The 482,453-nt window shown below is 48.2% G+C and overlaps 129 protein-coding genes across 129 annotated transcripts; 78 read left to right on the top strand and 51 right to left on the bottom strand.

Moving 5' to 3' along the window:
- Positions 1-1,994: 1,994 nt before the first annotated feature.
- HOO65_090308 (GATA zinc finger domain-containing protein 10) lies at positions 1,995-3,576 on the top strand (the record flags this gene model as incomplete). Its single annotated transcript, XM_071004512.1, has 3 exons — positions 1,995-2,903; positions 3,002-3,292; positions 3,379-3,576. The coding sequence occupies 3 exons, from the start codon at positions 1,995-1,997 to the stop codon at positions 3,574-3,576; spliced, it is 1,398 nt and encodes a 465-aa protein (XP_070856194.1).
- Positions 3,577-6,802: 3,226 nt separating this feature from the next.
- On the bottom strand, positions 6,803-9,610 carry HOO65_090307 (Glutamate--cysteine ligase; the record flags this gene model as incomplete). Its single annotated transcript, XM_071004445.1, has 5 exons — positions 6,803-8,786; positions 8,898-9,031; positions 9,226-9,291; positions 9,455-9,527; positions 9,600-9,610. 5 exons carry the CDS (start codon positions 9,608-9,610, stop codon positions 6,803-6,805), a joined length of 2,268 nt encoding a protein of 755 aa, XP_070856193.1.
- Positions 9,611-11,931: 2,321 nt separating this feature from the next.
- Positions 11,932-13,011, bottom strand: HOO65_090306 (uncharacterized protein; the record flags this gene model as incomplete). The annotated part of the gene is made up of 1 exon (XM_071001677.1): positions 11,932-13,011. The coding sequence occupies one exon, from the start codon at positions 13,009-13,011 to the stop codon at positions 11,932-11,934; it is 1,080 nt and encodes a 359-aa protein (XP_070856192.1).
- A 1,010-nt stretch (positions 13,012-14,021) lies between these two features.
- On the bottom strand, positions 14,022-15,466 carry HOO65_090305 (Guanine nucleotide-binding protein alpha-2 subunit; the record flags this gene model as incomplete). Its single annotated transcript, XM_071004526.1, has 5 exons — positions 14,022-14,366; positions 14,469-14,727; positions 14,816-14,973; positions 15,094-15,278; positions 15,349-15,466. 5 exons carry the CDS (start codon positions 15,464-15,466, stop codon positions 14,022-14,024), a joined length of 1,065 nt encoding a protein of 354 aa, XP_070856191.1.
- Positions 15,467-19,020: 3,554 nt separating this feature from the next.
- HOO65_090304 (Spermidine synthase) lies at positions 19,021-20,268 on the top strand (the record flags this gene model as incomplete). The annotated part of the gene is made up of 3 exons (XM_071004554.1): positions 19,021-19,057; positions 19,323-19,889; positions 19,991-20,268. The coding sequence occupies 3 exons, from the start codon at positions 19,021-19,023 to the stop codon at positions 20,266-20,268; spliced, it is 882 nt and encodes a 293-aa protein (XP_070856190.1).
- A 312-nt stretch (positions 20,269-20,580) lies between these two features.
- Positions 20,581-25,441, bottom strand: HOO65_090303 (PXA domain protein; the record flags this gene model as incomplete). Its single annotated transcript, XM_071004419.1, has 3 exons — positions 20,581-21,634; positions 21,678-21,739; positions 22,100-25,441. 3 exons carry the CDS (start codon positions 25,439-25,441, stop codon positions 20,581-20,583), a joined length of 4,458 nt encoding a protein of 1,485 aa, XP_070856189.1.
- Positions 25,442-26,700: 1,259 nt separating this feature from the next.
- Positions 26,701-27,532, top strand: HOO65_090302 (putative RNA polymerase II transcriptional coactivator; the record flags this gene model as incomplete). The annotated part of the gene is made up of 3 exons (XM_071004593.1): positions 26,701-27,084; positions 27,171-27,275; positions 27,332-27,532. 3 exons carry the CDS (start codon positions 26,701-26,703, stop codon positions 27,530-27,532), a joined length of 690 nt encoding a protein of 229 aa, XP_070856188.1.
- Positions 27,533-27,711: 179 nt separating this feature from the next.
- On the bottom strand, positions 27,712-28,581 carry HOO65_090301 (Short-chain type dehydrogenase/reductase; the record flags this gene model as incomplete). The annotated part of the gene is made up of 3 exons (XM_071004588.1): positions 27,712-27,890; positions 27,938-28,167; positions 28,235-28,581. The coding sequence occupies 3 exons, from the start codon at positions 28,579-28,581 to the stop codon at positions 27,712-27,714; spliced, it is 756 nt and encodes a 251-aa protein (XP_070856187.1).
- A 1,541-nt stretch (positions 28,582-30,122) lies between these two features.
- HOO65_090300 (capsule polysaccharide biosynthesis protein) lies at positions 30,123-31,283 on the top strand (the record flags this gene model as incomplete). Its single annotated transcript, XM_071004561.1, has 2 exons — positions 30,123-30,368; positions 30,447-31,283. 2 exons carry the CDS (start codon positions 30,123-30,125, stop codon positions 31,281-31,283), a joined length of 1,083 nt encoding a protein of 360 aa, XP_070856186.1.
- Positions 31,284-32,007: 724 nt separating this feature from the next.
- On the bottom strand, positions 32,008-32,762 carry HOO65_090299 (CFEM domain protein; the record flags this gene model as incomplete). Its single annotated transcript, XM_071004609.1, has 2 exons — positions 32,008-32,399; positions 32,528-32,762. The coding sequence occupies 2 exons, from the start codon at positions 32,760-32,762 to the stop codon at positions 32,008-32,010; spliced, it is 627 nt and encodes a 208-aa protein (XP_070856185.1).
- Positions 32,763-36,899: 4,137 nt separating this feature from the next.
- HOO65_090298 (Low molecular weight phosphotyrosine protein phosphatase) lies at positions 36,900-37,463 on the top strand (the record flags this gene model as incomplete). The annotated part of the gene is made up of 2 exons (XM_071004619.1): positions 36,900-36,981; positions 37,084-37,463. The coding sequence occupies 2 exons, from the start codon at positions 36,900-36,902 to the stop codon at positions 37,461-37,463; spliced, it is 462 nt and encodes a 153-aa protein (XP_070856184.1).
- Positions 37,464-40,856: 3,393 nt separating this feature from the next.
- HOO65_090297 (Mitogen-activated protein kinase spm1) lies at positions 40,857-42,409 on the top strand (the record flags this gene model as incomplete). The annotated part of the gene is made up of 5 exons (XM_071004515.1): positions 40,857-40,969; positions 41,039-41,171; positions 41,262-41,328; positions 41,403-41,717; positions 41,805-42,409. The coding sequence occupies 5 exons, from the start codon at positions 40,857-40,859 to the stop codon at positions 42,407-42,409; spliced, it is 1,233 nt and encodes a 410-aa protein (XP_070856183.1).
- A 592-nt stretch (positions 42,410-43,001) lies between these two features.
- Positions 43,002-43,872, bottom strand: HOO65_090296 (uncharacterized protein; the record flags this gene model as incomplete). Its single annotated transcript, XM_071004587.1, has 2 exons — positions 43,002-43,651; positions 43,731-43,872. The coding sequence occupies 2 exons, from the start codon at positions 43,870-43,872 to the stop codon at positions 43,002-43,004; spliced, it is 792 nt and encodes a 263-aa protein (XP_070856182.1).
- A 2,355-nt stretch (positions 43,873-46,227) lies between these two features.
- Positions 46,228-47,117, bottom strand: HOO65_090295 (uncharacterized protein; the record flags this gene model as incomplete). Its single annotated transcript, XM_071004586.1, has 3 exons — positions 46,228-46,313; positions 46,501-46,779; positions 46,886-47,117. 3 exons carry the CDS (start codon positions 47,115-47,117, stop codon positions 46,228-46,230), a joined length of 597 nt encoding a protein of 198 aa, XP_070856181.1.
- A 669-nt stretch (positions 47,118-47,786) lies between these two features.
- HOO65_090294 (putative copper amine oxidase protein) lies at positions 47,787-50,325 on the bottom strand (the record flags this gene model as incomplete). Its single annotated transcript, XM_071004457.1, has 2 exons — positions 47,787-49,872; positions 49,958-50,325. 2 exons carry the CDS (start codon positions 50,323-50,325, stop codon positions 47,787-47,789), a joined length of 2,454 nt encoding a protein of 817 aa, XP_070856180.1.
- Positions 50,326-52,019: 1,694 nt separating this feature from the next.
- Positions 52,020-54,111, bottom strand: HOO65_090293 (putative transporter MCH2; the record flags this gene model as incomplete). Its single annotated transcript, XM_071004474.1, has 2 exons — positions 52,020-52,286; positions 52,591-54,111. The coding sequence occupies 2 exons, from the start codon at positions 54,109-54,111 to the stop codon at positions 52,020-52,022; spliced, it is 1,788 nt and encodes a 595-aa protein (XP_070856179.1).
- Positions 54,112-54,895: 784 nt separating this feature from the next.
- Positions 54,896-56,275, bottom strand: HOO65_090292 (DNA-directed RNA polymerase I subunit RPA43; the record flags this gene model as incomplete). The annotated part of the gene is made up of 1 exon (XM_071001676.1): positions 54,896-56,275. One exon carries the CDS (start codon positions 56,273-56,275, stop codon positions 54,896-54,898), a length of 1,380 nt encoding a protein of 459 aa, XP_070856178.1.
- Positions 56,276-58,186: 1,911 nt separating this feature from the next.
- Positions 58,187-59,962, top strand: HOO65_090291 (APC amino acid permease, variant; the record flags this gene model as incomplete). Its single annotated transcript, XM_071004496.1, has 3 exons — positions 58,187-58,330; positions 58,417-59,367; positions 59,441-59,962. 3 exons carry the CDS (start codon positions 58,187-58,189, stop codon positions 59,960-59,962), a joined length of 1,617 nt encoding a protein of 538 aa, XP_070856177.1.
- A 2,391-nt stretch (positions 59,963-62,353) lies between these two features.
- On the top strand, positions 62,354-62,860 carry HOO65_090290 (uncharacterized protein; the record flags this gene model as incomplete). The annotated part of the gene is made up of 1 exon (XM_071001675.1): positions 62,354-62,860. The coding sequence occupies one exon, from the start codon at positions 62,354-62,356 to the stop codon at positions 62,858-62,860; it is 507 nt and encodes a 168-aa protein (XP_070856176.1).
- An 890-nt stretch (positions 62,861-63,750) lies between these two features.
- Positions 63,751-65,361, top strand: HOO65_090289 (Peptidyl-prolyl cis-trans isomerase-like 4; the record flags this gene model as incomplete). Its single annotated transcript, XM_071004510.1, has 2 exons — positions 63,751-63,830; positions 63,924-65,361. The coding sequence occupies 2 exons, from the start codon at positions 63,751-63,753 to the stop codon at positions 65,359-65,361; spliced, it is 1,518 nt and encodes a 505-aa protein (XP_070856175.1).
- Positions 65,362-73,710: 8,349 nt separating this feature from the next.
- On the top strand, positions 73,711-75,494 carry HOO65_090288 (putative transcriptional regulatory protein C2H10.01; the record flags this gene model as incomplete). Its single annotated transcript, XM_071004494.1, has 3 exons — positions 73,711-73,887; positions 73,955-74,066; positions 74,110-75,494. The coding sequence occupies 3 exons, from the start codon at positions 73,711-73,713 to the stop codon at positions 75,492-75,494; spliced, it is 1,674 nt and encodes a 557-aa protein (XP_070856174.1).
- A 679-nt stretch (positions 75,495-76,173) lies between these two features.
- On the bottom strand, positions 76,174-77,602 carry HOO65_090287 (Mannose-6-phosphate isomerase; the record flags this gene model as incomplete). The annotated part of the gene is made up of 2 exons (XM_071004528.1): positions 76,174-77,406; positions 77,456-77,602. The coding sequence occupies 2 exons, from the start codon at positions 77,600-77,602 to the stop codon at positions 76,174-76,176; spliced, it is 1,380 nt and encodes a 459-aa protein (XP_070856173.1).
- A 586-nt stretch (positions 77,603-78,188) lies between these two features.
- Positions 78,189-79,457, top strand: HOO65_090286 (SAGA-associated factor 29; the record flags this gene model as incomplete). The annotated part of the gene is made up of 1 exon (XM_071001674.1): positions 78,189-79,457. The coding sequence occupies one exon, from the start codon at positions 78,189-78,191 to the stop codon at positions 79,455-79,457; it is 1,269 nt and encodes a 422-aa protein (XP_070856172.1).
- A 1,466-nt stretch (positions 79,458-80,923) lies between these two features.
- HOO65_090285 (ADP-ribosylation factor 6) lies at positions 80,924-81,713 on the top strand (the record flags this gene model as incomplete). Its single annotated transcript, XM_071004601.1, has 3 exons — positions 80,924-81,173; positions 81,233-81,473; positions 81,551-81,713. The coding sequence occupies 3 exons, from the start codon at positions 80,924-80,926 to the stop codon at positions 81,711-81,713; spliced, it is 654 nt and encodes a 217-aa protein (XP_070856171.1).
- Positions 81,714-82,347: 634 nt separating this feature from the next.
- On the bottom strand, positions 82,348-83,583 carry HOO65_090284 (Serine/threonine-protein kinase SSN3; the record flags this gene model as incomplete). The annotated part of the gene is made up of 1 exon (XM_071001673.1): positions 82,348-83,583. One exon carries the CDS (start codon positions 83,581-83,583, stop codon positions 82,348-82,350), a length of 1,236 nt encoding a protein of 411 aa, XP_070856170.1.
- A 999-nt stretch (positions 83,584-84,582) lies between these two features.
- On the bottom strand, positions 84,583-86,078 carry HOO65_090283 (Actin-related protein 2; the record flags this gene model as incomplete). Its single annotated transcript, XM_071004520.1, has 3 exons — positions 84,583-85,313; positions 85,460-85,879; positions 86,063-86,078. The coding sequence occupies 3 exons, from the start codon at positions 86,076-86,078 to the stop codon at positions 84,583-84,585; spliced, it is 1,167 nt and encodes a 388-aa protein (XP_070856169.1).
- A 773-nt stretch (positions 86,079-86,851) lies between these two features.
- On the top strand, positions 86,852-87,696 carry HOO65_090282 (hydantoin racemase; the record flags this gene model as incomplete). The annotated part of the gene is made up of 3 exons (XM_071004590.1): positions 86,852-86,941; positions 86,998-87,109; positions 87,152-87,696. The coding sequence occupies 3 exons, from the start codon at positions 86,852-86,854 to the stop codon at positions 87,694-87,696; spliced, it is 747 nt and encodes a 248-aa protein (XP_070856168.1).
- Positions 87,697-87,864: 168 nt separating this feature from the next.
- Positions 87,865-89,495, bottom strand: HOO65_090281 (putative metabolite transport protein; the record flags this gene model as incomplete). Its single annotated transcript, XM_071004507.1, has 2 exons — positions 87,865-89,328; positions 89,397-89,495. 2 exons carry the CDS (start codon positions 89,493-89,495, stop codon positions 87,865-87,867), a joined length of 1,563 nt encoding a protein of 520 aa, XP_070856167.1.
- Positions 89,496-89,996: 501 nt separating this feature from the next.
- On the top strand, positions 89,997-90,664 carry HOO65_090280 (NADH dehydrogenase ubiquinone 1 beta subcomplex subunit 7; the record flags this gene model as incomplete). Its single annotated transcript, XM_071004611.1, has 4 exons — positions 89,997-90,033; positions 90,204-90,328; positions 90,473-90,569; positions 90,624-90,664. 4 exons carry the CDS (start codon positions 89,997-89,999, stop codon positions 90,662-90,664), a joined length of 300 nt encoding a protein of 99 aa, XP_070856166.1.
- Positions 90,665-91,928: 1,264 nt separating this feature from the next.
- On the top strand, positions 91,929-93,215 carry HOO65_090279 (putative GTP cyclohydrolase-2; the record flags this gene model as incomplete). The annotated part of the gene is made up of 1 exon (XM_071001672.1): positions 91,929-93,215. The coding sequence occupies one exon, from the start codon at positions 91,929-91,931 to the stop codon at positions 93,213-93,215; it is 1,287 nt and encodes a 428-aa protein (XP_070856165.1).
- A 614-nt stretch (positions 93,216-93,829) lies between these two features.
- Positions 93,830-96,996, top strand: HOO65_090278 (putative GTP cyclohydrolase-2; the record flags this gene model as incomplete). The annotated part of the gene is made up of 2 exons (XM_071004441.1): positions 93,830-94,086; positions 94,161-96,996. The coding sequence occupies 2 exons, from the start codon at positions 93,830-93,832 to the stop codon at positions 96,994-96,996; spliced, it is 3,093 nt and encodes a 1,030-aa protein (XP_070856164.1).
- A 594-nt stretch (positions 96,997-97,590) lies between these two features.
- HOO65_090277 (40S ribosomal protein eS24) lies at positions 97,591-98,683 on the bottom strand (the record flags this gene model as incomplete). Its single annotated transcript, XM_071004567.1, has 3 exons — positions 97,591-97,670; positions 98,008-98,255; positions 98,601-98,683. The coding sequence occupies 3 exons, from the start codon at positions 98,681-98,683 to the stop codon at positions 97,591-97,593; spliced, it is 411 nt and encodes a 136-aa protein (XP_070856163.1).
- A 344-nt stretch (positions 98,684-99,027) lies between these two features.
- Positions 99,028-100,109, top strand: HOO65_090276 (FAM86A protein; the record flags this gene model as incomplete). The annotated part of the gene is made up of 2 exons (XM_071004569.1): positions 99,028-99,135; positions 99,336-100,109. The coding sequence occupies 2 exons, from the start codon at positions 99,028-99,030 to the stop codon at positions 100,107-100,109; spliced, it is 882 nt and encodes a 293-aa protein (XP_070856162.1).
- A 129-nt stretch (positions 100,110-100,238) lies between these two features.
- Positions 100,239-101,965, bottom strand: HOO65_090275 (Major facilitator superfamily domain-containing protein 1; the record flags this gene model as incomplete). Its single annotated transcript, XM_071004499.1, has 3 exons — positions 100,239-101,467; positions 101,535-101,646; positions 101,714-101,965. The coding sequence occupies 3 exons, from the start codon at positions 101,963-101,965 to the stop codon at positions 100,239-100,241; spliced, it is 1,593 nt and encodes a 530-aa protein (XP_070856161.1).
- A 1,498-nt stretch (positions 101,966-103,463) lies between these two features.
- Positions 103,464-104,289, top strand: HOO65_090274 (Ubiquitin-conjugating enzyme E2 35; the record flags this gene model as incomplete). The annotated part of the gene is made up of 4 exons (XM_071004596.1): positions 103,464-103,516; positions 103,691-103,779; positions 103,860-103,991; positions 104,111-104,289. The coding sequence occupies 4 exons, from the start codon at positions 103,464-103,466 to the stop codon at positions 104,287-104,289; spliced, it is 453 nt and encodes a 150-aa protein (XP_070856160.1).
- A 3,399-nt stretch (positions 104,290-107,688) lies between these two features.
- Positions 107,689-108,381, top strand: HOO65_090273 (uncharacterized protein; the record flags this gene model as incomplete). The annotated part of the gene is made up of 1 exon (XM_071001671.1): positions 107,689-108,381. One exon carries the CDS (start codon positions 107,689-107,691, stop codon positions 108,379-108,381), a length of 693 nt encoding a protein of 230 aa, XP_070856159.1.
- A 1,185-nt stretch (positions 108,382-109,566) lies between these two features.
- HOO65_090272 (putative trans-2-enoyl-CoA reductase 2, mitochondrial) lies at positions 109,567-110,840 on the top strand (the record flags this gene model as incomplete). The annotated part of the gene is made up of 2 exons (XM_071004548.1): positions 109,567-109,709; positions 109,778-110,840. 2 exons carry the CDS (start codon positions 109,567-109,569, stop codon positions 110,838-110,840), a joined length of 1,206 nt encoding a protein of 401 aa, XP_070856158.1.
- Positions 110,841-112,202: 1,362 nt separating this feature from the next.
- On the top strand, positions 112,203-114,449 carry HOO65_090271 (uncharacterized protein; the record flags this gene model as incomplete). Its single annotated transcript, XM_071004467.1, has 3 exons — positions 112,203-112,213; positions 112,347-113,575; positions 113,626-114,449. The coding sequence occupies 3 exons, from the start codon at positions 112,203-112,205 to the stop codon at positions 114,447-114,449; spliced, it is 2,064 nt and encodes a 687-aa protein (XP_070856157.1).
- A 4,367-nt stretch (positions 114,450-118,816) lies between these two features.
- Positions 118,817-125,088, top strand: HOO65_090270 (DUF814 domain-containing protein; the record flags this gene model as incomplete). The annotated part of the gene is made up of 5 exons (XM_071004410.1): positions 118,817-120,008; positions 120,103-120,304; positions 120,388-120,754; positions 121,762-122,076; positions 122,140-125,088. 5 exons carry the CDS (start codon positions 118,817-118,819, stop codon positions 125,086-125,088), a joined length of 5,025 nt encoding a protein of 1,674 aa, XP_070856156.1.
- Positions 125,089-125,319: 231 nt separating this feature from the next.
- On the bottom strand, positions 125,320-127,099 carry HOO65_090269 (putative lipase C16A3.12c; the record flags this gene model as incomplete). Its single annotated transcript, XM_071004495.1, has 3 exons — positions 125,320-126,788; positions 126,918-126,997; positions 127,068-127,099. 3 exons carry the CDS (start codon positions 127,097-127,099, stop codon positions 125,320-125,322), a joined length of 1,581 nt encoding a protein of 526 aa, XP_070856155.1.
- Positions 127,100-127,888: 789 nt separating this feature from the next.
- On the top strand, positions 127,889-128,251 carry HOO65_090268 (cytochrome c oxidase assembly protein; the record flags this gene model as incomplete). Its single annotated transcript, XM_071001670.1, has 1 exon — positions 127,889-128,251. The coding sequence occupies one exon, from the start codon at positions 127,889-127,891 to the stop codon at positions 128,249-128,251; it is 363 nt and encodes a 120-aa protein (XP_070856154.1).
- Positions 128,252-128,587: 336 nt separating this feature from the next.
- HOO65_090267 (putative glutamine--tRNA ligase) lies at positions 128,588-130,806 on the bottom strand (the record flags this gene model as incomplete). The annotated part of the gene is made up of 4 exons (XM_071004468.1): positions 128,588-130,041; positions 130,113-130,186; positions 130,258-130,265; positions 130,357-130,806. The coding sequence occupies 4 exons, from the start codon at positions 130,804-130,806 to the stop codon at positions 128,588-128,590; spliced, it is 1,986 nt and encodes a 661-aa protein (XP_070856153.1).
- A 1,203-nt stretch (positions 130,807-132,009) lies between these two features.
- HOO65_090266 (diadenosine tetraphosphatase) lies at positions 132,010-133,440 on the top strand (the record flags this gene model as incomplete). The annotated part of the gene is made up of 1 exon (XM_071001669.1): positions 132,010-133,440. The coding sequence occupies one exon, from the start codon at positions 132,010-132,012 to the stop codon at positions 133,438-133,440; it is 1,431 nt and encodes a 476-aa protein (XP_070856152.1).
- Positions 133,441-133,821: 381 nt separating this feature from the next.
- Positions 133,822-135,545, bottom strand: HOO65_090265 (uncharacterized protein; the record flags this gene model as incomplete). The annotated part of the gene is made up of 4 exons (XM_071004500.1): positions 133,822-134,442; positions 134,525-134,854; positions 134,983-135,054; positions 135,507-135,545. 4 exons carry the CDS (start codon positions 135,543-135,545, stop codon positions 133,822-133,824), a joined length of 1,062 nt encoding a protein of 353 aa, XP_070856151.1.
- Positions 135,546-136,526: 981 nt separating this feature from the next.
- HOO65_090264 (nuclease domain-containing protein 1) lies at positions 136,527-139,181 on the bottom strand (the record flags this gene model as incomplete). Its single annotated transcript, XM_071001668.1, has 1 exon — positions 136,527-139,181. One exon carries the CDS (start codon positions 139,179-139,181, stop codon positions 136,527-136,529), a length of 2,655 nt encoding a protein of 884 aa, XP_070856150.1.
- Positions 139,182-140,593: 1,412 nt separating this feature from the next.
- Positions 140,594-141,971, bottom strand: HOO65_090263 (superoxide dismutase; the record flags this gene model as incomplete). Its single annotated transcript, XM_071004535.1, has 7 exons — positions 140,594-140,616; positions 140,685-140,781; positions 140,869-141,020; positions 141,125-141,304; positions 141,512-141,518; positions 141,748-141,902; positions 141,959-141,971. 7 exons carry the CDS (start codon positions 141,969-141,971, stop codon positions 140,594-140,596), a joined length of 627 nt encoding a protein of 208 aa, XP_070856149.1.
- Positions 141,972-144,317: 2,346 nt separating this feature from the next.
- Positions 144,318-149,861, top strand: HOO65_090262 (Rho1 guanine nucleotide exchange factor 3; the record flags this gene model as incomplete). Its single annotated transcript, XM_071001667.1, has 1 exon — positions 144,318-149,861. The coding sequence occupies one exon, from the start codon at positions 144,318-144,320 to the stop codon at positions 149,859-149,861; it is 5,544 nt and encodes a 1,847-aa protein (XP_070856148.1).
- A 450-nt stretch (positions 149,862-150,311) lies between these two features.
- HOO65_090261 (putative gtpase-activating protein gyp2 protein) lies at positions 150,312-153,827 on the bottom strand (the record flags this gene model as incomplete). Its single annotated transcript, XM_071001666.1, has 1 exon — positions 150,312-153,827. The coding sequence occupies one exon, from the start codon at positions 153,825-153,827 to the stop codon at positions 150,312-150,314; it is 3,516 nt and encodes a 1,171-aa protein (XP_070856147.1).
- Positions 153,828-155,852: 2,025 nt separating this feature from the next.
- HOO65_090260 (cAMP-dependent protein kinase catalytic subunit PRKX) lies at positions 155,853-157,468 on the top strand (the record flags this gene model as incomplete). The annotated part of the gene is made up of 3 exons (XM_071004508.1): positions 155,853-156,291; positions 156,387-157,071; positions 157,138-157,468. The coding sequence occupies 3 exons, from the start codon at positions 155,853-155,855 to the stop codon at positions 157,466-157,468; spliced, it is 1,455 nt and encodes a 484-aa protein (XP_070856146.1).
- A 630-nt stretch (positions 157,469-158,098) lies between these two features.
- Positions 158,099-160,118, bottom strand: HOO65_090259 (Phosphatidylinositol 3,4,5-trisphosphate 5-phosphatase 2B; the record flags this gene model as incomplete). Its single annotated transcript, XM_071004480.1, has 2 exons — positions 158,099-159,623; positions 159,820-160,118. 2 exons carry the CDS (start codon positions 160,116-160,118, stop codon positions 158,099-158,101), a joined length of 1,824 nt encoding a protein of 607 aa, XP_070856145.1.
- A 2,155-nt stretch (positions 160,119-162,273) lies between these two features.
- On the bottom strand, positions 162,274-163,768 carry HOO65_090258 (Casein kinase I -like protein; the record flags this gene model as incomplete). The annotated part of the gene is made up of 3 exons (XM_071004521.1): positions 162,274-162,680; positions 162,767-163,328; positions 163,751-163,768. The coding sequence occupies 3 exons, from the start codon at positions 163,766-163,768 to the stop codon at positions 162,274-162,276; spliced, it is 987 nt and encodes a 328-aa protein (XP_070856144.1).
- Positions 163,769-171,185: 7,417 nt separating this feature from the next.
- HOO65_090257 (uncharacterized protein) lies at positions 171,186-175,299 on the top strand (the record flags this gene model as incomplete). The annotated part of the gene is made up of 3 exons (XM_071004426.1): positions 171,186-172,135; positions 172,210-175,214; positions 175,262-175,299. The coding sequence occupies 3 exons, from the start codon at positions 171,186-171,188 to the stop codon at positions 175,297-175,299; spliced, it is 3,993 nt and encodes a 1,330-aa protein (XP_070856143.1).
- A 2,376-nt stretch (positions 175,300-177,675) lies between these two features.
- Positions 177,676-179,204, top strand: HOO65_090256 (Fatty acid desaturase; the record flags this gene model as incomplete). Its single annotated transcript, XM_071004517.1, has 3 exons — positions 177,676-177,880; positions 177,943-178,772; positions 178,887-179,204. The coding sequence occupies 3 exons, from the start codon at positions 177,676-177,678 to the stop codon at positions 179,202-179,204; spliced, it is 1,353 nt and encodes a 450-aa protein (XP_070856142.1).
- A 285-nt stretch (positions 179,205-179,489) lies between these two features.
- HOO65_090255 (Signal recognition particle receptor subunit alpha -like protein) lies at positions 179,490-181,611 on the bottom strand (the record flags this gene model as incomplete). The annotated part of the gene is made up of 3 exons (XM_071004473.1): positions 179,490-180,262; positions 180,374-181,295; positions 181,381-181,611. 3 exons carry the CDS (start codon positions 181,609-181,611, stop codon positions 179,490-179,492), a joined length of 1,926 nt encoding a protein of 641 aa, XP_070856141.1.
- Positions 181,612-182,226: 615 nt separating this feature from the next.
- Positions 182,227-183,390, top strand: HOO65_090254 (er to golgi transport protein yif1; the record flags this gene model as incomplete). The annotated part of the gene is made up of 3 exons (XM_071004560.1): positions 182,227-182,749; positions 182,835-183,160; positions 183,232-183,390. 3 exons carry the CDS (start codon positions 182,227-182,229, stop codon positions 183,388-183,390), a joined length of 1,008 nt encoding a protein of 335 aa, XP_070856140.1.
- Positions 183,391-191,759: 8,369 nt separating this feature from the next.
- Positions 191,760-197,276, top strand: HOO65_090253 (putative histidine kinase group protein; the record flags this gene model as incomplete). Its single annotated transcript, XM_071004414.1, has 2 exons — positions 191,760-191,957; positions 192,171-197,276. 2 exons carry the CDS (start codon positions 191,760-191,762, stop codon positions 197,274-197,276), a joined length of 5,304 nt encoding a protein of 1,767 aa, XP_070856139.1.
- Positions 197,277-198,482: 1,206 nt separating this feature from the next.
- On the bottom strand, positions 198,483-200,700 carry HOO65_090252 (putative transporter C3H1.06c; the record flags this gene model as incomplete). Its single annotated transcript, XM_071004469.1, has 5 exons — positions 198,483-199,221; positions 199,740-199,946; positions 200,024-200,147; positions 200,230-200,336; positions 200,426-200,700. 5 exons carry the CDS (start codon positions 200,698-200,700, stop codon positions 198,483-198,485), a joined length of 1,452 nt encoding a protein of 483 aa, XP_070856138.1.
- A 9,102-nt stretch (positions 200,701-209,802) lies between these two features.
- On the top strand, positions 209,803-217,510 carry HOO65_090251 (Highly reducing polyketide synthase azaB; the record flags this gene model as incomplete). Its single annotated transcript, XM_071004407.1, has 8 exons — positions 209,803-210,030; positions 210,309-210,396; positions 210,449-210,538; positions 210,605-210,807; positions 210,860-211,100; positions 211,182-215,928; positions 216,039-216,603; positions 216,662-217,510. 8 exons carry the CDS (start codon positions 209,803-209,805, stop codon positions 217,508-217,510), a joined length of 7,011 nt encoding a protein of 2,336 aa, XP_070856137.1.
- Positions 217,511-221,657: 4,147 nt separating this feature from the next.
- On the bottom strand, positions 221,658-229,205 carry HOO65_090250 (ATPase involved in DNA repair; the record flags this gene model as incomplete). The annotated part of the gene is made up of 3 exons (XM_071004408.1): positions 221,658-227,407; positions 227,535-228,995; positions 229,073-229,205. 3 exons carry the CDS (start codon positions 229,203-229,205, stop codon positions 221,658-221,660), a joined length of 7,344 nt encoding a protein of 2,447 aa, XP_070856136.1.
- Positions 229,206-231,683: 2,478 nt separating this feature from the next.
- HOO65_090249 (uncharacterized protein) lies at positions 231,684-232,368 on the bottom strand (the record flags this gene model as incomplete). Its single annotated transcript, XM_071004610.1, has 2 exons — positions 231,684-231,875; positions 232,171-232,368. The coding sequence occupies 2 exons, from the start codon at positions 232,366-232,368 to the stop codon at positions 231,684-231,686; spliced, it is 390 nt and encodes a 129-aa protein (XP_070856135.1).
- Positions 232,369-233,777: 1,409 nt separating this feature from the next.
- HOO65_090248 (uncharacterized protein) lies at positions 233,778-234,692 on the bottom strand (the record flags this gene model as incomplete). The annotated part of the gene is made up of 1 exon (XM_071001665.1): positions 233,778-234,692. One exon carries the CDS (start codon positions 234,690-234,692, stop codon positions 233,778-233,780), a length of 915 nt encoding a protein of 304 aa, XP_070856134.1.
- A 3,453-nt stretch (positions 234,693-238,145) lies between these two features.
- On the top strand, positions 238,146-240,111 carry HOO65_090247 (amidohydrolase domain-containing protein; the record flags this gene model as incomplete). The annotated part of the gene is made up of 3 exons (XM_071004484.1): positions 238,146-238,554; positions 238,684-238,819; positions 238,896-240,111. 3 exons carry the CDS (start codon positions 238,146-238,148, stop codon positions 240,109-240,111), a joined length of 1,761 nt encoding a protein of 586 aa, XP_070856133.1.
- A 2,300-nt stretch (positions 240,112-242,411) lies between these two features.
- On the bottom strand, positions 242,412-245,075 carry HOO65_090246 (putative pyrophosphatase/phosphodiesterase; the record flags this gene model as incomplete). The annotated part of the gene is made up of 1 exon (XM_071001664.1): positions 242,412-245,075. One exon carries the CDS (start codon positions 245,073-245,075, stop codon positions 242,412-242,414), a length of 2,664 nt encoding a protein of 887 aa, XP_070856132.1.
- Positions 245,076-249,073: 3,998 nt separating this feature from the next.
- Positions 249,074-249,814, top strand: HOO65_090245 (uncharacterized protein; the record flags this gene model as incomplete). The annotated part of the gene is made up of 1 exon (XM_071001663.1): positions 249,074-249,814. One exon carries the CDS (start codon positions 249,074-249,076, stop codon positions 249,812-249,814), a length of 741 nt encoding a protein of 246 aa, XP_070856131.1.
- Positions 249,815-253,095: 3,281 nt separating this feature from the next.
- HOO65_090244 (uncharacterized protein) lies at positions 253,096-253,821 on the top strand (the record flags this gene model as incomplete). Its single annotated transcript, XM_071001662.1, has 1 exon — positions 253,096-253,821. One exon carries the CDS (start codon positions 253,096-253,098, stop codon positions 253,819-253,821), a length of 726 nt encoding a protein of 241 aa, XP_070856130.1.
- A 571-nt stretch (positions 253,822-254,392) lies between these two features.
- On the top strand, positions 254,393-254,836 carry HOO65_090243 (uncharacterized protein; the record flags this gene model as incomplete). Its single annotated transcript, XM_071001661.1, has 1 exon — positions 254,393-254,836. The coding sequence occupies one exon, from the start codon at positions 254,393-254,395 to the stop codon at positions 254,834-254,836; it is 444 nt and encodes a 147-aa protein (XP_070856129.1).
- A 3,777-nt stretch (positions 254,837-258,613) lies between these two features.
- HOO65_090242 (uncharacterized protein) lies at positions 258,614-259,309 on the top strand (the record flags this gene model as incomplete). The annotated part of the gene is made up of 1 exon (XM_071001660.1): positions 258,614-259,309. One exon carries the CDS (start codon positions 258,614-258,616, stop codon positions 259,307-259,309), a length of 696 nt encoding a protein of 231 aa, XP_070856128.1.
- Positions 259,310-263,465: 4,156 nt separating this feature from the next.
- HOO65_090241 (uncharacterized protein) lies at positions 263,466-264,338 on the top strand (the record flags this gene model as incomplete). The annotated part of the gene is made up of 1 exon (XM_071001659.1): positions 263,466-264,338. The coding sequence occupies one exon, from the start codon at positions 263,466-263,468 to the stop codon at positions 264,336-264,338; it is 873 nt and encodes a 290-aa protein (XP_070856127.1).
- A 992-nt stretch (positions 264,339-265,330) lies between these two features.
- HOO65_090240 (uncharacterized protein) lies at positions 265,331-266,563 on the top strand (the record flags this gene model as incomplete). Its single annotated transcript, XM_071004556.1, has 3 exons — positions 265,331-265,855; positions 265,977-266,214; positions 266,478-266,563. The coding sequence occupies 3 exons, from the start codon at positions 265,331-265,333 to the stop codon at positions 266,561-266,563; spliced, it is 849 nt and encodes a 282-aa protein (XP_070856126.1).
- A 3,696-nt stretch (positions 266,564-270,259) lies between these two features.
- On the top strand, positions 270,260-271,102 carry HOO65_090239 (uncharacterized protein; the record flags this gene model as incomplete). Its single annotated transcript, XM_071001658.1, has 1 exon — positions 270,260-271,102. One exon carries the CDS (start codon positions 270,260-270,262, stop codon positions 271,100-271,102), a length of 843 nt encoding a protein of 280 aa, XP_070856125.1.
- Positions 271,103-272,521: 1,419 nt separating this feature from the next.
- Positions 272,522-272,980, top strand: HOO65_090238 (uncharacterized protein; the record flags this gene model as incomplete). The annotated part of the gene is made up of 1 exon (XM_071001657.1): positions 272,522-272,980. One exon carries the CDS (start codon positions 272,522-272,524, stop codon positions 272,978-272,980), a length of 459 nt encoding a protein of 152 aa, XP_070856124.1.
- Positions 272,981-274,121: 1,141 nt separating this feature from the next.
- Positions 274,122-274,997, top strand: HOO65_090237 (uncharacterized protein; the record flags this gene model as incomplete). Its single annotated transcript, XM_071001656.1, has 1 exon — positions 274,122-274,997. One exon carries the CDS (start codon positions 274,122-274,124, stop codon positions 274,995-274,997), a length of 876 nt encoding a protein of 291 aa, XP_070856123.1.
- A 1,861-nt stretch (positions 274,998-276,858) lies between these two features.
- On the top strand, positions 276,859-277,725 carry HOO65_090236 (uncharacterized protein; the record flags this gene model as incomplete). Its single annotated transcript, XM_071001655.1, has 1 exon — positions 276,859-277,725. One exon carries the CDS (start codon positions 276,859-276,861, stop codon positions 277,723-277,725), a length of 867 nt encoding a protein of 288 aa, XP_070856122.1.
- Positions 277,726-278,671: 946 nt separating this feature from the next.
- HOO65_090235 (uncharacterized protein) lies at positions 278,672-279,520 on the top strand (the record flags this gene model as incomplete). Its single annotated transcript, XM_071001654.1, has 1 exon — positions 278,672-279,520. The coding sequence occupies one exon, from the start codon at positions 278,672-278,674 to the stop codon at positions 279,518-279,520; it is 849 nt and encodes a 282-aa protein (XP_070856121.1).
- Positions 279,521-279,971: 451 nt separating this feature from the next.
- On the bottom strand, positions 279,972-280,432 carry HOO65_090234 (uncharacterized protein; the record flags this gene model as incomplete). The annotated part of the gene is made up of 2 exons (XM_071004628.1): positions 279,972-280,265; positions 280,322-280,432. 2 exons carry the CDS (start codon positions 280,430-280,432, stop codon positions 279,972-279,974), a joined length of 405 nt encoding a protein of 134 aa, XP_070856120.1.
- Positions 280,433-281,768: 1,336 nt separating this feature from the next.
- Positions 281,769-282,614, top strand: HOO65_090233 (uncharacterized protein; the record flags this gene model as incomplete). Its single annotated transcript, XM_071001653.1, has 1 exon — positions 281,769-282,614. The coding sequence occupies one exon, from the start codon at positions 281,769-281,771 to the stop codon at positions 282,612-282,614; it is 846 nt and encodes a 281-aa protein (XP_070856119.1).
- A 5,060-nt stretch (positions 282,615-287,674) lies between these two features.
- Positions 287,675-288,532, top strand: HOO65_090232 (uncharacterized protein; the record flags this gene model as incomplete). Its single annotated transcript, XM_071001652.1, has 1 exon — positions 287,675-288,532. One exon carries the CDS (start codon positions 287,675-287,677, stop codon positions 288,530-288,532), a length of 858 nt encoding a protein of 285 aa, XP_070856118.1.
- Positions 288,533-291,329: 2,797 nt separating this feature from the next.
- Positions 291,330-291,749, top strand: HOO65_090231 (uncharacterized protein; the record flags this gene model as incomplete). The annotated part of the gene is made up of 2 exons (XM_071004630.1): positions 291,330-291,529; positions 291,581-291,749. 2 exons carry the CDS (start codon positions 291,330-291,332, stop codon positions 291,747-291,749), a joined length of 369 nt encoding a protein of 122 aa, XP_070856117.1.
- A 1,121-nt stretch (positions 291,750-292,870) lies between these two features.
- Positions 292,871-293,737, top strand: HOO65_090230 (uncharacterized protein; the record flags this gene model as incomplete). Its single annotated transcript, XM_071001651.1, has 1 exon — positions 292,871-293,737. The coding sequence occupies one exon, from the start codon at positions 292,871-292,873 to the stop codon at positions 293,735-293,737; it is 867 nt and encodes a 288-aa protein (XP_070856116.1).
- Positions 293,738-295,112: 1,375 nt separating this feature from the next.
- Positions 295,113-295,943, top strand: HOO65_090229 (uncharacterized protein; the record flags this gene model as incomplete). The annotated part of the gene is made up of 1 exon (XM_071001650.1): positions 295,113-295,943. The coding sequence occupies one exon, from the start codon at positions 295,113-295,115 to the stop codon at positions 295,941-295,943; it is 831 nt and encodes a 276-aa protein (XP_070856115.1).
- Positions 295,944-298,851: 2,908 nt separating this feature from the next.
- On the top strand, positions 298,852-299,589 carry HOO65_090228 (uncharacterized protein; the record flags this gene model as incomplete). The annotated part of the gene is made up of 1 exon (XM_071001649.1): positions 298,852-299,589. The coding sequence occupies one exon, from the start codon at positions 298,852-298,854 to the stop codon at positions 299,587-299,589; it is 738 nt and encodes a 245-aa protein (XP_070856114.1).
- Positions 299,590-302,417: 2,828 nt separating this feature from the next.
- On the top strand, positions 302,418-303,146 carry HOO65_090227 (uncharacterized protein; the record flags this gene model as incomplete). The annotated part of the gene is made up of 1 exon (XM_071001648.1): positions 302,418-303,146. One exon carries the CDS (start codon positions 302,418-302,420, stop codon positions 303,144-303,146), a length of 729 nt encoding a protein of 242 aa, XP_070856113.1.
- A 2,970-nt stretch (positions 303,147-306,116) lies between these two features.
- HOO65_090226 (Copia protease) lies at positions 306,117-308,888 on the top strand (the record flags this gene model as incomplete). Its single annotated transcript, XM_071001647.1, has 1 exon — positions 306,117-308,888. One exon carries the CDS (start codon positions 306,117-306,119, stop codon positions 308,886-308,888), a length of 2,772 nt encoding a protein of 923 aa, XP_070856112.1.
- A 1,136-nt stretch (positions 308,889-310,024) lies between these two features.
- Positions 310,025-310,699, top strand: HOO65_090225 (uncharacterized protein; the record flags this gene model as incomplete). The annotated part of the gene is made up of 1 exon (XM_071001646.1): positions 310,025-310,699. The coding sequence occupies one exon, from the start codon at positions 310,025-310,027 to the stop codon at positions 310,697-310,699; it is 675 nt and encodes a 224-aa protein (XP_070856111.1).
- Positions 310,700-312,558: 1,859 nt separating this feature from the next.
- Positions 312,559-313,299, top strand: HOO65_090224 (uncharacterized protein; the record flags this gene model as incomplete). The annotated part of the gene is made up of 1 exon (XM_071001645.1): positions 312,559-313,299. The coding sequence occupies one exon, from the start codon at positions 312,559-312,561 to the stop codon at positions 313,297-313,299; it is 741 nt and encodes a 246-aa protein (XP_070856110.1).
- A 1,136-nt stretch (positions 313,300-314,435) lies between these two features.
- On the top strand, positions 314,436-315,305 carry HOO65_090223 (uncharacterized protein; the record flags this gene model as incomplete). The annotated part of the gene is made up of 1 exon (XM_071001644.1): positions 314,436-315,305. One exon carries the CDS (start codon positions 314,436-314,438, stop codon positions 315,303-315,305), a length of 870 nt encoding a protein of 289 aa, XP_070856109.1.
- Positions 315,306-317,525: 2,220 nt separating this feature from the next.
- HOO65_090222 (uncharacterized protein) lies at positions 317,526-318,254 on the top strand (the record flags this gene model as incomplete). The annotated part of the gene is made up of 1 exon (XM_071001643.1): positions 317,526-318,254. The coding sequence occupies one exon, from the start codon at positions 317,526-317,528 to the stop codon at positions 318,252-318,254; it is 729 nt and encodes a 242-aa protein (XP_070856108.1).
- A 5,300-nt stretch (positions 318,255-323,554) lies between these two features.
- Positions 323,555-324,331, top strand: HOO65_090221 (uncharacterized protein; the record flags this gene model as incomplete). Its single annotated transcript, XM_071001642.1, has 1 exon — positions 323,555-324,331. One exon carries the CDS (start codon positions 323,555-323,557, stop codon positions 324,329-324,331), a length of 777 nt encoding a protein of 258 aa, XP_070856107.1.
- Positions 324,332-325,311: 980 nt separating this feature from the next.
- On the bottom strand, positions 325,312-326,271 carry HOO65_090220 (Mitochondrial pyruvate carrier 2; the record flags this gene model as incomplete). The annotated part of the gene is made up of 4 exons (XM_071004578.1): positions 325,312-325,438; positions 325,555-325,691; positions 325,816-325,831; positions 326,009-326,271. 4 exons carry the CDS (start codon positions 326,269-326,271, stop codon positions 325,312-325,314), a joined length of 543 nt encoding a protein of 180 aa, XP_070856106.1.
- A 648-nt stretch (positions 326,272-326,919) lies between these two features.
- Positions 326,920-327,404, top strand: HOO65_090219 (NADH-ubiquinone oxidoreductase 10.5 kDa subunit; the record flags this gene model as incomplete). Its single annotated transcript, XM_071004625.1, has 4 exons — positions 326,920-327,005; positions 327,078-327,166; positions 327,248-327,280; positions 327,349-327,404. The coding sequence occupies 4 exons, from the start codon at positions 326,920-326,922 to the stop codon at positions 327,402-327,404; spliced, it is 264 nt and encodes an 87-aa protein (XP_070856105.1).
- A 381-nt stretch (positions 327,405-327,785) lies between these two features.
- Positions 327,786-328,305, bottom strand: HOO65_090218 (putative redox protein fmp46 mitochondrial; the record flags this gene model as incomplete). Its single annotated transcript, XM_071004623.1, has 3 exons — positions 327,786-327,872; positions 327,949-328,239; positions 328,294-328,305. The coding sequence occupies 3 exons, from the start codon at positions 328,303-328,305 to the stop codon at positions 327,786-327,788; spliced, it is 390 nt and encodes a 129-aa protein (XP_070856104.1).
- A 1,209-nt stretch (positions 328,306-329,514) lies between these two features.
- Positions 329,515-330,327, top strand: HOO65_090217 (60S ribosomal protein eL14; the record flags this gene model as incomplete). The annotated part of the gene is made up of 2 exons (XM_071004597.1): positions 329,515-329,643; positions 330,013-330,327. 2 exons carry the CDS (start codon positions 329,515-329,517, stop codon positions 330,325-330,327), a joined length of 444 nt encoding a protein of 147 aa, XP_070856103.1.
- Positions 330,328-331,891: 1,564 nt separating this feature from the next.
- HOO65_090216 (Nascent polypeptide-associated complex subunit alpha) lies at positions 331,892-332,661 on the top strand (the record flags this gene model as incomplete). The annotated part of the gene is made up of 3 exons (XM_071004604.1): positions 331,892-332,128; positions 332,188-332,246; positions 332,316-332,661. The coding sequence occupies 3 exons, from the start codon at positions 331,892-331,894 to the stop codon at positions 332,659-332,661; spliced, it is 642 nt and encodes a 213-aa protein (XP_070856102.1).
- A 660-nt stretch (positions 332,662-333,321) lies between these two features.
- HOO65_090215 (ATP synthase subunit d) lies at positions 333,322-334,278 on the top strand (the record flags this gene model as incomplete). The annotated part of the gene is made up of 3 exons (XM_071004579.1): positions 333,322-333,330; positions 333,605-334,087; positions 334,249-334,278. The coding sequence occupies 3 exons, from the start codon at positions 333,322-333,324 to the stop codon at positions 334,276-334,278; spliced, it is 522 nt and encodes a 173-aa protein (XP_070856101.1).
- A 3,125-nt stretch (positions 334,279-337,403) lies between these two features.
- Positions 337,404-338,501, top strand: HOO65_090214 (Lipase 2; the record flags this gene model as incomplete). The annotated part of the gene is made up of 1 exon (XM_071001641.1): positions 337,404-338,501. The coding sequence occupies one exon, from the start codon at positions 337,404-337,406 to the stop codon at positions 338,499-338,501; it is 1,098 nt and encodes a 365-aa protein (XP_070856100.1).
- Positions 338,502-341,293: 2,792 nt separating this feature from the next.
- HOO65_090213 (uncharacterized protein) lies at positions 341,294-343,016 on the top strand (the record flags this gene model as incomplete). Its single annotated transcript, XM_071004501.1, has 3 exons — positions 341,294-341,632; positions 341,681-342,154; positions 342,216-343,016. 3 exons carry the CDS (start codon positions 341,294-341,296, stop codon positions 343,014-343,016), a joined length of 1,614 nt encoding a protein of 537 aa, XP_070856099.1.
- A 1,595-nt stretch (positions 343,017-344,611) lies between these two features.
- HOO65_090212 (uncharacterized protein) lies at positions 344,612-344,998 on the top strand (the record flags this gene model as incomplete). Its single annotated transcript, XM_071001640.1, has 1 exon — positions 344,612-344,998. One exon carries the CDS (start codon positions 344,612-344,614, stop codon positions 344,996-344,998), a length of 387 nt encoding a protein of 128 aa, XP_070856098.1.
- A 238-nt stretch (positions 344,999-345,236) lies between these two features.
- Positions 345,237-346,890, top strand: HOO65_090211 (Vegetative incompatibility protein HET-E-1; the record flags this gene model as incomplete). Its single annotated transcript, XM_071004504.1, has 2 exons — positions 345,237-345,949; positions 346,659-346,890. 2 exons carry the CDS (start codon positions 345,237-345,239, stop codon positions 346,888-346,890), a joined length of 945 nt encoding a protein of 314 aa, XP_070856097.1.
- Positions 346,891-348,119: 1,229 nt separating this feature from the next.
- HOO65_090210 (uncharacterized protein) lies at positions 348,120-350,694 on the top strand (the record flags this gene model as incomplete). Its single annotated transcript, XM_071004454.1, has 2 exons — positions 348,120-348,181; positions 348,255-350,694. 2 exons carry the CDS (start codon positions 348,120-348,122, stop codon positions 350,692-350,694), a joined length of 2,502 nt encoding a protein of 833 aa, XP_070856096.1.
- Positions 350,695-354,451: 3,757 nt separating this feature from the next.
- On the top strand, positions 354,452-357,961 carry HOO65_090209 (putative acyl transferase acyl hydrolase lysophospholipase; the record flags this gene model as incomplete). Its single annotated transcript, XM_071004436.1, has 6 exons — positions 354,452-354,509; positions 354,558-354,696; positions 354,754-355,044; positions 355,109-355,695; positions 355,761-357,301; positions 357,395-357,961. The coding sequence occupies 6 exons, from the start codon at positions 354,452-354,454 to the stop codon at positions 357,959-357,961; spliced, it is 3,183 nt and encodes a 1,060-aa protein (XP_070856095.1).
- A 5,040-nt stretch (positions 357,962-363,001) lies between these two features.
- On the top strand, positions 363,002-363,331 carry HOO65_090208 (uncharacterized protein; the record flags this gene model as incomplete). Its single annotated transcript, XM_071001639.1, has 1 exon — positions 363,002-363,331. The coding sequence occupies one exon, from the start codon at positions 363,002-363,004 to the stop codon at positions 363,329-363,331; it is 330 nt and encodes a 109-aa protein (XP_070856094.1).
- Positions 363,332-365,453: 2,122 nt separating this feature from the next.
- On the bottom strand, positions 365,454-366,221 carry HOO65_090207 (uncharacterized protein; the record flags this gene model as incomplete). The annotated part of the gene is made up of 3 exons (XM_071004606.1): positions 365,454-365,787; positions 365,895-366,124; positions 366,162-366,221. 3 exons carry the CDS (start codon positions 366,219-366,221, stop codon positions 365,454-365,456), a joined length of 624 nt encoding a protein of 207 aa, XP_070856093.1.
- Positions 366,222-369,527: 3,306 nt separating this feature from the next.
- Positions 369,528-370,862, top strand: HOO65_090206 (Sulfite efflux pump SSU1; the record flags this gene model as incomplete). Its single annotated transcript, XM_071004539.1, has 2 exons — positions 369,528-370,033; positions 370,103-370,862. The coding sequence occupies 2 exons, from the start codon at positions 369,528-369,530 to the stop codon at positions 370,860-370,862; spliced, it is 1,266 nt and encodes a 421-aa protein (XP_070856092.1).
- Positions 370,863-371,481: 619 nt separating this feature from the next.
- On the bottom strand, positions 371,482-373,005 carry HOO65_090205 (uncharacterized protein; the record flags this gene model as incomplete). The annotated part of the gene is made up of 1 exon (XM_071001638.1): positions 371,482-373,005. The coding sequence occupies one exon, from the start codon at positions 373,003-373,005 to the stop codon at positions 371,482-371,484; it is 1,524 nt and encodes a 507-aa protein (XP_070856091.1).
- A 2,344-nt stretch (positions 373,006-375,349) lies between these two features.
- On the top strand, positions 375,350-377,219 carry HOO65_090204 (Pantothenate kinase; the record flags this gene model as incomplete). Its single annotated transcript, XM_071004490.1, has 3 exons — positions 375,350-375,808; positions 375,983-376,268; positions 376,390-377,219. The coding sequence occupies 3 exons, from the start codon at positions 375,350-375,352 to the stop codon at positions 377,217-377,219; spliced, it is 1,575 nt and encodes a 524-aa protein (XP_070856090.1).
- A 283-nt stretch (positions 377,220-377,502) lies between these two features.
- HOO65_090203 (uncharacterized protein) lies at positions 377,503-378,396 on the bottom strand (the record flags this gene model as incomplete). Its single annotated transcript, XM_071001637.1, has 1 exon — positions 377,503-378,396. The coding sequence occupies one exon, from the start codon at positions 378,394-378,396 to the stop codon at positions 377,503-377,505; it is 894 nt and encodes a 297-aa protein (XP_070856089.1).
- Positions 378,397-379,961: 1,565 nt separating this feature from the next.
- Positions 379,962-385,076, bottom strand: HOO65_090202 (RNA-dependent RNA polymerase 1; the record flags this gene model as incomplete). The annotated part of the gene is made up of 2 exons (XM_071004417.1): positions 379,962-381,757; positions 381,851-385,076. The coding sequence occupies 2 exons, from the start codon at positions 385,074-385,076 to the stop codon at positions 379,962-379,964; spliced, it is 5,022 nt and encodes a 1,673-aa protein (XP_070856088.1).
- Positions 385,077-385,798: 722 nt separating this feature from the next.
- HOO65_090201 (D-lactate dehydrogenase cytochrome, mitochondrial) lies at positions 385,799-387,715 on the bottom strand (the record flags this gene model as incomplete). Its single annotated transcript, XM_071004488.1, has 4 exons — positions 385,799-386,181; positions 386,255-386,653; positions 386,717-387,335; positions 387,440-387,715. 4 exons carry the CDS (start codon positions 387,713-387,715, stop codon positions 385,799-385,801), a joined length of 1,677 nt encoding a protein of 558 aa, XP_070856087.1.
- Positions 387,716-388,475: 760 nt separating this feature from the next.
- HOO65_090200 (40S ribosomal protein eS4) lies at positions 388,476-389,658 on the bottom strand (the record flags this gene model as incomplete). Its single annotated transcript, XM_071004559.1, has 3 exons — positions 388,476-388,821; positions 389,081-389,428; positions 389,570-389,658. The coding sequence occupies 3 exons, from the start codon at positions 389,656-389,658 to the stop codon at positions 388,476-388,478; spliced, it is 783 nt and encodes a 260-aa protein (XP_070856086.1).
- A 512-nt stretch (positions 389,659-390,170) lies between these two features.
- HOO65_090199 (telomere-associated protein 1) lies at positions 390,171-391,844 on the bottom strand (the record flags this gene model as incomplete). Its single annotated transcript, XM_071001636.1, has 1 exon — positions 390,171-391,844. The coding sequence occupies one exon, from the start codon at positions 391,842-391,844 to the stop codon at positions 390,171-390,173; it is 1,674 nt and encodes a 557-aa protein (XP_070856085.1).
- A 1,384-nt stretch (positions 391,845-393,228) lies between these two features.
- HOO65_090198 (uncharacterized protein) lies at positions 393,229-393,809 on the top strand (the record flags this gene model as incomplete). The annotated part of the gene is made up of 2 exons (XM_071004617.1): positions 393,229-393,290; positions 393,353-393,809. The coding sequence occupies 2 exons, from the start codon at positions 393,229-393,231 to the stop codon at positions 393,807-393,809; spliced, it is 519 nt and encodes a 172-aa protein (XP_070856084.1).
- A 246-nt stretch (positions 393,810-394,055) lies between these two features.
- HOO65_090197 (putative transporter YIL166C) lies at positions 394,056-396,060 on the bottom strand (the record flags this gene model as incomplete). The annotated part of the gene is made up of 4 exons (XM_071004481.1): positions 394,056-395,118; positions 395,250-395,491; positions 395,578-395,670; positions 395,734-396,060. 4 exons carry the CDS (start codon positions 396,058-396,060, stop codon positions 394,056-394,058), a joined length of 1,725 nt encoding a protein of 574 aa, XP_070856083.1.
- A 1,393-nt stretch (positions 396,061-397,453) lies between these two features.
- On the bottom strand, positions 397,454-398,726 carry HOO65_090196 (Alpha-ketoglutarate-dependent sulfonate dioxygenase; the record flags this gene model as incomplete). The annotated part of the gene is made up of 3 exons (XM_071004549.1): positions 397,454-397,701; positions 397,760-398,495; positions 398,568-398,726. The coding sequence occupies 3 exons, from the start codon at positions 398,724-398,726 to the stop codon at positions 397,454-397,456; spliced, it is 1,143 nt and encodes a 380-aa protein (XP_070856082.1).
- Positions 398,727-405,138: 6,412 nt separating this feature from the next.
- HOO65_090195 (UBX domain protein) lies at positions 405,139-407,112 on the top strand (the record flags this gene model as incomplete). Its single annotated transcript, XM_071004482.1, has 4 exons — positions 405,139-405,217; positions 405,316-405,368; positions 405,531-407,006; positions 407,074-407,112. 4 exons carry the CDS (start codon positions 405,139-405,141, stop codon positions 407,110-407,112), a joined length of 1,647 nt encoding a protein of 548 aa, XP_070856081.1.
- Positions 407,113-407,518: 406 nt separating this feature from the next.
- Positions 407,519-408,067, bottom strand: HOO65_090194 (Mitochondrial intermembrane space cysteine motif-containing protein MIC17; the record flags this gene model as incomplete). Its single annotated transcript, XM_071004620.1, has 2 exons — positions 407,519-407,795; positions 407,862-408,067. The coding sequence occupies 2 exons, from the start codon at positions 408,065-408,067 to the stop codon at positions 407,519-407,521; spliced, it is 483 nt and encodes a 160-aa protein (XP_070856080.1).
- Positions 408,068-410,139: 2,072 nt separating this feature from the next.
- HOO65_090193 (uncharacterized protein) lies at positions 410,140-410,715 on the bottom strand (the record flags this gene model as incomplete). Its single annotated transcript, XM_071001635.1, has 1 exon — positions 410,140-410,715. One exon carries the CDS (start codon positions 410,713-410,715, stop codon positions 410,140-410,142), a length of 576 nt encoding a protein of 191 aa, XP_070856079.1.
- A 4,094-nt stretch (positions 410,716-414,809) lies between these two features.
- Positions 414,810-420,967, bottom strand: HOO65_090192 (Tetratricopeptide-like helical domain; the record flags this gene model as incomplete). The annotated part of the gene is made up of 6 exons (XM_071004412.1): positions 414,810-415,641; positions 415,716-419,658; positions 419,724-420,310; positions 420,375-420,665; positions 420,723-420,861; positions 420,910-420,967. 6 exons carry the CDS (start codon positions 420,965-420,967, stop codon positions 414,810-414,812), a joined length of 5,850 nt encoding a protein of 1,949 aa, XP_070856078.1.
- A 3,147-nt stretch (positions 420,968-424,114) lies between these two features.
- HOO65_090191 (Vegetative incompatibility protein HET-E-1) lies at positions 424,115-428,930 on the top strand (the record flags this gene model as incomplete). The annotated part of the gene is made up of 4 exons (XM_071004420.1): positions 424,115-424,642; positions 424,711-426,093; positions 426,154-426,783; positions 426,843-428,930. The coding sequence occupies 4 exons, from the start codon at positions 424,115-424,117 to the stop codon at positions 428,928-428,930; spliced, it is 4,629 nt and encodes a 1,542-aa protein (XP_070856077.1).
- A 4,284-nt stretch (positions 428,931-433,214) lies between these two features.
- On the top strand, positions 433,215-434,096 carry HOO65_090190 (uncharacterized protein; the record flags this gene model as incomplete). Its single annotated transcript, XM_071001634.1, has 1 exon — positions 433,215-434,096. One exon carries the CDS (start codon positions 433,215-433,217, stop codon positions 434,094-434,096), a length of 882 nt encoding a protein of 293 aa, XP_070856076.1.
- A 4,129-nt stretch (positions 434,097-438,225) lies between these two features.
- On the top strand, positions 438,226-439,068 carry HOO65_090189 (uncharacterized protein; the record flags this gene model as incomplete). The annotated part of the gene is made up of 1 exon (XM_071001633.1): positions 438,226-439,068. One exon carries the CDS (start codon positions 438,226-438,228, stop codon positions 439,066-439,068), a length of 843 nt encoding a protein of 280 aa, XP_070856075.1.
- Positions 439,069-441,232: 2,164 nt separating this feature from the next.
- HOO65_090188 (uncharacterized protein) lies at positions 441,233-441,970 on the top strand (the record flags this gene model as incomplete). The annotated part of the gene is made up of 1 exon (XM_071001632.1): positions 441,233-441,970. The coding sequence occupies one exon, from the start codon at positions 441,233-441,235 to the stop codon at positions 441,968-441,970; it is 738 nt and encodes a 245-aa protein (XP_070856074.1).
- Positions 441,971-446,034: 4,064 nt separating this feature from the next.
- Positions 446,035-446,826, top strand: HOO65_090187 (uncharacterized protein; the record flags this gene model as incomplete). The annotated part of the gene is made up of 1 exon (XM_071001631.1): positions 446,035-446,826. The coding sequence occupies one exon, from the start codon at positions 446,035-446,037 to the stop codon at positions 446,824-446,826; it is 792 nt and encodes a 263-aa protein (XP_070856073.1).
- A 2,114-nt stretch (positions 446,827-448,940) lies between these two features.
- HOO65_090186 (uncharacterized protein) lies at positions 448,941-449,741 on the top strand (the record flags this gene model as incomplete). The annotated part of the gene is made up of 1 exon (XM_071001630.1): positions 448,941-449,741. The coding sequence occupies one exon, from the start codon at positions 448,941-448,943 to the stop codon at positions 449,739-449,741; it is 801 nt and encodes a 266-aa protein (XP_070856072.1).
- Positions 449,742-456,258: 6,517 nt separating this feature from the next.
- HOO65_090185 (uncharacterized protein) lies at positions 456,259-456,819 on the bottom strand (the record flags this gene model as incomplete). The annotated part of the gene is made up of 1 exon (XM_071001629.1): positions 456,259-456,819. One exon carries the CDS (start codon positions 456,817-456,819, stop codon positions 456,259-456,261), a length of 561 nt encoding a protein of 186 aa, XP_070856071.1.
- Positions 456,820-461,091: 4,272 nt separating this feature from the next.
- HOO65_090184 (uncharacterized protein) lies at positions 461,092-461,733 on the top strand (the record flags this gene model as incomplete). The annotated part of the gene is made up of 1 exon (XM_071001628.1): positions 461,092-461,733. The coding sequence occupies one exon, from the start codon at positions 461,092-461,094 to the stop codon at positions 461,731-461,733; it is 642 nt and encodes a 213-aa protein (XP_070856070.1).
- A 5,260-nt stretch (positions 461,734-466,993) lies between these two features.
- Positions 466,994-469,918, bottom strand: HOO65_090183 (retrovirus polyprotein; the record flags this gene model as incomplete). Its single annotated transcript, XM_071001627.1, has 1 exon — positions 466,994-469,918. The coding sequence occupies one exon, from the start codon at positions 469,916-469,918 to the stop codon at positions 466,994-466,996; it is 2,925 nt and encodes a 974-aa protein (XP_070856069.1).
- Positions 469,919-470,319: 401 nt separating this feature from the next.
- HOO65_090182 (Retrotransposon gag protein) lies at positions 470,320-471,435 on the bottom strand (the record flags this gene model as incomplete). Its single annotated transcript, XM_071001626.1, has 1 exon — positions 470,320-471,435. One exon carries the CDS (start codon positions 471,433-471,435, stop codon positions 470,320-470,322), a length of 1,116 nt encoding a protein of 371 aa, XP_070856068.1.
- Positions 471,436-475,668: 4,233 nt separating this feature from the next.
- HOO65_090181 (uncharacterized protein) lies at positions 475,669-476,343 on the bottom strand (the record flags this gene model as incomplete). Its single annotated transcript, XM_071001625.1, has 1 exon — positions 475,669-476,343. One exon carries the CDS (start codon positions 476,341-476,343, stop codon positions 475,669-475,671), a length of 675 nt encoding a protein of 224 aa, XP_070856067.1.
- A 1,258-nt stretch (positions 476,344-477,601) lies between these two features.
- On the bottom strand, positions 477,602-481,687 carry HOO65_090180 (Retrovirus-related Pol polyprotein from transposon TNT 1-94; the record flags this gene model as incomplete). The annotated part of the gene is made up of 1 exon (XM_071001624.1): positions 477,602-481,687. The coding sequence occupies one exon, from the start codon at positions 481,685-481,687 to the stop codon at positions 477,602-477,604; it is 4,086 nt and encodes a 1,361-aa protein (XP_070856066.1).
- Positions 481,688-482,453: the final 766 nt, after the last annotated feature.

The raw sequence follows: 482,453 nt of genomic DNA, 5'->3' as shown, positions 1-482,453 counted from the left end.
CACTTCCTGTGGCCACCCCTGATCGATCTCCTTGTGCATGCTGGTTTTTTTATTGAATTTCTTTTTATTGAATTTCTTTTTATTATTTTTATTATTGTTTTTTTTGTTTTGTTTTTTTTCTTTCCTTTTATCTCTTTCTTACCTTCTCCTTCCTTCTTTTCTCCGCTCTCTACAACACAGGCAAGCCAGTACGCGCCGTGACGGACCTGGAACGAGCGCAACAGACAGAAATGATACCCAAGGTCGACTGATATTGATGGACAGCCTTTCTTTTCCCTGTTACTCTATGCTGTCGTGATACAGCGCACTGCTAGGAGGAAAATAGAGCGAGCGAGCGAGTGAGCGGACAAGCAGACAAGCAAGCAAGCAAGCAGGCAAGCAGGCAGGCACGAGAACGCAGGAGAGAAAGAACAAGAGAAAGAGAGTAATAAAGACAAGTAGTCATGTATTATGCAGCCCGTTTATCATATTTACCTATTTACCTGTTATTATAGCTGATGCAACTCTACTGTATAAAACCACGCCTCAACCGCTCCTCCCTCGCTGTGTTTTTCCCTTGATCGTTTTCTGTTCCGCAGTTGCTCTGCTTCGCTCTCGCTTTGGCCTGGCTTTTTCCCCTTCCTTCTCCTACTCATTCTCTCGGCTCTTTGTCTTTTTTCCTCTCGCTGGCGGATTGTTTCTTAGATCTCTCTCCCTGCTTCTTTCCCTGTTGCCCCCTTCTGTTCTTGTTTTGATTCTTTCCATGCTGGTACTAGTCTGATTCTCCATTCCTTGCACTTGCAATTTACATCCTTTTTTCTCTTCTTTTTGAGTGTCTTTTCTGTCTTTGGATTCTTCTTTTTTTTTTCTTTTTTTTTTTCTTTTTTTTCTCTCTCTCTCTTTCTTATTTTTTTTTTGCTTCCTTCCTTCTGTCTTCTTTGATTCTTCTGCTTCTTCGTCTTCCTTCCTTCTTGTTTCTTGCGTTGTTAGCTTGCTCCTGATCTTGCCTTCGTATTTGTACTCGAGCCTCCGCTGTCACCAACCCTCTTTCTTCTGCTATTTTCATTTCCAGGGGGAATTTCTTCTGTCTGTCTTCTTTTTTTCTTCTACAACACAAAAACCTGGGCTTGCTTTATTGTGCTGTGCTATAACGTACCATACGCATCTCTTTTTGGGGCTTCTTTTTCTGTTCTTTTCCTTCCCACGTCTTGTCGGCTGGCCTTTTCGATTTTTCTGTCTTTTTTGACCTGTTCTTTTCTCTCCCACATCTTCCAGACATCACTCCCACTTCGCTTCGTTGTATATTTTGCGTACAAATATCAAACAAACACCCGTTGGTCCTCACCGTCACCACCCTACCACCCACAAAGTTCTCCCGTTCCTTGTTTTCGGAAGTCGCCGTTTCTACGCATACTCGCTGCCGTCTCTCTATATTCTACATACCTTCGCCGGCTTCCTCGATCCATAGCAATTGCTCCCTTTGCATCTCCTGTCATCCAAACGCCTTGTCCAATATAGCAACTGTACCCACTGCAACGGCCTGCGCCTTCTTTATTTGGCGCCCCTATCTCTGCAACTGCATAACTTGTTCATCCCTCCTGTCTCGGCTGCTGTTCCTGCCGCTGCTGTTTCCTTCTTCATCGCATCTATTCACATATTCTCGGGTGGATGAGTTTTTATTCTTGCTCTTGCCTTTTCATGTAGAACTGGTGGCTTCCTTTTTCGAAAGTTTATTTTTGGTCTTCTTGCCGTTTTCTTTCTCGTTGATATACTTGCCCTGTTCAACGTCATCTCTGCCTCTTTCTCGTCTCGTCTCTCTTCTCTTTTGCTGCATATTATTATCTCTTTTGCGTCCTGGGGGTTTTCTCTTCATTTTCACTCCTTTTTTTTTTCGTTGTTTCATTTTCGTCTCTATCAAAAGTCTAACCTACTTGCTACCCGGCTTCTTTGCTTGCCTCAGCCTTTCTCTCCCTGAACAACCCCCCCCTCCTCAATCTCTTTGTTCTCTCAACAATATGCGCGTTCAAACGTATCAACCACATCACCCCGCCTCCGTCTCTACTTCAACACCACCATCTTCTCATTCTCAGTACCAGTCCGGCCAAAGTATGGAATATCGGGATTCTATCCCTCGGGCTGTTGAGCAATTCGCGCCAGGCCCTGCTCTGCGTCGGGACCTTGGCGGCTCTGGCCCTCGCCTGAGCCTGCCCTCTATAAAAGCCATGGTCGATATGGAGCCTGTGCATAGTCCTAGCAGTAGCAGCCAGCAGCGCCATTCTTCCACCGCTGGTCCTGGAACAGCCGCCAACTTCAACTTCTCTGCACCCCAAAATGGCACCCACCGCGCTGCCGCAACACCATCACCATACAGCCCCTCCCCTATTCCTGGAGGGCCACCGCCGCCTCCCTCCTTGACGCTGACCATGCCCCATGGCAACAACACCAACGCCATCACCACCACCACCACCAACACTGGCCATGCTCCATCGCCCTTCCCCTCCGACCACGATTCGCAAATATCGCCCTCCACGGTACACCACAACTATGGCCATAGCACGTCACGAGACTCAGTTAGCAGCAACCGCTTTTCAGAGACTGAGTCGCACGTCAACTCGTACCCACGCTACTCGCCCGCCAACATGGACCCGTTGGATCGAACGAGAAGCGGCAGCCAAAGCGATCCTTCAGTATATATGTCTCACGGAGTTCCGACACCTCCCACCCAGACCCCATCGGCACCCTCAGTCATTGGCATCCCTTCAGGGCCACCAGGGCCGCCTCTGCCACAGCGCTTTCAAGGCCAGCAGTCCCCCGAGCACTACCCTCACGGCCAGTTCCCACTGCCTGTGTTCCGCGAGCACCAGCAGCCTAGACCAACTGGAGATGTACTAAATAGCAGGGATTACCGCGAGTCACTTGTGCGGGTGAGTACATTGCACGAAAAAAAAAGAAAAAAAGAAAAACAATGATTCGCTGCGTCTAGCAGAGATGCCACGGCTCTATTACCACAAGCAGAACCCAGCTAACACCCGACACCCGCTTTTCGCAGGCTTCTTCCTCTGGACATACCATTACCAACTTTGTCGACCACTATCTCCGCGCGGCTGATGAGCAGGCCGGAGCCCCACCAGCATTGGCACCAATGCCCACTGAGCGTGAAGTCACCGACATGATAAACAACACAGAGCTGCTGCGCCAGTCCCTGCTACGTATGCGCACGCACATTGCCGAGCGAGGCAACATGCGGATGGACGAGACAGGCAGTGACCAAGCGCCACCACGCCGGGCATCTGAGCCCCGCCGCCGTCGAGGGGTGAGTCTTGTAGTACCCTTCTATGCACTACAGTGTAGTATGCATCCATGTATCCAACCCTTGACATGCTAACCCTACCATGACAGCGAGCTGCACCTCCGGGACGCTGCCACTCCTGTGCCCGTGTCGATACGCCAGAATGGCGACGTGGCCCTGACGGAGCACGAACACTCTGCAACGCCTGCGGCCTGCATTATGCCAAACTGGAGCGCAAGCGCACCAACGAGCAGCGCGCGGAAAACGCCAAGAACAACGCGGCGGCTGCCAACAATGGCAGCAACTAGGAGGGGGAGCGTGAAGAGTAGTGAGGCACGTCACCGTTGGCTATGACTGTCTGTTGCTCCTCGCTGTTTCCGCATGTCCATCCTCCCCCCTCCCTTGTTCTCTCTCCCCTTCCCCCACTTCTGCTCTTATCCCCCCCGCCTCTGTCTTTGTCCTTCCGTCTTTGTCTCTTTTTTAATTGTTCTTTTTTGGGAATCACCTGTCTGCAGCATATCAGCACGAATTGTCCTTATTTTCTTTTCCTTCTACTACCCTTTTTTATTATCTCTTGTCTTTCTTCCCTTCCTTTTCTGTCTTGGTTGGCCCCTTTCTTCACTTCACAGTTCAAGCGATTTATATCTCCTTTTTTTTGTCTTTTTCTTTTTTTTTTTTTCTTTTTCTCTGGAGGCTTCCATTTCTTTTTTTTCTCGTTTATTTTTGGAGGCAATGCTTTGGCGCTTGCTCGGCCGCTCTCGCTGGCCATTTTTCTTCTCTGCTTTTTTCCTATTAATGAATGATTTGTTTGATGCGTCTTTGCATGATGTGTGAATGTCTTGATTTTATCGTCTTTTTATTCAAGTATTCATATATATAAATGATATTGCCGTGTAACCTAGACCCTAATGGTGGCTAGACCCTAGTATCTGGCTAACAAAGGCCCGTCTCCCTTTCTCGTGTCGTCCTTGTTGACGGCATGTCTGGATCGTACCACTTCTTGCTGTGTCTGCATCTCTGTGTCACGCCTTTCTCTTCTTTCTTTTTCTTTTTTTTCAAACACCGGGCTTGCGTGTATGACCACGCGGGTATATTGTACATTGTATACACGGTACCATGGCATTTGCGGGCAATTATCCACCAAACATGTGCAAGCTGGGACTCTAGGCTTTTAGCCCAGCATGGTAATGATCTCACACGTGCGTCGATCAGTCTTTCTCGCCAAATAGCGGCAAAACCCTTGAAAACTAAGACTAAAAAAAGAAAAGAAAAGAAAAAAAAAGAGAAAAAAGAACCAAACAGAACCCACCAAAACCCACCAAAACAACAACACACCACGATGCGCAAGTAGAGAGTTGAGACCTAGGCTGCTCCGCTCAAAATCACTCGTTTCCTCGTAGGGATACATGCACGCTGTTTCTATCTGCATCTGCATCTACCCTTCGATATCGTCCTATTTCACAGCAGGAGGCTTGCAGCCATTGGACATAGGCCATGCCACGTTTGAAGATGGCGGTGACAGGAGAGAGCAGCAAGAGACAAAGACGCAATTCTGCAGCAGTCAATGCACGAGCAATGAAAGGGAAAGATAGTCCGGCCCTTTTCTGTGTCATGTTAAACGCATCTGCACTGTGCAAACCGCGCGGGCAAAAGACATGCACTGGCCTTTGGCTGCAAACTGCAGCGGATCAAGTTTCCTGATTGCGCGATCTCGTCCGGTAGCAGGGAAGCCACCGAAGCCAGAGGTGAGAGGAGCGAGGGGGAGGGGGGACAGGTAGGGCCGGAGAAGGCTGGTGGCGGGGGCAATGCTGGGATAGATGATAGATAGACGACAGACACACCTGGGCGTGGCTTTGGGCCATGTGCGAGATATACAGAGCACAACGAAAGGCAAAAGAAAAAAACAAATCAAAAGAAAGCCAAAAAACAAAAAAGACATGGATTGGGAGATAGACAGAGGCAGGCATATACGGGCATACGGATGCGGGTCCAGACGCGGCACACGGATATACAAGGATACAAAAGATACCCACTTACACAAGCAAGACGGGCGATCGCCACTTCAAATCGCAACATGCCACGTCACACAGGGCAGACAAGCAGGAAGCAAGACTTGCCAAAAGAATAGCCTTTTTGTCTTATATTGTCTTGCTTTTTTGCTGTCCTTTGTTTGTGTTTCTGCGCAAGACGAGCGAGACACAGACAGGTAGACAAACAGAGACAATGACATATGGATATAGCGAGAAAGGTGGTATGGCAAGAGAGACACTGGCAGGGCAGCAGAAGGGGGAAAAAAAAAGAAGAAGCACAGAATCAGCAAGACCTGCCCTTGCTTCTAGTTTTTGCGGGCTTCTCTTGTCCTACACAGCCGCTGTGCGTGGCCCACACTGTGCCGTCGAACCAGACAATCTGGGTAGCCGCCCGCAGCAACAAGTCGTAATCAGACTAGGCCTACATTTCTGTAGCTATCGCCTCCCTGCTGCTGCGAGAGGGATGCCTTTGCGTCTGCCTCCTCTCTCTTTTCCCTCCTCTTGCGTGCTCTCTCCTTCCCCACTCTCTGAGTATCCCCACTGACCTCTCTTCCACCATTCTATGTCCTACCCCATCAGAGACACCAACCTGCAAGTACGCGGGATCTGAGTGTCTATTTCCATTTGTTTGCACTGCGGGGGCTTCTAATTGGTGCACACACGTGCACACCACACACAGTCAAGTCGCACGACGAAAAGGAGGTCAAGAAAAAGGCAAAGTTGGAGTTTCTGTGCTCACTTCTCCCATACATACCCCCATCCCTTGGAAGCCAAGCAAAGATGCGAATCCCCATCGCGTGAGTCGTTTAAATAGATATTAAAGGAAACCAAGAATATTCACGCAGGAGGGAGGTCACCTTCTCTTTGTGCGACATCAAAGATCCTGTACTACTTTCCCATCTGCACAAGTCTTTGTACTACTTGCCCGAATCGCCACCTGCCGTCGCAGGTGTGAGGCCTTTTTTGCCAAAAAAGAAAGGAAACAGAGAAGAGATTAATTCCGCCTATTTTATACATGGGCTGGTCTGCTGTCATGCCTTGCTTGTATCTGTCTCTTGTCTCTGAGTTAGCTAGACGACGTTACACGGCAACGGCAGGCCTTGGAAGGTGAGTCGAGCCACGTCAGAGGGGCGGGAAAGAGAGAGGAAAGGGGAGCTTTACCGCGAATGATACTGCAATAGGCGGGCCTCGAATATGTAGGGGAGAGTGGCTAGAGACAGCAGGGAGGCGTAGGGAGGGAAAGAGAGACAGAGAGATGGGGGGAGAGGGCGCACGAAGATACATCTAGGTCACCGTTGAAGAAAACCACGAGAAAAGGAAACACCATATATTTATTCGCTTAGAAACGTGAGGGCAAAAGTGGTAGGAAAAAAAAGGAATAGCAGGAAAAGAGGCACCACAGAGAAAAAGCGTGTAGCAAGTAAAACCCACGCACAAACGCACACACACACACACACACACACACATACACATATACGCCAGCAACCGGTGGCAGAGACCCTTCTCACGCCTGCGACTCAATCGCCTTGCTAGTGGTGGTGGCGTTCCCGGCCTGCATCTCGTTGCCTTGAAGTGTGATGAACTCATCGGCCTCGGCCTCAGCCTCAGCCCCGCTGGCCTTGATACCATTTCCCTGCAGGCCATTCACCTCGGCCATGGCAACATCTTCTTTGTCCTGCTCTGTGCTATCGGCAGGACTGGCTGCTTCGCTGGCCTCCAAGTGCCCGGTCTCAACCCCTCTGGTAGCCAGTGCCTGGAAGTCCTCGCCCAGATTGCAGCCTTTAAAGTTGCCGTACGCCTTGTCAAGGCCATGTACGCCGCCGCCGTTAAAGCGCTCGCCATTGGCCTCGCGGTCTCCCAGAGCAATAACAGCGGCAATCAGATCGCGGTTGATTTCTTCGGTGACAACACTGTCGTGCTTGTAGGCTGGGTGAGCGTCAACAAAATTGCGGATCCAGCGAGACGCCGTGCAGAGTTCTCCGCTGGCACGCTGGCGGATCAGGCGCAGGTACTTGACTAGTTCCCAGCGTGTGGAGACATCAACATTGATGTTGTCGAGGTATGATTCGACAATAGTGGCCAGACCGGGAAAGCCGTCGGGGTGGCCACCATTGATGACCTCATTGATGGTCATTTCCGTATACTCGTCCTCGACCGGCCCAAATGGAGATGCTGGCCGGCTCGGGGCACGAGAACAAGGCCGGGATGATGAGGCGTCTCCACCAGCCCGAGACGCGCGCTTGGGGAATGGGTCTTTGCGGAAGTAGAACTTCTGTGTGGTAACAGCATCCAAGGCATGGGCACGCTCCATGTTCTCGTCGACCTTTTTGATGGGGATGTAGAAGTTGAGGTCAAATGACAAGATGGCGCGCGTGATAAGCACCATAAAGACAGAAAAGGCGGCATTTTCAAAGTCGGTTAGCTGAATTTCCATGGGCCGGAACTCAACCCGCCAGCCGATGGAATTATCGGCCGGCGGCGGCTTAAAGCGCATGTGCTGCCAGTTGGTTGACTGGATATTTTCAAAGTGGTCCGTCTTGTTGAGGTCTAGCTCCTGTAGATCTTCCTCGAAGATGACAATGGGATCACGGATAAACAGGTGGGCAAAGTGTGTGGCCAGACGATCGTCCATTCCTCCATCCATCAGCTGCTGCTTGATAGCCGGGTCAATGACCAGATCCGGATCAAAGTACTCGGGCCGAAGTCTGGCATCAGTGGAGATGTATGTCGAGTTGGAGGCATAGCGGGACTTGGGGATTCTCCAGCGGTCATGTTTGAGCGGCTTTTCGCCAAATTCCTCGCGTGTTCTGTCGTCAACAGCGTTGCCAATCTGGTTCCACCGGACATCCGTGTTGGCTAGGAAGCCCTTGTAAATGGGCGTCGCCGCAGTAAGTGCCAGCATAATGGGCCCCAGGGGGCTAAGCTGGTCGTACATAGTGCGGCCCTCGAGGATGTTCATGGCCTGGAAAGTGATCTGCAGACAGCAGCTGCCCATGCCAAAGGCCATGGCGTCCATATGAATGAAGTTATCGGGAGCGGCACCATTGCGCACATCGGCATCTTCAGGCCATGTGTGCATGTCAAAGTTGACTGTGGGATCAACCCACGGTCTGGGGGTGTTCTTGTCGAAGAACACTGGCACGTTGACCTGGACCTTCCGGCCCCGGCGGGACCGGATGTTGGCTGCAAGGGTAGGGAAGCGGATGTGAGGATTAGCGATTTCATCGGGCACAAACTGGGAGCGCAGTTTGTCGCCAGATGGCGGATAGTAAGGGTCGCTGAAGACACCCGGCGACCCTAAGCGGGGGAATGTTGTTAGGGTTATGGGATACTCTGTTGGAAGCATGTGGGCTCTGGCCAGCTTCCGACGCAATCTCATGTCAGGCTCCACTTGAAGAAGCTCCTTGAAGCCAATGCCCCAGGGCTTGCCAGGGGTGGTCTCCAGCATAAAGCGGCCAAACTCTGGGTGGAACACGGGCATGGCGTGTCTGGAGGGTCGGAGGGAGAGGAGGACCAGAGGGTTAGCGGGGGTACGATGATAACAGTGGTACAGAGTACCAGGGATGTTTAGTTTATATGTCTGGATGTCTGGAACTTACTCCTTTTCGCCACCGAATGCATCACGCAGCGTCACATTCTTCAGCCGAGAAAGTTCGTCTAGAATCTCGGCCTGGCGCAATGAAACCACAACACCAGGCTTGTCTTCGGAATAGACAACCACTAGGTATTCGATCTAGGGGCAAACGGTGAGCAAACGGGAAGAAACGACTGGGGAGCCAGGGCAGGCGGAGAAAAGCGTGAGGATGGAGGGGGAAGAACAGTGCATCTTGAAGTTCTGGGAATTTCAAGCCAACCTGCCGCCTCCTGCCCTCCTCCGGGATTTCCCAGCCGCCTGTGCCTCCCTTTTGGTGGACTTGGGGTAATCACCTCATCACCCCACAGCATGGCATCTCTCTCCTTGGTTTTGGCCTTGTTCCATATTTCAAGCAGTTGCTACGCGCTGGTTGTTAGTAAGTGTGTTAAAGGAACAGTACAGAGGGCATCTTTTGGCTTTCGGTACCGATGACATGGCGGTGAAACCAGGCCAACAGCGGACGAAAACGGCAAGCCACAAATCAGATGCGCAGTTCCCCACAAAGCAAAAGCGGCAGCATACCTGGATACCCCATTCGCGCACTTGCTGGGCTCTCTTCTTTGCCTCAGGCCATTCCAGCGCAGTTCCCAAAGCTCTATATGGAAGATGTTAGAATGAGGGAGGGCCGAGGTCTATACAGACATAGAAATAGGAAGGGAGAACTCACAGTAGCCCCATTGTGTAGAAAGAGTAACCGGGAAGGAAAATGGAAATAGCAGACGAAGCTCCCTCTATGAGCAGGTCTGGAGAAGAAGACGGAGAAAGAGAGATGTGTCGGTAGAGACGACAAAAAGGAAGGAGACACAAAAGGAGACTAAGTCGGTCTTTTCCTTTTCCTAGTAGAAATTTGACGATGAAGGAGGAAAGAAATCCGAGCTAAGGAAGAAGGGCAGAAAAAAGGAATAATCAGATAAATCACTAAAAGAGTTATAAAAAAAAAAAAAAAAAAAAGTGAGACTAGTTGGATAAAAAAGACCGGCAGCGGCCCAAGTGTCTAAACAAACACCGCAACTTCCTCAATCGGTGAACCCAAAAAAATAATTGAAAGCAACTACCGCCAGGTGATTTATCCCGAGTTTTCCCCTCTTTCTTCCTTTACTCTTTCCTTTCGTGGGGGGAGAGGCCATATTAGTAGCCTGCCTACGATACTAGCAAGACTAGAAGAACTTATTCATAGCAAGTATATCTCTTTTTTCTCCTTTCTTCCCCATTTTTCTACTCTTTTATTTTTCCATCCCCTAGAGCCTCAAAGCGATTCATGCAAACTGTGCACAACTAACAAGCTGGGCTTTGGCCGGATGACGCAAGAACGTGGGGAGCCCACCTTGAACGCCATATCCTGCCAATAGCATGAGGAACTCATAAAGCATTCTTTCGCTCTACCAATTTCTCTCACGCTTATAGTATGCACCTACAATACAAACTCTCCCCCCCCCCCACCTGTCTCGAGACAATAATGCATCTGCGCTCCTTCTCGGGCAAAGCCGTGGGGTCAGTGTCAAACGTCAACCGACAAGGCGTGATGTGATGTGATGTGATGGTTGGCGTATCAAGGCAAGAACTATGAAAGTGGGAGCGGAGCAGAAGAAGTCCGGGTTGATTCAGTCTTTCAGTCCTATTCTTTTGTTTTCGTCTTCCTCCTCCTCAAGTTTGGCCTCTTCTTTCCCCGTGCACTAAAGCCTGGATCCCTCCAGGGTCCCACTTGGATTCCCACCCCCTCCTTTCCTTTCCATCTCTCTTGCCTCGAGATAGGCGCAAATAACATCAAAAAAGAGTAGAAAGACCGTCGAATTAAAGGAAGAGGAACACAGGACAAGAAAAGGACAAAAAAGGGAAGGAAACATCCTCCTCGCTTCGTTCATTGCGCATGTATATGATGTGCAAGTTCAACCATTTGAACCCCCCGTCTTGTCTCACTCTTAATAAGGCGTCATTGTCAAGCCAGGGTTTTGCCAGCAACCTGGGTAAAAGGTCACCAAAAACCTTTTCCTGTGATTGGTCATCCAATTCATACTGTCCTTTCTTCTCGTCATTTTCTCCAAGGGAAGCAGGAAGTGAGCAACACAAGATGCACGGAACAGGACCTGCCAAAGGAAGGAAAATAAAAAACCCACCATGTTTGTAATGAAGGATAGTAAAGGGAATGGGGGCTATACGGAACATTACTAAGCCAAAGACCTAGATGCGAAATCACGCAGCCTAAGTCTTCTTGGTTGTATGGCTGCACAGGTGAGATGGGCTAGACACATTCTCACTTAGAAATCAACGATAAAATCAGTGATGGGTGAGCAAGCAAAGGAGAACAGGGAAAAAAAAAAAGATGCCAAGGTCTGTTCCTCTTCTCTTTTGGGCCCATTAACTCAAGTAAGATAAAATGAGAGAAAAAGCACTTGTCGGTTGTTAGTGCGAACGGAAATGGCCTGATGGATGGCAAGCTTCGTCTCATATAGCCCCCCTCCCCCCCTTTCCTCCCCCCGCCTTCTTCTACTTCACTTCTCCTCTGTCGATAAGGACGTAAGGTCCGATCGCGTACGTTTGGCCGTGACCTGTGGTGGCCTCTTCCGAGACACCCTCTGCCACACCCTCTTCAGCACGCCCTGCGCTGCCAGCCTGTCTTCAGTTTCTAGTTCTGCCGTAGTTGGAGTTGGGGGTAGCACGTGGGGATCTGGTCTGACGAGCGGCCGGTGTTCGTCTCGTGAACTCATGCTAAATGTAAGACTAAAAGGCGTGTGTATTGTCCCGTCGGTAGTGGTATCGGTGAGTGGTACAGCCTGCTGCTCTGGGCCCAACACATCTTTAGCTGGGACATCCTGAAAATCCTGGTGTTTGTGTATGCTGTCGGTCCAAGTGTGCTGGTGTGAGTCGTCGCATTCCTTTTCGGTCTCAAACAGGCCCTTATTTCTCTGGTATGCAGCCTGGTCTACAGGGACACATGCTAGAACACGGAAATCAATGGGCCTCGTGAATGGGTTGAAATCAATGTACTGCCGCAGGTCCTTCTAAGGCCGCGGCAGGTCAAACGGCCAAGCACCGGGCAAAGGGTGGTTGCGGGCCCATGTCAATAGCTGGTCTTTGTACAGATGCAGCAAGTTGTACAGGCCCGTTGCCCGAAAAACTCCGTCGTCAGGGACTAGCCATTCCTCGGCCTCCTCTGGTTTTACCTCATAGAATTCAAGCCCATCGGCCACAGCAACTGGGCGACTTTTCTTTCTGGTCATAAAACGACCGTCTTTATAGCGGCTACAGAGGGGCCGTATGTTGAAGTCTACCAAGTACACCGTTTCCAGAAGTGGGAAATGGCCAGGGAGCCAGAACAAACTTGTGTGTCGAGGCATGACATCGCGTGAAGCCCATGGGTCACACAGGGCAGCTGAGTAGCGAAATGCGACCTTGTGAACATCAGCGAATTGCGGGAAAATGGCGCAAAGAAAGAAATCGTCTAGCCGAGTGTTGGGCTTGCTCGAGGGCGAGAGCAGGGTGAGCTGGCGTGGGAGAGGCTGGCCTCTTTTGGCACCGTTAGAACTGGTGGTAGTGGCGGCAATACTAGGCTGGTGGGTAATTGTTGGCTGGCTGTCGTCTGCTTTTGTAGTCGGTTGAGATTGGCCCTGGCCCTTTTGTTGGTTTTCGGACAGCAGCTCGTCAGCCCCTCTCTCGCTTTCAGACGCGCATATTTGAAAGAAGAACACATCGTTTACTGGATCAACATAAAAGTTATTCGTAGCCGGTGTCTCAGAGTCTGACCAAATTCGTCTTGGGAGAAAAAAGTCAATGGCCATATGCCCTAGTCTCTGCGCCCGCCGCCTATTTAACAGATCGTTGTGAACGCGGTACATGGATGGGTTGGTTGCCGCGAGGATTCCCGAGTCGCTCTGGTCTGGCCGGGTCCGGGGCCCGAGTATTTTGAACAGTGGCCCGAATTGCCGGCCAGGCACGAGACCGTCACAGGCGGACTGGAAACGCTCATGTTCCGGCACAGTGTGAATGGAGAGGAAGTTAACGTTTGAAGGTCGGGATCGGTGGAAAGCATCAGGCCACGAGTCAGAGACGCACATGGGTGGCCGTTTCTTAAGCTTAGCCATAGCAACAATCAAGCCTATCAAGGGAGAGTCGGAGCCCGGTCAAAAATGAATACCAGCTATAATATAGAGGTCAAAAGGGCTGCAAGCAAGGGCGCAGTCAGGTTGACAGTGCCTTAGAAGTTGGGCATTTAGACAAGGCAATCAAAGAACGAGAGAAGTAGGAACAAACTCTAGCCTCTAGACTTTGCATTGAGGCTTTATAGGGAGACTCGATCACAGCTTTGTGGAGCCGTGGCCAAACATGACGATAATGAAAATGAGCAGAATGAAGACAGTCTTTTCTATGGCAACAACCTCGCGAGTGATTTTTTTTCTGTGGCGCCTTAGGGCACAACGCACAAAAAAAATTATCGCCAGTTGGGGAAAGAACAGGTGCGGTCATGGGCTCTACCAGGCAACTGCTTGAGGTAAGCGATGCATGCTCACGCCGAAGCGGAGAGGGCCCGACATGGATTGCCGACATAGTTTATTATTATTACATAGCGTTAAGAACCTGATAGCGGCATTGATTATGGGCGTACGTCTTGGTGTAAGATGCGGATCTGCACGGCATACAAAAACAGCCTCATCCGGGACAGGATGGCAGCAACACCACACGAGCAGTCTAGGAATCACAACGGGACAGAGCAGCATCGAGGAAGACAAGCCAGAATCAACCAGCCGTTTTCGCTTCTCCCTGCATATTTTGTATGAAAGACGGCGCATTGCTATGAGCTATTGGTATCATTGGCGACAAGAGGAAATGGCAACACAAAAGAAAGGCATGGAAGCCAAAAACTAGCAACAGGCAACGCGCATCAACAGGTAAGGCAAAACGAAAACCATGGAAGCAACAAAATGCTGATGGAAAAGAATGCTGAGAAACATACCAAGAAAAGAAACAAGCAAAACGACAGTCATGACCAGGTGATATATACAACGCCGGGGCAGCATCAACTGCCCTCTTCTCCCCCGCCATGTAGTATTCTCTCATCCAGAGAGCACGGCGCCTCTTCTCCTATCCCATTCTCTTACAAAATAAGATCTTTCAGATTCCGCTGAATAATCATGTCCTGCACTGACGTCATGGTAATCTTCAGCAGATTTGTGTCTGTGGCATTCGTAAAGTGCCCATAGATCTCTTTGTTAGGATTTCGGTTCAGAGCCTTGAACTTGTCGAGGAAGTACTTGCTAGCCTGGCGCCAATCTTCGGGGGGGCCTGTATAGTCGGCGAATCCGTGCTCGTGTAATGGGCTGACAGCCAACTTGTCGCGGAATAGGTCCATCTTATTGAGAAAGAGAATGAGTGCGCTTTTGGAGAACCAATGCGAGTTTGCCACCGACTCCCAGAGCATAAGAGCTTCGTTTATTTGGTTCTGGGCAAAGGTGTTAGCAGCAGGAATAATTAGGATAGTGGTGACGGCACTTTGGGGTTAGTTAGGGTTCTGCTTTAACCTCGAAGCCCCAAAAGAACTTACACCCTCCTTATCTTCAACCAGGCATTGGTCATATCCACTAATAGCCACCAGAAAAAGCAAGCAGCTGACGTTTTCGAAGCAGTGAATCCACTTCTTCCGCTCGGACCGCTGGCCGCCTACATCAAACATGCGGTAGGTGAGCTGGCCGAGGTCAAATATTGTCTCGGTGATGCCAGTAGTGCGCAGCCGGGCGCGCAAGAGGTCCTGGTCATTGGGGACGAAGTCGGGGGACCAAAGACGGTCGATGTCATCTAGGAAGCTATAAAGGGAGAGAGCAGGATAGAGGAAGGCTGCGGTTAGGAATAGGTCCTTGATATTACTTGTTTCTGCAGGGCGGATATACTCACTATACCAGGTTGTCATGCAAGGCAAATTCGTTGCCTCGACCCATTGCTTGGCGCACACCGTCGTCTTTCCACAGCTCCTTGATAGGACCGAGGTATTCTGGGGGAAATGCGTCATGGGAGCCGGTCTCGTAGTCGACAAGAACGACGGCCATGTTTTTCTGCGGGAATGGTTAGTGGATGTATTAAGAAGATGGACAGGGCGTGCACAGCGCATTGAGAACGGGCCACTATCGTGTAGTGACTATATATGCACACGGGCCTAGCTGGGCCGTACGTACCTCATTCTCCGCGTACTGAAACGGAATCGACAGCTCTCTCATAACATAGTATATGAGGCGATAGGAATGGATGATGTTGTTGAAGATGACGGGCTTCCACTCGAGCTTTTCATTTTTGCTGAAGCCCTGGGCATAAATGAGCTTCATCTGCTTGAGGACTGTGGATTTGCCAGACTCTCCAGCACCTATTGAAGGGAGATAGAAGGGTTGTTAGCATGCCGGCTCTAGCTAGCTGCAAGTTTTAAAGAAACCCACCTAGCAATAGCAGCTTTATTTCTTTGCGCATCTTTTTCTCGTCGGCTCGAATTAGCCGGTCAATGTGGCGCGAGTGGGCCAGCTCGCCATCCTCGACTTTTCGACTGCCAAAGCACATGAAGGGCATCTTTTAGAAAGCCGGAGGGGGTTAAAAAAAATCAAAGCAACAAGATGATGCGCACGATAGCGCGGCCACGATCTCCAGAGGGTGACGTTTTAACGGAGCAGCCACCAAGCGGCCTAGAAGATAAGAAGCAATAATATAAGATGGCAAAGAAAGGGAGGAAAAGGGAAGGAAAAAGGAAAACAAAGAAGAAATAGAGCGTGAGACTTGGTCTTAGTAAACAGGGCCGGCCGTATAAAAAGCGTAGGACCAAGTTGTTAAATAGATACAATATGGGTAGCAGGTGGTGGACTTTTTCGCATAAGCAAGGGAATGGAAAGAAAAAAAGAAGCACAAGAGAACAACGTCAGCAGATGAGAAGATGGAAGGGTGGCAAAGTCAACCCAGAGCAAGGTGAAGGAGAAGAAATGGCCCGAGTGGGTATGGTTTAGTTGGTGAGATTTTACAGAGATCCCGCTAGGCGAGAAAGCCAAAGGAGAGAAATTAGCACGAGCGAAAGAGAGGGAGAGAAAGAGGAGGAGGAACGAGGAATGAGAGAGAAGCCGAGAGATAAAAGGCACTATAATAAGAGGAGCACCGACAGACAGAAAGAGAAAGACAAAAACGAGCAGCAAGAGGGAGAGACTTGGGCTAACGCAGGCTCTCGCAGGAAACGGCTCACTGCAGAAAAGGAACAAAAGGAAGCAAGAAAGGAATAAGCCTCTGGCTGGATTTTCTGGCCCTGTGATGTTCACAGTGGCCCGTTGGTTTTAAAGGGGATTTCGATCCAAGTTCCATGTTTGCGTGTGGTTGTGTTTATGTGGGCGGGATATTTTATTCTTTTATTAATCCCGCCTTGGCCATACATACATATCCCAGCTGGCTTTTCCCTTCAACTTCAGCCTTAGATTGCCCTTTGGGCTTTCCTCAAGCTTCACTCGTTCATACACGAGAAACGACAGGGAAGCAAGACAGGGATCCTTGCTCTCTTCTTCTGTCTCTTGTCTCCCTTGGCTCTCTCTCTCTCCCGTTGTGCTACTGACAATCTGAGAGGCTAAACCAGGAGGGCCAGAGACAATTATTGCCGCCTCTTTTCCCGAGTCAGACAAAAAAAAATAAGAACGGCCTTTGGTTTGTCGGATCGCGAAGCAATATGATCAGTCTGTCTCTTTTTCTTGGGGGAAAGGCGATGCAAGGTTCAAGCTTAAAACCAGGTATAACTTGGGACAATATACTTTCAGCCGAGCGCCCTTAAACACAGAGGAGAGGGAAAAGGGGCAAAATAGAAATGGAGAGAAGAGGACGATGGAGAGAGCGCGCTGCGTGGATGTGTAATTTCTGCAGGGTGCATAGGCATACAAGCTGCGCACTCGTTTGCCCTACTGCGCTAGTTCTTCCTCAACCTCAATCTAGACCTGGATGACATCGTATTTGCTAATGCTGCGTATATGTCCGTCTATGCACGAGTTGCGCCGTCTAGACTCACCTCGACGCATGTACGTACATGTTAGTGTTCTAATGGGTGGACATGTGCTGCTCTGTTGCATGCGTGTACACACATGCGTTAGAAAGGTTGCATTTCGGTGTGTTTACTTGCATGTAGCCGTATGTAAGCACGTACTAACAGCTGTGTATCTGCACACACACTTGCATAACTTGCCTATGGTCTTGGTCTCCCGTTCCTGTCGTTCGTGGTTAAATTGAACTTGGGCCTGGACAAGGGCCTGGTCTGAGCACGCTGTCAAGCTTGCTTGTGCTTGCTTGCGGCTGGCTTCCTTTCCTTGCTATCCCAGCTTCGTTCGGCTGTTGGGTCGATAAGCTCATAGCAGGATTTGCGTGGCCATACCAGGATGGGCGATTGGAGGAGAAGATGGAGAGAGAAAGAGGGAGAGCCGTCTTGTTCTTTTGCATCCCGTTTTCTGGTGCGGAGCAGAGACGCCTCCCTTTTTTCCCGCGATGGCCTCGGTATACGGCCTGCCTTATAGCAAAATGCAACTTTACGTAGCGATGCATGTTAGGCTATTGCATGTATGAGCAAGAATGTTGCATTATCACAAGACAAAACGCAGGCTTTGTTCTCATCTCGGCTGTAGCTAGCCTGATCGATCGCCCGTTTATGTTTCCTAGTTCCCTGTGTTTTAGTGCCATGTCAGCCGCTGCTAGCTACCATCTAGCCCATACCACGGGCCACGACTAGCACAAGCCATGCTATAGCTGCGCTACAGGTATGTATGTGCTGACAGCTTTGGGTTACTCACCAAGAAAATCAGCATGTAGACAGGCAGCACCACCTGAATTCGCCATTGCGTGGTGCTTTCTTTTTCAGCCACTTCTCGCTTGCTCTCGATGACCCTTCCCTCCTCTCCCCCGGCCCCAATCCCAGCAGACCAGCAATTTAAGTACTGTCTGTAATGTTTCAGGAGTACGGCTTTTCGTTCTTTGTTTTGCGGCCCGTTACACTGACCGAGGCCAACCCGCTTTGGCTTGCCTATAAGCCATTTGGAGATGACTGTGCAGGCTAATATGAAAGAGTTTTAGACATGTTCTTGATGGCGATAGCCATTCCCCTGCATTCTAGGTCGGAAACAAAGACGCAGAAGGGAAAAGGAGAAGAATAGATTATCAAAGTCCAGAAACCCAGAACCGCTGGGCGTAAGGGTTTAAAAGGGTTAGAAAATACAAATAACCCTAACACCCGTATGAGATTTCCAGATCATCACCCCACTTACCAATCGGAGAAACTACGGGTCAATACATGATTTTTTCTTTTGTTTCTTCTGGAAAAACGTCCTTGTTATCTGCACAACATGGTGACAAGCGAGCTGCCAGAAAAGAGCCGGGTCAGGCAGCCGGACAAGGCAATAAATTTGCGAGGGCTTTTTTACCCTTCTCTTTCACATCGGCATCCATCCGTCCTCTTGTTAACCAGCTCTTTTCTATTGAGGAAACCAGCAAAAGAGCAGTGCGCGCTAGAAGAGAAGCAAAGAGCCCAGTAGTAACAACCCCGCTTTTAGCAGGAAAAACTGGGCTTCCAAGTAGCTGCTACCTGGTTTTGATATGGCAGTCGGCAGTAAAGCCGTGTACCGGGTACTCACCTGGCCTACGGCCTCGACGGCGCTTTCCCTTCTGGGGCAGAGCACGGGGAGAAAAATTATGCTTCGGCGGGCCTCAAATAAAATGCTGAATTTACAGAGCATTTCAGCATTGAATTTGTACTCGACGGTGACGGGAAACCGAGGCAAGGTGAGTCTTTTAATGCGTGCTTTTGTTGCGGTGTGCTGATGCATGTTTTTCTGGATTTTTTTTTCTGGATTTTTGTGTTTTTTTGCGCCTGTTTTCCCTCTATAAAACGTCCGCCGTGACCCGTCGCCTAGAGAGGATAGAGTCCCTTTCTAGCCAATCGCTGACCGCCGTTGCATTTATTTTTTTTATTTTTATTTTTTTTTATTTACTTGCTCTCTTCACGATCTTCTTCCTTCTTTTTCTTCCCCTACTTCTTTCTCCTCTGCCATATTGACTTTCTCCGTCTTTACTAGTTGCCACTTTCCTCTTCACAACAATCTGCAACAATGAGCGCCGATGAGCTGTCCCACCCCACCATCCAGGGTGAGTTTCCTTTTGTGCAGTTCCTCCCCCTCCCCCTCTCTCCTCCTTGCATATGCATTAGATGACAGCAGCGACAATGAGTCGAGAGAAAAGGGAGAGTAGACAGTGAGACGAAATGACAATGGACTGTCTCTGTACATCGACGTCATAGGAATTGGCATCAGTATGAGCTATAATGTCTCACTGTCTTTGAATGCCTTCTCCCCGCCTATTCCCTATTGACCTCGCAGTTCAACTTGTGCTAACCATTGCCTCTTCTCTCTAGATGGCTGGTTCCGTGAAATCTCTGACATGTGGCCCGGCGAGGCTAACATCTACCGTGTGAAGAAGATCCTTCACATGGAAAAGTCCAAGTACCAGGACGTCATGTTCTTCGAGTCCACCGACCATGGCAAGATGCTTGTCCTTGACAACGTTCTGCAGTGCTGCGAGCGCGACGAGTTCTCCTACCAGGAGATGATCTGCCACCTGGCCCTCAACTCGCACCCTAACCCCAAGAAGGTCCTGGTCATTGGCGGTGGTGATGGTGGTGTCCTGCGTGAGGTTGTCAAGCACGAGTGCGTTGAGGAGGCTATCCTCTGCGATATTGATGAGGCCGTCATCCGCCTGTCCAAGCAGTTCCTGCCCGACATGGCTGTTGGTCTGGAGCACCCCAAGTCCCGCGTCCACGTTGGCGACGGTTTCAAGTTCCTCGATGACTTCAAGAACACCTTTGATGTCATCATCACCGACTCTTCTGACCCTGAGGGTCCTGCTGAGGCTCTGTTCCAGAAGCCCTACTTCCAGCTGCTGCACGACGCTCTGCGTGAGGGCGGTGTCATTACTACCCAGGGTGAGTACCGGGTGTCTTTTTGGCGTGGCAAATATCTGCTCATTCATTTTATCCATCTGATTGTACGAGCTCGCATGCTAACTTATCTCCCCCACCCGCAGCCGAGTCCCTGTGGCTTCATCTGCCTCTGATCACCCAGCTCAAGAAGGACTGCAAGTCCATCTTCCCCGTCGCCGAGTACGCCTTCACCACCATTCCTTCTTACCCCTCTGGCCAGATCGGCTTCATGGTCTGCTCCAAGGACCCCAACGCCAACCTCAAGGTTCCCGTGCGCAAGTGGTCGCGCGAGGAGGAGGACAAGCTCTGCCGCTACTACAGCGCCGAGGTGCATGAGGCTGCCTTTGTTCTGCCCAAGTTCGCCCAGAAGGCTCTGGAGTAAGGATCCGACATTTCCGCCAAAAATACCGCAAGGCAACGTCAAGTCAAGCCTGCAATAAAGGGTAAAAAAATAAGAATATAAAGCAATAGAAACTCAGAGGCAAGACATTGCCCATTGTTATGCGCGCATGATCTAAGCCCGGCTCATATCATAGAAAGTCCGTTAAGTGGACTGCTTAGTTACAACATAATTTAACGATATTAAATCCCTTTGTATCTCCGTCTGTTTGTCAATAACTGCCAATTGTCTCTGTTTACCCCTTAAGAATCTATTGGTAGCTATACCATGTAGCCTCCATCTTGGCTCTATACTCTACGAAACTACAACCTTGGCTTCCTGTGACACATCCACATACACATCAAACCGCCGCTGTGTACCAACTGGGATTCCGCTTCTGGCGCTATCCAATGCCTCTGGCGTTAGGTCTGCCTTGACAATCGTTTCTTCTGCTTCCGCTTCTGTCATTACCGCTGCCATAGGGTCTACTACTAGACTATGGCCCCAGGCATGGTACCCAGCGCTAGTATCGCGTGCCGGACTGCACAGCACGGTGTACATCTGGTTGTCGACTGCGCGAGCCTGCGCTAGCAGCCGCCAGTGCATTGGGCCCGTGGTCATGTTGAAGGCCCCAGGCACGATGAAGGCAAAGCACTCATTGCGAGCCGCGATGGCCGCCAGCTCTGGGAACCGAATATCGTAGCAGATGGCAATACTGACGCGGCCGTACGGCGGGAAGTCGACCACCGTTGCTGCCGCACCGCCGGTCAGCACTTCGCTCTCGCGGAATGTGATCTTGCCGGGGATGTCGATATCAAACAGGTGGACCTTGCGGTGTGTGGCCAGGAGCTTACCGGCCGGGTCAAACACCAGGCATGTGTTGTATAGTTTTTTCGACGTCGCATCGTGTTCGGGAATTGACCCACCAACCAGGAAAACGCCCGCGTCCCGTGCCATATCTGAGAGTGCAGCAAACGAGGGTGCGCTCTCAGCCGGTGGCGGCGATGGTGTCAAGACCTCGGCATATTGTGGGAAGAAGGACGTGCCATATGGCGAGTTGAAGCACTCGGGGAGCACTACAATGCCAGCTCCTGCAGCCGCGGCCTCGAGCACCTTTTTGCGCGCATGGGCTAGGTTAGCCGACTTGTCGGCGCCAGAAGCAAGCTGCACACAGGCAATGGTGACAGGCTTACGAAGGACAGACATGTTGCGAAGATGGGCAAGAAAGGGAGATGGGAAGGCTCGTGGCGTTATCGGGCGGGAAATCGACGTTGTGAAGAGTGTGAGTTTGCGCAAGGCCGAGCGCATTACGAGGATATAAAGAGGTGGAAGTCTATAGCGTAAAATGTAGTGTGTGACAGTGGCAGCACTAATAAGTAACATTACTCAAAGGCGGATCTCGAAGGGCGTACCATGTGAGGGCTGATGATGCGGGGTGTATCCACAGTTCAGTTGACAATTGGTTAGAGACGAGCTAGTTAGGGTTAGCATCTGTTGGCTATGCAGCATAGCATCACTTGTAGTTGTAAAGCTAAAACAGCGCTGTAGGCTACATACGAGGCATTTCGACAAACTCATAACTATAAAGCTGAAATTAGGTCTTGCCGACTATGTGCCAGGCATTAATTATACTATACATGTCAACGTATTAACTGACCAAAACTGTCGTAGGTAACGTAATACTAGAAGCCTCTATATGGCTGAGGTACTGGAAAAAAGGAAATAGGAGTGCAGAAGTAAACGTAAACCATAAACCAACACAGAAGGCTCTTATCACTGCGTTCATGATTACCGCTCCTCACGCCTCCCCTCTCTAGTGCGTCAGGATGCGTACCGTTTGTAGCAAAATACCAAAAAACAAACCTCGAGCTACCTCCTCCATCTGCAAGCAGTCAAACAAACGACCCATAGCATCGCTTGTAGCCCCCTGGCCCATGACTCCTTTCAGCGCCCCAGGAACACCACTTTGAATCAGCAAGCGTCTAGCTTTAGCTCGAAGCTTCTCCTTTTCCTCGTCTGTCATTTCGCTAGCTGCAGACATCGCTTCCTCGGCTGTGGGAATTGCATTTTCGCGCAGCTTGATAAGATGGGCTGCGATCCCCGTGTCAGAAGAGTTGTTGTCGAGCACAGAGGTCTGCATCATTTCTTGAATTGCAATCAGCGATGGGTTGTTTGGTCGCAGGAGGAACGATTTAGCGGCAGCTAGAAGAGTGCGGCGGAAGTTCCAGGCGGACGAGAGTGTATACAACTCGTTAAACACAGCAAACACGAGCTCCACTGCAACACGGGTCTCTGACTGGTTCAAAGGCGCGTGAGCTGCAGTTTTGTTAGACCCAGACTTCGCAGGCTTTGTAGGCGGCACTACAGGCACTGAAGATGCTTTGCTATGTGTCTTGGCTATGCTAGACGAGCTAGCCGTACGTCCTAGTGGTGATGGTACTAACGGACTAGTCGGATCTCCCTTATTCAACCCAAGGTGAATGTCCTCGGCGTCCTCCGTCATCTGATCAGGAGGAGGCGGTAGCTTTAAGTGTTCTAAACTAGAAGCAGAGGGTGACCTTGGGGATCTCAAGGCAGCAAGACTGCTAGCTCTGCTGTGTTCACGGCTGCCCCCGACACGCCCACTGTTTGAGACTTTCTCCCAGCGATCAAAGTGCGACCTACGAGCTGCGTCGTTTTCGTCAGGAATTGGCGGTGGAGACATGGCTATCGACTGGTGGCTGGGCCGGCGTTCCATAGGCGCAATCTTGCCAGGTTGTACGGAAATGATTGAGGAGCGCGTGCTGTCAAGACTAGCACGGGCAAGAGACATACCGGGCGAGGGAAACTCGGGACGGCCCGGGGTACCGGTAGGGGATAATGTTAAGCTCATACGCGGCCTATTGTCCACAGCAGCAGGCGGCGAGAAGGCTGGTGAGGGAATGGGGTCATGCACAGGAGGCTCTGGGCTAGGTGTGGCTGCTTGTGTTTGACGCTTGCCTAGGTTTCCAATAGATCCAAACAAGCCTCCAACAACCGCCTTGCTGCCTTGTAAGGCGCCCTTGGGGGCATCCGCAACAGCATCCAGCATACCGCCCATAGCATTCCACCCAAACAAGGATTTTTCCGGCACCTTGGGCATGCCCTGGTCTTTGTCAAGGAACCGCTTCATACCCTCACTTTCGGCCAGTGATTGATACCAGCAAGAGTCCCGCAAATACCGCTCGAGCTCGGTTCGTAGAGTTTGCCGCGTGTGGTCTTTCCAGGAAGGAAGAATAGCGTGCTGTTCAACAAAGGAGGAAGCGCCAGAGACGGTGGCAATGCGTCGTAGGATTTCATGCAAAGACTCGAAATCGCTGTACCGCCGTACGACCATCCAGCCAGGGTTATGAGGTGAGGCCGGCTCGACCTGCACAAGATACTCCCAGTTTGGCTTTCCCAAGATTTTCCAGGTGTTATCTGTGTCGTCATCATGAACAGTGATAGTAGCATTGTGCAGAGTGAGAGGCACTTTTTTACTGACTTCCTCATCGGTTAAATCCTTCATGGTAGGCATCATTTGATCGAAATTAACGAAAGCCTGTTCATTCCCACTAGCCATTGAGACTGGCACTTCTTCAGTGATTCCTGCATTGGAGGCTGAAGGCTCCGGAGACGCCGGAGTTGTAGGCGTCCTGACAATCTCGCCAGGCGTAGAATCCGTATCGACCAAGGAATAGGCTTTGTTGTGGTCAGATGTCGGGTCACCATCGCTGGGACAAGTGACACCGGGCTCAGAGCCATTTTTAGGCGTTCCAGGAAGCTCGAAGCTTTGAGAACGGATAGCTTGCTCGTCGGCAATCATTTGATTCATTCGGCGCATTTCTTGAATGGCTTCTTCCATTTCTTCATCGGCCTTACTAAGCTTCTTCTTATGAGCCATAGTATGGCGACGGTCTTTATCTAGACTTCCTTTAGCGCTTGTAGTTTCAGAAGAGTTGTCGGGATCAGCAGAGGCAGCCCGCTTGCCAGCATCAGGCTTAGCCTGCATGCCGACATCGATAGCTTGACTAAAGTCTGGCTCGCCAGCTTCTAAGAGGGACACGATCCAGCCGTTGATCCATTCTGGGCGGGAGCAGGAAAGTAGCGTTTTTTCAAGGATAACACTGGACAGAATTTCACGTAGGAAAATCCGGGTTGGGTCACACTCAAAAATTGGCTTGTCCACATATGTTAGAAGATCCTCGGCAATTGTCTTGAGTTTCGCAGTCTGTTGTTTTTGGTTGAGCAAATTGGCTAGGTTGCTATCCGGGTTCTCGGCTAGGTAGCCATAGACGACATCCGTCGCTGAGATTTTGGAATCCGATGGGATTTCAGCAAAGGCAGCAGACAGCTCTGAGATGAAGACCACTATCATGGAGACCGAGTTGGTAACAAAGTCAAGGAAGACATCGGCGGGGCGTTTGCGAGACAGATGATTTGAGATGGAAATTATGTAGTTGGTCAAGGCACGGCGACAGGCCAAAGAGAAAGATCGATCGGTAGGGACGACCGGCGTGTACCATGATTTAACATAATCACGAATAGCAGCATCAATTAGTGCGTTTAGGGCTTCGCGGGTTTGAGGAGAAAAGTCATCGAGAGTGCTAATGATGGCTGTCTCGTCAAGCTGTGAGTCCTTGCGTAGGACAGCAGATGTAGGCCCAGCATCTAGTAGTCGTTGGAGAAGCTCAGCACCAACTTCAGAGCGCGCTTTTCGGTATTGTTGAGGAGTACGGGTTTCAAAGGAGGCATAGAGGGCAACTCCACCAACGGCACCAATTAGTATTAGGCCAATGCGGCCAAGAATGACGTAGGTGGTAGCAGCGATGCCGACTGCTACGGCCGATAATGTGGTAGGAGAAGCAGTTGCAAGGAAATGCGTGAGTTTTTCGATCAACTCAGCTTTTGTGGCGGCAATATCATCTGCGGACTTGTCCGCCTTGGAAGATTCTGATTTTGAGGCAAGTAACAAAGAAGCCTCTCCAACAAGATTTTGGGAAGGGGGTGTTGTCGGGGCGGCGGTTTCGGGCCGTTTTACTTTATCTCCGGGGGGATTGTGGGTAGTCGTAGAAGGAGGGCCTTGTTCGTCCAGTAGAGCCTCTGAAGAGGTCCGCGGGGACGGCGAATCTACAGCTATTGGAAGCTGCTGAGGGGCTTCGATCTCGGGGTCGGTCATTCTTGGTTGTACTGCGATGGAAACAAACTTTGGTGATGTTAAAACGATTCACATGCTAAGCCACCATGAGCAGGTGGGGTGTTTTTTTCCGATGGAGGCAGTTGTCCACGATGGGCGTTTTAACAATGTATAAAAAAGGGACAAAGCAACAGAGCCAAGCCAAAACCCAGGCACACAGATGTGCTAGGAACGAGGAGCTTGAGGAAAAAAAAAGAGCACTGAATTGTGTGTATGTCTTTGGCCAAGCACCCAAGATTGGAGACTACAAAACACAGTGTCTCGCTGCGCGAATTGGTGCATATATACTAAACAAAATTATGTCTGCCTGTTGGTTGCCGCTGGATGGGGAGAATAACAGGAGATGGAAGACAAAAGCAAAGTAGTTGGAGGAGAAAACACTGAGATATAGAAGAAACTTGTGGCAGGGGACGGTAGCAGGGGAGCCTTGACAGGGAGTCCTATATTCCAATCTTTATAATTAGTAGTGGGCAGGTCTCTGGTTCCTCATGGCGGGGAGGAGGCGCAAATATAGGAGGAAAAGTGCCATAACAAGGGGGAGGGCTACCATACAAACAAGCTACCGCCTGCAAAGAACAGAGCTACACTCCAAAGGGTAGATGGAGTACATAGAGACCGCAATGTAAAGCACAAAAGGCTAAGTTTGTTGCGCTGCGCTGCAGGGCCTGTTTCAAGTTGAGGGCTCAGGAGGCCAGGCAGAAGTCCCTTGTATGAAGGGAGGGGGGCTTAGAAGCTTAGTTGGGGAAATAGAAGCACAAGAAGGTATACAGAAGCCTGTGAAGCTGTTTGCTTTAAAGAGAAGAGATTTTCAGAGGAAAAAAAAGAAGATACCTGGCTTGAACATCTGTCTAGGAAGGAACATTCGTCCAATCCGGGCTCTACAGACGTCCAAGCTCCACAGTGAACGAGGGTAGTTGCAGCGTCAAACAAAGCACAGCAAGAAGTCATCCAATCAAGGCGGCCAATAAATAGCCCTAGGACTTGTATATTCGTAGGTTATTGTTTGCAGTATATGAATACTACATGATAGACTTATAGCAGGACCATAGGAACATAGGAACTTCATAGCAAGTTTTTAGCAAAATTAGACAATAAAGACTAGGTTTGGTCGTCCCCTTTTCATTTTTTGGGGTTATCTACATCCTACTACAGGGAGCTGTCCAATGTATAGTCACGTGACAGGGCGTTATAGGGCCTTAAAAGTGGGGATACACTTAACGCGTCTTGTCGCCTGCACTCCCATGCGCTCTAAGACGCATAACTATTATGCTAAACCCATGCATCTGCTCACGCTGGTTAAGACAGCCAGGAAGCCTGGCCTTGGTCTTCTGTATTCTACTTGCAGTATCCGCTACTCATCTCATACTATTCTTTGCTCTTTTGCCACCCCCACGTCTACTTCTCCTTTGCTCATCCATACACGCCATCTCAGACATTCGCACTCAACTACCAACTCCAACCGCAATTCTACCAATAACGACGAGATGCCTAAGTGGGTTAGTAAAAAGGGCGATCGCAAGCGGCCTGCCAGCCGCGTCGATGGCTCAGATGATGAAGGTAGCTCTGGCTTCCAGAAAAAGACCAAGCCCAATGCTGAGGTAGCTGGCGATGAAGAATCATGGGCGGTACGTCAACTCGATAAATTCTCTTTCTTCTCTCATTTTCCCACCTCCTACCTTGTCAGCTACTAACTAGCCTATCTTTTTTACAGCTTTCAGGGAAGCGTAAAATCACTCTATCCGAGTTCAAGGGCGCCACCTACGTCAACATTCGCGAGTACTACGATAAAGATGGTGTTGAGCTACCCGGTAAAAAGGTAAGCCAAGTTGAATCACGCCGAGTCGGATAACAAGCTCATTTACCTTTCTCCAGGGCATTTCTCTTAATCTTGAGCAATACCGCACCCTTATGGCCACTATTCCCAAGATCAACAACGCCCTGCTCAGCAAAGGCATAACCCTGCCTCTCTATGAATCGCCTACCGCCTCCCCTTCTAAAGTCAAGACGCACAAAGATGTTGATGTAAATGATGGGAAGGCAGACAAAGAGGAGGAAAAGGAGGAAGAAGAATAAATATGCAATGCCGAGGTTCAGGGACGAAATACAAGATGTACGGGATTCATTTCACTACTGCATTCCCTGCACGCTGCAGGCAGGGCCGGCCTCAGGCTAACCTAATCTCTCGTTATGTACAAATGGACCCGTTAATTATTTATTGACTGTGCCGAGTGCGGCATGCATACCCTCTCCCATTAACGAGTTGTATAGCCCCCGTTTGCAAAGATGGTTTGTCCTGTGATCCATTGGCCTTCTGTCACTAAAAACCGCACAATTGGTGCAATATCTGCGACGTCTGTCAGTCGGCCTTCCATGGCCTGACTTTTGTGGAACTCGACAGCTCCGGCTTCTTCCTGTGGATAGAAAAAGGCTGCTATGTGTCAATATTCACTCTATCGCAACGCACGAGTTGTCACTTACGCGTGTCCATTGGTCCGGGCGCAATGGCGTTTACGCTGATGCGCCGGCCTTGCAACTCCTTTGATACACCTCGTGTGAAGTGTTCCACAGGGGCCTTGGACCCAGCATACGATGTGTACATCCCGGTGAATGCTGCTAGCAAGGACGTTACAATAGTGACGATTTTGCCCCCATGGCTAACATGCTTCGCAGCTTCTTTGAGGATAAAGAAGGCTGCCTTGGAGTTGATCCTGTTCGAAGCAGTTTGTCAGCCATGCCGCCATCTAGGATATTGTCCATACGGATCAAATCACTTACGCAAACATATCATCGTACTCCTCTTCGCTAATCTCCGTTATGCTCTTCTTCAACACCTTGCCTACCGTATTCACCACGATATCAATCCTTTTGAAGTCCTGCAAAACATCCTTGAAAAGCTTCTCGACAGCTCCCGCAGTGCGCAAGTCTCCGGTATAGAACTTCACCTTGTTTTCTGGGTTAGCCGCCACTAGCTCTTTGGTCAAAGCATCAGCCGCCTCCTTCGATGCCTGGGAGTTATAATGCAGGGCCAGAGAAGGGCCGAGTGGGGCCAGAGAGCGGGCAATCTCAGCGCCGAGATTCTTGGCAGCGCCTGTGATGAGGACGACTTTCCCGGACAAAGACATGGCAGTAGATGCAGAGATAATTATGCTATAGAATGGTGGCAACACGGCATCTAGTGAGAAAGCTGTGGAAACCCCCATTGTATTTATATCAGCTTGGAGAGCAATAATAAGTGTGGACGCTCTCTGTCTCTGTCCGTGCTTACTCTATTCCAAAGGATGAAATGTTTGTTGGCAAAGATGATGCGGCCGTAATAGCATAGTAAGCGGCCGTGGCTTACACCAAACAGGATTTATGACCCATTTAGTAGCAAAACTGCTATGTTTGATAGTGCGTAGGTCATCGTCTAACCTATCTTAGACAACGAAGTGTTTATATACATTTGATCTTGCGCTATCATTGTATTACCTATCTCCAGGGTCATACACTGTATCAGACTCGACTTTTAGCCTAGAAATTGTTTAATAAGATGAACATGAGAAAGTTCCTGTACAACTAAAGGCCCATTTAAGTGCAGATTTGTTGTGCGATCCGGGCCTTGACCGGCCTTCCAAGCCGGCCACTACAGTACATGCTAGCACACGCGTAGATGTAGCTTTCGAATTCTCAGACTTTGCACACATCGATAGTCATGTCTATCTCTATGGATATCTCAAACAAGATTCAAAAGATGGCTTGGCTTATACATGCTTTCACGGCATGCAGGGTGATACGTAAATGAGAAATGGTGGATATTGTAGGCTCTAGCTATAATCGCACTCCATCTCCCAGTGCTTCGCTTTACTCATGATAGGGAAGCCTGAGGCTATCTCGTACTTCCATAGTAGAGTATCCCTAATCAGGCTTGACACGAAAGTAGCAAGCGCCTATTAGTAGAGAACCCGAGAGTCACCAAGAACTACAGCAAGGCCCAGGCTCTAATGCGACTACACATGCCGAAAACTACTCATGACAGCCCTGATGAGATACCAACGGAAAGGGCAGAAGGAAACAATGCGGAGATGGAAGCAGCAATGGGAATAGAGACTAAAACGGGGGTTGAGGCGGAAATGATATTTCCTAGCTATTTATCACTAAAAGCCAACCCATTTTTGTATTTTGTTGGCCTACTTGATGGCGTTGGTGCATCTTACACCCAACAAAACAGCAAGATTCTTTCTCTGGCATGTTTACATCACCGCTCCGAGAAATTAAATCTGTAGTTAGGCCTAGACAACCCTTGAAACAGAACGAACTTGTATTCCACCGTCTCCAATTCCACCACTTCTAACTCCGCGCCCGGAGTTGTGTTAATTTTGTTGGGCTCTGATGCATATCGGAATATCCTCGGTAAAATTATGTCTAGCCTAGCTATGAACGAGCCGAGGTTCCCAGCGGCCTGGGCTGAGCTGCAAGCTCAAGGGGACAGCACCTGGCTGGTTCTCAGCAAGATTTCACCCCGCAGTCTTTCCTAGACTCTCTTTATTCTTCTATTGCTTCAGCCGTTACTGCCAGTTGGAAATCATTGAGAGAGTTCTATGGCCCCGTGTGCAGCACAGAATCAGAACAAGCACCCCCATTTCATATACCAAAGTATCGACGTATCGACATCTACAAGCTCATCATGGCTGCAGACAAATCCACGCCACCTCTGCAGCAGAAAACACAGGCCGTCAATGGCATTGCCCTGGTTATCAAGGCAGCGCGCCTAATTCTGCCGGTTGTTGTTGCCGGTGTTGGGTATGCCGCCTGGACCATCAATTGGGTGTCCCTGATCCGCCACTTCTTTCTTGGGCCTGGAAAATGGTCACGCATGGCTTTGCTGGGGTTTGGGTTGATGAACTGGAAGAGTCTGCCGCTCATGTGGACAGTAAGTAGCACAATGATGGCAAACGTCGCTATGAACGACAAGCCCCCAAGTATTCGCTGCTGCTAACAACACCCCTAGTACCGCGTCTGGAAAGGCATCATCATGCATTCGTGGGCTCGCTCTGTGCCCCCCTGCACACCCCGCATGCTTTACGCCCCAATCATCTCGCCATCGCGCGTGCCGCTTTTAGAGATTGACTACAACCTTCACAAGTCAAACTCTACTTACTACTCCGACCTCGACGTCAGCCGCAGTCATCTGGTGTCATATCTAGTCAAGGACGGCATGGTGGCCCTGGCCAACAATGCGCAAACTAAAATCGTCATCAACAGCGCCACAGGAGCACCAGCTACGGGCACGTTTGGCATCATGCTTGGTGCAGCGCACTGCAGTTGGCATCGCGAGATCCCACCAGGCCAGAAGTACGAAGTGTGGACACGCATTCTGAGCTGGGATCGCAAGTGGCTTTACATGCTGACGCACTTTGTGCCTGCAGGTCTCGGCCGGCCATCCGAATACCTGGACCCTAAGAGCGGCAGGGTCAAGAGCAAGAAGGAGCCGGCCGTAGGCTGGGAGAAAAGGATCTATGCTACGGCCGTGAGCAAGTACGTGTTTAAGCTAGATCGGCTCACGATACACCCATCATTGCTTCTGGGCGCTTCTGGGCTTCTGCCCGAGCGGCCTGGTGGCTGGAAGAGAGATGAACTGGTGGAGGTGCCGAGCGAAGAGGCCATCAATGTAGAGCCGACGAAAAGTATTGGTGACAGCGAGAGCAGTCTACATAGCTGGGAATGGGTGGAATGGCGCCGACAACAAGGCATGAAATATGCCAGCGGGTTCCTTAAGCTAGATGAGCTATCTTCGTTTTTCGAGGGTGGTCAAGGGCCCGCCATTGGAGTGTTTGGACCGTGCTGAACAGAAGGGGTGGGTGTCAACAAAGGGGAAAACAAAAAGAGACTGCATACGACAGGGAACGGTCACGTTACTTTTTAGAAGCTGAGAGGTAAGATTAGCTCGGGGTAAGGCAAGGGGGGAGAGGCCTGCCGCAAATTTTATGGTAGTGTGATGAAGAAAAACAAGAGTTTGCTGGAAAGGGAGGGTTACATGCCAAGTGAAGGGTGTGATGTTGAAATACAAGGCTACATCAAGAATCAATATGGCCATGAGAAATATCAGACCACCTTACAGACCATGGCACATGTCCACATAATACTGATATTTCATAAGTTTTTTTTGATTTACGAAAAGAGGTACGCCGAAGCTTTTCTCCTCTCTATTAACATTATCCAAAAAAGCAAAGAAACTAGCGCTGAACCGGTTAACTAAGACGTTTTCCTGTGACCCCGAATTCGCAACGCCGGAGAGCCTTAGGGCCTGTCCACTTGTAGCCGCTTTCAGATATCCGCAATGAAAAGGCAGCCTCCATCTCTGAAATAAGAAGCGCGCTAGCCATTGAAGACGGTCTAAAGAGCAGGCCAGACAAGGTTAGATCACAAGACAAGACTCAACCAATAAAAAGAGAAAACACCTAAAATCCGCCCGTCATGAAGAAAGAAAAGTCCACCCCGTTAGAAGAAAAAAACCATTCACTCGTGCTGAGGGAAGAAAAAAAGAATGTGTTGGCTGCAGCAACATCAATTTACAGAGCCATGGCAACGGCAGCAGCCAGAGCCAGACCAGCGGCGCCAATGCGCTCGGCACCGGAGTCAACAATGGCAGCACCAGTGGTGGAGGCAGCAGGGCTACCGGTGGTGCCAGCGACGCCGGAGGAAGCAGCACCGGTGCCGCCGATCAGGGGAATCAGTCTGGAGTTGGTGCTGGCAGCGGCGGTGGTGGCAGGAGCCTCGGAGCTAGCAGCAGCGGTGGTGCTGGCAGCGGCAGTAGTGCTAGCAGCAGCCGAAGAGGCAGCACCCGAGGTAGTGCTGGCGGCAGCGGTGCTGGCGGCAGCAGAGGAGCCGGCAGCGGTGGAGCCGCTGGAGCCACCCTCGGCGGAGACGGCGGAGCAGATCTTGCTAATCAGGCCAGGGAGCTCTGCGAGGAAGAAAGCAAGTGTTAGTAGGATACGCGGGAGTGGCGTTCAAGGCAAGACACCAGGGTTAGGAACCAAAGGGGGGGGGGGATAGACAAGAAAAAAAGAGTAAAGGGAGAGATAGACGTACGGAGAACGACATTGGACTCGCAGGCACCCTTGAGCAGGCACTCGGTGGCAATGGGGGTCAGCTCAGACAGCTTAGAGCAAGAGCAGGAGTAGTCGCCGGAGCCACAGCCAGCTCCAGACTCGGCAGACTGGATGCACTCAAGAGCGCAAGAGGGGATCTGGGAAATGAGGTCGGCAGAGCCGGCGGCGCTGACCACAGAGGCAACGGCAGCAACGAGAGCGAGAGAGAACTTCATATTGAAAGATTGGGTTGGGGTGTTTAATAAAGTAATTAAAAAGAAGTAGTAGTAAAAGAAAGAAAGAAAAGAGGCAAGATACGAAGAGTGAAAGAAAAGTTGGTTGGGTGAAGAGAAAAAGGAATCTTTCGAGGATGTGAAGGTGGAGGATGCTGCCTCTACTTATACCATTTCCTGGCCAGCCCATCGACCCACTGCGAAGCTACGCAGCTAGAAAGGAGCCCTTGCTAGACTATGCTACGACACAGCCAGGCTTGTAGGCCCATTTCCGTGGAGTTGGGGCACACTATGGGCAATTCCGGCTAACAACCGCATGCATGCATGCAGACCTTGGGTCCATTTTCTGCGTTACTTTTGCGTTAGCGGGCTATGGAACTATTACACGCTACGGAGGGGGGCTTCCTGTATCTTGCTCTCTCCTCTTCTGTTCTCCTATGTCTGCTTGATCCGGCAATGGCCACCACAGTGGCGGAGGTAGCGGGAGCCGCAGCCCAAGGAGAGCTAATCTGGGGTAACGTGGGGGAAGGAATGGATGCTGATCGACGTGGAATGCACTAGGCAGGGCGAAAACATATGGACATGAAGCTGAGCGTGACCGCTTTCCCTACGAGCCAGGAGAAGTAGCTGTTTGCCGCTGCCTGTTGCTGCTCTCAGTCAACTCCAAGTCACAAGCATCATCGTTCCTGGTCGGTCTGTCGGGGTGATGTTTTTCTGGAAGTGGAGTTAGAGGAGCTGGCATGGATGCTGCGGACAGACAGACAGACGACAGACAGCAGCTTTGCATTACATTACATGACATTAACATTAACAGCCACTATGAAGGCTGGGGGTGGAGAGCAAGCCTTTTGAGGAAGAGAAAAGCCCCAAACTCTAATTATCCAAAGCGACATCCGCCGCGGTGCTTGGGCCAATGATAATGGGGGGGATAAAGAAGGATCAATTGTCTCCTCGGGGCATTTGTCTCTTTTGAGAGAAAGGATTTTGGGGGAGGCCAGCAACAGAGCGAGGAGGAAGAGGATGCAGGGGCAGAATGAGGGCCTGGAAGAAGGCGGCCGAGAGAGAGAAAGAGAGAGAGGGAGAGAGAGAGGAAGAGAGAGTGTGAGAGTGTGAGCGAGAGAGAGAGAGAGAGACGAAAGGCGCAAGGCGAGCACACAAAGGAAGCAGGAGAACGAGAAGGCCCAAGATCGTGCGATTGAGATAGACGCCTGGAATTTAAGGCTGATATGCTGCACTCACTCACTCTGAAAACAGCGCCGTCACTATGGGCCCACTAAGTCCACAGCCTATGTAAAAACGGCAGGCTAGCTTCAGTGGATCAGCCCAGCAGCTCTAGCAGCTTCAATAGGCTCTACTAGCTCTGGCTAGTCAAGCCCTAGTTTTTGGCTCTTGCCTTCCTGCTGTTGTTGCCTTGTCACCCCTCTTGCTTTTTGCCTTATTCCCTTTCCCCAACCCTAACCCAGCCCAGCCGCTCTCGTATTTTTCACCAAGATCTTTTAGCGTTTTCATTTACCCGTCGTCGTTTTCTTCAAAAATTGGAGATTCGAGTTCTTTTGCCAGCTTGACTGGCCTATGACTGGTATCACGTTTTTCCTCGGCTTCACAAGCTTTTTTTTCCTGTCAATCATGAATACCAGGTCAAAGAAACGCGCTCGGCGGCGAGATCTGCATCTGCATGATAGTTCCCGCCCCCCATTCCGTCTCTTGTTTCCTGTCTCCCGTCTGTTGTCTGCCTCTCGCTGACTCTTCGTTTGCAGTTTGCTTCTACTGCCAAGCCATAGCAGAGAAGGTTGCGAGATCACGTCACACAAGCATAACCTCGACAAGCCTTGGCCAGAACGTCCCAGTCCAGCCCCCATTCTTGAGCCAGGCCGCTCGCTGTGCTACTGCCAGTATGGCCGCATTGAAATTGACGTGCACGTACGTACGGACGCACATAATACATAATCTTATTTTCTGAAAACAACTCCAATGCAGGCAACGCCATCGTCTTGGTAGCGCTGATGCCTCGACCTGTCTGTCCTTCCGGCAGGACAGGGGGGACAAAGGCAGCCCAAAGGATTTTGCGTCAAAGCTCTTTTGGCGCGTGTTGCTCAAACTTGGAGTCTGGAGCTTTGAACCCCTTCAAGCCCTTCAAGGGAGTGAGGAAAGGAAGCCAAGTCGAAATTGCAAAGAAAAGAAGAAAAGGAAAAGGAAAAGAGGGAAAAAAGGAAAAAGAAACCCAAGGCAAGCTAGGAAACCCCCTAAAACTGACAGTTCAGCGCTCTCTAGATGTCCTGAAAGCATACATACAGTAGACCCCTAGCCCCCCCTATGAAAGCCTGCTGCAAACAAAAAGGCAAAAAGCCTGATAATCACCAGATCTCTTTTCCTGCGTGCCGTCGAGTGGCAAATTCCCGAGTTTTTACTTGGTCTCAAGGGCAAGAAAAACATGAGGCAAATATCTAAAACGAGAGCGTCTGCATGGCTGCTGTAGGCTCCATGAAAAGAATTTTCTTCCTCTTACTGAACATGGCCACCGCCGGCTTTCTCCTCCCTTGACCACAGCAATTGGGAAATAGGGCCGAAGTCTCATCTCTGCCAAACAATCTGCTTTCCCCCAACAAATAGCAAACAAACCACTGTCTCCGCCTCGCTAGCAACATGACATGGATATGGTCCGGCCGGTATACAACGGTCAAGGGACTAGGCGAAGGATGGGAGGAGACAGGACAGGCAAAGCGACGTGCCCCTGGAGGAAAGCCCTATGGTGTCTTGGTAAAAGGGAATCCGATCTGTTCTTCTGCTCTCTCTCTCTCTCTCCATCCGCCATTTTCCTAAAACCCTCACGTGTAATTCCGTGCTCCGCCAGGAACTTCACAGCCACAGCACCCTGTCAGCGGAATGCACGGAGTCCTTTTCATCAGTCTTCTCTCGTCCGCCGTTGCTATTGCCGGTTTGGAGATGCGGTAATGTAAATCAAACTTGGATGTCTCGGCTTCTCTTCTTGTTTAAGCCTCATCTGGCATCTTGAGTAGACACTTACTTCTTGACTCGACTGGTCTTGATGTCAGCTACGACAAGATAGGATCTAGAGAAGTCCTTCCAGTCCTCCCCCCCCCTTAGCCTGTTTTCCTCCTGCCAAGGATGCGAAAAAGCTTCCTTAAACTAAGCTTTCATAATGTTAAACCAAACCCTTCTGGTCAGCTCCTTCTTCCCCAACAACTTTCCTCATCTTGTTCGACGTCTGCCGTCTTCCTTCGCCTCTTCCTTTTCCTTCGCTCTCTTCTTGTCCCTGTGGATGGGCTTTTGCTTATCCAACTCTTTGTTTATGCAAGGGGAAAAGTCCCAGGCTTGCTATGTGTGTCCCTGAGTACACCGTACTTCTAGATCTATCCCACCCGCCTCTAGGTCTACGGGTTACATGTAACCATGGTAATTAATCAAACGCGACATCAAATTTAAAAACAGCTGAGACAGGACAGGCAAGACAATGTCGGCCTTGTCAAACTTAAAGAACAGATGGTGAACAAGCAAAAAGAGCTAAATGAATTTCTGTCCTGAGCCTCCCAATCTCCAAGTCATTTAAAAACCTCAAACACGAATTTGAGCAGATCAGGCTATAAGATGGTCCGCTAAAAAAGCGAGAAATGCCGCTCACTGTCACTGCAGCACCTTGGAGGCACCTAAGCCCCTTGAGGGAATGGGTGAATGCTGCCGGACCGAGGTCGGTCTCTAGACATAACAAGGGTTATCGTGTTAGGGTTTTGTGGCTTGTTTACGTTTTATCAATAACTATTTATTGTCTCATCTCTAACGAAGGTTCCATCAATAGACGTTAAATATATTCAAGTTCAAGAAGGTTCCATCAAGAGAGGAAAATTTGGAAGCGGGGAATGTACCTGGATCTCGGAGTAGCGTGATCACGTGCCAAGGGTTACTATTTTCATGTAACCCTTCTGTTGCTCAACCCCTCTCGTTTTGTGCAACCATCATAGATATCCTAAGTCAAGCATCTCACCCATTGCTTTGTTCAAAAAACAGTCAGCACTGAAATACTCCCTTTTATTACGTTTACACTTTTTAGTATCATTTCCGAGAATGGCGCAGGAAAAGAAAAATGTACTGTTCGTCTGTCTAGGCAACATTTGCCGCTCAACCATGGCCGAAGGCATCTTCCAGTCCATCGCACGGAAAAAGCAGCATGGAGATTTGATTGACAGAATTGACTCGTGTGGAACCGGTAAGTCTGCGGGGAGGGGCGATAGGCAAGGGGAAGAAGTCTGTTCGGCTGGGGCTGAATGCGGGCTGTTTTTCATGTCTAACAAATATGCACAACCTCTAGGTGCGTATCACGTCGGCGAAGGGCCCGATTCACGGACCATGGCAACACTACAGAAGAATGGGATTACCGACTACGTCCACTCCGCACGCAAGGTCCAGCCCTCCGACTTTGATAGGTTCGACTATATTTTTGCCATGGACCGGTCTAATCTATCAGACTTGCAGTCAATGCAGCAGCAGCGGGACAAGTCCAAGGGCGAGCCGCGTGCCAAGGTCATGCTCTTTGGCGAGTACTCCGACTCAGGCAAGGCTGAAGTGGTTCATGACCCGTACTATGGCGGGAATGAGGGTTTTGAAGAAGCTTACAAAAGATGCTTGGCTTACACGAACAACTTCCTTGCGGCCTTGAACAAAGAGAGAGGGGGGAAAGAGGATAATTAGAGGACAGAATAGCCATGTCTGCGGCACAATGATCTTTGCCATTCCTTATTAATTGGCCAAAGCTTCACAAATTACAGCAACAAATTAGCATCAATTGCGACGATAGGGCCAGCCACAGAATCATCACTCAATGGGTCTGTCCGGATGATACGACTTCTCATTCATGTCTCCGTGTTTTGAAACTCACGAGATGCGACTGTTCTAAGATCTTGATATCTTAAGAAACACTTGTCGTGTATCGTCTATGCCTGCATGCTGCTCCAGCTCTGTTGTAGCCGGACATAAAAAGACTAGCTCCCTGTAAACTTATCTGGTATGACTACACCATAACTTGGGCTTGACTGTCCATGTTGACACCCATGAACTCTGAAAAAAACATTTCTAGCTGTTATTTGAGTTAAAATTGTCTGTCGAAACGTGGCGGTGGGAATAAAGCACGGATCCAAGGTAGAAGCTGGCAGAGAATTGCAGCAGCCGCCACCCAATATTCGAGCACGATGGCGAACTCTGGATGGGGCTTTAGACACTTGGTATAGGCTTGGCATCTGGGTGTAATGCGAGCTTTATCTTTGTTTACAATGCTACTTTCCCCAGTATCACTTATGTGGTTGCTGAGCTGAGGCGCAACCAAGACATCAGTTATGCCTTCAAGGGTGCTGGACACAAGTAGATGCGAGAAAAGCTGCCGCTTCTCAAAACAGGGCCATTTGTCTAGCGATATGCTCTTGGTAGCTCACCCTTGAGGGTCTAATGCATTGGGAGACAGACATACGGACATTGCCTCAGGCAGAGCAAAAAGACAGAGAGTGGTGGCCTGTGGCTTGCCTCTATAGCGATCCTGGCGTTAATGGCCGGAGGGTTGGGTTACAGCCTGGCCATCTCTGCTTCGGACGGTGGATATCTAGCTTCTGGCTAAGACTGAATGGGTCTCGCATTTTGGCAGTTGAAGAAGCAACTAGGTCTAGCCCGTGGACTGTTTCAGGTATAGAAGCTCACTGGAGGGCGGGCCTCCGTGGCCATGAGACTGTTGGTGTTGGCGATACTGCTGGTGGCATTTGAAGAAGCGGATGCTGAGGGCTAGATGCGGCCAGGAAATGGCCCTCAAAGCGAGAGATATGTGTTGGTATCGTGAGGGTGAGTCCTTATGAGACCAGAGATTTGAGAGACCCATGTTATCTGGCGACAACTGTTGAAAAAAGGGTCTCCAGAGGGAAAGGTTGAGATAAGGGGCGGAGCATTCACTTCACTGCTACTGGCATGCCTCTCGCAAAAAAGCGATATTGTTTGCACGGCCTAGAATATTTTCCTATGGCTGTTTTGGGCATGTGTCCCCCAGCTGCTGGCCAGCGACGGAGCCCGCAGACACGACTTGAGAGGAACCTGCATCCTGTGGCCAGGCTTTGGGGCTGCGCGTGCTTGGAATGAGGAAGATGATGCCTCTACGAAGCCAAGGATGGGGAAGAGGGCAGACCGCTTTGCGAGCAAGTGAGCAAGCGACAGAGAAGGACTGAAGACGGGTGGAAGATAGATGGTTGTGCTAGAAACAAAAGCAAGTTCCAAGTGCATGCTAAGGTGGAGGGAGTTCAGCCGTGACTTGCTTCCGTATGGCCCGTAGTCAAATACATGCTGGACTGTAGTGTACGTAAGCACATAATGTAATGCAGAATAATAAAACAGCAAGCCCCTGGTCTGCCGTTGGATTCTCCACGCGCCCTCGAGCTCAAACTAGGCTTAATGATCTTAGGCGGTAGTGTAGGAGAGATTTTGAGGAAAGGGGTGGATCTTTGGAAACACTGGCGAGAAGCGAAGGGCGCGTGCGGTGATCGGAAAGAAATGAAGCATGGAGGCATATGAGGTGAGAGAGAAAGGGAGAGAGAGATATCGGGATAAGAACGGAAATAATAAGAAGGGCAGGAGTCAAATTAACTGCGAAGAAACGATGAAGGAGAAGGGGAAGGGGCAGGAGAGATCAAAGATTATTGACATTGAGTCTCGAACCAGCCAATCGATGGATGGCCTTGACAGATGTTGCATCTCAACTTCAGACTGGCCCTGGTAGATAGGACTATGTGTTTCTATTTTGGGGGTGTTCCTTCAGCCCGTCTTTCTCTTCCCTTTCATCTCTTCATCTTGTCGAGGGCTGAGTGCTCGCTGATTGCTGCTGCTCTGTGGAAAAGCAGGAATACCCAATTAGGTCGGGGGACTCAGAGCATGAGGAGACGAGACATAATAATGAATGACATTTGCCTACACTTCCAACATGTCCGTCCCTCTCCCCTCAGCTTGGCAGATGTTTTTTTTAGGCATCTAATTCCAGGGGGAGAAGGGGGGCGAGAGCGGCGTAAAGGCCAATCCTAGACACGACACAGGCAAAGGTGCTAGACGAGGGTGCTAGAAGAAGAGGGGCACTAAGCAGAGGTGCTGGACGAAGACCTTGGACGTAAAGTAAAGCCTGACCAAGAGACTTGAGAAGAAGAAATCCAAGCAGGGCTAAGTGCGCTAGAAGAAGAGTTAGAAGAGAGAAGGGGGAAGAAGCCATCGCAGACCCCTTGCCTTGCCTCCCCTCCCTCCTTTGCCCCCGGTCCTCTGTCTAAGCCGAAACGACGAACCTTCTTGTCCTTGTCCGTGTTCTCTCATCTTGGTAAGGGTGGTGGAAGGCGCTATTACTGCTCTTCTCTTCCTGTGTGCCCGGACCGAACCTGCTCGGCCACTGTTGCTATTTTTTGACGCTTGATGACACTTTTCATTTTCCTTTGTTTTTGGTTATTTTGCACTGGAACATTGAGAGAATAATAAATCATCTGCTTCTTTTTTTACTCCTTCTTGCGACACCATCACATCACATCAAAAAGGCAGCGATTCCCTCGTCTTTGTTCTTGTTTTCCTACCGACCACTCCCCCTCACCACTACAACGCTGATCTCACTGTGATTGGCCCGCTCTTTCTTCTCTTTCATTGTCTCTATTTGCTTTTCTTTGCTTGATCTTTTGGACTTCTCATTTTTGCACTTGACCTTTGTTGTATTCATCGTATCATTCTGGACGTTTTGCTTCGTTATAAACACGGCAGCCGCAGTACATATTCCCTTTTTTTTATTCTTTTTTTTTTTTTTCCTTTTTTCGTCCATTTTCCCTCTATTTTCTTCTCGCTTTTTATACGCTGCTGGTCAACCTCAAGGCACCAAGCAACGTGCAGCCAGACAGACCACATCTCCGCTTTCTATAGACCCCGCACATTGCTACTATAACAATCCTTATCGCGTGCCTCCCTATTTCGACAAGGCCCCGATCTCGATCTCGACCTCGACCTCGACCTCGACTTCGACCTCGATTGACGTTCCCGCATTTTGCAACTACCTAATTTTTCTACCACCGCTTTTCGTCCCTTCCCAAAATGGCCGAAGTACAGGGTCGCAAGGTCTTCAAGGTCTTCAACCAAGACTTTTATGTGGATGAGCGCTACACTGTGACCAAGGAGCTGGGTCAGGGCGCCTATGGCGTGGTCTGGTGAGTATCTGCCTGTCCCTCCCTCTGCATCCCGCACCCGATCTAACACCGCAATTCTCTTCTCCACAGTGCCGCCGTCAACAACTTCACCAACGAAGGTGTTGCCATTAAGAAGGTCACCAATGTCTTCAGCAAGAAGATTCTCGCCAAGCGCGCTCTACGTGAGATAAAGCTACTGCAGCACTTCCGTGGCCACCGCAATGTAAGACATCTCCATCTCCGTCTCCCCCTCCCCTTCCCTCCGCCTTTGTTGCTCTAGCTTTTCTAACACGCCCATGCGCCCATTCTTCAGATCACCTGTCTCTACGACATGGACATCCCCCGTCCCGATAACTTCAACGAGACCTACCTCTACGAAGGTAAACAGATGCCCCCCACCCCGCCAATTCCCCCTTGGAAACATTCCCCACTAACCTTCTCGCCATATCAATAGAGCTGATGGAATGCGATCTTGCCGCCATTATCCGCTCCGGCCAGGCCCTCACCGACGCCCATTTCCAGTCCTTCATCTACCAGATTCTGTGCGGTCTCAAGTACATCCACTCCGCAAATGTGCTCCACCGTGACCTGAAGCCCGGTAACCTGTTGGTCAATGCCGACTGCGAGCTCAAGATTTGCGACTTTGGCCTGGCCCGTGGATTCTCCATTGACCCCGATGAGAACGCCGGATACATGACCGAGTATGTTGCCACCAGATGGTACCGTGCTCCCGAGATTATGCTCAGCTTCCAGAGCTACACTAAGGCTAGTAAGTAGTCGCACTGCCATGGGGAAAGAAAAACAGTGACCTCTCGGCTAACCACTCTTTTCTTTTTTTTTTTTTTTCTCTCTCTAGTCGACGTCTGGTCTGTTGGCTGTATTCTTGCTGAGCTGCTTGGTGGCCGTCCCTTCTTCAAGGGCCGTGACTACGTTGACCAGCTGAACCAGATTCTCCACATCCTCGGAACTCCCAACGAAGAGACCCTGTGCCGCATCGGCTCTACTCGCGCCCAGGAATACGTCCGAAACCTGCCCTACATGCCTAAGAAGCACTTCACCTCGCTCTTTCCCAACGCTAACCCACAAGCCCTTGATCTGCTGGACCGCATGCTGGCCTTCGACCCTTCGCAGCGCATCAGCGTTGAAGAGGCTCTGGAGCACCCTTATCTATCCATCTGGCACGACCCTTCGGATGAGCCCGAGTGTCCCACCACCTTCAACTTCGACTTTGAGGTTGTTGAGGATGTCAGCGAGATGCGCAAGATGATCCTCGCCGAGGTCTACCGCTTCCGTGAGATTGTTCGCCAAGTGCCTAATGCCCAGACTGGAGGTGCAGCCGCAGCCGGCCAGCCAGCTCAGGTTCCCATGCCCCAGGGTGGGGGCTGGACGTCAGAGGACCCACGGCCGCAGGAGTACATGGCCCAAGCACAGGGCTTGGAGGCCGAGTTGGCGCGGGGATAGATCTGATACAAACGAACATATACAAACATTCATACACAAACGTAAAACATCCATGGCTGAGAGGCTGTCTTTTTTTTTTTTCTCCATTGGCCTCTAGTTGAGCTTCTAGATTGCCCCCGTCGGCTTCAGTCAGCCCTTTGGGTGTGCATAGCACGCACGTCATATATCCATCTACACACCTAGGTTGAACTTGTTGTTACATATAATATCATGAAACTCTCTGCCGGATTCTTTTCCGTCGTCGTCTGTTCTTGTCATCTTTTCGCTCTTGATTATTTTTTGCAGCTGAAGCGTACAAATGATACTAACTATTGCTATTGCTATCTTGACCAACACGATACAGCCAGGGAAGAAAAACAAAATAGATCAGCTAAAACGACACGTCAAGTTAAGCAAACTCTGGTAATTAGACGCACAACAAATGATAACTAACACTGGATGGCCAATGCCATCATTCCGAAAACCACACATTAAAAAGTTCAAAAACAATCACCAAATAACGCCGTCTGTCTATCCCTCCCTCTCTAGGGCATAGCCCAAGACATTAGAAATTCTACGCCTTCACCGTCCCCTTTCCTTATCCTCTCCAAGTCTATTTGGGAGGGCCGTACAGGAAATAGTACGCCGTATAAACAGAGCTATCATCGCCAGCACCACTGCAGGTGTGGGGTGTTCCACCAGCAGTTTCGACGCGGTATCCGGCAGTAAGGCACACTGAGCCACCAACATCGCCAATATACAGCCATGGAGCCGCTGGCTCTCCATTCGGCCCAGCGGTTGCATTAGCCGGAGCTGGCTGTGATGCCAGCTTGGCTGCCAGCAGCTTCTCGCCGTTAGTCAGCTCAAAGCGAGGCACCTTTTGCGCATCAAAGAAGTGCACACCGACATATGGCAGCGGCGGCTGCACTCCGGCTGCACTCAGATCCAGGGGTGCTACGGGTGCCTTGGGGAAGGGATCTGCTGATGCACCTTCGGCGGACTGGTCAACACGCGTGTTGGGTGCGGTTGCGAGAGGTACTGCTGTTTGAAGCAATGCCGGCCCTGTGAGGCCAAGGAACTGCTCGAGTGATACTGAGAAGGGGCTCTGGCCGGGGTACAATGCCATAGCATCATAGAGCACGGCGAGGGCCCCGGTGGCTTCGGCAGTAGCGCCTTCGCCGGAGCAGGTGTAGTTCTGGTAGCCGTGGCCGAGAACAATACGCTTGAGGACTAGACCTTCAGGCACAGCAGGGAGCTCAGGTGCTGTGTGCGAGGAGAAAAGGAAGTATTAGTAAGTTTTAAAGAAAACGGTAAGGGCTGCGGTGGCACTTGGTCAACTTACACACACCAGACACAGGCAGGGCCGGTTCTTCCTTGGGCGTCCGGTTGAAGGAAGGAGGAAAGCGGGATTGCAGCGTCACAGCACGCGCATGAACATGGCTAACAAGAAGGGCGGCAAGGAAGGTTACTGTGGAGAAATGCATAATGCCAGAGTTCGAAGAAGCTCCTCTTAATGTCAAGGGAAAAAGAAGTGGAAGATAAGGAGTAGGACAAAGAGGAAGGGTTCAGTGACGATCACGGTGAGATAACTGGCCAGCCAGGGCTATACGCTGTATATAACACAACACAGCGCAACACACGTACACGCAGATGCTGCACGCAAATATAGCAAATAAGACAGTGTAAAAATAAAGTGGCAGACTTAAGCGCAAGGCGGCAAGTGGTGGCAGTGTTTGATTGGGTGGCGGGCGTTTAAACTGAAAAAAAGAAAAGGGAAAAAAGGTTATATGCAGACGCAACGCAAGGTGAGGTAAGGGTGAATAAGAGTCAATAAGGTATCAACAACTGCAAGGAGAGATAAAGAAAAGGGCTGGGGGCTCTTCTTATACGAAAAGACGGAAAGAAAAAAAGAAAGAAGAGATTGGAAAATACGGCTAGCTGCTTTGGCGAGAAGGAAAGAGTGTAGAAAACACCAGAGGGTTGTAGCGAGAGATATAAAAAGAAATCGGTGGTAATGGTGGTCATGAAGTGGCTGAGGACTACTTGGACAGCTAGCAGCAGTGTTGCCCAGCTTTATATGTAAGTGTATGCACCATGGTCACTTGTTGTCTCGTTACCCCATCCCCGCCTCCGACCTCCGGTATTCTCTTGCTTCTCACTGTTACTTTTTCGTTTACTTTGCAGTGTCAGCTCCATCCCGCTAGACCCGAAGAACCGCCCCTAGAACTAGGGCACGGGCTGGCTAAAACCTCGCAACCAATATGTCTCTCCCTCGCCGACGAGGAGAGTCGACGAGGAGGCTCGGGTCTCAGTCTCAGTAGTGTAACAAGAAGGCAGAGACCACAGACGAATACAACGAGGTGAGAACAACAGAGACACGAGGACATGGGGTTGCTGAAAGACAGAGCTGTACAGTCAACAGATAGATTGTTTCTCCTGCCTGAAATTACCGGGCCGCCGGTGCTCCTGGCTGCTATCCTGTGCTTATACTGAGCCAAGAAAGCTTGGACATTGCTAGGCTACGCTGCATGGTTGGGAAAGAGAACAAAACAGTTGACACAAAAAAGCTTGTCACGAAACAAAAGCCTATTACAACATGCGTTTAACAAGACCGTGGCACGGTTGTTTTGGAGGGGAGGAGGAGAGAGCCAGGGTTTTGGCTTTTTGACAAGTTGTCAAGCTAGGAAGTTTGTTTGTTTCAAGGCTAAGAAGGCAGCAAAAAAGAGTCACAAAGCACAGTGAAAGCGAGAGCGAGACAAAGCACGGGCCCAGGAACAGCAAGAAGAAAAGAAGCAGAAGAAGAAAGGGAGCAATAGAACAAAAAGAAGAAAGTATGAAGACTGGGGGGTTATGTCAGGGTTGGGGTTGGGGCTTTGGTGCTGAGCTGGGTATCAGAGGAGAGAAAAGTGCATGATGAGCACAGGAACGTGCACCATAGCAAAAAAGAAAAGGTGAAGCCGGGGATATTCCCACTAGGCTATCATGAAGATTTGAAATGAAGTACAGGTACGGGGTCAAATCGACATCAAGCGAGCTTTTCTCACTAGCGAGCATCTTATTTTCTTCGAAAGCCGCTGCCCACATGTCCATCTTGTGTTGAACATCATCTTCCCTCTGACTTCGTTATTCTGCATTAGGCTCGTGTGTCTAGTTCTGATCAACCTTCAGCTCCATGCGAGCAGACACACTATGCAGTTTGCAGAAGATCCCCTTCTTATCCTAGTAATCTAGAAGATCACTGCAGGCTGGCACGCTTGAGGAAGGGGGACTAAAAAGTAAAATCAAGAAAAACGAGTGGTGTTTATTCTATCGTATTAGGGTTAGACACTCGAGAAATCCCAAGAGACTCGAGGCTATTTTTAGACCGTACTTTTTGGTAGTACAAGAGTTGCTGGTGGTAATTACTTGTTTTGGTTTGGATAACGGTGACGTCCTCCTCGTCTTCCCCTGGCCTTCATGTCTCTTCCCTTTCTTCTTTCTGTCCTCTATCTCCGTTACTTATTCTTTTTTCGCAATGTTTACGCATGCATATCTTATTTCAAAAGCCCACAACTGCTCGCTGTATTACAATCTAGGAATCGCACAAACTGGATCCGCTGTGTCTTGGCTGCATGTAATACATAGCTGTACCAATAGAACAGTGAAGAAATAAAGCCCTGTTACTGGGCACGACGCTAATATTATCCGCCCGTTTTCCCGTCTCCGCCTTTCTATATACATCTTTCTATCTGCTACACTATTCCCCAATATAGATATTACAACCTGTCTGATTTTCACCTCTCCCTTGTCCTTGTATTAATTATGTGCACACACCAGCTAACATTGCGCCAAGACTCACTTCAGCTCAAGCCTCTGCTGCCCTTGTACTTGGCTGGCCCGGTGGGGACGTTCGTACCGTTTCTGGCTCGCGTGTCTCCTCTCTCAGCTGTCTTATATCAAGAACTCTAGATCCGCGCACTACCGCTGGTGCTGGTCTTTCTAGGCTGTGTGCTGATGCGAAACCTGGCGACCCTAGTCCTAGTGGCACTCCTCTTCCCTCTGGCCCTATAATGCCCAATCCCCTAGGTAGAGACCCCGTCGACCCCCCGCAGAATCCCCAGATCTAGACCCACCTATGGTATCCCTCATGGATCCCCGAGACAGCATCATCTCTGGTCTCCCACTCAAGAGATGCACTGCCGAGGGTGTCGTGGTGGCTGTGGGCTTTGCGTGCTTTTTGCGGCGCTGGAAAAAGAAGAACTCCCAGGACCCGATGATGCCTAGGAGCACAACAAAGAAGACAGGCGCTGCTATCCAGGCATAGTAGGCCTTGGAGGCGTTGGATGGATTGGAGGAAAAGTGCTCGGCATCTGTAGAAGAGGGAAGAGAACTGTGGGTTTCGGTGGCGGTGGCTGCAGGAGAGGAGGATTAGCATAAGGTGGAGAGCCAGCATACGGTGAGAACAAGGCAAGGAGAGGTAAATGTAGGGCTGCAGTGAGTAGGAGAGAAGGCACGTACGGATTCCTAGAATTGTTTCGACACTAAGCGTCGCCGTGTTGAATACGGAGGTAGAAGAATCTTCGTTGTTGTCTTCCTCGTCGTCATTATCATCGTTATCTTCTTCGTCGACAATATCAGAGTCGGGCACGGCTGTTTGGACAGCATCATCTGAGTCATCCTCTGGAGCTGCAGCCCGAGGCGAGTTGTGCACATGTGAAGCCAAGGCGGTGAATGTCGCGGGGAAGCGCATGGTCAAGGTGAGGATGCAAGAATAAGGAATAGAGATAATTGCATAGGAGCAAGCAAGAGAGATAGGTGGAAAGAAAATTAAAAGAAGAAGCGGAAGGGCATAGAATCTTATATATTAAAAGCTATCATTCAATCGTGTCGTCAACATTTCACAATCTCTTGGCTCGCAGCCTCAGATGCCGCTGCCATATAGCAGCATCCGAATCTGGTCTTGTGTACCAGGACCTGAATACGCCCATCTATTTTAATCTTGCTGTTTGTCCTATACATACAGCCTTAGAATGCTGCAGGGAAGCGTTGATATTATCCGAGTCTGAGCCTCACTGCTTGTTCTTCACGGTAGCTATGGCTACACAAACACGAGAGGTGAGTTGAGTTGAGCCTAACGCAAGGTCAAATAGTAGGCCAAGTCAGACTCAGCACGCCTCTTTGTCTTTTTTTTTTTTTTTGCTTTTTGCCTGAAAAAAAGGGGAAGATTGATAATAGAGAGTGATAAAGATCATGGGTGAGCGATAACACACCGTCCACAAAGAGAAAGGATCAGCCACAGGCAAAAGAACCTAAGAAAGCTGACGTAGGACTAGGGGGAGGTGGGACTAATTGCTGGCCATTATGTCTCCCCTCTTTTGCACACCCTCCCCTGTGATTCTCATTATCTTGATCTCTCCGCCTAAACGATGTGGTCTGTCTCGTAGTACGGGTTGTTTGGGTCGTATGGGAACTTGCGAACCACTACGTCACCCTTGTACTGCCACAGATCGACAGTGGCCGGCTCGTAGTCTAGCGTGCAGTTTTCAGTCTTCTGGCCAAAGTCCACTACTTGGGCTGCCGTGCCGTTGCCATATTGAATACGTATCATGTTGTTGGTGCGGCGGCTCTGGTCTACGAGGAAGTAGTTGCTAGGCATGAACTGAATGCCAGAGTGGGCCGTAGTGAAGACGGTGTTGGGCAAATCGCCAGTATGAGGCACATGGTGCATACCGAGATTTAGCCACATAACCAGATCCTCCTTCCGGAGGTCCTCGCCATCAAAAAACTTGCTAAAGTCAATGGGTGGGTCAATCACATCTTGCGAATTGTACGCATGTGCCAATCGTGGCTCAGTGTCCTTTCGTCGCGTCACTTGCACGTCGTACTCGGCCCAGTGCGCGGCATTAACTAGATTGCTCGAGTTCTCTACCGTCAAGTGGCAAGTCCCCGTGTAGGGCAGAACGCGGTAGCCACGCAGCTCGCCATATTTGTTAGGCTTGTCCTCGTTGACGATAAGGACCTGCGTCTTGCCATTTTCAGCCCAGTTGAAGCGACTGTGGTCTTCATTGTCCAAGAACGAACGCTTGACCTGCATTGTGTTCCGCGGCTTGTCACTCCAGGGGTAATGATTGCTGACAGGCACCGTGCTGAGCATCTGAACGCTGTTGTTGAGTCCTAGAATATCGAAGTCGGCTTTGAAGTTCAACACATGGTCGTGCATGGAGCCAGAAAGGTTGTCATGAATGCGGTGGCCGTAGTCTCCGTTGTGAGCATAGTAGGCTGATTGGATGTAGCCCGAGGCACGCACTTCAACGGCCATTGAGCCATCCATAGAGAAAGTGTACGAGAACATGTAGTCGTAGTTGCCAACTGTCGACACCGACCGGACAGTGAATTGTGTGTTTTTGGTGATGCTGATATACTTGGAGCTTGAGTGGCGCTGGATGGGATAGTCGGCCTCAGTCTCAAATAGACAGATAGAATTGAGGTGAGTGTGAGTGGTCTCGCTGACGTAGAACGACGAGTTGAGGAAGGTTGCGTAGCTGGGGCAGTCATAGCCTTTGACCATCTCAAATGCGTAAGGCCCAAAACCGTAGAATGTGTCTAGGTACGAAGTGCCCGACTGGACCGGGTCATTTCCAGCATAGTGGGCCAGTGCCTCCTGCAGACCAAGCTCGTAAAGGATGCGAGTGCCCTCATAGCGAATGTCATACAGGGTCATGCCCACATCACGCGAGAAGCCAATGTAGAAGCTGAAGCCCATCCACTCAACGTACTGGGCATCATGATCCAGGCTGTAGCGACTGCCGGCCGGGGCTACCTGCACGGGCGGCTGGGCAGAGTCCATAGGGAATGGCGTGCCAAGCTGATCGGTACTGGCCCAGTCTCCCTCAACGTTGGGGCCGTTCTTGACAAAACCCTTGCTCCAGTAAGCCCGGCGGAACTCCTCAGTCGAATTGTAGTAAATGTTGTTGTATAGCCAACCCTTGAGCTCCCACTTGCTCGGGTCACGGCCGGTGATATCGCTCTGCACATAGAGACCGAGCGGCAGCAGCGTCTCGGAGTCAAGGCCGGAGCTGGGGTAGTTCCAGAAACCATCCCAGCGAATGATGCGGTCGTTGTCTTGCCACAGCGGGTCAATTCCCCAGATATCCATAGTATCATTGTCAAGACCCATAACAGTGCCGTTCCAAAGGTCTAGGGTGATATCCGCAATGGACGCGCCGATTTTGTACAGCCACTCCGTGTATAGAATATCATCAGAATCAGCGTCCAAGTTTCGCACACGGCCATTGTTCTGCTTTGTGTAGGGGAAGGTCAGCGGCTCCCATTTCGTGGTGCCATTCTGCACAGGGATAGGACCAATGACAATGTCCTGGTAGTAGGGGTTCTCGCTGGAACGGTAGTCTAGGACAGCATGGGCATACTTGACAGGGGCAGTGGCATTACCGTCAATGTAGCTCAGAGCATCCGACTTATTGGGAGCAAGTGTTTCAACGAGAATACTGCAGGCCAGATGTTAGTAAGGCTGTGTCAATGCAAACTGTGTTGAGTTCCTCTGGTACGCCCATCTTTTATCTTCTGACTTACATGGTGTTATCCCACGAGGTCGCATTTTCAGAGACGGTGAGATTTAGGTCTGGCTGGTCGAACATCCAAGCAACTAGGCCGGCAGCCTCGCTCTCAGTAAGTGCAGCCCAGATGTTGGTCTTGGGGGCTGTGATGTTGGTAGCCAGAGTTTCCTTGCAGTCAGGGTAGCTGTCTTCGCGGCGATAAATGGGGTTATTGACGCCCATACTGCCCTCGAGGTTGCGCTTGAGGTTTTGCGACATCTTTTTGCGAGCAGGGCCCTTGTGAACCCAAGTGCTCTTGGGCTCTGGACGCGCTGCAACCTCGTGGGCAAGGGTGCCAAGGAGGAGGACGGCGGCGGCCAGGCCCTTGGTAGAAGGCAAGACCATATTGATAAGGTAGAAAGAGACAAACAGGTAAAATGGGGGAAGGCAGAAGTGCAGAACGAAACTGGCAGCCAGAAGACACAAGTGTATCTCGTGAAATTTGCAGTGCGGCTGGTTGGAGAGGACAGACAACCAAGAGACAGACGTAGCAAGCAGAGAGCTTGATCTTTATATGTTTCGAGAGCGGAGGACGCTGGTGAGATAGGATGCAAGTGGCCAAATACAGTGAAGGGGATCTTGTTCTACTTCGCTAATAATCGCCACTCATAACGGCCAAATGGCGATCTCGACGCAAGACAAGCAGCCGTCATCTTTCTTTCCGCATCAACCTAAAGGCCGAGATAAAGAACAGCACTAGAGACACCACTAGTGCGTAAATGTAAGTTGACAGGCTGTAAGTATAAAGGAAGATAGGCTATCAATTAGTGACCAATGAGAGACCTTAGGAATGCTAAGCCTTGGAATGCTGTTAGTCAAAGTTTTGGAACCTACAAGAACCCGAAGCGGAGTTGATAGAAAAGAGAATTAAGAGCTCCCGATAACAGAAGCCACGCAAGTTGGTAGCACTAGCATGTCCAGCCTCTCTTCCTGTCCTAGCAACCCAAAAGCCAGGGGTGAGATAGTCGACCGAGAATGGGTAACGAATTAGCGGCTGCGATATGCGATATGAGGATTCACTATAGGTAATTTGTTCTAGCTTAATCCTGAAGGCCTTGGTGGCGATAGGGCGGCATTTCCCCGCTCCATATGATAAAAGGGGTGGGGGAGGTTAGGCCTTGAGTTCGTGAAATACGTAATTTATGGCTAAGTTGACAGGAAGCTTTGGCCCAGCTTGGCAGGGAAGCTTTTGTGCTTCCTCGTCCCGTAGCTTGGCATTCTCGTGCAACGGTGGAGAGCAACAAGGTTATAGGAGGGATAGAAGTTTAACTTGGCGTTTGTAAGTACGGTGTGAGACAACAGAATGTGTACCACACACATACTTGAGAGTCTAAGCCTAAACCACGCTTTGCCAAGTTCATCCATTTTGGAGTGCCTAAGAAGGGCTTGGTGAGACTCAATATTGGGCATAACTAATATAGCGCATGCGTGTAATCAAGTACTTCTTTGCCCATCTCGGCAACATCTTCCTAACTCGTTCATTGATCCCAAGGCCCCCTCCCTCATAGCATACATACACAGACAGTTGCTACCCTGTTATCTCCGTGTCGTTCTTCTTGCTTTCGTGGTCTGCAAATGTGCCTTTATATCAGTCGATTTTATCTACATAGAATTTCCCAGGAAAGGCAACTACTGAGATAAAAGGATAAAAATAAAACCATCCAGTCCTAAAGCAGCTGTTGCCTGATTCGTCACATAACGTGATGATAACTTATGGAGGATCTTATCTTTATGTTTAGAGGGTACATGGGTACGTAGGTACGTAGATACATGGGTAGAGCATGGGACATCATCTTTTCCGGTAATGCTGCACTCCTCCTTGACGACAATGTAGAGGAGATAAACAATTTTGCTGTTTCCTGTATTTATTTTTGTGGAAGGCCATTCCGCGGCGGCCGAGACAAAATCAACCCTATCGAAAATAAATTTCCGAAACTGAACTGGTCATCATTGCTGTTTTCCGGCATCACAACTCAGCACTTGGTTCTGTGGAATCGTCTTCCTTTTCGTTAGTCCTACGTTTTCTACGCAGAAGAACGTCAGTCAGTCCATAGTATATCTGGCGTAGCCAAGGCGAGCAAACGCCGTATCTCGGGCTTGACGGCTAGCTCACTTACGGTCTTTAAATTTGCATCGTGTCTCTCGAAGAATTGACCAAGTTGTCTTGGAGCATGAACGCCCTCTGCTGTAACTGTGCCTGTCGTCTCCTTGAAGACGACCTGCCCATCTGTTGCAAATGTTGCGTGTAGGATCGCGCAAATGTCCCTTTCGTGCAGAGGGGGAGGAGGAGGATGCGAAGATGTGAACTATTAAGAAAAGAGGCAGATAGTTCATAGTTAATTCAGCGAAGAAACAATAATAGTAATGCTGACATGCTTGATTTAAAGCTTCGTTAATTGGCAAATAGTTGCATGGCATTCGTTGTTTTCATCCATGGAAAGAGGGCTCGACATATAACTATGTGTCTACTTACCACTATATACTAAAATCTACGATCTATCCACCTCTACTAGCATGAGAACAACTCTTCATCCACGGCCCGAAATATTACCAGCGCATATATATACAAACCATACAAACACTTTTGCTTTTATCCTTTACGATTCACACCTTCGTCATGGCGAACGCATACCGCAAAATCCCGACATTTGCGACCAAGCCCACCTCGTTTTGAGGCACCTTCTCCATTGCCAGTTCAGGTGCTAGCTCGACAGCTGTCTCAGATGACTCGCTTGATGATGTCGAAGCAGCACTAGTCCTCATGTTTTCTCGAATCTTCCAGCCTCGCAGCACCACCAAAGACCCAGTCGCTATCACGTACATACAACCGACAAATGCCTGAGCCCCAATATACTTGCCTGTGCCAGCCACAATTTCGAGCGCCATGGCCTCGCTGAATGTAGATGGCAGCACTAAAACAAGCCACATGAGGTTAAGGGCCGATGGGATATCCGCTAGGCCAACAACCTCTGCTGTGACAGGTGCTATGGTGGTCCAGAACGTCCCCGCTACCGCACCGCCGAGGATGGCAAATAAGATAAGAACGCTAAGGGACTTGGCAGGAATCCAAATAGCAAACACAAATATGGCGCAGATAAGCGTCATGAAGGCTGCCATGTTGATCCGCCCTGAGCGGTCGCTAAAGTATCCGATAAAGGGCCGACCTATACCCTGGCCGAGATTGAACATGGCGCTGATCAGGGCGGCATCAGAAGCACCAAGGCCGATGCTGTTAGCATAGTTAGCAAGGCTAAAGATTAAAACAATGTAGCCCAGAAGCGAGAACCAGCCGTAGGCCAGCAGCAGAAAGTATTCCAAACGGCGGAACAATTTAGTATCAAAGGCATTCTGGCGGGACCCGATAGCAGCGTGTCGGTCCTTGACAAGGGTAGTGCAGAAGGCATTGACTACGAATGCCGTGATACCCAGCATACGATACGTCCAAGCCACCCCGTGCTTTCTGATAACTACCCCAGATACAAGAGAGTACAAGAGACCACCCATACCCGACCCTGCAGCCGATATGCCATTGGCTAGGGAGCGGTTGGTGGTGAACCACTGGGGGATGACGTTGCAGCTAGGCACAAATAAAAAACCCATACCAACACCAAAGAGAAATCCCTGTGTCAGAAACAGATGCCAGATCTTGTGGGCGAAGCTAGCACACACTAAACTAGTAGCCTCGACAACAACACCAATGTACATGGTTGGCTTGGTGCCAAAGTGGCGGGTGGACATGATGGCAAGTGGTGAGATCAGAAGAGCACAGGAAATACTAAGAGATCCAACAAAGGCAAAATGCAGCGGCGTGGCACTGGGGTATGTGTTTTCTTTAAGGTAATGGGCAAGGAACACACCATAGCTGCTGTTCAGGCCCCAGGTGTGCCCATTAATGATAGCAACACATGCGGTGCAGACCCATCCGTAGCCCCCATCTGGCTGGAGAAGGGCAGGAGCTTCAGCTGCAGTTTTGATAGGGATTGATCCTGATAGGGGGGCAGCGGGCGTATTCTCGTGGAAACGGGCGCTGGGACTGGTGATGTTACCCATATCATACACACTAGGAACGGGCCGTGATAGGGCTGTTTCTGCTGCTATAGAAGGCTTGGAAAGGTCCAACGAGATTGACATGATAGCAATGAAAGCGAGGGGGGGGGGGTAAGTGAAGAGGAAGAAACAAAAGACAGATAGAAAGACGAGCAAGGGGAGGAGGACATGCCGTGTTTTATTATTCACAGTTCGGAGGAAGCTTTGAAATTGTAGCGGGAATAACGCGGGTATAAGTTATGACAAGCACCAGTGACAGCGGGCGAGTAGGGACAGCATCCAATTAAGTTAGCCTATTTGACAATTTTTTGGGGGAGGAAGGGGGAAGGGGTTGTTAATGACACTAGGAAACCCAACTATCGTGAATCGTGAGTCAAACCAAGTCGGAGTCACAGCTTCAAGGGGGTCGCACAGATATATGCTTGGAGGCCGTGCTCTAGCAGCCAGAACGGCTGCTCCAAGTCTAGGCCAAGGCAGCAGCAGCAGAACAACAACAACAACAGCCGTAGCACCCGTGACCAACGGCAATGCTTACTACATGCAGATTTCAGAATATGTTGCATGCAGTTAGTAAAGAGAAAAGATCCTTTTGCAACACCCCACGGAAATAATAATAATAAAAAAAAGAAAACTCCAAAATATGTACATCTCAGTGCTGATGTGCCGCAAAAAACTTGAGGCCTGCGGCGTTCTATTGGCCATGCCTTGATCTTGGCCCTTTTCCCACCCCATGCCAATGAGATGTTGTCTTTTCATGTGATTCTCCTCGGTCTCTCTCTTGCTTCTCCCCGGTTCGTCCCTCGGTCTAGTCCCGTCTATTTCCTCTCTACTACCTACCCCCTGCTTCTTGCCAGCCTCTCCCTTCTTCTCACGTCATTGAGTACGACGTCGGTGTCGGTGGCCGGGCACGACGCCAGTCAATCTGACTTCTAATATCGCGAATCTCCTCCTCCTGCACACCGCAGTCTGTAACAGAAAAGTCAATGACACGCTTACGGCTGCCCATCAGGTAGCCCGACGACTTGGCGCGGCGGTTTTCCTCGCGCTGTAGTTCCCCAGTACGCACCTGGGCCTCGGTCTTGTCATCCAGCATGCTGCCCTCGATGCTGATGAAGCTATGATCATCACGGACACCAACATCGAAGCGCTTGATACGGAATACAACCTTGCCGTCAACTGGCGTGCCGTTCTCATCGGCCCAGTACCCTGTGGTTTGCGGTGTCAGGGCAGCAGCACCCTCGCTCGTGCCGTTGTCCAACTCCATAGAGTCATCTTCCAATTCGGCCTCTTCGGCAGCCACCCAACGCCATGTTCGGGGCAGCCGTGACGCCTCGATGCTAGCATTGAACCGGCCCCAGCACACCACGCCAATGTGGCCCTCAGTCTGAAGTACCACCTCGCCCTCCATCCACGCACCTACAGACGGGACAAACAAGTCCATGTCCGCTGTGACCCAAGCAAACCCGGCGGCAAATTCGTCGCGTGACTGCAGCTTGACAGGCTGGGCGTTAGTCTCGGAAGCGCCGATACGTGACGGCCACTGCGAAACAATGACATTGCGGTAGGCTAGCAGAACGCCGTGGTAGAGGTTGCTGTAGCGGTTCACCATTGGCGCCAGAAGCTGTGTGCCGGCGGCAGCGGCGGGCTTATCAAAACCGACGGGGAACAGGCTGGTCTTGATGGAAAAAGTCTGAGTGTACAGAGGGAACTCGGGCTGTTTGGGCGCAAATGCTGGCTTGAAGTAGCCGTTGCCTGGCGGTTTCGTTTCGATAGACTGCAGAGGGCGGTCGGCTATGGATGTTGAGGCGGTGGATGTGGTAGTGGAGAGAGTAGAGGTAGTTGTAGCGGTAGTAGCAGGCTTCTTGTCGTCGCCAGAGTCTGAGCTAGAGTCATCAGTTTCAGACGAGTCTTCATCCGATGTAGAATCATCGGCGCCAGACTTAGTCGCAGCCTCCTTGACATCCTCCTCCTCTTCGGATGACGAGGTATCGGAGGGAGTCTCAGCCTGGGTCTGAGCATTGGCAGCAGCCTTTTTACTCTTTCTGGACTTCTTTTCAGCCTTGCCGGTAGGTTCAGCGACAGTAGCCGCAGCTACGGGCTCAGCCTGGACCGCAGCCTCAATCTTCTCGCCCTTCTTCGATTTCTTCTTGCTAGAGTCGTGTGACTTGACTTTTTGCTTCTTGCTGGCAGCAGCCGCAGCGTCGGCCTCCTCGTCACGGGGGCGTTTCTTCTCGGAGGATTTGGACATGGCTGGTTACAACGTGGTGGGCGCGGCGGCTGATCGGTAGGGAAATTAAATTAAAGAAAAGAAAACCATGCTCCAATTTAGCACAAGGGGGAAGAGTAAGACTATCGTCGCTCGTTGCCGCAAGGAGAGTGGTCGGTCATATGGGGAAGCTTAGCAAAACAAAAAAGAGTTGAATACTAGGTCAGTCAGTGGAAAAAAAAAGAAAAAGTTGAGCTTATCGATAAGATAGCAGCAGAACTTGCGATCTTATCGCTAACAAAATTAATGTGGCGCTCGTTGATCTTATCAGCAGTTGTCTCGACGAGACGCCACAGCAAAGCGGGGCATTCCGCGTCTAAGTGCCACAGCATTTAAGTGGAGTAGTCCTTAAGGAGGGGGACGCGGACCGTAATTGTCGGGGTTGGGTGATAAGCTAGAAAGCTAGATAGTGAATAAGAAGTACGCACTATAGATGCTAAGATAGGCAGTGCCTACACTAACTACTGGGATTCTCTGAGCCTAGAGACGCACAAGATAAAGGCAGATGCGATGGAGAGAATCAAGCTCGTTCCAGGCAACTCTACGTCTCTTGTGGCTTTATATAGTGTCATCCCATTGTAGTAAAGATTGTGCAATGTTGGCAGGCTACGCTCGGTGCATCTTGACTCATTGGCTGTCCTGGAATGTGATCTGATAAAGCCGGGCCGGGCGTCAATCCTTGAGGTCTGTACTTAGGTCTCCCTTGGCGTCTCAATGGGAATCTGTGATACGTTGCGTTACATTAAAAAGAACTTCGCGGGGGGCTAGTGCGGAGACAAGGGGAATTACGATAAGACATTAAAAGCGATAACACCCTACGGCGGTAATGGGGGGGCAAGGGCATTGGAAGAGCCCGAGACCCCCAGAGAATCTGAGAAAGGCGAGAAAGAGGAGAAAGAAGAGAAATAACTATATAGTAGGCAGTGCCTATAACTCGCCCTAGCAGCTGGTATAAAGACTGCACTAACAGCAACCGCCATCATTATAATTCCCCACTTGCTTGCCACACCACGGGGCACTAGCTGCACTAGGCTTTCCCCAAGGCACGACAATTCCAGGCTGTTATCGTCCTTGTGGGGCTGCTGTTTATCAAAAAACGTTCCTATCAGGGGAGAAAACACTTAAGCAGGGTCTGATTAAGTGAAGCTTAAAGTAAGAGATGCTTGAATTGTCCTATCCCATCCTGTCGTGTCCTGTCTTGTCTTGTCTTGTCTCTGCTGAGCCAGACTCTGGCTGGCTTATCTGGATGGATTCTGTAGTCTTCTTGCCCATGCGCATGCACGGAAGATATAACAGTGGTCTCGGTAGAGATGCCCATTTGAGCATGGAAACGGGATTCCTTCGAGTGTGTAAAGGGATTCCTCTGGCAGGAGAAGACTGATACTGAGATTGGGAGAATGGGCTTCAACTAATGACGAATATTTGCAGATAGAGAAGAAGCTCGAGATTTCCGCGTCGACATAAAAAGACGCCGAGCTCCGCATTATGGGGCAAGTGTTGGTTTTATTTTTACTTATTTTTTTGTACACTTCTTTTACCACTTTTTTCCAAATCTTCCTCATTGCTCGATAGTCTTTATATATGCCCGTTCTTGCTGCTTGTTTTTCCCCTGTTTTTTTGGCAGTCGTATTGATAACAAAGCGTCAAGCAACGGAAAGGGACAAAAGGAGGGACTTCCCATAGGCTATTGAATGTAGATATACAGCGTTGCGCACGTAGCCTCGTTCCCCTTCGTTGTTAACTGCAAACCATTGGGCGAAAAGTGCTCTTTACAAGGACGAGACCCTCTCCCTCCTCCATAGCATATACATACACACACACACACTCTCTCTCTCTCTCTCTCTCTCTCTCTCTCTATCTCTCACACACTTCTTTGCTCATCCCCTCCTCAAAATGACCGATCTGCCGCGTAGCGAGGCTGGTCCGTCAACGACCGCTATCAATGATCGCAGCCAGTTGGAGCAGTTTGGCTATGAGCAAGAGCTCAATCGCAGCTGGGGTCTGCTGCAGAACTTTGGCGTATCGTTTTCCATTATCGTAAGTTGTTTGCCCACAAAGTCACGTGTCACTACGACCAAGCAAGCCCTACCTTGACTGCTTCTTCTAACCCTCCTATCTCCCAGAGCGTCATCACCGGCTTGACCACTCTCTTTGGATATGGTCTGGCTAACGGTGGCCCGGCCGTCATGTCTATCGGCTGGTTAGTCATCTCTGTAGCCACCATCTCCGTAGCCACCGCTATGGCCGAAGTCTGCTCTGCTCTGCCGACGTCCGGAGGACCCTACTTCTGGGCCGCGCTGCTCGCCCCTCCCAAATGGGCTCCTTTCATGGCCTGGCTGACGGGCTGGTTCAACTTCCTAGGACAAGTTGCTGTAACCACAGGCATTAGTTTCGGTCTGGCCGGCCTGATTTCCACCGCCATCACTGTCAAGAACCCAGACTTTCAGCCAACCGAGGCCAAGACCATCGGCATATATGCCGCCATTCTTCTCAGCCACGGTCTCATCAACACGTTCGGTTCTCAGACTCTGCGTCACCTCAACAACTTCTCCATTCTGTTGCACTCTGTGGGCGTTACATCGATCTGTATCGCTGTGCTAGTCAAAGCACCCACGCACCAAAATGCTAGCTTTGTATTTGGCCACTTTGTCGATGGTACGGGCGTTGACGGCCATGAGGGTTGGGGCGATCGTGCCAGTCCCGCATACGTGGTCCTAATTGGAGCGCTAATGTCGCAGTTCACTCAGACTGGATTCGACGCGTCGGCCCATCTGTCTGAGGAAACCCACAACGCTTCGTGGAGTGCTCCTATTGGCGTTGTTTCAAGTGTGGTTTGCTCGGCCATCTTTGGCTTCTTCGTCTTGTTGTCGTTCCTATTTTCGATCCAGGATCTAGACCGCACGATGGACGGGCCATACGGCCAGCCTGTTCTGCAAATCCTCGTTGATTGCATGGGCGAGGACGGCGCTGTGGCTGTGTTCTCCATTATCTGCCTGTGTGTGTGGCACTGCGGACTGTTTAGCATCACGAGTAACAGCCGCATGATGTATGCCTTTGCTCGCGATGGCGGAATTGTAAGTAGTCTTTTGTCGTTCCAGTCCCCCGGACCAGCTTGGCTAACCCTCCCGCCTCTTCGTCCCCGAGCAGCACTCGTTTTTTGATAACGTCAACTCCTCCCTCAAAGTCCCCGTCCGAGCTATATGGCTGGCCATTCTGCTCGCTTTCATCCTGGCTCTCCCTTCTCTTGGCTCAACCGTAGCTTATGCTGCTGCCACCTCCATTGCTACCATTGGACTATACATTTCTTACGGCCTGCCTGTTATGGCCGGCCTCATCTGGCACAATGAGTTCAAGAAAATGAAGGGTCCGTTTAACCTGCATGGCTTCTCCCGCCCAGTTGGTATCGTCTGCTGCCTTTGGATTGCGCTCATTACCGTCGTTTTCTGCCTCCCTAATGCCAACCCCGTGACCACCGAGACCCTCAACTACACGCCCGTGGCTGTGGGGATTTTGCTGGCTGGCACACTAGGCAGTTGGGTTATATACGCCCGTCACTGGTTTGTGGGACCGTCATTGGAGATTCAAGACGCTATCCGGGCCATGAACAAGTCCAGCTTGCCATCTGCACCAGAGAAGAGCGCTTCTTCCCCAGATGTGAAAACGCCTTAGACACAAGAGAAAAGGGATGGGGGTGCATTGTTTGCTTTGTTGTATCGTATCATTAGTAATTTACAGCTATGTGTTTTGTATTGAAATATTGTACTAGTAATTTTAGGTTCTTATTTAACTTGACAGGCCTGCCTTGTCTGCTTCTCAATCTTGCTGTCGCCCCTTCTTGTCTCTAGACCGCAATTAAGTCAAGGTCAAGGTCAAGGTCAAGTCCCTCGTTCCCTGTTTTCTTTTGTATGGGGTTCTCTCCAGTTTGGCTTTCTTGGGCTATATGTGGGATTGTAATATCTATGTAGCAAGGATTCGGGTGGCTTAGTTGTGGCTAATTCACGTTGTGTTTGTGTATTGCAGCAAGGCTCTTATTGAATACGGCGCTGGGAAGAGGGGGGGGGAGCTAAAGACAGAAAGATGTCGTATTCATCCTAGCTTCTAGAAAATGGCATTGAGATCATAATAAATATTATATAATACGGTTCTTTTTTTTGTCTTCTTTCTCTTCTTCCCAGACAAAAAAGCAGCGGCCGGCTACGGCGAGAATGATGTGATGACCATGCACTGACTTCAAGGGCACGGCCATTGTTTGGCATGAAGACCAAGGGCAGCAAGAACAAGCCACACACCAGTCCAGTTCCAGTTACAATCACAGTTAGCTTGGAGTTTGTTTTCCTCCGCATTTTGGAGCGTCGCCAATGCGGTCATGGGCTTCTTTATGGGATTTGCTTTCTTGCTTTTCCCCTCCAAGGACCTAGCCGAGCTAGGCCTAACGGGGGGTCGTGAATAAATCCTGGGCTTCTCTACCAGCGCTAAAGCCCAAGCTCATCTCCGCAAGAACCAAAGCAGTTGGGCTGGCTGCGAAGAAAAAGGACCACAAGAAAAGGAGGATTTTTTGCCATTGCGTTTTCCTGGTCTACTTTTTTTTCCTGCTTATGTTTGAGGCCAGGAACTTTGCGCTTTCACAGGAAGAGGAAAAAAGATGTATTGTGTGTGTGTGTGTGTGTGTGTGTGCGTGCGTGCGTGCGTTAAACGTGCCAATGCATCAGACTTGAAGCATTGGCTTGCATAAATTTGTTTGGGCCAAGAAACTATCCAACATGTCTGTCAGTTGACCTTTTTCTTTTTTTTTTTTTTCGTACAAAACTCGGTTTGCCTAAGAGTGAGCCAAGGCCGATTGATGGTGATCCGATGTAATGTCTCGCATTATTACATGACTTCTATCCCCCGATTTACTACGTCCCTTTCCTATGATGCTATGGCGTTATCTGGCTATCTCGATATCTCGATATCCTCGAGGCCAGACACTAAAAGGCAATTTCCTCGCTTTTTTCTCACTTACAAGACACTCCAAGTAGCAATTACTCCTTATACTTTATTTTGAAAAGAATACTAAGTTGCTGAACGTAACCCATCCTTTGTTCGGCTGAACTTGTGGGCAGTTGCTGTTTTTTCTTTTTTTTGTCTTACTTCTGACATGCAATTGCCATTTCCTTCTATCTCTTCAACCTCGTGCCCATCCCCATCTTCATCCTCCACCTCTTTTTGTGGCCCTGTGTCTGGCCACAATCTCACCATTAGGAAGAGGCCAATGTTTATTACTATCACACGCATAAAAAGTAGGCATAAGCAATTGAGCAATGATAAGACAAGAAAAATAAAGGAGCATTCTATCTAGGCCATCGAATGCCTCCCCATCCTCCCCTCGTATCCTCGCTGTCACATCTGGCCCTTTGCCTCTGCCTTCCGCTTGCGCAAGCCCCTAAATCTCACTTTCGTTAGGCTGTGGCGGGTCTCTAGGGCCTAGACTTGAAATTTTCTGACGCTGACCTTTCCTTTTTGGTCCGCCTCAGCCTAATAGAACAACCAGTCGGTATAGCTTATCAAGGATATAGCTGGACCGGGCCTCAGCAAAGCGTTGTTATTTGCGAGAGAGAGAGAGAGAGAGACAAGCATCAAAAGTTATATATATCGCGTTCGTGGCCCCGTGCCCATTGATCCTTTAACCTGGGCCCAATCTCATCGCTTGGATGCGTTCATGTCTTAATGTCTTTTCTTCTATACTCCGAGCCGAACATCTTTCTTTGCCTATGTCTATAATATAACTCCCAAGCATCTGTCTCTTCCACCTTGTCTCACAAATATCCTTCTTTGCTTATCCCATCACTCCCGGCTATTCACACATACCAAATTAAATGTTTTCGACAGCTATTTCGCCCTGCTCAGAGTCATTTCGCGACATCTTGCACTATCGGTAACTGGCTCCCAAAACCTGGGACCTTTGTTCCTCATTATCTCCGTTCCATCTCACCGCCTTCGAATGCCAACACGCTCTTGCTGCGTACTCAGCCAGCTCAAAGCTAGTCGTCGTCGTCGTTGAGCTTAGCCTCCAACATCACCATGTCACCCTCTATCAGCCACAGCGAACTTACTATGCAGTACTTTCTGCAGCTACAGGCAGAGCACTCGGCCCTTACGTCGCAAATCGACGCACATCGCGCTTCGGCTCTCGATTCCTGCTTCACAGCAGCGCCTCCCTCGACGTCTGCTTCTCCTGCTACCACCGTTTCTTCTCCCACTACTTCTCCAGCGCCGTGCCCGCTGCCTGCTCTTTCGCGCAACCACTCACGCTCATCACGATGTTCTTCACTCAATGCTTCTGTCGGCATAGGCATGGGCATGGGAGTGTGGCCATGGGCCACTGATGAGCTAGACGTCCAAGCCGAGGAACGCCGACTTTCCGATGTCAATGAGGACATCAAGCGGACACTAACCGAGCTGCTTAACTGCGATGATGTGCGCAAGGACAGCAATCGCCGAATGTGGGTGCAGAGTCGGCTGATGGAGACAGAGCGAGAGCTGAGGTCAGGCAGAAGACGTCGTAGTGCAGCAAGCAGCGAGACGTGACAAAAGTCTAGACCTTGGAAGAATATTAGGAGGGGGCCAAACAGAGGGGCAAGCAACACCATCACGCCAGACTTTTCTCCTCTGTTGCATCCAGTCCCCAAGCTCTAAAAAAAAAAAGCTTCAGGCATAAAAAATGGTCTCCAACTCAACTAGCACCGCCTTGTTAGGGCCAATCACAGGTCCTTTTGACCACGCAACATCTTTTTCGGCCGTTTCAATCTCGCCATTTTCAGACGATATTCTGCTTTTTCGGTCGCTTATCTTGTCATGCTTTCTTTTTTTTCTTTTTCTCCTCATTTGCAGTCTTGGCATTTCTTACACATGCCAATTTGCAACAAGACGAGGAGGCCATAATCATATTGTACCAGTGTTTTGTTCCTGCTGATCCGTTCCTTGGATTTTGCTTCTTTGTGTGTCTGTTGACAGGCCAGAAATATCATGTTCTTTGTTCTTTGGGGGGCGTCTTTGGTTTTATAGAGACTTTTGGGATCTCGGCTTGAGATTCCGATATACACATGCATATCTAGCACCTAAACACATTTATATATTATATATATATATACATATAACCGCACTTACATAATTATTCCAAGGCAACTTGACGACTGCTGCATTGTATCATGTAGATGCCCGTGGAGTGAGGCGTAGTCTCGGTCCTGACACAGTCTCACTCGGATTTACGATGGCATGTCGTCGCGAGATAGTTGTCGATGAAACAAAGCACACTTTCTAGGGTTTTCCGCCAATAAGGGTTACATGAATTCCAGATACCACGTGACCTAGCGCGCTCTTGTCGATAAAGCTTTACACCGAAGTTTGCGATCCGCGAACCTAGCTTCGAAGTCTCAGCACAGGCTTGAGCCTTGCCAAAATACTCGCAACTTACGAAAATGTCGGTTCTAATTGAAACAAGCGCTGGCGATCTCGTCATTGATCTTCTTGTTGATTATGCGCCAAAACTCTGCGAAAAGTAAGTCGCTAAGTTAGTCTTGCCTACGAGGCACCCATCCCATCCATGCAAGCCCTAGCAGCTAATCGATCGATCGCCCTTTGCTGCGCGCAGCTTTCTCAAGCTTTGCAAAGTCAAGTACTACAACTTCGCGCCCGTCCACTCGATCCAGAAAAACTTCTCCTTCCAGACCGGCGATCCGCTTGGCCCCCTCTCGGCAGAGTCCGACGGAGGTACCTCCATCTTCGGTCTGCTATCAGGCAACCCAGCACAAAAGTCATTTCCCGCCGAGTTCAATCCTAAACTCAAGCATGCCGAACGTGGGACTGTCAGCATGGCTACTGTGCCGGCTGAGGGTGGCAGCAATGGCGCGGATGAGGTACGTCTCGCCGGCTCACAGTTTATTGTGACGCTGGGTGACGAGACGGACTTCCTCGACGGCAAGGCTGCTATTTTTGGCAAGGTCGTTGAGGGTTTTGACGTGCTGGAGAAGATCAATGGCGTCTTCACAGACTCAAAAGGACATCCATTGGTGGATATTCGCATGCTCCATACAATCATCCTCGACGACCCGTTTCCAGACCCTGAGGGTCTCACCGACAGACAACCTCCAGAGTCCCCGGCCCCTACCAAGGCCCAGCTGGCAACAGTGCGCATCGAGAGCGAGGACGCGTTGAAAGACGACGAAAATATTGATGAGGAAGAGAGGGAAAAACGCCGCCGTGAGCGGGAAGCCCGGGCCCAGGCCCTGACCCTGGAGATGATGGGCGACCTGCCCTTTGCCGATGTCAAGCCGCCCGAGAATGTCCTGTTTGTGTGCAAGTTGAACCCTGTTACTACCGACGAGGACCTGTCTCTGATATTCAGCCGCTTCGGACGTATTGTTAGCTGCGAAGTCATCCGCGACAAGAACACGGGTGATTCTCTCCAGTATGCCTTTATCGAATTTGACGAAAAGGAAGCTTGCGAGAGAGCCTATTTCAAGATGCAGGATGTGCTAATAGACGACCGCCGTATTCACGTTGACTTTTCGCAAAGCGTCAGTAAACTTAGCGATGTGTGGAGAGATGGCACTAACAAGAAGAGGCAACAGAGAAGAGGCGGCGGCTGGGGTGGTGTGAGTGAGTTGGAGAAGCGGAGCCAGTACAGAAACGAAGAAAAACACACACGCACGGGCGATTCCTATGGGATGGTCTATGGCACTGAAGAGATGAAAAGCCGAATGAGGAGTCGAAGCCCCAGAGGGAGTGGCCAAGACCGGGATCGAGAGCGGAAAAGGGATGGAGATCGGCCTCGAGAGAGAGAGCGAGACCTAGACCGAGACCGAGACTACCAGGCCAGAGACAGAGACAGAGACAGAGATAGGGATGGGGATAGACACCCCCACCACGACAGACGCCGGAACGGTGATCGCGACCGCGACAGGCACCGTGAAAAAGACCGGGACAGAGAAAGAGATAGGAACAGGGACAGAAACAGCGAAAGAGATAGGCCTAGATATCGCGACGCGGACGATCGAGATCGTCGCAGGAGAAAAGGCGATGGCTACTAAAGAATCAAGTAAGCTCTAGCGCGCACATCTACGAAACACTAAACCTGTTGGCAACAGTTTAACAATGTCTAGCAGCAAAGCAGAGGCCGGGCCCCTAACGATCAATCACACATGAGCATCACAAACAGAGCCGCGGCCATACAGAGGAGCAGAAGTGAAAGAAATACCGAGCTTTAGGGTAGGAGAAATCAAACCCTGGATCAAAAATCAAGTTGCGATGGCATCTACCCACATTCACAGACGCAGGAATACTCATACTAAATTCATGCAGCATATGCCAGACATACGCAGTACCCTACACTTGCAGGTAACCGGCCTATCTAGAAGTCGGACTTCCTCGGCCCAGCCAATCTAGACTATGCGAGACGAGATGATCACCAAACGCTGTCTTAGCCTTCTCCTTCTCTTTCTCTCCACGTGCATATTTGTGTTGCAAGCGTAGACGACTTATTCTGCACTCGGCATCTCAGAAACCCGTGCGTACTTTCTGATTGCTTGCTTCCCTTCCTGCCCTCATTATCCCACACCGTCTTCGTATTAATTTAATTCCCTGCTCTTGTTAGATGAAGCGCGGCAACACATCAGATCGCCGCCGTGGCTACCTGCTTCGTGATGTATGTTCCCTCACCGCTTCTTCTTCTCTTGCCTCTTCTCTCACTTCTTCTCTCACTTCTTCTCTCGCCTCTTCTGTTTCCCCTCCTCTTTCGCCATCTCTGCAAAGTACGACTCCCTTAATCTCTCCTAGCTCTCGGTGTGATATGCTTGCTGAATTGCGCTCCAGGTTAGCGTCTCGTCCTTACGAATTACCATTGCGTAACACTGTTTATTGGATAGGGTGGCTGCATAGAATTGGGCTCTTGGAAGAGGCGAGAGGAAGGGGTGGCGAAATTAAAGAGAGTAAGAAAGAGAGAGGCAAAGCACATGAAGCGTTGTTTGCAAGCTGTATACCAGCCTTCAGACAAAGCCATTTTATGGACGTCCCTAGTTCCATGTTGCATGTTCCTGCCTTTTGTTTTTACTATCCGATGGCCTTTATTGCGAAGCAAACAAACGCCCAGTTTCGCCGTTTGCTCTAATTCTAGCCTCTGACAAAATGATAACAAGCAATATGAAACTGGTGATCTTGGCTGTATTAATGACATTCGAGAAGCAATGGAAAGGACATGAGGTCAAGGGATACATACTAACGACAACTGGCCGCCATGCAGCTGCAGTGACAACGGCTTATCCGGATCCTGTTGACCTGTGCGGGTAAAGATGCTTGGTGTCTGTTCGGGAAAGGCACCCTACTGCTTCTTGAGCTAAGCAGGAGAGAGACGCAGCTTCCCTTAGCTCAGCTCTTGTCTCTAACCACTCATATTAAGCATTTGATAATCCCCTCCCTTTGATATGTCTGCAAGTACGCATCTCCGCACGTTTACGCATGCCCACGCCTTGACACGCCCTCGCTTACTGCGTGTGTATCAACTAGTAAGCATAGCCTAAACATACCGCATATATTATCCTGCGCTCTGGGCACTGTGGATGTCTTGCCCCTCTGGCCACAAGTGCATGGTGGATACATGATGGATCTACACAAGGCACTATGGCTGTTGGAGGAGGCAGCGCAATAACCATCCGTAGCAGCCTTTGTTTGAGATAAACAACTTATAGAGACAAGAGAGCAGTCAGCCGGGGTGGAGGAACAGAGAGGGAGAGAAAAAGAGAGAGAGAACATTAGTACTTATTCGATAGATCCCTACACCGTTAGTCACGGGCAATCGGAGACAGGTTATTAATCTGGGGGGGGGGGGGGAGAGAGGAGGAAGGGAAGGGCCACATGTTTGCCCACTCATTCCACCTATTGACCTATTGTACGTCGCACAGAGAAGAGGGAAGAAGAAATGAGAGAGAGGAGAAGCATCTCTGGCCAAGAGCAAGTCCAGGCAAATATCAATACAGCCACGGCTGTGAGACGGCGTGGGTTGAATGTGTGGGCCTTTTGCTTACGTGAGGTGTGCAGCATTGCGCTGTGGAAACAATGAGGGCTAGAGAGAGGGAGGGGGGGCGGTCCAAGACAAACAGGCAGATAAGAAACAAGAGGGTTGTGGTGTGGCATGATGTGTCTGAGTGAGTTTCTGAGTGGCAGCATGGATGGTTTAGTACAATTAATTGTATGGCGCTAGATATCATGCCATAAACCACACAGATATAAAACAGAGCAGAATCTAGAGGCGAAGGAAGCCAACAATTGTGATTTAGCCGGCTGCGATTGGCGGGGTTGGTTGAAGGCAACAACCAAGTCGAGCCATTGCCTCAAATATAAGACGGTGTTTCTTTTATACGCAAATACTTATAAAGGAAGTTACTCTGGACAAGCATTCTATTTCTATCTAGGTAATTGCTGAGCAACGAAGGAGCCATGAAATAATATTTTGTGTTTCTAAGGGAATTACTTTGTAGTGAATATAGGGAATATACCTAAAACCTAAAAGAGAAGGTACCTACCTAATCTGCCCAAGGATGATCATAGCGCTCCACTATAGACGTCCGCTTAGTATGCAAAGACCATCTACCTATTTGAATGAACGGTAAGTTTCTAAGCTCCCCATGTGCTTTCTGTTACTTTTTCTTTCCCGCGCTCATCCTTGCCGATTCAAAAAGAGGCACAAGTAGCTTGATTGCATTGTGGCTTTCTAGTCTTTCGCGGGAATGCTTCCTGCCACGCGGATAGTACTACTCGCGCTACTATACATGATATGTATATCCGCCGTCCTTGTTTTCTTTTTTGTAGTTCAAAAAAGCACCAGTTTCTAGGTGTAGACGTAGACTGCTTTTTGTTCCGTTTTGCTTCCCCATCCTTGTTATCCCTCCTCATCCAACTGATTGCCTTGTTCTACTAGCCATGCTGTGTGTCTATCTCGTGTCTTTAATGCACTGGTTGGGCAAAGGGAAAGTTCTTGTACCTTGCAGAGATCTGCGGCCCCCTAGCTCCTCTAGGCGTTTTCATCGCTCTCTTTTGTCTCCCCCTAGGGCTGGCTTGCCTTTTCTCTAGTTTTCTCTCTCCCATCTTCTCTTTTGCACAGTGACAGGAAGAGAATGCCCCCCTAGCATATTCTCTTGTTTCTTCTTCCCTTCCCTATTGATTTTCTTTTCTATCTTTCTTTGTCCCCTTCCATTATTGTTCTAGGCAGGTTTTGTGATCTTCTAGAAAGCGGAACTTGAGTCGGGGTCCTTTGTTTTCTTCCCTTTTCCGTCCTGTCGTATACACACATACATTGATGTACTTGCGTATCATAACACAGAAATGTACGGCGTTACACAAAGTCAAAACCCCCCCCCCCCCCCTTCCCATATAACCCATTGACACGAAAGGTTTCGCCTTCTCAGTTGGCAGCGAGGATCTTTTGTTAGAACGCTGCGTGGGATTGATGCAATGGAGTGGGCTTTATGTCTGTCTGTAATCTGTCTACAGTTAATTGTTTACGCTGCCTTGATACCCTAGGCCATTATGGTGCCTCTACTTCCATTCTGGTTGATTTGATGCTTGTTATGCTCTTTTCTGTGCTAGAGCAAGTTGTATTCCCGCCCTTCTTCGGTTCCTAGAAGCCAAGAGAAGCCACTTGCCCGCCCTATCAGGCAAACGCTGCAGTAAGCCGTAACATAAAGCAAAGAGTTATGTCTCGCGGATTATAGTTCCGGAGAGTTGCGCAAGAGGGTGGTGCTATGGGGGAGGGAGGGAGACAAAAAAAAATGAATGAATAGGAAGGGCTATTCAGACGGGATACGAGAGGTACCTAGAATGGGGGTTGCTAGATATCAGAAGCAGAAGAGCAAAGGAAAAGCGTGGGGCGGAAGGAAAGAAAGACCGCGTGAGCGAGGGAGAGAGGAAGGGAGGGAGAGGGGAAGGAAGGGGCCAAGCACCACCAAAGCTCCGAGAGAACCTGGCCAACCAAGGCTATTGGTAGGGCCCAAAAGCCCGTGCACGAAATTCTGACAGATCACCCAGGACCTATGGAAGCTGAAGCATTCTTCGCTTGTGAGATAAGTACTTTGCAGCTAGTCCTCCTACCCTAGTCTTCTTTTACCTTTCCTTTGCCTTTCTTCAGCGCGGCGTATGAAACTTCCCAGAGTGTTCGTGGTTTCCATTTCTAGTCTCTTGGGCGGGTGGATGCACCAAGCCTGGTTTTAACGGTTTCCGTTGGCTTTCACCGCCGGCTTTACGCAGTACTGTAGTATTAATCAAGGGGCAGTACATGAAGACAGCCGCAAATGGAAGGGCCACAATGGGAAGAAACGGGCGGATTGGAAGAGCGAACGAGAGAAAGAGAGCGTAGTTCGTGGCGGCAATAACCACAACGTGTTTTTTTGGTGGGCGTGTAGGGAGGGCCAAGTTATGTTATGCTAGTCAAGGAAAGTGAGTGCTGCTTGTGTACGAAACACAGGCCACGCGTGTGATTTTTGGATGTAAGGTCTCATCCTCACCAGCAGAACAGAAGGTAACAACGAAAAGCAGGGCAGTTTGAGAGCGATGTGATGCTGTAAGGGAAAAACAAAAGGCGAGTAAAGGAATAGCAAAAGGGCTTTCCTAAATGGTATGCCCGACCACCGCGGAACCCGAGCGTTGGCATACGCACATTCGTACAATTAATTAACGTGCACGTATCATTGCATGCAATGTGGGTAATATGCAATGTAAGTGATATGCAACGTAGGTAATGGGCTATTTTGTTTGCCAAATTCATCAACTAGCATATAGTGCGCGCTATATAAAGCTTTTTTAAGGCCAGCCATGGGTATGAAAAGACTATATAAAAGCGGCAGAAAGACTTGTGCGTCCTTGAGCTCAGCCTAGGATTTATTCCGCACTTTGACACGTCGTCGCTCTTTGAGAGTTCCTAGTGGCTACTCAAGAAACAAGAATATGGGGCAAAAGGATCAAGTGTTTGAAGTTGTAGAGCCCGCTTGAAAAAAAAAAAAAAAAAAAAAAAAAAAAAAAAAAGAAATCAAACAGCCAACCAAAATATTGAGCCAGGGAGAGATGTAGTTTCCGGAAAAGGAAGCTAGTAGAGAGGAGAGAGAAGGGGAGGAAGGAAATAAGAGAATAAAAAGCGAGCATGATGTTTAAACGGGCGCTGGCTTACAAACACCCCTCTCGTCTTTCCTACAGCAGCCCCCATATGGGGAAGTGTACGCGTGAAAGGCTAGTAAAAGGCTTTTTGGCAGGCGAGAAAGGCGGCAAGAGAGCGAGAAAGAGTGGAGAAGCGGAAGGATGAGAAGGAAGAGAGGAGAGACGGGAGGAGAAAGAAAGAGCAAGAGGTAAGAGAGCAGGGAGGGGCGAGGGGCGAGGGGCGAGGGGCGAGAGACAGACAGAGGGAAAGCAAGAACCAGGAAGGAGAAGGCGTTTCTTGAGGGCAACAGGAAAGACAGAGAAGACACCATCAGGACATTGGCTATGCGGTGCATAGACATGGCGATACTGGCCAGACTCTGCTTGCTTGGCTAGAGCACCCATATCGTTGCTACCAAAGCCGCCCCGAGTCCTTGGCTCGATGGTGGGCATGTGCCGTCTACTTCTAGAGACTCAACGCTCGGGCTATCAATATACGCAGAGCACGCCTTTAGTGGAGCAGGATCAATACACCGACTTCCACACCCTTTCCTCCTCTCTTCCCGCTAATGCGGCATACAGGCTGCAGGTGCAGGGTATCCACGCATACACGCTTTTACATGTACGTACCGTACCTACCACGCATATCCTCCTGAAAAGGCGGACCCTGCTGTTGATTGTTGTTGGTTCCCTTTCTCTTCGTTGTATTTCTTGCATATTTCTTTTTCTTTTTCACGTTTTCTTTTTTCCTTTTTGCTCATTTTTCCTCTGTTTGATGCTATTCCTTTTGCTCCCTTCCGCCTCCTCCTCATCCTTCTTTCTTGGCTTTATATTGTAGTTTACAACTGTTTTGTCTTCTGTCCGTTCAACTTATGCCAGGTTGCACCATATGTATCTCAAAGGCCCTTTTGTCCAAATAGTTGGTTGAGGTTAAGGTCCTCACCCCGTCCAATCCAGTTAGCCAATCAGCGATTCGCGAGGTCATCCAGTATTCTGCGGTTTTACAGAGGAGGATAAAAGAAGTCTTTACTTGATACCGAACTGTGTTGTTTGTGTTGCTTGTGTTGTTTGTTATATGTTATTGTTGCTAGTCTGGAGGCCTAATGAAAGACCTTCTGGCTGTGTTTGTCGCGCAATATAATAGTTGGTAGCTATCTTTTTCTCTTAAGGGTCTTAGCGGGCGGTAGGCAAGTCGCAAGGAGAGAGCATTAATAAAATGACACCCTTAATCTTCGTATACAAAATACCGCTTGATTGAATGGGAGCGTGTGCAGCAAAAGAGTACTTCATGGTGCTAGAAAGTCTCATTCTCGAAGCCCTGCGGAAGAGAGGGGAAGAGAGAAGTAGTCTCTTGCAGTCCTTTCTTCGACCAATTTAGCCTCCCCCTCCTAGTTTTAAGGCGGTCTACGATGAGGGATAGAGAGCTGTGACAGCTGACAGTGTCAAATATAGCAAGCCCTTATCCAACGTGGGATGGGCGGTGACCGTGGCCAGGTCTCTCATCTCTCGTTTTGGAAGAAGCTGTCCTTCTCATACAATGGTACGGAGTACATACATACATACACACATACGTGCTTAGAATGTTGACATCTGCTGTACCTGTCGTACTCGCGCTTTGGGCCTGTGCCTAGATGTAGTGTAGTGTAGTGTTGGGAGACAGAGAGGGGGCAGCGTGTCTCCAAGCCCGGGGAATGAGGGAGTACCTTCTTCATGCCCCTAGGAGATCAAAGCTGCTAGAAGGTGGGAAGGGGGAAGGAGGGGGCGTCGTGAACGTGGTTGCATGACAAGGAATTCTCTGTGTATTATCCACCCCCCCCCCCCCTATTAAGATACAAGAAGCTTGTGCTACGAGGCCAAGATGAAAGAAACAAAGTGAATTCAAAGTTGCAGGGTTATCAAGTAAGTACAGTACAAGCCACCACAAAGAATTAAATAGCACATCAAGAATTTAATGAAATAAAAAGGCCCCGGGATATATTGTAGAATATTCCACATACGTACAATGGGAAGGGAGGTATTTATACACGAGAAAGGAGAAAAGTTGTATATATCAGGGCCGCCACGCTCTCGACGAGATTGGCACTTTCCTCTTTCCGAACTACCAAAGCCGCTGTCCATTCTCTATTTTCCGTCTGGTACTTACTTCCTCTTAAGCTCGTCTTGCCCCGCCAAGATCACTCCGGTTTTCCCTTGGACTTCGTCGGTTGTTGCTATTTCTGCTGCCTCTACTGTTACTCATCGCGGTTCTTGCCTTTCTTGAATCTGCAAACAAAGAGCAGCTGCTTGTTCTCGTGTTTGTTCTTTCTGCTTTGCTCTTCCTGGGCCCCCTCTCCTCGGCTTGCTCTTTCTCTTTTTCTTGCTCCTGCGCCTTCGTCTGTTCCTGCTCTTGCTCTGTTTCTATCTTGTTCTTTCTTTTCTCGGCAGGACAATTGCTTCCATTCGACTAGCTGTTTCTCGTTTCCACGCATCTTTTTTTTTTATTTTTTTTACTTTTATTATTATTTTTCATTTTTTTTTTTTTTCATTTTGCTTTTTCGCCCTCCTTCTTGCACCCAGGCATCTAGAATCTTCGTCTCGGACTTCCTACCACCCCGTCCGATCTCTGCAGCTCTTATTTTGTGCTGCCCTGATTTGGCTTCTTTTTACTCCTTTCAGAAGTTGCGTGTCGGATAGCCCAAACCAAGTCAAGGCCTTACTTATCCTTGCTCTGTATCGGCTAACAACCCTCCCTTTCGTTCTTATTATCACCTTGATTTTGCGCTGCTTTGGCTATTGATTGATTGCCCTGTACCTGCTGGTCATTTATCCGCCGCTCCACTGCTGCATCTTTCTGCATTGCCAACAGCAAACGCAGGCCGTTTTTTTGTTACTCTCTGGTGGCCTCTTGTTCGTTTCTTCTGTTTGTCTCCGCTATCTTTAGGGCAGTTGTTGGCGAGATTACTTGCAGGTCTTTTTCATACAGCAACAAGAGGATACTTCCTTTTTGTTCTTGGTTCCCTTTTGTTATTTCTTTTTTGTCTCTTTCCTTTTTGCTTGGTTCCTTGACTCTCTTATTTATTGCCGGCATCGTCTTTGTTCTCCCTCCCTGACTTGTTGGTCTCGTCCCACCCACTATCGTTTTTTTCTTCTTTTCTTCGTTCTCGGGCCATCTCTTCACCTTACTTGGCTCCTCTTTGCTACGCTCTCAGTCGACGTTCCCTCTAATCCGGCAATCTTTTTCTTTCCTACAAAATAAAAGGGAAATAAAGATAAAAGGCAAAATGGTTAGCAACAACTATTTCAATCGCCGCCCTAGCCGTGTCGGTCCCGGCTACCAACTTCCGTATGCAGACCGCCGCCAGGCCATGAGCCATGATCAGCGGAGTCTGATTTCTAGCGATCGGGAAGGCAGCAACATCAACGAAGCAACTCCCCCGCGCAAGAGAATAGCAGTTGCTGTGAGTCCGAGTCCGAGTCCGAGTCGTCATCCCCGAGTAAATCAGGGCAGTTGCTAACTCAAAACAGTGCATGCGATGCCGGAAGCGCAAGATTAGATGCAGTGGCGACGATGGAACCGGTGCTTCGTGTCACAACTGCCATAATTCCGGTGCCGACAACTGCCAGTTTTTGCGAGTAAGTTGCATTGCAGACTAACATCAACTATCACAATTGTGTCACAGACATCAGGTCAAGTTTCTATAGCTTGATTCTGACAAACCCTGTCCACACTTCACCCGGGTCCATCCCTGCTTGTCTCGCCACTGACACCAACTTCTTTTTTGGCTTCCCCCTGCAGGTCTCCTCCAGTGAAACCAACTTCTATCCCAATGAAACCAACAGCAACCCCAACTTCAATTACAACATCAATGCTGCCCGCATGTTCCAGTCTGTGCCCAAGAGCGCGCCCCCGCCCACCCCCATGATGACCCCGGTTGTGCACTCAGCATACTCGGATCTCTCTGCCTCCTCCATGCCCCAGCATGCGCCGGCCTCGGCCTACTCAGCAACATCGATGACACATACAGATGCGATGGTTCCGTACCGCCAGCAGCAACAGCCGGCCTATGCGGCGCCCTGCGATAAGTCATACAGCACTGCTGCTGCGGTGGCTTCAATGGCGGCAGCACAAGCACAGTGGTCTTCGTCGTACGGCGATCAGGTTGACTGCAACTCTATGACTGCCCACTATCCGTACTCTCACGCCCCACACATCGTCTCATCAGGAACGCCGTACCGCATGGCTGACGCCATGACGCCAAAGAACGGCCACCCACACCACGCACAGCATGGCTCACAGGCCGCCTCGAACCAGATGTACGTAGAGGTCGACGCCGGGTACACATACGGCAACCCACCATCAGCAATCCAGCGTTCAGCCATCACCACACAGACACACTATCCGCCCTATCCATCGCCCATCTCAGCTAGTACAAATATGCTTGGCGACTCGGGAGATCGCGTGCGGCCGACCCCGCAACGAACAAACTCAACTCCTGCCCAGGTAACTACAATCTACCGGACTGCGGCCGGAAGCCAGAGCCATGACCAGTTTCACCATCAAACCCACGGCTCCGGTATAGTCTCAGATGTATCGGCAGCAGCTACGTCGTATGCGTCAGTGTACGACATGCCGTCCACATCTACATCAGGCTATATCCCTCCGCCAACTACCACTTCGGCGGGAATCTCGTCCTCGTCGCTCTCCTCAAGCGTCTCATCCATCCCACGATCTGATTCGTCGGCCTCGACGGCGATTGCTGAGACGTACAACACAGCCTCTACTGCATCCAGCGAGGCAGTCTACTCTCCGACGGTCGGCAATTCACTACATAGCGCATCGAGCAGCAGTGATTTGGGGTACCGTTACAGCGAGCCGTACCGACGCAGTGGCTCGGGCTGCCCAGGCGATTTGACTTCCACCTCAGCCCCAGCTTCAACTTCGACGCTGCATCAAATGTCCAGTAGTCAGGGATATGGTTCGGGTGAGTCCGGCGTGGCGATGCTACCGACGACCGCGCAGGCAGAGTCTCGGGGTCCAGATTCGCTAGTGTTGAAGCAGGAGTGATACTTTGCATGGGTAATAAGGTGTGTGTGCGTGGGCGCGTGTGCCAAGGCAGACACTGCTATTTTGGAGCATGTCGCTTTTGTTTTTCTTCTTCTTCTTTTCCAGTGCATTCGTGGCCTTGGTCCTTTTTTGTTCATCTTTCTCTCGATTTGTTGCTTTTTCTTTTTTTTTTTTTTCCCCTATCTTTCTTGTCTCTCTTCTCGCTCTCCGGTGGTGCATCTTCTGCGATACAGTTTCACGTTTGAGAATGACGGACTTTATCTTGTTTGTTGTTTTCCCCTTACATCCCGTCCACTATTATTCTCCGCTCTCCCCCTACTACTCCTAGTGCTTTGACAGGTTTGTCCATTTCTTTTATTGCATGCGCTGCTAGATAGTTTTGTCTATCCGCTTCGCTCCGTTAGGCTTTGTTACTTGGTGTCTTATCTCTATCTCTCCCGTTAGAACCGTCGTGGCGGGCGTCTGTCTTTGTGCTCCGTCTAGGGTTAACCTAAACCGAGCTTACGTTCAGTGCTAGGGTTAGTAATTCTCGAATTCTCGGATTGTTATCTGTAGTGCTTTGAGTATTGCACATTAATATTGTATTTGTTTGCTTACTTGTGACAACTAAAAACAGCTTGGCAAGTGATGGTATGCCCGTAGCATAGTTGGTTCATGTCAGAGTGTCAATGACCTTCCTCTAAGCCTCGCAGAAGGCTTTGAACGTCACAAACTCGTCGTCTTCATTACCCTCAGACTCTAGGATGAGCTCGGCCGATGCGCCCACAAAATACACATATCCAGCCTCTACAGGCTCCGTCTTAGGCCCCACACTAATCTTGCCTCTGCCCGATGTGCAAATGACTACACTAGGGCCATCAATAGCCTCGAACGTAGCCTTGGCACCACTGCCGTTCAGCTTGGTGCGAATTACAGCAAATTCTTCAATAGGGGGGTCGTAAAGCATCACGCTGCTGCCGCTAGAGTAGCCCGTACGATTCAATGTGGCGTAAGGGTACTCGGTCGGCACCATCTTCTGCTGGTCAATGGGGGCGAAGTTGTACGTCAGCATATCAACCAGCGTGGTCACGTCCTTGAATTTGGGCGTGAATCCTGCACGGACCACGTTGTCTGATGCTGCCATGCACTCTACAATGTCGCCGGAAACATAGGCATGGATGTCGTCGGCCACCAAAAACAGAGCCTCACCTGGCTGAAGCGTGACAAAGTTGAGGAAAAACAGGACAAAGATGCCCACATCGACGCCAAATTCACCATGAGTCCGCGTGATCAGTTCGGCCAGCACAGCTCCTGAAGTGGAAGCGACACCGCCAGCCGCAAACTGCTCACCCTGTGTCTTGGCCAGCTCAACCAGCTTGGCTGTCAGAGGAGCCAATACTTCATCATTAGTTGATGCAGCCATGGCAGCACCAAAGATTTTCTGAAGTTGCTTCTTGCTCTCTGCAACCTGCACTTCAGACGGCTCCTCAGGCTGAGCCTTTGCGTTTGCAATGAAGGCTGCCGCTGCCTCCTCTCCGACCAGAGTCCGGAAAGGCGCAACGTTCTCGAGGAAGTGCACAATTTCGGCCAAAGGACGGAAGCCGCACAGGCCCTCAAATGGGGTCACAGCAATAGCCATTTCTGGTTTGTGGTTATCATCGGGGTAGTGTGCGGGGTCGCGGGCGTGCAGGATCTCGGCCAGTTTCTTGTTAGGGTGGGCCTGGATGGACAGTGCCTTGTTGATACTAAGGATCTTGAACAGGAACGGCAGCTTAGAACCAAACTTGTCGGCAATAGTCTTGGACAGAAGCGCCTCATTCCCCTCGACTAGCTCGAGGAGCGTACGGCCAGTCTGTACATCACGCGAAGGGTTGGAAGGGTGAGTGCCCATCCAGAGCTTCACGTGGGAGGAAGGGCAAAAGAGAAGAGAAATCTAGTCAGCAGGGGCACACCTCCTGGTTATAGCTGCGCCAGACACTTACCTCGGCATACGGCTTGTCCTCCTGCACAGTGAAGCCCTCGGCCGGTGTTGCAGCCGCATACTTGGCTGCAGCAGAGTTAGAGCCAAACTTGCCCCACTCGTACGAGTTGACACCACACTGCAGGCGAATCAAAGGAACAGGCAGCATTGTTGTGATAACGGTCAATATGAAGAAGGCGAAGAGGACGAGAAATATAAAAGGAGAGACCCGGGGTAACAAAATCAGCCAATTGTCGCTTTCAGTGTCAATGAAGCATTGAACTTTGAGAAGCCCCACCATAGCTTAGGGGAGCTTCTCTTCTAGCAATAGAAAAACAAAGAGCCAATCAAAAACACTGGATCTGCCACCTGTGCCTCCACTTCTTCGTCTCTATCAGCAACCTGGTTGGTGGGGCAGAAGTGGGGCGGATCGTTTTGTGGACGAGCCAGACAATGATGTAGTCACGTGATTTGATCAACGTCACTCTATCACTTTTAGTGCAGGCGCTGTGAGGATCGCCTTAGAACAGCTATCAGATAGTCAAGCGTATAGCTATTAAGATATCGAATTAGTCGTACAACGGCGCTTGTGTATATTCCCCCCGCTGTATTTTATTCCTTCTACGCCCATCTCATCCGGGCGACTCAACCTCGCCAATCGCCTTGTTTTAGGCCTTTCTACCTCAGCGTTGTCTCGCGTCATCCCAGCCTCATTCACCCTTTATCTTTATCTCATCCACCACCTCCCCCTACAAATGTCACAGCGCAATCGCAGCGGTCGTGGCTCAGCACGCAACAATGGCGCTAGTCACGGCGAGGAGGTCTCACTCTGGGAACTATGCCGAGAAAAAATCAACGAAAGCATTACACTAGTCAATGAGGACAACGCCAACCTAGACAAGATTCTAGCTCTTGACTCGCAAGCCGCCGAAGAGTTGCGCAAGGATTCCCAGCCAGCCTACCGCACACTGGCCAAAATGGAGGACTTGTGCCGGGCAGGCGTCAAGGCTGAAGACACAGCGTCAGCCCAAATCAAAAGCCTCATTGAGCAACTGACGATTTTGAGGGGCGTACAAAGCGCGAAGGAGCAAGCAGCCACAAGCGATGAAAAACCAACGTCGCTGGGGCCAACCTCGCGGGCCGGCGCGTCTCGGACGCGTGATCGGGAACGGGAGCGAGAACAAAGAGAACGAGAACGGGAACGGGAGCAGGAGAGGAAACGAGACCGAGACCATGAGCGGGAGCGCGAGAAGGAGCGGGAGCGAGATCGCACCGAGCGGGCAGAGCGGGAAAAAGAGCGAGAAAAAGACCGTGACAAGGACAGGTCCACGCCTGTGCCCACAGCTTTATCTGCCTCTGCTACTGGAGGAAACACAACTGTTGCTGCGGGCAGCAGTCTGTATGACTTTGAAGGAGGGACAGAGTCTCCTGTGCCAAGCCCAGTTGGCGGGCCAACCTCGCGCCGCGCCGAGCGTGCCGAACGGAATTCCCAGCGTGATAGCATCCCACCCGTGGAAGACGACCGCACACCCGGGCCCAGCGACAAAGGCAGCGGCACGCCCTCAGCCCATGGGGGTGCTGGTAGCGGCAGCGGGGTACGCGCCAAGCCGCATGTTTTTGCCAAGGGCGACGCGGTAGCCTTTAAGCCTAAAACAGCGCCTGGAGAATCGCCCTCAGACTGGATACTCGGAGAAGTCAAGGCAGTGCTAGGTGAAGGCAAGAGCCGGCGCTACAAGGTGCTTGACGTGGAACCTGAGCCCGAAGACGCCTCCTCACAGAAAGAATACCGCAGCAGCGCTAGCAGCATGATTCCAATCACGGCCGAAGCGGGGGTCAAGAGCCTGCCTGACTGGGAGCCGGGCAAGAAAGTGCTAGCCATGTATCCACAGACAACAACATTTTACTCTGCCGAAGTCATCAGTACTGCCGAGGGTGGCAAGGTAAACCTGCGGTTTGACGGGGAAAATGATTATACGACTATGCAGCAGGTGGAGCGGCGGTTCGTCATTGACTTCCGGGCATAGGACGATCGGACGACGGCATTGCAGAGAAAGGGCTGGTCTACAGAGACGGGAGGGTAGGGGGCGGGAGTACATTTGTTCACATGGCGTTTGGACTGCTTATTTGGCTGATTTATCTTGTGGGATTCTGTTTTTCTAGCCCGGTGGTTTGTTTATTATAACTTCATCTCTACATCTGCAAATGCGCCTTGAACGATACAAAAGAGTTGGAATCTCGACTGACTGAGCGAGGCAGGCAGAACGGGGAAGTGCTGGCAATCTGCCTACTATTACTACTCCTTTTGCGCAGACGTTACAGGGGCCTTTCAGTGCCTTTGGGCCCTGCTAGGCTCTGTAGCGGCTCAGCTAGGCTTCCTTACAGTGCGCAGTAGTCTACCGTGATTTGTGCCCCTTGCAGCTGAGAGGCTAGCTATACTGCGTTGAGACTAGTGCGTGCGCCACACTGCGCTGTCATTGGCCATGGACGCGTCCATGTTGGCCCATGACACAGTTTTTAATTGATTAATAGACACTGTAACTGCGGCAGGGCCCGAAGCTTTGATAAGGGGGAGGGGCTTCTATATTTTGGACGACTTATTGTTGGTTGGAACGAGAAACAGGGCCAGTCTTTGGTGGAAAGAAGCTCTGCCTTTTTCTCCCCTTTTTCCTATCATGAAACACGCTGTGGGCTTTTTTCTTCTGTGGCTAGGCCTCCTTTGAGTCCATTCTCCAACCAGGGCAGAGAATTGGCAGAAGCCTAGTGTGAGCTTCATCGAGACACTGAACCCCCTCGTTAAGGTTTGTGTCAATGCTTCTAACCCTAAAGCCAGGCTTTAACACAGAGCACAAAGCTTCTTCTCATCAGCGTATGAACAAGAAGGTCATCAAGCAAGTAAATGAGCCACCAAGTGAATCTTGTGCATTCCCGCTGTCTGCATCCCGTGTGCCATTGTTGAAAAATTGTCACATCTCTTCTTGCCTATGAATACGCTTCTCCATTTGGCCTCTACCCTTTTTCCTAGGCCTTTAGGGTTTTTTCTATCATAGAGGGGTTGTCTTTTAGCCGCCAAATTACTAACTACATCCTGTCGTGTTCTGCTCAACTTTTTGATATTGCCAAGATCCCCCTTTCTCTTACTGAGTTGAACCAACCCACCACCAACATTCGCAACTCCAACAGTGGAGCGACTCCCTTTTTTATCACGAGCTTTTTTTGCTTTCTTCTTCTTTTTTTTTCCATTTTTTTTCCGTTCATTTATTTCTTTTGCTTTTTCCCTTTCCCATTCCGGGAGCGTGCGCGTCTTCTTTCTCATCACGGGCTTTGCTATCACTACCAACTGATTGACCTGGCCGACTGATACTATATACGCAGCTACGCGCAAACCATATCGCCTTCGCACACCCGTCTCTGTCTCTCGTTCTCTCACTCTCGCACTCTCTCTCACGGATACCAATACCCTATCCACAACCTCCCTCTCTTGTCCTTCACCATGGGCGGCCAACTCTCCAAAATGATGGCCAGGATCTTTGGATCCAAGGAAATGCGCCTTCTGATGCTCGGCCTTGATGCTGCTGGAAAGACTACTATTCTGTACAAGCTCAAGCTGGGCCAGGACGTCACCACCATCCCCACTGTCGGCTTCAATGTCGAAACCGTAACGTACAAGAATGTCAAGTTCAATGTGTGGGATGTCGGCGGCCAGGACAAAATCCGTCCGCTGTGGCGACACTACTTTAGCGGTAAGATATGTCCTTTTCCCTCTCCCTCTCTTACCCTCGTTCTGCCCGTGTATAAATAGGCCCAGTCACTAACCGTCCTCTTCTCTCTGCAGGCACTCAGGGTCTTATTTTCGTCATCGACTCATCCGATCGCGCACGAATGGAGGAAGCGCGTACCGAGCTGCACCGCATCATTAACGATCACGAGATGAAGGACAGTCTGCTCTTGGTCTTTGCTAACAAGCAGGATCTTCCCGAGGCCATGACCCCGCAGGATGTCACCGAGTGTCTGCAGCTGGCTAAACTCAAGGACAAGGTGTGGTACGTCGTGCCGTCGTGCGCTACTACCGGCGAGGGTCTTCTAGAGGGGTTGGCGTGGCTGAGCAACAACATCAAAGCTCCGCCAGCGCCCGTCGCAAAGAAATGAAGGATGTGCTGATTTCTGTTGCTGTTGTCAAGAAGGGAAGCGGCTCTGCATCTCTGAAAAATGCCAGCCTCTCTCCCAAGGTACTGTACTTTGTCGGTACTCTGCTGTGCTCTACTGGGCCCGGATTGGACTAGACTCCCAACTGTCCCCTTGTTTGTCTGCATGTCTGCCTACTTACATCCTGCTCACAACTCTCGGTTTTTCTCCTGTCTTGTTTTTATACCCCCTTTTCATTTTATCTTCTTCTCTCCCTCTTCGCTTTATTATACTGTCTTTCTAATCTATGTAATGCGGTCAATGAAAGTCGTTTGTCAACAGTAACATCAACATGCTCTCGTTCTTGTTTTTTTTTTTTTTTTTTTGATATATGCCCATGATTCTCTTATCCATCCATGTCTTAGTCCGCCTTGATATGCGTATGTCTCTTGGCTTGGTGTCTCGTGCCCCGTCGTGTCTCTTGGGGGCATGATTACCCTGGTCGTCTGCCTGTGCTTCTTGCCCAACAAACCATGAATGCATGCACCCCAATTACATACATACCTGTTTTCTGACTGCCAGTCTGCGTCATACTATAGCCCTACCTACACACGGCTATACGCTAGAAATAGGGAGAAAATAAAGAAGGAAAGGATGAGGGCGCTGTAGAGCCGATCCCATTTTAGCTGTCCCCTCCCCTCCCCCCTCTCTAATTGACGTTGTATTTTGGGCTTCCACACTGCCCCTCCCCTCTATATCCAATAGCTTCCAGCGCTCGGCCTTTAGTAAAAATCACTCTTTGAGACGTTTGCTCGCGCGCCCCAAAGAATCGTCATGGAGGCCTGACCGCTTCGACCCAGGCATACTCCCATTCGTACGCATTTCGTCATCGGGACTGATGCGTCGCAGTGGGTACTCGTTCTTAAGACCCTCAAAGCAGCTCGCCACTAACCGGTCGCCCGACGAGAAGAACGGGTGCTGTAATGCCTGTGCAGCCGTTAGTCTGCGCTGTGGATCGTACTCCAGCAGGCCGGCGAGCAATCTATACCCTTCGGCACCTAGAGACACCAGCGGACACGGCGTGCCCGAAGAACTGGAGGCGGCTGGCGTGTTGCCACCATTGATGGTCTGCATGTACCATTTTTCCAGTAGTGACGTGTTAGGCATCTTGTTGTAGTGATGGTGATGTGGATGCATTAAAAGCGAGAGCGACCCTGCTTCCGGCATGGCACCGACTAGTGGCCAGCGGTCGCGGGTTGGCATGCCCATGATATCGACAATCTTCTGCATTTGACTGCGCTGGAAAGGCACTGTCTTTTTGCTATCCATCTTGGCCTCTTCTCCCTTGAATATTGGCCGCAGAGACAGCAGCTCGGCAAAGATACACCCCACCGCCCACATGTCGATTGGGGGGCCGTAGTGATGTGAGCCAAGAATGAGTTCTGGTGCACGGTACCAAATAGTTACTACTACTTTGTCGCCACTAAAGAGACTGTGAAGCGGCTTGCTAAACTGCCGGGCTAAGCCAAGGTCGCCTATTTTGACTTCCCCGCTGCTTGAAACCATGATATTTGCGGGTTTCAGATCTCTGTGCAGGATCCAGTTTGTGTGGAGATATAAACAGCCGTTCAGCAGTTGGAACATGATGCTTTTAATAGCTGTGGGCATAATAGGCCGTCGTGGGTGTTGTGTGTGATGGTGGATAATTTGGAGCAGGTCGTGTTCGCAGAACTCAAAGACTATGTATATGCACTTGGGCTCGAGGATGATCTCAATGAGCTTGACAACGTTGGCGTGGCGCAGTTCCGTGCATAGCGACATTTCGCGGATTGCTGATTGTGAAATTCCTGTGTACGCGAGCTGTTCACCCTCTTTGTCGGGTTTGAACTTCTTGATGGCAAACTCGCCAGGCCGTCCGCTACGGTCTGTGGCCTTATACACACGGCCGTATGTACCACTGCTAATGAAGCCCATGATCTTGTACTTGTCGCGGACGCGATACCGGGGCTGATATGGTTGGGGGCCCATGTTGCGGCTCGGAGCTGGTACAAACGTTGAAGATAGGTTAGTATAGTATAGTATTGCGGTAGTTGAGAAACAATGAAAAGATGGCGCCTTTTTTACTGTTTTTTTGTTCTTTGAGGAAACGCGGAAGGGAAGGGAAATGATGTATACTTGTTCTGCATTGCATCATGGCTAAAATAACTTACTTTCAAAGGATGCCTGGACTGTGCGCTTCAAGGCATTTGTCCGCCCTGAGCCGGGGCCAGAAGCACCTGAAGCTGAGGATGGGTTCGTCAGGCTCATATTCTGCGAAGCCAAGACAAGCCCAAGAAGGGCTAAACAGATTGGAGATAATAGCGAGGGAAAGAGAAGGGGGAGGAGAGGAAGGCTAGAGACTGAGTTTACACGTCTAACAAAAACTTGGGCTGTCAAGCTAGATTGGCTTGTGCTATCGTGGGTATGTGTGTAGCCAGCCGGCCGTAGACTCTTTAATGGGATACTGGGTCGAAAGCAAACGAGAGACAGTCAAACAGTGAGGGAAGCTGGTGTAGGTATAGTTGATGATTTTGTATGAGGTCTATATAGTATATAAAGCGCCTTGGAAGGGCAGCGAAGAACTAGTCAGGCGCTAATTTTATTCGGGTTTATTGGTCGTACTTTATTTCGTGCTCTCTGTCCCGAGATCATTCCGCGCGTTGGATCTTGGTGATGACGATTTGGTCTTCCAGGATTATGTGGCGTTTCTTGAATTTACATGTGGCGTATGGCTCAGCCACAACTACCAACGACTGATAACATGTACATGTACACAATCTGACAACAGGAAAGAAAATGGGAGGCTTACAACAACCTTGCAACATGGACAGCTACAGAAACTAGAAGAAAAAAAAGTAAAAAAAAAAGAGAAGATAACAAAAGAAAACGAACTACAAAACCCCCCGAGGCCGGTCTCTGGACAAGTTGATAGTCATGTCTGCAATGTGAACTTGACAATAAACTACTAACACCATACTGTTTCTCTCTTTACCTCGGGCCCAACTTCTCCAGCACACGGACGCCCTGCTCCTCCCATTCCTGCTTCGTCACCCACATGTTCTCCTTGTCTGCCATGATGTTGGCCAGCACTGCTCCGCCCAGGAACACCATGTGGCGTCGTCTTGGAGGGTCTTCTATCCGGACCTTGAATTTACTGAGGCGTTCGGGATTGCCGCCCAGCACGCGCGTCAGCCACAGCTGCTTTATCTCTTTCTCCAATCTTGAGGGTAGACCGGGATACATGCTGCTACCACCCGAAAGCACAATCGCCTTGTACAGCGACGACCGGACGTCCACATCGGCTGATTGGATGGTGTTGAATAGGAACTCAGCCATACCTGGCTGCTCACAGTCAACCAGATGGGGCTGGAACAGACATTCAGGTGCTTCAAAACGCTCGCTACCAACGCGGATGACACGGCCGTCGGGAAGAGTGTAGCTTTGCACCAGAGTGGTGGTGTCTTCAGACAGGCGTTTGTCTAGCTCTAGATCGTAAGAAACGTAGCAGAACTTCTCCTTGATCTGGCGCACCGTTTCGAAATCAGCAGTGCGGTTGAGCGCATAGCCGCGGCGAGTCAAGAGGTTGATTAAGTTGCGAGTGACATCGCGGCCAGCAACATCCAGACGGCGGGTCAGATGGTTGAGCACAACAGATTCATAGACGGGGACAATATGGGTCACACCGTCACCAGAGTCGACAACAACACCAGAGGAAAGACCTGCGGGAGAAATATGGAGTTAGCTCGCGTGTTTAGGCCGCATAGAAAGAAGTCCGGTATACTTGAGGTGGTGTGGTGCTATAGTAGGGAAAAGTCGAATGGGAAGCTAAGAATGGAAAATAAAAAGGAGGGGAAAAGAAACCCACCCTGCGCATATAGAGCTAGCACGGCCTGGATCGCGACGTAAACACCGCCAAAGCCGTAGCGCTCAAACATGACTTCGCACATTTGCTCGCGGTTCTTCAAGGGGTTCATGGGCGGCTCAGTCAGCAAAATCTTGCGCCCTCTAGGATCGACCTTCATTTTCTCGAAAAAGGTGTAGTCCCATAGGTGCTGCATATCGTCCCACTTCTTGACGATACCGTTTTCCATTGGGTAACTGATTTGGAGCATAGTGCGGGCAGCAGCGGCCTCGTCACCACACATGATATCCTTAATGACGATGTCATCGTCGCCCTTTTCTTCTGTACGCAGAATCGGCCGCCCGACAATAGAAGGGTACTGGAATTCGGGGAAGTTTTGGGCGGCATAGCCGACTTTGAGGAAACCGGTTCCTCCGTCGAGCACTGTAGTAGTGAAGATATAAAGCGGTCAGCCAGATCCGTCCGAGTTCAAAATAGGCAGTAGGGGATAGTAGCATGTAAGCAAGATGCAGGAATAGCGAGGAAGCCGCGAAGGCCGGCATTCGAGGTAATTCCACCATTGAATTGGCTTGCTTGGTAGTGAAAGAGAGACAGTGTTATGCGTACCAATGGGGGCGGTCATGGCGGATAGCTAGGCTTAACAATAAATAGGAACAAGAGCCCAATTCAAAAAGAATCAAATAGCACAGGAGGGGCCACGCTATACGATGTTCGATGGATAGCAATTGCAAGGTCGATGTGATTTAGTCGGCCGCAAGCTGAGCTGAGCTTAACTAGGCTTAGAGATTGGTTGGCACTTCCAGGCTGAAGTTGATGATGTCCAATGGATCCGGGTGGGTGGCAGGCAGCTGTCTGATGTGTATTGGCGGCTGCCTGGCAGCTCGAATGAAGGTGGACTCAGGTTTGTTTGATGACGATGGCAGCTTCCGAAGCTTGATGAATGAAAGGCAAACAGGCATCAAGCGAAAAGAGCGGGCTGTGTTGAGGTATTGAGAGAGAGGAGGAAGGCTGGTGGGGTTTGGGACAGCTAACAGGTAAGCGCTACGGGGAGAGCCCCTGTATTAAGCCTGTGTTAGGCCCTGTATTTTATGCTGTAGTTTTAGATAAGCTATAATAATGTATTTTTGAAGGTAGTTCCCGCCTTGTAAAGCATAGCTTCAGCCCGCCCCACATGCTTACAGGAGCTCTGGGGTCACGTGTTATTGCTGTACTGAGACAACCCTAGTAGCACGTCACCATACCATGATCTAATCTAACCTTCTCGATTGCCTGACTACTGAGAGTCTTGACGACTATAAAACTGTTGTCTAATGACAAGAATTACAACAGAAACTCTCGAACATTCTCATTGCTGCAATATACCTTACACAATACCCATTATCCAGCCCCGTAATTATGAAGCTCCTTGTTTTAAACCCTAACTCCTCACAGCACATGAGCAAGGGCGCCAAAAAGGTCCTCGATGCTCATGCTGCCTCTCTCGCAGTGAGTTCTGCACTTATGAATCTGGCCCGAGCTTCTTTCTGACCCCATATTCTTAGAATACTACTGCCGAAGTCTCAATTTATACCGCACCGAAAACCAGCCCTGCAAGCATAGACGACGATGAGGGGATAGAAGCGAGCTGCGAGGCCGTACAAGCTGACATCTCCTGTAGGGCTTCGTACTTACAAAGCTTTGATGCGATCCTGATAGCGTGCTTCAGTGTGAATCCCCTCGTAGGAGAAATATCCGAGCTTGCTAACAAGGACCGTACTCAAAAGGCTCCTGTAACTGGCATCTTTGAGGCAAGCGTCTTGGACGCTCATCGCCGGGCTATAGCTGCTCACTCTACAAGTGCCTCTGACGAAAAGCGTGAAATCCCACGTTGGGGAATCATCACTACGGGGAAGTTTTGGGAAAAACATCTTGCGGAGGGAGTGGCCAACTATCTTCAAGTTGAACCAGACCAGAATCCTTACTTTGCGGGTGTCTTCTCCACGGGCCTTAATGCGGGCGACTTCCACAACATAGACCCAGATACAGTTGAGCAGCGGTTGTGTCAGGCAGTGGAGAGGCTGCTGGATGTTGGCAATGTGCAGTCGATTGTCATGGGATGTGCGGGGATGGCTGGACTTGAAGACATCATTCGATCAGCCATCGCAAGAAAATATGGCGACAAAAGCAAAGATGTAGTGATTATCGATGGGCTCAAGTCAGGCTTGACGGAGCTAGCCGCCATTGTTGAGGCGCAGAAATAAGTGAAAAAAATAAACAGCTCGCGAGGAGCAATATTTGGAAATGCACAAACAAGCTTCGATCATGTTATAAAAATACCAAGAGTAAATCATACGCAAAGAAAACAAAGGCTACGGAACCAGTAAAAATACGGAAAGTATGAATCGTGTTTGCTGTTTTTATACAGATATTCAATCAAGACGGCGGGTGCGCCCCCAAACCTCGTCAGCGTTGCGCTTGCCCTTCGTTTCCGGCACGTAGGAAAGCACAAAGAGGAACACTAGGACACTCAGTCCGCCAAACACGTAGTATATCCAACCAGCTCCCCCCAGAAGATCGTTCAGAAAGCTGTTCGCAATGGGGAAAAACTGCGCAATCAAGAAAGTTGAGATGTAGTTGGAGCCCAGAGCCCAGCTTTGGGCAGCACCTACGGCTTCCTGGTTGACCAGTTCGGATGCCATGATGAAAGGGACAGGGCCCAAGCCGACAGCGAAGAAGCCGACAAAGCCAAGGACAGCAAAGGCTGAAAGATACTTCATTCCCATCTGAATGGAGAATGCAAGGAGGACGGAACTGGTGCCCTGGCCGGCAATAGAGAGGAGGAGACATTTGCGACGGCCCAGTTTGTCGGGAAGAGGAGAGCAGGCAACAGTTGTACCGAGGTTAACAAGCGAGATGATGATGCTAAGTAATGCGGAGCTCATAGGAAGCATGTCGTTCAGCAGAGACACTGAGTACATGATGATGCTGTTGATTCCACATAGTTGCTGGCCGGTGGCAATGCCTACACAGGCAACAATACCTCGGAAGGCATCGGGATCTTGGAGAACCTCCAGGAAACCTAGATGGGCTGCATCCGTATGGGATCCCGAGTTAGGGGATGCCATGGGGGGAGAAAGCAGTCCTTCTTGCTCTGCATTTATATCGGCGGCCGCATCGTGATCCTTCCACGCTGCCACCTCGTCTGAAATATCTGCGAGTGGGCCGCCGCGAATACGCTGGAGATTGCGCCGTGCAACATCAAAGCGGCCTTGACTAGCAAGCCAAGCAGGGCTTTCAGGAACGACAGACAGACCAAAAATATGTACAAACCCAAGAATAACACCAGAGCCAAGAATCCAGCGCCATGCGTTGCCATACGAGAAGAAATACCCCTCGACCTGGGTAACGAGAATGCCCACGTTGATCATGACCTGGGTTGATGTTCCAAACAAGCCACGGGAAGCTGGGGGAGCGACTTCACTGACGTACAGAGGGACGATGACGGTAGAAGCACCAGCACCCAGTCCACCAATAAAGCGGCCAATAACCAACATCCCAACGCCGCCAGCAAAGGTCTCGAATACGGCACCAAGAAGAAAGCAGATACCAGTAATGCGCATGGCCAATCGACGGCCAAACTTGGAGGTGAGTGGACCTGCGGCAAGGGCGCCAGTTAGGCCGCCAATGGTGAAAATGGAGGAAATAGTAGCAAAGGCAGCCTCAGACATGGGGATACAGTCAGGGAGTAAAACATTGCTGTTGTCGGCTGTCGAGTCGCTGGACCGGGAGAACCAGCGGTTGACCTTGGACGCAAGGGCGGCGACAGGTTTCGACTTGCACGTGATGACATCTTGAGGGGCGTTGAGTTCGGCCTGATGGAGATTAGCAGAGGGCTATGAACACATGTTACACCTCAAAACATGGGCATAGAGGCTTTCAACCACCAGCTCTTGTAACTTACAATATGGAAGCCAAACTGTAGTGGGCCCAAAGCAGCTAGGAACACTATGATGATTACATATACGCTAGCACCGCCTAAGCGAGACGGGGACGTGGCCATCGTGAGACGACGAAAGAGCAGGAAGGTCTAGAGAAAGGCAAGAGGACAATATGGAAGAAAAGAAGGAGACTCCTTGGTACACAAGAGCCGGTACGTCCCTTGAAGAGAGGGAGGTATGCCTTTTTTCTTCTTTTCGAAGGTGAGAGAAGAAAAGAAAAAGGATCAGTTAATTAATCCAAAAATACGTAGAATTATAAGAGGCTTTAAATCATTGTCCAAGTTCCAGCCAAAAGCTCGAGTTCGGTATGTGCTTAAAGTGGGTCTCGGTAGTAGGTCACCCTTACCAAATTTGTGGAGAGTGGCTTTCGGTGAGATTAGCATTTACAGAGGCTTTATTGGCCAGTGACCGAGATTACCTAAGAACGGGGTTCCTCATTCTTCCCTGTTTCCATCGAAGCTTGAGCGAAGGGTTACGAGAGTTTGGTTTGACCTCGAAGCTGAGTCTATTGTACTTCCGATATTTCTACCGTCCGGCTTCTCGAAACCCCCACGAAATACACCATGACGTCTCCTTCGGAATCTGCCGAGCCTGCTCGCCGTAAGACTATACCATATCGCACGCCCGGCTAGCCTTCTACTCCGAACCCTCCACACTAGCGGGAAGCGGAGGCTAGAGTCTTGCTCAGGCCGAGTGATCCAGGCCTCTGGCCATTTACACCCTATGTATTATCCAAAATTGCATTGCTAACACTCTGGGAAACACAATAGGCGCGACCCGCGAGGAAATGCGCGAGGCTCGACTGCCTCTAGCCTACCGTGATAGCTGTGCGCATTTGCTGATTCCCCTGAACCGCTGCCGCTACGATACGTACTATCTGCCCTGGAAATGCGAGGTATGCTATACGCGTGGCTACATTCCTATGTCTAATTCACGTCATGGCTCAAGGAGCCTAAGGCTATAAGACATAGGTCTTGGCTTGCATTAGAGAACTAAAAGTCATTGGCCTCCAACTAACGTTCATCCTCTCAACATATAGGATGAGCGCCATTCGTATGAAAAGTGCCAATATCTCGAGTTTAAGAAGCGTGTCGCCAAGATGGACGAGCTGCGTGCTGCCAAGGACGGAGCCCGGAGTAACTAAAGATGCTAGGCTTCTATGTACCCACAAAGCCAAATGTCGCCGCTAGGCTACGCGGCCCTCTTCGCCAAGTCTAAGCGTGCTGCATAAGACACGCTCAACTTCTACCGAGCCTAGCTGAGAAGAACAGGAACCAGTGTCGGGAGACCATGGCCGCTTTTCCTTGGTTCATGAAGCCTGCCCATTGTGGACGAATTACAAGAAACAGAAAGAACTGCGTAGCACAGCACAGCACAGCACAGCATTATCATACAGAGAAGCATACACAGATACAGAGTTGTTTAGAACCTGACCTTGATGAATGTATTCACACAAATCACAATAGCTTCCAGTTTGAGTGAGAGAATGGAGTGTCATTGCACACATTGAGTAGCATGCGAAAGCATCTGGGGTGATGTGCCCGTCTATTTGTACTGTAGCGTACTTAGAACCGCTGTCACCACCTGCTATGGCTTGACTGGTAGGCGGAGGCTAGGAGCAGATAGGTCTAAAGTTGGTCAAGCCTAGCAGCTTTGATTGGAAAAGGGGTTCTTGCTTTTTATATCCACGGTACCGTAGAGGGATTTCAAAATAAGAGTAGCGTATTTCTATGAAATAGTAGGACGAAAGAGCTGGGTTCTGGCTATCACATGTGAAATGGACTAGCATTTAGACCATTGCATATCTTCGGGCGGAAGAGACACGAGACATCATTAGGGTTAGACAGGGTTGCCACCGTTCAAGTAGGAATAGGGCCTCGGTGATAAACGGTACGACAACGCGCGCGGCACTTTTTTTAACCCTTCTTCACTTTAACATTAAATTACAGACACCATGTACGATTTATAAACCTTAGCTAAGAGCCCGGGGTTGGCATTGGGATTCCTGAACAGGTCAGGAGCAGCAGTAGGCTTAGAGGACTCGGTTGTTTTTGGCCTTGAGCTGAGACGATGAACTTCTCTTGATGCTTATTAGTAATATATGCATTTCCATCTTAGTCATAGACAAAATATTGGCTAATTTTCCTCATGGTGACAGTGGGAAGGTGAGTGGGTGTTTCGGGACGTGCACTAGATTTGGACTTGGAATCGGATTTGGAGATGGCCATGATTGAACTGGCAACTATAGCTAATGAGCTAATAGACAGAAGTAAGCCCTTTTAGTCTTGTTTTCTTCTATTTCTTCTTCTTCCTTTATTTTTCAGCAGCCATTTTGTGGACATCTACTTGTGTGTTGTTGCCTTGTTCTTTAATTCTTTTTTTTTCTCTTCCTCTTTTTTGTCACCCCTCCTTTGTTTAGCCCCCTCCTCGGCCCCTCGCCTGTGCTGCCACTAAATTCCACTGTATCTTGTCCGATTAATTGAAGTCACATGACAATGCCACAGCCAGAAGAATCCCCTAAGGCTGCCGCCGCCGCCGCCACCGCCGCCGCCGCTGCCGCTGCTCCTGACATTAGCAGCGGAGCCGACGTTGGATCCGAAGCATCACCCACAATCGCCCAGCTTCCCTCGTTCTACTCACCGCGCGCCGCCGCCGCCCTGAGCCTGCGGGCTGATTCACCCGACGAAATCTCGCTCAGCGATACTGCTGCTGCGGCTTTCATTGCGCCCCGCGATGCGCCACCCGCCTCCGTCCTGTCACCATCCTTTACCCCCCCGCAAACCCCTGGCTCACATACCCCACGCCCCGATGCCGCCCCACGATCGGTACCAGTTGATAGCGCAGACCCCAAGGGCGGATGCGGCAACAAACGGCCGCGGCTGTTGGAGACGCTGCCCGAAGTCAAGTGCTTGGTGCGGGCGCGCATTCCTACAACGGCTGGTACGGAAATGTTCCTACATTTGTATTCCAACAACGCCGACAACAAGGAGCATCTGGCCATTGTCTTTGGGCCGAACATCAGAAGCAAGAGTCTGGACGCGGTCGTGCCAGGGGAGACAGAGATGGACCGCATGGTTAGAGGAGCATACACAGGGCGTTTGTTTCCAGGGCGAACAACTAGCGGGATGGTGAAATCTAGTGGTAAGGAAGAATCTCCCACTGCAGAAACTACACCAAGGCAAAAGGCCGAAATCCCATTGGTGCGTATACACTCAGAATGCTATACTGGCGAAACCGCCTGGTCGGCTCGCTGTGACTGTGGCGAGCAGCTGGACGAAGCTGCCCGACTCATGTCTCTGCCATCTAATAGCGCTGGGGGAATCATCATCTACTTGCGTCAAGAAGGTCGCGGAATTGGCCTCGGCGAGAAGCTCAAAGCGTACAATTTGCAAGATTTGGGCTCGGATACGGTTGAGGCAAACCTGATCCTCCGCCACCCCGCCGATGCTCGTAGTTACGGCCTTGCCACGGCAATGTTGATGGATTTGGGCCAGACTGAGGTCAAGCTACTGACTAATAACCCCGACAAGATCCGTGCAATTGAAGGCCCTAACAGAGAAGTTGTGGTCAAGGAGCGCGTGAGCATGGTGCCGCTGTCCTGGAAAGGGCGCGGCGGCTTCCGAAGCCAAGAGGTCGAGGGGTACTTGAAAACAAAGGTACGTCGGTTCAAAAAAGCAGCAGAAAACTGGACCTCATTTGGCTATATGCTATGCAATACTAACACAGGCTTGCAGATCGAGAAGATGGGGCATATGCTAGATTTAGGCTCCATGCCACGATGAGAAATGATTCAAGAGGATGAAGATAGGCGGGCCAGTGGAAAAAGCCACTGAACTTCTAGTTGAGATGATATATACACTTGAATCGTCCTTTTACTTACTCGCTGCCGGGGTAGCGCGTGCTGTATTCTTATAAATATATTTGCTACTTTTGCTTCGTTCGTTTGCTGCTTGCCATGAATCTCGCGCTCGCTACTTGATAGCACATGCATATAGTGATAGTGACACACCCCCGCTAATAAAAAAAGGACCCATTAAAAAATTCCCTTGTGCATTTTCCGAGTCGCGTCCTCAACTTTGGCAACTGCGACGTGCGATTTTTCGGCAGCAGCCTTGTTCGGGGTTTCGTCACACCTTCCCATTCTTGCTATCCGGGACTTGATGCTAAAAGCGACGCTGAGAGATCTGGGTCGACACATAGCTGGACAGGCTGTATTTGCTCCACGACATAACCCCCCCCCCCCCCCCGGCTAACTGACCAACATCTTCGCATCGTGGGGATTATTCCTCTCTATAGGCTGTGTCGCATTCAAGTCTCGACCTCGACCGCACGCTAGCCTACGGCCCTCTTCTACCTAATAACCTACCCTTTCCCTAAAGCCCTCTCTTATACCGCCATGAGGCTCCGGCTAGTTGTTCGTCGTGCCGCTGCGCCAGATTCACGACTTTTATGGAATGTCCCTGATCAGGTTGATTATCCCGTATCACAACTGACGGCTCAAGTACATACCGTGCTTCCACTGTATTCTGAGGCAGACCCATCATCAACACTTGAGGACTTCGTCGTCGAGCTGATCGACAAGAACGGTGGCTCGTTTGAGTGCTTGCACTTCCAGCAAATCACTGATGTTTTGAAGGAGGATGACCAAGTATTGTAAGTGGATATATATTATGGGCTATCTAAAAGCTGTTCAGCTTTTCTAACTGTGCAATTTTCTCCATCCACAGAATCCGGCCCTTGCGCCAAGATGAACTCTATGCCCGCGAAATCACTGGGCGTATGTATTTCGAAGACGGCGGGTCCACGGTAGTTGATGGCGTTTCGTACGGCGCCTTGCAGTCCATATCGATGTATCCCGCTCTTGATGAAGGCTCGCATCCGCATCCACGGGCGCCAAAACGAAGACGGACTTCATATCTCAATGCCAGTGAAGTCGAAACCAGCACACCCGCCCGCTTGATGGCTCCTACTAGACCACTGTCCAGTACTTCATCCAACCACCCATCTAGCCTGTCAAAGCCTAGCCATGCGGTGGGTAAAAATCAGCAGCAATTTGTCTCCGAGAATATTCAAATAAACCCACATTTCCAGTCCCCTTCTCACCCGACAAACCTCCACAACCAAGTCATGAAGAAAGGCCCCAAGATTATGTGCCGACCCCCCTCGCCACCGCAAGCCAAGCAATCAGTAGTGAGAAGCGCAACTAAAGTCACATCTTCGGTACTCTCCCGATCGCCTTCTTCCCCTGTAGCTCTTAAGAAGCCCCATAAAAGCACTAAGCATGTAGATGCCTTGATACCCTTCGAAACCCAGCAAAACGAGATACAAGAAGCCTCAGTGCTCTCTGATTCCGATGGGCCTCCCGAGGAAGTCTCTTCCAAGGCCCCGCCTAGCCCGCTCAGGGCGCGCCAGATTGAAAAGGTGTCCGCTGATACTTTCGATGTTCAGACCGAGCGCCAGGGCCTTTCTTCAAAAGGCACTGCATCCTCAGATTCCAAAAAGAGCCAGGGACGAAGTCCTCGGCCTCGGAGCTTAACAGAAAACAAGGCCAACTCTAAATCTAAAGACGGAGATGAGGATAAGGATAGTTCAGATAGCAGCTCTGATGAAAGCTCAAGCTCGGGTAATTCTTCAGACGCCAGTGATGAGCCAGTGGCAAAGCCCGTCAAGAATAAAGCAACCCCTGTGACGCGGAGTAAGATCGCAGTTAGCTTAAGCTCAGACTCGGACTCATCATCTTCAGATTGCTCGTCGGATTCCTCATCAGACTCCTCATCGGACTCTTCAGACTCGGATTCCTCTGATTCTGACTCGAACTCCGACTCTTCAGGCGCCGATGAAGCAATACGCAGGAAGTCAGCTCTTTCTAAGTGCAACAGAGCGCCCACCAAGGCCGCACATGCCACTGTTGCTTCTACTACTGCTTCTGCTTGCCAGGCTCCCACGTCGGACGCTCTGATATCTAGGCCTGGTAAGACTAAAACCCAGAAGCGCAATGAACGTCGGAGGCTTTTCCTCAAGGCCCGCCGTCAAGGCCAGGCCCAAACGGTAGTAAAAGAGAAGGACAATACTGCCGATGAACTTGAGAAGCGTCGCCAGGCTCTACTTAGATCGCTATCTGGATATGAAGATCTCGTGCCTGAAACCGAGCCCTGGTCACAGCCTAGCCCCGAGGCCCTGTCTCAAAAGTCCCAACCTACCCTTGAGCCCAAGTCCCAGACTCAGGATGTTCCCCAAAAGAAGTCTAGTGATACACGTGATTATGACAGCTGGAGGGGTAAAATAAATCTCCGTGCTGTAGAATGTGTCAGGGAAAATATGGACCTTGGAGAGCCACCCTTCCCCTTCGTTCAACGTTGGTACCGCACACAGAATGCTTCACACGGCAAGCGGAAACGCCGAGACTGGGATGAACAGGCTACTGAGGACCAGCTGCCATATGACGACGCCGATGTTGAAGAGAGCTACTATGCCAACAGTAGTACAGCACATTACTACAACGAGTCTCAAAACTACCATGGCTACAATGATGATATGCTAGACTCGGCAACACAGTTGCCACCACCTCAGGATGATATCCCCGAACCACCTGAAGATCTGTCTACACTGCCCAAGCTTCAGCCTGGACAGGCAAAAAAGGACATGATCATCACATACCAGAAGTGGATTCTGTCCGCGGCCACCAACTGGGAGCCGGTAGTTGCTAACGTAGCCGCCATCATCCTTAAAGTCCACGAAGATGACTCGCTGGTTCTCCGCCTGTCATATCGCGACCGGCAAAAAGAACACCCTGAAAAGGAGTACGACCAGGCTACCGGCCAGCGAATCTACCGCGGGTTTGAGGCGCCGGACGATGAAGATGATGAGAGCAATGATTCTGAGACCCTGACGTTTGCAGAGCTGATACAACCACTCATACTCGTGGACCCCGATGCTCATGCTGACAAAGACCAAGTTGATGTTGACGGTACGTTTCATGAAGCTGTACTCAAGACGCAGCTATGCGAGCAAACCTTGCTTGCGCAGAATGTGAACGATGACCAGAAGTCCGACACGCGCAAATCGTGTTCAAGTGCAGAACTAGGGGCCGAAGCAGAACAGGACGTCTCCTACGAACCACCGTTCCTGTCCCCTCCCCCAACTTCGGCCAGCAAAGGACTTACGGATTCCCAGTCGCACCTCGAACCCAAACCCACACAAGATACCCGTCAGACTATGGTTGCTGATTTCTCTTCTCAGGTGGAAATTAACTCCAAAGTTGACAAAACCAGCTCTTTGAAGCGGTCGCCACACCGTAAATCCAGCCATGATCATCCCGATACACAGAAAGCCGGCCAATACACGGACCACCGGGTCTTGTCCGATAGAGACGCCATTGCCACAGGACCCATTTCTGTTACGCCCGTAGTGGGCTCCCCAGGCCGCCAAAGCAGCGAGGGCGACATGGAAGCCAGCCCAGAACAAGCCACGATTTACGATGAAGCCCAAGAAGATGTTGTACACTCGGCAGATCTATCAGAAGACTCTGATGGTCACATTCCTGATCCGCAGAACCCTCACTAACATGGCATAGCCTGCCCAACCCAATGGACGGCAAGATGTGAAGAATCAGCAATGGTCCCAATAGGCACCTCAAGAGGTTATAGTCTTGACTGCAATTTCCCCTACATAGACAACAAATTATTTCTGTTTATCATAGCACGATTAGTCCTGCAATATTAGCCAATTTTTGAATGTTCAACAGTTCACCACAGTGCGCTATCCAGTTTCGAGGTACAAAATCATGGGGTGTTTCCTAAGTTTTTTTTTTGCTTAATTGTTATTTTTGTTTTTTCGTTTTTAGCAGACGCTTTCTCCAGCGATCCAGCATCTTCCCTATCCCTCCAGATCCTTAGGAAGTCCTGTATAAAAAGACAAATGATTCGCTTCTTCTATCATATACAACGTCATTAGGGGCCCGAGATGAGATGTCGGAAACAACCTATGCTTTTATGATCTCTGCTTGGCCTAAAACCCCACATTTGAAAAAAAAGAAAAACCTTCGTTCCCGACATATATTCCGAAACCACCCATTGAAGAAAAAGAGGAATGAAGAGAGATCGTGGAGAAGACGAACCACACAGGAAGGAAATAAAGAGGACATCAAGCGCCCATCGTTTATTTCTCCTTCTTGGCCTTGGCGCCCTTGGTCTTGGCAGTGCCACGAAGGGTCTTCTGGCGGTTCTTGCGCTGCTTGCCTGTTCGAGAAATAATACGTTAGCGATTGAAGCAAAACAATAGAATAGAAAAAAGAGCCGAGCCAGTTGCTGACCCCACAGGGTAATGATAGCAGCAATAAGGGGGACAGAGTATAAGAAAGCCTCTTGTCTTCCCGGGGGAGAAGACAGGAGACAAAAGCCCTTCTCGACTCGTCTGTTACAGCCACCACCCAGACAACTAGCAGTTTTAGTAGCAGCCACTGGAGCATACTGTTCGCTGTCAAAGACGCCAAACGGTACACAACGTAGCCACACAAACTACCAGGCGCCTGTTGGTGGCAGTGGAAGTGGCAGAGAGAACGAGGATAGCACTTACGCTGTTGCCGGGAAGCACGCTCGATCTTGGTGGCCATGCCGACGCGGATGAGGCGGTAGCGGGGCTCGAACTTGGTCATGGCCTCAGGAGAGTCGTAGACCAGGGCAAAGCCAGTAGTCTTGCCACCACCGAACTGGGTGCGCAGACCGAAGACCGAGACACGGTCCTTGGTGGCCTTGTACAGAGTGGCCAGCTTCTCGCGGAGCTCATCCTTAGAGATGTTGGCACGGTTGGGGTGCAGGATGTCACTGTAAGGCAAAGCATGTTAGACTATGGGATTCCGGTTGGCAAAGTTTCTAATGTGCTTTCTACGGGTTGTGTGTGCATCTACGAGGGGATGTTGGAGAGCATGGCCGGTATCAACGTCGTCCTTGTCGATTCGAGGAAGTTGCGGTCGAGTTTTTGTAGAATGCAGTCGAAGAATGATTGTCGGAAGGTAGTAATCGATAGAAACTTGGAATGTTTACTCGTTCGATTCGAATCGGTTCCCTCTTGGGCACGCTTGCAACAAGAGTCTCGTAGAGATGCACACACCAACCATACAAAGCAAAGTAAATGAATACAAAAGCGAAAGAAAGGAAAGAAAAACTCACACAACCATCTGCTTGCGACCCAGCAGGGGGTTGCGGATGAACTTGCGGGTGCGCAGAGTGACGGGAGTATCGACGTCGGCCATTTTTGCGGTGTGTGATTTGCAAAGAAGAAATTCAGGACATGAGAGGGAGGGGACAAATGAACCGTGATACTTTTCTTCGAGCCAAGACAACACGCTCAAAAATGTTAATGTGGAGACTTGGATCACGCCCCACTTGGGAATTTTGCATCCATGGGTAAATTGGTGCGAAGCTGAGTCAGCAAGCCCTATCAGGATGCACATGTGGCTGGAAGCAGAAACTAGGAAAAACAAACCAACACATTTTTGGGACTGTGGCGCTTATACAGTTCAGCCACACAGAGACATACTACTGCAAACAACGGCCATACTCTTCTAGAGTCACGATAACAACTTCTAGAGCAACGATGGACCAGAATAGCAGCTCATTCCAGGTCCAGCGATTCTGCCGCCAGTACTTCCAGCTAGAGAGAGAGCTTGATTTCCCTACAGCGGAATATCTTCGGGATGAAGAAGTACAGAGAAAAATCTCTTTCTGCATCAACGATCCACTACGTTCACATTCCGGCCCCCCGCCCCGGTATAAACTACGAGCTATAAAAGAACTCGTCTCCCGGATTGAAGCCAGTATCAATGATTGGGATAAATATGTTCGTTTTCATTTTCTGGGCATGATGCTGTAGAACGGCTTGTTGCTAACTGTGCTTCGGGCCAGGGCGTAAACGAAGATTTTATGGAGGCTTTGGCTGAGATGATGGCAGCACCACTACCATCACAGGATGTCGAGGCTCAAAAACGTTCATACGTAACATATCATTTATCGGAACTACAAAATGCTGCGCAAGGTCCAGAGCCGGCTATCACACTCCTTGAGTCCCGGTCCCTAATTTCCCAAGCAGGAACAACTGGCTTACGGACATGGGAAGCTGCCCTGCACCTAGGAAACTATCTTTGCAATAACGATAGTGACATTCGAGGCCAATATGTACTTGAGCTTGGAGCTGGGACCGGTTATCTCTCTATCCTAGCCATAAAGCATCTCGGTGCCCAAAGAGTCATAGCCACTGATGGCTCAGACGAAGTTATCAATCTTCTATCCGATAACTTCTATCTCAATGGACTCCAAGACAATCGAGACCTTGTAGCTACGGCTCTCCTCTGGGGTCATTCCATTCCAAAGCCTGAAGAAACAGAATGGGGCCGACTCAGCCCCATAGACACTGTGATTGGCGCCGACATCACGTATGATCAGCGTGTGATTCCAAGTCTAGTAGCGACGATCACTGAGCTTCGTGTGCACTTCCCGGATCTGAAAATCATTATTAGCGCCACACAGAGAAACGAGGAGACTTTCCAGACGTTTGTCGGCGTCTGCAGAAATTCAGGGTTCAACGTCGAGTTCATGACATACGCTGGGACCCTTCCCGCACAGCAAACTGGCCCATTCTATAACACCACTGTGCCCATTCACATTGTCAGGCTAAATTAATTAAACTCATGCAAACAAAACTGTTTGTTTAGAAACCATGGCATGTGCCAGTATTAGGGGTATATTACTTTTTTCTGCCTCCATTACATCATTCTTTTGATACATATATGTACAACACACCGTTGTCTTTTAGTCATTCTTGCCAACAGCGACGCCCCAGAAGTATGCAGCCCAAGAGCCCAACACCATAAAGCCTAGGCCAATGAGCAGGTTCTTGCTAAGAAGAGTGTTCCGGCGCATATTTGCTGGCGACTCAAAAGACTCATGCAACTTAAGCAGGAGATCGCCATTTGCGAGACGCTTCTTGCGGCTCCACTGTAGGCGTCCAAGGGTATCAGTTGCATAACCAAGAACAAGCAGACCAATAGCAACGACCACAGATGCGGCAGCCAGGAATACGTACGCAATAACAACGCGGTCATAAGTATCATCTGGCGTGTGGTCCTGAATTACTCCAGTGATAATGCGAACCAGAATGTTCATGCTGTTGTTAACAGTAATTTTGACGGCATAGCCCGAGCCAAAAACTTCCTGGTACCACATGGAAGTCCGAATGCCGTCAATAATTGCTGTGGGGCCAAAGGATACGGCGACAGCGTAAATGCCGAAAGAGGCAGCAGTTCCGGAGACAGTATCACCCCAGGCCACCATGCACATAGATAGAAGCATTCCGAGACCACAGACAAACATTATTGTCAGACGCTGGCCATAAACATCGATAAAAAGACCGATGATGGGCACGAAGAAGAAGCCCAGATACTGCGACATGGAAGAGTACCATCCCGCTGTGACCTCGGAAATCTTGAAGCGCTGCTGTGCTAACTCGGTCGAGTTTTGTGAGAAGATGATGGCCGTCGAGGTCTGGAACATGGAGAATAAAATAACACTCCAAAACGGCCAAGGCAAACGCACGACCTTGTCCAGCTCCCAATTCTTGTTCTTCTCTGTCAGCTTCTCGCCAGTAGCAGGGTCGCGGATTCCAGTATAACGCTTCTCACACCATTTAGAGAACCAGTAGAAGACGCTTGTGGCAATGTTGGTGAAGATGTTGATAAAGACAGCGGTCCAGTAGACCCAGGCAAAGTCACCAGTGCTCTTGGCAATAGGATTGGCAGTAGCCTTTCCGACAAAGGCGCCAATCTTTCCAATTCCCAGCTCAAGGCCCAGAGTAGAGGCAAAGCCATGCGATGGGGGGAACCAAGATGAAAAGACCTTGAACTGGGCGACCTGGGTGGCCGTGTCACCGAGAGACTGAATGACATAAGCAGCAATCATAAACTTGTAGCTGCGCACCTGAGCAGCAGCTGCAACAAGAACGGCGCCAATAGTATAGGCTATATTGCCCCAAAGCATGGCGCCTATAATTCGCATGGAACAATTTTAGTATCTGGTCTGAGCTAGGAAGGGGCAAGAGAATAAACTTACGGGCTCCGCCCATGCGATCCGTCACGATACCGGTCAACAGCATCAACGCCGTCTTGATAAAGTCGTCACTTGCCTCAAGAGCTGAGTACTGGGCGTTGTTGATTTTTAGCTCCTATAGCAATATGTTAGTGATGCGGCCTTGCAGCGTAGTATTCCATGAGTAAGGAGTCCAAACCCACCTTTTTCAAGGTCTTTTTCATAGCCGAGGTCAGGCCACTACTCCAATGGGAGCCAAAGCCCACCAGTGTAATTAGAATAATGGCCGAGATCTTCATCTTCCATGGCACCTGGTCAGACATGACACTGGCCGGCCGCGATGATACACTAGGAGTGATCTGGTCCAAACCAACAATGACCTTTTCCGACGAGCTGTTCTTTTCATGGTCTGACTCGGACTGCACGATGGCAGTATCACAAGACGTGACGTTCATCTTTGGAGAGGTCAGGACCGAGGAGAGAGACAAGGAGGTGGATGGTATGTGATCTGATAAGATGGATGTCAGGGAAGCAATAGGTAGAAACAAGGAGAGAACAACTAACAAGGACCACCGAGAGGCCTACGCTCCCCCCCTTTATACTTCCCACCAGCCCGACCAAATCAATTCTAACATTCGCGATGGTAGAGGGCTGCAACTGATTGATAACCAAGCTAGCGAATTTCGGACAGCTTTTTCAGGATTCCCTTTCGTAATGACATGGCCCAAGTCCATTTTCAACGTGCCTTAGCGCCGGTCAAGGCAATAACCCGGGCATCCATAGCGCAGCAACTTCCCTTTTGGGGCACGAGTCCTTCTTTCGCCAGCTCATCCCAAACATATAAGGCCCTTAGGAAGCCTTCAGGAAGCCAGAATGCCACACTAGTCCATTTATCTTATCAGATCAAACGCAAAATCTGCATCAAGGCATGGGGGTACGTGAGCCTTTCACACGCTTATAAATTGAGCGGTAACGCACTAGCATACTTAGGCAATACAGTCTAGCAGAAGGGAAAAGACCGTTCTTCTTCCATTAGAGACTGATCTAGAACATGAATCACAAATACTATTCTCTCTGCTACTTTTTGTTGCGCAAATGGTTTTGTTGTTCGGCTGATTACGGGCTAAACAATTTGTCTAAGACAATATATATCACCAGTTCTCGAGAGCCTTCAGGTCTCGCAAAGTCAGACCGAGCATCGTTGTTGTTCAAGGCTGAATCGGTGATTCGTATAAAACTATGCTATTTGGTAATCCCCACAATCAAGCCCATGTGCAATGAATAGCCCAGTCGACGCAGACTCCCAGCAGAACATTCACAGACACAAAGCCCCATTAATTGTTACTAAGAGAAAGACATTCATTTCATCCATCTAGAATTTCAGGCATTTTTCTTAACCCCGTCCGTGAATCATATTAAACTACCCTCCATGGCTTTGTTAGCTGTCCGACAACCGGCGCCCATAAATGATTCCATGGCAAGACAACCCTTCCCAGCCACATCTGGATAGTGGTCTTGTATTCTACGAAGGCTTTCAACCTTCGGTAGCTTGCTCAGGAAGAAAAATATGCCTTAATCTTACTTGAAATTATATACGAAGACTCCGAGCTTTATTTTGTAATTTCCTTCTCTTCAACCCAAGTTTAATCATTTTTTTTTGTCTCGAACATACATATCCGATGTTGTTTAGACTCTACCTCGCTCAGCCTTGTCCCCTCTTCGCTTCCTTTCAAGCTTGGTGAGGGGCAACCCTTTTTTTCCGTCGTCATTGATTTTCTCAGCCTTGTCAACTGCACGTTGGGCCAATCTTTAGGGTCCCTCTTTTTTTCGCCCAGCCAGTTCAGTCACCCAAACGCCCCCGTCTTGCTCTTCAAACTCCGGTCGCACATTTACCTTTTCTTCTTTCTTCCGCAATCATTGCTTTTTCCCTTGGCTACTTTTGCTCTGCTTACAATGGCGCTGCCCAAGAGAATCATCAAGGAGACCGAGCGTCTGATGGCTGAGCCGTATGTCCTAACCCCCCCCCCCTTCGTTGATCACCCCCGCTGTCCACTCTGCCTGGCGGTGTCCTTTCGAATAGACCTATCTCATGTTATGCATGGGGTTTTATTCTAACCACAGGCTTTTTTCTTGGCGGTTTCTATTTCCATTCCATGCACCTTGTGCTAACCCCACTGTAGTGTCCCAGGCATCAGCGCCGTTCCACACGAAGACAACCTACGATACTTTGACGTAGAGATTTTTGGCCCCTCGCAGTCGCCATATGAGGGTATATAGGCCTCCGCCTGCCTTGCATTTCTCGCCCAATTGGGAACCCCCCAGCTAATATTGTCCTATCCCATTTTATAGGCGGCGTTTTCAAACTTGAGCTGTTTCTCCCGGACGACTACCCCATGACCCCTCCAAAGATCCGTTTCTTGACCAAGATCTTCCATCCAAATGTTGACAAGCTAGGCCGCATCTGTCTAGATGTGCTTAAAAGTGAGCCCTTCTGCCTCCCATGTCTTACCAGATCTGTGGGCATCTTTCAAGCGCCGCGTCCCCGCCCGGCCCGTCCCATGATACACACCACAGACTAACTCTACGATTTTCCTTCTCAGACAACTGGTCGCCTGCTTTGCAAATCCGCACAATTTTGTTATCTATCCAAGCTCTCCTCGGTGCGCCTAATCCAGATGACCCGCTAGCCGCTGATGTAGCCAAAAGCTGGAAGGAGGATGAGCAAGCAGCCATCGCAACAGCCCGCGAGTGGACGCAGAAGTACGCTAAACAGAGCTAAGCATCAGCTACAGTAGCAGTAGCAGCAGCTGAGATTCTATCGCTTTTGTGTTTGCCATTTTTTACTTTCATGCTGCCAACCTGCTCTTGATTTTTATCTTTCCTGCTCTTTTGTTTTTTCTCGGCCGCTCTAGCATTCTTGTTTTTTATGGTGATTGCTTTGTTTCATTTGATCTTCTGGCTTCCTCAACTTTAACTCTTTGGGCCCATGGTATTTCTGCTTGAATTCACAGCCAGTTTCTCTGCTCTTTGTTGAGGTGCTAGCGGGGTCGTCAAGTTCATTGTTGTCCCATGCTTACAGCTTGTCTAAGCATTGACATTTTGCCTCATTATATAACCCTAAAGCATTTGACGAATTAACCCTATAGATTACCAGTGAATTTTCTCAAGAACTTCTTAGTATCACGAAGCTAACTGCCGGGAAATTTCTATAAAATAACGCGACATTAAAAGTTGAAGACTTATACCTAATCAAGGACTTTGCCGGTTTTGGGTTTGGAAATGGCGATGTGCGGTTGAAAGGACATGGGAACGCTCCCAAGCAAGCTTGCTGACTCCTTGACTAACTGTGCTGTTTGAGGCTGCTAGCGGTGTCGAATCGTACGTAGGCTTAACGTGTTGAGAGATATGTACTGAGAGTTTTGAAACACCTCAAAGAAGAAACCAAGAGAATAGTTTGCAAAGCGGCCCCCCTCGTTCGCCTTCCCCACGGCAAGGGACAGTGTCAGGTTGACATCTGGCCGTTGTATTTTTTTTTAAGTGCATGCAGCTAGCCAGCGTAACTAGGACCACAAAGAAACAAAGCAAACAAACATTGAAACGAAACAGGAAAAGAAAGAAAAGTGTTTGTTATCAGAAACGAAACAAGCAAAGGTTAGAAGGGGGTAGCATGGCACCTTCGTGGACGCTGTGACATTCTGTTCCTCAACACGTAGGAAAATAAAAGAAGCATAACTTATCTACTGTACTGTTACGAAGGGAGGAGGAGTAGTCCTGGAGATATTGATGGATTAGTCAATGAATGGCAAGTGACGAATGAAGTAGTGGTTCGTGATTGTATTTTGGAATGCATGTCAATATATTTCTGTTGTTTTAGCAAAAAGGATGAGGGGAAGATAGGGCTTTAGAGGCTATGGCTCCCCTATTTCGAGAGGATTGGAGAGGGATCACGCTCTCCTTGCATGGAGAGGAGGACATGTCAGTGAAGGAGCTCTGTGTGTGTAATGTAAGAGAGTGTAGCTTGGTTTTGTCATCGAAGCGGCCATGTATCTGCAGGAGCTAAAGTACAGCAGCTAAGCTTGGACCTGGACTTTGGGGTGTTCTTGGACCTCTGCACTCTTTTCCTTCTCCTTCTTTCTCTCCTGCAGTAGCAAAATCCTTGAGCATCCCACCACTGGCCCAAAGTAGATATAAAAACTAGAATCCTAGAGTCAAAGTCAGGGGCTGGCATACAAAGAGGAGCCGTAAAACAACAGATGTGCTCTGTGATTGGCCCATTAAGTGGACAGACCAAGGAGAAGTCCAATGATGCACTATCTCGGGATGAAGCTCCACAGCACAGGTTCTTGCCTTCTAGAGGTGAACGGGCTGCAGGTTTTTCTTTTGCTATTCTGTAGTTGCAGTAGCCGTGTTTCTTATTATCGTGTACAAAAAACGTCCGTCTGAACTGCCTGCTGGTGAAAAAGGAAAGAGCACATGAAAATTTTTCAATCCATTGCGTGTATATTGCCTTTTTTTTTTTTTTTTAAATTTTGGGTTCCCTTGTATTCTCGTCTTCTCTTCATCTTTTTTCCTCTCATTCTTTTGCCCCCCCAGGTACTATCGTCATCTCTGCTATGTGTCGTCATACTATAAAAACAGTCACTGGTACATACGCTTAAACTCTACAGCTAATATTAAATACTGCTACTATCAAATCTCCCTTGATATCACGCTCCAAAATTAGCGATAGCGCCATCCCGGTCTTGGTAACGAGCGCTTTATGTCTCTAAGCCTGACGCTCATATTCATCTTCATCGCATTTTTTCTCTCTCCTTATTACGAGCAAACTTTTGGTCAGTTGTCTCTCTCTTCCCAGCCTTTTTCTTTTTGCTTGCTTTTTTGTCGTTGCTTGCCTTTCGTAAAACGTCCAAGCCAGGCTTGACCACATTCCACTAACACCCAACTTGGTTTCTAATATAGATCTCCTTGTCTTTAGTCTCTAGCCTCTATCTCCCTTTCCTTTTCCCCCCTCTCATACCTTACCCAGCCAGCCATCGCCAATTGACACAATCGACTACTACAATTCCTCAACACAAGGAAGCGAGAAACGAATCTCACTTGACAGCCTGAATAGCAAAGTAAGTAAGCCCCGACTCTCCACCTGGGTCCTAGTCTGTAGACCCCCTGTTTGGAGAACTCTATCCATATATTCCTAAGTTGGCCCCCCTCCACTTTCTTATCCTTGGTCATACCACAACCTCATCTACTTTCCCACCAGCCCTTCTTTTTTTCTCTCTTCACTTCCTGCCTACCTGCCTACCTACCTACCTTGCTATTACTTAGCTCATCTTGTCTCCCAATTGCCAGCCATTTCACGCAGTACCACGTTGTCGTTCTCCCCCAACACCACGAAGACTGTCCTCCCCCTAGTTCTATGTCGATCCGAGTGTTGTTTTGAATGCCTATTGACTCTTCCGAAACGGATACTAGGAGCCGCAACCCTTGATTATATCCGCTCGCTTTCTCTGGTCTTGTTCAACTTTGCTTTGTTCAGGGTCCCCTACATACTTGGTGCTCCAGTCTGGCTTTAGCATTGCGACCTACCTACCCTCACTCCTTTTATTTTTCTGCACTACCCAAGTCCCTGGCTTGGTAGTTCAAAGCGGGCTTTGGGTCTCTAATTTTCGCGCTCTGCTTTCTCGAAAAGCAGTTTTGAAATTAGCCCACCTCTTCCTACTGTGGCTAATTTTTTTTTTTCTTTTTCTTCCTCCCACCAATCGCTGCGGTTTTGGTCGGCTCCTGTATCTACCTTGCGGTCGAACCATCTTCACACCACTATCTCAGTCCTTCTCCTTTCCTGCTCTCTAGCAGCAAATTATCCCGTAAAACCGCCACGCTGGATCCCCTCAGAGCCTCGAATCCCCCCTCTCGGCCTCTCAACGCATCAGCGTGGAAATCTTCAGGCACTCCATACCGACCGCTGTTTGTACGTTTCTTCTCTACCTTGGTGACTGCATCGTCCCGACTTAAGGAGTCGCGCGCCTTGACCTATCATCACCACCAAGCGACAAAACAGAAACCCAGCCAGCAGCAAGACGAAAATAGCCTGGTGTCGACCTCAACATTGAGTTTGGATTCGCCCTCCTCTTCCGCCACCGTTGCCGCCAATACAGTGTCCTCGAAGAACCGCACTTTAGCTATGCCTGCTGTCAAAACGGATGCGCCCAAGCGCTTCGAATTGCCCGCTCTTGACTTCAATTTTGAATCGCTTACCGATGGCACCAACATTCCTCCGCCACTGCCTTCGCCTGTGACTACGGCACCAGCGCCGATTCCGAATCCAACTTCAGCTGCTGTCACCAAAAGGGCGCAAAATGCTACCCCTAAACCTGCAGTTACATCAGAAACAACGACAGCTTCTAAAGTTGTCGGCGCTTCTACCAACGGTAATAGTACGATTTCCATTTCCTCTCCTCCAGTCCCTTCTGCCACGCGTGGATCTAAACGGCGTGCCGATGATTCGCCGACAACCACCCGTCATGGCAGTATCCGCCGTCTTCTTAGTCGATCTTTGTTGAATCACGCTTACGCAGAAGATAAAGCTATGACCACGTCTACGCCCACCACGCCTGGGCTGGCATCAGCCCGGCCCAGCAGCGGCGGCAACGGATCGATTGTAGATGATAAGAAAGCCAAGCGCCGTAGTGGCTGGTTCCAGCGTCTCCGCTCTTCCGACGGATCCTCAAAGCGATCGAGTATCATATTGGACGAGCCTAAGAAGTCAGGCCCACCGCCCCCGATGATTCCCGAGCTTAGCACTTTGGAGACGAATATCGACCTTGGCAACGCAGGCACGATTTCCGACGAGTCCTTCTTCAAGACATTTAAATAAGTGCATCGAACATGCCTGCAATTTTTAGGTGTTTTTACACTCTGCTTCTCTCTTTTTCCTTTGTTTATCTCTGCCTTCTACCCCCATATCTTTTTCTATCTGGATTTTGTTGATGAGCGACGATGACTCTGAACCCTTTCCAATTTTTCATTCCAGACGAGGCTGAACTTGGACGGTTGTGCCTATTTCCTTTCCTATTGTTTTTCTTTTTATTGTGCCAAGTTTTCTTGCTTCTTTTTTCACCTTATCCAACATATCCCATCATTTGGTTGTTATTATTTACTCTTATCTCCTTTCTCTCTTGCGTCTATTGCCTTGCGCCATCTTCTGCTCAGCTGCTTTCTGTTATTCACGAGACAAACCTGAATAGTCTTATAATACCTGTGAGACATGAAAAGGGAGAGAAAGCAACTGATTTTTATTGGATGTGTCCAGTCCGCTATCTAGGAATTTGACTGGAATGCATCTGAGAACAAGAAGGGTGCTGTTATAACCTCGAACAGCCTGTGGCGGTATATCAGTGTGCTCTTGTATGAAGATGGCTCACATTATCGAGGGCGAGTTGGGCATCATGGTTGGTGGCCAAGGCATTCGGCAAGGCAAGAAAGAACAGATGGAACTCGCGATACCCAGCTCAATTTTGGGCACATTCATTTGAATTGATTTCTCCTATCTACTTTGATTTGTTATTTTGTTTTTATAGTCTATTGATATTCCTCTTACTTCCCCATCTCCTTGACATGCTGATGTTATCGGTGATATTGTCGTTTGTTTACATGATGTGCAGTACTAGGACAGGGAGCCGTCCCTAATGCCGGCCCCACAAAAATTATAAATCTCCAAAGGCCCTTCCTCAAAAGACCCAAAGAAGAACTGACCAGCCAGTCATAAGCGAGAATTTAGGAAGCTCACTGGTCCGGGGCTACAAGCTCTCAAGCTCTCGAGGGAGAGAATGACTGTGATTGGTGCGATAAGGGGTGGGCTTATCGGGATCAAGGGAAGTTCTGTTGGTGCTTGTTAAGACAAATCGGGTGATGATGGAACTGACAACGAACGGTAAGATTGTTGTTGGGAGGCCCTGCAGTGCGATTTTAATCGAAATAACAGATCATTGTCTTTGAATCGTCTCGTCTCCACCAGTTTGCATAATCTATACACAATTTGCACCTCCAACAACTTCTGGCCATGCCTCGACCTACCATTGCCAACCGCGCATTGCCGCGCTTATTGCCGCGTGTATTTGCTCGCTGGAAATCAGGTCCGTATGGATACACACAGGCCAAATCTTTGGTGTACTCTAAGGCCGGCAACCCCGGAGAAGTACTTCAGTATGTCGCAATCGTCGCCATCTACATCTACCGCCCCCATCTTTTCTAACTAACGCCTTTTAATACAGTCTTCATGCGCACTCTATCTCCCCAACCATACCGTCGTCGCAAGTACTTCTACGCACGCTAGCCGCTCCCATCAACCCCGCCGATATCAATACCGTGCAGGGTACATACGGCATCAAGCCTGCTTTTTCACAATTGATCGGGACATCTGAGCCGTCTGCCATTCCAGGTAACGAAGCCGTATTTGAGGTCCTGTCAGCCGGTAGCGGCGTATCGCATCTCTCACCTGGCGATTGGGTAATCCCCGCCTCGTCGGGCTTTGGCACTTGGCGCACTCACGCACTTGCTGATGCCTCAACGCTTATGCCTATTGACAAGACCGGCCTGACAACTACACAAGCCGCTACTGTTAGTGTCAATCCTAGCACTGCATACCGACTGTTGCGGCTATATGGGCCGCAAAATAAGCCCCAGGGCACCATGACACCTCTTGCACCTAATTCAGGTTCATGGTTTGTGCAGAACGGCGCCAATTCAGGTGTTGGCCGTGCAGCCATCCAATTAGGTCGGCTATGGGGCTTACGTAGCATCAACGTCGTGCGTGAACGTGCCACACCTGCCGAGACGGAGGCTCTTAAGGCTGAGCTGAAGGAGCTAGGGGCTACGGTCGTAGTCACTGATGCTGAGTTTACGGCGCGCGAGTGGTCTGCACAACTGGCGGAGATTCTTGGCAAGGGCGAGGAGGTTGGCCTAGGACTTAACTGTGTTGGTGGCAAGAGTCTAACGGCCATGGCACGCACATTGGGTTATGGCGGTAGCCTTGTGACCTATGGTGCAATGGCGGCCCGAGAACGCACGCAGGTCCCAGCGGGGCTGATGATCTTCAAGGACATCCGGCTGCTTGGATTTTGGCTGACACGGTGGAACCAGACAGATGCTGAGGGCCGGCGCATCACAATCAATGATATTCTGGAGCTCATGCGCCAGGGCCGGTTCGTCGACGTCCCATACATTGAGCAAAAATGGGAGTGGGATACGGGCGAGAAGGAGCTAGCGGGTATGGTTCAGAATGGACTAGAGGGGTTCCGGGGCGGCAAGGGCATTTTCATGTTTGGCGAGACCTAGATGAGAGAGTGCCGAGAGGGGGAAAGAGAGGGAAACAGGAATTGGATAGTCACATATCTCTCCCTCCTCTTCTCTCTCTCTTTTTTTTTTCCTCTACTGGGGCCTGTTCTTTAGCGAGGGGTTCTCTTGGCTTCCCTGGGGTTCTGATGTCATGTAGGCTATGGGCTGTGTTGTTGCCAGTTGTACCTGCAGCATTAGGCGTTGAGGAGGGCTTTTTTTTCCCTTTTTTTACCTTTTTTTTTTCTTTTTTTTCTTCATTCTCTTCATGCCGTAGAAGGACGAATAAAACGAGAAGAATAAAAAGATGTTTGTTTAAAAAGATAGAAAAAGGCCCCATGGGCGTTGGGCAGAAACGCACAGCCAGCTAAAAAGCCAGGTTTTTCTGCATGGTCCATGGCCCATGGCCTAGGGATTTTGGACTAACACCCGCTCTCTCTCTCTATCGTATATCGTCTGATATATGCTCGCCTCACTAAAAACGCTAGGGCTCGAAGCAAACACAGCAGAAAAGATGTCATGTTTTCTTCTCTTCTTATCTCTGGGCTCATATTGTCAACATCACACCTACCCCTGTTAACGTCTGCCTATTCTTCTTCTCGCCTCATAAAATCCCTTGGCTATCCGCAGCCTAACTTGGCCGATGCGTGCGTGTCTAGCTCTTGGTGAGCTTGCCTTGTCGGTAGCAAAATACTGATTGACTGGCTGGTGTTGGCAGTCAGTGCATTAGTACGCACTGGTCAACAACATGCATGCAGGCTCACATGCACCACTCATTCTGTTACTCATACTATGCGTCTACAGATTGAGTCAAGCTCTTTATACCACTGTATATCTCGCCATCCGTCATTGTCTCGTCCACGAGCCAGATCAGCCCTACTCAAGCTACCTTCCTCCTATCCCAGTACTCCAAAAGAAAGCCTCATCGCTGGCCAAGCCTGTCCACATCAGCGAAACCCAGCCTCAAAAACTCTAGCGGCCCAGTATTTGTGTCATGCCTATCTATCTAAGCTAGTGCCTAATTGTATGCTGGACTACACCTAGAGCATCATTCGACATTGAGGATATATAGCTTCGAGAGGTCCACTGCACTCTTACCTGACTATGCATGAAGTCCAGCTTGGCCTGTGGTTTTATTGACTTGACTGTATTGATTCTTCTCTCGCGCTTTTTGTGAACGTTTTTTTTTTCTATCTCTTTTCCTTTCTGCCCTTTTCCTCCTTGTCTTCCCGGTTAATTTGGTTGTTCTTCTATCTTCTAATCTTTGGCTCCTCCCGCATTCCGATACCGATACTGAAGCTGGACAGACTGTTGTTGACTTTTATATCTCCTTTCCTCCCATTTTCCTCCTTGCTTTTGTCCACTATGGAACTCTCGTTAGTCCTCCCTGTCCTTCCCCCCCCCCCCCCCCCCTCGCTTAACTAACGCCCGACTAACACCCCCCTCACCCCCCACCAACAGTCCTTTAGACCAAATTTCCAACGTCCTCTCCACAGAACTGGACGCTAGATCTCTCTCCGTCCCTGCCACCATCATTCCGTCTGGGCTCCTGTCGCCAAACTCCGCCCAGGTTCTTTACGCCTTTATCCACTACTCATACACACAAAAATACGTCGTTCCACTGCCTATCCCCTCCAGCCGAAGGTCCCTTATGGCCCACATGCAGACCTCTATCGATGTTCTTGCCGCTGCCACTGCTGCAGGAAACACCGGCCTTGCTGATGCTGCTGAAGCCGAATTCGCCTCTCTGCGTCCCCGCCTCAAGGACCGAGATGTGCTCGATGTGCTAAGCATTAAACGTGGTGCCCACCCCACAGTTGATGCCGAGCTGCGTGCTCTTATTGAAAACTACCATTCCTCCCCTGCCCGGGCTGAAACTCTGCAGACATGGGTTACACTGGCCAATGCTCCTAGCCTATGTGCTGCCATAAGTGGTGCATACTTGGCGTCGCGCTCCGAGTTGAGCGCTGCAGTTGCACGTGAAGCTGCGGCTATGCGCCAAGCAGTACAGATCCGTTCAGACTTGGATGAGGAGAGGCGTGTTTCTGTGCGAATGTCTTTGCAGCTGGCAGACATGGAGGCGCGTGTACAGGAACTAGAACGCGAACGCGAGGAGGAACGTATGAAACTCATGGTCGAAGATATGCACCGTGCCAGCCAGGAGCATACTCAAGTAGAACGACAAATGCATGAAGATGGCCCGATTTCTCTTTGTGGAACTATAGGGCCTGATCTCGGGCCGGGCGATGTAGACCTTGAGGGTGAGTCCGAGGATGATATGGAAACTACAGATGCTGTCGAGGCAGGCAAAGGCAGGCAAGAGGGAGAAATGCATATCGTTGCGGGCATCCATGAGATGGACGGTGAGTCGGCAGTGGCTACTGCTGCAGCCAGTGTTGATGGCCGTGATTGCAGAGCACAGCCGGCTACCGCCGCTGATATTACTCCCACCAACATCGCTGAGGCTGCCACTGAAACTGCGGCTAATCCTGATGCTCTCGCTCCACGCAAAGACTCTGAACCAGCCCTTGCAAACGATCCATTGGCCTTCACTGCCGAAACCCCGCCCGACCCGCAGCATGCATTTCAGGACCTCGCGCTGGAACCTGCGGCGACGGATGAGTCGGACTTTGAGGTTGTTTCAATCCATCCCCGTCACGGCCCGTGGAGGCGCCGCTCGCGGAGCCGCAGCCCTCGTCGGCAGCGGTCGAAGCTCAAGAAGAAGAGGCCAGTAGTAGGTTAGAAGTGGATGATACTGGGAAGGATAAGGCTAAGACTGGAGCCAAAGCTGAGGCTCAGGCAGAGATGAGGCCGGATGCTTCTACCACCCAGTCAACTGCTGATAACATTGCAGATGCCTCAGCCGATGAGCCCTCTGAGAATGCATCCGCAGGTTTCTCTACAGCCTTACATCCTACTGAGCCTTCTACCGCTGCAGAGCTCGAAAGACCAGCTCTACCACCCCGGCCTCAGCCTATCACCAAAACTAGCATCACCACTGCTGCTGTTACTGCTGCTGTTACCGCTGTCGCCGCTGCCTCGCCCCCACTACTGAGTACGACTCCGCCCTGCTTGAATTTTTTTCATCACGAACCTGAACAACCCACCACCGCATTATCCCCCATTACGGTGGCAGCCGATTCTTCGCCTGCTACTGGACCTGACGCTATTCCTGCCCCTATTCTTGTGTCTATGCCTGTATCTGGCGGCCCGGGTTCTGCTTCTTGTCGTCCGGTGTCTATTCCTGGCGGCCTCCCTGCAAGTCCCACGGGGTCGCTTCAACTTAATGCAGACGATGCCGACGGGGCGCCCGTAGTGCGGGACTATGCATGCCAGCAAACACAGCAGCAGCTGCAGCACAACCTACCGCCTTCGCCATGCCCGTCTCCTTCGATTTCGTCATCACCTTCAACAAGGCGCGCGCGCAAAGCGCGCTTCTTCGGCATGTGGCCGTCCGGCGGAAACTCCAGCACGGCGCCTACGGAGGGCGAGAATACAGTGCTCTCACAGCCGCAACGAACCAAGTCCCTTATGCACGTCCAAATGCCGGCACAGGCCTACACACATGTTTCGGAGACTCCTCGAGGGCCGGGATGGTCGTCGTATGCGTAGCTCGTGTCGGGGCGCTGGCTGTGGGCGCAATCACGGGTGTGGCAAATGAGAGATGACGAGGATGTGGGTGAGTGGTGGCTAGTGCCCTGCTAAGAGCTAAGATTAGGAAGCAGCCGACTGGACAAACATGTGAGGCATGAAATCTGAAATACGACAGAGTTCTTGATATCGACATTAGGGTTATATACGACTAGGGTTGTGTGGATTGAATATTAAGGGACTGGTTTGGGCAGCTGTATAGCTGATATTGACGTCATTGCATTTTGTTCTGGTTTTTGTCAGCGACGCAGATGCGAGTTTTATTGATACTTTAGAAAATATTACTTTTCTCTTTTGTTTTGATTATTATTTTAATATTCTCCTCCGTGTTATCAATAATCAGTTTTTTTCATGTATCGGCCTGTGGTTGTGTATTGACCCTCCCTCTCCCTGTCTTGTGAAATTTCCCTGTATAATATAGCTCATAACAAAGAAGGGCCATGACACGGCTCGCACCGAGCCGGATCGCTATTTAAGAAAGAGACAGACCTGGACCAAGTTACAGAACTTGTAGAGGAATGGGGCAAAGTTGTTGGGATTAAGATGAATGTGAAACAGCGGGGCAAGACTAATTAATAGAGAAATAGAAAGAGAGAAGGGGAAGAAGAGCGGACAGGACAGAACGAAGAACAGCTTAAGCACGGAGAAGGTAGTAAGACGGCCTCGCCTAGACTTGAATTTGCTTGTTTTCGACAGATGGGGAACTATCGTGGAGTGCTGACCAACTAGTTGACCTTTTTGCCAGACAAAGGGCCGCGCTCAACGCCGATGTAATTTTGACTGGGTGGTTGATTTGCACTTTGGGATTTGGGATTGGGTACTGGGTTTCGATCGACATTGAACTAAGCCGAGGGCCGACGGGGCAACGGGCGGGCTAGAGTAGTAATATAGAAAGAAACAAGAGGACTCAAACAGATGCACACAGATAGGCACATGCAGATAGAGAGAAAGAGACAGATATGCAGATGCGCAGAAAAGTCAGACGGAGACTAGCCACCAACTCTTAGCGCCTTTTGTTGTCTCGTCTAGTTGCTGCTTGGGGATTGGTTTTGAGGAGCTAGAATAGTAAAGCAGAGAGAAGAGACGACTGGTTAACTGGTTAGGTGGGTTCCGTCTCCTCTTTTGTTCTTGCCCATCGTCCATCTGGATAGCTAGCCCTGTTCTTTGCCCTGTCCGTGTGTTTGGGCTGGATGTCACATCACGGCCAACGGGCAGTGCAATACAAGGCGATCGATGGGATGAAAACTCGGCTGGCAAGGCAATAGGAGAGAAAAGAAGTAAATACAGATGTAGAGCCCCCCCCCCCCCCGCGAGGACAGAAAAGGAAGGTAAGGGGTTGTTGTTGTTAGTGCATAGGTTTGCAGGGGACAGGGCTGAAGAAGTGAAGTAGCAGGGGGAAGGGAGGGATTCCTGGTAGATACGAAAAGCCGAAGGAAAAGAGAGAGAGAGGGCAGCACAGGATGGAAGTCAAGTACGAAGTGGGCCAAGGGTCCAGACCTACAGTGAATGCTTTGAGCTCCATATGTAGGTTAGGCCCTCTCGCTGGACGGACAGAAGACTGTGGGGAAAGGAAGGAGAAGGGAATGAGAGAGGAGAGGAGGAAGGCATTTAGATTGGTGGGCTTGGTTGCATCTTCCATTTTATCACGGTCCTTTTGAACACGGAGGAAGAGCACAGAAGGAGGAAGGGTGAAAGAGCGAGAGATGTGTGCATGCAGAATGTGCTGAAAGAAGGGCGAAGGAGAAAAGACAGGAGAAAGGACATGCGTGGATGTATGTACGTACGTACGCATGCACGCATTCTGTAGGTTAATATACGCCAAGTAGAGAGGCTTTCCATTCTATCACATGTGAATGAGACATTGCTAAGACCGACAATGGCGAGACATAGGGATGAACGACAAACCGCCACACACTGGATGGATGTCTTATGGCCCCAGACCAGGTCAAAAGGGACAAAGAAGCAGGACACTAGACAAAAGACCCAGACGTAGGCTTGTCGTCGCCTGCTCCTCCTTGGTGGTTGTCAAGAGTCCCGAATGGGAAAAGCAACGGCTAAAGAGGGCGGTTGCTTTGCTGCGAGCGAGGTTGAGGAAGGGAGGGAGGGGATAGGACAGCGTTTACTAGGCTGTGTGTGGTTTGGCATGTCTTGCACCCAGACCGCATCCCTCGTGCTGCAGCTCTTCTATCTTTAGCTTCCTTTTCTAAAGGGCTATTTGCCCTTGGAGAAGCCCAAGGGGCGTAAGGGAGCAGGAGAGCAGCAGGAGAGCAGCAGGAGAGCAGCAGGAGAGCAGCAGGAGAGCAACAGGAGAGCAGCAGGAGAGCAGGAGAGCAGGACCAAAAGGAAGGCGAAGGAAGGGGATCCCCAAGCTTGGGCTGTCTCTCGAGTCTTGCTTGTTTGCGAGGATTTGATATTCCGCGCTTGGCTGCGTCTGTGTTTTCTCGCTATTTTTTTTTTAATATTTTATTTCCCTTGTGCTGGACGCGCACGGTCGAAAATCTCATTTTCAACGTCGTCAAAGCTTGGCTTGTTGCTCAGAAGGGGAAAGCCAGAAGAAGCCTGAGGCTATAAAAGCCTTTCTCTATCGCCACTGACAGTAAAGCCTCTGACGTGGCTGTTAAGCCCAGGCAAAGTACAGGCGAATCGTTGGTTTCTTGTACTGCTACTACTGCCTGTATCTGTGTCTGTGTCTGCGTCTGTCTCGTGTGTTCCTGTGTACATACAGATAGGACAGATGGATGCATGATTACACCAGCATGTGGGCGTGATCGTGTATGTATATGCGCGTACGTGTATGTGTGTGAGTGTGGGCGTGAGCGTGAGCGTGCGTGGGTGTGTGTGAGCGTGTGTGAGCGTGTGTGTGCGTGTGTGTGCGTGTGCGTGTGTGTATGTACAGTCAGTTGCAATGGGCAGTGTATGTGGGCGGCGAGTGCGCTTGCAACTGTACAAGTAGTAACATGAATACATAAGTTACATGGGTACAGTAACAATGTTGTGCCTCCGTTCGTGCGCTACGTGTGTACCACATGTGTGCATATGCCTGTACATATGCTACTTGTTCGTCCTCATCAAAATGCAACATCCCACTTCAGTCACCGGCCAAGGTCACGACTAAGGCTGAGGCAGGCTAGGAGAAGCCAGATCAAGCCCACAAACAGCACCAACAGTGCGATTCTCCAAAGGGAAGAGTTTGCGCAGCCTTATCTGCTTTTATCTACATTTGATATGCAGGCCTCTTATTTCTGGCCAATAACTTTGCTGTTGCTCTATATCTCGCGACATCCGAGTACTTGCTCTTCTGGGGTACTAGCTCAGGCAGGCAGTTGCACTTGCATGCATAAATACAGGTATAACGGCTAGCTACGATCACTTTACCTACAGCCTTCTTTTTTTTTTTTTCATTTTTTCATTTTGTTTTTTCTCTCTTCTTTTCTTCTTTTTTCCCTTTCTATTAGCCTTGCTTGTCCTCATTGCGGCTCGAGCGTTGTTGCTATTCGTTTCTTCTTTTTGTTCAAGGAAGAGCCCTCCTTCCCTCTCCAAAAGGCAAGAACAAGACAAAAAAATACACACCAGACAAGAAGGCAGGAAGGAAAAGACCAGGACAAAATAGGTTATTACTACCGCTTCTGATCCCCGTTCTTTCCAAGGCCGGGCATACCTTCGGGGGCAGTAATAAAATATTTACTTTGCTCTTGAAATTTCTTTTGCTCTGCTTTTGCTTTCTCTCCTTCATTGTCCATCCCATCCACACTCGCTTCGCTTCACTTGTCTTTTTCCTGCTGCTTGAATGCGTTCGCTTCTCTCTCCTGCCGATTGATTGTCTATACACAATTCATTGTTGCTCGTTTTGACTCGGTGTATTATTGCACACCCCCCCCCCCCCTTCATAGAGAACCCCTCCTTGATGCAGCGAAGCGATTCCTTCTCTTTATCAACATACCTTGTTGTGAAGTGCTACTTTTAGTTTATCCATTCCTGTTAGTCTCTTTTTCTTTCTTGCTGTTCTTCTTCCTGCAAATTCCATCTGCATATCTTGCATTTGAGCTAAAGAAAGGCCCTTGCTTTGCCCTTCGTCTTCTCCTGTCTTCCCATCCATCATCCCCTCGGCCCTCTTTGCCCTCTTTGCCTTGTTCTCGTTCTCTCGCTTATTCGCCTGCTCCAGCTCTAGCTCCAGCTCTAGCTCCTAGCAGAGCCGCTGGCCGCCCTTTCATATAGCCGCCCTCTTCTCCTGGATTCCCGGGCTGCCCTCGTCCTGGTCTTCTCACGCCTCTCATCACGACAAGACGAGCTTCTTGCAGACCCTTTAGCCTCCCCTCTCCACTCTAACCATGAGGGGACAACTCAGCTCCCCTGGCCCCGACTCTGATCCTTACCGCCGTTCCCGTCCTTCTGCTAGTTCCTATCTGCCTCCTCCGTCGCCGTCGCCGAATCCGAACTTCTTGTCTGTCTCCACAACCTCCCCTCCTCCTCCGTCACAATCCTTCTCTCATAACCTCTTTCAACCTCAGTGCCCCTCGCCCCAGTCCTCCCTGTCATTTTCTCCTTCTTTCTCCTCTGCCCTGCTCCCCCCTCCTCGCTCGTCCTCTTCGTCACCGACCAACGGCTCGTCGCCTCCACCGCCGCCTCCTCCTAAGGACTATAGTCCTGTGCGACTTCGTACCATGGCCTCTTCTTCCTCTGCCGCGGACTCTTGCTTAACCGCCGTCTCATCTTCCTCGACAACTGTCTCACCCTCGCCTGCCTCGGCAAACACTAATAATTTGGCCGTCTTGAGTGGAGGAGCTTCCAAGCCCGCGACGCCAACGCCCTCGATTTCCCGATCGCGTCGTCTTATGAAACATCCATTATTACAAAAACTCAGCCACCGAACCCCATCTTCTTCGCACTCTGTTGTTGATGCTCTTGACCCCCGTGATGCCTCCTTTGTCTTGCTTCAACAACAACAAAGATCCGCCGCCCCCCCAAATACCCATCTCCCATTGCCCGATTTACCAGATGAAGGGCTTGGAGCTTCTATAAACAGCTCTCTCAGTCAACACTACTATCATAATAGCCAAAATCCACATCATCCCTCTCAAATGCCATACAACGGCGCCAGCGCCAGCTCCAATACGAACTCCGGCACTACCGATCCAAGAAACACAGCTACTTTTGCCGACCAAGACTACCATCCCTCGAATAGCCTTACCTCTCCCCATCCATCTGCGACAGAATTCCAGCCACAGTCTTACCATCACACAGATCCCCACGACCACCTCGAAGAAGAATATGTGTCTGTCGCAAGCACTTCCATTCGCCAGGGCACCCACGAATATCCGTTCGAGAATGGTCGCAGATATCACTGGTTCATGGAGGGCACATACAATTTCCCCAACGATGCCGATGAGCAGGAAAACGAGCAAATCCGCCACGAGCTCGTCATGATGTTGTTTGAGGACAACTTGCACTTCTCGCCCATTGAAGACAATCCTCAGCGGATACTAGACCTAGGCACGGGAACCGGCCAGTGGGCAATAGACAGTAAGAAATATGTCTACAGATTCTCTTTTCGGAGGGCCTTTTTTCTTTTTTTTTTTTTTTTTTTTTTCGCTAACCGCTTCTTGCTCTCTTTTAGTGGCCGACAGATATCCCAGTGCCCTTCTCAGAGGCATCGACCTTAGCCCCATTCAGCCAAACTGGGTTCCGCCAAACGTATGTTTTATGGTCGACGACATGGAGGGTACATGGATGTATTCACAGCCTTTTGATCTCATTCATGCGCGCCATGCCGCTCTGGCCGTGCGAAACTGGCCGCGGGTTCTACGCAACTCGCACATGTATGTTCCCGTTTAATCTTTGGAGGAGTTGGCACATATTTCATTTTGTCATGTATAAAATACAGCTACTAATTCTTTTGCAGGAACCTCAAACCTGATGGGTGGATAGAGCTCCAAGAACTCGACTACGTCCCTTATTCTCTTAACAACGAAAAGGACGTCAATGCCACCCCCGTCGGCCAATACTGGCGCCTCGTTCGCGATGGCCTTTCAGAACGTGGAGTTAGCGTTAATATGGTCGCCGGCGGCCGCCTTGCTAACTTGCTTTCGGAATCCGGCTTTGTCAATGTCACCGAGCGCATGTTCCACGTGCCTATAGGTCCCTGGGCTGGCGACGAGGGACTCTTGTGGCGCAGTTTGTTTCTCGCCAGTGTACAGGCCACGGCGCTTGGACCACTGACGCGCGGGCTTGGCTGGTCCAGGCAACAAGTCGAGGTGTTTTTAGTCCAGGTGCGCCAGTCGTACATGGATGATTCACTGAAATTAGGCATGACCATGCATGTAGTGTATGGCCAGAAGCCGACCTAGAGTTGACTGGCTCAAAGCCGCAGGCCACACGAGAATATAGAAAGAGAAGTGAGAGAAATTACGCACGAAATAATAATGATAATCTTTAAGTCGCCATTACATACAGACGAACAGCCGCATTTGCATTGCACTCATACATGCGTATGCTTATACTCATGCATTCTTATATTTCAATACAATGTTACATTCATATAAATATTCGCTCATCCGACGCCCCAGCTACCGGCCACCTAGTCTCTATTCTATTCCTTTTGGTGTTTATATTAAATCATGACTCACTAAAGAAGCAACTAACCACGCCGTGGGCAGTTAACCCAGCTACTCGACGTCTCGTCTAGTGCGCGAACTATGTTGTTTGTTGTGGATTGGTTAGCTGGGCCACATCAGAAGCAGCAATATAGTATAGTAGATATGGTACAGACACAAGTCAGATCTCAGTCGTCACTGATGGCACTGTCATTGAAGAGAAAGAAAATACGCGTCGATGTCGTACAACGCTCCAGTAGGTCTTGTGCCACACCTACGTCTGATCACGTGATGCACAAAATCCACTAGCTTTTACTAAATCACAACAGTGAAAGTCTAGACCCCATACCTCTTCCGGTATAGAGTACACCCTCATTGTTCTCCACACAAGCTCAAGACTCACCCCGCCAAAGCTCTGCCTTGATCAATATTGGCTTCGTTTTTTTCCTTCCTGTTTTCCCACTGCTGTCTCACGATTTGTCTAACCACAGCAAACAGGACAGCCCAATAATATTGCTAGTCTCTCCGTCTTTTCGTGGCCTTGCTTTGACTCTCCCCATCCGTTACTTCTCATCACCTCTATTTCACGCCTAAAATGAAGCAGCGCTTCTCTTCTTTGGACGTCAAGGCAAGCAAAGCGCTACATATATTCACGTGACTCCAATTCTAACCCTAGTTCCTAGGTCATTGCCCATGAACTCAACCAAGTCCTTACTTCTCTACGCATCTCTAATATCTATGATCTTTCCTCCAAGATCTTCCTCATCAAGCTTGCCAAGCCGGACAACAAAAAGCAACTTCTCATTGAGACTGGTTTCCGCTGTCATGTGACCGAGTTTGCCCGTACTACAGCACAGGAGCCGTCAGCCTTTGTGGCCCGCTTGCGGAAGTTTCTCAAGACGCGGAGAGTCACTTCTGTGGCTCAGATCGGCACTGACCGTGTGCTGGAATTCCAGTTTAGTGATGGGCAATACCGGGTGTATCTTGAGTTCTTTGCCGTAAGTTTAAAGCCTTTGAGACATACACAAGGTCCATCTAATGACTCTTATCCTGCCCCTTAGAGCGGTAACATTATCCTCACCGATGCCAGCCTTAAGATCCTCGCTTTGCAGCGAAACGTACCTGAGGGCGAAGGCCAAGAGCCCCAGAGAGTTGGTCTGATCTACCGCCTCGATAACCGCCAGAATTTTGCCGGGACGCCCGCGTTAACCATAGACCGGCTTCGATCTGCACTGGAAGCTGCTATTATTAAAGCTTCTACCGGGCCTAAAACACTGACAGCAAAGAAAAAGTCTAAGCCTAGCGATGATTTGAGAAAAGGCCTAGCTTCATCATTGCCCGAACTTCCGCCCATGCTGGTTGAACACGCCCTCGCTAAAGCTCAGTTTGACACTGCTCTCCCTCTGAGTGAGATTGTGTCCAGCGATGAGACCCTGGGAAATCTCCATACTGCTCTTGCAGCCGCTTTGAGCTTGTCTCATGACATCACACAGCCCAAGATGGCAACCGGTTACATCATTGCCCGCAAACAAATACGACCTGTCCAGGCTTTAAGCATCGGTACTGACGGTAGCGCTGTGCCAGCATCAACAGAGTCTGAAACAAAAGAGGCCCTCCTATATGATGACTTTCACCCGTTTCTCCCCCATAAATTCACCCACAATGATTCTGTGAGCATCATCAAGATTGATGGCTTTAACAAGACCGTTGACACTTTCTTCTCGTCTATCGAGGGCCAAAAACTGGAGTCAAGACTAAACGAACGCGAGGTCAATGCCCAGAGAAAGCTAGACGCTGCGCGGCAAGACCAACTCAAACGTATTGAAGGCCTAGAAAGTGTTGTATCCCTGAATCTTCGGAAGGCAGCTGCTATTGAAGCTAACCTGGAGCGCGTCCAAGAGGCTATTGATGCTGTCAACGGCTTGATAGATGACGGTATGGATTGGGTTGATGCCGGGAAGCTAATCGAGCGCGAGCAAAAGCGCAGAAATCCTGTGGCTGAGATTATTAAGCTACCCATGAAACTGGCCGAGAGCACCATCGTTCTGCTTCTGAGCGAGGCCAATGAAGAAGACAACGAGGACGAAAGCGGCTATGAAACTGCATCTTCGGTTGACGACAGCTCAGAGGACGAGAGTGGTAGTGAAAGCGACAGTTCAGGCGCTTCGTCTGCAGCCAACAGAAGAGCCAAGGCTCGAGACCAGGCCAAAGCACCCGACAAACGCCTACAAGTAGAAATCAACCTTAAGCTGAGCCCATGGAGCAATGCCCGCGAGTACTATGATCAAAAGCGCTCTGTTGCAGAAAAGAAGCAAAAAACAGTCGAGCAGGCTACTGTTGCCCTTCAAAATGCCGAACAAAAGATCAAGGCCGACCTCAAGCGCAATCTCCGCCAGGAGAAGCCCGTGCTACATCAAATCCGGGTGCCATTTTGGTTTGAGAAGTTCCTATGGTTTGTCTCTTCCGATGGTTATCTCGTTTTGGCTAGCAAAGACACCACTCAAGCCGACATGCTCTACAAGCGCCATTTGAAGAGAGGTGATGTCTGGGTTTCAGCCGATATTGCCGGAGCATGCTGCACCATCATCAAGAACGATGCTACTGCTGCTTCCGATTCTCCTATCCCGCCATCGACGCTTAGCCAGGCTGGTACGCTGGCCGTGGCTTCGTCTGAAGCCTGGGATAGCAAAGCGGGCCTAGGTGCCTGGTGGGTACGTGCCGACCAGGTGACGAAGAAGTCAGCTGTCGGTGATTTCCTGCCTCCGGGCCAGTTTGCCGTGCAGGGCACCAAAAACTTCTTGCCGCCACCCCAGCTTCTGGTGGGCTTTGGAGTTATGTTTAGAGTGAGCAAGGAGAGTGCACAGGCAAACCATTCCAAGCACCGCGTCTACACGCATGTTGCTAGGAAGGAAAAGGCCGCAGTGGAGGACGAAACCGCCCAAGATAATGGTGAGGATAAAAATAAGAGCAATGATGCTGAGAGCGACAATGAAGATGATGGCTTGGGCGACAAGAAGACAAATCCGCTTTTTTCTCAGCTTCCATCGAAGAATAAAAAGAGTGTTACTGAAGATGAGGGAGCCACTGAGGCCCTTCCTAAGAAGATTGAGAATATCACGATCTCTGATTCTATTGATACCCCTCAAAGCTCAAGAGAAGAAGAGTCTGCTGTTACCGAAGCCTGCGAAGACTCTAACCGGCCTGAAGAGGATGCATTGTCATCTGCACCCTCGTCTGTCCCCACCTCCAGCACTAGGCCTGATAAAAAAGCACCGTTAAAGCGCGGCCAAAAAGCCAAGCTTAAGAAAATCGCTACCAAGTACAAATACCAAGACGAAGAAGACCGTGCTGCAGCAGAACTTCTTCTCGGTGCCACTGTAGGCCGCCAGAAGGCCGAGGCCGAGGCCAAAGCCAAGGCCCAGCGTGAGGCTGAGGCCGAAGCTGCCAAAGCCCGCCGTCGAGCCCAGCATGAAAAACATCAGCGCGAGGCTGCTGCACATGAAATACGTCGCCGTAAGCAAATTGAGGCTGACGGAAATAGCCCCGACGACGACGACGAGGAAGAACCCGACTTCGTCTCTGCTCTCGAATGTCTTGTTGCTACGCCTGTTCCGGGCGATGATGTACTTGAGGCCATCCCCGTTTCCGCCCCGTGGACCTCTATGACGCGCATCAAGTACAAAGTCAAGCTACAGCCTGGTGCGATCAAGAAAGGCAAAGCCGTGCGAGAAATTCTTGAGCGCTGGAAGGTTGCAGCTGCGTCTAAAGGTGCTATCGATGACAGGGCCCAGGACACTGAGCGGATGTGGCCTCGCGAGGTGGAGTTGCTGCGTGGGCTTAAGCCGGAAGAGGTGGTCAATGTCATTCCGGTGAGTAAAGTGCGTGTCATGATTTCTGGAGGCTCTGTCGGTGGTGGTGGTGGTGGCGGGGGAGGAGGAGCAGGAGGAAAAGGGCAGGGTAAGGGAGGAAAAGGTAACGGAGGTGGAGGCGGTAAAGGCAAGCGTAAGTAGAGCCTTTGTTTATTAAGCTTTATATATAGGTAGACAAAAAGAGAAGAGTGTTGAAGTTACACAACTAAATGACCAAATGACTTAAGCCTAGACCAGTTGCACAGAAATATAATTGTTGATTTGGTTACACGTGAGGTATTGAACCAAAACCGACACACAAAGCCACTTTCGCCGTAGGACCATCGAAGTTTCGGCTGTTTAACAAGCCGCCCAAATGATTAAGATGTCTATCTATACCCGAGAACCGTTCACTAACTGCTTACTTCCATTAACCGCTGTCACTATCTTGTTTTGACTTCGCAGCTCATTCGCTAATGACAAGTCCATTTGCTGCGCGTGTCTATGCGGCCCAAACACACTTTGATCGAGCACTGGACGGGTGAATTTGTCTAACGCATCAAACACGTGCGTGAAAACTTTCTGGTCGACATCGGTAGCCCACAGGAAGTCTAAATGCTCGTAGTGTGGCACCTCGGTAGCAACAGTGCTGTCAGGAAGCTCGCGTAGCATGACGCGAATGTCAACAAGCGAGTCGCTGCCGCCATAGACCAGAGCAATAGGTGTTTTGATGTTGCGAGTTGGATAGCGTGCGACACGCGTATACTTGGAAGCAGAGCCTTGAAGACCGGCAAGTGGCATGTGCATAGCAGCGACATCGTCGTCATACATCTGGAAGGTTTTGTTGCGGATGATTTGGAACCAGTGGACAACGCTCTTGGTGCTGGTGTATGAATAAAGATGCGGGTAGGCGGCGAGCTTCTGTGACTCAGAGATGTTACGTGTCTCCCAGTTGAACAAGAATCGCATACCTCGATCGACCATGCGCACAAAGATAGGTGGGTATAGAATGGACTGCCATAGAGTGGCAGACCCAAGAATTGAGCCACGCCCAAAGAGCAGGAAGAGTACCTGTGGTGAAGCCTTGACGAGGGCATCGACAATGCCGTTGGAGAGACCGGCAGGGGACATTGCAGGTGCCAGGGCAATGAAGACATTGACTTGGTTGTTAAGCTGTGGGTGGATGGACAAGGCAGCAAAGGCTTGGGCTGTGCCCTGGGAAAACCCAATATACGAAAGACTAGACTGATTCGTAGTAGAGAGCACGTACGCAATGCTATCAGGGATATCATGGAAGGCAAACTCATCAATACTAAAGTTCCAGAAGGCAGCGTCTGTTGGTGACCGGTTGACAGCTTTCTTGGAGTACTTGTTGCCTCGATTATTTCCCAGCCATACATCAAAGCCGCGCTCGACCAGCTGGAAGGGGAGTGAGCGTCGTGCCTCAGTCTGGCAAACCCACACTTCGCTATTCATCAGCAGGCCGTGGTGCAGGTAGACAACGCGCTTGTGAATGCTGTCAATGCCGTCATTGACGCGCTGGCCTTCTTCGCCCTTTTTCCACGCCAGTCGGTGTAAGCCAAGCAGGTAGCCGTCCTTGGTCTGCACGACGTGTTCCTCGGCCGCATAGCCGTGCAATTGGCAGAGATCGACGAAGTCAGAAGCATCGCGAACGGCCGAAGGCGCCAACGGCGAAGCGCCACAATAGGACGAGTCATGTCTCGGGAAATCCGAGATAACATCATCACCATCGGCGGACAAGGTGCAATCAGACTCGGCTGCAGGCGCCAAAGGCGGCCTTGACGCGTAGCAAAGGAAGAGGCGCCGCGAAGCGCTGTAGAAAAAGGACAGTAGCGAAGTAGCTGTAAAGTAAGGTGTAGGGGCAACTAGTTAGTACAGGGAAGGGCTGAATCACATGCCAAAACAGACAGGCAAGGCAGGGGGCTGTTTGGCGCTCAAATAAATAAAGCCAACAGAAGGCAAAGGCTTACGCAGAGCTAGCGTCATGACGCGAATCAGAGCTTCAAAGCCGACTAGTGCAAAGGAGAGCATCAGAGCGAGATACTCGGCCCTGTAGAGGGAGGACTGTTAGTGAAACTGGGGACTACTGATTTCAAAATAAGGGTTATGGCGTATCTCACGGGTTAAGCCGGCCCACGAAGGGCATTGGCATTCTGTGATGGGGAAGAGGAAAGAAGGACGAGTGAACGGACGAACAAAAGAAAGAATAAAGAAAAAAAGGGGGGGAAAGATAAATTAAATAAAATGAGGCAAAAAATAAACAATATAAAAGGAAGGAAAAAGAAGGCAATAAGGGAATAGAATTGGCGATAATAAAGGAACGAAAGACAAAAGAAAAACGAAAGAAAAACGATAGAAAAAAAAAAAAGATGTTGAAAGATGGAAGGAAAAAAAGAGACAGGTCAAAAAATGCAGTTGCTAAATTCAAAATATCTTGCCGTCCTGTCCTAGCAACGGTCTGAAAATAAACAGGCCTGCAACTTACTTGACTTTGCCATTTGTTGCCCTAAAGAAAACAGGGTGGGCAGTACAGCTTGCGCAAGCTTACATTCTAAAACAAGGTGTAGCATAAGAACAGCAGCACAAGCAACGATTACTCCTGAACCTCTCCATGACGTCAGAGGATAAAATAGTGGAGCGTTGCATTGCCTGATAAGATAAGAGACACTATAGTGTACCCGTAGATTAACCGAATGGCAGCCGATTTGCAAACGAAGGGGACTTGGTGAGTTTGAGTTCTCTTGCGACACCTACTGCGTTTTGTATGTATTTAATCTCATCAACTCCACAACACAATGCCCAACTCATGTAGAGAATTGCGTATGTCAGCCCTGAGACCCAAGCTCTAAGTCTGCCTCCCTGCAGCTAGTATAGCCCGTTAACCCCCTTCTCCTCCACAGGTGATGCCCTGGCCCAGTGCCTGCAACAATCTGACTGCGTTATGGTGCAGCGCAATTCAGCTGCCGACTGTCTGCGCAAGCCACACGTAGATACGCTGCCTCCCGCGTGTCTGCAGCTGAAGCGTGGCTTTGGCGAGTGCCGGCGAGGACTTGTGGACATGCGCAAGCGGTTCCGTGGCAACATGCCGGTCAGCTACAAACACATGCAAGATGCCGACCAGGGCGTGAACTACCAGCTCTATGCAGGTGCCCCGGCATTTGCAACGGGTGCTCGCGTCACGGACGGCAATGAACCCGAAGAGAGGGACTGGCGCGACGTCGAGTCTGAGCGATATATGAAGGAGATGGAGGCCATGAGAGCCAAAAAGGCGGCGGAGGAGGAGCAGCGGCTATCAAAGAAATGAGGCTGAGGGATAGAGGGGGAAAGGAGGCGAATGAAATGGAATGATACATGGGATGGCTGGCAGCCATGCCCTTTTGTACAACTACCCCGTGAGCACCAACGACAACATGCGACACATACACTTGAACGTAAGAAAATACTGCATCTTTTGTCTTTCCAACTTCACACAAACTCCATGTTCACGCGCGACTTCTATTCATCCACCCATGTCTATGCTTCAAAGAGGCCAAAAATAAAAAAAGAAGAAAAAAACCGACGCATCCAGCCTCCCCCATAATCTTCCATATGTCCTCCCCTCTCTCAATACTCCCAGATCAAGACTCCTATCTCCTACACCTTATTTTCCAGAATCTTCCTTCAGCGAAACGATCTGGTTCAGCACCAGCTTTTCTTCTGTCGAGTCTGGATCCATAGCAAAATACGCCACACGCATGCCCTGGAAGCGGACTGTTTCGGGGGCGGGCGCGGCCACACCCTCGGCGCTAGCCTTCTTTTGCTCGCCTTCGGTAGCTGGCCAGGGGGCACGCTGCTTAATATCAGCAATGCCCGACTCGACGAGAGCTGCCGGCCAGATCGTCTCGCTGTCGGGGTTGATGTCACTGAGATATCCTTCCTTGAGAGTCATGGGGTCGTCGCTCTTAAACAGCTGTTTGTAGATGCGCACTTCGGCCGGGCGAGCGCCCGCACCAACCCACTGGATATATGTCTTGGGCTTCTTGCCGTCCCGGTCAAATACAGCCCGAATCTCGGTGACCTTTCCAGTAGCCTCATCCTTGGAGTAGGACACAGCCTTGACGGGGAACGGCAGTTGCAGAAGACCAACGCTCTTGTTTGGAGCTAGGCGGAAGTAGCCCTTGCTGTCCTCCTCGCGGAAGTCGCTGCGGTCGATGTACAATGTCTTACTGAGCGTTACCTTGTGCGAACCCATCTTGGGGTCCTTGGGCGAGAAGGGCAGCTCAAGCTCTGTATTCTCAAGATCGCCAATATCCTCAATGACCAGTGGCACGGGGTCGAGTACGAGCATCAGGCGGGGCACAGTAGTCTCAAGATATTTGCGCACAGCCTGCTCAAAGCGGGCAATCTGGATGACGCTCTTGGCTGTGGTTACGCCTAGCTCGTTGATGAAGGACAGAATAGCGCCAGGCGGGATGCCACGGCGACGGATGGCAATAAGCGTATAAAGACGGGGATCATCCCAGCCCCGGACATAGCCCTGCTCAACCAATGTGCGTAGGGCACGCTTGCTCATGACAGTGCCGGCAACATTGAGGCGGCCATACTCGCGCTGCATGGGCTCGTAGACACCGAGGCTGGTGTTTAACCACTCGTAGCTCTCGCGCGAGAGCACAAACTCAGTAGTGCACAGCGAGTGGGTGATGTTCTCAAAGCTGTCACATAAGCCGTGGGTAAAGTCATAGGTGGGGTAGATTTTCCACTTGTCGCCGGTGCGCACATGGTGGGTTTGGTTCTTTGGAATGCGGTAAGCAGCCAAGTCCCACATTTGAGGGTTGTTGTTAACGATGTCTTGCTTCATGCGCAGCACAGCCGTCTGAGGCGCATATTTGCCGTCACGCATATCACGGAACTTCGCAAGATTAACAGCCTTGTCGGTCTCGGCGTGTTCACAGCGGGTACGGGGAATAGAGCCGTTTTCACCGCCACGCTGGATTTTGATGGCAGCCGCATCGCAGTGGCAGACATAGGCCTTGCCGAGGTCAATGAGCTTTTCAGCAAGATCGTACAATTTCTGGAAGTTGTCGCTGGAATGTGTGATGGCAGCGGGCTGGAAGCCTAGACAATTACGTGCAAGGTTAGAAGGGAATAAGAAGCACAAAAAGACGGAAATAAAATTCATAGCTTACCGAGCCACGCGATCATTTCTTTGATAGCGGTAAAGTATTTTTCCTCCTCGGCATCAGGGTTGGTGTCGTCGAAGCTGTAGGGGGGTAATTGGTGTTTGTTAGCTAGGGAGAGCCGAAAAAGGGACATGACTGACTATAAGCATACCGAAGAATCTGTTATATCATCAGCAAGTGTTAGTAGCAGCCTTAGCCTTCCGCAGTTGATTGCAGCTCTATTTCATATCTCAAATTTCGGGCCACTCACAGTCTTGCCGCCGTGGTAGCGTGCAAAGCCAAAGTTGATGGCAATGGCCTTGGCATGGCCTAGATGTAGATAGCCGTTGGGCTCTGGAGGGAAACGCGTGATAACGGGTTTCATAGGACGGATGTTAAAGACGTCGGCCAGGAAGCCCTGCTTGAACATGGCGTCGGGGTCCAGCGGGGACTCGGCCTCGGTCGCCTCCTTCTTGGCGGGCTTGTTAGCCTTGGCTCCCTCGGGCTTTTTCTCAGCGGCAGCCTTGGCTTTGTGCTGGGCAGCAGCAGCCTTTTTGGAGCGCTTTTGCATGCGCTTTTTAAGCTCGTTTTTGGAGACCATTTCGCCGGTTTCCTCATCAAGCACGAGCTTGGCCACGGAGGCAGTAACTTCGGCAACAGGAGAAGCCGTTGAGGTAGCCTCAGCGGCCGTAGCCGGAGGGGGGGCGGGAGACTCGGACATTGCGTATGCTTGAGGAAGAACTTGAAGGAAAAGATGCTGTCAGTCTCTGTGTCCTCGCTAGTCTAGAGGTCAAAGGCCTAGATAACAAAATGTGCAAGGTGGAGAGCGGGGCCAGCTACTTCAAGTTGCACAACCCAAATGAAGCTTGTTCGTTGATGAAGAAGTGGGTCTTACTAGACAGAAAAAAAGAGAATTCAAGTGGCTGCTGGGAAGGTCAGAGGTCAGAGCAACATCTACGGAAAACCGAGCAAGGAGAAGCTAAGGTCTGCAGAGACGCCATCGCTATCTTCAGCAAAGCGTAGACGTGAGTCACTCGGGTTGATAGAGTGATAAGAGGGTTTAGACATAACCCTAACAACACACAACCCTATCTATTAGGGTTGCAACACCGGTGGGGTGGACTGAAACAAGGACAAGGGTGGGGCTTTGTTCGCCGCCTAAACGGAAGCTATGCGTGCGTAATCTACGTATGCCCTACCGGAAATAGTGGGAAAAGAAGCATGCGGCAGGAGTAGAGTGGGGAAGTGTTATCTAGAGCCTTGAGGGTTGATGGTTGAGAATGATAAGAGCTAAGTTGAAGCGAAAAGAGAACAAGCCGTTCAACCTCGTGGCATACGCGGTCTATCGCTTCTTCTATTTCAGGCAACAACAAAAACAAAAACACCAGCCCCAAGCTCCCTCTCTGCCCAATCAAATCAGAAAGAAAAAAAGCTTTGAGAACGGCGGTGGAAAGAGACCAACGTCCATGTGCAACTGCCACACTAAAGCCGTAAGCCGTATTTTGGCGCCGTGTCGTACGGGCAGGGCAATAGGGCCCTGGTGAATTTATCGAGTTTATCGCTGTATTTTTGCTCTGAGCTGCACCCCTTCTCCTCCCTTTGATCTCCTCGCTTTTTATGTTCCGTATTTTTCTATTCTTCTATTTTCTCGTTTTGCGCTTCTTACCTTCTTCTCATTCCACTGGGATTTTTTCTTTCCTCCTCTTAATTCCATCTAGCTTCTTATCTTATCCCCATCGCGGCCGTAGTAGATCTTACTCTTGCTGCTCCTTCTCTTATCCTCTTCATTCCTGGCTTAACCTCCCTCGTCGATAGGGCGCTCGCCATTGTGTCCATAACGTCACCGGCCAACTCTCTGAAGTATCTTTGTCCTCTTACTTTATATCTTAGTTCATTTCTTATTCCTCGCATAAACACCTTCGTCATGCCTCTCCCACCATGTCTTCCTGCCGTTACCCGCAAGTTCCGGCGGTCTCTCGCCATCTGCACCGTGTTTACACTCTGTACCATGCTATATACGACAAGGGATCTTTTCAACGGCCAAGTTACTTCCGACATCTTCTCCCCTGATGACATTGGCAGTCTCTCCACCTTCGCTTCCCCGCCCGATGACCAGCAAGCTTTCCACCCTGACTGGGACCCGAACGAGGGCAAACACAGGCCCGACGATGACCCTGAGGTTAACCTTGGAGCTATTACCACCGGCAGCACCCCCATGCTGTATAACTCGGCCGTTCGTCCGTCCTTTTTCGGCGCTGGCAAGGCAACCTTGCTGCGCGAGATTGACCACGTTATGATTCCCACTGTGGACAATAAGCGCCGTTTGCTTATTATCGGCGATGTGCATGGCATGAAGAAGCCTCTTAGTCAGCTGCTTGCCAAAGCAAACTACCAGCCGGAAACCGACCATCTTGTCTTCCTCGGCAATGCCATCGGCAGTGGGGCTGCTAGTCGTGAGGTTCTCGATTTTGCCATAGCTCACAAAGCTACTCTCCTACGCGCCGATGTCGAAGACCGTGTTGTCCTCTCTAGTGCTTCGTACTATGATGCCGTGGCCAACGAGCTTGGCTATGCAGTCTCAAACACCAGTGCCCTACACGCTCCTGGCAGTAAAGTTGGACCCGATCCAGCCGACGACCACAACATCCGCAGGCAGGACCATTTTTTGCATGGCGATCATGCCCATCGCGCTCTCGCAGCCTCGCTTTCTGCTGACCAGCTAGCCCAACTTGCTGCTGCCCCTGCCATTCTACGTGTGCCCATGCCCGGCAACGCACCATCATTAGCGCTAGTGCACGGCGGACTAGTTCCAGGCGTTCCACTAGCCGAGCAAGATGCTAACGTGGTCATGACGTTGCGTGGCATCCAGTACCCGCGCGAGATTGCACGGCTAGATGATGCTGTGCGCATCGTCAACAAGCGCATCGCTGATCTTGCCGCACAGGACCTGCCTCATGTCTTTGGCCGCCGCACGCTAGAGAAGATGGTACGCGCTGAGTTCGCCAAGATCTCTCGGCCAACGGACCGTGATATGGTCGTACCCACTGATTTTGCCGACCACCCCGACTCAGACACTACCGACCCGTGGGCTGCCGTGTGGAACGCCCGCACTGACAAGGCCATGGCCGCCGCTGCGTCTGGCAGCATAAGTAGTAGCTCGGGTGTTGCTGGCACCGATGAGCGCTATATGGTTGTCTACGGCCATGGCACTGGCAATGGCCTCGAAGATGGTCGCTGGACTGTCAGCTTGGACATGGGTTGTGTTGATGGCGGAAGGCTGGCCTTGCTGGCAGTTTCCATGACACCACACGGCATGAAGCGTGAGGTGAAGACGGTCAGCTGCGGGTGGTGGTGAGCAAAGGAGAAGACGAAAACGACATCGCCCAAAAATGTATAAGAGCACTAGGTTGGGTATTGTTTTTATCGCAGTGCTCTGTGCATACTAGGGCTACCCTACGGAGAGACTATTGTTTCTTGCTTACTGGGCGCCCTTCTTATTTTCCTTTTCCCTTTTCTTCTCCATCTTCCTGACCTTTTTTTCTATGTACATAACCGACCAACCAACACTTTAGACTTTCTTGGTAATCATTAAAAATTGTATATTTTCATAGCAACCGCATGTCTCGTCGTAACGTACAAAACAAAGTGAGAAAAAAAGACAACGGAACCAAACACGTCCCTTGAGGTTAACTTAAGCTGTCGACTTTACTAAATCCAACTGGCTCGAGCCCCAGGCTTAGGCAGACAGCTTGGCTTTGATCAAGCTCTTGAGCACAAGGCCGTCAGCGGCAAACTTGCTGATGCCCTCACGCAGCTTCTCGACAGCCATCTGCTCCTCGTTGAAGTCGAAGCGGAAGGCAGCCTCGTTGTTGATGTACGACTTCTTCTCAATGTCGAGGGCAGCAGCCGACGAAGCGTCAAGCTTCTGAGGCACAGGGGTGGTCGAGTTGAGCAGCTCCTCAAGCAGCGAGGGGGCAATGGTCAAGTAGTCGCAGCCAGCCAGCTCAGTGATCTCGCCGGTGTTGCGGAACGAGGCACCCATGACAATAGTCTTGTAGCCAAACTTCTTGTAGTAGTCAAAGATGGTCTTCACCGAGGCGACACCGGGGTCCTCCTCCTTGGAGTACTCCTTCTTGGTCGCGGCCTTGTACCAGTCGAGGATGCGGCCAACGAAGGGCGAGATCAAGAAAGCACCAGCCTCAGCAGCGCCAATGGCCTGAACTAGCGAGAACATGAGAGTCAGGTTGCAGTTGACGCCGTGGTCGCGCTGGAGGATCTCAGCAGCCTTGATGCCCTCCCAGGTGGAGGCCAGCTTGATAAGAACGCGGTCCTTGGAGATACCGCGCTTCTCATACAGCTAGGAGAGGAGGAAGATAGAAAGCGTTAGTAAGAAAGTATGTCTTGGGCATTTTGGGAGCAGACACAGAGCTAGAACTCACAGAAATGATAGTCAAAGCCTTGGCAACCGAAGCCTTGACGTCGAAGGACAGGTGGGCATCAACCTCGGTGGACACCTTGCCGGGAACAACCTCCAGGATCTTGGAGCCGAACTCAACCAGGATGTTGTCCAGAGCAGCCTCGATCTGGGTCTCCTCATCACCGCCAGCAGCCTTGGCAGCAGCAACAGCAGCGTCAATTAGAGCACCGTACTCGGGCTTCTTGGAAGCAGCGAGAATCAGAGAGGGGTTAGTGGTGGCATCCTGGGGCTTGTACTTGGCAATAGCTGAGGAACGGGGGGTGTTAGTATATATGCCTATCGATCTAGGGAGCTACAGTGAATAGCAATAGCCGTGGGATTACTCACAGGCAAAGTCACCTATACAGCACGAAAAAGTTAGTCAATAGGTACGGTACATAAAAGCATTGTTGTGAGAGATTAATAGAGCCATGGGCTTACCGGAGTCGGAAACAACGACCTGGACAGCGTTGAAGAAGAGAAGTTGTTAGCATGGTCGAGATTCTTGGAGAGCTTTTTGAGAAGTAGCAATGCGTTTATCCGGGGTTGTTGCATGCTGGAGGAAGGAGCTACAAGGCTGCGAGTCATCCTTCCTAATTGAGAAGCAGGAAGAACATGACAGCTACATTGCTGTTGCTGTTGCTGTTGCTGTTGCTTCACAGGTGTCTAGCCTTGCATGCCCTGACTTCTAATGCTTTGAATCCACAGCCTTGCGCTCTATTCCTCCCCTTTTACTGTTGGGAAAAGACAAAGGTAAGGGTTGATTGATGTTGCGGGAGCTAGTAAGAGCGCGATCGGAGACGCGGGGAAGCTTTTTGGTGGGGTTGGCCAGGCGGGTGGGTGGTGCAGCACAGCTCAAGACGAGCTTGAGAGACAAGACAACAGAGCTAGAGTGGAACGGCACTGGACAAGCCACCGGCAAGCCAGACAATGGGGCAGTCTGAGGAAAGGGCGACAAAACTCACGGTGCCAGAGGCCTTAAGCTGATCAAGAGAAGAAGCCATTATGAAAGATGGAAGGCAGTTTGAACGGTGGGGTTGGGAGTATCCAAAAATTGGTGGTGATGTGTAGAAGTTGTAAGAGAAAAAAGATGAGAGAGAGGAAAAGAGGGAGAGGAAAAGAACCCAGAAAAACTAGCGGGAATTGTATTTCAAATAAACAGAAAGCTCAACAAGAGCCGAAGCTTCCCCCTAGAAGGAGGGGCCCTTCATGGCGGGGTCGAAGTAGCTTGAGGAGAAGGGCTTACAGGGTCTGGGCTTGTTGACTCCCAGAGAGCACTGTAAAACGCAATTACATATCCACTAAAACGCCCTGTATCCCCTATAGAGCCCCTCATCTGCGGCCTGGAGCGATTTGGGACAGTCTGTAACAGCCTGTGACAGTTAGTTATCCAAGTGCCTGCTGGTCTGCAACGTTTCCCTCCCATTGTTGCACCCGCCCCTAAACCCTTTCCGTTCCAGCTCCCCAGAAATAACAGCACCCGCTACACCATCGCCAACATCGTTCCATCCAGACGCCTTGATAGATGTTTTATCTCTTCCTCTAGCTTCTGTTCTCTTCTATTTGTTCTCTATTGTCTTCCTTCCTCCTTCTCGTCTACTTGAAAGCCTCTCTCCTTTAAGCCTTCTACTTCTCCTGCTCAGCACTCCACTCCTTCTCTCTTCTCGCTCATTCCTTGTCCCTTGCCTTGCCCTTGTCAGCGGAACTGTAGAGCCGCAGGAATAGCAGGACAGCGCATAGCTAGGGAGAGAAGCCTACGATCCCGATGAAATTCCCTTTTCCGCTCCACCACCGGCAACAACCCTAACCCTATACATTGTCATCGTATACACAATGTCACGTGCCTGGGTAAACAGCCCTGTTGGATAACCTTTGCTTGCAACACCCGTTTTCTATTCCTACAATCATCCATAGTCCGTGGTACATAGAAATTGATACTTCAAATACATCCCCTAGCTCCACGCTGTTGCCGTTTCTCTTGCCGTCTAATCTTCGGTAATATCGCCGTACTCCCACATGCCACGACGGTCGCTCTTTGCCTGAGATTCCGTCTCTTTGAGTGCCTTTAGGTATGCATTGTATGCTGGGTTGCGCTCCCACGGCTTGGGCTTGCGCGCAACCATAGCCAGGCCCTCGCCGACCAAGTCGCGATTCAGCGACTCAAATGGTCCAGCACCTGGCATGTACAAAGACACGTAGTTCATGCCCTCCTTGACATCGACGTGGTCGAACAGAGCCACCAGCTTCTTTCCGTCCGTTTCATCAAGAAGGGCATCAATGGTCTCCGACAGGTAGTGGGTTGCCGTCGGCAGCTGCACAAAGGCTAGTAGCGCATCAACTGCCTGCGGCCGAAGCTTTTCCTTGGAGAACTGCTCGGTCAGCGGCCGCAGTTTAGTCCAGGGTATCTTCTGCGAGTTGCCGTAGTCAATGTACACTACATCGGCAACCTTGGCCGTGCGATCGTTAGACCGCACACGACCTCTGTACCACCGGTTGTCGACAAACTTTGCGGCTACAAAGTCGCCAACCTTGACCTCGGTTAGTGAGCTGTTGTTGCGCGGGTCATTATGGAAGGTTTGGAACGTGCTCATCATAGTTTCCAGAGCCGCGCTGCCAGAGCCGACCTGCTGCAGCTTGAGTCTGCCATTCTCATCAATATGTGTAACAAACACCTCACGGTAGTCCGAGGGCTTCTTGTCGGGAACCACATCGGCCGCAGCGCCAGTGGCGCCGGAAGACCTGGATGGCTCCTCGTAGCTGTCGTCCTGGTCCTGCGAAGGGTCCCAGCTGTGCCACATGCCCTTGCGACCCTCCTTGGCCCGGGATTCGGCAGCAAACAACTCGGTGGCATTGCCAGACTTCTCGGCACTGTACGCATGGACTGAAGCTAGACCCTCCTCGACCAGAATCTTGGCAAAGCTTTCGCGGTTAATGTATAGGTCACCGATGAAGCCGCCGACCTTGTCAATGTCGTGGACGTCAATTTCGCAGTCGCGCTGGTTGCAACGGCGGTTGGCTAGATCCAAGGCTTCTTGGCCAAAAGGCTCGCCACCCTCGCCGTTGTTGCGGGGAGCACGCGGAGCGCGGATACCACCAAGAACTAGTGTGATCTTGGCATTCTCACGAGGAATCAGCACAGTGAAGCGCGAACCAGCCTTGCAAAAGTCGACAATGGCAGAAATCTTGCGCTGGCGCTGCAGTGTAGACAACTGAATCTTGGCCTTTTGAACAGATTCCGACATGTCGGTGTACTGTACACCTTTGGGGGCCTTGTCACTCCACATTCCTTTGCTTTCACTCTTGGCCTTTTCCTGCATAGCAAGCAGCTCATCGTAGTTAGGGGCACGATCGCTATCATCAGCGCGATGTCTGATGACTGAGGCCCAGCCATCCTCAACAAGAGCCAAGTTGATATTCTTGCCCTTCTCAGTGATGGTCGCAATATCGCGAGCCTCGAAGCCGTCACTGGCAGGCTTGTGGCCATTGACAACCATGCGCACATGCTTTCCAATGAGCTTCTTGCGGAGGTACTCCTTGGCCATATCCCTGAACGGGGCCTCGGACGGCTCGTTAACGCGAGGAGCGCGAATGCTGCTAAGGCTGATGCGCTTTTCTTCAGTGCCAGCCTTGGTGCGAACAAAGATAGTGTCAGCGGAAACAATTCTAGAGACAATCATGTCTGAAGTGCTGCCTTCGTTGTTTCTAGACACATGGTTGGTGTGTAGGTTTAGCTTTTGAGACTGGGCCTTCTTCTCAGCTGCACGCAACGCAGCCATCTTCTCCCCAAGCATAGTCGAATGAAAGTCATTGCAACGAGCAAGGCCAGCCTCTAGCAGGAAGACTGAAATGTCACCACGGGGGTGCAGGAGGCTTGCAATCAGCTGGCCCTGGTTGCTCATGCCAGCAATAAAGACCTTCACGGCACGCTGGTGTAGGCGCTCCTCAACAAACTTCTTGGCCTCGTTGCTAAAGGGCTCTGCAGGCTGCACGCTTCCATCAGAAAGAGTGCGTTCTGTAGTAGGTGTGCGGATACCAGCAACTAGGGTCATGACATTGAAGTGCTTGGACTCGGAAGCAAGCAATCTCAGCAGCACACGGTCGCCAGATAGCACACGCTCAACAATGCCATCCATGAGCTTTCCCTTGTATTCGTCCAAGAACGAAGGGCCGCCGAGGTCATGCTGGGTAGTCAGGTAGCCTCCTGAGCCAGCCCACAGACCAAGGTCGTCCAAACGAGCCTGGTCCTGGAGACTGCGGAGCTTATCCAAATGAGTCAGAGTCTCCTCGTCGTCATCTTTGCGGCCCGCCTCGTCGCGAACCTTGAGCCAACCCCACTTCAGAGCTTCATCAGGAAGCATAGGGCCATCCTTGCCACCGTACTGTACAGTGCCGAACTCTCTCTTAAGTGTTGGGACGGTGTACAATGGTGTGCAGTGGACCATTTGGCCGATGAGCTTCTCGCGCAGAAACTCTCTGGACTGGAAGGCGAATGGTTCGTCACCCTCGCGACGCATATGAGGACTAGTGACATAGGCGAGAGAAAAGGTGCGTTCGTCTTGGGGGCGCTGGGGGTGGCAAAGCAGCAGGGTATCGCCCGAGATGATACCCTTGACCTTGGCAAAAAAGGGACTCAACGCCATTGTGTGTTTCGAAGGAAGAGGTTATGGGAAAAGTAGTAGGGGATGTATAAAGTGGTCTGTCTATGGAGAGGTTGGAAGAGTTGTTAGTTGAACATGTTTGGCAATTGACGGGGTATTGTGCTGCTGATTCGAAGCCATCGAGGCTATAGCTTGGCAATTATGTCTTATGTGGACTTTTGATGCAGATTGATACCAGCTGTCTCGGAATAGAATACAACGCCAATGGCTAGATATAAATGGCAAGCTACCGCTGGTGTAGCTATAGATGCAGATTGGAACTATGAGGCAGCTACAATATAGGCCACTTACATATGGATAAAGAAAAAAAAGATTGAGAAAAGAATGCCAAGTCGAATAAGCAAAGGTGACTAGAGAATCAGATAAAAACAAAGAAAAAAACAGATTGATATACAGAAGAAAGACAGCCAATAAAGAAGATAACGGATAGAGAGAGCAAGACAAGGAGGGAAAGATGTAGATGAGAAGAAATGTAAGTTGCAAGAGGAGGACTCTGGTATTTATAAAGGCAAACCAGAAAGAAGCAGTTACTGCAAACACAGAGATGAAAAGAGAAGAAATAATCTAAGAAAGAGCTAAAAATGAACGAAGCAAGTGCTAAAATAGTAGAGCTGGTCTTTCTTTTTTCGGCACGATTATTGTGACGTCGAAAAGGACAGCAAGTGGGTTTTTCTCTTGGTATTTTTTCGGCTGCGTTTTACACAAGCCCCCTCCCCACAAGTCCATTCAAATCAGGTACAACTTATTGTATAGCTACAGAATTAGGCTTCCTATTTTTACCAAATGGACTCAGAAGCTTAAGGACACCTAGCAATTGGTCTAATTGATCTATTACTCTCTTTAAAAAACTAAAGAAGCTGCTGAAGGGATTGACTGGTTTGGGATAGCTAAGCTGGCAACTAGGTCGAGAAGCTCAAGCCTCATTAAAGAGGCAAAGAAAACTCACACAAGGAGGCCAGGGTTGATCATGGCAGTGTAAACAATAGGGCGCCATTAACCCGAAGGTCTTGGGGGTTAATAAGAGCTCATATATTTGGCTAGGATGATGGGTGTAGGTACAACAGCTATTGACTGAAACAGCTAAGCTCAGCATAACTCGGTTGATGATTGGCGACGGCAGAAAAGACACGACGGGGCATGGCAAAGCTAGCCTCATGAAAGACGACTTAACCACAAGGTCGGCCTAATCTTCCACTTAATACATTGCCTACAAATTCAGCACTAATACAACAATGTAAACATTCAACATGGGTTCTACTAGAAGGCAACACAATCCCAAGTGGAGGAAGAAAAATTTCAGGTAAGTTTACTTATTAATACAGGGTTGATTTCGTTACGGTATTGATTTGTGCCTTTCGTCTCATGACAAAAGCCCTGCTGGGGCAGGTTTGCATTTAGGCGCAGATTCCAATGACACCTAGAGAAATAGAAAAAGTGCAGAGTTAGCAAGCGTGCAGAAAGCAAGAAACAAGAGACACGACTTACCGCAAGCAGGGCGGGGACCAGCGTTGCCAGTCTTTAGAGACTCTTCGTTGCTGCCCTTGCCCAAGTCGTCAGTGCCGCCATGGACGACAATGGTGCGCTATATTTTGATCAGTTGGTTAGCAAGCAGAGCCAGTGCTAGAGTTAAGAGAGTTAAGCGTTCAGATCAGTGCAAAGAGAAACTTACGCCTAGAACACTGTGGGGGCCAATCAGCTTAACCTGAGAGTCCTTGATGGTGCCCTTGGCGACACCGTTGGCATCAGTCTCGATATTGCCAAGATCACCAACGTGTCTGGCTTCATCGGTAGGGGCACCATGGGTCTTGCCGTGGGGATTGACTACAGAAAGAAAGCGAGTGTTAGTGTGTTAGTTATTTACCCGCCAGCCATTATCGGCGTCCTCAAATTTATTATATGTGTGTCGGTGTTAAGTCGAAACATACAGTGAGGGCCGGCAGAAGTGCAGCCGTTAGTGTTGTCGCCGAAGGTGTGGATGTGCATGCCACGCTTGGCATTGGCATCCTGGCCCGAGATCTCGTAAGTGATGGTAGTGGGTTCGTTCTCGGAAGCCTGCTCGAAAACAATGGAGCCGGTGACGGTGGAGTCACCACGGACAACGCAGACTAAGGGGAGAGAGAAGAGATTATGGGTTAGCGTTTGAATCAGTGAGGGGTATTGGCAGTATTAGCAGCGACAACAGATCAGCAGGAATCTTGTCGCCTGTCTGCAACGGCATCTAGGATCTTGTGCCTGGCGATGGAACGGTAGTGGCGGCTAAATAACCCGCTAGACAGGTAGATGGACGGTAGCTAGGTAGCTTGCTTGCTCACTCTCGGTCTGTTCCCAGTTACACACGCAGCATACACGCCCATGCCCACACCCACACATGTGCGTGGATGCATCGATGCTCGCTCCTACACCCATTCACGTATTGCTCCTGGCTTGAGCGTTACAGTCACAGTAAATAACTTGCTCATCCAGCCCAGAAAGGGACAGCTCGCCCAGTAAGCCACCATAAGCAAGCCCGCAGTTTAGAGGAAGCCTCTAGGAAAGAAAACTTGCTCACCTCACCAAGCTGGCGGCTCCTTCGGCAGGAGAAAACGACACAAAGCTTGGGTTGGGGATGGCCTGACCTGGGGATGGGGGAGGAGAAAGCCTGAGTGGCCTTGCTCTGGGGGGCAACGGTATGGAGGGGTAGATTTAGAGCGAGAATAGAGCAAGCTGTAGAGGCCATTGAGAGAGGTGCAGGGAGAATGAGAAAAGAAAGGAAAACTAACCAGCCTTAACCATTTTGAAGATTTTTAAACGCGAGTTTCGGTTATGAGAAGATTTTTCGAATGTGAGTCTGAAAGATGAAGAAGAAGAAGAGGGGGAGAGGGAAACGGAGGTTAGGGATTTTCTGGAGGGGGCAGCTCCCCTCTAAATAGCAAAGTCAAGATACGCAAGATACAAGCATTACACCCTACAGCTAAACAAATGAAGAAGCTGCTTCTAGACCTCAAATAGGTGCTGTAGAAGTGCCCTGGCTTCTGTAGCAAGTAATAGTACAGCTTGTCACTCAGTAGATAGGCTGCTAGGGCCACGCACACAGCTAAAAAAGCACTTGCTAGGCGACTCTGACAGCTAAAACGCAGTAAAAAACGCAGGTGGAGACACGCAGAGGTGGAGTTCCGAAGTGACGACGCACCGATGTACCGATGTACCGATGCACTTAGTAATGCGTACCTTGCTTGTAGCGCCATTCCAGTCTCTGTTCCTCCAGCTTTCCTTCTTTGTTTATCCGACCGACAGCGGGGCTAGGAGTCAGCTTAATAGGCAGCCAATGACAGCTAGCCAAGCCAGACAAAACAAAAAGGTTCGTCAGGCGTCTAAGCTTCAATCACGGCTCCCTTCCGTCATCTGTTTTGCAACAACCCGACTGCAACGCTAGTAAACTGTTTGTATGGGGTCACTTCTGGAGGGTCCCTGCTATGCTGTGAACACACAATATATGCAAGGCTCGCAGCCCGGCTACCTACCATCACCGGTAGCTCTCAGCTCGTAGCTTATAGTACAGCTTCCAGCTTTCTACTTCAAACTTACGTAAGCAACACTCTCCAAACTCTCCAAACTCTCCAAACGCCGTCTTCTCCGTTTACACGCTTGACTAATCGCACTAGCTCCTATCGTTGCACCTTGCATCATTACATTATCAAAGTCAAGTTGATGAGCACCCTTGGAAGCCAATGGCTGGTCCAATGCAGCAATTGTTTGAGCGACGAAAAGATCGACAAGGCTCGGTAGTGAATATGGAGATATGTGTACTGTAGGGAGGAGAGAGAAACTAGCAAGCGGCGACAACAACAGCAACAGCCTTAGCTGTACAAATTGTCCCGCTTTTGCGCCTCGCACTGACTGAGGTAGAATGCATTGTAAACATCTGAGCATGACCTACCTAGACAGACACCATGTCATATGCCTCTTCTAGGGTTAAAGAGGGCTGACCAGGGTTAGATTGGAAAACCACATCACAAGGCTTTGGTCGGTTGTTCAGCGAAAATTCCAGTTTCAAGACGTCAAATTTTTCCGACTACCCCTCTTTGGAATGTAGCCTTGTGTTGTCTATCACGAAATCTATACTCTAGAGCCTTTTCTAGAGTTCTAGTCTCAGCCTCTCCTTCCAGTACCGCGCATATTGCATCATACTTGATTTTTGCTGGCTTGGCAAGCTACAAAGGACCTGCGAATCCTGCTGCCGTAGCCTCAAACACCAGCGTCAAGCTTTTAAGCCTTTTTAGGTTTTGGCTTCAGCGCCCGCCCGTTGGCTTTGTTGTTCTCCTGGCCCTTGGTTCAAGAAGCAGAAGCAGAAGAGAGAACAAGACATCGCCATTAACAACAACGGGCGTTTTAGTCTTAATTTTAATTATTCTTCCATTGTTCGTCACTGCACACTCACGTCAACTGACCTTGGCTAGACGTATCACGACGGGCGTCGCTTAGGATTCTATTGGCCTGCCCTGCCTGCCACAGCCTGAGGCACAAGAGCCAAAGAGGCACAGAACAGTAAGCGGGGAGTTTGGTCCTTGCCCTGACTTGCCTCTCTTTGCCTTCGCCTTTGCCTTCGCCTTTGCCTTTCCCCACCGGCTTTTCGACCCCTTTTGCCGTCTATTAAGTTAAAGCTCTTCATCGCCCAGCAAAAACAAAAGACGAAAATTTGAGTCTTCTTCGTATCTTTGTCTTGGCGTATTCGCGTCTTGCAGCTGTTTTATTTTCATCTCGTCTCTAAAGGTACCGTAAACCCTAGCCTTACAACCATCAACCATCGCCATTTATCGTTGCCCTCTAGCCAATCAGTGGCATTCTTCCAATACTACTATCTACTCTCTTTCTCGCTTGTCTGTGACTCCGCCCCTTTCTAACATGTCTGCTCAGTACTAGGGCACCCTCTGCTGTTTACTCTGACTTGATCGCATATCGCTAAAAGCCGCCTGCCTCTTGTCTGCCTGTCATCTCTATTCCCCCGCTTCCGTCTTGGCTTCTTTACTCTCCTCACTAAACTTTTGTCCTCCCATCTCCCCACCGCTGGATAATCCTTCTAAGCGCCTGGCCCTTTCGCCCACGACTGCTCTCTGTCACTGCTTTTAGTCGTCTGTCGCCATGTCGTTCTGCTCTGATGCTCAAGGCCACTATGGCCATGTGCCTCCTGTGCAGTATCCTGTCGGAGAAAATGACACTACAAACTCGTCTGGAGCAACTGGGGTCTCCCGCCAGCTCAGTTTTAACAATGGAGATGATGCTGTTAGCGTTTCACACTACCCGAACCAGCATCAGCACCAACACCAGCACCAGCACCACCAATACCAGCAAGCCCAGGCACAGTCACAGCATTCATTTCGCCAGCAACAAGGTCCGGACGAGCTCTTTTTACCTGCTGCTAGCATGGCTGCCACCTCCGCTCGAGGCTCCATTAACCACGGGTCCTCATATTCTCCAGGCTCATCCGTTGCCGTTTACAACCCGCAGACCTTCCGCTCAAATACCGTCTCTCAACCCTACCACTCCTCTCCCACAACATCTCGCTACGGAAATTCGCCCACTTACAGCTCTACCTCTGCCGGCATGTCCCAACAACAATCACAACAGCAACAACAGCAGCAGCAGCAGCCACCACACAATTTTGCGCCTCAAGCCTATAATCCCGCCGCCTATGCCAACACCAGCACTCCCATACAACGAGGCCCAACCTACCACGGCTACAGCAACTACAGCGGAAATGGCAGCGCAGGGTCGCGCTCACTTTCCCATTCCCGGTCACAATACTCGGGGCCTTCTTCGGCTGTTTCTACCACTTCCTCCTTTATCTCTCCCGCCACTGCCCAGTCTAGCCAAAGCACTACCTCATATAATTCATCTCAGACTTATGACCTGCCTCCAACACCTGTCGCTGGCTCACATAGCCATAGCCATAGCCACAGCTTCAACTCAATCTCATCCAACAGTGCTATCCCCGTGATTGGCGCTCCTGTTCCTGGTGCTAACCCTGCTGCTTCATACAACCCTTCTTCTTTCAAATCCTTGGCCCACGGTCACTATTCGCAACCCGGGGCCTTGCCCCCAAGCGCTTCTTCAGTGTCTCCACCATTAGAAATGCCTGTACAAATACCGCCTTACCCTATAACCGCACACGATGCCATCCCGGTTGGCCCTGTTTTTGCCGCTGAAGAGTCAGATGCTGCTTACTATGATGGTCTCGCTGCTAGTCGCATAGCCCGCTCCAACTCACACGCCTCCCAACAGTCATACATGCCCTCTTACTCTCCCAGTGGGCTATCCCGCCATCCTACAAACGCCCCGCTACCTTCGCGACCAGTTGAAGATGAATACAACAACTGGAATAATGATGGAAATGCAGATAATTATGATGCTGAAGAGTATGCCCGTGAATACGTAACACAAGATACCTTGATGGAGGATATACAGGCTATGACCCTTCAACTTCACCATACGCCCTCAGTTTCTAAGAACAACCATGTTTCGCCCGATGAAATGGACAATCTCCGCTGGAAAGACTCGCCTTCAGCTGCTCCCTCAGCCGCGCCAGCGCCTCTTGGTGGCTATCGACAAAGCGAAATTATTGGTGATAATTCCGCTATTAATTCCGGTACCGTGGAGCCTAACAACTATGACTACGGCGAGTTCAAGGAGCAAAGTGACAGTGGTGGCAATGATGAAGAAGATGACGAATATGCCAATATGGGCCTGGCTATGATGAAGGAGGCTGAGATGGCGGAAAAGTCTCGCCGCTTTAGCAGTGTCCATAGCATTGGAAGCCCCGGATCTGCAGCTCCGTCTTTCTTGTCTCCACAAACCTCTTCATTTGCTAATTCGTCAACATCGCTTCACTCAGGAGCTACTTTGACACAATCTACTGCCAATTCAGTGGGAACCTCATCAGAATCCGAGCCAGCGCAGATGCAGCCGCTCGAACAAGGAAATTACGATGGTACCCAAGACCCGGACGCAGCTTATTACTCAGGACACCTACAGACCTACGGGGCAGACGGCACTTTCAACGAAGCTGTTCAAATTCATAAATCCTATGACAACAGCAACAACAACAATGGATATGGCTATGATAGTTATCCCTCTCAGTCCAATCCTAATGAAGCGCAGAGGCCGCAAAACCACCATCACCACAGCTTCAAGTATGGTGACAGTGAAAATAAACCTGGTTTTGAAGACGCCGATATGGATTACGGAAACACCGGTGGCTTGCATACACCCACTCCCAAGGTGCCAGTAGCCAACTATGATGAGGCCGATGTTGAAGAAGACCATAGTTCCATTGCCTCGGGCAGCGATGAGTACCCTGATATGTTTTACCATCCTGGGCCTATCAACCGGCCTCTTCCTTCCTTGCCACCAGTTCCTGCAGATGACCAAGGCTATCACAATGATAATTATCATGATGGCTACAACGACGCCTACAGCGATGCCTACGACCCGTCCCAACCCAACCCGGCTATAGAACACACGTCAAACTATAGCACAGATGCGCAAGCCTCAGGTCTTGTGGAGCGGTCCAGCTCAATGAACGTTCATAGTCATACCCCTACAGTCACCACACCGTTACGCTCACGTACAGATGCCAGCGAACTACGCCGGGGAGCGCGCACGTCTATGCTGCCTGCTGCCGCTACAGAAGCCCAGAATTACCCTCATTATCAGGGCAACCCAAACAATCTCACAAGCTTTGACATTGCTCTACCACAGGGCCGCAAACGACGGTTTGTGCCCTCCAAACTCAGCTCATCGGACATCCGCCGCTGCAAAGAGCCATGGGCTCTCAGCTCCTTGGCTTCGTGGATTCAAGATATGGCAGATGGCGAGCCAGATCTTAAGAAAAAGACAGTAGAGGAGGGTCTTGTGGTGCTATTTACTGCCAAGGTCCATACCATGAATATTGCCGATGCTGAGACACTAGGTGCATATGTAGTCAGCCTCATGTTCCAGGCCGAATTCTTGATGCCTGAAGAGGAATGGGTCAAGTTTGGAAGCGGAAGCATATCGGGTGTGCTGTGGCAGCTAACGGGATCCGGTTGCTATGCCCCAAAACTCCATGAAACGCAGATGAATGGTCGCTGCTACTCGCACCATTGCGCACGCACGCTGAAGAAGGCCAACCTAGACAGCATTCTCTCTGAAGACTTTGCCAAATCGCTGGACTGGGACGCGCACTACAAGATCACGCCTGAAATTCTTGGGACCAAGAGCAAAGAAGAGGCCAAACGCCAGCGCATTCTTCATGAAGTGATTACTGGCGAGGAAGGCTACATGAATCAGCTAGAGGTGTTACGTGTCTTGTATCGGGACGAACTATACAACGCTCGCCCAGCTATTATCCTTCCACAGAAGCTAGACAAATTCCTACAACAAGTGTTTGGCAAGGTTGACCCCGTCCTCAGGGCCAACAAGGACAATCTGCTAGCGCAGCTCAAGTACCGACAGCAAGAGCAGGGCCCGTGGGTGTCGGGTATTAGCGATCTCTTCCGAGAATGGATCCGCAAAGCGCGTGACGCATATCTAGCATATGCCGCGGCGTATCCCAAGGCCGAGCTATTAATGCGCCGAGAGCAGTCGCGCAATCTGCTCTTCCGCCAGTTCCTCAAAGAAGTGAGCAACCACAAGCGCTCAGAGCGGCTCGAGTGGCCAACCTTCCTCAAGGCGCCAATTACACGGCTTCAGCGCTACACGTTGTTGTTACAGACGCTAGTCAAGCACTCTGAGGAGGGCGAGGAAAAGGTTAATCTTAACAAGGCCATTGAGGAAATTCACAGGGTCACGCTAGAGTGCGATGTCAAGGTGGACGAGGTTCAAAAGGAGGTTACTATCAGTGAGCTCGCCAATATGATTGTACTGCGACCCAACATTCATTCGACTCTAAACCTGGACCATCTTGGCCGCGAGCTTCTCATGCAAGGCGATCTGCAACGGACTGGCTCTAAAAACATGAGCTGGGTAAACACACATGCACTGTTGTTTGATCACTACCTGATTCTGTCCAAGTCCTATAAGGATCAGCGCGGTGAAAAGAAATATGATGTATCAAAGGAGCCCATCCCAATGCCCCTGCTTGTTCTTGAAAGTTCCAATGATGACCCCATCTCAAAGCAGAAAGGCATCACTGCTCCTTTAGGTCGTCCAACTCCAGCAGCCAACAGCCAGCTGTCCCGTACCAACACACCGGCTGGCGGGATAGAGCAGGCAGGCGACGATGGCAAGATCCTATATCCTTTCAAGATCAAGCATTTGGGCCATGAGGTCTTTACTTTATATGCATCTTCGGCTCAGGCCCGTAGCGAGTGGTGTAACAAGATCACCGAGGCCAAGACGCGCCACGCCAAGGCGCTGCGCTCACAAAACGCCGAACCCTTCCGCTTACGAGTGCTTGCGGATAGTGGTTTTGCCTACGAATCGTCCGTATCTCAGAGCAAGGTCCCTGGTGTGCCCATTAAGGAGACCCCGCTAGACACAGCTATCCGAGATCTGGAGGCTGTATATGGGCCTGGCCGTGGCCCGGCGGCTGTGTGCAGAGCTCAGGTCAACTGTTCCACGGGCTTTTCCGCCTTTGGCAAGTCACTGATTGCCATTGGCACTGACATTGGCGTTTACATATCCGAAACTATGAACCCGCGTGGTTGGACCAAGGCAATTGCCGTCACCAAGGTGACACAAATAGCTGTGCTAGAGGACTTTTCTGTTTGCCTAATCATCACCGACCGGTCACTAGTCTCATATCGCCTTGATTTTGTCGTGTCGATGGGCACGAGTCTAGGCTCTAACCCGACACATGGCAATCCGCGCAATGCGCCACAAAGACTAGCCAAAGACGTGTCGTTCTTTGCAGCAGCACGCATGAAGGATCGCATGTTGGTGTTTTACAAGCGCAAGGAGGGCGTGCACAACACCTTTTTCAAGGTACTTGAGCCTGTGTATCACAAAAGCACAGAAAAGAAGTCCAAGCTATTTGGCGGCTGGAAGAGCACGGGCACAACGGAGAGCTTCCGTGACTACGATGAGTTCTATCTACCTGTTGAATGTTACAGTCTCAATCTGTTCCACTCGTACATTGCGGTAGCCACTGCCAAGGGCTTTGAGCTGCTGACACTCGACAAGAAACAGCCCCTGTCAATTCCCGACCTGAGACAACCAGCCATAATCAACATTGCAAATCGCGTGCGGGACCAGAAGCCACTAGGCATGTTCCGGCTGAACGACCAGGAATTCCTACTAGCCTACGAAGATTGTGCCGTGTACGTCGATAAGCATGGTGACGTGTCGCGCACGCTGATTATGGAGTATTCGGGGCGGCAGAAGAAGGCGCGCGGCGCCACGCTGTGTGGCCAGTATCTGCTTCTCTTCAATGAGGACTACGTCGAGGTGCGCAATGCCGAGAATGGTCGTCTGCGCCAAATTATTGCTGGCAAGGATGTGCGGTGTCTTGACTATGGCGCTCGCGGCCCGACAGGTAGCGTGGCGGCCGCGGCAGCGGCAGCAGCGGCTGGCGGTGCCAATGGCTCGGTGGCGACAGGGCTGGTGGATAGTAGAACCACGGTTAAGATCTCCATGACACACCCAGAGTTTACAGGGATGCAGATCGTGCTAGAAATGGTGCTGAATAACGGACACACAGAGAAGTGAGAGAAGTGAGGGGGGCGTAGTTAGTTGTCTGTCTTTTTATGGCATGCCATCCATGTTGGCACTAGTATCTGTATAATAATATACACCCATTCATACGTCATGTCATCGCATTTCTCCTCCCGACATCATGCAATCAAACTCAGCAAACCCTCCAAAGGCCTCTGCGTAATGCAACAACCATGTAACAAACATACCGAATAGCTAGATGTTGGTAATGTCTTTATATTCATGTCACGATGCAATGACGACCCAGCTGCTAGAAAGAAATACACGAAAACAACAGAAAAACCAAAAAAAGTAACCGACAAGCAGACAAACATCTACTGTGCGCAAACAGGCCAAAGAAAAAACGGTCCCTTGCTATACACTATATACATAAAAAAAAAACACATTTCTCATCCCCTCTATTCCTATTTCTCACCCCACCTGTTCTCCTTTCTCCTTCGCCCCTCAGCTTGTAAACTCAAGCACTTTGCTTTGCCCGACCTCCTCTCCAAAATCCACTAGTTGCTCGCTTTCCACGCCGCCCGCACCCCCTCCTGCTTGTGCATCAGCGCCGTCCAACAAATCGCGGCCCTGGGCATCGTCATCATCATCTTCATCGTCCTCGTCATGTGCAGTTGCAGCGCCGACAGCAGCTGGTCTCCCAGCTAGCCCGGCCGTTGCCGCGGATGGCCCGCTAGCATGTGTCCCGGCCGCAGCAGCCCGCTCCATTTCCTTCTGGGCTTCCTCAATGCGACGCTGCACCTCGCTGGCAACCTGCATTCCATTGGTGACAATGTTGTCCAACACGCCGCGCAGGCCACGACCGGCCTGGTTGAGGTTGATGTTGGGCCCAACTGCGGCCGCAGCAGATGAGCCAGTAGCCGCAGATGCAGCAGCACGTGCAGCGCCGGTAAAGGTAACACCAAGGCTAGAGAAGGTAGTCAGGGTGGAGGAGGAGGCAGAGGTGACAGCGGGTGACAAGCCATCAATAATGTGGAAAGAGGCAGGCAGCGAAGACTCGAAGAACTGCTCAAGCATCTCGTCCGCAAGGACAACCATGCGGAAAGTAGGTAGGGTAATATGCAACGGATTTGACGGGTCCAAAGCAGCATTGGCAGCTTGGGACGAGGCAGAACGGTCTGTCTTACGTTTGGGCTTAGACGGCGAAGATAACCCAGCCTTAGCTGGACGTGGGCTACCAGGCGGCGAGTCATCCATAGTGAGAAGGTCAATCTCAGGCATCTTGTCGGCAGCGACAGGCGATTCGCGCTCAGAAAATTCATCCTCCGAGTCGTCGCCGATGGCAAATGCATCTGGGTCTATCAAATCATTTGTATCGCCTGAAGATGCCGTAGTCGATCCCCCCTGTCCCCTTTGTTCCTTTTGCCTCGCCAACTCAGCCTCACGAGCTGCCACATTCTGGGGATGGTCAGGATCGGCGTACTCAAAGCACCGGCGGATAAACGCACTAACACTGCCAAGGAATTTTTCATTATTTGATTGCCCCGGTATCACAATGCCAGGTACACTTCCAGCAGGGGCTGCCATAGACTCGGGAGGAGGCGAGTTGTTTTGGGCCGCAGGGCTGAGTGTTCCGTCCAGACCACGACGGGAAAGGAAGAGCAGAGCCTCGGACATGCGAAGAATACCCTCGCGATCAACACGGCCATCCGAGTCGTCGTCATACAGCTCAAAAAAGTAGGTAATGGTGCCCATGATATCGCGCTTTCCTTTAAGCCGGGCAAGGCCAAGCACAACATCCTGGAGTGTCAAAAAGCCTTTCGAGTCCGAGTCCCAGCGAGCAAACAAGCGTTGCATAAATTCATGGTCAGCAGGCTCAGGGCCCGCTCCCCATGGGCCAAGGTACACTGATGCATCAGACTTGCGAGTGGCTCCGAACATGCCCTTTTCTCGGTCAGAGTAGGTTTCTCGACGCGGGGTTGACGGGTTATCCACAATAGCCCACTTAGTCATATTAGCGAGAAACTCGCGGAAACCATCATAGTCCATTTCACTAGTGCTAGGACCCAGGCCCACACGGCCCTTGGCAATGCTGTGATCATTAGATGAGATGGAGAAGGAATCAGAAGCGCGACCCTTGCCCCCAGGACGGCCGGCATTGAAGCCTCCTCGCCGGCGCTGTTCCTCTAACAGAATGTGGTCACGCTGCTGCCGTTCATACAAAATAGTGTAGAATCGATCGTACAAGGCACCCAGCTCCTCTGGTGCCATGAGCTTGCTATCAGGCCCCAGATTACGCAAGGCTGTACGCTTGGCAAAATTCTCAATGTTGTTGAGCACTGCATCCTTGTTCTTCAGTCGCAGTTCGGTGATGCTGCGGTGCGTAATCTCGGAAAACTCCTTGAAGGCAACAACCATGAGCTCCTGGAAACGGGTAACCGCGCGGAGCTTGGGATTATCAGACTTCGGGTGAGCTGACTCGTCCAGACGCGTAAAGTAAGATTTAAGAACAGAAATGAAAGCCCCATCGTCTGCAGCATCCAGGAGCTCCTCGCCATTGATGCGGAGAATAGCCAAGCCAACCTGGAATAAGACCTTGGGGCCCTCGACAAAGAAGACGTCGAGAACGCGAAAGGCAAAGACGAGTGGCATAGAATTTATGTAAAGAGACAAGAACCATGGCAGCGACACCACGCTGAGCTGTACATCGCTTTTAACGAGGTGCTCCCAGAGAATGGGCATGGTACGCTCGACAAGAGACTCAAAGACCTTCTGGTCCAAAAGTGTGCCATACATGGTTGTCGAATAGTATCCGGGGACAAGACGGTCGCACAATGTCGACAACAGGAAAAAGGCCTGAGTCTCGGACATGTAGATGAGCAGGGCCGCGACGACAATGTTCATGGCCTGGCAGTAGCCCACATCAGCATTGACCCAGCTGTAGGCTGTCAGCACGCGGCGCAAACGGCCAATGCCCTCTGGGCTCTGGAAGCCAGGGTATTCCGGCAGACTGCGATTAAGGTCCTTTTCAATTTCGTCGATGGCAAGCGACTCTTTGCCCGCGTGTTTTTCCAGTGTGTCAATGTACAGACTAGGGTTCTCGAGGCGGAGATAAAGAGAGCCCGAGGTGAGCTCCCATATTTCTCCGCGCAAACGGTTAGGCAGGCCAACTCGGATCAGTTTGTGAAACGTGGGCTGGCGAATCAGTGTAATATTTCGACCATTATCACGTAGGTATTCAGTCCATAGGCGCATCTTGGCGCGGTCCCGCAGCTTTTTAGCATCGCCAGGGTACCTAAACATCAATCCAAGGCCAGCATCTGGAGGCGAAGATGGCTTTTTGTCAGCGGGCAACAGGAGATACTCAGAATAGCACTCGGCAGCTACTCGTTTCATCTTAGCCACATTAACAACGCCAGCCCGCAGGCCGCGCTTAAGCCCGTCGCAAAAGCGCTCACAGGCGGTCCTTGTGCCGGCAAGATAGATTGTGAAGCGCTGTTCGCGGTCATCGGGTCCCGGGGCTGCCTTAGAGGTCTCAAGCATGAAGCCATTCCATGTAGTGATAGCCAAAGCAAACTGAAACTGGTGACTGTTGAGTCGCTCCACACGGCGGATCGCACAGAGAGGAAAGGTAAACCCGTTGCCACCAGGGCCGCCGCCGTGGGTCTGCCCAGTAAAGAGCTGGGATGTAGCCAGGGTAGAGGACTGGACGAAGCTAGAGGGGGTTGTGGAAAAGGCAATGAAGCCCTGGCTCAGGTGAAGTTTGCCGGCATAGCGGTAGCCGCGGTCATGGTCCTTGTCGCCTTGGGTGGCATTAGAGGGCGGAATGATAAGCTCGGCATTTATCTCGTAGTTGGGAGACTGGGAGGCGGGGAGGCGGAACTGGGCTTGGAAAAGAGTGGCTTTGTCGGGATTGACGTCAGGGTCGGAATTATTAGAGCGGTTGAGGCCAAGGTTTAGGCCGGCGGAGGGGTCGATGAGCTGCTGAGCTTTTTGAACAAAGTTTGAGAAGTTGATCATTGTGAGAAGAGCCGAAAGAACAAGGCGAGGAGGGAGGAGCGTTAACTGCAGCAGCTATCACCAGGAAGGCTAACGGGGAGAAAAGCAGAGGGGAGTGTCCATATGATGTGTGGGGTAGGTCAGTATTTGCGGGAAAGACAGAGGTTATAGAGATATATGAGGGCCCTTGTCGCTACGGTTGGTATCTGGTAATCAAAGAAGACGAGGAAGCGGTATTGGTGCAGGTGGATGTCGAGGTTAGGTCAAGGTTTGGATTGGAGTTGGAGGGTGGAGACAGGTTCGCGATGAAACTTGCGGCTTATGGAAAGAGCAAACAGATCGAGTCCTCAAGCGACAGCAAAAGGCCAACAAAAGAAGACAATGAAGTCGAAAAGAAAAGTAAGGCGAAAGAGAGGGAGGAAAATAAAATGAGGGAAGCAGAAAAAGAAAAGATATTTGCTATCCAAAAACAAAACGGAAAGAGCTCTTCTCCCCAGAAAGAAGGAGCAAACGGAAAGAAATTGTCCAAAAACAGCAGCTGCTCAGTGTTGCTGCGGCAGTTCTCCTAATGGAAATGGGCAAGAGGGCAAGAGGGCAAGAGGGAGAGGGAGAGAGGAGAACTCGCGCGTGTACTTGGTTGATGCTGTTTGGATCTGCCGGTGCTTGCGTCTTGCACCTACGGAGACTATCTAATAGCACTTGGTTGTGTCGCTTGGCTGTGTCGCTGGCTGCACTTTTTCTACTGTAGGCAGCTATCGTGGACAGATGAGACTTACTCTGCTTCTGGCAAGTCAAAGCAAACTACCTTGCTGGCTTGTAGCTCTTACCCATCTTTCCCTCTTGCCCGCTTTCCCGTCTCTGGGTCCACTAGGTTCTCACAAACCCTAACTGTGTAGTGTACCTTCTCCCATAAAGCTTAGACGCACAGACCAATCCCTGCTCTTCGTCGTTCTGTTCTTGCTCCTGCTCATTTGCCGAGCTGTATGGGTCCGCTTTTTCGCATCCTTCTGCTTCTAAAGTGCCAGGTGCCAGGCTCGAGGCCTGCAGGCTGACAGCAGCTGTACACCGACATGCAGCTTTTCGGTCTTTCAGCTTGTAAGCCAACGACAACGACGACTTCAGTGTTTTTGAGTTCCTGATCGAGATTGATCGGCCTTAGTTTCTCTTTGGTTCGACTTGAAGCTGCTCATCAGACAGGCCGCCCTTCATCGCCATACTTGTTCCTGCTTCTGGGGTGTCTTGCGCTCTCCATAATTTCTCCGTGGTTAAATCCAAAACAACTGACAAGTTTTGGCGGGTTTCGTCTTGAGATTCGACGGCAGCAAATAGCAAGGCAAAGAGCTGCTTTTTTATTATATTATATGCTGAGATGGCTATATCATCCTTCATTCCGTATTCTCTTCTTTCCTTTTCTGCCCTTTCGCGTTTTTATCTTTCTGCGTTCTCTCTCTATTGTGACGCTGTTTTTACCATCCTATCCTACCAGTAGACCATCACCGCATACTAGTTTTGTTCTTGGTCATCATTTTACTCCTTTTATTTTCTACAGCTCGTTATCTCTTTTCCTCTATCTCTATCTCCTTCCTCGCTCTCTCACCTTCTCACCGCATCGTATGAGAGCCGTCTAAAAAAGGAACAGTAACCCCCCTTGGCCCTTATTCATTCCTTTCCCTTCAAAACCCCGTCTTTTTCGTTCCGGCCAATTGCCGTGACCTGTTTACAATCCATAATAAAGACCAGGGCCCCGTCGTCCTTTAGTCAGTCTCTTTATTACCCCCTCATTTATCCTTTCTCAAACAAGTCGAAAAAGGACGAAAAAAACGAAAAAAAAAAGGCCCATGTTTTGTTACTTGGACCATGCACTACCGGATCAAACCCTAGGATATTAACCCTAGAGACGTCATTTCTGCGTTTGTTGTACGACCACCCATCCCACCGCCACTAACAACAACAAGTTTCTACTTGGCTCTGCCCTATCCTGATCTTCTTGCTTTTTGGGGGAGCTTCTTCTTTTGCTTTAGCCTACCCTCCACTTCCAAGCCCATCATGCTGTGGCAGTGCAAACAACGGCCCACCGACATCGCTTCTGTTGCGACTGTCACAAGCCACAGAACACCCAGTAAATTCCATCACCACCACCAGTCAGCATCCGTCCAGACTCGTGTGGCTGCAACCTCAGCTCTGACTGCCAGTAGCATCAATGGCCGCAGCCATAGCTACGGCCATAAGACCACCCGAAGCAATAGCAATGCCCCGGTAACAGCAACACCAGCAGCAGGCCAGAAGTCTCTTGCCCCTTCCCCACCAATATATACGGTTGAGGAAAAGTGCGCCCGCAACATTCCTCTCAACACCGAGGATTTCCACCTTATCCGTACTCTTGGCACTGGGACGTTTGCCCGCGTGTGCTTAGTGCGCCCGGCAGTTGAAAATGAGACGAATCGCGGCCGTGTATATGCGCTCAAGATTCTGCGCAAAACAGAAGGTAACTCTTTCTCTCTTCCTCTTTCTCTTCCCTCCCATTCCCCCCTTTGTCCTTCTACCACTAACTGCACTGCTTCTCACTAACATGCACACCAGTCATTCGCCTCAAGCAGGTCGACCATGTTCGCTATGAACGCACGATTCTATCTGCAGTTGCAGGCCACCCATTCATTACACGCCTGCACGCTTCATTCGCTGATTCCGACCGGCTCTTCTTGTTGCTCGACTACATCCCTGGCGGTGAGCTATTCACCTATTTGCGGCGCTTGAAGTTCTTTGATGAGCCTATGGCCCGCTTCTATGCTGCCGAAATTGTGCTCGTGCTCGAGTATCTGCATGAGACTCACGACGGCATCGCCTATCGCGATCTCAAGCCTGAGAATATCCTCCTGGACTGTGATGGCCACATCAAGCTGGTTGACTTCGGCTTTGCTAAGCGCCTAGGGAATGGACATAGCAATAGCAACGGTGATACCTTGGCTGCGGCTGCGGCTGGCGACTCTAAAAAGAACTTGGCTGTATCTGAGACACCGGTATCCTCTGGTGGTAAGAACAGGGAGAATAACGGCAGCGAAAAGCCTGCTTCATCCCCTTCTCCTGGCCTCTATGCCAGCGAGACATACACCCTCTGTGGTACACCTGAGTATCTCGCCCCCGAAGTTCTCCAGAATCGCGGCCACACCGGTGCTGTTGACTGGTGGGCACTGGGAATCCTCATCTTCGAGTTCCTTGTCGGCTACCCGCCCTTCTGGCACCAGAATCCCATCGAGATATACAGACAGTACGTGCTCCTTGTTTCTTCTCTCTCATTCTTCTGACCTTCTTCCCCTAACCACCGCCGTCGCAGAATCCTCGAAACCAAGATCCAATTCCCCACATCCCCCGCGCTCTCCAGCTCCGCGCAGGACCTGATCCTACGGCTTTGCACAACCGATCGCAGTCAGCGCCTAGGCAATATGGCTGGCGGTGCTGCGCAAGTCAAGCAGCATCCCTTCTTTAGTGGCATCGACTGGGACGCCATCGCACAACGCCGCTGTACGCCTCCCATCTTGCCCCTTGTACGCCATGCAGCCGATGCCCAGTGCTTTGATGTCTACCCTGAGGATGATGGGTCAACCCGTGGCGAGTATACACATGACCTAGCCGAAGTGTACGACGAGCAGTTTGTAGATTTTTAAGAGCCTAGAGTGGCTGCGGCCACGACAGGCTCAGACTTAGACTACAGCTATGATCTCTTCCTTTTTTTTTCCGTTTTATTTTTCCCTCTACGTTACCTCGCCTTGCTTCCCTCGAGGCGCTTTTTTTTTCTTTCTCTTCTATTTTCTTTTCACTCCGCGTTCATATGCGCCTTGCTTTCACTTATGTTTCCGTTCTCGGCGTTCTAGATTTGCCTGGGCTTCTCGCCATCTTTCCTGTTTTTGTTTCTGTTAGTGTTGCTTTTGCCGCGTCTCTCTGCTTTTCTTACTTCTTTCGTCCTTTAGTTGGTTCCTGACGTTTTACTTTTACGTCTAGTTTTGAGCTCTCTTAATGAGCGTTTAGATATCACTCGTCCTCCTCCCTTACCCTTAATTATATACAATGTCTTTCTATGCGCAACATCATAGGACAATCAGCTCCTTTTTAGCTTCTCGTCCCATCTCATCTAGCCTAGTCGATAGAGTAGATTTATTTGTCTCTTAAACATATGCATGTGCCCTCCACTCTTGTCTATTCATGTCTATCCAAGAACTAAAAAACCTCGGAACCCCCCCCAAAACAAAACTAATTAATCCCCATCTTTACCTACTCTGCTAGTCTTCCTTCCACCCCTATTCAAATGCATAAAAGTTCTGCACAGCCAAATACGTAGCCGCCACCAGCGACAACACCGTTGACAGCACCAATGCGCCCTGTCGTGTGCTCCACACAGCACCCGCCCAGCCTACAGCCCATTCCCTGCGCCTCCCTTGCCGGCGAAGTTGCCACGAGTTAGCATCTATGCTGACGGGCATGAAAGCACGGGGGTCGCTGCGCCATTGGACCGGAAGCTCGGGGGCTGAGTCCTCGTCAGAGTCGCCATCAGAGCCATGGTTTTGTTCGAAGGCGCTGCTACGAACGCCTGGCATGGGTGATGGTGTCATGAGGCTGCGCGAGATAAGCGGCACGGAGACGCGGAGGTACACGGGCTGGTGGTCACTAGACCGCATGAGCGGGAGAGACGTGTATTTATGCACATCAATACTGGTAGACTGTGCTTCTTTATCCCCATCCGCGCTGCCACTGTTGCGTAGCCACGGCGGTGTGTCAAGATACAAGATGCGGTCTGTCCATGAGGGATACCGATGCTGGGCAAACACAGCCGGAACGTGGGTTTCGATTTGGTCGTCCGGCACTAGGCGAGCAAGTGCCTTATACTTGTATGTGGGGGGGAAAGAAACGGGCGCCTCGGTCATTCCATGGAGTGTACGTCCTGCCTTGCGCTCCTGGGTAAGTTGGTCTAGCGGGAGAAACTTTTCAAAGTAATGGGGAGATGCGGGATTTAGGGAGGGGAAGGCTGCATTTGGAGGTGGTGGAGTCGATGATATACGATAGTTGAGGTCGCCGCCAATGAAAAGATGCGATGATGGCTTGAAGACCGACAACTCGTGTAGACGTGCATTAAGATTAGCCTTTGCCCGGCGATGACGCGCAGCCAAAAGTCCAATATTTTCGCTACCCAAGCCCGTGTCCCTGCCTTGACCTTGTTGTTCTTCCTCACTGGCGCTATGCGCAGTCGTTTTGTTGTATTCCTTGAAAATCCGTGCAGGATCATCAAATGTCAGTTCCCGCATGATCCTGAGCCAATGTGTGTTGCGCTGCTCAAGGTTGCCCTCCATAGCAGCTAAATGCGCGGCTATAAAAGTCAGCTCTGTGCTTTCACTGCTGCTCCCATTGGAGCCATCGCGTGTAAACACTGTGCGGAGACCAACAGCGCCTTTGTTGCCCATTCCCGCAGCGCCAAATCCAACCTCAGCTATCTGTACTGGGCTTAATGCAGCCGGGGAGCGGGCCAGGAGCATAATGGCGGTCATGCCAACATTGTGAGATTTTACAAGCGAGTATAGACGGTGTCCAGAGACAGATGTAAGCGCAGTAAGATCTAATGCCACGTTAGATGCAGTTTCTACTTGAGCGCTAGCATTAGTTTTGTTACCAGTAGTGCTAGCATTAGTGTTATTACAGGCGGCCGTAGAGGTACACTTAGTGGCATTGAGAGCGGCAAGGTTCAAGGCTTCCTCGAAATGGCGGAGATATAAGTTAAGCAGAGCCCCTCCAATGAAAGCGTTGGGGAGAGGAGCGACTTCCTGTAGGGATCTGCATATAGATGCCAAGAAGACCAGGCGAGAGAAAGTGTCAGCAAGCCAGCCAGCAAGACAGGAGACAGGAGGCAGGAGGCCAGAATATAGAGTATAGAGCTAAACAGAGGGGAAGGGAGGGACGAAAAGGCGGGTGAGGCAGACGGAAACGGAAAAATGAACAAGACAAAAAGACAGTCAGAACAGAGGCTTACAAGACAACCAGCTCTGGCAGCTGCGCCGGTACCATAGCACCTTCGCGTTCAACCAAAGCTGAATACAAGTGTGTTGCAAAGGTCCCAACATCAATGGCAGCCTTAGCACAGTTAAACGTGAGCATCAACAGATCGAGTTTCATGTTTTTAGGGGAGGAGGTAGCAGAATGCTGCAAAACAGAGGTAGAAGCAGAGGTAGCAGTAGGAGGGGAAAATATCGACTGGGGAGGGAGATGAGGAGAAGATTCTGAAGACGTTGCAGACGTCCCAACAGAAATTCCAGAAACAGGGACTGCCATGACGTCGACGAGGTTGAAGAACAGAGCTTAAACCAGGATTTTCTTTCCTTTTTGCCTAGCCCCCCTCCAGTAGCGAAAAAAAGAAAAGAGAATACAAGGGAAAAATAACGCTTGATTGAGGTTCTTGGGCAGACTTTGGTCTTGAGGGGGAAGGGCGAAGACAACAAGATAGAGGCAGATGGAGACAATGATAATGATGTGAAATGAGGATGCGTAGTAAGGATAAAAGTAAAGGATATCGGCGACTATTTATTGATGGCGCTCTTTTCAGAGTAGGAAGGGAAGGCAAAATGCAAAAAAAAAAAAAAAAAAAAAAAAAAAAAAAAAAAAGAAAAAAGGTTCGTAGTCAAAAAAGGGTTGCTTCTTTTCAAGCCAGATCTTCAGCAGCTCAGCCCATCATCACTAACAGCTTGCCGTCCTATTTGCGCTTGAGCTATTATCTAGGCATAACCCTATTTTAACCCTGGACCAGACTTGACCATTTGCCCCGCATTACAGCGGCCACTGATTGGCTCTATCTAGCTGGGCTAGATTCACGTCACCTCACATTAGGTCACCAAGACTCGATACACTTCATCACCTCTCTACAGCTCACTGGTCGAGGCCAGCACGCCACAGTCGGACAATGTTATACACTGCAGAAGCGGAAGCAGATCAGTTCAATCAACAAGGGACGACTTGAAACAAAGAAGATAGAATATAATGAAAATGAGGAAAACAACAAGCTGAACAACGGGAAGGTAACGAGAGGGAAGGGAAAAAACAGAATGAATGAGCTGCAGCTGGATCTAACAAAGAAAGAGATGGCCAGGAATACAAGTCGTGTTGTGCTACCAGTCTCTCCCATACAACCGAGTACGCAGTGGCACTATACAACGGAGGCAAAGACAAACGGCGAGGCAGAAAGCAAAGTTAGGTTTAGGCCTAGGCCCTCACGCCCCCCAAATGGAACGTGTCTGCTTCTGCTGAAGCACGAAGCCCCCTTGCCTTCGCCCTCCTCCTCCTCCTCCTCCCTCATCACATTCGTGTCACCAACTAAACAAAAAGAAATAAACACTGGCCGTTAACAAAGCCATTTCGTTTGGTGCCCGCAAACGCATTCGCGAACACCGGACATGCCTTCCAAGCCACGAAGCTGTTCTGACGATGATTGGAAACACAATGGTACTCTGTAGACTCCCACATGAGTCAAAATACATGATACCAAAAGTCCCAGCCACCAAGAACACGCCGTAGCCCAGGTCATGTTAGAAGCGAAAAGAAACATGTAGGAAAAAGGATAGGAAAACAAAAGATGATGGAGAAATCCCAGCCGAAAACCAGATGGACGAAGGTAGGCAGGCAGGCAGGCAGGCAGGCTCTGTGACGCAAAAAGGAAAATGCACAATAGCAGCGATCACCTCTCCCAAGCAAACACGTGCATGAGTGGAGCCACGCTACATAGTTAGAGCAGCAGCCTAGGTTTGATAGCCAGCCTTTCCTGCTCCAGATCCATCGTAGTAAGTTCTAGCGAACGATATGAAAAGAGTAAAGTAAGAGACCAACGAAATCCAGTGCGTGCGCAGGATATGTAGAGGGGAGGGTTTGCGTGCTCTACATATCGCAATCGCAGGATCAAGCACCAACATCAGAAATGCGCTTAAAGCCTATGTACGAAGCTTCATGCATTCCTGACTCTCCATGCCACCGGTTCGTTCACTCCCTGCAAGCAAAAAAATATTGAAGAAAAAAATAATGCCCCAGAAGGGCTTATTTCCCGCGTGCAGCTCTCGCAAGTTGATGGTGCAAGAGGCCCCAGGATTGATGCGTAGTGGGAAATAAGCCTCGCGTTCCGCCTGCAGCCAGTCTGAACAAAAAATAGAAACACAGCAACCATATATGCTTTGGGAAATCGAGTTATCGTAACGGTGCGGAAGAAAGGAAAAAGGGCATAGATGATAGCTGTGACACATCAGATCGGAAGTGCATAGGATTCCACCAACTGACTAACTAATTGCTTAGCCTTCAGTTGATTTATTGGCAACCATTCTTATAGGGCAACACCTGTTTCATAGCAAATGAGAGATAATAGCGAAGGCGAGTCAAGTTGCCCACGAGGTCATCATTCTCGGGCTTAAGGATGGCAGAAGTTAGCTACACGCACTCAAGCGCCTAATTACTTGTTCAGGGCCATACCGCCTGCGATACGGCTTTTGTCGAGGTCCTCACCGTTTTGCTGGGCAATAGCAGCCGCGTTTTTCTGGTACTTGTAAACAGTCCAGTCAAAGACGTAATCATACTGGAAGCCCTCACGGACAAACAGATCACGGAAGATCTTGCGGAGATAGCTATAGTCAGGCTTGTCATCGAAGCGCAGCGAGCGGGTGTAGTTCAGATAGATGGCGAACTCGTTGGGAAAACCACGGCAAAGCACTTCGGTAGAAGTAGTCATCTTCTTCTCCATGATACGGTCATACTTCTGCTTCTTAGTAGCAGCCTTTAGGCCCTGCCAAGGCAGAGAACCACGGCAGAAGTACAGCATGACGTAACCAAGAGACTCCATGTCATCGCGACGAGACTGCTCTGTAGTGTGGGAAAACCCAGGGCAAGCGGTTAGCATTAGTGGAACATGTCCATAAACAAATATAAACCAGAGGGACTAAGCTTACCAACTCCAAGATGAGTGTTAATAGAAGCATAGCGAGCAGTGCCAGTAAGATTCTTGTTCTCTCTGTAAGGAATATGGAAGTGCGTCTTGGGGTCGCGGTATTTCTTGGCCAGACCAAAGTCAATAACATTGACCTGGTTTCCACGTTTTCCGATACCCATCAAAAAGTTGTCGGGCTTGATGTCACGGTGGATGAATGACTTGGCATGAATATACTCGATACGAGAAATCAGCTGATCAGCGAGGAGCAGGACGGTCTTGAGCGAAAACTTGCGGTTGCAGAAGTTGAATAGATCCTCCAGAGAGGGTCCAAGCAAGTCCATGACCATGGCATTGTAGTCGCACTCCGTTCCAAACCAGCGGACAAAAGGGATGCCTACGCCACCGGCAAGGGACTTGTAGACACGTGCCTCATACTCCAGTTGGGGATGCTTTGCCTTGACACTCTCGAGCTTGATAGCAATTTCCTCGCCCGAAATGATGTTGGTACCCAGGTAGATATCGCCGAAAGAACCAGAACCGATCTTGCGGCCGATGCGGTACTTGCTACCAACACGGAGGTCCTGTTGCAAAAAGCGGGAATTTTGTCAGCAATTTTTGGCAAGTCTTTTTTTGTAGTGGGTGACGTGAGATAAGGCCAAGGTTGCGAGGCTAAAAGGGGAAATGTGGGTTAGGCGAGAGGAGCGATGGGATAATGAGGCCACCGACTCCGCCAATAATAAGCTTAGAGGCAAGAGAAATGGGTTGAGATCAGGAGAGCGAAGTTATCGTGAGTTTTCTTCACCGCCGATCCGCAACATTCCGACGCATCGAATCAAGTGCCAAGATGTGCGTTACAGACAGAGATAAATAGATCGTAGGTCTGGGTGAAGTGATAACGGGTGAATTCAAGATGGAGACGGCTCTTGGGCAAAGGCACAGGTACTGGCTGTGCTTTCTTGTCGGTTGGCCATCGATGGCTGGGGCAAAAGAAGATAATACTCACCATGGCGGTAGAAGACATTGTGTGCGGTTAGTCAGAAGCAATGTTCAGCTTCTTACAACAAAGAAAAAAAAAAAAAAAGAGAGATGATAGGGTGAACGGGGGAGAGTTAATAAAAAAACAAATAGAAAACGATCGATGACGATTGAAGGTTTGTGTTGAACAGGAAGAAATGAAAAGGGAAGAGGAAAGAAAGATTGGGCCGATGGCACAAAGCTTGAGAGAAAAGGAAGATAAGGAGGAGAAAAAGGGCAAGAAATATAGGAAGAAATAAAAAAGGAATAATAAATAATTGGGGGAAAAGAATTCGGCCCTGTAAGAAGCCAAAGCAAACAGCCTGCCCCAAGCCTGGTCCAGCCTAATTCAAGACAGGATAAGAACAAACGGAAGGGCGCTGCTCTAGAAGCAAACGTGTGAGCTAAGAAATGAACAGGGAAAGCCAAGGAGGAGAAAGAAGGGAAGGCACGAAAACTCTACTGAGGTTGACGCTACAAAGGGAAGGAACGCGGCAAAATGGTAGGAAAAAGAAAAGAGGGTACTCCAGGCTCTGATTGGCTTTGGTAAACCCTAGTCTAAGAAGGGTGTTTCCTGACCCATTTATTGGCCTTTTCTGAAATTTTAGGCCCCTACAAATGCTACTGGTCTACAGTCTCATAGTGCCACAGCAGCCTGAAATCCGGGAGCCTACAGAGGACTCAACAAGTCAATAGAGTTCTGTAAAATCTACGAGCCCCTGTAGTAAGGCATCCACTGAAGCCAAAGTCGGTATAAAAGGTAAAGAGCGGTAAACAAACAAGCTAAAAGGCCCCAGTAGCAGGTAGTTCGGGGAATACGCGAGCTTGGGTTCAGAGGGCGCCGCAAGGAAAGGGTGGCGGTGAAATTTCGCAGGCCACATAACAATGGTATCTTGAAATCCAGCTAGTGGCAAGAGGAAAGACAGAGGCAAAAGGCAGCATGGCCTTTTCTCATTGGCGCCGGGTCGCTGGTCAGATGCACAAACAGCCTGTCAAAATGGGCGTGAGTTTGTGTCTTTGAATATTTGTACTTCTGTACCTCTGTACCTCTGTACCTCTGTGCCTCTGTACCTCTGTACCTCTGTACCTCTGTACCTCTGTACCTCTTTGCTTTGCTCTGGAGCATTCCTCCCCTGCTCTCGCCCTGCTGTGCTGTTCATTTTCTATCTCGTCTATTTCGTCTCCCCCTCGTTTCGATTATCCGTCTTTTGGGAACTTGGGCCTCATGTCGCCCAAATCATCACGTAGCCCAAAAAAAGAAAACAGGGCCTTAAATTCCAGCTTAAACAACGAGGCTGGGGGGACTTGGATGGAGTGACATAAACGAACATGACATGATGTGCGCTGTGAGACACAGTACGCACAACATTCAGGCTATTTTCGTACATACAGTAAGTTATACATGCCATGCCACACAGGTTTTTAGATAACAGGGACTTAGATAGGGGCCCAGGTATTAATTTTGCGCTATATGTCGTCTATCCGTCTATATGTACTACAACCTACAGCAAGTCTCCTGTCTCAGAAGCAGTCTAGCAAGGAATGAAGATACCAGCGATTCTATTTACACACGGCTTCCATGCTCTCTACCCCCCTCCCTGGAATGCCGTCTGCATGATTTTGTCGTCTACAACATCATCCTATGCGGACGTCCAGATTGCGGCCAACAAAATACGCAACACAAGATACAACACCTATTTAAAAATCAAATACCCTCCATAAAGAAAGTTCTGTCAGTTTGTGACATAATAAATATGCCTAATATGCACTTAAAAAATAAAAGCAAGATGCTCAAGGCTAGATACAATACTAGGGTTAGCATGGGCTAATGGGATTTACCGCTTCTTCTTAGTTTACAGTAGCCATGTCCTGACCGATCCGCTTGTTGCTAGTCTCGGCCGACAACGGTCGGCTTGGGCATCTTTTCTCTTCTTTGTCTTCGTTCTCATTTGGCGATCTCTCCTCATTATCCCGAGTAAGATCACGAGCTCCTTTTTACTAATAAGTGTGCAGTTCTTCTATCGTTCCTCTACTCCACGGTACATGGGCTTGTTTGTATATGCCCATTTCTACGTTTTGCGTTAGTATCCGTGATTAGGAAAGCCAAGTGTCTTGATGTCTGTATACAATCTATATATTCTTTGCCTTGTCTTAGTTGCGTTCATGCGCTGCAGCAGCTGAGCACGCCAACACAGCATCGTCACTAGCACCCTCACATGCAACGTGGTGGGCCTCAGATACAAGAGTCCAAATTAAACAGCCCGCAACCAAGCGGCCTTAGCCCTTAATGTTCAGCCACACCACTTGACGACTTGGCATCTCACGTAGTATAGAAACCCTATTTGTCTTTTTCTCGCCGTGTCGTTTTTTAGTGCCTTCTGATAACATGATACAAGTTCAGAGCAAACAAAACCCTTCTCCTCATGCAAGCAACACAAACCACATCAAGTTGGAGATCTCCTCAAAAATACGTGTGTTGCATGGTGACGTATGCATACATGCATGCATGCACGGGGCTACTCTCCTTTTTTTTTTTCAATGAATGGCGGAATCACGTGATGAACAAGGGTTAGGGTACATTGATCAATATGCATGAACGCCGTCCTGCTTCTTTCGCGGCGACTTTATGTGCGTAGCTGACACTATTTGCAGAACTCGCAAACGCGCTGTAACTCTAGCATGATTCAAGCTAACAGAAGTTGCCACATGACTCGTGGTACACCAGAATGTCTAAGTTAAGGTCAAGATGGACTATTTGCTGATATAGTTGTCTTTCTCTGCAACTTGGCATTGCAAGGTGAAGACTCTGAATAAACGATTCTCGCCTAATCGAACATTCTACATTGATTAATTGAAGCTCCGATATATTACTATTACTAGAAAGCAGTACGTACGATAGGGTACTTCAAAGAGAAGTCAGGTTAGTCATGCACTGGTGTCTATTTCTGTCTTAAATGTGAGAGACAACAAGCTATCTCAAGTCAAACCAGCCAGGTATAATCAGGTGATTTATTGGAGTCTTCTTGTATGAGAATGATGTTTACGTCTCATGTATATTTGAAACCCATGTCGCTCGACATTCATGGGTTGGGACTGATCTTGTGTAACTATAACATCAATCAGAAGACCAAGATGGTATGGACTTCAAGATTTTCCTAGGAAGGAAGAACACGATAACGGCAATGCATCTATGAATCTATAGGATAGCTGTACTCTCTTCGGCTGGCTTGTACGTCTTCTTGGTTCGACACTGACGTCCGTTGTCGATGTAAAGCCCTACCGGATGGCTCATCTCCGTGTTTTTGTGAAACGTGAGGTAGGCTGTCAACAAAGCCAACTCCTGTATATCTTTGCCAAGATTATAAGAGCAAGAGTTAAAAACAGAAATTCCCAAAGAGTAGAGCTGTGCTAATGCCATGGGAGCCATTTCCTAGTCCTTAAGCACATTGTAAGATTCTAGGAAGGAGAGACCTCACGAAAGTCGTGATCTGCATATCATCACAATAAATAAAGGGGGCTGGCAGTTTTGTGGGTAGTGATCCGCAAGCTTCAGCTTCTAGTTAGCTTCTTGATACTAGGAATTATGAGCGAAGCTAGATGATTTTGCACTTCATATATGCAATTATGATGTGGCAGAAACGACCAGCAGAGAGAGAACAGACTTCAACGAATAAGGATATGTTTATCTGTTTATGGCCTATGACTGGCTGCCCAGGGACGTCTAATAGGCGGTCAGCGCTAGTTTTTCTACTTCGATTTTCTCGGTATGTGCAGATGTCTTCTGTTTGAGTGATTGTTGCAAACAAAGCTTTGTTATCAAGACGATAGGTGAAGGAGCAAGCAGATTGCCGTTGTTGAGTTGGAACAGATAGTTGATTTAACTCAAAAGGCAGAGTACTTATGCTTTATTAGATATCGAGAGAAGGAGGCACAATAGCCAACGCCGTCCAAGTAGATGCTGGAACTCTGAATATTTGGTGCCAATAACGTCATGACAGGCGGAACTCTCTTGGAATGGTACGTACCAGACTGCTCAACCCTAACATAAAATATATCAACAAGGGTTCTTTACTGGCAAGGTTCGGCTTCATTGTTAGGCTAAGCGGTACCTGAGACATTAATTTTGACAAGTGAAGCTAGCTAAACTAGCGTTAATCTTTGGGAGATTGAAATTACAGAAAACCAACTAACGGAGTTTCGTAGTAGTTGAAGCTATGGGGTGACAAGTGATGGCAATGATAAAATGGAAGCAGCATGAGAAAATATAAAGCCTTCTTTGAGAGATGATCAAAGCTTGCTATTCCCTTCTGGGCGGCGGTAAATGTGACAGCTGGCTGGGAGGCTTTGGCAACTTTCTATAAGAGGAAAAGGGGGGTTGATCGCCATTCGCTACAGGCTGTGGTCAACCGAGGCTTTATAAGATTATTGCAGGCAGAAAAAGAGAAGCAAGGTAGAGTGTAAGGCAAGATTGATCACCCTGTAAGACATTAGCATAGTGTTGAATTCTTTTGTTTGGTGGGGATGGAACCTGAGAGACACAGACGCTTTTGGCCTCAGCCTTTCTTTCTAGCACACGGATATTTGCCCATGACAAATTCAGACCAAGGGGGGAGCTGTGATCCTGGTCCTATAATTTCATAGGATATTGGCAGTAGGGGCCAACCTTGCTGTTTAGACGCAATAGCAAGCTAGGCTTTTCATGGTGATGTCAACATTAAGACAAATTTCGTTCTATCTTTTTGCGCGCAGGATGGGCGTTGTGGGAAAAGTTAGGAGAAGATTTCTGGAGAATGGGGTATTGAAGTATACACACAGGTATATGTAGATAGTGGATACAATAAGAATGCTTGTAGCTACAGGTATCTAACAAGACTTGCCACGCAACAAAGCACAATGGCAATACATGATAAGTACTTGGCTCGTAATATGATCAAATCGTTTCTGTTTCTGCCATGACGTGATATTATTTCACCGCCTTTGTTCCTCTCTTGCCCTTTTCATCGTTGTCCGTTTGCTGTAAACGCACAGAAAAAAATTGAAATTGATTTTTTGTGTGCCTTGCTGTGACAATACAATGTAATTTCTTGCCTTTCCATTTCGACACCCTTTATCTTGACGTTGTCTTCAAATTTTTTGTTGTCCTCTATCGTCTCGGGTGTGGTGATCCCGAAAAGAAAACAGCCTTAGTATGAACAAGGCCAACTTTCTTCTTTGGCTTTTTTTTAGGCCTTGTTTTGTCTTAGATTGTCCTTGTGTATATCATCGCTTCGTTTACCTGGTGTAGACTGGCTCCCGGCCTGGCTCGGTCTTGTCTGGTCAGACTTGCCATAAGCCTATTCGTCGATATGGCGGGATATTTGCTATACAAGACCTTGCTGTATCCTGTATGTGTAAGTCCCCATGCCCCCTCCATTCTTACGACTTTGTCTTGTTCCCCCAATCCTCCTCCCCCCGACAAGATGATTTTCAAAGATGAAGACTAAATGAGTAGTTTAGCTAACCGAGGATTATCTTGCTCCTTCTTCCTTTTCGCAGTCTACTACATGTGTGCTTACATACAACACTTGCTGCAAAGACCGGGCTTGAAGGCCTACATTACTGCTTTCGGGAGATTAAAATTTTCCTCTGTTATGCTGTGAAGACAAGGCTATATTGCAGTATGGTGAGTCCTTCTGGTCTTGCTGCATCTCAGCTATTGTGGCTGCCGCCGCTGCCGCTGCCGTTGCTATTGCTACTGATTATAACGAAATAATTCCAGCACATATATAATTAGAAGTCATAGGATGCATGCGCATAGTGCCTTGCAGAATCTAGGCTTTTTCAGCTTTCCATGTTGCAGAAACCTCCAGCTAGTGGTTATGTCAACTAAAAACTTTCATTTTCGTTCTTATTTTTTTCCAAGAGCCTGAGCATGGATTTCCCAGCCTTGCCCTGAGCAACCAACAAGACCCCTCGGCTAGAACGCAAAGCTAACCTCCCTAATATCGTGTTCGAGTAAGTAGGGGTGTGGGAGGGTCTCAAAGGGAGCGCGGTAAATATTTGTGTAATGGCCAACCACGAGAAAGAAAATCTATAACTGCACCTCATTAGGGCCTCCGGTTTCATTAGAAGGCAGAGCAGGCTTCTCATCACATCGTTGAATAAGAGACGGCGTGTTTGACTATCATGTCCTCTTGCTATTCTTGTGCCTAGTATTTCAGCTGTGAATGGGCTTGTTTTATATTGCGCTAGTACTAACCTGATGCTACTAAGTTGATGTATAAGTCCTGGCGGACTTGGCGACCGTGCTGGTCTCTTCTTTTGGTTGCCTGGACCTGCCTTGCCTTGGCTTCACATTGGATTAGTTGCGAGCAGTGGTGTCGAGAGGAGCCTTGGCCTTGTCTCCCATCAACTTGATCCTTGCACCCACCCATGCTCTCCTTTCTCCCCCATCCTATTCAACCCACTCTTGGTCACGCCCAGCTTCATTGGCAGCGGAATCACGAATTCCCTCTGTCTTGCCCATTACTGCAACCTTCCTTGCCTTAGCGTTCAAGTGTATTAAAAGAAGGTCATACTTTTGATTACTTGCGGAGTTCTTCGTGGTGTTCTTTTCTCATACTCTCCTTCTTTATTATCACCTGGAAAGGGCGAAAAGGCTGGTTTCGAGAAGAACGAGCACCCGCAGGAACCAAGATCCCAAAGACCTGAAGAGGACTAGACGAGTGATAAACCTAGCATTTGTCCATGTCCTTACTTGCAAGGTATATATCCTCACTTTTGTGACAAATGTTATTAAAGTCCGTCGCCCGCTCTACCTGCCTTTAGCGCCCTTACTTCGACTTACAGAAACCTTTTTTCTTTTATCTTTTTTTTGGCCGGCTTTTGAGGGCATACACGTCTCGTATATATTCAATTTCCTTTTTCTCTTCTTTATTTTTCCTACTGAATTTCCCTTCTTCGGCTGAGCTGTGTAGCCTTTTTTATTTGTTCTTCTTTCTATTTGTTTATTTACTTCATTGTCTCCGTTACCCACATCTCATACATATAAACGCTGTTGTTCTTGAGACGCTTACAACTATACCCCGAGTTTCAAGCTTTGGGCTCTTTGCAACCCCAGCCATCCTTTACCGACCGCTCAACAAAACGGCGAGACGACGACCAGACTTTATCCTTAAAGAAACGTACCAACGATCATACTCTCTAACTTTGGCTCTACGGTTTGACCACGCCAGGTGTTGGGTCCCAGCGTCAAATGGGATCTCACGAGAGTTGCGCCTTGTTATAGTGCTGGTTGTTCTCGAGTCTTGCTTGATCTTCGTCTTGGATATTAGGAGGCTTAACAAAAAAGCACTGGGACTCACGCCTGCGGGTGTGCCCCGGAGCTTGTGCTTTGTTTCTTTTCCTTTGTTTCTCTTGTTTTCTCTTTTCTCCTGAGGCTCGATATGGGTAATGTACAGTCTCAGAGCGCTGGCCTTGCCATCGGCAACGGCCAATTGCATAACTCTGCCGGCGCCATCCGTCGCAACACCGCGAGTCACACTACAGACTTGAACAACACACCACAAAATCAGTACTCCCGACCTCGATTTACATCTACTCTTGACGGCACCTCTACGAATAGTGGCCCTTCAGCAAATTCTCCCCCAAAAAAGGACCTGACGCATAGTCTATCGACTAGACCGAGTGCGTCTGTAAATATCAGCACCGGCCGAACCCGCCTGACCAGCGCAACCATTGAAATTCCCGAGATACCAGAATCTTCTTTTGGCGCAGACTTTAGCAATGTTTTTTCCAGTGTGCTTGTAACCGACGAGATGCCTCCTACCACTACCGCTTTGGAAACTTCGATAGTCTCTCCCGACATGATGACCATGGCGGCAATTTCGACATCAGTAGCCGCTACTACTATACAACAGCCGGAACCTCATACTAGTGATCTGGATTATTTTACTCTACCCTCACACTCACTCTTTCCTCCCACAACACCTACAGTCGCGAAATTCGAACAAACCGCCTCACCCCCCATAGCTACCCCTGCTACACGACAAATGCGTCCTATGTTTTCTTTAGAATCTGACGATGAGAGCCGTCCTTTCTCCCGTTCTAGCTCAGTAGATGGCCCAATAGATGCCGAGGACACTATGTTCGCTGGCGTCTTGGGTGATATGAACTCTAGTGAGGATGATCTCGAGATCAACTTGAAGAAGAATAGACGTACAAGCTTGTTCCGCACATTATCTAGCAAAGACGCATTTGAGCGTGGCCTTAAAACTAAGAGTGTTTTCGTCGCTGGACCAAACTTGCGTAAAGACATGCCAGCCCGTAGAGCCACTACAATGGTGTGTGATCAGTCAATCGCTGATTTTTATTTCAGCCAAGCCGGAATTGATGCGTGAGTATCTGCTATAAATCCTACCCAAACTTTAATGCCATGCATTAAATGCCACTAACAAAATTTCCCTATAGTGCTCACGCTTCGATCATGACTGGTAACCGTACTTCACGAAATTTTGACATGACGTCATATGAAGCAAAACGGCTGCTGAATTTAAACGAAATTCCTTTTGACACGATGGAATTTGAACAGGCCGTATCTGATAGCTCTAGCCCGGCTTGGGATAATGGCCGTGGAAAGACCTCCGAAGGTTTTCCTAGGATTGCATCCGACCTGTCGTTTCTAGCTCCATCAAGGCGGCGTTCCATGGCCCAGACTCCCGGTGTTGCTACCAGAGCTCAACCATCGCTGGTATTTCCACCACGCGCAAGTCGCAGTGCACACGAAACTAGGAGTTTTGGCCAGAGGGGAAGTATGGAGTCTGATTTGGCTGATTCAATTCTGCTTCCCATGCCCAGTCAAATGAATGTGGAGTTGCAGCAGGAAACCTTTGAACGCGCTGTCACACCTTGTGAATCTCGATACATGCAGCTTGGAGGTATTAAGTTTGGGTCTCTTCGCATCATGAATGGGTCGCCTGAATCTAGCCCACGTTCATCTATGATGCTGTTAAATGATGGGCCGGAAAGCTCCGACGCTGCTCACAATCCAACACCTAGTTGTTCTACTCCTGATGCTGCTCATGGGGACAATATCGGACTAAAACTTGCCGAGAGAAGGTCTTTGACGGTTTCCGAGTTGAAGCTAACTCGGAAGGACCTTGGCCTATCCATTGAACCCCTAACCTTAGAAACTCCTATCGCCGCAATTTTTACAGAATCCCCAACAAAACGGCCTTCAGATATTGAAACCAGCGAGATTGCCGAGCCTTCCTTTCTGCCAACTGTTGATCTTTCAATAGATTTGACCTTCGATTTTGGAAGCTTCTCACTTTCCCGCCCAGCAAGCCCTAAAAGTGATCTCTTGACAATTTCTAAGCCCCAGGCTACTGATTCTAGCTTGTTCGAAAATGACAGCGAGTCTGAGTTTTCCCCTGAAATATTACACGTCAGGCCAGATATCAGCGCCCATCCAACACAGACCACTACCGATACTGACCTGCTAATGTCAACACAAACTATCTCGCGGTCAACAAGTGGTACTGTTTCTAGCCCAACCTCTGAATACTCGCGATCTACTACCAAGCGGTCAATGACAACGGATTCTGGTTATGGCTCAAACATGTCGACCAGATCATCGCAGAGCTCCGTGCATGTGAAAGGCGACCGGGGAAATATCGTTCGATCTGCCTCAGGGTCCCAGTCCCGGTGTGGCAGCGTTCCATCTCTTGGTCCATCCGCCTTGGAAAAATCACAATCTTTTGCATCTTCACAGAAAGAACACTGTGCTGAACTTGATGCACAATTTATACCCAGTATTCCACATCGTCCTACTCCATCCCAGAAGATACCGGAGCCGCGCTTTCTTCCTTCATCCATGGAATCGTCGCCCAAAGCGCTTGTCTCAAAGCACTCGAGGAGCTCCACTAGCATGTCGCCGCCATGTGTGCGTAATACTTCTCCGGTATCCCCAAAGGTAGCCCATGTAGCGCTATTGGCTACAAGAAATACCTCTATTAGAAAGCCTAGGAGGCAATCTTCTCATTACCCTGCTAGTACATCCATTTCTAAGCAGACTTGTTCCCCTGATTTTCGGGGCTCGGCAGTGGAGAATGAACCTTCGGGTCCGACACTATCGGCAACAGGTCGAGGAGGTGCTAAGCTGAACAAGTTTAAAAAGCTTCTCAGCGGTGCTGCATTCAGATCCTCGTTTTACTTGCCTAGTAAGGATGAGACTTCAGCTGTTATTGTCGACAACGGGCCTAGTTTGGCGTCTCCCATAGTCTCTCGTAAAGCAAGGGACTTGAAAAGTGCAGAGCTCCTGCATCCATCTGTTAAGAGACTTATAAGGGGTCAGCCAAGTAAAGCAACACTTCAAACTATCATGAGTGTGGGCAGCTTTGAAAATGCCCCGACTTCCATTGACAACCATGTTCCGCAGCAAGTCTTCACGCAAGAAATCCCTATGGAAAATGTCCTGTCGCCTCCGCAGACTATCACGTGCGAAGAACAGCGGGTCACCATCAATTCTGACCAGAGCTATCAAGAGGCTGGTGGGAAGTTGCGTAAGAGGAGATCGTTTATTAGCGACTCTTTCGGCAGTGTTCTTGCGCGCTCAAAGCCTCCAAAGAACATTATGTCGACCAACAAACAGACCAAGGACAAAACTGGAGTGTCCCTATCTACTCCCGCTTCAGAGGCGCCAAAATCTCCATCAAAACGTCCTACTAGATACAGGACTCGTTCTTTTAAGAAGGAAGCTATCAACAATGTAGATCTCAAGGTAGATGCTGCTGCGCAAAAACTTGCATTTGACAAGGCGCTTGCTGATCTTACTGAAGAGCGCAAAAGGACTATCAACCCTATGTTGGGACGCATAACGGATGGGCGTCCGCGCTCTAGTCGCAAGCGAAGCACTACGGATCCGACACAGCCTGGTGCATATATGGAAGCTGCTGTGGCCGAGACTTCGGCGCCCGTTATTGCACACGCTCAGTCTAGAAGCAACAGTGTCTCGCGTACCTATTCATGCGGGTTGTTTGGTAGTGAAACGCCATCTCCGGTGCTGCCTAGTGATGTCTTTGGCTGCCCACAGGGTACCACCACGACTACTACCGCAGAAACCCCACTCCCCATTGATTGGGCTCCTATCACGCCTCGCAGACGCAGCTTTATCAGCCTTCGCCTCTCAAACTTTTGGTCTGACACCCCACCGTGCAAAAGTCGAGACGGCTCTGAGTCCCCTAGAAAGAAGTTTCACTCACGCACATCTTCGCGAGATGGCAGCCAGATCGCCACGCTAGATACCCCTATGCAGACCGTCCGCCCTCAGCGCATTCGTCCAGTACGAGCCTACTCAGATACTCAGCGTCGAAACAGTGGAATGACTGCGGCTGTGCCCACAATCGCTCGCGAAAGGCCCTCTAGCGCTGTGGCTGCGTTTCCATCTATTGAGGCGCAGCAGGGCGTCTCTGGAAGTACACTGCTGCATTCATCTTCAGTCCCTGTACTACCTGTATATCAGCGTCAAAGCCCGGCACAAGGTACATCAACACATCATAACTATGTGCAGAGTAAAAGTCAGGGTCAGTCTCACAAGCATACGAGGCAGTCTAGGCCACCTTCGTGTGCACCTAAGATGCACCAACTGGTGAACATGCAAATGGCGCACGAGCAACAACAACAAGCCATGTACATTCAAAGCTTGAGCTTCTGCCAACGCAAGCAAAAGGCACCGCAAAATCAGCCACTACAACAAAAGCAGCCCTATCGCAATAGCCATCACAGTATCCAGGGCCACACACGTCAGCGCAGCTGGAGTACTGATGCCCAACCGGGCCCAGGCTATAGAGCTCCATACCGGACGTTGCACAGCTATACATCGGCTGTATATCGAAACACGCCGCAATGGAGCCAGACGAACCAATGATGCACTAAACTATAACCATACGTCACGTATTTATTTTCTTTGTTCTTATCTTTATGCCTTTCCCCATATCTTATTCTTCTTCCCTTTTTCTATGTATATTGAAACGCTTTTGTTTTCATTTGCTTGTATTTTTTTTAGGTTAACTTGAGCATATGCTTATTGAAGATTCTGGTTTGTTGGAATCACTGACTTGACGATATTTCTTTTTGCCTTTTTTTTCTATTAACGTGTTTTTACTCTTGATATGCATCCGTTATTAGCGTTCGTCCGTCTCATCAGGATCACTGTCTTCTTTTTTCTTACATTTCTTCGCGCTAGCTGTTCAGGCATTGATGTAAGCTGTCGTTGATTAGCGTGGGATATAGGGCTAATTTATAATTGATAGATGTGGACAGAATGCTAACCGGCCGGTCCAGAACCTTGTTCGCTCCGGTGTGTAATAGAAAACGGTAGTTACTAGCTATAGGGACCATTTGGTATATCTAGGCTCACCTGTGCTACCAAGTCCCCTCTGTCAGACAATATATCCTTGAAGTTTAATTGGACTGGATAATATGAATAATAAACGTTGAATAAAGTCAAGCTCAGGTTCAACTTACTGAATATGGCGTCCTATACATACTTGTAGCTAGTAGATGTAGGGTCTAATCATGGCGTACATAAAGACTATTGGTTAAGACAAGAATTTGATGTTTTCTGATAGCTCGCCGACTCTTCTGCCCTTTTTGCTACTCGGTAGCTCTGCTTGCATTTTGTTTCGTATCAGAATATATTATTCAATGCTATCTATCATGGATCTTTTTCTTAGCAGGCGGAGCGGCATGGCCCCTAGGTGGCTAGTGAAGTTACAAAACTCTCTAATATCTCGCTCCTGGTGCTAGTTGCCCAGCTCCTGAAAATGTTATTTTTCTTAGCTCGTAGTCTACAACTTACTATGAGGATTCAGAAATCTAAGGGGTCTCACAAATGCTAGGGGGCCCTTCTCTTCATCATCTAGTCCAACCTACGGCTTCCTTCATGACGATTTCGATGGCTCCACCGTGCCCTGGGAAATCTTGACTACTAGCCACTTAGAGCCCCGTTGTCTGCGTATCCCAGTAGCGGGGGGGGTGTGTCTGCAGAGCGGTGAGCCCTGTGGGAGAGAGCCTCCCACAAAAGTTGTGGTTGTGTCTTCGGCATGGATGCTCGCCTCTCTTCCTTCCATGAAGCTTCTGACCCATATGCACAAATTTGTCGGCCAAAGGCTCTCCACCATCCTGCGTTGCATTCTCTCTGGGTCGACCGCATCAAAGGCTCCTTTGATGTCTTGAACTTGAATATATTTAACGTCTACGGGAATCACAGAGATCAAACGACGCCAACTCCTTTGATGTCGAACGTGAAGATTGAGTTTACCTTCTTCCATTCTGCCATCATCCATTTGCCCATTGTATTGTATTGTATTCTACCTACCAATTATTTCGCGGTAATACGACGGTCAGACTCGAAAAACGAGTCCTTCACCTGGGAACTTTTTGGATACGTAGCCGAAAATCATCCATTTGCCCGCAAATCTTGGTATCCTTATATACTAGTATAAGGCCATATTTGCCAGGTTCTCATAAGGCACTATGGCCGAGTGGTTAAGGCGCTTCCCTGCTATTCTTGCAGCTAAGGAAGTCCGTTCGCGGGCGCGTGTTCGAATCACGTTGGTGTCGACATTTCTTTTTGAAAGTTCTTCCTCTGCCTCCTTTTTTTTTTTTTTTTTTTTCAGACGTATGTGTTTTCGCCATTCCCATTCCTTCTAACCTCAAAGGGGCTTAAACACCGAACGTGTTAACAAACAAGTTGCGCAGTTTCTAATGAATGCCTCTGTTTTGTTCTTTTTTTCAGCTTTAGCTTTGGCGTATGGTTCACGCGCCTTACTAGCTCTATGATTTCCCTCCATCCCTCTCTCGCCCCATATTAGCATCTCTTGTGTTCTATGCTATAGCTTATCTACTTATCCAATTACCTACCAAGAACAAGTCATGGCTGACCTGGTGTTTGACCCGTTGTTGACTAAGCCCGATGAGCTCCTTCTGAAGAACCTCCGTGATGACATCCTTAAGGCCACGGCCGCAAAGGCTGCCCCGGCACCGTCGCTTGCAACGGCGTTTAATGCTACTAACTTACATGCTAGCCACGACTCAGACCCTGTTAAGCGCAGGGGCCATAACTCCCAGGCATCACACAGTATGCCTCCTTCGTCCACCCCCTTATCTCCACGCTACTCTACTAACACCTCCCCTTGGTAGGCAACGACCATGAGCTCATCACCTATCTAACCGCGCTCAATACGCCAACCGACCCGCTGTTTGAGCCCACGGTCTTTAGTAATGTCACATATGACGAACTGAAGCGCCTACCAGCTTGGCTTAACCATTGGCTACTACAGCCGTACCTGCGGCTAGCCCGGGCCGTTGTACGTGTTGAGGCGGATACTGTCATGCTGACGCACTTGCTACTGTATGCCACAACGACAATCCCGAGTGCACTAGTAATGTTCCTGTGGCGCGCAAACACGTGGCACGGATTTCTTCACGCATTAATGCAATTGCTCTATGCGGGGCCGTATACACTGCTAATGCATCAACACATCCACGGTGGCGGCGTGCTGCATCCACGGCTGGCAGCGGTCGATGCTATCTTTCCCTACATCACAAACTTATTCATGGGCCATACGCATAACTCGTACTACTACCATCATGTCAAGCACCACCACGTTGAGGGCAATGGCCCAAATGACTTATCATCGACGTTGCGCTACCAGCGCGATTCTCCTGCACATTTTGCCGCCTATGTGGCCCGCTTTATTCTACTTATCTGGTTTGAGCTTCCGCTGTATTTTGCGCGCCGTGGCCGCTGGACTGTGGCGGCCAAAACAGCCTTCTGGGAGCTCGGCTCCTATGCGACGTACGTGGCAATGTACCGCGTTAATGCCAAGGCAACCTGCTTTGTCTTTTTGTGGCCGCTAGTGCTCATGCGTATTGCCATGATGGTCGGTAATTGGGGGCAGCATGCGCTTGTCGATCACGACGAGCCGAACTCGGACTTTCGGTCCAGCATCACATTAATAGATGTCCCAGTGAGTTTACAAGTCTGGCGATGTGGGGCAATGTGTTCTTGCGCTGCCTTCGCATCATATTTTACATCCCTTCCCACTCATGCATACTAACACATCCTTCCCACCCCTCTACAGAGCAACCGTCATTGCTTCAACGACGGCTACCACACATCACACCACCTGAATCCCCTGCGCCACTGGAGAGAGCACCCTGTAGCTTTTCTCAAGGCCAAGGCCACTTATGCGGCCCAACAGGCGCTAGTCTTCCACAACATCGACTACATGATGCTCACGGTGCGTCTCCTCATGAAGGACTACACCACACTGGCGCGTTGCATGGTGCCCATAGGCGACCAAATAAGCATGTCCATGGACGAGCGTGTGGCGCTGCTCAAGAGCCATACGCAGAGGTTCACAGAGGAAGAGCTCATAGCCAAGTTTAAGAAGACATAGATGAATGTATATGAGTAATAAAGGAGGATGACGGATGCGGAAGCTTCTTTATGTGAACGAACACCCGTGATGCCCTCACTATAAAACATGTCTCCCCGTTAGAGCCCAGTTCTAAAATTATGTGCACGGCCTATAAATATTTGCAGATTTCCTAGATGGGTTATTAGAACGCAGTTTGCGTATACATGTAGACTCAGGCTCTTGCTATTTTACATACAAAGCCTCTTCTCCATACTATCCTCATACTTCTATCCTCGTCTCTCACTGTCGCTACTACTATTTACTCTAATTCGCTGTCAGTAGTTTCTCCACCGCCCATTTTACTGAGAAATTTCGTAGATCAGAATAATGCTGTCCGACGCCAACAAACAGCACCGGCACGTTCGTCGCATGAATCAGACTAACCAGTGTTCCAACCATGTCGCCAACCGTATCACATTTAGAGATTATGAAGCCGTCGAGCGAGCGAGCCGCGCCAAACGACGCGTTAAAGTTGCGGGCCTGGGCTACCGAGTCCGTGCCGACCAGCGCCTCTCCAACCATCAGGATCTTGTCTGGGTTGGCAAACTTGGCAAACTTCTCCAGCGACGACATCAGCCGCTGGTCGTTATGGCGCCGGCCTGCTGTGTCAATCAGCACCACATCAAAGCCCTCTTGCGCCGCAAATGCGACGGCATCTTTGGCCACTGCAGCCGCATCCTTTCCATAGCCCTTTTGGTACAGTGCTACCTGGCCACCCTCACGCAACGTCAGTTCCTGAAGATTGCGCACATGGACAGCCAGTTGCTCAACAGCACCCGACCGGAAAGTATCGCCAGCAGCAATCAGCACTTTGTACCTGTTTTGCAGCAAAAAGTAGCAGATCTTGGATAGGTTGGTCGACTTGCCAACACCATTGACACCAACGATAGAAATTACGTAGGGCCGTGGCTTAGCCAATGACGTCATACCTGGCGCAGTGACGTTATTAATTTCGCGGAGAAGATCAAGCGACGATGTTGGTGTGAGCATCTTTGTAAGCGAAGCCTCCATAGCGAGTTTTATTCGGTCCTGTGTACCTAGAAAATGGGGAGGCATAAAGTTAGTAAATTATTAATCTGCACCTCAGGGGAAAGAGAAAATCATGATGAAAAAAGGAGCAATACACAAAAGGCAAAAAGAATACTTACTCTCCCATGTGCTTGTCTTCACGCCAACGAGTTCCTTTTCTACACCTTCGCAAAGCCGAAGTGCCGCCTCACGTGCCACATTCTTTTTAAGCAAGTGCTCTTCCATGCCCTTCATAGCCTTTTCCAGGTCCTCTTTAGTCAGAGTCTTGCCACCCACCACGTTGCGGAACATGTCGCCAAGTGTGCTAAGCCCAGTGCCGACAAGTCCACCTTTCCTCGCGCCTGCTTGGGCGTCAGCTGCGGCCTCAGCCTTTTCGGATTTCTTTGACTTGGCCAAAGCCAGTATATCATGCACCTCATCGCCAAGGTCGCGTAGCACAAATTGGCCTTTGGCCGTAGTAGTACCCCACGTTGAGGCATCGGGGTTTTCCAGATTGGCCGAGGGCCCACGAGCTTCTAGTGCTGAGCTGTCGCCTGGAGCAGAGTAGTCAAGCTGCACGTCGTCATCCTCAGTGGCAATACCATCAGCGTCCCATTTCCGACCCTTCTTCTTAGTATCCTTAGCGGAAACAGCAGTCTTAGTTTTGCGCGTAGATGAAGACGACTCGTTGCCGGATTGCACAGCAGATTGTGCCTGGGCTTTGCGTTGTCGACGCGACAGCTTACCACCAGGACCAGCTATGGCAGTGCTGGCGGTAGTATTTGTGATCATGGGGGTTGTTGGTCTAGAGGGCATGGAGTCATCGGCCGAAAATTCGTCGAAAGCAAGCGGGGTGCCGGTAGCTGGTGTGTGTGCGGTGGGACCAGCAACCTGTTCAAGCTCGTCAAGCTGCTGGTCGAAGTACTTCTCAAAACTGGCACAGTTAACGATAGTAGTGTTTGGTCTCTTGAGCTTATCTTCATAGAGGCTGACAAAAATAGTGCTGATGTTGTCAACGAGACTATCAACCCAGGGGAGGTGGATGACTGATCTGTAAACGGCCTAGCAAGGGTCAGTAGATGCAAAGCAGAGGCTGTTTGTCTATCCTATCTATCGCAAAGGAAAAAAATACAAAGAAAAGACTCACCACAAATATCACGCCGAGTTCCTTAACTAACGTCCACTTAATCGTGTGATGATCCGTCTTATAGGCCATATTTGTCTTAGCCGAACCCGTGTCAGTCTTGGCACCGGGGATTTTGTCTTCGATAAAGACATCTGTGATAAAGCTGTTGACTATTGAAGGGCTAGTCTTGTTAAAGGCTCTAGACCATAGCACCACGCCCGCTGTAGTGACAATCTCGAAAGACTCAAGCATGGTGACTAAATATCCGAAGAACTAACGGTTATTAAGGCAAAGGCCAACGACGTAGGTTAAAAGTTAGGGGGGTATCAAAGAAAAATGCAGACGAAGATAAAAAGAAAGGTAATAAAAAGAAGTAAAAGAACCAAAATAAGCCAGGCGCAAGGATAAGATAAAAGACGATAAAAGGAAGACCGTCACTAGTATTGCAAGTGTGGTCACGATAGTTTATATGGAGGAGTTGAAGTTCAGAAGGCCAGACATCCACAGCTACGATTAGTGAGTGATAGGCTGGCTTGCGTGATAAGAACCATTCTCAGCATCTTATTGGCCCGATAATAATCCTACCTTATGTAGTGGGGAACGTATAAGCATGTAAATAACCATGCCAGCTGTTAAAAGCTACTATCAGGTGTCAGCACGTGACCCATTCATAACCCCTGTCTGGACAGGGCGGGCAGCAAGGCGAAACTGTTCTTTCGGTCAGGTCAACCAAGAGCAAGCTCCATCTTCAACCACATGCGACCCCCAACCAAAGGACTACAGCCTTTTGTTCATCTTCTCTTCTTTTTCTTTCCAATTGCTTGCTAGTCGTTCCCCAAGTCGCCCACTCCTCCCAACCGTAACACTATGCAACGACCAACAACATACGGCCAATCGCCGCCGCTGCACCACCCCGTCCCACAACATGTCTCGACCGTGCCGCAACTCCGCTCGCCACCGCCTCCATCACACTCACAACCTCAAGCCCAGCCCGGCACTGCAGGCTATGGCAATCCGTACACATCAAGCGCCACCCCAGGCGCTAGCGGACCTGGTGGTGCGGGGACAGCCGGCGCCAACATGTTTGGTAACTACGGGCAGTTTATGAACGACCCTACGACACAGGTGGCAGCCCAGTTTGGTCAGACGGCCTTCAAACATGGCCAGGAATATGTCGAACAGAACATCAACCGCTGGTTCAACTTTGCTTCACTCAAGCCGTACTTCAATGTCACCAACTCATATGTCGTCAACAAGCTATTTCTTGTGCTGTTTCCCTGGCGTCACAAGCCATGGTCTCGCAAACAAGCCATGGGAGGTGCCAGTGGCCAAGAAGCGTGGTATTTACCGCCGCGCGACGACGTAAATAGCCCCGACATGTACATTCCAGGTAAGAAACAAACGCAAATCGCGGGGAGCTATCGCCGCCACTAGCTATGATTAGTTGACATAGATGCTGACACTTCCATCGACAGTAATGGCCCTCGTCACTTATGTTCTGCTCTCTACCCTTGTTGCTGGCCTCCGTGGCGAGTTTCAACCCGAAGTGCTCGGCACCACGGCTTCAACAGCGCTAGTTGTTGTGATTGTCGAGATTCTAATTCTCAAGCTTGGTTGCTACCTGCTGGGTATCTCTAACCAGTCCCAGCTTCTCGATTTAATTGCTTATTCTGGCTATAAGTTTGTGGGCATCATTGTCACTATTGCTGTGGCCGAAGTCGTAAACGGCGGCCACGGCACGGGTGGTTGGATTGGCTGGCTTGTGTTCGGATACACCTTCCTAGCTAACTCGTTGTTTCTTGTGAGTATCTTGCCTTGTTTCCTCGTTATTCCGCGCACTAACCAGCCTTTTTCCCTTCTTCTCTAACTCAGATGCGCTCTCTCAAATATGTGCTTTTGCCTGAAAACAACACCAGCGGTCACGCCAGCGTGCACACATCCCGCTCCAAGCGCAATCAACGCACACAGTTCCTCTTTGCATATTCGTATCTAGTACAGCTTTTCTTCATGTGGATGCTCACGCGACCTTGAATGGCCATAGGTGGCTGTGGACCCTTGAGCCCAGCCTTAGCCCAACCTGGCTTGGCCTAGGTCTAGTCTCCCAAGCCATTATGAGTATTGATCGAGTATGACATCCATTACTTCATTGGAGGATTTCAGGGGGGACAGGATGCTTTAGATTTCTATTCCAACTTGATGAAAAATACAGGCCATGTCGAACGTGATGAAAGATGGTCGTCTCCCCGTCGTGCGGTAGTCTCACGTGATTTCATCGAGCTATATGTCTTGTGGGTTACACGAGGTCTAGGGTTTGTCTCAAACTTGTTCCTAGACCCCTATTGGACAACTAACTCGTACTCGACCTCACTTGAAACTCTACGTCAACCACAACCCCCCATTTTCACCATTACCACTACTGCACCTATTATAAGCGCCAGTTTCCCAGTTTTTCTCTAATCTAGCACACCTTTTTCTCTTGACCGCTCTTTTCTACTCTGACTCAGCCTCTCTTTGGCTTTACTTCAGGTTTTTAACTCGCTAACCTAACAAGCCCGCGGCTTTGTTGGCTTTCAGTGACCCGGGTGCGTGCATATTGATCACACATATACACATACACACAGTGTACCTATCACAGCCCATATCACAGTCACATATGTGTCGGCTTGTTTGCCACCGATCAGTCACTAGCCACTAGGCTACTTTGCTGCCTCGGCCTGGGAGGTCTTTCACATCTCTCATTTCTCGCCTGCCTCTTGCCTTTTGCCTCTTGTCTCACCACTCCTCCCTTTCCCAGCCTCACTCACACACCCAATCGGCCAACCAAGAGCCTGAGGCCCAATCCCAACAATTTCTCTAACTTAGCTCTAGTACTGACTCTTACTCGACCCCAACTCCAGGTACTGCAAGGATTGTCTCAGCCTCTCCAGCCATGGCTCTTCCAGTCATTTTCAAAGTGACACTACAGGCTACTATTATCAATGTCTGCTCTAACCTGATTGCCCAGGGCCTAACGGCTTTCCAGGCTGGTCTAGATATCAATTTCAATACTGCTACTATCAACTGGGTCTCAGTGTTCCAGTTTGCAGTATTTGCCGTGCTCAACACGCCGCCTAACTTCCTATGGTACGATGTTCTACCCTAAACCATTGTTTCAAACATGGCATACCAAAACTTGCAAGCCCATTATTAAAAATATATTTACGCTCAGGCAAACTTGGTTGGAAGAAATGTTCCCTTCGAACCATCCGCTGCCCACACCAACTAGAAAATCCAAAAGCCTCTCTAATGCCTCTGCCACATCCCCCAAGCCACGTCTCAATGTGCGCCACACGGTTATAAAGTTCCTACTTGATCAGACCATTGGCGCAGCCGTCAACACTCTTCTCTTCTCGTTGGTCATGGGTGCGTTGAAAGCTTCCATGACCCCCCTAGCCAACGAACCGCCTATTGTCACTGGTACCAGCAGTATCGCCTTCCTCTTAAGCAATCGCGCCGTTGATGCTGCCCGGGTCGACTGGCCAGCTCTCTACGCCACGGCACTCGCGGACTTTTGGCCGATTATAGTAGCGGGATGGCGGCTGTGGCCGGCGGTCAGCGCAGTCAACTATACGCTAGTGAAAAGCGTAGAAGTACGCAATTTGTTAGGAAACTTGGCGGGGCTAGGGTGGGGAGTGTACATGAGTATGCTGGCGGCCGGGTATTAGGTCAGGAGGAAAACATAGGAGTAAAAACATAGGGGATGTGAGGGCCATTGTGGCTAGGATTGGCGAGGACAAAAGCCATGTCTGTTCGCATATTGTATCTACAAGTTATAGGTGCTACGATAATAGAATTTCAGTCTAATCTAGCCAAATAGGACGCTTACCCTCCCCAACACACGCGTATCCGCACAAGCACGTGAGCCATACATAGCACGTACATTACGTGGACACATGAGGAAAGAGGCAGTGATAAATGCATAGAGGCGGAGGAACGAGTGACCGTCCAATACTAAAGCAAAATCCAGCCATAGTTATACCAAACAAGACTAATGCCGAGACAAGTTCAAGACCGGCCTCTTTTGTAATTTCTTCTCGGATTCGGATTCCTTTGCTTTTGCTCTGACAACCAAGTGCTCAAAGGTTACTTACCGCCAAATAGTCAAAATAAGAAAGAGAAGGAAGGCTATAAAGGGCATTAAAGAAAGAAAGCAAAGTTTTATTATGGACACAGAAAGTGATTTGCACAGGGGGTCAAGGCGGAAGAAGAGAAGAAAAGAAGAAGGGGCCAGTTGGTAGGCATGTGGCCAATGTGGGCATGGGATGTGACTAGCACTACAAGGGGGTCAGGCAGGCAGCCTTGGCTCTTGGTTGTCCGAGTTCTCTCACCCTCTCCTTTTTTTGTCAAGCAAGCACAGGCATACGAGAAATGCCCTTCATGGCATTTGTGATTACAAAGATGTCGTCATTCGTGCAGCCTTTTCCATTAATAAGGGGAAGAAGGGGGGGGAGAAGAAAGGCCAGACACAAGCGTTTGCTAAGCTGTATTGCTGTTGTCTGATATTCGTGCACAGCCTCCTTGTAAGCACCTTCTCATTGGCCTGCCAGGAGGTTAGGGGGGTTGCGCAACGCAGTAATGTTCGGACGGCCAAGAAACAAGAGGAAAGAGAACAGAAGAGAAGACAAGAAAGCAAAGAAGATTAAGCCTGCTAGAATCTATCGGAGGCCGGAGTCGGCGCAAGCGGGGTTACATCCGTTTTACGCACTTAGCCTGAGCCTGATTTGCACGGAGATTTGCGAACGGTTACAGCACAATAGAGGTATAAAAAAAAAAAAAAAAAAAAAAAAAAGAAATACAAACGCAGTAGATTCTTTTGCAAAGACAAAAAAGAGACAACGCGAGGAAAAAGATATGCTGTAGGCCCATGCCAGATTCGAACTGGCGTCTTTGGAAGACCTTGATCGTGAGTAATCAAAATCCAACGTCATAACCACTAAACTAATGGGCCTTAGCTCGCTGTTTAACCGTGATATATCAGCATATATAAATAATACACGAAAATTTGCCATCAACACCGGGCAAACGTTGAATAAAACATCAAGCAAGGTAAACGCAAAATAACACAGCAACAATGGCCATCAGTCGCCTAGCATTTTATAAAATTCCAAATCGATATAAGCTATCTGACTCTGACAGGTAGTAAATCGCAAAATTCTGCCCAATATTGACAAATTGGTGCCTTAACCCTATTAGGGTTGCACCTTGAAAGTGTCAAGACTTTGGCAGTCCACGGTGACACAGCTTCCCCAGCAAACTTTTAGCTTCATCCTTCTCTAGTTCATCAATTGTATTGCAAAGTTTATCGTTTGTCCCTTTTCTTGATTTACACCGCCATTTCTATCTACCCGCAATTTTCTTTTTTTTTTTCCCCTCTCCTTCTCACCTTCTTCCGTGTGCCCTGTGGACTTTTTCCTGCCACGCACATTTTTGTCTCCATCCTAAAAAGGTCTCGTGACAATAGTCTTTTTTTTTTTTTCCCTTAGGGTGTGGGGTTTGGATGGTGTATGTAGGAAAAATAAACCATAAAAGACAAAAGGCTTGGATCTGCATCACTTTCAGAGGTTTTCTCATTTTTCTTCTCTCCCCCCTCATCTATTGCAGACACTTCCTGTATTGTCTTTGTGGTTGATGTTGCATGAGAAATTTGCTTTTATTACGTCATAGCACATGCCATGATTAGATGATCAGGTGGAGAGAAGAGAATACAAGTAATACAAGTCGAGAGTACGTACCCTGCACACCAACGTAGACACGGGAAGACAACCAAGCAATCAGGCTGTTACTGTTATAGCTGTTCTCTATTTTTTTCTTTTCTTGTCCCCTCCCTCTCATACAGACGAAGATCGTCCCATCCATCTCTCTTACTTAGCCTGCATCTCTTGTCTCATTTTCTTTTTCCTCCGCCTAGGTCAGATCAGCTCCCTTTATCCCAGCCGCGCGACAAGAGTTGAGAAGAAGACGGGGATATATCCCTTCTTGCAGCGGTCTGGCCCCAAATTTATGTGCTTGTCCTCATTTCCGGCAAAAATAAGAGAAGTTGCAGCCCTTTCTACGCTCAGTATTTATTTCCCTCGTGCTTCTTAAATTTGACCCTCTTCTTTTCTGTCGCCAAACTTACATGCCCATACAAAAGAACCTCGGACTTGAGACAGCAGTGCGTGCTACCACAAGTACTTGATACCTGTGGTCAGTGTACTTGCTTTTCTAATGTAACTCTGTGGCCTTATTGAAGTAAACGCTCTCTTTTTTCTTTTTTTCAATAAAATGTTTTCCTTTTATCTATCCTTCCTTTCCTTCCAGAAGCCGGCAAATGTGGCAGTGAAAAGACGAAGAAAAAAGTAAATCGGGCGGCTAAATCAGGAAATGATTGCTCTCTTCCCTTCCTCTGTTCTTTTTAACCTTCCCCAATCAAGAAACACCAAACAGAAAAAAGGAGGCGCGAAAAATAGCTCCACCTCTGGGGGTTGCGTCTCGCTTAACCCTAATTATAACATCACCCAATTTCATGAACGAACCAATAAACCAAACCTCTGGTTATCCCTACCTAAAAGCGCCCGCCTCTTTACCTTGTCACTTTTCTCTCCAGCCATTTGTGCTCTTTTCCTTCTTTTCTCGTTCTTCTTTTCTCCGATGACATCATATATGTGATGATCCCAGTAATAAAACTGCTACCCTGCCAGGGTTCAGAGCTTCCGTTTTTTTTTTTCCCCTTCCTTTTAACTCTTTCTATTTTCCTTCTTCTTTTTGAGTAACCAAGTTTATACTTTAGGCTCAGGGCTCCCTTCTCTTCTCCCACCAAACCAAGGCAACTTCGACTGACATAGGCTACTTTAGCTCAGCTTTGAAGGGTTCTGTAGTATTGATGCAATGTATATGATGACCCCAAGTTTATTCTGCCACTAGCTTAGCCAGGCTTGAAACCTGCGCTGCTTCTCAGCTCAGACCCTTTAGGAAGAATCTCACCACTGCAAGATTAGGGCTGATCTGTGCTTTGGGTTTGGTGTATGTGTTTTGCGTCTATATGCAATGCAGACTTGGCTTGGATAGTATATAGTGTTGTCTCCTCGGCTCATTTTGTGATGTGTTTTGTGTCCGTGTCCGTGTGTACCTGTGCTTGCTTTGTATCCTTTCTACGTTTGTTTGCCCCTGTCATATATTGTGTGGATTTTGTTTTTCTTTCCCTGTCCGTGTCTTCTTATGTCCACTGCTATGGGCCCGGTAATCATTATCCAAACTCCTGGAAAGAGTATGAGAAACCCTGAAATACAGCTAGTGGGCTAGGCCAGGCCGGCTGTAGTGAAGTAAATTGAAGGAGATTGAGCTAAACTTATCTTCTTCCCGTTCTTCTATCAGTGCTCAGACCTCTTCTTTTGCTGTGTCCTTCCTTTAGTTCTGCTTGGACTTGGTAGTCTGCTACTTGTCCGTTTGCTTTGTTACTTCTTAGTTTCTACTTGAACCATTTTAGTTCCCCTTGGCTCTCAGACCTCCGTGTGACCATTGTGTTAGAGGTGAGAAGGAGAAATGAGAAGCTTGACAAGAACGAGGGTGAGAAGGGCAGACGGCGCAAAGGAGATCCAGACTGACCAGGTTGGACTAGACTGGACTGGATTAGGCTAGGATGGGCTAGACTGTTGTGGTGTATACAAGCCCTTTGTATTTTTTAAAAATATATTCTTTTTACTTGGGGGCTTGCCTTGTGACTTCCGAGCGCCCAAACCCAGCCTTATGCACTTGTGCAGCTCCGTACCCTTGTGAGACTACTTTGCACTTTGGTTTTGGAGTAGCTCTCATCGATTGGTTGTGGAATAACATGTATTGTGTGGTTCGTGGTGTTATCACTCATGCAGCTCACATCGTGTGCTGTGATACAAGTCACCCACAGGTGTAAGCCACCAAAACAATGAGAACTAAATCATACCGTGTGCCTTCCTCTAGCAAGAGACAGATGCCATTCGTTGTCCCTAGAAAGCTACATCTACTAACTTCCCTTGCTTCTGGATTTATATGGCACTATGCATTGCTTCCTATTCTTCCTTCCTGACCTGTCTTGACCGGTCTTTCTCCTCCGTCTCTTTGTTTGGACTTGACTTCCTGCTCAACGAACTCTAACATTTTCGCAGGATCATCTTTCCTCTTTCCCTCTTCTATATTTTCCCCTTTTTGTTCCTTTTGGCTTTACCTTTTATTTATCCTTGGGTTTTTTCTTATGCTCCCCCTTTCCTGCCGACATCCTTTTTTTTCACGGTCTGTAACCCCTGCTCAGTGCGTGCTGCATAATGACGTACTGCTTATTATTTTGACATAGGTCTTGGCATAACATAAAGCACTTTCTTTTTTCAACTCCCCTCTTTCCGTCTTGCACGTTTTCGTTCTAATTTCCCAACTCTTTTTGGCTGTTGCTTCTTGGACTGAGCAAGTGACTCGTCTGCGAGTTGCTGAAAAAAGGAACGACTTACGCCTCTTGCCTTTTTTTTTTTTTTTTTTTCTTTACTTCTCTCTCATCTGCGTTTTTCCTTGTTCTTTCCCGCTAGCTGAAAAGAGTAAGGCAAGTTAAGATGGGCCAGAAGGACAGGCTGGGATGGGCTAGAAGGGCAGGCTAAGATGGAGCTAGAATGGGGCTAGACATGAAAGAAGCCCTTGAGGGATGCATCAAATCTGGTGGGAGAGAGAGGGAAGGTGCGGCAACTAAAGTAAGAAAAAAGAGCAAAAAAGGGCAGGACATCCTTCTAGGCTTTGTTCATTTTCCCCCCTTCTTTGGGCACTCTGCCTAAATCTCGCTTTTTTGTTGGCATATTGATTGCGTGCTGGCCTTGTTATATTTCCTGTTTTTTCACAGTCCGTTTGTTTGCCGTGGCCCCCACCATGCCCCTTCTGATCATGCCTCGTCTGTTCAGCGCTGGGACAGAATTACCGTGTTTTTCTAGCTACAGTCTTTCCTGTGCTCAAGGGCGAGGATAGAAGCGTTTCACTTGACTTACTCTTTTTCCACTCCATCGCTTTCCTCTTGGGCCTGAAGAATGCTAGCTGCCTCAAAAAAAGTTTCGGCTGGTTACGCTTGGCCAGAAATGACCACCCAGATGGCATGCATGGGCTGTTGCATGGGCTGCACTTGAGCAGGATGGGAAAGTGAGAGAACAGGGAGACAAGGAGACAAGAAGACAGAGGGGAAGAGCGAGGCAAATGGCAGTTTCCAGGTCATCCATGCTGTTAGTGAGGAAGGTGCGCTATGGTTTTTTTCTTTTTTTTGCACCTTGTAGTTAGTTGCTGTGCTAGTAGACGTGCCACTGTCTTGGGTGCAATGCACATGGGCATATGTTCGCGTTGATATACCAAGAAAATAGCATCTTCCTTGCCTTGTCTTGCAGGCTGGCTTGACCATGGCTTGTGCCCTAGTTAGACCTATGCTGGCTGGCCTGGCCCAGTAGCCTCTTGCTAGTTTGGGGAGAAAAGGAATAAAGTTCTGTTTGCTCTTTCTGTTTGAATGACCAACCACATAGGCTCATTCTCTTGTGATGGAAACTACTTTTTTCTCTCAATTTTTCAAGAAACGATCTGGCTAGGCCTTTGCCCTTTGCTCGCTACGTTAGAGGCACCAAAAAAACTTCAACCTCTTCGGAAATTTCCCCATTCTCTTTCTCCTCTTCTTCTTTGTCTTTGTCTTTGTGTACTTTTTGTGTGACGTTTTTATCATCGTGAACTCCTCATTAAAGCTTCAGGCTTTAGGTTTTGCAGCCAGAAAAAAAAATCACAATCTGAATTTTCTCCCTTTTATTTTTTCTATTTTTTCTATTTTTTCTTATTTTTTTTATTTTCACTTATTTCCACTTCTTCACTAAGCCGCAGCCCATCTTCTCGCGCCTTCTCCTCCTCCTTCTCTCAAGGTCTCCCTTATTGTTATTACCCTTCATATTTACATCAAGTCTATGCTTATGCTGTCTTTTCTCTTCACCGCTGCTGCCACCGCTTTCTACTCGTTCTCATCTTCTACCTCGCTTTGATTCAAGCATCACATGTGTTATTTGCTTAGTTGGAGATCCTTTCTGCCGAAATCTACGCCTGATTTCTGCTGTTCCATTCCTGCTGCTAGTGCCTGCTGGCTTTGACAGAGGAGGAAATAAAAAAACATTGGCTCGTCTTGAAGTCTGAGCTTTCTTTTGCTTGCTTTCTCTTCTGCCTGCTGTCTTTCGCCTGTGCCTGCGCTCGTGTCTGGCTGTAGCTTGAGAGCTTGACCCCAGAACTAAACCTCAACTGCATTCCGTCTGCAACGCTGCCAAACCTGGATTCTGTGACAATCCTTTCTTCTTCTTTTTCCCCCCCTTATCTATTCTTCCTCTTCTTCCCTCTCCATAGTGTTCATGATAATGAGTCTTCCCGCTACGGGACCCGAGGAACCTACCGTCACCCACTTCGACCCTGACACTGGCCTTCCGCATTGCTCATCCTTGCCGTCCCCGTCGCCGCCAACTTTAACATCGACATCTCCTACGACGACTGCTCCCTCAACTACTCCTGATACTACTGGTGCCGCCTCTTTGTCCGCCTCTCCTCCCCCGTCCCCAGTCCGACTTCCTTCTCTCATAGCTACCCTCATCTCCCGCTGCCGACGCTCTCCCACCCAAACGCCCGCATCACCACCACTGCCGCCACCTTCACATTCCAAGACCCAGCGCCAGCCACAGCCTGGATCTTTCTCATCAGCTCGCTCTTCGCATTGACAACGAGCCCGCGCCTTTGGCATTTTTCAAAAGTTTCCTCTGCGATCTCGCTCCCAGCCCCATTTGCGTCGTCCTGTCTCGGCTGCAGCTTCTACGTCTGGTTCCGACTCCGCTGCTGTGCCTGCTTCATCTCTGCACATGGATCGCTCGCCTTCTATGGCTGCTGCGTCAAACCCTAAGTCGTCTTTGTCTTCGACTCAACCCCAGCCAAGAGCTTCCCCGGGTGTCATTACTCTCGCCACCCACGCAGACTCAGATACAGACACCGACGCCAGCTCTCAGGGAGGGAAGCTTCTTTCCCATGATCGCATTTCACCTTTCCAAACAATAGACCCTCTCCCATTACAAGAAGAAACTTTGCCAAACGCGCCGCCATTCCTGCTTCCGCCAAAGGAAGAAGAGGAGGACTACCAGGGACAACTAGCAAAGGAAATGGCACCTATTACCTCCACCTTTGACATCCCAGCCACTAGTATTGAGTCTGAGATCGAGTTTTATTCTCACTCCTTGCAACTTCCTGATGTTGACACCCAGAAATCTCGGGCTACTTCTACTTCGCCTGTAGATCATCAACCCCAGCCTCAGACTCAAACCGAGCCTGACCCACAGCCCGCTGTCCAGTCCCCATCTCATCTCTCACATTTGCATGCATCTATACCTGTAACCTCGCCCCCATTCCCGTCCCTAACCATACCTCTACTACCCTCGTCTCCACCGGGACCAACGCCAGCGCCAGCACCAGCACCAACACCAGCACCAGCATCAACACTAAAGCAACACCAGCTTGAATCACACCCACACCCACACCCACACCCACACTCAGACTCACACTTATATCCTGAACCACGCCCCCAGCCCAAATACGAGCTCTCTCCCTCCCAAGAAGCCCAATCATACCAACCCATCCCCACACCCTCTACCCATCCCCACCACAATGATAAATTCGACGACTTGGTGGTCGACTTCCTCGAGCCTGATCCAAGACCTACGTTTGTCGTCAAGCTTCACAATATTTCCGCCACAACCCATGAAGCTAGCCCTGTGCAAATATTACCAGAGCCTCCTTTGACAGTTCTGCCCCTATCTCTGTTTGACCATGGTCATGTCGATATACACGCTGCTAGTAGTAGCATTTCTACGATTTCAACATCATCTGCGTTGGATGATTTAAACTCTGGTCTTTCTGCTTCCTCTACACAACCCTCGTCGGCTCCGTCTGACCAGACCTTGGCCCTGGAGTCTGCTGCTTCCACCCCGCATGCTTCATCTATTACTGTGCCTGCGTCAGTCTTTGCATCGACATCTGCATCTGCATCCGCGTCTGCGCCTGTGCTTGAATCTGCAACTTTACCCATGCCTGTTCTTACCTATTGTAACCCTGCATTTGAGTATTCGCCAGCGTTTGCTGCTGTTCTCGATGCACTGAAATCAACTCGCAGCAGGGAAAAGTCCGCCCTTGATGTCCGCCAGAACAATCTGTGGAAGTGGATCTTATCCGTGTACACGGACCAACCCCCTGCTTATGCTATATCCGAAACTCAAACGCCAAAGTATTCGACAGCAGACCGTTCTTCTAGCCCTTCTCAGCATAAAGTTGCTGTTCATTTTGGCACCCCCTGGACTGCGTATGTTGTCAGACGCCAGTGGGTTGTAGTCAGTGCCAAGAACGCGCCCCAGCTTCCTATGCCTACTGTTGAAATACCTATGTCCATGGGTATGACTATCTCCATGTCACAGGATCAGCCTTTCGACATACCACTGCCGCTTTCACCTCCTATCCACGAGGTCATGTTTGACTTTTCTACTGCTACAGCACCCTCTACTTCTACTTCTACCACTAGCATTGAGGAGACGGGTGACTCTACTATTTTGCCGCAAAACGACACCAATACGGAGAACCAGCTGAAAAAGATTGAGTCAGAGCCAAAAGCCGGACAGATTTCGCCACCCTCACCTTCGTTGCCTTTGATTCCCTTGGCTGTCGCTGTTGATGATGATGCCCGTTCTAAAGTAGATGCTAGTGACGAGATTGAAGCTGGCATTGATGTCAGCATTGATATTGATACCGAGTTAACGATAGGTTCTAACGGCTCTGACGTGTCTGAGCCCGAAATTGCCACTGAACGGCTGTTGGAGTCTAGCAAGAGTAACACCCGACCATATTCTGGCCCCAAGCCTAAGGAGATCATCACACGAGATTTACCCTTAATCAAGCCTAATGATTTGCAAACGCAACTTCGTCTCGTTGCCGATATTCTCCCAATTGGGATGTGCTTGTCAAGTCCCCATGGCACTATCCAATTTGCCAATAAGGAGTGGTACCGGATTTTAGGCATAAGTGAGAGCTCTAACAACATACTGTCCTGCGTTGCTGATGAGCACCATGGCAACATTGAGAGGGCTTTTGACCAGCTGGATAGCGAAGACTCGGTCACCTTCGAGTTTCGTACTAGACCCCAGGAAATCCACCAGACTGGCGGTTTATATGAATCAGACAACGACGACGATATTTCGGAGCACATTGCACATGGCGAGCGTTACATGATGGCTACTGCCAAGGCTGAACGCCGCCCTAACGGTCGTGTTATCCGCGTTCTAACGTGTCTAACGGATATCACTGCGCAAAAGCGATCTTCCGCTGCAGCCTGGAGACGTGCCCAAGATGCTGAGAATTTGAAGCGCATGGCTGAACATGCCACCGTGGGCATGTACCATACGGACAGAAGAGGCCGGATCTTTAGTGCTAACGACGTGTTCTTCCAGATGATTGGTCAGGAGCGCGTTGACTTGCACGAGACTGAAATCATGCTGTGGGACTTGGCCTATCGGGACGAGGAGAACGGCATTTTCGAAGATAGCCTCAAGTATGTTGCAGCTACCGGGCGCTCTTGGACCCATGAGATGCGCCTGAAGACGACGTGGATGGCTGATGACGGCTATGGAGGCCAGCGGCCAGCGCCGCGCTGGGTAGTCGCTACTGTGCTGCCGATCCATGATGTGGACGGACTAGTGACGTCATTCACTGGCTGCATTAGCGATATTTCCGACCAGAAATGGCAGACAGAGCGTGAGCGCCAGCATAAAGAGGAGGCTATTGAATCCAAACGGCAGCAAGAGAACTTGATTGACATGACGTCGCATGAGATGCGAAATCCGCTGGGCTCTATTATTCAGTGTGCTGATGACATTGTCAATACCTTGAATGAGATCCTTGAGGAATTTGACATTAGTGCTGCATCCAACGTAACCTCTGCTGGCGATGGCCCCGACTCGCCCTCGGAAACATGCCCTATTTCTACACCCTATCTGGCCAGTCATTTTGGAGGGGCCACGTCACCGCGCCAAATCCCTTCGTCGGCACAAGCGCGTAGGCTGCAGATGATCGAGGACTGTATGGAGGATGCCGAGACCATTGTGGAATGCGCCCAACACCAAAAGAGGATCGTGGATGATATCTTGACGTTGTCAAAGTTGGATGCTAAGCTGCTTATGGTTACCCCGGTGACTGCTGATCCCGTTGACATGGTAAACAAGGCAGTCAAGATGTTTGAGGCTGAGGCTCGCCGCCTCGATATCAACTTGAACTTCACGGTCGACAAGTCGTTTTCATCTCGAGGCCTGAGCTTCTTGGACTTTGATCCGTCTCGAGTTACGCAAGTGCTCATTAATCTTCTTTCCAATGCCCTCAAGTTCACGCAGGGCCGTTCAAAGCGCAATATTAGTGTTTGTTTAAAAGCCTCGGACCAGCGCCCTGAGCCGCCGTTTTCGACTGTCAACTTCAACAACCGCTTGTTGCCCCGCAATCCCTCAGCCAAGATAAACGTTGCGTTGGCCCATAACCAGGAAAAGGCCGTAGAGGAAGATCCTGCCCACGACGCCAAGACAACAGATAACAGCAATAGGCTGTATCTGCTGTTTGAGGTTGAGGACACAGGAAAAGGCTTGACAGAGGAGGAGGCTCGTAGTCTGTTTAGCCGCTTTTACCAGGGAAACTCGCACACTCACGTCAAGTATGGAGGCTCTGGACTCGGTCTTTTCATCTCGCGTCGTCTCACTAAGCTACAGCACGGTGACATAGGCGTCAAAAGTAAGGCTGGCGAAGGTTCCACCTTTGCATTTTTTATCGAGGCGACGCTTCCGCCGGCACCTGTGGTTGACGAGGCCAAGTCTGCGGCTGCCAAGTCGTCGAAGCCGTTCTCAGCGCAGAGGCGGGAGCGTAAGCTGCGCAAGGCAAATAACACCCCTGCAGCTGAGGTGATCAAGGAAATGAGCAGGCGCAAGACGTCGCTGATTTCGAAGCTGTGCGCGCGTACATTCCCGGCCAAGCCAAGCCCCGCCGCAGCCTCTGCTGTCGAGACTCTGATCAAAAGCAACAGTAACGTGTTGGTGGTCGAAGACAACTCTATTAATGCGCGCGTGACGAAGAAGGCACTCAACGAGAACGGCTTTAACGTCCAGGTTGTTACAAACGGGCTCGAGGCTATTGACAAGCTCAAGTCGCAGTCTCTTGTGGTTAAGGCTGTGTCAAGCCAAATTGATGCCGCTTGCGCAAACGAACTGGAGGCGTCCCCATCTCTACCCTCACCGTCGCGTGCTCCTGTGCCTACAGCCTTCCGCTCTCGCCGCTCATCCTCTTCTATCGCTGGTGCCACTACTTCAACTAGCGGTCTTGGGTCACGCCGCACTGCTTCGTCTATGTCTCTGAACGGGCTCTCCTCGCTGAACAACACCAACGTTCATGCGCCTGCGCCTGCGCCTGCATTGCCCACTACGTCACCGATAACGGTTCCACTCCCTGACCCCTCAACGGTAGTTGGAATGGTGCTCATGGATATGGAGATGCCGATTCAGAACGGCATTGAGTGCACGCGGCAGATTCGGCAGATGGAGCGTGACGGCCGCATTGTATGCGCATCGGGTGGACGCCTACCAATTATTGCAATTAGTGGCCATGCGCGTGCCGAGCAGTTACAACGCGCCCGTGAAGCTGGGTGCGACGATGTTATGGTCAAGCCGTTCCGTATTCCGGACCTACTGCAGACTATGAAAACGGTGTATACATCGGTGGTCGAGGACACAGTAGTGGAGGGGTCGACTGGGTCTCAGGCTGAAACCAAGGCTGAGGTAGAGTCTGAGCCTAAACCCCAGTCTGAGGCGAAGTGAGGCGTGGGTTCGTCCTGTCTACTGGCTTGGTCTCCCTTTTCTTTCTTGCTCTACGCTCTTGTGTCTTGTTGATTTGATTCCTGCATTTCTTTTTGTATTGACCCGGTTTGTGATGGTCTTTACATGCCCCTATGCTTATCCTGTATCGATTCTCTTTTTCTCCGCCTCTTTTTTTCGTTTTTTCTTTTCCTTTTACTTTGATACCACTGTCTTCTTTTTTCTCTTCCAGGCGTTGTTTTTTCTTTTTCCATTTTCATATCCATTTTCCCTCTTACACTTGAGATTCCTCATTTCTTTTTTGTTTAGGCATAGCAAGTAAAGCTTACGCTTCTTTTTCTCTCTTTTCTTTCTTTCCTTTTTCTTTTTTCCGTCTTTCCCTCCTTATTTTGATATATTTTCCTTTTTTTTGCTTTTGTTCTCGCCCTGTCCCATTTGCTGGTCCTCCTGCTCACTTGCTGCTGCGTTGTTACACGAAGCCCTGCTTTCATTCTATAAACCTTGCCTATTTTTGCTATATCCTGCCATCTTTTTGTCGTCTCTTGTTTTTGTTATTGCCGTCTTGCCCTGTTACTCTTCTTGCTTATCATCAAGTCATCATCCACCCATATACGTTCATATAGAATTTTTGACTTAATCTCCTTTTCGTTCTTTGCCATCTTGCTCTGCCTCCAGTTCTGCTTGTTCTCTTGATCTTACCATCTACTTTGCGATTTATTGTTTCCGGCATTTTCTTGTCTCCATCTGCATCTTTCGTTGCTCCTTTCTATAGTTACTGCATGTGTGTTTATTTACTTATTATCAGTTTCGTTTAGCCCTTCACTTTTTCATCCGTCACCTATCACGAAGATTCACCCCACCGCAGTTTGGCCGGTTTCCATTACGTAAACCCGACGCATTCAAAGTAATATAAATACCTTCTTTTTTCTTTTCTTATTCCTCTCCATCTCCACGGCCGTTTGCACAAGCAATTTAGGTTAAGCGGTTAGACATCAATCCAGAAAGAACAAGACCGCGAAATAGAATAAAACAAAAAAGCAAAAATAAACACCAAACACCAACCCAAGCAAGTGGCCTTGAAGCCTTTCCCCGCTCCTCCCTTGCCAGGTTCCCAAGTCTCCAGCCCTGAAAACCGTAATTTCTAAACCACAGGCCAACTACACAGCTCCATTCTGCCCACTTTCTCACCACCCATCCGGGTTCTGTCATTTACAACCGAAACCGTCGCGCTCTGTAGGACCGGATACTGCCCATGTCGCTCATTTCTGTAGCCGTCTCGGTGCTATTGCGAATATCCTTATGCTGATGTGCTGCTAGCACCGACATGGCTACAGGGTTGCGTTCCCACGCAAATAACGAGAGCAGAACCATGGCCACAGCAACGTACACCATGATGTGCGTTTCTCGCGCAAAGGCAGCTGCATATGCGTCTTTGGAGACCTGCGGGATCTCGGTTGACGGCTCGAGCTCGAGGTCCAATAGCGCATTGTCAGTGCTGGCCTTGTGTGAGACTATGGTCAGCATGACAAGCCCGAAGCACCCACCTAGCACGCGTGCTTGGGCTACGGCGCCCTGGGCAGACGCAAGGTCTTCGTTGCGGATTTGTAGCGCCGCGATGATGGTGGATGACCCAAAGCACATGCCCACACCGAGCCCAATGATGGCCTGGAAGGCGTACTGTGGCTTGACATCAGCATTGGCTGTGGAAAATGTGGTCATAAGACCGAGACCAAGTAACTGTAAACATGAAGATGCAATAAGAGTCACTGAGGTGTTGTTGCGCTTGCTTGACAGTGCACCGGCTAGAAACGAGCCGATTGCACAAGACCCTAACAAGGGAATCAAGTGCAGGCCAGCGAGAAGCGGATTATCGCCATTGATGACTTGGAACCGTTCTGGGATGGCAACGGTAAGGGCAAAGTACGGAAAGCCAGATAGAAGAGTGACCCTAGAGAGTAGAGTAGTGTGTTAGTTGCAAAAGCTACAAGGGAATAAGAGACGGATTAATGGGGCGGCACTCACGTGACACATGATATAAACACTCTGTGATAAAATAGGCGCAGAGGGAAGACGGGTGCAATATGAGCGAAGTACCGCCGGCCTAGCACAGCTTGCCACACAACAAATATCACTGCACACATAAAGGAGAAAGTGAAGGCGGTGACTATGCCAGGCGAGTCCCACATCGATACTCCCGACCCGGCTTGCTGTAACGCAAAAATCATGAGGCAGGAAGAGCATAAGAGCGTTCCGCTGCCGACAAAGTCAATGCTGGTGAACGAGGTCCAGGTGTAGCGGCTTAGCGGAGAGTCTATCTCACGTAGCGACACAGGCCAGGAGAGTGTGAGCAGGAGGGAGACAGCCATGCCCGCAGGAATGCTATTTTAGAGCGAAGGGTCAGCCACAGCACCTAAATCATGTTAAAAAAAAAAGGGTGTGCGGCATGTCAGGCGTAAGGAAACTCACTTCATATTAAAGATCCAGCGCCACCCAGCATAGTATGAGATCAGCCCGCCTAAAATCGGCCCGAGAACAAGAGCTATAGCAAGTGTGATGCCAATCATGGCTCCAACAAGACTTGGCGTGCGGATGGGACCCATTTCGACCACAGCGATCTGGGCTAAGCTGTAGAGCCCGGAGCCACCAATACCTTGAAAAGCACGGCAGATAATACTAAAAGCGGGAGTGTTAGCAAAGCCGGGCTTTTAGTCGATCTTGATGGAGGGGGGGGGGGTACAGGCTTGACCTACAGTTGCTTCATGCTGGAGCTGGCACCGCAGCCCATTGAGAAGCAGTTGAAGATGATCCATGAAATAAGCAGAACATCGCGGCGGCCGTAGATGTCGCTTAATCTGGAAACACACACGGCGAAGCCTGGGGGTAAGAAATAGACTGGTGTTAGCATGGGAACATGCCGCCAGAAAAAAGACAAGTGGGAAAAAAGACCGCAACTCACCCATGTACGTAAGAAGATACGCCAGGATGACCCATGGCGCATTGATAGAATCATCGAACTCTCGTGATATCGTGACTAGAGATGTCGAGACAATACCAGCATCGAGACTAGAAAAAAAGAGGCCTAAAAGACATCTATGACACAGACCTGTTAGCGTTGGTAGAGGCTATCAAGCCTGCTTGTATTTATAACCTACCCAATCATGATGACTGTCTGCCTTGCACGGGTCAGTTGTGGCCCCTGGATTGGCACCACGTCCACTGTAGTAGCCCTACTTCTACGGTCTCTGGGCGATGGCCCAGGGCTAGTGCCCGGGCCTGCTGCCACATTTAGGCCATTAAGCGGCGATGATGTGGCGGATGGTGGAGTTGATAGAACTGGCAGGGGTGGTGGGGGCTCAGTAAGTACGGCAAAATCGCTAAACGACAGATTCGGATACGGCAGCGAGAATCTAGCCGATGAGACGGGCATAGTATCGAATCGGCGACGGCCGGGCTTATTGTTCGAAGGCTGAAACTGAAAAAGAGTAAAAGGAAGCGGGAGATACAGTGAGAGGGCTGCCGATAGATGATTAGGAAAATTGGATTTTCAAAATGAGGGGAAGGTGAGCCTTGCGTGTTGGATCTTCAAAATCGGCAGGAGGAATTGATAAGATCAGTGATGAGGCAACAGCTATTTTTGGGAGGGGCTAGGTTCGATGGCAGATGAGACCCGGGTAAAGAGGGAAGCTGAATTGCGATGATGGTTTCCAAAATAAGAAGGAGCTTTTCTTTTTCTATAGTGGTTGCTCGAATCAGACGATCTTTCTCAATCAAGTAGTGTGATGATGTAATCCGAGCCTGTTACTGTCATATAGGAAAATGAAACAAAAGGGAGGAGGTATCGCGATTTCAAGAACAGCTCTTGTCACTGCACAGTTATTATGGTTTTCGAGGCAAAGACAAAATGACTAAATTGTCTGCTGGGTCAGACTGCTTAGTACTTGTAGTAAGTTCGACGAGACCGGAGAGATTGCAATGACGATGGCGTGTAGCTCTAATATGTAACTGCGCGAGGAGCTTCTGAGAGAGGGGGGGGTTTCCTTTCTTCTTTTCTAGCTCAACGTTGGTCAAGAAGAGTCTGTGGAAGGCAGGCGGGTGGGGAGGGGGGTTGGCAGCAGGAGCACACACACAAAGAGCGAAGCGATGAAAAGAGGAAAAAAAAAGAAAGAAAAAAGAAAAGTCAGAGAGGACGAGAAAAAGACAACAGAGGGAAGAAGGACGGCGACACAAACAACACTCATATACTTGCGGAGCAACGACAGAATGCGGAAGGACGAACTGCCATCTGAAGGAGCCCGCAGTTGCCGAGAAAGATGGGAGGGTAAGAGTGAAGGTGGCAGAGAAAGGGGAGAAAGAGAGAAAAGAAAACAGAGGTTAACAAAAAAAGCAAAACGCGGCGTGTCTGATTCTGCTTCTACTCCCCTCTCTAAAACGGAGACTTGCCTGAATCTGACTCTAGAGATCGAGACAGGCGACAAGAATAGGGAAAATAGGAAAAGCACAGATTTCAAACTGTATATGCAAGACGAATAAGAAACAAAGACTCACTTTCTCGCCCATGCACGCACGGTACAGCACACTCCTGTCCTCGCTGGTCGCTTGAAGTCCTCGGGTACGCCTCCCCTAGCAAATGTTCCCCGCTCCCTTTATTTTTGGTGATACTCCAGTCGCCTTGATGGGTGGGAGAAGAAAATAAGATATGTTCTGCCGCGTCCTGGACTGTGTTGGTGCTGGTGTGTTGGACCCTTCAGGGTGGCACACTGATAATGCTGTATGTTGTGTGTGTGTGGTATTGTGTTGCCACTTGCCTGCTGCTGTGTGCCTAATTCTCTTTTTCTTCTAAATAGAAGATCTGGAGAGAGAAAAAGAGGAAGAAACTGATCAATTGAATCTATTGGGGGAGGGGAGAGGCTGTATGCCATAAAGGACAGGAAGAGTACAAGACAACTGTTGGGGAACCCTCGTATTCTCAGGCTTGTTTTGTTCTTTTTGATCTGTGTGCGGCACAAGTGAGTAGAGTAATTAAGAAACTCAGAAGACTAATCAGCAAAGCCGTTCAATACTGTTACAGAATTGCGCTTGCGCTTTAATAGCAAGATTATCTCAAGCCGGTGCTCAATAACCAAAGTGGGAATTACCTCAAAGAAACTGAAGCTGCCCAGCAAAAAGAGAAACTGCCATTCTTTCTTCACTTAGCGGAAGTGGCTTTTTGTGCGAGGCTAATTTCTCCATGCTAGCTAGAGTAACTGCCCATTTGCCTCCCTCGCCCTCTAAAAAGAGGGCAATTGTGCGATACAAAACGCGCAATGTCTTGTTTGGTCTTGAACCCTGGCACAACGACTCCAAGACAAAAAGCTGGCTAACATTTATGGGCTAACTATTTTGCCTGGAAGTCTTGGATTTGGCCTCGCATGGCCTGGTCTGGTCTGACCCGTTGTCTTGTCAAAGCGGCTGCCTTCTTTGATCTTGGGATGAAAGAAAACTACAGACAAAACAAGCCGCCATGGTCTTTGCTGGCAGGAAGATTTAGGCTGATTGAGCTAATGGCCTGATGCAGAGAGAATATGGCTCTGTTAGCGGTTCGTGGCTTGGGAGACAAACAAGGCAAACAAACGCCTAGAAACAAGCGGGAGACTGAACCAAGCGACTTATTGTCAGAGTTGCCGAGCCAATCGCTATGAAGTCCTCTCAGAAGCTACTGCTCTCTGGTTTGTTAGGCTCTTTCTATGCCCATTCTCAAAAGTAAGATATCTGGCCGGTGGTGGGGGGTGCATATCCTGAATCATGCAGCTTGACATCTGCTTTCGTCCCTGTTCGACCCCCGTTGAAGATCTTGCGCCCACCACATCTAGTGGTTAGTCTGAGCAATGGACCAAACACCACCAATTCACAATTATCGCCTCGCTGGCGTTTCTGACAGATCATCTGACAGGTCAGCCTAGGGGCGGCCTGGATACAAAAGAAGACAAATAACAATAGTGCCGGAAAAATGGGCGTTGGCTTAGCACCTGCATTAAATTTTTGCTTGGCGTAGTTTGGGGCACTGCATAGAGTCAATAGCAATGGCAATGTCAATGACAGCAAAAGGCTTGTTTCTAATCTTTTGCTACGTTGGCTGGCTGGCTGGCTGGCTTTTAGACATTTTGCGTGGGCTAGCTCGCTTCATTCAGCCCTGTCTCGCTGTTATTATTTTCAAATAGCGAGAGCGCAAAAGGGCGGAAAGAGCTGGAAGAGGCACGCCTGTTTTTCTGCTAATCTGCCATTTTCTTTGCTTTTACTATTTTACCCGCTTGCGCTTTTCTCTCTTCCCTGAACAACTGCGCATCCACTCTAATGCTCGCTGTGTGATGCGTCTCTTGATTGATTTGGCATTCCTGCTCTTCCCGCTATCTAAGTCATTTTCTGCAATTGCGCGAACTAGATTTGCCGCTTTATACATTCATTTACATTGGCTCTTCATGCTCTTTTGTGCCTCGTATCTCTTTGTCTTGACACTATATATTTTTCCATTTATTCTTCCACAATACAACCATGAACAAAGCAATGCCACTAAAAGAAACTAGCAATTTCCTGTTTTGCTTATTTGTTTCACATCATCCTTCATTCCAATTGTTTGCTCCCCATTCAATACTTTTGCTTTTGCCTGTGGCTTATGTTTGCCGTTCGTCTTTTTGACGTTACACACGGAAAAGCAGATTTACCAACTTCAACACAAGCCCCACTTTAATTATAGATCTTTCGCCTCTCTCTTCTATTTCTCTCCTTTTTGCTTTTCTTTTGCCTCTTGATGATCAAGCACCGGGCAAGCAGAGCTGCTGCTTCCTTAAGATCTGCCGCTTATTCCTATTTTATTACTCAATAGTTGTCACTTTTTTCTTTGGCTCTGTGCAGTGGTTGACGAAATTCCTTGGCTCTTTCCTATTTAGGTCAATGACATGACATTGTGTAACATGGGATCACGTCAACCAAGTTTCTACCATGTTTATTGTTGTCGCTTAATTGTGCTATTTTACCAGCCCCTGGTGGACGCGTGCAGCAGCCAGCACAGAGCCCGCTCGCTACGGTTGTATCCGTAAGGGATCTTTTTTTCTTTTCTTCACCCTCTTGTCTTTTCTCTAAGGTTGAGGGGAAAAAGCGCTCAGTTCCGCTTGTTAGAAAGAAAAAAAGTACCTTGGGGTTCAGTAGAGAGGTCGGCACTCGGTTATGTACGGTGGTCTGGGCCTACTTCCTTTTGGATTATGCACGGAAAATCGCATTTGAGGCGAAAGGGTTTTGCATTTACTGAGAGCGAGAAAGGGGGCGTAAAGATGAGACCAAAAAAAAAAGAGATGATGGGTGGCTGCCAGCTTGCGGGTGCCTAGTGTTGAAGAAAGCTATCATTGACCTGTAAATTAAAGTAGGGTTAATAGTGACTTGGGGTTCATGATACCTAAGGTAACATAGATCACGATCATTATGTTACACAATTTTAGACTAGGGCAGCAAAACATCGCCTAGGCAAAGCAAAGCTGGAGAGTGCCAGAATCGAAAGGAGAATACCTTCTATAACTATGTTAATGATTACCCACGCGGCTCTATGGATATTGATCGGACTGCGTTTTTTCGCCTCAAATAAAAGCTGCCTTGTTTACATCATTGAGCTGAATGTGTAGGTAGACAGACACCTGGCCACATTGATAGTGGGCAGAGTATACATCGGGCACACAGTCATAGTGCAACATATGTAATGTACATACAGACCGTTAATTCATGCTGGTGACCTTCTAGATGCACTTTTGTGTACCTCGCCCTAGCAAGTGAGTGCATGACACATGGTAAGAAAGCCATTGCCTGTTCTCTTTGTTTGCCTCCCTGGACAAACCGTTCTAGTTGTCTAAGGAGCCACAGGCCTGTAGATTGTGAGTAAGTTGCAAGGAAAAGCTATGCATATATCATGATAAGTCATAGCAACCAGGAGAAAAAGTCAAACTACTGATGGTACAAATGCATGTACAGATGTGAAATTTGATTAGTGCATGCTGAGTGTACAGGCAAGCAGAGGAACACGGGGTCACCATAACTAGACGGTGATTTGGCATACCTTCATTTAACTCAATTTATTGTGCGGGCTCTGTATTGGTTCTGCAACCTAGAGAAAACAGCATCTATATGGATGCACATTTCCCACATCCATGTGACGGTGTGCCACTCACCCTGCTATTTTTTCTTGGCCTGGTTTTATTGAAGATGCAGGCGTGGCTGTCCTGGGCACTCATCCGAGCACTGCACATGCAAAGAAGCAGGGGGCAGAATATGCAGAAGACGTGGAAGAAAAACCCAAGCCTTACGTGGGTGGCTGTTTATGCCAAACGTATTAAAAGTGCAATATTAAGACGGCATGGTGACATGGAGCCCTACCAAAACGCGGCCGGGCCGCCATCTACGCGCCTCACGTTTGCTGACCTTATGCTTCTCTCCGCATCATGTCAAAGTAAGCCAGGAAATTAATTTGGAGTTAATTGCTGCGGGCAAGCAAGTAGCCCCGTCACATGTTCTTTTGCCCTTCCTCCCTTCACACTTCACATGCTATTTATTTGATTTTTTGCCGCTATCACCGGATCGGTCTGCAGAGTTCCTTCTCATATGTTTGTCGTTATGATATGGCAAAGCTTTGGGGACTGTAGATACAACCCAGTTGGATTTAGATTTTGCCCCCCCCCCCCGGTCATCTAGCGACGCAGTGCGAAGGCAGGGAGTCAGGTGGTGTGATTAAGGGTTATCTATGATTTATTAGACTCGCTTTGTAAGGGACTAACTAGTATTTGTTTCTTTAGCGGTCTAAGGTGTTGACTTGACTGGAGTGTGAGATACTGTGATGTTCGCAATAGAGGTTTGGCCTCTCCCCCTACTTCTTATCTACCGCACGATGTGTATGTCTTGCAACTTCTACTGCATCTTCGTGACAAGCGCCACACAATGAGTCTCACTTTGGCCTCCCTTCTCTTAGTCTTGCTATTTCTAGAGGCCTCTCTCCCGCCTCGTCTTGCCATTTTTCCATCCTCAGCCCTTACTGCCTTTGGCCACACCGGCCGCTTGATTTTCACTCTAACTACCTTTCTAGTCAGTGTTTTGTGTCACGCGGCTGCTAAAATGTTTATTCTACTTTTGTTTGTCTTTTGTGCTGCCGCTGTTCCTTCAAGTAGCGGTGTGTGTCTGTCTGCCGGGGCCCTGTATGGGTGGGTCCATTTCCTTTCCCTCCCCTCTTTCTTCCTGTGCCTTCAAAGCGCTGCTATCTGCCGAGCTCGGCTAGAGACAGTCACGGTATGAGAGAAAGTCCTATTCCAACATGATGAGGGAGCGGAGGCAAAATTCTCCGAACAGCACAGCTTGCAGCTTGTCAAGTGGGCCAGAGTCGAATCGAGATAGACACGGGCCTTTTCTTTTTTTTTTTTCTCGCTGCTTCTACTTTTCTTCTTTTCTAGTACGAGGCAGACTGTTGGACTACACTCTGTGATATGGGTCGAGGCTTGCTCTGGACTCGGTGCACCGTGAGTCAAGGTAGCAAGCGCAAGCAGGAAGATAGAGAGAGGGAAAAGACAGGCAAAACAAAACAGAGACAATGACAGTTTTAGTGGCGGAGCGTGTACATGGCGAATGGCCAGTGGCAATAAGGGTTGGCAGCTACCATGAAGACTGTTTATCAAGCGTTTGTACCATGTACCATATAACATGTTCGTATTGCTGAGCATTATTGCATGGCATCGGATTAGTGCCACTTATACTGTAGCGTACCGTACCGTATGGAGATGTGCATTAATGAGCCTGGCCGGATCAAACTGAGCCAGGGGCAGACACATCACATAAGCACTGGACCCAGGTTTGAGAGTATCTTGGAAAGCATGGGCTGACCCTGAAATAGATCTTGGATACTTAATTGAGTCTACTCTATTGATTTTGTGTTCCATATGGCAGGCAGCCAATCGGCATGGTCTATCAGTCAAACAAAGGCCAAAATTGTCCCAAGCCGTCTTAGTATCAAATATATGGCGTTACATTCAAAAGAGACTTTTGGCCGTCTGGGAGGTCACTAGGTATCTTGACGACAGACTAGTATGAGAGCCTGGAAAGAGATAATTTCGGCAAAGAGAGATAAACCAACAGACAAACGGAAAAACGGGCAAACACCCATGGTGAGAGATTGAAAAAGAGAGAGAGAGAGAGAGAGAGAGCGAGAGAGAGAGCGAGAGAGAGAGCGAGAGAGAGAGCGAGAGAGAGAGCGAGAGAGAGAGCGAGAGAGAGAGCAGTGAAAATGGAAGGAGAGAAAGAGAGAGCACATTGGTGTTCATACCACAACCCCTGCCCATCTGCTTGTGACAGCTGTCTCTATCAAGATGAGACGCCAGCTAGAAATACAGACAGAGACAATGAGTCCATGTCATCGTTTCCTTGTTTACTTGGTCTGCTCACTTCGATTTGTCCCTTCCATTCTCTACATACATTAGATCAGCTCGATGTGTGAGAAGAGTCCCTTTTTAGCTCCTTTATTAAGTCTCCTATTCTCCATATACTTGGCCCTGTTCTGTGAGTCTGAATGAACACAATATACATACTGCGACCCCTGTACTATCAAGAGAGATGGCAAAAAAAGCAAGTTGAGGCTAAGGAAACTCGATGTGAAGCAGCAGCATGGCTCCCCCCTTCCCTCATGTTCCGGGCCTAGAAAAGCCATCTCTAAAAGAGAGACATGAAAAACATAGAAGACAGCAAGAACAGGAGAGATATCAGAGCTTCAGCTCCGAAGAAGAGGGGAGGGAGCTTGTAGTACAGAGGCAAGAGAAGAGGGCAGGGGAGAAGATGATACGAGAGAACGAGATCTGCCGGGCCCTGACTGTGAATTCGCATGGTTCATGGCAATACTCTAGTCCGCAGATTCTTCCCGAGGCGGACCTGTTGGGGCGAAAGAACCTCCTTACACAGAGGGTAGCAATGTTCCGGGTCCTTGATCTACACATAGCCCTGGGCAACCGTCCTTGCTAATCTATACAGCTATTACTTGTACTGCCAATGGCTGCGGTCAGAGTTCCTCGTACGGGGCCAAGACAAAAGGGAGGTCATTTCCAAACCAAACTTTTGTCTTGGGTTCTTGCTGTTCCCGCTGCTATTTTTACTGTGTCTTTTGGTTAAGGAGACGAATCTAAACCCAAAGACTGGCAGACACTTACAGGCGCTCACATATACACATGCACATACGCACACAAGATACACACACGGCGTTACTTGTCGTTCTCCCTCTCACTGCCACGGCCAATATTGTCTTGTCCTATTTAGTCCCTCCCTATCTTTGCTATTCTTGACTCGAGGCCTGCCGCTGTGACGTATTATCATCTACGCTTGTGGTCCGTCGAACCGTCTGGCTCAGTGATATCAGCAGCACCAGCGAAAGGTTCTTTTGTGCTGTCCGGCCTTGATGGTGTGTCGTGCGTTGTGGCCCCACAGAGCAAGGGAGCAAGGCAAGAGCAAGCAAACACCTTGGAGGAAGTAACGGAATAGCGCGCCTTCCGTTGGTTTTAATCTACCACTAACCTAGGCTTTGTATTTATCTTCATTTTTTAGGTTGCTGCCTTGTTTCTTTCAGTATCCCCTTCCGTTTTATATTACGACACTCTTTCTATTCTTTCCTTTTTTAGATATCAAGAAGCTGGGCGACCGCACTTGCTCTTTTTATATCTACCTTGGACACCTGTTCGTTTATATCCCCTTTTACCTCTTTCTTTCACCTCCTTCTCCTTTCGCTTTCTACAGCAGCCGAACTGTTCTTCTCTCACCCTATTCGTTGTTCCTCTCTTGCTTCCTCGGTGAAGAAAGCGGGTGGCTTGCTGCTCACCGATCCCATCATCAAACTTTCGGCGGTAAGTAGGAGACTCCCTTTTATTGAAACTCCGCCCGCTCATTTCCAGGCCCTGGCCCAGGGACCTGCCACCTGGCCATCTCATTCATAGTTCTTGTATCTGTCATTTTGCACTTTTTCATATACTACTTCATTTCACCGTGGCGTGTCTTGCTTGTCATCTCCAAAGTGGAGTCGTCATGCCGGTGACACTTCTAAAATGGCAGAATTCCCCTCAATTAGACGGTAGTTGCTCCGTAAGAGCACTAGCATCACTTCCATCCCCTTCTGTTTCCCCCCGACCCTACAAGCAGTTGCCCTGTGGCCAGCCCAAATTCCTGTCGTGCTAAATCAACTGACCCTTCTATCAGGTTCTGTCCTCTCTGCCACTTTTGCTCCTGCTCTGGTTCCGTGATATTTAATATTGTGCGCCTTCCTCTTATTCTCTCCCCCTCACGAAAACTTTTCACGGCGCGTTTGCTTCAGGCTTCCACGAAGACTCATACGTACAAGCACCCCATTTTCAACAGCAACCTCTTTTGTTCCTGCCTGTTATCATCTATCCAACCTTCATCCCCCCTCTTCTCTTCTTTTGGCACTATAATCGTCTTATCTTGATCTCATCTCTTATATCTTCTTCCCTCACAAATACGCTTATGTACCGCAATGACACATATACCGTTATCATCGCCATCATTATCAGAGTCAGCTACAGCCGTGGCAACCCACCCCGAAAATGCTGTGGTTGTTGGAATGGGCTGTCGCTTTCCTGGAAGCGCAACTTCCCCGAGCCGGCTCTGGGACATGTTGTGTCGAAGGGAATCAGGCTGGAGTCCTATCGAAAGATTTAATGCCCGGGGCTTCTATCACCCAGATCCCAAGAGACAAGGTTCTGTAAGTGCCCCCCTTCATTCCTTTATTTCTATCCTTCTTTTATGCTGTGGATGTTGACTTAGAGAGTTGATGTCCTATAGCTCCATCCATCCCTTGCTTAACTGAATCCTTTATACTGATGTATACTTGTCATGGCGTTTCCTAGATCCCTGTAAAAGGCGCACATTTCCTTGCTTCAGATCCTGCAAGCTTCGATGCGTCGGTGCGTTTTAGTCCTGAGAGAAAAAAGTCTTTGTGGCAATCAATGTGTATTGACTTCTTCCATTCTCCTTCTGTAGTTCTTCTCTGTTCCTGCCGCCGACGCACGGTCTATGGATCCCCAGCAACGCATATTGCTAGAGGTCACATACGAGGCACTTGAGAGTGGTAAGGTTTACTAGACACTGTCTTGTGGTTGTACAGCATATAAGAGAATTAGGAACTAATCAGCCGCCAATCATAGCTGGAATAACTCTCGATGAGCTCAAGGGGTCACGAACATCAGTTTTTATTGCTTCCTTTGTCAAGGGTATGTCAACCCTAGTGCTCCTTTGCTTTTTTGCCGCTTGCACCCTCAACTAATTTTGACCTGCAGACTACGAGGCCATATCCCTTCGAGATATTGATGGGCAGCCTGATTTAGCAGCTACTGGTAATGGCACAGCTATTCTCGCTAACAGAATATCATACTTTTTTGATTTAAAGGGCCCAAGCGTGACGATCGATACCGCATGCAGTGGGAGTTTAGTGGCTATCGATCTTGCTATCCAGTCACTGAAGTCAGGTTCCTCAGACATGGTGGGTTAGATACTCCTTAGGCATTGGGAAGCCCATACTAACTTCTGTCTAGGCCATTGTGGGGGGTGTTAACATGATGCTGATACCAGATACTATGGTTCCTATGTCGTCTATGGGATTCCTGAGCCCAGAAGGCAAGTGCTACACTTTTGATTCTCGGGCTAATGGCTACGGACGCGGGGAGGGCGCTGGAATCGTCATCTTAAAGCGGCTGAGCGATGCCGTTTCACACAATGATCCGATTCGGGCAGAGGTCGTTGGTCATGGCGTGAACCAAGATGGCCGCACATCAGGTATGTTTGCTTTATCTTGCTTCTCTAACCCCCTCTCTCGCCCAATTTTCCTTTTCGTTTGGATTTTAACAATATCTACAGGCATCACTATGCCTAACGCTGCCTCGCAGGAGATGAATATTCGGGACGTATACACCCGCAATGACCTGTGTTTTTCAGATACGGCTTATGTCGAGTGCCATGGCACAGGCACGATTGTCGGCGACGCCATGGAAATGTCTGCGATATCGTCTGGTATCCGCTTACGTCAACCTCCGGGCCAAAGTCCCCTGGTGATCGGCTCCATCAAGACAAACATCGGCCACTTGGAGGGTGCTGCCGGCGTTGCAGGATTTATCAAATCCGTTTTGGCTGTTGAGCATGGCAAGATACCGCCCATTATCAACTTTGAAAACCCTCGCCAAGATGTGAATGCGGGCGAATTAGGGCTGCAAATCCCGCTTGAGACTATGGACTGGCCTCGCAGCTATAGAAGACGCCAAGCGAGCATTAACTCATTTGGATTTGGTGGCACCAATGCACATGCCGTGGTTGCAGATGTGGAGTATCTGAGCCAGAAGGCGCAAAATCCTGTCTTTTCTCGTTCCACTCTCACAACTAAAGAATCCCCACAACCCTTTGTCTTTTCTGCCCACGGAGCATCCAGCTTAAAAAAGATACTAAGTCAGTTCCTCGCTCATCTCGAAGAAATGCCCTCTGCAGAGCAAGGATATCTCAATGACTTGGCCTATACCCTTGGCTGCCGGCGCTCACGTCTCGAAACTCGGATTGCCATCTCGGCATCTTCTTTAGAGCATCTCCAGTCCCAGCTGCGTGCTGCAGATGAAGTTGACTTTACCAAGGTCAATTCCTTGCCTCCCAAAGTTTGTTTTGTCTTTGCTGGCCAGGGAGGTGTGTGGGCTCAGATGGGCCAAAGCTTGCGATCGTTCCAGGCTTACCGCGAGAGCATTGCTGCTGCAAACACCTTTATTCAGAAAACGTATCATTGTTCATTCAATATTGAGGATCTTCTGGCAGCATCTGCGGAAGAGGGCAGTCGGGTTTCCAACGTTGACATTGCACAGATAATCACCACAACGGTGCAAGTTGCTTGCATCGACCTCCTCGCGTCGCTAGGTGTTGAGGCTACATATGTGATTGGCCACTCATCAGGTGAGATCGCTGCTGCCTACGCAGCTAAGAAGATAACCCGCCAATTCGCCTGGTCTTGCGCATTCCTAAGAGGTCTTTGGGTGCGCCTTCTCCTGACAAGAGATCCCGATGTCGAAGGCGGCATGATTTCTGCTGGCCTCAGTGTGGAGGACGCCGAAGCCTTTCTAAACGAGCTCCAACTCAATAGGAATCGGGTAGTCATTGCCTGCATTAACAGCCCGCGATCAGTCACAATTTCTGGCCGTGCACTCGAGATGTCAACTGTTGCAAGGGAACTCTCGGCGCGTAAAATTTTCCATCGCGTGCTACAAATTCCGTGTGGCTATCACTCCCCTGATATGGGAAAAATTGAGGTCGACTACGTGCAGAGCTTGTACGTCCATCCTCAAAGCGAGCCTTTCTTTTCAGCCGCTGAGATTGCCTCAGCACCCGCCATGTACTCGACGCTGTTGGGACAAGCTCTTGATAAAGCGCCGCTAGTCCATCGGTACTGGGGCATGAACCTCGTCCACCAAGTACAGTTCCAGGCTGGATTAGAGGCAATGGCCACTTCATTCACAAACTCTACTTCCTCCAGCCAGCCTCTGATATTCATTGAGGTTGGGACTGCTGGTGTAATGCGAACTCCTGTGCTTGATAGCATATCAGCACACTTTTCCGGAAAGAAGACTCAACCTCGGTACTTTTCACTTCTCAACATGAAGCAGACTTCGGAGTCTGCTGTTATTCAGCGGCTTGGTGAGATGTGGTCCTGTGGAATCGACATCAACATGTCCAAAGTCATCTCGCGATCCTCTACTCTTTTTGCTGGTCAGCTTCATTGCCTGGTTGACCTGCCATCCTACCCCTGGAACCACGAGAATAAATACTGGTTTGAGTCCCATCTCACCAAATCTCATTTGAGCCGTGTCTGGCCTCGTCGAGATCTAGTTGGAGCTCGAAGCATAGACTCGACGCCTTTCGAGATGAAATGGCGTGGGTTTCATCGGCTCGCTGAAAATCCCTGGATGAAGGACCACAAGATTCAGGGGACAGTTCTATACCCTGCTGCAGGAATGATAGCTATGGTGATTGAGGCCGCTTCTGAATTAGCTACCGAAAGCACCAGCGATATAGTGTCATTTGAGATTACCAACTTTTCCATTCACCAGGCAATGGTCGTTCCTGACGACGCCCATGGCCTCGAAAGCACGCTGTCATTGAAACTCAGTAATTCCTTGACTGAAATCAAATATACTTTCGACATTTTTTCGCAGGTCTCATTTGGGCCTGTGCAGCGCAACGCCTCAGGCATTCTCACCCTTGTCTCTGCAAGCCCGGAGCACAGCTTATTCTTGAATAAACAAAACGCTCGCCTTCTCGAGTCCTTCTCACTCTGCAACCAGGACGGCAGTACAGTTGAGTTATATGAGACCCTGGAATCAATTGGGTTGCAATATGGCCCAACATTTCGAAATATCACCGACATTCGTCGAAAGGGCAACTGCTCTTATGCCACGCTTCGGGTCCCTGATACCAAAGCCGTGATGCCGTATGCTTTCGAATTTGAGCATGTGATTCATCCCGCGACTTTAGACAGCATGCTACATGCTTTGTTTAGCCCGGATAGCCAGCCAATGGTTCCTGTTGGTATCGAAAAGATTGTTATTTCGGCATCTCTTCGTGGTGGAAAAGCCGGGTCCCATTTCTATGGTTTTGGTGATTTGACTAGCCATGGCATACGTGAGTCTACAGGCGATGTTGTGATGGCTCTCGGCCTCGCTGATCAACCACAAGTTGCTCTCAATGGAATCAGACTGGCCGCTTTGCAGCTTCCAGAGGGATGGTTGGCGCCTCATAGGAATCTGGCAAGCGAGATTGTGTGGAAAGAAGATATTGCTACTCTCAATCCTCGTGATTCTTTGCCATGCGCTATTGAAGACGTACTTGAGGCTCTCATCTTCAAAAGCCCTTGTCTATCAGTCCTCCAGATTGGATGGTCTGTGACCCAAAGCCCCGATCTCCTTCTTCACCTTTCTACCAGGTGTCGACATTTAAAGCTAACAGCCCAGGGCCATATTTCGCAGCCCCTCGATGATGAATTTCTCAAACGAAGCAACATTCAACACAAGATCGTCGACACATTTGATAAGCAGACTCAACTTGCGAAGAGCTATGATTTGGTCATTGTTTGTAACCAAGATGGCATTGATATTGCCTCGCTGCAAGCCCGTCTTTCGTCACATGGTGTTATGCTTCTTACTGGCTCCCTCGCCAAGGTAAAGGCTTGTCTACAATTAAATCAACCTTTAGTTGATTTTTCCCGGGCTTTTGCTGTGTCATGCTTTGGTGATGATTTAACCCTTATTCGATCTCCCCAGAGGACAGGCGCTATTTCTAGTCCAGTAGCCATTCTCGTGCCACAAGACCGCTCCCACGATGTCATTTCAATGGCAGCCAACATACGCTCTCTTCTGCTTCAGAGCGGTATTACAACAAAGGTTGTTGTCATGCCACTTGAGAACCCTTTCAGTATTGCCGGTCATCAATGCATTTCGCTGTGCCACCTGTCGCGTGACACTACAGTATGGGAGAAAAAAGAGGATATCGAAGAAATTCGACGCCTGAAAAAAAGCGCCTCAGCTGTCCTTTTTGTTACACAACCCGTCCTCGGAAATAGCATGTTTGGTGCTCAAATCACTGGCCTAGTCCGAACACTGATTTCTGAAGGTTCGCGTGTCCCTCTAGCAGTTCTTAAGCTATCGGAAGAGGCTGAGCTGGCCAGCACCTGTATTTCTTCTCTTGTAAGGGATGCAGCGACTCAAGTTTTTGGTGAGCTGGGGGTTTGCGATGTGGAGTTCGAAGAAAGGGAGTCGAGGCTGCTTGTTCCTCGTTTGCAGCTGTTATCAGAGGTCAATAGTCTAATTGACCCGTCATTAGTACAGGCTGTAGAAGCAGACTTCTTCAGCGCAGACCTGCAAAAGCAGACAGTCCTCAAATCCCGCAAGATGATGAGCGAGGCTGATAATCTTCACTGGGTACAGACTTCTTTGCCGCTTCCCGGGCCTGGAGAGATTGTGTTCCAGCGGTTCGCAACGCTACTCTCTTCAGCCGATGTTATGCAGTTAAAGAGTCGCACTTCATCATCGTCCTTCCCATTTCTTGGCTGCGACTTCTTTGGTGCTGACCCTTCGCCACCATCGACATATGTATCTGGATTTGAGCAAGGATCCTCCGTGGTTGGCCTGATGCTCCCCCAGCCCTTTTCATCTCACGTTGTGACAAACCCGCTTTTGGTCCGGCCTCTCCCAAAACCATTGAGCTACTTTAGCCTGTCAGCATATGTCGCCGCAGTCGCCGCGCTGGCCGGCTCACACCCAGTTATGGAGGCTCTGGAGTCTTTTGAACCATCTTCCTTCGTGAATGGCCATAACCCGGGAGTTGGCAAGAGTGTGTTGGTTATAGGCGCTGCATCAGTTCATGGACAAGCAGCTGTCCAGGTCGCCAATGTCTTTGGCTATCACGTCTTATGCTTGGTTGACTCTGCAGATGAGGCGGACGTATTGATTCGGGCGGGTGTTTCTTGGGACGCTATTGCTATATCAGAAAAGGGCCTTGAGCGTCTTACATTTAAACGCCGATTTGACGTTATTTTTGTAGCCCCTGGATTTGCCATCCCAGTGTCTAACAAGTGCAAGTTACTGCTATCTCGTTATACTATTGCTGAGCTCATACTAACTGCTTATTTTTAGGCCGTTATTTGTTCCAAGTTGCGGACAGAGATTCTGCTAGCGTCACCCTTTCCAGGCCCCGTGGCACCATCCACTACGAATGGGATATCAAACAATTGCTCGAAGAAGATGTCTTGTTCTTGTCACAGATGATCGACATAGTCCAGGCCCTTTCATACGCTGGCCGATTAACGCTCAGCTATGCTGGCCCCATTCACGAAGCATCCTCAATTATTGAAGCGGTTCGACAGCGCGAAGCCTCCCCTAACCACGGCATGGTTGTTGCAGCCTTTGAGCCCAACCACCGAGTGAGCCTCACACCAAGAGTCGAAATGCCAAGTCTTTCATCTCGAATCACCAGCGACAGCTTCTATGTCATTGCAGGAGCTCCTCGGGGCTTAGCAGGAAGTATCGGGCGGATGCTTGTGAATTGTGGTGCAAGAAGGCTAGCCTTTCTATCTCGCTCAGCGGGAACTTCAGTCGAAGATAAGAAACTCGTCATGGAGTTGGAGGCTCTAGGAGCTGTAGTGCGTGTGCTAGCGGTGGATCTAACAAACTGCGGGCATGTCGCAGCGATAGCCTCAACATTGATGCAACTGGGAGGTGTCAAGGGTGTGATCCAATGTGCAGGTGTTCTACAGGTATTCTTTTCTCTCTTCTGCTATATTGTTAAATCGGGCGAAAACTGACATTCGATAGGATTGCGTCTTTGACTCCATGACGCAAGATCAGTGGGATGAAGTCATGAAACCAAAGGTTCAAGGCACGCAGAATCTTGTAGCTGCTTTCACGCCCGCTAATACACCTCTGCCTGCTCTGCCTTGGTTTTTGTTCCTCTCTAGCGCCGCTGGCGTGATTGGAAACCGGGGTCAAGCCAACTACGCTGCTGCCAACACATGGCAGGACGCTTTTGCCTTGGCCCTACGTACACATGGGATTTGCGCTACCGCCCTAGCTTTCGGTCCCGTCATGGGTCCAGGTATGATTGCCCGCAACCCAGAAGTCATGCGGGCACTCAAAGCCAATGGCTTCTTCGGTATTCGACACGACGACTTCCTGCGATGCGTGAGAATAGCTGTGGCGGCGGGGGATGCCCTGCCAGCACACATGGCCTTTGGGCTTGGATCAGGCGGGCTGCAGCGACAGATGAAGACAGCAGACCCATATTGGCTTAACACTGCAATCTACCGACACCTGGCGCTTGTTGATGTGGATATTGACAACAACGACATTGCTACCGAAAATGATGCTACGCAAGGGACCTCGAAAAAGGCCCAACTAAATCTTGAAAGCGTCGAGAGTGTGCAGCAGGCAATAGTCGAAGCACTGGCCGAACGCTTAGAGATAGCCCCCAGTAGCATTGATGTTGAACGTTCCATGCTAGCCTATGGCCTTGACTCGTTTAGCGGCTTCTGGCTGCGAAAATGGGTCGAAGATAACATGGGTGTCGAGATCCTAGTGTTTGAAATTATCGGCGACGTGACGCTGGCAGCCCTGGCCCAAAATGTGGTGAGGCGATGGCAGAGCCTCCAAGAAACTAAGGGCTGATTGAGACATCAAAAAGGAGCATGGTAAGGGGTTTGCGGACTCGAAAACCGCATCGCCAGAGTGCCGATTGAAAGCACCCACATATTAACATATATGATTAGATGGACATATGCAAGGATATAATGGAATCGGGATATAAAGACACGATATATAAGCTTAAAATCTACAGAAAAGCTGAATGGGGGTGCAGATCAAAGGAAGCATCTTCAAGGAGGATATCGAAGGATCCTCCGACCACCACCGCCATCGACAGTATTCTAGACCACAGGTACTGAAGCGCTTCATGTTTTTCGTTTGATGTTTCTTTTCTCAATGCTTCTCACCTTTTCTTTTGTTTTAAATTTTGTTCTGTTAAGAGACTGATATCAAGGCTACTTATTTTTTGGGGATTGGTTAGATTAGACCAAATTACATTTTGTTAGTTGTGACATACAATTTCGAGTTTTCTTTTTCTGGATGCAAGTCTTTGGTCTTGATATTAGAGCTACGTACGCCTCATACGTTGATCTGATATCTTTCGGTGTTGAGCGTATTATTATTATCATAGTTAATGTAATTTGGGTCATGAATCTTTGCCCTAGAGTCTTTATTCTCACCATCTTTAGCACACCAATCTATCAAACAGCAAGTACCTACTTCAATAATTTAGATTACTACTTATACAACATCTAGTATACCTCGTATTTAATTAAGCATTTACATCAACGGTAATTGTACTCAGCCAAAGGTATCAGCGGTATTAAACAGTGCTAATCAAAAAGCAAGGCTTACCAGATTCCGTGTTGGTACTTACAGTTTAAAATATAAATAGGTAATATGGCGCTCACTTTGTGATTGATTGATTGTTGATTGTACTATTTAGCGTCTACCTACAGCTATTTCACCGTAATACGACGGCCTTCCGGCCGGGAGCACCTCCCGGGCGGTCCGCAGTGACAGGAACGCATAGACTTCAACCTTCTCCTATGACTTTTTAGGGTCCAGCAATATAGCCAGGAGGGTCTCTGTATAGCGCGGCCCGAGGGCGTACCTGTCGGGTTCTAGGATTGGTTACCTGATATTTTTGGTTGGTGGAGGCCCCGTGTAAAAACTAGTCTAAAAGGCCCCCGGCTGTCGGCACGGGGGGTAGGCCCCGGCGGAGTACAGTGGTTTTGTCCTTCTATGCGTGGCTGCTGCAACACCTTTGGTTTTCCCATTTTCCACATCCCCCTTTCCCCACCGACAAAAACCCCAGACAAACCCTAAACCCAGAAGTGGAATCGACTCCCAACTTCCCCACAAACATTCGTTCCTCTGAAAAATCTGCTATGTGTCCTGAAGCCATGAAGATCATGGAGACAAGACAACAGATTCCAGTGCAGTCTGGGCATCCCGTCAAGCGACGAGAAAGTCAACCATACTGTGTGAGCATCCGAGGGCTCATGGTCTATCCTTCCACCGCCCTAGTGGCCGCTGCCTCATGCGGTGTGGATGTGACCTAAGGCAGCCCCCTTTCTAGTGACCTGCCACAGTCGCCAGTCTGTCCGAGGACAGAGGAGCGCGAGAAAAAACAAAACATAAGAAAAAGGTGTGGACTGTGTGAACTCTCAAATACTCAGTCCTGAGCGTGAAGGTGAACTCCTTGAGTTGGAGTGGTGTTGTGGCGATGAGGAGTTGGCGATCGCGAAAGTTGTCGTGAAAAAGGGGGCGAGTCGACGACGAGATTGTTCCTCAAAGTTGGGCAAGAGCGGCCTCAAGGCTCCACAGCTCATTGTCTGAATCCATGACAGAGTCAAAGAAAAAGAAAAGAATGAAAGACGCTTATCAGTGTCATAGGCGTCGTCCTCTAGCAGCCCGGAAGAAGGGGAGGCGCCAGACCTCAAAGGTACCCCCCCGAGGGTTGTAAGAGGGAGAGTTGCGCTCACTTTGTGCTTGTCAAACTTAAGACTAGGCTTCAAGGCTAAAGAATTTATCACAAACTGGCCATCCAACTTGTCTACGAGAAGAGGCAATACCATATCTCTTAGTTAGTTATCAAAGGACATCAAACATCATGATCTAAAGAAAAAAAAAAAAGAATCCAGCGGGCTATCGGCTGAACTATCGGAGTGGAGACACGGGGAATCGAACCCCGGACCTGATCCATACACGCTTCAGACATGCTAAGGATCCGTCATACCACTAGACCATGTCCCCATTTCGCCGTGTTGGACTCTACGAAATTCTATTTATAGACTTAGGTCTATTGTGGGACCCACTTTGAGGTCCGAAGCTCCGGAGAGGTCCGAGATTTCTGGTACCTGCTTTTCTGTACCCTACGGCCCGTGTCTTGGTGACGCTGGGTAGCGACGGTGCCGCACCCGTAGAAACCTACACCTCTGTCGCTGGGCATGTCTGCTCAGCTCCGAAGCAACAGCCTATGCAGAAGAAGAAGAACTGTAGAAGCGAGTCAGTGCCACTAATGCGAGTTTGCCCTTATGGCCGCAACCAATTATCCTGTGTTTGTCATGAGCTTTTTCCCGAGTGTAGTTCTACCCTTTGATTTCCCCAGTGGCTTGGTGACAACGTTTTCCATCCACCAGTTCTTTTTCCTTTTGCATATCCACATATGCGTCTGCTTATCCTCGCCACCTGCGGGACTTTGTAGGGAGCCAAGTGATGTAGGAACCGTGATGGTGAAGTCCAAGTATTTCCCGAAGTTGTGACCCCCTATGCCCGTCCTAGCGTAAAACCGCCCTCGAAAGTTTTGGAATGCCACCTCTCTTAGCCACCTCTTGGCCCTACCCAAAGACATGTGGTAATCTGCGACTTTAGCCGCCGCTTCTTTTGCCTTGTCGTCTATCATTTCGTTTCCGCAACTTCTCTCGCCTGAGGACTTCGACTATGAGAGATTTATATCTGGGCTTGTAGCCACGTGCTCATGTCTGTACGCTAGCTTAGTCATGTTTTGACACTACCACCTATTGTGCATTGTATTGATTTTCTACTGATGTATTAAGGCGTCAAGTTCTATCATTGAGCACAACAACTATGTCAGGGTATCTTGTACTAGATGACGTCACGTTGCTCAACGAGCCAGACCCAAGGCTCTAAGCAAAAGCACTAGAAAAAGGTAACTTGGAATGCACGGCAGCGACCAGATATTACGGTTCATAACCAAGAATATAAGGCGCTCAAGCGGGGCAGAAACATGTTAGACACAGCAGACATACACTTCCATAGCCTTCTAGTTGTACTCCTTTTACTTCTCATCGTCCAATAAGAAATCTATGCGACCAACAGAATTGCGCCACAAACCCTAGGATCAGGGAGATGGGGCCAGCATGGCAGAGAATTATGGTTTCATCGATGCGTGCTTTAAAGTGTACAGGACGAAGAGGGAAATGCTCGCCCCCCCCCCCCCCCCCATATGTGGGAAAAGAATGACTGCAGGATTTAGGGAGTCGACCAATTATGAGGTCATCGGCTTGAACATGTTTTAGGTTGAGATGGATAAGGTCAAGTCGAGGCAGACAACTATCAATTGGTAGTTCCATGACAATGTGACTAGGTTTCCCGCTAAAGGGTCAATCTTCCAGCTCGTTATCAAGACATAAGCTTCTTGCTTCTGTGAACAATATTAAAAATTGCTGGTAAATTTTGTTAAAAGAAGCCGGAGGGGCCAGGTTGGTATCAAGTCCACGATTGTAATTGTGTGGCTACAAGAAGCTAGATAAAAAAACAACACACCAGCGCATCATGAAAACAGATAGTATATGCCAGAAGGAAAAGGATATCAAGTTCAAATTCAGAATATATCGACAAAGGAAACACAAGGAAATAAGTCAGAAAAAAAGAGAGGAACAACAAGGAGAGTAAAGACCGGCATGTTGATGATGGTCTGACGAGGATGAAAGAAAGCAAAAATATAGTAAAAAATATGGCAAGGGCTGCAAACATGGAATAATAGAAAATAAATCAAAAGAAAGGGAAAAAAGAACAAAAACTAATGCGGAGCAACATACAAAAGGAAAAAGGGACAACCAAAAAAAGAAAGAAAAAAAAACAAGGTCAAAATTGCACATGCATGTTTTTCACCCCACCAGCAAACCAAGATGTCGAGAGCTTCCGAGTCTTACCCTAACTCAGTCCACACTCGACTGTGTCTTAAGCAATAATCAGCCTACAGCTAATCCTCAAAAAAGTCATCATCTTCGTCGTCGAACCCGTTCATTTGCGCATCGGGGTCATAGTCATGGGCCTTCATCATGGGCGGGGTCCGCAGCTCACGCGGTGGCGTCGATGCTCCTGCAATTTCCGCTGTCTTCATCTCGGATGACAGCCCGCGTGTGCGGTTGACCGTAAGCTGCGAGTGCGTGCCCGACGTAAACCGGCGGCCAGTGACAGAAAAGGCGGTAGGCTGTTGCGGTTTGTCGTCTCCCGATGCGCCAATACGAGTGCCTGATAGTACACGTGAGCCAGTAGCAGGGGGTGTAAGGAGCCCGCTAAGCAGGCTACTCGAGGCAGCAGGAGTAAGACCAGGGGCAGATGCAAACTCAGGTGTCGTTACCGAAGTTGGAGTAGTGGCCGCCGAAGCGGCTGCACTCTTCTTTCCCATTGAAACAGTGTTAGAAGACACCGTCGTCACCGATGGCGTAGGTCTTATCCCTCCAAAGGCCGGCTGGCCTTTACGCCAGTTACCCCATGCAGCAGCCAGAGGGCCAACAGCCTGAGCCACTCGCGGGGTTGCCGCTTCAGTAAATGTACGTGCCAATCGCGGCAGTTTAATTGCCGATCCGCCGTTCATTGCCCGCTCACGTTCTTGTTCCTCCATCTGAAGATTGGCTTTGAGTCGGATAGCTGCGTCTTTGACACGCTCGCGGTCAAATGTGTCGGCTGACAGTGCTCCAATAACATCTTGCAGGTCAGCATGGCGCACGGCAAGTAACTCACGCAGCCACACAATCTCATCGTCGCGCTTGGTAATCTTAGCCTCCATGTCCGGATCAAGATTAGCAGTTGCTTCTTCAAGCTCTTCAATGCGGTGCTCGCGAGCCTGCAGCTGCTCCTGCAGAACCATAATGGACTCACGAAGAGCCTGTGGTGAAATCTTCTCAGGGAGCTCATTACCACGACGAGACGACGATGCAGTTGTTAGTCCTGTTGCGGCCGTTACAGCGCCGCTGTTGCGTGTGGCCTGCTGAGCTGCCGCTGCTGCTGCCTGCTTCGCAATCTCCAGCTTGTCTTCTAGATGGATGATGCGATCCTGCAAATGCTCTGTCTTTGATGTCGAAAGGCTTAGTCGCTCGAGCAGAAGCTGCTCACGGGTCTGCGCCTCATCTGACACCAAGGATAGTTTATGCTGATACCTCGTGTGCAGGTCCTCAATTTCGTTGGAGTACTTTTCCGTCAGCTCCTTGATAGCACGATCCTTAGTCTCGTTGGCATCCTCTACCATCATTTCGGTGCGTGCCTTGGATGAGTCAGCATCCAGCTTTACATTGTCAAGTTCACTTCGCAGAGCAGCAATGTTCTCCTCTAGCTCAACACGTGCCACATTGACCTGCATGTTGGCCTCATCCAGCTGGTTTTGCATTGAAATGCGTATACGCTGAACCTCGTTGGCTCCAGACTCACGGGCCTCTTCAAACTCCAGACGATGACGCATAACAGCCTGCTGCAGCTTATGGTTCTCAGTACGCATCTCTGCCAGCAGCTCTTCCAGCCGCTTATTATCGTTAATAGCACGCATTCCCTGGCGTTCAATACCCTCCAGTCGTTCAAGCTCCTTCTCTAACCGCTCGCGCGTGCAAGCCTCAGCTTGGAGCTTGGCATCTAGAACGTCTTGGCGTGCAAGCAAAGCGTGCTCATGTTTCGTGCGTCGTGCATTTTCCTCGGTAATCTGGTGTGAGGCACTGGTCATGTCCTGTTGCAACGAGATGAACTTATTCCGCCAATTCTCACGAATACGCTCGTTCTCCTCGAGTTGTGTGCCTAGAGTCGCCAGAACTTTATGGAGCTGTTTAACCTCAGCTTGTGCCTCGACAAGATGTTCCTCGTGTTTCTGAGCGAGACCCGTCTTACTTCCAGCCTCAGCACGCCACATTTGGACGTCTCTGCGTGCCGCTTCTAGCTCAGTCTCCAAGGTCGCGAGTCGTGCCGAATCAGCACCCTTGCTCTGTGAGGAGTTGTCCTGTGCAGCTTCCAGCAAGGTCATACGCATAGTGGCTTTGTTGAGGTCCTGTTCCAGAGACTTGATCTTATGGCTCTGCTCGTCGCTAAGTTGCAGCAGTCTAGTCTCTTCCTTGGTTGAGATACGCATCAAGCGCTGGGCCTCAGCTGCCTCATCCTGGGCCGCATGACACAGAGTAACTTGTTCAACTAGGCGGGCTTCTTCATGGTGCAGCTTAGTCTCCAAATCAGCACATCTGCTCTCGATATTGGCACGTTGCGCCAGCTCATTCGCTAGACGACTCTCAACCGAGAGCAGGTTGCGCTCGAAATCAGCAGCACGGTCCTCCGCAGCACGGCGATCGTTAATTTCCTTGTGCACACGTGACTCTTCCAAATGGAGACGCTGCTCAAGATCCAAGATCCGAGCCTGCATCTCATCGCTCTTAGATGGAGCCTCGGTACTCATACCCAAGAGGCTTGTCTGTTGCTGCTGTGCAAATGCCTCGCTGACAGCACTGCGGATTAGCTCCATACGCTTGTCCTTTCTAGGACTAACAGGGCAGACAGGCATTGGCTCGTCGTCCTCATCATCAGCATCGCTGGGTTGAATATCATCAGAGAGGCTGCGACTACGACGCTGCCCGTGACTAAAGAGAGAGTCCTGGATAGTATCCAGAGCCCGCTCAAGCGGTTGAAGACGCGCAGCCAGGACCTCATCGACAATTTGGTTGACCCGCCCATCGAAAAAGGCCGCACGTGGGGCAAGCTTTCTCTCGTCGTCTCCAGCAAACATACCATCCCAATCGCTTGGCACCTCGCTTTCGTGGCGGCGTCCATTAAGACGATGGATTGGGCCAGCAAATGAGGTTCCACTACGAGGAGGGTCAACAAACTCATCTTCCTCGAAGTTTTCGCCCGAAAGTTGGACGACTTGTTTGCTACGAGCAGGACTGAGACTGCCACTGCCATAGGGGCTTTCCTGTTCGAAGTCTTGGCCGTAAGGAGAAGGACCAGCAACAGCAGCAAGAGACATGTGACGATTAGGTTTGGACTGGTGCCAGCCTGATGTTGAGATTGTCTTGTGCACACCCTGTGTAGGGTCATTCTTCATCTGATTCATCATGATATCATCGATCTCCTCAAATGTCAACGTGTGTTCCTTGTCGCCATCATTAGGAGCAGCCTGAAGACCTGACTCCTGAGACTGTAGTTCATTAACCACTTCATCATCTTCTAGAATTTCGCCTTCTTCTATTTGGCCCTCAAGACTAGTCTCGGGGCCCAGCTCAGCTTCAGTGTCAACTCCAAGGTCGCTATCAACACCTTTGCGTGTTGGCGAAGGTGAAGCAAAGCGTGAAGCCTTGAGACCACGTGGAGGGGAGGCGAAGCGCGAATTCATTATGCCGCTAGGAGGAGGGAAGTGCGGGGTATCCAAGCGACGAGCGGTGGTGGATGCGGAAATAGACGCAGGTACAGGCATGGAAGCAGCAGCAACTTCGTCCAAAGTTTGCACAGGAAACATCTCTGGAGTAGGAGTAGCAGTAGCATCAACTTCATCAGCCTCAGAGACATACTTCTCAATTTCAGATATCGCCTCTTCTAGTTCAGGGTCAAGAGTTACGTCACATTCAACTTCGGACTCGGCTTCAGGCTCAGTATGGTAGGCAGTCGCGCCAGGAACAAAGACCTTTGCGGTAACCGAGAGCGACTTTTTATGGCCAGGCTTCTTTGTAGGTGTCGTAGACGTAGGCACAGGCGCAGGTGTCCAGTTGTCACCAAAGGGACGAGCTGCACTGAAGTTGACCATGTCCTGTTTAGACTCAAACTCAAACGGAGCCCAGTTGGCCGCACGTTGACCGATAGACTCGCCTGACGGGCTATTAGCACTACTGGGCTTAGTGTCAGTGGGTTCTGACTGCACACCAGAGCTTAGCGTCGAGGTATCCACAGCAGGTGTGAAGGCCTCGTCATCTTCATCAGCAGTCTTGTTGAATTCAATTTCACTCGGCGTTTCCTTAGGCTCAGCAAATAGAGGCTGTGAGTCCGCTTCATCACCGCTGCTCTGGCCAAATCCAAAAGCACGGGCTCGTTTAGCTCGGGCATGGTTTGTGGGGCGGCCCTCAGCATCTTCAGCATCAGACATCTCTTCTTGAGCCTTCTCATCGGATGGGACAACGATGGGGATGGCCTTGGACTTTCTTGAAGACTTAACAGTGTCAGCCAAGCTCACAGTGCCAAATATAGAGCCAGTGAATGTCTCGTTCTGGCCCTGCAGTTGGGACAAAGGAACAAAAGCCGGCGCATTAGGTCTGAAGCTAGGGAAGCTGAAGTCGCTCTGACCAGGCGAGAAGGTGGTCGCAGCAGCACTAATTTTGGTTGAAGGCGGGGTCATGTCGACGGCGGCAACAGAAGAGCCTTGGAAAGGCTCAAAGGTCGACGACGACGTACTAGCGCCAAAGTTGAAACTTCCAGGCGTAAAGCTGCTCGTTGGGTTGAATTTGAACTCGGGAGCCTCGACATTGAGTTTTGAAAACGACGCTTTGCTTCCATGACTTGATTGACGTGAGCTGCGATTAGCTGAGGCAACATCTTGCCATGGGTTACTCATGGTTGAGAAGGTGTGCTGGTGAGCTGATACGTTCTTAGTAAAGTCGAAGTCCGAGGCAGGGACGTTGGCTGCGACCTGGTCGGTTGGGCTTTCCTCAAATTCTGTAGAGATTGGCTGAGGCTCGGCCTGAGTCATAGACCGCAGTTGATTAGCCAGACTGCTGCTATCATCAGAGCCATCAGGCGCCTTGTCACCCATATAAAAGTTATTGGCAAGCGAGTGGCCACGACTGTGAGGGCGTGGGTGGTGCAACACGGTGTTATTGCTGGCAAACTGGGTAGTAGGCAATGCTGCAAACTGCACGGATGATTGCTGACGAGTGTGGGCAGACTCGGGGGCGTAGTTGGTTATTGGCTCCTGTTGCATGCCACCCACGTCATCATTGTTGGGGTTGTAGTCGGAATGCTCGAAATCTTTCATGAGTTGTTTCTCAAGATGATACTCCGCATCCTCAGTCTCGCCAGTTTGCCCGGGTGGATGTTGAGGTTGCTGAAGGTCTTCTTGCTCGACAGGCTCCACAATGTCATCTTTCTGAGGTTCTATAACTTCCTCTTCTTCTTCCTCTTCCTCTTCTTCTTGCACGACTTCCCGCATTATTGGTGTTCCACGAGAGGGCATTGGCTGGTAGGGCTGCGACATCATCGGATACTGCATAGACTGGTGGCGCTGGTGCATGTTCATAGCAGGACTACCAGTAGGCTGGAAGGGCGATGTTGGTGACATGACATTGGAATATCCCAAGGGAGACTCGGCGCGATGGAGTCCTCTCTGCATCATCATGCTCTGTTGCGCCCAATTTGGCGAAGGCTGGTTCATCTGGAAGGGGGAATGTGAAGAAGGGATGGAAATGGATTGTCGAGCATTGTATCTAGCAGGGTGGCCGTTGATTGAGACAGGTGTTGGGGCCGAATTCAATCCAGGGCTTTGTGACATTCCCGCACGGTTGAAGGGATGAGGGAAGGTGAAACTTCCAGCCGAGGATGTTGGGATAGGCGGAGAGTATACCTGGCCAGGATGCTGCATGGTGGAAATACGACGATGGGTCATGAGCGAGGGAGCAGGCGAGGGCGTAGCAGGTATGGGGACCTCAGCAGCCGTGAGAACTCCAAGGGCACGAAGCTTTGCTTCTTGAAGATCGGCGGTATACTTGGCCCAGGCTGTGTATATACAATGTTAGCAAGATAGTTATCGTAGCCTTGGAAAAGGCACAACATAGACAGGGACGGTTAGATATGAGCGCAACTCATGGTTTGAAGGCCAGGAGCACTCCACAGGGCGACTTACCATCAAGATCAGGCAGTGTAACTTTGTAGGTATTTTTACGTTCACGCGCAACATCCTCGGGGCTAGGCCAGTCTGTTCGACTCTGAGAGGCATCTTCAATAGGATGGCCAATGATTGGAGTTTCAAGGTCCCAGCCGCTAGCGGGGTAGCCCAAGTTTTCCCATTCTCTATACACTTGTTTTATTTGCTCGGAAGAAAGAGGCATATTTCCTGGCAAGCCTCTTTTGTCATCGCGGGGCAGACAAAACAAAATGTTTTTCCCCTTCCATGGGATCTTCTTGCGAACCCTTGATGCAGGCGCATCTCTGGTCGATGCACTGCGAGCGGCAATGGAGGCTGGACGAACTTCATTTGGTACTGAATCTGAAGCCTGGACTGAGGCAGCAACTTCTGTTAGCTGAGACCCGGCATTTGTAGAAGACCCGGGAGGTGGAGGAAGCGGCTTTTCCGTGCTACCAAAGACGCCGTGAGCGGCATCAGCGTCGGCAGTCATAGTGCGATTTTGATGGGTCGGCGGTATTTGCTTGAAAGAGTGGGAAGGAGGACGCAAGGTCTCCAGGCTGGACCGCTTGGATTGGTTGGCTAGAAAGCGAGAAGATATGGATCTTTTAGCGACCTTGGAGGTATCAGGGGTAGAGCCAAAAGTTTCCCCTGTTTCTCTATTCTTGTTGATATTTAAGTTCCAGGGGGCGTTCCCACCGGAAAAGGAGCTCCTCAATGAAGAGTGCCCACTAATTGTCGCCGTGCCTGATTCGTTGCCGTCGTTGTCACTCAGCCACAAATAGTTCTCAGAAGATGGGTCAGCGGCAGTGTGTTGGCGAATCCAATCTTCAGTAAGGCCACGAGCGGGTCGGCGAGCTCTATTAGCCAGAACAGAAGCCGATGCTGAGGGCAAGTGGATTGAGGCGTCAACAAAAGCGCGCGGAAGCTCAGGCGGTGGACGCAGGAATGGGGTCTGGAGATCAAGTCTGTGAATAGGCTCGTCTTCAGATGACTCGGAAAGGTCGGAGTCGCTATCAGAAGTAACTTGAGGATGCAAGTGGTCACGGTCAGATTCTGGGTATGGCGATCCCCAGCTGGCAGTGACGAAGTTGCGTGGGCTCTGATCCAAGTTGTCAGACGCGTAGGCCGTGGCGCCGTTGTTAGTATTGGTGTAGTGATTTCCGCGATAAACACTACTAAGGTTTGGCCTCGGTGACGATGCGGATGGAGGTGTGCGCAGAATCTCCCGGACACGGTCAGAGAGCACAGGCGCAGGGAGAGAAGGCAATATAGGTGATGATGAATCGTCTTCTCCGTCTGCCGTCGACGTGGTTGAGAGGGCGGGCGATGGTGGGTCAAGATCAGTAGCAGCACCAGGAATAGCAGCAGTATATAACGAAGGACAAGGGCCGTCCTGTGCGAAGGCACTAGGAGGAAGCGGGGGAGCGGGTTGCTGGATAGAAGACACCGTCTTGAGGTCTAGAAAAGGAAGAGAGACGAGATAGGGTTAGCAGATGAAAAAAATGAGAGCAAGAGGCAGATGCCAACGCAAACACAAAACCAGAAGCCAAACGTAGTGGCGATAGTGTCGTATCGTATCGTGCTGCATTCAATCGTTATATGGGCAATAGAGACAGCAAGAACAAGAGGGCAACTTCTTAGCAGCACAATGCGACGTGACTGAACCATTGATCGGCCAAGAAGATGATGCCAGATTCCAATGATGTTCCTGGGCCACAGGGCCTCCCAGACTTGAGAACCGAGTGCAGCAGGCTGAGGCAGTGTATCTCCGATCGTTTGCGGGGGAAATGATTCACGGCGGCAATCAAGGTGGTCTTGACTTACTTACTCGAGATCAGCGCAGACGAAATCCAAGTCGCCTACAGCTGAGTCTCTAGATCTTCTTGGTGAAGATGATATGTGTTGTGTCTTTTTATTCGCCAAGGGCTGGGCCAAGAATGGTATCGGTTGGTTTCGTGAGATTGGGTGCGAATGAAAACAAGAAAAAAAAAAGGCACAATATGAAACAAAACAAATGGAATAATATATCGTTTGGCGGGATATGAATGTACTGAGAATCAAAGCGAAATGAGAGGACGAGAAACTGAGTAGTAGAGATGAAGAGAAAAAACTACAGAATCACAAAAAAAATTACATACATATGGTGAGCAGATAAGGTACACGCAAACCACGCAAGGCAAGGTGGGTTGGGATGAAATAAAAGGCACAACAAGAGAAGAAGAAAAGAGAGAATATTAAAGCAAAGGAAGGATAAAAGAGAAGAATAAGAAGGGAATAAGGAAGGAAAAAGGAAGAAAAAGGGGGAGAGCAGGGGAATGAGGACTTCGGCTCTATAATGTTAAAGCTTCCCCACAGGACAGGTCAAAGCCAGCACAGCAAAGAACGGGGGGGGGGGGGGAAGACAGCATGAGCTAGACCTGTCCGTTGCGGTAAAGGGCCTAGCACTTCTGGGTTGTCTTGTGCGCGACGCGTTGGTGTACGCATACATGTGTGTGTGTGTGTGTGTGTGTGTGTGTGTGTATGTGTGCGTGTGTGTGTGCATGTGCGTGTGAGTGTGGATGTATCTTTATACACACATATGCGCTCGTGTGGATAGTGCACAAATGGCGTATTCAATACTGACTGAGGCTGAGGGGAAAGCGCAGGGCGACAGTTGACGGCAACATCCCAGTGTTGGTATTATACAGATGGACAGATGGTGGAAACGCAGGTCCAATTTTAGACAGCTCCCATAAAGATGCAGACAGACAGCTTGGGACAAGGGACTGAGAAAAGAGGGAAAAAGCAGAGAGAGGAGGTGCAGCCCTGAAGCAGAGGCCACAGCCAAATCCAAGCTTGGGTTTCCTCATAGTTGGCATTTTGGAAAATGCAGCAGGGTTCATGATTAGGGTTAAAGACAAGAGAGGTGCGGGTCATAAGGCTTAGAAGTGGCATGTGATAGGATAAATAAGAGGCGATAAAAACACCAATAAAAATAAGATTAGCAATGGACTATCTACGGGGAGATGGAAAGCATTCATAGGCAGTAGCGGCGATGTAAGATTTACAATACAAGGCGCTAACTAGTAGGGCCCCAAAGACATGTCGAGTAAAACGGCAGTAATCAAGGAACAAATCTTAGCAAGAGGGGCAAATTACAGGTGGAAAGCGACTATATGGCAGACAATGGCAATGTCGATTTCTTCAGCCTAACCAAAGTTAACTGGGGCAATAGCATCGTTGGTAATAGTCACGTGATGGCAGAACACGCGTTATGCGTATTGCTGTAGTTGTCACCGCTTCCATAATTTATGGTCTCGATTTTCATCGCCATGCTTGATGCCATTAACTTGCAAACCACATTCTATGTCTTCGGAATCGGCCTACATAGGAGTCGCTTTTAATAGACATACTATAGCCACCATCGCCAACCTTCATTCATGCCAGCTCTGCGGGATATTCTTAGTCCGTCCCCCTTCTCTTGCAACCGTTCCTCTGCACATTATTAGCCCGAAAAGAACCCCAGAGTGATATTATGTCTCTACCTACATGCATAACACACACATAATATGCAAGACTAACCCCGCATTGCTTGTCTTGGTCGCTAACTTTGAGCAAGGCTCCAGAAATGCATGAAAAGCCCAAGCATAGTAGATGCAGTTTTGGCCACAGTGACGAGAGCAAGTATCTACAGACATCTCATGAAGTATTGTACCTGAGGAGACATCGACCATGGCCAAGGCCAAACAGCCGATTATCCCTGTCACAAAGAGTGCCGTCTTTCTCGCCTCAAGCACTCAAGTTCTGAGGAAACAAGGAGTTAAATATGCCACTTCTCTTCTGCATTTTACGGGAAATGTGGCGAGTGTTGTTTGATGCCCGTTTCTCTAAGTGCATAGATCTAGATGGATGGAAAGCCGCAGGATGGGGAGAGCAAGACAGTGATATTCGTCCTGCAACCATGATCAAATATGCGCCCATTTTTGTGGGGATCAGGGTCACGTCTCCCAATGACCGATCACAGCTCGCAAAAGATATCCAATTCAGGTGTTGACGTAACCAGCGCCAACTGACCGTTGCCGTCGGAAAAGGTTGTGACGGCTGCTGCACTGACGGTAGATTTGCATTCGTCTGGGAAGGAGAGAAGACAGAAGAGAAAGGAGGAAGTTAGCAGGCTTGTATAGAGAGAAACATGTCGATGCCAAGAAGGAAGATGCGGGCAACAAAAGGGGAAGGGGTCTCACTGTTCTGCGAATCACAGTCACCTACGGTAAATGACCCACCGCCGGAGTTGGCGATGTTAGCACATGCATTCTTCTGGTTATCGCATGAGCGGCCAGCAGCAGTGGCAAAGTCGGGCTAAGAGGGGAAGCAAAAGTTAGATACGATTGTTGGGCAGGTAGAGAAGATGCGAGTGAGAGCAAGTGAAAAGCGTGTGGTAGTAGTGAAGAGTGGAGACGAAGATCAGAGGACGGAGAGACATGTAGGACCCACAAATGTATCGCCGTTAACTTCGTACGGCCTTGATGAATCACTAGACTTGGTTATCTGTTTTTTAAAATATCTAATGGTTAGTAAGACGGAGATAGAGTAGCTGGAAGGAGAATAATAAGGCAGGGGAAAGGAGAGGGAAAGGAGACAGAAAGAAGCATACCGGATCTGCTTCCGCTCCGCCCAGCGCGCCTGTGAATATCTGCAGATTTTCACTGCTAGTATCACGTGGCATTAGGCCGAATGTCCAGCCGGCATTAAGCTCATCCTTGAGCTGGATGGCGGTGGCGGTAGAGGAGAGACTAAGAAGGGAAGCAGCGAGTAGGAGAGGGGCGAGGGGGACGGTGGTTGGACAGCGCATGGTAGTGGCAAGAGAGTGGAGATGCGATATACCAGGGAGAAAGACTGGAAGACAAAGGGTTTGGGAGCGAAAGTAGTAGAGCACAAAGCCCTAACGACACGACCAGCGATGTAGACAATATAGGGAAGCAAGAAATATAGGTATAGACAAATGAGATAAGTATATTCCTGAGCAACCAACCAGCCACAACTGATCATGCAGCATTAAATAAATGAATTAAAAGGTGAGATACAAGGATAAAGTTAAAGACAGACAACCTCGAACCGACTCATTCATTGTCTAGACGCCCCTTAAAGATGGGCACGTAGCAACCCTAGTGTCAGTAACCCTCGTTCTGAAACAATAGCAAAGAGCCGCATTAGGAGACCATTTTTAGACGCTTTTATAGGCCGCCATTCACTGAGATTTTAGTACGGAAGGGGGTTGGTTTTGAGGCAAGACGGGATCGATGAACGCCAATGAGCGAAATTGAAACAATACTATGCGGATAGGAAGGAAAAGCATACGCACAGCTCGTACGACTACCGTTGCAGGAACAGAGATATATGATTGCAACGGAGACACCGCCATATGAACACATAGGAACAGAGAAATACAGAGTCAGGATCGAAAGTAAGTAATCGTGTCTGTGTTTGTGTGCAACAGTGTATTAGTGTGTAGATATGACAATACATAGGAAATGACAATTCAAAGCCGGCCAAGTAGCCGAATAAAATGTACGCCCACAAGAGCCACTCCCGGAAAAAAAGAGCCAAAAGTAAAAAAACGGAAAAAAACACATCAACTAGAGCCGCGTGTGACTGCATCGGCTGCGACGACACTGTAGAGCAAACCAAGACAGATATATAATGGAGTGGTGTAAATCGGGAAAAATGAGGAACAATACGGGCATTTTTTCATCGTTCGGTCCCAGAGCGAAAACTTTCTAGGTTGGACATCATAACAATGGCATTGGGATATTAAATTGTATGTATTTGAGAGAATAGATAGACTGAGTTAAAGGAGGGGGAGGGGGTATCAAGGGCTGAGAGAAAGAAGAAATAATGGGCAATAGATAGAGCGAGGGGAGAGAAAAAGATCAAGCGTTTGAGTACCCAACTTGGCTTTCTCGCCTGGAGTAACGCTACGCGCGCGTCAGGGCAGCAGCGGAGGCGGAGACAACAGTATAGCACAGTACAGTAATTGGTACGAGGTACTAAGGATTCCAAAGAACAGCTTACTGAATCCATCAACAGCCAAGCCCCCTCTATAAACTCATACAGCCAAAATGCAGAACAACCGGGTCCCGCGGCAATCTAGCTGCAGCTCACCCAGTCATAAGACAAAGATGAGGAAAGAAAAAAAAAGAAGTAACAGAATGAGTGACGAAAAAAGAAATAACAGCGGCTTTTAATAAAGGAACTCATGCCTTAGAAGTTAGACGAAGCGTTGACTTGCGTTGGAGCATGGTACGTCTCAAGCGTCGACTGGAACGGGTTTCGTGCAGGAGCACCAGCTACCGGCGACGAAGTCGTTCGTGGTGCAGCACTAGTCTCCATAACTTGATACCCAGTGTTGTTGTTACTCATAAGCCCGTCGGCCTCATCCGAGTTGTTGCGGTTACCCCAAATTCTCCAGGCCACGAAGCCGACAGCACCGAGAATGACAGCACCACCAATACCCACGGCCAGACCAATAACGGTGTTGCGGGTTTTGGTCGACATGCCAGACGAGCCATTATTGCCGTCGTCAGCAGGCGATGCTGTCTCTGTAGTGGTAGAGATAGACGTAGACGTAACCAGGGCACCCGAGTCGTCGGTGGTGGTAATAACTACAACGGTGGTGGACACACGGGCTGTTGATGTGTTATCACTGCTAGAGTTGTTATCAGATGAAGCAGGCGTAGTGGTAGCAGCATCATTAGAGGATGTGGTGGTCGGGGAATCAGCAGCAGATGACGACTCAGCAGAGTCATTCGTTGATGTAGACTGCGGCGAGTCCGAAGCAGTATTTTGCGGAGTAGATGTGGCGACAGCACGCGAGGTAGACGAGGGGGATGCGGTAGACGTAGACGGGGTTACAACGACAGAGGTTGTACTTGCCGATGTTGGCGACGAAGTTGGGGCAACAGACTCTGACTGCGAGGAGCTGGTGGCGGCTTCGGGGGTGGTAGTCTCGGCAGCTGTGGTAGGCTCGGCAGCCGTCTGCGAGGCGGAAGAGTCGTCCTGTCTTCTCAAAAGATTGCCATACCGACCAGGAGCATGAAGGTTGAAGATGGAGGCGTGGACGACAAAGATAAACCCGAGCGACACCAGCAGTAGGTGGATGAGTCTAGGGGTGTACATGGCGGGCTGTGGGCTGTAAGCTGCCGGCTGTACTAAGAGCGTGTAATAGGTTTGGGGGCGAGAGAGAGAGTGCGTGTGAGCGGGCGAAAATGAGATGGATACGGAGGTGGGAGAGAAAGATGGGGAGGAAGTTCGTATGCAGGTGACCAAGAAATGGGGGCGTCTTCCTGTTCTGTGTGTATGGTTTAGTCCAAAGCAGGTAGGTGTATAGAGAGCGCGATGTTAGTCAAGATGATAAGCCCTAGAGAAACGAGCGAAGAGAAGATAAAAGGAAAAAAATAAATAAAGCGAGCGTCAAAGAAAACAATAAGGATAAGAGACAAAAGAAGAATGTGTAGAAGAACAGAGAAAAGGGGAGAAGCGAAGATGATTGCTTTGTTTTCGTGAGGATGAAGGTTTATAAGGAGAGGAGAGCATAGAGAGAGGGAATAAAGGGAATTAAAACAATTAAAAAGAGAATTTAATAATAAAAAAAAAAAAAAAAAAAAAAAGAGAATTTGAGACGTCCTTTTTCGTGTAATTTTTGTCCTATTTTTCTTTGTATTTTCCATCGCTTTTTTCCTATCTTTTTTCTTATCTTTTTTCCGTCCCCCCATTGGCCCACTCACTTTTTTTTTTACCAGGAAAAAAGGCGGGTCCGGGCTCCCATTAGGCAAATCAATCAACCACCAGTAGCCTCGTCCAGCTCAGAGGAGGGTCCAAGTCCAGGCCCAGGTAATCAGGGATCGAGGCTGCTTTGTCCCTGCTTTTTTACTACGGACATACCATCCTCAGAAGGCCAGAAGTACGAGTACAGGAACAGACGGACAGGAGCGGATGTCGCATTGCTGGTACAATAGCAACAGCCCCTCTTCCGCTCTGGAAGTACAGCTACTTGCACTCATGGAAATAGCCCTGCAACACATTCAAAAAGGCAGCATACTAAAATACCCCTCTCTCGAACTTCTGTGCCTCATTCCCATTCCCATCCCACGATGGGGGACCCAAGTATAAGGGACCCATAGGAGGATCGCTGGATGATTTTCTGTGCCTGTTGACCCCAGGCCACATTCATCTATCCACCTGTAAGCACCTGTACCTGTACTTTGCCTATACGCATGCACGCACGCACACACGCACGCACGCACACACACACACACACACACACACACACACACACACACACGACACGCAGCCTTCGTTCCCTCTTCCTTTCTTCTGGCCAAACCCTTCTTGTCTTGTCTTGTCTTGTCTCGTCTTATCTTGTCCCAAGAAGGCTAAATCTTGAAATGCATAGTGCATTATGCATGTGTACAACTATTACCACAAACCAACATACGAGTCCTCCCCTACCAACCTCGTGTATCCGGCACAACCCAACTCTCCATGTCTCCTTCGCTCCCCCCTCTCTATTCCCCACAATTTTACAAGTCATTGGACAATAGCATACGTATATCAGGTACATCATATATGTATCTTCCCACAACTAACACATACGGAGCGATAAACAAGACACGAGGCATAGTGCACGGGGCAGGAGACACAGAGTTCATGGAGGCCCCGTCACCTCTCTTTTTTCTCCTGTTGATTTTCTTTGCATCGATATCTCTCACAACAAGGCCTTGTTTGTTTATTTATCAAGCGAAGAAGAAAGAAAGAAAGGCGTATCTCTTCTCTTCCCCAGCCGCCGCCCCTACCCTCTCTCTCCTTCCCGTTCACACATTCCAACTAGCCAAAATATTCATCGCCCTTTGCCCCCCTCTCCCCCCCCTTCTTTGTACCCACCCCTTCTATCCCGTTCCATTCTCTTCTCCTTTCTCTCCCTCCCTGCCGGCCCTGCCCAGCCTTAACCTCCACCTTATAGCCTGTCATTTGTCAATTTTTCCTCAGCTAGTGCCTTGGCTTGGGTTCCGTTCTTCTGTCTCCGCTAGATGCCAGACAGACAGGCAAACAGACTGCGTGATTCATTGCTCTCCGTCCTTTCCTCTGCTCTTACACTCTCTTCTTATTCGATTATCTCTGATATTGAAGCAAGTGCACTTGATAGCTTTCGGGCCGCCTGGCCCTAAGTGTAAATATCCTCCCTAATTGGTCTAGTACCAAAACTAGAAGGGCCTATCACTAAAACCCCAGGCCCCCAGCCATCGGGAGCCGCTAGATGGCCAAGGATATTCCTAGACAGCGTTGCCTAGTTGTCATGGCAGGGCTTCGTGAGCAGTAAGGGTCTACTAGGGTCATTAGCATTACTCATATTTTGCTCTTCCCCTTTTCTTTCGTTTTTATTATCCTCCCAAAAGGTCACAGGAGCCCACTCAAAGCTAAAAGCTAGCTCCGGCCTACCCTTACTTGATCTGTTCTTGTGGCTGGTCAAATCGTTACTATAAATATGTCACTGCCTCACTCCTAGCTTCTTTCTACCTATCCCGCGTGATTCCAACTTGAAATGTTTCATTGACTTAGTCTCATCCAACCATCAATAATTTCGTCATTTCTTATCCGAGTTCCCCAGCAATTTGTTGCTGCTCGTGATGAGACCCGGCAAGCCACGAAAACACAACTTGAATTAGGCTTAGCCAAAAATGGAGGCACAGGAAAGAAATGCATAACATAGAGAAGATCCTGGCCAAACAAGGTTGCATGTACTGTTTGTCAAGTCTGCCTTGCCCTACAACTAAGACAAAGGAGGTCTCCTAAAAACACCTGGCCGGCATTCCTGCACTCATGTTGATTTCTAGAAAAAATCAAAAGGCCTGTCAAATTTCTGTCCTCTGAAACAATCCAGTGGCCAGCCTCCCTCCTGTCTATTTTGTCCGGCATTCTTTTCTTTGAAGGCAATCAATGACGTTATGCATAGTACAGCTTGGCTTGGGATAGAAACGATTGAAACACATGTAAAGTAAATACAATCCTTGTTATCGCTTCGCTTGTATATACTGCGGCATAGTGTGGCTTCCACATCGTGGCGCTTCACATAATGTCGACCCTTCCATAACCCTAATACCCAAAATAACCCTTGTCTTCCCCATTACGGATTCCTCGTTATCGTTATCATGCGTTGTCGCTCTTACCTTCAAGGCCAGCCCGAAAATCTGTAACCGCACTCTCAACGCAATAGTTCTTTGTCTAAGGCTCACCAAAAAAAAGCCTCAGCTTTGCTGTCCGATCAGCCTCAAAAATCGCAGCCCTGATATTGAAGATAGAAAAAGTGTGCAAACCTTTTGCCCGGATGGAATAGCCTATTGTCCTCTATAAAGTGGCCCCTCTACTTTTATTCTTTCCTTTCCTTGTTTTAACATCTGACTGTACTACTGTAATCCACTAAACACGCGACACAGCCTGCTCGAAACAGCCCAGTCTGCCCTCCTTTCGCCGTCATCTTAGCATAACAACTGAAGCCTCCCTAACTACCTTGTCTTGCTGCCTTCCTTGTCATCACTCCCTTAAACGGTTCCGTACGACGCACCGACCGCCTTTATGGATCCTCCCCGTCCCAGTCTCCGGCCTTTGCCGTTTCCTCGCGGCGGTGGCGCCAAGGGCGGTGGCAAAGCAAACTACAAGAGCTCGAGTACTCATAGTGTGTCGACCTATAGTATGCTCACATCTCGTCCGAAGCCTATCGATACTGCTATTGGCTCTGCTACATCTTCACAGTCATATAAACATGTGCCTGTGCCAATTGATCGGAAACCCCCCGCGCGCTATTGTCCTCCTGGTGTTGATTTTCCTCGAAGAGCAGGCTCCTCTTTTGGCCTTGCGCCTGGCCGCCCCGGAACCGTAGCTATTTCTGCATCTGCTCCTGTCTCCATCCCGACTCCCACCCTCTCCACTCTTTCTGCCACAGCTCGGGCGACAATCACAAAACCCACTGATGATAGCTATGTGCGTATGCAGAGGCACAAACATAAATCGCGCCAGGAACAACGGATTTTGACGATTCACACGTCTATGTTATTTGATCCACGCACGGAAGAAGTTGTGCCTGACGTCACTATTGAAGTAAACTGCGCTACAGGTAAGATTATGCGCATGATTCAGCACGATGCTGATACTGAGGTTGTGACCAAGACTGGTGATGTTGATCTACGTGGCAAGTTTGTCATGCCGGGACTGGTTGATTCAAATACGCATGTGTTCTTGCACTCATACAGGTGAGCTGGCCCTACATCTACTAGGCGACTAAATATAGTCTTGATGCTAATTCATTGCCCGTTTTTCTGCTCCTAGGGAACGCCCTCCTTCTGCCCAAATTTCTGCTGAAAGCGTTGTAGAACGGACTATTCGCGCCACCAATCATGTGCGCGCTGCTCTCCTTGCCGGCTATACAACTTTGCGTGATCTCGGCACCGAGGGCATGCAGTCATATGATACTGACCTTCGCAATAGCATAAACCGTGGCTTGGCTCCGGGACCCCGTCTCTTTGTTGCTACTCGGCCCTTGACATCGTTGACTTTGGACTCTTTGAACGACGACCTCGCCTCCTGTATGCTAGTAGATCCAAAAGACCGTATTGCCGCTGTTATCAATGCAGTGAGGACGCGCGCTGCTGCAGGTGCTGACGTCATTAAGGTCTACGTTGATTCACCGTCACACCCATTTAATGGAGCTGGATCCACATCTACATCCGAGGATGAGCCGAAAAACCCAAATTCCCCTGCTGCCTTTACCCCGACACCAGCCTTCACTTATGCCGAGCTTCGTGCTCTTGTTAACGAAGCTCGCATAAACAAGCTGCCTGTTGCTGCACATGCTACTAGCGCCGATGCCTCGTTAATGGCTGTTGAGGCCGGAGCTTCAACACTTGAACACGGCCCTATCAACGCCGACGACGAGCTGTTTCTCGCTATGCGTGAGCGTGGCTGCATATATGTACCTACTCTTGCCGCACTAGCAGTGCTTAACCCCGATGCTATGCAGGCTATGCAGCGCAGCGTACGGCTAGCATATGATATTGGCGTTACTATTGCGGCTGGGGGGGACTCGGGTGTTTTTGCGCATGGACAGAACGCGCGTGAATTGGAGCTGTTGATTGATGCTGGCATGCCAGTTATGGCGGTCTTGTGTGCGGCCACTATAAATGGGTATAGGGCATGTGGCGGGGGCTGGATGCAGGGAGCTGAGGCTAGCGGAGCCGATAGTGGTGCTAAGGTGGGCAGAGGCAGAGGTAGAGGCAGCATAGGCGGCGTGGGCTCGGCGGGCGTGCAGTTTGGCTGGCTTGGCGAAGGCTGCGTGGCGGATATCGTTGCGTTGGACGCGGACCCACGTTCGGACTCGCGTGCGTTCCGGCATGTGGATTTTATTATGAAAGAGGGCCAGATTTGGAAGCTTGATGGTGTACGCACATCACTCATATTCGGACCAGCCATGGAGCTGGGATTCCCGGGGCAGGATGAAATGGAGATGGGATGGGAAGTGGTGGAGAGGCCATCGTGGCGGGATTAAGAGGAGGGAAGGGTGAGACCAAGTGGTAAATAGGTGGGTGGGGGTGGGAGCACATATACAGACAGACACAGGTATGGACACACATTTGAACGACTTATGAAGCCTTGGTTCCACAGTTACGGGCATACTGAATTCTGATTCCTCTTTTACATTCCGATATTATTATTTAAAGCTGTGCTGTACTCCAAAACTATGAAACGCGGAATCTTTTTGTTGTGGTGCATCGCACATATCTACCCCTTTAAGCTCTTACTTCCTTGACATTTGTGGAAGGTTTCGCTGACTCATTGCCACTCACACCAAGCTCCAAAAGGTGAACACGTCTCGTTCCGCATCCAACAGCAAAAGGCGCCATCACAATAGAACATATCTGAGCTGCTGGCATAGTAGCCCGTCATTAGTATGACTTGGGAGCCACGGTATGAACAGCCGCCGCAGTATCGACCACGCGGTATTTTAACCGAAGGGTTGCATAGGCAGCCGCTGTAGTTAGGGCACGAGCTAGCGGCGAGCTCTTCTTCAGAGGGTTTGGGTGTGTCCCACCACCAGTGCTCGGCTCGGGCAGGAGAGACTGACATGGTTGTAGAAGGGGTGGGAGAGTACGTTGTGGCGGTGGCTAGAGGTAGTCTAGTACTTGAAGAACACTTGCGTGTAGATGTATATCTAGACAAAGCTCCATGGAAAGTGTTGTCCGCCGAGGGCCGCGAGATGATAGCAGTAGCATGGGCATCGCCCGAGATAAGCAGGAGAGGAGCAAGGATTTTGAAACAGTGCATTTTATGGAAGAGAGAATCAATTTAGGCTGAGAGGCGGTAGAACGTAATAACACTAACCATCATAGAAATGATAATATGGGAGATGGCATTGCAAAAGGGTCTGGCTGTCTCGCACAGAAAGCCAAGTGGTTATATAGCTGGTGACATGGGGAGTCCCGACATATACTCCGCCTCGTCGCCTGGTGAGTCCATACTCTCTTCATCTCTATCCCTGACTATTTATATGACTCAAGTCGTATGAAGCAACCATCTATTCACGTGCTAATACTTGGGTAGGCCTACATTAAAGGCAAACGCGGGGGGTTTTTTATTTTGATTTGATTTGAATATATTTAACGTCTACTGGAATCACTAAGATCAAACGACGCCGGATTGGTTACCGGACAGAATTGACCTTCTACGAGGCTGACTATAGATCTTGGGCGGGAGAAGCACGTATGCTCCTAAGCAAGCTTGTTACTCGCCCTCCTCCTGTAGTCGTCATATGCAAAAAAGAAAAAAAAGAAGAAAAAAGGAAGAACTAGAAAAGAAAAACAAAAACAACAAGAAAGAAGAAAGCAAAAGCTATGCACATAACCCCCACGTAAACATCAAACAAGTCTGAACGCCCCGCCTCCCTCCGTGCTAGCCCGTCACCTGTTATGTGTCTACCCGGCACGCCCTCCATTTAGGGTCTAGGTTTTCCACCAGGTACTTACAGGACCTATCCTCTCTGAGGAGTTTCTTTACGAACCTCCCCGCCAGTCTTGTAGCGTTGCCCATGCACTCCCATGAGTGGCTAAAGTCCTTCGGTTTGCCACAGTTCGGCACTTGGCACTTTGTCTCGGCGTCCTGATGGTTGAACTTGGTGTGGTACTTCTCAAAGTCGCCATGTTTGGAGCGCGCCGCCAGGATTCTCACGACGGTGCCTCGGTTCAGCCCTCTCATCCAGTCCAGCTTGTATGGTATGGCCTTGGGATTCCCAGCGCCCCTCCAAGGTGGTCGGTGTTTGGGCAGTTGTCTCTCATCCAGTTCTTAAAGTCAGCCCTGAATGCGTCGTTCTTCCAGCGTCTCGCCGCCGTCAGAGACATCGTCCTCTCGGGAACCAGTAGATCCGCGCTCTTGCATCCCGCTTTGGCCAGTACTCCTGTAGTCGTCATGCACTAAAAAATAAGCAAACGCGGGTTTGCAAGCCTCTTATAGATATGTTGTTGGTGTAGTGTTCGGCAATAAACGTCTATCCGATATGGTCTAGGGGCTAGGATATCTCGCTCTCACCGAGAAGGCCGGGGTTCGATTCCCCGTATCGGAGGTTATAAAATCTTGTTTCTGTTTCTTTTTTAAACTTCTTTTTTTTTTCTTTGGCCCCCCGCGAGGCATGGTCATCGTGAAAGTTGAGAAAGCAGCATATAGCACAACTGAAAAAAAAAAAAAAGAAATGATCAAACAAACAAAAAGCAATTCTAAGTATAACCAAGAACAAAGTACAAAACTCTAGAAAGCACAAGATAGAAAAGGCTAATACGCACAGATATATGGCTTCCGCTAGACTGATCGGTCCCAGTCGGCACTATCGGCGCCATTTCCAGTTTGTGTTTCGGCGTCCACCTTGGATACATCCCCATCTGCGTCTCCGCTGTCGCCATGGTTGAGTAGATGATTAAATTTGCCCGAAACCCAGTCAATGGCGTCGTCGATGTGCTCTACAATAGAGTTACTAGCCTTGTGATCGTCATCTTTGTGGTCATCATCACTGTCATCATGGTCAGCCTTCTCGTCATTGCCTTCTCCATCATCACCACCGTCTTTATTCCCGCCTGTGAGATTGTTGACTTTATCAGTGATCCAATTCCAAAACGATGAAATACTGTCGGTGGCGCCTTTCTGTGGTGATTGCGTCTGCGAGGGCGGGGTTTCGGAGGGTGTTGATTCGGCGAGGGTTGAATCTACTGAAGAGGCGGCTGGGATTGTGGAGGTGGGAACAGCGTCAAGGATAATAGATGTAGTAGGGGCTGATTCAGTGGAGGCGGGCTCGTCGGGAACAGGGATAGGCTCAGTAGATACTGGAGTAGTTGGTGTGGATATGGAAGGGGATTCAGCCTTAGAGAAAGTAGTAGCTTCTGAAGAAGCTGCTGGGGCAATAGGAGTAGAAGTCTGAAGAGAATCCTCTGGGTCCTCATCAAGATCCGCAAAGTTTCCTTTCGCATGCGAGCCTAGCACTTGAAGTGGGAATTGCAGCGTCGCATTATTCGGCATCGGCGTTAGTCCCACACTGCGGCACACCAAGTTATATACTTCAGTATTTTGGAACACAGCTACCTCACTATTGCCCGGATGCGGGAATGCGGGCCCACGAGCTACAAAGATGGCCCTCATGAGAGGATTCTCATTGTCATAACCATGTAAGCCACGAGGCTCAAACTGTACGCCCTTTTCCACCGCTGCTGCTACATCAAACTCATCACGTGTGGCAATTGCCCATCCCGTGCGCGGCACCAGCCATAATGGAGCAATACGTGGATTACGCGTGAAGTGGTAGCGTTCAGGCATATCGCCGTCACGCAGGTACACATCAAAGGCAGGAGGGTCAGTTTCAATTGCGCGCGCGCGCAGTGCCTCGTACATAGACTGGAGATCAGCTGCTTCATCGTGTAGACGCAGACCAACCAGCGGCCAGCCGTCTTGGTGGGCGACTTTGGATAGATCAACAAGATCATCGAGCTGTAGCACACGCAGTGTGTCTGTGGTGGCCATGCCGTGATCAGAGACAACGATGATATTGACAATGTCGGTCAGATTACGTTGCTCAAGGCCATGGAAAAGTTTGTCTAGCATCATGTCAACGTCGGAAATAGTGCTGCGGATCTCAGTGCTGTTGGGCCCATATTTGTGGCCATCAGCATCGACGTTGGGCACGTAGAAGGCAATAAGCTGAGCGCGTGTCTCATTAAGCGGCACATCAGGCGCTTCAGCACCCGGCTTATCCAGGAACTCGAGTACACGAGCAACTTTGTTATCAAGTGGCTCATCGCCGTTGAATTTATCAAGGAAGCTGGGCTCAATGCCACCGATGTGCGCTTCGCTGCCGGGCCACATATGCACGCCAGTACGGATGCCTGCCTTTTCAGCCGTCACCCAGAACGGCTCGCCATCCCACCACTTAGGATTGAGGCTGCGCTCTGGGTCGGTATAGTAAAACTCCTCTTTTAGTTCCGGATCCCAAAATGTATTGCCGACAATACCATGTGCCTCAGGATACAAGCCGGTAGCTAGAGTATAATGATTCGGGAATGTGACCGATGGGAATGATGGATTCATGTACTTGGGAGATACACCCTCTTTAATGAATTTCTTCAGCCGAGGAGTTAGGCCGCGCTGCAGGAAGTCTGCACGGAAGCCGTCTAGACTGACGATGATGGTTGTAGGGGCAAATAGCGCAGTGCCGTTGCTGACTAGCTTTTTGCTGTCAATCTTAAGGGTTGGGTGTAGAGAATTTGCGGAGGACTGGCTCCATATAAAAATTCCCACCGCTAGCACCGCCACTGCAACCACTGCTCCAATAGCCAAGCATCGACTTCGTTTATCGCTGGCTCGCAATGCCTTGCCGCGGGCCATCCGTCGTTGTAGAAGATCTTCCCTGTCATCATGGTCTGAGCTTGACGCTGTTGAACTGCCGTCCTTGAATCCGCCTTCTTCCATCTCATACATTAGCTCTCCATCCTCGCCGTGAACTGCGTTCTCGAGTAGGCGATTCTTCTTCCTTTGGCGGCGCGCCCTGCGCATGGTGCGCTTTTCGCTTGCCGGGTCAATAGCCGAGGCAGAAGATGAAGCCAAGCTCAACGATGACGATGAGCGAGCGTCTGTCGTATTGCGGAAGAGGCCAGCAAGTGGCTTCGTTAGTGGGGCCAGGGCCGATGGCCGACGATTCTGCTTGCGCCGTTGGTGTTGAACTAGCGTTTCTAGCTCTTCTTCCTCATGTAGCACTAACTGGTCATGTAGACGCAGCTCAGAGCTGTTGCGTGCGCGAATCTGCAGCTCATCGTCCGAGCTATCGCTGTCTTGATCGCTACGTGCACTACGACCGCTATGGGCGCTGTGGAGTGATGCGGCGTCGTCATCGTAGGCTATTGGAGAAAGAAGGCCATGGCTATCGTGGCTGTCGGGCCCAAGATCTGTACTGGCGTCGGAATTTCGGGGAGGTATAGGCATAGCGATTGAAAGGGGAAAGAAAGGCTGGACTTTTCGATCGTGTGGGCAGGGCGAGAGGGGATCAAGATCTATTGATGTACGATGTTTGTGGAAATTGAGACGGAAGACGAAGAAAAGACAAGAAATGTAAAGAAGAAAAAAGAATTTGCGGCCGGTTGACCTGATTGCGGACACTCGCAACCTGTCGTTGTCGTCGCCGTCATGTTACGAGGGAGGGTGAAGTTATGTCAGGGGCCAAAAAGACTACTTTCGGGTAAACGGCGGGTAAAAATATAAGCGCAAGGACCGAGCCTTGGCCCCCAAATTACGATACAACAACAAAAAGTGATGACGAAGTGTCCATAGGAAATGCGTAATCTGGGAATCGAACCCAGGGCTAATCGAAATCATTACCAGATGGCAACGATTAATGTTACCACTACACCAATTACGCTAACTCCGTGAAGTGCTGCAGCTAAGAGATACTAAGAAAACAGAACCCCTGTCACTCGGTGTGCTCACCGAGCCCCACTCACCGAGACCCCCGCTGCATTTGATTTGATTTGAATATATTTGACGTCTACTGGAATCACTAAGATCAAACGACGCACTATCGTGAGCCGGGGTTGGCCACCAATGCCCTACTAAGACCCCCCGCTGCATGGGCAACGCTACGAGACTGGCGGGGAGGTTCGTGAAGAAACTCCTCAGAGAGGATAGGTCCCGTAAGTACCTAGCGGAAAAACTAGACCCTAAATGGAGGGCGTGTCGGGTAGACACATAACAGGTGACGGGCTAGCACGGAGGGAGGCGGGGCGTTCAGATTTGTTTGATGTTTACGAGGGGGTTACGTGCACGGTTTTTGCTTTCTTCTTTCTTGTTGTGTTTTGTCTTCTTTTCTAGTTGTTTTTCCTTTTTTTTTTTTTGCACATGACGGCTACAGTAGGAGGGCGAGTAACATGCTTGCTTGGGAGCATACGAGCTTCTCCCGCCCGAGATCTGTGAGGGTCAATTCTGTCCGAGTGATTCCAGTAGACGTTAAATATATTCAAATCAAACCGAGCCCCCCTTTCTTTACAGGGTGTTCAGCACAGGAAGAAGGACTAACCCTAAACAACCCTTGAAAATTCAGCAAAGAAGTGTATCAAACACACACAAAACATACACGAACGGCCGACAGGCAACAACGACGGAGACCAGAGCAGTGGACAAACGATTTCCAGCCTGCTGAAGAGGGGGCTGGCAAACCCGGCCCGCGGGCGAGCCCGCAAAGAAGGCCCCATCCTTCGTGGATATGGTGAAGAGACCAGCGACAAAGCCAGCAGACACCCAGGATGCGGCTAGAGAAGCCAAGTCCCACGAGGCCGCCAATCAGGGCGGCGAGTGGCAGACTGTCACGCGCCGCAAGGCAGACGCGAACGCCCCCACTGGGCGTTACTGACAGCCAGCGGCCCGCCAGGACGACAGAGTCCTGGTAAGAGTTAGCGCCGAAAACGTGATGCGCAACTGCGAGAGCATCCTGATGTCAGCCAGACTGAGGGAACTAGACCCTGAGCTGAAGAAAGCTCTAAAGGACGTACAGAAGACCAAGAGTGGATTCGCACTACTGGCAAACAAGAACGGCCGCTCAACCCTGTTAGAAAAGAACGACAAGATAAAGAACTACATCGAACCAGACACCGAGGTAGTACAAGCAGTGAACACAGACGCCTACCTGGTTGGCCCGATCGAATGATCCTGAATGGAGGCATGTGACCGGCCAACTGCCGCAGTGATAGTAAGATCATCAGCAAATCATATGAAAGCAGTGCCATGTACCAACCTGTTATGTTTATGCTAGCAACATAACATTGACTTTTCCCCTAGTCATTGACGTTATATTTCCCATATTTATACTTATCCTCTCACGTCCATCACTAGCCCTAGCACGAACGTGTCGAGGGTATAATTCTGAGGTCAGGTCCGGCCACGTTAGCTTTTAGTTAGTAATGCCTGGCAATGGCGTGACAGGTTGGCGACTGATACACCTGGAGCAAAGGTGAAAGCGCACAATTGACGCTGAGGATCACTAGAACCGGTAAGCGTTGCAATAGCCTGGAGAGGCAGTCCACTAGTGAGGTCGGACAATGGCCCGCACCACACGTGACTACATGCTCTTCGGGCTTCTCTTTCACCAAGCTGCCACTCAGTCAAATGGTCTTGAACTGCATGGCACTCGGGAACACAACTATCGACGTCGTTAGGAATCATCTTGATTTCCTTGGGTGACATGGTGACAGCAGGGCACTATGCTAGATGCATCTCCGCTGAAGGCAGCAGGGCGTTTGTTTTGTTTGACTTGCATATTCCACCCTAGTTTATTCAATCTCTTGATTGTGATGTTTCCTGGATAGGGTTTTTTGTCTGTGGCGTATGATGCATTTGTCCAGGCCAGCAAAAGCACAGCCCTTTTCACTCGTGTGTTGTTACACGGCTGCTCTTGGATAGTGAATGTCAAGTATTTGTCTGCCATGCCATGTGTTGTCCTGCTGGCGGTTTGATACCGAGGGAAAGGATTCCCGTCTGCGGCTAGCATCAGTCGTCGTGAAGGCTGATAGGCAATGACGATGCTGGGAGTTCCTCAGTCGAAGCCCTCAAAAGAAGAGAGCAACATAGGAATCTGCGATGGAGAACTACAGATATTGCGCAGGCGCAAAACACAAACTCGTGGCCTATCAAGCAGGTTTTTCTTCTGTCCCATGTCACAAAAAATGGGGTTTCTGGTCCTGGCCTGATGTGCTCTGATGTGTCCTGATGTGCGACTCATGCACTCGCTGCCCTCACTATGTTCAGTTACCCCGAGCCCCAGCTCTCGCCCTCTACTTCCTGGATAGGTCTTAGGGTTTGTTATGGCGTACTAACCCCTTTGTGGGTCTTCAGCTACGGAAGGTTAGGGGCGTCACCCGGCGTTAGTTGTCTATTTGGCCCCTGCGTCAAATGGCGTTAAGCGCCACACAAAACTTACTTGGTATAAATAAGTGGGTCTTTGTCGCTTGAGTCGGTAGCGGCGAATTTGCTCATATGCCGTCTCATATAGGGTCTAGATAAGACGGAGTTAAGGGAGCGTAAGATTCTTGATGATGCTACCTAGTCCTTGCGGGTACACGGTGCCCTGAGAGACCCTTCCACCAACTTCGGACTTAGGGCTTTTTCTGCTTTTGCTTTCCAGTGGTCCTCAAGCGGCTGTGTTCTTCCAGCTTGGCTGACCTGCCTTTGAGGCCGTATCCTTACTCTGCCAATGCTAGCTAGCACTTGCTTCCCTGCCGCATAATCTCCTGTTCTTACTACGTTGCTGATGTTGCGGCTGCCTTAGCTTCCACGCCAATGTACGTCCTCCTCTTCGGCTCTCTGTATTCACTATTGCATTGTAACTAGAGTAAGGATTATGCAGCTCAGCTAGAGTGACTAAAATAAGCCTCTTTTTTCCTCCCAGCTTTCAGCTTCTGGGACTGCAAAAGCGCTCGTACGACGGGGACGGGACCAACGTGAATCTGATGACAAAACTAGTTGGTATAGGTGTAAGGCAAGCCTGGCCCGTCTGACACTTCTGCACTTGTTACAGAACCTAAGCAATGGAGGCTAGGTGCTATCACGGACCATATCATGTCTTGAGCCCAGCCTACGTATTTTATGCCTTTTAGAATAGAAGTGGGATGCGTAGACAACTAGGCGTAAGCATCAAGCCAACCGGCTCATAGAGACACTTCACAACAGCGGATAGACTGTCGTTGAGCATACTTTCTTTTCCCTTTTCTTATGTGTAAGGGCAACAACATAGTTTGCAGCTCTTGCTAGCCAAGATGGAAGAAATGTAACTCGGTGTTAGTGAAGCATCATTCATGGCAAGCAGGCTGCTCAAAAAGCTACTAAATAGCCAACGTACGCTGCTCATAAATCGTGGACCAACACGTTTTGAACATCCTTCTTGCACAGTTCTTGCATTATTACACCATTTTTTACGTCTTTCACCACTCGCCACTATGAGATTCCTATCTGTACTGCCTTTGGCTCTGTCCTTTTCGGGCCTCTGTCAGGCTCTGTCTATCTACGAGTCTGGGTACGAAGTTAAGAGCTTCAAGAACCAGCGCGCAGTTGTTTTACATGACTACAAAACGGGATACGACACATTGATCGACTTGTTCCACTTCGGGCACGATGAATTCTTTATCAACGTTGTTAATAACGACGTGGAACCTGCGGACAAAAAGCTTGGCTTAAAAGCAATCTACCAAGAGGTTTTCTCTAGGGAGGGGCGGTTTCCACAGGAAATGAATTGGATGATTTTCGACGTTGGAAAGGACCCAGAAACCAAGGAGGCCATTGCCGAAATTCGCAGGAGACGCGGTGTACAGCGCAGAAAGGAGGTCAGAATCGCTCCTGGCGAGGTGGGGTGGGACACGATCCTCAGCACCAAGTACTTCGGGTATTTGTTGGATATAGATACTCGCCACCCCCGGAAAATCGTTTTAAGCAAGAAGAGTTTCGAGTACCCAGACAGGATCCTCGAAATTGATACTATTCACTTCGGTTTCGAATCGTCGGACGATTGGTATACTTTCTTTGAATACCCTACTGAGAGACTAGATGCTGGTGATGATCAGCCGTTAAGTGATGACGAGGAGGGGGCCTCATTACAGGCCCTTTTTATGGAAGAGGAGGAACTCAAGTTCATGGATGCGATGGATGCTGATCTTGTTGACGAGGACGATACCAATCCTTAGGCTCCTAGTTCACATGATAATCATGACTGCGTTTGACTGCTAAGGCTGAAGAGGCAAGAAGACGGCTTTTCTAAAGCTCCGCTCCGGGCTTTTGGCCTATCTATATACGATATAGCTTGTGTTTTTGAGATCGAGCAAAGGACTTTAACCATGTTCTAACCAATCACCAGAAACGGATCCCCCTAATATCAAATAGAAAAGTCTTAACTTGAAATAAAGCTTCAGTATCGTGACAACTACGGCTTTTTGGTCAAGGTTTTCAGTACGTATGGGATCTTTCGTATTACACTTGGCATATTTGCAACGATTAGAAGACTCGCTACACGTGTTACGGATATGGGATAGCAGACATTTGGAAGCTAGCGTGCTAGCGGATATTGACCGGGAGATTTAAAGAGACTGAGTGACATGGGATGGAACTAGTATGGATTTGGGAGCAGACCAACAACACTGTAGCTTGGCTTAAGTTCTATGTGGCTATCTGCTTACAACTTAGGCTGCTCCTTTTTGTACAAGAATCTTCACAGTTAGGACAAAGATCTTGAAAAGCCGCCATTTGGATACCCTAGTTATCTGCGTTAGAGCCAGCTACTACTGCTCTTACTAATGCTTAGATTGGCTCTCGATAGCCTGTAACGCTATGCTGGGGGGAGGAGGTATTATAGGGACGTAGTATAGTGATGGTATTAGGGGCATAGTTTGCAGCTGAGAAGTTCTGTAAAGGTGCACGGACATGGCAAGCCATATAACGCGGGAGAACAATGTAGTGATGCATCTTTAGTGTTTGTTGGCTTTGGAAAACGCGCAATGGCCTGAACCGTTATCCAAGTCACTTCTTTTGCTGCTGCTCATTGTGTGAAAGCTTCCCAGAGCCGAAACGTGAACTTATGACTCTCAACACGCACACTCCGTGAATTATTAAGTATGTCGGCGATTTCTACTAGCTGACAAGTCATATATCAATTCTTCCAAAAGTGACGCTCAAGAACTCAATAGCATTGACTACCTTGGATTCACTCTAACGAATGATATCACGCATCAGCGGACAGTCATAGCGCTGCATAAATAAAGGCAAAGTTGTTGCCCCGACCTTACAGACATTTCCTTCGCCTCCGTAAGGCTAAACAAGCAGGGTAAAATCGCCACTGATAGACTGCGGCGAATAGGGCTACATTGAGCCATAACACCAGACAAGCTGTCTATGGCTGTAGGCTTTTTGCAGCAGAGAAGTAGGATAGTCCTTGGTTGGCAGTGATGGATGTAAAGATATCACGGCATGGCGTTTACGAGGTATCCTGCGTGGCCGTAGAGAGGCCGTTATATAGCTAATACAATATATGCCGCCCGTTTTGGAAGCGAAGGAGCCCAGGAAGCTAATATTTTCGTTATTATTATGGATTATTAGCTGCTCATTGGTAGCTGTAGGCCGCACAGCCTTCTTACATGATCGCCGGCAGGTCCCAGACTGGAATTTCAGATTAAGGATCGCGATTTGACTGGGGTGGGTTGAAGGACAGGGGGACGCCGGAGCAGAAGGGTGTAGGGCCCCTGCAGAATTCATGGTATGAAGTTGAGAATATAGAGCCAATCAATGGACAGCGCCGTACACATCTGCACCTAGGTACACTTAGATACTCTCCTCAAGCGTTGCGGAAGACCGCCATGCGATATTAGCATGGAGGGGAAGGTCTGAGGAACTTATGACAGAGCCAATAGAACAAAGACGGACAGCCAAAGTGCATCCAATCTTTCTGTAATAAAATATAAACTGAAAATCTATGGCAAACTTGATAGATCACATAGCAGTGCTGATATTGATTACGTGCAGTTTGCACCGTTAATGTGTAGTTCGCCATGCCTATAAAATAGTATCATTTAAGCCGCTGAGAAGGAGAGCATGGGGTAGTATTGGAAATGCTGTGTTGTCATTACTAATTACATGTATGCTGGGACGGGATGGGAGTGTCGAAAGATGTGATATGCACTAGCAAGCCAAGCCTAATTTGCCTGGTTAAATGAAGCTTATATGTGTTATACCGTCAACAGAGATGGTAGCGGATATTTGCAGCGCAGCACTCCTAGTTAGTACAAGGTAAGCCATGACACGTCCTTATTCAGAACATGACAACACATGCGTAATAAATAGACGACAGTTGGCCCAGGAAAAGACGCCATTATTTGAGAGGGGATCGACGCGGATACGCTAGATTGACGAGTGGTTATGCTAGGCTAGTGAAGAGGCTATAAGACGCTCTCTTTAGAGCCACTGCCTCTGCCGCTTGTTCCGTAACAGTCCCTGATATGGCTCAAAGCCCCAACGACCGAGCAGCGTCCAACTCGCAGTATTCGGATCATGGCAACGATATCTTCCAAATCGAGACAAAGCAGTTTTTACCTGGCTAGCTAGACTTGAACTCTTTTTTTTTGTTTCCAACGGAGGGGTAAGTTCCGAAAGGCCGTTGCCTGCTTTTAAACGTATGGCTTAATAGGGCGCGCAGGTGGCTGGCCCTGGCACTACCCGGAGCCTTTATTTCTTGTAATGCCAAGGTTTCCCAAGTCTGGGAAAAGCCGAGAAAGCTACAGCCAACCATATGGGATTGCCAGCTACAACTTATAGAGGGGGGGCTCTTCGGCATGTATTATCCGATGTAGTGCTTTCTGTAGTACAAGTAGTGTAAGAACACTATACTATCATTGTGCAAGGATTAACTACTGGCAACAGCAAATGATGTCCTAAGCACCGCCACGGGCTATCTAATGTGCGTAGCTGAGCCTGCTTACATTTGTATTAGATCTCCTTGTGTGTAGGCGCACAGGTCAGACTTTAGCATAAAGCTCATGGCCTTTGCAGCGCTGGCCGTCTGGCTTGGCAGTACGCTTGCATGTATCGCCGGTTAGCTATCATATTTTCTATCGTGTGATGCTTCACAATTAAGACCTTTTGGTAGTTCTACATAGATACCTTGGTGAAGCTTGGACTGTGGAAAATGAGGCTACATGAAGTTGCAGCAGCACGCCGGCTATCCCTGGCCATCTCAGTTGCAGACAAAGGCCATAGAGGGGCTCTTGGGTGGTAGTTGTGTGCGTGAGAGGGCTGCAAGTCAACGCCGGCGAAGCATTCTTCGCAGCCGTTGAAATCTGGTTAAATAGCTTGTATGTGCCGCCTGTTTTGGATGCCAGAAAGTTGGTTTTGGACATCCTCCTCACACCACTTTTGCGCTTTTGAATTCCTACACTGCGACATTCCTACACTTTGCCCATATTCTTTGTCACTTGAAACGATGAGACTCTCTTCTTTTTCATTGCCTTTAGCTCTGTCCCTTCTTAGCCCTGCTCTTGCTAGCATCTTAAAAGATAATGGCTACAAGGTAAGGGGCTTTAGAGGTGTAGATTCAGTTGCGTATGTTAACAATCAAGGGGATTACCTAGAGGTCGACATCATTAGCTTCCACCCTGAGATGGGGGCTGCCACTATCTACCTTGCAAACAACGACATGGAGCCTGAGAGTGAGAGTAAGCTCGGCCTGAAAGATATCTACAATGCTCTCGCTGAAAAGCGTCACTGCCAACCTGATGATGTCAAATGGCTGGCCTTCAACGTTATGAACGATGAGGAAACAGACAAACTCATTAGGTTAATTCGTCGCGGCCGTAACCTTGGCTCTCAACAAGTCAGAATCCTACCTAGCGACAGCGAGTGGGACATGATCCTCAAAACCAAGTACTACACACAGGCAACGCTCGTTAACCGTAGACCGCTCGACCGGATTGTTATAAAAACCAACTATCGACTTTACGAAGACCATATCATTCCCATTGATCGCATTCAATTTTCTTTCCGGAACTTGGAAAATGCACAAGGCAAAGACGAAGCCTCCCAGCCATTCAACGGCGATGAGCAAGAGGCTCAAATGATGGCCCTATACGAGGAGCAGGAAAAGAAAGAGATAGAAAAACTAGCTAAAATTGATCCGGAGCTTGCCCACGATTTCGGATATGTTGGGTGACGAGGCCCCGGCTCCTTAGTTCTGATCAAGGAGCCAGCCCTTGACATGTCTAGCCACACGGCGCAATGCCGGTACAGAAGCCTCTTAAGCTCGTTCAGTGTCTTGGTATTCGATAAACCGTAAGACAACGCACCTGGACCTACTATGACTAAATATGTGTTATGATATTGGTCATGGCTATATGCCGGGAGCGCCTTGTCAATATTAGAGGGTTGTTAGTCTCCGTTAACTAATAAAGCTGCATTCTTTCCCGCTTGAAAACTTCGTATTTTAGCCTTGAGCCGTACTCCGTGAAGAATTGAAACTAACTCTGGTGTAAGGTGCACTTATCATGACATACATAACGTATGTGCATAAGAAGTCGTAAAGCATGGGAAATCGAAACACAATTCCACAACTCCCTTTACTTTCCCTTTTCCAGCTATTTCTCAACCACCAAGTATGCCACAATGAACTCAAAAAAGAAATGCAATTCTCGCCCTTCAAGCCCTTTGAAATGACCCAAAATTATATCTCAATCACCCTGCAAGGATATACAACGTCCTGCCTAGTGCCCTCTGTGATCGATATCATGGCAAGCATTCTCAAAGCGGTATTGTCCCTAAATCATACAAAACTATCTGATCTAGAGGAGCAGGTTATTGTTGAATACATTATCGACCTAGGGTCTCGAGGATTCCCCCCCCAGCTTCGTAGTGTGGAAGAAATGGCCAACCGGCTGCTCGCCGACCGCGACGCGTTACCCGTCAGCAAACGTCGGGGTTCTAACTGCATCAAGCGACAACCAGACCTCAAGACGTGCTTTAATCGTAGATATGACTACGAGAGGGCTAAATGCAAAGATCCAGCCCGTATTCACGATTGGTTTAGGCTTGTGGAAAGCACAATTGCGAAGTATGGTATCAACCTAGCTGACATCTATAATTTTGACGATACTGGCTCTACCATGGGTGTTATTGCAAATGGAATGGCTGTCCCGGGCGTGAAAAGACATGCAAAGGTGAAATCAGTTTAGCCAAGAAACTGAGAATGGGTTACCGTCGTCTAGACGATCAATGCTGGAGGCTGGGCAATCGCGCCGTTCATCGTGGTTGTGGGCCAATATCATTTCGCCAGCTGGAATTGAGAACGCAACCTCCCAGACGATTGGGCTGTTGCGACAACCCATAATGGCTGGTCTGATAATGGTGCAGGTCTTGAGTGGCTAAGGCACTTTGGCCGGCATACCAAGGGCCGATCAACCGGTCACTACCGCCTTGTGATCCTCGATGGGCATGAAAACCACCACTCGGTCGATTTTGAGCAACATTGTGAAGACAACCACATAATCACACTGTGTATGCCTGCTCATTCCTCTTGTCTACTTCAGCCTCTTGATGTCGGGTGCTTTGAGCCACTCAAGAAGGCCTATGGTTGAGAAATTGAGCATCTAATCAGGTGCTCGATAGCCCATGTTCCCAAGACTGATTTCCTTCTAGCCTTTTATACTGCCCACCAAGCAGCTATGACAGAAAGTAATACCAAGGGGGGTTTTGAAGGGGCTGAACTTGTATCATTGGATGGAGAAAGTGTGATATCAAAGCCTGATGTGCAGCTACAAACTCTAACACTGATCGAGGAGGAGGCTAGCCTCTCTGACCATTGGGTTTCTAGGACCCCAAAGACAGCACTTGAAGCTAGCTCTCAGTTTGAATGCCTCAAACGGCAAATCAACAGGTATAAGAACAGCTCACCTGCATCTATCCTTGAGGGACTCACATCATTAATCAAGAGAACAAAAGCAGTAATGCATCAGAACAGCTTATTAGAGTCTGAGGTTCAGGACCGTCGACAGGCAAATGAGATCCTTGGCAAGCAGCGCAGAGCCAAAAGAGCCTGGCTAAAACATGGGGGAGATATGACTGCAAGTGAAGGAAAGGATAATATTAACGAGGGAGATGTCGATGCACAGGGGAGGGCGGAATTATCGAGAGTTGGGGGTTCGGGAAGCTCGGCAGCAGACAACTCAAGAACATGCCAAATTGCCGTTGAAACGTCTAGAGAACAGAATAGTAATCAATGACAATTTTAATTGATTTTTTTTTTAATTTCATATAGAATCCTGTCCAGAGGGTGCTGATTTCTTTCCAACTTCCTATGTAAATATTGGGACATGACTCAGCAGATATATAGTCACATGCCTGATACCATTTAAAAGCTTCTTACATTTTGAGAAACACTGACAGTAGATATTAGAAGGACGTACTAAGTGTCCTAGAAGAAGTAACAAATGATTGTTGATGTTGTTTTATGTCTGTCCATTTCTTGCCCTTTAGTCCTATGTTAACCCTAACGTTTGAGCCAACTAGATCAGGGTCAGCAATCCGGGTAGCGCCGACTCTCTGTTTTTCAACAAACAACACCACTGCATGACAAGCAAGTCCGGAAGAAAAGCGAGCTATTCGATGATTTATCAATTAACAGGTATGCTGCAGTTTAGAAAAAAAAAAAATCATCATCGCACCTCGGGCTTTCGAAACAACCCAAAATTACACATCTATCCCTCTGCAAAGATATACAAAGTGCTGCCTGGCACCCTCTATGGCCGATATCGCGATAAACGTTCTCGAAGCGACATCGTCCCTTAATCACGCAAACTATCTAATCGGGGGGAAGAGGCTATTGCCGGCCTCAGTCTCCCCCTGCGTGCTCAATAATTCCGCCCTCGGCTTCATGGCATTGAGAAAATAGCTCATCGACTGTTTAACGACTACGACGCGTTAGTTGTTGGCAAAAGCTAGGCTGCTAACTCGGCCAAGTGACACCCGAAGCTTGAGATGCGTTTCAGTCGTAAATACGATTATTAAGGTGTTAAATGCGCGAAGCCCCGACCATTATTCACAAGTGATTCAGGCTTATGCAGAAGACAGTTGCGAAATATGGCATTGACGTAGTTGATATCTACAACCTTGAAGAGGGTTGCTTTCCTGGCGGGCCTGGTTGCAAGCGGAATGGTTGTCACGGGCGTAGAAAGACACGGAAAAGCGAATACAGGCCGGCCTGCCACCCTGGAATGGGTTGCAGTCACCCAAGCGATCAATATTGAAGGCTGTGCGATTACGCTGTCCTTTGTGGTGGTTGCAGGCTAGTATGATCTTGCTAGTTGGTGCTACTTGACTGGATTTAGTGTATACTGTGACGAAGACAATATCACCACGGTATGTATGTCATCTTGTCCGTCTTATATATCCGAGCCTCTTGGCTCAGGATACTTTGAGTTGCCTAAAGAAGCCACAAGTGAGAGAAATTGAAAAGTTGATCTAGCGCTTAGCACCTTGAGACCTAGCAGATGCCACGTCGAAGCCTAATGTGTAACTACAAACTCAACTCGAACAGGCTAGGCTCCCAGGCCTTGGGCCTCAATGACTCCTATTATCAGCAGGCCACTTTCCAACCTGATTACCCGAAAGAGGGATAGAGAATATCAAAGTACCCTCCCAACCTCTGTTTCAGAGGCACTCAAGTTATTTTTCAAGGACATAACCAAACTACATCAGACGGTATCATTTAAGCCTAAGAACAAGACTTCTGGTCAAATGAGGCCGCTTAGCAAGCGACAGAGCGAAAATGACAAAAAGCCATAGCTAAGCATTGGAAGAAGGATGGCTTAACATGGAGAGGAGCTTCGACTGACGAAAAGGATGTTGTTTGATATGCAGGTAATGGCCAGTTTGTTGAGGAGTGGTGTCCAAGGGCCGCCTCAACTAAAGAAAAGGCATTATGGGGCATAGCGCAAGATCGGCCATATGTTATATCGACGAGTAAACATAGATCAACGAGCGGTCGTATTAGACTAAAGAAACGCCCTTGATAGCACAGACTGGGCTACTCTACTCGCTGCTTATCCATATAGACCAAGGGACAGTAGTCCATGTGGCTGATGAGCAAGCCTCGGATGTAGATGTAGACTATGCAGGCTATGATCCTTGGTAGAGGTGCTGCCTAAATGGAGGCTATATTTTTCACTTATGGCTGTTGGGGGCTGTATATTCAATAGCACCCATTACTTTTGTCAAACCATGTAGAACTTGGCCAGGGCAGGCATACTGTGCAAAACAGGCTAGCTAGCCAGCTCTAGGATTACCATAAAAAGGGGGCATTAATTGTAAGAATCTTGAGCTTGTCGTCTTGGCGGAAGCTTATGTATCCAACCAACTCTGAACGGATACCACTCTTCCATCCACACTTCTTTGGCGTCTGTTGCCTGCCTTGTTTGTTCAATAGAACAGTTAGTGTAACAATGCTACAACAAGGCGTTCTATAAGCGAGGGAAAATATTCTACGTATCATATCATTATAGGCCATATTAATACCCAAGATCAAGCTTAGATATCTCCGAGGCTACTCTGCAGATCTCTTAAAGCGTATATGGATGGGTGGATGGATAGACTACATGAATCCACGCTTGATCACTTATTTTGCGCTCTAGAATGTCTCGTAATGAAAATCTGCTCATGCTTTAACGCATATATACTCAACTTGTCGTGCATGGGGCTGCATGAAGTCACAACACCCTGCATTCTCTATTTTGTGCGGAATAGCTTACGACTTCTATTGATTGATGTGAAAAAAAAACAAAAAAAGCAAAGACTAGGCGTTAAGGGATTGATCATGAGAGCCTGTTGACAAATAGTTACATAGTAAACAAAGAGAATTTCTAGAACCCGAGATCTCTTCCCATATCACCCTTCTACTCCTTCGCTGGATAATTGTGCTCTCCTACACTCATTCATTTTGTATTCACAGAAAAACAATGAAATTCTTTTTTCCTTCATTGACTGCGGCTCTGTCCCTTTTCAGCATTTCGTGTGCTAGCATCATTGAGGATCACGGCTACAAAGTTAATAGCCTTGCTTATACAGATAGTGTCATGTTTTACAAAGAGGGCCAGGGCTATGAACTGATTACCATCATTGGCTTTTATCCCGGGAAAAGGGTTGCCGCCATTCACGTCGCCAACAACGACATAGAGCCGCAGCACGAAAAAAAACTCGGTCTGGGGGAAATCTACAATGTCCTCGCTGGCAAGCATGGCTATACGCGTGACGATATAGAATGGGTGGTTTTCGACGTCAACAACGACCCCAAGACCGATGAGATGGTTGCTGGAATTCGCAAGGACCGCGGTCTTGGCCCTAGGGACGAAGCCGTCATCCTCCCTACTGATGGGGAGTGGGATACAATTCTCAACACCAAGTACTACGCACAGGCGCAGCAGGTCAACAGCAGGCCTCTCGATCGAATCCTCCTCAAGCACCGTTCTCACCCCATCATCGGGAAGAGTTTCTTCCCCACTGAGCGTATTCACTTTTCCTTCCCAAAGTTGAAAGACCGGAGGCCGGAAAATGAGGCCCCTTCACTAGATAGTGGCAAAGGGGAGAGGCAGGAGGACAAGAGAGAAGGGAGCAGGAGCAGGGCGGGAAGTAACCTGGGTTCCTGGCCACGCTGAGCAGTGTGTTTGCGTGTCTAGTTTTGGCTACCGAGGGGGAGCGTGAAGGCGGAGGGGAGGGGTCAGAACTTGTATGCAGCTCTTCACTCAATTTTGTTAACAATGAACAGACGCTCGCATTGGCCCAAGATATCTCACGTTTCTATGTCACCAGTTGCTGATTCCTAGGAAGGTTTGGGCTTTGGGTCGGTCAGCTCCCCGGCACGGCAGCTTCCGTGGCATATGGGGCTTCTCAGTTTCCAACATTGCGTGAATAGCCAGGTCTAGTTTCTCAGTACTGTGGTGTGTTGTAAGACGTGGGTGTATGGTTAGACTTGCAAAGGATAGTTGTATGTCTTCTGGGCGTATCTATAAGTTTCCACGGACAACTTTGTATCGCCCCTGTACTCTTTTAATAAAACAATCATTTGCCTCTGAAGGCACCAAGTACCAATAACTTGTATCTTTTGATTGACCTTTTCTAGCTTAATCATCCGTATTTCTCGGTGCTTCTCTTTTTTTTTTTTTTTTTCGCAAGTCTTCTGCCTCTATTTCTCAGCCATGACTTATAATCTTTCGGGAGCCACCTGCGTCGTAAAACATCCCGCCAAACGGAGGAGGCAGTCATGGGGGTGAACGGGGGAGAAACTGGATATTGCTTCGCATGGGCAACACGGGGTAGCTCCAGTCAGCGCAACCGCCAAGGCCTGCAGCAATGGAAAGACAGTGATTGTCAAGGCCTTGGCCTCTAGCACAAAGGCCCCCTAGCCAACAAGGACCGGGTCCCAGGCTCATACTTGCGCGTCTCGTAATGAAACCCCCGAAAACCACCACTCAATGGACTTAATACTTTGGATGTCATGGCATCAGAAAGTCGGGGTGCGGCTGTACAACAACTGTGGCATAAACAAACATGAAAACAGCAGATATCTTACATTATTCGAGGTGTGCGCCAACACATGATATGTGCGGGCGGAATACAGGCTTCCCTATGCAACGCAAATTGGTCGCAATAACTGGGACTCTAGGCCAAGAAAAGGCAATGCCCCCTCTCTCGATCAGAGATTTATTCGGGGAGGGCTTGCTATAGTGCTTATGGAGAACCCAAGCAAGAAAGAGGCTACTAAGGTTACTAGACAAGGAATAACCGGACACAGTCTGGATTTACTCAGTTGGCTGGGCCCTAGACCACGGAGGGGAGGCTCTACCCGACACAAGAGTACGATGAGCGTGCGTGTAACGGAGAGGTGGCAGATGTAGAAGCAATGGTAACCTTCAGAGCGGCCAAGGTCAAAGTTGTAACCCCCCTCACCCGGGTCTGAATCGAAGCGGATTAGCCAGCGAATGCGAAAAATTAAGAACTTGATAGCTTGAAAGTAATGAGACCCGACGCATCCTAGCAAGATAGAAAGGCGGGCTAAAAGGTCTAGCACTGGACCACAACTCTCCCTCTTACAACCCTCGGGGGTGGGTACCTTTGAGGTCTGCTGGAGGACGACGCCTATGACACTGATAAGCGTCTTTCATTCTTTTCTTCTTCTTTGACTCTGTCATGCATCTTGACAATGAGCTGTGGAGCCTTGAGGCTGCACTTACCCAACTTTGAGGATAACCTCGTCGTCGACTCGCCCCCTTTTTCACAACTTTTGCGATCGCCAACTCCTCATCGCCGCAACACCACTCCAACTCAAGGAGTCCACCTTCACGCTCAGGACTGAGTATTGAGAGTTCACACAGTCCGCACCCTTTTTCTTTTGTTTTGTTCTTTTTCTTGCGCTCCTCTGTCCTCGGACAGACTGGTGACTGTGGCATGTCACTAGAAAGGGGGGCTGTCTTGCGCCTCATCCACACCCGCAAGGCAGCGGCCACCAAAAAAGTGGAAGGATGTATCTTGAGCCCTCGGATGCTCACACAGGCAGGTTTTTTCTCATCTTTAGAGGGGTTTTCTCAGGCTGCACTGGACGCTGCCGCCTTGCTCTCGTGATCTTCACGACTTCAGGAAGCGTCGCAGGTTTTTCAGAGGAACGAAGTTGGGGGTTAGCCCCACTTCTGGGCTTAGGGTATATCTGGGGATTTCCTTTTCTTTTTTTTTTTTTTTCTTTTTGTTTCTGACGACTACAGGTGGAAGACGAGTAACAGGTTTGCCTGGGAGCATACGTACTGCTCTCGCCCAAAATCTGTGGTCAGCCCTGCAGAGGCTTAATTCTGTCTGGTAACCAATCCGGCGTCGTTTGATCTCAGTGATTCCAGTAGACGTTAAATACATCCAAATCAAATCAAATCAAGCACTGGACCACCCGGCCAGCAAGCAGGGTACTCTGGGGCCCGGGACCCTGCAAGATCATGGACAACGAGGCAGTGGGCCAGCTGGTCAAAGCCGACTGCGAGAGTTCCGGCGTTTTAATCGCCAAGATGATGTCTCTGGCAGCAGCAGCGAGACGGTGGAAGGATTACATATTCACACCCGGTTTCAAGGGCTGGATGAAAGATAGCTGCCCAAAGTCTAGTCACCTTGGAGGAGGACCTAGACTACCAGATCTATTCAGTGTCATCTCGAGACAAAATACAAGGCGTAAAAGCTAAAGAGCTGGAAAAATGACGTGGGTTAAAAGGAAAAGTTGATAGGATTGAAGGCGTACATATAGATCTATTCAATACCCTCTGATCCCTTTATGTTGAGAAAACGTCCACGAGTGCCCCGGAGAAGGTTCGGGTAAATAGATAAGACTGGGTTCTTATCTGTGGGGAAAAAAAGGGGCTACATAAGTAGAGAGAGGGGAAAAGAAATGTTTTCCAACTTAATACATATAAAATAAGGACCAATTTTAACACTTTATTCTCAGCCCTCTCATGTTGGCATCTGCGCTTGCTGCTTGGTCTGCTCTCGTGCAGGGCGCAAGGGGGGCCTGAACAGTTTGGGTTATGTTTAAGCGATTAGCAACACCAAGTTAATTCCGACGAGACAGTCGTATTATGTCGTATTATGCCGAATTATGTCGGGGGGTTTTTTTTATTTTTTTTTGCTCTTTTCGACCTACGTTAATCCCCGTCCTGATCCTATGTCCTTGTCGTAGCCTCCGACTGTATCTAAACTCCTCGTAAGTCCACATGCCCTTATCCAATCCTGCCGTCACCTTATTTTTCCATGCCGATCCATCGGAGTACGCGGTAAGTGTCACTGGTGGAGCCCCTTCCACTTCTACGCAGTGCTCATTAACTGTTTCCTCTTCGTGAGCCACGTTTTGAGGCGAAATTCTGGGCAAGATGTCGTCGTTGCAACTTGCCGTCAATATTGCTTGTAGTGTCTTCAATCTCACGGGTCATGACTGTGGGCATCGATAATACCTTTCACTGGTAAACAACGTCTCTGCACTGGGACGGGTTAGTTCAATGAGAACCTTCCTCATATAGCGTTACAAAAGTAGGTCGCTAAACAACATCTTTAGTGTTCAACTATAGCGCAGATATAGCGCATGGATGGCGCTAGGGCCTATTATTCCATGATCCTTCTGCGCCTGAGAAAGCACTGGCGAAGCTAGCCTGTACATATCATAATCATGAAGGACGGCACTTCGCGCGTGTGGTCTCCGTTTCGTCCGCGTGCCAAGTACTGTTAGCATAACAGCGCTGTACTGGCGAAAGACAACTAGTTATGCACTGCCAATAGCTCGTGGTGTATTATAGGTGGCAGTGAGACTTGGAATTAGGGATCGACCTTTGCCATGACAAGCAACGGCAACTATGTAGGATTGCTGGTACTTCGACCATAGATATGTATGCATCTATGTTTATTTTGCATGTTTTCCCGTGAGAATCTGCTTGTGATTTCGTGAAAATATCCCCATAGAGTCTAGGGTATGGGTGCATGGGGCTACATGAAGTCATAACATCATGTAGACTGTCCTAAACCATCTGTTTTATGGTGAATGATAATAAAATGGTTCTCGGCTCTGTCCGATGTCTATGGGAAAAATAGAAAAAGGGACGCATGAATTAGCGTTGACAAGCTCATGAGATGCAGTTGAAGCAGAGTTAAAAAAGCCAGTGTACGTCGCCCATTCCAAAGTTCAAGAACCCCGACATCTTCTCTCTCCGCTTCTACTCTTTTACTCTTTTACTTCTACACTTTGCAACTACGCTGTTCCGGACTCCCGTATTTCGATCATCACCCAAGACAATGATATCCCTTTCTGCTTTGCTGCCATTGGCCCTGATATTTCCCAGTTTTGCCCAGGCTAACATCCTCGAGGACCATGGCTACCAGGTAATAACGTCTGGAAGCATGGATTATGTCCTCTTTCGCGATCAGTATGGGCAAAATCAGCTGCTTGATATGGTCACTTTCCAGCCCTTGATGGGAGTTTCCATCATCCACTATGCTGACAACGACAAGGAGCCAGAGAAGAGCGACAAGCTTGGGTTGACCGAAATCTACAATGCCCTCGCAGACGAACGTTCTATTGATCTTGATGAGATAGACTGGGTCATTTGTGAGGTTGATAAAGACCCGGAGGCCACCCAGTTCATCCGTCAAATTCGCGAAGGCCGTGGGCTTGGTTATACGGAAGAGGTCTCAGTCCTTCCTGGCGATGAGGAATGGAACAAAATCATGGATACGAAGTACTTTGTGCACGCAGCGTGGGTCAACCGCAAGATGCTCAGCAAAGTCATCATAAAGTCCCACCCCCGCGAATACCTTCGGATGAGGTTTAACATGGATGTCTATTACTTTTACTTCTCGAAGTGGGTTACCCCCACCGAGCCTGAGTCGGCAAGCAACGAGGAAGCGATAGGCGAGGAGTCGGAGCTCGAGTTAGGGGACGAGTCAGGGAACGAGTCAGAGAGCGAGTGGGCAGATGAGTGGTCACATAGGATACAGGAGGAGTGGAAGCAGGAGCAGGTAGGTGAGCGGGAAAACGAAGGGATAGTAGAGCCTGAGAAGAGGGCTGTGTTTGCGAAAAATGGCCAGCCACCCGCCATATATGCCGAGATCGACGATTTGATATCGCCCAACAGGAGGAATGACGGTGCCTCTTCTTCCAACCCTTAGACGAAGGCTCGATGCTCCCTAGAATGACGTTATGCGACTCCGTGACATATAGGAGAAAAAACGAAGGCCATCATGCCGCATATACCCCCCCTCCCCCCTTACGCTATTTTAATATTTCTAGACAACACAATTTGAATCATTTTAACCATATTTATCCTGCAAAGTAAGAGTTGATGATCCCAACTAAATGGTGGCCATTTAGCATTGGCAAATCAGCCTGTGGCTTTGTTCTGTGTGGCTGTGGGTTTTAGGGTCCAGGGTCACATGACAATATGACCCTGACCCCACTCTGAGATAGACGTACGAAGCGTCAGCTTCGGAAGTCTGTCATAGAGTTTCCTTCCTTCATCATCAGGCATTTAAGAATCAGAAGAATCGACATACATTTTTAGGATCGCTATACGTACGAGACTCACGTATCTATATGCATCAACGTGAGTGATTATAGCACTTGTTTACTGTGGTCTAGACGGCCACACATCGCAACGACGCATTGGACGATGTGGAGGTTATGCATACCGAAAGATCAAGTTTTGGCATCAGGGAGGTGACTGCACCATGACAACTAATTAGCCCTGTATATTTGCTCCCCTGAAATGCTACCTGGTCAGCACGGGAACTTTGGAACCCGATATTATGAGAACTTGGTTGCGATTTAATGCAACAGTCTGCCATGTCCAGGTTGTTAGTGCATAGGGCAATAGGAAGTCATAACACCATGTGGACCAACCAGACTGGGCTATGCATCTTACTCCGAAATGCAACAGAGTAGCCTGTGGCCTTGATCGATTGCTATGAGATAAAAAATCAGGAGTTCGGTGCTAGGAAACATAGAGGTATTGCAAGAGATAAAGGGGTTATGTATGCCACTTATTTCAAAGTGAAGAAGCCCGGCATCTTCTTCCCGCCCCGATACTTCCATCATCTACTTTCTCTCACACTACGCTCTTTAGCCCTCACATTCTTTTCTTATCCCTCGCCATATTGTCGCCATGAGATTCCTTTCGGCCTGCCTCCCTTTGGCTTTATCGCTTCTTGGCCTTGCCCAGGCGACAGAGATGCCTCCTGGCTATGATAGATGGAGCCTTGGGAATATAGATGGCGTTACTCTCTTGGACGAAGACAAAAAATATCACTTGGTTGAGGTCATAAGGTTCCATCCATGGATGAAGGCAGCTACTATATACTTCGTTGATGAAGACATACAGCCCACGCGTGGCAGCAGGCTTGGCTTGGCCGAAATCTACAATGATTTGGCAAAAGAACGTGAACGCGACCCCAACGATATCGATTGGATCATTACTGAGGTTACGGAAGACTGGGAAACAGACGATCTCATTCGCGACATCCGCGAGAGCCGCGGAGTTGGTCCCACGGACGAGGTTGTGGTCGTTCCTGGTGACCCGGACTGGGACGGGATCTTCAGCACAAAGTACCACAAGTATGCATCACTAGTTAACCACAAGGAAATCGACAGAGTTTTGATAAGAACTGTCCAACGTGTCACATCTGGGGGGGTATCGAAACTCCGAGTGCTTTTACTTTTACTTGCCAACGAGAGAAACCGCCGGGGGCGAGCAGGATGAAGGGCTAATGAGCTGGGAGGAGGTAGGGAAGGAAGAATGGACCGCTACGCAGGATGAAGGGCCAATGAGCTGGGAGGAGGTATGGGAGGAAGAATGGACCGCTACGCAGGATGAAGGGCCAGTGAGCTGGGAGGAGGTATGGAAGGAAGAATGGACCGCTACGCAGGAAAGCGAGGAGGTAAAAGCCTGGGTGGAGAACCAGATGAGCGCGGAAGAAAATGACGCTGCACTAGAGGGTATGCTTGCTGAGGAAGAGATTGAGGAAGCCTCATCCCTGGCCTTGATGTATCGTAAGATAGCTGAATTGACTGGGGACGGCTATTAGGACAATGCTACCCCTTCTTCTTTGAGACGAGAAGCTGGTAGTAGTATGACTGCGTGCTGCAAGGGAGAAAAGCGAAGCCGCCATGCCACTACCAATTGTTCTTTTGACGCCTTTATACATGGTATGGCGTTATCTATCTTAACTAATAACATATCTGCAGTCTTTCTATCAATGACATCGCAAACCCAGTTAATGGCAGCTATTTTGCACTGCTTAACTGGAATATAGTATCTGTCGACTTCCTCTTGCCTCTATCTCTCTCTCTCTCTCTCTCTCTCCGTACATTAAGTGAGGAGGAGCGTATCAATGCCTGATTTCGTTTAACTGAACACTAGAACACTACGATTTCTGAGATTATTTCTCGCACGTGCTTGGATTATTAATGTGCCGCTTTTTAGCCATCTCAAGGACGGATCGTGCTCAAAACTCGACACGATGTAAGAAATGACCATTTTTCAACATCGTAAACCACCTAGTACTACCGATATGAGTAACGAGCAATTGTTTTCAGCGACACTGCTGCAAGATGCATAGAGCTAGCCGTGTGGTGGCAGCAAGCAGCAAATGACGCCAAGTGATAGAACTAGCTAACTACGCCTCAATATCTTGCGCAATTTATGGACCGCCCTTTGGCACCAGGGACACACCACACCCTATGCTATGAGAGCCACCTGACTTTGCATTTTGACATGCACTACTGTTCGATAACTACGCTCAGGCTTCGGGGGGGATTTGCTGTGTAAAATTGGTTTCCCTATAACGCAAAAGTTCGATGCTGACATGGAGCCATATGAAAGCCATGGCCTCATACGGATCGCTGCAGCTATGCATTTTAGTGGGAAGTGGGACGAGGTAATCAACGACTTCCGTTGACTTATGCGTAAAAACAAACCGAAAAGCACTGCTCGGGATTAAGAAACCCCGAAACTTCGTAGTTAGGGGAACGTGTAAGCCACTCATTTTGAGGCTCGGGAAATATAGCCCTTCCTTCAAATAGCTTTGAGTTGGCCATTCATCCGCTCTTCCGCTCTTCTACGTGACCACTCTTTGTTACATCCCTCATCACATTGCCACAATGTGATTACTTTCAGCTTCCTTGCATCTGGTTTTATTCATTTTTTTTGGCGTTGCACTGACTATCGTGGCTATAAGGCCAAGGGCTCTGCAGATAAAGATGGTGTTCTTTCCCATGATGAGGATCAAGACTACTAGTCTATAACGCAGTCATAAAAGTAGATAATAGGAGGACGTACTGAATGACCTGTAAAAAAAGAAGGAATAAGTGATGATTGAAGGTTTTCTGTATCTATCCAAGTCTAGTCCGAGGGGGCGGATCTCAGCCGGTTTATATATCCATCACTACCATGTTCTAGATCAGGCACATGGGCCTTGGAAGAAGAAGACCCTTCATGTCCGATACTAACCCTAGCACCTGGGCGAACAGGGCCAGGGTCAGCAATCCTGGTAACCCTGACTTAGGTTTCTATCCCGAGGTGGTGACTGACTATAAACACTGCCAATAACAAAATGGAGCCTAAATGCAGATGGGCATGGGCTACTGATTGTTTTGTTGTATTCATTGACACTTCCCTACGCTTTATCCCTGACTGATCTAAAAGCCAAGATTGCTAGAATGCGAAAGAGAATGCTGATGTCCCCTGTCTTCGGCTTTACCCGAACACTAGGCGCGTTCTAGCGCTGGGTGCGACAAAGATTAGTGCACAATTTTGCCCCCTTTTAAAGCTTTGATACATCATGCATTATTGTAGTAGCATACGATGTTCCCGAGATAGTGGCGATTTCACGAGCATACGAACCGTTCAAGCATGCGAGCCACCATCTACTATACCTGTATACAATCACCAATTAAACTATCACATGCTAAAGTAGGTCTCCTTCGAGTACCTGGAGTTAGATGTTTCAAACATCCCCTTCTTTTGGACCCAGGGACCCCATTATGCCTAGCTCTACCGCAGTTGCTATCACTGAACACTTGCTGCAGGCCGCCTTCACCTACTCACCATCTTCTTCAAATGCTCCCCAACTGCTTGGTTCATCGAGGTCCCTTTGAGAAAGAAGATGCAGCCCATATCCTACACACAGTGCTTCCCTTCCTGTCGAATCTTCGATCAAGGCTCCCGGGCGGCTAGGCATATGTGTACGGTCATAAAATGCCAAAGTTCTGGTAGTAGGAGGCTTAGTGCTGGCTGACATGTCATGTGTCGCGTTGCTAGCGCAGGGGATTGGCTATGACTTTCACAACGCTAAGCCGCATGTGGAGTCTCGCAAGCTTAAGCACACGACAAGCTTGGCCAGAGTCTATTATTGGAGAGTCAACATCGCATAATTAGCCCGAAGTGTCACCCGAGTGCTTTGCTTAGTAATTCTACTGTATAAGCTTGTGCGATTGACATGGTAGAATCTAGCGGCACCTCGCATGCTGGGTCTCCCCCCGTCTTGATAGCTTGAAGGGTTAGAGGTAGCTTGCAAAAGCCCCCGAGCCCATCGAGCGGCATAATCATTCTGCGTGACAAGGAATGGGAAAGGATCTTCGAAACCGAACACTACATGTATGCAGCACTAGTTGGCCGTAAAGCAGTCGACAAAGCGATCATCAGAACGGTCTGGCGCACTGTTTTTGGAAAGACATACGACACTGGTTGGTTTTACGTCCATTTTCCGAGCTGGCAATATAGAAAGCCCGAAGACCAGAAGTCCCCGGCAGCTGATGCTACAGAGGATGACGACACGATAAAGCGGTACGAGACATGGAAGAAGGAATGGAAGATGAAGTGGGGAGGCGAGTGGTTTAACGGGGAACAGAGAGAAGATCTGTTGATAGCTCTTTTCAACCTGCAATAGCGGCAGGAAGGTTCATCTCTAGCCGACGTGTATAATGAGATGCTCTACCTAATGACAAGAAGGTTATCCCAGTTTCTAGCATTTGGTTCGGCCCAACACTGTCTAGTATAGAAGCGCGATCGGACTTTGTGGCGTGGAGATAACAGTTCCATGAATGCCTTGCTTTTTCATGTTCTAGGCCGTGAAAAAGACTGTTGCATTTTAATTAACTTTGGCATCAGCCAACCGACCGGCATAGCACGGTGATGTTCGGTTTCGTGTAGCGGAATTCCGGATACGCGATGGATTGCTTGGTTTGCAGTTGGATATCGTTGCTATGATCCTTGGAGCTAATGTCTTTTAATAATCCCGCAAGTGCCTGTATTAACGACCATTGAGAAGAAATCTGTGTGATGAAGAGTATCAAGACCAAGGCTGACGAATCGGACACCTGGCGCCAGGTCGCATAGCAATTGAAACTGACCTTGACGATCTTGCATCTTTCATCTCCCAGCATTGCAATCACAAACTACCAAGACAAGTGTCTAAGAGTGTCGTCTTCCTCGTCTTCTAGCAGCGAAATGCAACATTAGTAATGAAGTCCAAATAAGGGGTTTAATAATAGAACGCTCGAAGAAGCACCGCGCTTCGTGCAAACCGCGCATTGGGTCACTGATGATGTATGTGTATAGAGAGCCAGGCTTTCACATCGGCGATCTATAGCGTATATACTATGACGGTAAACCGACTGTACGCCTTGACATGCATGCCCTGGTAGCTGATAACCGCGCTGAAATTTTAGTGTACTGTGTTAGGGGGGCTTGGTTTTTGACTTAATGCAAAAGTCTTCGTCGAGCCCGGATGTTGGCGCATGGGGCCACATGAAGTCACCATACCTTGTGGGGGCCATCATGGGCTATCCATTTTATCGAGGGATGCATGGGAATAGTTCACAGCTTTCGTTGATTTGCACGGAGAAGGAGAAGCAAGACTCGACGTTAATAGACCCGAGGGTGCTATCAAGAGATTGTTAAAAGGCCAGTGAATCCCGCCAACTTGGTGAGATTTGACATCTTTTCCCCATCGCAACATTTCCATCTTCTACCTTCTCTTACACTACACTCCTTAGCCCTCACATTCTTTTCTATATTCATCACCGTATCGCCACAATGAGATTCTTTTCTGCTTCGCTGCCTATGGCTCTATCCCTTCTCGGTCTTGCTCAGGCTGGACTCTTGGAGGATCATGGCTACCGGAGAATGAGCTCTGGAGATATCGAGGCTGTCTTTTTCGCCGATGGGAGCGGAAATTCCCAGCTGATGGATATCATCAGCTTCCACCCCTGGATGAAGATGGCCACGCTCTACGTGGCTGATGACGAAATAGAGCCGGAGCACCCGAACAAGCTTAGCCTGTCCGAGATCTACAATGCCCTTGCGGAAGAGCACAACCGCCTGCCTAGCGCTATCGATTGGATCGTTACTGAGGTTGCAGGAGATGAAAAAATAGGCACCATGATTGCTGAGATTCGTGAAGGTCGCAAACTTGGCCCTAACGACGAGGTCGTCATCATTCCTGGCGACATGGAGTGGAATGCTATCTTGGACACCGATTACTACATGAATGCGGCACTGGTTAACCGCAAAGCAATCGACAAAGTCATCATCAGAACCACCTCGCGGACTATGTTTGACAAAACCTTTGACATCAGTTCCATGCACTTCCATTTCCCAGGCAACACTTTCAGAAAACCGGGAACAGAGCCGATTGCATCAGCCGATGGCACGACGGTTAGCGACACCATGAAGTGGGAGGACGTGTGGAATATGGAGTACAAAAAGATGTCGAAAATGGTGTGGGAAAACGAAGAGGAGGAAGCGTTAGCATTGAAGGATTTCATGAGCAAGGAAGATGCCGTGGAAGTTTCGTCCTTGGCCGATCTGTATACATCGATGCTCCGTGATGTCGAAGCGACAGAGGAGAGCGAAGATGCCCCTGTTTCTCGCATTTAGCGGACGGCTTGATGCTCCCTGTCACGGAAGCAAGATTGGACTTCCTGACGTGGAAAAAAGGCGCCCTTTGCATTCTGTACTGCTTTTTTTGTTCAACTATGATAGAAAATGGAATTTTACTTTAATCACCTATATGCTCAAAAGCTTGATCCATCCATGGCTAGTTAGCAGGAGACTTCTGAGTCAGGCTATCAACCTACATAGTAATATCCATACAGTAGATAGACCATCCTCATGATGAGCGGCGCGTAGGTAGCTTTCCACCGATCAGTAGGATCCTTCATTCGCGCTTGCCCATAATTGCATAAGCGCTTGTATTCACGTGTTGGTGTATTTTTTCTAGCGCTATGATGGATCGCATGAAAACCAAGTCCAGCTTTAATAATGTTTCAATATTGCAGACCCCAGACTGCCAAGACGCAGGCGACAAATAATATGCTCTCCGCTCCACAGCTGTAGCGTGGCGCACCATATATTTTAAGTGGCGTCTTGTATATGCCCCACTTCTTCATACCTCTTGTAGCTGAACCCATGATAGGGTTAGCACCCTATCTTGAATCCTCATGAGCGCCGAAGTCCAAGGACATAGTGTAGAAGTACAACCTTTAATAAATCAACTGATTCAAACATTAAGATCTGTTCTACAACAGCTGAACAAATAGGACTAGAGTACAATAAAACTAGGCGGCAAAACACCCTCAGCACCTGTCAGATCACGTCGGAAATGAAATTGCGGCCTTTCATATTGCATACTGGGTTAATCACGACGCCATGTGCATGGAGAGGCCGGGCTTTGGCGACAGAGACTTGGCATATACTATGACAGTCAGCTAGCTCTATAAATTGACATACATTGCTAGCGCATTATTGTGCTGCAGTTTTAGACTACTGACTAGTAGAAACATTTCAGTAGTTTAATGCAAAAGTCTTCGTCGAGCTCGGGATGTTGGTGCATGGGGCCACATGAAGTCACCATACCTTGTGGGGGCCATTTCGAGAAATGCAGAAAAATATTGCATAGTGTTCATAGATTAAAATAAGAAAACGAAGTGCGAAAAGCATGGCTAGGCGCTGGATAAGTTCACGGGCTGTCGTTCACAGGCTGTATCCCGACCCCCATTAAGGCTCTTGAGTTGTAGCATCCATGCTCTCCCCATCCTCCTATCTCAATCATATAATTTCCATCACACCACACTATTTTGGCCCCCACGCTCACTTGATACCGCTCACTACGCCATCGCCATGTGATTCTCTTCGGCTTTCCTGCCTTTGGCTCTATTCTTTTTCTCCCTTGCTCAGGCAAACATCTTTCAGGCCAACGTCAAAGCTAGCCATGGGAATGTACATTCTGTTCTTTTCCGTGATGCAGAGGGAGAATATTAATTGACTGTCACTATTAGCTTTCATCTCTAGATGAAAATGGCCGCTCTTCACCTGGCTGATAACGACATAGAGCCTAAGCACCCGAACAAGCTTGGCTTCGCTGACATCTACACTAGCCTTGCGGAAGGGCATAACTGCCACCCTGACGATGTCGATTGCATTGTGACTGAGATCGCAAACGATCCAGAAAAGGAAAAGTTCACTGCCAGCATGCGCGAGGGCCGGAGTGTTGGTTCCAAGGAAGAGATGACAATCATTCCCGGTGACAAGGGGTGGAACGAAATCTTGCGCACCAAGTACTACAAGTATGCAGCGCTGTTTAACGGCAAAGCACTTGACAAGGTTATTGTCAGAACGCACGAAAGTAATTTGTCTGATGTCACGTTCGATGTCGATACCTTCCGCTTTTATTTCCCGGCCTGGGACACCAGAATGCCAGGAGGCAAGACGCTTAAATCAGCCGATGGAACGCAGATTGAAGATACGATGAATTGAAAAGATGTGTTGAAGATGGCGTGGAAGAAAAAGTTGGAAGGCCAACCGGAGGGGGACGTGATGGAAGTAGCGTGCATTCCTCATAATACAATTCCTCCATCTACTCTATCCTTCCAGACCTCGATCAGGGGGACTCTCTATCCAACGTTCTCGAGAACTATGCGGTACGCCTTCCTTGTGCATCAGCTCCATCATATCCTAGCACATCTAAGCGCCTTTTAAAAATATGGCCAACTAAGCAGCAAGTGAGTGTGAAGAAGCTGGATCTGCTACCGGGCCACACGGAGCTGAATGTTGAAATGCTTCCTTTCTTCTGCGGGAACACTGTATATTGATTGGCTGGCGACTGTCGAGTGAAGCTTGGAGACTTTCAACTCGAACGTGCGAATGTGAACATGCTGAAAGTTCATTTACATTATTCATGGTATCCTGGAGCATGGAGCAGAGTGTATCATCCTGCATAGACAAGCAGAGCTTTAGAGTACACCACGGCCAAGGTATGTTAGAAGTTCTCTCGACGCTTACAGCCACGAGACAACACTAAATGCAGTGGCAGTGAAGGAACAACAAACTGTCCGCAGCCTCACAGGGCACAAAATGTTGGTAATCAAGTCTGCCATTTTCCGTGTTGCATACTGGACTATCCACAATGCCAGTGCCAAGACAGGCTATAGTATACAGGCCTTGGCGTCACAGGCTTGCGCTATACCGTGACAATCAACTGGCTCAGCGCGCCTCGACACGCAGGATTACTTGAAAAATTAAAGCTGGCTCTAGATGATAGTTCACGGAGGCTTTTTCTTTTATTTAACGCAAAAAAGGCCTTCATCAAGCCTATAATGCTCGCGCATAGGGCCATATGTAGTCACCACATCCTGTGTAGATCATAGCTGCTCCATTTTGTCAAGAAATGCAAAAAAAAAGCTTCACAGCCTGCAGTAGTTCTTGCTGAGAAAGAGGTCAACAACAAGCATGTGTTGGAGCTGCATGGCTGATCAGATGTTGTTGAGAAGAAGTAGTTATAAGGCTGCTGTATCTCGCCGGCCTCATCAAGTCTAACATCTCCACCCCACCCTGCTCTATTTCTATCATCGACTTTCCCCTACATTACATTCATCAGGCCTCGCCACACATCGCCGCAATGAAGTTTCTTTTGGCTTCTTTGCAGCTGGTTTCATCCCTGGCCAGTCTTGTCCAGGCTGGAGTCCTAGAGAGCAATGGCTACCGAAGAATAGTCACTGGAGATATAGATTCTGTTATTTACAATGATGACAATGGGGTATACCAGCTAGCTGACGCTATTGCATTCCACCCCTGGATGAAGATGGCCACTCTTTACATGGTTGATAACGATTTTCAGTCTGAGGGCCAGAACAAGCTTGGCCTCGCCGAAATCTACACTGCTCTTGCGCAAAAGCATAATCGCAAAGTTGACGACATCGACTGGATCGTTACTGAGGTTGTGGAAGACGCAGAAATGGACGGCCTAATCCGCGGGCTTCGCAAAGGCCGCGGCGTTGGCCCTACTGACGAAATCTCGATCGTTGCCGGCGATGAGGAGTGGAACACGATGTTGGACACCAAGTACTACATGTATGCGGCACTGGTGAACCCTAAAGCAATTGACAAAATAATTATCACGACGGTCAAGCGTAGTCTCTATGGATACACCCACGACATGCAGTGCATCCACTTTTACTTCCCGAGCTGGGAGTATAGGCTCCCGGAAGATAAGAAACCTCCATTGCCCGATGCTACGGAGAAAGACGACAAGATGAAGTGGGAGGCGATATGGAAGAAAGCGTGGAAGCAGAAGTGGGAAGTTGAGTGGGAACATGAGCCGAGAATTGAATGGAACAGCGAAACAGAGGAGTCGGCTGTGCTGAAGGTTCTGTTTGGCGTGGAAAAGAACCAGGAATTTACATCCCTGGCCGAGATGTATCGCACTCTGTACCCGATTATCGGACGTACCAGGTGGAGACTCGGAGAAATGGTGCCCCCTGCCTCTCCCACTTGATCGGTGATTTGGCACATCCCCAGACACGTGGAAGGCGGGCGAGACTTGATGGTGCCGAGGAAAGCGGTTCTTCAAATGCTAATCTTCCCTTGGCAATGTTCCAAATTATAATGGACAAGACTATCACATCTTAATTGACGACATTGTAGAATAGATCTTAAATGTTGAATCAGTTGGTTTATTAAAGGGTTTAAGTCTATACTACGTGGGCATCAGGTTTTTTCTACATGGGCATCGGGCTTATGTGGGCATCAGGCTTTATGCACTCTGATTGGCTCTAGCTTACAGGTACAAGGCCCATAAAGGCGGTGAAGCATGTGCACTAACAGTGGGCCAGATTTACGTAAGCCGCACAGCCGTGTGCGCCTATTGGGGCCCCAAATCTCAAGGATTCTTTACAAGTAGCAACACTACAGTTGGTGTGAATTTCTTCTTCCAGAAGGGCCATCTCACAACCTTTGTCTCTATACTATTTATTTGAGCTGCCTTTATACCCAAATATAACCACTTGATTCTCATTCTCTAAATACAATGCAATCTCCCTCTCTGTCCATTAGATACAAAGCTTGTTATTCTTCAGTATCTTTATCTATCCTTCTCTAGATGTCAGCTACACCCCTTCTTCCTGTTCTGAGAGGATTATCCCCCAGCTCCCAGGTGACCTCAGCCTCTATACAGCCATTCTCTGCCTTACTCTACTGGCTGTCATGAGGTTGTTTTCCTGAGTAGGTGCAGCTACATCATAGTACTTAAGAGTAATAACATAGGATAAAGAAATCATATATCAGTGAAGTCTTCAACACAAAGAGTATCCTGTCCTTTTTACATTTCTTTGTATAAGTATCAGCCATAGAATTGGCCAGGGGAGAGAGGTACATTGGCAGAATTCCAGAGCATAGAATGCACTAACAGACACATTTCTAGCCAATCAGAGTGTGTAAATTGATGCCCACATAAGCCCGATGCCCGTGTAGAAAAAACCTGATGCCCACGTAGTAGCTGCCATGTACCTCATGCCGGCCTACAGCAAAATCTTGCTTAGGTAATTCAAAAAATACTAGGGAGGGGGCGCATAAAAGAAATGGGGCGCGCATGTAGGCGGCGCCGTTTGGAAGTTGCACTTTACGTCAGCCAATCAAACAGTGGCAATGCTCTTACACCAAACAATAACATTCTGATATTATCTTCGTGTAACTAAGCAACGGAACTAAATTTCCGGCCCCCAACGGTCTGCTTAATCTATAGTTGGATATTAATGCAGGGAAACGTGAATCGATAGATTGATATCTTTCCGGCCAAGCCTAATACGGATTGTGTGTATAGCTGCAAGCCATCTTGGTATTCTTTCAATATGGCAGTCCCAAAACTGCCAGGCGGATCGGGCTTTGAAGTTATACAGCTGCCCTCATCACGACAGGCAGCTGTCTCTCTAACCTTGATGTACATGGGCAGCTAGTGATGGCTCTGTAGTTTTTGAGTACGTCGTTATGGTAACTTGCTTTTGATTTTATGCAAGTCTTCCCGTCAAAGCCGGGATTTTGGCGCATGGGGCGACATGAAGCCACCACCGCACCCTATATGGATCACGCTGGGCTATTCATGTTGTCAACAAATACAAAACAATGGAGCTTGGTCGAAGTTGTCTTGTATAAAGAAAACAAAAACCATGTCTCGTGATTGAAGGATTCTTTGTTACTTTTGAATGGTAGTGAAGAGGTCAATCTATTCCACGCAGTTCATGAAGCGAGACATTCTATGTCCTATCATAGTCCTGCTATTTTCATCCTTCATCCTGTACCTTCTCTTGCGCCTCGCTCTTTAGCCCGCACATCTTTCCCATACTCCTGACCACGCCGCCGCCATGAAAGTCTCTCTGGCGTCCTTACCGTTATTTTTATCCCTTCTGCATCTCGCCCAGGCTGCGACTCTCGAGGACCACGGGTACCATAAGATCAGCAGCGGAGATATAGATGCGGTCCTCTCCCGCGATAAGCAAGGAAATCATCTGGTGGTTGACAGCATTAGATTCCACCCCTTGATGAAGATGGCCACCATCTATATTGCCAGCAACGAAATGGAGTTTGAGCACGAAAAGAAGCTTGGCCTGTCTGAAATCTACACTGCTCTTGCAAAGGAGCATAACCGCGAGCCCGAAGAAATCGATTGGGTCGTTACTGAGGTCACGGAAGACCAGGAAATCGAGCAGGCCCTTCGTGAGATCCGCAAGAGTCGCAACGTTGGTCCTAGAGACGACGTCACCATCGTGCCCAGAGATTACGAGTGGGATGAGATTATGGACACCAAGTACTACATGCATGCAGAGCTGGTTAACCAAAGAAAGATCGACAAGATTATTCTCAGAAAACACAGGCGCATAATATATAACCTCGCGTTAGACTTCGATTCATTTCATTTTCATTTCTCGGCGGGGCAATACGGGGAGCCGGGAGACGAGACGCCCGCATCCGCCGATGTCACAGAAAATAGCGAGGACATGACGTGGGAGGAAGTGTGGAAGAGCGAGTGGAAGGAGAAGTTGGACGGCAAGGGGAAAATGGTATCAAAGATTGATTGGGGGAGCGAGGAATACCAAGCTGCTATATTTAGCGGTCTCCTTGGGTTGGATGAACAGTGGGAAGCTTCAGCTCTAATGGGTATTGATACCCAGGTTGCTGATTGGATGTCGGCCAACAAGGGGAGTAACGATAGCCCTGTTTCTCGCGCCTAGCCCACTCTACACTCTAGTCTAGAAAATAAGCGAGACTTGACTTCAAGATGCGAAAGAAACCACTCTTTGCACGCCACGCTGTGTTTCACATTCCGAGCTAACATGATCAATATAAGTACACTGTAGCCGCTTCCACATGCCCATGCTCGATTTGCAAGAGTCTACGAGTCCAACAGTTGTCATTTCCCATCAGCTAAACAACCCAAAGCCTCCGCACGCATGAAAAGAAAAGTTTAAATGCTCAACTCCGTAGCCGGGTGACAGGCAGCACGGCTCCCGGGCTGCCAACATGCTGCTTAGCTTGCAACTGATGCAGAGCATCCTCTCAATGCCGAGATATCACCACTTGAGCATAGGGCGATAGAGCCCCACACACGAAGTCCGCAATGTCAAAGTCCTCTAGTGGATGGTAGATAAATAGATCGTCAACTCAAGGAATTCAAGGGGCATGGCTCCAGAATACAACAGCGGCTAACACATTCAAGCGCTAATTTCCGCTTGACACCGCGGCTACTGCGGCTACCCGAAAAACGACAAACCTTATTGCTATAGGATACGAGCGCTTAAGCAAGGAATTTGATGTTGTATCTCGGATCAATGCAAAAGTCCAGGTCAACCCCGGGATGTGAGCGCATGGGCCGACATGAAGTCAGCACACCCTACGCTGGCCACTCTAAGCTATCCTTTTTGTCGAAAAATGTAGGATGATTGTTTATGGGCTACATTAATCTGTAAACGAAATGCAAAAAGGCCTCCGAACATGTCTGCGTGCTCGTGAATCATTAGTTGCAACTGAAAGATATTTAAGAGGATCATATCTGACACCCACCTCTGAATTCAAAATGCACGACATCTTCTTCCCACAACTCTATCTTAGCCACATACCTTTCTCCTACTCTACACTCTCTAGCACCGGCTCGCTTATTTTCCTCGTCAACTCGTCACTATGAGATTCTCTTCGGCTTCATTGCCTTTGGCTCTATCCCTCCTCAACCTTGCCCAGGGTGCCCTCCTTGAGGACCATGGCTACAAGAAAATCAGCTTGGAATACATGGACGCAGTCCTTCCTACTAATGTAGGTGCCGGATATCGGTTCTTGGACATCTTCGCCTTCTATCCCTGGATGGATTCTGCCGTTATGTACACCATCAACGACCACAAAGAGCCTGAGCGCAAGGGCAAGCTGAGCACGGCTGAAATCTACAATGCTCTTGCAAAGGAGCGTAACATCAACCCAGAAAAAGTTGAGTGGGTTATATTCGAAATCGACGATGATAAGGACATGGTCAGCCAAATTGAACGTATTCGCATTGGCCGCTACGTTGATGATACGGACGAAGTGGTAATATACCCTGGCGACATGGAATGGGACACGATGCGCAATAGCCAGTACTTCAAGCATGCGACACAGGTTAATCAGAGGGCCGTTGAAAAGATTATTGTCAGGACTATCAAACGCAAGGTACTTGGACAAGATTACCAGGTCGATTGCTTTCACTTTTACTTCCCAACACCAGAAACCAAGAAGCTAGAAGGTACAGCATCTGTGTCGGTCAACGACAGGCCAAAGGATGGAGGAAGTGAGTGGGAGAATGCATGGAAGAAGGAATTGAAGAAGATGTGGAAAGTCGACTGGGAAAGCGACGAAGCTGAGGAGAAGGCATTGACGGACTTTCTTTCTCAGCAGGAACAGCAAGAAATGGAATCCTTTCTCGCTCTGCATCATGAGGTTAGAGTCTTGTTCCCAGAACTCGCCGGGGACGTCGATTCTTCTTCTTTTGATTTTAGCACTTAGAGCAAAGTCTGTACTTTGTAGAACAGTGTTAGTCCATTACTACGTCTTACGAGCAAAACCGAGGGGTATTGATTGCACAACTATTCGCCATAGTGTTGATACTTCAATAGATAACGTGTGTTGTAAGCGAGTGCCCCCAAAAGTATCGACCCTAGAGACAGAACATGGCATATAATACAATACAGCATTTAATCAATTGAAACTATTTACTATTGTTCCCCAGATGTTTCAACAGCTTGGCATGTCTCTGAGTTATGATCAGCCTTACCACAAGCGCCGTCCCTGACCACCACTCTTGGATCATTCCGCCATCACCTGCACATGAACGCCTTTCTGATCATTTGCTTGCCTACCATCATGTACAGTCGTCGTTCCTGTATCCTGCAGCCGCCTTCCTTTCGCTCTGCACCGCTTGCTAAGCGTCTCGTTTGACTGTCAAAGCATCTGATTCTCAGACTTCAATAATGTCATCTGATGCATTGTTGCCTTCATCCGATATTGGCCCGCAAACACGATAAACGGCGCGATCGCCCAGCCTTTGGCATTGATGGCCCGGCTGGTCGTAAGCCATTCCCGGTTTCCAAGCTGCACTGGTTTTGCATTTCCACGTCTTTCTGTGCCTGTAACAACCATTTCGCCCCCAATCAGGGGCCATCATAAACCCAGTCTCATCAACGTTGTAGATATCCACAAGGGTGGTGCCATACTTGGCGATTGCGTTCTCCACGGGTCTTCGCATCTGGCTCTTTGATAGTCGTGTCTACAATCAAATCACGTCTCAAGGTCTGGTTGGCGCTTGACGAAGTTGGAAGCCCAGCGCTTACCAACAGGTGACGCGTCGTGGTCAGCGAGCAGTTTATTGGCCATTTCTTCGACACCACGAAGTCGCGGAGGAAATTCTCGCGAATCCATGTCGACAACGAACTGCACAATAATTCCGGATCAGATAGTTTCTGTGGTTTAGAGATCTAGTCACGTCGAGATTGAACACCATTGTGCTGGCGACGTAACTTATAATAGCTCACTTTGTACGTCCTTGCAGCCTATAGGAGACCTAATTTTGGGTTATTTGAAGGGCTTGAAGAGCAAACAGTATACTACCCTCATCATTGCGTTGAGGCATATTTAATGGTTGAGAATTGATTGATCAAATAGAAGAACGTGTAGCAATGCGTAGTCTCAGCCACACTGTAGCACTGCCACATGCCTGACCACCCACACCACATAGTTTATATTCAGTCCTAGGAAATTCTGTAGATAGACTAAACAGGATATTCTTCACGCAAAATCGCCCCAACAGAAAGTAATGGTGCTTGGTTTTTGGCGCGCATACTTGTTGGGTGCACATTGGTTGACGTGTGTCAGAACATACCTAAGCAGACGTACAGGAGAGGACGCGTGACTGGAAACCCAAGTAGATATATCTCATGGTCGAAGTACTTGGGAGTTGACGAAGAAGACAGGCAATAATCAATAGACGCCGGATCTCAACCGATTTATGTGTTCCTCACTCCGTGTGTAGGCCAAACAAGCGGCCTTGGAACAAGCCCTTTATGTCTGACACTAACCCCGGTAACCCTAATGCTTGGCTGAGCTTAGCCAGGGGTAACAATCCTGTTAACCCTGGCTCAGATTGCCAAAAACAACCATTCATACATGAAAGGAAAAGCTTCGTCCTGGCGCTATGGCTCTAGACGCAAGTAGTAACAAACTCTCGGGTCCATCTTTGGGCACGGGACATGAGAAATCAAGCCCAGGATCGGGTCATTCACGACAAACGTGTTCAGATGGGCTAGGCTTTACCGACAAAGAACCTAGTGCACACCATGACGGACATCTGGCTTTACGTTTCTATATGCAAGCGATCTAAATTTCCGCAATACTTCGAGGAAATTTCCTTCTTGCATAGTGCAGAAATGTCTTGGTCAGGCTTGGCATGTTAGTGCATGGAGCTACATGAGGTCACCACACTCTGTCTGGGTCATCCTGGGCTATCCATTTTGTCACGAAATGCAGCACGATCGACGGTGCGTGGGCTATGCTATAGTGGTGGGTAAAATAAAGGAAACAACGCATCTAGAATATCTCGGTATGTGAGACGTCTTAGCTGCAATTGGAATATATATAAGGGTATCACTGCCAGCTTCAAACGGCATGAAACCTTCTTACACCCACCATTTTGGCCACATACTTTCTCCTCTACACTTGTTGGGCCCAGTTTGCCTTCCATCTTTTCCTCTTGGTAGCAATGAAATTGTCTCTAGCTTCTTTTCCTTTGGCCATATCTGCCCTTAATCTTGCTCTGCCCATACGCCTTGACTACCATGGCTACCAGGTAATACGATCTGGATACATAGACGCGGTCCTTCCTCGTGGTGTAGATGCAGGCTATGAGTACCTTGATATATTTGGCTTCTATTCCTGGATGAAAGCTGTAGTTATCTACAGTGCCGATGACTACAAAGAGCCTAAGCGTGATGACAAGCTTAGCATGACTGAAATCTACGATGATCTTGCAGAAGATCGTAACATCAAGCTTAAAGATGTAGAATGGGTCATTTCTGAGGTTGGGGACGACGCATCCACAAACACGCTGATTGATAATTTCCGCCAAAACCGCAAACTCTTTTATTTGGATGAATTCACGATTTATCCTGGCGACACGGAATGGAATGCGATTAGCCACAATCTGCACTTCCAACGTGCAACGCTAATTAAGGGGAGAGCTGCCGCAAAAGTACTTGTGAGAAACATTGAGCGCAAGATGCTTGGAGGGCTTTACCAATTTGTGTACCTTCACTTTCATTTCCCGATGTCGGAATTCGAGGAGCCGGAAGATACGGCGTCCGTTTCCGTCAACGACAAACTAAATGATGGCCTAGGAAGTGTGCGGCCGAGTGAATGGAAAAAAGAATTAAGGAAGCTGTTGGAACTCGACCGGGAAAGCGATGAAGTTGCGGAGGGGATCTTGACGACCTTTCTTGATGGGCAAGAAGAGCAAGAGGTTGAATCTCTCTTGGCTATGAATAAGGAGCTTGCGCAGTTGTTCCCAGAGCTTCGCCAGGAAAACGATAATTCTATATCTAGCACTTAGACAAAGTCGTTGCTTTGTAGAATAGTAGTAGTTAACGACTCCGTCATGTAATGAACAAAAGCGAGGGACGTCACATAAATGTCCATCATAGTTTCAACCATCTTATAGACACTATTGTTTCATCCGTACGACTACCTCCAAACGACAGGACCAACTACTTGGCGTCTCGCCACATACATCCGTCCGTGGGCGAATATCTTTGAACTGGCTAGGCATCCCAGTAGCAGCTTGTACATACAACTGCATCTACCCTTGCTAGCATACAGGACCCCATCACGTTCTAACACCATGTGGTCTATCCTATGTCATCCATTCTGTCTAGAAGGGCAATGAAATAGGCCATGGCTTCCATTGGCTCATATGAAAAGAAGCCATTACTCTCTAGCTTAGAGTTCCGTCCAGGCACGTCATTGGGAGCTGGCTAAGCGGCCAGTCATAAAGGCCAAGAAGCCGAACCTTCTTCTCCACATCACCGCTGCTTTACTCTTGTTCACTACAGTAGTGTAGTGCAGTATTCAACTGTTGCGTCTTCTCTGGCACCCATCAGAATAAGGTTCTTCCCTGCATGCAGTGAGTATTAACCTATTCCACTATCGTCAGTCACTATTGCGCCTTCCAGATTTTGTCTCTTGCACCCTTTCCTTTTTCTGCTTAATCTGTCACCTATTTGAGGCTACATAATAGGGCATTACCCAGCTTCTACGTCTGCAGCCGCAAAGTAGAGGCTACTAACTGGCCATGATGAAGCGTGCGTGTGTCTGAGAGGCCACATCACATGACACAGTACGTTCTTGCGTTTCCCGGATTATACCGTGTCATTCTCACCTAATTCACGTCGACAACTATATCATGAGATCCTCAATAGAATCGAAGGCGACAGGGACGGTAACAATGTCCCTGCTTCTCGTATGTAGCCAATGACTCGGTACTCTCTACAATGGAAGCAACACTGGACTCCACAACTCGGACGAGGGCCGTTCTCCGCATACCATAACCATGTTTAAGCTTAGCTATGACACGCAATGTCGTTTTATTTTTTAACTGCCTACATACCCATAGGCTCGGCCCAAAGGAGTCTGGTGTTTCCGTCAGGCAGCCGGACTTTTGCATCATCCAACCAACACATCGTAATTTCCGTATAACAAATGCAGCATCTCCATGCTGGATTTCGTGCAACAGGCTTCCTAACATACAATAGTTTGTAGTCGCGCATCGACGCGAAGGTGCTTGGATCCATTTACTCATACTTGTTGGCTAGCCTTATGGCAGACCATATTTACCACTGAATCTAACCTTGGCAATGTTTCAACGTCTCATGCCCAAGGATACCCAGACGAGCCGTTCAAAGCTTGTATTGGCGCTGAAAAGCAACGCGTGTCTATAGACGGCCTTGGAGACCCTATGTATGTAAGACAGTTGACTAGCTCTACACCTTTGCACAAGTTCCGAGTTGATAGTTTATCTGGATTATCGGAACACTAGATTGTCAAGGCTAGCCTTTGGATTGAGGCAATGAGTGTCGTTGAGCCCAGAGTGTTAGCGCATGGGACCACATGAAGCCACCACACCACGCCCTATGAATCATCCCCGCTCCTCCGCTTTGTCGAGAACTGCAAGACATAGTTCATAGTGCTTAAGAATTGCCATTGAAATGAAGAACGGACTAGATGCATGTCTCAGTACTAGATACTTGAACGGGTGTTTCTAAGAGATCATTAGAAGGCGGTTGTATCCCACCCATTTGAAGGCTAAATTGCATCGTCTCCTCTCTATCCCACTATTTCAACGATACACCCTTCTAAACACAAGAATGATTAGCCCTCACACGCTCTCTATATCCGTAACGACATCGCCACGATGAGGCTCCTCTCTGGCTCTCTGCCTTTGGCCTTATCCCTTCTCACTCTTGCTCAGGCTACCGTACTTCAGGATCACGGCTACCTTAAAATAATTACTGGATACATAGATGCTTTTTTTGCGTGTAGCGAGAATGGTGACTATCATTTGGTTGACACTATTAGTTTCCATCTCTGGATGAAGATGGCCACCATCTACATTGCCAACAACGAGCGTATTTCCGCTGCAATCGCTTTCGATGTTGATTCATTTCGGCTCGGGAAGACAAAGACTCACAAGACAAGACGCCAGTATCAGCGGAAGATACAGAGAGCGATATTGCAATGACGTAGACAAAGTTGTAGAAAAAGAAGTGGGAGAAGAAGTAGGACAGTAAGTCATCTCTTGACTGGCGCAACGGTAATTAGGAAGCAACTGCATCCAGGAGTTTGTACGATGTAGAAGAGCACGGAGAAGATTCATAACTAGCGGGTGGGCTTAGAAGCAAATATTGCGGATTTCATCACAGCGAGCAAGGAGGGTAACAATGTGGCGTGTCCTCGCACTTAGCTCACGACTCGACCTTCAGCAGAACGCAGGCTAGACTTGCCTCATAGAAACTACTAGCTATGCTTGCCACACACCCTCTAATTTTCGTTCTTAGATACTATTAAAATGATGAACCCGCTGTAGTTAGGTGTCGGAACAAGACTAAGCTGATGTGCAGGTGTGGCGTGACTATAGGCTGTTGTGTTAATTTTGTATTGATTTATCAAGCTGTCAAGTCCTGCAACTACATGCGCACATTTTTGTGCAATGTACTGTATATAAGGGTTTGCTGTCAGCAGTCTAGTAGGTTACCAAGATTCTTACCTTTGATCAAGTTCAGCTACACGTTAGAGTTACCAGACAGAAGGATCTCGTTCCAAGGCCGCTTGTCTAGTCAAGACGCTGAAGTGAGGAACATGTAAATCGATTGAGATCTGCGCTTAAACCAAGAATTAGATAGAGCAACAACAACCTGAAATCATATATAACTCTGTAGTCTTTTGCGGACCGCAAAACCTCCTTTTTGAATGCCGATATCCTCATAAGCTTGTTGAAATAGGAGATATTAGGAGGACGTACTGAATGTCCTAGAAGGAGGAGTACGTAATGATTAAAGTTGTTCTACGTCTATCTATTTCTTGCCTAAAGAGCGGATCTCAACCGACTTACATATGTCTAGATCAAGCACATGGGCCTTGGAAGAAGGTCCTTTATGTCTGGTTCTAACCCTAAAGCTTGTCCGCAATCCTGGTAACCCTGACTTAGGTTACTGACATGTAGCATACAAGTTCGTGGTCCCTGTCAGACAATTTCAGTGCTTAATCGAAGATTGTTGTGGAGGGAGATTCAGCTCCACTCGGAACAACGTCGGGTAAATACGTGGCACACGATGTTGTGAAGAGATTTCGAACTTAGTCATTAACTCGATGTTGTGGTGATATGCAATATTTTTGATATACGGTAACCGATGCAACCGTGTCCTGTCCTTAAATAAAAGCTGCTGATTTATATGCTGCTAACAACGCAAGACCTTCAACATGGGAATAAGCGTGGCTTGAGCGAAATGCATTCTGTTCCGCCACGACCCTAAAGAATTGGATTGATTCATCTCTAGGACTCTCAACACCCGTCAGCTATGGAACCGATCTCTCGAACCAGCGAGAGCCGCAATCTTCACGTCATGCCCGAAGTCTTCATCTGCCTTGATGAAAATAGTGAGGATGAGATTTTTGAGGCCAATCACTTCAAGCATGGGGCAGCAACTAAACAAGCTTACCCGAGAAAGCCCCTATGAGGACTATCCAACGTCCTATTTTTGAAATCGCCTACAGCGCCGATTTCTTATGATCTGATTTCCCAACAAACGAGATAGTTGCATGAGCCCATAACAAGCAAACTAAAGATCTAGGAAACAAGTGAGAAGCGTAATAGGGGTGGGTGCAGGAAGATGTTGAAAAGAGGATGGGCAAGCGAGGAAAGTTCTCTTGATGGTGCCGAGAATCACAAGCTTGCATCTTCGGCCGCTCTATGCACTAATGCTGGCAGTTTAATTTCAGACACCGGGGAGACGAAGGTTTATTCGTTTTTCCCTGCAGCCGGCCACTCAGTACCCTCCAGAGCGGAAGCAATATTGACTCTGACACGGATCGGGACAATTGCTAGCATGCCAAGTCCTTCTTTATGCTAAGCTATGATGGGACATATTACGCTTTATTTTGATTGCGCAAATATAGTCATTCATGAGCTCGATCCACCAAGGCCCATGATTCTCGTCTGACGGTCGGACTATTGCATCTGCTAATTAACCTGCGGTATTTCAAGTCCAACGAATGAAGGATCCCAGTGTTTAGCTTCCTATTGTAAGCTTTCGGCAATACAAAACGGCCGCTTAGTATGCAGTTGGCCATCGTTGCAAAGGTACTACGCTTTGCACTTGATATCTCGTGTCTACCCACGTGACAGATTGTATTTACAGGTCAACATCATCGCTTCTATCATTCAACATTGCGCGTCCTAGACTACCAAGACAGGCCACTGAAGGCTTTTTCTTCATGGTGTACAACATTGACAGGCATGAAGCGAAGACAAGCGACAATACAGTCCGAGGGAGACTGGAAGTCACATGGTCTTTTCAATTATGTCTGCAACATCCCGCCTTGTGTACTAGATCTGCTACAACGTATGTGCTTGAACAGGCCAGATTTTGGTGGTAGACACTCAGCGTAGACCATGACACTCAAGCGGAGTTATGCCTTCCAATTCATTGCCATTGCGTAATTGCAGTGAAGCTTAGATATACTGGGCCATAGAGACTTGTTTTGTATTGATGCAATGGTCTTCGTCAAGCCCGGGGTATTAGCGCATGGGGCCACATGAAGTCACCACACCACCCCCCTATGGGTCATTCTCGCCACCCCATTTTGTCAAGAATCGGAGCAAAGAGTCCAAGTTTCTCATGAATTGGTATCGGGAAAAGAAGGCCGGAAAACACGGCGCAGCACTGCGGAATGTTGGAGATACTAGTGAGAGGCAGTTAAAAGGCCATTGTATCCCACAGAGTCAGGGCCCCCAAAAGTGCGTGGTTCCCACACTCCACCGTTGCAATCATCTACTTTTCGTTCAGCCGCACTCTTGATCCCTAAGATTCTTGCTATACTTCTTACTACACCACCACAATGAAGTTCCTTTCCGCTTCCTTGTCTTTGGTCTTGCCGCTTCTCACTTTTGCTCGGGCTACGATCTTTGAGGACAATGGCTACAAGAAAGTCAGCGATAGGCAGATGGATTCAATCCTTTTCCGTGATGGAGACAAAGACTATCAGATGGTCAACACTATCGGCTTCCATCCTGGGATGAAAATAGCCACTATCTATGCTGCTAATAACGACATAGAGCCTGAGCGCCAGAACAAGCTTAGCTTCCCTGATATCTACAATGCTCTTGCGAAGCGGCATAAACGCAAACCTGAAGATATAGATTGGATCATTACTGAGGTTGCAGGAGACATCGAAACAGAGGGAATGATTCTCGGAATCCGCGAGGGCCGCAAAGTCGGTCTCCATGACGAGGTCACAGTGGCTCCCAACGACAAGGAGTGGAACGATATTCTAGGCACCAAGTACTACAGGAATGCGGCATCGGTTAGCCGCAAAGAAGTTGAGAGAGTTATCATCAGAACGCACAGGCGCACCTTGTTTGGGGATGATTTTGATGTTGATTCATTGATCTTCCATTTCCCGACTCAGGAAAACACGAACTCACAAGAGGAGACGACACCCGAATCAGCAGATGATACAGAGAACAGCAATTCAATGGGATGGATGGACTTTTGGAAGAAGGAGTGCATTAAGGGATTAAAAGGCAAAGTGGCCGACGAATTACACGCCGGGGAATGGCTAGATGCTGCACTAAATATTATATACAATACGGAAAAGCTCGAGGAAGAGGTATCTCTTGCCCGCCTGAAGGACGCGAGAGCCGATTTGAATATTGCTCTAAATGGCTACAGCGATGCGGCTGTTTCTCGCACTTAGCTCATGATTAGACTCTATCTAGAATAGAAGCAAGATTTGGCTTCATAATGCCGCAAAAAGAATGCCCCTCCACATGACGACAAACAAGATGAATAGATGTTGATGGCATTTATATTCACATGCCCGACGCTTAAAGTGCACTCCATGTTTCTTGTCCGATGGGTCAAATTCTGTAGAAGCCGATGATCTTACATAGTCTTGATCGTTGGTGATGATATTTGTCGACTTCAGTCAGGAATCTGGTATTTCCCGGGGCAGTCCATTGATAATGCGGCTCCGTGATATAATGAACAAAATCGAGACCTTTCCTATACGTAACAAGTTCCAATACGTTCTATCGACCTCTATCTATCATCCTTGCCTCTGTCAGCTTTTGCATGCATTGCACCCCATGCCACCTCCAGTCGATGTAATAGATCCCTCCCCCGTGATGGGACTTCCTCCACTTCGTAGTTCGGCGGCATGGAATGTGTGTCTCAAGCGCCACACAACAATAGGCTTTCAAGCTTTTACGGAAGATGCCATGTCATCTCGACCTAACATATGTCGGTAACCATGTCGCGAATTCCTTGTGGTATTGATTGACTCCGTTGCGGTATGTGTGAAACTTTGTGCGTGATCTCCGAGTCCAGTTTCTGCTCTCATAGGCACACCCTAGGTATGCTGGAATTTTGAGGATAAACTAAATGCTTTGTATGCATGTAGCAAGTCACACTCCGGTAACTATACTCCGTCTTCCTTGTAGCTTGCTTGGTCCCTTTTCCATATACTGGGCTAGGCATCGGAAAATCCGCTGGAAGGCTGTCATATAGAAACCCTGGCTTGAATACAAAGAGCAGCATCCTAGTTACGAAACAGCGTACCTAACGTAGTCCCCTTCGTCGTTCTAAAACCCGCCGAGTATAATCACTGAGCCTGCGTAATGGCAAAGCGCCGAGCTCTTTGCTTCGACCAAAACATATCAGTCGTCTACATGGCTAAAATCGGCATCCCGGAAGATTTACAGGGTAGTATTGTGTGATAACAAGTTGAATCAATGTCTCCGAACAGGTGGGTCATCATTACCTAGCAGGAGAAGGCATTCGGACGAACTGCACACTTTCCGCCAAGTCGGAATTTCCTGGAGGCTGTTTAGAGAAAAAGCTTGTAGATGTGGTAAGAAAACGGATTAGGGTTATTTACTAGAAGCTGCTGTGTAAGTTGATTGGTTGATACAAACCCGCAATCGTCGTATAGGATTCAGAGGCTTTCACAAGGCAAGATCACCGTTGTGGATATTATACTCCATTGGGAATAACTGGGGATGAACGCTCGCTTTGTTTGGTTGGCACAAAGCGTGTTTATAAGAGTAGGACCAAGACATGTATACCATGCGAAAGCTTTCACATGTCAAAACAATTTGCCCCAAATAAAAGGATGGCATGTACGCGATCCACTATTCATTTAAAGCACTTCTCGGCATGACCGCAAGCTGAGAAGAAGCTACTATGGGTCAGAAATTTAGGGACCGTTGTTAGGGTTAATAAGCGTCACGTATACGGCACCATGTCACGTGATGAACACACATATCAAACATCCAGTCCTAGGAAATTGTGTAGATAGTTTGAATTCAAATTCTTCTCATGCTAAATCATCACGCCAGGATTTTCGTTGACTAATGAACGCGGCCCAAGCTGCCCGAGAGCTTTTGCTTTTCTTTCTTACCCACCACTGAAAGTAAGACACCTAGCGTCATTGCAAAACGTCCCTTTCACCCCCTCCTGTCTTGCTAGAAAGACAAACAAATATTTAACATATTTTCTAGGAAGCTGAGGTAGCTCAAACGCTCAGGGCAGAAGAGGGTGCCAAAAAACTTGCAAACATGTATTGAAAGAGTAGATCTCTACACGGAAATTCTCCTGGTCATGGATCATCACTAATCTTGACTGTCCTGGCATCTAGTAGGCTAGGCTAGACTTATGTGATCTAGACACGGTCAAGTCCCAAAGGGCTGGTGGCCTGTTTTACAAGCCTCCAAGCAACAGCAAGCCCTATCTGGCCTCCGAATGAAAACAGGGAACCAATTTTGATATTAGGTACATTCGATTCTGACATCGCTGCTGAAGCTATCGATAAATTCTTAGTACGTGCTGCTGGTCGTTTACTGTCAATTGTGATGAATGGGGATAGATTCTTCAATTTCAATGGCTAGCCTTGTACCTGAACAAAAGAGCCGACATTTTGCATCAGGAAGTATTGTTAGGCCTTCATGCTATTGAATATGTTTCCAGGGTGTGCTACGCACGTTCTTGCGTTGGTGGCTTGAGCTGCCTCTATAAAAAGTTATGCCTGCAATAGTATATGGCCTCGCTAATCTGTCAACCTGCACACCCAGGACTTCTAGGGAGAAAACAGTTCGCTCTTTGCGCATGAAAAACGGTGATGCCCATATTTGCAAGCCTTTCTATGACCCCTATATTTGTCATCCCGCATCTTGGACACGCTACTTTCAACATCCTATATCCTAGGCCGTAAATTGCAATATCTCGCTAGTCCCATTCTGGCAGCCCCAAGCTACTTTTATTTATTCCAGGGCCTATATTGCTGACTTGAATCTTGTTTAAGCTGGGGTACATACATCGTTCTCATCTGATAAGCGTTGATTTTGATTAGATATGACAGGTAGGCTAGTTGATTGACAACCAAGGCAAATGTCAGCCTTGGAACTCATCAAACAAGGACCATGTTTCTTCTGTGCCACCCGCAGGAATAAGCACCACCATCCCGTTTCAACAACTTTTTAGATGGCCTAACTGAAATGCACACTGGTCTCGCGGAGGAGCATAAACGCAAGCCCGGAAATGTTGACTGGACCGTCACTGAGGTTGTGGAAGACCCGGCAATGCAGAATTTCGTCCTTAGCATCCGCGAGGACCGCAGTGTTGGGTTCAAGGAAGAGGTGACAAAAGTTCCCGGCGACAAGGAGTGGAACGAAATGTTGGGCACCAAGTACTACAGGTACGCGGTACTGGTTAACCGCAAAGCAATCGACAAAATTAGTGTCTGCAGCCAGAAACGTACCTACGATGGGGCCACTGCCGAGTTGGAAATCATTCACTTTAATTTCCCAACAGGAAGCAGCCTTTTTGAAAGATGTTCGCGGTGTGGAGGAGGAGGAGGTAGTTTCATCTTTGACCAGTCCGGAGGATTCTCGGATTGCCGATTTAGTCTCGGCTAACAGTCATAGCAAAGATGCCCCGGCTGCCCAGCCCGCATTTAGCTGGAAATTCGGCGCTTCCTAGAGCTGGAGAGAGACTTGGCTTTATGTTGGAACGAGTAATTGAAGAATTAGTTTGTGGGATACCACCATTTGCTGCATACTTCAAGAAGCTATGAAGAATATGATGTTGTTTGGAATTACACATTCATGCATTTGGCCCGCAAGAGTGTATGGCTCTTATCAGACAGCTGGAATTTGATATTAGTCCATCAAGCTACAGTACTTCCCACGTAATAGCGAAGCATCCTCATCCTCAGCTGTGTAACTAGAGTCCTCATGCTATGCAGCTTGTTGTTGTTGTACTCGGGCATTGTCGAGAAGGTACTTATACACACACGCCGGGGCCTTTTAGAACCCCCCGAGTTCAATTGTAGGCAAAGTTAAATCACCTTGGCTATCGTTCAACTGCCGTGGATCCAAACAATCAATATGAATGGTAAACAATCGCCTCTTGCCACTGCCACTGCGAACTATAAGCAGCGATTACGTGGAAAGAAGCGACAGTACAATCTAAGCACGGCTGTCGGCCACATAATGCCAGCAATTAAGCTTAGCATCTTCTGCGTCTTATATTGGACTAACTAGAAACGTAAACGGGTCAATAGGTCAGCCTTCGGCGTTGCGGACTTGGCCTTGACTATGGCAACTATCTGGCTCTAAGCCTTGACATGCCTTGCCAGCTGATAAATGCAATATGGCTTTTCGATACCGGACTGTGGGGGCTGCCTTTTGATTTAGTGCAAGGGTCTTCGTCAGGTCCGGGATGTTAGTGCATGGGGCCACATGGAGTCACGACACCTCGCGCTCGTGGGTCATCTTAGCCTATCCATTTTGTCAGGAAATGCAAAAGAGCATTCAAAGCGTTCATGAATTCCGTCCGAAAAAGATAACCGAAAAAGTATCTTTCAGCACTAGGTAGTGTGTCGAACTTTGTTGAAGGTAAGTTAAAAGACAAGTGTGTCCCGGCCTATGGTGTGTAGAATCTTCTCTCCGCAATAGTACCGTTGACCATCTACTTTCCCTTGCACCATACCCTCTATCCCTTGACTTCTTCGTGTGATTCTCACTCTTCCGCCACAATGAGATTCTTTGCGACGTCCTTGCCTTTGGCCTTATCCCTCCTTGGCCTTGCTCAGGCTACCATCCTGGAGGACAATGGCTACCAGAAAGTTAGCGCTGGAACTATGGATGCTGTTCTTCTGCGTGACGAGAATGGAGACTACCGGTTGATTGACGCTATCAGCTTCCATCCCTGGATGAAGACGGCCACTATCTACGCTGCTAACAACGACGTTGAGCCTGAGCACCAGAACAAGCTTGGCGCAGCTGAAATATACACTAGTCTCGCGGAGGAGCACAAACGCAATCCTAGAGACATTGATTGGATCATCGCTGAAGTGGTTGGTGACCTGAAAATGGAGGAGTTGATCTCCAACATCCGCCAAGGCCGCAATGTTAAGCCTGGCGACGAGGTGACGATCGTTCCCAGCGACAAGGAATGGAAAAGTATTTTGGATACCAAGTACTACGCGTTTGCGGCGCTGGTCAACCCTAAAGCAATGGAAAAGGTTATTGTCAGGACGCACACACGTTCTAGGAATCCAGTTCCTTTCCCTGTTGATTCCTTCCACTTTTATTTCCCGGGCTCAGAAAACGGGAAGCTGGAAGACGGTTCGTCTGCACCAGGCGAAGATACAGAGAAGGATGATGGAATGAAGTGGGAGGAGATTTGCAGGAAGGAGTGGCAGAAGATGCTGAGAAGCGAGGGGTACATGGGCTCAAAAATGGATTGGGGCAACGAGAAACAGCAAGCAGCTACATTCAAAAGTCTTTTTGCATTGGAAGAGGAGCAGGAATATTCATCGCTGCTTGCTCTAGATGCCATGATTGCTGGTGTGATCTCGTCTAGCAGGGAGAGCTATGCCGCGCCCGCTCCCAGCACTTAGCCCACGACTCGCCGCTCCCTAGAGTGGAAGTGAGACTTCACATCATGAATCGTAGAACAAATGTTCATTGCATGGGAAATTCAGCTTTGTTTTTCTAAGCAAATGTAAAAAACCTTAGTCTAATGTTAATAATTTACACATTGATGTGGTAGAGTTGCAAGAGTTAATCTCTATCATTCATGGCATTGCAGGGGTCACATGACAGTCTGACCCTAACCCCACTCTGAGAAAGACTTACGAAGCCGTCAGCATCGGAAGTCTGTCACAGAGTTTCCTTCCTTCTTCATCAAGCATTAAGAATCAGAAGAATCGACATAAATTTTAGGATTGCTATTCATACGAGTCTACCGTATATATATGCATCTACGTGAGTGATTATAGTGTTCTGTTCACTGTGGTCAATAGCTGCAGGGTTACAACTGCCGTATCATAGACGCCGGCGTAACACTCACAATCGGGTTGCCCTATTAGCTGCCGAGAACAAAGACCATCAGGACTTAGCCGGCGCTGGCGGGCAAAAAGAACTAGGCTAAACAATAGAGGGGTTAAGACAGTAGAGGAAGGAAGGGAAGCAATTGATCAGATGGATGTTGATGCGCAGGTAGTAGCTGGACCATCACGGAGTAGTGGTCAAAGGAGGTCAGCGCGACCGGGTATTCCGCGTTGTGGTGTCTGCGGCCAGCCTGGCCATAATGCAAGGACTTGTCACGTAGTGATTGAGACATCTGAGGAAGAGTATAGTGAGTAGTTTTAATTGGTCAACCCGGTTGCGGTGATTTTATTGCGAGTTCTATAAGAGAGGCTACGAAAAGTGCGGCGCTCGGGGTACGCGTAAGTTACATGATATAAGTTTGTTCTATAATCGTCGAAATTGGCGTATCCGGTGATTTAAACACGCATGCATATGTAGATCGGGCAGCAGGTTGCGGCATTAGACTTGTCCAATGTTATGACTATTTGACATGCATCAAGCCGGTAATTACACTGAATTTTCCCAATGGTTGCGAAAGCTTCTGTCTGAATTAATGCAAATTCCATCGCCTAGCCCGGGATGTTGATGCATGGGCCATAGGAGGCCATCATGGCCGATAGATGATCCTGGCTCTGACATTTTGCCAGTTAATGCGAATAAAAATTGATAGCCTTTGGTAATTTCTATTAAGGCAAACACAAAAACAATCAGCCGTCTAAAACAAATATTTGTGAGATGTTTCTGGGCGGTAGTTGAAATATCGAGGTGTCCCGCCCAGTTCAAATCTCGTGAAGTGTAGTGTCTTCTCCTCACCACGACAATATCTTCATCGTCTCATCATCTCTTTCATGCAGCCGCCTTCATCTCACACACTCCTTCTGTAACCTTGATCGCTTCGCCAAAATGAGATTCTTTTCGGTTACTTTGCCTTTGGCCTTATCTCTCGTCAGCCTTGGTCAGGCTACCACCCTGGAGGACAATGGCTACCTGAAAGTCAGCGCCGGAAGTGTGGATGGTGTCCTTTTCCGGGACCCGCATGGACGCTATCAGCTGGCTGACACCATTAGCTTCCACCCCTGGATGAAGATGGCGACCATCTACGTTGCTGATAACGAGATGGAGCCTGAGCACCAGAACAAGCTTGGCCTGACTGAAATTTACACCGCTCTTGCAGAGGAGCACAAACGCAAGCCTGAAGACGTCGATTGGATTGTTACCGAGGTCATGGGTGACCCAGAAATGGAAGATTTCATCCTTGGCATTCGAAAGGGCCGCGGCGTTGGTCCGAAGGATGAGGTCATAATCACTCCTGGCCAAGATGAGTGGAGGAAAATCCAGGACACCAAGCACTATATGTATGCAGCACTGGTTAACCGCAAAGCAATCGACAAAATCATCATTACAACCCATCAACGTATGGTGTCTGGAGTGACTTTCGACATTAATTCCTTCCACTTTTATTTCCCGTCACAGCATTTCAGAAAGCCTTACGGCAAGGGCATTGGATCAGGCGCTGCTACGCAGAAAGACGATAAGCTGAAGTGGGAGGAGGTATGGAGGAAGGAATGGTCGGCCAAGTGGAAAGTTGATACGTCAAATGGTTGGAAGGTTCAGTGGAGTAGCCAGGAAGAGGAAATGGATATGTATAAGGCCATTTACGCCGCAGAAAAGAAGCGTGAAGCTTCATCTCTGGTAGATCTGGCTACTCAAATGACGCAAGTTATGTCGAGTTAAAAACGCGGCAACGATGGCGCCCGTTTCCTGCATTGAGTCGATGACGGGGTGGTCTCTGGAACGGAGGTGACTGCACTTCATGACGCGAAGCAAAACGTCTCTCTTGATGTTTCACTGTTACTTTTCATAGTATCACGAGGAAGATAATTTAATCTTAATTACTTACACATTTGCATTCTCGGTCCTCGAAGGTACATTATATGATTCTTGTCTGAAGACTGTCATTTTTAATCAACTAGTCGTATCACAGTATCCTCCATACATCAAAACTAACAACGTGATACTCAGCTTTGTGTAGCCAATGGAACTGGCTTCCTGATACCCAATTTGATCATTGTGCAGTTGGCTATAGTCGAAAAGCTGCTTAAACCTGTCAGGTTATGACTAAACTGGCGTACAAAACAGCTATTGAACCGGATGGCCATGGGGGATAAGCAAAGAAATACACTAGGTCTCATTGTCGGCCGCCTTGCGCCACCAATCAAGTCGGCAATCTTGCTTTTAGTTCATGTACGGGGTATGTGCGCAGGTAGATCAGGCTTTGGCATGAGACATGTAGCCTATATCATGGTAGATAGCTAGCACTACACCTTTGGAAGCACTAACAACTATCGGCTTTCTACAGTACAGTCTTGTGTGCTAGGCACCATGCACCATCTTACTTTCGTCAGGCAAAATAAACAATCGCCCACCAAAACCCAACTCTTTCATTTACAGATAGCTCGACCCGAATGAAGATTATTTACAAGGAGTTTCTTCCATGAAGTATAGATTTGATTAGAATTTCTAATTCTCTTCTCAAACTGTCAAGGAGAGCACCCGAGTTATGTGGGTAGTAGTAAGGAAATATTACAATCCCCGATTTCCTCACCGCTGCTTTCCAACATCATTCCCGATAATCTCTTACAGCATGATCAGAATGCTTTCATCGCGGCCTCGTTGGAGATATACAGAAGACGGCATGGCTGAGGCTTTATTGGATGCTACCGATAATGACTTTTCACCCTCGTAGACGTTTCAGCGACGGGGAGTACCTTGAACCACTGTAATTGACAGACCTAGCGGCCAGACGGTCGTGAAAAGCAGGTCCAACCTGGGAGGCTGGCTGAAGGGGCTATATATCCAAAAGTATATTAATGGGAAACTTAATGAGGTAAAATTTCCACCAAGGCTCTATTATGGCTGAGTTCTGTGTAAGTGAAATAGCTGAGCTTTTGTGGTGGAATCATTTTTTGCTGGACAAAAGAGTGGTAGTGCATGGTATGGCTTCACTTTTGCCTTTGGTTTCTGTTGTTTTTATCTTACGCCTTGTCACTACAGGAAGCCGAGAGATGGAATTTCCGCATCGGATCATGACAGGAACAATGGCCGGATGGGGAGCGGTGTGGGAAAGATATTGGAGGAAGGAATTGAATAAAACACGGAGTAGTCAGCAGGATGGACATGCTATTATAAGAAGCTCGCTCGCTTGAGAGACTAGAGGGATTATATCCGTAGCCGATTTCAATGCCGAGCACTCCCATCAAAGTGAATGCTCTCTAGGGCCAAGATAGTTTCTAACTTCGCCCTTCGAGAAGAAAAACGAGGGCCGCGATGTTAATTTTTACTGTACCTTCTACGCATTTATAAATGTAATGGTGTTATCTATGCCGCACATACTCACGAGCTTACAACAAGGTAGCTAGTAATTCTTGTTGGGCAATTTCAACAGTTCATCAGCCAATCAGCTATTAGCACCCCCTGTCTAACCCATAGAGTATCTTCCTGCGCAGTTTTGTGTAACCAAATAACGGAATTAACTTGCCAATATGCCCGTTTATTTCTTGACTTCTGGCTGAGTATCTCCGCGAAGGCGCTTGGATCATATTAATTTCTTCCAGCTAACGTGCGTGGTGGTAATCGAGTGACGCAGATAAGTGAGCGACGCACTTTTATCAAGTCTCCGAATTAAACACGCAATAGAAGCACCATAATCCGTCTGGTGAATCGAAATTAATCACTATACTATTCTCTGTTGACCTCGAGGGCCTCCTGACAGGTCCTTACATTATGTCCCGTCTTTCTGCAAATACTACACTGCCGAGCCTTTGCTCCTTGTGACTTTCCACGGCCACCTCTCGAGGATTCAACTGTTACCTGCACATCAATATCCATCTGATCAATTAACTGTGATGCTTCCCCTGTAGTTCAGGACCCTTCTTTCTGTATCCTAGTCCATTTTCTACACCGGCGCCGGGCTACTGTGTTATTAACTTGTTCAAGTTGTCGATTCCTTTCCCATAGTGAGACCACCTCGCGTATATTAACAGTCGTTGCCTTCTCAAAATGCTTCATGGCTTCAATTATTGACTCTAGGGAGCTGCTCTTATGAGTGGGGTAGCACGAGAGGCGGGAAAGGACTAAGATATAGAAAGAAGGGCCTTAAACTACAGGGGAAAAATCACAATCAATTAATCAAATACAGACAAGTCAGCCCTAGCAACAGGAGCTTATCCCACCATTGCAATCAACTTAAATCCGTCACCACTCGATAATCGCACCTAGCTTTTACAACACCCCGAAGCTTACTTTTTACTAGCCACAGCGGCCATCATGGAGCCCTTTGTGCATGTTAGCGCATGGAGCCTCACAAGATCTTAACACCATGCCGTCAATGCTAGGCGATCGGTCTTCGAGGAACGCAATAGAATACCCAATTCTTGCTGTCAGCTCATAAGAACAAAAAGCCATCACTATGTGTTAAGAAATCGTCAGGGTGGGTCGCTTGTAGACGACTATAAAACTAATACATGCCGTCTGTCATAAGAGTCCAAAATCTTGACTTACTTCTCTTTATACTACTCCTTTATTTTCATACTTTACAAGAACACGCTACTTGACTCCTGTGTCTTTTCCAGCACCCGCAACGATGAGACTTTTTTCCACTTTATTGCCTTTGGCCCTATCCCTCCTTAGCCTCTCGGAAGCTACCATTCTAGAAGACAACGGCTACAGGGTGCAGACGGTCAAGCACTTTGATGGCGTCCTGGCTCCTAATGAACATGGAGACTATGTGCTGGTTAATTGGTTTGGCTTCTATCCATCGGACAGGGCTGTCACTTTCCTTGCCAACAAGCAATGGGAGCCTGAACGTGAGAATAAGCTTGACCTCCATCAAATCTATAATGCCCTTGCAGAAGCTCGCAAATGGAAGCCTGAAGACTTAGAGTGGGTAGTTTTTGATACTTCCAGGGACCAGCCCACTATCGAACTGATTAGTGAAATTCGCAACAACCGCAAACTCAATCGCATGGACAAGGTCTCCATCAAGCCTGGCGACGTGGCTTGGAATGAAATCTTTGGGACCATGGGTTTTCAGAATGCGGCTATGATTAAAGGCAGCCTGCCTGACAGGATCTTTATTATAACCACCCAGCGTACTACGAGCGATACTACCTACGATGTCGATTGCCTATGCCTTCATTTCTCAGAGCCAGAAGCCAGCACTCAAGAATATAAGACGTCTACATCAACTACTGACAAGCAAACTGAGAATTCGGGGGGCAATCAGGAAGATGAATGGAAGGGGAAGTGGAGCCCCGAATGGGAAGCTGATGATGACGAAGGGGCTGCCTTGAGAGCACTTTTTGCTGAAGCAGAGGAATAAAACACTTTAGTTCTGGCTGGTCTCAAAGCCGACATTGGTGGCTTGATTTCTGTTGTTGAAAATAGTGTAGCATCTGTTCTTGTTTTTGGCTGAAGGCTCTGTCTTCACTATACCTCTAGCAGTTCGACTCCGTCACAATTTCGCCTACTTTTCTCAAGTCTTCAGGGAATATACCACGCGGCCCTAATCAAATGCGCATTGCTAGCCGTGGCTCTGTTAAGTAAAACAGTTTGCACTTTGCAAGTCAACTAGCCAGTCAACTTAAGCATGTTATGTCTCGTTGGCAAAACAGCCCCCACTACATAACTCTCATTAATTCCACATTCTATTCACCCCATCTAGAAACTTAATGTCCAACCAGTCTATTTGAAATTTCAAAATATCGCAGACCTAGTAACTCGTTTCAAAACCACTCTGCGTAAGATAGTGATGATCTGTCTAGAGAACTTCATTTAGGTATGGATCACACGACCCTACCCGCAGTATCTGCTAGAAATATACTTTTAGTAAGCTTGAGCGATCAGATCCATTACGCTTACTAGACATCAACCTATCCCTAGCACGCTGAATGGTCTATTTTTAATGCGTTTCTCCGACACCCTAAGGCGGCTGATGCTGAATCACAGTTACCCGGATGGCATAAATAAGAGAATTCCTATTCGCACCTGAAAATCTAATGCCCCATACACCAAGTAATTGAACCAATCACATAACCAATTCCACAACAAATAGTCGTACTAGCCCCCCTCTCCTGCTCAATCCAAGAAAGTCTACTCTGGGCCTCTTGAACTGAGTGTTGTATGTAGCCTCCTCCCCTCCCTCTGCCTCCTGTGGTGGCTTATTTGGTGATATTGGCAGTGTTATTTGCCGTTTTTCCGTCCTTCTCTTGCCTTGAATTGTCTCCATATCCTGCTATGAAGATTTATGACTATTTGATTGGCTAGTTAGATTGTTGTTAAAATGGTTATGTGATTGTGTCAGTAACCTAAGTCCCGGTTACCAAGATTTCTGATCCTGATCTAGTTCGCCCTTACGTTAGGGTTAGCATTAGACATTAAGGGTCTTCATCCAAGGCCCAAGCGCTCGACCCAGAACATGGTAGTAATGGATATATAAACCGGCCGAGATCCGCCCCTCGGACTAGACTTAGATAGAAACAACATAACATCAATAATCACTCATTCTCCTTCTTTCTCTTCTTCACAGGACATTCAGTACGTCCTCCTAATAACTACTGTTAGATTGCTTCAATCACTTGGTATGTGGGGCATTAAATTTTCAGGTGCGAATAGGAATTCTCATAAATAAATGATCCCACTCAGCTTATGTCTGCGCTCAAGTATGTGTAGCCAAGCATTTGAACAGGTTTCTCCCGCTACAGCGGACGGCTATTAGACCTATTTAATTGCACCCAGACTGTCACCAATCAAGTATGCAACCCAATCTTAGTTTAGTTAGCCTGTGGCGTATATGTACAGGTATCCCAGGCTGTAGCATGAGACATGTGGCCTAATCCAGAGTACAGAGCTATCACTATACCCTCAGGAGATTCAACAGCCATCAGGTTTCTATTAGCACAGTCGTGTGTACTAGGTATGGCTTCATCTTTTTTTTTCATTTATTGCCATCATTTTTATTTCACTCCTTGTTAAAATAGGAAGCTGAAGAATGGAGTTTTAGCATTGGTTGATGGTAAGCGCAATGGTCGGCCGGGGAGCAAAGTGTGAAAAATAATGGGGCAGGGGACGGAGCAAAACATGGAGAAGTGAAAAGGATGGGTATGATATCGTGAACAGCTTTCTCGCCTAGAAGGACTAAAGTTGATATCCCGGGCTGATTTGAATTCCCAGGTTGCCCGTCTGGTGATAAACAGCGGGGATAATAACGAATAATGGCGCTGCTATTTCTAACACTTTCATAAAAGTCAATGCTAGTAATTCTTGTCAAGCAACTTCAACAGTTCATCGGCCAATCAGCCTTTAGCACTCCCTGTCTAACCCATAGAGTATCTTCCTTCTCAGTTTTGTGTAACCAAATACCGGAATTAACTTCTAAACATACATCTCAGTATATTTCTTAGCTTGTAGTTGAGTATCTCCGCGAAGGCGCTTGGATCACGTCAATCTTTCCCAGCTATTGCGCATCCAAGAAATACCTCCAGCCGCAAAGATCTTCAGTAATCATCTAACATCGTAGACACAAGACTACCGAGAAAATAAATCAACTGGTTTTGTGTTGAAGGTACAACTAACAAGTTTTTTTTTAGACATGCACTGGAGATGATCTGGAATTATCTCCAAGCGTTATCGCCGGTATTACTATAGCAATGTCCAAGTTGAAATATTCTCGTATTAGATCATCGACACCTTATTCATGCAGATGAGTCAGTCCCAACACACACCACGAGCTTGACATGCCATGACAATCACGTTAAATCCGTTGTTTCTTCATAATCACTTTTAGATTTCAAACAGCCCGAAGCTTACTTTTTACTCGCTGCATCCGCCATCATGAAGCCCTGCCTGCATACTAGCGCATGGAGCTTCACAGGATCTTAACACCATGCCGTACATCCTGGGCAATTGGCCTTAGAGAAATGTATTGGAGCACCCGATTCCTGCTGTCAGCTCATGAGAAAAAAGGCCATCACTCTGTGCTAGGAAATTGTTAGAACGGGTCATTAGTAGATGATGGCTATAAAGCTAATACATGCCGCTTATTGCAAAAGTCGGGAAGCCTCACCTACTTCTCTTTACACCACACCGTTTTTTTCATACTTTCAAAGACCACGCTACTTCACTGCTGTGACATTTCCAGCACCCGCTACGATGAGACTGTTTTCAACTTTATTGCCTTTGGCCCTGTCCCTTGTTGGTTTTTCCCAAGCTACCATCCTAGAAGACCATGGCTACCTGCTAGGCAGGAAAGGGAAGTGTGATGCCGTCTTTGGCCCTACAAACGACGGGAAGCACCAGTTGGTTAACGGATTGGTCTTCCATCCTTTGGAGAGGACTGTCATTTTCCGTGTTGCCAACAATGAAAAGGATCCTGAACGGGAGGGTAAGCTTGACCTCAGTCAAATCTATAATGCCCTTGCAGAAACGCGTAATTGCAAGCCTGAAGATGTAGACTGGGTCATTTCCGAGGTTCAGACTGACGAGCCAACTAGCGAACTGATTGGTGAAATTCGCAAGAACCGCGAACTTGGCCCCATGGACGGCGTCACCTTGAAGCCTGGTAGCAATGGTTGGAATGAAATCCTCAACACCAAGCACTTCCAGCATGCGGCAATAATTAAAAACAGCCCGCCCGACATAATGTTCATCAGAACTGTCCCACGTGAGACGCGTGGGATTGGCTATCACGTCCATGCCCTTTTCTTTCATTTCTCAACACCAGAAACCAGCACTCAAAAAGATGAGGTGTCTATACCAACCATTGACAAGCGAACTGAGAACTCAAGGGGCAATTTGAAAGAGGAATTGGAGGACATGTGGGAACTCGAAGAAGAACTAGCGACTGACTTCGTGACCCTTTTTGCTGAAGCGAAGCAATAAATTACTTTACCTCTGCCTGATCTTAATCCAATACACATTGCTAGCCATGGCCCTGTCAAGTAACACGGTTTGGACTTCCTAATGCACCTAGTCAGCCAGCTTACAAATGTTACATCTCATCATCAGAACAGCTTCTACAACATGATTCTCATAAATTTCACATTCTATTCACTTCATCTAGAAACTTAATGTCCAAACGGTCTATTTGAATTTTCAATATATCACAGACCCAATAGCTCATCTAGAAGACCTTCTCGGCGGGGCCGTAATGAACTGTCCAGAGACCGTCATTCAAAAACAGACCACACAACTTTGCTCGCGCCATCTGCTAGGAAGTTTTTTAAGTCATTTCGAGCAATCAAATTCATTACTGGACATTGCCCATCCCTCGCGCCCCGAGTGGTCTTTTGTTATGCATTTCTATGATAAACTAAGGCGCCCGTTGTTGAATCGTAGTGACCTAACTGTAATGAATAAATGATTCTATCCACTACATGTGAGTGCTTGGATTTGTGTAGCCAAGCACTGGACCAGACTTCCCCGGGTCATAACAAACCACTTAACTTGTGTCATATTAGACATATTTGGGTGCATTCATACTGCCACCAATCAAGCCTGTAATCTCAGTTCAGTTGACCTGTGGTGTATGTGCACAAGGAATTTAACAACCATCAGGTTTCTTTTAGCACAGTCGTGTGTACTAGATATGGGTTCACTTTTTTTCGTTGATTGCCGTCATTTCTATGTTACTCCTTGTCAATACAGGAAGCTCAAAGATGGGATTTTGTCATCAGTTGATGGTAAGCAAAATGGCCAGCTGGGGGGTCAAATGAGAGAAATAATGGGGGAAGAATGGAATTGCGCAAAACTTGGAGCAGCGAGAAGAGTGAGCATGATATCATGAAAAGCTTGCTCGCTCGGAAGGACCAAAAATTGTAGCCTGAGCCGGTTTAAATTCCCAGGTCGCCCGTTTGATCCTAAACACAAAAGTGATAATGAATAATGGCGCTGATATCCCTAACATTCTCATAGAAGTGAATTCTGTCTAGAGAGAAGATGATTGCCAATTGCATCCTTCGAAGAGCAAACGAGGGCCACACTGTTGACTTTCTCTTTGCCTTCCACACTTATAAACGTAATCATGTTATCTATCCGGTAAATGCCTACGAGCTTATCACGAGATAACTCGGAATGCTTGTCGAGCCATTGTGACTATCGATCAGCCAGTCAGCCTCTACTATTCCCTATTTATTACATAAAGTGTCTTCATGTTCAGCTTTGTGCGACTAGGGAACAAGAACAACTTTCCAACATACCAGCATATATCTTAGCTTGTGGCCGAGTATCTCCACTGAGGCGCTTGTATCATGATAATCTTCTTCTGCTATTCCAATACCAAGCAGTACTTTCAACTGTAAACGTACTTAGTGTGAAAATTCGGCTTCCGTCGGCAGCATTTCCTCGGCTCTGCTGCAAGCATGTGATCGCAGGGATGGGTCTGAGCGCAATTCACCCATGTCACATCTTTCCCTCGTGACTACTCTTCATACGTCACAATCGTATACTCCAACTACTAATCGTGAACTAATGGTTGGAGATTCAGTCACAAGGACAGGTATGGTTTGGAGAAGGGGTTCACTTCCAGATACTTAAGTAGCTCGTACCATCACTCGTTAGCAGATAGAACACTCAGACAATACAAGATCAACTTTATACACGCTCCCGCACCTAAGTCTTCACTAAAGACTCAGACTACTCGCTAAGTTGGTTCTCACACTTAGTAGTTGATTGACACCGTAGATGCAAGACTGCCAAGAAAAGCAATCATCTCTCAATATGGTATGACAATAGCCCTATACTGCAAGACTAGATCATTGCCAAACGGCTGAACAACAAACGAAAGAGTGCTAGAGTGGCTCTAGCATTCCGATAAGCACACCAAACCGCGCACAGCTAGCGAATATCGTCTGCTCATTCTGGATGGCTGTGAAAGTCACGTCTATGTCGGCTTCGACCTTTACTGTAAGGCAAACAAGAATGTCATGCTCTGTATGACTTATTGCTTAACCCACAACCTTCAGCCTCTTGGTTTCGGGTGTTTTGGCCCGCCTGGGCAAGCATAGAGATGACAAATCGAGAGGAAGATGTAGGCTAGCACTACGCACATCACCATGGAGGACTGCTTTCCTGCGGTTTTTGGCAGCATTCCAAGAGTCCATGTCAGAAAAAAACATCTGGGGAGACATTAGGGGAGCAGGCCTTGTGGCCTTAGACCTAGAGGCTGTGGGTTTTCTACTAGATGTGAAGCTATGTACACGGCAGTCAGAAGCGGAGGGCAAAAATGAAGCAAAGGCAACGTGGGGTTTGTAGAAAGACAGGACATAAGGCACGAAGATGTCAAATGGAAGTAGCAGTGTCTGGAACATAGAACCCCACTGAATCCGGACTCATCCGGAGTGTTATAAATGATTTTGTAGGGGTAGAGGGTTGTGAAGTTGTGGAAATTTGACCACAAACTTGTTTTGAACGCGCAGTTATTATATCATGCACGTTGTATCATTCTTGACAAGTTCTAATTTCCATGAATTCACCTTAGAAGTTGAGTCGCCCGACAGCACATGTACACCTGATTATTTATCTTGGGGCTTACTTGGTGTTTGATTTGATTTGAGTATATTCAGGGTTTGTTTGCCTAATGTTGACCTGGTGTATGTTTTAGGGTTAAGGGTCACATGACAATCGGACCCTGACCCCGCTCTGAGATGGTACAAGGCGGGAGGAATTATTGCCGGCAGAAAGATCATCATAAAGCAACGAATTGCAGCGATTGTCAACAACAAATTCGTCTTTCAGCCACGCATAATCTCGAATACAAGATTCCCCACCCAAGGACCAGCCAAAGAAGATGAGATCATCGCCAACCTTGCGACTGGCACTGTAGAACACGAAGCTCCTCCATCCACACATACAATGCAACAACTCACACGGACTATGCACAATAGATGTGGCCATATCAGCAATGCATCCCTCGTCAAGACAGTATCAAACACACGAGGCTCCCTGGTACAGAAACCAAAGTTCACTGCATCCTGGGCGTGCGACACTTGCCTAAAAGCGAAAGCAGTGCATTTCTCCCCCCAAGACTCGAGACCCCCAGTGCATGCAGTCATGGACTGTATCCACATAGATGTGGCAAATGTCGGTTGGAGTTCTACCAACGATTGCAAGTATTTCGTCGTCCTCACAGACGAGTTTACGAGATTTCGAATTGCAGCTGCCATCCCCAAGACCACCAAGAAAGCTGGGGATATAATCATAGACAAGTTGAAGGCATGGAGTAACCAGACAGGCCGCAAGCCAGTCAAACTCATGCTGGATAACGGCACCGATGTCAATATTCAGAAGATCAAGAATTGGGCATCCCAGAACGGAATCAGTGTGGTGACTTCGCCACCTCATATGCCAGCCCAAAATGGTGTGGCTGAACGCTCAGTCAAGGAGATCTTGACCAAGCTTCGCATCGCAGTAGCGGACGGTGTTCCAGAGGATTGTTGGGATCTATCACTATCCACAATCGTTGAAAAAATCAACACTGTCGTTCCACAGGATCAGGAGACCTCAGCCACCCAGAAATGGGACTCAGAGATAGCAAGGCTTGCAGGAAGACATCCACCTCCTTCTCCCGGCATAGCACATTGGAGAACACTGGGAAGCAAGTGCTACATCACCTTGCCTGAAAGTGAAGTAGCCAACCTCCACCTATCCAAGATCACTCCAAGAGCGATAGAAGGTGTTCTAATAGGCCACGAAGGCTCCCACAATTACATTGTGTACTCCAAGACAAACGGCAAAATCTACCGAACTCCTCACGTAAGAATCATCGAAGAGATACCTCGCGCCGAACCAACGCTTGTCTCGCGCCCGCTGGGCACGCTGCGACCTACCAAAAAGGACATACAGGCAAACCTTTCCAATGCCAGCACCGGACAAAAGAACATTATTTACTCTGAAGTTCAAAAGAACCACGATACTACTAATGACGACGCCATAGATGAAATACAGGATGGCTACCCCCACGGAACTGACACGGCCAAGGACACACTGTTTGTACTTTCTAGTTTTTCTGACCCCTCAACGCCCAAGCAGGCTTTAGCAATGAGCGACAAATGGCGAGATGCCATGGACAAGGAGATAGAGACGATGCTGTCGTACAATGTCTTCGAATTCACTGACAGGCCAATTGACAAGAAACTCATTAGGCTGAGATGGGTTTTCCGTATCAAAACAGATGGTCGCTACAAGGCACGACTCGTTGCAAGAGGCGATATGCAACGTGAAGGTTTCGACTATGGTCAAACATTTGCTTCAACATCCCACTCAGATTCCTGGAGGATTCTCATGGCAACCGCTGTCATGAAGGGCCGAGTCCTAAGACAATTTGATATCAAAGCCGCATACCTTCACGGGATCATTCAAGAGGATGTCTATGTCTCTGTACCAAAGGAGCTGGAAGACTATTTTCAACGAAATCCACACATCAGCGAGCACCTCGGCTACAAAACAGGGATGGTCATAAAGCTCAAACGAACGCTATACGGGCTTAAGCAAAGTGGTCACGAGTGGCAAAAGGTTATGAAACAATACCTTCTGCACATGGGTTTCAAACAGGTACCCTGCGATCCAGCAGCATATCGGAATGAAAACCTTGACATCACAGTTTGCACTCACATAGATGACCTTCTCTACGATGGACCCAACGAGGAAGCTGTCAAAAGCTTTGAGAGAAAATTAATGGACAGATTCCATGGCGAACTGACGGAAATCCCGAAATGGCTTCTGGGTGTCACATTAGGATTCAACCCCAATTCCGTCGAGCTTGACCAGATAATCCTCATCGACAGCATTTTGGAAGAAGCAGGCATGAACGAATGCCAGCCAAGCCAAACCCCGGCACCTCTACCTCCATCAAACCCATGGCAGGACAGACCCATAGATCCCCACGATGTAGAACTCGACAAGGAGTCAGCCGATCGCTTCAGAAGACTTGTTGGACGCCTTATGTATGTACGTGTCATGACAAGACCCGACATTTCACCAGCGCTGAGCAGACTGGTTTCAGCATTCAACAAGCCAAGAACCTCGCACGACGGAATGCTCACGCACTTGCTGAGATACATGAACACCACCAAATCCCTGAAGATAACCTACACAGCTCCGCAGAAACATGTCACCGGCCCCATAAAGGCCTACATGTACTCAGACTCGACTTGGGTTGATGACCCCGACGCCAGATCTACTACAGGATTTGTCATATACTTGGCTGGAGGTCCTGTCATCTGGGTTTCAAGACGGCAAAACGTTGTTGCACGAAGCACGCTGGAAGCCGAGCTCATTGCTATGTCGGACGCTATGGCAGCAGCGATGTTCATGAAATCGTTCGCAACCCAAACAGGACATGATATTGAGATCACGGGCTTTGCAGACAACAAAGGATCCCTCACCACAGCGAATCGGACGGACGCTACATCGCGGGCCACGAGGCATATCAGGGCCGATCATTTTTATATTCGAGAAAAGGTTGCTGATGGATCTGTCGCCCTCGAGTTCGTAGACACCAAGCACCAAATAGCGGACGCCTTAACTAAACCACTGTCGGCTCCCCTCACAAAAAAATACAACAAGGTGCTCTTCGGTGGCTTGGATCCCGACAAGGCTCCACACGAATCGATCGTGATCGAGTGAGCCTCTACCTACGGCAGAAGGGGGGGTGTTGCGTGGCGCGCTATACTCAATAGGGTATTCAGCCCGAGATAAAGATCGACAACTCATAAGGGCCTTGCATAAAATACGATACCCCTGAAATGGTCTCTAAGGTCTAGGCCTTTGACGGGAAGCAGTCCCTGCTTCCACCAGTATATAGTAGCCTAGAACCCTCCACCAACTATAGCAGTAGTTAGCTCTTTCAATACTGAACTGATTCAATCATTAAGATCTATTCTACAACTTACGAAGCGCCAGCTTCGGAAGTCTGTCACAGAGTTTGCTTCCTTCTTCATCAAGCTTTTAGAATCAGAGAATCGACATACATTTTTAGGATTGCTATTCATACGAGACTCACGTATTTATATGCATCAACGTGAGTGATTATAGCGCTTGTTTACTGTGGTCAATAGCTGCGGGGTTACAACTGCCGTATCATAGACGCAGGCGTAACACTCACACTGGCTAGCAATAGATTCTCCACAACACGGGCTGTTAGGGTCTACGTGTCACATGACAGTGACAAAGTCCAGACCAACTACGTCCATGACTTAACGCCACGCGACAACATATGCTCGTTTTAGATCGTCGGCCATTTATTTAGTCAGACAAATAAGTCCGAGCACTACGAGCTTGTCCTTGCCATTACGATCAATTTAAATCCGATTTCACTTGATAATCGCTCTTGGGTTTTGAAACACTCCGAGGCTTACATTTTACTTTCTGCAGCAGCCATCATGAAGCCCTGCCGGTGTGCCGGCGCATGGAGCCTCACAGGATCTTAACACCATGCTGTCTATTCTAGACAATCCATCTTCAAGAAATGCAATAGAAAACCTGATGCCTACTATCGGCTCGTGAGAAAGAAAAGGTCATGGCTTTATGTTGGGAAATAGTTAGAAGGGGTTTTTAGTAGATGGCTATATAGCCGATACATGGCTCGTTACAAGATCCGAGAAGCTTGACCTACTTATCTCTGCACCACTCCGTTATTTTCGTATTTCGTATGAGCACAAAACTTCACTTCTGTCCTCTTTCCATTACTCGGCACAATGAGACTTTTGTCAACTTTATTACCACTGGCGCTGTCCCTTCTTTGCTTTTCCCAAGCCGTGATCATGGAAGACCACGGCTACGTGGTAAAGGCGAATGGGAACTATGATGGCGTCTATGTTCGTGTTGAAAATGGGGAATACGAGTTGGTGAATGTGATTAGCTTCCATCTATTGGACAGGGCTGTCACTTTCCATATTGTCGATAAAGAATTGGAGCCTCAACGTAAGAATAGGCTTGACCTAAGTCAAATCTATGGCGCTCTTGCGGACGTGCGTAACTGCAAGGCCGAAGATGTAGACTGGGTCATTTCCGAAACTGCCAATGACCAGCCAACTATCAAACTTATTGCCGAAATCCGCGAGAATCGCAAATTTGACCAGATGTATGAGGTCTTGATTCAAGCTGGCGACATAGGTTGGAACGAAATCCTTGGAACTAAGCACTTCCAACATGCTGCAATAGTTAAAAGCGGTCTGCCTGATAAGATCCTTATTAGAACTATCCAACGTGTTATGTTTGGGATTAACTATAAATTCGACACCCTTTGCTTTCATTTCTCAACACCAGAAACTGAAACCCAAGACGATGAGACATCTACATCAACCATTGACAAGCAAACTGAGAATTCGAGGGGCAATCGGGTAGAGGAATGGAAGGAAACGTGGAACCCCGAGTGGGAAGCTGATGAAGAAGAAGCGGCTGCCTTGATAGCTCTTCTTGCCGATATAGGGAAATAAAAGACCATATCACTAAAACGCTAGCAGCTCGGCTACGTCTAATACATATTGGTAGCTTTGGATCTGTTACGTAAAGCTCTTTAAATTTTGTAAGGCAGCTAGCTAGACAATTTACGTGTGTTTATCTGATAAGTAAAACAGCGGCTACTACACAATTCTCATCAATGGCCCATTTATCCGTGCTATCTAGGGGAATAAGATCTAAACAGTCTCTGGGAAATTTGATATTTCAGACATCGAGTACCTCATCTCGAAGTTCTTCTCGGCTGAACCATGACCAGATAAGAAGTCGCCTTTATCCTTATTGCGACGGAGACACACTGTGGTAGCATTTATAAATAAGAAGTGCATGGTCCAGGGCGATTGACAACTTTGAATATAAGCAATCAATGGTTTCCTATTTCCGCTGCGGCTACAGCTTGAGACAAACAATGGAGTGGAGATAAGCATCAACAACTATCAGCTTTCTCTAAGCAGAGTCCTGTGTACTAGGTATGGCTTCACTTTCGCCTTCAATTGCTGTCATTTTTATTTCAAGCCTTGTCCATACAGGGGGCTTAAAAATGGAATTTATGCGTCAGCTGAAGGTAAGCACAATGGCCGGCCAGGGAGCAAAGCGGGAAAAGTGATGGAGGAAAGAAATTGAACAGCATCTGGAGTAGTGAGAAGACGGGCATGATATCATAAAGAATTTTCTCGCTTGGAAGGACTAAAAATCATACCCCTCGCTGGCTTAAATTCCCAGGTTGCCTGCTTGATCCTTAACACCGAGGATAATAATGAAGCATGGCGTAATTATTCCCAGGATTCCTATAAAAGCCAACACTCTCTGGAGCAGAGATGATTGCCAACTGCATCCTTCGAAGGGCAAAAGCGAGAGCCGCAAGGCTAATTGTCCCTGCACCTTTCACGCTTTTATAAATGTAATGATGCTGTCCATGCCACACATGCCCATGAACTTACTATAGCTCGTATTGCATGTCGGGCCATGTCAAATATCGATCGACCAATCAGCTTCCAGTATTCCTTATATAACACATAAAGTAACTTCACGCTCAACTTCGTGTAACCAAGGACCGGAACTAACTTCGCAGCATGTCAGTCTAATTCTCGGCTTGTCGTTCAGTATCTCCGCCACAGCGCCTGGATCATGCTGATGTCTTCTAGGTATTTCCATGTCAGGCAGTACTTTCAACAGTAAACATCGCGAGTAGTCTTTCAAAATCGTAGACACAAGCCTACTGAGAAAATTAGCCAACTGTTTTTTTCATGAAGCTACAACTTAGAACTATCGTTAAATATGGGCTAGATAATGACAGCTCATGTCTCTGCCATCACTGATGTTAATTATGAATAATAAAGTTGAAATATCCCCCCCCCCCCCCCCGTATTGAACCTTTGACAATTTAACTACTCAGATAAATAAGCTCTTGCATCACAAGCTCGTCCTTGCCATTAGAATCGATGTAACTCCCCTGTCACTCAGTAATCGCACTTGGATTTTAAAACATTCCGAAGCTTACTTTTTACTAGCGGCAGCAGCCCTCATGAAGCCCTTTCTGCATGTTAGCGCATGGAGCCTCACATGGCTTTAGCACGATGCCGTCAATGCTAGGCGATCGGCCTTCGAGAAACGCAACAGAATATGCAGTTCTTGCTGTCAGCTCATAAGGACAAAAGGCCATCACTATGTGTTAAGAAATCGTTAGGGCAGGTTGCTCGCGAATGACTATAAAGCTAATACATGCCACTTGTTACAATTGTCCTGAAGCCTGAATTCTTTCTACACCACGCTGCCAGTTTCATACTCTTTAAAAGTCCACTACTTCACTTCTGTACCTTTTCTATCACCCGCCACAATGAGATTTTTGACAACTTTATTGCCCTTGGCTCTGTCCCTTCTTAGCCTTTCCCAGGCTACGATCCTAGACGACCACGGCTACATGGTAAAGACGCTTGAGAACTTTGATGGCGTCTTTATCTCTGATGAAAATGGGGACCCCGAGATGGTTTATGGCATTGGCTTCTATCCATCTGACAAGGCTGTTGCTCTCCGTATTTTCGACAATGAACAGGAGTCTGGACGCAAGCATAAACTTGAACTAAGTCAAATCTACAATGCCGTTGCAAAAGCACGTGGCTGGAAGCGCGAAGATTTAGAATGGGTCGTTTTTGAGACTTCCGATGACCAGCCAACTATGGAACTGGTTAGTGACATTCGCAACAACCGCAAACTCGACAGCATGGAACACGTCTCCATCAAGCCCGGCAACGCGGATTGGAAAGAAATCTTTGGGACCAATAGCTTCCAGCAGGCGGCAATGATTAAAGGCAGCTCGCCTGATACAATCCTTATCAGGGCTATCCAACGTACTATGCTTGAAATGACCTATCAAGTCGATTGCCTATGCTTTCATTTCGTAGCACCAGAAATCGGCACTCAAGAAGATAAAGAGTCTACATCAGCTACTGGCAAGCAAACTGAGAATTCGGGGGGAGATCGGGAAGAGGAATGGGATGAGAAGTGGGAACCCGAATGGGAAACCGAAGGAGAAGACGAGGCTGCCTTGAGAGTCCTTTCTGGTGAAGCAGAGGAATAAAACACTTGCCTCCGGCTGATCTCAAAGCCGAGGCTGGTAGTTTGATTTCTGTTGCGAGTAAGAGCAATGGAGCTTTTATTTGATTATAGCTCAAAGCTCTGTCTTTACTAGAAGGCCAATAATTCGACTACATGATGTTCTCACCTGCTTTTCTCAAGTCTCCAGGAAAGATAGTACGTCATATCAGTATAATACACATTAGTAGCCTTATTAATCTTACAAATTGGGATGACGTACTGAATGTTTATAGGATGGTAACAAGAAGGCGTCTGTTATTTGTGGTTGTTGCTTGTCTATCTAATTCTTGGTTGAACTGCTGATCTCAACCGACTTACATGTTCCTCATTATGGTGTCCCGACCGAACAAACAGCCTTGGAAAAGGCCCTTTATGTCGGAAACTAACCCCGTCATCTGGTCAAGCTTGGAGAGCAATAATCCTGGGTACCTCTAGCTGGGATTACCGACCGTATTTTCTAAAAACCTTTTCACATCGTAGCGCCATTGCTTCCAGTACGAATCTCTAGCATACATCTCGTAACGCTTCAGCTGCAAGCTCCAATTGGAAATGAAATAGAAATAAGCAATAGAATATTTCAGACATCATTGCTAGTCACATCACCGCATTAATTGGTACCCAACCATTCTTAGCCTATGTGCATAGCAGGTCAGCTTTTAGTGTCAGGGGCTGAGCCTATATTTCAACAGTTAAAGCGCTCGATACCTCGATATATATTGGTTCCGGCGAACTAATTACACTTCAAATATCCTCAATGTCATCCTGCGGAAACTGGCCTTCGATTTAATGCAATAGTCTTTGGTAAGCTCGGAATAGTTGTGCATGGGGCCCCATGAAGTCTTTGCGTTTTGTGCAGCACCATCCCAAGCTGTCCGTTTTGTCGAAAGATACGATACAATAGTTGATAGATTCCACCGGCTCGTTCACAAGATAAAAACCAGGTAAGCCTTGGCGTTAAGGAGTCCAACACTGTGTAGAATATAGTTAAAAGCCATTCTTTCCCATCCTTTCCAAAGGTCGCGAAGTGCGGCACCTTCTCGTCGCCCTACCATTTGCATCATCTACTTTCTGTTACACCACCTTCTCCATCCCTTGCATGATCCTCACTCTCCCGCCGCAATGAGACTTTTTGGGACGTCCTTGCCTTTTGTCTTGTCCTTCCTCAGCCTTGCTCAGGCCACCATCCTGGAGGACCATGGCTACCGGAAAGTTAGCGCTGGAGATATAGATGGTGTCCTTTTCCTTAACCCGAATGGAGACTATGAGTTGATTGACGTTATCAGTTTCCACCCCTTCATGAAGATGGCCAAGATCTTCATTGCTTACAACGGCAAAGAGCCTGGGCACCAGAACAAACTTGGCCTAGGTGACATTTACACTGCTCTCGCAGAGGAGCGCAAACGCAAGCCCGAAGACATTGACTGGATTGTTAGCGAGGTCGAGGATGACTCGGAAATGGAAGATTTTATCCTTGATATCCGCAACGGCCGTAACGTTGGTCCTACAGACGAGGTCATGATCATTCCTGGCGAGAAGGAGTGGGACTCGATTTTGAAGACCAAGCACTACAAGTATGCATCACTAGTTAACCGCAAAGAACTCGAAAAAATCATCGTTAGAACGCATTATCGTACAATTTATAAAACGACTTACGAGGTTAATTCCTTCCATTTTTACTTCCCATCGTCGGAGTACAGGGACCCCCACGGCGAGGCCCCTGGATCAACCATTGCTACGCAGAAAGACGATGAGCTGAAGTGGGAGGAGGTGTGGAAGAAGGAATGGATGAAGAATTTGGAAATCGGCGGGGAGGTCGGGTGGACCATTCACTGGGGCAGTGAGGAACAGGAAGCGGCTGCGTATAGGACTATTTATGCTGAGGAAGAAAGGCAGGAAGTTTCATCTATGGTGGGTATGCTTGATCAAGTGAAGCAATTGGACTCGCCTGAAAATCATGGCGGGGATGGTGCCCCTGTTTCCCGCATTTAGTTGATGACTGGATGGTCTCTAGATTGGAGGTGACTGCACTTCATGATGCAAAGCAACACAACACGTTTCTACTCATGTTAAACTTTTATGTTGCAAGCTATTACGAGTAATATAACTCAATCTTTATTACTTGCATATGTCCGTTCTTCATCCTCGAAAGTACATTCTATGATTCCTCTCTCATGGTAGTCATTTTTCATCAGCCAGTGGTATCACATCATGCTCCATACACCAAAATTCACAGAATGATACTTGGCCAAGTGTAGCCAATGGTGCTAAGTTCCTGCTACCCAATCTGATGCCGAGTGTGTACTTGAACATGGTTGTAAAGCTGCTTAAACCTGTCAGGTTATGACTAAACTGGCGTACAACGCGGCTAAAATACCAGGTGGTCATGGATCATTATAGCACCGGATAAAAGTCGCCTTTATCCTCGTTCTGAAGGAGACACACTATGGTGACATTTTTAAATAAGGAGTGCATGATGCAGGGCCTCTGCCAATGGCGAATGTAAGCAACCGATGATTTACTATTCCCGCTATAGCTACAGCTTGAGACAAACAATGGAGTGGATATAAGCATCAACAACTATCAGCTTTCTCTAAGCACAGTCCTGTGTACTAGGTAGGTATGTCTTCACTTACGTCTTCAATTGCTGTCGTTTTTATTTCAAGCCTTGTCCATACAGGGGGCTTAAAGATGGAATTTATGCGTCAGCTGAAGGTAAGCACAATGGCCGGCCAGGGAGCAAAGCGGGAAAAGTGATGGAGGTAAGAAATTGAACAGCATCTGGAGTAGTGAGAAGACGGGCATGATATCATAAAGAACTTTCTGGCTTGGAAGGACTAAAAATCATATCCCTAACCGACTTCAACTCTCAGGTTGCTCGCTTGATCCTTAACACCGAGGATAATAATGAATAGTGGCGTTGTTATTCCTAGCACTCCCATAAATGCCAATGCTCTCTAGGGCAGATATGATTGCCAACTGCATCCTTCAAAGGGCAAAAGCGAAAGCCGCAAGCCGCAAGGTTGATTTTCACTGTACCTTGCAAGCTTTTTTATGTCATGATATTGTTTATGCCACGCCACACACACCCATGAACTGACCACAAGGTGTTGCGTGGCGCACTATCCAGGTTAAGTGGCGTCCCATAACATGCCCCATTTATTCATACCTCATGTGGCTGAAGATCCATGATAGGGTTGACACCCTATCATAAATCCTCATGAGCATTATAAAAGGGGTGAAGTCCAAGGACGTAGTGTAGAAGTAACCCCTTTAATAAATCAACCGATTCAACATTTAAGATCTATTCTACATAAGGTAGCTCGTTAATGCACTTCAGGCCATGTCAAATATCAATCAGCCAATCAGCTTCTAGTATTCCTTATATAATACATAAAGTATCTTCATGCTCAAGCTCGTGTAACCAAGGACCGGAATTAACTTCACAACACATCTGTCCATTTCTTAGCTTATGGCTCAGTATCTCCGCGATGGCGCTTGGATCATGTTAGTTTTTGCCAGGTATTGCCATACCAGCCAGCACTTTCAACAGCAAACATCCTCGATAATCACCCGATATCGTAGACGAGCCTATGAAGAAAAGTACCCAACTGTCTTTTTCTTAAAGCCAAAACTTGCAAGTATCGTTAGATACGCATTGGACATAAGCCAGGGATTTCTCTAAGCGACATCCGCTAGTATTATTATGGGAACAACCAAGTTGAAGTATGCTCGTATTGGATCATCCATCGGCAGTTTATTTATTCAGACAAATAAGCCCTAACACCGCGACCTCATCTTTGTCATACAATCAACTTAAATCCGTTGTCACTCGATAATCGCATCTGGGTTTCAAAACACTCCGAAGCTTACTTTTTACTTCCTGCAGCAGCCGTCATGAAGCCCTGGCTGCATACCAACGCCTGGAGCCTCACAGGATCTTAACACCATGCCGCCCATCTCAGGCGATCGGTCTTCGAAAGATGCAAAAGAATACCCGATACATCTTACCGGCTCATGGGGGAAAAGGCTATGACTCCGTGTTATAAGATTGTTAGGTCAGGCCGTTAGTAGATGACTTTAAAGCTAATACATGCCGCTTGGTACAAGAGTCGAGAAACTTGGTCTACTTCTCTCAATACCACTCCTTTATTTTCATACTTTATAAGGACTCGCTTCTTGACTCTTGTGTTATTTCCAGCACCCGCAACGATGAGACCTTTTTCGACTTTATTGCCTTTTGTTCTGTCCCTGCTCAGCCTATCCGAAGCTACCATCCTAGAAGACCATGGCTACAAGGTACGCTCGAATGGGCAGTTTGATGGCGTCTTTCTTCCTGATGGGCATGGAAAGGATGTGTTGGCTTATGGGCTTGGCTTCTATCCACTTAACCGTGCCGTTGCTTTCCACTTTGTCGGCCACAATTTGGAGCGTGAACGTGGGAATAAGCTTGACCTAAGTCAAATCTATAAACCCCTTGCAGAAGCTCGTGAATGGGAGCCCGAAGATCTCGACTGGATAGTTTATGATACTGCCAGCGACCAGCCAAATTTCGAACTACTTCGTGAAATTCGCAACAACCGCGACCTCAACCGCATGGAGGAGGTCTGCATCAAGCCTGGCGAGATGGGTTGGAATGAAATAGCTGAGACCACGGATTTCCAGAATGCGGTCACGATTAAAAGCAGCCTGCCTGACATAATCTGTATCAAAACTACCCAACGTACTGATGGTGACACTCTCTATAACGTCGATTCCCTATACTTTCACTTCTCCGAGCCAAAAGCCCGCTCTCCAAAAGATAAGACGTCTCCATCAGCTACTGATAAGCAAACTGAGGATTCGAGGAGCAATCAGGAAGAGGAATGGAAGACGATGTGGGAAACTGAAGTACTAGATGGGGCTGCCTTGAGAGCTCTTTTTGGTGAAGAAGAGCAATAAAACACAATCACTTTACCTCTAGCTAACCTCAAAGCCGAGGTTGTTGGTTTGATTTCTGTTGCTCGCAAGGGCAATGAAGCTTTTTTTTTCGTTTTTAGCTTAAGGCTTTGTCTTTACTAGAACGCTAATAGTTCCACTACATGACATTCTCATCTAATTTTCTCAAGTCTCTAGGGACGATACTACGTTATATCAATATAATACATATTCGTATCCTTAATCGTAGTACAAATACGGATGACGTACGGACTGTCGTTAGAATTGTAACAAGAAGTGTTCTGTCATTTGTAGCTATTACTTGTCTATCTAATTTCTTGTTCGCTTGCTGATCTCAAGTCATCCATGTATTCCTCACTGCAGTGTCTAGACCGAGCAAACGGCCTTGGAAATGGCCCTTCATGTCTGATACTAACCCTAACGTTTGACCAATCCTCAGATACTTCTCTCGGGAGGATGGCCAATCGCGAAGGCTTCAGTGACAGGTGTAAAAGTTCATTTCTTTGCAGCATACTAGCAAATGTTGACCTAACTTCCCCCACATGCGCTCCCTGGTTTTCTTGGATTGCTTACCATGCAGTGTCAGTAACCAAAGTCAGGGTTACCAAGATTGCTGACCCTGATCCAGTTCGCCCTTACATTAGGGTTAGCATTAGACATTAAGGGTCTTCATCCAAGGCCCAAGCGCTCGACCCAGAACATGGTAGTAATGGATATATAAACCGGCCGAGATCCGCCCCTCGGACTAGACTTAGATAGAAACAACATAACATCAATAATCACTCATTCTCCTTCTTTCTCTTCTTCACAGGACATTCAATACGTCCTCCTAATATCTACTGTTAATTGAGCACCCTATTTTTCAACTTTGTGTAACCAAGCAACATAACAAAATGCCAAGTATCTCACTATCTCTCCCCGTTCCTGCTTGGGCAGCACCACAATACCACTTAGATCATGTTGAAGCCTTTTACTTATCTAACCAACCGGCATGCAGCCACATACGCCCTTAGCAATCCTCACCATTTCAGATCCAAGTCCATCAACAACAGTAACTAATCCTTTATTCTAGAAGCTACAGCCACTCATGCACTGGAGATAATCGGCAATTCACTCTTAGCCCCTTTGTTAGTGACGTCATGTAGATGGTCGAGGTCACAAATATTGGCATCAGATCCTTGACAACTTGTATGCACAGACAATCGCAGACGCGTCTATCTCATTACAATCAACCGACTCGGCAGCGTTAAATCCGTTCTTACTCTACAATCACACTTACATCTCAAAAGCACTTCAGAGGCTTTTTCGATCACTGCAGCAGCCTCCATGAAGCCCAGGTTGCTAGTACATGGGCTCCATAGGGTCCTAGCACCATGACCACCATCCTAGGAAATTCATCTCGCTCAAAAATGAAAAGGAAGGCTCATGGCCCTTCCTTGTATGCTCAGTTGGGAAAAGAAAACCATAGCTCTGTGTCGGCTATTTGTTAGGAGGTTGCTAAATAGCCGATATATGCAACTCGTCACAAGAGTCAAAAAGCCAAGCTTTCTTTTGCTCATACCACTCTTTTACTTGAAGGCCGTATGTAAGTGTAGTACATTATTGTCATGTATTCGTCACCACCCGCAACATTGAGGTTTCTTTTGGCTTTTTGACTCTTTCCCTTCTCATACTTGCTCAGGCTACCATGTTGCAGCGCCATAGTTGCCAGATAAATACATCCAGGAGCCTACACGGCGCCTTTTCTTGTAATCAAGATGGAGAATCTGAGTTCATTGACGCGAATAACTTCCATCCCTCCGCAAGGGCTGTCTCTTTCTACCTTGCCAACACTAAATGGAGCCTGAACGTGGGAATCAGCCTACCCTAAATGAAACCTTTATTGCTATGCACAAGTGCGAAGCTGCGAGTCTGAAGATATAGATTAGGTCGTTTCTAAGATTTCTGACAGCTAATCATCTACCAAGCTGATTCACGAAATTCGCGACAGCTGTACCCTCAATCCATGGCCGAGGTCTTGACCCACGCTGACAACGGGGGTTAGGGCGAAATCCTCAAGACGAAGCACTGAAAGTATGGGCTGATAATTAAAAGCAGCCCATCCGACGAAGCCTTCGTAAGAATCACCCGCCATACTAGTTTTAGAATCACTCGTCAACTCAATTCTCTACTCTTTTATCTTCTAGTATGGGAACCTAGCAGGCCGGCCGGAAGACAAGACGTCTGCAAGCAAACTGAGGATCTGAAGAACGCGTGGGAATGAGAATAGAAGGGTTGAAGGAAAATACGGTAAAACTAATCGCAAAGCGAGGGAATGGAAGAAGCTGCCTTGAGAACCCTCTTAACCAAGGCAGAGGATCACCTCCAGCCGATCCCAATTGCTGAGGTTCGTGATTTGATTCCTAGAACTGAAGAGAATACCGACCCCCTGTTTCTCGCCTGTAGCGGACGGCCAGTACTTTCTAGAACGCTAGTAATGCCACTATCTGATGCAAAGACAAGTTGCAAGGGCTAGAGCACCACCCCATCTATATATCATTTTCTCTTTCAAGAAAATGACATTTCATCTAACCTAATATATGCTGAGAACCTTGCTCCCTCAAGGTTTCTAAACAAAGCACAACTGCAGTTCTTGTGTCCACCGATTAGCCTACGCATTTCTTCCCTTGTCGTGAATACAGCTACTTTCACCATATACCATTTAGGTGACATCCTACTTTACTTGCTACATTCAGAAGTCTTATCTCTAAACGGCCTCCGGGAAACTGCAACACAGCGCAAACCAACCAACTTGTTTGGAAGCCCTTCTCTATATAACCAGTATGACCTATTCCAAGACCCTAATCCTGACAGTGACCACACAGCCCCAGTTGTTGTCATAGCTCAGGCAGCCAAACATAGTCACACATGTCTTTAACGCATCTCGATCGAAACAAGGAGCTCAACCTGCTGCCGTGAGGCCTCGATGGCCATATTCAACGCTTTTCAAAGTGACGCAGAGGAATTCATGAGTCTGCTATGTAAACTGTGACTTAGCCATGATCGGGCGTCGCCCTTTGCATCTAAGCCCATGTTTCCGTATATCGGCGCGGTATCCTGCGCCTAGCCTATTAGTAAAGTGCCGAGGAATCCACAACTAAGAATCCATCATGTGCAGCTCGGCTGTGGTGAAAGACTTTCATTTCATTTGCTAGACACACAAAGTTTCAGGGCAGCTATCCTCAGGCCTTTCAACGTACCTGTAAAGCTCTGCGTCATGCGCTTGATAGTTCACTATCCCACGTGAGCCATATTATTCTCCGGGCTTCATTCCCCTTGGATAACATTTACTCAGTCATTTCTATCATCTCCAAAATTTGCCTCGTCCAACTATACCATGACGTAGAATCCCGCAGCTGCACTTTGCATAGAAGATACTCCATGCTTGTCATCAGCCTTTTTCAGATGATACTGACGGCTTCTCTCTAGAAGATGAGACAGCCTGCAATTGAGAAAGTCCTCTCATCAGAGGCTAGTGCTAAGAACATGCAAATATTTATTGAATAGGTCAGCTTCTAGGCAAAAGCTCCCTGTTCCTTGGGCCATAGTGGGTGCCCACATCAGGATAAGAAGTATTGAAACACTCTAGCCCGGATTGCCCTACTTGAGCCTCTCACATATCATATCCACCGCTCATAAAACCGCCAGCCTTTACTGAGAAGCAGTTTATACTTTTACTTTGCTTGCAAGTTGTCTGTTAATGTGCTTCCCTAGTGCTCTCAACGTCCGACGTTCAGTAATCTAGTAGCCGAGATCTTTATAACCCCCAAAAAGAAGTTGAATATAAAAAGTAAACAGATCTTCAATACTTGTCTTTGTGTAACCAAGCACTGAAAGAGATGTCTCAAGGTCACCAGATATTATTTAAATAGTGTACGTTTGGATATATTTAGAGAAGCTCAATAGACGTTAAAGATATTCAAATCAAATATTTAGAGATGCGCATATCCTTGCGCTCATGCCTCTAGCCGCCTCTACACAAGCTTTTACTTGCAACTGCATACGGCCTCGGTAATTCATCAATCCCGCACTTCCAATACCTCTAGTAAAAATAACAACCATCTCGCTGCATTAAAAAAGGCGCCCTATCTTCTCGTTAATCTCTATCAGGCTACACGATGTAGACAACGAGCCTCTCCTTTCAATCCCACCACCCACTTTCCCTTAGTAGCTTCCCCAATCTCGCATATCAGCGTATTTCTTTAGCTTCTACTCCTTGTGTTATCTACCACAACTATGCCTTCACGTTCCTTTGTCAGCTTTACGCCGGCCTATACTCATATTTAGAAGCCCTTTCATACTCACTATGTCCGTTATCCCACATCCAACATGTCAATATTGGGCTTTTCACATCCCACATCCCACATCCCACATCCCGTCTCCCACATTCCACGTTCCACATCCTAACATCCCAACATCCTGGTAGTCCTGTCCTAGCACTCCCAAACTGCCACCCTTTGTGCCGGCACCGCTATTGCTGTGCCGGCTTTTACCAGCTTAAGCTTAAGTCGTCATCCTTTTCTCATCTATAAAGTACACCTTCTTTATTAGTCTAATAGATTAGCTAGTTGATGGACCCAACAATAGCCATGCCAGTCATGGATGGCACTAATCAATCAAGGGCCAGTTTCTTTTATGCCATCCCTCCCATAACTGTATAGGCTTGGCTTGCTTGGTATTCGTCCTTCTCTAAATCTTCACGTCTACTTTTATAGTATAATTTATTAGCTCTGACGCGTGTACCAATCCCGCACTTATGAAGAACACCAATAAATCCATGAGCATAAAGTATAGCTATACTTCAAGGGCAATCACGGACCATGGCCACAGCCAAGCCTATGTATCTTCGCACCTACCATGCGAGTCTAGAAGTATCTACAGATAGACACACTAGGTTAGGCTATCAAGGCCATGAAATTTGCGCGGCGGCCGGTTGATTCCATGAGCTTTAACACGCCATTGCTACTTGATTTTCCTGTCCTTGATGAAAACAAGTCTGTGCTTCAATGCGCAAGTCGCCATCGAGGTCTAGTTGTGATGCTCACGCTACACACTTGAAGATATTATAACTTGTCTGAAGATTGTTAAATAGACAATGCCACCTCCATCTGCATAGCCTGAAATCTTCTCATCACTCAACCACTCAGTCGCTCTTCCGCTCTTCCGCTCTTCCGCTCTTCCGCTCTTCCGCTCTTCCGCTCTTCCGCTCTTTCACCTTTGTACTCTCAATCATATCATTCTCATTCTCAGCACCAAACGCCAAAATGAGATTCTCGTTTTCTTCTTTGTCTCTTGTTCTATCTTTTTTCAGTCTCGCCCGTGCTGGCGTTTTTGAGGACCATGGCTACATTGTGGTGAGCGATAGAGGCATGCACATGCTTATTTCCCCCTACTATAGCCTATGCGAACCGCTCAATGTTATCAACTTTGACGCTCAAACGAAGATTGCCTCCATCATTGTTGCCAACAATGATGAAGAGCTTGACCATGACCAGAAGCTCGGCTTAGCTGAAATTTACACCACCCTGGCCGAAATGAGTGGCCTAAAGCCTGACGACATGAAGTGGGTGGTCTTTGACGTTGACGAGGAAGAAGACCCAGAAACCACTGCAACCATTGCTAAAATCCGTGCGGGTCGCAATCTTGACCCTAAACAAGATACCCAAGTTCTCCCTAGTGACAAGGAGTGGACTGCAATTCTCGACATGGAGTATTACAAAAAGTTATTACAGGTTAACAGCAAGCCAGTTAAGGGAGTCAACCTGGCCCGTGAGGCCTTTGTTGATGGAGATATTCCTGAGGAGGGTATTCCCGATAGCGACGACATCTACTCGAAAGATCGCATTTACTTTGCCTTGTCATCATCGAAGGCCGTCCTAGCTGATCAACAACCTCCATTCGATGATGAAGAGCAGGCGGCTGCTCTGACCGCCCTGTTTGCCGAGGAAAGGGAGAAAGAAGCTGAAAGCCTGGAGATTCTGAATGATAAACTTATCGAGATCGCTGAGGAGAACGGCTCTGAACTAGCCTGTACACTTTAATTGAGGGATCAGCTTTCAACAGAGGGATAGCATACTTTTAGCAGAGAGACGTCTGATGTCCCCACACCACAACCTCACATAATTATACACCTAAATATAATAGACATGTTCAACGTTGCAGTTCTTCGGTAGCTCATCCCATATTGTAGGCTAAACCATTTCATCATCAACAGCTAAGATCGTAACTCACCAACATAATCCAGCTGCTATGGCCTCAATGTGGTCTCATCAGTGTACGGTGCCCTAGATGTAGTCTGGTAGCTTGTAATAACCAACACGGGGAGCTTACATTGAGTCGGTTTTATTGAGATAGCTAGCTTGTCAGAATATGGAATACGGACATTCCCATATGAAGGCATAGCAAACATAAGTATGGGGAAAATAACCATGGCCAGCTTTATTTTCCTAAACTTACTCCGATGGGTTTCTGTGGGCAGGGAAAAAGATGAGCAATATGCGTCCCTATCTTGAGAGTTTAAAAAAACACAAATCTAGATAGTATTTGCTTGAAAAATATGAAGCACCCGAAACCCGACATCAAATGGAGGCAAAAGTTAAGCCGTGAAATAGAACGTAACCAAGTTTATACCTTGGAATTTCACGTTCTGTTCTGGAATTCATTTGAATCAAATGCCTTCAAATAGGTGATGATGACAAGGTAATGAGTTAGGACACGGACAGGAAATGCGTACGAAGATGGAGATACAAAGATTCAAGACTCAAGAATGTGAGACATGAAACCAAAAGAAAATGTGCATACGCAAGTACGTACACATGTCTACATAAGCTCGCCGGCAAGCTGCAGCCGGCGTAACGGTGATAACAAAAGAAAGGAATAAACCCAGAAACAAGCAAGGGGCCTTATGGAGAGAGAATGGCGACCAGGCAATAAAGTAGTGAGAGACACAACACGGCAGCAGAGATCAAGAGGCAGATAGATAGGGCAAACAGAGACAGAAGCATCAAGCCAGGAAACTTAATTAAGCCTTGACAGGCACAGCCTCAGCCTCCTCAATCTTCTTGTCCTTCTGCGACTGCTGCCACATGGCAATACGGCCCAGCTGAATGATGGCGACCAGACCGACGAAGAAGTTGACGGCAGCAAGACTATATTACGGAAGAATACGTTAGCCAAAGATTCAATCCTTGATATGATACAAAAAAAAGAGCAAGTGAACATAATATATAAGGCAGCCAGGAATAGGGAGCAAGGAAGGACGTACAGCATGTTGCGAGGTTTGATGATGAAACACCAGCGGGTCCAAATAACTCCCGTGCACATGAGAGCAAACTGCTGAGTGGCCGAAATGTTCTCAACGGGGCGGGCAAAGTCCGAGATGCCAGCTAGGACAAGGGACCACTACACAAGAGATGCAGGTCAGTCATGAGTGACGTTTGGTTCGTACAGCAGCGGAGTCGTAAAGTGGGGGAATTCCGGGCGAGGGCTTATCACAGAAGAATAAGCCTCAGCGGCAACAACTAACCTTCATGACGGGAGCCCTATTAGGAAGTACGAAGCACCGGTTAGCGAATGGCACATAAAAAAGGGCATGATAAAAGAGGCAGGGCCAGCCGCCCGAAACGACTGCCTTCGGCATCCACGTCCACAACATGGAAGTCATCATCATCACCATAGCCCGCTCTTGGCTTTTCCCACTCATGCAGCATAGCACTCACCAGAAATGAACAGTCTTCAGACCAACGGGGCTATCCCACATGCGCTTGAACCACGACTGTGCCGGCTGCTCAGCCGCCGTGCTCTGGAACCGCCGAGCCTCCTGTTGGAACACCCGCTTGAAGGCCTTCTGTGCAGCCTGGTGCGAGAAGCCAGACATCGTAGCGCGGTGAGCTGCAGGCCGGAAAGCACTACCGGCAACAGTGGTAGCAGGGCGCGCGGTCGAAGCGCGGAATGCAGAACGGGCAGCGGTGGTGAAAGACATTTTTAATATATTTCTTGTTCTTTTTTGGCGGTTTTGGCTGTGTGAATACGGAACAACGAATGTACAAAGAGAATGCGGCTCGAGGAGGTCCCAGTATTTGTAGTTGTCGAGGCTGTCTGGCTAGCAGGCTGGCTGGCGGGCGGGTGGGCGGGTTTGAGGGAAGAAGATAAGGATTTATATTTTGAGAGGAAGAAAAAAAGAATTCTAAACTGGCCGAAAGACGGATTCAAGGCTTATCTTGTAGAGGGGCAAAAATAGAGTCAAATTTGAGCTTCAGACTGCACATCAGCCATGTTGTCGCATTATTAGCATTTGTTACATTTTTTATGAGCACCATAATTTACTCATTTGGATATACGATACTACCAAAGCAATAAATTATGTATCCTCATTTGCTTCGGTGCTGAAAATTATGATTCATTCTTCTTAAGGTTACCTCGACTGAATCATTGAGATTAGTATACAAGCCCCCCCAGTCTTAGGGTTATGTACCCTGGGTGCAGCTCAGACCTAGCCTCACGAAGGACCCTTCCATCCGTTTTCTATTTTCTGCGCCCTCCGCCTCCGGACCCTCTCTAGCTGCCGTAATTACGCCATCCACTCAACGCAATCTTGCTGTGCTCCTCCATCTCTACATATATATGCACAATGTCAGGCAAATACGCTTTCAATACCGCCGTCAAGGAGCTACGCTTCCTCTTCTGCAACGCCTCCGATAAGGGCGCTGCCACCAGGTATGACCGACTCACTCTTGTTTCTTTTCTTCAGCAAGTCCAGTACTAACATACACTACGCCCGGCATCTAGGACCTTCCTGAACCGCGCGTATCCCACCATGAAAAAGAATAATCCCAACACTCCCATCCTCATCCGTGAAGCCCTCGGCACCTCTTCGCGTGTGTTCGCGCGCTACGGTACAAGACCCACCAACCCGGCTTCGTAGCCGACTGACAAATTACTAACTTCAGTCTTTTTAGACCTTGGTGTTGAGAAGACCCAGTCCCTCGAAGGTACGTCTAGCTCTATCTTGCATCCATCTGCTCCTTCCATATGCTAACAAATAGCTCTAATTCATTAGGTCTCTCCGACAAGCAAATTGAAGACGCTGTTGTCGGCCTTGTCAAAGCCGCATAAGCTAGTCTCACTTCTATCGTAGGCCGCATCAACCTACCAACACAAACATACAGTCACATTCATTCTTGAGAAAACAACAGATCAGAAACCAGAGGAGCCTTGGTCTCCATATCTCCAGGCATAAGGAGCAACTCGTCTACTAAAAGTTAGACATCGCAGCAATACATAACATGAATAACATGCAGCAAAACGCACCATTTTTGCTTCTATAATGCCCTAGTTGCGTTGTGGAGAAGGTCATTGTGGACTAGTAAATTTGCTGTGTATGGTACAATATGTTGGAGTAGCTGTCATAAGGAAAAGACTTGCGGGAAGACGTCAAATTTTGCGCGTTCGCGCCGAGATAGTGGGCGAAATACTAGCAATATTGCTGCCCCAAATTCATGCCTGCTTCTGAGCATTAACCATCTTAAGAATCTCCGACTCATTCTCGCCCGCAACCACCTTGGCATTGTTCCAGTCAACCACCTACATCAGTCAGTTAGCAATCCACATCTTCTTGCCCTACACCCATTACATATCACAACCGGAGGGCTATACTCACAACTGGGCGCTGGAAGCTCTCTGGGGCTAGCTTGTACTTCTTCAATGCCTCTGCCTCCGAGGTAGCACCGCTGATGATGCTTGAAATGCCGTTCGCCCCAACATAGCTCAGAATCGTTCGGACCTGATCCTCTGTAGGTGCCTGCTCAGTCACATCGACTTCAAACGGCACACGCATATTGGAATCCGCATTTGCTGAAGCAATAGCCGCATTCTTCAATGACTGCGCGATGCGCGTAGATGCCGGCGAGCCAGCCTTGCTGAACAGCGTGACGATGTCGATAGCACGGGGCTGTATGAATCATGTAAGCATGTGTCGTTCTCATTTAAATGGACACAAACTCACAAAGCGAATCATTCTGAAGAAAATCTCAAGTCCGTTGAATGTTTGAGGCTACTGTTTCTACGAGCAGGTTCGCATGTAGCTTGTCTCAAATTCGCCGTTGAAGCTTCCCAGTTAATGCCTGGAAAGTGGGGCACCAATACTTCGACCTTCCGATTAGGGTTAATTTAGACTACTTCTTTAGAAGCAGGACGATATGGAAGATTTATGAAGCGAGTTACTTCAACCAAGATTCATGCACATGTAATTGTTTAGCGCAAAGGTGGGATTTCAATATTTATTCATAGCTCTACATAATAATCCCAAACAAATAGACTTCGCACTAACTTCAATTCCACGAACTACGAACTGTGAAGGCTTTAGGCCGGTTAGCCAATGGTTCAGCAGAAAAAGGACCATTTGAATGTGTGGATGGATGGTAATGATTCAGAATATGTAAGAAATAAATGTCATTTAACCAACTGCTATAGCAACCCCGGCGAGGGCGCCAACAGTCAGAATCAAACGCAAATTACCTCATCAGGAACATAGTGGGGGAAGCAACAGTTGGAAAAGGTGACTTACTGAAGAGCACAACCCGCAAGACTGACGACCTGCTGTGAAGGGGATGTGTTAGTGGGCTTCGTGACTTGGACGGGCTGCTCTTGGATTTAAGAAGCAAGATGATCCAACTGGATCATCAACCCAGAGAGTCTGCGAGCAAGACACGCAAAGGTGTCGATATTCATCAAAGTTGGAGTATCTTGAGAATGAAAAGCGTGCCCCTTCTAGCAAATATTTATAGCCGCAGAAGAAAATTACTGTCCTTCGAAAACCTGCACTGGTGGGGCAATATCACGTGACTGGAGCGATAAGATTTGGGCGCCACACTACATCATCCCCTGCATTATTAGTTTTTTTTTTTTGGCTCGGTGAGCCCGCACACTTTTACAGGAAAACTTAGGGCTCGGCTCCACAAATTTCTCGTGGGACCACAGACTGCAAAATCGTCGTCCAGCAAGTCTGGTCTATCATTGTGGAAACCCAAACCAACCACACAACGTTGAGAGTCATCACCAAGCTCTTGGTATGTGAACATCCTACCTCCAAACCCTCAAAGACAAACTATCCGTCTATCAGACTTCCCATTTTCCCCTCGACAAACTCGACTAAACTTCATCTTCTGGTTCCCTCCCAACTTCGCCGTCTAATCTTTTTCATCTTCAACCCTCAGATATTTCCAAAATGGCCGAAGCGACGGTAACGAACCCCAGCTGGCGTCTGGTCGAGGTCGGCCGCGTCGTCCTCGTCCAGGGTGCCCACCCTGACGCTGGCCGCCTGGCCGCCATTGTCGAGATTATCGATCACAAGCGCGTACGTTTTCTTTCCGCAACTTTCTAGATCCCCGTTAAATTGCATTTATCCCATACGACGAGCGCCAATACCGCCTCCAAGTCCGAGTTCCCACGAAATGTGTCCCGCTTAGTTTCACTCTCAGTCTGTCTGTTGCTCCGAATTACATCATACGAATGACAAATTACGAACAAACTCGAAATCACAAAACACCTCTTCACTACCTAGTCTCCAAACAGGAGCGGCACTGGAACTCGGGATAAAAGACTTGGAATGCAACTTTGGCGAGCTCAACTCCATCCTACTTTGCCTTAGACCAGGCTTGATTCCTGAAACACGAACACTTTATCAAGCGTCCAGTCATTAACATGTTTTTCTTGCGTCTTATAGGTTCTCGTCGAGGGCCCCTCTTCCGACTCCAAGCTTGCTGTCATCCGCAAGTCGATTCCCCTGTCCGACTGCCTTCTGTCCCAGCTGGTCATCAAGGGCCTTCCCCGTGGTGCCCGCCAGGCTACCCTGAAGAAGTTCTGGGAGGCTGCTGAGATCGACACCAAGTGGAAGCAGAGCAACTGGTTCAAGCGCCGCGAGCAGATCGAGAAGCGGAGAGCTCTGACCGACTTCGACCGCTTCAAGGTTCTGCGCCTCAAGAAGCAGCGCCGTTTCGAGGAGCGCAAGGCTCTGGCCAAGGTTAAGGCCGCTGCGTAAACGCTTTAAAAGAAAAATAAATTACTGTTTCTTATTGCGACCTTTTTTTGTTTTGCGAACGAAGAATTAAAACAAACAACCACGGGACACAATTTCGGAAAGAGAATAAAAAAAGTCAAAAAAGCACATTCTTTTTATTGTATCTTGCGGGCGACTAGAGGATGGATGGATAGGAGTTTCACTTTTCTTTTCTTGGGATGATGATGTGCTTGTGTTTTGTAGCGTTGATTCTGTTTTCGACGCCCTTTATTCCCTCTGCCTCAGCAGGAGGAAGAACGGTGACAGAAAACTTGTCTTGGGTAGTAGGATATTAGGAATAACGGATCAGCTGACAGCCCGGATTCGCTCTGCCGTGTTGTGCTTCAGCTAAACAGCTATATTTACATCACTATCCCCTTCCAACAGAGCCAGGAACATGACAACAAATATTACAACAACATCTCCACCCTCTCTTATTTGACAACGGTTAGAAATGGTGTTAGTAGTGGTGTTGATTAGCATTCCGCTCAATGTTCTTCCCTGTTTCTTTTCATACTGACTAGCATTTGTGGGACAACGGAAACGAAGCGGGCTTCTCTTTGGCGCACTCTATATATACTAATGGGCTCTCGTGCTGGATAGGCTTAGTGCTTCTGTTCTTATTGCCTTGTCATCACCACCGTGGTTTGTGTTCTGCTGGTTCAACGAAACTTAGACGCATTTGCTGTCTTGCATCTTAGTCTTATCTAACCAACAATCTACTTATATCACTTTGCTATAGCCCTATTTTGGCATGTACCATCTCACTTTACAAAATCCAAATCTCCTTGTCAATTGTCAAGCATGTGACCTCAATTCTCCTCTTTCTTTATTATCTAAGCAAAAGTCTTATCGTTATCAGCCCAGATCAGTCGCGCACAACTCTTGAGAATGTGAATTCAAAATGACTAAGCACACCTCACGCAAGACAAACGATAGGACATACGGGTTATTTTGCTTCACTATAGGACAGCTAGAATGTGGAGGCAATGGGGCCTCTAGGATTAGACGATTAGGTTGATTGGTGGTGGTAACATTGACCCACGACGTAGTATGCAGCCAAACCCTAGGTATTTGATTTGGCTGTGGCATTTCGAAGTTTTCTACCTACGCCAAACCTAGCTTCCTCAACACATCACCAAAGCCCCTCTCCCCAAGTTCACCCACCTCCGGTATGTTAACCCACCTCATGCACGAAATGGAAACTCGCACTTGCATATTGCTTGCACTTTATATGTGATCTTGCTCTTCTCAGCTCGGCCGATGGCTTTTTCCTGCTCGTGTTCAAAGCTAGCTTTTTTGCAGTCAACGTGAGAATTTGATCCCACAAATACGAGTCACTAGCAAAATCTAGGCTGATGATTTGGCGTGGGTGGCAGAAAAAGTAAAATTAAAGCCCTTGCAGAGGAAAAGCACAAGGCCGAGAGAAAGCAAGAAAAAAAATGAGGGGCTCAAAATAGCAAAAGCCTAATACTTGGACCATATCACTAACATCATCAAACCCTCCTGGATTTTCCCCCGCACTCTAGTCCACATCCCTTTCAAAATGTCTGACCCCCGCGTTGAGGAACTCCCCGCCGACGAGACCAAGAAGGTCGTCGTTCAGGAGCACGAAGATGACAGCTCTGACTCTGAGGTCGAGGCTGGCGAGGGCTCTCTTCCCGCTGGTGCTCAGGCCGTCGTCCACTCTCGCAACGAGAAGAAGGCCCGCAAGGCCATTGAGAAGCTGCACCTGATTCGTGTCCCTGGAATCACCCGTGTGACCCTGCGCCGCCCCAAGAACGTGCGTATACCAACTGCAATTAGCATTTTTGAAGCATTTGGTACTAACTACTGATACAGATCCTGTTCGTCATCAACAACCCCGAGGTCTACAAGTCTCCCAACAGCAACACCTACATGTAAGCAGCATTAACAGTCTTGTCAGCATTTGGTATTTGGCCCGACGACTAACGCACATTTCTCTATAGTGTCTTCGGTGAGGCCAAGATTGAGGACATCAACGCTGCCGCCCAGCAGGCCGCTGCTTCCCAGCTGGCTGCCGCTGCCCACGATGACCACGCCGGTCACGACCACGACCACGACCATGACCACGACCACGACCACGACCACGACCACGATGGCGAGGAAAAGAAGGAGGAGGCCAAGAAGGAAGAGGAGGAAGAGGACGAGGAGCCCGCCGATGAGGAGGGTATTGAGGCCAAGGACATCGAACTAGTCATGACCCAGGCCTCTGTCTCAAGAAACAAGGCCATCAAAGCCCTAAGGGAGAATGACAACGATATAGTCAACTCCATCATGGCACTCAGCATTTAAATCCCTCTGTCGCCATAGGAAAAGAGGCCTCAATTGCATGTTCTGTCACCCGGTGTGTCACCGTTCTGCTGAGCATTGAACCTGTTTTATAAAAAAAAAACACTCACACGCAGTCCCAAGGTTTGGGTTCGGCATTTCATCCAAGTTCTCACTGAATTTTAATTGAGCAATATGCGTGACATGAAAACCTCTTGTAGCAATAGCTTGTAGACCATCTTCTTAGCATCCAATGCCTGTAAACACGCCGATGACGGCGGATCCAAATACCTGTGATGGCGGGGTAAGGCTCAATATCTCCACCTCTAGATGTATAGAACACAACTTGTTGCTAAGATAAAAGTTCTCACCCCAAATATAAAATAATAAAATTAGTTCATCAAAAAATCAGTTTATACACTTTCGGTGTATGCTACACACTTCGAAGGCTACAATTGTGTTTGGACTTGAATCAAGTCTCAAGCTTCGGGTTATTACTGTCAAACCCAGAATCACGTGATTCTTGGTTTTTGCTTAGTCAGAAAGTTTCGGGACAGGTCGGCGAAGCCCCCGTCAAAGCTAGGTGAAAACAATTATTTCTCAAGACGGCTTGCTTGAATATTCTCGAAATAGGAACCTCACGTCTAATCCCAATTAACCACACCTCTTTCACAATCCTTCACAATGGCTACGGTACGTGTGATCTTTTTATTTTTTTATCCCGTTTTTACTTTGCTACCCATAATGTGCGGGGCTTGGAGACATGGAGAAATCGCCAGTTGAAGAGGACTGGAGGGACGAGGCTACGATGTCGTGGGCAAGAGGATATTGGCCAACGCGAGAAGACAAGGCAATTTTGGGTGAAGGGAGAAAGGGAGTTGCGAAGATTCTAAAGCAAGAACACCCGGACCGAACTACGTGACCAATTGAAGCTAATTCATGCGATTTTTTTTTGGCGATTTTGCAGCGCAGCGCTGCTACCAAGCTTGACTGGGTCAAGGTTGCCTCATCCCTGGGCCTCCGCGGCCAGACGGCCTCATCACTGCAGGCGTTCAAGAAGCGCAACGATGAAGCCCGCCGTAAGCTGACCGCGCTGAGTGAGATGCCGACCACGGTCGACTTTTCGCACTACCGCAGCGTGCTCAAGAACCAGGCCGTTGTCGACGAAATCGAGAAGCGTTTTGCTTCCTTCAAGCCCGCCACCTACGATGTTAACCGCCAGATCAAGGCTATCGAGGCCTTCGAGGTCGAGGCCATCAAGAATGCTGAGGCTACCAAGACCAAGGTTGACCTGGAGCTCAAGGACCTCCAGAAGACTCTAACCAACATCGAGACTGCCCGGCCGTTTGAGGACCTCACTGTCGAGGATGTCGTTGCCGCCGAGCCCTCCATTGACGAGAAGACTTCCCAGATGGTTTCCAAGGGTCGCTGGGTTGTTCCCGGATACAAGGTGCGTTCTATTGGGGATGTGGAATGTCCAGATATGCCCGACTATGGATATCGGGCCGGTGAAAAGGAACGGACGGAATACTCGGAGTTGATGCTCCGGAGTCTATCTCGGTGGACGAAACATATGCTAACGTATTGTTCTTTTTCTGCTTCTACGTATAGGAGCGCTTCGGCGATCTGGCTGTTCTGTAAAAGCCTTGCCCGATTTTCATACCCTGCTACAATATCGAATCCTCACATCTATCCGACCTCAACGCCGACATCAACTCTGTCTCTCTTTGTATTCCTTTGCCCTAGCAGATATGCAATGTGTACTTTAGCCTTCGTAGATGGAAGACTTGGGCTTGGGCGGTGCTATGGTGGGAAGCCAAGCAACTCTTTTAGCCGAATATGTGAACTTCTTGCCATCTATGCTTTTATCTTTTGACTATTTTCTCCAGTGCTTTGTCTTTTGTTGGGGCGGTTAATTTGCCTGCTCAGTGCAGGATATCAGCATCCTGTCACCTCCGCCGGGGCCGGCATTCTAATATCCCATCGAAAATATAGATATGCGTCATAATTGCTGCGTCAAGCTGAGAAAGGGATACCGGCGTATGATTGAGCCCGTTGGCGTTCTAGGAGTGACTAGACGACTTTTAGAGCCAGATAAGAATGGAATGGAATACAATGCTCGTGTGGGCTACGCCGAGTTGGGGCTGCCCTATGTCAGCTGTCATTGCTGAGGCAGGCTCCCATAGGCGAATGCATGAGGGTTTGTCTCACGTAATTCTAGACGGTTGTTCAGTGTCTGGGTGTTTGTTATCTCGTGACGCACCTGGTTCGTTGGGCTTGCAATTTCGTGGTGTATGCAGAAGGAGAAGGAGGTTTATGTTAGGCTTGAGATGGATGGTTATTGTGCCCATCGTGTACCGTTGTTACCATAGTCGTCGTCATCGCCATGTACGTACAGGCCCCAGCGATAACAGCGAAAAAACCCGCCGCCTTGGTTCAAAGAGGCCTAGTTTTCGATCGCCTATTCATGTGATCACTGTGATCGGCCGGGCTGGGGCTTTTTTCCTCTTGTTTGTCTCTCGCCTTTGTGGTCTCTTTTTTTATTTTTATTTTTTCTATTTTCTTCGGCGCTAATGTTTTGAACAAAACATTGTAATTCTCGAGATTGTCTTCTCTCTTCTCGACAAGCCCTGAATTTTCTCTCCTGCATTAGACTATTAGCTGTTGGCTATTGGCTATTGGCTCGCTCATCTGAGGGGGGATGGCCCTGTTCTTGCTCCTGGGTTCCCTTTTGATTTCCTATCGCGCGAAATCAAAAGATTCCCAGCAACGAAAAGGGACCAGCTGACCCCCCCACCCCCCATGGCCTCGATAAGGTCTATACCATCCATGCTTGATGTTCAACTCACCCTCAGAATGGTCCCTTCGCCTTAGGTCCCTTGGGTTAAGGATTTGGAGTTTGGCAAGGCAAGGAATAGAAATCTCAGCTCTCTGCTCGCTTTATCCCTCTTATATACATACCATGGAAGGGGAGTACGTCGACTTTATTCTCTGTGCCATCCTTCTGTTTCGGGTCGAGATGGCCAAGGACTTGTCATGGAGCTGAATGTGACCTTGGTAGAGGTTTTTAGCTGGGAACAGCCTCCTATCCAACCAAAGGCAAGCCAGCGCAGATTGGGAAAATGATGGCTAACAAATGTGTATCTTTTTTAGGCATGGCTAGCGAGTGGCCTGAATGATTTCTTGGTAAAGCTTTATTATATTTCATCTCTATAGTCGATCACTTGCAAAAAAGCGTAGTGGTAGTGTTAGGCCAGCTCCGATGGTTGGCTGTTGTCTGACAATAGGCTAGTTTGGTCTTGGCTCGCCTTTTCGTCTTTCGTCTTCGATATTCTTGTCCACTAGCCGCTCCAGCTTTCACAAATTGCTTCCCTGAATCGAGGAATCCCTGGATTCTCGACCTGGGATTCCAAGTTTCTATCTGCGGCGTATGCTTGGGCTTGGAGCTGGCTGGCTGGCTGGCTGGGCTGACGAGCTGCTTGTCTTGAATGGCCTTGGCCTGTTTCTTTCTCTCATAATATATGACCTGTCAGATCAGGAATTCGGGGATCGCTTGCCTCTTCGAAGACTGGATGGAAGCACCCCCTCTCCTAGCATGAAAAAGAGAATCAGGGTCAGGCCCAGCACTGGGGAACTGCAACTGAGGGGACTTGAACCCCTTACTGACTTGTTTCTCACGTCTTCTCAAATCCAGCAGCTGGAATACCCCTGCACGCTTCAGTTATGCAGTTTTGGCCGCTTGTTTTGTTTGCTTTATGGTTCAACATGTAACATGTGCATGCTTCAAAACATGACAGTCGAGATTCTTTGGGTCATGGCCAGACCAGACGGACGGGTCGAACCAAGCCGAGTCCAAGACGCCAGAAGAGAACAGTGGGATGGGCTGGAATACTAGCTATCACTCGAGGGAAACCCTGGAGCCTAGTGGACGGCTGGATTCACAGGCATACGTGATCTGTGATGTGATTTGTGCGCATTGTTGTGATCTAAAGCATTAGCATTGTTGTTACTATTTGCACTCACAAGCTACTTCTCTCCTTCTAATACATTAGGACAGGAAGCCTGCCGTTCCTCTGGCGAGCCTGCGACCTAGTTGGTCCTTTTTCTTTTTCTTTTCTTTTGTTTCTTTTTCTCTTGTTCCAGGCTTGAACCATCCTTAGTTCTATCGGGCTTTTATTCTTGATTTCCCATTCACATCATCAATTACATGAGTACATCAATACCCTTTCTCTTCGTCTCTCCCGTTTCTTCATTTCCTTTCTTCTCTTCGTATTATTTTCTCTTCATATTCCCCCTCTTCCATTCTTCCCCTCGAGGCTAGAACCCTGTCCTGCCTCAGAACGAACCCTCTTCTATTTGCTGCTATCCTTCCGCTCTCCTTAGCAGCCAGCATATTAGCTTGAAAAAAAGTATTCTTTCGTGCTGCAGCTCCATCTGGCCTTTTTCCTTTCCTTCATTATATTTTTTCTCTCAATCCAGAAGCTTGGACTGGACTAGCCAAATCTACCAAAACCTACTCGGATTCGGATGCCTGCCCTCAGTTCTTGAAACAACACAACTTACAACTTTCACTTACATCAGTGTGTTATGCAGATCAGGGTCGTCTGCATTTGACGACCCTCAACTGTGCATTTAGCCTACGACTTGCTCCTTAGCTCCTGTTGTCCGTGCTATTGCCCTTTTTTCGTGGTTTAAAGGGCCCGTTATCATTAGCTACTATAGCTTTGTTTGTTATGCGTTATGCTGTGTCGTTTATGGCTTCCTCAATGGCGCCTCCCTCTATGATTATCAACCCCTCACTTGCAGAACTCGACGAACTGGTGCTTATGCAATGCCCGCCTATCGACAAGTCATGGCTAGACCACGAAGCTGCCAAGTCGGCAGAACTATCGGCCTCAGACAAGACAACAGTCAAGGAGAAAAAGTCCCATGTTTCAGCAAAGGCCAAGATCAAGCAGCAGATATATGCACAGGAATGCCGATCTTTACACAAAAGGCTGCTGGCTCCTGACGGCCTATTTCCAGAGCTGGCCCAGGGCATCCAAGTAAGGCGAATGGCGACAAGCTCGTCACTGGACGGGGCCAAGGTGCCTATTTTACGCTACTCGAGAAAAAGAGACATTGGCCTACGACCAGACGTTGTTATTGTGTACTATCATGGCGGTGGCCTATGGATCGGCGAAGCAGATAGCGAGGAGCTTTCTTGCCGCAAGTTGTTGGTGGGAAACTATCACGTGTATTCGGTGGGCTATCGACTGCTGCCAGACTATGCCGGCAGCGTATGTCTATCGGATGCTATCGACGCGTGCAACCAGATACTGCGATGGGCCGGGCCCAAACCGCGAGTCGTCATAGTCGGCAGCTCGTCGGGCGGCGAACTAGCATCGCTAGTGTCGCAGCACGTGGTGCAGACTAGCCTTGACACTAACCAGCGTGTGCCCTTTTGCGGCACCATGTTGCGATGTCCCGTGACAAGCGATGTGTGGAGCGGCCGCGATTACGTGCCCGAGAGCGTACGGCATATGCACACGACAGCACAGCCGGCCTTTTACACTAGCATAGCCGGCGACATGAAGCGGCTAGTACCCCGTGACGGACTCGAGAGCATGCCGATTGAGGCGCCGCCACATGTCCTAGCACACATGCCCCCCACGTGGGTGCAGCTGACAACTAACGATGTGCTGTATGCGGATGGGCTGTGCTATGCAGCGCTGCTACGACAGCAACAGAGGCTGTTGGCACTGGATGTGGTACGGAACTATCCGCATACTTTTTGGTTGCTAGCACCACAATTGCCTCGAGCAATGATGGCAGATGCAGCAATGGTTGATGGACTGCAGTGGATTTTGAAGCAGGCTGTATAAGGTAGAGGTTAGAGAAGGGAGGGGGATGGAGGAGCTAGGATTGGGATTGCACTAGGACTGATGGGAGGGCTTTCATTGTTATTATAAGGTTTTTTTCTTTTCGTTTAGAAGGGCAGCGGGTTTTACTGGAAGTAATTCCAGGGCGGAGGCTTAATTTTTTTTCAGTTTTATGGTTGTTTTTTTTTTTAGGATTTTACGCTTTTACTATAGCTCTATCAAGACCTGGCTCATCTCGCAGAGAGCGTAGGCTTAACTGACAACTGATGCATATGTCAATGTGAGGTGTCATCGATGGTTTCTCGGCATCATATGTCAACACCATTTGTCACGTCTTGTCAAGCGAGACAAGATCCATGCACTAAGTTGGAGGTTTCCCGCGGTAGGGTTTGAAGCCTGTTTGGTTAGGGTTGTGCAAGAAGGATTGAGGGTAGCTAGGCTTGCCTTTTTGGGTCAATTCCCATCTGTGGGAGTCAAGACTGCAGATGTTTGTGATCGGGATTTACCAGATGAAAAAAGCGGATAGATTAGCTGGTCTTTGTGCTACATTACACGATGTTTGTCACATGACTCTAGTTGGTAATCCGTAGCTTGTTCTCGCTTGAATGGGCTACCTGGGTTAATGGGGCGGCATGGTGGCGTTATTCTAGGCAGTATTTACCCGCAATAGATGGGGGCATCCGAATAAGCTGACGCTTAGGTCGCACGGAAGTCAGATAGCACCAGCTGCTGGAGGTTTCTAGTGTATATTCCGAAGTTTTGGAAACCAAGTTTCGCTGGAAATCGAGTAGGCCTTTATGGGACAAAACTGCTTGCCCTCAATGGATAGCGGGCAAATTGGGACCGAAGCTGCCGGCTAAGAGAACAAGGATCGAAAAAGGTCTCAAAAGGGGCCTCTATTCTGGTATCACCCACTACTACGGCTGCTGCGTGGAATGGGGCATCGCCAGATTTGTGCTCGAGATGTTCCGATTACAACTTGGATTTCGTCAAGTTTCGTCTGCATTTGTTCAAGAGCATCCCGACAAGGATAAAGCCGGGATGGGAGCCCGGAAAGTGGTCGATCACTTGCACAGCTTTAGCTCAGGCTGGCATACGGCGATGTTAGTCTAAGGAACGTCGTGCTAGCCCAAGTTTGGTTGGCTACGACTCGTGACAGTTATCAGGCAAGCTTGTTTCAACAAGGGGCGGAAGGGTGTTTTTGAGACCGCAAATAAGAAAACCGACAAATACAGCCTTGAATTGCCTGGGCTGTTGCTTTGCTGGATATTGCAGCCGTCGAAGTGGAAACAAGTGTGCCACCGGGCGTGGATATGGGGACGTAGCTCTCAGGTGGGCTATTTAGAGAAGGGAGGATGGTGATTCAAAGGAAAACATGAAAAACCTGAGAAGAGCGAAAAACTCGTAGCTATGAGTATCGGGCGCGCAGGCTAGATAGAAATCGATATTTACTTCATAGGTGTCTTGTACTAACTAAAATGAGATAATTAAACAATTAGGAGCTTCATAATAAATCAGTGGCTGAACCGGGAGATGGTGGTTTTGTCTCGGCTGTCCTGTCAGGGATAGCTCCTCAAGCATTTGAAGACTAGTTAGTAATCCCTCAGACTCCTTCTACAACAGGACAAGACTCCAATGATCGGAGCCTTTAAGATCGAGTCAAGAGACTCGACTTTTTCTACTCGTCTGCTCTTACCATGGCGCACTCTTCAACCAATAATGTGCCTTCCTTGCATATACGGTGCTGGCGCCAAATTCGAGAGAAGCACTGTAAGTGCTAAGGGCCCTGGCGACGTCCTTGTAAAAGCCAATCAGGCTTACTGGGCGCCAAGGCTTGGATAGATATGTTCTACCCACTAACGGCATCAGAGACATTTCTAGGTGTGTAAACACATCAGCCACCTATAAAGATTCAGACGATTACATGTTTTAAATGCACATTTCCATTAGATGCTACAGTAAGAACAAGCGAGGGCGAGCGCATGTCGATGCTATTGTTGTCGTAACCCTGACCGTCTACAGTGGGGAGGGTGCTTATCCCTTGAGTTCGGAAAGAGGTTAAAAGACAATACAGCCAAGTAGAGCGTGTCAGGGCCCGGGAGACTAGGCAAGTTACAACAGCGCCATGTTTTGCAACAAGATGAAAACTACCGGAAAGCAAATCCCCATGGGTGTTGGATGAATGTTGGATAAACTACATGGAGGATGGGTATTGTGAGGAATCTGCCCTTGGTCGGGTTAACCCTGGGTAAACCCGAGCCTGAATACTTCAGCTTAGTTGTCCATGATGGAAGAACTCAAGAGACAACCTTCACCATAACGATCAATCTGTATACCAGCACGGTTCCACGTGCGGTTGTGCAGGATCACGAGTGACTTCTAAAGTGATAAAAATCTGAACTCAGTAGATTGTTCCGACACTGATCAGTTCTCGGTAGAGTTCTGAACAGCAAGGTTACGGAATTCCGAAAAAGACAACCTTCAAAGCTGTTGAAAGTAGAGCTCACCAGGAAGAACTGGAAAGTTCCAGCAAGTCACAGAAGAGTAGAGACTGTGGCGTAAATGTGGTGCCGGATCTAGGCACCCACCCTGGGGTACAAGTATAAAAGGGGCTGGAATCTCTCAACTGCAGAGGACTTGAGAGGAGACCAAAAAGAACAACTTTTCTTAATACAACAGCCTTTTATCTAACAAAAGCAAAAATTTTCAACAACGACCCCGCAACGACCCCGTAACGACCCCGCAACGACTCCGCAACGAACCCCACCCCCAGCCCCGACAAGATCCCCCGGATTATGAGCGACGAGAGCAGCCAAGGAAGCCCTGAAACACGCACAGCCATCCTTAACCAACTGTCCGAGATGTCTGGTAGACAGGCCACGACGCAGATGGGCCCATCGCTCACGAAGGAGGAGCGCGTCAAGAAGGTCCAAAACGTCATCGACATACTGGTCAATCACCAGATGAGGGATGGACAGGCCCGCGACTTGGTGGCCGATGAGTTTGAAGACTGGACGTTCGAGGACTGGAGAGACCTGGACGACAGGTACAACATTCTCCGCTCCAATCTTATCCTCCATGGCCTTTACGTCCCTCATCACCGGATCACTGGTTCGATGATGAACTCGATCGAAGTGGCTACGCGTCCTGTCGATGAGTGGACCGACTAAATGATGAAGCAGTACGATGATATCCCAATGGTGTACACAGGGAGCAGCGCACTGCAGGAGCGTCTCACCAAGAAGAAGGTCCCTCGGGACCTGTGGAATGTGAGGCAGTGGATTCTGGGGGCCGAGACACAGGGCGCTCGTCCTACCCAAGAACGGGTGGTCCGTGTTGAACAGCCCAAGCAAGGCAATATGACAAAGGGGACGCAGGACGTGCGTGAGGAGTACCGGCAGGAGAGCACCACGATGGCGGACAAGGTTGAAGGAGGCGCGACCAATCGCGCGATGGAAGGCGTCGAGGCAATGCTGGAGCAGAAGCTCAGCTTGGGTGTGTTGCAGGAGAAGACCGAGGGCAGGGACTTCGCCCATTTAGAGTACCGTACCCCGTCGTTGCACAGCAATGCCTACGAGATTGAGCAGCGGAAGATCCTCGGTCTGCTGGAAAAGACCTGGCCCAAGGAGGACCAATTCTCTGGCGCGATGGACTCGGTGAGCCTCTGGCATAGCTTCCGGGTATTTTCTCACAAGTGCAGACAGCTTGGCTTAGAAGAGCACTACCTGCATGATGGCTGCGGGCCCCGCGCGCGACCGCTGTCGGGAGCTGGTCATCACGACAGATGCGACAGACTGGAAGTCGGGGATGATCCAGATGGAGCATAGGTTTGAGAATGCAGGGATGAAGCTGGCGCGTGACAACCGCTGGCTGCAGTACTCTCTGGATGAGTTCATCCGCGATAAGGGTGACGGCAGGCCGTTGCATGAGATCGTCTATGCGTTCTACGAGTGGCTGGATAGGGGACAGCTGTCTCTCTCCCCCGCCTACCAAGGACATGACGTCCTGCGCGATAGACTCCTGGTCAACCTGCGGCAGCATCACGCCACGGCCAGGGAGTCGAGTCGCTACGGCTACTCCAACATGACCGCATTGGACGTAGCAATTCATGTGTGCGACGCCCTCAGGGCTGAGCTGCAGGCGGCGACTGTGGAGAGAAGGGGGCAGCAGCTGGTGCAGCGTGGTTCGGCTTTCATGAACAGGCCAATGAGCGCGGAGGATGTCGATGCTCACGTGGAGCAACTCCTGGTGGGCAGGAGGTTCAGCAAGCCCAAGCTCTATGGGCAGCAAGCACCTCGCAAGTGTTTTATCTGCCACAAGAAAGGCCACTTCATGAGCAGACACACGAAGGCCGAAAGAGACAAGCACATGGCAGAGTGGCGCACCAAGAAGCCCTCTGGCCAGGCACACGTGTATGCCATAGACGCTGTCGACATGGAGCACGGAAGTTTGTATGGGTGCGTGGAAGAGGAACGGAACAACGACCGTAGCGCCCTGGATGACACGAGTGACTTCTAAAGTGATGAAATCTGAATTCAGTAGATTGTTTCGACAATGGGCGTATTAGTCTTGGCCGTAAGACTGGTGTTCGTGGCCTTTTAGCTAAATTTCCGGATTTCCACAGTCAAAATAGACGTAGTCTTACCTAAAGCTATTCGCTTTACCCACCGAATAAGGTCGGGTGCGTCGGCTGTAAAAAGTGGCATTGTAATGAGTTATGTAAAAAGAAAATAATACTAGAGAAGAACATGGTATGGTGGCACTTAGCTAGAGGAGAAATGAGATAGTTCCTTGTAACTTCGAGGCGAATACTACTAAGTGGAATGTGTTATAAGAGCGACAACGAAACCCGTTAATAGCCTTGGAATAGGGTGCCTCTTTTATCCCTTCTTACTTTCCAAAAGATATACCAGTATTTTCCCGTATATCCCCAGGCATTCATGGTGAAGACTGAGTTCATTGGTAGAATGAGAACAGTCTAAGAGGTAGATGGGCTTAAGCCCAAAGGTTACCGACTCCCTGTCAAATACCACGGCATTTGCATGGCGATAAGAGGAGGGTTAGGAGAGGTTCCACAGTATGGAAATGAGATGGCTGAAGTAGAAAGAAGGCTCTTCCTCTGTCTTCCTCGTCTAATAACGGAGTTATGTGCCGGATCGGCAGTATGATTGCAAGGGCCGGTAATGACACCCATTCACCCTGTAGTTGACAGGCGAAACTACGTGGTTCACACGGGAGTTCTAGAAATGTTCCACATTGCACCTTGATAAATATCAACACTGCTGCCATCTACATTAGCATTGAACAACTCGCGGGGGCTTAAATCGTGGTGATTAAACAAGAAGGGAGATGGGGTCTGGATATCTGTCAATGTAGGAAGATCTCTTTTTGGATAATCCATCCCGTCGAGCGCCCAAAATGCTCCGACCTATTAAGATCCAGTAGGTAAACAGTTCAGTCTCAATCCCCCCCCCTATTCTTTACATCACGAACCAATCTATAATCAGCTTTCTCACGTACCCGCATCGGATGGTTTGTCGTCGAAATTGCCGCTTTCATACCATAGATGGTACTGAAAAGTATTTTAGATAGCAGTTTGATCTAACGATGAGAAATGAAGCTGCAAACAATATAACAATACAGAAATAAACAAGTTTAGACGGAAGGAATATAAATGGAGGCTTACTGCTATGTCTGTTTGACTTGACACTATGGTGAGCATGGCTACCATGATGGATAGTGACTAGTACTATAATACGCGAGCGCTTCATTTGAGTTTCGTTTACTAAGATATAGCAACGACTTTTTTGTTAAGAATATTATAGATTCGTTTCTACATGAGAAATGATTAGTTCACAGTTGTGTCGAAGGTCTTCACGCATGTATGCATTCATATATATATAGCACCCTCCTTCTACCCTACCTCATGTTACATGTACGGCTTGTTCTACCATCAAACACACATTCTCCATAAACCATACCTTTCACCATTTCTCTCAATCCTTATTTCACGTCCTTTTCACGCGTTTAACTTTGGTTGTCCAAACTACATTTTCGCCTTTAAGAGGACTGCGCTTTAGTCTCGGTGGCACCCTTATCCACACACAACAACCATGCAACCCTGGATTACTACTGCACTGCTCGCACTTGCCAGCAAGGCTGTCATGGGAGCACCATATCCAATGGAGGGTACGGAGCCAGCTGCATGTTACAATAAGTGCTACTGGGACGCTAGCGTCTGCTGGTGCATGAACATCTATGGCTATAACGTGAGAGTCTCTGATGACTGGTGTTTTTATGCTCAAGATGATGAAGATTGGGAGCGAAACTATGGCAAGAAGGAGGAGAAGCAACAGTCTGAGGAAGAAGAAGAGTACGAGGATGAGGACGAGGATGAGGACGAGGATGAGGACGAGGAGGAAGAAGAGGGGGAGGACGAGAACGAGGAGGAAGAAGAGGGGGAGGACGAGAATGAGGATGAAGACGAGGGGCAAGACTAGGAGAATGGTAACGACGGCAAACACTCAACAACTACTCACTAGTCATAGGCCCCTCATTAGCTATAATTATTCGTTTATGTGATTAATTTTCAACGGTTTGCGTTATAGGAGGATAACAGCAGAATGCTGGCACTGTGACTATGTGACGTCAGTGGTGTTCTCACATGATGGACAGCAATTGGCATCGGGGTCAGGCGATAAAACGGTCAAGATCTGGGATCCCGAATCTGGCGCTTGCATGCAGACCTTTGAGGGCCATGATGGCTGGGTCAGATCAGTGGTGTTCTCACATGATGGACAGCGACTGGCGTCGAGCTTGGATGACAAAACAGTCAAGATCTGGGATCCCGATTCCGGCGAATGTCTGCTAACCCTTGAAGGCCACGATCGTTGGGTGACATCGGTGGCATTCTCAAATGATGGGCAGCGGCTGGCATCAGCGTCTTGGGACAAAACAGCCAAGATCTGGGATGCCAATTCTGGCGCGTGCCTTCAAATTCTCGAGGGCCATTATGGCTGCGTTACATCAGTGGTTTTCTCGCCTGATAGCCAGCGGCTAGCATCAGGGTCTGCAGATGAGACAGTCAAGATCTGGAATGCCACCTCTGGCGCTTGTCTAAAAACCTCTGGGGGCCATCGTCACTCTGTGGCATCGATGGCCTTCTCGAAGGATGGACAGCGCTTGGCATTAGGGTCTTGGGACGGCACAATCAGGATCTGGGACGCCACATCTGGCGCATGTCTACAGACCCTTGAGGGCCACGATTATTGGGTGACATCAGTGATGTTCTCCAATGATGGCTGGCAACTGGCATCAAGGTCTGCCGACAGAACCGCCAAGATCTGGGATGTCATTTCCGGTACATGTCTGCGGACCCTTCCCACCAGCGATACTACCTATTACGCCCCTTCGGATTCTGGATTTCTAGACGCAGGAACTTCAGTAGCAGTGTCAGTGCCATCAATTCACCAATCTTCCCTGATTCACTCCAACCCATATAGCTATGGTTTCAGCGATGATAATTCATGGATTACGAAGGATGGACGAAAGCTAGTTTGGCTACCGCTGGATTATCGCCCTCTACAGTCATCGGCAGTGGCAGGTACAAGGCTTGCGCTTGTTTGCCCCCCTAACCGTATCATAGTCATAGGATTTAGATCCACTGGCTGGCATGAGAAGTCTATGATTCAACTCAACCATCGATAAAGTATATTGCTAGATCGGAAGCTTACATCAGTTTGGAAATTCAGTATGTATGCATTACTTCGACTATGGGATATTTATACTTGGGTTTACAGTCGTGCGTTCTTGCCTGCACGTCTGCTTATGCATGTTCTCACAAAGACACAAGACGGCGAACGTGCATGATAAGTGAATACACTAAAAACTTCCCAATCTCTCCTCTCTCCATCTAATCAACTATCTATGCGCCAAAAAACATAGCACAATCGAAAAAACGAGGCTAATATTATTCTCGCTCTTCAGGCCCTTCAAAATCACCCTGAGCTAGGTCTCTGACCACGACGCGTCACCTGTCAGTAGGAGCTAGGCTTCCAGCTTCGTCAAACGGCAGCTAGACCTCAAGGCATGCTTTATTCGTAAATATGACTACGTGAGAGCCAAGTGTGAGAATCCGGCTATTATTTACAGTTTGCTCAGGCTTGTGGAGAACACCATCGCAAAATATGGTATCAGCCCAGCTGACATTGACAACTTTGATGAGACTAGCTTTATGATAGGTGTCATTGCAAGTGTAATTGTCGTCACAATCGGCTTCTCTGAGGCAGGTTCGCCTGGTAGGAGGATGGAGGAAGGATCCCCATCGAACGTCTTCGTCAACTCCCTTGCGCCTGGTTTCCTATTCCACGTTACACCAACTAATTCTAATTGAAATTATTTCCCCATTTCCCTTTGTTCAACGTGACACAGAAGGTGACTGCAAGCCTAGCCATGTGATGTGCGATACTGATCGAGGAGGAGGCTGGTCCCCCCAACCCTTAGGTTTCTAAGACGCCAAAGACATTGCTAGAAGCTAATTTTCAATCTGACTATCTTGCAAGGCGGACTAGAAGGCGTCAGAGCAGCTTCCTAGCATCAAGTATTCAGGCACTCAAGTCACTTTCAAAAGGAACGAGGGCAATAGCGTATCAGAACACCCTGTTGAAGTCCAAGGTCCAGATCCTCCAACAGGTAAATGGACTCTTAGCCAGCACTATGAAGCAATGGAAACTCAGCTATAGATGAGAGGGGAGATGATTACAGATGAAGGAAGTGTTGTGACGATTTTGCATAGATGATATATTCACTTTAATCTATCTACAGAGAATCCTAGAACTATATATAAAGATGTGATGTGATGTGTGTCGGTCACGTGGCAGTGCCACAGTGTGGCTGAGACTACGCATCACTACAGGAAGGAGTGACATTGGTCAGAAACAGGTTGCTGTACAGGCGATGGTGGAATTATCTATGAGTGGTGGTCAGGGAGGGCCAGGGAGGGCCAGGGGCCAATGAGGCTAATGCAGCGTGAAATTTGTGATAAGGCTGGTCATAACTTAAAAAAAATATGAGAGTGATGTTGAAATACTAGAGGCGTCAGCAGTGATTAGTTTCAATTGATTAAATGCTGTGTTGTGTCTTTATACTACATTCTGCCCTGAGGGTCGAGATTTTTGGTGGATTCACTTGGTTGTTGCACTGACTTACAATACATGTTGTGGAGAATCTACAGCCATTCAGTAGAATACTGGGTAAGCCCACAACGTGAACCACTTTGTGAGCCTACGCAGTCAGGAAAACAAAACCTAGACTCTTACAACATAATAAAATTGATTAAAAACCTCGGTTCACAACAAGTTCACATGGTTTTTCTTTTATGGATTTCCCAGAGAGGAAAGAAAGGTGAAAAAATTGCAAGGCTGGGTTGAGAAGTTACCTAGGAAATTGTGACCCACATAATAGATGTCCACTAGCCATTTCCAAAGGCATGATAAACACGACCTATGCCTTGGCCATACCAACTTTCACTTCACTTCACTTCACATGACTGACTGGACATTTCGTATCCATCAACACTCCAACTCTTCTACTGCTTTATACACAAATAACTGACACTTCAAAATGGACAACCTAAATTTCTCGGATATAGAGGCGGTAAAGGCTGCTTTTGCAGCCATACAAAGGTATGTGATATGTGGTGCTGTATGAATAGATTGGATGTAATGTAATCTAACATCCACATGTCACTGTCAATAGGGAAAAAGACGCTGAAAAGGCTCAATCTGCCGAAAAAGACAAGCTCATTGCCGAAAAAGACGAGCTCATTGCTGCCGAAAGACTCCGCGCCGAAGAAGAAAAGGCTCAATCTGCCGACAAAGACAAGCTCATTGCTGCTGAAAAGGCTCGCGCTGATGCTGAAAAGGCTCAATCTGCCGAAAAAGACAAGCTCATTGCCGAAAAAGACGAGCTTATTGCTGCTGAAAAGGCTCGCGCTGATGCTGAAAAGGCCCTTAATGTTAGCACCTCCCTCCATGCATACTTATATAATCTCTACGCCCACTGTTTCCAAACCATCACTGTTCTTCCACCCAAAGACGAAAACGCTACAGTCCCCAGCACAACATCTGTATCTAGGCGAAACTGCCCCAGGAAGTTGTTGCATTGGCGTGATTTCCCTGTCCTTCATGAGCAAAAATTCGCCAATCTTACCAACGCCTTTGGAAATAATCTGTTGCTGCCATGCATTTCAGCACTCCGTGAAGATCAGAAAATAGTAGCTGAGTGGACACATGGTAGTGAAGGAGATTCTTCAAAATTCTGTTCAGCAGTCATTGAGCAGCCTACCGCTAATATTGCCAAAAATTGGCTGAAAATTGAGCCAAAGGGAATCGAAAAAATCGAATTTCGCACTAATATGCGCCACATCAAGCGTCTCATTGATCAGATTGAAGAATGTCATCGCCAAGAAGCTACTGTTGAGGTCTCAAGAGATGATGATGACTATAATAGTTCGAGCGATGTGGTCGATATTCCAGAACCCGTGACGATAATATCTGCATCTGCTTCACGTGGTCGCGGTGCTCCAAATGCCACAGTTAGCCTAAGGCCAAACCTAAAGCGGCCTGCTATATTGCCTCCTGACGCCAGTGAGCCACGCCCCAGCAAAGCGCAATCGCCAAATCGGAGCATAAAACCAGATGGCACTTGCGTTGCAATTATGGAAAAGACTCTCAAAGATAGGTGTCTCCTTGTTATTGAGCACAAGCCTGCTCATATACACACGCCAACTTTACTTGAGAATGCGCTTGAGCAAATCGCCAAGTCAGATGGCTCTATCTTTCTTGGGTCGATGGGTCCTGAAAGCGTTAGTGGAACAAAGAAGATGCCGAAATCCCAAAAAGGCTTGGCAATAGTTGCCAAGGCCCTGGTACAGACATACAATTACATGGTCGCCCTTGGCCTCTCCTATGGCTACATTTCAACAGGGGAATGCACTGTTCTGCTTCACATTGACTATGAAGAGCCATCGGAGCTTTACTTCCATCTATGCGTCCACCAGAAAGATGTTAAAGGCATACCACTTCGCCCTGTCACGGCACCGCTGGCGCAAGATGATGACATTGCAGCTGCACTTGAAGATGGCATCAAGAACACACCCTGTGCGATTATCATGACTATGATACAGCTGGCCCTCAATCAGCCAAATCTTTCGGCCCAGGAAATTGCAAGTGTGCAAAAAGACCTCCCCAGATACCCGGATACCAAAAATCCGCCATCAGACCCATCTCCTGGACCTGGCAAAGGGGATGGAAATGGCGGTGGTAAGGGGGGTGGTAATCCCTCTTTGAGAAACAAATATCCACTACTACCCCCGCCTAGTGGAGGTTCGTCAAGCCAATCTCGCCAAGATCCTTCCAAACGGCAAATGGCAAACAAACACACTTACATGAACCCTGGGCCGCATCGTCCTCCCCAGCCTGAGTACTGCTCTCAAAAGTGCTTGTTGGGTGTAGTCAATGGCAGTTTTCTCGACGCATCATGCCCAAATAGCCACCTTCACCGGCAATATTCTGCCTCCTCAGATGGCAAACACCCACTTACACTTGCCCAGCTGGTGGATGTTATCCAGACGCAGCTCGATACTAACCTCGACTCTGATTGCGAAGTTCAGCGCCACAAGTCTGGCCTCTTTGGCACGCTTGTTAAGCTGACTGCCCATCCTTATGGCTATACATTTGTTGGCAAGGGGATGATGGACCTGGGCTTGCCGTTCATTCACCATGAACTACAAGTGTACAGCCGACTGAGGCCTATTCAGGGCGTCTTCGTTCCAGTGTGTCTTGGCCATGTCTCAATGCAGCAGACACTAAATGTCGAGTTCCTTCCCATCCGCCAAATGCTATTAATGTCTTACGCAGGCGAGTCGGTTAGGGAGATGGGTGATGTTGTCGATAATATTGAAGCACAGCTGCTAGCGCTTGGGGTTGTGCATGGCGATATCCGTGAAGAGAATGTGACATATGATGCAATGTCTAGACAAACTATGTTGATTGATTTTCATCGGTCCCAGATCTTCGATCCCGCTCCAAAGACTACATTTGTAGGTCCTGCTAGGAGTGCAGTTTTGAAGCAGGAGCATATTCTAAATTCTTGGGATGATGGCAGATCCAAGAAAAGAATGCGGTTGGAAATTTAGTGTTCATTTCCTCTGAAATGAGATATCCAGAAGCCCTCCCCCTCTAGAAGGTGTTCTGCTAGGCATGTATATAGTCCAAGAATGTGTAACTAGATTAAATTTACTACGAAGAATAACATGAACACGCAAAGTATTAGCTAAGTAATAAGGCTAAAGCAAGGGCTGGTATAATCGCATCATATCGGTTTGTGTAACGTTTAGTACCAAGAGAAAAAAAGCCTACCCTTTCATCAAGCAAAAAAAGGAATTCTACCACCAAAACTCAGCTATTTCATTTACACAAAATCTGGCCAAAATAAAAGTTATTTGTAAATTGTGACCTCATTTGAGTTTGCCATTGATCTATCTATTGAAATTTAGGTCTTTTGGCTCGTGTCACAGACCTAGTGGTTCACTGAGGTGGTATGCTTTCCTTTCCAACTTCGATAACTGAAGCAGCCTCTGATTCTGGCCCTGACTCCTCTAAAGAGCTGACATTCACCACAACAAGCTTCTTTTCGCCTTCTTTTTCAGAAAGACTTTCTCCAGCCACTAGAGCTTCACTTGGGGTCATGCAACGCTTATTGGGATTAGGTAATGCCTTCCTCTTCTTCCCTCTTTTTAGACGGGCCAGTTGCTCCTCTAGACCAGCAATCCTCATGGCATACGCCGTCAACGTCTGCTGCTGCCCTTCAAACCCTTTGGCTATCACGTTATACCGTCTCTGTGTCTTTGGTGTTCTATTAAGCCTCTTGTATTTCTGGATGCCGCAGAGCTTTGGCTCGAGAAATTGGCCACATCCCAGTGACTCTCCAGCCAGAGAGTATATTCTTCATAGTCATTCCCACTTCACAAGCCTTGGCATAGGCTCTAATGAAATTGGCCTTGTCCATTGGAGCAGAATCAGTCAAGGAAGCAAACCTTTCCAGTTCTTCGCGATATGCAGCTCTGGAGGCATTAAACACTCCATCATCCAATAGCTAAAGTCCATGGGAGCAATGTGCTGGAAGGTAACAACAGTAAATATTATTTAAAAAGCATGTAGCTATCCATTCGTCCTTAGATCAGCTAGCAGCAGCCTCTAGCCAGGTAAACAAAGATATTTCCATTGCATGACAGCCATGGCCGTCTAGAATGATTAGTCTGGAATCAGACTCATTGTTGGGCTTGGTTTGAGGCAAATAGACTGTTTCAAGCCATTCAACTCCAATGTGGTCATCAGTCCACCCTTTTGGTGAAGTTATGAAATGCCAGTCAACTGTCTTTCTGAATTCATCAAGAAACCACTGTTTCTGGAATTCTTTACCTTTGAATATTATGCCAGGAGTCAGTCAAGGCATGGCCATCAGCAGTAATACCTTTGATAAATGAGGTCCAATTTCGAGTTTGTGATCCCTTGAGAAGCGCCATCTGCTTCAGGTTCGCGCTTCCAACCACAAGGCTATCTAGTCCCAGCAAAGAGAGTCCAGTTGATCAAATTTCAAAACTATAGTGAAAATAGATTTAGATCCTTGCCGAAACTCCTTTGTCAATGTGAATAGTGTTCTCAGGCCAAATCCAGCCATACTGGCCCTCCCTGATATCAAAGTACCAGTGAACTGCTTTAGGTGTGAAAGAGTCAAACCTATTGGCTTCCTGCTGTCCACCAATCTTTGTCTTAAGGTCTGAGCGGTGATTAATGAATCTGGCTACCTAGTTACATCCTAATTCCAGTTGGTCGCCTTGTTGTCTTAGCAGGCCCATGACACAAGCAGAAATAGGCACTCCCTGTCACTGAGACGCCTGGCAGGGTGAAAAGCCATTATCGGTGACATCTAATCTAGCTACAGGCATGTCGTCTTCTGTATTCCTAACCAGGCTAAGATGGATGCATTCTGATGGTGCTGTAAGTAAGAGGCGGCTATCAGGAACAATATCGGAAACGAGTGGGGGATCGAAGTGGTAATATTTCCTTGCTACTACCTGCATATATCGGGCCCCCAACTTGGCAGGGTGAGAATAGAATTAAGAATTTCAATCAATTCGATACTTGATAGAGACAACTACTTTTAAATAATCTTCATTCTTGTTGAGATGTGTATGAATGAAAGTGTTGAGTTTTGATGGGCGATTCTTTTTTTACCTGACGAAAGGGTGGAGTTTGTCGAAAGGGTGGTCGAAGAATATGAAGGCTTCTATATACTCTATTGACTCTCTCACGCTTGACAGCCTTGTGAAATGCAAACATAGTTGCTGGGGGGCCACCCAGACACAGCAGTGCGTCAATAAGCTCCTATTCGGACAATCGTACAGTATAGTCAAAGCATTTTCTACAATCCCACAACCAAATCTTCCCTGGATTAGTCGCAGAATAGCTAGCATAAAGCACACTAGTACTGCTGTTGCCGACTACCTAAGAAGCATCAACTAGGAGGCTCCGATGGCCTTCACAATAGATACTTAGTAACTATGTTACCACGTTCAAAGTAAATAATGTCTTGCAGCTATCCTTGAAAGAAAGTAAATAAAGGGTGTATGTTTTAGGGTTCATGGTCACATGACAGTCTGACCCTGACCCCGCTCTGAGATAGACTTACGAAGCGCCAGCTTCGGAAGTCTGTCACAGAGTTTGCTTCCTTCTTCATCAAGCTTTGAGAATTATAAGAATCGACATACATTTTTAGGATAGCTATTCATACGAGACTCACCTATCTATATGCATCAACGTGAGTGATTATAGCGCTTGTTTACTGTGATCAATAGCTGCAGGGTTACAATTGCCGTATCATAGATGCAGGCGTAACACCCACAAGGGTTATACCCCAAAGCGACACGTGGAAAATCTCGACATTGCGCGTAAGTGATATTTCCGATAGCTCTGTGAACAAGGCCACCTATATTAAGAAGAGGCTTGTAAAATCGCTTTTGTTCTTACTCTGATAACAACAGTAAGAATTCTATCCAGGAATCTGAAGGTCGTGCTCCCGCATGCCTGCCTAGCCGAGTGTCAACTAGTCAACTAACTGTCTAGGCCCTGAATCATGAGTAATTAACCTAAGTTAGTTGTGAGACTTTGACTGCTAAGAACCCACAAAATGATAAAAGCTAGGACACAGAGTGATTCAAGGATAATTGAATAGATTAAGATTTGTTACACGTTTTCTAGCGGCTTCCTAGTGTCTCCTGTCTTTGTGTAAGTCTGATTCGTGATCCATCAGCCAATCAAGAGATACTCACTCAGCCTTTTTCAGCCTCACCTGTTTTAAGCAAGCAAAATCAGAGTTATAGTTCTATACTGATGGGCTTTTTGTTTTCGGCCGACAGCTTTAATTCACTGAGAATCTCAAGCTTATTTCACTTTCCCCTATTAGCATCATAATCATCCAATAGCAGCCCAATGCGTTCTTTACCGTAGTCAACGGCGTCTATTTGGTGGGAATTATTGGTAGCCTGTCAGCTGCGACCTTGCCTGCATGCTTAGTCCATGATGCAACCGCTTTTCATTCGTCGAGCGAAAGTCCAGCGTACTTTTCCCAGCCTCATAGGAGTTGGGCAGCAGGACGCGTTTAAGGCATCAACAAGCGTCTTTTCCAACATTCGTATGACCTCGTCTTACTTTGACTACTTCTTTCGCATTTTCTCACGCCTTCACTTGAATGGGAAAATCTGGTTTTCACTTTAACGATACTTCTACAGCTCTCTATCTCCCAGTTTCATCTCGCGATCAACCGCATCTTTACTTTGCTGATCCCATATAACCCTAGTTTCTAGTCCCCCCTTTTCAGCTCCCCAGACAAACATGAGCTCCAATACGCAGCCAGGCGGGAATGACCGGCCATTCAAGATCCTCTCGCTGGGTATGTCATCTCAATCTTTGCTTGATATCATATCGCTAACAATCGTAGATGACGGCGGTGTTTGCGGACTATCTGGCCTCTTAATCCTCGAGAATATCATGGAAAATATCCGGGAGGCCCAAGACCTTCCCGAAGTACCAAAGCCCTGCGACAGCTTCGACCTCATTGGTGGTACAGGAACTGGAGGGTAAGGCCTTTACTATTCTTGTGAATCTGTGAAAGTTCATTAACAGCCTTCCCATAGTATAATTGCAATCATGCTTGGCCGACTGCGTATGCCAATTGGTGATTGCATCAAGACGTACAAGGAAATCGCCAAGGAAGCATTTGCTCCCAGTAGAACATTGTCAGCAAGACTCGGGCTGAGTTCAGGAACAAGGACCTCAACTACGAAATTGGAAAACGCCATGAAAAAAGCTATCCGGGAGAATTGCCCCGTCACAGAATGCGTTGAAGAACGGAAGGCGGGCAAGTCTACAACTGAGACATGCCAACATGAAAACCAAAAATTCACTGACCAGCAATGCGTCAAAACGTAAGTTTTAGCTCTTTATTGACTTGCCAGAGCATAAATCTAACCCATCAATATTCTCATACAGTGTTGTCCTAGCCACGACCAAAGTTGATGTCACTGCCCCTCCAATGCTATTTAGAACCTACCAGACCCACTCCAGCTGGTCAGAATGCAAAGTGTGGGAGTTGGGGAGAGCTACATCCGCAATGGTCGGCCTTTTCAGGTCTATAAAACTGGGCCGAGACAAAGAAACATTCATGAATAGCAGCTTTGGACATAGAAATCCATGCAAAGTCCTCATCGACGAGGCTGCTACACTTTCAGATCACCAGGAAAAGCTGATCTTGAGCATTGGCATGGGTATTGGTGACACCACTGACATTAGTGATACAAAAAGCTCCATCAGACACGCACTCAAGATAATGGCAACTAGCTCCAAAAGAATTGCAGATGAACTTAAAACAGAGTACTCTAACAAAAAAGAACGATACTATCGGTTTGACACTGCCAGGGGTCTAGGAGCAATCGCCTATTCAGATTGGGTCGATCCATCTAAGGTGGCAGCACATGCAAAGAATTACCTTAACGAGGAACGAAATGATATCAAGAGATTCGCCGAAATCTTGATGAAAGGCTTTTCTACAGGCTCAGGACAGCCAGAAAGGCTAGATGGTCAGTGCGACATAATAAGATGTTTGGTTACGGTTATAGGGATTAAGCTAACATTCCATTCATAGGCTCTGTGGCAGTCCATTATATCCCATTTCACGAAAACCCAAACTTTGTCGGGCGTCAGGAGGTCCTCTCCAAATTGAACGATAAGCTCTTCAGCCAGGCTGGCTTTCAGAAAGTTGTGCTTGTAGGACTAGGTGGGATGGGAAAAACCCAGGTAGCCTTGAAACTTGCGTATACTGTGAAGGCACAACACACTGGCTACTCTGTCTTTTGGCTTACTGCTGCCAGTATGGATGGATATCGCAACTCATGCAAGGCACTCGCTGGGCATCTGAATCTGGAAACAGCCGATAGTGAGGATTCAAGAATACTTGTCAAGGACTACTTAGAAGCTAAGAAAGGTGGAAAATGGCTTCTTATCATTGACAACGCTGATGATGCTAGTCTCTTTAATGCTCCCATCAAAGAGGATAGAATCAGTAGTTTTCTTCCACAAAGCGAGAAGGGAAGGATTGTTTATACTACAAGATCAAAAAAGGTCTCCTGGTTAGCCCTTGGATGTCATGATGGCCTTGAGCTAGAAGAAATGCCCTCAGACGAACTGACGACTATCTTGATGCGTGGTGTGAAGGGCTCCAACAATAAACCACAAGCAGATCATCAAGCCTTGATCAACGACCTTCTCAATGAACTATGCCATTTCCCTTTGGCAGTTGCGCAAGCAGCTGATTATATAGTCGTCAATGAGATCTCCATTGCCAAATATCTCAAGCTATTGAGACAGCCAGGCGGAGCCAAGATCAAACTCCTGGAACATGGTCATTTGGACGATGTACACTTGGACAGCTCCCAGGGTGCTGTAGCCAGTACCTGGCTTATTACTTTTCAGCAAATCCGAAAGACTTCACTAGATGCAGTGAATCTACTTCGATTTATTGCGAAAGTCGACTCAAAAGCCATTCCACAAACAATGTTGCCAGGCTCTGGGAAAGAAAAACTAATGGTGGACGCCATTGGAATATTATTGGCATACGGCTTTATCCGCAGACAAAAGACCGCCGACCTGTTTGATATGCATAGCCTGGTGCACTTGACGACACAACTGTGGTCAAAAGGTCTGGAGGACGAAGAAGAACATAGTATGACTGTGCTTGATCACATGACTTCTATATTTCCGAGTGATGAGTGGGAAAATCGATTCCTTTGGCGCCAATACCTGTCTCATGCATCGCGTGTTGCTGAATTTGAAAGGGATAGTGAGAGAAGCATGGCTGAGCTAACATTCAAAGTTGGGCGATGTTTAGACAGTGATGGTAATTATCAAGGTGCTGTGAGAATGCTTGAGGATGTAGTGAGGATGAGAGGGAAGGCTCTAGAAGCTGATCATCCTAGCCTTCTGGGATCCCAATATGCACTTGCAAATGCATACCGTTCTAATGGTCAGATTGCGAAGGCCGTTTCCATGCTTGAGCATGTGGTGGGGGTGCAAGAAGAATATTTGGCAGCTGGTCATCCTGCCCGCCTAGCATCTCAACATGCACTTGCAATTGCATACGTTGACAATGGTCAGATCGAGAAGGCCGTTTCCATACTTGAGCATGTGGTGGGGGTGCAAGAAGAATCTTTGGCAGCTGGTCATCCTGGCCGCCTAGCATCTTAACATGCACTTGCCAATGCATATAGTGCTAATGGTTAGATTGAGAAGGCCGTTTCCATGCTTGAGCATGTGGTGGGGGTGCAAGAAGAATCTTTGGCACCTGGTCATCCTGGCCGCCTAGCATCCCAACATGCACTTGCAATTGCATACGTTGACAATGGTCAGATCGAGAAGGCCGTTTCTATGCTTGAGCATGTGGTGGAGATGCGGGAAGAATCTTTGGCAGCTGGTCATCCTGGCCGCCTAGCATCTCAACATGCACTTGCAAATGCATACCGTGCTAATGGTCAGATTGCGAAGGCCGTTTCCATGCTTGAGCATGTGGTGGGGGTGCAAAAAGAATCTTTGGCAGCTGGCCATCCTGGCCGCCTAGCATCCCAACATGAACTTGCATTGGCATACCGTGCTAATGGTCAGATTGCGAAGGCCGTTTCCATGCTTCAGCATGTGGTGGGGGTGCGGGAAGAATCTTTGGCAGCTGCTCATCCTGCCCGCTTAGCATCCCAACATGATCTTGCAATTACATACCATGTTAATGGTCAGATTGAGAAGGCTGTTTCCATGCTTGAGCATATTCGTGGGGGTGCGGGAAGCTCTAGCAGCTGATCATCTCGACCGCCCAGCATCTTTACATGCGCTCGCAGCAGCATATTATATCAATCCAACCCTCAACCTGCCATTCAACTTCTGCATCATGTTGTTCAATTAGATGGGATCTTCTCCACGCGAACCCCCAGTATCGATTATAGTCACAAAACCTTCTTCAATCACGCCTCTTAGATCGGTGTGACTCTCGAGATGTATCATGTTGAAGTAAACTTCCCCGGTGTTATCCTTTCTTTTCTTTTCCCTTTTCCAATGTATTTTGCGGTGATCCATTTCACGTCATACATCAAGTATATATACATTGTCCGGCTCGCAACAATAGCCCGTAAATGGCGCTCTGTGCACTATATTCCTCGCTCCCTATGTCACCAAAGATGCCCATAAAACTAGAGCCTAGTAGTTTATACAATTACACAATTCACACATGACATGTCAATGCCAAATTTCATCGTTCCCTCGTCACTATTCAGGCTTAATTTTAACACAATACATCTAGTGTTTGTCACCCTTCTGCCCCAGCACGCCTAGCCGTGGGCTAAGACCTAGACCTCAATTTCATACCTTCTCATGTTCTCAGGCATAGTGTCTTCCAACACAAGATTAGTAAACATACACGGAATTTCACTCGAGCAATCGTTGTTCAAACTAACACTGTCGGTTTCTTCCCTTTCTACTTACTTAGTTCCAGCTAAAGGCGACAACTATTAGGAACTAGATACCGTCAACCATTCGATTCGTCGGCCTCAACAGCGATTGCGAGACGTACAACACAGTCTCTAATGAATCCAGCGAAACACTTTGGTCTTCGCCGGTCGGAAATTATATTAGCTCAATATAGTAGATCGTGCTTTCATTTCCCATAGAAACTATGCCTATAGAGGAATTAATCTCACCTAGCCTGCTCCTTTTGTCTATCGGAATAGTTGTTTCAACAATTAACAGCCCTTAGACACCTTCAACAGATCAGGCTGATATTGGGACTACGATCGTAGTAGGCCATACTATATTTTGCTCGCCTACTAAACAACACCTGGTCAGCCTCTACTGAGCAACGCCTCCCTACGCCAACCTTTAAGGCAGCCTGGTGCATGAAACCAGCGCGCCTAGTCTCTGCTCTAAAGTCTCTTGAAAAGGGCACAAAGGCAGTTATGCATCAGGTTGCCCTATTATCTGCTGAGAACAAAGACCTTCAGGAGGCAAATGGGATACTTAGCCGGCGCCGGAGGGCAAAAAGAACTAGGCTACAGAATAGAGGGGTTATGAGAGTAGAGGAAGGAAGGGAAGCAATTGATCAGATGGATATTGATGCGCAGGTAGTGCCCGAATCATCGCGGAGTAGTGGTCAAAGGAGGTCAGCGCGACCGGGTATTCGGCATTGTGGTGTCTGCGGCCAGCCTGGCCATAATGCAAGGACTTGTCAGGTAGTGATTGAGACATCTGGGGGAAGAGTATAGTGAGTAGTTTTAATTGATCAAATGGGTTGTGGTGTTTTTAGAGAGGTAAAGAAAAGTGCGGCGCTCGGGTTACACGTACGTTATCATTCATTTATTCATCACCTTTATGAGAAGTTTCAATGGTACCTTGGATACAGGCAGGATATCGATCCTCTCTTGCAATTCTTAATTAACGATGAAAAACGTCTCGTTTCTCGACCTTTTGAAGAACAACAGAACAGCACATGCTAGCTGTAACTTTAAGAAGCTTTTCGCCAATATCAGGCAGCCGCATCTTGACCATGACCAAGTAGTTTTGGTGTTCTCGAGCTAATGCTTACGGCCCCGCCCTACCAAGGCGTTTCTCCATGGCCAAAAATACATGGCGACGGCCAGCAAGCGATAGATGGAAGAACATAATGCAAGTCTCAGAGACCTAGCAAAAGAATGGCTCCAGTAAAGGTTCAAACGAAGAGTGTCGCTGTTGCCTATCTACAACTATCAAGGATACCAGCCTGGTTAAGCCACTACAGAATAAAGAATACAGACTTCAGACAGTCGGTAGGGGTAAAGGCGCCAAGACAAGTAGAGATATGGTGGGGAGAAACATGATGCTGAGATTGAAGAACATGGGCCTTCCAAAATTTGAAGCAAGTTATGGTTGCGTGGCGCACCATCCAGGTTAAGTGGCGTCGCATACATGCCCCACTTTTAATACCTTTTGTGGCTGAAGCTCCACAGAAGAGTTGACATCTGACCACGAAGCCTCAAAAAGATAGTGAAAAAGCTACAGGGAAAATGAGAAGCAGAGAAACGTATAGAAAGATGAAAAAATTATGTTCTCTGCTTATATGTGCGTCTTTGTCGTGAATCGAGGCATACCTGCGGTTATGGTCACGGCGTTCGATGCGGCTTGAGCTTTGCGTGCACCTATCCAAGGGCATGGCTGGTAAGGGTAGGATCATGATGGGAGCCCGAGTGGTCGCCGATCACTGGCACAGTCCCACTTTGGACTGGCAAAATACGATGTCAAGTTGAGGAACAACATACTTGGCGGTGGATTTCAAGTGAATCTAGCACTGCGACTCCTGCTAACAACATGACAAGCCCGCTTTAAAGGGGGGGGGGGGGTATCTGGTGACTTTTGGGCCGCGGATAAGGGGGCTGGCAAATACAGTCTTGAATTGCTGGGGACGTTGCTATGCTGGATATGACATGCACCGAAGGTGAGTGTGGACACGAGGGTCAGCCTGTCGGGCGGGCCATTTAGTGAAGGGAAGATTGAGATTCAAAAGAGAACGCGAGGAACCTGAGAAGTGCGAAAACTTGGTATCCATGAGTATTAAGCGCCTAGGCTAGGTAGAGATCGATCGCTGCTTCATAGATATATGTTACCAACTCGAATGAGATGGTCAAATCATTAGAAGCTTCACGATAGATCCAGTGGCTAAAATAGGAGACAGTTCCTGTCTGTGTTGCAGATAATGGTCAACTCTTCGAGCGTTTGAGGCCTAGTCGTTAGTTATTTAGGCTCCTTCACCACAGCCCAACCAATCTTGCTGTAAGTGTTAGAACCAGAACCCTCAAGATCAAGTTGAGGAGACCGGTCTTGATAGAATATTCTGTGAGACATCCTCCCGCCCATCCAGCTTATCAAGTGTATTTCCGCCTTGCTTGTAGTAGGACTCACCACGTAGACCAAGTAAAGAGAAGAAGAGGGAAAGTGAAACAGAAACAGGGATTAGGTGCAATAATAGGGGTCAGAGCTATGTGAACGAGAAAGAAGGGTAAAATATGTTGACAAGAGGCGTAAACAAGGTGGCAGGCCAGGGAGAGCTAGTTCCTGTCTACGAGAAAGATATTGGAATAATAAAAGATTCTCGACAAATTAGGTCAAGATGTGTCACGGCGACGCCGATGACTTTAGTTCGGAAAAGACCATAAGAGCCTACATAAGAGCCTACAGTCAAGTAGAGCGCATTTTAGGGTCTGGAAGATGTTGCATGTTAAAACAGCGGCAGAGTGTCGGGCAAGATGAAAGCTGCGGGTAAGTGAATTTCCACGGGGTTGTAGTATTGGCCCCAAGGCTAATGCTTGTAGCCTTTTAGGTGCATTTTCCATAGTTGAACATAACCTCTTTAACTTATCTCACATAAGGCCATGCTTTAAACCCACTGAATTAAGTCCCATGATACTCAAACAGACGCCTACGACAGGGGTGGTATTTTTGAAAGACATAATTAGTACTGGAATGGCACCTAGCTAGAAAAGGAATGAGATAATTACTTGTAATTTTCGAGTAAATGCTACTAAGAGGGACGTGCTACACGGGAAACGATAAAGACCCGTTAGTAGTCTCGGAGTAGAGGTTATATTTTAGCCCTTCTTCCGCTCCAAAAGAGGTTCCTCCGTCTCTCCGTGTAGCCCCGGTCTGGCTGTGAGGTAGATAAGGTTTGCCGGTAGCATGGAAAAGGCCTAAGAAGTGGATGAACTTGAAAGTCAAGGATACTAACTCCCCATTATATACTAGAGCATTTGTATGGTGACAAGAGGGAGGGTAACGGAAATTCCACAGTGTGGAAGTGAGATGTCTGAACGATGATAGTATATCTCCGCGGGAAAGCTACTCCTCTTTCTTCTCCATGCTATAACAAAGTCAGTTCTGTATCAAATTGACAGTATGATTGTAGAGTCTGGTGAAATCACATTGGCTCGATAGTTGGCAGGAATGAAAGTGTACTACTTACACAGGCCTTCTGACAATAGTCAATAGTGCTCTTTGGTGAGTATACAGGCCTACCGCCAAGGCCACGCATTGGGTAACTTGTGGAAGCTCGTGAAACGGAGTCCAAACTAGAAGTGCTCCCGAGCCCGAAAGAGCGCCATTGTCTGGGAATTTCTTTAAGAATGGTCTTTTCCGTCCACCGTTCAATATCCTCCGACCTACCCAAATTGAGTAAGTGGAGAGGCCAGTCTGAGATACTCCCTTCCCTATTCTATACATCACGAACCAACTTATAACTTTGTCATATGCATAAATCGAATGAATTGCTGTAACTGGCCCTTGTTAGATGACATGATGCTTAAAGCTATTCTGGATAACAGGGGAACGTTATTGGTATCATCGAGACTAGCAACTAAGCTTCGAGGAGCCTCATAGTCTATCTATGTAAACAGTCTCAGAGGGCTAGCAGGAGAAACGTAAGACTAATTACGTGACTGTCTGCCTTGGTGCTATGGTGGACATGGCTACCATGATGGATAGATCTACATTACACAAGCGCTTCATTATAATCTTGGATACCGAGATATAGCGGCTACTTTTCAAAATAAGAATAGATTTATTCCTATCGGGACTACATGAACAATGGCTAGTTCGCGGGTGTGTAGGAGGTCTTTGTGAATATATAAGGCATTCTCTCTCTACCTCATGTCCAGTCCACAGCTACTTATTCCATCACCAAAAACAGTTCCTCAAAAATCACATCTTCTACCACTTGTCGAATTCTTTACTTGATCCCATTTTTCACCATTGCTACTTGATTCCTTTGAACTATCCTCAGTCCCTAGGGCTTTCACCACCAAGTTTTATCCACACACAAGAATCATGCAATCCTGGATCACTACTGTACTGCTCGCACTTGCCAGCAAGGCTGTTATGGGAGCACCACGTCCAATGGAGGCTACGCAGCCACCTGCACTTTACCAGGACTGCTACTGGGACGCTAGAGTCTGCTGGTGTACGAACATCGATGGCTATAACGTGAGAGTCTCTGATTACTGGTGCTATTATGAACAAGATGAGCAAAGTTGGCAAGCCAACTATGGACAGCAGCAGGAGGAAGAGCCTGAAGAAGAGTATGAGGATGAGGATGAGGATGAGGATGAGGAGGAGGGGGAGGAGGAGGAGGAGGGGGAGGATAGTGACGGATACTAGGGAGATGGCAAAGACAACAAGCACTCAGGAATTATACCTTAGCTTGGGACCTGTTTTCGCCATTATTTCTTGATTGTTGAGTTAGGCTTCAAAAACTCAAGCACAAGAAGGATAGCAACAAAACGCTGGGTATGCAATGGCTTGAAAGTGGAAACAAGGGCCCTCGGACTATTCAAGACTGAAAGTCAGCTAATAGATGGGAATCTACAATATGTGAGAATTAATCACTGGTAAGACAGTTAATTAAGAATATATTTAGAAAAAGCTTAATACCACTAAAGATTAGCTAGATTTTTTAGCTTAAATAATATGACCAAAACAAGAGTCAGTGTAGCCTACATCAAGACTGTGTAACATGTGGCTCCTGAACAAAAGCCCGACTTTAGGAGATGATGATTGTTATATTAATCCCAGTCCTGTACGCACTACCTTCTTTTTTGCCTGCCACGTGCAGCTTCCTTCATGAAGTGCAGTGTGTTTTGCCATCGATGCTACCGAATAATGGTCTATCTCTTCGATAGTAGTGTGGCTTTCGCGGTAGTTTAGTTGCTGCGACTTTTGTTCATGGTAGTCTTTATTTGTTAACACTTTGTGTATGAAAGCTTGATGACATCCTGAGTCATTAGCAGGAAATCGATTTTCCTTGTTACGACTCCCAACTAACAACAAATCGAGTCCCATTTCTCAAGCCTTTGAAGGAGAACCAAACATCGCATGATAGCCGTAACTCCAACACTCTTGTTTACCTGATCCGCCGATATTTTGAAGATTTAGCCTCAGTCTTTTGGAGTTGCTTCTTGTTCATTTGAAGTATAATCCCATCAACAACTTGCCTACTGCCATAGCACGGTATTGTCGTCTGCCCGTGCTCCTAGCTAGTCTATCTTTATCTCAAGGAGCCAGATCCAAGCTGAATCAACCCTACCTTTATGCGGGTTTATAGTAGTAACCTAAGTCAGGGTTACCAAGATTACTAACCCTAATCCAGTTCGCCCAAACGTTAGGGTTAGTATCAGACATCAAGGGCATGTGCTTAATCTAGAACATGATGGTGATGGATATATAAACCGGCTGAGATCCGCTCCTCAGACTAGACTTAGATAGACACAGAATATCAATGAACAATCACTCATTCTCCTTCTTCTTCTTCTTTACAGGACATTCAGTACGTCCTCCTAATAGTTACTGTTAAATACAGTTAAACACTAGACTAGATTCACTATAGCTCTGTAGGCCTTTTATGATCACCGACTTTGGGGCTAGCTCTGAGCGGATGTAGATTAGAAAGTCTAAAGAGCCTAATCCCCCAACAAAACAGGCTAGCTCATACTCTTCTACTTAATACTTCGATAGTCGAAGATGGAGACTAGAAGAACGACTTAAACGATGAAGCACAGTGCAGAGGGCTTCTTCAGGACGATGGCTTTCCTGAACCCATGCCTAAATTTCAAGGATAAAAAGCTAGTGACTGCCAATATCACCAGAAATCCAACCAAGTGGAAAGAGCCATATAGTACTTACTCCTTACAACTCAGAGGTTGCTCTAAACTATCTTGGTGTTAAGGACGTATCGAAAAAGATAGCAGTGTAGTAAATATTTAAAAGGGAATGGAATAAACGCCGGCTTCGTTGGCTTCTCAGCTTTAAAGCATATCTAATGGTATTGGGAGAGACGAACCACTTTCATGGGGCAGATATACCTGTTGTAGGGGAAGACGCTCCCTGAATCAAAGTTACTTCTGGGCGAAAGCGAACTAGTATAAGCCCTACGATGCCGACAAACGAGATCTAGCTTGTATCTAGTACATCAAACGCTAAATAGCTGTCTAGGTCGCACGAGGTAAAGTAGCCGGATGAGATTTGCAGTAGACACTAAAGCAGCGAGGGACACATAGCCCGAGTCGACATGGAATGGTGGCTCATTTAAGTCGCCTACGGCCTACCTTTCCTAACGGCCACCTCTTGTTATTTCCTAGGGAGAACTTAGTTCTCGAAACATAGGTAATGGAACATTTGATAAGTCACTCAATCTCTCAACCGCAGGTCTGTTTGAGCACTCCAAATCATCCAACATCAAGAGGTTAGAGTAAGCGAGATGGATGAGGCGGCATACATAGCGTAATCATGCAGTTTTCTTGGCGATATTTCTCAAAGTCGATCGAGTGGTGACTCCCCTCCTATCAAGGATTAGAAGGTGATGGCGACCGGCTGATTGGGCTATAGCGTGTTGATCGAAGTTCTGAAGCAAATCAAGACCAGTATCATTATCGTTCTGGCCATTGTGGGCCATTGCAGTGGCCCAATCGTCTGGGATATTGTTTTCTTGGTACCAGTTGGCAAGGTGATGTTGGACTGCAGCCACGATAAACAGCGCGATTGCCCAGCCTTCTACATTGATCTCCGATCTCCTAGATGACTGCAACCCATTCTCGGCTTCTTGGCTGGACTGGCTTTGCCTTTCTACATATTTCCGTGCCTGTGGCAACCATTTCGCTTGCAGTAACCCCCATTATAGAGTTAGTCTTGTCAAAGTTGTAGTTGTCAGCTGGGTTGATAACCATACTTCACAAATGTGTTATCCATGAGCCTGAACCAGTAGTGAATGGGGGATGAATCTCCGCATTTGTCCCTATAGTAGTTGTATTTGCAATCGAAACGCGTCTTGAGACCTTTTTGTCGCCTGACAAAGTTATAAGCCCAGAGCTTGCTGAAGGGTGACGCATCGCGGTCGGTGAACAGCCAGTTGGAGATTTCTTCCACACCACGAAGCTGGTGAGGAGAACCCTCGAGATTCTAAGTTCGTAATATATTCAGAAAATTATTTGCTCACCGAGATCGGATAGTTCGCGTGAGTTCGCAACAGTATTGCCTCGAGAAGGTTTGCCATCATATCGACCATAGAGAGTAGTTGGCAGAACTTTGTATAGCCTTCCAGCGGAATACATGACTAGTTTTGTGTCGTTTCGAAGAGCCTGAAAGGTGAGAGTTATGTTTTTTTGCTCAACTGCAGCGTGCTTAGTGTTTAGGAAATAGTTGATTAAAGGAAAATAAGGGCAGTTGGGCATTTCTTTCCAACTTGCCTATCATGTGTGTTATTATAATTAATGTACTCCATAAGCGAGCGGGCCAATTCTGTGCCGTCTCGCATCTTTCGTGTTCGACACCAAATTCCTCTACTAGAAGCTATTGACTTGCTTCTAGCTGAAGCTAGGCTTACTTCAGCCCCCGAAGCTATGGAAAATTACGGCAAACTAAGCATTTAAGCCACAGAAAATATCTACAACATTCCTCATACAAGCCTATCCTGCTGTTACACTAGCTAGACTACACGATGCGATACTTTGCCAAACTCACGTAAGCTGACTGAACTGGAAAAGGAGGCTACTGTTCACTACATTCTTGAATATGTGCACGATCTTGCTCAGCTAGGCTATGTGGTGTGGAAGATAAGGCCAACCAGTTGCTACATCCATACAAGAAGACCTGGTCTTCTAACTTTGGCAGGCACTGGCCAGAGCTCTGTGCAACTTTTTTTTTGCAAATGCAATTATCAGCAAGGTAAGTGCAAAGACCCGCAGACTATTGACGAGTGGCTTGCACTCATACAGAACATTAAGGCCAAGTATGACAAGACCGGGTTTATGATGGGCATCATCTTTGCATGTATAGCGGTCACTATCTCAGATGCATTCTTTGCTCCTACGACAAAGAAACACATGCAGGGGGGCTTTATGGGAACTAGGCTTGTGCTATACAATCTAGAAAGGGTTCTTTCCAAACTAGATGTATAGATATGGACTCCAACACCTCAACCTTAGCTAACTCAAGACACCCGAGAACTCTTTAGAAGCCAACTCGCAGTCAGAGTTGATTAAAACTCATATTTCCAACCACTAAACAACTCTCCCATACCAATACTCGGCACTGTTGACCGGTTTGCAAAAGGCATGAAGGCAATAATGCACTGGGTGGCCCTCTTGGAAGCAGAGGTCACTTCACTATGCAAAGCCAATGAAGCTCTCACCAAACGCCGGAGAACTAAAAAACACGAGTGTGACTAGAATGATCGCTTACTGTGCAAGATGCAAAGGACTTGATGGATCATAGGTCTGTAGACAAACAGGGACGACACGGGAGAGTAGTGATTGCGCTAAGAGGCAGCCAATGAAGCCGCGATGCTGTGGTGTTTGCGGGAAGACCAGCCACAATGCATACACCTGCCAACGGGCTATATGGTTGTCTGATTCGTCTGGGTCTGATGTAGTTGTAGCTAATTTCTAGTGTTGTGATGCTGCAAATGGGGATAATTGCTATGCGGTGGTAGGGAGTGGAGTGGCCCACTTGCCTACAAGTACGTTACTACTTTCCTTTATCTTCAAGGCACACAAGAATTTTAGTCCCACATTTTCGACAATCATATGTTAGTGCTCTCCACCTGACACCAGGTGGCAGACTAGTCATCTTTTTTTTTTGGCCTTGGTGCTGACACCTACAGGCGCAAACTGTTGCGTGGCGCGGTATATATGTTAAGTGGCGTCCCATACGTGCCCCACTTATCCGAACCTATTGTGGCTGATCACGTGACATGATTGACACCACAATACAAAAGGAATCGTGCCAGGACGTAGCATAGACTTGAACCCTTTAATAAACCAACTGATTCAACATTTAAGATCTATTCTACACAAACTCTGACCTTATTATTAACAAGAAGCAAATAGACAGTACTATAGTACTATACAGTTATCGATCGACGGCGGAAGATGGCTGATCCGAGGTGTCAGGTGTGACAAGCGTTCCTCGTGACTGTTACTCAGGGAGCGCACTACTCTAAAATTCGAGATTTGAAGAAAGGCGTCCTTGTGAATGGGAATAGAAGACCAACCAACCCGTCAAGGACATACTACGTAGTGGTTCCACTGACGGTAGCTGGAATCTAGCGTCCTAATGGAGCTTCCCACACAGATACAAGACTACACAGGCAGGGCCATCTAACGCCAGCAATGACCACTCTATCGCATGTACCGGCGAAGCATATTTCAACACACTAGCATACTACGAGGCGATCGATCCTACACGATTATCAAGATCAAATAAGCATACTAAAAGACACTGACTATGAGGCGATGGCTGGCCTGACGCGATCCTCCCACCCACACTGCAATTCCAGAAAAGGGAGGCCAATATCCTTGACCTAGCTAGCTAACTACAGCTACTGGCTGCTTGCGATGTATATCTTCTAGAAGCTTATTCTCGCATAGCTCATCCAAAGTGCACCTCGCTGTGCTACGAGACCAGAATGAACAGTGCAAGCAAGCCTCTTTCTAATCCACCTACTGCTTACCCCGACACGGGCCCGAGTTTACTGCACAAAATCCCTGCAATCAGCAAGGCCACGATGCGTCAACATGCATGCCACCACTGCTTCTGCATTAGACAGAAAATCATGGCCCTTGGTCATTTTTTATGTGATGTCCGCTATCACTTCATCAGAAGCAATCTACATAGTAAGGGTGGGGACCCACATAATAGATGCCAGGTAGCCATTGCCATGTACGCAGCGGTATACGTACGAACTGAACTGTTGGATGGCACTAAACCCGCTTTAGCCGCTTTGAGCAGCTTAGGAGCCGAGATTTCGCTGGAAGTCGAGGACGAGGGCCGAGGCTAGACAGGAAGAGAAAGGGAAGAGAAAGATTTGTCTAGTTATTTTTCGGGCGAGCTTCTGCGTGATTTTATGAGTAATATTTTCCCTGGCTTTTTGAGCCGAAGGGTAGCTGTTGATAAGGAGAAAAAAACCCAAGTTTAATCGCCGACTTGGTCCAGAAAAGACGCTAACTGCCAAAAATACGGGACTAAAGAATTCGCCAAAGTCTTTTTCTCTCTTTTTCTTGTTCTTATTACCTCTTATCTCTTCATATTTTCCCCTTTGGTCTCTTTCGGTTTATTTCTGTTGGTGTTCGTCGTTCATTTTCATCACTAGAAAACGCGGCCCTTTCTCTTCATCTTGCTCCTCCCCTGTTTCCCCTTTCATCCATCCCATACTGCTATGAGCTGTACTACAATCACAGCCCCCACCGGCGGCTCCCCACTAGCCTCCGATAATAAAAAGGTCCTCGGGCCCAGGCCCAGCGATGTGATCGAGCTGCCGTGTGGGCGCTTAGTCAGCCGTTCTGAACTAGCATCCGGCCGGGCCATGTCCGTATCCGCACCAGCGCGCAGCCACGCCAGCGCCGATTCCAACACATGCGCCGGAGGCCAAACGGAGCTGTGTGAGACCCGCCGTGCGGCCGAGGAGGCCGGTTGGAGACGAGTAGTACGCAACTTCACACCCTCATGGTTTGCGGCTACTATGGGCACCGGCATTGTGTCAATTCTACTGCATGAGCTGCCCTATAATGCGCACTGGATCGAGGTCCTTAGCTGGGTCTTCTTTGCGCTGAACGTGGTGCTTTTCGCCACCTTTTCCCTCATTTGCATCGTGCGCTTCTCGCTATACCCCGAGATTTGGTCGGCCATGGTCATGCATCCAGTGCAGAGCTTGTTCCTTGGTACATTTCCCATGGGCCTTTCGACCATCATCAATATGATGGTGCTGGCTTGCAGTCATTGGGGCACGTGGCTGGCCTACACAGCATGGGCGTTGTGGTGGATTAATGTGACACTAGCAGTCAGTACATGCTGTGGGATCCCGTTCATCGTGTAAGTATGCGCCAAGGAGAAACAGGCGTCCGAAAGATTCTAAACATATGCTGACCTGCATCTTCCCAGCATGCACTTCCACAAGCCCGGCCTACACACCATTACTGGCGGTATCATGCTGCCCATTGTGCCAACTATTGTCGTTTCGTCCACCGGCGCCCTCGTCTCCAGCATCCTCCCCTCTGCGTCGCACGCGCAACTCACCATTCTCACCAGCTATGTGCTGTGGGGTCTGGGTGTATCTTTCAGCATGGTAATTACCGCCCTCTATTTCCATCGCCTCACTGTCCACAGTCTACCGTCGCGTGAGTTAATCGTATCTGTGTTTCTGCCCGTCGGCCCGCTCGGACAGGGTGGCTTTGGTATCCAACGTCTCGGCCGTGAAGCTTTGAGAGTATTCCCCCAGACTGGCCTCTTACGCGACGTGCTCTCCGATGGCAGTGCCGACGGTTCGCTAATTGCCGGCCGCTTTTTCTATCTTGCTGGCCTGCTTATGGGACTGCTAATGTGGGGCTTTGGCCTGCTTGTCCTCAGCAACGCGCTGTTGAGTATTGCACTGACTAAGAAATTCCCCTTTAACATGGGCTGGTGGGGATTCACTTTCCCCATCGGCGTGCTCGCAACATGCACCGGACAGCTAGCCAAAAGCCTCGACAGCACCTTTATGCGTGTGATCACTATGGTGTTATCATTGGCTGTGGTGGCACTCTGGACCGTGGTGGCCACCAAGACACTATGGCTCGCATACACCGGAGAGATTTTCTATGCTCCGTGCCTCAAAGACCTACGCAACAAGCAAGACCGGGGCGAAGAGTCTAAGACAAGCTGAAGTAGAGTCAAAAATCAGGATTAAGACGCAGAGCGAGATTACCCACTTCCTGTAGCCCCCTGAAGCCATAAGCGCCCATCTATACGCTGTGATGGTTAATACTGCAAGAGCAAATGTGCTTATGGGCCATTCATTACACACGCTGCTTGACGGCAGAGCTTCTTCGCTCATGGGACAGACCAAAAACAACCAAGAAGAATGGAGGGGAAGGTGAGTGGGGTGTAGAAATGAACTACAAAGTTAAATGGCAAAGGTCAAAAGTATAGACTGTTACACTAGGTTTTAGTTGCATTACTTGTCGCACAGGTTTCTAATTGTTCGTTACTTATATGACAACATTCTTTGCCTGGCTTCTTAAAGTTAATACTCTTGACTAATCCTATTCAGACTTTTCACAATGTAATACTATTAGTCTGACTATAAGAAAAACCACATATCACACCCGGGCCATGAAGAGGCGTCTGCACATACAGTTGCAAGCATATCGGTCAGCGAAAGCACTCTCGATTTATCAAGAGCCGGAAGTCACAGATGCATAACAAGAAAAAAATAAGCGCACGAAGAAAAGGCCTACCAGGGTAGATGATTTTTATTGCCCTATTTCCTCATGTTCGATCCTTCATATTCTAGATTTTTTAACTTGAGGCCCGGCTCCTCCACTCCACTTAGCTTCCGCACGCTTATTCTTCAGCACTTTATCGCGGTGTTCCGTGCTTGGTAGCAGCCCCCCTGTATCAGTTATAACCTGAGCATCGTAGGGGCAGGGACCAAGCTTTCTTAACTGGATTGCCTCATGTGCCATGTCTGAGGCCGTTTTCGGGTCCATGATGGCTTTGATGTTTTGACTTTCCAAGGTTAGAACAGCTTCATAGCTCTCTTGGTCTCTGGGCATTTGGTCAATGGGCCATGGGCGCTTGGAATTCATGTATACCAGCGGAGCATTGTCTACCAAGTCACTGGGCATTCCTTCTCTGTTGCTGGTGTGAAAAGCCAGGAACCTTTGCCCGTCGGGACTGGCATTAAGGTGGCGTAGAAAAATTGTTGACTCGGTGTCGTAGATCGAGCGGGCCCCTCTCACCACCATCATCAGGTCGCTCAGGCCCCAGGTATTACAGAAGCTCGTGACCGCCGGAGGCAGCTCGTTATTCTCAATACAGTATTTAGTGATGAGAAACTCCGATTTGTCTTTGAGGCGGGACAGATCCGGACGGTCCAGCTTGTTCACGCGCATGTGCTCCAGCACAGAAGCCACATGATCTGCCAACACACGCGCCGGGCCCTTTTGGCTAAGGGTGCCGCCGCAGGTCTGGTGTCTGGTGCGAAGCTTACTTTCCATCATGTAATGCTCGGATACTGGAACTTCCCACTTCATTGCCTTTATCGCATCCTCAAGGGTTCGATAATGATTTTTGGTGCCTGGCGGAGGGGGCTCTGATCGCTTTGGGTCGGGGATGTTGAAAATATCAGACACAGTAAACCGGGTCGCAGCCGTCTGATCGTGGTAGAGAATGCCCTGGAGGCGCTGCTCCCGTATGTAGTTTTTCACGTATTGACCCTTGTCACGCTTTTCAACTAGACAGTTTAGCTCGTCTTGCCATATGTCTCGGACATTTTCAAGGGCCCTGCGCCTTTTCTGTGCCTCTTCGTAAGCTTTTTTGTCGCCTCTCTTGGGGTCTGTGATCCGGCTGATTGCAACCGTCAGTTGCTTGTGGCTGGTGTTGATAGTCTTAAGGGCTGCCGTGACCTGGGCAATGCGATCGCACAAGGGAAATATGTCAGCCGTGCTGGTCAAGTTGCTGCTGCATTGTTCATCAACGTCCATGTTACTGGTGTTGCTGTCATGTCCACTGTTTCCATAGCCAACACCGCCTTCTCTTTCACTGGGGCCTGGTTCATTTTCAGGACCGCTGTCCCACTTCTCATTTGGGTCTGCACCGCTGAGGAAGCCGTTTTCGCTTGACTCGTCATCGTCGTCATGGGCCACTTTGGCGGCAGCCGTGCGTCTGGTCTTCCTCACCTTGCTGTTCTTCACCATTCTGAGGTAGTGTTCGATGTTGGCGTTTACGGCATTTGGCGTGCTCGTTGTGCTCAGGACGATGCCTTCAGCGCCCAGGCTTAGGGGATTGGCGCACGAGGACCCCATTGAGATGGAGGAAGTAGTAGATTGGAGGGCGGGGGTGTGAGGGTGAAGTGTGTGTCGCGGTTTACGTGGCAAAGCCGAGAAAAACAAAGATGGCGAGAAGGGTTTTAGGAAGACTTGCTGATCTAGCAGTTGGCAGGCAGAAGAGAGAAGGGGTGAGTCTGCAAGATTCAAGGCACGAGGGAATTCTGCACTTTTTTGTTAGCTTTTATTCCCTCCTCAGCGGACAACGCAGTCATTTTCAGTGACTGCTAGCAGCATTGCGCCCGTACCGTGATTAGGAGGTAGAGTTCTAGGCAAAGTAGAGTTTATAGACAAGATAAGGAAAAACAGCACTCAAAGATGTGTGTCTCCAGAGCGAAGAGGGGAAGCTAGAGATATTTATGTTTATGCCGATCTACATGAACCGGCATTTGTGCCCTGGATCATTAACTTTCGGAGCTAGGATGCTTACTATCGAGACCAACATGGGTCAGGGAGTGCTGTTTGAATATATTAATGACAACCAATCAAGGAGAGCACAGAAAGGAGAGGAATCAGGATGGCAAAAGAAAGACTGATGTAAATAGTGGAACCATCCGTGGAACACATGAATTGTTCTAGACGATGTATATGGACAAGAGCAGCGTGCTACACCTTCGGATGCTTAGGTGCTTACTCGCAATTCTGCGTACTATGCAGCCGTTCCGATGTCTTTTTTCGAGATGTTTGGTCGCAGCGTGAAAACATACTCCACTACGTGAGCGCCATGCTAATGATCCGATGGGTATCGATGCTGACTTTGTTAAAAATACCTGTGCGGGGAAGAGACGCGGTGTTAACCCTAGTGTATGCAGACTTGCGTAAAGGCCGTGACGAAGAAAAAAAACATAAGACTGTCGGCAAGGACCAGTCTTCCACATCATATTTAAAGTGATGGACGGATTAACTTTGCAAACCGGATGACTCGGCGGCTTTATGCGCTAGCTTAAATGGCTGGATTAAGGCTGCCTGTGTCTTGACAAGCGAATTCCCACAGAACAGCCAGCTTCAACCAATGTGATTTGTGGAAGTGAGAAGCTTGGGGGCTACGGACTAAAAAAGTCTCAAGTTTCTTTTGTTCCTTTGCGTTCCATCTGGGGGCACTGTTTTAAATGCACATGGTCGATATCGCTATTCCCGTCTGACACGGGCGAATACGATGATGCAGAGCCCACTATTTAGTTCAACGGACACGGTATTTATCTTTTAAGTCCTTAACGCCGCTTGGGTTAGATTCGACAAAAAGGCTAAGAGTCGCAATTTTCGGCATAGCTATTCAACCGAGATTACCGTCAGCGGCTGGCACACAAAATTAGTGCTTCCCGGACTTAGAGGCTGACAATCTCAACGGGTCATCAATTGAATGGCTCTAAGGCTACTATTGTAATATTGGCCTAGTCTGTCGGGGCAAACCTCACCACAATGTAGATCGGCATTGCTAGTGTCTCCGTTGATCAGGGTTGGGGTAGTTGTTGATGTTGACCGTAGCGTGGATTCTCACTTGGGGGCACAGAGGCGCAGCCGGGACCCTAAGGCTCCGTTAAACCATAAGACTTTTGTTCAGCACCGGAGCCTTCACGACGCTATCGTACTGCACAGTGCGCATAGCCATATACTCACCAGAATAGCCAATACAAGAGGGGCCTGATAAAGAACGTTTCTAGGGTTGTTGAATTATAATTCACCATGGCATCATTGCACCGAACTCAAAGGGAGCACGGACGAGGGGGCTTTTAACTTGGATAAAAGCAAAGTCGTGACATATGCCAGCAAGTTGGGGGCCAAATCTGGGGGCCAAATTTGGGGGCGATCCAGATAAGAAACGCGCCGCTTGGCGATGGGCCATGGCGGGGTCACGTGGCCGGTCACATGATAGTCCATATGGCCGGTCGCGGTTCATTGCTCGGGGGATCCATTCGCCCTGCGGCTGAATAGAGGTATGCAACAGTTGACTCCAAAACCCGAAGCCGACTGATCTAGTGTCTCATAATCTCCACATCACCCTCTCGTCACTTTCACATCACTTTGTCTTTGTTTGTCACAGTCAACTTTTGAATCTGCTATCGTGCCATACCCATTAGATGACCCTAACTAACCCTTAGATATGTTCCCCCCCCCTTTGTGCAACTGGAAAATTTAGAACATTTCTTTCAGTCATTGTTGTTTCAAAGAACACGATGTGCATCTCTTTGACATGCTGATTTATAACTGCTGTTGTTGCTCTTTCTTGTCTATTGTCCCTTCTACTCTTTTTTTCTCCTCAAGTTAGTAGTAGTTTGCTGTGGCTTTTTGCCCTGGCTTTGCTTTGACGTTAAAACCTCGCGAAATGGCCGCCCCACGGAGAACTACCGATCTACCGAGCTCTACTACTTGCTCCCCCTCGCTCGGTAGCAAAGAGCTAGAAACAGTTGTAGCAGCAGATGGGGCGCTACAAGCTGGGTCTGATGCAAATAAGGGAGCTTCCGAATCTGTATCTGATGCGATAAAGGCGTCTGTGTCCGTTTCAAGCCCTGCGCAGATTGCTATGGGAACCCCCTCTTCTGTCGCTTCTTCTCGCGCTGCCGTATCGCGTGGCCGGGCCCGGACGCAGCCCTCGGTCATGACTGATAAAATCGACACGACTATCACGCAACCCGGCGCCGTCCGCATCAATGTTACCGGCGCGTTTATAGTTGACTCGGCTGACCCTAAATCGCCGTCCAACGGGTCATCGCCGAGTCGGCGCGAGACTAGCGATATCCGGCTGCCGAATCACACGGCTGTCGTGAGCCACATAGCCGTGGATGTGAGTTTACCTGCATTGCCTCTCCGGCGCTCTTCTGTTTGTCTTGACCTGCTGGATTTCTTGACTTGTCCTGTGCTTGCTGTACAGACGCTAGCTTGCCTTCTCTACCCTTTCCCCTTCCCTCCAACTGTGCGCTGACGTCATCCTGCTTGCTCCCCTTGTTCTGCGTCTTAGATCGGCGGCTCCCTTGCGAAGCTGGTGTATTTTTCACGCGAGCCTTCGTCGTCTGACCCCGGCGGCCGCCTCAACTTCCTCAATTTCGAGACCGACCGCATTGACGAGTGCATCGATTTTATGGCCCATATCAAGGATGAGCAGCTGGCTTTGAACGGCTCAACGCCAAACGAACTGAGCGTTATAGCGACCGGTGGTGGGGCGTACAAGTTCTACGATAAGATCCGTGCGGCGCTTGGTGGTGTTGATGTGGTGCGTGAAGATGAGATGGAGTGCTTGATCATTGGTGAGTTCCTTCGCTGCTGTTGTTTGTTAATGGCTGGGCTGGGCTAGACCGGCCTTCCAACATTCGTACCCTTTATTAAAAACCACCTTACTGACCAAATTCCTCTGTCTTTTCCCTCTAGGCCTCGACTTTTTCATTTCCGAGATCCCCCGCGAAGTTTTCACATACAGCGAAGCCGACCCGATGGCCTTTGTTGAGCCTAGCCAAAATATCTACCCATACCTGCTGGTCAATATCGGCTCGGGCGTGTCCTTTCTCAAGGTTTCTGGGCCCCGGCAGTACGAGCGTGTTGGCGGTACATCTTTAGGAGGCGGTACTCTCTGGGGCTTGCTGTCGTTGCTAACAGGAGCTCGCACATTCGATGACATGCTGGCTATGGCCGACGAGGGGGACAACTCCAAGGTTGACATGCTAGTCGGTGACATTTATGGCACGGACTACGGCAAGATTGGGCTCAAGAGCACGACGATTGCTAGTTCTTTTGGAAAAGTCTTTCGCATGAAGCGCGAGGCAGAGGAAAATCTGGCCACTAAGAGCACAGCCACTGATAGCATTCCCGATGCCAGCACTAGCCTATTCTCTCCCAACGATGTCTCCCGCTCGATTCTGTATGCCATCAGTAATAACATTGGCCAGATTGCCTATCTGCAGTCGCAGATCCACGGCTTGTCACATATCTACTTTGGAGGCAGCTTTATCCGCGGTCACCGTCAAACTATCAACACACTCAGCTATGCCATCAAGTTCTGGAGTAAGGGCCAAAAGGAGGCGTATTTCTTGCGCCACGAGGGCTATCTTGGCTCTGTTGGCGCGTTTTTGAAAAGACAGCCACGCAACTGGGGGCGCAGGGGGAGCTTGGATGATGTGCGGCCGGCAGAGGCAAGGCGACTGGCAAAATTGGCGGCGGACGAAGACGTTCAGGGGGGGATAGGAGCAGAGATAGAAGTATGAAGACGTCAGGTTTGAGGTGCCGGTGTGGCTGTCGATGTGGCTGGTGTGTATTTGCCGTGGCTGTCATTATTCTTTTGGGCGGGTCTTTTCTTTTAGTATCGTCCTTTTTTCTTTCATTTTTGTACATATAAAATACACTACAGCAGGCATAGCGTTTATTTGGTCACCTGATAGTTCTGTAGTGTATCTCTATCTTACTCATTATCTTACATTTGCCCAACTACAAGGTAGTTGGACACTAATAATACAAAAGACGCATCACGTAGAAGTGCTGCTGTTGACCCTATGAGTTCTCTTCATCTCGGTTTTTGGCCTGCCCATTTTCTTCCTTCCCCGCGTTTTCCCCAGACACAATCCCGAACTTGTCCAAAAACTCGCGTGCCATGCTCTCCAGCTCTTTCTCTGCCTTTTCGTCCTCTTCGGGAGTAGTCTTGCCACTTGCCCTGCCGACACTGCGGCGGGCATACTCTCGTAGGTCTTCGATTTCGGCAATATCTAGCATGATAGCGAAGCCGGCAACGCAGAACAAGGCAAAGGCGATGACATTAGCAGTCGCGAGAACAAGTGCCTCGGCAGCTAGCCCGGCAGAGTCGCTACGTTTACGCGCTAGCTCTGGCGATATGCTGGCGGCCATAGCGGCAATTTCAAGAGTTTCGAGGTCGCTAGGTTTGGAGGGATCGAGGGAAGGGGGAGGCGATGGCGGTGGTGGTGGCGGCGATGTAACTGTGGCCGCAGTTGTGGTAGTAGCTGTGGTTATGGTGGTGGTGGTGTCCGGAGCATTTGTACCCGATTTAGAGCTACTCTGCAGGAACCGGGGAACCCACGCCTTTATGCCGCCCTCCGCCTTTGACTTTGCTCCTAATTCTCCCCCTGCTTTCTGTGCTGTCTCTGTCCTGACCTGTGCGATTGCCCACTGAAGTCTCTCCGGGAAAGCGACATGTGCATGTGAAGGGAAGAACTGGGGGACGGCAGACACGCGACGGCGCTGTATAGCGCGCCGAGTGACAAACATGGCACCTAGCGAGAAGCCAGTCCCAAGCAAAAACAGGCTAATTTGTGTGGCATTGCGTTCGCTGGGGGTTTTGCGGCGAGTGGGGGCTGGAGGGGTAATAAGGGCCTGTGGTGTCTCGGCCACGGCGGCAGCAGCAGTTGCCTCTGGCAGCAAGGGGGTAGGCATTGTGTAGTAGTCTAGATTATGTAGATGTAATAGATGTCCCACTGAAGGGACAACATTAAGTAGTAATGCTATATTTAATGTGTGACTGTTGATGCGTTTATGCGAAAGGAAGCTTGGAAGTTTTGTAGTGGGTATCAAGCCTCAAGTCTTGATTGGTTAACCCTAGGAATGGTGCTATCGATAACAACTTGAGCTTTTATCTTATCTACAAGCTCACGTCACACAGGACCTCCACTTTGTGTTGTTTCCTTCCTACTACATAGCACTCCGGCCCACCGGAGTATAGCAACACTCGCATCATCACCTGCTATGTGTGCCAAAAAGACAAAGTCTGGATCTGGGTCTAAGGCATTGTCCAGTGCCCCTGCTCCTACAGCGACCCCGCCGTCGTGGCCGCCGTTCAAGCCGGCACTGCCTGTAGCCCCACTAACCCCCGAACCGCTGACCGAGTTCCCGCGTAAAGTGGTCCTGTTACGCAATTTCTTCCCACGTAGCTTGTGCAGAGATTATGTGTCATTTTTGCGCGGGTTGCCGCTGGTCACGACTCCAGGCCGGCCAAAACGCGGAGATGCTGCCCGTGTGAATGACCGTTTCCAGGTACAGGACGCTGCCTTTGCGCAGAGACTATGGGAGGAGACGGGGCTGCAGGAGGCATTGCGCGAAGAGGGAGTAAAGGGCCTGTGGTGAGTGAAATGGTGGCGGTGTAAAAACGGAGTTTGTATGTATGTGAGGGGTAACAGAGCCCGCTAATCGTATGTGTGCTTACCAGGGACGGTGAGCCAATTGGACTGAACCCAAATATCCGGATCTACCGATACACCAAAGGGCAATTTTTTGATGCCCATTGTACGTCTTTGTCTCTGTATCTTTTCTTAGAGAAATCCTCACAACTTTGCTATGGGACTCTTCTAAGCTAATCCTTGCTCCATGATTTAGACGACGACTGGAACCCCGTCTCCTTGTCACAGGGCTCCTCAACCATCGCTGCTAAAACGACATGGACACTGCTGCTGTATTTGACGTCAGCGGCTGATGGGTGCACGGGCGGTGAGACGGTTTTTTATCCGTTTGATCGTCGTGTTACGCGGGAGGAGGTGGCGGTGGCGCCGGAGACGGGCATGGTGTTATTGCACAAGCATGGAGATGAGTGCATGCTGGTGAGTTCATTCAGCGAGAAGAATAAGTGGAGGAAAAGCTAGAAGGTCTGGTGTGCTGATACTAACTGACTTTTTGCTCTGTCTAGCATGAGGGCCGTGAGGTTACGGCCGGAGAAAAGTGGATCATCCGGACTGACATTTGTGTACCCCGGTAGACATTTGAATGTGACATGCAGGCTCAAAGGCTAGACGATAGTTGCTTCCAAAAACACACAATAACAAACTGAGACCTGTGCAATTATCAGCGTGCTATGAAATAATGTTTATTAAAAATGCAGGCTATACAACTCTTTTGCTCTTATTTCTCATCCCTTCATAATCTTCCTCCACGTGTGATAATCATATTAGCGTCTTTTCCGCTAGCCCTAATACCTCTCCTTTCTCTGCTGTTAGATGCCCTTCCCTCACTCATAAAAGCCCCTCCATTTCAAGCCAATTTTTCCAAGCGGGTTTTGTAGTTGCAGCGATCCTCTCTCCAGTACTGCTACTGCTTGACTGTGGATCTAGTTTGACGCCCCCGTCTGTGTCGTCAGGCTGATCAACGTCTGAGAGATCTGAACTACCAAAGAGAGGCTTTGGAGTGTCATTGTTAATATCCAAGAGAGGCACTGAAGTATTTTCACCAGTGTCTAATAAATGGGCCGGTGTCTGTGCTGCCTGGTTAGAAGAAAGCGGCTCAAGCACTGGGCCAAAATCAAGCTTGCTTGTAGATGTGGAAATATCTAAATCAAAGTCGCTAAGAAGATCGCATATCGGGGCGGGCGTCTGTGGGCTAGTGAGCGGAGGCCTTGGGAGATTTTGCGTAGATTTAGTCTCTGAAGTATCAATCATGACGCCACCGTTGTGGATCTTTTTAGCAGTAGTTTTAGTCACGTCTCTAGTAGCCGCCTTAGAAATAGCCACAGAACCGGGTCTAGCATTGGCTATACCGTGATTAGGACTACCCACAGTAGTAGGAGCTAAAGGAGACATCGAATTTGAGCCGTTGAAGCATAGTGTCGAAGAGTTATCTGGAACGGCCTTTTGCAGCAACGTTGGTTTGGCAGGGGCAGATGGGCTAGTATTTAGTGCTTCTGCAGTTTGCAGCGCTGTCTTGGAGAGTGGTCTATCGAGAAGTCCGGATGGGTCGGAAGCGCTTGTATTTGTGCTAGCTGTGGCCGCGTTTGTATTTCCAATGGATGCATTGGTGCAAGGAGACATTAATATTGGCGTAGCCAGGCCGACAGAGCTGGCTGTTTCCGAGCCTAGAACTGAAGAGAACGACTGGGGGAAATTGGACTTTCGGGGGTCAGAGATTGCAGACATATCTTCAGTTGGTGCTGCTACAGTATCGGGTGCTCTAACAAACCGATCTGTGGGTATGATATTTTGGGATTTCGCCTCCATAGAGATTGCCTCTGTTGACTCTCTCTTAGTCGACCCTACAACTGCCCGACGCTGCTTTACAAGCAACCGAAGCTCATCAGATCCCGCCTGCGTGAAAGTAAAGGCATCATCTGCCTTGTCCTTGCTACTAGTGAGTTGACACATGTACTCGGGAAAGAGCCACGGGAAGCTGATAAGTGGCATATTTCCAAAATCCAGGCCTGCCGAAAGCTTTGCATTTACATCTGCATCCGGTCCTGGCCTAGCCTCGATTCCAGCCTTTGATCTTAGTTCAGCTAATGATGCCTGAAGCTGCTCGTGAGTTACGTGGTACATCGCAATCAAAAGGGGTTTGACGGCTGTGAATGACAAGACGCCACCAACCTTCTCGACGCATAGCTCACGGAAAGTACGTTTAAGCACACTGACTTCGGAGCCGATGCGTTCCTGCATCTTGTAGGCGTTTCCGACACGCGGCTTGCTTAGCACAAACGTTGACCAGGCCTCAAATTCAGTTGCAATCTCAAACTGGCCCATTAGCCGGCGCATCTCTATGTCATAATTGATTTTTATTTGGCGGGCTAGTTCAAGATGTTCGGGAAGAGCTGGCTGGCTAAGGATGCTTTCAAACATATCATTTGTGTAGAATGGTGTGAACTCGGTTGTTTGCACACGGTCGTAGATGATACCAAGAGGCCGAGATGAGTGATAGGTAGAGCCTCGCTTTTTTTCCATAAAGTGCGGCCACCTTTTGGGATGTAGTTTAGGGGGTAGTTCAGCAGGAACACCTGATTTTGCGAAGTCAACTGCTTTGGAGTGAAGAGCAGCAAGCTGGAGGCCTGAAGGGGAAGGTTAGAATAGGGAGACTAGAAACTAAGAGAAAATAGAAGCCGGAGAGAAGGGGAGAGACAGAGCAACAGGCAGGTACTTACACTTCTTACTCTTGGCACCCTGGAAATCAGCTAACGCCAGGTGAGCATGGGCTATCAAAGGCAGAATATCATCTCGCAGGTATTTTACGAAAAAAGCCTGCATGTCACAAACACGTATGTCCTTTTTCGACTCAACTGACTGCACTGGACTCATAGCCATGGGTCTGTGGTTCCACTCAGGTGGAATTAGGGTCTCATCCCAGATGACGAAAAAGTCATCGCCATCAAGATCGCCCCCAGACAGCATGCTGGGCACATCCCGATCGCCGATACTTGGGAAGACGACGACGTTGGTCAGATGGTTGAGCTCTGGAACATTGACAGCCTGAACTACACGGATATCGCCGGGGTGGAGTGACGGATTCCGACCGACAATACAAATGCCTTCAATTGTGACATACTGGCCGCGGCGCCGAGGGTCCGGTTCTGGGATACGCACAAAGATTTGCGGCAACTGGTTGATGTCGTGTGATTTGGAGCCCTCAGATGCGATCGAGTGGCCCCGCAGCAGGCCACGTTCGTCGACGCAGCCCAGTAGAAAAGCACCCTTGGGCACGACAATGCGGGCCTTTTCTTTCAGCAGCTTGAGTGACCACGTTCGCCACAATGCCATGAGAGACAGTACAAAAGGTTCACGATTGGCTTTGTTGAGGAAGCCGGCCCGGGCCATATCGGCGATCTGCAACGTAATGGCATTCTCATCGACATATTGTGTTAGCAGCGTCATGGCTGTAGGGAGATCAACCATGGCGGTTTCGTAGGCGGTGAGCTGGTCCTCTAATAGTTTCTCAAAAGCTTCATCAGGCACTCCTAGACTGGATAATAGCACAATAAGCTGCCGATTCAACGTGGCAATGGAAAATTGCGAGACGCGGATGACCTCGAGTCCGTTGAAGTCTGAATGGAACTTTTCCTGTGATTTGCGCACATGTACCTGCATTCCCGAGGCATCATCCGAGACTACCAACACGCCTTTGCAGCCACCCATGCGAAACTGGTAGGCAGCCGGAATAGGCTCCCCAGGGACCGTAAACAGCTCCATCTCTTCCATGATGATGCTGGCTAGGAAGCTTGAAATCTTGCCAACACCATCGGTGAAGCAGAAACCGTTGCGCTCAATGTCTGGGATGCGGTAAATCACAGGCACTAAAACACCACGAATGGCACGAGTGGTTGAGAAACACTGGCCTAGACGCGCGGTTCGCTTGGCAATGCTACGAATGCTGCTAAAGTTGCCCATCCAGGCACGAATATCATTACGCGTGATCTTAGGCGTGTCAGCAAAAAAGTAGGCACCCCCCTCACGAATCTGCGAGTTGCCGCAGGCTAGGAACTTGAACACACGATCCCCGATGCGGATCCCCTGGTCCATGATGTGGAAGATTCGCACATAAACGTTGTTATTCTTGTGGCCGGTGTTGCCGCTGTTGAGTTTGCCATTGAGAAGCTCGTCGCTGAACTGTACACGCAGGAAATGATCGTGAACATGGCGAAACTCGCGGAGGACGCGGTTGGTGCTTTCCGTGGCTGGTGTCATGAAGTAAACTGTAGTTGGCGTGACTACAGCCTTGCGCACAAGGGCGCAGTAGTGAGGGATACGGGGCCGTGTAGTGGCTCTACTACCCCGCAAAAGGGGACTGTCTTTAGCAAGGATATCGTATGGATTCTCAATCAGCGTCAGTGTTTTGGAGGCTGTGCTGCGATCGTACAGGTCGGTGGCCTGTTCCAGCAAGGAGCGAGCCTCATGCTCGCCCTTGGCTGCTAACTGGTTTATGAAGTCCTGGCTGATGGAATGTTCTTGGAAGATGCCACGAGTGACGCACACTTCCAGCTGGTACCGCACGGCCCAGGGTAGCTTGTGAGGCGATGAGTCCATGGCAGAGAGGATGGCAAGATTGTTGTTCTTGCTAGCAGAAGGCAGCGTGTTAGCTGGTGAGTCAAGGATCGACCAGATGGGGTTGTTGACGCGGGGGACAATGGCGAGCGGCTTAGGCTCAGGAAGAAGCGGAAGCCTGAAGTCTCGAAGGGCATTTAACGTCTCGGCCCGGTTCGACATGTGCGAAAGACTGAAGCGAAGGGTCCTCCATTTGCCTAGGTCTATGAAAGAGGGCAACGAAGAGCTGGTATGGAAGTTCAGTGGAACCGTCTCTTGATCGTCACCCCCCATGCCGATATTGACAAGGCGAATCCATGAATCCCGCATATCAAATGATACGCCTCGCTTGGGAGATATGGCATCAGTGTCAAAGCGCTTCCAAAAGTATAGAGGTGGGCATTGCAGTGTCAGGCGGAGAAACAGCGGGGAAGACTCCGGCTGATCGCCGAAGCCAAGGCTAGAATTTCCATATTCGTAGTAGATGGCATCAAGATTGTCGAAGCTAATCAATGCCTTGTACGCGCGCGATGTCTGCTTGATTGTGGCTCGGGGCAGGCCAAAAAAGACGCGTATCTGCTTGCGCGGTAGGTCTATCTCAATGGCCTGACGGCAGTCAAGATCAACCTGATCCGTCCTGATGGTCTTCATGGACATCAAAACATCATGCTTGGTCATCATACCAAATGTGGTGCTTTGTGGTTTCAGCGTGATAATGGCCGGATACGTGACCTCCGGCCGGACAGGACTTTTGATACGGGACACGCCCATCTTGAATTCCTGGGCCATGACGACAACAGTCCAGTTGGGGCAGTCGCAAGACTCTCGGAAGGTTAGCCGGCCAGATGACCAAAAAGCAGTATTAGGAAGCTTTTCGAAGATAACACGTGCTTGATTCAGCGACGCGGCGCCGGACGTCAGAGACGGTGACCGAGCCGGAGACGCGAAAAATTCAATACGGGAGATCTCACCGCCGTGCTTGCTAAGGTTTGTAAATATCTGCCGTGAGTTTGCGGACCCTGGCAGGCCAATTAGCGTGATGAGCGCGCCCACCCACGACTTCCAGCCGGCGGTGGGACGTGGCGAAATGGAAAGTGCACTGACGTAAAGGGGGCGGGGCTGGGGGACGGGAGCTGGGGCCAGGGGGATGTTGGCGTAGTTGCTCTTGCTAGCGGGCCCGGATCTGGCAGTGCTGGAAGTGGTAGCGGGGTCGGTCTTTTTACTCTTTTTGCTATTGCTAGAAGTGGTTTTGGCTCTGTCGTGGCTATCTCCGTTATGGCTCTTGCTAATGCGGTTATTGCCGCTACTAATATCGTGAGATACGTTATTTTTTCCACGGCCGGAGTATGTCATGGCAATTGGAAGGCGAAGGGAAAGGAAAGAGATGCCAAAAGCAGTTGCTGTATTCTGCTCTGTTGCGATTTGGTACTTGCCTCTTTTAGGAAAGTGGAATAAAAAGCAGGCCGTTCCGCACGCGCTAGCTTCACGTGCTCTAGCTGTCTTGTTTTAGCCCTAGGAAAGCCTCTCTAGAAGCCTCTAGACAATATTTAAGCTTGAGGGTTAGTGGATCGAGGAATCATATGGAAGGCTAGACGGTGAGAGAGAAAGACGTAGAAGGACGGGGGTGCTTGACAAAAAGCGAGGCGGTATCGGGCCATAGCAACCCTCATATGAGCAAGTCTGCTGTTACTCATTTTCTAGACAGCAATGTTTACTTCTTTACATGCGCGCAAACTTCACTTCATCTCTCCCTACAATAAGCAAACAAACGTAGAATCCGTAGACATTTTTTCGCTTCGCAGCGTGTCATTAACCAGAATCTCGCCTACAGTGTGCTTTGTGCGCCGGGATCTTGCTGTTTCATACTACTCAACTAAACTTTCTTGTTTGCTCCTCCCCCTTCGTGACTGCTTTCGACATGCTCATAACTGTTTTTACCGTTTTTGTCGTCTTTGCCGTCTTTTGTTAAAGGTTGCTGTGGTGCGTGTGTAACCCAATAGTTTCAACGGTTTTGTTTCTTTACTGGTGTCCCCACTTATTCTGTCATCGTACTATCTATTCGCCTTGCCTCCGCCTCACTCCACTCCTGGCACATCCATAATCTTGCCCGGGTTCATGATCCATTTTGGATCCAGTGCCTGCTTAATTGCCTTCATCACACCGATAGTCTCAATACCCAACTCTCTTATCAGGTAGTCCTTCTTGGCCATCCCGACAGCATGCTCGCCAGTGCACGTGCCGTCCATTTCAATGGCGCGGTCAACCATGCGCCGGACACATGCCTTAACTTTCGCCACTTCTTCGCTGTTGCTAGCATCATAGATGATGCTCTCGTGGAAATTCCCGTCACCCACATGCCCCAAAATGCTCACAAAAATCCCCAGCTCGGCTGAGTCTTGCTTGCTCACTTCGATCATGTCCACAAGCCGGCTGAGCGGCACAGCAACATCGGTTCCCACTGCGTACGTTTCAAAGTCAGCAAGCGTCTTAGCCGCAGTCCTGGCCGCTTTTATATGCAGGGCCCGACTTACAAAACTCCTGCTTGTCTTTACGAAGTGCTAGGATTGACCACAGTGCCTCCTTGCGTGCGGACCACAACAGGGCCTTATCCGCCTCGTCCCTCGCAAACTCAAAGCCGCCCGCTTTGTATTTACGCGAGATGGCCTGAACCTGCTCAATACACTCGGCTACGCCACTTTGGCTGCCAGTAAACTTGAAGAACAGCGTCGGTGTCTCAGCCCATACGCGAGGTGCTGTTGATCCGGCATCGTTGACCACTTTCATCTGCACATCATCCATCAGTTCCATAGCCGCTACCGGAATTCCCGCCTGCATGACATCTGCAGCGGCAGATGCGGCGTCCCGTATCGTAGGGAAAGTGACTACAGCCACCGAGAGGTGTTCAGGGACGACCGCTAGCTTCAGGGTAACTAGCGAGAGCACAGTTAGTCAAATCGATCTCCCTGTTGCGCAGCTTGCTGGCTGCATCTTACTTTCTGTTACCAAGCCCAATGTGCCCTCAGATCCGACAAAGATGCCGTTTAGGTTGTAACCTGCCGACGACTTGCGCGGTCTTTTGCGCGTCTTCACTACCGTGCCATCAGCTAGAACAACAGTCAAATTAACCACCCAGTCCTTCATCGTGCCATAACGCACGGCATGTGTGCCCGAGCAATTTGTGCCGACCATGCCTCCAATTCTTGCGCCTGGGCCAGGATCAATGGGGAAAAAAAGGTTTACGCCGCGCTTCGCCAACTCAGCGTTCAGGTCCTGCCAGCCAACAGCTGGCTGCACCACCACATCCATGTCATTCTCGTGCAGCGCGACAATGGAATCCATGTAGGCAAAGTCAACACTGATACCGCCAAACGGCGCGGAGAAGTTACCCTCAATGCTTGTGCCCCCGGAATATGGGATCAGTGGCACGCGGTACTTATTGCAAATACGTGCGATAGTTGAGACGTCGGCCGTTGAACGCGGGTATGCCACAGCTACTGGTAGTCGCCCAGGATTGATAGTTGCCCAGGACGAGTATCCATGGGCACGTAGGTCGTCGTCGTCCGTCGAGATGATGTCATCTCCAGGGACCTCTTCGCGGATCGCGTTGATAGCCTAAGGGGAGAAAAGTCAGGCTTCATCAGAGTCCGCAAGTTTTGGCCCTAGTCTCAGTTTTTGTCTCCGTCGTTTTAGCATTTCAGATTCTCACCATAACATACATCCTGCAACTGAGCCGCTGAGGCGTATTCTGGCCTATGGAGCTTAAAGATTCCCTTCACATCCTCTTGCTCTTTTGTCTTTTCCACCACCCTCCCGCTCTCTCTTCTGCCTCCACCCAGAACCCACCCTATCACTCCCGCCCCAGCAGCCACACATGCCATGGCACCAAAACTCTGTAGTCCACCTAGTGTCTTGTGAGCCGGCTCAGACGAACTTGTCGACATAAACCTAGCCCTCCGAATTCCTGCTCCGGCTTGGAAAGATATTTGCGTCATCTGGGGCCTGCCAAGTAGCCAGGTCTGCTTGGCTGCTCTGGGAATGCGTGACGTCATTGGCATATTCGAGCTCGGTTCTTGTCTATTAGTTCTATAATCTTTTGGTTGCGCAGTCTTGCCTTGTGTCTTGTTCCTTGCTGTGTTAGTATCAGCTAAGCGGTTGGAATTTCGTTGTTAAGATTCACTTATAGCCAAGTTTTATTCGCGTACCAAGGCCTGCACTGGGTTCTCAAGTTCTGTTACGCAAAGGCCAAACAACCCAAGGCTCGTAGCCCTATCAAGAGCATATAAGGGTCTGTGTCTATGGCCTAGGGTTGGTGTGGGTTTCTCACACCAAGTTTGGCTTTTCAATGTCTAACGTTTTCACAAGATTTAAGATAGGAGACTGAAGGCTTGAAACGTGCCTCGCACAATGTGAATTCGAGGAACTGCCCGTCTAAGTACTAGAGTTTCCTTTCGGCTGAGATGAAGAGAAAGAAAGACTACACTCATGATGGACGAGCCCTTACTTCTCAATCTTCATCCTACCATCCTAAATAAAACAATGGCGTAAAACCCTTAAAAAAGAAGACCATAATATCAACCGTGGCTCCAGCCTAGTAAATTCCCTTTAAACAGACAACATGCGCACTTAAAAAAGCTTCGTTTATAAGTTTTTTTCTCATCTTGATTTCTTGTATCATGAAACATTCATTTTATGTGATTTTTCATTTCCTTTTTTTTGAGACCAGTCTAACCTGTATCCGCAAACCACTCCAATTTACTGGGTGGCCTGGGCGCGGCGCTTGTCACGCTCCTCGGCAATGGTCAGCTTGACACCCTTGCCCTTGGGCAGAGAGATCAGGGGCTTGTCCTGGCCGATGATGAAGACGTTGCTCTCACGGGTGGTGAAGGTGTTGCCAAGAGCATCCTTCAGGTGGACAATGGCGAAGCCACCATCGTGACGCTCACGGTGGGTGATGACACCAACACGACCCATGTTACGACCACCAGTGATCATAGCCAGAGCACCAGTGTCAAACTTGACGAAGTCAATGATCTTGCCAGTCTCGACATCGATCTTGACAGTGTCGTTGACCTTGATGAGGGGGTCGGGGTAGCGGATGCTATATTATGAAAGAAACACGTTAGAAAAAAATCGGGGGAGGGGGGATACATACAGTCGTCAAAGCGAAGCAAGAGTCTGCTCCAAGGTCAAATGTTCGTTCTCCTTGTTCCCGGTTTCCTCCCTCCTTGTTTCCCTTTTCCTTGGCCAGCAAATGGGGGATAGATAGGGAGGATAGGTATGCAGGGTAGGGCGATGTGATGACACAAGAATCGACCAAAGCTTGATCCAACGACTGAATGATGGCTGACAGAACTCACGTTCTCGCATCGTGCGTAACCAAGTATGGGATTCCACCACGGCCGAGCTGGACGCGCTTGACCTTGCCCAGCTTGAAGGTAGCCTCCTCGTTCTGGATGCGGTGAACGGTGAAGCGGCCCTTGGTGTCGTAGATCAGACGGAAGTTCTCGCCAGTCTTCTCGATGGAGATAACGTCCATGAAGCCAGTGGGGAAGGTCATGTCGGTGCGGACCTTGCCGTCAACCTTGATCAGGCGCTGCATGAGAATGGCTCTGGTCTCACGGAAGTTCAGCGCATACTTGAGACGGTTGCGGATGAACACAATGAGAGGCAGGCAGTCACGCTGCTTGTGGGGACCGGGGCTGGGCCTATAGTGAGAAAGCGAGTAAGGTTAGAATGAATGCCAAAGAGCTTGAATCATTGCTGTGATTTATCGTATGGATGCTATCTCGCGCAAGTCGAGTCGGCAGGACAACGTGCAAAAACGAGAAAATTAGAGAGTAACGTACTTAGGGGCGTAAACGCCGCTCAGCTTGTCCAGCAGCCAGTGAGAGGGAGCCGAAAGGCGCTTCTGATGCTTCTTAGGTCCACGGCCCATTTTGACGATTTGATGATCAAACTAAACTTGTCGAATGGTTTGGTGATGGTCAAAGTTCGAACTACAAGTCATAATATTGGGAGGCTTTTACCCTTGGGGCTTTTTTTTCAGGCTGGTGGGTGTTGGGAAGATAAATGTGGGGCTTAATTTGCTTTTTGTGCCCTAACTCTCGCAAAATATCACGTGACCCAAAAGTGGATAGATACATAGTCTGCCTAGGGTCTAGTAGGGTAGATAAAAAATAAAAAAAAGACAAGCCGTAGAGAAAAGTTCTCAATGCCCCACATTTAACCACATTGAACACGACTAACACAGGTTAACCTAAATAGGAAAGAACAAACAAAACAAGCAAATGCCAAGGTTGCGAGAGCCGGGTCTATATATAAGTAAATTTGAGTAAGGATGATTATGGGTATATGAAGCACGATGAATATACGCTGTTACAAAACAACAAAACTTGAAATCAAACCGAGTACAGATGCAAATAAAAGCAGGTCTGGCTACGCCAGCCATCAGTCGGCCTGCAGCAGACGTAAAACATTGTATGCGGGGGTGTTATCATCGCCTGTGTCACTTGCATGGGCACTGACACTCCCAGGATCTCCCGTATCGCTATTATGATGCTCAGATGTCTGCGTATCCGAGGCATCCAATGCGGCTGTCAATTGCTTGAGCGTCTCCTCAACTAGCTCAATAACATGCGGCTCAAGGCCTTCAGGCAGGAAGCCCTCCACACCACGTTTATTTGTTTTAGCATTTAGAGCCTTGAAAACGACTGGGAACTTGTTGCGGATACGGTCGCGTAGATCAGTGGGATAGCGCTCCTGGATACACGCGTGGGTAGGGTCGTTACGGATCTTGGACCACTGTGGCCCATAATGTATTAGGCCCTTGAGGATAGACATGTCCTCTTCGACAGTGAAGCGGCGGCGGCCGCGGCGCGCAGTAACTTTGAAAGGGCCAGTAATACCAAGCTTCTGGATGTCTTCCATGGTGCGTCGATGGCTACGTTTGGGGCGTGGCCGTTGGACTGGCTCCTCCTGATCTCGCGGGGGGCTTGGAGTGACATATCCAGGGCCATCATTAAGAATGTTGCTGGGAAATGACCCCTTGTTTTGCGAGGATAGTTTTAGAGTAGATTCGGTGTTTCCTAATGAGTTTCTGGGTTCGTCCTGAGCAGAAGGGTTCAGGATATTGCTTGGGAAGCTTTTAACAGTTGTAGCCGGTTGAGGCTTTGAGGTAGAGTCAGCCGCCAAAATTGCAATAGAAGGCAAAATGAGCGTATTTGAAGGAGAAGATGACGATTCCTGCCCTGCAGAATCTGAAGTTCGAGTGTTGAATCGGCATAATAATTCAGGAGGAGCGCATGTCCGGAAACGGTCTTTGAGATCGGCTGCTGATCGATCGTTGAATACAAAAGCAGGGTCTTTGGCAATGGTGGTCCACGCCCCAATTCCGTGCTTTTCAGTAGCCAAAATGAGCTTTTCGGTCTCAGCATCAGTCCATTTGCGGCGGCCCTTCTTGGGACGGCGTTTGACATTTGGTGGAGAGGGTGAATGACGGATGGCCGGGGTAGGATCAGAGAGAGCAGTATTATCGGCAGTCCCTAGAGAAAACTCTGGAAAGCTAGGGTTAAAGGCAGGGACATCAGTAAGGTGTGTCAAAGCATCAATGTTGATCTTGGACAGTGGTTGAGATTGAGGCTGAGTCTGAAATTGATTCTGGGGTGGCTGTGGCTGAGATGATGACTGAGATTGAGAATGAGTTGCTTCGTAGACGGGGATGCCTGAGGTGCCAATAGCGCGTGAACTAGAGCCAGACTTTGTCGAGAGCGAGATATCCTCTAGACGAGGGAGAACTGGCGGTAGCTCATAAGTGGCAGAGCTGACACGATAAGTGTCGCGAGGGTCAATAAAGTTCGTCTCGTACACTTCCTGAATACTAGGCAGGGTGTGACTTGGTGGAGCATCGTTCTGCTTGGGTGGCTGTTCGTTCCAGTAAGAAAAGCCGTAATCAGCATCCGGTTGGTACAAGTTATTAGCAACGCTAGATGAAGGGTACGGTAATGGGAAGTTGGGCAGCGAGCCCCCAGGGCGAGCTGGGGTTGGGCCTGAGGTTGCTGGTGGTAAAGATGAGGAAGAATCACCCCCGGGGTTTGTCACGGGGGTGAACTTTTTGCTGCTCATGGCGGTGGCTGGGTGAGGAAGCGGGCTTTCTTTAGGCGACCGGGTAGTGGCCACGCAAGCACAAGCGAGCGAATCAAATGGTAGTGCAAGAACCCCGAGATACGCATATATACCAATCAGGTGAGCGTCTCGGGAACAAGCGCGCTGCAGGCGGTTGGAATAGTCAACAGCTAGGACTCAAATGAGCAGGTATAATAGACAAGAGTGGAAGAAGAGAAGCACTTGAAGCACTAGAATATATACATAGTGTACGAGAACCCCGAGTCCCCGATATACAGTGTTCTGGCAGCACGCGACGCAGGTGAGAAATATGTAGACCGCAGTGATGCTTAGCAGTTCGCCGAGGGCTGTAATAGCAAGACCAACGTGTTAGAAGTATTTATAAAAAGGTCAGCAAGATTACTGTGCTTCGTTAGATAGATATCAAGAAGCGAGAAATTGAAAGCTAGAAACGAGAGGCGGGCCAATAGTCTACATATGTATGTACATACATAGGTCGTCTGGTTGCTGCCTTCCGTACGCCGCCTACTACTCTTTGGGATGTTTGTATCTGGTATCGGGAGCGGGACCAGCTCCGGAGTTAAGAAGAGCTTAAAAACGTTCTACCCGAAAGTTTCCTGGATGTCAGTAGCGCCTCGGAGTCCTTTTGCCAAGGGTGTGACAAGATGTCGCCCTGTACACTTGGCCATTGCTCGCTAACGCCGGCCTATTGATTTGCCGCGTTAGGCGGACCTTAATTAGTGAAGAAATTCGCGACGTACTTGTGGGTTGTATGATTTTTCCTGAATTTATTTTTTAGCTCTTTCTTGTTTTTGTGTATTTCTTGTTTTTTTTTGCATTTGCGTGTTTGTGTGGTTGTACTCACGTACTTATGTATTGGTTTGATGAAGTCCCCCCCGCATTATTACGAGTAACCATTGGTCCACTAAATCTCGGTGTGAAAAGGTAGCAAGTTCTCGGTGAGTAGTAAATAGGAGACCTTAGGCACAAGACACAAGACATACGCTTCCCATTAGGCCCTAATTTTCTGCATACTATTGCGAGAAACGTGCTTCATACGGAGGCTAATTTAGCACTTTACTGTAGATCTGCTTGTGTTTCTATTTTCCAGTTGTGCATGCCTGAAACGCTTCTTTTGCCTCACTAATACATTAATACGTACCGTATATAGCGCTTAGTCATCGGTAGCGGCCTTCGAAAATAAAAAAAACTCATATCGAAATCTTCCGACAGTACAGTATATTGCATAATACCTAAACGACAACACCTTGCCCGCCTTGCCCGCCTTGCCCACCTTGCCCACCTTGCTCACCCTTAGTTTTAGCTCATAACCTATTCATACTCCTGAAAACTTAACAGTATCAGCCTCTCACCTCCACCCGCTATGGCTTCAAATTTGCCCACCTTCCCACGTATCGTCTTTACTATTTTTGAGCCAATTTCTCTGTATGTTGCTGCCCTCTCCCCTTTCCCCCTACCTCCTACTCATCAATAGTTACCCCCTTTAGAATTGGTGGCTTCCTCAGTGCCGCTTTATTCCCAGCCTGGTTTGTCAATGCACAACTTCCTTTCGTTCTAGTCGGCGAAGTGGCAGGTGAGGCAGTCCCCGAAGGAGTGCCTGCTACTGCTCCCGCTGTATCTACCCCCGCTGCTGCTTTCACCTGGGATGATTATTCTCACCCCCCCATGAATCCTGCCGGCCTTACGGTCGCTTTACAGCTTGGCAATACTTATCTCCTTCTTGCCCTTCTTGGGGTTGCCGTCCTAACAACAACTCGCGAGATCCGCGTGGTGCGCGCGTATTTATTGGCCCTATGGGTTGCTGATATGAGCCATATCGGCATCACCTGCTATGGCTTAGGGCTGCACGCGGCACTCGATGTCCTGAACTGGAACGCCATGGCATGGGGGAACATTGGGATAACTGTGAGTTCTTTCACACTATTCTACGGCCTAGCTCGCTAACATTCACAACTTATTTTCTTCATCATCCTAGGGCTTCCTATTCTTAACGCGGACCGCTTATTTTGCGGGGCTCTTTGGTCTAGATCCTCTTCGGAAGCCGCTAAACGTAAAACCAAAGCTTCATGTACAGTAAATTCCATCTTTATATCCGATGGTTTAATTTAACGCGGGTTAATTTAGCATGGGGCTGGTTTGATCTGATTTATTACGACCTTTTTCCTTTGTTCCATGTCCTTCCTTTGTTTCTCAGTGGGCAAACCGGAAATCCAACCGTTTCATCCCCTCATCGGTGGTACTCCGTACATAATCTTCCTGCTCCTCTTTCGACATAGCATTCCACTGCTGCTCGCGAACCTTGTTGCGCCATATATAAAACAGCTTGACCAGATAGAACTGGAAAATGTTATACACTGTAATGGCCAGCAAAATCTTGTTACCACGGCGGTACAGCGGCTTGTCATCGTCTCTGTAGATGTTCGTAGCAATAATGTTGCCCGCTTGAACAAACATGTTGTAGAGCGCTGCACTCACTGCACGTGTACGCACAGAGTTGCTATTGCGCGCATTCCAACTGACCAAGATCGCATGGCAGTAAGGGTAGCTCAATAGGCCACTCAGCAGCACATATCGGACCCACGCACTGGTGCTAGCTGGCACTACCACGAGTGCAATCAGCCACGGAAGAATCCAGATGTTGGATAGCGATGAGATAATGGACCGTTCTTTCACCTTTTCCGACACCCATGAAATAACCAGAAGCTGTATAGCAAATAGGAACTGGGAAGGGATAGCGAGGAGGTTAGCCTTAAACGTATTGAATCCCAGCTGCCGCAGGATGTATGACAAGTAAGTATTTGGGGGCGAAGGCGGAATATAGGAAGTTAGCCCAATAAGGTATAAAGGCCACATTTCCCAGTCTTTAAGCACCTTCCACAAAAGTGCCAAGCCAACACCCTGTCGATTATTCATATCGCCCTTGGATGGATCGTCGCGTAGCAAGCGGTTCACCATAATGTACTCTTCACGCTCAGTGAACCAGCCCTTGGCCCCCCGCAACCAGCCTGAGGTTTGGCACGGACCAGCTGGCATTAGGCCAACGGAAAACAGGCCAATAGTTAGGGTTAGGGCTGCCTCGATCAAGAAAAGCCACTGCCAGCCTGAGTAGCCAGCAACGCCACGCATTTGAAGTACGCCTGCGGCAATGAAGGAGCCAAGGATGTTGCAGGTACTCAGGGCAGTCCAGAAAAAGGCAAGCCGCTTTGGCAGCTCATTGGATTTGTAAAAGTACGTGAGCCAAAGAACGACGTCGCTGTTGAATGTGGCCAAGGTTAGAGCAAGAGCGATGGTAAGATGGACAAACAGGGGAAGCTTTTTTTGCTTTTTGTGAAAAAAAAAAAAAAAAAAAGCCAACTAGTGAACATGGTCGGCATCACCACTTACGGAATAAAGCCACCCATGGCTAAGCCCAACAAGCAACGCATCACATAGTAGTGGGTTTTTGTCGCCATCCATGCCTGGCAACCAGAAACAATCGACCAGCATATGATAAGCGCCGGGATCCAGCGATCGGCGCCGAGCCTCTTGCTAATCAACCCGCTGGGTAGCTCGGCAGCAAGGAAGGACGTCAAGAATATGGTTTGGCCGTAGTTAAAGTCGTTGGTCGTCATGTTGAGCTCGGGCAGCTATATTGGAACGATTCCAGCGTTAGCAACTTGTCGCCAACAGTTTTTCCTTGCAATTCTCAGCTAAACGTGAGATGAAGACTTACGAGATTGTCGGATATAGCTCTATTGATGTTGCGGCGGTTTAGATCTAGAGAGCAGAACATGACCCAGGCAAGAAGAACAATCCGGATATCAATCTAGGAAACAGTTAATATGAGAAAGGGCTTTAAGAACTAAGTGTTGCTCCCTAGGGAACCAACCTTCCGAATCAGTTTTTTCTCTTCATCCGCCGTCCACTCAAAATCAGGATCAAAGCGGTGCCGGTTCTCATATTGCGCCTTGTTGTATACTTCTCTCCAGTACTCGGCCATCGATGGCGAGGAGAAGGCATGGTTTGGCGTGGAACCAAGGACATGTGGAGTGGCCTGTGTGCCAGTATCGTGGGACGAAGATGTTGCTACAGAACCGGTGCGCTTGGAGGGAGCAGAGGTTATATTAGGAGCTTTGCTGTCATCTTCATGGCGAGAAGAGTAACTATCTGCTCTGTCTTTGGGCTTCAAGCTGCGGGACCACGGCCAAGAAGTCATGATAGCAAACTCAGGGGGGCGGAGAAGGAATAAAGGCGGAGGAGGGCGTTGGTAGCAGAAAAGGGTGCCAGCAAATGGAGGCAAACAGCGTGTGGTGGTCTGCTTGGAAAGTAGAATAGCAAACAGAACAAAAGTAGGGCATCATCGGCCCATATATACTGACTTCTCTTGACCCGGAAATAGGAAAGGGTCCTACCTGCCCGGCGAGAACCCGGCGCATTTCTGCCGTCTGAGCACACTAATCTGAGGTGCTTATCTGTCAAACATGATATTACGGCCTTCTCTAGAACTAAGCCGGTCGATGGACTCTGCATCGGGCTTTTTTAATTGCGATTAGAGTTGCGTGTTTGTTTAGCAAATGATATAATACGCATTGCGACAAGAACAAGAAGGACCGTTATCAGCCCCCAGCCCAAGTAGGGAAAGCCCCGAAGAAAGGGTGGGACAGAAGCTCGACAAGGACGTATTAAGGCAGAAACCCGCAAGGATAAATGTAAAATATGGTCAAATTGGAATCTAGCAATAGAGAGACGGAGCAAAGAGGGCATCATATTCTGAGGCTTTGCTATTGGCTACTCTGACCTAAGACCCAGCAAGAGCTGCGGCTAGTAAATCTGCAACGTCACCCCTATCTCTAGATCTCGAGTCTCGCTGCAACTTTCCATATCTTTTGGCTACCGGGTATTTGTAGAAAATGGTGTCATCAGTGATCGAAATTCTGTTGGCGTATTACGACAGCCCTTCGATAGATGGCAGGTCAGTGTATCACGATTATGCAGCTAGCGAGACGTCACCTAGTAGGCCTAAACCCAGTAGAGACGGAGCTATTTATCCAGGTTATCCAAGGGACTAGTTTCTATGTCAGTAGATCTTCGAAAAGTGAGCAAAATAGACACAATGGAAAAGTCCACGGACAGGCGAGGCCTGTCTATGAACCGAGGGAGCGCTAAGGCTTTCGAAGTGGCCCTTGCTGGTGCAACGTCTTAAGTGAACGACACTTGCTGGGATTATTGCACCACATTAGAACAAAGTGGTGTTACAGGATGGGGATATTTCGACATTTTCGGGTGAAATTGTGAGTTTGGCAAAACGATAACGACGACCTTTTCCGGCTTTTTGCTAGCAAGGCAAGAACCAAGCTTTTGCTTAATTTCTACGCATGCAAAATATGTACTATGAGGGGAAGATATGATGGCTATGAGAAGCATACGTGTGTAACATGGCAGTAGCGAAAGCTATGGGGCTTTAAATGGTTAGAGGGCAACTTCTTTCTACTTAAATCACTATGCAACTTCTCTAAGGAATATCCTACTTATTGACGAACGACGTACTACAGGTGATCTTTGAATAAATTATAAAATTATACCCTAGCAGCATCGAGTCCAGCCCTTCGTTATCCCTCATACGGAGTCTCATATGGCGCTTCAGCTTGTGGTGTAATACGCGCTAGATGCCGCCTCTCGCCCGATGCCCAGTCTACCAAAGCCGAGTGCTGTGTTACGCGGTTATCCCAAGCAACTACCGTGCCCGGCTCCCACTTGACACGGACCTGAAAATCTGCGCCCCAAGCTAGATGGTCATACAGAAACTTGAGGAGGGCATCCGACTCCTCCTTTTTATAGCCGACAATTTCGCGGGTGACTGAGATTTTATTAGCAAAGAGTCTAGTCCGGGCGGCAGAAGGTGCGAATATACATACATTGCGGGTTGACATATAGCGCTTTTTCACCGGTGGCAGGATGCGTACGCACGACTGGGTGCACACTAGCGACAGGCTCACGGCGCTTGATGCTGCCCTTGCTCAGAGAGGCATTGACCTGCTCAATTCCGGAGTGTACTGCCTTGAGTCCATGCAGACGCTGCTTAAATCCCTCGCTTAGGCGGTTGTATGCTTCAACGGCATTCGTAAATATAGTGTCGCCACCAGCAGACGGCAAGTCTAGGACATAGAGGAAGGTCGTGCCAGGTGGCTGCTCCTCGTACGATACATCGCTGTGCCAGGCGACGGAACTTAGGCGATTAGCAAAGTAGGCATCAGCAGCAGTATCGCTGCCAGCCGAGCGGTGCACCAGATGAATTTCAGGGTGGCCCGCAGGCGAGCCGCTAGTGGGATGGATATGGTGGCGACCAAAGTAGGCGCCAAATTCAAGGGCCTGTTCAATCGAAAGAGAGGCAAAGTCCTGATCGCGGAAGGCGACAACCTTTCGCTCGGCAACAAAGCGTGCTAGCTGGTCGCGGCCAGCAGGACTCAGGCTACTTAGTTGGATGCCGCTAACTTCAGAGCCGGTGGAGGGTGTTAGGTGGTCGACTTTAGCTGAAGGGCCGAGCAACTCAGGGTAAGTCGGATCGGCGTCTTTTCCGTGCTCATAGTGCTCGAAAGGGGTCAAAGGAGGGTATTTCTGGTCGGGATTCCATGTAGGCAGATAATGGGGGTACTAAAGCAAGGAGGGAGTTTGTTAGTTCATGCTGAGAGAGCAAGCCATCAGAGTCGAGATATGGCAACATACTGTAGCAGCACCAAATTCCCCGTCGTGAGTACCAGTTAGCTCGGTCTCGGCCAGAGTGACAGGCGCCAGTTCTTTGTAGTCGCCGTCAGCTTTGGTGTAAGCCTTGGTATTGGGCACAGATACGGCTTCCACCGCAGTCTCGATTGCTGAAGGGGCCATGGTATTTGGGGAGAGTATGAAATGCTATAGGAACGTGTATTTGGGTGCGAACTTGAGAATAGTAGATGGCTAGATAGACGGTCTTAGGGTCATCACAACCTTTATATTTACCTCCAATACTGCCCTCGTTTGGGCATTAACCAGTTGCTGCCATTTGTAGGCTATTGCGACAATCGTGCGATTAATCACGCCAAGCTTGATGTTTTGGTGCAAACACTAGATAGAAGGAAAAAGAGCCCGGCCAAGATTTGACCAAGGCGAGTGGGAGGAGAAACAGTGCCAGATTCCCGGTTTGCGGGGAAGCGCAATGGCACTTGAGGGGTTAGCAACTGACAGGAGATGTCCAAGGTACAGATTCGCCAACTTGGATGTGCATATTAGTAAATGTAAAAGTACTTTGGGGGTAGGAGATAGGAAGAAGTACGTGAGCATGGAGATAGATGTAGCGACATGTCGTTGAGGGGGCCAATTATCACACCATACTCTCATATTTAACCGACAATTTGCTCTTGCCCTTTGATATTTGCCTTCAAGGAAATAAACTCACTAAGGAGATCTTGTACTATGATGCAATTCAGGGTGCACAACGCACAATGGGGATCACCAAGATTGGATAACGAGGCCAAAAGTATGTTGACAGCGCGATCAAGTTATAAAACAAGTGATTTTCGAGTCAAATTCAACACACGCATTCATGTTACATTAGCGTAGCGTATGCACTTTTCGTCGTTTCCAGTGAAAATATAGGATGACATTTAATAAATTAAACTCGCTCGCTATACTATCTAATTGTCTTCACAACGACCTGCCTACTCCATATTCCTTTCCCCCGCCTATGCCGGCCTATTCTGGCTATCACTACTCGATAGTCTGCCTACCACTGGTGCATCAACGTCTAATGCATCGCTTGTTCTCTATTATTTAGGAATATTTTCCATTCCGTAGCCGGGCTTCTTTGTTCTTCACTGCTGGCCGAGAGTCTCACTTGTCTATTAAAGAACCCAGTCAGGGCATTTTAATACATCGTTTCTTTCGTTCTTTTCGGAAGTGGTCAAGGTGCATAAAGAATAGATTCTAGAGGCCACTCTCATGCCCTTCCACTCATATTTAGAGGTATTTAAGCTAATAACTAGCCCCAAACACTGTTTTGGCGTCTTAGAAACCCGGGGGTCGGATAGGTCGGCCTCCTCTCTAGCCAGTGCTAGACCCTATAGCTATATATCAAGCTTCGTTATGGCAATCGTTGTGTTCAAAAGAACACTTGCAGCCCTTTATATCACTTCTAATCACGGTGGCTTTGTAGGCAGCATAAAGAGCTAGGAATAACTCGGTCTTTGAAGCATGGGCTATCGGGCACCTGGCCAGACTAGTTGATAAAGTGATAGAGTGTTGATTAGGGTGCTTGAGCCACTCAAGGCTCATATCATCGTTAGCCCAGCCATTTAGGTTCTTTCAATAGCACAACTGACAGGGAGATTTCCTTCTTAGTACTAATTGACAAGGTGATATGAGCCTGGAATCACAGTAGACAGTGTCAATTGCAGCTCAACAATGGGCACAGTTATAGATCATACGTCATTTAGGAATGTATTAGATGCTAGGGATAGGCAGTCTGAGGTGATGAAATCTATTCCTATAATAGTGCATACATATGTTAGCTTGCTCATAAAAAAGGAGCAGAGCAAATCCCCACGACTAACTACTGTATACATTTACCAGAAATCGCATCCCAAATCTTGACTTTCCTACCCAAAGACTCTGGTGCTAGTCACTCTCCGTTATTTGAGAGCGCCAGTCGCTGTGGCCCTCAAGAGCCTGCAAGAATGCGCCAGAAGCTGAATCCCAGATTTTGACTGTTCTTTCTGGAGACCCGAGTGCCAGTCGCTGTCCATCATTTGGGAATACCACTAATCTCACGCTGACATTATGGCCCTCAAGTGTCTACAAGCAAACAAGCATTCTAACTCACTTCAACCCTTGGCTTCAACTTAATTCGTTTTAGCTCTTCCTGGCTAAACTATCATTTTATTAAGCTGTTGATGGGGCTAAATATGAGCGCTGACGCGTAAATTTGCAAAGAAGTAACTTCAATAATCCTAGGAGCCGGCGGGCATCTTTCACGACGTCTTGGAGGTCATGCAGCGTGTTTTCCTGCTGCAAAATGTTAGATCCAGGTTAAATCTACACTCTTAGTAGAGGGAAACCTACCAGGTAAGCTCCTAATAACATTTCTATTTCTTTTGTTCTAGCAGGAGTGCTGCTGAGAAGGCTTAGAGCTTCTAACCACTGCAGATACACTTCCTTACACAGAGTCAGAATACTATCGTTTTCACCAGTGGTAATATCACACTCTAAAGTTTTGCGAGGCAGCGAGCTCATAGAAATTGGCTGCTGCAGAGACTGAATCCTGGTTTAGTCCAGCGTACATCTTAAACATGTGCTTTGCATCACCCAGGCTTTCCTCAATATTATGCCAACTGCCGCTTGACATAATCCATTTAGCTTGTGTAGGCCTCGTGAGCTCAAGGAAGAGTTGCTGTTCTGAATTGAACTCATCCAAGGCATCAGCCATCAAGGATAGCGTTTACCAAGGTTGAGTGATCCGGCATCGAAGTTGCTATCCAGGGCTCATGCGTAGTGTTTCTGCTGTTGAAGAGTTCCTTCCTTCCCTATGCAGCCGAACTTCTTCTGCACATCTGTGATGAGCTGTGATTTGTAGCGTGTGAGGCCACATGTCAGGCCTCGCAGCACGGATATGGCTTCTCTCAGTCGATCGCTGCCCTCAGCTTGGCAAAATAAATACGATAGGGGTGCCGATGGACTCCATGATGCCGGAAAGGAGCATCGTCTTCCCTTTGCGAGAGCCTCCCTCCATCCACAGAATTCGGATTCAGTTTCATTTTAGAAGTGCTGGAGCCCCATGTGTTCAAGAATCCATTCATAAGAGCCTTTTAGTAGCCTGTCTTTTTTCCCTTCAATATCCTTCTTGTCTGTCCAAGGATTAGTTACACAAATCTCTAAAAGGCATTGTCTATGTTTTCCTTGTTGATCTATGTTCGTCTGTTGTATGACTGGGTCTTTTTTTCTTTGCCAATGTTCCTTAGGTATGCAACTTACTCATTTCCCGCTACAATGGTGTTTTTAAGCTGTGTTGGAAAGTTTCTGCAACGTAATTCGGCTTCCGTGGCTCCGTCTTGGTCTCGTGAATATTATACGACTCCGTGTCATATTTTACAGCTTCTTGGGCTTTCTTAATGCGAAGCATCTGGCCACAGTCTTCAGCTCGAAACATATCCCTGAAAGCAGCGAGGGCCAAACGGCAAGGATAAACACAGATAGATGCTCCTCATGTAATACATAATTAGCTTGTGGAAGAAGCCGCACAATAGCTTCCTCTAGCTTCTCTCGAAGTGCAGCCGCAACCTTCTCGCTTGGGTTATCAGAAATCAAGCCCGCCAATTCCCAGTACTACCCCATTCTGTGTAGAACATGCTCTATGCCCCTACAATCTTTGCACGTATCAGCGACAGTATTTGCCACTAGCTATTCTAGCCTTAGTCAAGGGAAGTAAGCTGAGCCCTGTGTGCATGCAGTTCGGCCGTGTGGGACTTGGAGAAACATCATTTCCATAAGCCTAACTATATCTCGGGTGAGCTAGTCGTCTTTTTATATGCCAAGTGCATGTGCAACTGTCATGCCTGTTTCCCGCATCGCTCTGCGCGTGGCGACTGCCCCCATACCAAAAGGATCATGGGCCTTTTTTCAAGGGCTTGAGCATACGCTCGCTAGCATACTTTCAATTTCTTCCAGTAGCTGCCCTACACCTTCTGCAAGCTAGCAGTGCTCGTCTTAGTCTTAGTGTGGCAAGCTTTATGACGCGTGCTGCTTTCTTTACATTTGCGATTTCCAGTTTTGTTGTTACGGCTTAACCGGCTACCCATGAGCGCTCGTGACTGTGTCTTCCTTCATTATCCAGTCCTTTCCTAGTTTTAGGTTAGCGGAGATCTCTATATTAGGACCTGCTGCTGTTTGTACAAATGCATGGGCTCATTTGCCTGCTAGTGTCGATTCAAGGGTAGCCTGTAGCCATGATGCCATGATTAGGGTGTTTAGTTTCTTGAATTCCCTCAGTATGCGATGCGCGTGCTTTGCGATCTTGCGATCTTGCCCAACGATGGATGGAAGCAATATACATCTAGCTACCTTCAGACTTGATCGCCTAAACAACCACAGTCCAGGCTGCACTAACTTTGGTTTTCCACGCCTTTCTACACCCACACAACTATGCTGCTTGCAATCGCGCTCATCATTAACTAGTCCCATAGAAGTTTTACATAGCGATGTTAGATAGGTTGATGCCGTGTTTCGCGAATACACTGTCCACAAGCTTGGACCAGCTGTGGACAACAGCTTGATCTTCGTATTTAGCCCTCTAGTGGTTGTATGTGCGGAAGAAAAGGCCGTTTTGAGGACTAATTCTCACCTGCTCAAGATTTGTCATGGGTCATGTGGTCAGTGAGCAGTCAGTTGACCATTTCTTCAACGGCAGGCAGTTGTGAAGTAGGCCCTCACAAACCCAAATCAAGAATGAACACAGAACCCATATGTTCTTTAAAGTCGGATAGCGGGCGTTATAGGCTAATCCGATCGTGTCGAGATTGAATGCCCTTCTGCTGCGACCTAGCCTATGCTCATTAGTCTCATAGGTGCTCGCAGTGCGCCGTACACCTAGTTTTAGGTCATTTTGAAGGTCATTAAGGGTTAGGTGGGTATTTGTTTCAGTATCCGGTGATATGACGCTTAGTTGCCAAGTTGAGGATGTGAAAAGTGCGACGCCATGTGCGTTAGGCGTTCCCCACTCCACCAGGAGGCAGATTAGTCATCTTTCGTTTTTGTGCTGATCTATAAATATACCTACCTTTTTAATAGCAGAGCACTCTCATCAATATTACATATGAAGACGCCTGTAGTCAGAGTCTCTCAGTTGTCTAGCTTAAGCCCTCATACTGTCAAGTGTCTTAGACAACGATAGTATCTCTGCTTCATTACAGCACTTTGACTAGTATATCCCTGGTGACTTGGCTTTCCGCATGCGATTCACTATCATTTTATAGCCAAGAGCCCAATCGATAAGCAGTATTACTTCAAATGTGGGGCTCATCGAACTGCATCCTTGATACCTTTTACCTAATTTGTTGGTAGGGTTTAGCAGCTTTAGGTTTAGGGTCTATCAAAAGGTGGCGTGGCGTTGCAGCCCCTGCACCTTATTTGTGGCTCTTTTCTGTTGAGTTCCTGAGACGATAAGACAAAGATGCAGGGGGACTTAGTTGCGTTCTCTGCGGTTGGTGCCTGCAGCACAGTTATAGGGCCCCATGAAAAAATCGAGAGCTTAACAGGCTCTATTGTGGTGAGCTTCTAGCGGCAGGGTAGCAAGTATATGAGTGCATGGGCGCTCTGAGCTCAGGCAAAAATCTCATGGAATTGTTTTGTCTTTGTTGGGAAAAAGAAACGTGCAGATGTTGCATTCCAACAACAAACAAGAGGAAGCGTGACAATACTGAGAACTAGGGATGTTTGTGCCTTGTATATTCCTAGGCGCCGTGTGCTGTGCCGTGCTTGGGATACATTATTTCGGAAACTGACGAGTGAAGGGGGCAAGATTGAGGGCGGCTATAGAAGATACAGATACGTTCTGCCGTTTATTACACTGATGCGCCTACTCTTAATATAGCAGTCTATCTTTCTCAACTGAGCTATCTTTGCGTCCACCGTTGTTTGTTCGGCTTGCATTGCATTGTTCTCTCGGTTCCTGCAGTCTGACTTGCAGATTGTTTATTATTGCTTGTGCATCTGTGCTATAGCGTTGTTGACGGGGAACCTTGGCTTTGGCCGAAAAGCGCACTGAAAGAGCACTGAAAGCATACTGAAAGACCACTGAAGATGCCGCTCACCCACTGAAGGGTTCCTCTTTTGGCCTAGCCTTGGCTAGGTCCATTCACTGCCCAAAACATTCCACGTGCACTAGGCGCCCCATCAACTTTCAGCCACATTTTACTGGACTGTTGGCCTGTTGGCTGTTGGTGTTGGTCTTGGGGGCTTTCTTTTCAGCCTTGACACAGCTTCAGTTTTACCTCACTTCACCTTTGCCTTTTATTCGCAAGTACAACAACAACTCACCAATCAACTACGATTAAAATCAAAGACTGCGATACTCTGGTAAAAGGGCTTTACTTTTCTTTTGGAAATAAGAGGGTAATATACGGCTGAGGGAAAAGAAAAAAGACACCAGCGACACTCGCCACTCCAATATTACTGTTACAATCACCACTACTATCGCCAATTTCTCTTTCGCTTTCTTTCAATCGCTGCTGCATCTCTCTATTTCCTGACTTCCCCTCCTTCTTTGTGCGCCATGTTCTACCACGGCTCTCTGCAAGAAGGCATTGCTACGGCTGTCCAGCGCAACAAGACTGTCGTCTGCTTTGTAACAGGTAACTCGACCTCGGCTCAACCCACAAATCCTCTGAAACTTCCTACTTGCTCGCGGGTAGCTGTTCTTTATGCCGAGACTTTGCTAACATGCCCTTAGACGAGCAGGAAGAAAGCAAACTATGGGAGAACGAATTCTTGGTTGATGATGAGGTAACATTGAACCAATCCCTAAACAACAGACTTCCAAGCAACATTTTCCCAAACTCCCAAGCCAATGCCCTGAACCCTGGATCCACCCCGCCGCTTGTCATGGTTAAAAATATACCATCGAACGACCGTCCCCGCTAACTAGTCAACCCTGGTCCCTCCTAGATCGCTGATATCCTCCATAACGAAGCGATCGCTTTGCGCCTGGCTGCCGGCTCCGAGGAAGCTGGATATCTAGCCGCCATCTTTCCGCTTCCCAAGACGCCCACGTTGGTTATCCTCAAGAACGGCGAGCTCAAGGAGTACATCAGTGCCGGCACCACTAAAGAGGTCTTTATGCAGCGGACGCTAAACTCCTTTGGCCGCAAACGCAAGCCGACCCCCGAGCCCGCTACGTCATCGCCCACCAGTGAGCAGTCAGCTGCTAGCATAATAGCTGCCGCTTTGTCAGCAGCATCGTCACCCGTGATTCGCGCTAGCAGCTCTAGAGGGCCGTCACCGCCTCCGCCTTATTCCACGAGCCAATTATCACAGACCCAAACTCAGACTCTGTCATCTTCAGAGTCAGCACCCTCAAACCAAGATACTCAAGCAGACACACAGCCTCCCACTCAGTCTTCGCCCGCCTTGTCGCCTGCCCAGCAAATTCTCGCCGAGCGCGCTGCCCGCCTCACCGCTCAGCGCGCCGAGGAAGACCGCAAAGCCCGTGATTCAAAGCCTTCACCCTCTTCATCCAGCGACCCTGCGCCTGCCCCGCCGGCATCACTGACACCTCAGCAATCAGACCATGCGTCGTCTATAAACCGCCAACGCAATGCGCAACTCGCTGAAAAGAAGCGTATTTTACAACAAATTGAAGATGATAAACTCGCTCGGCGCCAGCGCGCTGCGGACCGTTCTGCTGCCAAATTAACCCCTGGGGCTGTCGCTACGGCTCTAGCCAGTGCGCCCTCAAGCTCCATATCGCGCTCTAGCAATGATGCTATGGCTGCCCTGCAAGTCCGTCTCCAGGATGGGACCAGCCTGCGATCGCGCTTTTCTCGCGATACCACATTGGCTGGCGATGTGCGGGATTGGGTTTCCCGTGAACGCGCTGCAAAGGGCCTGCCCGACTCTGCCTATCAGTTCAAACTAGTGCTCACACCTCAACCTAACCGTCTTCTCGATGGAGCCGATGAGGATAAGCCATTGCATGCGATCGGTCTTACTCCATCGGCGACCTTGGTGCTTGTGTCGACCTCTGGCGCATCCTCTGCCTATGCCAACACAGCTGCAGGTGCTGGTGGCCCGTTGTCATATATTCTCGCCTTCTTTGCGTGGATCTCAGCTCTGCTTTGCACCTTCCTAGGCATTGGTGGTCCCGCCCGCACCGACGATTCATCGACAGATCAGACGGGGGGTGCGGACTCTACGGCAGTCAAGGCAACAGGAGTGGGAAGAAGGGAAACCTATGGCGGGGCTGTAGCCGGCAGACAGTTGAGCGCCGAGGATCTCCACAGACGGCGGCAGCAGGTGTCGGGATCTTCTTCGGTGGCAAGCGGGTCGCGGATACGAGGCTTTGAACAACAGCGCATGGAGCCGGGTGAGGAAGAGCGCAATGCGCAGCGGGGCGAGCAACACCAGCTGTATAATGGGAACTCTGTAAGTTGTTGAACGTTATTCTTTGTTTTTTGTCTTGTTACTAACCTGTTTGTTTGTCTATATGCAGACCAACTTCGAACCCCGGCCGGATGACGACGACCAGTGAACAGCAAGCTTTTTTCCTTTTGTTTTCGTTTTTTTTCAGCATTTGATCTCATTTCATCAGCTACTACTACATCATCACATACAAAGACAGGACAGTTAATTTGCTTGATTTGATTATGTTTCTTTTTATCGGCAGGTATCACACGGCTATAAATTTAATTTAATAATACAATGTCTCTTTTTTTTTCCCCGTGGCTTTTTTCTCCGTCATTTTGACAAGTATAACTAGGAAGATAGTTACAGCAAGATGTTGTCTAGATTTCAAAACGACTGTATAGTACGCCGGAGGAAGTGAGATGAATGAAAAAGAGATTTCTAAAGAGAAAGAAAAAAAATGGGTTCAGAATCTGGAGCGAGAGACGTACTCAACTGTGCTGAGAGCAAGTCACAGTGCAGATACTACGCTTTTAGTAGGGCGCAGCGGCGGCCTGGCAGGCCTTAAGCTGGTCAAGGTACCAGTTGCAAATTTGCATGTTGCCACCGTGCTCATCCATGCACTTGGTGAACTGCTGGACAGCAGGGCCGCAGTTGCCAGCCTGTGCCTGAGCATTGTAAGCAGCTGGGGCAGAAGTGGCGGCAGCAGCCTGAGGGGAAGCATCGAGAGCGCTGCTCTCAGTGCTGTTGCCACCACCAGTGAACATGCCGCCAATAGCGTGGCCAATGGAAGAGCCAATAGCGACACCACTAGAGCAGAAGAAAAGAGGAATGTCAGTTGGTTTACAAATAGGAATTTAGGAGAGGGGAGCGTACGCAGCGGTGCTGGCCATCTGGCCAAACAGACCCGGGCCACTAGAAGTCGGTGCGGCAGCAGCGCTAGGGGCCGCGGTAGGAGCGGGAGGTGCAGCAGGGGCATAGGTGGCGGCGGGCCGGGACTGCTGGGCCGAAGGGGTAGCAGCGGGCTTGGAGAGGGTAGGGCGAGCCGGAGCACGGCCGACGGAGGAACGCTGACGAGGCATGATGAAGAGATAGAGATAGATGCGGGGTTTTGGCCGGTAGAGAGCGAGAGTGAAAGTGCTGGAAATGAAGGTGTTGTGGAAGAGGTTGTTGGTTGTGAGATGGGAAAGAAAAGACCAGAGAGGAGGACTCGTCGTCAAGTTTGTTGAGGAATTTAAACCCTAATAGGGGTTATTTGAAAAAGATAAGTGGATACTTGTTTTCTGGGGAAATCAAGGCCACTTAATTGGTAGCCTTGCATAAACTATGTAGCATGCACATGTCTAAGTTTTCCCAGAGTGGGTCTCGTGATGACCCGGTTAAACATAGCTGCGCCTTCATAAAAAGGGCCATAAAAACGTTGGTGAGTTGCTCTAAATTATGCTAGAGGCGATAGAACCTATTAGACAGTGGTCTTAGTATACTATTAACAAAGAAATGCTACTATGAGAGAACTCTCTTTTCTTGAGCAGCATGTGCGCACTTGGCACTTGGCACGCTGGAAAATGGTATTAATTGATGGGACGAGAGTATTTTTAGGAGATAAGGGGTGGCTCACGTTTTGCTTGATGAGCTGAGATTTCTTATATATTTGGATGTGGCACTGATTCTTTTATGGATGAGGTAAGACTGGAAATTACGAGGTTGCTCTCCCCGAGAGACCCTATCTGAAAATTGGGCCTTTTGAAAGAGAGCAGTTGCCCATCTTTGATCACAAGCAGCGGCATCTCCGCATCACAAGTACATCAGATGTCTTTGCTATATTATAGGATTAACTGGCGACTTTTTAAAACTAGTACTGCGATTTTAAAGGGGACTAGTTAAGGGAAAGGAACCATTTAACCATAGCGCATCGCATTCTTTTTGTCTGACTTCTCTATAGGGCTTGGAAAGAAGCGTTTCACAAGGCTTTTGAAGAAGTCACTGGACCTGGAGAAACGCCATGCGACTACGCCTTTCGTACAGTTAATAGTCGCCCTTATGTTGGTATTGTTTGATAAGAAAGGTTTTCTTCATCCATAATCCCTAGTTATGCATTCAAGGCCAGCTACTGGTGTGTTAGCTAGACATGTCTCTTGCGTCATCTACAAAGCATCTGATAATATGGGTAAATTCACAGATAACAGAAGGTTGAAGGAGCCCTAGTGGTATAGTGAATTTGAGAACGTTGAGCACAATAGATGATCTGAGCTATGGCCCTCATAGTTGAAAGCCATAGTGTAGTTAGCAGTGTCTGATAAGGCAAAAGCTGGTATTGATAGTATGAGAAGAGAACCGTTGATCTAGTTTAAGCAAGTGTGCTGAGACAATCCACCCAGAAGGCTATTTGGATAGCATCTCAAAGTGCTCCATGTGGAAGTTTTCACTTCTTGAAGGGCTACTCGATGGTCATGGAGTCAACGTGAAGGAGCATAGCTGTTTAATGGTTAGGTAGGTAGTGTACCGTTCATTGCACGGTGGTTAGAATAGATCGTGGCCCTTGGTTACGACAGTCTATTGTATACATTGCATCTTCGTAATTCCCAAGCCGCCCCCCCCCCCTGCTATTGACTAGCTGAGCCCTAAAACAAACAAAGATCGGCATTGCGCAAATCAATGGAGACTACGGGGGCATATGAGGATCCAAGCATCTGCCCCTCTTCATTCTACGGAAAGATCGACTGCATGGTCCAGTGTTTGACTATTTGACTCGAAGATACAACAGTTTGATACACTGCAAAAAGGCCAGAATGCATGTTCTTTTTGTGTAGTCGAATCCGAGCACCCATTTGAAAATTCATGGCCAGTGTGACTGCAATATGTACATGCTTTTAGTCGACGGGATCAAATATATTGTCTAACGTATTAAACCTGTTTTACTACTTCTTATTGCCGCCTCGCGGTAAGCTGCTAAGAGTTGCCAGGAATAGGCCTTGACTAGATCAGACGTCAAGTTACCAGGGCCCTAGCGTGGTTCTCAGCGGCTGAGATCTGACTAGTAAGCTGATCTTGAGCGCCCTTAGCGGGCAGCCCTGAGCGTAGCCTCTTGTTCCTTAAAGTGCGGCTGAATTTTAGTGACTGGAGTCTTGGGAGGAGTCGTTTTGGAGACTGCAGTTTAAGCATTTTTTCGGAGGTTAAAAAAAATGCGGTCGGTCGGGATTTTATTTCCTAAAATATCGGTTTGGATGTAGTGTCCTAAGAAAATCTTTCGAAGTGGCCTGTTGATGAGATCCATAGCCTGCTTGTAATACTTCGTCTCGAGGATCTCCATCCACTCGTCACCTCCACGAGGAATTCGAACATCATCGAGACCAGAATTGTGGTTGTCGCGAATGTCACTAATGAGATTATTGGTATCTGGATCTTTATAGACGTCGAAGATAAGCCATGTTATATCATCGGGCTCGACGTTTTCCTTCTCACAAAGAGCATCGAAGATTTCTGGTAGACTAAGCTTGTAGTAATGATCGAGTTCTTCGTCGTTTTTAGCTATCTGGATAGCAGCTGCGGTTCCTTCAGGATAAAAGTCGATCTTAGTGAGGGTCCGTGAACTCTCGTCGTAATAGTGGGAGTACACCGAGTGTGTACTGTCGTCGGTTTCGATTTCGTAGCCGCAATCCTCTAATATGCCAGCTTGAGCAATACCGAGAAGGGATAGAGCCAGAGGCAGAGAGCAAAATGGGAACTTCATGCCCACAACGAGTAGAGATATAGAAGAATAGTGCAAGGGTGTGGCAGAAGAGTGAAGAGAAGACCTAAGGCTATATGGGTGCCCAAACCTGGGGCTTTACGGTAACTATATAAGACTTTCTCGACTATGCCTTCATTGCCTAAATAAGCATGCAAGGGCTTTTCAGCTAATATCTGTTTCTTGCCTGTCTTCTTGGATTTGGCTACTATGGCGCGGGAGTCTGTGTACTATCACTGCAGCTTCGTGAAGTTCCGTGCATTAAACGTCAGAACCGGGTGTAGGTTTATGCGCTGAATCGCCTGAAAGTTACTAATGCCTTGGCAACGCAAAATAAAATCTGAAAGAATGACAATAATCGAATAGCGGTTTGATCCGTCAATCTCTTATGGTTCGTCCGTCTCTCAAAAGTTCGATAGCAGGTAGCAGGTATGCATGAGGCGGCTTGCTATCTCGCCTGAATGCAGTTGCTTTTAATCGCCGTGGAAATGCTAGCTACACGGACCAAGCATAGTGATTCTTTTTCTTCAGCCAATGCCAGAGACTAGCCAGAGTTACAGGCCAAGGGCCGTGGCGGATGTAGGGAAGTTCCTTGAGCAATCTTGAGCGCTGACTGGCTGGTTTTTGCTCCGGATAGTTGAGAAACTTGAGATAAGCAAGGATCACAGTTGAGCAAGATCGATCTTGTGTCTGTGCAGGCCCACGTGCCATCTCATGATATCATGCTAGCTGCGCATTCTTGGCCGAAGAGCCATTAGGTGGCCATCTTTTGATCGCCTGGAAATATGAACTGGGCGAAGCAATATTTCCAGGGAATCTGTTTTACGGCATCTTCGAGCCTGATGTGAGAGAAAATGAGGAGACTTCCTTGCAGGGTTCCGGAAGTAGGAAAGAAATCCATAGACAAGGCTTTAAGACGCGTTGTTTGGCTGCATGGAATGGTGAATTTTACCTGGGAGATACTAGAAAACATGGCTTAGACAGTGATGACAAGGATAGACCGATATGACGGAGCTCACGCTGGAAGATTGACAGCTATATGAATGGTAAAATGTGGGATATCGGTATCCTCCGGAGCAGACGTCTAATGCGCAGTGTAGTAGCGTATCCTAGAAGAGGACGGGTGAATGCATGGAGCTGGACGCTACTAGTCATGGGTAAAGGTTGTCAATAATGGGAAATTCAGTATCGGCTTGGCCTGGGCCTTGACCTGTCCTAGTCGTATTTCGCATCCTATATTATTAGCTATGATAGAGAAGCAAACTTAATCTTTTTTTGTTGCGAGAACTAGTGTCAGAACATGACTAAGCAGACATGGAAGAAAGGACACGTGACTGTAAGCCCAAGTATCTATATCTCATAGTCGAAGTACTCGGTGTGGACGAAGGAGAGAGGGAACAATCAATACACAAGCAATTCTACAACAACTAGCGACCTTCTTTTAGATGGCGATTTTTTCATGAGAGTTATTCGTTAGAATAAATGCGATTAAATTCTAAGGGAAAATTAAAGGTATAACCATCGAATCTAGATGAATAGACTTTCCTTGGGTATTTTCTAGACCTACCTGTCAAGGTCATCAATGCTGAGCTGAAGAGCAAGTGATCAAGCCGTTCCGTGTTTTATTCCTTATATCTGCCTGACGTATGATGGCTCGAGGGTAGAGTATCTTCTCTTGTCTTCCTTGTGTTGCCCCCATCCTGCCTTCTATCTTCTCGAGGATCTCGACTGAGGGCACTTATATCCGCAGCAGTGTTGCTTGTAGTCACATATCATATTTTCATATCGTACGTGGGCTAGCCTAGTTGAGTTCTGAGATTTTCTTCTAGGGCAATATCTGTACTAGCATTGGGCATTAGACATGGGGTCCAGCAATAGATGAGCATATGGCCCCCTCTGGGAATGGGAGGCAGAATGTCGCCAGTATCCGTAAAAGGGTCCAAACTCAGGATAAAGAATGACAGGACAAAAGCAAGATGTTACATCCCAAATAGCTTCGTGCTATTGTCAACTTATTAAAGCATCACGTCACTAGCTGACGCCAAGAACATGGCTTCCAAGATGATCAGGCCATCACTATGGCCGAAAATAGCCAGATTGACTGGCAATGAGACGTGTTGAAGCGGATTAAGAACATCGATTCAATGCAAAGTTCTGATTGAAGGGCTACTATTACTTTCTGATGCTTAATAGACATGAAAGACACTACTTGGGTGACTGAGTGATATGTTGAGAAAAACAAGATCATCACATTCTGAGATATGTTGCTCATATCCAAGCTCAATAATGAAAATCCATGTGGTCCCAGATTCATCTCGTACGCTTCAACTCAATGGCTCCTGATTTTTGGATACTTTGAGGCTCTCAAGCAGCTTGTGGCCTGAAAATGGAGAGTTTGATGCTATGATCTATAGCCCACATTTTGAAGAACAATATCTCTCTAGTCTTTGAAACTACTCACTAAGCCAATCTGTAAGGGTGGAAAGCAATGAATACTTGAAGGAACTGGAGGGACAAAAAGTATACCTGAGACCTTGAAAGTGTGCTATCAAAGCTAGAACTCTAGCTATCGACTTTGGCACCTGTTGAGGAGGATGATAGCCTTCCTAACCTTAAGGTAACGGCAAGCTCAAAACGAGGATATGATCTCAGTTTTGATTCGCCAAGAGATAAAGGATGTCAAGGGCAGAAGGTGGCATTTAGTCATGTCTTGTTTCCTTCATGCGTATTATAATTTATCCCTTAAAAGAATCTTGTTCGTATCACTATACGGCTAGTTTTGTTTCCGCCTTGTGACCCAAGCAGCCCTAGCCCGCCGTCAGTAATAAAAAGCCTACAGATTCTGCTCATATTTCTTTTATGTCCCTAGTGGCCGGTGCATGGTTGGATAGAAAGCTAAATATGTGATCAAGTTTTGTTTGACGTTTAAAACTGAGGGATATGGGATGAGGTATACAAAACTGCCAATGTTCACTGGCCCGGCAGTTCTGAACGCCGCCTTTGATAGGGTTTGGGATTCTTGGTATGGTGTTTTTAATATGCGCGGGATTTGTAAAGAAGAGACTGGGCGCGCTGGTTTCCTACACCAAGCTGCCTTAAAGGTTGGCGCATGGAGGCGTTGCTTAGTAGAGCCTGGCCTATTGAAGGTGTCTCAGGATTGTTAATTGTTGAAACAAGTATTCCAATAGACGAAAGTAGGAGGCTAGATAAGATTAATTCCTCCATAGGAATAGTTTCTATGGGAAATGAAAGCACGATCTACTATACTGAGCTAATATAATTTCCGACCGGTGGAGACCAAAGCGTCTCGCTGGATTCATTAGAGACTGTGTTGTACGTCCCGCAATCGCTGTTGAGGCCGATGAATCAAACGGTTCACAGTATCTAGGCGCTGATAGTTTTTGCCTTTAGCTGGAGAGAAGCAAGTAGAAAGGGAAAAGCCGAACAGCGTTAGCTTGAATAACGATTGCTGGACTCAAGTTCCGTGTATGTTCACTGATATTGTGTTGGAAGACACTACACTATGCCTGAGAACGTGAAAAGGTAAGAAATTGAGGTCTACACCTTAGCCCACTCCTGGGCGTGCTAAGGTAGAAAGGTGACACTAGATTTGTTATGTTAAAATTAAGCCTGAACACTGACGAGGGACCGATGAGATCTGGCGTTGACATGTGATCTGTGAAATGGGTAATTGTATTCAGTACTAGACTCTAGCGTTATGGGGATTTTTGGTGACAAAGAGAGCGAGGAATATAGTGCACAGAGCGCCCTCTGTGGGCTATAGTTGGGAGCCGGACAATGTATATATAACTAACGTATGATGTGAAATAAATCGCCACGAAATACATTGGAAAGGGGAAACGAAAAAAAAAGGATAACACCGGGGAAGGTTACTTCAACATGATACATCTCGAGTGTCACACCGATCTATGAGGCATGATTGGAGGTTTTGTGACTATAATCGATGCTGGGGTCCGCGTGAAGAGGATTCCATCTAATCAAACAACATGATGCAGAAGCTAAATAGCAAGTTGAGGGCTGGGTTGATATAATATGCTGTTGCGAGCGCATGTTAGGATGCCAGGCGGTCGGGATGTTCAGCTGCTAGAGCTTCCCGCACCCCCACGAACATGCTCAAGCATGGAAACGACCTTCTCGATCTGACCATTAGCACTGTATGCCAATGCAAGATCATGTTGGCATGCCAGAGAGTTAGGATGATCAGCTGCCAAAGATTCTTTCTGCACCCTCACCACATGCTCAAGCATGGCAATGGCCTTCTCAATCTGACCATTAGCACTGTATGCATTTGCAAGTGCATGTTGGGATGCCAGAAGGCTTGGATGACCAGCTGCCAAAGATTCTTTCCGCACCCCCACCACATGCTCAAGCATGGAAACGGCCTTCTCAATCTGACCATTATCACAGTATGCATTTGCAAGATCATGTTGGCATGCCAGAGAGTTAGGATGATCAGCTGCCAAAGATTCTTTCTGCACCCCCACCACATGCTCAAGCATGGCAATGGCCTTCTCGATCTGACCATTATCACGGTACGCCAATGCAAGTGCATGTTGGGATGTCAGAAGGCTAGGGTGACCAGCTGCCAAAGATTCTTCTTGCATCTCCACCACATGCCCAAGCATGGAAACGGCCTTCTCGATCTGACCATTATCACAGCATGCATTTGCAAGTGCATGTTGGGATCTCAGAAGGCTTGGATGACCAGCTGCCAAAGATTCTTTTTGCACCCCCACCACATGCTCAAGCATGGAAACGGCCTTCTCAATCTGACCATTAGCACTGTATGCATTTGCAAGATCATGTTGGGATCCCAGAAGGCTAGGATGACCAGCTGCCAAAGATTCTTCCCGCATCTCCACCACATGCTCAAGCATGGAAACGGCCTTCTCAATCTGACCATTAGCACTGTATGCATTTGCAAGATCACCTTGGGATCCCAGAAGGCTAAGATGAGCGGCTGCCAAAGATTCTTTTTGCACCCCACCACATGCTCAAGCATGAAAACGGCCTTCTCGATCTGACCATTATCACGGTATGCAATTGCAAGTGCATGTTGGGATCCCAGAAGGCTAGGATGAGCAGCTGCCAAAGATTCTTTTTGCACCCCCACCACATGCTCAAGCATGGAAACGGCCTTCTCGATCTGACCATTAGCATGGTATCCATTTGCAAGTGCATGTTGGGATCTCAGAAGGCTAGGATGACCAGCTGCCAAAGATTCCTTTTGCACCCCCACCACATGCTCAAGCATGGGAACAGCCTTCTCAATCTGACCATTAGCACTGTATGCATTTGCAAGTGCATGTTGGGATGCCAGAAGGCTTGGATGACCAGCTGCCAAAGATTCTTTTTGCACCCCCACCACACGCTCAAGCATGGCAATAGCCTTCTCGATCTGACCATTAGCACTGTATGCATTTGCAAGCTCACCTTGGGATCCCAGAAGGCTTGGATGACCAGCTGCCAAAGATTCTTTTTGCACCCCCACCACATGCTCAAGCATGGAAATGGCCTTCTCGATCTGACCATTATCACAGTATGCATTTGCAAGATCATGTTGGGATCCCAGAAGGCTTGGATGACCAGCTGCCAAAGATTCTTTTTGCACCCCCACCACATGCTCAAGCATGGAAACGGCCTTCTCGATCTGACCATTATCACAGTATGCATTTGCAAGATCATGTTGGGATCCCAGAAGGCTTGGATGACCAGCTGCCAAAGATTCTTTTTGCACCCCCACCACACGCTCAAGCATGGCAATAGCCTTCTCGATCTGACCATTAGCACTGTATGCATTTGCAAGCTCACCTTGGGATCCCAGAAGGCTTGGATGACCAGCTGCCAAAGATTCTTTTTGCACCCCCACCACATGCTCAAGCATGGCAATGGCCTTCTCGATCTGACCATTATCACGGTACGCCAATGCAAGTGCATGTTGGGATGTCAGAAGGCTAGGGTGACCAGCTGCCAAAGATTCTTCTTGCATCTCCACCACATGCCCAAGCATGGAAACGGCCTTCTCGATCTGACCATTATCACAGCATGCATTTGCAAGTGCATGTTGGGATCTCAGAAGGCTTGGATGACCAGCTGCCAAAGATTCTTTTTGCACCCCCACCACATGCTCAAGCATGGAAACGGCCTTCTCAATCTGACCATTAGCACTGTATGCATTTGCAAGATCATGTTGGGATCCCAGAAGGCTAGGATGACCAGCTGCCAAAGATTCTTCCCGCATCTCCACCACATGCTCAAGCATGGAAACGGCCTTCTCAATCTGACCATTAGCACTGTATGCATTTGCAAGATCACCTTGGGATCCCAGAAGGCTAAGATGAGCGGCTGCCAAAGATTCTTTTTGCACCCCCACCACATGCTCAAGCATGAAAACGGCCTTCTCGATCTGACCATTATCACGGTATGCAATTGCAAGTGCATGTTGGGATCCCAGAAGGCTAGGATGAGCAGCTGCCAAAGATTCTTTTTGCACCCCCACCACATGCTCAAGCATGGAAACGGCCTTCTCGATCTGACCATTAGCATGGTATCCATTTGCAAGTGCATGTTGGGATCTCAGAAGGCTAGGATGACCAGCTGCCAAAGATTCCTTTTGCACCCCCACCACATGCTCAAGCATGGGAACAGCCTTCTCAATCTGACCATTAGCACTGTATGCATTTGCAAGTGCATGTTGGGATGCCAGAAGGCTTGGATGACCAGCTGCCAAAGATTCTTTTTGCACCCCCACCACATGCTCAAGCATGGAAACGGCCTTCTCAATCTGACCATTAGCATGGTATGCATTTGCAAGTGCATGTTGGGATCTCAGAAGGCTAGGATGACCAGCTGCCAAAGATTCTTTCCGCACCCCCACCACATGCTCAAGCATGGAAATGGCCTTCTCGATCTGACCATTATCACAGTATGCATTTGCAAGATCATGTTGGGATCCCAGAAGGCTTGGATGACCAGCTGCCAAAGATTCTTTTTGCACCCCCACCACACGCTCAAGCATGGCAATAGCCTTCTCGATCTGACCATTAGCACTGTATGCATTTGCAAGCTCACCTTGGGATCCCAGAAGGCTTGGATGACCAGCTGCCAAAGATTCTTTTTGCACCCCCACCACATGCTCAAGCATGGAAACGGCCTTCTCAATCTGACCATTAGCATGGTATGCATTTGCAAGTGCATGTTGGGATGTCAGAAGGCTTGGATGGCCAGCTGCCAAAGATTCTTTTTGCACCCCCACCACATGCTCAAGCATGGCAATGGCCTTCTCGATCTGACCATTATCACGGTACGCCAATGCAAGTGCATGTTGGGATGTCAGAAGGCTAGGGTGACCAGCTGCCAAAGATTCTTCTTGCATCTCCACCACACTCTCAAGCATGGAAACGGCCTTCTCGATCTGACCATTAGCACTGTATGCATTTGCAAGATCATGTTGGGATCCCAGAAGGCTAGGATGAGCAGCTGCCAAAGATTCTTTTTGCACCCCCACCACATGCTCAAGCATGGAAACGGCCTTCTCGATCTGACCATTATCACTGTATGCATTTGCAAGTGCATGTTGGGATCTCAGAAGGCTAGGATGATCAGCTGCCAAAGATTCTTTCCGCACCTCCACCACATGCTCAAGCATTTTCACAGAACCTTGATAATTACCATCCGTCTCTAAACATAGCCCAACTTTGTATGTTAGCTCAGCCATGCTTCTCTCACTAGCCCTTTCAAATTCAGCAACACGCAGTGCATGAGACAGGTATTGGCGCCAAAGAAATCGATTTTCCCACTCATAACTCGGAAATATGGAAGTCATGTGATTAAGCACAGTTAGACTATGTTCTTTTTCGTCGTCCAGACCTTCTGACCACCATTGCGTTGTCAGGTGCACCAGGCTGTGCATATCAAACAAGCCAGCGGTCTTTTGTCTGCGAATAAAGCCGTATCTCAATAATATTCCAATGGCATCTGCTGTTGCCTTTTTTTTGTCAGAGCCTGGCAGCATGTGTTGTGGGATGGCTTTTGACTCGACTTTCGCAATAAATCGAAGTAAGTTCACCGCATCCGGTGAAGCCTTTTGGATTTCCTGAAAAGTAATAACCCAAGTTGTGGCTACAGCACCCTGAGACGTGTCCAAGTGTACATTGTCCAAATGAAAATGTTCCAGGAGTTCAATCTTTCCTCTGCCTGGCTCTCTCAACAGCTCGAGATATTTGGCAATGGAGATCTCATTGACAGTCATATAATCCGCTGCTTGCGCAACTGCCAAAGGGAAATGGCATAGCTCGTTGAGAAGGTCATCGATCAGGGCTTGATGTTTGGTTGGTGGTTCATTATTGAAGCCCTTCACACCACCACGCATAAAGATAGTCGCTAGTTCTTCTGAGGGCATTTCTTCTAGCTCAAGGACATCGTTACGTCCAAGGGCTAACCAGGAGACCTCTTTTGATCTTGTGGTATAAACAATCCTTCCCTTCTCGCTTCGTGGAAGAAAGCTAGTAATTCTATCCTCTTTGATGGGGGCATTAAAGAGACTAGCATCATCAGCGTTGTCAATGATAAGAAGCCATTTTCCACCTTTCTCGGCTTCTAAGTAGTCCTTGACAAGTATTCTTGAATCCTCACTATCGGCTGTTTCCAGATTCAGATGCCCAGCGAGTGCCTTGCAGGAGTTGCGATATCCATCCATACTGGCAGCAGTAAGCCAAAAGACAGAGTAGCCAGCGTGTTTTACCTTCACAGTATACGCAAGCTTCAAGGCTACCTGGGTTTTGCCCATGCCGCCTAGTCCTACAAGCGCAGCTTGTTGAAAGCCAGCCTGGTTGAAGAGTTTGTCGTTCAATTTGGAGAGGATTTCGGCGCGCCCGACAAAGTTCGGGTTTTCGTGGAACGGGATATAATCAACTGCTCCAGCGTCTATGAATCGAATGTTAGCTTACTTCCTATAATCACAACCAATCATCCTATTATGTCGCACTGACCATCTAGCCTTTCTGGCTGTCCTGAGCCTGTAGAAAAGCCATTCATCAAGATTTCGGCGAATCTCTTGATATCATTTCGTTCCTCGTTAAGGTAATTCTTTGCATGTGCTGCCACCGTAGACAGGTCGGCCCAATCTGAAGAGGCGATTGCCTCCAGACCCCTGACAGTGTTAAACCGATGGTATCTTTCTTTTTTGTTAGAGTACTCTGTTTTAAGCTCAGCTGCAACTCTTTTGCAGCTAGTTGCTACTGTCTTGAGAGCCTGTGTGATGGAGCTTTTTCTATCGCCAATCTCAATGACCTCACCAAGGCCCGTGCCAATGCTCAAGACGAGCATTTCCTGGTGATCTGAAAGTTTCTTGGCCTCGTCGATGAGGACCTTGCATGGATTGCTATATCCAAAGCTGCTATTCATGAATGTTTCTTCGTCTCGGCCTAGTTTTATAGGCCTGAAAAGGTCGACTATTGCAGATGTGGCTCTCCCCACCTCCCACACTTTGCATTCTGACCAGCTGGCAGTGGTCTGGTAGGTTTTGAATAGCATTGGAAGGGCATCGACGTTAACCTTGGTCGTGGCTAGGACAATACTGTATGAGAATATTGATGGGTTAGATTTATGCTCTGGCAAGTCAATCAAGAGCTAAAACTTACGTTTTGACGCATTGCTGGTCAGTGAATTTTTGGTTTTCATGTTGGCATGTCTCAGTTGTAGACTTGCCCGCCTTCCGTTCTTCAACGCATTCTGTGAAGGGGCAATTCTCCCGGATAGCTTTTTTCATGGCGTTTTCCAATTTCGTAGTTAAGATCCTTGTTCCTGAAATCAGCCTTAGTCTTGCTGACAATGTTCTACTGGGAGCAAATGCTTCCTTGGCGATTTCCTTGTACGTCTTGATGCAATCACCAATTGGCATACACAGTCGGCCAAGCATGATTGCAATTATACTGTGGGAAGGCTGTTAATGACATTTCACAGATTCACAAGAATAGTAAAGGCCTTACCCTCCAGTTCCTGTACCACCAATGAGGTCGAAGCTGTCGCAGGGCTTTGGTACTTCGGGAAGGCCTTGGGCCTCCTTGACATTTTCCATGATATTCTCGAGGATTAAGAGGCCAGATAGTCCGCAGACACCGCCGTCATCTACGATTGTTAGCGATATGATATCAAGCAAAGATTGAGATGACATACCCAGCGAGAGGATCTTGAATGGCTGGTCATTCCCGCCTGGCTGCGTATTGGAGCTCATGTTTGTCTGGGGAGCTGAAAAGGGAGGACTAGAAACTAGGGTTATATGGGATCAGCAAAGTAAAGATGCGGTTGATCGCGAGATGAAACTGGGAGATAGAGAGCTGTAGAAGTATCGTTAAAGTGAAAACCAGATTTTCCCATTCAAGTGAAGGCGTGAGAAAATGCGAAAGAAGTAGTCAGAGTAAGACGAGGTCATACAGATGTTGGAAAAGACGCTTGTTGATGCCTTGAACGCGTCCTGCTGCCCAACTCGTATGAGGCTGGGAAAAAATACACTGGACTTTCGCTCGACGAATGAAAAGCGGTTGCATCATGGACTAAGCATGCAGGCAAGGTCGCAGCTGACAGGCTACCATTAATTCCCACCAAATAGACGCTGTTAACCACATTAAAGAACGCATTGGGCTGCTATTGGATGATTATGATGCTAATAGAGGAAAGTGAAATAAGCTTGAGATTCTCAGTGAATTAAAGCTGTCGGCCGAAAACAAAAAGCCCATTAGTATAGAACTATAACTCTGATTTTGCTTGCTTAAAACAGGTGAGGCTGAAAAAGGCTGAGTGAGTATCTCGTGATTGGCTGATGGATCAAGAAGCACTTGGAGAAAAGTTATTATCAGACTTACACAAAGACAGGAGACACTAGGAAGCCGCTAGAGAACGTGTAACAAATCTTAATCTATTCAGTTATGCTTGAATCACTCTGTGCCCCAGCTTTTATCATTTTGTGGGTTCTTAGCAGTTAAGGTTTCACAGCTAATTTACGTTAATTACTCATGATTCAAGGCCTAGACAGTTAACTAATTAACACTCGGGGCTAGGCAGGCATGCTGGAGTATGATCTTCAGATTCCTCGACAGACTCCTTACCGTTATTCTTGGGGTAAGAGCAAATGGCGATTATGTGAGCCTCTTCTTGATATAGTTAGCCTTTTTTACAGGGCTATTGGGGATATCACTTACGCGCACGTCGAGGTTTTCCATGTGTCACTTTAGGGTATAACCCTATTTACTCTCCTTGAAGGATAGCTAAAAGGCGTTATTTACCTTGAACATGATAACATAGTTGTCAAGTATCTACGATAAAGGTCATCGCAGCCTCTTAGTTGGTGCTTCTTCAATAAGGTAGTCAGAAACAGCAGTACTAGTGTGCTTTATGCTAGCTATTCTGCGACTAATCTAGGGATTTGTATTGGTCTCGTCTTGCACTTTGCCACTCTTGGAAAAGGGTTAGAAAATGTTCCAGGCTAGAGCACCATGAATACAGACATGGCAATATGGGTAACTGCCCGCTTCGTTGAGCTTCAAGGGCTTACAGTAATGAAATTTGGAACTTGTGTGAATACTAGGAAGGTAGAGTATGATGGGTCGCCGACAAGGTCACCAGAAGATACATTTTACAGTTAGGGTAAGCCCTGAAAAGATTTGCATGGAGCAAGTCGTGGGCTGATACGATTCATTGTTCAAAGTTAGCCATTATGATGCTGGAAGATTTGGTTGTGGGATTGTAACAAATGCTTTGACTAACTATACTATTGTCCGAGTAGGAGGTTTTTGGCGCACTGCTGTTTGGCTGTATCGGGTCTGGGTGGCCCCCGCTGTCAAGATGAGAGAGTCAATAGGGTCTATAGAAGCCTTGATCTTCTTCAACGGTTTCTTGTATAAGAACATCCGTTGGAATATAACTAAGCCAACGTGTAGACAAAGATCACATAGATATATGTCGCAGATATAGAAATCTGCTGTGTAGATCCTACTTGTTGCGTTTCGTAATTATCTTGTATTATATCTGGCGTGACATATGTATACGTTATTCGAGTTAATTGAGGACCAAGTTCTAAATCTCTTCACAACAAACATCGTGTGCCACACATCTACATCACATGTTCACCCGATGTTATTCCGAGTGGGAGTGGGGCTTGGAATCTCCACAGCCATCTATTGTTGCGAGCTGTACGCCCACGTTGTTGGAAAGGTGGGAGACAATCCTACGAAAAACTCGAGTGATTCTAATGTATTTGAGAGGGAGGAATTCTACTGGTCCTTGGTTATTGATTGCTTTTTCTCTTCTTGGATTCTTTTAAATTAAACCGTCTGAAGGCCTTCTTCCAAAGTGTTTGGAAATATCCATTAATTTAGCCGAGGACCCACCAAAGAAGCGTCGACTCTCCAGCACACTACCCTATGGGTGAACACCCACCCGCTATATAGGGTTGGCACAGAGTGCATCTAGGAGAGTAGAGAAAGTAGAACTTGGACTGGTAGATCATGCGAAAACTTCCACATATCACAACAAACTCCTGCAATAGGGAGAAGAAAAGGAGATGTAATCAATGCAAGCAACTCATGACAACATCAAGACTTTAGCGACTTGCTGTTGCGCATCCCACGACTTCCAATGCCATGAAGAAAAATTCGTCAAGCACACGGTGATATAATGGCCATAGTGATGATCAAACTAGGCCAATTTTAATCCAAGATCGAACGCGGCACAAAGCTAGACTAATGCGATGGAGTTCTAAAATCAAAAGTGCTTATTCTTTTGGTCCTTCACCTTTAGAGGAGGCAGAAGATTTTGCTGTGATATCTTTGCTTCCTCAAGTCAATATTTTACCCCTCTCACGCCTGGTAGCTCTCAACTATCTATGTCTTGATAAAAGCGACATCCTAGCCTCATTAGTAGAAAAAAAAAGAGTGATGCGCAGAGAGGCTGCCAACAAACACAGTCACAACACAGAGCTGAGCCTGGTACGTCTAGGTTACATGAGTCTTGCTTCTTAAAGAGCAGCGAGGTACTCCTCACAGGCGTAGATGGGGGAGCGTTTTCTCAGATGGCCTATCAATTTTTTGAAGGAGACTTTCTTAATAATCCTTCATGGTCCACTACAGCATCTCCTGAGCGTAGCGGGGGCGAAATCAATGGTGAAGATCATGCATTGGTTGGTTCTTCTAGCATACATGGGTATTCAGCGTCACAACCCTAGTAGCATAATGTCACTGGTCTAACAGGCGCTCGTCTGAGCAACAACTCAGTTCTGTCCACACATTCTGCAATTCACATTCTGCAATCGCCGTTCGAACTACCTCACTATTTTGATTTTGCAATCATCGACCATCATATCGCATACTCTTGCGCTACAGTGAAGATGGCGCGATACTTGCATAGCCTTGAATCTAAGGCTCGAAATGCTAGCTCGACAACATCGTCTCTACCTGCCTCACATGTGACAGCACAGCCAGAGTGCGCTCCAGTCCAACAACCACAACCGGACACACCTTTTCCACTGCCAACCGAGCCCGAACCAATGCCAAAGCCCAGTTGCTTACAAGAAAGAATCTGGAATCGGGCATACGATTATTCGAACGATGAGGAGCCAAAGTTGGTGAAGGCGTTTGAGGAGATTGCCTTTGCAAATATTCGCCGCAGCGAGACAAATACGGTGTCCACCGATCGAATCGAAGATAACGAGACCACAAACCGGAAGCTTACAGCACACGAAATACAAACGTTTGTTCGCGATGGAATTGACCGAACCAAGAAGGAAGCTTCTTTCAAGCAAGAAATCGACCATGGTTTACAAGCGATGAATGCTGTCAGGGGGACTATAGATAGAGCCGCACGTGCTGCCCCAGAAGCCGCCGCTGTATGGGCCGCTTTCTGCATCGGCATAGAAGTATGTCATTGGAATTTGCTGGTGGAAGACAACTATTGGAGTAATGTTTTCGGCTAACGTTGGGATAGGTTCTGTCAAACCCTGTCACTGAAGCACTCGAAAACCGCAAGGGTATACAGTACGTCCTATGCAGAATGGAGTGGTACTGGGAGCTAGCAGGCTTGCTGCTTGAAAAGAACAAGAACGAGACAGCCACGGTTGCATTGCGAGAGAAGCTGGAGATGGAAATCACACGGCTCTTCCAGAGGCTCCTCTTGTATCAAATGAGGAGCATCTGTGTTCATCACCGCAGCCAGGCCGCCACTATTTTCGGGGATGCTTTTCGAATCGACAACTGGGCAGACCAGCTGCTTAGTATTAAAGAAGCCGAAGAAGCTGTGCAACGCTGCTCGGAACAATACAACACCCAAGATGTCAAGATGGCGCTACAGAAGCTCAACGACACGGCAGACGCTTTACGACAAAGCTTGCAGAATATCGGCACAGAAATAAAGCACCAAGCCGAATTTCTACAAAGCATCGATTCGGGGACGCAGGTTCAGACAGAATGGCCACGCAATATCGACATAGAAACGCAGCCCCAGACAAAATACCTAGAAAACATGGATAAAGCAACACGAGATTTGAAAATCTGGTTAAGCGGACACGGACGGGACAAGGATAAGCAATGCCTTTTAGACCTTTACCTAACCGATCCCCGGATAAACAAAAAGGAAATTGAAGAGAAAAACGGCGGTCTGCTGAAAGACTCGTATCAATGGCTTCTAGAACACATAGAGTTTCGACGTTTCAAGAACGAAAGGGAAGCTCGGATTCTCTGGATCAAGGGAGACCCTGGCAAAGGCAAGACAATGCTTCTTTGCGGTGTCATCAATGAGCTGGAGCGGGACCCGTCAGTGTCACTTTCCTATTTCTTTTGCCAAGCCAGCGGTGGCAGTCACCTAAACACGGCTATATCTGTGCTACGAGGTCTCATTCACGACCTTGTACGTCAATATCCGCTGCTCATCACACGCATGCGAGAGCCGTACGATTACATGGGGAAGAAACTCTTCAACGAGACAAACTATTGGCATGAGCTCTGTGAAATAGCAACTTCTATGCTGAATGACCCAACCTTGCAGAATCCCATCCTAGTTGTCGATGCCTTGGATGAGTGTAGCGTGGACCGGCAACGCCTACTAGAGTTCATCACTAAGCCCTCGCTTGCTAAATGGATTGTGTCAAGCCGCAATTGGTTGGACATCGAGGAGAGCATGGATAATGCAAAGCAAAAGGTCAAGATTCATCTCGAAATAAACCAAGATTCTGTCTCCATGTCAGTTGAGTCCTTTATCCTTTCCAAGGTGGATCAGCTGGCACAAAAGAAGAAGTACGATGACGAAATGAGGACCGCTGTCTTGGAACATTTGAGGGCGAACACCAAAGGAAACTTTCTCTGGGTAGCCCTGGTTTGTCAAGAGCTTTCGAATTCAAGTACTCGAAAAAGACACATACTTGATAAACTGAAGTCGTTTCCGCCCGGGCTTGATTCTTTGTATGGGCGGATGCTGGAAGAAATCTCCCAAACACAAGATGTCAAGCTTTGCATGGCTGTCTTGGCCAAAACCTTGATTTTATACCGAAATGTCACTTTGCAGGAGCTACATGCTCTTGTCGAGCCACCTGAGAGCTATGAAAAGCAGTATGTTGAAGAGGTCATCAGATCATGTGGCTCTTTCCTGACGCTCCATAACAACCGCGTTTCTTTTGTGCACCAGTCGGCAAAGGACTACTTGTTGAATAAAGCCTTGGGCAAGATACTGCCTTTGGGAGCTCCACACGAACATCAAATGGTTTTGGTGCGGTCACTAAGTCTTCTTGGCAAAACGCTGAAGCGTGACATTTACCGTCTAGAAGCCCCCGGATGCTCTATTGATCAGGCTTTGGTTCCCGACCCCGACCCGTTGGCCGCTATTCAGTACTCTTGCGTCTTCTGGATTGACCATCTCCGCGACTCTCCTGCAGGTGTGATGGTTAGCGAAAACGAAAGAGTTCTAGGCTTCTTCAAGGAACAGTATCTTCAGTGGCTAGAATCTCTCAGCCTCATACACAGCATCCCTGCTGGGATACGAGCAATAGAAAAGTTGGAGGCCTATTTGGTAAGTGACCCTATACTGGGAGCAAAGATTTCAACCCAACACAATCTAACATGTTGCAGCAGGAGGGGCCATGCCACGACCTTCACAACATTGTCAAAGATGCGCGTCGTTTCCTCTTCTCCCATGCAGAGATTATTGAAGTTGCTCCTCTGCAAGTTTACGCATCAGCACTGGTTTTTAGCCCTACCAACAGCTTAATCAGACAACAATTTAGTCAGGGAGAGCTAGACTGGATTGAACTGAAGCCAAGGGTTGGAGAAAATTGGAATGCCTGCCTGCAGACTTTCGAGGGCCACTATGATTACGTCACATCGGTAGTGTTCTCAAATGATGGGCAGAAACTAGCATCGGGGTCGGAGGACAAGACGGTCAAAATCTGGGATGCGACTTCTGGTACGTGCCTGAGGACTCTTTGGGGTCATGGTGGTGATGTGACTTCGGTTGTGTTCTCGAATGATGGACAAAGGCTGGCATCAGGATCGGATGACAAGACGATCAAGGTTTGGGATGCGACTTCTGGCGTATGTCTACAGACCCTTGAGGGCCATGGTGAACGCGTGCTGTCAGTTGCGTTTTCAAATGATGGAAAGCGACTGGCATCAGGGTCGAATGACTGGAGAGCTAGGATCTGGGATGCAACCTCTGGCGCCTGTTTGCAGATCCTTGACCATTTTCATTGTGGCAGTGTGAGATCAGTGATATTTTCGAATGATGGACAGCGACTGGTCTCAGGATCGGAGGACACGACAATCGTGATTTGGGATGCGACTTCTGGCGTGTGTCTACAGACCCTCGAGGGCCATGGTGGTTATGTGAATTCGCTTGTGTTCTCGAATGATGGACAAAGACTGGCATCAGGATCGGATGACGAGACGATCAAGATTTGGGATGCAACTTCTGGCACATGTCTTCAGACCCTCGAGGGCCATACCAGCTGGGTCAGATCAGTGGTGTTTTCAGATGATGGGCAGCGACTGGCATCAGGGTCAGAAGACAACTCAGTCAGGATCTGGGATACAACTTCTGGCGCGTGTCTGCAGAAGCTAAAGGGCTATGATTACTGGGTGAGCCCAGTTATGTTTTCAAATGATAGACAGCGACTGGCATCAGGATTGGATGACCACAGCATCAAGATTTGGGATGCGACTTTTGCTACATGTTTGCAAACCCTTGATGACCATGGTAGGAGTGTGGAATCAGTGGCACTCTCAAAAGATGGGCAGCGACTAGCATCTGGGTCGGAGGACAAGATGATCAAAATCTGGGATGCGACTTCTGGCATGTATCTGAAGATCCTTGAGGGTCATGAAAATCAGGTGATTTCGGTTGTGTTTTCGAACGATGGACAGAGACTGGCATCGAGTTCCTCGGACTACACAGCCAGGATCTGGGATACGGCATCTGGGGCCTGTCTTCAGACCCTTGACGGCCATGATGACTTGGTGGCATCAATGACTTTTTCGAATGATGGACAGCGGCTGGCGTCGGGATCGAATGACGAAACGATCAAGATTTGGGATGCGACTTCTGGTACGTGCCTGAGGACTCTTTGGGGTCATGGTGGTGATGTGACTTCGGTTGTGTTCTCGAATGATGGACAAAGGCTGGCATCAGGATCGGATGACAAGACGATCAAGATTTGGGATGTGACTTCTGGCGTGTGTCTACAGACCCTCGAGGGCCATGGTAAACGCGTGGTGTCAGTTGCGTTTTCAAATGATGGAAAGCGACTGGCATCAGGGTCGGGCGACATGACAGTGAAGATCTGGGATGCGACTTCTGGCATATGCTTGCAGACTCTTCAACTAGGCCGCGCTATATATCTCCTTTCGTTTGACCCAGTCAATGACTTGCTTCTTTCTACGGAAGCCGGGGTCATAAACATCAATGAGCCCATGCTGACCTCGCTGTCACCAAATGACCAATCCTCTTTGATCCAATCCTGTATCCAAGGCTATGGTATCACTAGTGATGGCATATGGATTACGAAGGATGGACAAAAGTTGCTTTGGCTGCCTCCATGGTACCGAATCAGTGTTTCAGTATTAACAATATCAGGCACCAAGGTCGGGTTAGGATGCACTTCCGGCAGTGTCTTGGTCATGCGGTTCAAATCTAGTGGGAAGGATGAGACACCCGCGACCTAGGACCTAGGTGCAGCATTGCCTGATAGCAAAATTCAAGCGTAGATATGTCTACATTAGGATTTGCTCACCATTGGTACTGCATTGCTCGATGATACTGTTAGGTAACGCCGTTATGTTGGGCCATTTCAATCTCTAGATAATCATATCGCCCCAATACATACCTTCACTTGAAAGCTAGCAACATCTACTACTTGCATTTACATGGGTTATTTCAGACCCCCCATCACTATTAAAGCAGGATCTTTATGTTGTATGATGGATAAATAGTTGGTATCCTGAGTTTGAACTCCAGTAAACCTTGACAAGAGGTTTACCTTATATTACTCATTTCTTCTGGCCACACAGTGGGCTATAGTCTGCAATATCTGTCCTAATATTGCGCACGAGAGGCTATGGCACGCAAACGACGGCAGTTTTAAATGCACCACCAATAGCCTTTTCTAGCTTCTAACATGCCTTTACTGATAATGGCGTATTAACAGTAGACTAGAGAAGAAGACATACTGAAATGTCCTTCGCGGTTGAGCAAAGATATCAGCATGGAACGGGTATTGATCCAAGTCGATTTCCTATTTTGATCCATTGTAGAGAGGAGGGTGTTTTAAAGTTCTTATGAAGTCTATAATGTTTGCCGGGCTCATTGGACTCGGAAGCCTGATAAGCTCGGCTACTACTTGATTCATGAAGTAGACCCTTTGTTTCACGTCTTGACTTCCGCGAGTTTTAGCCTATATCAAGGAAGGCCAGCTAATGTAGGCTCAGCCGGAATAGGAGATACCTCGAGTCTGGATGCGGAGAAGTCTTAGAGGCAATAGTGTGGAAAGCTAGACGTCAAAATAGCTAGTTAACTAAAACTTGTAGAGCCGAGTACGACGTGGTGATGTCGCCGGGCTTTACATAGGATTGCGGACACCACACCACTGCAGCACTGCTGTAGCCTTAATATACCAGTGCCCTCTAGTACGACTAAAGAGTTTATTGTGGATGTAATACTTCTGCCCTTATAGGATCTGGCTGTCTTGGGAAGATAGAGCAATGAAATTTACGAAGCCGTGTCTCCTCGGCATCTAGCCATACAGCTCGCTCAGAGGTGCATATTGGAGACTCAGTTCTATGAAGAGTTGCTTCCTATACGAGAATTCTTGATAAGCGTCTAGCCTACGCATGCTTGCTTGCTTGTTATTATGTAGAGCGAGGTCCATCTGATAGCAGGTTCAGTGTAGTTACAGGCTTTAAGCATAGCCAATAAGAGTGTATACATAACAGTGATTATTAGGAGGACGTACTGAATGTCCTGTGAAGAAGAAGAAGAAAGAGAATGGGTGATTGCTCATTGTCGTTATATGTCTATCTAAGTCTAGTCCGAGGAGCGGATCTCAGCCGGCTTATATATCCATCACCATCATGTTCTAGACCAAGCACATGGGCCTTGGAAGAAACCCCTTGATGTCTGATACTAACCCTAACGTTTGGGCGAACTGGATCAGAGTCAGCAATCTTGGTAACCCTGACTGAGGTTACTGACAATACAGCTTTGTAGAGTCACGAAGATGGAGATTGCCCTGGGCCAATGTCATTTTGGAGGGAGGAGATAGACCGGGTAACATGATGTAGAAATATCAATGTAAACTAGGGAAGGGAAGTCCATAATGGAATCGTTGAACGCTAGGTCCTAAAGACTAATCAGCGATCAATGACAAGATGCAGCTTACCCACGAGATGCGGTGCCAACACAGCCTTGACTACGCTGGAACTCGCAACCAGGCAGCAAGCCTAGACACAATTTTACAGGAATAATGCAAGGGAAGATGAATGGATGCGGGATGTGGGATATGGAATGTGGGATAAGGGGATAAGGGATACAAAATGGAAAATTGGATCTGAAAACTACCAAGTATATTTGAGCTGATATTAAACTGGGCTGCCTATGCTGGCAGTGAGCCTGCTCCTCAGCACTTTTCCCCCCTTACTGCTTTACTGCTTGACTGGCGGACTTAGTGTAGTTTTGTTGCAAGGAGCCTGTCTGGGTTGGGTCACATATTTTGCGAGAGTCATAGCCTTGATGCATATTGTGATTCCAAAACCTTTACGGGTGGCGATGAGTGATGTATAATCAAAAGCACTCATATGAGTAGTACCGTTGGTTGTCGACGGTATAGTCCGCAAAGTGCTCTTAATAGTTAAAGACTAGGACTGTGACGTTGCTATTCAAAGTACTGACTATGTTCAAATCCCTTCTAGCCCTTGGAAGGGAAGTGTTCTAGGCATATTACCGAAGCTACGCCACTATTCCAGAAGCATTAAGAACATATGCCATGCCATATGCTTAGTCTACTACCACGAGATCGAAGAGACTCAAACTTGGGCTGTGTATAGTGCCAATCTTTCTTGTAGAATCTTGGGTAGATTCCCTCAAAAAACAATAGTTTAGCCTAGATGCTTTGATTCTCGCCACAAGGTTGATTCTCACGATAGAGCCGATATCAATGATTGGCTGTAATGCAAAGGGGATCGAGGCAGCTGCTGTTCTTGGCTTGGGTGTACTGACTCTTCGTATACTTCAGAGTTTTGTTTTTCTAGATGCAAGACGCAGGGCTGGCCTGTGAGGAATAAGCCACATTCTAGAAAACCGTGTGCTGGGCTACGCCCCTTGACAGTTCCAACACTATGCCCACCCTGCTCCGTGCATTATCAAAGACAATCAATTGCACTAGATCATGGGGGCTTTGCTCCTCCTATCCTAATATCAATCTGTAGATAGAGCATTGTGGGTGGACCTAACTATAGGCACATAACATGGCTAGTGATATTGCTTGGCATGCTTGAGGGCGCTTTTACACAGCATACTAATTGTATCATGGTAATGCCACAATGGATGCCAAGAAATGTTCCGACTGATTCCTTCAATCTATCGGTGAAAGCATCTGGCGGAAGGCAGGAAAGACAGCGAGAACGAGACGAGGGGGTGATAGTGCATCCGGTTATATAGAAGGTGCCTGGGCCAACTCATACCCAGCACAGCAAACTTTAGACCCATCATTATCATTCGAATATAAGCTGGTGAAGGAGTTGGTGGAGTTGTCGATTTTGTTTTCTGTGTGGCAACTAACGATCATGCAGATTCCCGCCAGCAATACTGCTACATCTAGGGCTTTCGATTTCGCATCTTCTAGGCCACGTCTGCTTCTACTTGTATTCCTTCATGATGCTTCGTCATTACTCTAAGCCTGGCGCTATCCCACCCCGAGCTATTCTTGAGAATCTTTGCTTCAGTAGCCCTGGAATTCTCGAACGCTGAGTTTTCAGAAGGCGCACTGATCCCCAGTAGCCAGGACCCTTCCACAGAGGTACTGTACGGCCTCTGGCTATATCTCTATTCCCATTTAGCAATGCTGGTTCTAAATGATACGAGATACGACCGAGACTAATGCTGCGCGTAGTAGTGGTCTAGAAACTTGCAGCATGCTAATAGATAGGTGCGCTATGCCTTCGTATTGTGATTGGCCTTCTTGCTTGACGAGACTGCAATCACAAGACTAAGCCAAACACCAAACCAGGCCCCAAATACTTGGATCTACAACTCAAGTCACATACCCGCAGCCAAGGCACCTCTGCTGTTCATAGTGACTTCGTTTTCGTACAACCAAGAAGGCCAGTCTGTGTACCACATCTACGCAAAAAGCCCATCTAGTTATTGATAATATGTCTAGATGATCACGGGCCATATCGCAAATTAGCATTCAAGCCGAGATTTGCCTTGTGTCTTCTATGCAGTTGTCCAAATTCTTCGAATGATGCTTGATCCAAGACCATCACCCGATCTGCTTCCCATCTATGGGCATTCATCATCATGTTGCCGCACAATATTTGCCTCGAAACTTCTTATAGTCGGAAATAAGGAATGGCAGGTTTTGAGCCTCTACCACGCTTGGTGAAATGCACGGGGCTCTATGAAATCACAGCAACAATGAACAACTCGTCATGTGCCCAGATCGTCTTGCACCAATTAGCGGCATGAAACTAGAGTAGTCTACTGCCGACAATGGCCTACTTGGTGATAAAGTAGAACTCGAAATTCGCGAAGTGGGAGGGGAAGAGCTTGGAAACCACTAATAAGCCATGATATGCCCTCATACCGAGGTGCAAAAGAATCTCGGGGTCTTTCTTTACACACTCCTTCAATCTCTTGCTCTTGTACTATCGCAACACAGGGGCCTTCTTTCACTCTTGATCCCTAGACCATTCCAACTCTCCTAATCCATTTGTCCAGGCAGTGCAGCAGCAATGAAGCCCACTATATCCTTTCTGTCTCTGGCCCTGTCTCTTCTCTGTCCCGCTCAGGCTGGGATCATTGAAGACCGCAACTACAGAATTGCAACTACAGGAAACATGCACGCCGTCTTCTCCTCCAAGCAGCGCGGGCCTATCGAGTTTGTAGACTTGATTGGCTTCTACCCTGAGATGAAAGCTGTTAACATTTATTCTGTCCGAAACCAAGAGGAGCCTGACAATGATGATAAGCTCAGCCTAGCAGAGGCTTACGTGGATTTAGCGGAAAGGAATAACATAAAAGCTGACGACATGGCGTGGATTAGCTTTGACCTCAAACACTGCTTGGAAACCGATGAGGCGGTTGGCAATATCCGCCGTCATCGTGGACTTGGTGTTGACGAAGAGGTCCGAATTTTCCCCGATGACGAAGAGTGGAATTCTATCCTTGATTTCAAGGAATATCTGATGCTATTGCAGCTGACCACCAAGCCGGTCCAGGAAATACGCCTAAGGAGACATGCCTATGTCAACAGCATCAACCAATCTCTCGATGCTGAGCGTATCTACTTTTCCATTGCATCGTCGGGAGACGAAACTTCTAGTGAGGCAAAGGCATCTTCCGACGGTCTAGCCACTGCAGCCCATTCATTGCCTGGCAGTGGAGAAGAGGAAGTAGAGCAGGAAGATACACTAGAAAAGATGCTTGCTGGAATAAAGGAAAAGGAGATGACCTCGCTTTTCAAGATATATTGGGAGGTTAAAGAAATCCTATTAAAAGCTGGGAGCAATCCCGATCCCTCGGCTTCTTCGTCCAAAAGCAATCACGATCCTCTGGATTCTCTGCCTGATGCGATGAGCGACTCCGAACTGGACGAGACCGACGACAGCATGTAGCGGCTTGCTGAAAAGAAGACGGACAAACTTTCATGGAGATTCAGATACGAAGCCCTAGAACATCCTATATCCCATACATTATATACGCTCCTTCTCATTGACCAAATGTTACCAATCCCAACCATAAAGCACACTTGTTTGTCAACTAGTTGAATATTAACTTGGAAGCTGGGGCTGTTGTTCGGCTAGCAAAATAGAGCTGATGCCGGGCTAGGCATGACCATGTATATGTATGTATATCTTCGTATAGCCGCATGAAAGGACTGCATGCATGATGGTGAACCCGCAATGCGGCCCATACATCGTTTGCTGTATCAAGGTGATTGGTCTTAGTAAATTTGTGCTCATGTATACGAGTACTCCTCATGACGCACATATCTGCTTTTTCTTCCCTCCATGACACGGAAGCTTTGTGTTCCCTCCATACGATCTCAAGTTTGAAATCCGCTTGGTTGATCATATTGATGAAATAGAAGATAGGAGAAGAACGTATAGATAGGATGGTTTACAGGGCAGGACCTCAAACACAGTAGATTTTCTCTATCTGAGACTGGCTATTCTGGTACAGGTCTTCGCGCGAGAACTGGTAAGTCTACAAAGTTTTGTCTACATGGACATGGGGGTGTTCCTCGTTCAATCGAGTGCCAGCCATTCTAAAAAGACTCGACCGTACTCTCCATCGCGTGAGCCTTGTGAGTGATTTCAAATGTAGATCCAATGTCTTAGGAAGAAGAGAAAACAGCTAAAAGCAAAGACCAGATGTTAGGATGAATCGAAACCGTCGTTAGCAACTAGCATTCAAGCAGACTACATCGCCTAGTCAAGGAACAGAGAGTATTTTAATAAAAGAATTCATCGTTCTAGTACTTATAGTAGCAGTGCCAAGCCCTTACAAGCGAACTTTCTATTCTCTCGCCCAATATCGTACCTCGTAAAGAACCATGTCAAAGCTAATAGTTTCTAGGTAATATCTGGGCACAGATTGCATACCAAGCGACCAGTTGATAAGGGGTTGAAGAACTCATACGACGTTTCAAGAACAAGCACTTTCCCCGCCCCTCTTCCTATTAATTTTGCTCTTTTGCTTGCTCATTATGTAGCTAGACAACTCTGTAGAGCCGTAGTTGAGGCATGTGAGAACGCTTGTGGTTTCTCTAGCTCGCCTCTGCCCCTATTGAAGACTATATTCCGCATTAGTCAGGGAAATCAGAGCGTTAACGTTGTTCCTCGTCAGGTCATGTCTGACTATTTATTCCGTTGTAATCACAACTATCAGCTCACTTTTTGCCCCTATTCTCCCTCAATGATCAGGTCCAGAATACAAATTCTTGCTCTCCACCATCAAGTAGCAGCCGGCCTTTGGGCACTAGAGTCCTGAAAGGAGCCCCAGTAGCAGGAACTTGGTATTCTGATTGCTGGAAAGATGATTTCATAAGGCTGATTGCGATATCCCGATCTTTCACGCCAAATGTAGGACAAGGACAATCTTTTAGGTTAGCCTTCTAGATCATATTGCTTATAGCCTTTTACCTCTTCCTATAGTGTTGGGCTTTTCGAACTACACTCCACTCCTAATCAACAGGGACGATCTCGAATCCCCTCGTACTGCCTAGGTTGCGATGTTTGCGGATCTCAGGGAAGTTGTGGGCTGTTGGATCTTTGCCAACTCTGGAAATGAACCATCTCAAATGGTCGGATTGGGCCTCCGCTATTCCTCAAAGATGTTGTACCTTCTCTCAAATCTAACTCCTTGTGACAATTGGACGCCTTGTCAACACCAACAATATGAACAGTTTCGTAGCTTTGGGGCAGAAGCTCGCTATACTGATGTCTCCATCCTCTGTAGCAGCGTGGAGGAAGCATACTTTATACGTTTTCCCCAGTTAACCTCCTATCTAGAGACCCCAAGAATTCTTCACAGGTGGTAGGCAGAAGGCGCGAAGCGACATGCAATAAATATCAAGAGCTATTGAAAGACTGCTACTCAGAGCCAGTATTTCCGAGCCGTACTAACAAATAATAGAGATACAGCCAGGCCAGAGCTATGCACTGGAGGCTCATGTCAAGCAGAGAGCTGAACAACAAGGGCTCAGTCGTCCTAGGCTTCAGACAGCTCGGCTCGGCATTGCCCCTAACCACATATCACCATAGTCCGTAGAGAAACGGCAAAGAGGCATAACTAAGAAGGATCAGGAGGATAAACTAAATCAAGTACTAAGATATTTGGCTTGTGAAAAGTGCTGTGTTACAATGGAAGCAAAAATAAGGATAAAAGCAAGCGGCTTGCCAAGGCCCTAGTTATCTACTCTAATCAATCCCCTGAACGAGATGGGATGAGGGAAAAGCTGCAGCAAACATTTTATCCAGAAGCATTCGGGGCTGCTGATTAGGCGCGAGTCGAAGTCCTGTTTATCTAGACTGACTAACTTACCCTGAGTGGCAGCTAGTGATGGGCAAGTCATATGTGGCACCAAGGTCGTGTATCAGTTATCTTATATAACACAGGTTGAATGAAGCAAAAGGCGGGCACTGTTCAGTACTTCCACATCTCACATCTTCATTTCAAGCATTTATTTTGAGCTTCACAGCGCTTTACTACTGGCGCAGCCGACTCTAGCGCAGGTGGTAATATTAGCATTCCTGTACCTATAAAAGACGACGCATATTGGTAGTGACAAGTGATAAGGAGGCAGGTTGTGTGTCTTGGCTAAGGCGGTCTATCTGCCTCATCTCTAGTTTAGGTAACTAGAGAACTGCATTCTACAAGAAGACACATCATGTTTTTTATCCGAAATAGAGAAAACCTCCAAAACATCTAGCACGACTGGATGGGAGCTGCATTTTTATTGTAGCATCAAAAGCATAGAGCAGTATACTGCATGGGCTCTTCTATTTCTACTCCAATGCTAAACAGCCAGATTGGGGATAGAGGGAAGACTACTAAGTAGGCATCTGGTCTGTTAGGAACAGGAAAGAGAGGCATAAACGTTTAGTAGAGCAAGTTTATTTCCACTGGCTAGGGTGATTGTAGGCTCCTAGCGTACCCCCTCAGCTCTTGGCAGTGATCTACAGCATCTGCTTCTAGGGCTTAGCACTGAGGACCAGCTCCCCGCCGCTTATTGCTATGGAGAATGCAGGGTTCCTGGGAGCAATGTTCATAAGCATCAGCACCTTAATCACATATTGGGTCTCCTAGTCCTTTGTATGGAAGATCATTCATCTCAAGTTTCTCGATTTTGGGTTTGGCTCTGGCTTATAAATACTGGATCTCGGAACGAAAACGAGAATCTAAAACAGGAGATAAAACTACCAACCAACATGCTTGTTCCAATTTTGTGTCAAGCTGAGCCAAACGTCAAACTTAAGGAGAAGCCTCCGGCTGACTCGGTAGAGAATAGTGGGTCTTTAGGCTAGTTAGGGTTAGCTTCAAGATAAACCCACATGCTTTTTGTCTGCTAATTGTTGTCACTTTCACACTCATGCTCTTCCTCAGACACGCATGCCCTGTGATGTTTTGTTAGCATTTCGCATCCGACGGCCCTATATCGTCAATTTCTTGATGGCCGTACTGCTGTTTTCTGTATGGAGGACTTTGGCTCACCAAACCTTTATCCAGGTGGTATGGCCACGTTGTCACGTGATCACAAATCGGCTTGGCCATGTTTTGACACCCACAGCGCTAGACATATCTTTGACGTGAGCCAATGGGGGCTTTGCTGTGAAGACTATCATGAGCATACTACTTTTACAGCACACAATGGATACAGTGTTGGGGTATTTATGGTAGACCTCTATGGTGCTAATCGTGTGAGGTCAATCGTTGCTTCACTTGCGTGTTAGGGCTAGTATAAAGGTCCTTGGCGCATGACCTTTCTACCAAAGCACGGAGCTGCATGAAGCCACAACAACAACGCACAGATTGCCATAGGCAACCACAGCCTATGTTGACTGGCTGGCTCTTGTAAAGAATTTTATAAAGTAGTTCATGGGTTGTTAAATAGCCAACATAGGCCTCCGCTTTGGACGAGTCAACAGGCGTTCTACACTCTTCTAATCTAGCCCATGAACCCTTTTCGCCTTGGTCTCCTGCATCCTCGAATTCCTCGCATACTCTTGACTAAACACAGCTATGAGATTCACATTCATAGTTCCATCATTCTCCTTGCCTCTGCCTCTGCCTCTGCCTCTAACTCTGACTCTGCTTCTTGCCAGCCTTGCTACAGCTAGCATCTTTGAGGACCATGGCTACGTAATAAAAACTGCCGGAGATATACACGCGGTATTTTCTTCGAAATATTATTGCACGGAGGAGTTTCTTGATGTGATCAGCTTTTCTCGGAAGATGAAGATGGCTAGTATCTACATTGCCAACAACGAAGAGGAGCCTGACCATAAGAATAAGCTGAGTCTAACAGAGATTTACATCATTCTCGCAAGAATGAAAAACCTAGAGCCTAACGACATGAAAGCGGTTATGTTTGATGTCGATGAAGACGAGCAAACCGTCAATATCATCGACAATATTCGCAGGGACCGCAACTTGGGCCCTCTGGAAACGGTCTCGATTCTCCCTGGAGACAAGGAGTGGGATACGATTTGTAGTACTCAGTACTACTTGAAGTTGCTGCAGGTCATGAGTAAGCCAGTCCAGAAAATACTCCTCATGAACCGGGAGTATGTCGTCGGCTGGGGTGAACCTGGCATCACTTACCGTATTGTCTTTTCGTCCCCAGAATCACAACCGAGAGAGGAGAACCTTGCTAGCAAAGCATGGGGAGCTGTTATCAAGGCTATATCTATGACAGCTGGGCTGATAGTTGACAGTGATAAAAAGCAAGAGGCTGCGTTAAAGGCTTTTCTCATTGAAGAGGAGTGGAAGCAGTTTGCCTTCAGTTCTCAATTTGGCATTGAGCTTGCTAGTAAAGCATTGGCTGCTATGAAATTGTGTGATACTTCGCAACTTTGGACGTGACAAAATGCGAGTTAGCTATCACTATAAATTACAGAAAAGGTTGGCTGTTTGATGTGTGCGAGCCGGAGGGTTGCTAATATCTACCCCCTACCCCCCTTCAATTTAGCCCCCATGGCAAATATCAATAATAGCAATATAATCGTCTTCGCAACCACCGAGAGCGACTGGTGTGCCAGCAAGCAGGCGTCTATTTCGCGGATAATCAAGTCACCCCCTGCCCGCGACTTAGGGGACACAATGCTTTATCGACGACTCCATATAATTTGAGGTCCCCATGACTAGCTGTTCGTTACAACCCACGACATAGCAGGTTCTTGCGACTTGAAGATTGTGTGGCAAAGTGTATCTAACTATAGCGATTGCTTTGCATGTTGTGGGGGCCAATGGATACCACATTAACGCATATCATTACGGACGATCGCAGGCATACATCGATTATAGCCACCGGACTATCGTGGAAACTGTTATGCCGCTTGCTGCGACTCAATGCCTTGGATTTAGAAGCTAGCAGAGCCACAACCGCCCGCTCTGTCGTTGTTCTTGGCTCATAGAGTTCCTGTTTGCAAAGAGCTTTGTACAAAGGCTCTTTATACTCCAAGACGGGCCTCGCTTGTGAACTGTCATACGCACATGGACTATGTATAGGGAGCGAATCACACCACGCGTGGTTACTATGAAGCCCTAAGAACTCTCAACATAGCCAACCTCCGTGAGAGCTTGGCGCGGTTCAATAGGCAAATTTGATAAATCTAGAGCTAAGCCACGTAGCGTCTACGAGACAGACATGCTCGGGCGTGGGATGGATGAAGAGGCCATTGTTTTAGAGGGTGTCCTATATGGTAGATAGTGTATACTATACCTGAGGTCTCACTCTGATAACAGGATAAATTACTTGATTTCGACCGGGAAATGTTCTGGGTCATTGACGGCATTAATTCCATTCATGATAATTCCGAAACTCCGGCCGGCCTAGCTGTCTGTTTCCAATGTCCCTACCATTAAACATCCATCGCTAACGTTGATTTGTTATGTCACAGTTAGCGTATATTTATAAATATGCAGAAGCCGAGGCGTGTGCTTGTGCCATGCAAATGCCTCGTGCTAGGCAGGCAAGCAGATCCCCCTATTCTGCCAAGCAGGGGCCGGATGCTTATTTACACGCGAAAGACCGGGAGATCAGCGTCTCCTTTGATAGCCCAGATCTGGTCGGCACGGCAAGCTTAATATGTTTGTGGGCTTCTGGTCTGATTTTTCTTATGAGACGGAAAGAAACGGGAGGAGACTCATCATGAATGAAGTCCTATCCCTGATCAAAATTCGCATGTCTTCTACTGGAACATGAGAGTTGGTGTTTGACTGTCTCAAAATAAGCATGATCTTAAGCGAGTCTAAAGCTTCCGAAGATGCTAACAACTGCCCTCGGCGCATTGATTATTGACCAAACCAAAGTTAGTATGACCTTAGACTAAATGGCTTAGATGCTTAGAATAAGCCAAAGCTTGATCTCCTTTGTTGAAAGTTTCTCGGAATTAACGAATAACTTAACGCCGCGCAACCTTGAATCCAAATCTAGGCAGACTCTTGGCTTTTGTTCTGCATATACCGTGGGTTATAAGACCGATCCGTGTATGACTGCATGGCCATATGCTGCATGAAAACGGAAACATGGTAAACACTATCACAGACCACGTCATGAGCCTGCAGCTAGGCCGGGAGAGCTTTGTGTCAACAAAGCAAACTACGTTCGACCCTCCTTGAATCGAAGTGGGAAAATCAGGCTTCAGCGTCGGACTTGCCTTGGATTTCCTAACTTCCGTTTGGGCTCAACTGACATATGTCTATTTTATAGTGCTTGGCAACGTGGTGTTAGACCACTCGTGATGAACTCCTAGTTATGCTTCAGTGCACAAGTCTCTGCTGGCCCCGGCCTGTGGTGCACGGAGATGCACGGAGTCACAATATCAATGTACAAAATATCGTCCACTTTGCTGACTTGGAGCATCTACTGACTGGGCTAACGTTCATGTAAGTAATTTCGAAGGTATTAAATAGCTGGCGAATACCTACTACTTCTGCAAGATCGTTAGTCTTTGAACTTGTCACATCAATCTTGCTATCCAACACCTTTCTACCATTCTATTCAATTTCTCTTCTGAACCTCAATATGAAATTCTCTGTGTACTCGCTGTCTCTGGGCCTTTATCTCTTCGGCGCTGCCCAGGCCGACATCCTCAACGACAATAACTATGTTGTCATACAGATGCAGCCACAAAAGTATACGGTGTTCTCCCCGGAATCCGATGAAATGCGCTCCCAAATGAGCATCTTCTCCTTCTACCCCGACGAAAAGATTTCTACCGTTATCCCTGCCAAAAAAGATGAAGTGGCTCTTGATGACCCTGAGCTCAGCTTGATGCAAATCTACGATGCTCTCCTCAAAAGAGCAGGCATGACCTTTGATGAAATGAGGTGGCTGATGTTTGATATGGACAAAAACGAAGAAACAAGCAAGATATCTGCTACGATCCGGCAAGCACGGGGTCTTGACCCCAATGCTCAGGTTGAAATTCTCCCTGGCGATCAGGAGTGGAGGACTCTCATGCAGAGCGAATACTATGAGCTGGCGTTACTAATTGCTGGTAAAAAGGCTGACAGAATTGTTCTGAGAGTCAAAGAGTCCCCCGACTGGTGGAAGGGAATCTCTCTTGAGGATCGTATTCAATTCTTTTTCTCGCCATCAGACGATGAAATGTCGACCTCTGGAGACGGTGATGAACCTTATTGGTTGTCTAGCGAAAAGGAGACTGCCCTGTTTTCCAGCATAGAAAAACAGGAGGCCGAGACCTGGGCTGGGTATTTTATGAGAGGAGTTGGCGACATGTTATCAGATGTGGCAGTCTAATTCTAGCTGTAGAGTTGGGTTTACGAAGCGACAGCAATGCTCGGTAGAGCTAGTATACTGCTCATAATGAATGTCATGTACCTCTTTACTTTTCCTCAAGAAATGTCGATTATCCATAGCCACTGGTCTGATTTTGTGTATTGTAGGCTGAGATTGAGTGATTGAGGCATCAAAGTATTTGAAAGCAGTCATTTCTTGCATCTTGCTGTAGGCAATGCTAGAGTAAGAAAGATGTTTGGGTAGCCAAACAAACTATATTATTGCGTTTAGAGCGAGGTAGCTGTTGCAGCAAACTTAGCAGCGTTAATGGTAAACGCTAGCATATCTTTCTATTGTCTTTTAATGAGACGGGCAGTGCGGAGGGAGATATGGCGGATGGGCTATAGGTGCATCATATTAGCGTTGATCTTGATGAGTTATTATAAGATTCCCTGCCTATATCAAATAGTGCTACAGGTAATAATTGTGTAAGCTAGTGCTTCGAGAACATCTAGTCAAGACGCGCCGAAGAGTGAGTGTCCAGGCTCAGTTGTATAGACCCTGTAACGTTATGGCAGTCTCAAATCAATCAGTGTTCCGGCCCTCATCAAGCCTGGGTGGGACATGGGCTGTCCGTGATTTACGCGCATTTAATACTTGATGGCCACTGTTTACCTCTACCAAAACTACCCCGTGTTGAATAGCTTGTTAGCTGCTTAATTCTGATCAGTTGGGGAAGCGCTGGCGTGGAGTCATTCCTATCAAGTGTCTTGGCAAGGATAAGGCTATTTGCCATCGTGCGAGCTCTGGCACACTCGACTCACTCATTACTTCGACTCAGTTATTGCATCAGTTGACTCCCACTCATCTTGCCCATTGAGGCTATAGTTTACTAGCCGCCGCAGCGACCTAGCCTCTGCCCAATTCATTTGTCTAGAAATCGACCGGGTGGCATTTCCGGTGGTGCTGCTTCCTTTGGGCTAGCCTGTGAGATAGCATAGATATCATGCCGTACATTAGAGTGCCATCCTTGAAGCACATAGGATGGGTGTTGTAATATATACCCTAAAGACTGACCTATTTCGCGAAAATGCGACGAGTCAAGCTCAGTTATAAGAAACGCAATGTTTCTGATATATTTTGACGCGCCGCGCCGAAGTCCCTTTTTGCGAGGTCTGGTGCGTGCTGTAATAGAGACGATGCGACTAAGAAATGCCTAGGCAGGCCGTGGCACTGGGGTATACCAACATTTCTAAGAGATATTGGTGGGTTGCCATCTCTTCATGCTCTTCTTTGGAGTATCTTGGTTAAAAAGTATAGAAGTTGAATACGAGCATTGGCGATACTCGGTGTGTGTTGTATGGCATTCCTTCGCTGTCTTCTCGACGTACTTCGCTTGTGCCAACGGCATTCCCCTTCACTGAGTGATCTCTGTTCTTGGGAGGCGTTTGACTATTCTATATTCTTGTTTCTAGATTCTCAAGAGAGCTCTATCATGAATACCTTCGTCTTGGCTTGTTTCAATCTGCGACTGTGATGTCATGGATATAGATCAAGGCCATGATTCGCGTGTTTGGGTCCACGGTAACAAAGTTGCCTTCTGCGCATCGAGCAGACTTAGCTCAAGATAACCAACAGGTTTTATGATTACGTCATGCACACGACGTTTGCTCCAAGATAAAGAGAACATTTTCAATCCCTAGGCCGTTTACTTTTCCTGCAGCAGCGCGGCGGCAAACCCCCTTTAGCCTATCTTGCGCAAATGCATTTGTAACATGCGCGTTAAGATAAACAAGGTTAGATGCACATGGGATGGCAAAGGAATTACTGGTTGCCGTTTGTTTAGGAGCCAGTGCATGTGTTTGCCTCGGATTTGTCCGCATCTTTGTGCTACCAATGTAGCATTAACGTTCTCGAGCTGACCATTAGCGATTTGATTCTTGGTACTTTGCCTGTTTCTTCTTCAAAGATCCTCCCCGTCTTCAAAATGGGACTGCGCTTCTTTTGTCTAGTTGGACGTCATCCTTGGGTTGCATCTAGATGAAGCCTAGCTATGTTGGAGATTGGAATGCTCTTGTTAGTTTTAGTGAACTTGAATATGCATCTGCCGGGGACTTGCCCATAAATACTGTCAAGGCTCTCTTTGTTCTGCTGAAATCTTGGCATATGTATCTTCCAATGATATTCTGATGGAATGGGCTGCATCCTGTAGCCAGAACTTGGTACATCAATAGGCCCATCAGAATTGCGCAGATATAATCGTTTACTGGTCTGATGGCTTGCCGCATCTTCTTTTGCTTCGAATTGGCACTACTCACCCGTTCGCACCGTCGTCTCCCACTGTGATGTAGTGTCGTCCTTTGTTGATTTCAATGGGATTACGACCCGATATGTTCATATACATTAATTTCAGTGGCTCTCACATCGAGATAGTGTAAGAATGTCTATTCTCCTCGTAATTCGCCTCTCTGCGCAGGCCTAGAAGTGGAAGCCAGCCAATTTCGTAGCAGGCGTGCACAAATGCCTATCTGCTGATCATGCATGCAGCTTCCTCAAAGCCCGAGAGCCTGCGTGGCCCAACCTTGTATGGATCTCCATGTAAATCATTGGCTTCGTCGTTTCTACGTATGGGGTGATGTAGATGATGTGTAATGCCGCCATCGGCGGGGCTGTCATCCAACAAGCTTGGTTGCCGCGATATTTTATTTCCGTAATCCTCTCCAATCTAGTCGAGTTTATTGCAGAATTGATTGTTTGGCCTGTCCTGTTGTCGGATCGCTTGTTGCATCTTGGCGGATTTGTAATTGAGTGTCCTAGTCTGTTATGTGGGGAATTAGACGAGGCCATATCACCGATCTTCCGTCGTCGCCTCATTCCAAAATCCATTTAGGCCTCATTCTGTCAGTGATGTTTTTTCCAAGGCCCCACCCTCGTAAAAACTCTTCTTGGCAAAACTATGGGACCTGTACCTGGTTATGGTTCATCCTCGAAAGCCTACAGGCTGGCCAGTCATGCTGAAAAAATAGATGGTCAAGTTGTCTGCTCATCTCATCACCAACGTCTGTCATCGTCTGGAAAAAATGAGCGATAGTGAGCCATAGCTAAGTGAATGGATAATGATAGTAGTAATTACGTGAAACGGAAAGCGCGGAAGGACAATGCCCCCACTTTAATTGATTACTAATTAGTTCAAGTTGCGACACGACAATACTTTACTTCACTTCATTGTCTGATTCCTTTCACATCTTAATAGCCATGCTACGCTTTGGCTGCATTTCTTGTCCCGCGCGTTTTTTTCTGCAGTTTTTGTCTCACTGTGGAGCTGCTTTGCCAGATGATGAGATGAGTCTTGAAAGCAAATCTACCAAAGATTGTGGGATGCGGAATCCCGAATATCGCTAGGGCTGATGACGCGCATAAACGACTAGGGTCAATGAACGTTCGTGGCACCTGGTATCAATTGAGCGTTAGTTCCCCTCACACTCACATTCCCAAAGCTTGAGATTATGGAGAAACAATCGCATAGAAACTTCGCACCTATTCTCCAAGGCACCAAGCGTCACATCGGGCTGATCTTGTTGTCCGTATGATCTGAGTAAATCTTCGAGTCTACGATACGGGCCGTTCTAAATACCGACAGAAAAGTTGGGATTAGCACGAAATCCGCCGTAACAAGTGATTCCCCACGTCTAATGGCATGCTTCGCCACTTTAACATCTGCAATGTTCCATTTTTCAGTGCTAAGCTGGTAGCAGTTTGGTCGCGCCTTTGTGCATCCATATTCTTCGAGAGTGTTTCCTAATGCACGGGGCTACATGAAGTCACCACGGTGGTGCACAGATTACCATTGTCTAGTAGCCCGGTACACCTCTCATACGAAGAAGCTCGAGTTTCCTATTGGCTTGCAGGAACAGAATATCTTTCGACGATGGTGAAGTGGTTGGGATGTTAAATATCGAGTGTTTGTCCCCCGCTTTCAGGAGGCCGGAAGTTGAGATCTTCTCGACTCGCTAGTCTTGCCCTACTGGATTGTTCTACTCCTGGGCCATCCCAGCCTTACACTCTTACATCATTTCTCAAACACAATGAAACTTCCCTTGTCTTTGCCTCTTTTGGCTCGAGGCCTTTTTACAATCTTCGAGCCTAAAACCGTCATCGAGTGCCATGCCTACGAAATCCGACGCTCAGGTATAATTTACGGGATTTTGTCCCCTGAATATCATGACGGTTCCCAGTTTCTTGACTTGATTAGCTTCTACCCTGACGCAAAAGTTGCAACCATCTACACTGCTAAGAATGACGACGAGCCTAATCATGACAATAAGCTTACTGTAACGCAAATCTTTAATTCTCTTGCCGAAGAAGCAGCGCTCTATACCCCTGTTGATACAAGATGGCTCATCTTCGATGTCATTGAAGACTCAAAAACCGATGAGGTGCTTGCTGGTCTCCGCGAAAGTTCTAGCCTTTACAGTGTAGATGATATAAACATCGCTCCGGGCGATCAGGGATGGGATGCGATTCTCAGCACCGAGTACTACAAGAAGGCGCTGCAGGTCATCGACAAGCCAGTGCAGGGAGTACTTATAAGAAAGCAGGATCGTCATGAGTCATGGAAGCGCTTCAAGATGATCGACCGAATTCACTTTTTTTTCCCGCCATCGAAAGATAAAGAGCCAGCCACTCCAACTGCAGCTGAGGGGCTAGCTACCCAAGTTGAGCTACCACTTGATTATGAGGAGCAGAAGGCTATCTTGAATGGCCTAATTATTTACGAGGACCAGGAAATTACATCTTTATCTGAGATTATGACAGAGCTTGTCGATTTGACCCAGAACACTGAGAAGAGCCACGATATTCTTGAAACTTGGTTCTAGTCGGACATTTGCTTCTGGGGAGGAAAGATGGGACGTTTCGGATATCAAAACTTCCATACAATCCCATCAACCATCCCCCACCTACCTGACAAGGTGTACACTTCCCTTAACTAAAGCAACAAATGCCAGCAGCTCTCACGGCAAAAGAAGGGCGTGCCCTATGTTACACTCTGTTTCTATTTCACCTCAAACTTACAGTTTCGTCAATGCATCGCGTATGACGAAGAGGAAATATGTGGCTGTCCATTTCAGTAAATACCATTCGTATTGTGACAATACAGTAAATAATTTTAAGAAGAATTGGAAACTGTGTATATAAAACGATCTTTGTTGCCAATTTAGTACTGATTAACAGCAGTTTTGCTCTCTATATGCTGGTGCATTAAGTGTTGCGTGGCGCACTATACTTGTCAAGTGGCGTCCCATACACGCCCGCCCCACTTATTCATACCCCTTGTGGCTGAAGAACCATGATAGGGTTGACACCCTATCATGAATCCTGATGAATGAAGTCCAAGGACGTAGTGTAAACGTAATACCTTTCATGACTCAACTGATTCAAACATCGAGATCTATTCTACATTAAGTAATACCCTTCATTTTGTGCAAAGTTTCATGCAGTGTGAGACCTGAGTTTATCCTCTACTAGCGAGTTAGGTATTTCTCGCGGTTCTAGAACACTCTTCTAGTCACAATATCTACAATGATCGAGGTCCATAGGTAGCCATCACGTAGGATAAGCCATTACACTGATATTGGTTTTTTTCGACAGGTGTCAAGACCTTCAACCAAACTCCCATAGGAACGAAATGCTAGGGCGCTGTAGGTGCGCACACAAAGGACATAAGTGTAGTGTATGAGAGTGAAAGGGAGATGGGATGGCACTAGGTTCCAAGCAGAGCTGTATACAAGACTCATGAGAACTATACTAGATATGGGTATATGTAGGCAATCCTACCAACATGTGATATGGCAGACAGTTCAATCCAACATATCACACAAGTGTTACACAAATGGAACGTACTCCTCCCGACATACTGACTATAACTAGCAAGGGCTTGAAAATGCAAGGGGTATCTATCGCTAATTTTAGTCAAGATGTCTGTCAACGCCAAGTACAGGCGTGCGGATCACTGCCGAACAGGCTATACTCCAGCATGCGCAAAGAAGCAGTAAAGCGAGCAGCAAAACAGCCATACTTTACCTGCGCTAGATAGCATAAAAGTCAAGAACCCAAACAACATATATAAACCCTGGCTAAGGTTAAGAGGCAGTATTGTTGCGCTTTTTATTTTAGATCAACATACATCCATGACCTCGCCTTTTCTTGACTGCGCAAAATAGACATCCTAGATAAACGAAAACGCTTTAAAGTTGAAGCTTTTTTTTTCGGCTTGATCAAGGCTTAGAGCACGGAGGTTAACGCCGAATCTGGCATGGCATTCGATCCATAACTCCGATGGCACATTTGGCATTCGTTTTTGCTTCGCTGTGGGGACTCTTGTAATTAGTTACCCTGGCTAGTGTCCGTAATTCCGCGACTCTTCGCTATACATGTAATATAGTAAGCACCATCACGGGCCATATTATGGGCGAATGGCTGAGCCTTCGTATCTTCGTGTTTCCAATATGCCGGCTCTGGAATACACATCTCTAGGCGGGGTTAACATAATCTATGTCCCTTATACCCTTTAGTATTAAATTTGAACGTTTCCGAGAGCCCTCTGTGACCAAGACCTAAGTAGTGACAGGCTTCTGGCACCGCGACGTATGAGTATCCAAGCTTGGCTTGTATGCATGAAGTTAGCTACACCAAGTCATGACACTTATGCGTAGGCTGCTGCTAACCAGTGGTCTAATTTGCGATCTTACATCGAAGGACAACAATTAAACCGTCTTGACAATGCCTCAACCTATGGTACAGCTCCGCTTCTCCCAAGTTTTGCTGCAATTGGCTTGGTATAACCGCACGGTTACTGAAGGCCGCGAAAAGAACCGCGAAGTTGTGAAATAAATAGCCATGTTTGGCCTTCATATTTGGAAATCAAAAGACCAGGAACTTCTACACATCTGTCGCTCTTTTACCCTTTTCATATTCCTTACCATACACAGCCATGAAATTCTCGGTATCGTCATTCTCTCTGGCTCTATCCCTTCTTAGTCTTGCTCAGGCTAGCACGATAACGGACCATGGCTATACAACGAAGATGTCGGAAGGGGTACATTTGATTCTGTCTTCAAAGTACCACATCAGACCCAAGTTAATGAACGCCATCGGCTTCAAGCCTGACAGGGGAGTTTCCACTGTCTACATTGCGAGGAATGATGGGGAGCCCGAAAGTGAACACAAACTCGGCTTAGCGGAAATTTACAATGTTCTAGCTGAAGAGGAGAAATTCAAGATCGATGACATGACATGGCTGATTTTTGACGTCGATAAAGACCCAGAAACAAACAGGATTATTGCAGAAATCCGCAAAGAGCGCAAACTTGGCCCAAGAGAAGAGGCCCGGCTTCTCCCTGGCGACAAGGAGTGGGACATAATTCTTGACACCAGATACTACAAGATGATGTTGCAGATTACGAGCAAGCCGATTAAGAATATCCTGCTGAGAAACACAGATCGTCCCGATCAGGAAGGTCTCTATTCTACGGACCGAATTCATTTTTCTTTTACCTCGTCTGACGACCTGACTAGTGCCTCTGGAATTAGTACTAAGGCTTCGGCCACTGATAACCAGCCGCCGCTTGCTGATGATAACGAAGATCAATCACCGGCGCTCAAAGCTCTGTTTGCGGAAGAAGACGAGAAAAGCTACATGCTGATGGCTGCTATCAGTGTGACGTTCACCGATGACGTCCTAGATGACGAGGGGAACACTGATACCTCAGCTTCTCAGCTTCCACAAATTTGATATCCTCACTGGATATAGTAGCAATGATTGATTGCTTCACAGTTTCGCTGCTTGGCGTAAAGGAGATGGAGGAAGGGATAGGAGAGGCCTTTGAGTTACTGAACACCAGCTGTTTCCCCTGAAGTTTAGGGTGAATACAAATGATAATTAGCATAATTTATTTCATTTTAGTTAACAGAGGTTAATAGTAAAGTTTGGCAATTGGCGTGATTCGTGCCAATAGCTGCCATTGACGAGCCGCCAATAGCTGTAAACAGATAGTAGACATCGGTTGTCTCTGGGTGAATGAAATGTAAGGAATAGAAAGATGTGGCCTGAAACCATAGGTATAAAAAAATACTAGATCGCCAGGCTAGTATCAATAAATAAAAATCTCAAGATAAACGATGAGGGACGACCTCCACCTTTCCACTACTGCTATTCCCCGCAACCCATTGAACACGTAGTTTCACAAGGTGCTGGTTAGCTGTCTATCGTATAATGGAGTAAACTAGCACCAAAGGTGGGAAGCCTATATTGGGCTTAGATAGAGGCTTAGTCGAGACCCTTAAACTTCAATGGGTGTCGCTGTCCTGTTGAGTATGTCTTGGCGCTCGGTAATAATATTACATCTGGGGGGCATGCCGAGGCACGTACTTATCGTACTTATGACATGGCAATGTCTTTAGTAATAACTCAAAGACTGGTAGTAGACCATAATATAGGGTGCTGTAGGTCTGTGTACTACAAAGCTAGGACCATCCTCACGAGTGAGTCGTGTTTGTGTAACCTGATTGAGTCAACAAAGAGTTTCCAACTACATGACAGTGCCCAGTAGTAGTAATGATATCTTTTATTAAGAATATTGACACAATGCCACCAATCGAGATCAAATCGTTTTTATCGTCCTCTAGCCCGCCAAGGCTAATTAATGCCCCACGGTTGATCATCATATATCTAGTCTTCACGTCTTCAGTGTCAGGACATCCTTGATATGGCTGTATTTAACCTCCTATGAAGACCAGCGGAATTTCGGCTTCTGTAGGTGTCTTGATCAAGCCACCAAACTTATACAAGTACTTATTGCCTGGTATCCCTGGAAGATATAGATACTACATCATTGATGCTTTAACAATGTGATCTTACCATAGAATTATGGATCACAATAACACTGCAGTAGGCTCATGAGGAACCCATCCCCGATTGTCAGCGTATTTCCCCCTCAACCTAATATGCAACCAACTGCCATTAAAATTAGCTTACAACCTCGACGAGACCGGCTTTGTGATGAGCATTATTGCAAGTGGCATGCTTGTTTCAAGCACAAGAAGGCTCGGATAACCGAAATCCATGCAGCTTAGAGACCAGGAATACATTACGATTTTTCAAGCGATCAATGCCGAAGGCTGATCCATCCAGTCGCTCATCGCGTTTATGGGCCAGTATTACCTCCCCGGCTATTACCGGAAAAGTAACCTCTTAAGCAATTGGGCTATTGCAACGACTTAAAATAGTGTGAGAACCAACTTAGCGAGTAGTCTGAGTCTTGAGTGAAGACTTAGGTGCGGGAGCGTGTATAAAGTTGATCTTGTATTGTCTGAGTGTTCTATCTGCTAACGAGTGATGGTACGAGCTACTTAAGTATCTGGAAGTGAACCCCTTCTCCAAACCATACCTGTCCTTGTGACTGAATCTCCAACCATTAGTTCACGATTAGTAGTTGGAGTATACGATTGTGACGTATGAAGAGTAGTCACGAGGGAAAGATGTGACATGGGTGAATTGCGCTCAGACCCATCCCTGCGATCACATGCTTGCAGCAGAGCCGAGGAAATGCTGCCGACGGAAGCCGAATTTTCACAAATAGCAAGCCTGACAACGAGACATGCTTCAAGTGGCTAAATCACCGTAAATAGTACACCAGCAAGTAATCAAAAGATGCTTATCATCTGCAGCTACCGACTCCAATGCTGATCTGGCTGACGAGGAGACTAGCGGCTCTACCCCTTGTGTCTCAAAGACCCTAAAGACCATCATTGAGGCTGAATATCAGCCTGAGTGCCTTGAAAGGCGAGCCAGATGCATCCAAGCAGCCCCCAAGCATCAATTATAGAAGCATTAACGTCTCTTCCTAAGGGGCAGAAGATAGTTATGCATGAGATGAAATTAGTGAGGTCTAGGATGCAGGACCTTCGATGGGTTACTGAGGCACTAAGCCAGCGCTGGAGATCAAAACGGACCCGGCTACAGACACTAGGAGAGATGGCAGTGGGCGAGGGAAGGGGCGCGCGACTGATTAGAAGGACATTCGTGCACAATTAGTGGTCGAACCATCGAGAAGTGGTAGTCAAGGAGTATCGGGCCAGCCGAGGGAAAGGTGCGGTAGGTCATGCGGCAAGCTTAGGCATGATGCAAGAACATGTAAGATAGTGATGAAGACACCTGGGGAAGAGTATGACGATTTCTTTCAATTGGCCAGATGGCTTTTGTCTTTTGATGGCGATTTCCTTGTTGAAGGTCGCGACTTTTAGCGGGTATGCCCACGTTTATTTTAGCTGTCTTTGAATTCAAATCTAACCACATGATTCTCATTCTCTAAATACAATGCAACCTCCTTCTCTATCCATTAGATGCAAGGCTTGTTATTCTTCAGTATCCTTATCTATCCTCCTCTAGATGTCAGCTACACCCCTTCTTCCCGTTCCGAGGGGATTATCCCGCAGCTCCCAGGTGACCTCAGCCTCTATACAGTCATCTTCCGCCTTACTCCAGTCCAATTATGCCATCATTTCCTCTTTGGTTTACTCCCTCAAACCAGCTGAAGTAGTCCAATACTTTAATCACTTAGGTACACATGAAGTTGCTGGTAGAGGCAATTGGCTGTCATGAGGTTGTTTTCCTGAGCAGGGGCTAGCTGGCATCATAGTAACATAGGCTTGAGAAATCATATTTCAGTGCAATGACCGAAGTCTTTAACACAATGAATATCCCTTCCATTCTACATTCCTTTGCACAAGGAACAGCCATAAGATTGGCCACCATGAAAGGTACATTGGCAGAATCCCGGAGTATGGAATGCACAATGCACTAACAGAAATATTTCCAGCCAATCAGAGTGCATAAAGTGTGATGCCCACATAAGCCTGAAGCCAATATAGCAAAATAGTAAGTGCCGTAACGGTCATACACGAAGTTTATCAGGTTATGCAGAAAGACCCACATATTTCCCCACTAACCCTTGAGTTTGATTTGTGGGCCGGCCTAACTCTCTCCTTTGTCATACTCGATCGTAGATATTTAACAAAATAAATATAGCCATGATGATCCGTTGATCTTCTGCATCTCACTGTCAACTGAACCTTCAGTTGCATTTCATCACCATCATATTCGCAAGTGGTCACCTGCTGGTCATGTTCCTATCCGCCCTACCCGGTACAAGCTTGCCGCTAGCAATCATAGATTTTTGCTAGCCTGGCACCACATGCCTTCACGCCGCCGCTGCACGCGCCGCCACCACTACTGTGCAGACGACTTATGGGAGCCTAGATTTCCCGGCCAGAATGCTGGAATTGAGTATATGTTTTTCAGTCACCCTTCCGAGGCATTGAGGAATAAAAATATCCCATTAAGCGCAGGCGCAGGCGCTAGGTGGTTCAAGCACTGCCCAAGTCAAGGCTGTTCTTCCTTTGACTCGTGACTTGAGGCTTTATGAGGGTCAGTGAGGCTGAACCTGGCGCTGAACTTTCCATTACAAACTTGGGCCAGCAACTACGAGACTACGAGGGTGGCTTTTGTTGTAGCAATAAGATGGATGGGGAAAATGCACAGCCGCATCAAGGGACGGCGACAGGTGGTTCTCTAGAGGCTATAGAACGCCGAACATTTTGCTTAGAGCACTGTCTTATTACACGTTGCTACGGGGTTAAGAAAGAAAAAGCATATGGTCTTGCCATACCTGATATGCAAACCCCGGACCCACACATCATGGCAGTGGAAGATCGAATAGCAGCCAAAGCCCTTGACATGTCAGCATATTCACTACGTCTTGGTTCTTGGTTCTCATTTCTTTTTAGCTAGATATCGAGACAATCATCGCTCTTGTTTAATTCGGCCCATGAGTTGATTGTGTTCAGCGTGTCGTGCACGTGCTTGCATGAAGCAGAGTACAGAGACTACAGGATACCATTAGCCTATAGCTCAATGCATTATTTCATTACAAGAGGTGACGAGCTAAATGAGAGGCTCCCTTAAGTTAACTTGAGCTGGTCGTAGAAGGCTCTCAAAAAATATCCAATGGAATAGCATTGGGTGTGAAGGGCATAGGTTGTGCCGACTATGCCGATAGACGTCTTAGGGTTGCTTGCATTGCTGAGCCAGCCTATTGGAAACACGAAGATGCGTAGGCTTAGCCAATCACTCATAACATAGCCCGTAATAGTGCCTACTATATTACGTGTCTAGCGAAGAGTTGCGGCATTACGAGTGCGAGCGGCCAACTACATAACAGGGGTCTCCATAGCGAAGCCTAAACAAATTTCATATAGTTAGTGAGTTAGTTACGCTAGTTACTAGTTAGAGTTATTAATAAAATGCCATGCTTGTTGCAGGCTGTGCGCCTACAGTCAACATGGATCACAGAGCAAGGAGTGCACAGACAACTGGTGACCATGGATGATAAATGGCGCAGAGAAAACTCTGCTGGAGGGAAGCAAGAAATACAAATAGGACAAAAGGCACTTAGTTTAGTTTTCTTCTTTCTTCTTTCTTTCTTCAGATTTTTCTAAATAAAACGCTTTACGGTATTCTCATTGAGCAATCGATGTCAAGCACCGGCAACAATGCTAGACTGCCGTGTTAACCGCCCCACTCGAAGCCCTAGTTAAGGCTATATAAGCTTAAATTTAGAAGGGCTTCAGTGTATCTTAATAAAAGGTATTGGGAGGACGTACTGAATGTCCTAGAAAGAGGAGAAGAAGGAATAAGTGATTATTGATGCTGTTCTATGTCTCTCTAATTCTTGCTTGAAGAGCGGATCTCAGCCGATTTATACATCCATCACTACCACGTCTAGACCAAACACATGGGCCTTGGAAGACGCCCTTTATGTCTATTTCTAACCCTAAGGTTTGGGCGAACTAGATCAGGGTCAGCAATCCGGGTAATCCTGACTTAGGTTACTGACATATCTGCGTTTCGTATTTTGCCCATCATTAATACACGGGGTCATGGAAGTGAGGTGACCTGAAAGAAAGAGTATAAAGCTCAATAAAATTTCAGTAGTAGGAGAATGCGGCTTGGAATGTTAGGTAGCACGAAATACTATGTCGCCAGGCTATTACCAATACATCGAAATTTCATTTTCAATTCTAAGGAATAGCTTCTGCCTTTTTCTAGCTGCCGCTCCCCTATAGGACTAATAGTTTTACAAGACAAGGTTCTAGTTAGCCGCCTATCACATAAACCGGTAAGCTAGTGGGAAAGTTGAGAAGCCTACATTGAGCCTAGATGGAGGAATGGTTAGGACCTATAATCTCCCATGGGTGCCCTGTCCTGCTGTGTACTTCTGAGGACCTAGTACTAATACTATGCTATGGCTCGAATTCATGATATGGCAGCATATTTACCAGTACCAAAGGACCCACGCCAGACTATAAAATAAAGGGTGCTGCAAGTCGTTGCACCACAAAGCGAAGACTATGCTCACGCATGAGCTATGCACGTGTAACCTCATGGAGTCGACAACCGGCTGACATAACTAAAGCAGCAGGATTAATAACTATCTTAACAGCACCCAGTAATACAAATGGTATCTTCTATCAGGTCTATTGACATAATCCGATCAGCCGAAGTGACATCACTTATGTCCTTTTTTGGTCCGCGCAGGATGAACTATGCCCCAAGATTGATCATTACGTATTTAGGATTCACTGTCGTTAGTGTTAGGCGGTCCTTAATATGGTTTTATTTGATTTACGATGAATACTAGGGCAATGTCAGCGATATCGCCTCTGTAGGTGAGTTGTTTAAGCTACCGTGATTCAACAAAAATGAATATCCCAATACTCCTAGAAGACGTAGATACTAGATCATTGGTGGTCCAACAGTGTGATGTTACCAAAGAATTATAGACCATAATAGCGCCGAATTAGGCTTAAAAGAGTATCTATGACTAATTGTCGACGAATTGCCTCCTCAATCTAATATCTAACTAGCTGACTTTCAAATTAGATTCTATTCATTATAGTATGTAGTTTCATGTGAGCAAAGAGAAAAATGGCCACGACGATCTAGATTTTTAGTGCAGAACATAGAAGTTACTACATAAAACAAATCTCTTTCCGCAGTTGTAGTCCTGAAACTTTGTAAATCAATTTCCTTTGTAGGTTCGGAGCCGAGAGACAGGGACCTCAACGCCGTACTCGAATGCCAAGTGCCTATCGGCAGGCTAGTTCCCTTGCCTTTCAAAAACTAAGTTCTCCACTGCCAAGTACCGGTAATATGGAACCAGCTTTACCGTAGGAATGGTCATCGACGAGGACTAAAAAGAGAAATGAATGCCCTCAGTATAGCTGCGACTGCCCAAGTAGTCATGTTGGTAAAATTTCTTGAGAATAATTTTCTTGACCGGTTTGTTGATAAGCTGCCGCATCATTTTGTAGTGATCAGTGCCGACGATACTATCCCAATCCCGATCGCCAGGAAGAAGTTCAACCTCTTGTATATTCTTCCACTTACGACCCTGGCGGATAAGACCGATTATACGATTGGTATTACTACCATGGTCGACACTAAAGGTCAGCCAGTGCATATCGTTAGCAGTCATCCCCTCCTTTTCGCAGAGTGCAGTATAAACTTCTGCCAGACTGAGTTTATTGTCGTGCTCAGGCTCTTGATCATTTTTGGCAACGAAAATGCTGGCAACTTTGGAATAATCATTGAAATGAATAGCATCGAGGCACGCAGCTCCGTTGCCGTAATGGGGAGAAAAAACGCTGTACAAGTGGTCCTTGATCTTTAGGTTGTAGCCATGATCCTCAATACCACTGGCGAGGGAAAGGCTCAAGAGCGACAGAGCTAGAAATGATAGAGATGCTTTCATGATGGTGTCTAGATAGGATTCAAAAATATGAAGGAGATGAAGAAGAGTGTAAGGTAAAATAACTGGTTTTGTGAGATTGTTATGCAAAGGTTCTCGATTTCTTGACTTTTTGAGGAAGTTCCGCTTCCTTGTATACCCTCGACAATGGCGCAACTGGAGCTAACGAAAGCAAGCCTCTCGGGTAGCTCGATAAATGGTACATCCAGAATAAGGTCGACGATATGCAATAGTCTCTCCGTTCCGCTTATTACAAGCACGTGCATGACAAGTTAAATTCAATCGGTCAACGAAACGAAATAAACGAAAGCAAGCATTGCCTTGGTGCTTAATCAAAAAGAAAAATGACCGAGATATAACTGATACGCTGACAAATATGATATGCTGACAAATGTCAAGAACACTGGCTAGTATCAGGTATTCCACTATCCGTGGTTAGCATACCAAGCATGGCCACCCCGAATGCTGTCTCTTTTCGAACTACCTGGAGACAAACATGGAGGCAGTATCTTACATACAATGTTTTGTATACAATGCGTTGGGTGTTGTACATGTCCAAACATCACTCATTGCCATATTTTGCTGGCAGCTACACACGCGCACACTGATATTACTATCGCAACGAAAAGCCGCTGTCAGAATCGTTGATTGAATCGTGCAATCGCAAATTGGATATCGATTTTTGACCTAGCTTTAATAAGGTCTTGAGAAATTAGAAGTCACATAAGAGAAAAAAGCCTGACGTTTGGAGAGGACGGATTTTAGCAAGCGCCAATTGACATATTTATAATCCTTAATGCCTAAGAAGTGTAACTATACCTAAGAGAAAAGTCTACGGCGTCAGTAGCCCGGCTAGCAATCCTGAGCTCCCTTAAGTCCGTACAGTGCAGTGGGGGCATGAAACTCTGTGGCGCCTAGCTACTAGGAAGCTATGACCAGGTTTAGATAAAGCAGCATAAGGCAGGGCGTTGCCGATGGAATCAACGGTGGGTATAAGAAGCGGCAATTAAAGGTTCAGCGAGAAGACTTAAGCGACGAGTTTTTCTTAGTGGAGATAATTATCCCATACATTTGTGGCGGTGTTGTCAATGGCATCAGATTGCTTCCTAATGAAGCCTAGATATGTAGAGATGCGTAGTCTCAGCCACACTGTGGCACTGCCACATGACCGACCCACTTCACACATTTATACCTAGTCCTAGAATTCTCTGTAGATAGATTAAAGTGAATATATTCTCTATGCAAAATCGTCACAACAAGATAAAGATTCCTCACGAAATAGTGGGGCCTTTTCTGTGTAACCAGATGAAATTGGTACTACCATGGTAAAGTGCAAATGTGATGGTGACATTTAGTAGATGATAAATATATTCAAATCAATCGAGATAAAATGTTGGCATCTGTTTGTAAGCTATTTGAGTATTGGCAGGAGTTAGGCAACGGGGCTTTTTAAAGTATTTAAACTTTGAGTTCCTTGCAATGGTATCGTGACCTCTACGGGAGACGTCAGAGTCCGTAGCTGCACATCGAGCTTCGAGATGACAGATGGATGAGAAATCATAAGAGCAGCTCCGCGGAGTCAATAAGTGAAGCTGTGAAGCGTTATGAGAACGCAACAACTGTTATTATGCGTGAAATGGTTTTACCACAGGAAAGTGTTTGCCAACTTGAACAAGAGAATAAGACAGTAGGGCAGCGCGAGAGGGGGAAAAGAACTAGGATGCAGAAAGAAAGGCCTTGAACTATAGGGGAAGCATTACAATTAATTGATCAGATGGATATTAATACACAGGTAACAACTGAATCCTCGAAACGTGGTCACGGAAGGTTACGAGGAACAAAGGTTCAGCAGAGTAGTTTTTGCAGAAAGACCAGACATAATGCAAGGACCTGTCAGGAGGCAATCGAGGTCATCAGGGAATAGTATAGTAATTAATTTTAATCGATCAGATAGATTATGGCGTTTCTATTGTGGATTTAATTCGGAAGGTTGATAAAAGTGCGTCGTTCACTTGTCTGCGTTGCTCGATTATCAAGTACGTTACCGACAACATTACTTTACAAAAACAAAAGGAATCATCTTCAAATGAATCAAGGCAATTGCTGACTATTCAAGCTATAAAACAAGACCCTAAAATATGGATGAGCGCAGCAGCAAGTCATTATAATGTTCCAAGAAAAACTCACATTTATAGAGTGGACAGCCGATGTGCTCGAAAGGATATCTGTACCAATCCAATGAAGTTGATGGAGCTAGAAGAGGAGAATTTTCTTGAATACATCATTTACTTGAATTTGCGGGGATTTCCGCCCCAGCCTATTGATTTGGAAGATATGGGGAGTATCCTTGTGGTTAAACGCGATTCAGGACACATCAGAAAGCTTTGGGCTTGAAACCTTGTAAAACAACAACTAGAGCTCTAGATACGCTTTAACTGTGCATAAGACTGCTAAAGAGCTGTTTTGCGAAGATCCTGACAAAATGAACACATGGTTCACACTTGTCCAGAGCATGAGGGCTAGAAACAGTATCCTGGATGCAGATTTATACAACTTCGATGAGACCGGCCGTGCAATGGAAATGATCACTTCATCCATGGTTGTTATGCACTCTGAAAGATGTGGCAGGGCAAAGGCAGTCTTCGATATATATACTGCCTGTCACACAACTAGGATATGTCACATGTTGGTGATTGATAGCTATGAAAGTCATCAGTAAGCCCAGTTTAATGCATTCTGCCAGGAGAAGAATAGAATTACTATCTCAATGCTACTGAATTCCCTAAATATATTTAGCCATTGGATGTTGTATGATTTAGTTGATTAAATCGAGTGTACAGGTGAGAGATTGAGGTGCTTATGAAGTCATACATTAACCACATGACCAAGCCGGAGTTTTTCATTGCCTTCAAGCCTGCCTTCCGCACTGCCTTTACAAAGGAAAATGCTAAAGCTAAACTCCGAGGAGCAGGACTAGTTCCTTTTTATCCTGAGACAGTCTTGTTACTAGATGTAAAGTTGTAGGCTCCAACATCATCTAGCGCTCCTCAACCCAGTCATGAGCCTTGGGTCTCCCAAACACTGCACGGCCCAACAGAAGCCAGCTCACAGTCTGCTTTTATTAAAAGCCGAATTGCCTATCATCATAGAAGATCTCTAACACCTATTTACAGCGCTGCGAACCAAATTACCAAAGGGATAGAGGCAATAATACACAAGGTAGCCCTTCTCAGCTCTGAGAACAGGATGGGGCCAATCACGCTTTAGGGAGACAGCAAAGGGCTAAAAAAACATTTCTCCAAAAAAGGAGGAAGCCTTGGCATAAAGGATGGACATAATTTGCTAGACCAAATGTCGATGAGCAGCAAGATCAAGGGAGGTATGAGAATGGCAACTACAGGCACTGGACTACAGTAGCTGTCCAGCACTGTAGTATTTGTGGCAAGACCAGACAAAATGCACAGACTTGTGAGGATGATTCAATGATAGTGACAGGATTTAGGTCTAAATAGTTTGAATTTATTGCTTTCATTGTGGTGTAATAGAGCTTTTCTGGTTGCAGGTGTGGTGAAAGTAGTCCGCTCGCTCATGAATCACGTTACACAGGTAGAAACTCAAAGCAGGAGGATGAGAGAACGGGGCCATGCATTATACGGAATCCACAATAAGCTAATTCCATGCCATTTCTCGGCTTTCTGGCTAAGCCTTTGCCCAGACTTGTATCACTGACTTTTTTTGGCTGGATATCAGCCTATTTATCAGGCGTCCCTGAGCATTTGGAATTAGTCTCAGCTGGCATTGCACAGGGCTAATCTGTGCACTAATGCCATGAATAGGCGTTAACACGTGTTGTTCGGGTCTGAGTATCCATGTTAGTGGAATATTCTATAGATGTGAATGCTTTGGTCATTTTTCGGTTTACTCGTGGCTCATTTGTCAGCTTTTCTGTTCAATTACAAATAAGGGCAACGAAGGCTTTCATATACTTTGGCACATAAGGCAGTCTAAGTCAAGTAATTGTGCACGTGCTTGAATGAAGCAGAATGGGGACAAGCACAGATTATCGTCCACCCATAGCTCGAGGCAATAAGTAGTATACCGGGCTAAGCCTACCTTGAGTTAATTCGAGACGAGCCATCACGGAGAGATAGATATATATGTGGGTTATGCCCACAAAGTCAGAAAGCCAAGAAGCTCTGGATTAAAATCCCACAATCCCAACTATTTTTGCCTCTAACACTCTTCAACATTCTTCATTCTTACTCAAACCTCACCATGAAGCTCTCTTCACCTTTTCTGCTAGTAGTCTTGCCCTTTGTCCGCCTTTGTCTAGCCGGCATTATCGAGGATCAAGGCTACACGGCACTTACTCAAGACCACTTTTATGTAGTCCGATCTCCGCATTATTTCTGGGGAATTCGACCTGTCGATGTAATTCAATTCGATCCTGAGCAGAAAGGTGCCATTATACACCGTGTGGAAAACGACTGGGAGGATAAGAACAAGGATACGCTCAGTCTGACAGAAATCTACACTGCACTCTGCGAGAAGGAGCAAGTAGAGCCGAGTGATATGAGCTGGTTGAGTTTTGACGTCGATACTGACGCTGAAAACGAGACCATTGGTCTCATCCGCAACGGCCGCAAAATGAGTCGTGGGCACGATGTTAAGCTTTTCCCTGGTGACAAGGAATGGGAATCGATACTTCTCACCCAGTCCTACAAGACCATGCGACAGCTTACTAAGAAACGAGTCTACAGCATCACTCTCAGAAACCAGTATGAAGTGGACTATTGGGACAAGCGTATTAACAGCATTAGCTTTTCCTTTTTGCCAGCAGATGCTAATTCTGAGGCTGAAGCTGATGGTGAGGAGCAGGGGGCTGCAATCAAGGCCCTGTTTGATGAAGAGCGGTAATACCAGCCTGCTGATCGCCACTCAGCTTCTGACGAGAATACTGAGGGGTCTCTCTTTGACCTAAACATGGAATAGGTTGCCGCTGAAAAATTGACAAGTTTTGAAAGCATCGATAGAAGAAGTGGTTTATGCTACAGTCGCCATGACCTGCATCAGCAATTGGGGTTTTAATAGAGTATCTATCCATTTTAACCACATGATGGCCCGTACTAGTACCAACGGAACCTGAGTTTAATACCAGCTGGTTAGACATCAGTTTTAGGGACGAATCTGCGAAAATTAGTCATGCTTGCCTGCTATACCAACTTCAACGCTGTTGTATTTTCATCGCATTCCAACCCAATATCAGACTGTTGAATCCTTACAAGTCTTACATCTATGCCTTTAATAAACCCCACATGATCTACATGTACCGGTGTATATCGATTCAGACTCTATGCTAACGAGATGGAGGTTAGTGAAACCTCTAAATTATCTTCTCGACTGTGTTCAAAGCTACAGCCAAGGTGGCTTCTATACTTGCTACTGTTTGCACAAGATATATAATGACCAACTGCGTGGCGCATATTAGCCTCTTGCCAGTTGCCCTGCATGAAATTGACCTGCCCCCGGGCTGATAGTCTCCGTAGAAGCTTCCATTTGTATTCGTAGATGAGATAAGTTTGAAATACATATGACGCTAGCTGCTGTGTTGATTTTAGTGGTCCCGGGGGTGAATATCGCTAGTTGCTGTGATCCGTGCCGAGATGTTAAGAGAACGTGCACAATAAGTATGCATCACAGGACACTTCTCTTATACTGTTGAGAAAACGTCCACGAGTGCTCCGGATAGAGTTCGGGTAAATAGATAAGACTGGGTTCTTATCTGTGGGAAGGAGACGAAGATAAATGGAGAGAGGGGTAAACGATTTTTTACCTAACTTAATATATATACTTTAAGGACCAATTTTACATATACTGTTAAAATTGGTCCTTATTTTTTATGTATTAAGTTAGAAAAAATTTCTTTTTCCTGTCTCTAATTATGTAGCACCTTTTTTCCACAGATAAGACCCAGTCTTATCTATTTACCCGAACTTTCTCCGGGGCACTCGTGGACGTTTTCTCAACATATACCTTTAAGATAGAAATCGCAATAAAAACACAACAGCCCATTTAATAAATCAAAATTATTTGCTATCCTCTTCCCCAGATGTCTCAGTGTCTACTTAACACTCTTGCATTATGACCAGGCTTGCCTCCGAACCACAATGCTGAATCTTATCAGAGCATGACTAAGCGGGCATGCAGGCGAGACCACGTGACTGCCAACAAAGCCTCAGGGGAGAGTTCATGGAATACGAACAATTTCACAACAAATCCTTGGTTGCGCTGGTCGTCCCCGACCACCACTTCTCGGCGATTTGGCCGCGACCTGCGCGTCAAAATCCATTTGCTCAACTGCTTGGTTTCCTTCCTCCACTCCAATTGCCCCCTTTTTCTGTAGCCGGGCTCTTTTTGCCCTGCGGCGCCGACTCATCTCATTCGCCTGCTCAAGGTCTCTGACCTTAGCCTCCAAGAAGGCGCCTCATGCATAACACCCTTTGTTCCCTTAGAAGAAGGCTGTATAGTCTCTAGAATTGACGCTGGGGAGCTACTTTCGTGCCTTTCAACTCGTCTCTCGAGGTATTCTGACTGAAATTGAGCCTCAAGCACGGTCTTTAGGGTCTTTGAGACCCAAGGGGTCGATGGTCCAGCCTCCTCGGTATGCGTTGGAGCCCGTAGCTGCGCATTAAGCTTCGAGGTGACACTTCCCGATCAGGAGGAACAAGCCAAACTCCTTTGAAGGTCTACCTTATATACTTTTTCGTCATGGTGGACTGAAATGTGGCGTGGACGCCTAGGACGAACTCAGTCTTCGAAACGCAGGTTATAGAGCATCTTATTAGATGTTCTATTTCTTAGCTGTAAGCGGCCTTAATCACGCTGAAGCACCAGAAATCAAGGAGATGAAGTAGATGAGACAAGTGAGGTGGCATAAAAGGCCTGATGATCTTGTTATCCTCACAATATCTTTCAGATTCGATGGAGTGGCGACTTTCGTAGCAATCGAAGATCAAGAGACAATAGCGACTATTTAGTCGCTTGGCTGTGCAGCAATTAAAGTGCTTAAGTCACTCGAGACCAGACCAGTCTCGTTACCAGTCTAGCCATTTTGGGCCGTCGAACTAACCAAATCGCCCGGGGACGCTACATTCTCGGTGCTAGGTAGCGAGCTGATATTAGCCTGCACTGATGATAAACGGCGGGATCGCTCTACCATCAGCATTAATCGCTTGAACGACTGCAATCAATTCCCGGTTTTCAGGCTGCACTTACTTTGGCTTTCCACACCTATCTATGCCTGTGCCGACCATTCCGTTCTGAATTATGCCCTTCATAATGCTAATCTCATCGACGTTATAGAAATCATCTAACCGGATGCCATACTTCGCCATTGTGCTCTACGCAAGCATAACCTAGTTACGGATAATAACCGGATCCTCGCACTTAGCTCTTGAGTAGTCATATTTCCAAGAAAGAAACGTGTCTTGAAGTCTAGTTATCGCCTGACAAAGTTTAAATCCCCTGCGTGCCAACTGGCGGCGCACCCTGGATGGCAAGCAATTGATCAGCCATTTCTTCTAAACCACACAGTCAAGGGGAAATCCTCGCGTATCCAGATCGAGAGTGAACTGAATAATTATCTGTTCATCAAGATTAGATAGTCGAGGCGATTGGGGGATCCAATCTTGTCGCAATCGAATTCCCTTCCGCCGACGACGTAGCCTATGCTCAGAGATTCTAAAGAGTTTTGCACCAGCTTGGATGCTTAGTTTTGGATTATTTTGAACGGCTTGGAGAGTAAGAAGCGCTTTAGCCTCAATATTTGGGGTTGACATATTTAATGATTGAAGAATCAATTGATCAAACTGAAAGTTAGATTTAGAAGGGAAAAGTGTGACGCATACTTGCCTGCGACGCATGCTTAACATGTTAAAAGTTATTGACAAACTAATACCTTACATGATAAGCTTGTGCACCAAACAAGTATGTGCCCCAAAAGTAGCCCAACTTTATCTTCTTCCATTTGATCATTTAATTCTCAATTACTGAATATGCCTCAACCCAATAACAAGGATAATAAACTTCTTGCTCTTCGGGCCCTTCAAAATCACTCAAGATTGTGTTTCTGATAGGTCGCAAGGACATATGAAGTCGACTATAAGTTATACCGCCGGCAGAATGGTATTCAATCTCGACATGACTGAATCCCTAAACCACACGAACTATCTGATTTAGAAACAGATTACTGTCCAGTTTATTCTCCACCCGGATTCGCGAGGATTTTCTCCGTGACTTCATGGTGTTGAAGTAATAGTTAATAAACTGCTCGACGACTGCGATGTGTCACCTGTTGGTAAGCACTGGGCTTCCAACTTCGTCAAGCGCCAACCAGACCTTAAGACACGATTTAATCGTGGATTCGACTATCAAAAGGCCAAATGGGGAGATCCGGCCATTATTCGCAATTGGTTCAGGCTCTTGGAGGACACAACCGCCAAGTATAGCATCATCCTTGCAGATATCTACAACTTTGACGAGACTGGGTTTGTTATGGGCCTGATTGCGAGAGGAGCGGTTTTCACAGGTGTAGAAATATGTGGAAAGGCAAAATCAGTGCGGCCCGGAAACTAAGAACTTGTTACTGCCATTCAGGCGATCATTACCGAAATCTAGACGATCGCCCTGTTTATTGTGGTTGCAGGCCAATTTCACCTTGCCAGCTGGTACCAAGAAAGCAGCCCCTCAGGGAATTTGGACATTTCGACAACTCGCAAAGGCCAAACCGATAACGATACAGGCCCTGAGTGGCTTAAACACTTTGATCAGTACGCAGGCCTAATCTAGTGGTCACTATCGCCTTCTGATCTTCAATAGACATGAAGGCTACCATTCAGTTGAATTTGAGAAACATTGCAAGGACAACAACTTCGCTCTTTGTATGCCCCCTCATTCGTCTCACCTACTCTAGCCTCTTTATATTGGCTGCTTTTCACCGCTGAAGAAGGCATATGGTTGAGAAATCGAGCATCTGATCAATTGCTCGATAACCCACGTTTCCAAAACCGACTTCTTCACAGCATTTTACGTTGCCCATCAAGCTACTATCATAAAAGGAATATCAGGGGATAATTTAGAGGAGCTAGACTTGTTCTTTTAGATCTGGAAAGTGTCATCATCAAACTTCATGTGCGCTACAGACCCCGACACCGGTTAAGGAGAAGACTAGGCTTCCTGACTCCTGGATTCCCAAGACATCAAAGACAGTTCTTGAGGCCCCTTCTCACTTTGAACAGCTTGAAAGACAAACCAGGCAGCACCAAGGTCGCTCTCCAGTGACTATTCTTGAGGCGTTCAAGTCATTTTCCGAGGGGGCAAAGGCAATATCGCATTAGCTGGCATTATTGAAGTCTGAAAGCCAGATGCTTCGACAGGCAATCAAGATGCTTAGCAAGTGGCGCAAAGTTAAAAGAGGGTGGCTGCAGAATGGAGGAACGGCGACTGTAGATGATGGCAGGGAAGCAATTGATCTAAAGGACATTGACGCGCAGATAGCGGCGGAATTATCGAGAAGTGGTGGTTGAGGAAGGTTAGGGCTAGCGAATGAAAGACGCTGCAAGACATGTGGCAGAACTGGCTATAATGCAAGAACATTTCAGATAGTTGTCACAACGTCCACGGAAGGGCATAGTAATTAGTTTCGATCTTTTGGATGCCTTGTTGCGTTGTTATGCCATGTTCGTCTCGAGTGTTGATTTTTTGGTGATTTTTTGGTGCATATGCTGACCATGTACGGTAGCTCTAAACCAATGGCACCACTAGGGCTAACTAGATGATAGCCATTAGTGGAGCAGGGCTGATATTTACACTACAAATTGAAAGGGAGTACTGAATGAATGTCTTTGAAGTTAAAGTGTGATCTGTGATTTCTTGGTTCTGTCTTCAGAGTGTGAGCCTTTCACTACTAGAACACCCTGATCGAAGTATACTCCTCTGTTTTGCCATAGTAGTGACGTAGAGATCAAGTTTTTCTGGAGTGACACACACTACATGATAGGCACATTCTGAGAGGGCCAAACTTCAACCCAGTGGTGGAGAGGCTACGTAAGCTCCTGCCAGTGCAAATCTAGAAACACACTAGGTTGAGGCCACTCTTAGAAGGACTAGATATGCCGACCTAAATATGGCTCAGCAAAGAGGAGGAAACAAAGCGACACCGGGCAGAGATAGAGAATACCTTGCCAGGAACGCTCGTTGCGTACTCCGGCGGATCGAAAGATGCCCGGAGGTTCCTCATAGTGAGCCAGACTTGATCCCCAATTTGGTACAGCTCTGCAGGGCGTCGAGGTTGGTCTTCCAGGCGTTGTTGAGCTGCTGCTAGGGCGCTGGCTATCAGGTCATTTGTGTCTGCCATGCGCTCAACCAATGCTTCTGCCCGTCCATAATTTGAGCCTTCTGCACTGCGCTCTCCTTCTGGAATAGCCACTTGGACTGGGTCTACATGGTACCCATGGCTTGCAAAGAAGGGGCTGATGTTTGCTCGTGGTGCTGATGGCCGGTTGTTGATGGCTAGCATGGCTGACGGGAGTAGCTTATCCCAGTCTGACTGTGCAAAGTTGACAAATACTCGTAAATAAGCCTGGATTTCCTGGTTTGCCCTCTCTGTACCCCCGTTTGACTGTGGATGGTAGGCTGTTGTCAGTTTCTGCTCGATCCCCAGTAGTTTGCATAGGTGTCTCCAAAAACCACTTGTGAATTGGGGTCCTCTGTCTGAGATGATGGAATCAGGGAGGCCGTGGTGGCCATAGTGACATTCACTGAAGTGAGTGACGACTGTGTCTGTCTGGATGTTTGGCAGGGCTCGTAGAGTAACACTTCCTGTGAGCCTGTCAGTGATGACCATGATGTGTTCATTGCCTGTGTTGTCACACTTTGGGAGGGGACCCATGAAGTCTATTGAGACCTGTTTCCATTGTCGGTCAGGGATGGGGAGGGGTTGGAGGATGCCTTGCTTCTTCTGTCTCCAGACTTTTCCTTTGCCACAGATGTTACAGTTGCGTATAAACTGCCTGGCATCTGAATTTAAGCCTGGCCAATAAAATTGCCGGCGTAGGATCTCGATTGTGCTATCTCGTCCTGGGTGGCCTGTCACTCGGCTGTCGTGGGCTTCCTGTAAAAGTCTGGTTCTCAGGGGTTCAGAGTTTGGTATCCATAACCTGTTTCTACAGAACAGATAGCCATCTTTCTCAGTAAAGTCTCCCAGTTGTCCACGCACGTCTTTAGGCATTTTGGTGGAGTCTTGATTTCGGAGGGCATTCCAAATAGCTTCTGTGTCCCTGTCTTCTTTCACAGCTTTTTCCCATAGGTTCTGGAGGTCTGCTTTTTCAAATAGGTTGTTTGGGGCTTGGGTGGGCATTGCGTGGAGATAGTTGACTTGAAGGGGTTTCCACAGTTGGAGTTCTCGCCCTTCTTTCGGATCTTCTGGTTCATCCTGTTCTCTCCTGGAAAGTGCATCAGCTGCTTGATTGAGGCGTCCTGGGCGGTGTGTGACCTTGAAGGGGGGAAGGGATTGCAAGAATTTAGACCATCTCACTTGTTTTTCATTTAGCAACTGTTTCTTTGCGAAATATTTCAAGTTCTTGTGGTCTGTGATGAGGTTGAAGCCTACAAGGCCTCGGAGCATTGGATACCATTCTTTGAAACAGCCTATCACTCCCAGTAATTCTTTGTCATGGATGGGGTAGTTTCGTTCAGCGTCATTCATTTTTCTGGAGAAGAAGGCGACTGGCAGTCCGTTCTGTGAGAGACGTCCTCCAATGCCAAAGCCGGAAGCATCACTCTCCACAACAGTTGCATCTGCCTCGAGGTCTGGGTCCCATCCTGCTAGCAAACCTCCATGGCAGAAGCGGTCCTTCAGCATCTGGAAGGCTTGTTCTTGGCGTTCGCTCCAGACAAAGGGCTTGTTCTTTCCTGTCAACTCTACCAAGGGGGCGGCAAGCTCTGCAAAGTTTTCGATGAAAGTCCGGTAGAAGTTTGCGAATCCAAGGAAGGATCGGACTCCTTTTACTGTCTTTGGGGCTTCCCAGGTGGTAATTGCTTCGATTTTTCTAGGGTCCATACTGACACCCTTTCCCACTTCTATGATGAACCCCAGGTACTTTGTTTTCTTAACCTCGAACTCACATTTGTCCACATCCAGTTGGAGCCCAGCTTTCTCTAGTTCGGCCAGCACCTTTAGCACATGCTCTTGGTGCTCTTGCTTTGTCCCATTTGTGTAAATCAAAATGTCATCCACATATGCTGAACAGAAGTTGTCAAGATAGTTCCTCAGTACCCAGTTGACATAGCGTTGGAACACCGCAGAGCCGTTTGAAAGTCCGAAGGGCATCACCCTCCACTCATAGAGGCCGTAGCGTGTTTTGAATGCCGTTTTCCACTCATCACCTTCTTTCACTCTGATACGGTGGAAAGCAGCGCGTACATCCAGTTTGGTTAGCCATTGTGCTTTGGCTACTTGGCGGAGGGTTTCATGTATAAGGGGGAGAGGGTATCTGTCCTTAATGGTGATTGCGTTCAACCCACGATAGTCCACACAAAACCGTAGACCCCCTCCTGGTTTCTTGGTGAATACGACTGGTGCTGCAGCAGCCGATTGACTGGCTCGTATATATCCTTTGTCCAGGTGTTCTAGTAGGGTCTTTCTCAGGACTAGCAGTTCATCCCGTGACATGCTATAGAGGGGGCCCCAGGGAGCTCGCTTTTCTTTGCCGTTCTCGTCTTTCTCTAGGCGGATCTCCAAGTCGATTCCTGGGCGGTGGGGGATTTCTTCATCTTGCTTGTCCTCAAAGACTCCCAAATGTTTCCAGTACGTTTGCGGAACTTTTGTTTTTGGGTCTGTCTTGCTCTTGACTTGTAGGGCTTTCTCGATGTCTGCAATGGTGGCTGCGAAAACCACTGGTTCTTCCCCTTCATGCACTCTGCGTCTGTCTCTCAGTATTTGGGCTGCCATGACGGCTCCCATGATTGCCTTGGGTTTTTCCGCTTTGTTGTACCAGGAGATGGGGCGAACCTTGTAGCTTGCACCAGGGAGATGGAGTTCCATGATGCTGCCATCTGGGGAGATTACAGCACTGTTCTGTTCAATCCATGGTGTTCCCAGAATTAATTTTTCACTTTGGCCCGGTACCACATATGCAAATGCTCTGTGTGTCTGGGCACCGCTGACGTCTAAGTCCAAGCACACCACTGTGTCTAAGACTGACTCTCTATTTACACCTTTAAGAGCACGGGGTTTTATCTTAATACGCTTTAGTTTCAGGAGGGAAACAGTGTTTTCATTGATCGTGGCAAAGGAGTTACAGCCATTATCTATCAACGCTGTGATTGCATGTCGGGAGTTTGCGATCACGCTGGTCCGGAAGGTCCAGCCAGTCATTTTGTCTTCAAACTGCATCCATTCCTGTTCTAATGTCTTGCGTGACGGGCGCTTTTCAGCCACGCACATTAGTTTTCCGCCTTCGCGCTCGATTCCTCTCCGTCCTCTGCAATGTCTTCCACCTCCGGAGCTTTCCACTGCGACTGGACTTGGGTGGAGTTTACCTTTGCCCCGGTGCGTCTGGACGGGTTGATCGCTGCTGACAAGGGGCATCTGGAGGTGCCACACCCAGGGCGGGCGCAGCGCAAACACACTTTAGCAGCTCTTCGGGCCATAATTTCTTCTGCTGATACCCATTTTGCCCGTTTTCCTTTAAGTTCCTGATCAGTAGGAAACTTCTTTCCAAATGAGTCATGGGTGGGTCGCGTGGAATGTGCTGGATAAGAGTGCGTCCAGTCCATCGGTTCTCCATTGGCCGGAGTAGGGGGTAGAGGCCGACTGCTCCCAGTGACTATTTTCAGGCATCTGGGGTTCATTGAACAACGCATTGCCAAATCGCAGTATTGGTCAAAGGTCAGGCCCTCTGTTCCCATTAGTGACATAAGGGTGCACAGGTCTGGGTTCATGACGTTTGTCAGCTGGGCAATCTTCGCATCCTCGTGCCAGACTAGACCTCCAGCCTGCGAGAGGTGACCCTCAAACACAGGGAAGAACTCTCGGAACGGGGTGTTGCCTTGGGGGGTTCGCAACATAGTTAGGTGATAGTCCCGTGCGGCTGGGTCCTTGTAGACCTTGTCTAGGTGTTCGAACAATTTTGCCACCTGTGGGTTGGGTTCACTCTGGAGCCTTGTGGCGAACTCGCGGCAGCTGGCCTTGGCAGTTCCTTGCAGGCAAGAGACGATGTAAATAAGTTGCGCTAAAGGTGTGCCTATAGCTTCCCCATCTATGAGGATCTTATTTGCTGCGTCCAGGCGCCAGTCTAGGTACTTTTTGCGGTCTCCTTCAAATATACGTAATGGTGGGAGTACTTGCTGGGGACGCGGTTGCATGTAGACGATCTGGGGAGGCTGGGGAGCTGGTGGGTTTTCTGGGGTTTTAGTAGGTGGGGCTTGCGAGGTCGGGGCACCTGTTACTATAGGTGTAGCTGTCGTCGTAGTGGGTAGTCCTTGAAATTGGGACTGGCTTGAATAAAAGGTCGAGTCTTGGGAGCCATCGTGGCATAGTTCCATGTTATTATTTTCCATGGTGTAGGGGGGGCACGAAAGAGGTAAATGATCAAAGAGATAAAAGTGGATGTTAAAACGCTGTATAATAAGAAAGTGAGTTTATTTAACAATTGTTGCCGGTGCTAGCTATTGATGTCTCAAGAAGTATACCTTAAAGCGTTTTATTGTTAAATAAACTAACGAGAAAAGATAAAGAAGAGAAAGAAGTAAAAACTAGAGTGTTCCCCCTCTTTAAGTATTGCGAGGATTTGCCAAGGACACGTCTCCCCTTCACGTGATCCTTTCCTGTACCCTTGCTCAACCTTCTCATAGGCGCCCAGCCTATAACAGCATAGACTTAACTCCTTTATTAAACCAACTGATTCAACATTTAAGATCTATTCTACAAAAAGTTTGCTTTCAAGGATGTCTTTTCGGAATTCCGTAACCTTTCTGTTCAGAACTCTACCGAGAACTGATCAGTGTCGGAACAATCTACTGAATTCAGTTAAATCACTTTTGAAGTCACTCGTGATCCTGTACAACCGCACGTGGAACTGTTCTAGTATACATATTGATCGAATTGGTGAAGCTTGCTTTTCTATTCATTCTCTAAAGTGTTGAGTTCTTCCATCATGGACAACGCTGAAGTATTCAGGCTCGGGTTTACCCAGGGTTAACCCGACCGAAGGCAAATTCCCCACAATACCTATCCTCCATGTAGTTCATCCAACATTCATCTAACATTACTGACAATTAATAAACCAACATCGATCCAGGACGTTAGAACTCGCGACCAAGATATATTTGTTTGTATTATTTCGCTTTGTTTGCTGAAATTGATACTACCCTGGTTTTTTTCTGTTTCATACGAGGACTTCCAACTCTTTACTTGAGAATTTTTTGCCTCACCATGAATACTACCTCGTCCTCGATTTGTGAAAAAAGGTGCTGACTAGCCTTGAAGCACTCATCATGTCCCTTATGAATCCTGTGAAACCTTCTGATGCTTCAATCACCCTTGAGCCTTCGGCTCATGTAGGACGGATGTCTGTGAATCTAATGACTCTGTAATATCCCGGACTCATCTGCCTGAACTGGGGCAATCAACGGGTACTACGATCCGAAAGCTTAAATGCATTAAAATTCATTATCTGTTAATACTGTGAACACTGAACTACCCGAGCTTCATGTCGGGGTCGGACGCTGTGATTGCCCGGCCATCTATATCACATCATATTACAAATCTGTCGGAGAGACATCTCGACGGAGCATGGCTCATAGCCGAATACCTACGAGGCAACAAGAAATACAGTGCTAAATTTAATAAGGCGTGCTGTGGAAGAATAAATGAGTTCCCAATAGCATATTGCCACGCAGAAAACGCAAAATGCAAAGACGAGAGGCCAGTATTAGCTGTGGTCTGTACGTGAGAAGACCAACCAAAAAACCAGGAAGATGAGCAACAACCGAATGTTGTTACTTCACTAAAGTCGATTAGACTAGATTCATTACTTGCATGAGGAAGGGAATCAGGCTGAAAAAACTCGTTAAATGGTGTCTAGATATGTTAAAGGTGACCCAAATGATTAGCCAAAGTGTGCAGCCAATGAAAGCGTGTTGATGGCAGCTATAAAGTACCAACCTGTCGAGGGGAACAAGATGTGTGTCTATCTATAGATGCTTAAAACTGCAAGTAGCATTGAAGTTCAACATCTTCAAATCTTGGATAAATTCACATTCCACTCTGATACTACAGCAGTTTTGATATATATTAGGAAGCGACCGTTTATACCTCAACACAAAATCAAAATAAAATGCGGTGTTATTGGTGCGCAGAGAGGCAGTGTGTCCTTGGGGACAGATACATGTGAATCATAACTATCTCGGCCGTAGAATCTATCCAGACACGCTATTCGAACAGTAGTGACCACCCAAAACCCCACAGACAGCTAAACTCTGATGTGCGAGCCTAGTCTGGCAGAGAATCCACAGATCTCGGCACAAGCAGAGAAGACCACCACCGCCCTTCCACACATGCAAAAGACGCCACGAAATGGGCCCCCAAGCTATTACTAAACAAAAACTCAGTAGGCTCTAGACATTGCCTGGTATTGAGGGTGCTAGGAAAGTGCGTATACAGGACGCCAAGATTTTTGGTTTCATCATGGTACAGAAGTCGCTCTCTAGGTATAATACTGTGGTGGAAAATATCAAGGAGGCTAATCATGTGTAATACAGATACATGATCACACACAACCCCAACCATGAGCCAACTTGACCAAGTGTCTTGGTCTCACAGAAACGAAATACCACATGTGTAACACCCTATGGTGCTAATTGATCCAACAAAGGAAAACATGTGGCAACCGAAAACTAGCCAGCATAGTGCCTTCAGATGGTGCTATGTATTAAATTCCCTCCGCAAATGCTTTTTTGAGCAATGCCACACGCTCGCAGTCGCGACTCAATGCTGTCGAGTCGATGTCATTGCTTATTTCCCCCGCGTGCGTGGTTCGTCTGAGTGAGACATCAAAGACTTTGACAAATGGGGAGAAACCTGACATCCACTAACTGAAGCATGAACACATACTCAAGGCAAATTTGAGCCAGCGCATTTTGCATAGATCTCACACCACTATGCACCTATGAAGTTTGGCGGACCAATGGCAGTGCAAGGTTCAACACCCCCTCGATAACAAACGCAGAATGATGGGGACGGGAAAAGACGTTGACCAGAGTATCCAGTAAGCTAAACCCCTATAATAGACTTCATGGCCAGGGTCAAATCGATGTTGAGATTGGGTCAGACGATATGGGCCAAGATTTATGAGCTTGTATTACCGGGCTACATGTTGCTATGAGAATACCGGTGAGACTACCTTGGAGGACCCCCGTCTCATTGGGCCATTGACAGATATTCATTCCGAAAAGACGAATAACTCACTATCTCTGTTTTTACTTTGATTCCTATTACTAGGGGATAGATTTAGTGCTTTCTAAGGCCTGCGGATCTACTGAGGCTCGCTTGAGCTTTTTGGCATCCCGTAGCGGATTATTGGCTTACTGAGGGTTACCTATATGATAGCTATGATGGTTACACAAAGGGAGTTCCTGATGCCAGTTTCAGGTGCAGATTTCACTGATAAGATCGAATTGATTAACCACAACAGGACTAAGTTGCTCGTCATACCAAACGGTAACAGGCAAAACTACTGTCTTGGAAAGGGGATTAAAGGTAAATTAAGAGAGAATTACGCTATAATTAGAGTTAGGACGTTGGGATTCGTGGGTTCAACAGTGCTTACTTGGTAACAGCCCTATGACGCGTTAGCCTAGAACCTTTTCAGCTAGCTATGCAAGCGCATCGGAGTATACAGCACCTCCCCTATGAGTCATTATAGTAACTTGAATAAAGAAATGATGTGGCATCCAGTCTATCAAAGCTGCTATCTTCTTCATGTATCCTGACGCATTCTTAGGCCATTGTCCACCCTCCCATATTCCACATATCCTTTCCCTGGCTGGCGCCGACGTTCCTCAATAGGGCACTCTGATGCGTTATTGCACATGCTTTGAAAACTACTCATGTTCTTCAATAGGTGATTCCGGAGAGCTGTTCTGATGCCACCTCACTCGTCTATCCAGATATTCAAACTGTGGGCTAGCTTCAGGTACCGTCTTTCGCGCTTTTGAGACCCAACAGGTGGTGTGGTCACTTTTATGGTAGCCAAGAATCAGGAGAACATAGCAACCTAGTTATCGAGCTTTGGTACGTTGTAACGTCCTTAGGCTACTCAAGGCCTCTTCCATGCGATTCATGTAGCCTAGCAAATCAGGGATCCTATGACACTGTACAAGCGCGCCAGCGAGTGTATCAAAATCGTGAAAACAGTCGAATTCTAGCCATGAAAAAGGCATAATCACTAGCTTCATGCTAAGAGTGAGCAGTGTTAAACAGAGCATCGCTTCTGGAAGCTCGCTAGTCGATATAACATTAGGGAGCAGCAGCAACGGAAGGTTCAGGAGGCAAACGGAAATGCGAAAAAATCAAAGATTTAAGTAGTGATTTTTCTAGATGGTTCGAATGAACTAATCTATTATGGTCTAAATTTCTAATAGAAACCATTACAAGCCTAACATACACACTTCTTGTTTCCTCATTGAGGCCCTCAAACCTTGTCATCTTTCCACTAACCATCTATGCTTTGCTCAGGGCAGACAGACGAGGCCTTCGGTATTCTCGCTGGAAGTCTCCTGGCAATCAGTAGGCTAATATCCCTGATCTTCATCAAACAAGGCCTCGAGTGCAGCCCCCTGCTCCTCGATGTCATCAAATAGCGACGCAGCTTCAGCGCTAGAAACGTCATCCACAGGTGGTGTGAAAAGAAAGTAAATGGTGTTGGCAGGGAAATTCTCATCCCAGATGTTCGTTTCATAAAAGCCTCTGATGAGGGCCTTCTGGACTGGCTTCTTGATGAGCTGCTTCAGTTTTTGATAGTAACTAGTTTGAACGACCCAATTCCATTCCTTATCACTAGGGAGAATCTTCACCTCCTCTATAGGACTCAGCTTACGATCCTCACGGATAACAGCAATGTCGTCATCAGATTCCTGGTCAAGGTTGACCTCGAAGCTCAGCCCGTTCATATCATCAGGGTCGATGTCCTCCTCTTGACAAAGTGTGTTGAAAATTTCTGCCAGACCAAGTCTGTTTGTGTGCTCCGGCTCCTGGTCGCTGTCGGCAAAGCTGATACTAGCAAATTTTTCCTTGGGGTAGAATTTCACGCCATCGAGGCACTCATCGCCCCCGTAGTAATAAGGAGAATAAATTTCGTACTTATGGCCCTCGACCGTTAATTTATAGCCATGGTCCTCAATGATGCTGCCCTGGATAAGACCAAAAAAGGGCAAAGCCACGGGTAGATATGATAAGGGGGATTTCATTATGCTGTATTGGTATGAAACAAAAACGAAGAATGTGAAAAAGGCTTGAGGTAAGAGCGTTTGGTGTTATGAGGTTGTCATCCAAGAGTTCTTGACATTCAGACACCACGGCCGTCCCTCATCTATTTATCTATTTCTCATTAGTCGTTTAAGACTAGGCTGACTCGAGGTAGGCTTTCTAGTCACTTATTGTCTATTGCTATGAACGGTGCACTGAGCTATGGGTCGACTATAGTCTGAGCTGTCTGTGGCTGGCTTCATGTAAGAAGAATAATTGACTAGTCTATCTAGTGGGCAAAAGTGCGAATAGCCCATTGCTTTAACGTCCGTTTACAAAGGATAACGATCCGTTCTGGCCGCTGCGATCATGCGTGGGTCCGAGATACGACGAAACAGTATGAAAGTGGCAAGCAAAATATTTGGCATGTTATAGCCTAACCCACCCCTCATAGATAGCTATTCGCTTTTACAACTATTGCGCTAGCACAACAAAACTTACGTTCGGAGTTAGCCACTCAAGGTCGAAATGGCGATCCCCTGTTAGCTCAAGTCCTCCCAGTCTTTGTCAAGGCTCGAGAAGTTTCGAGTCAAAACAGAAAAAAAAGCTTTCTTTTGTTTAGCTCTGTGTAGTGATATGAAGTCTCGGCCAAACTGTGGCACTGCCATGTGGCTGACACACATCTCACAGGTTATATTCAGTCCTAGGAAATAATGTAAATAGACTAAATTGAAATTCTTCATGCAGAGTCACGCAGCCGACTAAGTGCCAGCCCTACATTCTATAGTCCATGATTCTTCTGGTCTTATGGCCGCGGCTGACAAATGTGTACGCGTTTCTAGCAATCTACCCCGCCATATTTGGGCACTGACGGTTCTCCATAATAATGGCAGTGCGTGCAACACGAGCATGAAAGACTAGTAAAAAAGTGCTAAAATTGGTCCTTATTTTTTTATGTGTTAAGTTGGAAAATATTTCTTTTCCCTCTCTCTACTTATGTAGCCCCTTTTTTCCACAGATAAGACCCAGTCTTATCTATTTACCCGAACCTTCTCCGGGGTAGGCTGAGCAGAGCGAAAAGGAGCACGTCCAGCAAAGGATGTAGAATAGATCTTAAATGTTGTGAAATTAGGTTATATTATTAAGAAAACTAAGTTTTACATGCTAGTCAGGACAAGGTAACCATATATAAGTCGTGTGATTATCCGACATTCTACCGAATAGGGTCAGATTCTCCACAACATTCCCCCAGAATCTGCACTATTCGATGTCCGATCGGTGTATGGCTTCTGGGGCAGGGTTCACATTTATCTGAGATCTGAAGGTGTTGAACTTTCTGGCTATCAGTGGTTTTGTGAATCCATCAGCTAGCATATTGTCGGTGGTGACGTATTTCAGTGTTATCTTGCCATCACGAATCCATTCCTTGACGGCGTGGTATTGGATGTCGATGTGTTTAGTCTTGGAACTGGCTCCCAGGTTCCCTGCAATCTTCAAAGCAGCTTGGTTGTCTCCGTACATCAATGTGTTGTTCTTCACTTTGATAAGCTGTGCGGTTTGGCTGATGTTTGGTGCCGTTTTCAACTGTTCTAAGCACCAGTTTACCAATCTGTTCAGCCATATTCCTTCTTTTGCGCATGGAGTGAATCCGATGTATTCAGCTTCGGTGGTTGAGGTAGCCACACTTCGCTGCTTTTGAGATTTCCAGTGTATCGGGCCGTTTGCCAACGTGTAAACCATGCCTGATACGGATCTTCTGTCTTTCGAGTTTGCATAGTCTGCGTCGGAATATCCCACCAAGAATTCATACGTTCCCCCACGGCGCGGCGATGTGAATTCAATGCCGTATCCATTGGTGTCACGTAGATATCTCGCCACCCGCTTGGCTGCATCGAGGTGTCTTTCGGCTGGATCTGAGGTATGTTGTGATAGAGATGATGTGGCGAAGGCGATGTCTGGTCTGGTCATAACGCTCGGGTACATTAGTGTTCCCAGTATTGATTGGAAAGTTGCCTTGTCTGCAGCCTTTTCTCCAGGTTGCTTCTGTTCCAGTACGTCCCAGGAGCCAATCGGAGCGCCTATGGGGCGAGCTCTGTGAGCTGTCATGTCCAGTTCTTCTGCCATTTTGTTGATGTAATGTGTTTGCGTCAGCCACATTTTCTGTTCTCCTCTGTCTCGTGATACTTCCAGACCCAAGAAGGTTTTCAGTTCCCCCATGTCCTTGATTCCAATCATGTTCGCGAGGCCCGAGATGAACTTTTGAATTGTTTCCTTGTTGGGACCCGCAACCGCAATGTCGTTGACATAAATCAGGATCATGATTCCCTTCTTTGGATCGATCATGATGCATTCGTCCTCTGGACATTGGATGAGTCCAAGTTTTGCCAGACAGGGTGCTATTTTGTTTCGCCATGCGTACGACGCCTGCTTGAGGCCGTATAGGGCTTTGTTGAGCTTCCATACCACCCCGTTCTTGTGAAGTGAAGGTGGTGGGGTTAGATGAACCATCTCTCCCAGTTCAGCTTGTGCGAAGGCATTTGTCGCATCTACCTTGTGACATTCCAGATCCATCGTGCATACCAGGGCGAAGAATATTCTGGTCGTTGCCTGTCTTGGAGTTGGGGCATATGTTTCGTGAAAGTCTAAACCCCGTATCTGCTTGAAGCCTTGTGCTACCAGTCTAGCCTTGAGTTTCCTGGGTTGGTCGTCTATGCCTGGTTTGATCTTGAAAACAAATTTTGTCGTTATCAGTTTCATGCCTTTTTGGTATGGCACCTCTGTCCATGTCCCAAACTTGCGCAAGGTTTTGACTTCTGTTTCAATGGCTTCTCGCCATTCCGTTCCAAGCGTCGGGTGGTTCACGGCTTCTGTGTATGTCCTTGGTTCACGTTCGGCAAGTTTTGTCATCATAGCTCTGATTCTCTTCGCCGCAGGGTCGTCGCTCTTGTCTCCCCTCTGTTGGATTTGTGCATATGGTCTCTTCAGGATGCCGCGTGTGTAGAGGTCTTGGAGCTGCCTGTTGATCCTCTCTTGAATGTTGTCCGGTGTGTCTATGTCCATGGGTGTTTCCGTTCGTTGCATTGTCTGTGTTGTCTGCATGGTCTGTGTGTCCCCGTGTTCCTGATCGGTTTGGATGTCTGCAGTTATGGGTTCCTCGTTCGCGATATCCTCCATTTGACTGTCTCCATCTAGGGGCGTTGTGTCCATCTGGGGTTCTGGTTCATCTTCATCACGTTCTTCTTCATCATGTTCTTCTTCGTCATTTGGCGCGGTGTCAATGATGAAGGGGGTTTGTTCATCGCTGGTTTCTTGTCTTGTGGTTCCGGTCGTGACGTTCGACGTGTGTTTGTTGCCTGTGTCGTTTTCTGGGCTCCTGGCAGGTTCCAGTTGTCCATCGTCTGATCGGATTTCGTCCAGCAGTGAGCCCCCTGGGTTGCTCTCGAAAAATTTTAATGATTCCGTGATGAATGCTTTTCTCTTCTTGATGTCCCAGCAGATGTATCTCCCAGTTACCTTTTCGTCGATCAACAGCAGAATTCCTTCTCTGCCTCGAGCATCCATCTTGTTTCTTTGTTGGGTGTTCGGGTTCTTGTCGTGTGCGTTGTGGAATATGATCTTGCATCCCCACCTGTGGATGTGAGTGGCGTTCGGGGGTATGCTGAAGAAAAGTTCAAAAGGAGATTTGGATTCTGTGATGCTTGCCCTGTTCGCGATGAATGCTGCATGGACCGCGGCATATGGCCAGAACATGGTTGGCATCGAAGCGTCGAGTATCATTGTGCGAGTCGAGTCGTTGATTGTTCTGATTGCCCTCTCTGCTGTCCCGTTTTGACTTGATGTACCTGGGATTGTAAATTGAGCATCAGATCCGCCATCCTTTTGCCATCGGAGCGTTAATTTCTTTAGTTCCGGTGCATTGTCGGTTCGGAATGCCTTGATTGTTTTGCCCATTTTAAGTTCTATCTGGCGCTTCCAGTCATTTAGTACATCTGGGGCATCTCGGCGATGCTGAATCGGTAAAACCCATTTGTACTTGGACGAGTCGTCTACTACAATAATGTAGTATTGTGCCTTGTTGACAGCCGTAGGGTGAGGTCCTGATATGTCCATGTGAATCAGGTCCAGGGGCTCTTGGCTCGCAAGATTGTGGGAATGGCCATTTATCTTCGTGATTTTTCCTTTGACACAGACTTGGCAGTGGAAATTGTCTGGTTTCGCAGCGATGGTCCAAGTTTCCTTATCGGCCGATTGTTGGTGAATCTTCCTCAGTTTCTGTTCACCTGCATGGCCGAACTTGACGTGAGCTTCTTCATATGACATTTGTGTTGCCACTGGTTTCTCGGTTTCTACGCATGGAGTTGTGTATAGCCCATCTCTCTCGATGAGATTCGTATATCTGCGACCTCGCCTGATGAAGGCTCTTGATTCAGTTGCAGTCACTTCCAATCCTTTTCGACATAATTTCTTTACGGACAGAAGATTATGGTTCAATCCTTCAACGTGGTAGACATTTATGACTATGTAAGCACCCCCAACATTTATCTTTGCCAACCCAACCATCCGTGTGTCCAGCCTAAGGCCACCCCAGAACACTGGGATGGGGTCTATTTTTCGGAGACTGTAGATCTTGGTTAGGTCGCCTGTCAAGTTGTGTGTGGATGCACTATCGACGATCCAATGGTTGGGGGTTTTCTTACTTGGGTTCTCGTCCATCAGACTCATGTTCGCGGTGATGTTTCTACGCTCCCATGTCTTCTTTGTTCTACATTCGCTTTCACGATGTCCGAGCTTTGTGCAGAAGAAACATTTGGTCTTTGACCGCTGCTGGCTTTGATCGGGTCGTGTCTGGTTTGAAGCAGAACTCGAACTTGTCTTTTGAAAGTTTTTGGGAAGGGAGTCGATTTCGTCATCGATCTTGTACATTATGTCCGTCCATTTTCCTTGAGAAAGTTTCAGATGTCGCTCAAGAATGGTCGCAATGTTCCGAGGAAGGCGGTTTGCCCAGAGATGAATGATGAGCCTGGTTGTCATGCAGGCTGTGGTTGTTCCATCCAGTAGATGTTCGAAGTTGGGGATTTCTCCGAACTTGTTTTGGATTTTCAACCATTTTTGAAACATTCTGTCTCCTTCCTTCCATTCCATGTCCTGGAACACTTTTTCGATCAATTTCGCGTGCTGTTGGTCGGTAGATATTTTGTATCTCATCCGTAGCATTGTCCAGCATCTTTTAGCGTTAGGTGCGCCGTCGATATAATCAAGGGTTTCTTCGTCTAGGCTTGCACGAATTAGGCCCAGGGCCTCCGTCTCGTCTTCAGCCTTTTCTCTGTCCGATTTCTCTACGTCCATGGGGTTTAAAAAACTCCTCTTCTTCAAGGCCCTTGAAGAGATACAGTATCCCAAGACCCTTGAAGTTCCTGATCATGTTGGTTGACCAGTTGTTCCAGTTTAAGTCTGTGAGTTTTGTACTCTTGATTATTGTGGGATCTAGGAGTCTTGCCGTCGTTTTCGGTTGTTGATCGGAGTTGGTTGAAGTGGTAGACGATTTGATCGCCTGGCTTAGCGACATTATCAGTGTCGCGAGGTCCGCCTGTATCTCCTTCTCTGGAGCCGATGACGTTTCCGGATTCATTTTTGTCGGTTGGTTGACTGCCGAATGTGTACGGTTTGTGTTCGATTATTGCGTTGTTTTCTTGACGCGTGTATCTGTCCACGGAGTTTCAGGGATTCGGTTTGGATATATCTAGATTGTTCCGATTTGGTCGGTGGATATCAGTTGTCTGATATGTGTGCGATGTAAGCGGACTTCTTAGATCTTGTAGAGGTGTTCTTAGCTGTAGGAGCACCGGGCTCATAACCTGTTGTGAAATTAGGTTATATTATTAAGAGAACTAAGTTTTACATGCTAGTCAGGACAGGTAACCATATATAAGTCGTGTGATTATCCGACATTCTACCGAATAGGGTCAGATTCTCCACAACATTAAATATTGAATCAGTTAGTTTATTAAAGGGTTTAAGTCTATGCTACGTCCTGGAACTATTCCTTTTGTATTGTGGTGTCAATGATGTCATGTGATCAGCCACAATAGGTTCGGATAAGTGGGGCACGTAT

Source organism: Ceratocystis lukuohia, assembly GCF_044167205.1.
Source record: "Ceratocystis lukuohia strain C4212 chromosome Unknown Supercontig9_pilon, whole genome shotgun sequence".
NCBI lineage: Eukaryota > Fungi > Ascomycota > Sordariomycetes > Microascales > Ceratocystidaceae > Ceratocystis > Ceratocystis lukuohia.
Note: the sequence above shows the minus strand (reverse complement) of the source record. Positions and strands in the feature narration are given on the sequence as shown.